Source organism: Acinonyx jubatus, chromosome A1 (assembly GCF_027475565.1).
Source record: "Acinonyx jubatus isolate Ajub_Pintada_27869175 chromosome A1, VMU_Ajub_asm_v1.0, whole genome shotgun sequence".
Lineage (NCBI taxonomy): Eukaryota > Metazoa > Chordata > Mammalia > Carnivora > Felidae > Acinonyx > Acinonyx jubatus.
Genome location: NC_069380.1, coordinates 199,793,622 through 200,370,337, shown reverse-complemented (window position 1 = coordinate 200,370,337; position 576,716 = coordinate 199,793,622). Strand labels below are relative to the sequence as shown.

The 576,716-nt window shown below is 35.8% G+C and overlaps 1 protein-coding gene, 2 long non-coding RNA genes and 1 other non-coding gene across 4 annotated transcripts; 3 read left to right on the top strand and 1 right to left on the bottom strand.

The window, feature by feature from the left end:
• Window positions 1-101,989: 101,989 nt before the first annotated feature.
• Window positions 101,990-154,546, top strand: LOC128311240 (uncharacterized). The gene is made up of 4 exons (XR_008289428.1): window positions 101,990-102,080; window positions 110,877-110,938; window positions 147,536-147,604; window positions 154,092-154,546. It is a non-coding gene; the product is annotated as an uncharacterized LOC128311240 (long non-coding RNA).
• A 14,726-nt stretch (window positions 154,547-169,272) lies between these two features.
• On the bottom strand, window positions 169,273-553,694 carry HCN1 (hyperpolarization activated cyclic nucleotide gated potassium channel 1). Its single transcript, XM_027076395.2, has 8 exons — window positions 553,162-553,694; window positions 505,218-505,641; window positions 337,313-337,474; window positions 275,867-276,085; window positions 237,937-238,083; window positions 218,128-218,368; window positions 174,359-174,523; window positions 169,273-171,173 (listed from the first exon to the last, which is right to left on the bottom strand). Exons 1-8 carry the CDS (start codon window positions 553,566-553,568, stop codon window positions 170,290-170,292), a joined length of 2,649 nt encoding a protein of 882 aa, XP_026932196.1. The 5' UTR covers window positions 553,569-553,694; the 3' UTR covers window positions 169,273-170,289.
• On the top strand, window positions 172,834-177,697 carry LOC128311238 (uncharacterized). The gene is made up of 3 exons (XR_008289427.1): window positions 172,834-173,376; window positions 174,372-174,507; window positions 177,432-177,697. It is a non-coding gene; the product is annotated as an uncharacterized LOC128311238 (long non-coding RNA).
• Window positions 384,171-384,277, top strand: LOC113594961 (U6 spliceosomal RNA). Its single transcript, XR_003415444.1, has one exon. It is a non-coding gene; the product is annotated as a U6 spliceosomal RNA (small nuclear RNA).
• Window positions 553,695-576,716: the final 23,022 nt, after the last annotated feature.

Below are 576,716 nucleotides of genomic sequence, written 5' to 3'. Positions count from 1 at the left end.
TTCTGCCTAATGAGTCACGCTTGTTTTTAATGCAGAGAAAAATATGTGGAGGAGTACAGGAATCACACTTTACACTGAGGATTTCACAGGCACTATATAACTGTAATATGTATCCACCCACTGTGCTCTTAGGACTATAGAGTATACCATATAATTAAGCCTGTGCCATTATAGTGGACTATACTTTACTAGCTCATTTAAGAGTAAAAAAAAAAGGAGGAAAAACTTAGAACACACCACTCCCAGATAGTCATTTACCTTTTATAAACAATATATATTTACTATATATTATTAATGTGATATTTTCTTTAAAAATACACCCAAAATATACATTAAAAAGATAAAATATAAATTAAGTCACATTTTAAAAGAATTCTTAACTGTAATTATTGATCTAAAATACATGGTGACAATAGTATGATTATAATTGCTTTATGCTTTTGAAATTTTGATTTAATACTTTGTGGCAAGGTGGATTGGTAATTGCGATTCTAAGTTCTGTGCATTTCTGCACTTTATTTTTGTAGCTAGCATATCTATAAAACTAACTTCTAAAAGATACATAGATCTGAAAGGCTGTAAACCTTTGATATGATTTATTAAAGCAGGGCATCCATTTTTTCAATTATAAAAACCATAACTTTTAAAAATAATTGATTTTAACTTTTCAACTTTCCTCCTCTCAGTTTTTCTTACAAGTTCATTGTAATGCTAATGATTTTTTTATATATCTAAAGGAAGCTTTCAAAACTCCCCATTTTGATAGCTTAAAATTTCCATTTTTAGGTCCTTTAAGAATAGATTTGAGCAATTTGGAAATGGCTCACGTTCATTATTAAAACCCAAAATTATTTAAAATATTTTAAAGATAAACCCTTTAAAATATACCAAAAGTTTTCTTTTTCTTGTTCTTGTTTTTTGAACAATTTATCTTTGAAAGGAGAGATTGAATTTTTTATTATAATTCATTTTAAAGATCAAAAGAAATCACACCAAAAAGCTACAAATGGTATAATCTCAATTTTATGACATTCTAGAAATGGCAAGCTATAGGGTAGAATACAGATCAGAGATTGAAGGAGTTGGTGTGGGGAGAGTATTGATTATAAAAGAGTCACACATGGAAAATGTAGAGTGATGGGATTATGTTGCATAATATTTTAATTGGGATATGTGACCCTGCATTTGTTAAAACCACAGAGTGTACTTACCTATAGGAAAATTTTAAAAATCAACCGTGAGGTCAAGAATCTCAAGATAGATGGCCCACTGCAAGAAATGTGTCACATGTGGATGACATTACCTTATTGAAAAGGCAGATGAACAGAGCTGACCTAAGAAACCTGGAAAGCCATTGCTTTGACTGACTGCTATAAGGCTAACGACAAAAAGAACTGTAGATAAACACTGTATACTATTTGGTAAATTCATTCTCCACTGAGATATGTGTTAACAGTTCTAAAACTACCTTACATGTATACTGAAGTTAAATAAATAAGTAAATAAAATGCAGACAATGGTAATCAAGTTTCTCACAGCCAGAAAAAGAAGTTATAAATAAATAAGTGAGGACTAGAACAAACTCTGTGGTGCTGGATTAGAGTTAGAAATAATGTGAACTCGTGTTTATTTAATACAGGTGTATAGATTATAAGCACAGAAATTAATATGTATGTATGTATACATTGGATAGCATATGCATGTATTTACTGACTCTCTCCAAAGAAGTCCTAGAAGCAGTAGCAATGAACACACCTAATTCCTGGACTTACTTTGTAGATATCATTCTTCAATAATAGGAACCAGTTCTCCCTGAAGAAATAGCTGATTCTAGGGCTTGGGGCATAAAAGTACCAGATGAGTCTGATTGTGCATCTAAATGACACAGGAGACAATCTGTAAAAACTCCCAATGGCCAAAAGTGGACAAATTTGACCAATAAATCATGACAACATTGAATTAAAACCCAAAGTGTAAAATAAACATCAATAAGTCAACACAGATATAAATGATTGAATAAATAAGTTGAGGAGAAGACAAAGTTTTCTTTGAGAAGAATTCCAAATAATAAATGTAGAAGGAATGAGGGAAGTAGTAATTCACCCTTAGAATATCACAGTAATAATTGCTGCTCGCAAAATCTATGGATGAATGTTCAAAATAGTGGGCAAAATGTTAAGGAGAATAAGAATGTTTGCATGACTCTCCCAAGTATTTATTATCTCCCCTCACAAATATTTATTAATTAGCATAGTAGTTTATATTCTTTGATACTCCTGCCTCTAGGAAGTGGAGCTTAATTCCCCATCCTTGAGTGATAGGCTGGACCCAGTGACTCACTTATAATGAATACAGTTAAGAAAATGAAGAAATAGTAACTTTGTAATGGAGAAATCTGGCAGACAGCACCTTAACCAAGTGATCAAGGTTAACATTACTGGTAATAAGTCATATTGATATCAGGTACTCTCTGATATAATTCAGTGAGAAGGGTGCTTCATGAAAATCCATAACTGCAGTCTAATCATGAGAAAATATTGGAGGGACATTTTAGAAATCACATGATGAGTGCTCCTCAAATGTGTCAAAGTCATGAATAAAGAAAAGCTGAGGGGCGCCTGGGTGGCTCAGTTGGTTAAGCGTCTGACTTCAGCTCCGGTCATGATCTTGTGGTTCGTGAGTTTGAGCCCCATATCAATCTGTGCTGACAGCTCAGAGCCTGGAGCCTGCTTTGGATTCTTGTCGCTCTCCCCTGCGCGGGCTCTCTCACTGTCTCTCTCTCTCTCTCTCTCTCTCAAATATAAATAAACATTAAGAAAAGAAAGAAAGAAAGAAAAACTAAGAAACTGTCCCAGATTAGAGAGTTAGACTAAGGAGACTAAAGGCAACTTGATATCCTGGGTTCCATTCTGCAGTAGAAAAAGGGCAGTAGTGGAAGAAACTTGTGAAATCTAAACAAAGTCTGTATTTTAGTTAGCAGTGTTGTGCTGATGTTAATTTCTTCGTTTTGATAAATGTACTATGATTGTGTAAAAGATATAGGGCAATGCTCCAGATGATCTTTACAACTTTTCTGTGAATCTAAAATTATATTCAAAACAAAAGCTTTAAAATTACATCACCTAATAATGTAATGAGCAGTATTAAGTAATTTAATACCTATTAACCTCTCAGAAAAGTGCACACACTAAAAATTTGACAAATGTCAGCTGTTATTTTTATTGTTAATTTTATTTGACAGTTATATCTGTAAATAATAAAGCTAAAGTTATCCCCCATTTGGTTGAATATTTAAAACTTTTTTTTAATGTTTATTTATTTTTGACAGAGAGAGAGACAGAGCATGAGTGGGGAAGGGGCAGAGACAGAGAGAGGGAGACACAGAATTGGAAGCAGGCTCCAGGCTCCCAGCTGTCAGCACAGAGCCCGACGTGGGGCTCAAACTCACAGACTGCAAGATCATGACCTGAGCCGAAGTCGGACGCTCAACTGACTGAGCCACCCAGGCTCCCCTGATTGGTTGAATATTTTAATAACATCTTTCTTTAAATTGAAATACTTTGTGAAATACTAAAAGGTGTAAAGAGAAAAGTAAAAATTATTTTAATTGCACAATCTGGGCATATCCACTATTAAGTTTGTGTTCTAAGGGCACCAGGGTGGCTCAGTTGGTTAAGCATCCAACTTCAGCTCAGATCATGATCTTGTTGTTTGTGAGTTGAAGCCCCATGTTGGGATCTGGGCTGACAGCTCAGAGCCTGGAGCCTACTTCAGATTCTTTGTCTCCCTCTCTCTGCTTCCGCCCCACTCATGCTCGCTCTCTCTCTCTTTCTCTCTCTCAAAAATAAACGTTAAAAAAATTAAGTTCGTGTTCTATTCCCTGTCAGCATTTTCTGATATAATACTTATGCATATGTGTATTAAATATGGTCAAGATAGTTTCTCACCAAGTCCTGTAATAAGGGTGTCTGCAAGAAGAGTGTTCATGGATACCTGCAGTAAAAGGGTCTTTCTTAGAGGGGATAGCAATACTGATCAATATTAGTTAGCATGTAATATGTGCCATGTGGTCTTTCAAATACTTTGCATATATAATTTCATTTAATAATCACAACAGTTTCATAAAGAAAATATTTTAATTATGAACCCAACCTTGTAGAAGAAGAAATACCTTCACTACTAGTACGGGGGGAGCCATGGCTTGATCACGGGAGTCTGCTTAGATAGAGCCCATGCTATTAACTGTTATCCTATTCTGCCTCTGTAAGTTGCTTTTACAAGACATCCCAGGCACAAGCCTGAAAACTTTAAATCATGGCTTGAATTTTATAGGCTTGAACATTATGTGAAATAATGCTACAAATTCCTAAGAGTTCTGGCTGGCATTTTACAACTTCTTAGTCTGTTCTGTTCAGCTCAATGCCAAGGAAATGTTCCCTGCATTTCACCTGGAAAAGTGATGAACTTGGTTCTACCCACCTTATCCTGTGGGTGCAATCCTCAGAGTCACAACTTAATGTCTGAGGCATTCCTCATGTTGGGTGAGCCTCTGGGTTCAGATGTTTGCCCATCTCCCTACTCCCACTCCTGACAGTGAATATTTGTAAAATTTTGAAACAGTGAATGGTAATATTACCATAGACTATTTGAGTCTTTTTCTCTGAGGAATAAAAGAATCCAAGAATATAATCTTAAAAGTTTCACAAAGAAGTTTATTTTGATGTCTTGGAAAGGTAACTGAGAAACTGAGTGATACCAGCAACAATGGGCATGTATTTTGAAACAGAGTGGTGCCAACCCATGACCAATTCACTAGTTCCTTTTCATTTTTTTTTTCAAAAGACCTGAACTACCAAAAACTGAAAGTAGTATTTGAAAATTTGTGATGTCACTTTGGTCTCTCCTTTGCACTTAAGGAGTCCCCTTTAATATTACTTGCAGGGCTGGTTATGAACTCCTTTAGTTTTTGTTTGTCTGGGAAACTCTTTATCTCTCCTTCTATTGTAAATGATAGCCTTGCTGGATAGAGTATCCTTGTCTGAAGGTTTTTCCCATCAGAACTTTGAATATAGCATGCTACTCCCTTCTGGCTTGCCAAGTTTCTATTGAGAAATGTCTAGCTAGCCTTATGGGTTTTCCCTTGTATGTTAAGGACTACTTTTGCTTTGCTGTTTTTAAGATTTTTTTATTTATCACTATAGTTTGTAAATTGAATTAAAATATGTCTTGGTATTGCCTGCTTTTGTTGATGGTGATGGGAGTTCTCAATGTCTCCTGGATCTGGATGTCTGTTTCCTTCCCCAGATTAGGGAATTTTGTACTATTATTTCTTGAAATAAAGACAAGAAATGATCAGAGAAAATCTCCAGAAACAGCAACAAAACAAGGAATAAAATAGCAATAAACATATATCAATCAGTAATTACTTTGAATGTAAATGGACTATATGCTCCAATCAAAAGACATTGGCTATCAGAATGGATAAAGAAACAAGACCCATCTATATGCTGCCTACAAGAGACTCATTTTAGACCTAAAGACACCTGTAATTGAAAGAGAGGAGGTGGGGAAACATTTATCACACAAATGGATGGCAAAGAAAGTCTGAGTAGCCATACTCATATTGAACAAACTATACTTTTTTATTCTTGTTTTGTTCTTATTCTGCTTTGGTATTAGAGTAGTACTGGCCTCATGAGATGATTTTAAATGTGTTCCCTCTGTTCAATTTGTAAGGTTTTGATAAAGGTTGTCATTAATTATTTTTTTAATGATTTGTAGAATTCACCATTGAAACCATAAGGTCTTGGACTTTGCTGGGAGATGTTTGGTTGCTAATTCAACTTTCATTCTTGTTATTTGGTGTAAGGAGTTTTCCTGTTTCTTGGAATCAGGATTCATGATTGTAGATTACTACTAAATTTCAGCTAAGTTTCTTATTTTTTTAGTTCCTTGCAGTATAATGTTGTTTATTTGAACTTTTTTTTCTTAATACAGCATTTATAGCATAAATTTTACTCTAACTTCTGCTTTTGCTGCATCTCATAGGTTTCGGAATATTGTGTTTTCTTTTTCTTTTGTTTTGAGACATATTTTGATTTGCCCTTGATTTCTTATTTGGTCCATTGCTTGTGCAGTAGTTTGTTGTTTAACATTTACATATTAAATATTTGATATTTACATTGTGGATTTTTTAGCTTTGTTTTATTGTGGATCTTTAAATTTGTACCATCGTGTTTGGAAAATACACTTGGTATGATTTCAGTCTTCTTAAATTTGTAATATTTGTTATGTCTCTTTTTATGTGAATTTTTTTCTTTTTATGTAATTTAACCAGGAGATCTGTCTGTATGTGCTTGAAGAAAATGCGTATTTTATTTTTCTTGGATGGAATGTCTTATATATATATATATCTTTCAGAACCATGTATTTGGAAGTATGCTTCAAGTAAAACATGTTCTTGCTGAAAAGAAGAATAACTTTAACTGAGAGTACTCATTTAAAATAAAGCATATCAGAGGGAGGTTGGTGGGGGGATGAGTGAAATGGGTGAAGGGGATTTGTCATGATGAGCACTAAGTAATGATATATAGAATTGTTGAATCACTATATTGTACACCTAAAAATAATATAACATTGTACGTTTACTGGGATTAAAATTAAAAAAACAATACAAATTTCAAATAAATATATAAAATTTGTGATGTGAGATAGTGGCTGCAGAAATGAAGAGGTTGATTTGTAGTCCACTCAAAAACTCTTCTGAGCTGAAAATATCAGAAAGTAGGAACAGAGGGTGCAATAATTTACATATTTATAGGCAGAATTGGCAGTTATTGACGAGAAATTTTCTGAGTGGGTTATTCCTGATGAATAGTATCATGTGTTAAATTGAGTTTGAGTATTCATGGATGACTGAGCTGAATTTATTTTCAAGCTTGGAAGCGTTCTAATTGTCTGTATAACCGAGTAGTGTAATTGACACTGTATGTTAAAAATAACCAACTTGAACACATTTAGTGTTTTTTGCTCCAGTAGCATATGTATGTTCATTAGAAAGGTAACATCTATGTTTTTAGGCACAAATAATTCAGTCATTTTATCAGTTCCAAACAGTGCAATGTCTATTATAAAACTTGAAGTATTAGGATTTGTATGACTCGATCTTTTTTCACATGCAAATTCTTGGGTTTTGCCTGCAACCCCCACCCCTTATTATCTTCATGAGAAATAGAAATTCTTCTGATCCATGAGAACTATCCTTAATATAAAGTTTTCCTTAATATAACTCATTTTTACTCTGAGTATCTTCAAGACTTATTGCGGCACCACTCATATTACACATGCTATATACGGCTTATATCACAGCTGTATAAATAGTCATATTCTACTGTTTGCACTTTTCAGATGAAGTGCACTTTTAGCAACACAATACTGATTAGAATTGTTAGAGCATATTAATTAGAATTAAAATCATAATTGTTTTTAACATTATGGGAAAAATGTTTTAAGTATCTTTGCATTCTGCAGCTATCCCAGGGCTCTGACCATATGAAGTGCTCACTGAGAATCTGTTGAATAAGCCAATTAATGAACTTGTACCCCTTTACTAATAAACTTGATCCTAAGAGAATAGAAGAGTAATGTACTTTTCTGACCTGACAGAACTGAGAGGCTTTCTTTAGGATGTTAAACCAAACCACTTATTTACTTAGCCTGCAAATTCAATGTAAAATGCAAACAGATGGAAAGGAGAGTTTGTATAGATGAATATTAAATTTATTAAATAGGTCTTCAGTAACTTATCACTTAATGAATACTGAGTAGCAGGATTGTGCCTCTTCCCGTGGCAGTCACAAAATTTAATTGTACAAATAACTCATGCTGTATGTGCTGTGTTATCTTTATTCACATTCTGTACATCAAGGGAAACATCCAACTTGGTTACTTGAAAGACAGAATACTGAAATAATATCAGAGCATAATTTTAATAGCTTTTGAAGTTCATTTTAGCAAAATTCTGGACAGCATGCTGCTCCAATACTAAAAATGTATGCCAATAACACCTTTCTTCTTCTTCTTCTTCTTATTTTTTTTTTCCATTTTTGGAAAATGACAGCATCACCTTGGGAGAGGTCAGAAAAACTGTTCACTATGCTTGTCATTCATTGGCTTTAGGTAGTTGAAGGTTAAGATGATCAGACATACAAAATTACATGGAGGAACTGTACAAGTTTCATTGCCACAAACACACTTTTCATTCTAAGAGTTTCTTGTATTTTAAAATGTGCTAGTGCACAACCAGTTGATTTATTGGTGTGTTATGGGGTATTCAAAACAACTAGAAATATAAGAAGCTTGTGGAAGGTAAGAAAAGACATGGGGCAAGGAAAAAGATTGAGCAGAGAAACTGTGATACAGACAGAGTACAAATATCAGCTAGACAGATGCCCAGCTTTCAAATTTGAAGACAACTGAAGGGCATTTCTATAGAATGGCACCCTTTTTGGTACACAGTGGCCCACTGTAAAGTAAAATAAGAATGCCCAATTTACAACTTTTATTAAGGCTTACTCCTCAGCATTTTTCCTAAAAACATGGCAATTTTAACATTAATACACTCCTCTGGGGCTGATTCAAAGGTCCACATTGATTCTTTTCCAAAGATATAATCAGCTCTCATTTTCTTTGTGTCAAGGCCTACTATATTAATAGTTCATGCTCCCTTAATTTGTACTATTCAGGGCTTTGGATCAACTAATTAGTTTTCTTAAATCTAGACACAATTTACATTGTAGGTCTGAGTTGTGACAAATGATCTCTTCCAACATACACATGATTTAAGAACAAGGACTGAAATATTCCTATGTTTTACATTCTAAACCAAAAATAAAACTGGGGCATCAGGATGGCTCAGTTGGTTAAGCATCCAACTCTTGATCTTGGCTCAGGTCGTGATCTCACAGTTCATGGGATCTAACCCCACATCTGGCTTTGCTCTGACAGTGCAGAGCCTGCTTGGGATTCTCTCCCTCTCTCTCTCTCTGCCCTTATCTTGCTCTCTCTCCCTCTCTCTCAAACTAATAAACATATCAAAAAATGAAATAAAAGTGTAGTTTATGGATAAGAATAGGTAAAAACTGAGTCTATTTGTGAAGCAGGGCTATAGATGTGATTCTCAGGGTCACACATGTAGCTCAAAAGCCATTCCAAAATTATTTGTGCCATCTGCATGTGGTGGCAGGGCACAGAGAATGGAGCTAGATACAAGCAGGTATTTTGAGAATTCTGTTTTCACCAAAGCACTGCTGTGTCAGAAGAGGGCCCATAGGAACTTACTTCCTTTCTGTGCCTACAGAATATGTTGAAAAAAAAAATAAACCAGGCTTGTTGCTCATCACCCTCTTCTTCAAGGAGATTTTGAACATGAAAGCTTGTGCCCTTCTAAATTCCAAACATAGAAAGATTTATTGTATTTCATAGCAGGAAGATCTTTAAATGTTGTGACTCATTCAGAAAGACTTTTTCATTATGGAAAACAAATTTATAGTCCTTGTGTAGTTGCTCTCTGGAGCAGTGTTATAACTTTTATAACTCTACTTTCTACTAAACTCAACAAGGGAGGATTCTCCTAGGGAATGGCACAGAGACATCTCTCATGGCCTCATTTAGGAGGGTTTTGTTGCACCCGTGCCTAGAAATGAGAAGTGTTTGGAAGTGTTGAAAAAGTACATTAGGATATTCAGCTGAAGAAGATACCACCATCAGCTGTTTACAAATCCAGTATTCCAGTATGGGTTCGTCATTCGTAAGCGGAACTGTCGATCGCTTCCGTTCTGTATAGAGTCAGCAAAGTTATTTGCTAAAGGTTGCAGAGCAAGTTTATAGCAAACGAAGATAATTCCATCTTTAGAATCATTAGCCGTTTTCAGTGTTCCATAACAACTTCACCAATGTTGTGAAGCCACAACAGTTTAAAACCGCAGGCTCTCTGTGAAACTCTAATGAAAGAAAATAGTTGATAGCTTCTGATAATATATTTCTTTGATTGTTTTCTCATTGCATCTATTGCCTGCATGATATGCAGTAATACTGGTAGTAGTAGCAGCAGCCACAGCAGCAGCAGCAGGAGGAGGAGGAGGAGGAGTAACAGCAAGAGGAGCAGTAGCTCTAGTAATAAGAGCAGCAACAGAATAGCTATGGTAGTGGCAGCAACAATAGCATAGCTATAGTAGTAGTAGCCACAGCAGTAGTTACACAAGTAGTAATAGCAGTACCAGCAACAGCTTTAGTAATAGTAGCAACGACACTAAGTAGCTATTGTAGTAAGTAGCAGCATCATAGCTAAGTAGCAGGAGCAGCAGCAGTAGACGTAGGAGGAGGAGGAGGAGTAGCTTTACTAGCAGCAGCAAAAGTAGGACCTGCGTTTTTTTTTTAAGATTAAAAAGAATTTTTTAATGTTTGTTTGTTTTTGAGAGAGAAGACAGAGCATGAGTGGGGAGAGGCAGAGAGCGAGAAGGAGACAGAGAATCTGAAGCAGGCTCCACGCTCTGAGCTGTCAGCACAGAGCCCAGCATGGGACTTGAACCCACAAGCCATGAGATCATGACCTGCGCTGAAGCAGGACGCTTAACCAACTGAGCCACCCAGGCACCCCATGGACCCAGATTTAAAGGAGGAAAAAGAGTATGACCATGTACCAGGTACTCCACTAATGTACAGGCATATATCAGAGACCATTGCAACAAACTGAATATCGCAATTAAGTGAGTCAAATGAATTTTCTGGTTTCCCAGTGCATATAACGATTATGTCTACACTATGCTATAGTCTATTAAATGTGAAATAGCATTATGTCTGATGTAAATGTAGAATTGAAGAATACTTTATTGATTGAAGAATACTTTATTGCTCAAAAATGCTAACCATCATCTGAGCTTTCGGTGAGTCATAATCACTGACCATAGATCATCATAACAAATATAATAACAATGTAAAAGTTCGAAATATTGTTAAGAATTACTAAAATGTGATACAGATATACTAAGTAAGCAAAAACTTTTGGTAGAATGGCACCAATAGACTTGCTTTGATACAGGGTTGCCATAAACCTTCCGTCTGTAAAATATGCAGTATCTTTGAAACCCAATAAAATGAGGTGTGCCTGTACTGAGCACTTTACAGGCATTAGCTCATTTAATTCCCAGTGTATGTTTTATTGTTAGGCCTAGGAAGACATTTTAAGGCGTTAGAGACTTGAATTTGAGAACCTCCAGAATACAGTGTTTATCTTACTTGCCATAGTTCTGAACCAACTGTAAAATAAGACATATGGGGGCCACAATATTTTCTTTATTATTGATTAAGGTCACATAGGAGAATGTTACTTCTATGTCTGAGCGAGTTTCCCAATGGTGATCCCCTAAATTAGACACATTGATCTACCCTGGGGGATCACGAGAGTGTGTGCTTCTTAAGACATCTCACTCCCAGGGGAAGAAAACACAAGAGGGCTGAGCTCTGCAGGCAGAGCTTCTCCTTGCACTCATCAGTCAGGTCGGTAATTTCACTCTCTTGAGGCAGAGAAAATGTGGAACTAGAGCTAGGTCGGGAATGAAACACTAATGAGCATTAGGAGTGGGGAAGAAATGTCTTCTGTGTCCCCAAAGTTTTCAGATTTGTTGTTGCTTCCTTACCTGCTAGCTCGACCCCCCAGACTTAACCATTAAGTCAATGTTCAAGATGTGCTAAAAAGCTCCCTCAAAGCACAAGGCTAACAATCTATCAAGGAGTCCTGTTCTTCCTCCATAAGGTTATTCCCTCAATGAACGTCTCTAAGATTTGGAATATGCCCTTGAGACCACTGTTTGACAGTAGAGGGCTTTTGCCACTAGAAGGCTTTTGCTCAGTAAGTTTGGGCCCATTCTCAGATCAGGCACTACAACACATAATATATTTTTAAAAACAAGCTTATTTCATTATATTGTATTACCATAACATTATATTCCTCCAGGGAGGTGGGATTTACATTAGATTTTCCATTAGCCCTTGAAATTGGTCTGTTTCCATCCATCATACCAGGTATTTCTAGAGCAACTCTCCCTGTAGTTACTGGACAACTATTAACCTGGTAAGGAAAAGAAAAACTATCTTTTGAGGATAAGCGAGAGCCTTCTCTGAAGTGGCTAATGGCATCTTGGGAAAAAGAAATGGGTAAGAAGTATCTGAAACTGGCTGTTGGCAGTAGCAGATGTTTTCTTATGGGAGAGTGTTTAGTGTGACATCAGTTCTGAATTCTAATGAATTGTCCTTTAGGGACAAGATCAGTTTTGTTATTAAAGTGTTAAAGGGCTTGACTACTATCACACTGTATCTGTTCTTTTATTTTGGAAAGTGGTAATTTGGGTTTTTTTCAAGACCACATTTTGTTTATGTGCCTTGTTCAAGATGTAGCAAGTAACATGTCATGCAAATCAGATTTAATTAATCTCTACTTGGCTTCCTTAATTAAAATAAAGAGAAGATGAATTCTCTTACATTGCCTATAAATACATCTTTCATAAATAGAGCATTTATAAAAGTTCTGAGTATGTGAAGTATATTCAAAATTGAAATCAGAAGATATTCATTCAATGACTCATCTAGGGACAATATCTTCAATGTCTAGTAATAACAAACCATTCCTATGAGATAACTTTATTATGAGTTTTAATTTCCCCAGAAAGATATACAAAAAATGATTTTTGAGGGTGAAGGGGAAATCTTCTTTTAATACCTACTCTTTCAATTCCTTTTTTACTTATTCTAATGAAATCATCTGTAGTTTTACTGATGGGTCATTTTATACTCAGTAATCAAGGAAATAGTTCCAAAATGTTAACTTTGAATTCCTTTTATTTCCTTATTTTGGGACAGAATATGAAGCATCAAGATTTCACCTTTTCCTTAGCACCAAAAGTTTCTGAGGAAGGTAGAAAGATTAATTTGTTGAAATAGCACTGACCAATTTTTAACTATGTACGTGGATATACTAAAGAACCTAACTTACTATTCCAGGATAGTAGAGCTAGTTATAATATATGATCTAAATTATATTTCAGGCAAATAATTTAAACAAAACTAGGAAAGATAATGTGTAGACAAGGAAGAATTAGGAATTAAAGAGTCTAATATTTAAGGATTGAATGCATAGATGTTGGAATGTTTCTGTAAATACATATATGGGTCGTTTACATCACACTTACGTCATTATGTGAGTTAAAACAGGGGCACCTGGGTGGCTCAGTCAGTTAAGCGCCAGACTTCAGCCCAGGTCATGATCTCACGGTTTGTGGGTTTGAGCCCCACATCGAGCTCTGTGCTGACATCTCAGAGCCTGGAGCCTGCTTCAGATTCTGTGTCTCCCTCTCTCTCTCTGCCCCTCCCCTGTTTGCGCTCTCTCTCTCTCAAAAATAAATAAACATTAAGTGAGTTGAAACAACAACAACTACAGCAACAACAACAAAAGAAAGACCTTGGGTGATGAGGTAAAGATACCGAGTTTATTTCTGGACACAATTTGAAATGCTACTTGGACATCATTATGGAAATTACCAGTGAAGAGTTGAAAGTCTGGATCCTATGCGCAGAATAGGACCAGACCACGAAGATAGATTTGAGATACATTCATTTTGTCTGATATTTGAAGAGTAACTAGTAGAGTCACTATACTCATTGATGGAATATCACCCACAGAGAAAATAAGATGATAGGCATGGAAATTGGTAAAAATGATTTAAAAAAAGTTTTTAGAAGCAGTAGTCTTCAAAGAATTCTGAATAGAGAAGATTAGAGTAATAGTGGGGAGAACTATCAACCAATAGTTTCCATGTAATACCAGATATATTCCTATTAATGTTAACACTACATTCTATAAAGGTTTTTTCTTCTTTTATTAGTTTTAATTTTCCAGTTTTATTGAGGTATAATTGACAAATACAAACTATATATATATTTAAGGTGCACAGTGTGATAATTTGATATGTATATATACACACACACACACTTTATGGAATAATTACCACAATCAAGCTGATTAACACATCCGTCCTTTTCACATGGTTACCAACTTTTTATATGTGCAACAAATACACTTGAGATCTCTTTTAGCAGATTTCAAGTATACAATACATTCTTATCAACTATAGTAACCATGCTGTACATTAGGTAAAGTTTTATATTACTACTGTGAAACAAAGGGGAAGAAGAAACCATGATGGATCTATTTTGTTAGGTATTGATGGTGACCTGGGCTACAGATGATATCTCAGAAGTGAAGGTTTCAACATAGTGTCCTCATAAGAGCTCATACATTCTTTCTTCTCTTATTCAGGTTACATTTGGAAGGCTCTGATTATTATCATCCAGCAGGATGACTCAAACAGCTATCTATGTGTCAATGTGCTCTATATTTTGGTAGTTTTGTATCTTGTCTATAGATATGAATTATTTGACTCACAAGGGTCATATGATTTACTCTGTTTATTTTCAGTTTCCTATACACTTTTAACCATAAATCGATCTCTGAAGTCCCAACTGACAATCAAGTCAGTATTGGACATCTGGGACTATGAATTGACAATGAATTGAGAATATGTCATTTTCATCAGGCAAGGTAGGACCTCAGTTTCAATTCATAGTAGAAGCATGAATTGACATATTTCTGACTTCCTACATCAAACATATTTACCTACCTCTAGACAAAAATTAGCCAAGATGACTGCCTAACTCCTGTGAATATACATAACCTGTATTTGAAGTTAAATTCCGTGATACTACTAATAAATCAATTTTTTCCAATTGCACATGGTTAAGGACACAGATCAAGTCATTTTGTAGAATTTAAAATTTTGGAGAAGGAAGTTGTATGTTGAATGTGTGTGTACATGCTCGCATGTAGGTGAATATGTGCTTGCACGTGGGAATACATCTAATTTAATCACTTTTAATATAGCCAAGATTACTAGCAACCTTATTACTAGGAAGAGGTAAAAAAAAAAATACCTCATATGACAGATTTGGAAACTGTGGGCTGAAAAGCTGAAGTAAGCTCTGATTACAGAGGAAGCTCCTTGTCTAATCTGAAGCTCCTTGTATTGCACTTAGCACGGTGCCTGGCCATCAGCAAGTTTGCTGTGACTAAATGAGGGACTTATAAAGATTCACTCTAACTTGCTTAGTTACAAAATGAGAATTGGATTCAATTTACCTAATGCCATTTTTTAGCATGCAGTAAAGAAAATAAAAGCAAGCTTGTTTTCCTTGAAGTGTATAAATTCTAGTTCCCGCATTTGCATGAATGATTTTATTCTACATGGATCATCACAGCTTAAACCATAAAGATCAGTGAGAACACTGTATTTTTGGTATGTAGTATGAAATGTAAGTGAGTCTATTAAATCATGAATTTCTCCTACAGGTACATTAGAATAAGATGCATGTACATTCAATTGAATAAGTTGAAAATCGAAAGATTAAAAGTTCCAGTATGACAAAGAAACAGCTATTTAATTAATTATCGTAGTCATACATAATACCAACTCACATTTTAAGACATGAACTCTAAATTTTATGCTGTTATAAAAAAATTTGTTCTGGCATATAATTATTGTCCTGACATCTATTGGTTGGACATATTTTAATAGTGAGTTCTGTCAATTATCTGAATTTAAAAGCGACCTCAGACCTCTGACCTTTGAATCAGAGCGACTCAAAGAATTATCTTCTGGGTCTTGTTTGGTTTTAAATGCTCCCAAGAACAGGCTTTCACACCAAGGTTTCTGGAATTCAATACAACAATGCATTTTTATTCTGCTAATAAAAATGCCAAAAACTTCCTTCAGTGTCATTTAAAAAATCTTAATAATTCAATTATCATCTAATATATTCCTGTAAGAAAAGATGAGGGAATTATTTAAATATAAAATTTCATCTCAAGAGCTAGATATTTTATATATGTAATCAGTCCAACACAGTTGCATCACAAATTTTCATCTTTGCTTCAAACTTAGCTTTGAGAACTTTTTAAAATTGTTTTAAGAGGTATAAAATACCATAAGATCAACACTTTGAACTAGCTGAGAAAATACAAAAGGGTGATCATTTCAGTCACAAAATCCAATTGTATGATACTAGCTTGTTGAAGGAAATGGCTGGATACCTGATTTCCTAGACTCATGCATTTTCACAAACATTTTAGTTTTTCATTAAAAATGGATTTGACTAAAATTTTCCATTTTTTGTGAAACAAAGCCTATTATTCCTTGGTCAATTGTAACAACAAAAATTGTTCAGCTCCCAACTTTACTCTGAGGACAGAATGTACTTTTATCCTTTCTCTGTTAGCAGTATACTTTGGTATTTTGACAATGGGAAGAATAGGAATTGCATTCTATTGTGACTAACATCAGTTCAGAAATTTCATTCTTTTGGCATAATATATATATTTTCTCCTTAGAATATAAAAACCTCTCCATGATGTAAGTACATTGCTGGGACTTATTTGGAATTCTGAAGTAATGCCTAAGAGTCAACAGTGGAATCCTAGTTTACATGATATTCAGCTGAAAGAAATTCTCCAAAGTACAGAGACATAGCCAGAATTATTCAGTGGTAAATTTTCTAGTAATAACCAATAATTATAGCATACTTCATTTGTGTAACTCAAATAATTCTTAGGGGTTCTCCTTTATTTTGAAACTCTTACCATATTTTTCTGCTTCTCAGACTCTCAAAAGTGTATGGAACTATGACAGATATATGCCTGAAACAATAAAAGGAAGTTGGTTAGTCTTCTGGGATATCCTATTTGAATCAATTCCTTGCAGGGAAAACCAGTTTTGTATTAAAACAAAGTGGCAATTTTAGATAAAAGAATTAAAATATCACATTTTATTTTAAAGATAATAAAGGAATCCCCCAAAGAAATCACACTACTGCTTGCTTGTGCAAACTCATTTCCACTAATCCCCTAACAGGCACCCGTGCTCCAGTCCTCCAAAAGGATGTCTCATGATCTAAATGTGCCTTTTTTCTTGCGAATCCAAGTCTTTACCCTGTATATCCTCAACATTGAATATCATTCCATATCTTTTCCTGGCCAATTTGTAGTATTAAAAGACTATTAGTTTCGTCACTTCTCAAACCTTCTTCCTTGACCTGCTCAGATGCAGCCATAACTGCGTCTGGGTTACCATAGCATTTTGTACATATTTCCTTTCACAACTTTTCTTATGTGTATTGTTTAGTTATCTGCCATTCTTACTATGCTGTGTGCTCCTTGAAGGCAAAGGTAGTATATTTAATTTTTGTATGTCTACTTTTTTGAAAGAATTAATATCTTCTCTTCTACCTACACCCCAGTAAGGTATTCATACCCAATAAGTCCCCAGCATATACTATCTAGCTGATGTCTGATTTATTCAAATCACTCCATTATAAAATATTGTACATATTAAATATTAAGATATGTATAATTTATGTCACACGTATTTTCAAAAATTATGAGGCACATTTCTAACATACCTAAGGAAATATATATCACAAACCCAAGATGAGGGAACCAAATTGAGTTTTATGAATCTCATTTAGTTGCTCTTTACTTTATCATCCTTGAATATGTGAAATTATAAACTGGACATTAAACCTTGATGTAAAATTTTTTTAAGCTATCCTTTATCTTACGTGAGACGGAAGGTGAGACAGAGTGTGTTATCAATGTTTTGGAATTTAGTATCACAATGCCATATACCAAATGTATGGGGGCCAATTGAATAACATTATGACAACATTCTGGGAAATAATTCTTGTCAAAAGTATTTCCAGAGGTAATTCTTGATTTAGTTATTTTGCCTGATGGCTGTGTCAAGTTCTGTGTAAATGAACTTTGGTTCCCCTATGGAGGGAGGAAATTAGCAAGTAAATCAGGTGTGAAGAATTCCTAAGAGGGGAGTCTTTAATGCTGCAAAATCTTTTAAAGTGACCCATTCCATATAAGAATATGTCTTAAACACTGATTTATAATGAAAAGTTCAACATATATTATGCTTGATCACTAAGAATCCTATAATAATTTCAGAGAGGAAAATTTGAAGTTAAGATATTTTGTAACACATGAAGATTATTAACAGTAAGATAGTGGTAGAACATATGAGAAGAGAGAATATGATTTTTATGGTTTTTTTTCTGTAGCTTAGAACAGTCTCTTTATTTACTTATTCATACCAATGGAAATCTCTCCAGCCATTTCAGATAGATCAAACATAATTAAATTTGTTAAATATGCATATGTAAAGGTTTGATATTACCCAATTTGTAAAACAGCTAATGTATTAATGGTGCTATTTGAAGCCTTATCTGGGTAATATTTCCTAGATTAATAATGTAAAACTTCTATTATTCCAACCACATTAACATTTTCCTTTTGTGTAGCCTCTATCAATATGTATCTATACCACACACTTTAGTACTTGGACCATAATTTCTTTTATTTCTCTCTCTCATCTACCCATACAACAACAGAAACCAAGATATAACAAAGGACATTCCTCACTCCTTCAGCTGGGTCCAATGCCATAATCATACTCCTTGCCTCTTCTGCCAGCCATTTGAGATTCCATAATTGTTACCAGTTCAGGCATCACTTTTGGTGGGCTAGACTTCTTACTTAATGTGGAAATCACTGAGGGGTTTGAACACCTGATTACCATGTCCTTGTCAAGTGGTAATTGCTAACATTGTCTTTGATGGCTATTACAAGGCATGAAAGCACCAAGAGCTGCCCTGGTAACTTTCCTGTGTTCTAAACATACTCTTCCTTACCACCATATAGAGACTATTCTACTTCTGAAAAATAGGATCAATTACTACTGCCAGTATCATAATTTCCTTTTTAACTCAAGATCCAGCAGAAAGAACTATGAATGACTAGATGGCCATGGCATTGGGTTAGGTGGAAATCTTACTGTATCATCTGATAGAAGTTTCCCCAACTAAAAACCAGAATATTTAGTCTGGCAGATCCCTAAAGTTGAACAAATAGGAATTAGAAGTTCCCTAAGTGGGCAACTGGGAGTAAGGATGAGAGAGTATGATGATGCAATTTATGTCTGACCTATAATCTCACCCTGAATACCCCAGTCCTTAGCCTGACTTCCAGCTTGTTTCTTTTACCTGAATTCCAGGATATTAATTAAAGCCTCTAGAAGTCCTTGATAAGTTACTGACTGGAATTATCTGTGAAAATTCAACATCTCTTGACCCCTGAGGTTTAAGTGAGCTCATAGTTTTTCTATGAGATACAAGCCTAAGGTTCATAGTAAAAACCCCTCAATAGAGCAGCACTTATTGGCTCACTTCCTTCTCTATCACACTTCCTTACATGCTTACTACTGAGCCTTTTGCCTCTCCAATAAATTACTTGCATTGGGATCCCTGCCTTGGTTTTAGTATCTGGAGGAATCCACATTAATTCAAAGAGGCCACTCGTATTTCTAGTCCTTGATCATTGGATCCAACTATTAGCTATTAGGGTCATGGCACTGCATAATTGTTACTACTTCAAAACATATATCATATCTTGAAAAAGTGTTCTGACTATAGTGTCACTTTTCTCAAACTGTTACTTATAGTTACACCTTTAAAAAACCATTCAGCTTCCTATCATGCCAGTTGTTTTTGGATGGTGCAGTATACTCAGAGAACCAATAGATTCTTTGGTTGCACATTGTTGCACGTGTTTCACTATAATGTAGGCCCTTTGGTCAAGGCAATGTTACATAGGATCCCATAATGGCAAGTTAAACACTCTGTGAGCACTTATGTAGTAATGCTGGCTGAGAGACTGTGAATAGGGATGGCAAACTCATATATGGAAGATTCTAATCTTGCTAAATACGAATGCTGCCTTCCTCCCCAGTTAGATGGAGAATTTCAATAAAAGCAATGTGTCACCCAGGGGCTGAATTTGCTCTTCGAGGAATGGTACCTTACCAAGACTTTGTATCGGTCTCTGTTGCGACCGAGAGGTCACACGTTTAAAAGCAGTAGTAGCTAAATCAGCCTTGGTGAGAGGTAGCCCATACAGTTGGCCCACACATAGTCTTAACCCCTTCTACCATGGCTATTCCATTCATGGATCCTTCGTGTAAGCACTGGAGTGGCCAAGTATGGAGGCTACGTAGCATCACCTTTTCTACCTAATTACTGAGAGCTTCTCCCAAGACTCTGGTGATCATAGGAATCATCCAGGCAGAATCGTAGGTGCTAGCAGTTGAAAGTTGTTGAGTCACCACACATAGATATGTTGAGGGCCAAACAGATGTAGGTAGAATGACAACGGTGTCTGCCACAATAATGGACACCATTAAATACATTTTTCATTTAATTGCTCTCATAACCTTGGTGAAAGTTAACTATTAGTTTCTCTTTAATCTAATTGTGCCTTTAAATCAATTGGTTTATAAAGTCTAAACAACTTCAGTACTTTTGTTCCAATTATTATGCTCCTTTCACTAAACTCCAGCAACATTTAGAGTTCTCCAGTAGCAGATTTCCTCAAAGAATTCCTATCTTTGCTTTCAGAACAGTGAATAGAGGACACCTAGGTGGCTCAGTCGGTTAAGAGTCCGACTACGGCTCAGGTCATGGTCTCAGTTTGTGGGTTCAAGCCCCATGTCAGGCTCTGTGCACAGCTCACAGCCTGGAGCCTGCTTCAGATTCTGTGTCTCCCTCTCTCTCTCTGCTTCTCCCCTGCGCACACTCTGTCTCTCTCTCTCAAAAATGAATAAACTAAAAAAAATTAGAATAGTGAATAGGATATTGATCATATCTGGCCTTAGTCCTTCCCAGAAAATGTAATTTAGATAGTATGATGACATTAAGAAATGTTATCGGTAATGTCAGAGCTTCCAATAAATCTCCAGAAAACAGAGCAGAAGCCATAATGTTTCCTGTTCAAGCTAAAGCAAATTAATTTCTGGTGAGAAATCAGGAAAAAAAAAGTTATTCTTTCAAAGTAAAAACCACTATCAAGAAGTTAGACAGCTGTAGGCATAATGCTTGCCCAGATACATATTACAAAATGGTAATTTAGTGTCAGCTTGCTATATGGAATGCATAGTGAGCACAACTGTTTTGGTTGACATTCCCAATCCTTCTTTCAATGACTATTTGAGACTGAGGCCATGGGGATGGGGAAAAAATATCAACCTATCCAAAAGCACAGAGAACATGGAAGCCTGAAATCAGATTCAAAAACAAACATACAGAACCTCATGCTGTGAAGAAACATACTGTCCCTACAGTTTGGTTGTTTCTATTGATTTGTTGGGTTAGAAGCAGGATACACATCCCAGAAAGAAGAAATTCTCAGCTTGGTACTTGATTACCAGAAATGTCTCTGCCTGAAGGTCTGTGTAACCCACATAACTCAACCTGTGTGTGGTGGCAATTCAGAGAAATAGTCCCAGAAAAAAAAATCTCTTTAATTCTTGGTTTGTTTTTCATTAAATAAAAGTATCTTAAAATTTTTATTTACTGTCTCAACACTCTCAACATCTTTCCTTCAAACTCTCTCTTTTTGTCATTTTCAGCTTCTTAACACAAATTCCAAGACATCATCCATCTGTCCTTTTGGATACTTGGTACCTGCCTGCCCTTTCTCACTCTATATTCTTTGTGCTCTTATTTTCTTTGTGAATAATTTCTCTTGTTTCAAATATTTTTCCATTTTATTAGACATTAATAATTGTACTCATGTCCTCACGAGACATTAATATTTGTCCTAGATCATTGTCCAAATGGATGGGGACTTCTTTGCTAACCGTTTGTATCTAATGTGGTTAGAAATAGTAAATGCTACTTATATCAAAATTACATACGTATATATGGAGGAGGAGTCAACATGGTAGAAAAGTAGAGGGACCTGAGGTTCTCTTGTTCTTCAAACACAACAGTATTAAGGTCAAAAGACTTGGAATTCCAGGAATCCAGGCTACAGAGTGAAAGAAACATCTCCAGGAGCCCACTGGGACAGCTTGGCAGGACAGACAGTTACTTCGATGAACAAATCAAAAGCACACCTGGTGAAAGGTCCAAACCACCACTACAAGTAGGGAGATAAAGCAACCAGAGTCACAATGACAGAGAGCATGCAACACATTCCCTGAAGGGCCAGGGTCTGGACGGTGTATGACTGTCCTTTTTAATATACTAGTACTTGCAAGGTGCAGGACACATAGCAAGCTATTAAAGCACTTAAAAGGCACAAAACTAGACAAAATGATGAAATGGATGAATTCTCCTCAAAAGAAATTCCATGAAGAAATGACAGCCAGAGAATTGCTCAAAACAGATATAAGCAATGTATCTGATCAAGAATTTAGAATAATAGTCATAAGACTAATAGGGGGGCTTGAAAAAAGCATAGAAGACAGCTGAGAACCTATTGCTGCAGAGATCAAGGACCTAAGAAATAGTCACGATGAATTCAATGCCATAAATGAGATACAAAACAAACTAGATGTAATGACAGTAAGGATGGAGGAAGCAGAGAGGAGAGTAAGTAAAATAGAAGATAAAATTATGGAAAATGATGAAGCTGAAAAAAAAAGAGAGGAAAATACTAGACTATCAATTAGAGACCTAAGTGATTCAATGAAATGTAATAATGTCCATATTATAGGAATTCCAGAAAAGAAGAGAGAGAGAAAGGGGCAGAAGGTTTACTTGAACAAATTATAGTTGAGAACTTGCCTAATCTGGGGAAGGAAGCAGACATCCAAGTCCAGGAGGCATAGAGAACTCCCTTCAGAATCAACAAGGATAGGTCATTGCCATGGCATATCATAGTGAAAATGGCAAGATAAAAAGATAGAGAATTCTGAATGCAGCTAGGGACAAAAGGGCCTTAACCTACAAGGGTAGATACATAACCGTGGTAGCAGACCTATCCACTGAAACTTGGAAGGACAGAAGGGAGTGGCAGGAAATATTCAATGTATTGAATAGGAAAAATATGCAGCCAAGGATACTTTATCCAGCAAGACTGTCATTCAGAAGATGAGACATAAAGGCTTTCCAAGACAAACAAACACTGAAGGAGTTCATGACCACTAAACCAGACCTGCAGGAGATGCTAAGGGGGACTCTGTGAATGGAATGCTGCAAAGACTACCAAGGACAAGAGACATCATCACAAGCATGAAACATAGAGATAACACAATGACACTAAATCCATATTTTTCAGTAATTACTCTGAATGTAAATGCACTAAATTCCCCATTCAAAAGACATAGAGTATCAGAATGGATAAAAAAACAAGATCCATATATAGGCTGTCTACAAGAGACTCATTGTAGACCTGAGGATACCTGCAGGTTGAAAGTGAGGGAATGGAGAACCGTCTATCATGCTATTGAAAGTCAAAAGAAAGCTGGAGTAAACTAGTTTACTCAAACTAGTTTAAACAAACTAGTTTTTAAACTAAAAACTGTAACAAGAAATGAAGAGGGGCATTATATCATGATTAAGCGGTCTATCCATTAAGAAGAGCTAACAATTACAAATCTCTATGTCCCCAATTTGGTACAACCAAATATATAAATCAATTAATCACAAACATAAACAATTCTTATTGATAATAATACAATAATTGTAGGTGACTTTAATCTCCCACTTACAGAAATGAACAGATCATCTAGGCAGAAAATCAATACAGAAACAATGGCCTTGAATGATACACTGGACCATATGGACTTGACAGATATATCCAGAACTTTTCATTCAAAAGCAGCAGAATACACATTCTTCTCTAGCATAAATAGAAAATTCTCCAAAATAGATCACATACTGGGTCAAAAACAGCCTTCAATAAATATAAAAGGATTGAGATAATAACATGTGTATTTTCAGATCACAATGCTATGAAACTGGAAATCAACCACAAGAAAAATTTTAGAAAGCTTCCAAATGCATGGAGGTTAAAGAACATCCTACTAAAGAATGAATGGGTCAACCAGGCAATTAAAGAAGATACTAAAAAATATATGGAAGCAAATGAAAATGAAAATACGACAGTCCAAACCCTTTGGGGTGCAGCAAAAGCAGTCTTAAGAGGAAAATACATTGTAATTCAGGGCTATCTCAAGAAACAGGAAAAAAAATCCCAAATACAGAATGTAACCTCACACGTAATGTAACTAGAAGCAGAAGAGCAAAGAAACCCCAAAGCCAGCAGAAGAGAAATAATAAAGATTAGAGCAGAAATAAACAACATAGAATCCAAAAAAACAGTAGAACAGATCAGTGAATCTAAGAGCTAGTTTTTTGAAAGAATAAACAAAATTGATAACCCCCTAGCCAGACTTCTCAAACAGAAAAGAGAGAGAACCCAAATAGATAAAATCACAAATGAAAGAGGAGAGACCACAGGGCACCTGGGTGGCTCAGTTGGTTAAGTGTCCAACCTCCGTTCAGGTCATGATCTCATGGTTTATGAGTTCAAGCCCCACATCAGGCTCTCTGCTGACAGTGCAAAGCCTGGGTCCTGCTTTGGATTTTGTGTCTCCCTCTCTCTCTGCCCTCCCTCCTTTGCTTGCACTCTGTCTCCGTCTCTCTCTCTCAAAAATAAATAAACATTTAAAAATTTTTTTAAAAAGGAAAGAGGAGAAGTCACAACCAACACCACATAAATACAAACAATTATTAGAGAATACTATGAAAAATTATATGCCAGAAAATTGAACAATCTGGAAGAAATGGAAAGATGCCTAAGCAACCACACACTACCAAAACTCAAATGGGAAGAAATAGAAAATTTGAACAGATCCATAACTAGTGAAGAAGGTGAAACAATTATCAAAAATCTCCCAACAAATAAGAGTCCTGGGCCAGATGTCTTTCCAGGGGAATTTTTACCAGTCATTTAAAGCAGAGTTAATACCTATTCTTCTCAGACTGTTCCAACACTAGAAATGGAAGGAAATCTTCCAGACTCATTCTATGAAGCCAGCATTACCTTGATTCCCAAACCAGACAGAGACTCCACTAAAAAGGAGAATTACAGGCCAATATCCTTGATGAACACGTGGCAAAATTCTCAACAAGATACTAGCAAATCAAATTCAATAGTATATTAAAAGAATTATTCACCATGGTCAAGTGGGATTCATTCCTGGGCTGCAGGGCTGGTTCAATATTCACAAATCAATGAACATCACATTGATACACCACATTAATAGAAGAAAAGATAAGAACCATATGATTCTGTCAATAGATGCAGAAAAAACATTTGACAAAATACAACATACTTTCTTAATAAAAACTCTCAAGTAAGTCAGGATAGAAGGAACATAGTTTAACATCATAAAAGCCATATATGAAAGGCCCACAGCTAATATCATCCCCAATGGGAAAAAACTGAGAGCTTTCCCCCTGAGATCAGGAACACGACAGGGATGCCCACTCTCACCACTGTTGTTTAACATAGTGTTGGAATTCTTAGCTTCAGCAATCAGACATCAAAATGAAATAAAAGACATCCAAATTGGCAAAGAAGTCAAAGGTTTACTTTTGGCAGATGACATGATATTCTACATGGAAAACCCAAAAGACTCCACCGAAAAGCTGCTAGAACTGATGCATGAATTCAGCAAAGTTGCAGGATACAAAAATCAATGTATAGAAATCAGTTGCATTTCTGAATAATAATGAAATTGATGAAGCAATAGAAACAGATATAATGAAGCAACAGAAGATTGATTAAGGAATCAATCCCATTTACAATTGCACCAAGAACGATAAAATACCTAGGAATAAATCTAACCAAAGAGGTAAAAGATCTTTATGCTGAAAACTGTAGAAAACTTATGAAAGAAATTGAAGAAGACACCAAAAAAAGGAAAAACATTCCATGCTCATGGATTGAAAGAACAAATATTGTTAAAATGTCAATACTGACCAAAGCAATCTACACATTCAATGCAATTTGAATCAAAATTGCAGTAGCATTCTTCTCAGAGCTAGAACAAACAACCCTAAAATTTGTATGGAACCACAAAAGACCCCAAATAGCCAAAATAATGTTGAAAAAGAAAACCAAAGCTAAAGGCATCACAGTCCCAGATTTTAGCCTGTACTACAAAGCTGTAATCATCAAGTCAGTACAGTATTGGCACAAAAACAGACATACAGACCAATGGAATAGAATAGAGAACCCAGAATTGGACCCATAAATATATGGCCAGCTAATCTTTGACAAAGCAGGAAAGAGTATCCAATGGAATAAAGACAGTCTCTTTACCAAATGGTGCTGGGAGAACTGGACCACAACATACAGAAGAATGAAACTAGACCACTTTCTTACACTATACACAAAAATAAATTTAAAATGGATGAAAGACCTAAATGTGGACAGGAAACCATCAAAAGCCTAGAGGAGAAAATAGGCAACAACCTCTTTGACCTCAGCCACAGCAACTTCTTATTCGATAAGTCTCCGAAGGCAAGGGAAATAGAAGCAAAAATGAACTATTGGGACCTCATCATGATAAAAACCGTCTGCAAAGCAAAGGAAACAACCAACAAAACTAAAAGGCAACTTACAGAATGGGAGAAGATATTTGCAAATGACATATTACATAAAGGGTTAGTATCCAAAATCTATAAAGAACTTACCGAACTCAACACCCGGAAAACAAATAATCCAGTGAAGAAATGGGTAGAAGACATAGACACTTTCCAAAGACATCCAGATTGCCAAAAGATATATGAAAAGATGCTCAACATCACTCAACATCAGGGAACTACAAATCAAAACCACATTGAGATACCATCTCACACCAGTCAGAGTGGCTAAAATTAACAACTCAGGAAACAACAGATGTTGGTGAGGATGTAGAGAAATGGGAACTGTCTTGTAGTATTTGTGGGCATGCAAACTGGTGCAGCCACTCTGGAAAACAGTATGGAGTTTCCTCAAAAAATTAAAAATAGAATTACCCTACAGACCCAGCAATAGCACTCCTAGGAATTTATCCTAAGGATGCAGGAATGCTGATTCATGGGGGCACATGTACCCCAATGATGTTTATAGCATCTCTTTCAACAATAGCCAAATTATGGAAAGAGCCTAAGTGTCCATCAACTGATGAATGGATAAAGAAGATATGGTATATACATACAATGGAATACTCTTTGGAAATGAGAAAGAATGAAATCTTGACATTTGCAACAACATGGATGGAACTGGAGGGTATTATGCTAAGTGAAATAAGTCATTCAGAGAAAGACAGATATCATATGTTTTCACTCATATGTGGAATCTGAGAAACTTAACAGAAGGGAAGGAGAAAACAATAGTTTCAAACAGAGAGGGAGGCAAACCATAAGAGACTCTTAAATACAGAGAACAAACTGACAGTTGAAGGAGGAGGTGGGGGGTGGGGAATGACTGATGAGCATGGAGGAGGGCACTTGGGATGAGCACTGGGTGTTGTATGTTAAGTGATGAATCATGGGAATCTACTCCTGAAGTCAAGAGCACACTTTACACACTGTGTGTTAGCTAACTTGACAATAAATTATATTTAAAAAAATTACATATATATAATACACATTAACATGTGTCAGTAAGTGCTAATATGAACATATATTCATATATATTCATATATATGAGTAAATATAATTAGTATTATGGAGAGATTTGCTAAGCACTATTGGAAATAATTTACATATTATAAGTCATGTAATAACGTATAGGAACTCTAAAAAGTAGAGTTGGCCTCACAGTTGAGAAAGACTGAGGCTCAGTGAATTTATACAAATTGACCCAAGTCAACACATTGCTAGTGAGCAGCAGAGGTGGAATTTGAAACCAGGGAATTAGGTCCTAACTCTTAAATCACACTCTGAACTGTCTTTCTCAGAAGAGCTTTGAGTTCTTAGACTCTTGAATTCAGAGATCAGAAGGTTCCATTAAAGGGTAGCTGAATACAGTGTAGCCAAAGCCAGTTATGAGATGGTAGAGGAAGTTTTAGTCAGGAAATTGCTCTTATTCTTCTGCCCAGAATATGACTATTGACTTTCATTTATGTTTCATAAACCTCATCCCTGGTCATTGGTAGTCAGGGTGAGGTTGTCGTCAGCTAATAACATTGCCTACCGGAGCAGGTTCTTCTGGTCTCTAAGAGGGTGAGGTGCTTGAATAGTCTAGGTGTTACACTCACTAAATCAACTTGGAATCTGCTTTATGGAGGCATTATGGAAGGAGAGTAAAGTCTTTCATTGTCATTCCTAAAAATACCTAGATTCATAATGGTTATCTTCTGAATTAAACATGAGTTGGTTTTTATTTTTCACTGCATATATAATACATGTTCCCTAGAAGAAAGGTCAGGAAATAAAGATAGGCAAAATGGAAACACATAAAATACATTAATGTATCTGACTCTCTTCCTTTTCTATGCTCACAAATATTTTCAATCTTAATGAAGTCAAATTATATCCTATATCATGCTATATACTCTTCTTTTCTTGTTTAATATATAATATATACAACTCCAGACCTACAAACTTAATTCTACATCATAAAATAACACATTTTATTCTATTAATGAAAATATTCATTAAGCATATACTACATTGATACAATACCATTAGGTGTTCTTGATACAATTATGAATTTTTAAAAGTCCCTATCTTCATGAAGCTTACCTTCTAGTGGGAAGAGACTACCATAAGTAAAGCAGTGAGTAAACTATGTCACATAAACCATGTGTGTCAGATGTAGACAAGTGCTGTGCAGAAAGTTTTAAAAGACTAGCTAAGGAGGATGAGAGTTTCCATTTTAAATAGTCTGATATGAAAAAGCCCTGAGAGGAAGATGTTATTTTAGCAAAGATTTGATTTGACCAATCTTCTGTAGTGGATTCTTAGGCTATGGTTACAATCATAAACAACAATGACTGTCTTTGACTTTTGCATAGCTGTCCATTTATTCTCCTAGGTCAAGAGATAAAAGCAAAGTTTCTGTAATTCAGAAAAGTGCATATCATGGATTCCTGAGATACTTTGTTACATTGTCTTCCAGAACATTTCATATCCTCACCAGCCTTTCCCCATGTCCTCATCACATCTTGACATTCTTCATTCACTCTTCTTTTTAAACTTTGATAATCTGTTGAGGGAGAAATGTTTTTCTTTTTTCTTCATTTATTATGAGATTATTATCAGTTTTAAGCATTTTATATTTAATTATATTATGGAATATTAGTTAAATCCTTAAAATTATTTTTATGAAAATTTTTTTCCCAGTGGAATACATGAACATAGTTTAATAATGCAAATGTTACCAAAACACCTATATCATCGTTACCTGCAAGAACTTTCCCTACTTCATCCTTCATCCATCCCAAGAACAATCACCTTCAAGCCTAAACTCCATATTCTGGCACTTATACATTACTGTATTTTTAAAGTTTTTTTTAAGTATATTTATTTATTTTGAGAGAGGGAGAGAGAGATTGAGAGAAAGAGAGAGGAAGGGGCAGAGAGGGAGAGACAGAATCACAAACAGGCTCCGTGCTGCCAGGGGAGAGCCTGATGCAGGGCTCGAACTCACAAACTGGGAGATCATGACCTGAGCTGAGATCCAGTTGGATGCTTAACTGACTGAGTCACCCAGGCCTCCTGTATCACTGTATTTTTAAATATTAATATATTTATACTTTTGATTTATCGATTTTAGATATTCATGTTTTCTCATTACAGTGTGATGATTTAGCCTGCTCAACCACCTCCTATCTTGTGCTCCTCTGCCATCCCTGAAAATTGTAGTATATTGATACCTGATGTTACAATTTATACTCATGAAAATGTTGTTCCCAGATCAGTGTTGTAATGTATTGTGATTATGTGTAATGTATTGTGATTATGCTATTTTTCTTAGGATTTAATATTTGCTTTGTTTCCCTCTTTGCTTAATTTCCTGGTACCTGTTTCTAATTCTTTCTACACCAATCAAGAACTTTCAGTACTATTTTCCCCAAAGCTGATCATATAAGATGAGTTCCTAGTTCAATTTTCTTTTCTTGGAGACATCCATCTTGGAGATCTTTTATCTAGGATAATTGCCTCGCACATGTGATCCACTGTTAACAATTCTGTGATTTTCCTTTATCATTATCTTCTCTGTACCTGCATCAGTACTTCTGCTTTCTGTACTCAGAGTCTTGCTATTCATTTATGGATTTACCCCCATTGATTTGCTGGAGAACACTCTTCAGTAGCTTACCAAGAAAGGATTTATGGGAGATAAGTAAGTGGGAGACCCTGCATTGTTCGATTTACCTTCACACTTGATTGATAGTTTGGCTGCATATAGAGTTTTAGGTTGCAAATCATCTTCCAGATTGTAAAGGCATTACTCCATTTACCTTTTACCTCCTAGAGTTGTTGAGAAGTCAGAAAGCACTCTGATTCCTCATCCTTTGTATGTGAGCTGTTTTTCCCCAGCCTTCTGGAAGCTTGCATATTCCTCTCATTACCTCAGTGATCTAAAATGTTAAAATTATGGACCTTAGGCCAAGATGTTTTTATCTAGCTGGTCCCTGGGCCTTTTAGTCTGGAAACCCATGGCTTTCAGTGATGGGAAATTGTTTTGAATTATTTCATTAATTATTTCCTCCCTTCCATTTCCAGTATGGATAAAGAGGTGGCATAACATAATACATGTGTGTGAGGGGCACTTGACATATATATTTTTTAAAAATTTTTCTATGTATATTTATTTTTGAGAGAGAGACAGAGAGTGCACAAGCAGGGAAGGGACAGAGAGAGAGAAGCAGACAGAGAATCTGAAGCAGACTCTGCTGTCAGCGCAAAGCCTGACATGGGGCTCAGATTCATGAACTATGAGATCATGACTCGAGGGGAAGTCAGACACTCAACCGACTGAACCACTCGGGTGCTCTAGGGATACTTGATATTTTTAAATTGTTTTTTAATGTTTATTTATTTTTGAGAGAGAGAGAGAGAGAGAGAATGTGAGCAGGAGAGGGGCAGAGAGAGAGGGAGACAGAATCTGAAGCAGGCTCCAGGCTCTGAGCTGTCAGCACAGAGACCAACACAGGGCTCAAACCCATGAACTGTGTGATCAGGACCTCAGCCCAAGTCAGATGCTTAACCAACTGAGTCACCCAGGTGCCCCGGGTTACTTGATATTTTAATTGTACTAAGGATTAATAGTGGGGATCCTATATTCTTTATATTAACTTAATAAATAAATTTGATTAAGTATAGTCATAGACTTTAATAAAGCATCATATACTCTTCCTTTTTTGAAAGTAAAATCCCAAAAGTTGTAGAGATTTTTACTGGACTTTTAATCTGTGTTGGAAGTTTAGGGTACCAGTCCTTTATCCATCACATCCTGGGCTCTGACCAAGTTGCAAGGTGGCAAATAAAAGTAACAACTTTACTACCTGTAATACAAAAATTTCTGATAAACCTGGATTAGATGTGGCATTGACTCGTCTCTGTCTCTAAAGTGAATTTAACCACCCTTTCACCAGATCGCAAACTTTTCCATGGAGGAAGAGGTCCTAATGCGATGAGTTTATCACGTGAATGCTGAAGAGGAGAGAAGTTGTTCTGCTTAAGATAGTGATAGTTCAAGAGAAAGGAAAATGAGAGAGCCATTTTTATGTCTGTTTGATTTTAATGCAGTCATTCTGCCTTTTGCCAATGGATTCTATGAATGTCAGACTTACCTTAATGTCACCAGATAGATCTCCAGTAGAAGGGAGAAAGTAAAGGTCATGGAGAATTCTTGAGTGCTTATTCCAGCTTTCTTCAAGTGGCAAAGAAAGCAGAAATCTTTTCTTTACTGATCTTGGCAGGGACATGGGAAAAGTCGGGCACACCCTTGCATCTACATTTGTGATTCTCAAAAATTTAGCATGCATAAATACAATCAGGGACGTTAAAGTGCAAATGTATGAGTTTCACTTCAGAGATTCTCTTCCAGCATGTGTGAATAAGACATCCGGAAGTCCAGGAATAAGCATTTTAATAAGCTTCTCTGTTGATTGTTTTTCATATGGTCCTAGGATTCCACTTTGAGAAACACTCAACATAACATCAAGTATCTGTATATACATTTTTTAAATTGAAACAAATAATAAACCCAGGAATAGCTTCCTGATTCCTGAGTTTATGGATTTTTGTTTTGTTTTGTTTTCATCAGAGTGAATGAGACATGAAACCAATCCAAAACTTAATATTGTATAGGTTTGTTTTGTTTCACGTTCACTAATTGATCATCTCCTATGGGTGGTCACCTTACTAATGTGAGTTCCGAAATAGCAGGTAACATTTATTATTATTATTATTATTATTATTATTATTATTATTATTATTTCTCCATTAAACCAATGCACCAGAATTTTTCTCCACTCATAGCCTCTCCATCACTGCCAACAACACTCTCTTTTCTTTCTTTCTATCTTTGTTTTATTGGCCTGTGTAACTCCTAATAATAAATATTTAAGATTTTTTTAGATGTCATTCTGGACTTCAAGCTTGAGTCACAGCACTATGTTATTTATTCTGAAAGAGCATTGTACATGTCTATTTGCCATTTTCACAACCGTGATAGAACTGTTTGAATAGTTTACCAATGCCTTTCTCCACCATTCAACTGTAAACTCCAATAGAACACATCCATATTAGTTTTTTTAGCCTTCGCTGAAAACTACCTCCTAAGTATTTCCAGTTCTTGGTAGAGTTCCTGCTTTGGTATAGACACTAATTCAATGAGCAAAGTATGTAAGATTCTGATTATAAGGTACAATAAACCTGTATCATGAAATGAAGTCAGAAATGTTAGTAGACCTGTTTTGTTAGAGGATTTAGTATTATAAACAGTGTATCAATATTTTGTTTTCTAACTTTATTCTTATTTCCTTATTACATCAGTAACACACATTTTGTAATTTTCTCTACATTCCAAGCAGTATTAAATAATCCCTCTTTAGTAGCAAGATTAATAACAATAATATTCATTGATTACTTCATTTTATTATTATAACAGTCCTTTGAAACAGGTAACACAATCATTGAATTATATTATTTTGGTTAGGATTTTACATATAATTGATCCCTTTTAGATTTTATTACTATTATTTAAATGATACTGAAAAGTAAGCACTTTAATTGTGGGATTTATATGGAACACAAATTTTAGAGATAATTATTTGAGTTTCATCATGGCAATTAAGATTGATTATTATTATTATGGCAACTGGAACATTATAGTTTTTACATTATAATTACTTCCTTTCTATAATAAGGAATTCACTTTTGTATTCTATGCTGAGGGACACAATTAGAATCATATTTATAAAAGTTATCTTTATGATATTAGTCACAGTTTATATTATATTGCTACTTAATGGTTTTATAAGCTAAATAAAAATGACTTCCAATTTAATATAAGAAGAATAATTAGCTAATTTCTAGGAAAAATACTAATATCCCATTTATGTCTAATTTATTTCAAATTAAGTTTAAACAGAAAGCAAACTTAATATTTTCTAATTATCTGTATAGGAAAAAATAATTTTAGAGAACCTATTTAATCTTTAATAAAGTGTTTACAGTTCAATTTAACTATGCAGATTTAAAGAAAAAGGAATCAGAAAACAGGTCTAAATGGAAGATGTGTAATAACTAAATTTTGAAACAAAACACCTCAAACTCGGCCTTGAAAAACATAGTCTTTTGCATAAGTACCTATATTATACAATAATTTGCTTATAAATTATATTTTTGTAGTTCCAAAAAATTGATATTTTGTTCAATGCCTTTTTATTTAAGTTTATTTATTGATATTGAGAGAGGGAGAGAGAGAGAGAGAGTAAGCATGGGCAGGGGAGGGGCTGAGAGAGAGAGGCCCAGAGAAAATCCCAAGCAGGTTCCATACTGCTTGTCAGTGCAGAGCCCAATGCAGGGCTTGAACTCACGAACCGTGAGGTCATAACCTGAGCTGAAATCAAGTCAGATGCTTAGCTGACTGAGCCACCCAGGTGCCCCTCAATGCCTCTTTTAACTGATGAATTAGTAGAAATTTTCTTCAGATGATATTCAACTTGTATTTTTAAGTATTCACAAGTTAAAAGATAAAAATGAAATTTATAGATATTCAAGCTGGATAGCAATATTCAGAAATATTTTTTAAATTAGTATTAGTGAGTGACTACATTTTACTGCAATTAATATTAATTATTATATCCTTGTATTTACTAAACATTCAAACTTCACTAGAATCTACTGACCTTCTATTTGAGGTTTGAGCTTTTCTTTGCACAAGTAAGCAAATGTTACTTGGGTGAACAAATGCTGTGTGAATGATCCCCAGCATGGCGCACCCATGTGACCCAGCATGTCTGCTGTCATCTTCACGTGGTTCTCATTTTTCCTACACATGTCCTTCGTAGCCAGGGCGGGAAGCCTAGAAATTACATTTGATTGACTCTCTTGCCATCTCTAGCTTAGGTTTCACCACTGAGAGGTATACATAGCTTAAAAGGTGAAAGGAAGTAGATGTCACTATTCCCTTGACAGTGGTGGGCACTCTTTCAGTTGAGAGCAGATAGGTGATATGTCAGCAGAGTCCAGGTATTCTGCAAATCACCTGCTTGAGTGCTGCAAGCAGTGAGCTCATCTGTAGTGGTTTCTTGAAACTCCTGCAACTGGTTGGATTTCCTGGAAGCTGGAAAAGGGTTTGTCTCACCTCTGACCATACAAATTTTGCTGTGATTTGTAAACAACTAACGTCCACATCAGATACCATTCTATTTGGTGTATTTAGAGTGTTCTCTGTTTTTTCCTGAACTGAAAACTGATACACCACTTATGGATTGAGCCAAATGTAGCCAACTAGGCATAACTTCCTGGTCACAGGTTTCTCAAATTCATTAGTATGGCTTACAAAGAAAACACCAAAAAAAAAAAAAAACCCAAACAAGCAGATAAAACAAAACAAACAAAACCCACCAAATTTTATTTTCACATGGCTGATTTTTTTTCCCAGAAAACCTATGTCTAAATTGAAACACACACACATGTGCACACACACGTGCACACACACACACACACACACACAACATTATACTGAAGAAGCAGAGATAACACCTCAAAAAATGACAAATGAGATCTCAGTGGTGTGTGTGTGTGTGTGTGTGTGTAAGTCTAAGAAAAAAGAAAAAAACTCTAAAGTTTTGTTTTTTTTAAATACATGGTAACCACCAGCTGGAGATAATTATGTAGTTTTAAAAAGTGTTTAGGTTATGGCTCTTTTTATCTACCTACCTACACATAAATTATTTCTTTTCCTTTTCACGTTTTGGGGGGTGGGCAAGAAGGAATGGAAACACTCAGAGAGCAGTGATGCTGTGATTTTGCCCCAGCACAGAGGTGAACCCACATTTATTAGTACTATTCAATTCGTAGCAGGTCCTCCCAGCCTCCAGTGTTGGCACCTCGATAGTCTGCCTCTGCTTTTTCAAAGTAGGTCATAACGTGTCTCCACTTAAAATTCCTCTGTGTCTTTCCACCATTCATTAGATTACGTTCAGGCTCCACCCCTGGCTCGCAAGGTTGCCCACTTTACACATCCTGCACTTGCCCCACTTCACTTCCGTCTACTTTCTCCATTTACAAGACACTCCAACCTTGGAAAACACTGGCTGCAGTCTCTACCTGTAATATCACTTGCATCTGAGAGTCTCCCATGCTCCCCCATCACCCCGCATCCACGGCACACCTTGCCTCTCCTCCAAACCTCTAGTCATCTGTTGTGTCTCTGATTTCCACTCCACAATAAAGAAGAAAATTTTATCTTTTCTCCTGCTCCTTCATAGTCTGTTGTACTTCTCTATATTGGTAGTTGTGACAGTTCACTGAGATTTTCTGTTTGAATATCCATCTTCCCCGTGGACTCTAAGATACCCAAGAACAAAGACTACACCTTTCTGTCCTCTCCTTAATATGGGCCACTGCACATGCTTGGTGCTCATAAGTGCTATAAATGCTTGTTGAATGAATAAATATATGTATATTTATTGGCTTATATATTTATGAACTACAGTTTATAACTATTAACTTGATTTCTAGAACTGCATCTATGACTGGTAATTGTGATGAAAGTATAGAGAAATTCATCCTGTTTTATAATACATGTTTTAAAAAAGGAATACAATCTGGCTTCTATTCATATCCTGGATATAGACAAAATTGATTATTTTAGCTAAGCCATTCTCTGTGGCTATGAAGACAGGCTATTGTCTGCTTGCGTTTCATATTTTAATTGTCAGTTTCAATGAACCTAGTAACTACATATATCTCAACTACCACATGTCCAGCTTTGTACCAGATTCTACGGGGGGACCCATAGTCCAGTCAGTCTCTACTGTGCCTTGTATATAGCGAAAGTCAATAAATATTTGTAGCATGAATGAAGCCACTAACTGTACAATTGGAGGCAAAAAGATTGACACAGCTAAGCTAAGCATGGCCAGACAACACAAGACAGAAAACAAATTTTATGTGCATAACAGTGCCTGAAAAATACCGATGCTATTGACAGAGAAACATCTTCATAAGAAGCATGGAGTTTTAAATGTATGCCAGCAGCATCTGATAGGAGAATATATGCAATGAATAAGCAATACTAACTCAAAAAGGTAAGGGGGAAAGGCAAAATAAAGCTGGGTCCCAAGACTAAATAAACTGGGTACAAGAGAGCAATGGTTTCTATATTCTTCCATAGGATTAACAAACATTACGTCTGATTCTGGAGGGGACAATTCTTGTTGCATTTGGAAAGCTCTAATAAGCCTTCTTTCTTAGGAGAATGTAGAAAAGCATGGCTGAATATTGTTTTTATTTCTAAATAGTGACCTTACAAGTTTTGTTGGGCTTATCCTGTGGTAAGGGTGGGAGAAGCGATGAGAAAGGAAATACAAAATTAATGACAAGAATAACCTTGAAAGGGGAAAGCAAACACAGAATGTGAATTTAAAAATTTTTTAATGTTTATGCATTTTTGAGAGAAAGAGAAAGAACAGGGGAGGGGCAGAGAGAGGACAGAGGATCCGAAGCAGGTTCTGAACTAACAGCAGCAAGCCAGATGTGGGGCTCAAACTCATAAGCCATGAGATCATGATGTGAGTCAAAGTTGGAAGCATAACTGACTGAGCCCCCCAGGTGCCCCTAAAATGTGAATTTAAAGGACATAATGCTGATGGTGTTTGTAGTTTTGAAGGGATCTCTGGATTCTGGTTATCCAGACCATCATTTTCGCACAAATAGATGAAAGCATTATAATAATTCTATAAATTCAGCTCTGAAGAACATATTACATATATTTAGAATGCAAAATTTTGATGATTACAAATTCTTTTTATTTATTTACAGCTCATGGCACTCTGAAAAAACAGTTTTACTGTTTGCAAAGGCCTTATTGTTATTTGAATGATGGTTTCCATGCTTTTTCTTTCATTGAATTCTCTATTCTGAGTCACCAGAATGTTTTGAATTGTCTTAATGATGTCTGCTCAGATATATTACTTTGAGCTATAGAAAGATCATAAACTTTAGCTGAATAGAGAAGTATGATGTTTGGGGATATGACTTATCATTTCCAATTTCATTGTCCTCATCTGTAACATGAGGGGGGTAATGCATTTACCCATCATTGGGAATATGAAATGAGACTGTGAGAGTGTTTATCCAGCCCCAAATGCAGAGTAGGCACAACTGGGCTATTATCTCCCTCTTCTCCTCTGTTTAATCCCAAACCTAAATGAGACAACTTTCTGTTTCAAAATAGAATACGTCCTTTTGTTTGTCCAAGGGCATTGACTCATGAAGTACTTCCCAACAATTAAGCTGACCTAGCCTAACAGTCCAAAGAAATATTCTCCTATTTCCCAAAAGATTTGCAGCTGAGATAGCAGATTACTGTCACATAAACAAGGAAGATCCCTCAAGGTAGTTGACTTCAGCTACTGATAATCATCAGTTAAAAATTAAACATTATGAAGGTCATCCAGCAGCTAGCAGGAAGAAAGAGAGCAGGTGACAAAGCAAAAAGTGAAGGAAGAGAGCAGGTGACAAGGGAAAAAGTGAAGGAAGAGAGCAGGTGACAAGGCAAAAAGAAATAAGACTATTAAGATCAATACTAATAGCTGATGCTATTTACTCTGTGCCCGGCTCTATGCTAAACATTACTTGGAGGGGCGCTTGGGTGGCTCAGTCGGTTAAGCATCTGACTTCAGCTCAGGTCATGATCTCACAGTCTGTGAGTTCGAGCCCCACGTCAGGCTGTGTGCTGACAGCTCAGAGCCTGGAGCCTGCTTCCGATTCTGTCTCCTCTTCTCTACCCCTCCCCCACTTGCGCGCGCGCTCTCTATCTCTCTTAAAAATAAATAAACATTAAAAAATATTTTTTTAATTACACATGCTTGGAATATTGCACTGATCCCCTAGCAACGTGGTTGTAGATACAAGTACTATTACCATTTTACAAAGAAAGAAATTGATTTTAGCTTGCATTTGAGCCTACCAACCTTACTCCTGCAAAACCGCTAAACTGGGAAGAGGCCAGGAGGGGGCAAATCTGATCAGATCAGAGAAGATCAGAGTCTGTAGCTGCTTTAGTTCAGAAAAGGAGCACAGAGAACAGAAGTGACAGGAAAAGTGCTACTAGTATTTATGAAATTCATCCTGTCCTTGGATCTCTTTAGTTCAGTCCCCATAATGAGTTAGGTTTTGGTGGTCTCTCTGAACACTCCTGACCACTTATTTCTTCTCCTCCATCCTATGAACTTTGCCATGAGTATTTATGAAATGGCCCTATAAGGTGAAAGTTCCTCAGTATGATTGATTTTCTACTTCAAATCCAGATCCGTAAGGTAAATTCTGTAGGCCACCAAGTCACTCAATAGCTTTTAAGCATTTGTTCTGGAGCCAGATGGCTGGCCCAGAATATTTCCTTCCTGCATTATTTCCTTGCCCTATGACCTTGGGCAAACTGCTTAATCTCTGGGCACCTCAGTGAGTTTGTGTATACATTTTTGATTAAAAAACTAAACCAAAAAAGACTACTGATAACGTTGATGTGAAGATTAAATCAGTTTATCCATTTACTGTGTTTAGAACAATGCCTGGCACATTGTAAATTCTTACAAAATGTTCAGGCAAATATTCTTGGTTTGACATAGTGATATTTGAATAAAAGTGTGAAGTGCTTCCTGCAAAACTGACATTAATGAATTCCGATGATAAAAACTAGAGACAAAACTTAAGAAAAATCTAAAGTTCATGGAATTTTACTAATTATATCACAGGTAAACAGATTGTGATGCACAATGATGAGTCTGCCCCATTCTTCACACTCTGAAAAGAACAAAGTGCTCGTATTTTATGCATCCAGTTCTGCCATGAGGTGGTCACACTGACCAGGGGCAGGAAACAATGCTCATTTATCTTCGAGGGATTTATCTTCAGAATCGGCTACTCAGCCTTGCCTCCCTCCTTACTTTCTGTCCCTTCTCCATCAGCTGCTTCCTTATTTAGTTCTTTGAGAAACGTGACCACCATGGTGCCACATGAGAAGTAGAAGAGGAAGGGTAAGGAAAAGTTTCAGAAACTGGAAAAAAATCACTAGGGTCAGTTCCTCTCTGGGCCAAAAAATGCTATTCCTTTGTTACTCCTATTTTTCAAAGAATTTCAAATCTCAAGTTTTTCAAACTTCAGGTATTTTAAAGAAGGACTTAGAACTTCAAAAAACACTAAGAGATATGGAGAAATAAAGACAAAGAGCACTGCTTATTTGATTTTTCAAATAAAATGGCATTTAGAGTACTGATGGGCAGAACTAGTTTAAGTTTCCTTTTCACATTGGACTCCCATCAAGGTGATCATTGACCGTCAACCACTTAAAATATATAAGAGCCAATTTCCATGCATTTACATGGATATATACCTTAATATATCGTTCCTTATGTTTGAAAATTGTCTTCGACAGTAGCATTTGAGATACAATATCATGAGCAACAAACACGTATATATGAGTAATAGGAGTTGATAAACAGCCCACTTCAGCGAATTTTACCCTTTTTATACTCCACACTGCATAGATTTTGCTCATCCATTTTTATAGTTTCTGGTTTTTTGTGACTTATAGTTTGCACTATTGTTTGCATGTTGTAAACATAAATCTGATTTTTATTAAAATGGTTTGGGTTGGGTAGGTATGAGTGTCTTTGGCTAATCCTTGAATCTTTAATGTTGGAAAACTAAGCATCTGAAGTACTAAGAGTATTATTCGTTCTATAAGGTTAGAGAGAGAATTGAAGGTTCAGTGAGTTTTAAATGTGAAATGATACATGTGTGGAAGTGAATTTCATAATGGCTTTGTGAATCTTTAGGCAGAATAATATTAACAAATTAGATGCTTAATGTAGGTTTGAGAATAAAAGATTTTGAGCTTCCTAAGGCAATGGAGGTGATGTAGGAGAACTATTTTTAAGATAGAAATCCTAAGGCTTGGGGGCAGAGTGTAAAAAGAGTGGCCAAAGCCTTCATGGTCCCATGTCTCAGAGAGTGCCATAAATTGAAATGTGGTTTGGTGACATTCATTAAGTGATGAGAAGATAGGAAGAAATGCAGATTTCAGAGGGAAGTTTGGGAACAATAGAAAGTTTTTAAAGAAATGTAGATTTTATTAAAGTAGACACCTTTTTTTCACCTCTTAATATAACCATTTTTCAAATTTTTATTGAAATACAGCTGACACACAATGTTACATTAGTTTCAGGTGCACAACATAGAAATTCAACAAATCTATACATTAACTATGTTCAACACCCATGTGGCTACCGTCTGTCATCACACTATGCTATCATGATACTGTTAACTTTATTCCCTGTGCTGTACTTTTACCCCTGTGACTTATTCATTCTCTAATTGAAAGCCTGTAGACACCTTTTTAAATCTTCCTTTCCATTTAATCCCTGCAACATGGCATATCGTAAATACAAAATAAAAGGAAATAAAAATATAATAAAGAAAATAAACAATGTGTTGAATAAATGAATGGCTGAATGAGCATCCTGATTGGAATGTTCAGGGGCAGTTAGGAATATGAATCAAGAGTTCAGGATTAGTTGGTAAAATTGGGATCGTGGGAGTGAATACAATTGCCACATTAGAGTGTGTAGAACAAGGAAGAGTCTAAAATGGGTCAAGTTTGATAAATGTAGAGGTGAAAAAAGGTGTAATAATCAGTCCCACGGGCATGAAAGGTTAGAACTAGAAAGAGATCAGAACATTTTTTAGTAATGTTGCTCCATCAGATACACACACGCAGACACACACACACACACACACACACACACACACACACTGATATCACAGCTGAGAAAACAAGTCTGTATGTGTTAAGTACCTTGCCCATTGTCCGGTGGCTGATTCAAAACTCATTCTCTGTTCAAGGTTCTAGGATAACATGAAACAGAATAATTGTTTTCAAGGGTTATTTACATCACTCTATGTGTCACTGTTTACACTTCCAGTGGCTAAATACAATATTTGCTTATTCAAAAGTCTTGGTCCTTTTTCCCCTCAAAGTCATGACTAGCAATAGCAGAAAATGGGCTAAATGTTCAAGAGCATATCGAGTGGTTTTTTGAGTGTTTTAGTATTTCCAGAGAACTATTGTTTTGGGGCTATTAACTTCTTTTGTATCTCAGTAAATTAAAGTTTGTATTAGCTTCATAAAAAGGACATCTTTCATGTGTATGCAAATAGCTCTCCTTTGTGAATATTTGTTTTAGGCATTACATATAAAACATAAATATGAATGTTGTGAATAATTGGATTCAAGCTTTTAATGTGGGATTGCTTAATATCAGAGATTCAGAAAATATTATAAGACTAATTTGAAGTATCCAGAGATAACAATAACAAGAAAATAAGAGGAAATAGGGCAATAGGGCAATAGGGTATTCTGTTAAGTTACAAACTGTATGATTGGTGAATATTCTTTTCTCTGTAACTCTTAATAGGATAGTATTTCAGCATTGTATAAATATCTATGACTTGAACTTGTAAGCACACCACGATTTAATAATGATACTTTGCACAAAAAGTAATAATTCCTTTAACAAAAAGTCTAAATAAAATGACCCACGTGTTCCTGTCCAAGGCTTTGGTAAGAAGCATTTTTCTCTCTTCTGATAATTTTCAGCGTAGAGATTGTTCATTTTAGAAAGCTCGGCCTTAATTCATCATCTATCTTTATCCTGCCAGGTAAGAGGCCCTAACTACTGTTTTTTTAATCCTTACATATAACCATTAAAAACATGGTTTAATCAAACACTTTGATCAATAGCATTTGATGTCCTACTTCAAATGAATAATTCATATTCTCTCAAAAAAACTTTCCAAGTATGTAATAACCAAGGGATAATAATAAAATTTCATAGCCAGATCAAATAATAACTTCCAGATTTTCTTCCAACGTGGCAGCTTGCACAGTGTATATTGAAGAGTCAGGGAGGGGAGATTTGTTTTCGTTTTTTCCATTGCAAATTACTTTGTGAGGCTGCACAGCTTAAGAAAACCATTGCTGTTGTATGCAGTCGATTTATGTCATGCTTAGAGAGATGTGTGGTCAGCAGGGGGCCCCAGTCACTGTGTACCTTAACTTGTTCCCAGGGGAGAGGCCTGATTTTTTTTTTTTTTTCATTTGACTGCTCCTGTAGACAGAAACATAAGACAGCCTTCACTAGTTTGTTGTCGATGTAGAGAATTAAGCTCAATAATTCAACACGTTATAGTTTTAAATTTTTAAGTGTTTGCAAAACATGCATAATTAGAGTAAATTTACAATGTTTAGAATGCAAAGTACATCTGAATCCTTATCTTCTCCTTAGGAGGTTCATTTGTGCAGTATGAGATAATGATTCTGCATGCTCACAGCCCTTTGTGAGGTTATTTCTGACTGACCTAAAGAAGCATGTATGAGTTATTTTGATACAGGCTTTAGTGTTGTAGAAGACAACTGAGTGAGTGTTGGTATAAGATCCAGACAGTGATGCCTTTTATTCCAAAGACATTTTATTTTAAGTTGGACATCAAATTCTCTAATTGTTACTATGTTGAAATTTTATCAAATTATAACATTGAACAAAAAGATCACTTCTACTGGAATTTCTGTCTCAGGAAGTAAGATAGAATAACCAATTGTTTGGATTGGAAAGCATTAATCTAATATGAAAAGATTCCATCAGGCAAAAATAAGATAATCATATAAAAAAGAGGAGTATGTGCTCCAACTTTAATGTGCTTTTTTCTCCTAATTGATGGCAATTAGAATTTCTTTTAAAAAATAAGTTTATTTTGAAGTCAGAAACAAAACAAAGATGAATACTACTAGCATTTTATCTAATATTTTCCTGGAAAATTTCAATTCAAATTGATAAGAGAAATGCATAAGAAGTTTAGAGACTATAAAAGAGGAAGCAAAAATTGTCATTATTTTCAGCTGAGGATGATATGTAGAAAGCCAAAGAAAACTGACCAAAAAATATTAGAAACTATAATTCAATAAGATGATAAACTCAATTAAAAATAATCATTTAGAAAATATTAGAAAGTAAGGCATTGGACTGAAGATTAACAAATAGGTAAAATATCCAGAAATCAATCTATAGTATCCAGAAGCTACAAAAAGAAAAAATGGAATTAACATAATTTATTGGCTAAAATCAGAAACTCTGACACCAGATCACACTTATTTGAAACATGGATGTTTTTTGGATCTATAACTTTGAAAATTATGATGATTATAATTGCAATTTCACCATAACATATAAATGTCTGTCAGTGAGTTTGTCAATACAAAACCAATCAGCAAAGATACCATAGACACCGATATGAACAGACCTGACATTTCAAACATGAGACACAGACTCATGGGTAATGCATGCTGCCATTTATGTCAGAAGAAAAAAATATGTTCATATTCACGTGGGAAACTTGTTGGAATATACATAGCAAATTCTTCTGGGAGATAGAAAAGCATTTGCTTCCAGGGATGAAGACTATGAAGAATTTGAAATATATTATGAAAAGAATGCATTGCTTTTAAGTAAAAACTCAATAAAAATATGAAATAGAACAGCTTACATTTGTATTCTGTATACTATGGCATTATATGTATGACATGTGATATATACGTAAAATAAGAACGTATGGAGAGTTATATAACAAAATATTAATAGTGGCCATCTCTAGTAGTACATTTTTAAATTCCCTTTTGCTTTTCTGTGTTGTCTCAATATTTGCTAACAGACATTTACATTAGAATCAGAAAAAGATAATTTTCATGATACTTGATAGAGCCAGTTAATCAAATTTCATGTGTTCAAGTTCTTAATGGATTTAAAAATGACCCAAAGTTCAACTTGACTTACCTTATTCCATTTTGGTCCTCAGAAGAATATGTCATGAGGCAAATTGCAATAGTGTTCTCATCTCTAAAAACACAAACCAGACCAAGCTAATCTGAGTATAGGATGAGAGTAAAGTGTACTAGGAAGTAACACATGAAGCACATAGTTCAGTACCTGGCACATAGTTCAAGTCAGTAAATGTTAATCTCCTTCCCCTTCTCCTGACCCTTTTCTGCAGGGACAGAAAGAAAGCAATAGCCCCAACATCTCTGGAGAAGCTGGGGATGTGGCATCATGGGGACAAGCCTTGCTTGCTTTGGCCTGTCACTGGCCATGTGAAACAAAGAATTAAAATAACTCTCTAGTAAGTTGAATTCCTAAAACCCTTCTTTTTAAAGAAAAATTTTTAATGTTTATTTATTTTTGAGAGAGAGAGAGAGAGAGAGAACGTGAGCAGGAGAGGGGCAGAGAGGGAGACACAGAATCTGAAGCAGGCTGCAGGCCCTGAGCTGTCAGCACAGAGCCTGACACGGGGCTCAATCTCATGAACTGTGAGATCATGACCTGAGCTGAAGTCAGACGTCCAACCAACTGAGCCACCCAGGCACCCCCTAAAACCCTTCTAAATCAGAGACAATGAACGTGAACAAATGCCTACTAAACATCATGTGAGAAAAAGCTAAAATCAAAATCTCATGCTGGGAAAACCCAGTATGAATGGTTTAATTTGTTTTATTTGTCAGAGTGGACAGCAGTGTGGCTTTAAAGTCAGTCTCCTTGTATCCATGGGTCTTTCTGGTGTGGAATACCTTCCATCCACTGCTCTAGGGAAATTCCCCCAGTGGAGGCATCTAAAACACCTTGGTTCCTGGAATGCAGGTGGAGACTATCACACTGTTCAAAGTTGGACATAGGGGATGAGGAGAAATTCTTGAAAATGCTGTCATGTCAAAACCAACTTCTTGCAGAATGCTACAGTCAAGAGAGTGTTGCTGAATGGTAAAACAATTTCCAAAATGCTCTAGAAATTCTAAATTCCTTTGATCATTTGATATTTTTTAACACCTACTCAAAAGAAGTAAAAACTTTTTTAAAAAAAGTTTAATTATTTTGAGAAAAGGAGAGAGAAAAAGAGGGAGGGACAGAATGCAAGTTGGGTGGGGGGGGCAGAGAGCAAGGGAGAGAGAGAATCCCAAGCAGGCTCCATGCTGCCAGCGTAGAGCCCAATGTGGGCTTGAACCCACGAACCACAAGATCATGACCTAGGCCAAAATCAAAAGTTGGACGCTTAACCAACTGAGCCACCCAGGCGGCCCAAAAATATTTTATTTAAGTATGTTAAATATTCAGTCAAGACTGAGAAGGAAACTAAATTTGTTGAGTGCTCCCTACACATCAGTCATTATGTAATGATATGTATTTCATATAAACTCTCACCACGGCACAGATGGAACAGACAACTCAGAGGTCTGAGTGAATAGACCAAGGTCAACACTACTGGAAATAGTCAGAGCCTACCTTCCGGTTTCCCTCCATCTGTGAAAGAAATCCTGTATTCTTCACTGTAGCATTATGTCTCAATCCTTTGAACTGTATGTAACTTCCTCATACATCTTCTTTTGGATACTATGATAACAGAATTTTATTTCTGTACCCACAACCCAACAGTAAATTTGTCAACACCCATAAGAACCGGTTCTGCCTACAAACATCTGTGCAGCTGTAATAATCAATACGGAGATAATCATTTACAAAGCACTATTGTAAGAAGGGTAGTGAATACATTGTTTTAAGTCTCAACTCTTCCAGAAAATTCTAGCACCTTTATTTTCAGGGTTTGCCTCTGATGATGATTACAACTATCAGAAAAGCAGGGTACCCAATCGTTAGATTTGTGTTGGAAAGCAAAATGTTGTTGGTAGTGGAAAGAATACATTTCTATGGGCTAAGTGGAAAAGCAGTGGTATATGCAGTATTTTTGTCTTTGTTCCTGACAACCAGTATCTCTATAAGAGTTAATTAGATGATATGTTTTGAATTGAGATGGCAGGATAGAGCATGACATTAAGCTCTTTGAGGAGAGGAATTACAGAAATATGAGGTTTGGGCTTTACTGTGCCAAATACTTATGTATTGCACATATACACATTTTGAGGCAGAGTACATTATTTACAAATAATAAATATTTTGGGACCAGAAAAATACATAAATAATGCCTAAAGATTAATATAACATCTATATATTGGATTATATATTAGATTACAATGCTATAATCTAAACTAACATAGTAACTAGAATTTATGCAATAATCCTTTCATGAAGTAACCAACAAAAGACAACAAATCCCACAAAGGCCTTGTTTTTTTCTTTTTTCACTGTACACCAAATATTCATTCAAGAATTAGTACTTAGGCCCAAATAGCATAGCATTAAAAGTTACAGATCACACTGATCTAAGAAATTAGTCATTTGATTAGGATTTTGTCAGGAATAGGCAATGATTTTGAAGGAGTAGAAACAATTTACCTTAGGTATCATTTGAATGCATAGCAACAGAGATAATTGACAATTTAAAGTCGTTTTCATCTCTGCCTCATCAAGTTCTTTTCTCACAGAACACTATCTATACATTTTTTTTAATTTTAAAGTGTAATTATGGTTTTTTTTTTTTTTAAATCCCGCTGCTGAGTCTTCTCTAAGGCTATTCAAGAAATACATTTAATTTTTTTTTAAATATTTGTTTATTTTTGACAGAGAGAGAGACAGAGTATGAGCGGGGGAGGGGCAGAGAGAGGGAGACACAGAATCGGAAGCAGGCTCCAGGCTCTGAGCTGTCAGCACAGAGCCCAACACGGGACTCGAACCCACGAACTGTGAGATCATGACCTGAGCTGAAGTCGGAGGCTCAACCAACTGAGCCACCCAGGCGCCCCTCAAGAAGTATATTTAGGGGAAAAAAATAAACAAGCCAACCTCACACATTATACAACATGAGAAAGAGCAGGACTTTCCTCAAAGGAAAATTGAAATGCCCCTCCGATTCTTCTGGCCTTTTCTTAAACCAAATGGCTGGATCATATAAACCACAGGAAAATAGTTAGGGTTCCAGGATTTGTGGTCACTTTACTTTTTTTTTTTTTACAATCTTGTTGTTACCCCATTGTTGATCACTCTTCACTTATTTCTTATTATTTCTAAGAGCTTTTAATAATATATTTCACAAACATTTTGAATTATTAACATCCAAACTACTCAGAGAGCAAAAACCCAGAAGATAGAGTGCCTTTGTACTCTTTTAAAAAATTTAAAATTAACAGAAGGTAAATATGAATATTTTAATACCGACTTTAAGGCAGTATCTGAGTACAGGCATAAAAAGAGACACACAAAAAATGTACTCGAGGGAGGAAAATGGAAGAAAACATCACTTGCAATTCAGAGGATCAGATAAAATTGCGTGAAGTAAAGTATATTTAAATTAACCAGACTTAAACTGCAGGTGGGGGGTGGTTAGGGAAGGAGTTACAGATGGTTCAGTGACTAACACAGATTCAGAAGTCAGAAAGAAATGGGATGAGATTGAAATAAGATGTTCTTCTGGACCTCAAAGTGCACAAAAAGGAGAAGAAAATGAGATCAGTTTTATTTTAGTTTTAGCTCCTAAATGATGTGATTGGACTCTAATCAGAGAAATTGCTGTACCCACCATACAGGACCTGTGTTCACCAGCCAAAGGATGTGGGGCGGGGCGCGTAGGGGGGGGGGGGCGTGCCCTCCAGCAGCGGAAAGGCAATCTCACAAGGGGGTGGTGCCTAACAGCATTGCCATGACTGGGGACTTTAGGCAGCACACCTCCTTGTCCACCACAGAACACTCATTCTGCCTCTCACATCAGCTTTGTTCATACGTGTTATGAGAGCATTCCCTCCAGACCCAGACTGGGTCTTTCTTCCTGGGGAAGATGTACAAGAAGAAGGTGATTGGGATGATCTACAATTCACTCCCAGCCTCTGCAACTGGTCTCAGGGCCAAATTGATCAGCTCTTTCTACCGCCATCCCCTCAAGGTCACTCTCACCCTCAGCTAGCAAGCATCTCTGCTGGTCTTGGCAGTTTAGCTGGTAGCATGACAGAGGTTCACATCCTGAAGGGGTCTGAGCCCCTGGTCTCCATGCTTTCCATAGGCCAAATTTGTTGCACTTGTGTGCCATCTGAATTAGGCACAAAGATACACAAAGAGATGCCCCAATAGATGGCCTTGGCACTAAATACAGTCCTCTGGTTCAGCAATGCTAGATGACACGGGGAAATATGAACTAAATGGGAGAGCAATCCAAATAATCATGACAAATAAGAAGACCCCGCCCCCCCGTCCTACAGAACCTTAGCCTATCTGACATCTTACCTGAGTATATACAACTTTGACTAACATTGGCCTGAGAATCCTATACAAGAGTCAAAACTGTTTTTGTAAGCAAAAAACAAAACAAAATACTATGTTGTGCTAAATTCAATTCTTAGGCATGAAGACATGAAATATTAGCATGTCAGAAACCCATGCCATGCATACAGGAAGTGATCTGTGTTCTCACAGATTTAGAGAATATGGATATATCATGAATCCAAGTGTAAGTGATACTGATTTTTCAAAAAGAGTAAAAGTAGAACAAGTCACTGTTCTGAACTCAACCCCAGAAGACATGATATGAGTGAAATGTAAATTTTTCTAAGCTACAAGTTTATGAAATTATTCTGATGAGCTGTTTATAAAGTGATGCTTTAATTACAATAAAAGTATTACAGAGGTGATGAAAATTGATGTGATAACAGTCAATATAATCATGATACTAGAACTCATATTAAGAAATTGTCTGATTGGTTTAGCATCAATTTGCCTATATTGCAGGATGAAAAATAGCAAACCCCTGAATTTCTAATTATAAAAGAATAATATAAAAAGTCTGCCTATGTATATGAATGCAAGTAGATATATTCATAAGTGCTGATCATTCCAGTAAATCACTCATAGCAGGGGTATTGATTGATCATGGTAGGAGGGAAAAACTAGGTTTTGTAGTTGGCAGACTGTTTGAAAACTTTTTCTTTAGAGTCATTTAAAAAAGTCACCTGAAACCACTCGCTTCAGTTTTCTCATCAATATGATAGGGTTAAGAAGCTCAGATTAGGGATGCCTGGATGGCTCAGTCAGTTAAGTGTCCAACTTTGGCTCGGGTCATGATCTCACGGCTCATGAATTCAAGCCCCACACTGAGCTCTGTGCTGAAAGCTCAGAGCCTGGCATCTGCTTCAGATTCTGTGTCTCCCTCTCTCTCTCTCTCTTCTGCTTGCTCTCTCTCTCTCTCTCTTTCAAAAACAAATATTAAAAAATTAAAATTAAAAAAAAAACCGCTCAGATGGAACAGGGCATATGACGGACCATGACATTGCTTTTCACAGACAGGTTGCTCAGAATTGGCTGATTCTCCTCTCTGCCATTAAGAACACAGCAGAACATGGATTATGGTAAAAATCTAGTGGCAATTATTTTCTCTCAAACCCAGTAATTTCAGTACCATAAAAATATATTCAATATCAATCGAGGTTAGAGAATAAAGCCAGAGTTAGATGGCAAGAAGCCTGGAAATGCTGGAAAGATCTGAAAACTGCAATGGAGCAGAAATGGGTCAAGTTTCAGGTTTTCACTTTTTTTTAAGATTTTGTTTTTAAGTAATCTCTATACCCAACGTGAGGCTTGCACTCATGACCCCAAGATCAAGAGTTGCATGTTCTTCTGACTGAGCCAGCCAGGCGTCCTCAGGTGTTCACTTTTAAAACAATATTTGCTGAGCTTATCAAGTTGTGTCACAGTATATATTGTTCTATATTGCTTAGGCTGTGGTTGTTCTGTGTGTATTTTGTTGTGTTTGATATTTATTTTTGTTTTTCCTTCGAAAAGCTTAGGAAACAAGCTTTTTTCAGGTTCACATGACTTGGTTTGGAAGTCAGCCTGTAATTTTAATTAAAGTTTGCAAAGCGTGAAGTAAGGCTACATCTAATTTAGCAAGATTGTGATTCCTTCTCCCTCCATTCCTGGCCTACTACCTTCTCCCTCCTTGTTCCACTTCCTTCCCCCAGGGATAGGCTGTACCAGCCTGGAAAAATGACATCTTTTTGTTTTGTTTAGTGGGCCAAGCCACTCTCCCCTTCACTGTGACTCCTTTTCTGGAGGCTGGACCATTTTATATTTAAGATTATGCTGGGCCTTTCAATGATAGTGTACCTAGTTTGCGTGAGGAACCTGTGGAGAGGACAAATGTGATCTTTATCTCCCCCTCCCCCACTGGATTAGGAACACAGAAACAAGATATATTCACTATATCATGACCTTGTTTTTAATTCCCTGTCATTCTTTAATTGGTCAGCATGGTATAATGGAATGAAGCTAGTCTCAGAATCATAAGGTACAGTTCCAGTCTGCCATATAGTCATTACGACTTCATAAAAATGTCACCTCAGTTCTGTGAGTTTGCTTCCTTCATAAATAAAATGTAGGGATAGGACAGGGTGTTCCCTGCGGGACTATCTCAGCTCTAAACTTGTATCACTCCACTTTAGATTGTTCCAAACTGCTTCTACCACCCTCAGCGTGTAATTTATTTGTCAGTAAAACATGGTTTTGTCAAGTGGATAATCGCTTCCCCTCAACTCTCCCTGCCTCTCTCTGAAAAAGCTCTAACTACAAGTCCCCATTCAGACAACTTTGAAAGATGTTGAGCAAAATTAACTGTAAAATCTTTTGCAAGTCTAAGATTCCAAGACCTTAATGTTACCAAAATTTTAAATTATCCCCTGAAATATTGAGGAAGAGAAGCAGCTTTGTTGAATCCCGTGAAGGCTGACTCTTAATTTCATTGTCATTTAACGGACAAATGTTCAACCTAACACATGTGCATTCCCGCCCACCTTTTGTAAATGTGTGCAGTGAATTGCCACTCTTAGAGCATTTTGTTTTACCTTTTCAGTCTTCCCTAGCTCTCTTTTCTTTGTGAATCTCAAGGAAGAGGAAAGTTTGGAAATTTTCACAAAATGTGTATGAGTGCAAGTATATACTTAACAAGTTAAAATTTATATCTCTTTTCCTAGGGAAGATTTTGAAAATGATGGGCATTTATTGAAGAGGAAATACCACTGTGCTTTTAGTACAATGGAGCTCTTATATGAAGGTCCTTTTCAATTCTTGCTACAACTTTTCCCTCCCAGTGATGAGTGGGTCTTGGTAGCAGCATTTAAATACAGAACAGGATTTTTATCAGTATGGAAAGAAACAGTGTTATTACTTGCATATTTACAGGATGCTTGAATTTTTTGTAGAAATTAGTAATTCTTAAAGACTTATTGTGCTATTTACCTGGATAATAATAAACTGTGTGTAATTTTGGGCACAGGGATCAAAGAAATACATCAAACAAAGGATGGCAAGACTCTTCTCTCCTTTGGGCTCTCTTACTATCCTCTATGAAAGGTAGAAGGGATATATCTTGTTTCTGAGATTTCTTTTAAACCTTTGATGTCCCTTCTATTGTGTTATGCAGGGACATGACATCACTTTTCCATGTTGCTCTCCATTTACTGATATGCAAATCTTTTCCTAATACCAATATTGCTCAGGGTGGCAATAGCAATCATAACAACTACCAAAATATTAAGCACTTTTGTAGTGCCAGGCACTAAACTGTTCTATATGGCTTATATTATAACCCTCCAGAAACCCAATGAAACATTGCTAACATCCACATCTCACAGATAAGGAAACTACAGTTGGGGAACATGAGTGGCTCAGTTGGTCAAGCGTCCAGCTCTTGACTTCAGTTCAAGTCATGATCTCACAGTTCGTGGGTTCGAGCCCTGAGTCGGGTCCTGTGCTGACAGTGCAGAATCTTTTTGGGATTCCCTCCCTCTCCCATTCCACCCCCACTTCAAAATAAATAAATACACTTTAAAAAAAAAGGAAACTGCAGTTTAGGAAGGGTAAGCACTTTGTCCAAAGACACCATGGAAGAAGAAATGAGGGTTGAACATAGGAATTCTAACTCCAGAACTCCAGACCCCAGATTTGCATGGCACACTCAATGTCTCCAGTTAAGTGTTCTGCATGCACTTTACATTCACCACATCAAAACACAGACATCATATACCTCTAATCTCCATCTGTCAAAGCATAATTTCTTTTTTAAAGTCCAGGGAACTTGCTCTCTCTCTCTCTTATGTTTCTTCTTTGAGTTAAAGGCCTCACCATATTCCAAGTCTCCTTGGAAAGAATACTGATGTCAACTTCAGCACTTCCTTCTGCTTATCTTATTTTCATATTCAGTTTGTCACTCCTGTTGACTTGCAGTTTCAACATCATTTATCCTTTTTCTCAGTATCCCCTGTAATTAGGTTTGGTTCCCTTTATTGCTTGCTTCAACTATGGCAACATGTTATCACTGGTGGCTATAGGCTGAATTGCTTCCTCCTCCAAGTTCTATGTTGAAATCTTCATCCCTAGTAACTCAGAACGTGAGCTTATTGGGTGATGGTTTCTTTCCAGAGGCATTCCAGGTAAAATTACAACACAAGGGTGGGCCCTGATCCAGTAGGATCATTGTTCTTATAAAAAGGAGAAATTTGGACACATATACACACAGAGGTGTGTGTATGTATCTATGATGCCATGGGAAAATGAAGACAGAGATTGGGGTGATGTCTCTACAAGCCAAAGAACACCAAAGATTGCCAGCAGAACACTCAGAGATAGGGACAGGGAACGGTTTTCCTCACAGCTCTCAGAGAGAACAAGCCCTGATGACACCTTGACCTTAGACTTCTAACTTTCAGAACTATGACATAATAAATTTCTGTTGTTCAAATCACCTTGTTTAAAGCGCTCTGTTATGGCAGCCCTAGCAAACCAATACACTGGTTTTCTGACACCCATGCTGCCATTAGATTTCAGTCAGGAATTAGAGCCACGGCAAGCCTTTCTTTGCCCAAAGATGCTGTTCCTTCTTAACTTGTCAGAGTTTGTCCTTCCTCATTTCCATTTTCTCTTTATCTGGCACACTATACTTATCTTTAAAATGTCAGTTTAGGGGCACCTGGGTGGCTCAGTCAGTTGAGTGTCCGACTTCGGCCCATGTTATGATCTCACAGTTCCTGGGTTCAAGCCCCCCATCGGGGTCTGTGCTGACAGCTTGGAACCTGGAGCCTGCTTCGGATTCTGTGTCTCCCTTTCTCTCTGCCCTTCCCCCACTTGTGTTTTTTCTCTGTCTCTCAAACATAAACTTAAAAAAATATATTTAAAAAACACTTTAAAATGCCAGTTTAAATAACATTTCCTTTTAAACTCTTCTCAAGTCTCAACCCACTCCCCTTATGACAGAGGTTTTAACTGTCTTAAGTTTGGGGTGTGTCACATTTAGGATCTAGACCAAAAACAAATTACTGGACATTTGGTAAAACCATAAGTAATTACCATTTTCACTGATCAGATTCAGGTTAATATCAGCAATCTTATATGGTTCAGTATAGTTTAAACCAAGTATATTTGGCACAGGTAAATCTTTACATGTGGTAAAAAAGCTGAAAAATTAAACTGAGAATGGCAAGGCAACTCCGATATTAGCCACATTCTGGATGTGCTGGTACTCCTAGGGCTGGAGGGCCAGACTGGGCAGCCTAAGAGCTGGCCTGCCTGGTGAAAGTTGGAGCCACTGCATATCAGTAAGGCAGGAGCTGCAGCCACACAGGAGGCTTGGGAGCTTGCCTAGAGTGCTTCCAAAACAGATGGGGAGAGAAATAGTCCAACTTATCCCTTTATCCTGTCCTCAGTCTTTTGCCATTGCCTCCGTTGGCCAAACTTAGTTAAGAACTAGAGGACAATGAAGCCTGGGAAGTACATTTTATGATACAGACTGAAGTAGATAAGCATGGGGAGTAGGTGGGAGAGGAAATAGATGAATAAAAGACAGACTATCAATAGTTATCTAATGTTTGACTTTGTCAGCCACCTGCCTGGTCTGAGGCCCCATGCTGTCAAAGATGTGTTGCTTCACAGAGCCGAGAACTACTTTGTCTGTGCTTTTTGTGCATCCTGAACTTAATGTATACGGATAAGTATGACAATGGAACTTGCCAGAGTTCTCACATCCAGTTTCTGGATGCATTAACATCAAAAGACAAAGTAAATGCCCCTTATAATGAGGTCATGCTGAGCCACCAGTCTATTGGCCTTAAAGTTATGCTCAGCATAGTTCTGCTTCCCAGGGAGAGAGATCAGAGGCAGGGGCCTAAGATCGCATAGCTACCTGTGGGTATCTGAGCAGATGTAAGTCAGGTGTGCAGAACACGGGCTGCAGGAAATCATGACATGGCAGTCAGCACAGACTGGAGGTGAGTTGCCAAGAGCATAACTGCAGTGACTCGGGGCTGGGGTACAAAGGGGGCAATGTCAGCTCACCCAATTTTACACAATATAGAACATCTCGGTTACTTGGTTATTTGAGCTTTGTAAGCTGGATAACTAGGTTTTATGTTTACAGACGAATGCCGCTACAGAATTGACGTGGGACTTAGATTTTTGCCATTGGGAATCCCAGTAAACCCAGAAATGGTTCTTTCAACTAAGGACTTATGATCTAGATACCCAATGGCAGAGAATAATGCTACTCACACTATGAAATGAACAATGCAAAGATTATTAAACAGTTAACCAGGATGGAATGTTCCTATATGTAATCTGAAAAAAAAAATTGGGCTATCTTGCTCTTGCTTCTAGGCTCCCCCTAGCATTGTGTCATATTAAAATGAAAGACCAAACCTTAAATAGTAATGAAGATCTTCCTTGAAGGTCTGTTTCAGATACCGAGGGTAGAGTTTACAGAAGCACTTTAAGCTTCCTAAAATATTCTGAGTATTTCTTCTACTTCATAAAGTTCCACTTGTCTTTACTGCTGCCAAAGGTAGTTATTCTCTTTTCAATATCCCCCTTTCTTCACTCTCTTTCCGAAGCTATGCCCTTTTCTCCTGCAGATCTGACTGCGTTGGTCATTTGCAATCCCATCTATCACTGCTCCACAAAGCAAAAAGCAGAGTCCTCAGGACTTGTGCCTCTATGAAAGCTGAGAAGGAGGGAATTCTAAATGCACTTTTTATTTATATGTTCCTGTTACATATAAGGGACTGTACACAATACACAGAATATTCTGGTATTAACTTGCACGTTCTCCTCATTAAAGGAAAATAAATCCAGTGGCTATGGGAAGATAAAGAAAATATCTCTGCAGATTTCTGCTCTGAATCCTCTTTTTGACTTGGCATTGTAGACTTTTACTTAGTCTTAGCAAGCTTGTCAAGGAATATAAGAAAATATAGCTATTTGTAGGTCTTGTGGAACCTCCCTTAAAAGTCCAAATGGAACTTCTAGATCTAAGAATGGCCCATTAGAAGATAAAGAGCAAGCAATTTACCAGATGTCTGTTTCTAGTCTCCTAACTTTCATTAGTCAAAGTTCATTCCATAGGGCATCAACTCTCCTACATCTTTGGTTGTATTACCTGGCATTACCAGGCAGCCAATGGAGAAACAGAGCCTCTGTAGGTCATGTTGGTTTGGACTTGGAAGACAATGTTTCTGTGCTCCCCAGTGGCAGCAACAAAGGCCATTTTAAAGCCTTACCCTCATTCCTGGGAGACTGGGACAGTCAGTAGCATCAGGAGACAAGGGGAGAGAAGAGGATGGATGTAACTGAGCAGGAATGGTGGGCTCCATCAAAAGCCACCAAAAGGACAAGCAAGACAAGCAATTGGGGGCAGTGGGCACATGGGCCAAGCTTTTCTAAAAGGTGCATGATTTTTTTTAAATAAATTATATATAGAGTCATCCCTAATTCTCTTTCCTCTCTCTCTTTCTATATATATGGGATGAGCTGTATAGAGATATATCAGAACAATTCTTTATTTTGATCATTTAAATTAAAAATGCAAAATGCAAAATGATGCAAATTTTACCCATAACCTTTTGGTCAATGTCGAGCTAATGGCACCTTTTGCCTATCACCTGGAGTAGACTGCTGGCTGAACATTGGTATTGGAGAATCCAAGGAAGACAAGACAGTCGAGCATTTGAATGAAACATTGCTCTTCTCACATAGAGAAGAAACAGAGGAAGATCAGCTTGAGTTGTGGGTGTCGGTTCCTATGATCAGCTGGTTCCTCCTGGCAGTAGACACAGGGCAAGCGGCCTGTACATTTCCCTCCTGTGCTGCAGTGAAAGGTCCTCCCCACAGGGGACAGATAAGGCAGTGAGGTTGACCAGGTGCTATATGATGCACACAGTTAAGCAGAACAAAGTGGCACATAATGAGTCTGAAACAGGAAAAGGTACTCTTATGGGAGATGATAATTCCAACATGGGCTGTGAGGGCCCTTTGTCTCATGGTAAGGAGGTGTTCAGGCCCAAGGCCCATCCTTATGTGACTGAGGGGAGACGAAAAGATCACAAGCATACGACTGCCCTTCCCAATAGGCAGCATGAGCAAAAGTATGCTCAGCTTGAATTACCTAGGTAATTAACTTATACTGCTTTGCAGTGGTTGACATAATAAAATCAAAAAGAATGAAATCTACCTCCTGTCAAGCAATCTCTATCCCCATGTTGCATATGCTTGATAAGTACTGATTAAAAATAGCATCAAACTTTGAAAGCTTATGTTTAATTTCTCAAATGAGAATGTCTCAGAGGAGCACAGAGGAGCATGTTTTGCTGACGGTGATTTTGTCCTAACTGAATGTCACCTCATGCATGGTAGGTATACTCTAATATGTAGAGGACATCAGTGATACTAATTTAAACAACTCCCACTAATAACGGCAGATTGGTCTCCTTAAGACCAGGAATGGGCTCCCTGAGGCCCACTGTCAGGAAGACAAGCTGTTCAAATAGCATGAAGCACAGTAAAAGAGGAAGATGTTCTGCAGTGATACAAAGGGTTGAGATGAGTAGAGGGAAATGAGATTCTTTTTTTAAAAGTATTGAGGTCAAAAGCTTGGCTGTCATGTTGAGTGTGGACTAAAGAAAAGACTAGAATTAAATAAAGTATTTGATTCAGGAAGTATCAATGATAATTGCATGTATGAAAAATAATGAGCCACTTTTATAAGTTCAGGGTTAAAGTACAAAAAGTAGAAGATTGCTGTCTGTATCTATTTGGGTCTCTATAGAAATACCTAAGAAAAATGTACCATCTTCCTAAAAATAAAATGTTATATGTATGTACACACAGATGTGTAAGTCCATGTGTATATTCATATCTCCGTATATGTATGCATATACAAACATACACAGCAACATGTGTGTGTATATATATATGCGTTATAAAATGAGTGAGTGTATAGCATACAGTGAAGAGGAAAATGGACTGGTGAATTCAAATCTAGTTTCCTCCATTTACCAGCTTGTGATCCTTTGGTTCTGGGCAAGTGACTTAACCTCCTCTCATATGCATTAGGTTGGATCGTGTAATATTTCCATTTCTATAGGACAAAATGGTTCAATGGTAACAAAATCCTGTTGTACAATCTAATCAGATGGGGAAGTATAATAGTAAGCTTCGTAGTGTTGCAACAGTTAAACAAAACACTTAGCTGCTGACATAGACCAAGTACTCATGTTTATTATAAAATATGCATTTTCCACTTTAACCACAATGTTGAACTCTGAACAACAGCAAGTGAATTCTTCATGCTCTTTTACAAATTTCAGTTCAAATCTATGAAAATCTATGACTGGGAGATATTGATAGCCAAACACTTAGATAAAAGTGAAAATGAAGACAACTGAGTAAAATGCCCTCCTAAACCCCATCATTTTCCCCTGTGAATTATTATTTCTCAGCACAAAAGGCCTGATACCTAGATGTGCAGCTAACTATTTCGGTGACATGAATGATAGCTATTACTTTAGCAACTAAAGAAAGGGCTTCAAGACAAAACAGATGAACATAAGGGAAGGGAAACAAAAATAATATAAAAACAGGGAGGGGGACAAAACAGAAGAGACTCATAAATATGGAGAACAAACGGAGGGTTACTGGAGGGGTTGTGGGAGGGGGGATGGGCTAAATGGGCACTAAGGAATCTACTCCTGAAATCATTGTTGCACCATATGCTAACTAATTTGGATGTATATTATTCAAAAAATTTAATAAAAGAAAAAAAAAGAAATTAAACTACCCCCCCAAAAAAAGAAAAGGGCTTCACCCTCTTTTCCCTATATGGTAACAAGAGAAAATTAGTCATGAGGGCTTTACTGAGGAAGAGAAACAGAAGAGGGAATGAAATCAATTAATGGCCTTGCATCACAACTCTGCTTATTCCACAGCCAGTCCCTTTTCATCACAGGGTAGAGACAGAAATGTTCTGTGGGCGCCTCCCCATTGTTTCCAGAAAGTCAGTGGCTTCCCACAAGGACACTCACTTTTTTGAACCCGAGGATATGCTCAGCTGGCAGCTCACACCCTGGGCTGCATCTCTGAAAACAAGGTGTGATAATGTCAAGGCTTTCCTGAAAGACACTCCTTTACTTCCTGGGAAAATGTCTGTAGTGAAAATAAGATTTCTCTGTGGCCGTCTTCTCAGTAACTGATGTTGCTGCCACTGGGGAGCACAGAAGCGTGCCGAGCAAATGTGAATGGAAGTGGTATGCACTATTGAGCTATCTCCAGGCGGAAGCCATGATAACCTCACAAGCTGATCTTTCCCTCTTTTCCCTCGATGCAGAGATGATGCAGGTGAACTCAGTGACTTTGGCAACCATGGTTAAAACAATGTGGCATAAGCCCGATTATTTCCATTATTACTTGAAAGATACCTGCAACATTGATCAGAAATTCTATTCTGAAATTCACATCAAGAAGAAGAAAACTATTATATTAAGCCACTGAAATTGTCAACTGCCTTTTGGCTATCTTCTACTGGAATTTTCATGAACACATTTAAGTCAAGGTATCTAAAATGGAATTAATCCATCGCGGTCCTCCCCCAGTCTTCTTTTCTTTCCACTGGGTTTGCAGTTTTAGTAATGGCATCATTGTCTCTCCAATCACCCAAGCTATAAACTTTGGCATCCTATTAAATCTACTCCTGCCCTCAAGTAACAAATTAGAAACCAAATCTCTTAGTGTTACCTACAAAATGTCACTCAAAGTAATTCTTTCCTTTTCATGATGCTGGTATCTCCTAAATTGGCATTGTGTCTCCAACCTGCATTATTTCCTTCACCTGTCACCTAGCCTCCTCTGTCCAGGCTAATCTATACCTGAAGCTGCCTTTGGAGTGATACTGCTGAAATACAAATCTAATCGCACCTATGAGTAACAATTAATAAACCTTTATGACTACAAGACAAAAGTCTAAAATTGTTTCAGTTCCGCAAGTAGAGTCACTTACATTCTGTATTCAACGAATTTTATCCCCTCTTTCCACTTACTCTCAAACAACATTGACTCCCATTCAAAGTCTTATGAGGTTCTCTGCATTTTCATGTGCTATTACCCCTCCTGTCATTCCATTTCCCCTGAGCCTGTGTAGTGCAGACATCCTGAGAGTGTAAAGACCCTGGGGTGCAAACTCAAACTGAGCATGTTCAAATTAAGACCTGGGCTCTTTCTAACTGAATGCTTTAGAAAAAAAAATCCTGATCTCTCTGACCCTGAGGAAATATTAATTCCTACCGTTTGATCTTCTTCTCACTTTGCAGTAACACAAAGCATTTGATACCATGGCATCTGATGCCATCTCTGAACTTCATATTCTAAACTTCCCCAGTGCTAGGTGAAGCTGTAGAGATCATTATAAAAGTGAAACTATGTATACTGGGAAAAAAAATAAGAAGAAATAAGAGAAGAATAGTAAGCAAAAAAATTCCCTTCGGACATTGAAATACACTCCTTCTACCCCAAACGCGTGCGTGCACGCATGCTCAGACACACACACACACACACACACACACGCACACACACACACAGCAGCTTGCCTGTTTGTTGTTTCTTGCCCAGCAGGATAACAAGGAGTTCACTCCTTAGTCTTGCTTTTTAATTTGCTTATATTCACAACAAACAGATGTCTTCTTAACATATCTCAGTTCAGTTCTTAACATATCTTATATGCCTTCAGTTCAGAAATACTTTCCCCACGATTTAACAAAGATACTTGGCCTTGTGAGGTTGAGTGTGACAGTTCCAGCAGCCAGCCTAGCAGCTAATACCTGGACATGCCACCAGATGGTGGACTGTGAGAACACCTCATAGTTCCAGATTTCAACTTAAGAGCCCAGGGAATTTTCTATAATGTAATACCCTACAAGCCGGGGCTGTAGTTCAGGCCAATAGTGTTTGTGAGACATAGTGTATTTCGTGTCCATAACCCATCATTGCACAGGATGTACATTTTTATACTAGATCTTTTTCCTATTTAGTGTCTATTTTTATTTTTTTATTAAATTATTTTATTTTAATTCCAGTATAGTTAACATACAATGTTATATTAGTTTCAGGAGTACAATACAGTGATTCGACAATTCTGTACATTACTCAGTGCCTATTATAAGCACACTCTTTTATTTAGTGTTTATTTTTAAGTTGCTGACGCCATTTTGTTATACTTGCCCTCGAATTTTTGTTTTAAATGGAGACATTTATTGGTATCCTACTTATTCCTCAAGATGCAAGCCAGGTGTTTCCTCTTTCTTGAAGACTTTTCCATTTTATCTGTCACCAAATCTAATAATCCTGCTCACAATTGCTGCTTTTGAATGTAGTCTGTGGTTTTACCATAAACTTGTCTCTTTGCTTTCTATCACATAGTATGTTTGTACTTTATGATACTATATCCCTTTTTTAATCATGTCATCTTAAGAGCAACCGTGCTCATCTTTATATTCTTCTAGCATTAGTAAGCAAAGAAACCCGAATATACACATGCCTTTATACTTTACCTGTAGAGAAAGTCAAAATAAGGGGTTTAAAAGAATATTTTCTGCCTTAAGTGGAACTGTCTTCCCAAGTGTTAAGTTTATTTCACTGCACAACTTGATGCTGATACATTTGTAACGTTCAAAGTGAGAATTGGTTACATGCTGGGCAGAGTTAGGAAGATCATGCTTCCAACAAATCCAATATGATTATTACCCTTTAGAATTCCTGGCCAGTTTTGCTTCAATTAAATGCAGCAGCAGTGTTCTTCAACTTTTTTCTTTTCTTTTTTTTTTGTCTGCAGAATATTATCTATGGTGTACCATTGAAGCAGATATAATCCAGTTCAACAAGCATAATTATAGCTCACTACTTGCCCTTTAAAAATATAAGAGTGTTAGAAGATTTTCCTAAGATGTCACAAAGATGGCCCTAAATAGAAATCTTTCTCTACTTTATTAGAGTTTCATTTTGGCACTTTTCAAACACCAGTGGCTATAGGTCATTCACAATTTGGGGAGAAAGAAGTATAGTGAAAGAGTAAACCAACTTGTTAGTCTTTCTTCTTAATCAATGTTCCAAAGGATCATTGTGATAGCTATTTTGGCTCACCCTTAAATCTATCAGTGGAAGAAACAACCTGAAATTCCACATATTTCTTCCTCTCTGAGACTGAGAAAGAAATCAGGAATGTCTATGGAATATACCTTGTTCAATACCCTGTTATGATTTAATCCATTGAATGTTATAATGTGTGGATTTGATTATCTTCACTGTGTTAATACCACTTATGTTTATATAGATCTCTAAAAAGGTTAACCTTAATCCCACTTGGTAACCTGGAAATAGGTAGTGTATATTGAACATTTTGGGAGCCTGACACCCTTTAAGAGTCTAAGAAATGTTTTAGATTCTCTCTTTAGAAGAAAATATAAACAAATGTACTTAAATTTTCTTAAAATTCCCATGGATCTCTCTCCAGCAGGACAGTTGACCCCAAGTTAAAAAGCACGATTTTAGAAGAATTGGAATCCTTAATTGCTAGTTATTCTTCACACTTCAAACTCCACTGGAAGGAGGAATCTAAATCTTTAGCAAAAAAGGGTATCTCATGATAATATATTTTCCATTTAGCACATGAAAGCAATAATTAGTATGAAGTTGGTTACAATAAAATGAGAAGAAAATAGCAAAAGTGGAAAATACGTAATTACATAGGTTTTGGAGCCCCTTGCCTTAGTATGGAATATTTACATCTGGGTATGATGCATGAGCATTTCATTCTAGGACATCTGACCAGCAGAGTAAAAGTGATATCTTTCCAAGTACATATGTAGTATAAATAACTAGCAAGCCTATATAATTACAGAATTGTTCTTACATTCTAATGAAAATGGCTATACAAACATTTTCTTTTATTTCTTCATTCATTCAAAAAGAACTTATTCAGCTTTTGCACTTAATACTGTGGGAAGAAGACAACAAATAAAAATAATATGTTTAGGGGCGCCTGGGTGGCTCAGTTGGTTAAGCGTCTGACTGGCTCAGGTCATGATCTCATGGTTGGTGAGTTTGAGCCCCACATTGGGCTCTGTGCTGAAGCTCAGAGCCTGGAGCCTGCTTCAGATTCTGTGTCTTCCTCTTGCTCTGCTCTTCCCCCATTCATGCTCTGTCTCTCTGTGTCTCTCAAAAATGAATAAACATTAAAAAATTTGAAAAAATTAATATGTGTTTATTATACCCACTGATTTTTAAATCTATTTGAGCTGCTTTCAACTTCCTTTTGGCAACTGAATAGAGAAAAGTTATCAAATTTCCCTTCTCCTCTCTTGCCCATCAAGGTTACATTTCTAATAGACCCATCATAAACATCACAGTAAAACTTTTTACTTATTTAATAAATCTACAAATCATGCTATGGCCTATAATTTGGAAGCATTTATTAAGAACGTGCTGGGACACCTGGGTGGCTCAGTCAGTTAACTGTCTGACTTCAACTTAGGTCCTGAACTCACAGTTTGTGAGTTCAAGCCCCATGTTGGACTCTGTGCTGACAGCTCAGAGCCTGTCACCTGCTTTGGATTCTATGTCTCCCTCTCTCTCTGCCCCTGTCCCACTCTCACTCTGTCTCTTAAAAATTTATAAACATTAAAAATTTTTTTAAAAAGAGTGTGTTATATATATTTTAACCCATATTATTGGGGCAAAGAGAATGAGATTGAGAATGTCTTCTATGAGTCATACAATGAATAAAATCTACTTTTATCTAATATGAATTTGTTAATGCCATTATTGAAGAGGATAAAGTAACATTTAGAACATCGTATCTGATGATTTGAATTTGTGTCACATATTTGATATTCACAAAGATTATTTCTTCCTGAAAAAGAACAAAGCTATTTAATGAGGTTAATATTAATGTGTGGAGTTGTTGGGTAAACCCCTTCAGTGTGAAGGGGTATCTGATGACCTCAAAATTTAAGACAGTTGAAGAAGGAAAGATGGTATGGGTGTTGAGAATGATTTCTCTGAGAAGAACACCAAAGGGCACAAGTATGCTTCTTTCGTTTCCATGCTTTAATTTTAGTCAACATCAAAAATGATGTAAAGTAAAATAGCAGATCTGTTTAGATGACCGTGATGGAGCTTAGGGCAGGATGCTTCAAAATATGCCGAAGTGGCATATTGATTATTTTAAATTAAAGTTAATTTATAAAACAGTGTAAGCAGGACACTCTGACCCTCCTCTCTGTCCTCCTTAAAGCAGGTAAAAAACCTCCCTTGTGAAATGTATCCTCCCTACACTAGGAAGTAGAGAGATATCTTTATCATGAGGGATAGAAAGTCCAGGGCCAAGTCTCCGTAAACAAGTTCCTCTTAGTTTCTTCACTAATTAGCTCCCGAGTTTAAATGTCTTTTTCCTCTCAGTTCTCCACAAATGTATTATTTCTTTATCTAAAAGATATATAAGCATTTTGGTCACTTCTTGGATCGCATATCTAAGAGACTTCATTGCATACAAAATTGATTTTTTTTCTGTTAATCTGTTTTATGTCAATTTAATTATTAGACCAGCCGAAAGAATCAAGAGGGGTGGTGGAAGAATTTTCCCCTCCCTGACAATGGCAGTGGCTGAACTACAGATGTGTTTTCTTTATTTGGCCAGTCCCCACTATGACTCAAGGTAAGATTTCTAGGGAAGTCTTTTTTAAAATAAAATCCCAATCTATTTATTAGTACCCAATTTTTTGATAACTTAATATATATTTTAAATAGGTAAATTTGTAGAAGAGGCTACAATCATTACAGATCACTGCCATATCAACACCTTGAACATTATTTTGAGTGAATGTAGATTTGTGGTAAAGCCATATACACCTTCTAAATGGTCCATCTGGTTTATGGCTTAAAGCAGAGAAAAATCATTAGAGCAATACTGCAACCAAACGACATCATTCCTTCTAGAACTGGTAATATATTTGTATAATCCATTGAAACAGGCCAGTTATATAATGGCTACAGAAATAGGAAGCTTATGTCATTCACTTTTGATTTTTATGAACATCAATGTAGGTAGTCTTTCAGTTTAGTCCGATGCTAATGTTTATCTACCATGTTTACCATAATGCTGTCCAAAAGGATTCCCTATTTGGGAGCCCCTTTTAAAGGCTGCAAGAGTTACAACCTCATTGTAATGGTGAAGAATTTATTTGCAATGTTAAACTTTTACTTGAGCAAAATTTTGGAAACTCTTTATACAGATAAAGTACTTCTAGTGCTTGGCAACACATCTAGTTTTACTGTGTTCTATATTGCCATGCATTAGCATTAAAAACACAGCCAAAAATATCTGAAAGAAATGTAGTCAACTGTCATGATTTTTATCAAATTCATCCGCACAAGGGGCTTAAATCACTGCCTTTTTAAAGGGTATTGTCAAAAATTGATGCAGCTTATGAAGCTCTATCAATAAGTTCACTCTCATTCTCAAGGGCCAATCTTAAGGAATTAGTATTGAACTTAGAAAAGAATTTTCACATTTTGTGAAAATCTCTATTAAAACAATTTCACATATGGAATTTTGCAAATATTTTCATCTATTTCAATAGGGTGAATCTTTTGATCAAAGTGAATCATGCTGAAAAACTAGAAGTTCTTTGACCATGATGCTGGGATCAAAGAAGATTTGAAGTGGGCCCTTTGAATACATCCGTGAGGGGTTTTAATGCTGATGTAGGACCTGCTTGGATGAGAATCTGCAATTATAAAGCCTTTCAATTTCCCAATAGATAAGAATCCTTAGACACCAAGGAAAAGCAAATCTCTTTAATCTTACTTTCATTAAGAAATTAACATAAAATATATTTTTAATTCAAATCTGTATTGGTCTACTCATGCTGCCATAACAGAACACCACACACAGACTGGTGGTTTATACAACAGAAATTTATTTTCTCCACAATTCTTTGCGTTGGAAGTCAAAAATCAAGGTGCTCTCAGGGTTAGTTTCCGGTAAAACCTCTCTTCCTGGTTTGTAGCTGGCTTCCTGCTCACTCTGTCCTCAAATGGTCTTTCTGTATATGCACACTCCTGGTGTGTTTTTCTCTTCCTACAAGTACATCAGTCCTATTGAATGAGGGTCCCACCCTTATGAACTGATTTAACCTTAATTAATTCTTTAAAGCTGCTGTCTCCAAATACAGTTGACCCTTGAACAACTCGGATATTACAAGCACTGATCCCTGCACCATTGAAAAAACATGTATAACTTTCTTTTTAATGTTTATTTATGTATTTTGAGAAGGAGAGAGAACAGGGGAGGGGCAGGGAGAGAGGGAGAGAGAATCCCAAGCAGGCTCTGCACAGTCAGCACAGAGCCTGACATGGGGCTTGATCCCACAACCGTGGGATCATGAGTTGAGCCAAAATCAAGAGTCAGACGCTTAACTGACTGAGCCATCCAGGTGCCACCCCCTCCATTTATAACTTTTGACTCTCCCAAAACTTAACTACTGATAACATACTATGGACTGGAAGCCTTACTGATAACATTAACAGTCAATTAACACATATTTTGTATTTTATATGTAATATATATTGTATTCTTATGATAGAGTAAGCTAGAGACATGAAAATACTAAGAAAATCATAAGAGAAAATGCATTTACAGTGCTGTACTATATTTATTGAAAAAAATCCACATATAAGTGGACCCATGCAGTTCAAACCTGTGTTGTTCAAGGGTAAACTTGGGGCTAAGCTTCCAACTGTGACTTTGGAGAGCACAATTTAGTCCATGACATTATCCTACTTACAAAACTCGCTCAGTGATAGACACACTTCCAAGGATGATTGCACTGTTGTAACAAATTAAATGATACAATTTGAATTAACTTTGAAGAGTCCTCAAAAATTATAATTCTTTTTAAAAAATTTTAATGTTTCTTTATTTTTGAGACAGAGAAAGACAGAGTGTGAGGGGGGGAGGGGCAGAGAGAGGGAGAGGGAGACACAGAATCTGATGCAGGCTCCAGGCTCTGAGCTGTCAGCACAGAGCCTGATGTGGGGCTCAAACCCAGGAACTGTGAGATCATGACCTGAGCTGAAGTCGGAACCTTACCCAGCCGAGCCACCCAAGTGCCCCCTTTTAAAAAAAATTTTTAACAAGAATTATAATTCTTGACACAAGCCTATTCTTATGTGTCAGTGGGAATTCTGGTTCTATATTATTACTATATACCTCTGTGTTTCAGGGTTTGCTACACATGCTACAATAAAAAAAAGTAAAAAATTATTAGATATCAAAATACATGGATGTTGCCAAAACAAGGACCATGCTGCAATTAGAATTTTACTTTATATGATAGGCAAATAATAGCATGTTTTCTTATAATATTTACTTTACAACAAAATTAACCATATATTTTGCAGGTGGTCATTAAATTTGCATGCAAGGAAAAAAGTGGAAACAGAGTAGAATGCTAGTTGCCAGTGGTTGGGGGTGGGGGAAATTAAGAGATGTCGGTCAAAGGGTACAAACATCCAGTTACAAGATGAATACTTTCTGGAAATCTAATGTACAGCGTGGTGACTATAATTAAAAATGCTATATTGTATAGTTGAAATTTGCTTAGAGAGTAGATCTTAAATGTTCTCACCACACACACACACACACACACACACACACACACACAGAGTAATTATATGAGGCAAAGTTTGCATTAACTAATTTTGTGATAATGATTTTATAATATACATGTATATCAAATCATCATCTCATATACCTTAAATGTATATAATTTTATTTGTCAGTAATATCTCAGTAAAGCTAGACAAAGATATATTACTCTGGAAAGATTATTTTTACATTGAATTTATCAAAGAGATATACTTCCATTACAATAAAATCAATTGTATACAAGATTTTATGTATCTACAGTCATCACCTAATGAAAGCTTCTCGGTGGCTCCTGTAATTGATATTCTTGCATGCATACTAATGTAACAGCAGTTCACTTCGTTTCTGAACCACATAGACATAATTCTACTTGGCTCTAATTAACAAATAACCTTTTGGTAAAACCACTCAGAAGTCTTCTCATTAGTAATCAGAGAAAAATCTTCAATTTTATTCAGAACTGTATTTGTGATTTTAAAAGTTTAATTGGATTCCTCAGGTTCATCTTGTTAGACTTAGGCTTTTCTCTAGCAGCAAAAGAACTCATATGTCTCTAACATGCTTATAATCTCTTCTTATTCTCCTTAATTATTTAGCTTCAGGGGGTCTAGATTCGTAGTAATTAAAGCATGTCACATATACAGGCTTGAGCATTATTTGCATGATTTAACAATCTTTGAGCTTTTCTTTGTGCCTCTACTATTTTCAGAGTTAAAAAAGCAATTTCATTGGATAACATACTTATTTGTTTTATGCTCATGAAATAGTTCAGACACACAAAAAGGCATAGAAAACAGAAATGTAACAAAATCCATGAAACTATCACCTAGTTGAAAAGAGAAAAAATTATTAAGTATTTTTTCTTCCTAATTTAGAAAAAGGGTAAATGAAGTAATATTGAGTAAAGTTATTTTACTGTATGTCAAACACAAAGGCAAAATCAGAAACAGAAAATATTATTTTACTCTTTACAAAGCAAATGCTTCCGTTGAATGAATACTTAGCCATACATATCAACAGTGGATAAGGTTAAACTTGGTGTTTGCAAAATATCAAGAAGTGATATGAAATGGTACTTCCATCATATTTTAAATGGTCATCAAAATATACCTAACCACTGAAGTTATAGTATAATGTCTTGATTTATTTTGATAGTCCATCAATTTTCACATGTGGTCTATAATACTTGCTTTTCTGAAATTAAAATGGAAAAGGAGATGATAAAAAAAATTTTCAAGTGAGTAGAATGAGGAAAAAGAACCTAAAGGAGTAAATAAATACTGCAAATGAAAGAAATAGTAAAAGGCAAAAACTGAAAAAATGAGACATTGCAGAAAAGTATTAAGATTGATAAGCAAGAATACAATCATGAACCTCTAAAAGAATTCAACCCCAAAAGTGAGAAGATGTTCTTGAAAAATTAATTTCGCAACTATTTAACCCAACCTCTAGCTAAATTATATGATCAATAAAAATGGACATATTAATTTTGCTGATATATGAATTCATATTAAAGATATTGGGGATACTACTCAGCAGAATTTAGGATAATCTACTGCTTATTTAATTTATTTTACTTTTTTTGTAGAGGTTAGAATGGTGAACTAAATGATGATAGAGATCACTACCTGTGTGTATTTTAGGTCTTTAAAACCAACATGAGATTCCTGAGATATTCCTTTGGGGATAGATATTTTTTACTTTAACTTTTCTTGGCTGAGTGTTATAGGCATGAGGGCCAGTTTCAGAGACTTCCACTTGGCCTTCATCATTATTATATAGCTCTTACCCTAAAGGCCAGTGAAGTAATGCAGGGTTTTGCCAACCTACAAATATGCCATTTCAGTGATATATTCAGGAGCTAAAAAGCAAAAAAATGACAAGTGGATAGGTCTGTAGACCCAATGAAATTGTGCTAAGCTGGACCTGATACAGGATTCTATTTACTACCAGGCCCCTATTCTATAGGGATTCATGATAATGCTTCAGGTTCCTAGGTATCAATGTCCTCAAGAATTCTGTGACCACTGGTACCAGAGAATGGCTATGGGTATTTTTTGGAGACAGTTTAAGAAAATCATTATCATACATACTTGCCATGATTTCTCTTGACATGGAACCCCCCATTAGGATCCTGACTCTCCTTCAGTTGAGTTTCAGATCTAAGAACTGACTTAAGTATGAAAAACAGGTGAAAGATTCTGATATTCAGATAGTATACCTGAGCCTCCCACCCACCCATCTTTGATTTTCTTTGATTGTGTAAATTGTTATACTCTTATGGCAGCCCATCTATCACGTACACTGTGTTCATTATCCTTCTCCACAGTTCTCTGTTTTCTTTGCCACTTATTATAATGGTTACACCCTAATGGTTTCTGACCGGCTCTATTAATTCAGGAGGCTATTAATCTTAATTCTATTAAGTCTATCAATTCTATCAAAGTGTCTTCTGCTCTCAGCCCTGGTCTATAGAGGACTTCACTACTGAACTTACCAATTGATGCTGGTGATTCTCTCACCAGCACATAACTTACAGCTTTTGGTAAATGGACAATCCTCTGGGCCTCCCTGAGGAATATAGTCAACTGGTGATTTTTCCAGTCTCACGTATACTCTAGCAACCCCACTCTGAGCCTTTGATACTTTCCTCCACTGTCTTCAGTGGCAATTCTGACATTTCTTCATCAGTCATTGTGGGCTGCCACTTTCTCCAAGTTTCCAAAAACCATTCTAGCATATGTTAGCAATATCTCCCAAGGTCTTTCCCTGGGTATTAGATCTTGAATCATAAGAGAGCAATCCCTTTTTAATAAATTCTTCTTCATCCTATTTTATATCCCATCCCGCTTGATCTAGCACCCATGCATACTCTCTGGACCTGACAGTATATATTGGCTATATCCTGCAGGTCTTTGGTGTATACTTTCTTTTCCTTTCTTATCCAACTCAGCAGTTTTCTGTTCAGTTGTGTTGTTCATAACCTACTAGTCCTAGCATGCTAGACTGGAGGGTGGGGACAAGGGAAGTCATGTGGGTTGGATCATGTTGTCTTGGAAGACAGAGCTCTCCAATTATCTTCAATCAAAGGGGAGTGTAAAACTTCTGCAGGCTTAGAGACTTTTGGCGAATCTAGAGATTCAAAATTTCTGAGCACAATGACCTATATATTTCCATTCCAAGTCTCAGGGTTCTACTGATTCCCAAACAGTGTCATGAACTTGGCAGAGCAGGGTTGAAAAATAAACCTTCTCTGGTAGCCTTAATTTTTTTTTATAATTAAGTTTTGAGCCTGATCCTCAGTTTTCTTTTCTTTGTCTCTTTTTTTTTTCCTGTCTTCAAGCTGCAAATCAGAGTTTTGTGTTTTTTTAATATGTTCCCAAAGAGGCCCCCTGCCTTTTATTTTTCATCTTAAAATGATCACCTTCAGCCTTAGCTTGTCTTTCTCCTATGACTTAACAATTCTCATAAATAACCACCTAACTCCACAGTCTTTAAAGTAACTACTTCCATCAACCCTCTCAATCACCTGCTATCTACCAAAGCATTCAATTGCATCTCATTTCAACACCAATAAAAGTTTTAATAATTTCACTAATAGAGTATTCTAGGTCATAGCAGTACTCCAAATACAGTACCCATGAGTAACTGGCCAGAGGGTGATGCAGTTTCAAAATCTGATTTTAGAGTCTGCTTCTCAGGAACACTTTCACTGCCAACTCTTTCAGGTTTGGGTTTTTTTTAAGTGCTTTTGTTTTGTTTTGTTTTGTTTTGTTTTCCCCCAGCATGGAGATTTATACACAGGAAGCTTTTTAATGTGTGCACTTGGACAAAAAAACTTTAAGGAAGTGAGGAACACAGGCTTGAGAAGGAGATGAACCTCCATGAAGTTGCAACAGAGATAACCAATCCCTCAGGGAGCCTTAGGGCTGAAGGGAATGACCCTTCAGAATGATTCTTATTCGAGAAATAGGAGCTAGAACTTTTAACCACACATCTACCACTCCTTCTCTCTGTATCTTCTCACAGCCTTTTCTCTGTGCACACACATCCCTGGTGTCTCTTCCTCCTCTTATAAGTACACCAGTCATATTTGGACTCCTGTCTTCTGACCTCATTTTATCTTAATACCCCTTTAAATACAATCTCTAAATACAGTCACATTGAGGGTTAAAGTTTCAACCTACAAATTTTGGGAAGACAATTCAGTCTATAAAAGTAAGGTTTTACTGATGTGTTCATTTCCTCTTGAATTAGAGAAGCTTCTGTACATATCGACAATTCTCTTACCCACAAGTATAAATGATAGATCCTTCAGATCATACAATACAATGAAGAATTTTGCTTCTTTTTGTTTTCCTACTCCATCATTGCGTTTTACTCACACACTAACATACATGCACACACCTCACCTCTTTGGTCCATCTAGTAGCTGGATAGATTTTTAGGTCAAAAGTAGGTTGAAAAGTTACACTGTGAAGTCATCGGTACCAGAAAACAGAAGAAAGGAAAAAGACAAAGTAAGGAACCAGAAATGGATTGATTTTGTTATCTGTAAGGGAATATAAGTATTTTCTCTATAGTCCTCTGCCAAAGTATAATTCCCAAAATAACAAAAAAATAATCATTCTTGCACAATTAGATAGTAAGCACATGTCCTCATGACTTACGGAAGTAGATGGATGACAAAGCTGTTTTCAAAGAAATATTGAAAAACTGGCATTCTATGGTCAATGAAATGAAAATAAATTTTAAAATACAGCATTAAATTATTACCAAATTGGTTAATTACCTACAGGGCAATAAAACATAACTTTTGATGCAAAATTCTCTAATGGACAAAAAAGAAAATCATTGTATTTTATTTGCTTTCTAGTAGTTAGTTTCTAATTTTACAGAGTTAAGAAAAGTCTAGACATAATCAATAGTAAGTAGTATGTTAAACAAAGTTGCAATTTCCTAAAGGATAGGATGATTGGAAGTGAGCCTGTTAGACAATGCTATAGAATGACATTAAATGCTTAAATAATCGTCTTTGCTTTACTTCCTGTCTTAGAATGTTTGCTTCTTAATACTCTGGTATCTTCTCCATGTAATCAAACCAAAGTATGGCCAAAATTACAGGAGCAAGAAAACAACAAAACGGTTTTGCTTAACCCTTTCTGTTAGGCCTACATTCTTATTATTGGCACCAAAGAAGTTGTCATTATTATCTCATAATTATACTTGATTAATTTTGAAATAAATGGGTCAACCGTGTTTACATCAGTAGAACCATGGGATCTATTTTTTCTACACATTAGAAGTATTGAGTCCCTGACAGACAAATAATATTGTATATATTATAACAAACAGGAATTAGGGCATATGCACCTCATTTTTACTGCTTTATAACTGTTTATAATAATTCTGTAAAGCACTGAAAGCAGATCATTAGGGAAAAAAATCTCCACTATGTATTGAATGCATCATATTTTTAAAATGTAAAATATCATTGACCAAAATGACCTTCACATTTCCCTTGACTAAACTTTGAGCTTTCTGCCTCAAAGTCCTTGATTTCCCTCTCACACTTTCCTTAGAGAATTCAAGATGATCTAAACACACAGGACTTTCTCCTCCCTATACCTAGAACATTTTGTTTAGAAAATTTATAACTATAAGTTCTTACTCTGTCCCTATGAAAAGTAATTAAAAATCATCTTACCAGTTTCAGAATCCAAGGAACATCTTTCTCAAGGAGCTGGGAACCATCACACAAATGTTATTGTCAAAAAATATAGCATCCATATCTCCCAGTCTTTGTGTAATAAGTTAGGAGCCTAACTTCTAACTTCCATGGGTGCTGATTAGCAAACACAGTTGGCCTAATTATAAACAAAAATATTTTAAAATTCAGGAAATAATAAGCTCAACACATCCCATTCTATCAGCTTCTTGCTTAGTGTTCTCCAGTACTTTTCCACTAGTTCATCCCTGCCTTTCAAGACCCTACCATCCTTTATTTCAACAGTTGAGTACAGACTGAGTTCTAGACTCTCTCTATGACAATAGCCTTTATAAACTCTTATTTGCCTATTTTTCCTCTGACATCATTTTGTATAATGACTTCTTCATCCCCATGTAACATATTTCTAAAATTGCCCTATAATTTTGTCTTCCTTACTATATACTAAACCAGAGTAAAATATTAAATCAACATTTTCCTCTCTGCTTTTATCCATAAAAAATAAGATTTACTTGATGAGCTGGATCAATGTTGTGATGCTTACTACTTGAGAAAAATAACTTTGAAAGATAACTCTGATATCCTAGCTCTAAACAAAATGAGAAGCAAAAAGCTTTTAGTTTTTATGAATCAGTTGATTCTTTAGGTAGAATCAAACAAACAAAAACACAGAATGGCAAACCATTTACCCTTCCATAATTTTAACACAAAAAATAAATTTTTTCACTTGATCAATTTTAACAATTATCTTTGAAAATAGCACAGACTCTGTTTAAAGATGCACCAGGTAATTGCAAGCCTATTAAATTTGCAATTAGCTGATTATGAAATAATAAATTATCATCCTTGAAAATTGAGAGAATGAATGATTCTTATGATTTACCAAAATGTTTGGAAGCAAAGATGATGTCTAAGTAAAGAAATATTGATAATTCAACCATTGTTTTTGATGAAAAATTAACAGACTTGGGGCATCTGGGTGGCTCAGTCGGCTAAGTATCTGACTTCAACTCAGGTCACGATCTCACAGTTCGTGAGTTTGAGGCCCACGTCATGCTTTGTGCTGACAGATCAGTGCCTGGAGTGGGCTTCGGATTTCGTGTACCCGCTGTCTCTCTCTCTGCCCCTCCCCTGCTTGCATTCTGTCTCTCTCTCTCTCAAAAAATAAATAATAAATATTTTTTTAAAAAGAAAGAAAAATTAACAGACTCCACAATAACATTGAATGAAAATGGAATTGCTTGATTTTGGTCATTCACTGCCAGACAGCAAATAAAGATGTTACCCTCTTCTGATCTTCTCCAGTTCATGGGTGGGGGGGGCAGGGAGTGGGGGAGGGAAGCTCAACTGAAAAAGCCAAACTCATCTATCATCAAAGTGGCAAATGTGTTATTTAAAACAATTGATACGGAAACATTGAGCATTGACCATTTCATTATATTAAAAAGAAGTCACTTAAACCAGCAGGGGTTCTTTAAATAGCATACTCTCCTATTGTATTTAAAATGTGTTTACACACCATTAACTACTTGAAAGAGAACAAGGGGTAGAGAAACTTAATGTTCAAAAATTAAGAATCACTGGTATGTAAATATGTGAGATAAAGATGAAGCATTAGTCATATAAGGCATCTCAGTACTAAAATGAGTAAGTTCAGATAGTTCATTGCTACCCAAGTTTACAGACATGTTTCCAATGTTCTGGCATCAGCAGTGAATTTTGGGTCTTCCTGATTTATAATTAATGAGCTTGTTACAGGTAACTAGAGGCCTACACTTACATAAGCCTGCTGGCTTATGTAAATTATCACTAGCATATTGGATTTCAGGTTATTTGTCGATCCTTTTCTATCTGTCCTCAATTCCCCTCCAAGACAACAACAACAGCAAAAAACAAAAACAAAGACAAAGAGATCTGACCTCTATTTCATTAAAATATTCAGCATATATTTATTGAATACTTATCATGTTTCTTAGAATAGAATGCATAGCAGTAAACAAGACAGATAGAATCACCATCCACATGCCGCTTTCATTCTAGTGATGAGATAGGGACATCAAAGGACTCCATAAATATTGCCTTATTCCTTTTCCTGTTTCTATTCTTGCTAAGACCTGCACTGTCGCTTTAATTATACACACACACACACACACACACACACACATAAAGTTTATATAAACTTTTTAGTGTAAGTTATTGTCAAGTTAGCTAACATACAGTGTATATAATGTGCTCTTAGCTTCGGGAGTAGACTCCCGTGATTCATCACTTCCAAATCATACCCAGTGCTCATTGCAAAAAGTGCTCTCCCCAATACCCATCACCCATTTTCCCTCCCCTCTGACCCCCCACCCCCATCAACCTTCAGTTTGTTCTTTGTATTTAAGCATCTCTTATGGTTTGCCTACCTCTTGGTAACTTTTTCTTTTCCTTTCTTTACCCCACAGTCTTCTGTTAAGTTTCTCAAGTTCCACATGAGTGAAAACATATATCTGTCTTTCTCTGACTTATTTCACTTGGCATAATACCCTCCAGTTCCATCCACATTGTTGCAAATGGCAAGATTCCACCCTTTTTCATCAATGAGTAGTATTCCATTGTGTGTATATACCACATCTTCTTTATTCATTCATCAGTTAATAGACATTTGGGCTCTTTCCATAATTTCGCTATTGTTGATAGTGCTGTTGTGAACATTGTGGTACATGTGCCCCTATGAATCAGCACTCTTGTATCCTTAGAATAAATTTCTAGTAGTGATATTGCTGGGTCATAGGGTAATTCTATTTTTAATTTTTTAAGTTAAACAGTGGAACCTCCACACTGTTTTCCAGAGTTGCTGCACCAGTTTGCATTCCGACCAATAGTGCAAGAGGGTTCCCATCTCTCCACATATTCACCAACATCTGTTGTTTCCCGAGTTGTTCATTTTAACCACTCTGACCGGTATGAAGTAGTATCTCAATGTGGTTTTGATTTGTATTTCCCTGACAAGTGATGTTGAGCATTTTTTCATGTGTCTATTAGCCATCTGGATGATTTCTTTGGAAAAGTGCCTATTTATGTCTTCTCCCCATTTCTTCGCTGGATTATTTGTTTTTTGGGTGTTGAGTTTGGTAAGTTCTTTATAGATTTTAGATACTAACCCTTTATCCAATATGTCATTAGCAAGTATCTTCTCCCATTCTGTCAGTTGCCTTTTAATTTTGTTGGTTGTTTCCTTTGCTATACAGAAGTTTTATTTTGATGAGGTACCAATAGCTCATTATAGCTTTTATTTCCCTTGTGTTCAAAGATATGTCAAGTAAGAAGTTGCTGTGGCCAAGGTCAAAGAGGTTGTTGCCTGTTTTCTCAATGTACAGAAATCTGTTGCATTTCAATACACCAATAATGAAGCAACAGAAAGAGATATCAAGGAATCTATCCCATTTACAATTGCACCAGAACCATAAAATACCTGGGAATAAACCTAACCAAAGAGGTAAAAGATCTGCATGCTGAAAACTATAGAAAACTTACAAAAGAAATTGAGGAAGACACAAAGAAATGGAAAAACATTCCATGTTCATGGATCAGAAAAACAAACATTGTTAAAATGTCAATATTACCCAAAGCAATGTACACATTCAATTCAATCACAATCAAAGTAACACCAACATTTTTCTCAAAGCTAGAACAGTTCTAAAATTTGTATGGAACCACAAAACACTCCAAATAGCCAAAGGAATAGTGAAAAAGAAAATCAAAACCAGAGGCATCACAATCCCAAACTTTAGCCTATACTACAAAACTATAATCACCAAGACAGTATGGTATTGGCAAAAAAACAGATACATAGATCAATGGACTAGAATAGAGAACCCAGAATTGGACCCACAAATGTATGGCCAACTTATCTTTGACAAAGCAGGAAAGAGTATCCAATGGAAAAAAGTCTCTTTAACAATGGTGCTGGGAGAACTGGACAGCAACATGCAGAAGAATGAAATTGGACCACTTTCTTACATCATACACAAAATAAATTCAAAATGGATGAAAGACCTAAATGTGATACGGGAAACCATCAAAATGCACCCTCATTTTACACATTCCTCGTAATGCAATAGTGTATGTCCTCCTTGTAAGGGACAAGGAATTAATGGTTTCTTCAGAATACATAACATCTAAGAAAAGACCAGGTGAGAATGACATTTCAATGCCAAGACCCCCTGGTTCCAAGAAATAAGTGACTTATACAGGACACCTGGACTCTTGTCCTTGTTCTTTTTTTTTTTTTTAATGTTTATTCATGTTTTGAGAGAGACAGTGTGAGCAGAGCAGAGGCAGAGAGAGAGGGAGGCACAGAATCCGAAACAGGCTCCAGGCTCTGACCTGTCAGCACAGAGCCCGATGCACGGCTCAGACTCACGAACCACACGATCATGACCTGAGCCCAAGTCAGACGCTTAACCGACTGAGCCACCCAGGCACCCCCTCTTGTCTTTGTTCTAACCAGTTCCTGGATGATTAAGAGGACACATACACCACACCACCATCCTCAATAACAATCCCAGACCCCAAGCAAAGAGGAGGCTGTTTCTCCTTTCCTGTTTGAGTCTCCTAGACACTCTGCCTATACCTGCATTCTCTCTATACCTTCAACACACTTCTGCTCTCACTTCCTGCTGCTTCACTTTTGATTGTGCCCTTGCCTCCAGGTTAGGTCATACCTGTAATTTAAAGACTTCTTTTTCTTCCAGACTCAGAGAAGTTCAATGACTGACTTGAGGTTTAAAAATATGCTGACTCTTTAGTACATCAGTAGGATCAGCAGTTTTGCTGAACTATTATGTCTGTCATAAGTACTAGCACAATTTGCTGCTGCTAAATCCCAAGGAAAGTATCAGATTCCCTCTCTCTTTTTGAAATTCATTGTTTGGGCCACATAAACATAGATGCATGTATTCATTTATAACATTTTTGTTGAATTTAATTTCTCTTCCCTCCTAGAGATTCTGAGTCATTTACCTACTGCATATGCCCCATTGGTGTGCCTTATTAGTCCTCCCTTAAAAGAAACAGAATTAATATGTATTGATGCACATGCAATATGCAAAATGTTTGGGTTCAGAGTTGGTGGCCAAAAAAGAATTCTTGAAATGTGTTTGGTGCAAAACAGTGATGTTATCAAAGCACAGGGACAGGACCCATGGGCAGAAAGAGCTACACTGGAGTTGTGAGTGGTGACTGATTACATACAATGGAGTTGGGGGAGGTAAAGTCAAGGGGACATTTCCAAAAGGACTTTCACAATGCTAAAGAGGATTCACAGAATCCTGGAGGTCTAGCTATTGCCAAGCTAAAGTTGTTTTTCCTTCTAGCAAAGTATTTAAATTAAGACAGTTGGGAGTTCCTGGAGAAATGTTCTACTCTACCTGCCTCAAGTATTCGTCAATGGACTGCAGGTTATAAGGAAATTTAATTTGATCTACATTTTCTTCTGCCTTTGTTCACCATGTCTCATGGACTCCAAAATCCCATTGGAGGGGTTACAACATTTTGGCCATCATTCAGAACAAAATTTTATGAGTAATTATTAAAGAAAGAAGCACCCTTTGTTATTTTTTCAGAATTAAAAAATCTCTGTTCACCATTTAGATTGTGTTTTTTGGGGGGGAGGGAAGAAATTTTAGACAACTATTTGAAAGACTTTGCTGGCTTCAAATAGGCTTAGACTGATATTCATTTGTACTTAAATTTATTTTTAGTTTATAAATATTAAACTTAAGAAAATGTATACATATTGTTAAAAAACAAAATTCAGCCAAGTAAATTTGAATATCTACTTGTCTTTATTAAACAATTCATGAATTAGGCAATACCCTATCTAGCAAGATCTATAAAAATAGAAAGGTTTTTAAAGGCAGGACAAGGGATTTATATGTAAACAGAAAAAAAAAAGTTTTTTCAGGTGAGGCCACCTTCCTTTGGGGACAAAAGGTCTTATTAAGTGTATTATGTTATCTTCCTTTGAGTAATAAAGAGGGCCCATATGACAGTTTACCTTATTGTTACTGACCAGAAAATTCCTGACTGACCAATTGAGACTACATTTGGAGGGGGAGAGTATGAACTGCAATTAGGTTAGGTTTAAGCCCCAGTTTGGTGACTTGTCCTAAGTGATTCCATTTGGGGCCTGTGGTTTTCTTTTTAAACAATGTTAACGTGACTTTTAAGTTTTAACAAAACTCTGCATCTCAGGTACATTTTCCTTTTTTTCCTTTCCTAATTCTAAGATTCTGTATAATGACAATTCTTTATTCTTTGAGCTATAATTTAACATATATGTAATTTAAAGGTCAACAAACAATGTGGAAGTGATTTCATGTATTTTTCTTTCATCATAGAATTATCAAAAGTACAGTGTGTACAATGGGACATTCTGTCACCTGAGGATCAGTATCTCTTCCACCTGCCCTGACACTCCCTAGCACCTGTTCTTGCTTGAGCTTGTATTCTTATCTCTGGTATTAAAAATTTCCATGTTGAGGGTCTGACTTCGGCTCAGGTCATGATCTTGTGGTTTGTGAGTTTGAGCCCCATGTCGGGCTCTGTGCTGACAGTTTAGAGCCTGGAGCCTGCTTCCGATTCTGTGTCTCCCTCTCTTTCTGCTCCTCCCCCCATTCACACTCTGTCTCTCTCTCAAAAATAAACATTAAAAAAAAAATGAAAAAAAATTTCCATGTTAAAAACAAAACAAATTTTCATGTTGTTCCCTTTATTAATTACAAATATAGCTAAAAATGGTAATTATACATTTTCAATTGTTAATTTATTATTGGGAATGGGATAAGTCCCAAACTTCCATTGGGAAACTTATTTGAGCCATAAACATCTCTCATGGCACTATTTACTCTGTCCCCCGATGAAAATATTGTGTGCTTTCTTAACTTTTGAGTTAATACAAGTCAAGAGAAGATAACATAGCTCTGCATTGACTTGCTCAGCTTGATATGCCCCGATTCGAGAGACCCCCGAAAACAAACCGCCAGAGTCCAGAGTCAAAGCCAAGCGGCAAGGGTCGTTTATTGCAGGTTCGAACCCGGACCTCTGCGCACTCGTTACCAGTGACGCTAAGAGGTCCCGAGCAAGGATCTTACAGCTTCTTTTATAGACAGGCACAAACAAGTTAGGGGTTTTTTGAGGTTACAGAGCTGTTATTGGTTGATATTTAAATTTGAACACTCAGCAGAACTTGATTGGTTTCCGCCTTTTTTCAAACCACTCAGCAGAACTTGATTGGTTCCCGCCTTTAGGTTAGACCACAACCGGGCGCCCTGGCTGGTTCCGGGAATGGGGGAAGGGGGGGAGGTCTTTTCTTTGCAGTTGTGGGTACACCTGGTAATTTTTCTCTTATCTCTCAAGCTCAAATGCAGACAAGTAAGAAAATGCAAATCTTCCAAAGGTTTATTTTAACTGTGGGAGGAATGTATATTTTTCACGGTGTGTGTGTGTGTGTGTGTGTGTGTGTGTGTGTGTGTGTGTGGTTAACTTTGTAGAAATGGCTTGTTATGGCCCAAACAATGCATTGCATTGCATTTAAATGACTTCTAAAAAATGAAGCATTTCTTTTTATTAAAAAAAATTAATGTTTATTTATTTTTGAGAGAGAGTGTGAGCGGGGGAGGGGCAGAGAGAGAGGGAGACACAGAATCCAAAGCAGGTTCCAGGCTCAGAGCTGACAGCATGGAACCTGACACAGGGCTCAAACCCACGAACCGTGAGATCATGACCTGAGCTGAAATCAAATGCTCAACTGACTGAGCCATCCGGGCACTCCAAAAATGAAGCATTTCAGTACTGAATGCAAGATGGATTTTATTTCTTCACACAAAGTCTTAGAAAACAGAGAATGAGTTTTTTTTAAATGAGGTTCTAAGACTTTTAAAGCTCTCCACTTAAATCAAGCATGTTAATCTTGATCTACTACCATGATAGGCAATGTATCTAGTTTTCATAATAGCAGTATATTTACAAAAAGGAAGACTTTTCAGAATGCAAAAAATGTTCAGGAGTAACAAATGCTACATAGAATTCTTGCTTGCTCGTGTTCCATGTCCTGGTGTGCTTTCTTGGAGAGGTAACTGTTGGCAACATGCATCCTTGTGTGATTTGCTTTTTGTGATAGACCTTCATTTTGATGCACCAGCCCTTGAATTTAAGGTTCTTTGACTAATTTCTAAAAAAAATAAAACGCCAATTCACTAATTCCATGAAGCACAAAATGCTGTGTATGGTATTCTGTATTCTATTTTCAGAACTGGTTTGTTTCAAATTTGTGCTCCAGTCTATTTCCATTAAAATCAACAAGAACACGTTGGACGTAAGAGAAGAGATTCCATAGACTATTGCTCAGCCTTGACAGATTTCTTTAAGCCAGCTTTAATGGAAATGGCCCTCTGCTGGGCACTGAGGATAAACTCCATTTAGCCAAACAGACTATCTATCTTCATGCAAATGAATCATTGAGAAAAGTAATGGCAAGGCATTTGAGTAAAGGACGAGGCATTTGAGTTGAGTAAAGTAAAGGCATTGAGTAAAGGACTAGGCATTTGAGTTGAAACCTGAAGATTAAGTGAGAGTTAACTAAATAAAGGTGGAAAAAAGCTTTCTGAGCAGAGGGAAGCATATGTGCAGAATGGAAGAAACCTAGTGCATTCAAAGAAACTAAAAGAAAGTACAAGTGTTTCAACTTGCGCATTTCATACAATGGCTTTCGTCCACAGATCAGGTAAATGTCTAGTCCTTCTGCTCTTAAACGTATGCTGGGTATAGACCTATGAATCTGATCATCAGAGTTTTGGGGGAATTCTGTCACTTTTCTTTCTAGAAAATGTAAGTTCTTACCAAATGCCATTTGCATTAAATAAATCCTAAGGCAGAGTTTAATCTGTTTTACAAGTCAATGTGATGAAGTTTTGGGGTGATGGTGGGGTTCATGGGGTCTGGAGCCAATGGCCAAGAAAGAATTATTTAAGATGTCTTTGGTGTAAAAAGGCAATTTTATTAAAACATGGGGACAAGAATTATGGGTTGCACTAGGGTTGTGATGGGTAACTCATTATACACCCTCAGGTTGGAAGGGGATCAGGGATAGAGCAAGTCTGTAAGATATTTTGGAAGGAAGCTTTCCAGGACCTTGAGGGGCTAGCTGTTAATAAGGAAACACCACTTATTACAATTTAATAAAACCTCAGTCCTGAGACCCTTCAGATATATATTGAGGGACCATAAACTTGGAGTATGATTGCCAGCATACATCTTGGGCAGTTGAGATAAAGGAAGTAGACTTACAGGATCCTCGAGGTTGGGATAGTATTAAACCAAGGTTCTCTTTTGTCCCTAGCAAAGTGTCATCATCAAGGCAGCCAGCTAATAAAGGGAGGTCACTCTGCTGGTTTCAAGGACTTGCCAATGGGCTGTAGGCAGTAAGATAATTTTTCATTTGCCTGAGTTTCCCACATCATCATGGCAAGCAGTTAAACCCCTTTCCTTTGTTCTTGGGTAGCCAGGAGTGTCCAAGGAAAATCACACATATTCCTCCTACTTTTGCTTTCTACAAATGTTCAGGAAGTTTACAGGCCAATTTCATATACAGTGGGTCACAACCAAAATAAAAACAAATAAAATGACAATTTTCCTTTCTAAAATACCTTTCTCTGCTCCACTCCACACCTGTCTTGCTTCAAATGGTTTGGCTTATAACTGAAGCTATCAGGCAGATTGATTTTCAAAATCAGGCTTGTGACCAGACAGTAATTGATAAAGTTTTGGGGGTGATAGTGGGGTTCATGGGGTCTGGAGCCAAAGGCCAAGAAAGAATTCTTGAGGACGTCTTTGGTGCAAAAGGTGATTTTATTAAAGCATGAGGACAGGACCCAAGGGCAGGAAGAACTGCCCTGGGACCATGAAGAAAGACTGGCGGGGGAAGTAAAATCCAGGGGAAGTTTCCAATGAGGTTTTCAGATGCTAAAGAAGATTCCCAAGATACTGGAGGCCTGGCTATTTTCAAGCTAGGGTTGTTTTTCCCTCTAGGAAAGCATTGGCATTAAGACAGTAGGGAGCTCCTGGAGAAACATTTTGCTCTGCCTGCTTCAGTATTTGCCAATGGACTGCAGGTAATAAGGAAATTTAATTTTATCTGGCATTTCCTTCTGCCTTTGTTTCCCACATCAGTAATCAATACCAGGCAGATTATAGTCAGATGCAGAATATTAGCTGAAAACCAACGAAGTCATAAAAAAACAACCCAGCAAAGTGGTGAAGAATGGAAACCAGAGAAGTCAGATAGGCTGAAAACAAATATCAGGTTTAATCTAAGACCACAGTAAACGCCATAGAAAGCTACTTTGCAGAAAACAGCTGCTGAGTTTTTAATCTTTTTATGTTCAAAGAGATCTTAGTTAGTTTTACCCCCTAGGCATGATGTCTCATTCCAGACTAAATGAATTCCTTCTTCCCTTAGATTGGAATCAATTTTACCCCTCTAGCATAGTCTCTAAACTGGGTGGGTGGTGCCCTTCATGAAACCCCATATTCTCAGACAATCTCTGAGATAAATTAATCAGTCCTTCAGAAGATGGTCAGACACAGGCCTTATTATTTAAATGAACATTTCAAAGAAAATTTAAATTGTATAGAAATTTTCATTTGTTTAATAAGATAGACTCTTTTCCAAAGGATAAAAACCATATTGATGAGGTTTTTTTGGGTGATATTGGGGTTCGCAGGGTCTGGAGCTGACAGCCAAGAAAGAATTCTTAAAGACGTGCAAAAAAGTGCAAAAAAGTGGTTTTATTAAATCAAGGGGACAGGACAGGAAGAGCTTCCCCGGGACCATGAGGAGACACTGTTATATACTATGGATTTGGGGGGAGGTAAAGTCCAGGAGAAGTTTCCAATGAGGTTTTCAGATGCTAAAGAAAGAGTCCAAGGATACTGGAGGCCTGGCTATTGTCAAGCTAAGGTTGTTTTTCCTTCTAGCAAAGCATTAGCATTAAAACAGTAGGGAATTCCTAGAGAAAAATTTTGCTTTGCCTGCTTCAATTGTTTGTAAATGGACTGCAGGTTATAAGGAAATTTAGTTCTATCTGCCATTTCTTTTTTCCTTTGTTTCCCACAGCACTATGGAGGGGTGATGTTGGGGCTCCAGGAAACAGAGTCTATAGATTTCTGGAGATTAGGCTATTGATAAGATTGTCTTTTTCTTGTGATTGACTAAGATACTTGTAAATAGATGGAGACTCAGGTCCTGCAAGACTATGATCTATCAGTTAACCATTTGTTTTTCCCCTTTCTTTTGTTCCTGGGCAGCCAGGAGTGCCTAAGATATATCACACATATCCCACCTGGGGGGAGGAAGAGTGTTTGCATCCAGTCAGCTTGCCTTATGCTCCCTTATCCTTATGATACCCTCAATAGGCGCAGAAAAAGTATTTGACAAAATACAGCATCGTTTCTTGATAAAAACCGTCAAGAAAGTAGGGATAGAAGGAACCTGACTCAACATAATAAAGGCCATACATAAAAGACCCACAGCTATTTTCATCCTCAATGGGGGCAAATCTGAGAGCCTTCCTCTGAAGGTCAGGAACATGACAGGGATGTCCACTCTCACCACTGCTATTCAACATAGTACTGGGAGCCCTAGACTCAAAAATCAGACAACGAAAAGAAAAGGCATACAAATCAGCAAGGAAGAAGTCAAACTTCCACTCTTCGCAGATGACATGATACTCTACATGGAAAACCAGAAAGACCCACCAAAAAAAACTGCTAGGAATGATACATGAATTCGGCAAAGTTGCAGGATATAAAATCAATGTGCAGATATTGGCTGCACCAATAATGAAGCAGCAGAAAGAGAAATCAAGGAATCGACCCCATTTACAATTGCACCAAAAAACCATAAGATACACAGGAATAAACCTAATAAAAGAGGTAAAAGATCTTATGCTGAAAACTGTAGAAAGCTTATGAAAAAAAAAAGAAATGGAAAATAATCCCCTGCTCATGAATTGGAAGAATAAGTATTGTTAAAATGTCTATACTACCCAAAGCAATCTACACATTCAGTGTGATCCCTATCAAAATTACATAGACATTTTTCACAGAGCTAGAACAAACATACAATGGAATATTACTCGGCGATCAAAAAGAATGAAATCTTGCCATTTGCAACTACGTGGGTGGAATTACAGTATATTATACTAAGTGAAATAAATCACTCAGGGAAAGAGAAATATCATATGATTTCACTCATATGTGGAATTTAAGAAACAAAGCAGCTGAACATAGAGGAGGAGAGAAGGAAAAATAAAAGAAGAAAAAAAACAGAGAGCAAACCTTAAGAGACTCTTAAATATAGAGAAAAACCTGAGAGCTGGAGGGGAGGTGATGGAGTGATGGGTTAAATGAGCATTAAGGAAGGCACTTGCTGGGATAAGCATTGGGTGTTGTATGTAAGTGATGAATCACTAAATTCTACTCTTGAAGCCAATACTACACTATATGGTAACTAACGTTAATTAAAAAAAAAAAAGATAAGACTGTTTTCCGTCCTGCTGCATTATACAGTGATCATTAACCAAGCAACTTAAATCTGCCAAATAATTTTAATGAGTAGGTTAATTAACCCTTTAATTTTAGCTGCTACTAGATAATATTTGTGTCCAGTGTAAGATCCAATTACTTATGATTTCGTCATTAATACTTCTATTCTTTTAGACAGGAGAGCTTTTTGTTCTATAATTCCTCTTTAATAAGAAGTCAATTTTTATTAAGGAAAGAGCAAATGCAAGTGGATTAAGGTCTTAATAAGCAATATTGACCAGACTATAAGAAAACTATGAATATAATCTGGAATGATCATGGCAAGCACCAGTATTTCTGATTGTGGGATTACTTCTAAATTGTGATGAAATTCTCTCTGCTTAACATAATTTAATATCATCTAGACTAGAATCTGAATAATGGCTTTTGAGACTCATTCATATTTTCTCCCAATATTATAGAATCTAATTGTTCATTGTAGAATATTTTTAATAATGGAAAAATTAAAATCATCCATGATATTATCATGTATCAATAATCCTTGTCCGCCATTTTGATGTAGATATTTTCAGTCTTCTTTTCTACTATGTCATTTTAGAGTATATAGCCTAAAAAAAAAACTATCTAGAGTTTTTTTGTCAACCCTGTGTCAAACACATCTTCATGGCATTACACATTTTTCTGTTGCATCAAGTAAAACTACTAGAATTAATTGCTCTGACATACCATAGACTTGTTCAAAAGTCAAAACCAAATAGGCACTGACAGGGTTCAGGATGCATTACCCCCAAAATATGGCACCATGGTATACTTAATATCTTAAGCTAAAGGAGACTGAAAAACAGCCAAAGCAGGAAGGTCATTCTGACCTCCCCAATCCCCCTTGCCCTTTCCTGAAACAGACATAAAACTCTCATGTGGAATGTATCCCTTCTGAACCAGGCAGAAATAAGACATTATTATCACCAGATATGGGGAATTTGGAAATGAGAATCTGTGCAAACAAACCTTGTTAAACTAATCCTTATTTTTCTAATTATTTCTTAAACATTCGCTACCTCTAGCCCAAACTCCTTTGTCCCGGTTCTTTACAAATATATTGTTTCCCTAAGCATAAAAGATATAATAGCTTCTTTCTCTTGTCACTTCTTTGGGTCTTCACTCTCCTGTGAAGGCTCCCATGTATATGTAAAAATTCAATAGAATGTGTATGCTTTTTTTCTACTAATATGTCTTTGTCAGTTTAATTTTCAAGCCAAACCAGGGGCCCTAAGAGGTTTGAGGAAAACTTTTTCCTCCACTATAGCACTGAGGTATCCTAGACATTTTAATTGATGATCACTGTGGGCCTCAGATTTTCCTTTACTTGAAAATTCTCCTATGATGTTTCTAGCCCTCACAGCTATTTTACCAATAGAATTCTATAGGGAATTATTGTATATAACTTTGAAAATGAGTGAAAACTGTAAAACTAATGGCAAAAATGTACTGTACTCTAGTTAGTAAATTTATTTCTTATAAAGATAAATAAAAAAATTATTTCTTATAAATATAAAGATCATGGTTCAGGTCATGATCTTGCTGTTCATGAGATCAAGTCCCGTGTCAAGCTCTGCACTGACAGCATGGAGCCTGCTTGGGATTCTCCCTCTCTCTATCTCTCTCTCCCCTCTCATCTCTCTCTCACTGTATATGTGAACTAGAATTTAATAATTAAGTGTATAGCAGATAGGGGAAGTCATGGTTCTCCATGTTAGAATGGAGGGTTACAGACAAGCAAGGGGAAAGGTTGAGTGATGCATGTGATAATGAGAGAGCTGGAGACATCAAAATGAACCCCTGTTGAGTTTAACACAGATTCAGATTGTAATGCCTGAAGTTCCAAAACCTCCCACAAAAGACCACCAGAGTCGTAAGTCAAAGCCAAGCGGCAAGGGTCGTTTATTGTAGGTTCGAACCTGGACCTCTGCGCACTCGTTGCCGGTGACGCTAAGAGGCCTCGATCAGGGTTGGTACAGCGTTTTTATAGACAGAGACAAATAGCACAGGGGAGGTTTCAAATTATGAGGGGCCTGATTAGTTGGTTTTAAAGTAAGGACATTTGTTGTTCTCTGATTGGGCGTCCTTTGTCTGTCCTTTGGCGGGAAGGCTTTGTCCGTTACTTGTGGCGGGAGGAAAGGGGGAAGAGGGAAGGGGGTAGGGGAGGAATGTGTTAAGCAAGCAGGTTTACAGAAGCGAGAAATGCCGGTTAGTTTATGTACAATCACTTATTCTATTACATACCAGACTACATTTAGGAAGTTTCACAACTTACTCTATTACATAGCGAGTTACATTCAGGAAAGGTTTCACAATACTCGTAGCAAACAGACTTCTCAGCAATTGTATATATATATATTTTTTTATCAAAGATCCATAATAAGCAGAAAAGAGAACTTAGCTTTAAACTAAGGCAGGGCTGTCATTTGGATTTAAAGCTGTTCTTTTCAAGATGAATACATATAGAAATACTTATGGTTATGCATACAAAGTCGGGTTAATATACACATATATTTTTTGCTCTGACAGCTATGTGGGTCTGGAAACAATGGTACCTCAGTAGCAACAAGCCCATCTAGCAAGCAAATTGTTTTTTCTAATATTATCCTCCAGTAAAATAAGCCAGGTCTCTTTAAAGCAGTGGCTAATTCTAGTGCTGGAGGGAGAAACACACAGGATGAGCCTGGAGGGTTGTATAATATCTGAAAATAAGGAAGTACTTGAAAAACTACAGCGATGAGAGTATTTAAAAAGGACACAGAGGGGCACCTGGGTGGCTCAGTTGGTTAAGTACTGACTTTTGATTTTGGCTCAGGTCATGATCTTGCTGTTCATAGGATCAAGTCCCATGTCAGGCTCTGCAATGACAGCATGAAGCCTGCTTGGGATTCTCCCTCTCTCTATCTCTCTCTCTCACCTCTCTCTCTCTCTCTCTGTGTCTCTCAAAATAAATTTTAAAAAAAGGATACAAAAGCCAACTGAAAGAGCTCCTATTGGCCAAAGATGAAACAATTTGAACAACAAAATAAATAGAGTAGTAATGAATTATAACCCAGAATATAATATGAATATCTGTGTATATATTTATAAAAATAAATTATTAAAGAAAGAAAGAAAGAAAGAAAGAAAGAAAGAAAGAAAGGGGGGAGGGGAGCGAGGGGAGGAAAGAAAGAAAGAAAATGAAGGAAGGAAGGAAGGAAGGAAGGAAGGAAGGAAGGAAGGAAGGAAGAAAGAAAGAAAGAAAGAAAGAAAGAAAGAAAGAAAGAAAGAAAGAAAGAAAGACTGAGAATAAACAAATCTCCCATGCAGAGAATTTCAAATAATTTTTGTAGATGTTCTGTTCTCACGTAGGTGGAGTATAATTATTCACTTCTTAAGGGTAGCTGCACATAGTGACCCTTCCAAAGATTTCAGTATAAAAAGGCAGAAAAGAAATAGTACAAAAACCTGACAAGTACCACCTTAATTCATGTGTTCCAGGTTCACATCATTAGTGATGTCATGTTGATAATATTTACCCTTGATGTGACATGATGAGAACGACACAGTACCTCTGTAGTTGCCACATAAAAACTCATAACCCTACTGTAATCATGGGGAAAACATCAGACATATTCCAACTAAGGGACATTCTACATAATGCCTGACCTGTACTTCTCCAAACAGTCAAGGTCATCAAAGACAAAAAGTTTCTTAGGAACTGTCACAGCCTGGAGGAGCTAACAGAGACATGATGGACATGATGACTATATGCAGCATGGTATCCTGAATGGGATTCTAAATGGAAAAAAGGCATTAGGTGAAAACTAAAGAAATCTAAATAAAGCATGGACTTTAGCTCATAGATTGTGTAATTATCATTTCATTCATTGTTAAAAATATAACATAGCAATATCAAGATGTTAATAGTAAGGGATATTGGGTTTGTGGTGTACAGGATGTCTCTGTACCCCTTTGTAACTTTCTGTGGTCCTAAAACTATTGTTAAACAAAAAATTATATTGATAAATAGATAAAACTAGGATCAGTTATGTTTCAATAAAGTGTTAAAAATACAGAATAAAATTCTAGAAGTCCTGGAAAATATTTAGCATTTACAATCCATTGAATATCCAGGAATCATATATATACATATGTATGACACTAGCTGTTCATAACAAAGTCTTTCAATTATTTTCCAAATCTCCACAGAGAATCACGAGTTTTTTCAAGATAACTAAATAAATAATGACATTTACACACCTCTAGTCATGCATATTCATAATTCTTTCTTCATTCTGACCTGTGAGAGTAAAATCTAAATGCAAATGTCATGCTTTTCTGATTAAAGCATGCATAGTTCAAGCTCTTCAGTTATCAGATAAGTGTATTCCATCTTCTGGGAAAGTGCTAAATATGTTGTTCCAAATTATCTTTAGACATTTAGAATGGTGACTCCAGGGATCACTTCATTAGTAAAGACTTTTCTAATGAATTCAAAGGGATATTTTTGCACAATGAGTAAATGGAAAATGCTTACTTGTCCTTTACCCAGGGAAAATAAACTGAGATACAGAGGTTGATATACAGTAATTCAATTTTCATCGAGTTTTTTACCTGTGTTGACAGGGTTGAAGAGGCCAAATTACTTGTCACATCACAATGATCCCGTTGGGATTTCATTTAATGAAGGGTGAAGCCCTCTTAAAGATTTCTGAGCAACTACAAAGTGACAGTGTGAAGGCTCAGAAATTATCCTTTTCATTTAATGGCACATATTATGGCTCTCTAATATAGTATGCCTGCTGGAAGTGTTTACCATAAGTCTATTCTGTTCACTACAAATTTCTGAAGGATTTTTAAAATTTTCTAAAATATTTAAATATTTAGAGCAGGTCTTCAGTGAGTTGCAACTAAAATTTGAGTTGGGAAACCACCTATAAGCTGTTCTACATTCTTTGCAGCCAAAGTCAATTACCTAAAAATATTTACCAACCACCTTTTAATAAAAATTCCTTTGCTGGGTAGGAAGTACGCATTACATAAACTATGAAATCAACAAAGAAGGTATACAGATGGCAAATAAGCACATGAAAAAATGCTTCACTCTGTATGTCACCAGGGAAATGCAAATTAAAACAACAGGGAGATACCACTATACATCTATTAGAGTAGCCAAAATCCAGAACACTGACAACACCAAATGTTGACTACCATGTGGAGTAACAGGAACTTTCAATCTTTGCTGGTGAGAATACAAAATGGCAAAACCAGTATGGAAGGTGGTTTGGCAGTTTCTTACCAAACTGAACATATTCTTGTAATACAATTCAGCAAGAGTTGGAAACATGTCCACACAAAAACCCGCATGTGAATATTTATAGCAGCTTTATTCCCAGTGCCCAAACCTAGAAGCCATGATGTCCTTCAAAAGATGAACAGATCAATAAAATAGTATATAGGGATGGTAGAATATGATTCAGAAATGAGCTACCGAGCCATAAAAAGGAAATTTAAATGAATATAATTTAGTGGAAAAAAAGTAAAATTTGGTGAAAAGTCTACCTACTGTATGATCTCTCTATATGGCATTCTGGAAAAAACAAAAATTATAAAGACAGTAAAAAGTTCAGTGGATGCCAGGAGTTAGTGGGGAAAGAAGGATAGACAGGTGGAGCACCTAGGATTTTTAGGGGCAGTGAAACTACTCTGTGTGATGTTATAAAACTGGATATATGACATCATACATTTGTCCAAACCCACGAAATGTACAACATCAAGAGTAAACCCTAAGCAAGCTATGGATTTTAGGTGATTATAATGTGTCATTGTAGGTTCTTCAATTATAACAAATGTACCACTCTGGTAAGAGATGTTGATAATGGGGGAGGCTATTTCTGAGTGAGAGTGGGGAGTATATGGGAAGTCTCTGTACCTTCTGCTCAACGTTGCTACAAACCTAAAACCGCTCTAACCGCTCTAACCATGTTTTATTTTTTATTTATTTTTATTTTTGTATGATTATTATTTATTTTTCAGAGAGAGAGAGAAAGAGAGCTCAAAAGGGGTAGGGACAGAGAGAGGGAGACACAGAATCCGAACAAGCCCCAGGCTCTGAGCTGTCAGCACAGAGCCCGACGCGGGGCTCAGACTCACAAACTGCGAGATCATGATGTGAGCCAAAGTCAATGCCTAACTGACTGAGCCACGCAGGCTTCCCTAAGGTGTATTTTTTAAAAAGAAAGAAAAAAAGCACAGAACATTAATTTTTGCTGTGGTTATTTGGGTTAAATGACTCATTGGCACAGACATGCCATAGACTAATGATACACTGTCTATGATATGATTGAAAAAAGATTCCCACAGGCCTTCTTTCCTTCAGACCAGGGTCTACAACCATTTTTGGTGCCATTAATCCTTTTAACTCTGAACTCTTTCTCAGAAGAATGTTTTTCAGGCACAAAGTTTAAAAAAGAAAAGCAATTATATTGATACAATCATCAAAATATTGTTAAAAAGAAACTTGTTACAGTAATATATATGCTATTTTATTAAGACATTAAATGATAATTCTTAGCAACAAACATAATAACTATTATATCCCTGAAGTAATCAGGAACATAAATATTGTTTCAATATATCTACAAAAACTATAATTTAATATGAAAGTGTATGGGATTTCTAGGGATAAAATAGCAGATACTTCAAATACTGTGTTGTTATGTTTCCCTACTTTCATAACTGAAGACAAAGATAGATTTCATTTATGCTGCACTTCTTGTATTTCCTCTGACAGAGCAAGCTCCTCACTGAGAAAACTTGTATTCATTGCTCATCTTTCCTCTAATGGTCTTTCTCCTTACATCTCTACTGATTCCTACTTGCCCTTCACATCTGAGCATCAGTTTGTCTTCCATGGAGAGGCTTTCCTTAAGCCCTAAAACCAAAGTGGCAAATCAATTACTTCCTATACATGACCCTCCCCTAAATCCCCTGCCTCGCTCTCTTCTTATTCCTCAGTAGGTTTAGTCCTCTTTCACCTCAGTATCTCCAGCACTTAGAATGGTCCCTGGCACGTAGTAGTCACTCAATATTTGTTGAGTGAATGAATGGCTGATATCTTTCCACTTGTGCCCTACAATTCACAGCTGCTTCCTAAATGTATAATGTGATAATTCAAGAAGACTAAAGAGGAAAAAGGAAAAGAGGAAAAAAAAAATCACCATGTCGTTATCAAGCTCTCCAGTAGGAAACACCCATTTAGATATGTGTATTCCCGCTCTTTGTACTTTACTTCAGAGTTAAGTCCAAACAATTATATACTAAAAACGGCAACACTGTGAAATCCACATATATCTTTATGTGCATTTTCTCTCTTTAATTTGGCTTTTACTCAAGGGTTTAAAAATACATCAAGAAATATAAAAACATTCAAACTCCTTGAAACCATAATTCTCCTTTTATAAAATCAAAGAAGCAACAATATAGAAAAAACCTTTCTGTGTGTAGATGATCATGGCCTTATGATTGATACCAGAAAAAAAAAGAGAAAATAAATCCAGATAATACAGGAATGTTTGAATATAAGGAATATATAGATAGCAGAATGTGAGGGAGAATAATAAATTATTTCTATAAAGGATTTTCAATGAATAATTTTCTTATGTTATACTCTTGAGTGGAAAAAGCACAAAAAATTGTATACATAGGAGAAAGGCATCATATACCTATCTATCTATCTTCTATTTTTTCATGTACTCATTTATTAACCTAACAAAATAAGAAGCATGTATAAATACAAAGAAATAGCACCAACATTTTTAATGGTCTTTGGTTGGTAGAAATACAGTTGTTTTTATCTTCTATGGGCTCCTCTTTAGAATTTTTTGAGTTTTTTGAGTCTATAGTATTTTATAATGTGAAAATAAACTTAAGTCAGAGGCAGTGCTAAGATGTTTATGGGTCACATCTTTTTCACTGCTCCATTATTAATGTCATCTGGCTCTGAAGTGGTGTCGCCTGAAAGAGATAATGAAAGTCTTGAGTTTACATATTAATTTACACATCGAACCCTTTTGGATGGAGCCCCTGAGGAAGAATTCCAGCAGAGGGTGTCTCTGAATGGCCAAAAGATGACATCAAAGCAGCTGCTTCACCATGTGTGTTAAACTAAAATGCGTACCCAGGAGATTCTAGGACAAATGGAATTCATGCTTCTATATCTCAAAGTTCCTAAACCATTTTTCTTACATCTGTTTCCCTTACCCTTTAAGACTTCAGTTTCTGAAATTGTAGAAGTCTCCTTTTCTATCCCTTGGTCTATGCTTTTAGATAATAGAGAGAATTAAAACTTATCAGAAGTGAAATTGAGCAAATGCTAAAAGCCTGGACTCCAGTTATTTCTGTATAACTGTCTCTTCTCTTGAGCCCATCTGCAATCTGATAGCCCATGAGTACTGAAATGTCTCTTTTGAAGATTTAAGATGTACTTAAACTGGGCTTATAATTACTGACTCCTGATAATTCCTAACTGAGAAATGGAAAAGATGTGAAACTTAAATCAATCCATCTGTAGAACTGTTCTCAATCACTGACAAATTGGGTAAAAGTTTTACATACAAAAACTAAAAAGCTACAGTTTGGTTGTTTGATAGAACATATCACAAAATATCTTCCACTAGTAGGAAAGAGAAATGAGCTTTAGTTGTGGAATCAGATCAATAGATCAGTACAATGAGATCAGTGCAGGCTTTGCCTCTAAATCACACGAGAATTTCTTTAAATAAGAATTTTTAGAATTTTAGAATTTTAAGAATAAGGCATCTGGGTAGCTCAGTCAGTTGAGCATTGGACTTCCGCTGAGGTCGCAATCTCATGGTTTGTGGGTTCAAGCCACATGCTGAGCTTTGTGCTGACAGTACACAAAGAGATTTTCTCTTTCCCTCCCTCCCTTTTTCTATCCCTCGCTCTGTCTCTCCTTCTCTCTCAAAAATAAAGAAACATTGGGGCGACTGGGTGGCACAGTCGGTTGTCGGTTGAGCGTCTGACTTCAGCTCAGGTCACGATCTCACGGTCCGTGAGTTCGAGCCCTGCGTCCGGCTCTGGGCTGATGGCTCAGAGCCTGGAGCCTGCTTCCGATTCTGTGTCTCCGTCTCTCTCTGCCCCTCCCCCGTTCATGCTCTGTCTCTCTCTGTCTCAAAAATAAATAAATGTTAAAAAAAAATAAAAAAAAAATAAAGAAACAGTAAAAAAAGAATGTTGGGTTATACCAGGTCTACTGAATCACCAGTGTTCAAAAGAATATTTGATTTTTAAACAGCCCACAGATGCTTCTGATACTGTCCATACACAGACTAACACTTGAGAACTACTAAAGTAAATGATCTTTAACAATCAATAAATTCATTCATTCATTTATCCACTTATTCAATACTTACTGATAAACAAGTATGTGCAAGGCACTGAAAATTCATTGAGAAAAGGACAAGCAATGTCTCTGCTTTCCCATTCATCAAGTGTCTTACACTCTGCCCTAGGGTGTTCTTTGATGTGGAGGAGCCACGCCAACCTGAGACAATGGGAGATAGCAGTTCATGGGTAAATGATCCAGTTCCTGCCCTTCAGGAAGAAAATTTTGGGAGGTATTTATACCCTTCTCAGGAACTTTTGGCAGAATTAAGACACTGTTGCCCACTATGGTAGTCTCTATAACACATCCTTATATTTACTTTTTCTCCTTCCCTGTCTCACTCTTTCTGATTTCCCACTTCAGCATAATGGGATCGTCTCCCAAATAAACTAAGCCCAAGAATTTATTTCAAGAGCTGCCTTGGGAGAATCCAAAGGAGTCCTTGAACCAAGGCTGCCAGTCAAAGGAGCACCATATTTCCCAGGAATGGTCCTGCCTTACTTCTTCCTGCCAGTCATTGACTAACAGCAGCTAGTGGGAAGTGTAGCGCTGGAACAAAAACTCACTGATGAATTTCAAACAAAGCATTTGAATCTATCTATCTATCCATCTATCTGTCTATCATTTATTTATGTATCAATCTATCTATTGAAAGATATTTACTATAAGGAATTGTTTCACATGATTGTGGAGGCTGAGAAGTCCCAAGATCTTTAGTCAATGAGCTGAAGACCCAGGATAGTAAATGGTGTAGTTCTAGTCTGAATCCAAAGGCCTAGGAACCAGGAAAACTGATGTAAGTTTCATTTTGAAAGTCATAAGGCTCAAGATCCAGGAAGGACCAGTGTTTCAGTTTGAGTCCAAAGACCAAAAAAACCCAATATTACCGCTCAATCAGTTAGGCCTTCAAATGATTAGATGGGACCTCCTCACATTAGAAAGGGCAATTTGCTTTAGTCAGTCTACTGATTCAAATGTTAATCTCATCTAGAAACATCTTCACAGACATACCCAGAATAATATTTAACTAAATATTTGGGCAGTCAAGTTGATATAAAATAAACCATCACACATGTCTAGATTTAATTTGCCATTCTGCCCCTGTAGAATCTAAATGGATTCAGGATAGTTACTGTAGATTTTAGACTAGTGTAGGCTTACCTAAGTAGATCTGGTTTCACCCACTGTACCAAATGTGGCATTATTGCTAAAGTATAAACATTTTTGAGAGAGAGAGAGAGAGAGAGAGAACACTTTGCTATGGGTGCTATGTGCCAGAAGTTTATTTATCACCTGCCTCCTATAAACCCTTACTCTAACAGTGTGGGCATGATGATGCTTTGGTTGTCTGCGTATCAACTGAGACACTGTGCTCAATATTCTTTGGAATGTCTGAATATTCTTATTTCCCCAAGGTAAAACCACCTAAGTAAATAGCCATAGGTTCTTTTGGGGGGAAAACTGGGGAAATTTTCACAGTATATCCTTGCTATGGTGTTTTTATATTGCTTCCTCTTAGTAAACCAACCAGCTCTTCGGTCAGTAGGTTCTGGATTTGAAAACAGGCTTATGTCTGGGATCTGAACAAGAGATTATGACGTTTTACCACACTGAGTCTCCTGTCTTCCATTCCTACATCCTTTCAGTTGTTGATATTAACCTTTAAAAATAAAATACTTGCCTACTTTTCTGTAGGGACAACCGTATTCCATTAGTCATCTTCACAAGTCTGTGTGGGTTAAGCAAAACCCTCTGGATGTCTTTGTTGGCTATCACAGAAATTGTTTGACAGTTAAGTATCACCACTTGGCCTCTATTTCTTTTGGACCTCATCATCTTCATGGATATTAATGAGCTCAAGTCTATAAGTTTTTCCCCTACAATCAGCCCTGGCCTGCAAAGAGCAGGCTGTGTGGGTTAAGCAAAACCCTCTGGATGTCTTTGTTGGCTATCACAGAAATTGTTTGACAGTTAAGTATCACCACTTGGCCTCTATTTCTTTTGGACCTCATCATCTTCATGGATATTAATGAGCTCAAGTCTATAAGTTTTTCCCCTACAATCAGCCCTGGCCTGCAGAGAGCTACTACTGAACTTGGTTATGCCAGTGATCCCCCTCATACCAGATCATTTCTGACATATTTGATAAATAGTGTGTTCTCTGAGCCCTTCCATGGCACACAATCCTTGGGGGACAGGGTATCTTAATTTACCTAATATACCTATTCCAGCTGCCCATTTTCCCCAATCTATTTTATTCCTTCCTCTACCATCTTCCAGGACAACTCAGGCATTCTACTTTGTTCCGCACTGGTCGAGTTTCTTTAGACTTCGAAGGACCATCTTAGCAGGGAGTTTGTCCTATTTCCCGAGGACTTTGCCAAAGTTTCAAGTGTTGTATTCTGAGAAAGTGTTCTCAAGACAAAGAATTATTGCTTCTCTAGTCTTATATTCTGCCATTTCCATCCAAATACATTCCCAGGGGTATTCTCCTGGCTCCTGTTAAGCAAGCAAAAACAACTGCCATAGTTAATATTGCCAGGGTTCAAATTCTAGTCCCATCAGTTTTGTGCCCTTGGGAGAGTTACTTAATTTTCCTATGACTCAGTTTCCTCATATGTAAAATGAGGATGATATATTAGTTCCTGTCTCTGAGAGTAATGAGTATTAAATGAAATAATATATGAAGTGTCTAGCACCATATCTGCATACAATAAATACTCGAGAAATATTAGATGCTTGCAGTGTAATTGCCTTTATATAAAAGCTGGGCTTGGCTACCCTATCTATTTGGCTACCGTACATGAGGTACTGTGATATGATAGTTTAACCACTGATTGAAATACTGGACTACAAAATAAGCTACTAATAGCCCTACTCTAACTCTGTGGTGGTTTTAAAAAATAAAAGCTGATATTTGTAATTTGCAGCAACTTTTCAAAGTGACACTGTTCTAGTGGTGTCTTTTATCTTCCAACCCTTTGTAGCCAACTTTCATTGTGGGGGAACATGATGATTTTAGAAGCGTCTGTCAGCTTTCCTCAGGAGTTAGGTATTTTCACTTGGTGCTAAGGCTGCGAATCATGAACTGTCTGTCTCTTTTAGCTCATGATGAGCTGACCTTTTCCATGCAACAGAGCCTTCCAGTTGCGTGTCTTTGAAGATTAGACTGAGAACTTGGGCAAGATAGTTCTATCAGGAAAAAGGTACAGATTGCATGTGAAATGACAGCCCAAGAGCAGAGAATGTCAGGAAAAAAAGTTATGTACCCTCTCTACATATCCAAAAGGGGGCATATCCATAACTAGGATTTCACTAAGTATTTTGAATTATACTGCAAGGGAGATAGGCATGGGAGACACACAAAAGTGTACCCAAGCATACCTTAATGCCACTGCAAATAGGACTTTGTTATTTCTAGATGCAGTGGCACTAGCTAAACTGAACCCAGGTGGAGTCACTAGGCAAAAGGGTGGTAAGGACAGTGAGGCTTCTGGGAGACTACTAGCGCAAGCTTGCAATGGAAATACTAACAAGATGAACTGTGGGTGTTTCCAGAATTATTTTTGAGGGCGTATGAGCATGTTGGCTATATTAGGTCTCTAACAGTTCTACACTCAACAGATAACAGTTCATTCAGCATACATTTGAGGGCCTACAACATACACTTTTGTTAAGAGTATCTGATGACATTCACACGGTTTTGGATCTCAACTATTTCCCAGGAATGCGACTTCTCTGTGATTGGGTTCCTTCACCTATGCAAACTTAATTATCCTTCACAGAATTGTTGCGAAGACTGAATGACCTAATACATGTAAATCGTACCTAGCATATGATACACTTTCAATAAATGCAGTAATTAATTTCATTACGATTGCTCCTTTGGTACAAAGCTCTGAATAAAACTTGGTTCATACCAATTGGGGGCTTGTAAACTGTCAAAAATGATAACAAACTAACAGTGCAACCAGTGCTCTGGTATAGTAGAGCACTTTAGAACTCTCTTAGCCGGGGTAAGCAGATGGCTTAATGGATCTGCTTTATGAGCAAGAATGAATGTGAGAAGGAAAAAAAGTAAAGATAACATTTTGAGAAACAAAGGAAGTTGAATGTCTTGTGTGTGTGTGTGTGTGTGTGTGTGTGTGTGTGTGTGTGTAAAAGAAGAAAACTATTGTTAAAGAACATCCACACAAAGCTGTCAGAAATTGGAAGGCCTTTCCTTTAAAGGGGTCTACACAGAGACAGCACTTTGCGCATATAGTACCATGCACAATTTATGTTTTTTATCAGCATTATAAAAGGTAGTTTTTCTTATCTTTTACTAATTATCAACTGTGGGGGAAAAATTCTTCTCCAAATTGTAGCTGTAATTTAGGAACTGAGAAATGGCTGTAGAGAAACTTTGCACTGACCCTTAAAGACGTACCGAGGAAGCCAAAAAACTAAGAAGCATCTCATAACTCAATCTGGCACGGTCCGTGGCTTTTAATGGCACTTTTTAAAAAGAAGCATAATGTTTTTTCCTGCACTGGGCTCTCTGCCAAGCAGCCGAGAACATTTGTATATTTATGTGTGCACCTAAATCAAGATGCCTTTCTCAGGAGCTGGAAGGTGCCACCAGGTCCTTGGGATCTTGCAAGTTGATCCTTTGTCCCAGACCTCCTGGTGGTCCAGATTATATGCAGCAAGCCTGGAAGTATCCTGGGGACCAACTCCGTCAGTCTTGAAAGGCAGGTCAAGTCAGTGTTTATTAAGGGACTGAAAATACGTATTTCTGCCGGATCCCACTCTCTGCTCTCCTCACCCGTTTCCCTATCTTTGGAGAAGAAAGAAAGCTATTTTTAAATTGCACCTTATGATGGAAGACACTCTGGCAGGCCTTACTGTTCCCTTCAGTTGGGCCTTTTTGATGAGAATACTGTCAACACTTGTGACCGAAGAGTTAAAGTTGTTTCTCCAGTAAAACGGGGAGCAAATTAGATATTTTTTTCCTAACTTGTTTATTGAATTTCAATTTATTTATCATTCAATGGGACACAATCACTTCATATTTTATTTTGGTCACCTAGGGTTTTCTCCTTCTCTATTACCAGTTAGAGGGGAAAGCTCAGTGTTGTCCTCATAACGTCTTTCCAGTTAGGCAAGAAGGTATGAAAGGATGTCCTGTTCATTCAATTCTTCTCTTCTTTTCTTCCTGGGCTATCCTTTCAGTGCTCCAATTAGAAAAATATTTTTAAACAACCTTTAGTTGTGAAACTCATGCTTTCATTAATGCATTTGCTCAATCAACAAATATTTACTGAATACATATTTTTTTTTAAATAAAACAGGATGACCATACAAGCCACCCTTGATTTCTGTGTGTGTATATTACATGTGTGCTTATGCTGGGGCCGAGAAAGCAAGTGTATATGATAAAGCAAACCACCATATTCTTCAGCTGTTTCTATAAACCACTCCCGCAAAGTCATCGATCACTTATTCGACAAGTTTTCTTGAAAATCTATGATGTTCTGGACACTATTTTAGGCACTGGGGTTGCAGTGCTAGACAGAAACAAAGTCCTTGTTCTTAGGCAGCTTACATTCCAAGGGGAAGGGGTGGGGCAAATGGAGACAAGAAATAGCTAAATAACAAAATGCAGTATAATCGGTCAGATGGTGAAAATGCAAAGAAAATGAGAGCAGCATAATGGGATAGAGTGTGATGGAGATTTTATTTTATTTATTTTTTATTTACTTATTTAAAGTTTATTTATTTATTTTGAAAGAGAGTGTGCACACAAACGCACAGGTAGGGGAGGGGCAGAGAGACAGAGAGAGAGAGAGAGAGAGAGAAAGAAAATCTACCAGCACAGAGCTCAATGTGGGGCTCGAATTCATGAACCATGACATCACAACCTGAGCCAAAATCAGGAGTCCAAGGCTTCATTGACTGAGCCACCCAGGCACCCCAAGAGAATTTATTTTAGAATGGCTGACCAGAGAAAGGGATACAGCTAAGGTGACATAGACTGCTGTACGGAATGGAGTGAGATCCCTCTCCAGTCTCCAGGAATTATTCCTGAGGCTGTGATGAGCAAAGTTATGCATGGCTTAACTATATTCCTGTCTGAGCTTTCAGAGAATGTGTTAGCAATGGCTCTAATTGCTGGGTAGCAATATTTGGCACAAGGGTCACCTCTCCTGCCCAAGAAGGGAATGTAAACTCTGCTTGGGGAAGAAATAATGATGCCTGTCAGAGGATCCCAGCCCTGGCCAGCCTGCAGAGCCAAATGTGGGGGGGCATAACGAAGCTGTGTAAATTACAGAGGACACTCATTCTTGAGAATTTCTAGTCTCTTCCAAACACAGCCTAAATTCATTTATTATCTCAGGCTCCTGAATCAAAGCTGTGAGAAGGGAACATGTCAAGATAGCAATGGAACAAGATAATGGGTGTAAAATGACAAAAAACAGGAAACCTCTTCTCCAATGATTCCAAATGATGTCACAAAGAAAACAGTCTGTTAAGCATGTAAAAGGCAACCAAAACTGCAGTTCAGCACCTATGAAGTGACTTACTAACTTTGCCTGCGTAAGGATTCTGGTGAGTTACTGGCAGAAATCATACCCAATTAGCAAATTAGCAGGGTTAGGAGTGGATACAGTGAACTGAAGCAATGAGATCTTTAAGTGACATAGTTTCGGTTAATGCTTAGCCAGGAGGCACCTCACTTACGTAATCATAATCTTTATTTCAGACCAAGGAAAAACATAGAAAAGAAATAGGCCCTTAACAACTGAATAACTGCGTTCTGTTCTAAATTATAAGCTGTTTTATACAGGATATATTTTATATAAGATTATTGACTGATCTTCAGAGAATACAAAATTATAGTTTTTATTCCTTTGGTGAGATTGACGGACAGTACTTTCATATTTCATGATGCACAGGAACAAATAATCCTCAGCCCGACAAAGCAGACCACATCTCATAACAGGCCGATAAGGGTGGTCCCACTTAATGTGGGCACCCTCACATTGCCCTTTCATTTTTGTTGAGTTTTCTGATTGCTTTCATATACTTTCTCAGTTGTTTGCAAATTCAATGAGAAAACTGGATATCAGAAATAATCTCACTCCTAACAGTGAGATAAATTATAACAAGTAGCTTTTCTTCAGCTGTTTGCAGGGGACAATGTTTCCACATCTGTGGGATTATGTGCAATTTTTTTTCTTTCCACCTTTCTTGATTTTTCATAATTTCTGCTATAAATATTCATGGATTTTATTATTTAAAAACTTGACATTAGAAAGCAATACAATTCTTCCAGAGTGATTCAAGTGTGTTTTCTATTCAATTCCTTCTGGTGGTTCAGGTTCAAACTATCAAGTTTACAACTAATTCTTCTCTAAATGACAGGTAGGCTACTTAGATATTTGAAGATAATTCTCCTTTTTTTTTTTTTTTTTTTGAGTTCACTCTGTCTTCTCTTCTTTTGGTTTAGCATTTCCCTTTCCTCCACCTTGACCCCAGCCACATTATCCATTCCTTTCCTCATCCTAACATTCTCCTTTAAGTGAGGAACAGCTTATCTGGGCACCCAAACCTGAGTGCAGAGCTATGGTGTTTTTGTTTAGAAAGGGGAAATCCATTGTGTAGCCTAAAATAATGATTTTTCTAATACTTAGCTTACCATGCTGCTTTCTGGAAAGGTTCCAGTTGACTTAAAGCCTTACATTTGGTTTTCACCTGCTGGACTAAATTATGTCCCCTGCTCCCACTAAGGTTGTGCTTAAGCAATTAGTTTTTCAAGTAAATTAAGGCCTTATCATCTTTTTTTAAAAATTTTTTTTAACGTTTTTATTTATTTTTGAGACAGAGAGAGACAGAGCATGAACGGGGGAGGGACAGAGAGAGAGGGAGACACAGAATCAGAAGCAGGCTCCAGGCTCTGAGCCATCAGCCCAGAGCCCAACGCGGGGCTCGAACTCACGGACCGTGAGATCGTGACCTGAGCTGAAGTCGGAGGCTTAACCGACTGAGCCACCCAGGCACCCCATATCATCTTTATAAATACTAAATTTCGACTTGTTAGGTTGCCTTACATCTCCAGGTGCCAAGTTATTTTATTACTGCTGACCCCTTTATCTAATATAGTTTCTATCTTACCTAGATACAAGGTACTCACACATGTGATAAGTCAAATTCTTGCCCAAGTTGTTAATGAATATGTTGAACAGATCAGAGTAAAGAAAAGATTCTTGTAATAAGTTACCAGAGACCTTCCCTCTCACTGGTTATACTTTATTAATAAGAATTTTTTGATAAGACAATTAGCACTTACTAATGATTGCCCTTGCAATTGTCATAAAAACTTTGAAAATAGGTAGTGAAGAATGTGGGCCCCATTTCTTATGAGAAATTCAAAGCATGAAGATGGTGGATCCAAATCTGGGTGGTGGACTCCAGAAATGTAGGCTGTTAACTTCCACCAGCCTATGTGTCAATTATTCTTCAAAATTTCTGGCTTCACATCACTGTCAGATACCTCTGAGGTTGTTCTCCTTCTAATCTTTCTTGTGCAAGTTATCTTCCTCTTCATGCTCTTATACCTTTGGTTTGGCTCCCATTCACTATTCCAAGACTTTTCTATAAAAATACAAAATGTTAGGTTATCTTGAAAATGAGGTCATGTTGAATACATCTGTTCACTTAGATTAGGCATTACATATATTTTCATAAAACGAATAACCCCTGATCTTGCTTAACCTAGATTCAGTCAGAGCTCCTTGTTAGAATACTATATATTTAAGCCTGTACTACCTGATCTGAGAGACTGGAAAACTATCCATACAGGGAGATAAGTAACCAGAATGGAAACCTAGAGAATGAGGGAATAAGAGGTCTTCTGCTATCTGCTTAAAGCAACATCCCAACAGCGTTCAGCTTGGCATACCTGAGAGGTTGAGTTCAATAATTAGCTTCTTGATGTCAGGAGTGAAAGATGCTTCCAGCTGGTGGTAGAAAGGAATGTTTGTTCAATCTATCTCTTCCCTTCACCTGCTTTTAGAGTTGTACAGAATCTTTCACTCCTAAATCTTTGCTTACAATCTCTACCTTCACCTTCTTCTCCAAGCCCTTTCTTTATTTCTGTGCTGAAGTTACGGCAGGCAAAATGGAACTGGAGGTTGAATAAGCTGGAGAATCCGGCACAGAAGCCAATTGGCTGCATGACAAGAAACCCAGGCATTTGCCCGTCACAAGTAAGGGCTCTATGGATGTCTTTAACATTATTTAAGAACAAAATCTAATGTTTCAAGGTTCTTAAGAATTCAGGTGATAAATTTTTTCTATTTATTTAGGAGGAAAATTTTAATTTAAAAAATTCCATTCTTCATATTAATATCTGAAAATTGCATGATATATACATGGTATAATGATAATCATAGTATCAGGTTCTGTATATATTGATTGATTTCTCCATTTATTTATAAAAATATATCAAAAAATATAAAAGGATATTTGTAGTTACTACACATATATCCTTTAGGCCATCGGTCATGAGCATATTGAGATCACAAAAACATCCCCAGTAATAAAACAGTGTTTCTCTGGGTCATCCCTATCCTGTAGAATTACAAGTAGTAGAGCTCTATCCAAATTCTTGATTCTGCCATGTGGAGATGAGGAGAGAGGGAGGAAAAATTCTAGAGTATGTCACCAAATAACTTATTGTTTCAGACCCTTACAGGATAATAGTCTTCTGCTATTCAAAGGAAATGTGTAGACATTGCACATAGTACTACCATCTAGACAGAAATTTACACTGTTGTCTAAACATTGTCTACCCTGTCTGTCATTAGTACAGTCTCTATGGGGAGGAATAAAATAGAGCTGTCAGGACAGTCATGGCCTTGCCCGTCCTTCCAGAGGCTTCTGACTCTTTCCCTTTGACCTAACCCACTCCAGAGGCTCTGTCTTCCCATTATGGTTGTGAGTTCCATATGGGCCTTAAGATTCCTTGGACCTGTTCATCTTATTTAACACAATTATGCCTGTTGCCTAACAGGAATTGAGGTCCTTTGTCTCTGCCCGTAATCTTAAAGATGACTGAACCCCAAGAAGACTACTCATTAATTCAGGATGCAATTACAGTATCTGTTCTTTTGATTTCCTTTTAAGGAATTTAATTAGCAAATTCATCTCCATGATTTTTCTCTTTGAGGAGCTTTTGCTGTGTTCAAAACACTGAACAAATAATAAGGAATATCCTCTAAAAACAAACATAATTTCATTAAGATAGTTTTGAAGATTGCATTCTGAATAACAAATAGTTAATGCTAATTTGAGACTTTGAAATTCATGAAAACGTTCTTAATGCTGATTTAACTTGATGGTCTATTCCTTGGAGACATCAATTCAAACAATGCAGTGGAAACAAATATACCATGATCATTGTATCTGTGTTTAGTTTCTGCATTAGTCAGTGTGACGGGAAAAAAGCCTACTTTCTCTTAATGTAGTGGGTTCTTTCAGCATTTTTAGACTAATGATTCCCCTTAAGGCTTACAAATAATTAATTTTCATTTTTATCAAGCTACCTTAATGTGATTGTCTATTTTCCCCAAAATGAGACTTCTCGTCTCTTGGCAGATAGGTATAACATTTAGCAGTTCTTCTGGTTCTGTTTTTTGTTTTTTTTTTTTAAGGCACAGCATACACAATTACCAAGAAGAAATTAAAAACAAAAAGTGTCAAATTAAATGATTTCATTTCTGCAGACAATGTCCCAACTCTACAAAGTCATATAACATGCCCTAAAAAAAAATAGAAAAGTTGAAACTACTTGGAAATGTTTTATTATGTAGCCAGTGACATCTTTTCCATTTTTCTTTTCTTGCCATAATGGAAAGGATCATATTTAGTTCTAACTTAAAATATGTTAAATCTCTTAAAACATGTTAAATCTCTTAAAACATGTTAAACTTATTACCAAAATTTCTTTGTGACAGATAATTTATCTCAAATTTCTTGGAGTCTTAGAAATAAAGGAGAAGCATGAGAACATCTCTATAACCTTTTCTCCCCGCACTCACCTTTCTATTCAATGAAAGATTATAAGAAAAATATATGGGTTAGAAAAAGGACCTAAAGCATTGTTTTTAAATTTTGACTCAAAAGATAAGAGACCTATAGTAGTTGGAAGCCTGAGCATCTCCAGTTAAGGAAAAGATATACTACTCATGGAATTCTACAATGAAAGTATGGAAATAATCTGTGAAGCTGCACTGAGTACCTCCACCATTCCCCTGTTTTCAAATAGATATAATGGGGCAAACGAAGTGATTACCAGGTGTTCCATATATTGTTGAAGTTTTTGCAACATCTAGTCAGCAACATCCAGTGGGTTGCAACATTGTTTCGGCCCACTGAATAGCAGCCTGTGGTTTGAAATCGATTGATCGATAGTATCTCAAGCTCTAGCAATAGCATTTCAAATAGGTTTAAGACAACAAGTGTGTTCAGTCATCCGGCTATATGATTTGATTCAATGTGGAAATGTAATCCAAGTCGTCCCAAAGTGAAGCACAAGGCTATTGCTTGATGGTTAGCATAGGGGATGCACGGTCTTCTACTGGAGTTGACCAAGCAAAAATAGCAATATAGGTAGTCAAGTCAGGCTTGCTTCTTGGATGTTTCTTGCAAACATCTTGATGGAAAAAAAAAAAAAGATGTAATTGACAGCAAAGTAAAGGGACATAAAAGAATCTGGTTCATGGAGACATAGTTAATCAGTTGGATAAAGACTTTTCTGAAATTAGACTTCTGACCTGTTTTCTGAGCCAATAAATTACTTATTTTGTTTAATCTGTTTTGTGTTATATGTTCCACTACTTGCAAATGAATCCGTGTTTACTATATACTGAGCGTAGACTTCTGATACCAAATGGAGGACACTTTTTCAGAGTAGAGGCCTTGCCCTGTCTTCATCTGTTTATGGGATCACCCCATCTTACAAGCTTCCTCTTACTTTAACATCCCTTTAACGAAGGAGAGGCTTTTTCAATCTAGTAAAATGGGTAATCAATTGGGGTTACTTTCAATTAATGGGTTTTTTTACTCTGCTTTAGTAGTTTGTAGAGGTATATATATATGTATGAAATATAATATATAATGTAACATATAATATATAAAATATATAATGTGTAGTACATAATATCTATATATTCTGTCTAACTGTCTCTGTCTCTCTCTGCCTGTCTCCATGTGTGTGCTATATATACACATGTAATTTTACTTGGATATAGACTGTTTTACTTTTTTTCTCAAACAACAATAATTTCTATTCTTCCTATTATCCAGGTGTATGCCTTATCTTCTTTTAGTTCTTATAGATACTTAACACTTAATTAAGAATACACATATAAACAGAGTATAGAGCTAAAATATTCAGACGTTTTATTTGGAATTACTTATGATATTGATGAAATGAAGAATTGTGTGTAATAAACATATTGCACAATGATGAAAACTACATTTTACTTTCCTCCTACAATCATCCAAACCCACTGTTTCCTACTTTCCCCAGCTCCTAGATGAACTCTTGAATAAGATCCATTTCTTGTGTATTCGCTTTTATAGACCAAAAGAAATTTTCAAGTCACTCTTAGTCATAAGGAGAATTTTATTTATTTCAATAATTATTTTGTCCATTTTAGTATAATAAGCAGAATTCTCAACTTTATTAAAATGAAATCTTCTGGAAAATATTAAGAACAATGCAAACTTCTGTCTATATAAGAGTATGGTTTAGTAACTTCATCCACACAAGAAAATACTGTGCAGCTGTTTAAAAAAAAATGATGTTATATTTCTATAAATGAGTAGGAAATAGCTTCCGCAATATATTTTTAAGCAAAAATTTTAAAAAAGGCAAAAAGTATCTATAATGAACTGTTTTGTGTCAGAAAAATAGGATTATAAGAAATATATAAATATCTCTGATCATTGTGCAAAAACACAGGAAAAATAAATCAGAAATGAATGATATGTTGTGCATACAGAGTGGGTAGGAAAGAGGTGGAAACAATGAAGGATGGGAACAGGATACAAAGGAAGGGGGAAGGGATACTTCTCTGTGTATTCTTTTTTATACAGCTTCAGTTTTTAAAATCATGTTATATTTTTCACATACTCAAAACAAAAAAACAATAAAAAATGCAATTAGCCAGGTTAGGAAACATATCAAAATGAAAAGCTATAATGAATAAGCTAACCTGTACTTAAAATAAATAACAAGACCACAAAAGAGGGGGTGTTAATCCAAGTAACTTCAAAAATAGTATTATATACCTTAAGGCTAAAAGATATTGTAAACAAATACTGGATTCTATTTAGTAAGTTTGTTTTCTGTGGTGATATATATTGGAAATTCTAAATTATTTTATATTCATTCTGAGATAAGCAAATATATAAATGTATCCTTTATGAGGATCAGACTTATTACTGTTAGAGATTAAAAATATATTGGGGTGCCTGGGTGGTGCAGTTGGTTAAGCGTCCGACTTCAGCCAGGTCACAATCTCGCGGTCAGCCAGGTCACAATCTCACGGTCCGTGAGTTCCAGCCCCGCGTCGGGCTCTGGGCTGATGGCTCGGAGCCTGGAGCCTATTTCCGATTCTGTGTCTCCCTCTCTCTCTGCCCCTCCCCCGTTCATGCTCTGTCTCTCTCTGTCCCAAAAATAAATAAAAAACGTTGAAAAAAAATTAAAAAAAATATATAGAAAAGAAAAAGGCTGGAATTATCCCTACAGTTGGATTGGAATTGAACTCATGTTTTAAATTAAATACAATAAAATAACTAACTAACTTAATTAATTAATTAATTAATTAATTAATTAAAGATAAATAGGTGGATACAAAAGTAGATATAAGGGTGTGTGTGTGTGTATTTCATAGCATCGTCTGTGACTGGATTTAGAAGCAAGACACTGCAGTTGCAGTGATCATACCTGTTACCCAGATCTTGGTTTCTAAATACCATTCTCTGATAAAAGCAACCTAAGGTCTCATATAAATGGCTGATTTGTGAACTAGTGCAAAGAACATACAAAGATCAGCTTAGAGCCAGGAAGAAAAAGAAGGGCTCTAGGAATGGTGGGGAAACAACATTGGAGCTACCTTGAAATGGCTGCCACTGACCAAATCTGGGAGAATTTAGGCATCAAAAAAAAAATAGTATTAGCATATTATAGCCCATAAAACAAATTTAGATCAAGGGTTCATGCCAATATAAATGAATAAAAGGAATAAATGGGAAGAAAGAAAAATCTCTTATAGTAGAATTTCAATGAACATAGAAGAAATGATAGAATTACAAAATAACCATTTCACAGATATTAGTAGAATAAATTTGTTTAGGTAGCAATTATGTAGGTGAACTATAGTGGATGAACTTATGATGAGAAAGAAGATATTTACCGAGTCACAAAGATTCCACAAAATATGTATCAATTACAAAGAGTTATGAGAACCTTATAGTGAACAAATCTGGTAGACATAATCTAAAATGATCAAACTTAACCAGTAATGAACCAACTTAATATCACGTGCCTCCAGATATCATGCAACAAGAAAGACATAACATCACTTTTGCAAGAGTCCTGCAAACAATACAGACCCTGAATCTATTCATATGGAAACTTCAACACAAATACTCCATCACAATTAAGAAATATTCTACATTCAGACTTCCCTGAACTCACCACATATTTTAAGGCCATGTAGGCTCATGAAAGATTTGCCGAAGTTTTCCAGATTAAAGACATCTAAAAATACATGACATATAAATGTTATTTGTGATTCTAGATTGAATACTGGACCAGTAATATATATATATATATATATATATATATATATATATATATATATATACACACACACACACATTATATATAATTATATATAAATTATATAAATAACTTTATTATATAAATTATTACTTATTATATAATAAATACATAAATATTACACATTTTCTAGAATTTATTACATTATAATTATATACTTTATTATCTACTTTATTGATAATTTATTATATAAATAATAAGATATATTTTATGTATGATATATATTATTTTTCTATAAAAGACATTAATGAGATAATTGGTGAAATTTTTTAAAAAGTCTGTAAATTAGATAATATTGTATCAATGTGATTTCCTGATTTTGATTATTGTACTTTCATGCAAAAGAATGTTCTTGTTTTTAGGAAATACACAATGAAGTATTTAGGAATTAAAATATCTGCCTTAGGTTTAGGAAATGGGATATAATCAGTTTCTTTATTTTTTCTAGTTATATTATTCTCCACTTAAGAAACTGTCTCTGGTTTTTCCAGGAATGAAGCAGAAGAAGGAAAGGTGTAAGGGACAAATAATGTCTTTCTTAATTGATACCAAGGTAATTTGCATTGGTGTTTTCTGGACTTGATGGGTTTGGGAGAGAATACATGTTTTTATTGCCTCACTAGAAACCTTCCTCCAGGACCACTTGACTGTGCTTCCCAAGATGTGGCCCAACAATTTTCATCTAGCTGATTAATTATATTTTCTCTTTAGTACCTGGGAATTCAGTACTTCAACCTATATACTGGTGTTACGTCCCACTTTCACTACTATCAGTCAAGGTTTAAAGTGCCTGCATATTTTTCTGTGAGAGTCATCTTTGGTCTTTGGGAAATAGTAGTGCATCCTCAGTACTGAGAAAATATTGAATCTAGAGTTTCTCCAGTACAAGTATTTGTCTTCATTCAGAGATTTCAGTAAGCTCATTTTTTAATTTAGACTTTTCAAGATATGAGTTAGAGTTCAGGGCATGTATGAATAATGTGTTCCTTTTTTGTTGCTGAATACTATTCCATGGCGTTGATGGCTTATGGTTTGTTTAATCAGTCACCTTTTGTAGTACATTTTGGTTGTTTCCTAATTTGTCTTTGACAAATAAGCTACTATGAAGAATCATGCACAGGTTATTTTGATGATGAAAGTTTTAATTTTTATTAGCTAAACGCCCAAGAGTGTGACTGCTGAGTTTTACAGTAAATGTATGTTTATTATTGTAATAAACTGCCACACTAATTTCCAGAGTGGCTGGATCATTGTGCATACCCTTTAGCAACATATAAGGAGTGTAGTTTTTCTGCATCCTCACAAGTATTTAGTATTGTCACTATTTGTTGTTGTTGCTCTTATTATTACAGCTATGTAGTGATCATTCATTATGGTCTCAATTTGCATTTTGTGGAACATCTTTTTATGTACTTATTTGTCTTTTCTTTTTTGGTGAGAAGTGTCTTTTTGCCTTTATCCCATTTTTGAATTGGATTTTTTTTATTTGTTTGTTTGCTGTTGAGCATTGAGAGTTCTCTGTATTCTTGATATCAGTCCTTTATAAACATTTTCTCCAAGTCTGTAGTTTATATTTTTTCCTCTTAAAAGACTTTTTCACCATTTTTTAAAATTTTGATGAAATTTAACTGATCATCATATTGAGAGTATGTACCCTTGATAGGATAATATGATGAGAATGGCACTTTAATTTTGTGGTCTTCCTCTCAAAAACACATTATCCTATTCTGGCCATGAAAAAAAAATTCAGAAAAATTCAAATTAAGGAACAGTCTACATAATACCAAACATGTTTGCCTCAGAACTAGTAAGGTCAGGGGCACCTGGATGGCTCAGTCAGTTGAGTGTTCAACTCTTGATTTTGGCTCAGGTCATAATCTCATAGTCCTGGGATTGAGCCCCATGTTGGGCTCCCTGCTATGCAGGGAAACTGCTTAAGATTCTCTCTCCCTCTGCCCATCTCCTCCACTTGCACTCTCCCCACCCCCCCCAAAACAAAAAACAAACTGTCAAGGTCATCAAAAACAAGGAAATCTGTGAAACTGTCACAGTGTACAGGAGCCTAAGGAAACAGGAGTATTCAATACGATGTGGTATCCTGGATGGGATTCTGAAACAGAAAAATGGCATTAGGTAAAAACTAAGGAAATTCAAGTGAAGTATGGAGTTTGGTTAATAACAATGCATCAGTTCATTGTTCACTATGGCAATTGTACAATACTAATGTAATTTTAATAATTGAGAAAACAGGGTATGGGGTATATGAGAAGTCTCTATATTATCTTCACAATAATTCTGTAAATCTAAAACTGTTCTAAAGTTTAAAGTTTACTTTAAAAATAGAAATAGAACTGAGGTTTAAAGGTTATGTAAATTATTCAGTGACACACAGAGAGGAAAAAAATGGAGGTGGAATTCGAATGCAAGACTCTAGAACCAAAGCCCTGTAATCAAACCAGGATTCTATAGAATGGATTTAATGCAACTGTGTCATTATGTGACTCTTATGTAGAATTATAACCAACGGAATTCTAAAACAAAATGTACTGCATGGTATAAATCTACTTACCAGAAAAGAGGGCTTTACCATCCACAGTATATACCTTTCAATATGCCTTAAAAGAAGTTTGATTAAGAAAGTTACATACACAGACACCCTCACATACAGGGACCAACTAGCAAAAACATCAAAAAGTGAATAGCGAAGTGAGAAATGTCTTGCAGATTTTTTGACAGTACGTTAATTCTATTTTTACTAGTGGAAGTAGGTAAGAGGCAAATATATCTTTGTTTTCAATTTTAATTAACAGGTAATCTTGCAAGTCTTTAATTTTTTTAGTAAAAATGACACATATTTAAGCTACACCACACGATGATTTGATACACATATACCTAGTGAAGTGATTACTATAGTCAAGCTAATAAATATATCCATCTCCTCACATAATTACCTGTGTGTGTGTGTGTGGTGAGAGCCTCCTAGCAAATTTCCAATATTCCATACAATATTATTAACTATAGTCATTCTACTATATATGAGATCTCTAGGTTTTTTTATCCTACACAACTGCAACTTGGTACTCTTTGGCCAACATCTCCCTATTTCTCCCACCTCCCAGCCCCTGGTCATCACCACTTTACTCTTTTCTATGTGCTTGACTTTTTTAGATTCTGCATATAAATGAGATCATTTAGTGTTTTTTTTTTCTGTGTCTGGCTTATTTCACTTGGTATAATGTCCTCCAGGTTCATCCATGTTGTCTCAAATGGCAGGATCTCCTTTTTTAAGCCTGCATAATATTCCCTTGTATTTTTATTCCATCTTAATAGAGTTGAACAAATATTTAAAGGATATTGTCCAAGGACTCCCAATTATTTGTTGCCCCAGGTGCACAATTATGATTCTTCCCGGAATTTCACTATCCCCTCTGGTTCTGGGCAAACCTCTGCAGCGCTAAATTTCATCAATGATCTTTCCTTCAGGCACTTAATAAATTTAGACTCTTTCTGCTTTCTCTTTTCTTTCCCCTCCACCCTCCATCTCTTCTTTCTTTTCAAACTCACACACACACACACACACACACACACACACACACTTCTGCTCCATATGCATATTTCCCTTATTAAATCCTGCTGGCAGCAAACTACAACAGCAGAAAGACTGGGATAAACCAATTAACACTAAGGTGTAAATAGTTGACAAAAGCCTGAAATGTGTTAAGTAGTTAGAAATATTTGCATATTAATAAAGGACAGACTATTTCCCCCAAAGACAGAAGCTTTAATGAGGAATTTTAACAATAGGAAAGTAGGGGCAATTTTGGAGTTAGGGCCTGTATGAGTGCCCCTCTAGTGCTGTTCAATCCAACAGATATGTTTTAAACAACAGAAGTATGACAGATTTTAAGAATTCAGAGATATGTAATACATAGCCCCAGCTTCCAACAACTAATAATCTAATGGCCAAAGTAACTCTAAAAGAACATAATAATTGCTGTAATGAGTAGAGAAGTGTAGGAAGCTGGAAAAGAATGTGGAAGGGGTACCTCCCACACAAGACAATATTTGTAGAATAAGAGTCAATCATCAAATAACACTGAAGTTGGAGAGGGAGAGAGTGTGTATGTGGGGGGGCAACCTTACATTCTTGGGATTAACCTCACTTGGACATGATCTATTACCATTCATATATATGTATGTATATGTATAATATGTATATATTATAAATATATATAGATATCTATAATATCCCATTTTATATTGGATTGCCTTTGTTGAAGTTTTTTTGAGTTTATTTACTTTGAGAGATTATGCAGGGGAGGGGCAGAGAGAGAGAGAGAGAGGGAGAGAGAGAGAATCCCAAGTAGGCTCTATGCTAACAGCATGGAGCCCATCATGGGATTCCATCTCACAAACTGAGATCAAGACCTGAGCCAAAATCAAGAGTCCAATGATTAATGGATGGAGCCACCCAGGTGACCCTGTATTTAACTTTCAATTAAAATAAGAGCATATGTCTTTAGCAAGAAGTCTTTTGTTTAGTCCCTAGTGCTTCCTAATATAAGCTGGATAACCCTTATTGTATCATGTGAACAACCTAAAAGACCAGAGATCCTGTTAATTTCAAAAGATTAACGTTCATTTATCTTATCCTCTCTCTGTCTATCTCCTACCTACCTTCAGCCTGTGGATAAATACATTACTGTTATTTGGAATAAACCTTGCAGGAGTTAAATAAATACTCTGAAGAGTAATATAGCTTATGCCTAGATTTCCCAGAATCAGACACTGAAGTCTGGTATATAAGTCAGTTTCAGTATAATTTGAACTACCAAAATTCATTCAAGCAATATCTCATAACTCATAACAGCAAGCTACTTATTCCTTGCTACAAGACACAAAGGCAAGAAACTATCACAGATCCTCCCAAATTGAAAAAAAAAGGAAAACGAAGAAAGAGAGAGAAAAAAAAAGAAAGGAAAGAAAGAAAGGAAAGAAAGAAAGAAAAAGAAAGAAAGAAAGAAAGAAAGAAAGAGAAAGAAAATTCTACAACAGCTCTAATTTACTTATAAGTGAAGGAGATGGTAAACTTAGACATTCTTGCAGTTCAACCATTAGTTATTTTAAAATGCTTTGGGCTCCAAATATAGTTAACTGATAGGAGATTGTCAGCACATGCACTTTTAATTCTGCAATTTGGGCTTCTTTCCAGAGTTTTCATATTTTAAAACTATTATGCGTAGGTAACAAAGAGAGTGTATTTGACTAAACCTAACATCTCCAAAGGGATCAAGCAGATGAGTTTAGCAGTCAACCCAAATTAAACTTACTTTTATCATAGAGTTACTTTTATTTACTTTTATGATAGAGTTATAGTGAATCTGTTCATGTGTGTGTGTGTGTGTGTGTGCGCGCGCATGTGTGTGTGTGTGTGCGTGATGGCATTTGAAATCAATTTTCATTACCAAATATTATTTAGGCAATGGTTACTTTTCATCACTCATTTCTCAGAACCCATAAACTAAACGTTGAGATTATGACCCGCGACCTTCTGGGAACTTGTTTCTACTCTGCCAACATCCTGCATTTAGAACATGAGTTTCATTCATGTAAGTGCCACCTTCCTAAGCCAAGACTTCCATTAGGTCAAGATTAATGTAACTAATGAGCATTCTCTGCCCATATTTAAATCCCCCTCCCAGCTCATCATTTGTACTCCCCCTTTGTGATCTGTCATTATGACACAGTCACCTTTGAGATAATGAATGTTGAGCCAAGTTTAGAAATCCTGTCACAGGCTTGATTCTCCCTTTTCTCATCCACCTCATTCCAACAGACTCCCCCCACTCCCCTCCGCTGCCCCACCCCGGCTCAGGATAGCATTTATGCCTGCAACTTTTGATTAAATTAACAAATGCTCCTTTAAGAACTTCTCAGGAAAAGATATAACATTAAATAAAAGTTTCAAACATTGACCTTAATTTACCTGGCTTCCTGGTTATTCTCAAATCCTTTCTGTCTTACAGTTGGACACACTAATGAGAATAACAGCTACTACTTTCTCCCAAAATAAGTCTGACTAATTGGGAAGTTTACAAGATTAATTGCATAGAGTTTTGCAAAAAGTGCTTGTCCTAGAAACCATCAAGAATTTGGTAAGAGAAATACACTCTTTTGAATTATCCACTGAGAGCTTGAAGCTACTTTGTCTACTTCTCTACATTAGTAGCTGTGAATATAAGCTTCATTTTTTACAAGCAGTAAATTGGACAGTAGTTGTACATTGTTGAACCTTATTTGATCTGATTTGATACAGTTAGAGTGAGCGTTTCTGAAAATGGCATGTAAATGTATGGGAAATACATAAGCGAATCATGTAAACCTGCTTGGACACCTATGACACAATCATTACTGGAAATAAATAAGCAACCTTAGACCTTTGCTTTTTCTTAGTCTTCCTCAATATATTCCCCACCTGTTTATGTGCCAAGACGTCATTGCAGGAATTGGGTCTGTTCTCTTCAGAATGGAAGAGTGCAGATGAGGCAACCATTCTCCTGGAATTCTCCCAGGAACTCCTGATGTCTGAGTCCAGTTGTATCTCTTGAAGAGCTCAGATGCTGAGATGATAGCAGGAAAAAGGAGAACAGATGAACAAAGTGGCCGTGTTAATCCTCACATGCTTCTTCCAATTTCTCACGTGCTCTCCCCTCACTGTGAAAGCTCCTAGAACTGGAGCTTATCTGAAAGCCTTAACTGTGGGTAAGTTAAGAATAAAATGAAGAAAATGCAATAATTAACTTGAGGCATATTCTATTACCTGTTTCTGCAAGTTCTTATCTTTTACCAACCGCCAAACTCACTTTTTTCTTTTCTACTTACCTTAAATCCTGATGTGAATTGAGAGTTAGTAAAATATAGCTCAACACCTAAAACTGTACTGCCTTGTGTAGCCACCTACTCAGTTCGTGGTTAAACGCATCATTACTACGATTAAATTACAGTTTATCAAGAGGAGGTTGACCATGTCAGTCCATAGTACTGACGTGGTGTAAATAATTAACATTTATATGTTTGATTGGTTAATGTAACAATATCAAAAATCCACTGGACTGGGCAGAGTAAAAGATATGTTTCCTATTTTTCTATCTCAGGCTGGCCTTTATGCATTAAGAAGTTTATAGCAGAAAGCCACAGTGCACAGAGGAAAACAGAATGCAGCGGGCTTCTTTTCAGGCTCCTGATCATCAAAACAGCACAAGAGTAGAAAGGAAAAAAAAAATGCATGATGGTGGGAAGTCAATCAGAGCCTGGAGTCTCTGTGTTGTGAAATGTCTCCCATGGTTTTACTTATGTAGCATACCTATTGGTTTTGAAGTGCTCTAATCTTTAGGGTGAAGAGCAGTGAAATGAAGAGTCACTGATTTCAAATTTTCCTTTCGTCCATTGAAGGTAAAAACATATTACTGAGTTTAGAATGTCAACACTATAATTATATCTTTGGCAACCTGAACAGGCATGTTAAAGTCTTATCAAACTATCCGCTTAGGCCTCTGACCAGACTTTCTTCACACCATCCATTTGCAAATCAATTAAATTATCTGCTTAGAATACTCTTATACACTCAGCAGCACTTTAATGAATACCTGAAGACAAATATTCCATAAAAACACTATTTTCAGACAATAACCCATTAATAATTACTATGATATTAAAGGGCTTTGTCTTCAGCTAAAAAATATCAGGAAACAACCCCATAGATAATGCATGTTTTCATTTGAAGATGAGAGGATGTAACCATTTAAAAAAATTCCTATCTTTCTTTTACTCTTTAAGAATTGCTTATATTTCACTGTAGGCTTTCATCAGTTCTGTGTGCATAATTTTACACTGGTTTGATTTTCTCTAGGATTTTTTTTTCTGTCCCAACTTGCCTGCATGGATGTGAAATCATATATTACAACTGATAAAAGATTGATGATGTCCAACTAAACTGTTTTGCCTGGTTAGAGCAGGTTTCTCCTAGCTTACACTTTTAGTCGTTCACTGGGCTTACGGGGTTACCTTGTGCGATCAGCCAAACACACTTCCTAGTATTTCAAAAGGCACATTTTCTGTCAGTCCAAGAATGGGAGTCTAAAAATGTATTTGATTTTTCTATGACCCTATGAAATATTAGACCACGTATGTATACTCTGACCTGCTGCTCCACTGTTCTGAAGTACCAGAAGTCGTACTTCTGTCGTAAGAGTTCCTTGATCCCAATATCTCAGTCTCAGAAAATCACCCCATAGGCTAAAACCTTCATACGTGTGCATATTCCAGGTATTGTCATAAGTAGTTGATCTTACATTATAAGATATAATTAAGATGGTTCTGATTTTTTGTATTTGTTCTGTTTTTGAGTTTTGGTGGTGGGTTCTTTGTGCATCCAGATTTACTCACTAGTCATGCAGTGAAGAATGGCAGGAGACTGAAGCGACACACTGTGTCTTATTTATCTTCAGGCTCATGCTTTTTTGTTGTTGTTGTTGGTAAACTCCAGTTCAAGAGTCTTCAAACTTAGCTGATCATCGGGATCACCTTATAAGACTTCAAAACATGGATTTCTCAGCTCTTTCTCTGGAACTTCTGATTCAGTGCATTTGGAGTGAGGCTTGAATTGATCTTTTAAAGAAATAATCCTGACCGGAGGACCAAAACTGTCTTCGCATAGTGGTTGTTCAATAACCATCTGAACTGATAAATTAATTAATAAGAAATTGTAGTATTACCTATTCAGCAATTTTGTATCTGCTGTTTTTCCAGTGACTGAAAAATTAAGTGGGATGCAAAAACAAACAACTAAAGGCAACACTTGATTAATCATCAAAATACTGAGCGAAAGTGCTACATTTGTTCAAAGCAAAAGAAAATCAGAGAGGGTAGAAAAGTTATACTCATTCATTAGCATATATCATTAGTGAGCATCTACTATTTATGAAGCTAGTTCCGGGGAATCAGAAATGAGTAAGACAGTCTTTGACCTCCAGAAATTCTGGCTAGTATAAGGTAAATATTTATAGTAATCAATAATACTATGACATCAATAAGATTCTATGGGAACTGAGAGATGAGAAAGATTATTTGTGCCTGTGGTGGTGGTGGTGTTCAGGAGTGCTTAATAGGAAAGGCAGTGCTGGAGATAAATCATGTTATTTTTAGAGACACAAGGTCACTTGTGCTTCAGTTTTGCTTTTATCTACCAGGTAACTTTGCATCCAAACAAGCTTCCCCTACTATGAAGTTGAGGGATCCCAAAAGGAGTTAGAAGGTCACTTGAGCACCATTGCTATCTTTATAGATTTAAAAATGTCAGGTGTAGGGGCTTGACATTCCAAACCTTATACAAAAATAGGTTATTGCACCATCTTAAAGACCATTTGAAATACAGTTTCAAATCAACAGTAAACAAGATCATTCCGGTTCGAAAGGAGTTTATGATGCTAACCGTAAGGTTGCATTTTTTTTTTATTTTTTTTAACGTTTATTTATTTTTGAGACAGAGAGAGACAAAGCATGAACGGGGGAGGGTCAGAGAGAGGGAGACACAGAATCCGAAACAGGCTCCAGGCTCTGAGCTGTCAGCACAGAGCCCAACGCGGGGCTCGAACTCACGGACCGCGAGATCATGACCTGGGCCGAAGTCGGCCGCTCAACCGACTGAGCCACCCAGGCGCCCCAAGGTTGCATGTTAACATAACTTCTTGCTAATAGAGAAAGAGCACATATTATTCTGGTCAGTGAATTATGTGGCAATCAATAATTATGAGGTGAGAACATGTATTCCAAAACAAGATTGATACAATATAACTAAATAAGCCTTAAGAGGTTAGGGGAAGGCATTTCTTTCTATACAGAAAAGAATTAGTCTTGCTGTTTTTAGTTGTTCTTATGGCATACACTTAAGAATATTCCTTTTAAAGTACTTAACCTATCATTCTAAACATTCAATCACTAAAACTTCTGAATCAGCCTAACATCTCATGCAGGGTGGGCTTCATACGACACAAGAAAGGATGTAAGTGTATCTTGACAAGTGTAATGCCGTTGGGGGCTGGGGTGAAGAGGGAAAGAGTGTAATGTTACTTCAAAAATAAAAATATTTTCAAAATAAAGCCCATTATGAAGGTATCGGTGTTGTCTATGTGTGTGGGGTTTCTCCATGGAATAGTAATAATACATTTCTTTATTTGGAAGTTGAGCATATTAATTATATTGATGCAGTCCATTCTCTGCAAGACAGATTACCTTGTCTTGAAAGAAAGCAGAATATTTACTTAGAACATTTTAGCTATCAGGTTATATAGCAGAAAGAAATGAGAGTAAGATAAGAATACTTAACATGGACATAGGTTATCAAAGGGAGACTCTTTAATCTTATTCTTGAATATTTTTAAGAATAAGATCAACTAGGGTGTAGGGAATGTAACAGAGAGATAAGATAGGTGGCACAGGTCAGGTCACATCTTGGGGACCTTACATACAGCTGAGAGGATTCACATTTTATTCTGTAGGTAAATGGGGAGTGATTGTTTTCAAGCTGGGAAATGATATGATTGAAGCTGGGCTTTAGTTGTCTTATTTTATTAAGGCAATAATAACAATAAAAATCTTCTGTATTTTATCTAATTAACTATTACAGTAACATTAAAAAAACTGCCACGATTAAATACTTAAGAATTTTAGTTATCTTTCAAATATAGTCTTCCTGGCAGTACTGAAGATTTGAAGTTATCAAATAGGATCTCTAACATCTAAGCCAGTAGAGACCTATTAGAAAATATACTTCTAAGATAAGCAAAACTACCCTAGAGCCTATTTTATACTGTTTTTCTATGTAAATTGACATTTCAATACAGTTTTACTTGAATTTATTTTTCCTTTTAGGAGGATTCAAGTTATTCAGGCAAAGAATAGGAGTCCTACACTGATAGGAAAAGAAGGGGTTAAATATAAAATGCGTTGAGGCTGAAAGTAATGGTAATATTTTCGGTTAATGATCATTTGATCCATCATTCAGCATTTGTAATGAGCACACAGCGATTTTATTTTTCTTAACCAAATATAGGCCATCTTTGTTCCTATAAAATATATCCTTAAAGGAACAAAAATTGCTGAAGCTATAACAGGGAGATGAAATTCACACATGGTAGTGCAGTCATGATGTTCCCTACAGAAGAACATCCCCAGAATGCATATTATGAGTTGCTGACTCTAGGGTTGTGTTTGTGCATCCAAAGCTGATATGCTCTGAAATAATCAGGGAAATGACTTCCATCTGCAAGACCACTTTATAAAAAATCAATACTTGCCTGACTTTTAACGGGAAAACTTGAGTGGGAAATTTGAAGCAAAAAATTATTATCATTTTTTAAATGTTAATTTGTTTTTGAGAGAGAGAGAGAGCATGAGTGGGGGAAGTACAGAGAGGGGGACAGAGGATCTGAAGCTGGATGTGAGCTGACAGCCCATAGCCTGATGCACGGCTCAAACTCGCAAACTGTGAGATCATGACTTGAGCTGCAGTGGGACGCTTAACCAACTGAGCCACCCAGGTGCCCCTTTCATTTTATTTTCAAATTAAAATTGGAGGGAAAAATGCCTTTAGTTAATTGTGGTCACTTGAACCATATTTGAAACAATGTGGTTAAGACAGTTCTAGACTCTCCTAAAATAAAATAATTATATTAAAAGTGCCATGATTTAATATAATCAGGTAGTGTCATTTAGTAACAGTGAACATGTCTACAACAGCTGTTGTCCCTTCAGCAAATGTCTTCAGTTCCCTCAGATCAGATGTCTTAGGGTTGGTAAGTTGTACGATGAAGAGCAGAATGTCCTTAGAATCATTATTCCAAAGGTAGGGGAAGTGTCTTGTCTAGTGGTCAGCAGTGAGCAGGTCAGGGATCTGTTCCAACTTCTGAAGCTCCAAAAGACTAGCAAAACCTAGATAATCATGACTGTTCAATCTGTGTAGCCTTTCATCTAAATTAGAAAGGGAAAATTGGCAGGCTAAGTGTAATGAACTTTGTAAGGATGTGGCTTTCAAACACGGATGTATCTTGCCTTTTCTCATGGAGAGAAGAGTAGAAAGAATCAACATTAATTCCTAACTGATTTAAGTGAATGAAATACACAAGCAAACACACCTGATCTTTGTCACCAATACTTTGATCTTGGAAGTTTCCAACATGGATAGTTGACTCACAACATATCAACTTTAATTTTGTTAATAAGTCAGATCAGTATTTTTACACAGAAATTGATTAGGTGTTTATAAATTATTATAAGGTTATGTCTAAGATATCAAATATTTTTAATGCATGCAAATGGTTTGACAAAGCTAATTTTGTTATACATTAATCAATTGGTTTTTTTTTTGTATAACAAAAACACCCAGTAACAGGGACAAGGCAATACAGGTAAACATATAGAAAAATTTTGTTACTATGATGCTTAATAAATATCCTGAACTACTGAGAAACACAAATCCACTGTTCTCCTACAATATCAAAGCAAGCAAATAAACAAAAACAAATCAAAATGAAACAAAACAAACAAACAAAAACCAAAAGCAATAGGTTAAAAGAAACCCACCAAATTGAAAAATCAGAAAGAGAAAGTGAAATATCCTACAGCTCCTCTGGAAGGGGTGCCAGACACTCAGCCCATAACAACATATTTTGCTCGATATGCAGTGGATCTGCAAAAAGAATGTTTTCAGCTCCCTAGAACAACATTATTTCAAGAGTTCAGTTGAGTACAACAAACATTATTATTGATGAAAACATTAGGCAAATACTTCCTTTGACTGACGGTATTGTTCTGTACTTTGCTTTCAACTATAAAATAGAAAGCCATCTGTTTACCTCTGCCAGAAAACTGTCACGATCTAGAATATAAACTGGAGTCCAATTCTTTGGATTCAAATCCTTTTATACAATTTAGAAGCTGATAACTTTGGTCAAGACTTAAAGTTTTCATGTTTTGTGCCCCTCATCAGTATAAGAGAAAAAATAGCACTTTCTTCATTCTCATGACAATTAAATGAGCTAATAAATGTAAAGGGTTTGGAACTCTGCTTGGCACATGATAAATGTCCAGAAGGACTCAACAAGTATTACTCATAAGCCCAACATTATAAGAGTGAAGTATATGAGTCTCATTGTAAAGTTCTCATCCTGGGACTTCAGGCAAATTTATTAATCTATCCATGATTTAATCTCTTAAATATAGATTAGAGCTGTGCTTTCCAATGTAATAGTCACTAGCTACATGCCATATGTGGCTATGTGACTAGTCTGAACTGAGTTGTGCTATAAATGTAAAATGTGCACCTGATTCTGAAGATTTCATTTCCTCCTATCTCCCCCCAAAAGAATATAAAATATGTCAACATTTTTGTATTGAAGTGATTATATTTTGGCTATATTAGTTAAATAAAATATTTTTATAAAATTAATTTCATCTGTTCCCTCTTTATTTATATTAATACAGTAACTGAACATTTCTAAATTACATATGTAACTCATTTTAAATTTCAATCAGACAGCACTGGTTTAGAGAGGCTGCTTTCTGTATCTAATAAGAGGTATTAATTACATCTTTTTAAAATAAACCAGATAAATCAAGATAGTGTAAATAATTTTTACAATCATTAATATCTCAAATTTTTATTCTAAAATTTCAGGAAATTATAAGATTATGAAATCATTAGCCCATTCCCAAAGTGATAAATGTCAGGTCAATTTTGGGGTTTCAATTCCCCAAATCTTCCAACATCATATCTAAAAGAGAGTGATTTGTAAACCTCTTTATGAACTCAGTCAAGTTGGAGGCCATGTCTTCTCCTTTTTTGTAGACAACTATCTTCCAGTCTAAGAACTTTACATTGTATTTTAACTCCAGATGAACATGGCATGAATTTGTTTCCTTAGCCTCATCTGTTTCCAAAATACTCTTGAGTTTCTTCATCTGACAAATAGAGGTCATATCTTCTGATAGTGCCAAGAGAATTAAGTGAGTTCACTGTGTTCATTGTAACACCTAGAATCATATTTTGTTCTTGTCTCTGTTAATAAGGAGTAACATGAATAATGCATTAAGCAAAAAGGTCATTCTATTACCATACAATTTGAGATATAACTGTATGAAAACCCTGAAAATAAGATTATATATGTGTGTTAGTGACCAAGAGATTTTTTTTCTTTTCCATTTCTTATATTGTGTTTATTAGTCCCTTTTCTTACTACTTAGTTTCCTGTATATCTGCTTTTTTGGTAATAAACTACAATTTAAATCACTGCATCTTTTACAGCTTTTGTCATTGGCTTCTTTGGAAAAGGTCTGGCACTTAACTACAGTGAAGTAAAATGTTTACAATTAGGAAAAGATACCAAGAAATGTGATGAAATATTTTGTAAATTATTTTCTGAATTTAGCTTTTAGCAAAGGTAAAGATTTTCTCAATATTAAGAGAATGCATAGTCACAAATTATTCTAAAGAGAAAATCAATTATATTTTGTCAGTATTTCTGAAGGTGAAATTTATCTTGGTTTTTCAAATCAAGTGATGCTTTGTTTTGTCAGATTTATGATTTTCATGATTTATGTAATAGAATAAATACATTATCTGAAGTCTTCCAAACTATGGAAGATTTGTTTATTGCCCACTTAATCCACTTATAAATTCGAATGATGGAGTTTTTTGGGTACTGCATCCATTCAGGAGTAGAAAGTTTTGTTTTTGTTTTTTTCAAATGCTTTCATTCTGAATGTCCTCAAAACCAGAATAATTTGGGAATAAAAATGGAGAACGGCTTTATGTGAAAGTTCTATATTTATTCTCTCTCTCCCATCAAATAGAATTTATTCTCTGTATTAGTTATCTGAATTTTATTATTACAATGCTCATCGTACACACTGAGCTGAAATAGATCTATACACATTTAGTTTCATCATCTTTCTATATAATATTCTTTTATGGTTGATGTGGTGGTAAAAGAATTTACCACTAAGCACATACAGTGTGCCCAAAAGTCTATTTTACAAAGATTAAATGTTGGATCAACTCGTACTAGCTTGAGGATTTTGCAGACATATTCTGTGACCTGGTGTCACCAAGAGATCTATTAATCAGAGTTTACTCTTTATACAAAATGGCAGGACTCCTTGTTATAATTGGAAGGTCTACCAGCAAAACTTGCTTCCTTAAGATACAAAGTTCCAATCCATATAAAGTAGCAGCTCTACCTGGAACTAGAATGGAGAAATGAGTTAGTTTCCAAAACACCAAAAATATTAGAGTGACTCGCATCCCAAGAGGTGCCAAGAATATGTGATTGGTATCATCTACTGACAGAAAGAAAGATGAAATGGTGAGTGTGATGTAGCAGGCCTTTGAGAACATTCAGATCTATAAGATGCCCCTATTGGGGATCAGCTGTACCATCTGGATCCATAACATGTGCAGGCCAATTACAAAGTATATCAAAATAAGATCTTCTAATTTTAAAATTCTGTTCTAAAATAGCAAGATATCCAGCTGGAGAGATCCAGTGAACCTCAATTTAAATAAACAGTTTGGCTAAGACACTATAAAGCAAGTTAACTCAAAGGGTGTTTTCCAAATCTTTAATGTATCAAGTGGCCTTGACACTGGTAAGAATTAGGTATAGTGTAGATAGACAATGTTGTATCACTTTTGAAACTGGATTCTCTTCCGCACATGCCTGTTTTCCATTTGTGCAAATGCACTCAGATGGTCCTATAGAATCATGGCAATCGTGAAGAACGCTCTGGCAGCAAATTCCTATCAGCACTGACTTTCTCCGTGTGCATTTTATTGAAAAATGTTGTGCAGGGTCTTCTCTGTTTTGAATGAGCCAAGAAATTAGCTCATGGCCTTTTCAGATAATAAGTACACTAGGAAAAAACTAACCTGACATATGGAAATGAAAGCCTCATTACTTCCTTAAAGTTCCCTGGGGTGCATCTTTATAATTTACTCAGTGAGAAAGCCTGAAATTGAAATTCTGAAAAGATCACCCTTTTAATTACCCCCAAGACTAGCCAAGGCTGGTTTTGAGAGCCATTATCATCCTAGACAATTGTATTTAATCCCATAGTAAATCAGTGATTATTATTCACACTTGATGAAGGCTTTGGAAAATAATAAAAATAATTTAAGAATAATAATGTTATAGGTAATATGTTACCTATAATAATAATAATAGTATATAGGTAATATTTTAAACACACACCAAAAAAATGATATCCACTTTGCTTAAAGGACAAATTACAATTTTAAACTCTTTTCATTTGTAGAAAACAATTTTAAGCAAGGATGTGAAGGCAAATGGTACTGACTGCTATCATTACGTAACTTGATAATTTTCACATTGGTTAATAACACATAATGATGGTAGTAATCAGGACCACAGATGGATACTTACCCACATCAGGAAACACAACCAAGTTTAATTTAACTCTATGGGGAATAAATGCCAGGGAAACCCATTCCCCCAGGAGAGGTGGGAGGTGGGTAAATAATTCTCTACATGATTACTGAAATACTTGATTATCTAGTATGGCTGTGAGAGCTGAATTTTTATATTTAATCACTATATGTAACACAGAGAAATTTGTTTACTTATATTTTCTCTTTGAAACTCATACAGGATATTCATCTCAGAGTGAGCTGTAGAATAAAAGTTACATTGTAGAAGCAACAAGTCACACTGAAAGATTGTGAAGGAAAATAATCTTTAAGCCTCATATTTCCATTTTAGTTTGCATGTTTGCTGAGAAAAAAGGCAGTAGAAATAAGTATGCCTTCTCTTATTTCATGAAGAAAGACAGCAAGGGAAAAAGATGTAGAAATTGCATATTGTACAACGTAGCTTCTTGGATGTCTCAGACTCTTCTCTAAGGAAGCTTTCAACAGGGAAAATATTCATCACAAAAGACAATTAAGGTTATTTATATAACGTAAGTGTATACAGCTGAATATTAGTAATAGTGCATTATTAATGCTTTATTTGGTTAAAAAAAGCATCAGTGGGGACATATCTAAGGTGATTATATTATCTTTCCTACATTCTTGTATTATATTATATTATATTATATTATATTATATTAATACATAATATATATGTATTGTATAATATTAAGATTATATTATCTTTCCTACATTCTTGTATTATATTATATTATACTATATTAATACATAATATATATGTATTGTATAATATTAAGATTATATTATCTTTCCTACATTCTTGTCTATCTTGTACCACATGAAACCTATAGTCCATCTGAACTGAACATCTGACACATTTGAGCATGTCACTTTCCATGATTTGGTTAATGCTATTCCCTCCACAGATGGTTTATTCCTACTCCTATATGCTAATTCCATCCCCACCAATTCCTCAAATGTTTCACAAACCTTATAAACCCTTCCCTGGCTTCCCAGCTCTTGGCACTCTGTCTTTAGACTTAAGCCTGGAGGAAAAAGTAATTAATTAATTAAAAATTTTTTGAAAATCCAGCTTTCAAAAGAGATAATCATCATCACCCTTCCTCCCACATTAAAAAAAAAGTCAAAACAAGTATTAAAAAAACAACAACAAAGTTTACAAGGGTGCAGTTAGTCTGTTCATAATTGGAAAGAAAGCAAAGAAATATACCCGTCTCTGTATGTGATTATATCTGCACGTTTATCACATATTTTTAGAAATCATATTGCAGAAGTCAAAAACAGTGTGGTTTTTTAAAGGGCATTAGTACCTTTTTGTAAAAGGACTCATGGCTTCATAAATTGAGGAGGTAGCTCTAGACAGGGTATCCCTGTTTCTGTTTACTGATTTGTGATTATATATGAAACAATGGTTTTTTGTTTCTTTATTTTTGCCATGTATTTGATATGCTTAAGCCATAATGGAGGTAAGGGACAAGTCAGTTTGTTTACCCAACTTCCAGAGGTTTTATTATTTTGATAACCATTTGGAATTTGATCATTATGACTAGTGTTATTATTGATATTTTCAAGTGTTGTTTTACCCTGATTAGAGCTCTTAAAGTGGATTATGGTGTTTTTAAGGAGTTACCCAAAGAATTATTGACCATGTATTGAACTTTGAACTGTCTGATGTATACTAATGGCATGCCAACTGAGGAGTATTAATCAGTAGTTTGGGCATCAAGTAGTTCAGATAATAATGGAATGTGTTAGTGCAATGGAGGCAGAAAGAATGAATGACATCATGTGAGTCTAACTCTAAGAGACAATTATGCTCAGAAGATCTGATCAAAGCTGCTAGAAGTAGCTTTTTAGGCTTGTTTTTTTATCTCCTGTCTCTACTACTCTAGCCATGACTCATGTGGGCAGATACTATTCCCTTCTCCAAACATAATGTCTTTGACTTTTCATAACTTTGCTAAGTGGAAGTTCTCAGTACTGATCGGTTGTTACAGGCAAGATAAGACATTTATCTTTTAATTTCTTTTTTCAGTTGAAAACAGTGAGACCAAAGCAAAAAATATAAAGTTCCCTAAAGAGATACAAAAATATCATGAAGCTTTGGAAGACATGAATGAGTAGAAATATGACACTGAGAGAAAAATGAAACAAGTTATTTAGACGTAGCTAGAGAAATATAAACAATAGACAGAGACAAGAGTCACTGAATGCCCACAGAAGCAGAGCATAAGAGCAAAGATCTGTCAAGGCTCATTGTGTTCTGATATGAATTCCGTCTCTTAAAAATCTGAAACTGAGACCAGTCCCATGATATCTTTACTTCCATAAATATTCCTATCCACTAAATAAGTGTGTTCTGTTCCTCTTTTCCCTATTACCTGGAAAAGACTATTATAGACTAAAATTTAATTTAATCTCATTAAACATGTCAGATTTTTGCACTGGAGCCAGTAGAAAATACCATTACATCAGTCAGTATGCCTATTTAATGAACAGCTATTTGCTCACTCATTCAATTAAAACTTATGGAATCACTCAATAATAAAGAACTTACTGAACAGCAAGAACAAAAACAGGTTAAAAGTTTCAGTGTCTGTCCTCAAAGTGTAGAAGACAGATAAGGAAATAGATAAACACAGCAGGAAAGTGTAGTATGTTGAAAGCCAACATGGATTGTTATGGAAACACATATGGCAGATACTTAACCCCATCCGAGGAGTGATGGAAGTATTTCTAGAGGAGATAACATCTCAGCTGATCCTAAAATTATAAAGAGTGGCCACCCAGTTGAAGAATGAGGGTTTCTTTGGTGAATCATTCATGCCATTTTTTCCACCAAATGTTTTTTGCATGTACTATGGGCCCAACACACTGCTTAACACTACAGAATTGCTAGACTATTGGGAGCAATTTAGAACAAAACAAACTACATTCTATTAATCCAAATTCTTCCATAATCTATGTTGATCTCCTTTCATTTCCTCAGTACAAATGGAGAATTCATTAGACCTGAAGAGAGCACAGCATGTCTGTGAAGTTCTCATTTCCCTGAGCACTAGGGCTTTAAGTCTAGAGTACACATTTATTCTACAATCTCTCATCTGTAATTACGAAATTCAAAAAACTGAAATTTTCTTGGTTCCATATTTAAGAGAAAAATTTGACCGGACTTTAATTGATGTGAGGATGTTCATAGTCTGTATTTATCCAATTTGTTGTAAATGTCCATATATCTCACTTTAGGTATATTAATGTATTTGACTATGGGGTATTACCCACACCATTTTGGAGGTATAACATATTTAATGCACACACACATAATACACATTTTTTTAAATACAAAATATTCTGAATTCTGAAACATATCTAGCCCCAAACTTTTTGAATATCAAAATGTGACTTGCTGATGTAGGAAAGGAAACAGGAGGAGAGCTAACTCTACCCTCCTGAGTTGTACTTGGGGGAGGACCACTGTGCCCTCCTTTCTCACCACCCATCACCGTCCCTTCACCCCACCTACACACCTACCCGCAAACACACATGCATACACAGCAAAGAGAAATGCTAATGAATAAATAGTAAAGGTAAGGTTTAGAGTGAAGATGTGTTAGAAATGATCACTGGCTTGAAGATGAGATCAAATTTCAAAATCCATTAGAATTTCCATAGTCTTTCTTGATAAGAAAGGAAAATTTGCTTATTTATGCCAGATAACATATCGTATTCTAAATACTTGCACATGTGTATCTCAAACTGGACTTCCTTCATATTAATTATCCCAATGTAAACATAGACTAATAAAAAAGAAAAAAAGGTCACCTATTTGGGAGTCAGGAAACCTGAATTAAGCTGTGACTCTGCCACTGACTAGCTATGTAATTTAGCAGTCCCCTTACCCTTCCTGAGTCTTTATTTGTCAAACTCATTCCATTTATTTATACAAAAAATATTTATTGACCACAGTAATATGTCATACAATGATGAATTCTGCTACATGAACTCAGGATTTTTCTAATCCAACACAATTTTTCCTAACATTTAATTTTAAAATAAAATTATTGTTTCATAAAAGGGTATACCTACCACCTAGATTCTTTAGTGAATAGTTTGTTATATTTATGTTATCACATATATGTCTACCTGTTCATTCTTATATCCATCCATCATTCCATCTTAGTTTTTGTTATCCTATTTGATCTTGTGGGGTTTTTAGTTTGAAATCCACATGGATTATATTTAAACAAGATAAGAATGCTCTAAGTTACTTCGCTGCCTTCTTTAATTAAATAATCAGCTCCTTATATACATGCTATTTAAGAAAAGTGTCATGGGAGCTATATATCATAGTTCCTTCTAAGAAAATAAAGAATTGAGGAGATTGAGGATTTGTAGAGAGGAAAGGACAATTCATCTGGAGCACCATTAGTCAGCAGGGGAAAAAACAGCAGAGGAAGATTAGATAGATAGATGATAGAGATAGATAGAGATAGAGATACAGATACAGATAGAGACAGAGATAGAGATAGAGATGACATAGGTATAGACATACATATACATATACATATTCATATATATTTATTTTGTCCTTAAGAGGGCATAAATAATGTCACAACAACACACTTTTACCTTGTTTGCTATGTTCCTTAGATTTGTTAGCATATAGTTTTAGTCAGTTTGGGCTGTTATAACAAAGTACCATAAACTGAGCTGCTTATAAACAACAGAAATTGATTTTTCACAGTTCTGGAAGCTGGGAAGTATGAAAGCAATGTTCCAAAATGGTCAGGATCTGGTGGGGGTCCCTTCTGGGCTGAGGCTGCCAACTTCTCATTGGAGCCTCAGTGGTGGTAGAAGAAAGAGGCATCTCTGGGGTCTCTTTTGCAAGGCACCAGTCATTCATGAGGACTTAACCCCCATGCCCTGATCACTTCCCAAAGGCCCCACCTCCTAATACTATCACCTTGGTGGTTAGGATTTCAACCTATGAATGTTGGGAAGACAGAGACATTCAGTCCATAACACAAATAGTGCTTCAAAAGGCAGTATCTGGTAATAAGACCTAATTTTACACTCACAATTCATACATTTTTCCCTGTCCACCACCTGCTCACAGTTTATCTTGCATCCATATTTAGCTCCTCAGAAGTTGCTCTAAATAGCTTTATAATATCACATTAACTAATCAATACCCATTTGAGGTAAGCTCATTACCATTTCTACTCTTGATGAAACAAATGTTAAAAGCCTAAATAGAGACATAGCTAAGGTCACCTCACTTGAGATTAAAAGAGAACATTATTGTTTGTTCCACTGTTATGCTTCTATAATCTCTGTTCTAATGGTATAACCATTTTCCTGGGGAAAAGGACAAATTCAGATTTTAACCCAACAGTCTCAGCATATAGTCTATGAGAGCTGAGGCCTCAGACAATTTAAAATGTTGAAGAAAGACTCTGAAACTTGTAGCAGGGATCTGAAGGAATTTAAGCTAAGGCTTGCCAAAGTTGTAGGCAAGTGAACTGAATAATTGGGGTGCATTGAACATTTGCTTGCCCATCCTTTGAAAGCGCTCCCTTTCTCTACTTTTGCAGTACTCCCAACTACATCGTAGTTGGCAGAGCTCATCTCTTTTTATAACGCCCAAGAATAACATGTCACTTTTCCATCTGTAAGCATCTCAGGATATGCATGTACGCTAGGTATCGCCGTTCAATTTCATTCGTTTCCAGATGTTGAATTAAAAGGCAATCATGACATAAAAGCGTGACAATGGAGATCAATTTCTAAGGATGGTAATAGCAGCACTTGCAAGCAGTTGCTAGGGGCAATGAAGCCAGTGGTTAAGACTGTTACCTAGTGTCTAGAACTGGAAGAATTGGTGGTGCAAATCATACTGTTCCATGGGAGGGATGGTGATTTCTTCATCTCATTAATTCTTAGTCATGCTTTTGGCCAAGGAACTAATATTTAACTTTTGTCCCTTCTTATTTTCTGAACTGTTTCTTCTTCCTTCCTCTTGGTATTGTGAGCGACTTAAAATCTCTTTTAAAAACCCATATTAATAATTGACTAAATTCAGACTGAATAGGTGTCCATTAAGTATATTAAGAATTCAGATAGATATAGGGATTGGAATAAGTTCTAGTTTCAGGCACACAGTTTCAGAAAAATGATGGGTTATTAGTTTTCTGTGGCTGCTGTAACAAATTGCAAGAAATTTAGCAACCTAAAACATCGATTCATTATGTCACGGTTCAGAAAGTCAGAAGTCCTGGTATAGCATGGCTCAGCTGGGACTTCTTTGGAGTTTCACAGAGTGGAAATCAAGGTAGATTTCATTGTCAGGGTTGTGTTTCTTTCTGGAGGCTCTGGGAATAAAACTCCTTCCAAGCTGATTCAGGTTATTGACTGAATTCAGTTCCTTGAAGTCATGGGACGGAGGTCCCTGTTTCTTTGCTAACTGCCTACTGGAGACTGGTCTTTGTTCATAGGGGATAGGGGCTGCCTGTACTTCTTCTCTTGCTGTACTTGTGGTCTCCACATAGCAACAATGGGCCAACTCCCTCTCGCGCTTCACTTCTCTCCAACTTCTGAATTTGTCTTATTCGAGCTGGAGAAAGTTCTGTTTTTAAAAGCTCCTATATACTAGGCCCCCTGGTGAGTCTAGGTTAACTGTCTATTTTAAGGTCTATAACTTTAATTACATCTGCAAAGTCTCTTTTACCACATGACATATTCACAGGATACAGGGATTATTGTGTGGACAGCTTCGGGGCTGTTCCACCTACCACAGTGTGAATCCCAGATTTGTTACCTGGTTCAGTTAGGGCTGAAGATAGTAAAAAGGGAAGGTCTCTGGAGGCCCATGATCTTTAGGGGAAAAGTTAGTTACATTATCACCCATGGTTTTCTGGAATTAAATGCCCATTGAACATAAAGCTTTAAGGTGACCTAGAAATGCATGCCTAAAAGAATAAATGACAAAATCAGGATATCTGAGATAGTCTGGCTTCTTCTAATTGTTCTGCAAAGCTTAATGAAATAGAAGAACCAGGAAACTTTCCTCAATTTTGGCAGAAGGCATAGTTTAAGAGCTGAATGAGTTTCTATAAAATCTGTTAAAGAGATTTTTTTTTTATGTCATTTGAAACTAGAGGAATGAGGTATCTTAAATCCAAGTGCAAAGTTTGATTGCTCAGGTTACCTTGTTATAATGTCAGTTGAGTTTACAGGCTCCCTGGTTGTTGTTGCTGTTTTTTTTTTAAATTGAAGGCAACAATCAGGAAAGAAAGAGCTCTTGAAAACTGAAATGGAAATATATGGGAAGAATGAGAATATAGCAAACTGCCTCAAATCTTCAATAAGTTGTTGATTAAAACCATTCTCTAATTTCAACTAAAATCATCGTCTATCTTGATTGAGACATTTACCTTGCAAGGGGAAGTCACTTTCCTATATGCTTGATCTTTATCATCCATCACTATCCCCAGAGTTTTAATTACTGTTAGGTCCCACAGTGGGATGTGTAGATGTGTTCAAGTCAGTAAAGCTCACAGAAGTTGGAAAGACATTTCCACCAAAAGAATTTCAAGACATTGATGATTACAGTAAACATCAGGAAGATACATGTGAAAATTGCTTCAGACAGTGTTAAATTTTATAGAGAAGTGTACACTTTTAAAGTGGGTTATGGTTTGTTAAAATATTATCAGATTCTAGATTGAATGTTCTCAGTTAAACAGCTTAAAGTATTTCTAAATTGTCACCTTGATTGATTGACTGAAACCTGAGCTCTGTAGTGACCTAACCTACATGAATTTAAAATGCCAGAAGTCCTTGGTATATTGTGGAAATAGGGATGTAGAAACTTTGATGCTAAAATACAGTTATGCATAACTCTTGTCTCCCCCTTCTGATCATGACCCTGAGAAGTACCTTGATTAAACTAGGAAGGCCGGTGTCTTTGAAATGAATTGCAGTGGCTGTTCTCTGTAAGCCAGTGTTGCTTGGTAGTTAAAATCTGTTGCCTCATTTATCAACATGAACTTAAATGGGTTCCTTATCTTCTAGGTGCCTTGGTTTGCTCATCTGTCAAACGGAGGGTAGCAGTAGTAGTATCTACCTCATGCGGATGTTATGAGAATTATATAAATTAGTATTTGTAAAACACATAAAACAGTTATTGACATAGTAAACACTATATGAGAGTTGTGAAATAGAATCTTCTGATCCGAGGTCAGAAACATTATCCATTACACCGCTGGCCCCCTTGAGAGTTGTGAAATAAAATAATCAAGTTTGGACTTCTGCTTCAGCTCAAGACGGAGTATCAAGTACCAAATGTATCTGCTCACCTGAAACAACTCAAATATTGTATAAACTATGTGAAAGAAACTACATTCAAGCCATTGAACAACAGGCGACAAAGGACAGTGGTCACTAAGAAATGAAAAACAAACAAGGTGAGACCTGTAATTTCTCCGGAAGGTGATCCCAGGCAGAGCCAGGTGGACTTCTTCAGTTGAGGTGACAGAACTGTGACTGGGGAAAAGAAGGTAGCTAGAAGGTGCAGGAAGGAGTATTGAGAGAAGCAAGATGCACACAAGGACAACTCCAGACAGCTGCACAGGGTCACCCTCAAGGACTCAGCTGAAAACAGATCAGCAAGTGCAGATGAGGAAACCATTCCAGGATGAGGAAAGACATGACTGAAAGGATTAAAGGGAATACGGCTCGAAGCTCACACAAGGCAGAGAGAATGCTATCAAATGGAAACATGGATCTACGTAAAGGTATGAGGAACACTAGAAGTTCTTAATACATGATTAATTGTAATTTTTTTCTCTTATCTCCTGCATAGTCAACTATTTAAAGTAAAAACAACAGCAGTGTGTGGGAGGTTTATATATGGAAGTTAAATATAAATAGTAAGAACATGAAGACCTAGAAGGGAAAAATGGAAGAATAAGATTCTCCTACTGTAAGTGAAATAGTATAACTTGAAGTGAACGTGATGAGATGAATATATATCATAAAACCCTAAAGCAACCACTTAGGTAAGGCAACAAGTTAGAGCTAGTAAGCCAACAGATAAAAGACAATCAAAGACTCAATCCAAAATGAAGCAATAAGGGGGGTGGGAATAATGGGTAAAACTAAATATAAGATCATAAACCCTCACTCCCATTTCTGCTGTTTTGTCATACTAGTCTTTAGTTCCTTGGAGAGTTCTAAACATTTATTTATTTTTATTTTGCCTAGCAGTACAAAGGATTCAGAGTAGGTGGGCTCAATGCAAATTCCTACAACTCCACTGTTTACTATTTATAGCCTTTTCCTTTTTTGATCCTGGTGTAATGGAACAGTGAAGTGAAAATCTCTTCTTGCTGATATCCCAAGTCTCCTTATTGTCACCAGTTATCTTTGTTACTACCAATCCAGGCAGAGGGGAGGTTTGACTTTGGGCTAGTCTTACTACTTGCATTTCTATTACCTTCTATTCTCTTCCTCAGGCATGGTGTATTTTATGTCACTGTCTTCACTGGAATTGAAGCAAACCAAAATAGGACCAGATACAAGTAAGCAAATTAGAACACTTGGTGTGTTTATTGTCAATCTTTTATCTGTCTTGGCCACTGCTATTTCTCCAGAACTTATAGCACTCATAGGAGTGCTTAAAGCTGCTGAAGTAATTCTGAACGAATCCATGAATCTTAGATGATATAGTTCATGTATTTCCAAGGTTGTAAATTCTTTTTCAGGCCTTGTAAATTTGTGGTTCTTACTCTACTTCTCTCTTTGGAAGAAAGAAAGAAACATGAATTTTAGTTTAAATATTCAAATTCAAATTACTTGTATATATGCAGCCATGCGATCTTGGATATATTGTGTAACTTCCCAGAGTCTCAGCTTCCTTGTTTGTAAATAGAGACTTGTTAAAGGATTAACTTAGATATATTAAAAATCTTAAGAGTTTATCGGGGCAAAAACCTATACGAATGTGGTAGTACCAAACTGGAAGCAGTTAGGGGCACTCCATGGACAGGAGCTAATGGGAACATTTTCATACAGAAAAGGCAGAAGAAAGCAAGGGAATTATTTGATTGGCTACAGCTAAGTGTCGGCCTTATTTGAAAAAGCCTAGGTGTCTGTTATCACTTGTCCTTAGGTTTTTAGTTCTCAACCTTGAGGCATTTATAGGCTTAGGTTTCAGTGTGCTTACCAGGCTTCTAAGGTATCAGAACAACCCCGGTCTAATGGCTTCTTTAATGAATTTAACAGAGCACTGTAATTACCTTACACAGTGGATGGAAGGGTTAAAGATTATTTTCTTAAATGCCAATGGCAACCGTGAGTAAAAACAACAATAAACATGTCCCTTTTACAAATATTTTCTTATTCCCTGGTCCATGAGAGACTTAGAAAAAATAATGTGTCCTCATTCTCCTGAGTCACTAAGACAAAATTATGTCAATTTCTCACTCTCTTGAGTTTACAGCTCACTGCACACTTCAGGTTCCTTTTAATGTCCAGCTCTCCATATATTTTCTAGTTGTCCCATTAATGTAATATCTTCTACCTTGTGGTTCAGAGTTAGCTTAATTAACTCCGTTTTGGGTTTACCTATTTGCTGACTCATTTTATCACTTAAAATCCCCCCACTCCCCCCGCCTCGTGCGTGCGCGCGCGCGCACACACACACACACACACACACAATCCTTTTACTTTGCAGGTGGTTTCAACGTATCTCTTCATATGGTTATTTTGCATCATTGTAGACTCATAAAGTAGCTCCTTTTAGTTCTTCAGAATGGAATATTCATTCATCTTTAAGCATGAATTTGGCAGGTTATGGTCGTCAAACCTGCAGGTTTTCAGGTTGATTAAGGGAATCACTCTTAAAAAAAAATTAAGGTCTTTCCAACAGTGAAGATAGGAATATGGGAGCTCGTGATATGAGGGAAGTTAGAGAATGAGGCAAGGAAACACGCTAAGCACACAGAGAAGAGAAAATGGAGCTAGTTCAAGAGCTTTTACCAGCACAGAGGAGAAGATTGGAGATCCAAGAATGAAAAGAGAAGAAACTATTAGAGGAGTGCAGAACAAATATTTCTGCATGGCTTCTGATTTCTTTCTCAAACATCTAAAGAAGACTTCAAGTTTAAAGTTGTGGGTTGTGTCCAATAAGGAAAGGTTCTGCCAGGCATGATTTGAAATTGTGACTGGAAATATATATAGAAGTTCTATTTATAGATTCTATAGCTAAAGTTGAATGGAAGGAAACTTTAAATAATTTGTGATTGCATGGAAGTAGATCTTAAATAATATGGAATTTCTGCCTATTACAACATTAAAGGATTAACCTAGAAATGTCAATAGAATTTTTATTGGCTTTTCTGTAGGGCATAATTAAGCCTAGAAACTTTAACTCAAATGAAAATGCATAATTTTAGTGAATCAATATCCAAAAACCATTTCCATTTTCTTCTTTCCTTTAGGCATTATTTCTCAAAGTATTGTCTACCACCTGCCTACTATACTTTGAATGTTGAAAATGTAGATTTCCAGACCATACCTAGGTCCTACAGAATCACTGACCTAAAGCATAAGGGAAAAAATGATTCCACAATTAAATTTGAGTGTGATACTCAAAATACCCAAGATATCTGACTGTTGAAACACTGAAGTCACACTTGGTTTAAACTATTTTTAGTTTAGCAAGTGAGCAAAACATCATATTCTACCTCTAATTATGCTAGCAGGTGTTCACCAGATAATCAACTTGACTGGAAATCCATCACGGGTTTACACAGATTGGGTGAAAGTGATTAGGTTTAAAATTGCCAGCTTAGCTGTCATAGGGGGGGAGGAGTATAACAAAAAACAGGGTTCAGTTAGAGCAGTATTTGTGGGGTGAAGGGAAGACCTGCTTTTTTTCTCATTAGTTTTATTTCAAGACAACACTTGATGGGCATAAGGTAGGGGCATATGTTCAGGTATAGTTACACAAGCTTTGTATAAAGATTGAATTCCTAATGAGACAAAGAACATTACTAGATACCTGAGTGTGGGAGGATTACAGAAAGTTAAAGACTGAGTATTTGAGTTTATAATTCTGCCCTCTTGAGCTAATGGGAGTAAGCCTGTTTTTCAGATACTTAAGGACAGAAAGCTCTCCACATTTGTCCAAGTCTCCAAGTGAGACGGTCTTAGTTAAGGCAAGCCTTTTAAATATAATATGGTTTTCAATATTTCAGCAAATATTTATTGAGCACTTATTCTCTAGACACTGGGAAAGCTGATGAAAAAGAATGAAAAATCTTGCTGATCTAGAAGAGTTTACATTTAATGGAAAATACACCACTCCTGGTTGCTCCACTCTCTTAGTTGGAGCAGAAAACAATATGCTAAAGGTAGCATTACCTTTGTTCTGGACATACACCTCTATTAGTTACTAAACAGTGAGCCTCATTGGCAACCATACAAACATTCTGTTTCTATTAATCTTATGTTTAGTTGTTGAAGTTCAAAAATTAGAAGATCTTGACAGAACAGACTAATATAGTCTGGAGACTAGACTTGCCCCAAAAGGCAATAAAAATATTGAGGGGATTCATCAAGTAATACAAGGTGAAAGAGAATACAGTCTATTCTTATTTGAATGGTTTCCAAAGTGTCTTAGTTAGGGATTATTTGATTCCAAGTAACAGAATCCATTCAATGCAGCGTAGAAAACTAAAGGTGAATTTATTAGGACGAATCTATGTCTCACAGAGCAAAACGGCAACAACAAAGGATTCACAGGGTACTAAGTTTTGGCTCTAGCAAGTCAAGACGGCACACTCTCCAGTTTATGCTCTGTACATACGCACATGCCTTTATTCTCTCTGCTCATGCACTTTCTTTGCTTTATTAAATAAATGACTAGTCATTCTTCAACTTCATGTTGCTTTTTAATTTTTTTAGCTTTATTAAGATATAATCGATACACAAGAAGTTATACGTTTAATGTGCACCTTTAGATTAGTTTGAACATGTGCATACCCCCATGATACCAACTTCATAATAAATATATCATTCACCTCTCAAAATCCTCTTGTGTTCTTTTGTGTGTTGTGGTGTGTGTGTGTGTGTGTGTGTGTGTGTGTGTGTGTGTGATAAGAACACTTAAGAGGAGAACTGTCTTCTTAACATATGCACAATTGTGCATGTGCACTATTGTGCACAATACCACACCATTAAACGATAGATCCTATGTTGTGCAGCAGATCTCTAGAACTCATTACTTTTGCAGAGCTGAAATTTTATGCTCATTAAACAACTTCCCACCTCCTCCTCTCAGCTCCCGGCAACTACCACTCCATCTCCTGCCCCCATGAGTATGACAATTTTAGATACTCCCTATAAGTGGAATCACATGGCATTTATCCTACTGTATACCCAACAGAAATTATATAGTCTCTTGAATATCAGGAGAAGGATCGGTCCAGTTTATGCCCAGGTGTTACCCCAGCACAATTCCAGATGGTCATAGTGACATGACCCACAGTCTCCTTGCATCAATCATAACTGGAAAAAATTCCAACTCTAGATAAAAGCTGACATTTCTGACTTCTCCATACCTACAAGCAGTAGTTGAATTTTTCTGTGAACAATTCTACAACTGTGCTAAATATCTTAATGAAGTATGTAATCAAAAAGAAAATAGAAAGACACTCAAATGTGACCAGACCTTCAGATCTTTCCACATTTCAAGATGTCGTGTCTTCTCTCTCCGTAAACAATCTGCCTTCCCTCCTCACCCTCACTTGGGAATGATGGTCTGACCTCTCAGTTCATTGTGACATCAGAAATCATCACATGTAAACTTCTGCATCTCCAAGCCACCCTGGACACCATCATCATCATCCTCATCCTCATTGTTGTCAATTATGACATTAACAACAGCATCAACAATAATAGCAGCAACAACTGCACTTATCATTTCTTTCGTTTTTGCATCTGTTACCATGGAAAATTTGGCTTCTCAAAAGTCAGCTCTTTTACCAGCATTCATGGTTTCATCTCCTTTTACTTTTTAAAAGAATATTTTTTTCCTTTCAGTTATCGTTATTCCCCTGTACTATCAATCTTTCCTTTGTTGATCTAAACCATATATATAATGACATATATATATGTGTGTGTGTATATATATATATATATCGTAAGGCATTATATATAATCTAAACGATATATATATTATATATATTATATATAATCTAAACGATATATATATATTTATATATATATATCGTAAGGCATTATATATAATGTAAGGCATTATTGTAAGGCCTGTACTATTCCCATGTACTATCAATCTTTCCTTTGTTGATCTATATATACAGATCTATATATATATAGATAGATATGTATATAGATCTGTATATATAGATCTATAGATATAGATCTATATATACATATCTATATATATATAAACTGTTTATAAGTTTTAAAAAGTAAATACATGATGGGGTGCCTGGGTGGCTCAGTTGGTTAAGTGTCCGACTTTGGCTCAGGTCATGATCTCACAGTTCATGAGTTCAAGCCCTGCTTTGGGCTGTCTGCTGTCAGCACAGATCCCACTTCAGATATTCTGTCCCACTCTCTCTCTCTGCCCCTCCCCCACCCGTGTTGTTTCTGGTCTTTCAAAAATAAAATAAACATTTAAAAAAAAGTAAATATGTGATAAAGATAAACTCAAGGATCCCACTGAGAACCAGAAGACTTGAACTTTCAACCTTAAGAAATAATTTCTGCGTTACAAATTTATCTAATAATATTTAAATGAAGTTTTACTAATGTTTCCAAGATATTTCTCTGCAAGTATGTTAATGGAAACAGTGACAAGAAACTTAACTATAGTTTCAGATATAAAACAGATTTTTGCAGAATCTTAAATCAATAATAACTTAATATAAAATTTAGTTAAAAATAAAAATTAAAAATTAAATAAACTTAAAATTTAAAATTATTAAAAAAATTTAAATTAGTGAATTCTAGTCAATGAGGACAGTTGATGCCAAAAAATATCTCTAAATTCTTTTATATATTCTATTATATTTTAATATGTGTAATACCTAGAAAATAGAATATATCTAGCATATTCTGACATATATATATATGAATACATTACATATCAGACTTAATGTCTCTCAAGTATATTTGAAAAAAAGATCCAAACTTAATTTTCTATTCCAAAGCTAATTTTTGCCATACGACATATGAAATCGGATGAGATATATGTCCCTTGTTCCAAAGGGTTGCAACTAAAATACAATGAGATAATCCAAATCCTTCATAAAATATGTTTGAAAGAGATGCTATATAAAGTATCTTATGTAGTTTTTGATACATAGTAGGTATCTACAATTATTAACTCTGTTTCTTCCTTTATTCACCATTTTATTTTGTGAAAAAATAAAATTCTAGGGGTGGCTGGCTGGCTCAGTTGGTAGAACATGAGACTCTTGATCTTGGGGTTGTGATTTCAAGCCCCATGTTGGGCATAGAGCATACTTAACAAATAAAGTAATAAAATTATAGCTGTGGGAGCGAATTGGTGAAACAAATTAATGAATTCATTTTGACAAAGATAAGGCCATAATCATGATCTCTTCACTAGAATGCTTTCTTTGACCTCTTCATTGGGCTGAGCTCTGCTTTCCTCTCAAGACTGAACTGAGATTTCACTTAGTTAAAATTAAGTTAGGGAAACTTCTGATACCTCTTGTCTCCTGATTGTGAAGCTTCATGATGGGTGTAGCAGTCTGTCTTCCCTACTCGAATACAAATCCTTTAATAATAGGATCATGTTCTCATCCCCTAACCCAGTGTCTTATTTACAGTGGGTTCTAAACAAATTTTTATTGATTGAATAGTTAATTTTATATATGAAGTATTGAGTTGTTCAGTGACTCAATCACTTTTAATTTTGTTACTCGCTGGTTGGCTAAACATTTTGAGTGAGGGCTTTTTCAAAGTGACAAAAACCCAACTGAAACTAGTTTAAACCAAACAGGAGAATTTATTGATTTATAACCAAATTCCAATAAGGAGACAGGAGCAGACTTGGCCTTAGGAGATACTTGAATCATGGATAAATAGACTGTCAAAAGGGACTTCTCACTCTCTCTCTCTTATTATCATTTCCTCATATTTTTTTTCCTACAGATGGTTTTCTCCACGCAATAGGACACATGGTTTTAAAAAGTTCTGTATCCACATACACTCAGTCTGACAACTGAAGGAAGAGAGTCTCTCTCTTTTCTAGTTGAAAAATGTTTTGACAAAGAACTTACATTGACTATCTTTGTCTACCCCTTGAATAAGTTACCATAGCTGGGAAATGAAGCTTTACCAATTAACTTTTTATGCGAAACAAACAACCCTAAAACTTAGTGGATTATATTGCAGCTATGGGGTAGTCATTTGAAGTGGGTTAATTGAATGGTCTTTCTGGTTTGGTTGAGCTCATTTCTATAGTTAGGATCAACTATTCATCAGCTGGTCTTGCTCACCTAGGATGGTCTCAACTGGCATGCCATGTTTCTGCTTAATGTGCTTTCTCATTTTTTTTTAGTAAGGCATTCTGGGATTTATATGTTGGGGCTGGGCAGGTTTCAAAAGAAAAAAAAGAGAATGGAAATATGGAAGGACTCTTGAGGCCTTGGTTTGGATCTGGACTTTACTTACTTCAACTGCATCCTATTGGCCAAAGAATGTCATAAGGCAAGGCCAGATTGAAGAGGAAGAAAGAGACTCTGCCTTTTAATGGTAGGATGATAATGGTAGGACTTGAAAATGTTGGGGGTACAGGTAAAAGTAAAGGATTGTGGCAATCTATGTAGTCTACCACAGAGATAGAATATTGATAACGTATTATTTGTACACAATTTGGAGTATAGGGCAAGATCAGAAGAAATAAGATAGCACATACATCACTAGTGGGTCACCTATTCTGTTCTACCCATTGTTCAACAAAGGTTACTTGCACTTTCTTCCCTTAGTATTGTTCTTTGCCTAATTGGCCATGTTTCCGATGTTCCTCACACTTCTCTGCATATCTGATACTCCTCTAGCCTTTGAATCTAGTTTGATTGGTTGTCAATGGAAAATCTACAACCTGTGGGAAGGTTTCTCTGACTATTCTAGGTAAAGGTAATTTTTTCCTTCTTAGGACCTGTAGCAATGGTTCTCAATTTTGGCCACACATTAGAATCTTGTGGAAAATTAAAAAAATCCTAACATCCAGGTGACATCCCAGATTGACTAAGCCTGGATCTCCAGGGGAGGGATCCTAGCATCAGCTCCCCTGGTGGTTCTAATGCACAGCTAACATTAAGAATCACTGTTCTAGTTAAATTTACATTTGTAAATTAGCAAAGTTGAGTTTCAGTGGTTTATTTCCATCCAAATTGTGAGGTCTTTGAGGGCAGGGACCTAGTATGATACTTTATACCTAGTTGGTACTCAACCAGGGTTGCTGATAAAGTGAGCTAGATTTAAGATTCATTTTTTATAATAAAATTCAATACAGCCATATAAATTTTAAATGAGACATCTTTTCAAAAATCATAACTTTTTCTTATTTTAGAAAATCAGTAAGTTAATTTTTCAGAAATAGTTATAAAGTCAACAAAATCTGAACATTAAACTGATTCATATTTTTGATATGTTAATTTGTAAATATATTTTTCACATAGATGTATTTGGTTTTGTCTTCCCAACTTTTATTATATTACAGGAAGTCTTTACTTTATTTATATTTCTCCACAACTATACCTGTCCCTGGCCTAGTATAAAGTTACTTGATTGATGTATTTATTGGTGTATTTTTAAAATAATTTTTAATGGCCAAAACACAAATAATTACATAGATATATGTGTATACATATATATGCATATATATATGCATATATACTTCCATATATATGTGTGTATACATATATATATGTGTGTATATGTGCATACATATATATATGTGTGTATATATATATATATATATATATATATATGTGCATATATACTTCCATAGAATTAAATTGATTTTTGCCATGGCAGTGAGGGTGGCTGTTAGAAAAATATAATTTACACTTGCTTTCAGACATTAAAAAATAATATTCAGCTAAGCAATAAATCAACCTTAAAATACAAATGTACCTTCACAACAGAAATAGATGAAGAAACGATTGACTTGAATTGCTTAGTCATTTCACGCAATGATACCAGGGTAAAATATTTCAAAATTGTTCTTACTGAACATTCTTCTATTCCTCCCACATACGCAAAAGAAAAAAGAAATTGTTGTACAGTCAAAGTAAATTTACATACATATGTACAATCTGAACTCCCTCAGAAAAGCAAGAAAAAGAAAAATTTCTTTTATGTCCTTGGAACATATTGTTTACAGAAAAGAGATCTTTCTCCTGTTACTTTGGGTATTCTTTACTTCTCTAGCTAAAAGATAATGGTGGATAAAATAATAAAGAGGAGAAATAAATATAAGATCTATTTATGTGGAGGGTCTGAAGGTGGTGTATGTGTTTACACATATTTGACCTACACTTTAATAAGACATAAGTTTATCACTTAAAAACACTGCACTGCTTCCACTTCCTTCAAAACAAAGAAACAAACTTTAAAAGTAGTTAAGGATATATAACAAAATGGCAAAGAAAGACTGATATCCTCAAAAAGAAAAAAATTGTTTTCCTCATGAAAGCCTTGAAATTAAAGCAGTGGCTTTAACATATATCAAAATGTGATTTAAGACTTTCACATTTCATAACTGAGAAATGTAGGAGATCTACCTAGAATCATCCACCTACACTCAGGAAGAGTTGCACAAAATGGCACAGTATAGTTACAATAAATAATTGCCCTGCATTTTTCCTATTTATTTTGACTTTCTCATTATTTTGGGCTAATTAGTAACCAGTATGAGAAAAGTAGGCTTGGGAAGATTGGAAGGGAGCCATGTCAGGAACATCACATACCTTATAACAACATTGTCCTTCTTATTACGTGAAAGGAAAAAAGAAATACATACCTGAAACTAATGAAACATTGTTTGTCAACTGTACTCAAATGAAACATTTTTTAAAGAAATATATAAATAACGAGATTTTATAATCACGTCCCCTTGCTCTCCCACCAAAAAGAGTTTCTGCTAGTCCTTGGTCACCCAGCATTTGCTATACAGAATGAAGATCATGGGTGGCAGAGTAGGAAACAAGACTGGCTGTATAGGTTCTACTTTGGAAAGTTTTTATTCACAGAAATTGTCTTGAAGTAGAGAATAGGGATCCAAAAAATATTAATGGGGTAGAACTGGTAATACTAGATGAATTGTTGAATGTATGAAGTCAAGAAAGGGAAATGTGAGTATGATTTTCAGATTCATTGTTTGGGCACCCAGGGGGGTGGTAGAGTACATAAAACATAGGAAGAATGAAGGGTTTAGGAGTAAAAATATAGAGTTCAGTTTTGGATATGTTTGGGTAATTGTGGAATACACACGGAGAAAGCAGTTGGATGGATGGGTTTGGAGTGTGGAAGGGAGCATTAACTGTAGCTGTAGACGTGGGGATCTAGTAACAACTAACAATTGAACAACATTTGTTCTCCATTATGTGCTATTGTAAGCATTCACATCAGAGGATGAGTCAATTATGAGAAAAGTACATCACTGTTATCATCAACTCCATTTTACAGATGAGGAAATTTGGTCTCCATGAGGTAAGGTAACTTGCTAAAAAGTGGAAGAAAGTGGAAATGGCAGAGCGACTGTTCTAAATAAGACACCCTGTCTTCAGAGTCCAAACTCTTAACCACTTACCTCCTATTGCTTCACATAAAACAGGTCATTGAAAGAGTTTAGGAAGCATGAGAAAATTTACCCAGTGCTTAAAAGTATGGAACACGTGACTTGATATTCTTGAAATCTTTGTAATCAAGTGAGAGCGACATTAAAGTATATGAATTCACTGATGAACAATACAACTCAGTTTATCTGTATGTACCCAAATGTGCAGTACAGATCTTAAATTCAATAGGCATTTATAAATGGGAATAACAATAGGAGATGGAGTTAGTGAAGATATCTGACTTAACAGCATTCTCTAAAATTGAAACTTCAGAAGTTGTCAAGAGCTAGGGAATGAAAGACCTCATGTGCCTTGAGCTTGCTGCTGAAGCTTAAAGGCCTTCAAAAATTATTAGAGTCGGAAAGAGTTGGGCAGTAAAGAAAATTCAATGAGGCTAATATAAGAAGAAGCTGTGGGATCGTAACGAAAGAATGGAGTCAGTTTGTGGGGAGTACTGGGGAGAATTGGCAGGAGTATCGGCAGGGAGTATTGGTAGGGACAACAGAACTTCCAATCAGTATTTTAAGGCAACTCCGAAGATGAAAGAGATAGAAAAGGTCCATGATTTTTTTGGCAAGATTATCTCAAGATCTAAAGAATTACTCTCAGCCATCACAGGAACTTGCAAGAGATGATGAAATGATACGGGATCCTCTTCAAGAATTTAAATATGTGTTAAATATTTATATCTCTTTGGCCTTATCTTTCCCCTCTTTCTCAGTGTACCTCTGGAACTAGATGATCCAGCCATACCAACCGTTTTAGAACAGGTGCTTTTCTCTCTTCACAGGTAATAAAATAGGTAAATAACAAATGTAAAGTACTAACCTGGCACTAAGTTGGTAACTCTAGGCTTTTGGGGTAGCCACTTAACTTTGGATCGACTAAAATTGAGGCATTTACTAAAGAGATACTTAACCAAAGTTTCTCCCATCACATTTGTCTAAGACTGTTCCTCAATAGGAGCCTTACAAAAAAACACTTGTAATTTTCTGGAAACTAACTTGTGTTGTGGAAAATGGTGAACAATACATGATGATGTACTCTATCTTGAAAATTTTTGGTTTTATAGCTGATATTTTCAGTAGCAATGTTTCCCTCAATTATTCTTTAATTGAAAGAAGCAAAAACTCCTAATACAAGAAAAGAGAGAGAAGCAAACCAAGAAACAGACTCTTAACTAGAGAGAAGATCTGATGGTTACTAGAGGGGAAAGGGGTGGGGGGATGGGTACAACAGGTGATGGGGAATAAGGAGAGTGCCTATTGTGGTGAGCACCAGATGTTGTATGTAAATGTTGTATCACTAAATTGTACACTTGAAACTAACATTACACTGTATGTTAACTAACTGAAGTTTAAATAAAAAATTTAAAAAAACCCTCCTACCATAGACACTATTTATTTGTTTGTTTATTATGTATTATTTAAATTTTAGTTAACATACAGTGCAATATTGGTTTCAGGAGTAGAAGTCAATGATTCATCACTGACATACAACACCCAGCGCTCGTCACAAGTGCCCTCCTTGGTACCTATCACCCATCTAGCTCATCTCCCACCTACCTTCCTCCTTCAACCCATAGTTTGCTATCACTAAGAGTCTCTTGTGGTTTGTTTCTCTCTCTTCTTCCACCCCCTGTCCCCTATGTTCATCTCATTTGTTTCTTAAATTCCTCATATGAGTAAAATCTTATGGTATTTGTCTGTCTCTGATTGACTTATTTTGCTTAGTACAATACATTCTAGCTCCATCCACGTCATTGCAAATGACAAGATTTCATTCTTTTTGATGGCTGAGTTAGATTTCATGGTGTGTGTGTGTGTGTGTGTATATATATATATATATATATATATATATATATACATGTATATGTATGTATACATATATATGTATGTATGTATACATGTATACATATATGTGTACACTACATCTTCTTTATCCATTCAACAATCAATGGACATTTGGGCTTTCTCCATAGTCTGGCTATTGTTGATAATGCAGTGCATGTACCCCTTTGAATCTGTATTTTTGTATCCTTTGGGTAAGTAACTACTAGTGCAGTTGATACACTTAGGGTAGGTCTATTCTTAGTTTTTCAAGGAGTCTTCATATTGTTCTCTTCTTAGTTTTTCAAGGAGTCTTCATATTGTTCTCCAGAGTGGCTACCCCAGTTTGCATTCCCACCAACAGGGGATGTGCAGCAGGGATCCCATTTCTCCTCAATCTTGTCACAACCTGTTGCTTCTTGTGTTGTTAATTTTAGCCATTCTGACAGGTGTGGGATGGTTATCTCATCATGGTTTTGATTTGTATTTCCTTGATGTTGAGTGATGCTAAGCATCTTTTTGTGTGTCTGTTAGCCATTGGATGTCTACTTTGGAAAACTGTGTATTCATGTCTTCTGCCCATATCTTAACTGGGTTATTTGTTTTTTTGAGTGTTGATTTTGATAAGCTCTTTATAGATTTTGGATACTAACCCTTTATCAGATATGCCATTTGCAAATAGCTTCTCCCATTCCATAGGCTGCCTTTTAGTTTTGCTGATTGTTTCCCTCACTGTGCAGAAGCCTTTTAATCAAGTCCCAATAGTTCATGTTTGTTTTTGTTCCCCTCGCCTTTGGCAAGTTGTCTAGTAAGAAGTTGCTGTGGCAGAGGTCAAAGAGGTTGCTGCCTGTGTTCTCATCTAGGATTTTTTGGTTTCTTACCTTGCATTTAGGTCTTTTGAATTTTTTTTTTTTGTATGCTCTAAGAAAATGGTACAGTTTCATTCTTCTGCGTGTTGCTGTCCAGTTTTCCCAAAACCATTTGTTGAAGAGACTGTTTTCCATTGGATATTCTTTTCTGCTTTGTTGAATATTAGTTGACTTATAGTTGTGGGTCCATTTCTGGGTTTTCTGTTCTGTTGCATTGATCTATGTGTCTGTTTTTGTGCCAGTACCTGACTGTCTTGATCACTACAGCTTTGTAATATAACTTGAAGTCCAGAATTGTGATGCCTCCAGCTTTGCTTTTTTTTTTTTTTTATCCATGATTGCTTTGCTATTTGGGCTCTTTTGTGGTTCTAAAACACATATTCCAAAATCCAAACAGATTTTAGGAGTGTTTGTTCTTGTCCTGTGAAAAATGATGGTGGTATTTTGATAGGGATTGCATTAAATATTTAGATTGCTTTAGGTGACATTTTAGCAATGTTTCTTCTTCCAATCCATGAGCATGGAATGTTTTTGCATTTCTTTGTGTCCTCTTCAATTTCTTTCATAAGAGTTCTATGGTTTTCAGAGTACAGATCTTTTACCTCTTTGGTTAGGCTTATTCCTAGGTATCTGATGGTTTTGGGTGCAATTGTAAGAGGGACAATTTCTTGATTTCTCTTTCTGCTGCTTCATTATTGGTATATAGAGATGCAACAGATTTCTTAGGGCATGTGGGTGACTCAGTTAACTTGTTAAGCCTCCAACTCTGGATTTCAGCCTAGGTATGATCTCATGGTTTGTGAGATCAAGGCACACATCAGTCATCGGTGCTGTCAGTGCAGAGCCTGCTTGGAATTCTCTCTCTCCCTCTCTCTCTGCCCCTCCCCTTTTCATGCTCTCTCTCTCTCAAAATAAATAAATGAATAAATAAATAAACTTTAAAAAGAAAAAAGAAATGCAACAGATTTCTATATGTTGATTTTGTATCCTGTGATTTTACTGAATTCACGTATCAATTCTAGCAAATTTTTGGTAAGTCTTTTGTGTTTTCTACATAGAGTGACACGTCATCCGTGAATAGTGAATGTTTGACTTCTTCCTTGCCAATATGGATGCCTTTTATTTCTTTTGGTTGTCTGATTGCTGAGGCTATGACTTCCCATACTGGGTTAAATAACAATGCTGAGAGTGGACACACTGTCTTGTTCCTGACCTTAGAGGAAAAACTTTCCGTTTTTCCCCATTGAGGATGATATTATCTTCGGGTCTTTCAAATATGGTCTTTATTTTGTTGAGGTATGTTCCCTCTATCCCTCCTTTGTTGAGGGTTTTTATTAGGAATGGATGTTGTCCATTGTCAAATGCTTTCTCTGCATGTATTGAGAGTATCATGTGTTCTTTTCTTTTATTAAAGTGGTGTATCACATTGATTGATTTGCAAATATTGAACCACTCTTGCAGCCAAGGAATAAATCCTACTTGATCATAGTGAATGATTCTTTTCATGTACTGCTGGATTCAATTTGCTAGTATTTTATTAAGAATTTTTGCATCCATGTTCATTAGTGATATTGGCCTGCAATTCTCTTTTTTAGTGGGTTCTTTCTGGTTTGGGAATCAAGACCTTGTGGAATGAGTTAGGAAGTTTTCCTTCCATTTCTATTTTGTGGAACAGTTTCAGAAGAATAAGTATTAATTCTTCTTTAAATATTTTGTAGAATTTCCCTGAGATGTCATCTGGCCCTGGACTTTAGTTTATTGGGAGATTTTTGATTACTGATTCAATTTCTTTGCTGGTTATCAGTCTCTTCAAGTTTTCTATTTCTTTCTGTTTCAGTTTAGTAGTTCATATGTTTCTAGGAATTTATCCCTTTCTTCCAGATTGCCCAATATTTTGGCATATATTTTTTCACAGCATTCTCTTATAATTGTTTATATTTCTGTGGTATTGATTGTGATCTCTCCTCTGTCATTTGTATCATTTGGGTCCTTTTGTTTTTCCTTTTGATAAGCCTGGCTAAGGGTTTATCAATTTTGTTAATTATTTCAAAGAACTGTCTCTTTGTTTCATTGATCTCTTCTACTGTTTTATTTATTATTTAGTTTGTCTTTATATCATTTATTTCTGCTCTAATGTTTACTATTTTCCTTCTTCTGCTGGCTTTACACTTTATTCCTTTTCTAGATCCTTTAGGTATAATATTAAGTTGTGTATTTGAGACCTTTCTTGCTATAGGCCTGTATTGAAATATACTTCCCTCTTAGGACTGCCTTTGCTACATCCCAAAGGTTTTAGACTGTCGTATTTTCATTTTTATTTGCTCCCATGTATTTTTAATTTCTTGTTTAATTTTTTGGTTAAACTATTCATTCTTTAGTAGTATGGTTTTTAGCTTCCATGTGTTTGAGGGCTTCCAAATTTTGCCTGCTGGTTGACGTCAAGTTTCATAGCATTGTGATCTGAAAATATGCATGGTATGATTTCAATCTTTTTCTACTTATTCAGGGCTGATTTGTGACTCAGTATGTGATCTATTCTGGAGAATGTTCCACGTGCACTCAAAAAGAATGTGTAGGGGCGCCTGAGTGGCGCAGTCGGTTAAGTGTCCGACTTCAGCCAGGTCACGATCTCGCGGTCCGTGAGTTCGAGCCCCGCGTCGGGCTCTGGGCTGATGGCTCGGAGCCTGGAGCCTGTTTCCGATTCTGTGTCTCCCTCTCTCTCTGCCCCTCCCCCGTTCATGCTCTGTCTCTCTCTGTCCCAAAAATAAATAAACGTTGAAAAAAAAAAAAAGAATGTGTATTCTGCTGCATTAGCATGGAATGTTCTGAATATATCTATTAAGTCCATTGGGTCCAGTGTGTCATTCAAAGTCATTGTTTTCTTGTTGAGTTTCTGCTTAGGTGATCTGCACATTGCTATAAGTGGTGTGTGACAGTCCCCTATTATTATTGTGTTATTATCAATAAGTTTCTTTATGTTTGTTATTAATTGATTTATATATTTGGGTGCCTCCAATTTGGGGGCTAAATATTTACAATTGTTAGATCTTCCTAATCAACAGACCCATTAATTATGATGTAATGCCTTTCTTCACTTCTTGTTACAGTCTTTGTTTTAATATTCTAATTTCTCTGATATAAATATGGCTACCCTGGCTTTCTTTTGATTCCCATTAGCATGATAGATGGTTCTTCATTCCTTCATTTTCAATCTGCAGGTGTCTTATAGGCAGGATATAAATGGATCTTATTTTTTAATCCATTCTGATACACTATGTTGTTTGATTGGAGGATTTAATCCATTTATATTCAGAGTAATTATTGAAAGATTTAAATTTAGTGCCATTGTGTTATCTGTAAAGTTGATAATTCTGGTGATATTCTCTGGTCCTTTCTACTCTGGGTTTTTTTTTGGGGGGGGTTGGTCTTATTTTTCCTTTCACTCAAACCATACCTCTTAAAATTTCTTGTAGGTCTGGTTTAGTGGTCATGAACTCCTTTAGTCTGTGTTTGTCTGGGAAAGTCTTTATCATTTCTTCTATTTTGAATGAGAGCCTTGCTGAATAAAGTATACTTGGTTGCATGTTTTTCCTATTTAGCATGTTGAATATATCTTGCCATTTATTTCTGGCCTGCCAAGTTTCTGCGGACAGATCTACTGTGAACCTGATCTGTATTCCCTTGTAGGTTAAGGACTTTTTTTTCCCCTTGCTACTTTCAGGATCCTTTCCTTGTCTGTGTCTTTGGTGAATTTGATTATGATACGTCTTGGTGATGCCAGCTTTTGTTGAATTTAATTGGAGTTCTCTGTGCTTCTTGGATTTTGATGTCTGTGCTTCCACAGATTAGGAAACTTTTCAGCTATAATTTGCTCACATAAACCATCTACCCTTTTATCTCTTTCTTCATCCTCTGGGACTCTTATGATATGAATGTTATTATGTTTGAAAAAATTGCTGATTCTTAAGTCTGCCTTTGTAATCCCTGATGTTTGTTTCCCTTTTCTTTTCAGCTTCATTATTTTTCAGAGTTTTATCTTCTATATTGCTAATTCCACCCCTCTGCCTTGTCCATTCTCATTTTTATTGCCTCCATTTGGGTTTGCATCTTGGTTATAGCATTTTTAATTTTGGCTTAACCAGATTTTTGTTCCTCTATGTCTGCAAAAAGGGATTCTCTGGCGTTTCTATGCTTTTTCCAAGCCCAGCTAGTATCCTTATAAATTGTTTAAAATTCAAGTTCAAACATCTTACTTATACCTGCATTGATTAAATAAATCCTGACCATCATTTCTTCCTGTTCTTTCTTTTGAGGTGAATTCCTCTGTCTTGTCATTTTGGAGGGAGATAAAATATTAATAATAATAGAATTAAATAAAAATTTTAAAAAATCAAATAAAAGAAGCTAGATCCTAGGTGTGTTTTGGTCTGCTTGTTAAGAGAAGCTTGATAGAAAAAAGAGAAAAGGAAAAAGATGACTGAAGAAAAATTAAAAATTTAAAAAATTAAAAAAGTAAAACGATAAAATAAGATTAACATAAAATAAAATTTTTTAAAAATTTGTTCTTTTTCTATCCAAGAATCAAAAGAAAAACAACAAAACAACAACAAAAACAAAAACAGAAGCAACAACAACCAAATGAACAAACAAACAAAAAAACCCAAATGAAGGGAGAGTCAGTTTCCCCTAGGGCTGAAACTTTGCAGCAGTTTACAGTAAGTAGACTAAACTTGTTGAAGGGATTTGTGATGGTGTTCTAAGGGAGGGGCTTGCTGCTCTGGCTCTCAGGCCTATAGGCCCTAGTGTTGATGTGCCTGGAGAGCACTGGGGGGTGGGGCTTGGTGTAATGGCTCTATTCTCCACTCAGTGGTGCTGTTTAGCTCACTGGGATTGATCAGTGCTGGTGGGCTAATAGTGGAAAATGGCTTCACTGGTTCTCTAGTCTCCAGAGCAGGAGTTTGCATCCTTGAACATGAAGACATGCAATCACCCTTCCTGTGTCCCCTGCTTCTGTCAGCTCCCTGCCTTCCCCCTGTGCCAGAGCTATCTGTCTACCAGGTGGCACCTCCCTTCAGAGTTTTATCTGACACAGGGCTCAGTTTGAAAACCCCATACTTCTGTGCCCCTGCACAGTTCAGACCCACAGTGATCTTCTGGGGGAGGGTTTCGCCATGCTGTAGCCATGGCTGGCTTGTCCCAGTAAATGGTGCCACAGCGTAGCGGTAGTGGCTCAGAGTTTATGGTAAATCACAACGCACAGCTGGCACCAGAGTTTTTCTGCCCTGGGTGTTCCTGCCCTAGGTGTTCAGGTGAACAAGACAGCTTGATGGTCTTTTGCCTGCAGAAAGGCCACATCACCTCTACCAAATGCATTCCAAGAAGGGGAACTACTTCTCCCTGTGCAACCCAGGGAATCCTCAGACCACACTACCTACTCCTGAGGCTCTGCCCTGCTCCCTTGCCAGAGCACCACCAGACGCTGACCTCTGAAACTTTAGACTCTGTGGTCCACTGTTGATAAAAAAAAAAAAAACCCAAAAACAACCTGCCAGTATTGAAGCCTTCTCCTTTTCCCCCGTCAATGGTTTTGGGGAGCAGTTTTCTTGTGCTGTCCCCTATGCATGTTTTCACTCTTTCTCTGTAGATGATTTCAGGGGGACTGTTTTCTTGCGCAAACCTAATCTGCTGCTCTCTCTCCCTTCTGTCTTTCTCCTCTCTGTGAAAACGGCAATTCTCTCCCCCAATTTACCTCTTCCCATGCATACTTGCCATGTTATTTCCTGCAAATTATGCAGATTGTTCTGTTAATCCTCAGATCAATTTCCTAGGTGTTCAAAATGGTTTGATGCTGTAGCTGAGTTCAAGGGATGAGACAAGCCCAGGGTCCCTTTACTACTCTGCCATCTTCACTCCTCCTCCTAATTATTTTTACTTTATTATAGTAGGATATTTAGGATGGTTGTATATACTTCAATTCATTCATTCATTCATTTAACCCGTATTTATTGAGTAGCTGACACTATGTTTCAGTTTTTAAAATTTGAGGTTTGTGCAAATCACCTTATCATTTGTGCAAATCACCACTCACATTGAATTTCCTGCACATCAGGACTCTGCACAGATCTTGTACCTTTTCTATAAGAACGCAGGCTGTACCATCTAATTCATCCTATACAATGATATCTTTTCTAAAAGGACATCTTGTTTGTTTTCCACTTGAATGCCATCAATGGTGTTTGCCTAACTGTTAAAGTTATACATTTTTAGTGTTATAATTAAGGCTTTCCTCAATCTAACACCTTTTTCTCCATAACAATCTCTTCCCTCCAGTCAAATACACCTGGAAGAATCAAATTGCTAATTAACTCACAGTTTCTGGCAAACTATTTTATTCCTGGTGAAAAAACCACAAAGACTGTAAAAGAATGGAACAATATAGAAAAGTGGAGTTGGATGATTCAAAAACGAATTTACTTTTATCATATTCACACTAAAATATAAATTGTAGGTCTTGCATGTGCGTGACAGATGGGAACTTGTCTCTGAAGTAAAAGTATGCTAAAAAATACGACTCAGGTGTTAATAATTTGCCAGAGTGTAGGAAAACCAGGTATGTTAAGAGCATTGGAAATATTTAAGCTTTTCATGTCATTGCCAATGTCAGAAATTCATGTCTATAAATTGTAGTTTAAACTAAACTGCTAACCTGCACAAGCACCTCATTTTAAGACAAACATAGGCAAAAAAGGTCACAAAGTACTGTGCCTGGTATATGTCGGAAATTATCTTCCTAAAAATAATATGTCTCTTTCCTAGTTATATCCCTAGTACAATAAGTTAACTAAATTTAATCTTTAAAAATAAATTAAATTTAAAAGTGAATTTCTTTGTGTCCTAACAGAGATTCATCTCCCCCCAAATCTGTTAAAACTTAATATCTATTTTAGCAATAAACAGCACATAAAATGAACATCTCTAGGCTTTTATTGATGGGCCAAGTGTCCAGTTGAATAGATGCAGCTGATTTGAAACTTCTGGAAGCTTCAATTTTCACTCTGCATAGTTCTTTGCTTATTTTATTCTTATACTTTTATCATCTGTCTACAAATCTCGGACAACAATGTTCACCACAGTGACACTAAAGTACTCTGACATGAGGTGGGTGTTTTCTTTCTGAATATATATATATATATATATATATATATATATATATATAAAATTAACTAGTGAGAAGTTTAGATCTCAGCTCCTGCTGGGAACAAAGCTTTAAGAACTGTGTCTTGATGATATCCCATAGAGCACCTACCAGCTGAAAAGATGCTATGGTTTTGTAACTGTAGTAGGAGATTTTAAAGTATCAGTTCGAAAAAAATTTTCTTGTATCTCCTCCCTGGGATCCTGCTGTCCAGCAATGAGCCTGAATTTAAAGGGCAGGGCAGGGCAGAATGTCAAATTCTTAGAGGCAGGATACTTGCTTCATGCCAGAGGAATTCAACTACCCTTAGACACCTACAGAGCTTCAGTTACCCTCTCTTTCAGAACATCGAGTGGGCGCTCGACACTTTAAATGGATCTGTACTTCAAAGAAGAGAATACCTGAAATGATGTCTTTCAAAAACCTGTTTCTCCCTAAATAAGTCATAAAAGACAAGGCTTTACATGTGTAATAAAATCTGTGTGTGTGTGTGTTTGTGTGTGCACATGCATGTATTTTAATTATCATCAACTTCACCAATAACAAGGTGTCTACTGCACTCTATTGCAGATTTTTACTTCAAAGACTCATGATTATAATAATGTTTATCATCAAATGTATCATACATGCCATCCTATCTGGAGCTTGACCTCTCATGCACCAAGCTTCAGGATAAATTCTACCGACACAAGTTGTATATTAAGAGTAGCTCATACTCTCATCTCTGTAGTGCATCTCATGGAGAATCTTGCTGGGGCCAGAGTGCCAATGAAGGGACATTGCCTGTTGGTATTTTACCTTTTACAGGACAGACATGAGAAAGCAGCCTCACCAGTAATCAGATTGAATGACAACAAGAAGACTTGATATGTGGTTATCTACTGTTCACAGAGGTCATCTGGAAATAGCTGCTAAACACCTAGAGATCTTAGGTCGTGAAGAATATTGTGAATAAAAACCTCAATTCTTCTGGAAAGTCAAGATCACATGCGTGGCTCTTTCTGCTGGGAAAGCTGGGAGTGAGGTCTCAGACTCATGTAGCTCAGATTCCAGGTAGCCCAGTACAACTTAGAAAATGCCACCTATTGCACCTAGAATGTTTGATGTGAGTCAAGAGTTGGGGTATACTTTTTGCAAAATTTATCTCATGTGGTCTTCATAACCATGCAATGAAGCAGAAACGATTCCAATCCCCCATTTTCTAGTTATGGAACTGGAATATAATAAGATCATATAACTCTACCAGGGTTACATGGTAAGTGGAAGAGCCGGTTTTTGTACCTAGTTTTTCTAAACACTGCAGATACATAGATATGGCAGATAAATAGATGCTCATTTATAAAACACTGACCAGATTTATTTATTTTTACAATGTCAATGTATTATTGTTAGCATTAAAAAGTGTTACAGAAAGCTATAGATGCATTGGGTTGATTAAGCAGCATTGTTGGCTATGACACCAAAATTGATTCCAAATGAAGAACTGATAACATCTAACATGTGTTGATTTCTTCCTTCCCATTTCTATTTAAGAAGTGCTAGAAGGCAGGCTAGGAAAAACATTGTGACCAAGGGTACGTCTAGGGATGGTCCAGGGTAAAAGTATCAAATAGCTGGTTTATCAGCAGTTTCAGTGCCTTCATAAGAACTTCAAAATTCCCAGGAGGAATGACTATCCATTAGCTCCCTTAACTCCCACACTAAGAGACTTGACTGAACTCTATCTAGCATGGCTTATGCTGGCCCATGACCATCTCCGTAGAGTAACCCCAGTCCCCTCAAATTACTTGCCTGAGAAAACTCAACAGTGTCCAAATAATTTACTGTTTGTTCCAGCCAAAATATGACTATAGGGCCCAATACCCTTTTTCTTGGAGTGGTCACTTTAACAACTTGCAATTATAAATCCTTTCTCTTCCCTTTGAGATGTAAATATTCTACAAGGGCCTGGGAGCTATCTCATTGAAATGGAAACATCCAGAGACATAGTTCTCTAGTTTCCCAGTTTCTAGGAGTTGGAGTGGGGGTAAGAACCTAACTATGGTAGATGTCTCATTCCAATTTGCAAAACTAGCTCCTCTCCTAAAGATCTGAAAATTTGTTTCTTCATCAGATGAACACCAGTCAACAAACTCAGATATCCTAATCACAATGATTATGCCCCATTAACAAACTTAGAACTCAGCACTTTTCTTTAGCACACCCCAGCGTTTAAAAAAGGTTCCCACCTTATTTTTTTTATTTTTATTTTTTTAGGGGAGTTCAGTGAGCTGAGTTTATACTGAGTCTCTCTCCCTTATTGTAATTGTCTGGGTAAAATCCGTCTTAGCAGCTTTCACAACGTCCAGGTTTGTTTCTCTTTGTCTTTCTCTAGACTTTCCCGCTGAGCTAATATCCCTTGTCAGGATGTTCAACGTTGACTTGGCATCCTCAGAAATGTCCTTAGACCGAGAAGTTCCCTAAAATTTCCTTATAATTTATTTGCTTTTCTAGGACTTTACTAGCTGTGTACTTCTCAAATATTAATTCACATATGGATTGTGTAGGGAACTTGTTAAAATTTAGACTCCTGCCAGTAGTTATAGGTTAAGGCTCAGGATTTTGCACTTCTTCTAGATTTCCACATGATACAGATGCTACAGGTCCATGAATCTACTTTCAGTAGCAAGGCGCAGGAAGACCCCTCGTTATATTGATCTACAGACCCTTTGTAGTCATTGTTGAATGATCTGCTCAGTGACGCTCTCTCTAATTATGCTACTTAAACAGCAATTCCTCTCCAGTCCCTATTCTTGATATTCCCTTCTCTCTTCTCTGCATTTCTTTCCTCCAAAGCTCTTTTCCCTGAATTATTTTACTTTTATTTATTTATTATGTATTTCTTCCTAGAATGATATAAGCTACATGAAGACACAGATTCGTGCCCTTCTTGTGTCATATCTATGTTGTCTAGAACATGTCTTGCCACCCCATAGGTGCTCAAAGGATGAATTTGATGAATTAGGTAGATTGTCCTAAATTATACATAGAGCCAATGCTGATTATATAGCAGAAATTCCACGCAACATGGGGGAAGTATCATGGATAAAAGGACCGATACACTTTCTTCAAGTGTTACCATCCAGGTAACTATCAGTAACTTCTTTGGCTATTTGAGGAATCAGCTACTACCCAAATTGGCTATTTGGGCCAATCTGAAAGATTAACTAATTAATTAACTAGCTGTGTAAAATAAGACCCATATTCTTTCTACTTTTAGTCGTTTTTAATAACTATATTCTGCATTTCAAATTTTATAAACCCAATGGCAAACGTGTAGGAAAATAGAGTAAACTTTGCTCTTTTCAAATTAATTTGGTAATTTTTTCCTTGCTACTGCCTCCTCTTACTCACTTTTATTCTTCTTAACCCCAAATATTTACTTTCTCTTATAAAAGGTACGATCATATAAAAATTAGAATATCTGTTCAGCAGCGAGGCTACAACGGACGGTGCAGCACAAATCCCTGTACACATCAGCATTTAGCACAATGGTTCTTAACCCTACCAATGTCTCCTTTTTATAGCTAATATTTTATAACAGCTCCATTACCACATTACAGAGTCAAGTTAAAAAAATAATATGTTATGCCTTACATGTAATATGAATGAAGCCTAATAGAAAGGTATTTGTAGTAAAATAATTAAAAAAGTAATATATAAATACTGGTATACAGTTATAGCAGAACTGTTTTGAAAATTTCTCATTTTCCTCATACAAACCCACACTCTAGGGTTTGGCACCCACTAGATTGTAGACTAGATTTTTTATGTAAACAACTCTCCTAGTGTTTTTTTTTCTTAAACATTTACTTATTTTCAAGAGACAGAGACACAGCGCAAGGGGGGAGGTGCAGAGAGAGAGGGGGACAGAATCTGAAGCAGGGTCCAGGCTGTGAGCTGTCAGCGCGGAGCCTCACGTGGGGCTTGAACCCACGAACAGTGAGATCATGACCTGAACTGAAGTAGGACGCTAAACCGACTGAGCCACCCAGGCGCCCCTAGAGCTTTATTGTAAGTACATGAGAAGGCATATATCTTTGGCAGTGTGCAGTTTTGTGTGAGTGTACACAGTATTCATGGACTTCCTATGTTTAAATTCTGGGAAATTGTGACAACTTTTCACTCCTGAGTGTGCTCTGTTAGTAACAGGAACCCTCCCTGTGCACCTAGCAATTTCCTTCCTGCTGAGCCACTCTTTATCTATGAGTAGGTTTGCTTCCCTCTAGGTTGAAAGCTGCCTTTGGTTGTTTTTTTTTGTTTTTTTTTTATTTCTCAATAGGCATTTTTAGGTCTTTTCACATTCTTAGCTCAGTTCACATCGTCCTCTCTCCAAAATGGTCATATTCTTCCAAAAGGGAAGTGCCCAGGATTTATTGTGATGCTATCGTTAATGTGTTATGCATAGGAAGTAATTTATGTGTATTAGTTCTGAAGCATAAGCATAAAAATGTCTTATTTTCCAACATTTTCCTCCTTCCTAGTGTGTCCTATATTTCTAGTATCTTGAAACTGTGTTCCTGTAACCTGTGTCTTCTTTCACCTTTGCATTTCCATTGTTATTATAAACTACTGGTCCTCCCTTATTTTAAAAAATTGTTATTTATGAAGATTTTTGTGACTTCCTTTGAAATGCATATCTTTGCTTGAGGCATACATGTTTAGCTCCACTATAAACAAAAACACACTATTATTTGGCATGATGTGTCATAACAAATAAGGAGATTATTAAATACATTGTTAAGTAAGGCCCATAAAATACATCTTTAAAGAGATTGAGGACTCTATAACAACATGCCAGAAGCAAAGAAGAGAGAATTGGAATTAAGTGATGATCAAAATCAGCCCCTTTATAATAAACCAAATTATGTATTATATATTCTAAAAAATCTTCATAAACTCTTCAAGGCCAGACTCCCTTTTGTTCTTTAGAACTAATACTGTGACACTCCTTGTTATCACAATGAATATTTAAAGCTCTTTTCAGTTATATATTTGATCTCCTTTGGTATCATTTTCCCTCTTTCCATGCACTGTGCTTCAATTGCTTTTCCAATGTGTACCATCAGCAAAGCTTGTTTCCTAGTGAATCCAAGGGCTTGTAGCCCCTATGGGCTACAATGATTCCTGATAAGTTTGATAAGGGCAGCAGATAGAAGTCTTGTTTATGTATAAAAAGATGAAGCTAGGACAGTTTAAAAACTGTGATGTGCTGTGTCTTTGTTTTTGGCTGGTGGTCAATCCTTGCATTTTATCTTGCCCTCCGACCTAAAATAAATTTTCAGAATTTCCAAAACCATGGTCTACTCTCCTTATATAACATGAACCTTTGTGTCTGTCAAATACTTTGTAATTCGGGGATAATAGCACCTATAGTCACAGCTTCTCTTGCAGAAACTTAGCAAGTTTTTTTCCCCCGTCAAAAATACATATGTTTTAAGAAATATGTTGTGCTTGAGACCACACGCAAGAATTACTTCAGATGAGCTATTGCAGACACCGAACATGTTGCAGATATAAACTAAATTCCTTAGGTAGATACAACTATTGAAGTCACTAAAAAATGTGTGCAGGACAAGTTCATCTTTTACTCTCCTACAATGTATGTTAGAACTTAGATGAGAAAGGTATTTTCCAAACCTACTTAGGGCCAGAACTTTTTCTGGGACATGTTTCTGGGCTATTTGGAAAGTAGTTAACATTCATGATAAAATGCTTGAGCAGTTTTCTGACAGACTTTTAAGAAATTAAGATCTCTACTGAGAATACTTCCTTACTCAACTAATATTCTGATTTATAAGGAGGTTAATGATTTTTAACCAGTAATTTTCTTGAAAAGATGATGGTCAAACCAATCATTTTTTTCTTACCAAATAGTTCTACCTGGAAAGAATCTTTGCATTGACTTACTTACTTAGAACCCTTTTGTCAAGTTTAAACTAAAGCTTTGACATATGTTTGTAATCAATTTAGCTGAGAAGTTGTTTGAACAAAACAAACTAGCTAAAGTCTCAAAACTTGCCAACATTCATAGCTTGAAGCAATTAAAATCATGTAAAAGATTCTGCTTATGTAGCTCATGTAAAGGAGAATAACCTAGCTTTAGAAAGACTAGACTCTGATTACAACAGGCACCATTTTAAGAAGTTATTATCTGAGAGTTTCACATGTGGAGAAATTAAAAGTCAATGTCATTTATTCATAGAAATGTAGAATGTCATATGTAAATAATCACTCATTTAAAAATAACTATGCAAAACAAGCCCAAATTGATGGCTTTGATCATTGTTCTGTGAGGGTAAAAATAACTTAGGGTACTTATAAAGCTATAAAATTATTAGAACTTTATAAGTACATATCACAGACCTTTAGATTCTTGAGAGTTTGAATTTGGGAAGATAAATATATATGTGTATATATATATATATTTACATATATATATATATAAGAGACAGAGGGAAGGAGAGAGTGAGAGAGAGTGACAGTGAGAGAGAGACAGGTTTTTGGAACATGTCTAGGACTTCAGACACAATTTATGAGCCACACATAAAAAAAATCACATTTCTGTTTTGACTGCAAATGGTGATGCTAAACTAGATCTTTTGCTGTTAGAGAAAACAGGACTTCAGATGAGTTTTGGCTAACTCCCAAAATGGGATCTACTATTACTGAGACAAACCACTGTTGAGAATATTCATATTGATTCGCCAAGGGTGCTGAAGGCTGCTCTGAACTACTGGGGGAGTCAAACGTATTTTGATTCATGTATTTTTTGGATACGTGTTTAGCATTCTAAGATAATTACTGCAAGGAGGACAATAATCACTTGGCTCTATTAATATGTATGTTAACAAGCCAATGTAATTAATATACCTTGATCTTTGGTAAGGAGATCTAAGGAGAATTCATGCTACATAGTGTACACATGCCTTATCTATTAAATATTATTTAGTATTTCTCAAATGAAATACTTCATTATGTTCGATATCAGAATATCATACTTTGGGCAATTCAGAACTGCACATTTTCAATAGAATTGTAATATGTTAGGTTGGTAATAGATCTTAGAGAATAGTTAGGCAAACAACTTTTATTTTGAAATGCTTGAAAACTAAGTCTTTGGACAAATACATTACAAGGATACATCTGGCAAACTTTTCCCATGTCTGAGGAGCCTCATAAATTTAAGAGAAGCTAAAAATTTGTTTAAAAAAATACCTTTGCCTCTACAAATCTAAAGATATGATTAGCCTGGCAAAAAGCAATTTGTTTCCTTTTTGTAAAATTGCTCCATTGTTAAAAACATGTCTGAATGACTCTGAATTACTTGTATTTAATTACATAAATCTAATACAAACATGAAATAAGCTTTACCTTTTGAGCAATTATATTTACTCAGACGTGTTCATTTGAATAAATAAACGCTATTCTTGCTCAAATGTGGTTATTCAAACATTTATAATGGAAAAAATGAAGAGATGTTCCCCCTTGGTAATAAATGGCTATTGATTCTACATTAGGAATGAAATAGCTCCAAAGAATATCCATCTTTGTCAATCTTTTTTTTTTTTTTTAAACTTGTCAGTCTTTTAAGTACAATGTCTATAAGTAAGATTTGGAGAATCTATGGAGTTTTAACCCAAACCATTCCATCACTCCTTTCTATTCATACAGGTTGTTACTCTCATATTCTCAAATTATTCCCCAGCCCTGCCATGCTTTGTCTTGGGCAAAGCAATTTCCATTTCAGCTTCTCATCCCCATTATCCTGGTCAGCAGAACTAGGACTTTCCTTAGGACCCAGCCTCTCTACAGGGCTCTGTGGGATTGTAAATATCGCATCCTATTTGCTGTCACAAATAACTTTTCCTATCACCTTAGCAAAACACACATTTCAACAGGTATGCACCCGAACGGAAATCTTGGATTCATAAAACTAGCAAGATAAAGCATAAAACTGTAAAACCATTGGCCTGATAATAAAAGCTCTTTAGAAGGTTTAAAAGGTTTAAAAGCAGTATTTCTCATTCAGTTTCTGCTCTTCTTCCCCCTATGATACTGGCCAGCTGCACGAAGCTGCCGATGGGCCCAATTAGCTGTGTTGTGATGAACATCTTTTAGAAAAGCAGGTTTCCTTTGTCAGTAAAAGTTAATTCTTTCTCTGGCATTTAGTACATTACTCTTGGAAACAAATCCAGAACCTTATGTACAGGGACTTTTAATACAGCCTTGGGATGATTCTCAAGGTATGATGGGACAAATTGGGGCAAAGCTTCTACCACAGAAACCCTTCAAAGCCCTTTCTGTCCTATCACAGTCTCAATAGGTGGCGGGGTGGGGAGGAGTGAGGTGAGGCAGGAGCCATGAAAGCCTGGGGCTGGATCTTGTCTTCGTTTAAGATCCTGCCAATTGGTTCATCAATGCTTGTTAGCTTAATTTTGATTTTTTAAAAATGGCATTAAAATATTATTTGCTTTGATTATTTAGATTTTTGCCACTTTGCATTTCGTGCAAGGAGCCTCACTCATGTTACCCTTGTGCTGGCTTTGCTTAAGGAGATCATCTCCTTATCTGATTGTTCAGTGGCAGAGAGAGAACATGTTTGAATTTGGGGAAAAGGGAACAATGATTTCTCTGGGAGAATACTCAAAACTGAAAAGCAGCCAGGTATTACAAAATTGCCAATATTTTCTTCTAAAAAACTGTAATAAAATTATCATTGTCTTGCAGTAGATTGGTGAATATACCATGAAATTTTTCCTATATAGAAAGGCTCAAGCTTTCCATGCCCTAAAGCTCTAAAGAAAATGATGAAGAACAAAACGATAAATATTAACAGAAATGTTCATTGCTACTGGGAAAGGAAGGAATGAGGCCTTTGGTCAAAAACTCCAAAACAACAAGAGGAGGAATATGGATCTTCTGGCTGGATTTGCTCCCACATCCTTGATGAATGTAGGTAAAATAATTTATACTTTGCTCCCTTTTAAAAGCAGGAGTTCTCTTCATGATTGATTTCATTGTTGGCCAGTGTTTAAAAAATAGAAGCCACTTTTATTTTTTTATTTAAAAAAATTTTTTTTTTCAACGTTTATTTATTTTTGGGACAGAGAGAGACAGGAACGGGGGAGGGGCAGAGAGAGAGGGAGACACAGAATCGGAAACAGGCTCCAGGCTCCGAGCCATCAGCCCAGAGCCCGACGCGGGGCTCGAACTCACGGACCGCGAGATCGTGACCTGGCCGAAGTCGGACGCCCAACCGACTGCACCACCCAGGCGCCCCAAGATGCCACTTTTAAAAAGGACAGAATCAAAATTGCCTAAGAAAGTCACTGCTTTCCAGGCACCTGGGTGGCTCCGAGTCAGGCACTCTGACAGCTCGGAGCCTGGAGCCTGCTTGGGACTCTGTGTTTCCCTCTCTCTCTGCCCCTCCCCCGCTTGCTCGAGAGCGCATGCTCTCTCTCTCTCTCTCTCTCTCTCTCTCTCAAAAATAAAAACAAACATTAAAAAAAATTATTTAAAGAAAGTCACTGCTTTCCAGTGCCAGTAGCAGGTAAACTTAACCCTGAATACAACAGCAAATCTTCTTTATTCTTCATCTTATTATTCTGGAAAAAAGGATATATTAAATAAACTTACAGAACAGGGCTAACAACTCAGTGCATGCAGCCAGTCGCACTTGCTTAAATTTTTGACCATTACTTTCAGGACTCAAAATAGATGTTCAGCCTCCCGTTATTCAATAAAGACCACATTTCTTTTGTATTGCACAGAAAAAGTAGTTTTCAAATAAGCAGAGAATGTGATAAAATTTTCCAGGGTGTAATGTATATGAATAAAATAACCAGACACAGGTTTTATGGCATATATTCTAGAAGGATAGAGGCATAAAGAAGATAAATCTTGTTGAAACAACTTAATGTTATAAATTATGAAAGTAAAATGCATAAAAGCAAAGTAGCACAGTAAAATTATAAAATTAACAAACAGAAACACTTAAATTTAAAAAGAAGGCATGGAGACTTTAAAAGTAGGCCTGCAAGATGATGGAGATCACTTCTAGTTTAAAGTATAAATAATTCAGGATTTGAAATAATAACATCTACAACTTAAAACACATCATATTGTTTAAATCACCCAAGTTCTTTAGGAATTATTCTAACTTGACTGCGTACTTTGTAGTGTCCTGCAGATGTTATGCTCATTTAAGTTTATAAATGGCAAAATAACCAGCTTTTAAAAGTGGGACGGCATCTGTCACGGAATCGTTCACTTATGGAGTGGTCACTGAGACCTGGAGACAAGCTATTTATTTGATGAATAGAGTCTATCGCCATTCCTGCCATTTATCCTTACAGTTTTCAAAGAATCCTTCATTCAATGCAATAAACTCTATGTCAGCCTTTTAAGCCTGATTCAAAATCCACTTGAATAGGGAGGTTCTATGACTATCGAAAGCCTTCGCAAGGCCCAAGGCTATCATAAAATAGGTTTGCATAATAAATTATAAGGTTATTTCCCCCCCCTCTAAATCTAATAGCACAGAAATAACCGTGTTTGGGAATTGAACCACAACCACACGTGAAGGAGGTACAGAGCAAAGAATTAAAAAAAACAAAAACAAAAAACAAAAAAACCCAAAACTTCAACTGGTACCATTGGGAAGAGATAAAACAGAGGGATAACTGGAATACCCATGTTCTGTTTACATTCCTCTCTACAGTCATAGACTATGATTAATTTTATAATGACTATCAAGTATAAGCCCTCTTGGAAATCTTACGATGTAAAGGTAGAAACAGGCAAATCTGTACTCATTAATAAAACAAAATGTTTGGTTAGAGCATATTGATAAAATAAAATATTCATGATTTTAGTTTATTTTCTGTTGAATTTATTAATAATCTTTATATATATTTATATATGTATGGCTTTGAGCAAAGACAAAAGAAATACTCTAATTCATCCCTGATCATACAGTTGTTGTAAGAATCAGCTACTCTACTATTTTCCCAGCCGCAGAAAGACCAATCTTTTCAATAATACATTTCTTTCTGTACAGATTAAAACTCCATACTTACGGGCTTAACTATGTACAGAGAAAAGAGGTCACTTTTCAACTAGCAATGGACTTTTATATTACAGGAATGTGAGTCAATTTGTTTTCTTAATCTAAGCATATATATTCATACATATGTATGTATATAATTTACCCTGTACCATTTTATGAGTTTAACATATAAACCTTAGTGTGTTTTTGTCCATTCTGTTACAAAGTGAATAAAAATTTTATGGTTGCACTGAAAGACCATGCAATTCAATTTTGCTTATGTTTCCCAATAGTGCTCAAAATAAAAAACCAAAAATTTATATATATAAAAATATTTCACTACCAAACCCATTAGTGCTATCAAATGTAAACCTTTAATAATTTAAAGGACCAATACATGATCTTAATAAATTGAAGTGAATTCTCAATATTTTAATAAAATAAAGGAGTTTTGTACTGATATGTAAATGGTCTTGCAGCTTTCCCATAGGATCTAGGTAGACGGAACAATCCCCTTCTTATACCGCTCCTGACCCGCCATCAGATGTCACCAGCATGTTAATGACAACATTACATTGACTAGCATTGTTGAGTACTTCCACACAAGCTGGGATCTGTTAGAAATGAAACATAACAACTCATTTTGGTATTATAGGTATTATAATCGTAAAAGGCATAACAGGCAGCATGGATCCATTTTAGAGTTTTTGCTTCGTTTTGTTTTCTGTCCTCAAGTCTATCTGGAGGCCCTGCCCCATTTCTCGTGTGATCTTTGTTCAGTTCTTCTTTAACGTATCGCCAGTGTCAGAGATACTGAAGACCTCCACGTCAGGTCATTCTCTTGGGTTATTTACAGAAGTCGGTTATTAGGAATCTTCCGATTGTGTTCCAGTCATCCACCACATTCGTGGGATGCATTAGGCACAAATAATTACTAAGGGACTTCTTTGAGAAGAAGCAGATGTTCACAGATCATGGAGAGTTAAGGAAACAGACGAACGAACAAACAATGCTCACATTCAGTTTGCCCCCTGCATTCTGTCATCACGTCCATACGTTTTCCAGCACGTTCGAAATAACAAACCTCCTACCTAAGGGCTATGTTAGTCACCACATGCCTTAAGATTTGCTAACCATTTTATTACAATATACATAGAACAAAGTGTGTGTTCCCAGACAGGAGGCTATAGTGTATTTAGTTAATTTAAATTAACACCAGGGTTAACTACTACCTACCAACAGTGAAGACACAGAACACACTGGCAACTCCAAATCAAGCTGTGGTTTACAAATCATTATTTAAACGATAGTAATAATATTAAATGAAAGTGAAAACCTCACTTCTAGACTTAAGTCAGAGATCCAAGTCAGCCTTATAGGAATTTTAAGATAGGCAATTAATGAATGGTTATACTTTTCTAGAAATGAGAAATACTGTAAGCCTCTCCCTACAGTGACTGATCTGAACCTAGTTTGTTTTTCCAAAAAAGCATGCAGGGACTATTTTCAGATGCTTGATTATGGCAAGAAGGAAGAAAAGTAATGATTTTTGGTGTAATACAAGCAATTTGTAGAATTGAGCATACAATTTTGCATAAAACATTGCAGGTTAAAATAATATTGTAGGTTTCAAGCCATTGCATTACAGTTGAATAACTGTCACAGTTAGGTTTTGTAAAATTTAAAACTCTAAGTTTTGAAGTGAAGCAATAAAACTAAATTCTTAAGTGATGACTTTTACCTTCATACAACACAGAAGAGCTATTTTTATTTGGGTTGAAAAAGTTATTTACAGCTAACATTGATTGAGTCTTGGTAAAAGTCCGGTAACACACGAAGACAAATATCCCCCAGCTTTCTGAAAGATCAATGGAAGTGTTTGAGGTTAGAGATACTCGGGACAGTGGCGAGGCTAGTCTCCAGCCATGGCCGAGCATACCACGTGATCTAACCTAATTCAAAATTGAAAGCACCAAAATACAATTTAGATCTATAAAGTGGGATTTGCCATTCAATCCTCCATAATTCATGATTAACAATTTAGATGCAGAGACACAGCTAATGAAAGAAGATTTGGTTGGTGCTATTCAGTGGCTCACTTGAGTTGCCTTTTTAAAATCAGAGTTTTGTTTCCATTGAATCCAAGAACTCTTCATAAAATAGAGAAATACATATATCAAAGGAATTCGGTAAAAGTTGGTTAAAAATAAATGATCTTACAACAACATTTTAAATCCTTTAATGATTTAAAGAAAGGAAGACATATAACACTGAATGCTAAACAGGTCTTTTGAACCTCTCTTGGGAATTTAGATAGATATTGAATAGTAGATATATATTTATATATTTTACATTTTGCATGTAGGCCAGAGCTGTCTAAAATATCTCTTCATAGTAGGCTATAGGAATCTATCAGGAGATAGAAGAAAATAATTTCTGAGAACATTCTCAGTTTATCAGAGTCTTTCTTTCTGCTTTGACAATCAGCAGGGATCATAAATTTGAAGCAAATCGTGGCTTTTCTGCCTCTGGGTCTGTAGTTAAGACTGAGGAAGCCTCTCTCGGAAGAGCAGCTGCTGGTGGAGGGGGTGCGGGAGGGGCTCCTCGGTTGGGGGGAATGGCTCCCGACGACATCTGTCGGAACAGGGTGACTCGCTGGGGGACCGTGCCCCGGGCCCCCGCCTGAAGGCTCGGGCCGTGAACAGCCGTCACGGGCTGAGGGATGGAGGCCAGGGACTCGCCCACAGTGGGATGAGGTCTGGAAATGAGAGTGGAAACCTCATGGGGCAGCGAGGGCTGCGAGGCCGACAGGGGCCTGACCTCTCGGCTCAGGCTGGTGTTGTGGAGCGCCTGGGTGCTCCTGTGCACGTCGTTCTTGGGTGTGGAGCTGCCGGGCGTCTGGGGCTGCGGGGGCTGCTGCGGGGGCTGCGGGGGCTGGGGCTGCTGGATCTGCTGCTGCTGCTGCTGCTGCGTGAGCGACAGCTGGGAGGCGGTGGGGGACGCGTAGTGGAAAGTTCGAGTGGCCAGCGGGCTCTGTACCGGCGGGCTGCAGACCGCAGTGGTGTAGGAGCAGGGTGACAGGATGGCTGACGGCTGGGGGGTCTGTGTGCTGGGGCTGGGGGAATGCAGGTTGCTGTGGGACAGGCTGGTCGCTGTATACACCGGCGGAGACTGCGTCCTCATGCGGGAGGTCGGAGTCGTGGTGGAAGAGGTGGCATTCAGGGCTGTCATTTGGGGATAACTGATGGGAGCGATTGCCTGCACCATCTCCCGGTCGTGTTTCACGATCTGCTTCAGGATCTCGTTCTCCTGATTGTTGAAGACGCCGGTGTTCAGATCCTTCTGGAACTTTTGCAGAAGAATTGAATTTTTCTTTCCTGGCGGCGAAAGAAAGACAGGCGCTTAGAAGGCCTACAAATGACTGATGACAAGCCCCAGTGAGAGTGGCTCCTGAAAGCGGAAGAATGCCAGTGTTTCCTGGAAGAGGCTTAAAAGCCAGGTACTCACCTTCAGAGCCAGACAAAAAGATGGCTCCTGCCCTTCGCACTTCCTGTATCTCTCTGGGAAATCTTACCTTCTGCGAGTCAAGTCGAGAAGCCTGTAATCTGGCAAAAACCACCTTACAGAAGAAAGGGAGATATCTGACGCGAGGGCTACTCTGAAGAGTGGCAAAAGAAAGGGCGTGTGGACCAGGACGGGTCTGGAAGCAAAATGTCAGTTTAAAGCTACTTTGTCAAGAAAGGACAATAGACACGCACACTACGGCAGGTACTCTACAAAAGGCCTTAGGTGGATGTATTTTATTTAATCCTCAACTCTTGCAAGTAGCTGTGTTTACAATGCGATTTCACCCAAAAGGAGAATGGGATATGGGAAGGTTAAGAACAGTGTCCAGGAAAACATGACCAGTAAGTAACCTGACTGGGGAAGGAAGACAGCAAATCTGATTGTAGATCCTTACCACGGACACCGAACCAGCTGCACCTGTGTCAGTGTGAGCTCTTTCTAGAAAAGCTGTCTCTCAAGCCCCATCTTACTCGCTGAACAAGATGCTGCATTTTACTAAGATCTTTAGGTGATTCTCATGTGCAAGTTTCAGGCACACTGTTGCGAGTCCTTTGCTTTTGACCAGTGCCCACGCCAGTGCGTACATCCGTATTTTTCTCATCCCTGGACCTTTAAAACATAATGATTTTCATCTGTACCCTACCAATTAAATCAGAATAGCCAGACATGGGGGCAGACTTCAGTACTTTAAAAGCAAATTTCCTCATAGGAGTTTTATGTACAGCCAGGTTGAGAACCACTTCGTAATCTTTCCTTTTCTGAAGTGTCTTTGTGAGGATTAAGGGGACAGTGTATGGCAAGCTTTCAGTTCCCTTGAGGACCTCAGTAAGCATTACCTCTCCTTCCTGCCATTGTCTTTAGAGTGCTTTGCATAAGGAGACATTCCCTGGCAGACTATCAATAGAATCAAAATTAGATGAAGAGGGGAAAATCAGTAACTTTTGGTGACATCACTGAGAAAATAATACCCAGACAAATATCATAACTGAACAGTGAATCCACTTTGCCATATTGCTAAATAAAGTTAGAGTTAGAAGGACTATTTTTTAATGGAAATATGTGTTATAATTTACTTGGCTGCTGGAAAACTATCATTTTAAATGATCGCCAAAATAAATACTTGTCTCTCCTTCCAGAATTGTTCTAATTTTCTAAAGAACAAAAACTCCTATATTGGTAATAAATATAATGCTTCTTTGGCATATTGTCTTAACTACATATGGTGTACATTTGTAAGCAATTGCCACAAAATGGAAAAGGGAAATATTTCTTTGTCATCCTGTGAATAGTCAACGTTTTGTAATGTTACTATCTGTGAACTTATAGAGAAATACTCTACTTTTTCATGTACTGTTGGAATTTTATAAGGATCAAAACTGCAATGGCTTGGTGCTTATTAGCAATTTTATTGCCTATATTATTGACTGCAAACTTTCTTATACAAATTAGTTGGAATAAGTGAGATGAAAGTGAAGCTGTCGCAGATTAACAGAAATTCTCTCTTAAAATATCGTGATTTTATTGCTTTCTCTAAAGATGTCTAGCTGGCTTAGGAAAAACCTCATGTGCTCAGACATCAGTCTCTCGCTCTACCATGAGCAGTCACAAACCACAAAAAGGGTATTTTCAAATGAAGTAAAGATGCTTTCAGGAATACCCACTTTTATGGGCACTGTCTCTCTCCACACTGTGTCCTGTTACGGGTCTGAGTTGTCAATATGAATTTCTACTATGTGTGTTTTGTCTAATGATAATGTCCAAATGCTACCTTTACTTCTCCTAACCTAATTTCAGACTCTTATGCCTCTGTCATCCCACTTATATAGAAGGAAAGAAAGACATAATGTGCGGAAGAAAAGCTGACATAAGACTACATCCTTCAAAAAGCCTTACCTTTAATGAGAATGAAGCACCTGTTTACTTCCAAGTGATCCCAACCCCATCACCTTTGAGATCATGGATTCCTTCATCCCTCCCTACCACCTCTCTTCAAGAATATTCATTGTGTACTAGGTACTGTGAATGTAATAGTGAATTAGACATGTTCTCTACATTCACAAATCTTAGCATTGTTAGAGCAATTACAATAATAAAGGCAGTATTGTGATGGAGGAAATTCCTAGGCGGGGATGGGAGAACATACCTAGGTTATTCAGCCACATAGCGGTGGGAGGTCAGGGGAGATTTCTACAGGGAAATGATATCTATACTGGAAATTGTATACATTATGAAAATTGAGTAGAGTGAAGCGGGGGCAGGGCAGGGTAGGGTGGGGGAAGAGGATTTAGGTGTAGAGAGTAAACGCTTACTACCTTCTGATATCAGAATGTTCCAGCATATTTTAGGAAGCTAATAGCAAGCCAATCTGATTTAACTTTACTATAGCAATTATTCAAACCTTTAAACTAGTGTAACTAGTAAAGTCTAATTTATATATTCTTATTTGAGAGCAGAGAAGACTTTAAGTTGATGTTTACAAAGTAAAGCATCTATGTAGGGCATTTCTATCAAGGTTTTTCCTGCTTGAGTCTGTATTACAAACATTTCAAGAAGCTTCTACTGAGACAATTAAAACACACAAGTTTTCAGTTCTCAATATATAGATAAAAGTGTAAAGGTGATACGTAAAAATTTTTTAAAAACCTTGTAGCAAAATTTGGTTTGTAATATAGACTTATACTATTATAATTTTAGTTCTATTTTAGTGCTACCTAAAATTTTATCATCGCTTTTTACCTGAAGATTCAAATTGTATTGGCATCACTGGGGAAATCAGACTGAGCAGCTAGTAAAAATAGAGATGATTAAATAAATCCAGAACACTTAAGAAGAGAAAGTTAGATAGTAGAAATAGGGCTAGAGCTAACTGCTATTTCTATGCTAATTAAAAGGCAACCTATGATAGCATTTAGGACTTACAATTGCAAACATATATCAGTCCACTAGAGTATAACCTAATTGTACATGTAAAAGATAATAAAACTGAAGAGAATACCTATCCGATCTAGTCGGTCAATGGCAACCGTCTCAAAGGCTCTCCGCATCATTGGATATTCCTCCAGGACCTCATTGAAATTGTCCACGGATAGTGAATAAAGACGACAATATGTATCAGCTCGAACACTGGCAGTGCGGCGTCCCTTGGTAAGCAAGCAAATCTCTACAAAAACAAGAAAGAAAGATTTGTTTGGTCATTTTCTTTCCAAGACCACGGAGACCTACAATTAAAAAAAAAAAAAAAAGTCTCATGGTGTGATCAAGCAATGATTGGCAGCATTTTCTTAAAAAAAATTTTTTTTATTGTGTATTTATTGTTGAGAGAGAGAGAGACAGAGTGTGAGCGGGGGAGGAGCAGACAGAGAGGGAGACACAGAATCCAAAGCAGCCTTCAGGCTCTGAGCTGTCAGCACAGAGCCCAACACAGGGCTTGAACTCACAAGCTGTGAGATCATGACCTGAGCTGAAGTCAGACGCTTAACTGACTGAGGCACACAGGCACCCCGGCAGCATTTTCTCTTTTATCAGTAAATTCCTTGTGACAAAAATATCCAATTAATAATATGCAACCTTAAAATAATATTGTTTTTTAAACAATTAAAGTTTTTAGTTCAAATGGAAAGCTGAAACAGATTTATCTATCCCTCAGCTGTCCTTCCAATGCATCTGAAATAATAAAAGTGTAGAAAATGGAATCATAAATCCACGGTGGAGTTAAGTCTTGGAAAAAACTGTAATCAGACAAGATTTTTATAAAGTTTGGAAGGCAAAAAGCGGATCATAACATATAGACAGAAACCAAAGTGAACCCGAGCATTGGTCTAGAAAGTCCTATGATCAAGAAAAATGACCCCGGGTTCAGATGGATGTGTTTCAGGTGTGCCTTATGTTGTTGGCATATTCCCAATGAGATCAGTGTAAAAAGCTATATACCAAAGGAATAGAGTGGCTTCCTATTTCAAGAGTTTCTCAGAAGAATTCTTTCTTGAGAATTAGATTTCTAAGCAAACATTTGCAAATCTGGATTCCCTTATTTGCTAGTTAAATAGATCTATAAGTGGTAATTTTCTATTTCATTTCCCCAAGTTTATTAATTAAACTCTATAGACTTTGATCTAAAAAAAACCAGAAACAATTAAAAAATTTAGTTTCAAGGTAACCAATTTGAAAAAAGAAATGGCAGAAGTATTTCTGAAACGCACAGTTTCCTAATGTAAGGATGAAAGGGGTCTAAATTCACACTCTTCAATAAGGTCAGTTCATGTTGATAAACATTGTGAATAAATTATGTGGTAGGGATTATGTACTTGATGTGAAGGCTAGAAATATGAATCAAACATAATGTCTACTTTTGTGTTACTTATACGATGATGGTTAAAAAAAAGAGTTAATCTTAATTAAGAGTTCATTTAAATGCAATCTGGTAAGAACAACAATACAGACTGTGGGCATTCTGGAAGTATTTAGAAACACATCTGAACCAATCTGGGAAGACAGAATTTTAGGAAATGTCACCTAAACAACCAGTTATGCTGTTGTTAATGCTGGTAACATGTTATAAATTTAATAGATAATATTGTGGAGTGTTCATGTGTGTGTGTGTGTGTGCATGTGTGTGTGTGTGTACTAGGTATATGTAGAAAGATGAATCTATATTGGTCAATATTTAAGCATAAATATTATCATACTATGGAATTTGCTGGCTACTCTACTCTAAACAATGAAATAAAAGGTTTAAACAACTGAAAGTTTATGTTATCTCAGTTCTGGAGGCAACTCAAAACTCTTCAGCCATTATCTCTTGGCATCTCCTCAGTAATTTCTTCGTGAAAAACCGAACAAATGAAGGTGTATTCATTCATGAGCAGGAAAAATCACTGGTCAGTGTGAAAATCACTTCAAAATAGTCCCTTCTTTTAAAGCCTCTGTAGTCTTTGTTTCTACCATGAGTAACACAAAAAATGCCACACACTTAGCAATGAAAAAAGCAGACCTTCTGATCATTAAAGAGTATTAGATTTCATGAATTTCCAAATTCAATATGTGAATGGAACAGTTGCTTCTAATATTAAGTCATTTTGGAGATCCACTTATTGAGGGAAAAGAGTCCTGTGTTAGGTGTTACAGAGTTTTTCTGTATTTACTCTGAGTGGGTGTGTATTTGGGTTTGGGCAAAAAACAGAGAAAGAAAATACAATTTAGTCACCTGTATCTCATACTATCCTTTAGGTTAAGAAATTATGTGTATATTAATTTATCACTATTTTTATTTTCTTGTATTGGATTTTATAATCATTTCTTAAATATCACTTATTTCCTTCATTGGCTTTAGACATTTTAAAGACAGTGACTATACAGTAACATTATTGTATCCCTCCCAGCAACTGCAACCTTGAGTTTTGAGCCCAGGGAAAATTATTTTAAAATGTTTATGAGTATGTAATGATAGTGGACAAACCCAAGGCCCACATTAAGTTCTATTCTTAAGTCGTAGATAATGTAGTATTAGTTCCCCTGTGAGGTATCTCCCCTTTGTAATAGAACTGGCTAAATGATTTATGTACCTTCTTTAGGCAACAAAACATATCTTTGCAGGTTTTGTTCAATGTCTATAATGAAGAAAGTATTTAGAAGGTTTGGTAATATTTTCTTCAGTGTAGATAATGTCTTTACTCATTAGGTTGAAAATTAACTTGCTTTGGGGTGCTCAGATTGATTTCACACAAAAAGCAAAATACACAATGAAATAACATTGAACTCCAAAGAACAAACCAAGTTTATTTTACAGAGATGTAAGCTTTTTAAAGAATCCTATGGCATATTTTCTAAACTGTGTTGATTGTTCCAATCTTTCTGCTTTTTTTTTTCTTGCTTATTTACTCTTTGAGACCTCGACTAGGAATTTCCCAGTGGTGCAATCACTGTTTTAAAATTTTTAGTGCAAATCTACTTGGAAATAAGTCCCTTTGTCTGGATACAAATTTCTAAATAATAATCAAATAATCCAATAAAAAAAGTATTGAGTTCTTGGCATATTTTAATTCTGTATGATTCTCTTTTTTTCTTTATAGGGTACTTTATTTCACCTACTGAAGAGGAAAAGTGACAGTAATGCTCCCCCTCACAGGCAGATTGGAAAACTATTTTCAATTTCAACATTATAAAAAGCATGTCCCAGGAAATAAAATTTGACCCACCACCCACCAAATTAAAAATATACTTTTAATAAACCTTAGGGTATGAGGTACATCAACTACTCAACGCTATTTTTGCTGCCATTAGTTAACCTTGATCATATGTGTTTCAGTCTATCTGACATTACTGTCACCTATATGAAGTCATTTTATAAGGTAGGGCAAATGGTGTCAACAATTTTGCAACTCAGAAACATTTCCCTGACCCTTAAAACAGAATTTGACATTGCAGTAACACAGGGACTTAGCAGGAACTTATGACCGAGATTTGTAGGGTAAACGTTTAATTTGAGTTTCTAGAATTTACGGGAAAATTTGTACTTGGTTGCTCAGAGTAACCTAAGCAGGAAGCTGCTTCCTTTTTAAAGTATTCAATGTCATGAAATAAAAGTCATTCACTATTGTGTATCAGAATACTAATTTCCTATAAATTACTTAGGCTTCTAATCCAGTGCCTCATACAATGTGCAAAAGGAAGTATCACTTTTTTCATTTTCTTTCTATATTTGTATTTGTTATCTTTCTATATTTAGTGGTAGTAAACTAGTAAAATATCACGTCTTATGGCATAGGAGGTGGTAACATCTGGCTGAAATCAATCTGCATATCAAGCTTGGCTAGGAGAAACATTTCAGCTCTCAGATGGATTTGAATAGGAATCTAGGGAATTTGGAATAGAATAGAACATTAAATCGACGTAAATTTGTATTTTGAAATGTTTCACATCTTTTATAACCTTTTGAAACAGATTGGATATAATCTCTCCAATTTCAGATATTATAAAGGAATAATTATGCATATAGATTATATTATGATAGTCTCATAACTAGAATATCCAATTTTGCTTTATTTTCTAAAGATACAACTGATCATTTCAGTTCTCATAGACACAGTCATACTTATATAATTATTAGCATCTTCTACCACTGGCCATGCTAATTGTCATTTATATCATCTAAAGTTATTGCTTTTCCAAAAAAAAAAAGTCTTAGCTCTCCTCCCATATGTTTGGTCAATACATCTCCCTTAAAGCATAGAAATTAGGGTGATCACCCCTGGCTCTGAATATCGACCAGTAGTCGCATCTCCGACAAGATGAGCATTGGCAAAGTTGTTACAAGGATTAACTAAAAGAGTGCTTACAAAGTGCCTGGCACAAGCCTACCATAGTGAGGACACTCTTAAAACATGAGTCCTTTCCTTTCCTTGTTATGTTCCCTCTCCTCTTGCTGTATTTTTTTTTCCCCTTGTGATTTTGACTATACCTGCTGGAACAAGTAGGTAACTGTTTCATGTATCAAATAACTGTTCAAATGTGTAAAATATATTTATCATTTCCCATACCTTTGTAAGTAATCTGTTTTTTACATGTTTGTTTATTTTTGAGAGACAGAGGGAGAGAGAGCACAAGTAGGGGAGGGACAGAGAGAGAAGGAGACACGGAATCGGAAGCAGGTTCCAGGCTCTGAGCTCTCAGCACAAAGCCCAACGCAGGGCTTGAACTCACAAACCGTGAGGTCATGAGCTGAGTCAAAGTCGGACGCTTAACTGAGCCACCCAGGCGCCCCAATAATCTGTTTTTAAACTAATCATCCCAATTCCTTAGACTCATCTCAGGTGAGATGGTTTCACACGCATGGACACCCTTCTTAATTATCTTTGTGCCTCCACTCTACTTGATAATCGTGCATCTTAGACCTTACAGCACATTTTCAGACTTGTTTCTGTGATGTTTCTCTATACTAACTTATAAAGTCTTTAATGAGAAGTACAACAATCACATTTGCAATGTCTAGCGTTTACCACAGATTTAGTCATAGAATATAATTTGGTTCAAGAACTAAAGATGAATGAATCAATCAATAAATTAAGAACAGAATGACTAACATCAGTGTGCGAATATTCGTTATAAAACAAAGTGCTCACATTTGAGCACAACATTCCAGATAGCCATTTCTGTTTGAAGAGCTCGGACCTATCCACCAGATGGCCCTTATCCTTTATCTGGTTCCTATTGATTATAAACATGTTTGTGACATGATTGTTTCATTCTGTTGGATATACAGATGTTTTCATTAAGGTTTATAGTTCCCACTCCTAAACCTCTCACCCCTTCCCCTTTGTTACGATGTATGTGTCTTTAACTTCTACTGTGACTCCTTCAACTGCCTAATGTCTACATAAAATCTGCTTTACACAAAACTATTTATAAACCGTTATCTACTATATATTTATACTACTTGTCTTTAGCAAGTTAAAAAAACTTGATGGACTACCTCAGTAATTTTCAGAATATGTGTTGAATAGATAAAAAACAATCGCTGCCAGCCCATGTTAGCCCATGTCACATACAGAAGATTAAAGGGGATCTGTTATGTGATTGGAACAAAAATCACATAAATAGTATCAAAGCTAAGAAGGGTAAGACCACAGTTTTCCTAGTTCTATCCATCTTTAAAAATCCACTGGACCACTCCAAGTCTTTCCTTTTGATTTTAAATCTACCAACACTCAACTCTTTAAAAGTTAATCAAACACCTTGAATTATAAATGCCTTTAAAAAGCAGCCAGCTTTTAAAAAATTCATCAAATGATTTTGGCTCTTAGCTACCTCAAGTGTGGTTTTTGAAGAGATATCCTGACAGCTCTGTTTTCCTATGTGGTTTAATAGGCTTACACCAAATGAAAAAGGAAAGTACAGCAGAAATAAAATCTAAACAGAAAATATACTCAGTAGATATTTAGGAGGTAAGTCTTCTACAGAAAAAGAGTTACTTGTCACCAAAAATTTCCCCTGGTTCTCTCTCTTTGTTTCTTTCACTCACATGTAACATATACACATGTGAATAATAAAATAGGGATTTAAATACACATTTTCTTGGCTTATTTAATGTATTATTATTTAATGGTTTGTTCTGGTTTATTTATTGTCATGTATTATTAAGGGTCAACTGATTCATACTGGAATCTTCAGTGTAGTGCTTCCTACACTTTAATATGCATAAGAATTGCCTGGATGCCTTGCTGAAAAGCAGATTAGGATTCAATAAATGGGGGGGGGGTGGTGCGTACACACACACACACACACACACACACACACACACACACACACGGGTGAGGTGCTGACACTGCATTTTTCTAACAGGATCTTAGGTGACGTCAATGAGGGACTTTCCTGGGAAATGAAGTCTTGTAGCTGTCAGGTTTACATCTAAACCAGGGTTCTCTGTTTACTTTTTTTTATTTTTTATTTTTTATATGAAATTTATTGTCAAATTGGTTCCATACAACACCCAGTGCTCATCCCAACAGGTGCCTTCCTCAATACCCATCACTCACCCCCCTACCTCCCACCCCCCATCAACCCTCAGATTGTTCTCAGTTTTTCAGAGTCTTTTATGGTTTGGCTCCCTCCCTCTCTAACCTTTTTTTTTCCCTTCCCCTCCCCCATGGTCTTCTGTTAAGTTCTCAGGATCCACATAGGAGTGAAAACATATGGGATCTGTCTTTCTCTGTATGACTTATTTTATTTAGCATAACACTCTCCAGTTCCATCCATGTTGCTACAAAAGGCCATATTTCATTCTTTCTCATTGCCACGTAGTATTCCATTGTGTATACAAACCACAATTTATCCATTCATCAGTTGATGGACATTTAGGCTCTTTCCATAATTTGGCTATTGTTGAAAGTACTCCTATAAACATTGGGGTACAAGTGCCCTGTGCACCAGCACTCCTGTATCCCTTGGGTAAATTCCTAGCAGTGCTATTGCTGGGTCATAGGGTAGATCTATTTTTAATTTTTTGAGGAACTTCCACACTGTTTTCCAGAATGGCTGCACCACTTTGCATTCCTACCAACAGTGCAAGAGGGTTCCTGTTTCTCCACATCCTCGCCAGCATCTATAGTCTCCTGATTTGTTCATTTTAGCCACTCTGACTGGAGTGAGGTGGTATCTGAGTGTGGTTTTGATTTGTATTTCCCTGATGAGGAGTGACATTGAGCATCTTTTCATGTACCTGTTAGCCATCTGGATGTCTTCTTTAGAGAAGTGTCTATTCATGTTTTCTGCCCATTTCTTCACTGGATTATTTGTTTTTCAGGTGTGGAGTTTGGTGAGTACTTTATAGATTTTGGATATTAGCCCTTTGTCCGATATGTCATTTGGAAATATCTTTTCTCATTCCATTGGCTGCCTTTTAGCTTTGTTGATTGTTTCCTTTGCAGTGCAGAAGCTTTTTATCTTCATGAGGTCCCAGTAGTTCATTTTTGCTTTTAATTCCCTTGCGTTTGGGGATGTGTCAAGTAAGAATTTGTGGCAGCTGAGACCAGAGAGGTTTTTTCCTGCTTTCTTCTCTAGGGTTTTGATGGTTTCCTACCTCACATTCATGTCCTTTATCCATTTTGAATTTATTTTTGTGACTGGTGTAAGAGAGTGGTCTAGTTTCATTCTTCTGCATGTTGCTGTCCAGTTCTCCCATCACCATTTGCTAAAGAGACTGTCTTTTTTCCATTGGATATTCTTTCCTGCTTTGTCAAAGATTAGTTGGCCATACTTTTGTGGTTCTGATTCTGGGGTTTCTATTCTATTCCATTGGTCTATGTGTCTGTTTTTGTGCCAATATGCTGTCTTGATGATTACAGCTTTGTAGTAGAGGTTAAAGTCTGGGATTGTGATGCCTCGTGCTTTGGTCTTCTTCTTCAAAATAACTTTGGCTATTCGGGGTCTAAAGCAGAAATAATACCTATCTTCTCAAGCTGTTCCAAAAAATAGAAAGGGAATGAGAACTTCCAGACCCATTCTATGTAGCCAGCATTACTTTGATTCCCAAACCAGACAGAGACACAGCAAAAAAAAGAGAACTACAGGCCAATATCCCTGATGAATATGGATGCAAAAATTCTCAATAAGATACTAGCAAATCCAATTAAACAGCATATAAAAAGAATTATTCTCCATGATCAAGTGGGATTCATTCCTGGGCTGCAGGGCTGGTTCAACATTTGCAAATCAGTCAGTGAGATACATCACATTAATAAAAGAAAAGATAAGAACCATATGATCCTGTCAATCGATGCAGAAAAAGCATTTGACAAAATTCAGCATCCTTTCTTAATGAAAACCCTCGAGAAAGTCAGGATAGAAGGAACATACTTAAACATCATAAAAGCCATTTATGAAAACCCCACAGCTAATATCACCCTCAATGGGGAAAAACTGAGAGCTTTCCCCCTGACATCAGGAACACAACAGGGATGTCCACTCTCACCGCTGTTGTTTAACATATTGTTGGGAATGCTAGCATCAGCAGACAACAAAAGGAAATCAAAGGCATCAAAATTGGCAAAGATGAAGTTAAGCTTTCACTTTTTGCAGATGACATGATATTATACATGGAAAACCCGACAGACTCTACCAAAAGTCTGCTAGAACTGATACATGAATTCAGCAAAGTCGCAGGATACAAAACCAATGTGTAGAAATCAGTTGCATTCTTATACACTAACAATGAAGTAACAGAAAGACAAATAAAGAAACTTATCCCATTCACAATTGCACCTAGAATCATAAAATACCTAGGAATAAACCTAACCAAAGATGTAAAAGATCTGTATGCTGAAAACTATAGAAAGAAGGAAATTGAAGAAGATCCAAAGAAATGGAAAAACATTCCGTGCTCATGGATTGGAAGAATAAATATTGTTAAAATGTCAATACTACCCAAAGCTATCTACACATTCAATACAATCCCAATCAAAATTGCACCAGCATTCTTTTCGAAGCTAGAACAAACAATCCTAAAATTTGTATGGAACCAGGGTTGCCTGTTTAAAAGAAACTGGAAAATGGTGGCAAAATGGAATGGAAATTAAGGAACAGTATAAATTCAGTCAACAGATGATTTCCCTGTAGCACCTTGAAGGGAACTATGGGAAATATAAGAGAAATTAAAAAAAAAATCTCAGAGTGTATAGTTAATTAGAAATCCAAACACAATACATAAAACAAGACTGAGAATAATTCCAAAGCTGAAGTGTCTGCTAAGGAATTTAACCTGATAAAAATCTAGAAGTCCAGACAATACATCATCTGTCGCAGTCTAGTTCTATACATTTTGGTGACATGAGGAACCTTAGGTAAGCTTTGAAAAAAGTGTAGGGATTACTTTGGTTAGGCCATTAGGATGGACAAGACAGATAAATGGGATGGATGGGAAGGAAGACACTGGAGTGAAATAGTGCCATGAGCACAGGTTCAGAGAAGAGTGTGTGTGTGTGTGTGTGGGGGGGGGGTTCCATGGAACTGTAAGAACAGTGGCCACAGGATCATATGGGTTTGATTAGTCACAGAGAATATTCTTCCACAGATAAGAAGTTTGGTCTTAATTGACAATGTTATTGCAAGGATTTTGAAGGAAGGAATTTGTGTGCAAAATATTGTCTTAGGAAAGGAGATTAAATGGAATAGAGCTAGGGAATTCTAGATCTCTTGATATCTTGCCATACATGGGGAAAAACACTCAGCCTCTCTCTAGAAGGTACGTTCATTCTCTTTCAGGTACATTCATTTTGTTTCACGATGTAGGAATATTAATCTATAGTTGGCTTGTAGAATGAGAGGAGACAGAGGCTCCTAGTGGTTAAAAAAGATTTGTAAAAAAGTTTCAATAATAATTTGGGTATGAGGTAATGGGGATTTGCCTAAAGTAAAGCTACGGCATTCAGAACAAAAGCGATCTCTTTTTAGAATTACTAAATGAAGCTTCAAAAAGAACTTGAAAGGAGATACGGCATCTGTGAATTTTGAACCTACATGTAAAGGCAAACCACTAGAGAGTGTTTGTTTTGAGCAAGGTAAGATAAAAGGTTGTTTTGGGAAAAAATTCAAGCGAAACTTCGGCATCCTGAGAAAACTCATTTCACGAAACTCTTCGTGACATGAATCCAGTAGCTCCTTTTTATAAAATTAGAAGCAGTATGTTTTTGTGTGTATTCAAGTTGGTAAGCTTTTATCATGTGACTGGGTATGTGTGACAGTGCAACCATGACTGATGCCTACCTCCAAGACTGTCATCCAAAACAGGCTAGCAGCCCAAAAGATGGCCTGGCTGGAGACCTCTTCCCAATGGGGATGCTTCACGCTGGATTGTGACTCACAGGCCTAACTATACTTTCTCATGAGGAAACTGAAAGTAACGAACAGCTAGGAAAGTCAGAGGTTACATATGTTATGGGAAAGGTGAGTCCCTACGATGGCTCCTGGGGTACTGGAATTGCTATGATTTCCTGAGGGGAATTCTCTCCTGCCACAAAATCAGCATCTGACTTCCCTGGGGTGGTTTGCTGTGGCTTTCTTTCTTCCTGGGTTCCCTTATAGTAGGCTTCACCACCTCAGCTAACCTGAGCTTGGCTCCGTATCACTTAGCCTGACAATGCCTGACTCATACTCATCTCCATCTGTGACCTCTTTCTGGGTGTTCATACCAGTCCATTTTGTTAAAAGCCTCTACTTTGTCTATCCTTACCCTCTCTTGAGAGCTTACAGTGAGTTCTTCAAGTCCAGTGCGTGAGTAGTCACAGAGAGGACTTGAAGGGAGTAGAAAACTAACATCCTGCCTATAGCGTTTCCATTTTCTACTTCTGAGTAATCCAAGGTATCAGTAGAGAGGTGAGCTGGAAATCTTCTTGTGCAAGGCAACGGTAAACATTTATTAGGCACACAAAGCAACCATACGCTCATCCTGCCACCCAGAAAACAAGCATATTCACAAATTAATCCTAACATGGTAAATATCTGGTGATATTCCCCCTCCAAGAAGCACCACTGTATATGACAACAAATAAGCAAACTGAAGGTAATAATTACAATCAGAAAAATGACACGTTCTGAATTTAAAAGTTTGTGTATAAGTTCAAGAATGTATTAATGATGAAAAATAATCCATGTCCGTAATTAGTTGGCTTAGTTAGTAGCATGTATTAAGTAATAGAGCAAAAATGCGTATGTATTAAGTGAGTAATAAGTAAAATATATTTTATAGAATGATTTTGCTTATGTTATTCAGAATGAATTCAATTTGGATAAAAGGTTAATTTTAAAATGAGAGGATATTGGGGTGCTGGGTGGCTCAGTCAGTTAAATGTCCAACTCAGCTCAGGTCATGATCTTGCAGTTTGAGGGTTTGAGCCCCGCATCGGGCCCTGTGCTGACAGCTCAGAGCCTGGAACCTGCTTCAGATTCTGTGTCTCCCTCTCCCTCTGTCCCTCCCCCGTTCATGCTCTGTCTCTCTTTCTCTCAAAAATAAATAAACATGAGAAAACAAAATAAAAAATGAGAGGATATGTCAGAATTCCTATGCCAAATCCAACCCCTAGGTTATATGGAGTCTGCCAACCCCTAGGTTATATGGATTTTTTTCCCCTTCCAAATAGATGACCTTTATCATATCCTAAGTTAGTCAAATAAAATCTGTAAAGAATAGCAATCAGTGCGCTAAGGATGCACAAACTAGTTTTTAACTTGTCATTTCAAGCCAAATAAGCTGAAGAATTGGGTCAAACGCCCCTTCCTGACCTACTTGGTCAGTATGATAAATGGACATCAGGAAACTCCTACCAGAGATGGCCTGACTCTCATCCTGGAGAAAAAGTATCTTCTTATTCTTGATAAGCTTAACTGAGATGTGATTGCATCTTTTTTAAACTAAATCCAATAGAAACTTCACTTAACCAGGTATGCAGTTAGCCAGTATTTTCTTCTCAGTTTTGTGGAGAAGATAACAGTAGAAGGAACATATCTTAAAATATAAAGTTTATTTAAAAAAAGCTTCCTTTTTTCACTATTTTTTTGATTGCTAAGATTTTTACTGTGGAATATTTTAAATATATAAAATATATAAAAAAGGTAGAATAGTATAAAAGTATGTTAGAAAACTAGTAGGATAGTATAACATCAGAGTCTAATAATCTGTAGAACAGTGTAAATAACAATAAAATAAATCCCCCATTTGTTCCCCACCCAGCTTAAGCAATTATAAACCCATAGCTAAACTTATTTCACTGATATTTCACTGGCATATTTGTCCTCTCCCTGATTACTCTGAAATAAACTGCAAATATATTAAATTAATTCAACTTCAAAGTTTCAGTATGCATTCCTAAAATATGCATAATTTTAAAATAAAAATCATTACAATATCTATATAATACCTAAAAATTAACAATAATTTCTTTTTTTAATGTTTTTATTTATTTTTGAGACAGAGAGACAGAACATGAGCAGGGGAGGGGCAGAGAGAGAGATACACACACACAGAATCCAAAGCAGGCTCCAGGCTCTGAGCTGTCAGCACAGAGCCCGACGCGGGGCTCGAACTCACAGACTGTGAGATCATGACCTGAGCTGAAGTCGGACGCTTAACTGACTGAGCCACCCAGGCGCCCCAACAATAATTTCTTAATAGTATTAAATAATCATTCAGTGTTCAAATTTATGCCCAGGAACAAATTTTGTAAATTTACAATTTCCACGTCATGTTACAACTCTCTCTCCCTTCCCAGAGGCGCCTTAAGCAGAATAGTCCCCTAGAGCCTACAACATTTAAAATAAGTACAAATAGGGGCGCATGGGTGGCTCAGTCGGTTGAGCGTCCGACTTCGACTTGGGTCATGATCTCACGGTTGGTGAGTTCGAGTCCCGCATCGGGCTGTGTGCTGATGGCTCGGAGCCTGGAGCCTGCTTCCGATTCTGTGTCTCCCTCTCTCTCTGCCCCTCCGCCGCTCACACTCTGACTCTCTCTCAAAAATAAATAAACGCTGAAAAAATTATTAAAATAAGTTTTTTGAAAGATGAAAGATCTGTATTGCATTTTAATACTATACCAGGACAGAAAATATACTCATGTATTTCAAAGAAAGAGAGTCACCTATTTTAAGAGAATATCAATTGAAAACAAAAAGAAATTCAGCTTTTGTTGAGCACAGTAAATTATAACAAGAATAACTTAGTCCTAGAATATTGAATATTAAACTCATCTCTAAGGATAACTTACTCCACTGTTCTCATATCACTGATTTCATCATAGACCAGTGAAAAATCCAACAGAGACTTGCACCAGCTTGCCCCCTGGGCTTTAGGGAGGCAGCTATAAAAAGTGGCTTTCCATCATGGTACATGGAGATGGCATGATTAACTATTAATAATTGTTAATTTTATCATGAGCTCATGTTTCTCCAAGCTCCAGACTGAGTTAGTCTAATGCTAAAATGTCAAAATATATATGTGGTAAATGGTGCTAGGTAATCAGTTTTAGGGTCAGAGATTTATCTTTATTTTCTTTGTTCCCTTTGCCAAAGTTCTTGCTCATAACTTTCCCTATGTTCTAGTACACCTTCTCAGCTCCCTTTGTTCTCCCACAGAAAGTTTAAATGATGGTGTGTATCTTTCCACTATTGGGCTGAATTGTTTTTTCCTTGCAGAGACAGCTATAAGCATTCTATCAAGAGTGTTTTTTTTTACAGCCTAATTGATAATTAGGATATTAGACAGCATAATGAGATAGCGACCTCTTTTCCTCTCTCCTAGGTAAGATTTATGTAACTTCAGAACATTACAAATGAATTCTAGATGTTATAAAGTTCAGCTATAGATTTGGCTTTTTCGAGAACAGAAACATTTTGTAATATACACCATGGTTACGGACAAAACAGTAGTCGTAAATGTGGAAACGCCAGAAACTTGTTGGGTGTTAGATAAGGAAATTAAGTAGGACCCCTAATGAGAAAAGCATCAAGTTTCTTTTGCTTTTCTATTACTAGTACAGAATGCTTTTTATGGGAAGTAGGTAGTTGTAATATTAGGGGGAGGGAAGGGAGACTTTCTCAGCTAGGACTCCTCATCTAAAACATACACCATAGAAAATCATTTCAGTGATTATTTAAGGAATACTTACAAGGATGGTACATAAATATTACCATTCTGGAAGCACAGGTGCTAAGTCAATTCATTACTTGTGACATATGCTTTAGGACAGTAGGGCTTAATTCTCTCTAGGATCTGGCTCAGAAGGGTGGGAGTAGTAGACTAACTTGGGAGAGGATTAAGTAATTATAATAGGTTATAATAGTAACACAGATGCATTCTTACAATTTTGCAAGAATTCCTCATGTTTGTGAGGTTAGTGAACTGTCTTTTCTGCTCTCAAGTTAGTGGCAGCTTTCAAAAGGGAAATTAATTTTCCTAATTTATTGTGAGCCAGAGTCATCTTAATCTTCATTATATTATAGGAGCTCTCTGGTACTGCAAACAGACTATTGATCCTCCTGGAGGCTTACAAGCTGCCTGCTCCACAGGCACTTATTCATCAATTCAACAAATAGGTATTGGATGAACACATGGATTAAATAACTGCACACATGGCAGACCTTGGTGATAAACTGTATATATGACCAATAAAACCACTGCATAGTTAGAATGTACAGTCCAGCAATCTCCACATACAACTCATCCCTTATATCCTGTCACCTGTACCCTTGCAAACCTGATTCATCTATATTCACTGTCATGTTAAGTAGCACCCCATTTACACAGCTATCCAAACCAAAAACATGGTGCCATTTGTAAATCTCCCCTTTCTCTTACTCTTCATAAAGAGATGGACTATAAGTTCCACTGGTTCTTTTCCTTTAGTGTATTTTCTAATCTTTTGCTGAGGATTAGTTTAAATCCACATTACTTCTTGTCTGGGTTATTTTAAGACTCTCCTGTCTATCTCTTTGCACAGGTGCCTCCCTCTATGAAAATATTTGTTCCTGAAAGCAAATTTGGTCATTCCATCCCTCGTTTTAAAAGCCTTCAATTTTTGCCCATAGAGTGTTGGGTGAAATCCTGATTTCTTGCCAAGACATAGATCCGCACTTACTCATCTGCTATGCCTGCATCCCAATCTCCATTCCAAACATACTGAATACTGTATGTGCATTTCCTCAAACCGCCATGTTTTCTCTATCCTCTGCTTTTACAGTAGCTGCCCTCTCCACCTGGAATGCTGATTCCACAAACAGCTCCTCAATCCTCTACCTCCCATGCAGACTTCAGGGCTCAAGACAAGTGTCACCTCCTTCAAAAAAGATTTTTTTGACAGAATCCTCAATCTTAAGCTGTGATTTCATCTTATGTTCTTAATGAATTGGATTGTACTGATGTGTATATTTATACGACTTCCTACATGTTTGCTTTCTTGTAGACATACTGATTTTAGGACATAGTGACTGGCATATAAAATACGGTCTCAATAAAGCTTGTTGAACAAATGAATATTAGTCAAAGTATGGATGGTGAATATTTAGTTGACAATGATGTTGTTTATAATATAATCAAGACTTAGTTTTAATGACTATTATGTCATAGGTTGAAAACGATTTTATGTCAATAGATCAATCAGGAAATACTTATGTGGAATAGGGAAACAAATGACAAATAAAAAACGAAATATATTTGTATACATGTAAGTGTGTGCCTGTGTGTGGATGGGTATTTCAACAGACAATATTGAAGACCTTCAAAACCTCAGGCTAGAAAATAGAGTTACAAAGTTTGAAAAGATTCAGTTTAGTAGATAAGCACAGATCATTTAATTGTAATATATTCAATAAAAAGATAGAAATAAGCTGAGACTATTATCAGAAATAGGAGGGCTCCATGGGCCAGCCTGGGGGTGTAGAGCAGGCTTGCTGGAAGGGTAAATCTGAATAAGTTTCAGGTAGACAAATGAAGGAAGGAAATGAAAAGTTTTTGCCACGTGTGAAAATGTTTCTAGCTATCTGCTTTGACCATGAAATCTATCTAAAGATTTCACTGGAAAATTATTACTTTTTATGGTTATCTCAGACCTTGGGAGAATGGGAAGGCATTAAAAGATAGGGTCAATCACTATAATCACACCGCCCTATGGCAAATATTTATAAATGGATACATAGATATACGTGAATATGCGTGAATATGCCAATAGAGGTATGGACTATTGTAACAAATCAGTGTTTCATTTTGTGTCTGCAGCTACTTTACCAAACCACACCTGGCATTTTACACACACAGGAACACACACACATACGCACACACACACGTAATCATTTATCCTGTGGAAATGGCCCACAAAGTGAATATTATTATGGCTATTTTACAGACTATTGCACTCAGCTACAAGAATTCGATTAACCTACTTAAGGCTAATAACTAGTTGTTAACAGGGCCAACATTTGATTCTCAGTCTGTGTGAGGCCATACTTGTTCCACCAAGCACCATCACAGATATTGTATTAGCTGATTAAAATGGCATTCATAAAGACAATATTTTAAGACATTGTAAACCCTTTCTTTATCAACATTAAAAAACATTTTTTTTGAGAGAGAGAGAGAGAGAGAGAGAGAGAGAGAATGAGTGGGGGTGGGGCAGAGAAGGAAACACAGAATCTGAAGCAGGCTCCAGGCTCTGAGGTGTCAGCACAGAGCTTGACGCGGGGTCAAACCTGCCGATGGCGAGATCAGGACCTGAGCCGAAGTAGCACACTTAACCGACTGAGCCACTCAGGTGCCCCCACAAACATTTTTGAAATGTCTTAGAGAAAGAAGACTGCATTTATATACATGAATGGAAAGATGAAAATTAAAAGGATTGAAACAAAAATATATTTTAGTTGATAGCTAAGTAGAAGTAAAGTGATCTAAAGCATAGCTCCAAAGACACGTAGCATCTGTGCACTGAAACGCTTGTTTGAGCAAGTCCAACTGTGTTTCCTAACTATGCCAATCCTTTCCTTTGGCTAATACAGAATCCAGTTTACAGAATATATCAAACTGCAGCCTTCTTGCTGAGAGGAGCTGAACACTGCTTTAATTTCCCGGCCGGTATTTCATCATGAACCAGGCATATTAAATTGTTGTGTAAATGGAAAGACCACAATGTAGGCCATATGGCAGTTTCTCTTTGCAGAAGAGGAGAGACCTTCAAATCGAACTGTTAAGTCTGTGAACCATTTAATGTCACAGTCATTAGTTTAGAGACATGGGCAAGAGATTTCTTTATCTTGTCTAAGTGTTCTTCCCACCTTCCTATGCCCCATAAGAGTGATGGGTCCATTTATAGTTCAAAAAACAATCTAGGTCAAGCTTAAATCTATTATACTCTGAGTGAGACTTCCAGAAGTTTCGATTTCATAACAGATAGGAATATGCTACTTTAAAATCAATTTTCCAAGTCCACATTTGGGTCATACTTCTCTGTGGAATGAGTGGACAGATTTCAGATCACCACAAATGGGTTTTCTGAGGTGAAAGAGCAGGAATAGTTTCCCATAATTTTTTTTCTCTAAAACTTTTTTTAGAGAATTTTTCAGAAAAATTTAGAGAAATTTTTTAGAAAAATTTTTTCCCTTCAACTTTGGATCTCTGCCCCAACTTTTACTTGGCATGCCATTGTTTCGCCCTTACAATTCAGCGCAGAAATTACTTCATTCATCCGTCTGGGAAATTTATATTACAGTCTAAAGTGTGTCAGGTATATTCTAGGTGTTGGAGGTGTAGGACAAAGACCTTACTCTCATTGAATTCACATTCTAGAGAAGGACCCAGAAAACCTTAAATCAGTAAGATGACTTGAAAAATGATGGCTGTAGGGAAATAAAACAAGGTAATGTGATAGAGTGATAGCGCATGTCGAGAACATCACAATCATAGGATTGTTGATGCTTCAGGACTTTTGATATCTATTTTAATCATTTCCATTCATTTGTTTTAATGGTTATGCTTTTCTTCAAGATTTTCTTCTCCTCAGTTCAAAACATGTATACATTTCTGAAGCTCTGATCTCGATTATAAGTTCCTCAGTGACATGTTCACAAACTCATTTTCTCTCCCCACTGCTCTTGTAGAAAATTCTTGTCCAAATCCCTGCAATTGTGGCAATGCCATAAATTGCCAACCTTTTATCAGGGATCCTTAGTGAGAAGGCCAATCCCTTTATTCAGAGTCATTGGCAGAGTCAAGTCCCTTAGGGCCATCCCTTTTATAGGATAATCATTCTTTCTGTTCTGTGGAGTGCCACCTACTCCCTCTCCCTGGCTACTCCCAGGGCCTCAAGTATTTGGTTCAGGCACAAGTGGGCCAATTAGCACAGCAAATGCAAAGAATTGAACAGTGGACCCAAGACAGCTTTCTAAAATGTTATCTTCTGGGCTGAAAATGAAATTTCACATCCCCTGGTGCCATTTGTTTTTCTCATTTTCACTGTTCTTATATCATTGCAGACTTCTCACTCAGAAGCCGGTGGGAATTAGGTTTATTCTGAAGGTATTCCTGGTGTCCTACAGTCACAGACACTTTAAAAACAATAGATTTCATTTGGAAGGGTATTCCACTTAAACATGTTTACTGAAACGTCTCAGCTTTCAGTTATTAAAGGTATCTATATCTTGGCTTCTTATTTGTTTCTGTGGTTCCAGTGCAGTTTTAGCGACAAAAGGGCTTGGCTCAAAGATGTTCAAACTAATGATGGCCGGGATGTTAATTTTGGCTTTTTTCCCCCTGAAAGAATATTATATTTTCCAGCAAAATTGCAAGGTATAAGCCTATACACACCCCATGTGAATGTGTGCACGCACACACACAGATACACATACACATAATGGTAATTATGACAAATGAGTGATTCAGAGACACTTCATAAACCAGAAATGACCTAGGATTTGTTCAGCAGCACTTGGTGATTCTCTCATACATAAGGTATCAGATACCATCAATTCCCAGTCTTCTCTGACAAACCCTCTTTATTGCCTTGGGGAGCTATACAAAAGCAAATTTAATTTTTAATTTTTTTTTTCCAAATCCCTGCAATTATGGCAATGCCATATTACTGAGCTTTTATTAGGGATTTTAAAAATAAATGTTACTTATTTATTTATTCAATGTTTATTTATTATTTTGAGAGAAAGAGACTGCATGTGCATGTGTGCAAGCAGGGGAGGGGCTGAGAGAGAACTCCAAGCAGGCTCCTTGATGTCAGAACAGAGCCCCACATGTGGCTCCATCTCACAAACCATGAGATCATGACCTGAGCTGAAATCAAGAGTCAGATGCTTAACCGACTGAACCACCTAGGTGCCCCTAAAACTTTTGGCATTTTAAATTTGCTAAATACATTCAAAAATTTCAATAAATGTATAACACCGTGCAAAATAGGTGATAAAATGCAATTTAAAGTGCATTAGACTTTTTCCACTTCATTATCTTTTTGCTGAACTATTCTGACTGGTAATTTCACTCTTCCCTTCTAAGTAAATTCAACCACTGAGAAGTATCTCCATAGATAATAGACAGGTCAAAATAGTCACACTTAATTGGAACATGCTTGGAATTAGTAAATTCAGATTACTTAGCAACAGTCAGAAGAAATTTGTGTACGTGGGTATGTATGCGTGCAATGTGTTTGATAATTCAATCTGAGAGGAAAGAACCCTTGCTTTCTGAAATGCTATGAAGTAACATCATTGGCAACAACTTGCAGAAACTGCACCTGTTACTCTATAAAGTGTAGTGGCCTAAAATGATAATGCATCTTCACCACTGCTAATCTCTGTGGCCCGTGCATGTCTCAGGCTCCTTATTTGTACCATGTGGTAAGATAATGGACTACATCCTTCCTAATTCTAAATTGTACAAAAATGTTTCTGAATAATGCAGTTTGTGAAGACACAGATATTTGTTCTTCCATTTCCCTCCTAATGCATCAAAAAATTGATATTGAAAACGGTAAATATTGTATATTTTGTAGTTATTTTAATCTAATATGGAATTATATACGTGAAATTACTTACAATTCCTGGCATATCAAGCCCCAGTTGTATTGTATGGATAATTTGGATTTTGTGAAACACTACAGTATTATTTCTTGTGTGTGTGTGTGTGTGTGTGTGTGTGTATGCACACATATATGTATACGTAGTGAAGAAGTTAGAATTTTCAGAGTTAAAGATATGTTAATTTGAAAAAGTTTTCAAGATTATTTATCCCACCCTTATGTCCCCACTTCCCACCATTCACACTTGATTTAGAGTGAATTTCTTTGCTACTGGATTAAGACTAACACTGACTCCAGGGAATATACAAATTGACAATCAGATTGTCCAGTGTCAATTCACTCCACAGGGGCACTGCATCCATAATACTTCAGTGACATCTTGCACATGTATCAGCTGCTCTAGACTATACCAGCACTGTTACTTTTGTTACTACCTAACATCATAGAACATACTATGTGCCAGGTGCTCTCCTAAGTATTTTATATATTTAAATCATTTATTACTCTAAGCAAGCATAATGAGGTAGGGATTATTATTATCACCTTGATTTTACAGATTTGAAACAGGGGCTTGGGGAAGATCAGTGACCTTCTCCAGGCCCAACAATATCTCAAGATCTGACTATAACAACTACACCCTTAAACAGTATCCTTCTGTCACATTCCAAATAGCTTCACAACCAGCCCCTGACACTTTCTATTTTTTCACTACCCATGAAAAAGAGTTGTAGTTAATTTTTATCCACTAGAGCATGAATCATCACAAAATCAGCTGCTTCCATTTCTTTTCAAAATGCCAGGGTCTTGTCTTAGAAAATACCCTCAAAGACAATACTGCAAACAAAATATACAACCTTCATTCATTCAAAAACATCGTGGATTCTAGAATAGGCCAGAAAACATTTTGGATGCTCAGAGAACTATTAAAACAAGCAAGCTAGCGAAAAGAATATATCCCCAAGAGTCCAATTCCAACATAATCATAGCACTGAAAGGCTGTAGAGAGTGTCTACCTTAATCTCATTTTGCAGATGATGATCTCAAGCCCTTAGATGGTAAACAAGTTGCCTGGGGACATGAAGTTGGGTCTCTTGACAAAGATGGGACTAGAACCTTGCTCTGTGGATGCTGAGTACTTTGCTACATCATGCTGTTTCCTAATCCTTCTATAGTTTTGTTCCTAAAGATAGAATTTGACCATTTAAATTGCAATATTATGAGAGAAGAATAACCAAACAATAATATATGTTTAGGCTCCTCAGACATAACCTTTTAGACTGAATGTGGTTTAGTAGGGAATATCACTGGGGCAGTTGTATAGTTTTAGCAATGTCGACCTTAAGACTTGAAGGGGAAGGTCTAAAATTAAGAGTAAGTAAAACCTGGGCACAGAATAAAAAGCCTCTGTTATTAGCACAAGTGGGAGGCCACTTGGAAAAGGAGCAAGCTAGAGATAGAGTTGAAATGAGGACACAGTGAGAAACCAGCCATCTGTCCACCAGCAATGATGCACATTAAGTAACCACAGGACACCGTTGCTTTCCGAATGAACTTGTTCAAAGAGTGGATTCTGAAGATCATAAACAGTGTGTGCTGAGCATGTATCAAATAAAACGCAATGTTTTAAACTCAAATACTACACTATGATAAAGAGTCTGGCATGTTTCATATGCATATCTGTTAAGTCTTCCATAGGATAAAAATATGACTTGGAGAACATCAAAAAAAACTGTTTCTAAATGTATACTTAATGCCTCAGAAGATAATGCTTATTATTCCCACAGAAGGATGATCTTACATAACCTCACCTCACTCTAGGCTGATAGCATAGAACAAAAGAAGTGAGAGGAAACCAAGATCATATTAAAACTAAAAATGTGAATCCCAGCTTTTCCCACGCAGTAGCTTTACTTGCACATTGCACACTTTGTTGAAGTGTGTCTATCTAGAGATACCCTTCTCCACCGTTTTCTCTCTTAGATTGCAAAATACAACGACGTGTGACCATGGTCCTTAAAAATGGAGTCACAACCCAATAATAGTTTGCATAACTTTTATCCAAAGAACTCAAAACGCTTTACTAATGTTAGCTCATTCATCATACCCAGCTGTGACGGAGGATGAACGGATCTGCTGAAGTAGGGCAAGAAGTACTTAGTCAGCAATGTTGTGCTGAGACTTTGAAAGCCAAAAGTAAGGCTGGAGAGCCAACACCCAGAAGCAGCAAAAGAAGTAACCAAAAAGGAATCTTGCTACTCTATTCAGCACCAAGTAAGATATTATCAAAATACTAAGTCTAATATCTGGTTCACATATGTAACTTCTGTTAAGAACTTGTAGGAAGAGCAAAGAGGCGTAGACACTATAATTTTATGTTTGAAAAATGGAAAAGAAATATAAATACAGATCACTTATTAAAGTTTGATATTTAACTTAATGATGTGAAATATTATTCAATTAGAGATGGCTCCCAAACTAGATTCAATGCCACAATTTATTGAATGTTTATTCAATAAAAATGATGTCTCAGGGAATATGCTAAGATTGAGGATACAAATAAAAATGTAAAACGATCTTCTATAAGTTTTCAGTATAACAGGAATCTCTTAGTCCTGTAGTTTCTGTGCATCTTTGATCTAAATGCTGCAAATAAATCACAAAGAAACATTAGAGATGGAGAGAAAATAAAAGAATATAAAAATATATATAAAAGAAGAAAATAGTCTTAAAAGGACAGGCATAATTTAAGTATGCCTTCACTGAAATATACATATACACCCAATGATAGCATTTAGGGTATATCATCACTGTGCTCATCAGAATGCTCGGAGATGCTCTGTCCACCACATTGTCCTCAGTATTCTTTGATTAATTTGCTATTAACAATCTTTCATTTAAAAATTCCTATTTAGCCATTATTTCAATGGTCACATCCTAGGCCTCATTATCACCAATAACTTAACCAACTCTAAAACTTCCATTCAGATCACCATTTTTTGTATTTCCAGCTCACATTATTCTATTGCTCTCACCTTGACAATTCTTCTGTCTTGTAAGGACACCCAGTTCATTAATTCCACCTCTTGTTCACTGTTCACCACCTTTCCACATGAATTCTTGACCTGTCTCTAAGATAACCAACTTACAAGTACATTGTGGTCTACATATGTGCATCAGTTCTGTCTTCTGTACCTCATTTTGAGCTTAGCTGTTATAAGTCTTTCAACCTTTCTTTGTTCTAACAATACTGGCATTCTTTTGTTCCTAAAACTCACCATCTATGTTCCCACTTCAGAAACTTTGCTCTTGCTATTTCTTATACCTTTCCTTCAGGTACTAAATGGCTAGCTGTCTCTTTTTACCAAGGTCTATGCTCAACTGTTCTTTTGTCATCCTGCTTTACTACTTTTTTTTCATGGTGTCTACTGTTACTTGAAATTATTTCATTCATTTGTTTATTTTTTGACTATTGGGTGTCTTTAACGTCCATGAATGCTAAAGTTTTATCTTATTTGCTACTGTATGACAAATACTTAGAATTCTGCCTAGAACATTGAAGATTCTCCATATTAAGTTGTTGAAAGAAAAATGAAAGAAATGAAGGAAACAAATGAAGGAAAGCAGTATCATTGGTCTCCTTTATGAAGTCAATGAACTCTTAGGGATATGTGGGGCTTAGCATGAAATAAAGGCTTTAGAATATTTCCAAGAAGACTAGAGATAAAAGTAGAGGTGAAATAACACTCTTTTATACCATTTTGGATACAACTGCCTTGTAAATCCCTTTCACTCCATTCTTATAGTAATCTAGAACTGTTTTATCCAACATGGTAGGCATTAACCATATGTAGCTATTTATATTTAATCTAAATTAATTATAATAAAATATTTAATAAAATTAAATATTTAATCTCTCAGTCACATTTGCACCAGATGCTCAATGGCTGCATATGGCTAGTGGCTTCCTTGTTGAACAGTGAGTAGAAAAAGTTTCCTTCACCACAGAAAGTTCTCCTAGGCAACATTCTCTAGATTCTATTATTTTAAATTTTAGAACTATATTATATGGTACCTAATATAGCAAGATTAATTTAAAATTAGATAGATAGTAATTTAAATATTAATTGACACCACATTTCTCAGAAATAAATAATGCCTTCTCTTTCATTTAGTTTAGCTTATAATTTATCATTATTTACATCGATTTCCTATCTTGAGATCAAAACAATGAGTTTAATGCAGTATAATATCCACATGAAAGGGATGCTTAAGTGCTTTTCTTATTTTTAGGCTGGAGAGAAAGCAGAAGGAATAGAGATAGAGTAGAGACAAAGGAAAACGTATTCATCCATCCATCCACCTGTCCATTTATTGTACAAGTTCTTATTGAATGTGTTATATAGTTCAATCACTGTGCTTTGGTACCTTACGTTTAAATTGAAAGAAATCATAGTGTCTAGGCTCATAAAATTCATAATTTGAGAGACTGCCATATAAAATAATGAAAACAATTCAATAATAGGTAAAGGATAAAGTTCTACGAAAGCAGAAAGAAAAAAATCATCTGCCAGGGGAGACAGAAAAAAATATTTGAGTGGCGTCTTAAAAAATACAAGAAGCAATGTGTTAGACTGAAGAATGGAGAGGGATTTTTTTAACCAAAGGGATCATCTTTGCAAAGGCAACCTTTGCTTGATTAAGAACTAGCAGTCTCGGGGGTCAGTTTAAGGGTATCTGGGGAGAAAGATAGGAATTATGATTAGAAAGATAGGTTGTGCCAGATTGTACAGAGTTTTGGAGATTATGTTAAAGGATCTGGATATTAATCTTCTTTATAAGAGGGCAAGGGTCACAATTCATATGACCTTTCTGGAAAGAATAGCCACAGAATGAATAAAAGCAGAAAGAGCATGGTTCAGGAAGCCCCATCTTCTGGGAATCCTGTGGAAGAGAAATGGAATAGGAAATTGGGGAGCCCATTGGTTCCTCTCCAATCACAAATACAGACTTACTCTAAGGAGAAAACTTAAAGAAAACATCAATCTGGAAGATAGGTTTTTTCTTAGACCATCCTTATTGGTGATGTATACCCTTTTCCTCCAGGTATGTTTTCCAGAAAGCCCTGATTTTTTCTACTTTCTGAGATATGCATGTAAACACAGAAAAACCAAACAAATAAACAAAAGAATGTTCCATCTATTCTTTATCACCAGAAATTCATTTAATAGCACATAAAGTTTATCAATGCAAAAGTTATCATTTGAGTAACACAAGTAAAATGTGCATTCCAAAGACTATTGTTCATCAAAATTTTAGCAATTTATGTTTTCAAAAGAAAAAAGAATAAATATATTTTTAAAATATTTATTTTTTGTTTTATTTATTTATTTATTTATTTATTCATTCATTCATTCATTCATTCATTTAGACAGTGTGAGCAGGGAAGGGATAGAGAGAGAGGGAGCCAGAATCCCAAAAAGGTTCCATGCTGTCAGCACAGAGCCCAATGCAGGGCTCAATCTCCCGAACTGTGAGATCATGACCTGAGTCAAAACCAATAGTCAGTCGCTTAACTGGCTGAGCCACACAGGTACCCAGACAAAATAATATTTTTTAAATATTCAAAATGATTTTATATTCCAAGAAAGTGACTCATAACCTGCTAGATTTGTTTCAGCTTGCAATAAAACCCCATATTTTCACTGAAATCATTTTCCCCAGGTTTTTGCTAAGCAAAGCTGTGGTTATACATTATCTGGTGTAGGACAGACTCCCAGGTGGGCTAAGATCTGTAAAAACATATGTCAGATCTGTCTTATCACTATCAAAATGATTATTTCATTAGCCTAGTTTAAGGAGAGAACAAATGAGAAAGGAAATACTATAAACATGTAAATATGAGGCCTTCTCCTCATAAATATAATGTAAGAAGCTACTCATGTTTTGAATTTGCTACCTGCAGATTCTTCACACTCTCTAGAAAATCCGTGTCAGCTTCTAGAAATGTATAATGCACTAGAAGTGGAATCAACTGTAAACTACAGATTGGCAGATACTTCAGTTCTCTTAAAAAATAATGAATAGTCACCATGACAAGGATTGCCTATGGTTTTTCAAAGCTCTGGCATTTTAAAAATGCCAGATGATCATTATCAGGCCAAATGCATTTTGAGCATAAAAATCCTAAATATAAACATTACCTATATAAAGTACCTGGCAGTCTCCTCCAAATATTAGACATGATTAACCAGCACTTAATATTAAACTATTTATAATGGCAACAATCATGGGAATTACTTTCCTTCTGGCAAGTTTGTTTCATATGACTAACCATAAGAAGAACTTATGAGACAGATATTTTGAATGAAAAAAGAAGTTAGGAAACTGAATTAGAACACTTTGGTGTGGAAATAGAAACTGCTAAGAGGTGAGTAAATAGAGATACCAAATCAAAGGTAATGAAATACGTTATATTTGAAAAAGACAATTTTCTTTCGAATCATAAACTATTGAATAAAAGATACATTATTTGAAATTTTAATGAGGCACATTAATGACATTTTACCTTACTCTGTGGATAATGTATTAATTCTATGATTAATAGAGTCAGGTGGAACATAGGAACAGATTTCAAAGGTATTTAACAAATGCATATATAAAAGGGCTATGGATGCCTTTGAAGAGAACCTAAAGCTTAGCTAATGTTTAAAGTTTACATCCCAGAGGACAACCATCATGCTTTCTCATAGGAGGGAGTGAGGTACAGTGGACAAAACATAGGCTTTAAGTTCAGATTTATAGCAGAGTTTGAAACCTAGCTCTGTTGCTTTTCAGGTACTGGTCTCGGCCAGGTTGTTTAACATCTCTGAGGCTTATTTTCTTCATACTAAAAGAAGAATTATAAAATTTCCCTGAGAGGAAGAATCGAGAAGGAGTCCAAGAACTCACCCTCACTCCTTAGCACCCCAAACTCATTTCCTCACCATCCACCTGGCCTGAGCCATGAGCACTGGTCTCAGGTGCTTTATCCTCATTCAGCATCACTCCCAATGGGAAGCCCGGAACTCCTACATAATCAATCCTACATGCCCGGACCTAACACCCAAGTGGCTATATGGGCAGGGAGGTATTCCTTATACTTCTTCTTAGCCTTAATTTTCCTAGAAGCGTTTATCGCCATGTGGTGATGTAGTTTAATATTTCAGTAATTTAGGTTTCTTGACTTAACATTTATTTGTAAAATTTTAGTACCCCATAGAATAAAAACTACATGACTGTGGGGAATTTGGTCTAGTTTGCTCCCTGCTGAATCCTCAGGGAGTTCGTGGTGCCTAATACATGGTAGGCACTTACTCTGTTCATTCTCCTGCACTCTCTACTTGGGACCTCTGTTGGTGAAAACACTGGAGGAGGTGGTGCATATGCTGACCTAAAATTCATTCCCCTTCACACACACACACACACACACACACACACACACACACTGGGGAAAAAGATCCTAAAATTTCCATGGGTTAAAAAACAAAACTAAACTAAACTAAACTAATTTGGTCTAGAAATACAGTTCCATGTTACTGTAGAAATAAATCAAGTTAGGCACAGAATACAAAACTCCGAGTCTGATCTTTCTTTGAATAAGCCACCCAGGCCGCCCCTCTTCTATTCATTTTAAAATTTCATATCAGATACTTAAAGAGGTATAAATTATAAACCTTAACGTGTGAAATTTGTTATTATTAGATTTTAACTGCCTTTCACTACCTTCTTTGGAGTTTCACTTGCACACATATCACTGTATATGTAAACAAATTGAAAGCAATGCAGACCTATTTTTTCCCATAAACTATCCATCCAAGGATTGTGCTCTCAGTACCCTGAGGCCCACTAATAGTCACTTTGGGTTCCCATAAATATAAATGGGGCTATAAGAATATAAATGTGGCTATAAGCATGAAACTCAAACAAAATATTATTTTACAGAATTTCTTATTGAAGTGAGTTGGGTTGAATAAGTACATATTAGCCTCTTATAGGAATAAACTATAGGGAAATATTTGTGTTGAAATGTGGGATGACTTCATTGGTAATTTTATAAGCCTAAATTTAGAACTCATCATTTATGTCTTAAGAAGCTAGGAGAATGGAAAAAAATATCCTATATAGCGAATTGCATTTTAATTTTTATAACTGTCTAGTAATTGTAGAACATTTCATTCCTTTTAAAAATAAATTTCTTTTTGATCTCATGGTCGTGAGTTCGAGCCCCGCGTTGGGCTCTGTGCTGACTGCTCAGAGCCTGGAGCTTGTTTCAGATTCTGTGTCTCCCTCTCTCTCTGACCCTCCCCCGTTCATGCTCTCTCTCTGTCTCAAAATAAATAAACGTTAAAAAAATTTTAAAAATAAATTTCTTTTAAACCTATCATCTTTCTTATCTATGACTTATTATCAATACAATTTGTTATTTCACATATTTGATATTCTGTAATTCCCTTATTCACATATGTTTGGTTTAACTCCACCATTCCATCTCTAAATGTTTCCATTTAAAAATGTTAACAACAAGGGCACCTGGTGGCTCAGTCGGTTGAGAGTCCAACTTCAGCTCAGGTCACGATCTTATGGGTCGTGAGTTCAAGCCCCGCATCAGCTCTATACTGACAGCTCCGAGCCTGAAGCCTGCTTTGAGTTCCGTGTCTCTCTTTCTCTGTTCCTCCCCCACTCACAGTCTGTGTCTCTCTCTCTCTCAAAAATGAATAAACATTAAAAAAAATAAAAAATTTTAACAACAGGGGCGCCTGGGTGGCTCAGTCGGTTAAGTGTCAGACTTTGGCTCAGGTCATGATCTCATGGCTCCTGAGTTAGAGCCCTGCATCTCGCTCTGTGCTGACAGCTGGGAGCCTGGAGCCTGCTTCGGATTCTGTGTCTCCTTCTCTCTCTGCTCTTCAACTTGTGCTCAGTCTGTTTCTCAAAAATAAACACTAGACATGTTTTTTAACAACAATGTAAATAAAAGACAACTCATGAACTATGCAATAACTTCAGAGTGAAAGCGCAATCTATTTAGAAATAAGCAAAAATAGTGGTGCCTGGATGGCTCAGTCAGAAGAGCACGTGGCACTTCATCTCAGGGTCATGAGTTCAAGTCCCTCGTGGGGTAAAGACATTAATTAAAAAAAAAAACAAAAAGAATATTAAAAAAAAAGAATAATAAATCCTTATCTAAAGAATTCAATGAAATTTGACTAAAGCAGTATAGTCAGATTTATATGTACTTAAACTGCAGTCATCACAAGGAAGAATGGTTGAAAATAAATACACTAATATTTTTTCACTCAAGAAACTAAAAGAAAAGGCAAAAACTAAAAACTAGGTGCCTGGGTGGCTTAGTTGGTTAACTGGCCAACTCTTGATTTTGGCTCAGGTCATGATCTCATGGTTTGTGACTTTGAGCCCTGCATTGGGCTCTACACTGTTAGCTCTTAGGTGCTTGGGATTCTCTCTCTCCCTCTCTCTCTGCCCCTACACCACTCACACACACACACTGTCTTTCTCTCTCAAAAATAAATTAATATTAAAAAATCTAAAACCTAAAGAAAATGAAAGGTTTCATAAAGAAAAAACATCCAGAAATTGGTTCAAAGAAAAACCTCTTTCTTTGAAGGCGCCATGAGAAAAAGAACAAATATTAATGCAAGTGATTCCGGAAAAAAAGTGACAAAATAAAAAAGAACTGCGTTACGGAAAAGATGTATATTATAGAATTAGAAGATATTAAACAAACATGAGAGGGTTTTCAGTTTTAGTTCTGACATGTTTGGATGTTCTTATTCCCTTTGAATGGAATAAAATAAAATAAAATAAAAACAAAATAAATGGAGAAATAGTCCATACATTTAGACAAGAAGATATAAACTTAAAGTGTCAGGATGTCAGTTCTTCCCAGTTTGATCTATAGATTCAATTCAATCCAATCACAATCCTAGCAAGTTATTTTATGGATTATTGATAAATTGATTCCAAGTTTATATGGAGATGCAAAAGACCCAGAATAGGCAACATAATATGGAAGAAGAACAAAGTTGGAGGACTGACTTACTTCAAGACTTACTATAAAGCTACAGGAATCAAGATGGTGTGGTATTGGTGTAAGAATAGACAGATCAGTGAAACAAAACAGAGAGCCCAGAAATGACATCTTTAGATATAGTCAAATAATCTTTAGATATAGTCAAATAATCTTTGGTAAAGAAGGATGAGAAATACAATGGAGAAAAGATGGTGTCTTCAACATATGATGCTGGGACAACCAGACATGCACACACACACACACACACACACACACACACAATAAAGGCACAGCCTTTATAGCATTCACAAAAATTAACTCAAAATATATCATAGACCTAAATGTAAAACACAAACTATAAAACTCCTAGATGATAACATAGGAGAAATCTAGATAACCCTGGGCATGCTGATGCCTTTCTTAGATACAATACCAAAGACACAATCTATAAAAGAAATAATTGATAACTTAGACTTCATTAAAATTAAAAACCTTTGTTCTGCAAAGAAAATGTGAACAGTATAAGAAGACAAGCCACAGACTGGAAGAACATATTTGCAAAATACACATTTGATAAAAACCTTTTATCTAAAAATATACAAAAGTCTTAAAACTCAACAGGAAAAAAAACAACTTGAATAAAAATGGAGCAAAGATCTTAACAGATACCTCAATTAAGAATATATACACATGAGGCAGCTCTTCCTGCCCCTGGGTCCTGTCCCCATGCTTTAATAAAATCACCGTAAGAAAAAAAAGAATATACACACTTGATAAATAAGCATATGAAAAGATGTTCTACATAATACGTCATCAGGTAAATGTAAATTAAAACAATAAGGTATCACTATAGACATATTAGAATGGCTAAAATCCAGAACACTGACAACACAAAATAAATACTGGTGAGCATTTTGAGCTACAATAACTCTCATTCATTGCTGGTGGGAATGCAAAATAGTATAGCCACTTTGAAAGACAGTTTGGCAGATACTTAAAAAACTAAAAATACTCTCACCATATAATCTAGTAATCACACTCCTTAGTATTTACCCAAAGGAGTTGAAAACATGTCCACAAAAAACTTGGATGTTTATAGCAGCTTGATTCATAATTGCCAAAACTTGGAAACAACTAAGATGTTTTTCCGGAGGTGAATGGATAAATACACTGTGATACATTCAGATAATGGAATATTATTCAGCACTAGAAAGAAACAAGCTGTCAAGCAATAAAAAGACATGGGCAAACTTTAAATGCATATTACTAACTGAATGAAGACTATCTAAAAGGCTACATATGGTATTATTACAACATATGATATGTCTGAAAAGACAAAACCATGGAAGCAATAAAAAGTTCAGTGATTGTTGGGCAGATGGAGAAGAGATAAACTGGGAAAGCACAGAGGACTTTCAGGGCAGTGAAAATACTTTGTATATATTACACTGATGTATATATGTCATATACATTTGTCTAAATTCATCAAATATACCATTCCAAGAATGAATCCTAAGGTAAATCATGGACTTGAGGTGATTATGCTGTATCAGTGTAGGTTCATTCATGGTGCCATTCTGGTGAGTGATGTTAACAATGTGGAGGCTGAGCATGTGTGGGGGCACGGAGTTAAGTCCATGGAAAACCTCTGTACTTTCCTTCCAATTTTGTGGTAACCCTAAAGCCGTTCTAAAAACCACAGTTTTTAAAAAATTAAATGATTGTACAGAAATAACCCATTGCATATATGATCAAACGAGTTTTAACAAGGGTGACAAGATTATTTAAAAGTAAAGGACAGGGGTGGCTGGGTGGCTCAGTCGGTTAAGCGTCTGATTTCGACTCAGGTCATGATCTCGCGGTTTGTGAGTTCGAGCCCTGTGTCAGGCTCTGTGCTGACAGCTCAGAGCCTGGAGCTTGCTTCGTATTCTGTGTTTCCTCCTCTCTCTGCCCTTCCCATGCTCATGCTCTGTCTCTCTCTGTCTCTCAACGATCAATAAACGTTAAAAAAAATTAAAAAAAAGTAAAAGACAGTCTTTTAAATAAGTGGTTCTGGGAAAACTAGATATCCATCTGCAAAGAATACAGTTAAACCAATACCTAACACTATAAATAAAAATTAACTAAAAATGGACCAAAGACCTAAACGTAAGACCTAAAACTATATAAAACTCTTAGAAGAAAACATGAAGCAAGCTCCACAACATTGGATTTGGCAATTATTTTGTGGATAGACATCAAAGACACAGGTAAGTAAAGAAAACACAGATAATTGGGCTTCATGAAAATTAAAAAAAATTGTGCATCAAAATACAGTATCAACAGAATAAAAAGGCAAATAAAATATTTTCAAATCATGTATGCGATGAGAGATTAACATCCAAAATATATAGAAAACTCCTAAAAATCAACACCAAACAACCTGATTCCAAAATAGGGAAAGAATCTGAATAGATATTTCTCCAAAGAAAATATACAAATGACTAACAAACATGAAAATATGCTCAACATCACTAATCATAAGGGAAATGCAAATCAAAACAATAATACGATACCAAGTCACACATTAGGAAGATTGCTAGCAAAAAACAAAAAAAAAACACACACAAGGTTGAAAACATGGAAAAATTGGAAGACTTGTGTGCTGTTGGTGAGAATGTACAATGGTACTGTCACCATGGAAAACAGTATGAGGATTCCTCAAAAAAAATGGAATTACCATATGATCCAGCAATTTTACTTGTGAGTATATACTTAAAGGAATTGAAAATGGGGTCTCAAAGAGATATTTATACATCCATGTTCATAGCAGCACTCTACAGTAGCTATAAATGCGAGTCACCAAGTTGTTAGCTAATGAATGAATATGTAAGATGTGCTACAGACATACAATAAAGCATTATTCAGCCTTAAAAAGAAAGAAAATTCTGACGTATGCTACAACATAGATGAACCTGGAAGACACCATGCTATGTGAAATAAGCCAGTCACAAAAAGATAAAGGCTATAAGATTCTACTTATATGAGATACTTAGAGTAATGAAAAAAAAATCACAGAGACGGAAAGTAGAATAGTGATTGCCAAGGACTGGAAGGAAAGGGGAAATGGGGATTTATTGTTTAATAGATGTAGAGTTGCAATTTTACAAGATGAAAAGTTCTGGAGATGGATGGTGGTACTGGCAGAACATGTGAGTGTGTTTCATACCACTAAAGCATACACTTAAAAAGAGTTGAGATGGCAGATTTTATGTGTGTGTATTTTGTCACAATAAAAAAAATATATAAAAAAGTATAGGGCAATAGAAAGATAGATAATATTAATACCAATCAAAAGAAAGCTAGAGTAGCTGTATTCATTTTGGACAAAGCAGATTTCAGGACAAGAAAAAATACCAGGAATAAAATAGGGCATTACATAATGGTAAAGGGGTCAATTCTCCAAGTAGATACAACAATGCTAAACATGTATGCACTCAACAACAGAATGTCAAAAAATACATGAGGAAAAACCTGATGGTCCTGCAAAGAGAAATAAGCAAATTCTTTATTAAAATTGTAGACTTCAACACCCCTCTTTTATTAATTAGTAGATAAAGCAGGCTAAAAATCAGCAAGGACATAGTTGGTTTGACCTGAAGTATCAATTAATGTGATCCAATTGACATGTACAGAATGCTCCATCTAATATAACTAGTATACATTCTCCTCAAGCTCATATGAAACATCCAACAAGATACACAGCCATAGTATACAACTTAGCAAACATAAAATAATGGAAACCATACAAAGTAAATTTCCAGGTCACAATGGAATCAAACTAGAAATTGACAATGAAAAAATATCTTGAAAATCCCCAAATATTTAAAAGACTTTAAATAGTATATAAGTAAGGAAGTCTCAAAAGAAATCGAACAGACATTTTGAGCTATAGAAAAATAAAATATGACATCAAATTTGTGGGAGGCAGGAAAAACAATATTTAGAGAAGAATTTATAGCATATAGCATTAAATATATGGAAGAGAGATATATATTGGCAATATAAGCTTCCATTTTAACAACTATAGAAAGGAGCAATTTAAGTCTAAAGCTAGAAGAATATGGAAATAATAAAAAATTAGAGTAGAAATCGATAAAACTGAAAACAAAACAATGGAGAACATCAATGAAAGCAAAATCTAATTCTTAAAAAGATTTTCAATTTTTTTTTTCTAGGAAAGTTAATGAGAGACAGGGAAAGACGGAGACAGGGAGAAAGAACACAAATTATCAACATCAAAAATGAAAGTGATAATCACTACTGATCCTGGAGTAATTAAAAAGGGGTAATAAAAGAATACAACAAACAACTTTATGTCTGTAATTTGAAAATTTAGATGAAATGGAGCAATTCCCGGAAAGTATAAACTAAATTCACACAATGAGAAATACATAGATGAATAACCTTATAACTATCAAGGAAATTGAATCAGTAATTAATAACCTGCAAAATATGAATCACAGATGTTTTCACTAATGAATTCTGCCAAATATAAAAGGAAGCAACAATATCAAATCTCCACAATTTTTTCCAGAAAATAGAAGCAGAAAGAACACTTTTTATTTCATTCTATGAAGTGAAAATTATTTTTTTAATGTTTATTTATTTTTGAGAGAGAGAGAGAGCACGTGAGCTGGGGAGGGGCAGAGAGAGAGAGAGAGAGAGAGAGAGAGGAGATCCAAAGCGGGCTCTGTGCTGACAGTGGAGAGCCTGATGCGGGGCTCAAACTCAGGAACCGTGAGATCATGACATGAGTTGGAGTCTGATGTTTAACTAACTTCGCCACCCAGGCACTCCTGAAGTGAGAATTATTTTCATAGGAAACGAAATGAAACCAAACCAAAAAACTACATTACAGGAAAGAATAAGTACAGAGCTATATCTCTCATGAACATAAACAGAAAAATTGTGATCAAAATATTAGAAAATTGAATCCAACCATTTTTACACATTTTAATACATTTTTATACATTAAAAATTATTTCAGGTATGCAAGGCTGGCTCAACATTCAAAATCAAATTCAATCAATGTAACCTACCACATATATATATGTATATATACGTGTATATATATGTGTATATATATATATGTATGTGTATATACATATATATATGTGTATATATATATGTATGTGTATATACATATATATGTGTGTATATATACATATACATGTGTATATATATATATACACACATACATATATATATGTATGTGTATATATATATATATAAAAGAAATAACTCTTGGGGAGCCTGGGTGGCTCAGTCACTAGAGCATGCCAACTCTTGATCTCGGTTGTGAGTTTGAGCCTCACTCTGGGCATAGAGATTACTTAAATAATAAAAAAATACAAAAATATATGTAAAAAAAAAACTCTCACAGAAGTGGTAATGGGAAAAGTTCCTCAATGTGATAAGAAATATCTACAAAAATTCAAAATCATTTTTAATAGTGAGAAATTATATGCTTTACTCCAAAATCAAGGGGAAAAAATTCTCTACAAGGACTAAGATCAGGGCAAGGATGTTCTCTCTCACTGCTCCAATTCAACATACTACTAGAAGTCCTCGCCAGTTAAATAAGAAAAGGTAATAAAAGGTATATGGATTAGAAATAAAGAAATATCACTGTCTCTATTTGTAGGTGACAAGATTATCTATGAAGAAAATCCCAAAGAATTGACCCAAATCCTTAACTGATAAGTGAGTATAGAAGACCACGGAATGAAAGGTTAATATATAAAACTAAATTTCCTGTATTACAGAAATTAACAATTGGAATTTGAAATTAAAAAAGCCACAATTTTACATATTGTAGGATTCCAATTATATGACATTTGGACAAGAAAAAACCAGTGAGATAGTAAACAGATCAGTGGTTGCCATAGGTTGGGGAGCAGGAGAATTGAATAGGTGACACACACAATTTTTTTTTTTAGGTGGTAAAACTAATCTGTATGATATCATAATGGTGAATAGAGGACAGTAAGCATTTGTCCAAACCTATAAAACTTTACAGCACAAAAAGTAAATCATATGTGGTACGCAAATTAAAAAAATAATTGAGGAAGTCGGAAGTTCTCAGAGTAGAATGCAGAATGTAACAAAAGAATATAAATGGATTACAAATATCAAAACAATCTCACTGAGGGGGATTGGGGAATAAGATACTGACCTAAGCATCTTTGCAAATGAGTGGAGAGGCAAAAAGAGCTTAACATTAGATTTATACTCCAGTTGATAAAGTTATTTCCTATGGATGTACAGATTAACAATTCTGAAACCACTATACAGGTATACTACAACTGAACAATTAAGTTAATATATAGTGGAAACCAGATTTCTTACTTTTTTCTTAAATATTTATTTATTTTTGAAAGAGAGAGAGAGCATGAGCGAGCAGGGGAGGCGCAGAGAGAGAGAGAGAGAGGGAGACAGAGGACCCAAAGCAGGCTCTACACTGACAACAGAGAGCCCGATGTGAGGCTTGAACTCATGAACTGTGAGATGATGATCTGAGCTGAAATCAGATGCTTAACCAATTAAACCACCCAGATGCCCCAGATTTCTTACTTTTGAGTGAAATATTATAGATAAACAGGAAAAGAAGGTCAAAAACAATACATGTGGTAATGGATTAGAGTTGGAAATATCAGTATGAGCTCATATTTAGCTTAACATGGGTACAGATGGATACACGTAGAAATATTTATTATAGATATGTGTATATACACGTTAGTATATGAATATATAGCTCTTTGCCTTGTCATCTGAGAGGGTTTGGAAGTAATGATAGCCCAGTAGTAATGAGTACACCTGGTGTCCAGATCTTTGTTTCTAAAACTACTCTCCAATGAACAGAACCAGAGATCCTTGGTGGAACTGCTGAATCTATGACTGGGTAGGAAATATACAAAATGAGCCAGGTGCGTTTTACAACGCTGGAAAAAAAATCTCAACAAGACAGAGAAAAAAGCCCCAAACTCACAATAACAGGAGTGTTTCAAAGGTACACGGGCCAATTGAAAGAGGTCCAAATGGCCAAAGCTGGAATAATTTGAGCAATACAATTAATAAAGTAGGATTGGACCCTTGTGCACTGTTGGTGGGAATAAAACCAGGTGCAGCCACTGTGGAAGACAGTATGGAGGTTCCTCAAAAAATTAAAAATAGTAGTACCCTACAATCCAGTAATTGCACTTTTGGGGTATTTACCCAAAGAATACAAAAACACTAATTCAAGGGATATATGCACCCCCATGCTTACTGCAGCATTATTTACAATATCTAAAACATGGAAGGAGCCCAAGTATCCATCAATGGATGAATGGTTAAAGATGTGGTATATATACAATGGAATATTATTCAGCCATAAAAAGAATGAAATCTTGCCATTTGCAACAAGACAGATGAAGCTGGAGAGTATAATACTAAGCAAAATAAGTCAGTCAGAGAAAGACAAATACCATATGATTGCACTCATATGTGGAATTTGAGAAACAAATTCTAACAAAGGAAAAGAGAGTGAAACCAAAAAGCAGACTCTTAACCATAGAGAACTAAATGGTTACCAGAGGGCAGGTGGGTGCAGGGATGAGAGACAATAGGTGAAAGGGATTAAGAGTACACTTATCTGGATAGGCACTGAGTAATATATGGAATTGTGGAATTACTATATAGTACACTGAAACTACTATAACACCATACGTTAACTACGCAGGAATTAAAAACAAATGAAAACAAATAAAGTAGTTTTGGATTATAAACCAAATTATAAAATATTCATGAGTCCATACTTATATATAAAAAAGGATTTAATAAATAAATAAAAATGTAAGACAGTAAATAAATATCCCACTTAGAGTAATTTCAAATAATTTATGTACATAGTCTGTCCTTAAGAAAGTGGAACATTATTTCCCAGTCCTTAGTCATCGGCTATGCTTAGTGACTCTCTTTCAAAGAGGGAAGTATGGAATGAGGGGGGAAAAGAGTAACTTTACAGTGGAGAAGCCTGACAAACACTACCAAGTGATCAAGGTTAACATCAACAGTGATAAGACATATTGATAGTATATACCTTGGATATTATGTGCAGATAATGGCACTTTTTGTGTATAATCTTCCTTCCCCCCAAATTTATCCCAATCTAATCATGAAATCATCAGGCACATCCCAACTGAGGGACATTCTATAAGATACCTTACTAATGTTCCTCAAAATTGTGAAGTTCATCAAAAACAAGGAAAGTCTAAGAAACTTTAAAAACCAAGAGCAAACCAGAGGACATTACAAGTAAATGGGATCCTGAATGAAAAGAAGATATTAGGTTAAAAATTGGAAAATCTGAATGAAGTGTGTGCTTTATTAAGTACTTATTAATAATAATGTATCAATATTGATTCATTAATCGTGACAAATGTATCATAGTAATGGTAAATTTTAATAATAGAAAACTGAGTATGAGATATATGGAATTCTCTGCAATCATTTTGTATTTAAAACTGTTGTATCTAAAATTAAAAATTAAATGTTCATTGAAAATAAAAAGGGAACTATGTATACATATATATAATGTGAAAATTATCTGGAATCTTCTGGGGATTTTTTTTTTCATGCTGATATTTGGATCTCAACATCACGCAATTCCATCACAAACCCTAAGGTATAATTCTGGCCCTGGCATCAGATTTTTTCTTAAGCTTTTCAGTGTTATGAACAATTGAATTAGATGAACTAAACGATTACTCATAAAGAAGTAGAAACCTGAAGTACTTTAATAACTATAGAAGACAGAGAATCAGACACAAGTGGCTTTATCCGTGAAACCAAAGTAGGCTTCAAGTAACGGTAATGCCTAGGTTGTTTAAACTTCCTTAAAATAGAGAATACATTTTTAAGAAAGTTTTTTTATTCTCTCCAAGAAGTAAATAAAACCTGATATCCAAAATCAGCTAGGGGATCACAAAAATAACCACCATAACAATAAATAACAGCCCCAATTTCACTTATAAACAGAGTTGCTACAATAATAATATATCAGGACAAACTAGTTTTTATCCCATTAATGATCTTGTGACTCAACACAACGATACTCATTGCTGTAAACTGACTTTACTAATAGTGTAATCCACTTAAACCTAGGGAGGTAAGTGTCGCAGTCTTTGTATAAAACCTTAGTCATACTAGCAAATATAACTGTATAGTAATTAAAAGCTCCTCTGAATTGACAAAATGTATGTCAAATGTAAAAATACATTCTTAATGCATAATAAAGCTTCCAGAAAGTCCTTTCTAGATGTTTCTTCTATATATTTATCACACCCCCATTAATTGCCTCAAAATGTTTTCCCTCCCAAACTTTCCCCAAACTTGGCCTGTACATGTATGCTTTTATTTCTTACCCCATCATTTTTTTTTTTTTTTGGAATTACCCCACCTTTTTTTCTTTATTGGAATATTGATTCTCTGTACTTTCTAAAGTAGAATTTTTTGGTTCTTAGCTTTTCCAAATTTCTTTTTTCCTTGCACAATCTGCACAAAAGGCTAAGGGGCTGATGAGGCAAAACAGAATCATGACAAAGATGAGTAGGAAGAAAGAGAAGCTGGAAACGTCAAAACTATGGGTGAGAGGGAAAGTCAAGGAAGCTAATTACCTTGAATTGATATATTTTAGTCAGCTACAACAGGTTAATGGATAAGAACCTTATGGTTATTTTGATATATTCCAAAAAAGCATTTAATAAAATTCAAAACTTTTCCTAGTTAATATTTCTTAACTGTTATTGAAGAAACCTTCTTAAACTCAGCATATATTTAATTTTCTATGACAAAATGGAATTCATTGCCTTTTTCTCAACTGTTACTAACCTGACTTAAATGCTTTTTAAATGATTACTGATTTTGTTTTTTTAAGGGACCAGATACACTGATTGACTAGTCTCTAATAAACAAATAAAAATCTGTCTCCAGTCTAGACTTAGTGAATCAGAATCTCTGATGGGTGGGACCTAAGCATCTTTGGCTTTAAACAGCTCCGGATGATTCTGATATACACATTGCTTACCATCCAGTATTGGGGGGAAGATAGGCAACTACACTATTAATTTCAGTATGAAGTAGACTGATACTAGCATTCTGGAAAGCTATGAGAGGTACTATGGAGACACAATGGTGGGAAACATTGCTTCTGACTGAGAAGCCTTCTAAAGATGGCATATTATAAAGTCTGGGAAGGATGAATGCAAAGTAATAAGGATCATTTATTCAATACCTCACTTATGAGAAGGGAAAGAGCTTCACTTGGATTGCCGCTTACAGGATAAACCTGTGGATATTTGAAGACAGACTTCTCGTCTTTTTCTAAGAAAAACATTTCAGTTTCCTAGTGTTGGGGAATATTTAAACATTAAATTTGCAACATCCTGATACTGTAGTACCAGAGGACTATTATTAATCATTAAGTTTCTAATGTTCCAAAAGAATTGGCAGAAACTAAGCAAAGTGTACATCTTCTTTATCCACTCATCCATTGAACAATTGGGCTCTTTCCTTACTGAGGATTTTCCTTTTTTATTGAGATGTAATTGACACATTATGTTAGTTTCAGGTATACAACTATAGAGAGCAACATGGGGTCAAGCAGTTACTCACGTCAAGCAGTAACTTAGGTCAAGCAGTGACACAAGAACCAAGGGCATTGCAGCTAAGACCAGATAGCACAGAAACCAGCTTGAGCTGACAACACACTCAGAACCGATGCTCAGCAGAAACAGAGGAGGTCTGCAAAGGCCCAAGACTCGTTAAATCCTTTAAAAAAAGGAAGAGTTTGGTAGCAACCTTAAGACTTTCAAGACACCGACCATTTTGTGTGTGACCACATGAAACATGGACGATTTGGAGGCAGCGGCCACCAAAGGCTCTGATCGATTGATCTCCGAACAGAACAGAGAGCCTCCACTGCTTGGACATAATCAGAGGCACATTCTGAGAGCTGACCTGGACAGACCTAGGCTCTGTGTCAACTGTGCGTCCACAGACCGATTTCATGTTCGGTTTTGTTATTTCCCTACCCCCTGTTCTATCTGTTTGATGTGCTGCTTGTCTTGTGATTTGCTTTGTGTGACATGTAAGAAGCAAGTTAAACAAGTAGTGAAATGTCATTGAGTTTGGAATCGTGAAACTGCTTTATAATTATATTAATCTTGCTTTATGATTGAATAAAGCTGACACTGTAGAAAGACACAACTCGTGTGTGTGCCTTCATAGCGTGCTCATGACAACATAATACTTTGAGATTTGTATATACTGGGGAATGATCACTACAAGAAAGCTAGGTAACATCTGCCACCATATATAGTTATAAATTTTTTTTCTTGTGATAAGAACTTTGAAGATCCACGCTCTTAGCAACTTTTAAATATGTCATCCAGTACTATTTTCTGTTGTTACAATAGTGTATATTATATCAGCATATTATTAAAGAAATATTTCAAAGTTTTTCAGAAAGGATGAAATCTTCCATGAGTGATGGTGATAAACTTGTCTCTTTGGGGGAAAAATACAGAATCTTATCTCATACTATACTCACAAATATAGGCAGGATGGATTAATACTAAAATAAAAATATAATTCAAGTATGTATAATCATAAATACAGTAAATTTTAATCAAGTAGTAATAAAATGTTATAAAACCAAACAAAATAGAGGTAAATATGGGAAACTTTTCATAATTTTGCAGAGTACAAAAGCCACTTAAGGAACACAAAATCTCTAATGCTTTAAAGGAAAGGAGAGGCAAGTTCAAATCAAGTCAACGATAATGAAGATCAGAATGACAAAAGGAAAGTTAGTGATAGTTACAAAAGAAACAACAATCTTGAAGAAAATAGTTAAAGCCTATCAAAAATACATTAAGAACATTTCTGTAAATTGGTTTTAAAAAGGTAAAAAAGGGGCGCCTGGGTGGCTCAGTCAGTTAGGCATCCAACTTCAGCTCAGGTCATGATCTCACAGCTCGTGAGTTCGAGCCCCACGTCGGGCTCTGTGCTGACAGCTCGGAGCCTGGACCCTGCTTTGGATTCTGTCTCCCTCTCTCTCTGCCCCTCCCCCACTTGTGCTCTGTCTCTCTCTGTCTCTCAAAAATGAGTAAATGTATTTTTTTAAAGGTAAAAAAATATTAGAAAACTATGCAAGGAATAAACAGAAAAAATAAAGTACAAATAATAAATATGAAAAATGCTTCAACCTCAATATTAATGATGAAAATGCACACTAAACAAGAAGGGGATGCCGTTTTTACTTAGAGGACAAAAGTAGAAATGAATTGGCAAGGCATGTAGAAGCAGGCTGTCTCATCAAAGAAACAATTTGGTGTTTGTTTTAACTTAAAAATATGCAGTCTTTGACCCAGTTATTCAACTTCTAGGCAAGTTTTATACATGTGCACAAATATAAATATATATCCTATAATAGTAAAACTTGGCAACAATTCAAATATTCAGATTTTTAGAAAGGAAAATTTCCAGTTGTGATGGTTAGTTTTATGTGTCAACTTGACTGGCCATGGGGTGCTCAGATTGAGCATAATTTTTGGATGTGTCTGTGAGGATGTTTCCAAATAAGATTAGTATTTGGATCAGTGGACTCAGTAAAGGAATTTGTCCTCCCCGATGTGAGTGGGTAACATCCAATCCACTGGAGGTGTGAACAGAACAAAAGTAGGAAAGAGGGGGAGTTCAACCCTCTTTTCCTATCTCACTACTTGAACCAACATCTCATCTCATTTTCTGCCCTCGGACTGGGATGTACATCATCAACTCCTCTGGTTCCCAGCCTTTGGAACCAGATTAAATTATACCATCAGCTTTTCTGGGTCTCCAGCTTGTAAACAGCAGATCATAAGACTTGTCAGTCTCCATATCTGTATAAGCCAATTCCTCATAATAACTCTCCTTTTGTGTATATATTATCCTATTGGTTCTGTTTCTCTGGAGATCCCTGACTTACACATCACTCAACTAGTATACTTGTAAGTATACAACTAGAAGTACTCTTGCAACTACATTCTGGCTAATCAGATATAGATAAGCAGTGATAGTGACATTCGTGAGCACACCCCTAAATAGAGAAATTGCTCACTCTTCAATTCCTCTGTGCCGCTCTCCCTCTCCTGCGGGCCATATCAAACATAATGGAGAGGAACCAGGTCCTCTTGTATAAATGAGAAAAACACTCTTGAGGATGGCAGACCAATAAAATAAATGAAATCTGGGTCCCTGAAAACTGTCCTGGGGACAGCCATCTGACCTTCCTGGGATTTCCGTGTGAGAAAAAATATACTTTCCGTCTGGTTGAAGCCACTGTTAATCAGTTTCAGTTTGTGAAGATAAAAAGATACTTCAAGTGATCCAGTGGTAAATGTACAGGCACTACATGTGTGACACTGAAATGTGAAAACATGCCATTATAGACACTTTTATCGGAATTCAAATGCGAATTCATAGTCAAAAGCCACAAATCAGCATTCTGACATCTCCAAAGTTCTGATGAAGAGATATAAGCAAAGCAACTTATACTTCATTGCAATTGCATTTTTTCCCCACTAACCTCCAAAGTAGGAGCCATCTGTCAGCTTCATTTCTTTACTGGATTTTGTGATGACACCAGCAACGCCATGTTGAATGAAATACATCTTTTTACCCACAGCTCCTTCTCGTATGATATAATCTCCAGGTTGAAACACCTCAAATCTCAACTTGCTCAGCATGGCAGTCACAAAATTGGGGTCCGCATTAGCAAACAGTGGCATTGTAGCCACTAGTTTCCGACAGTTGAAGTTGACTATCTCCTAAAGATGGCAAGAGTAAAGAAATATTAAGAGAGATATTAATCATATCAGGGAGATAAGCACACTTAAATTAAAATCTATATATAGCACAGTTTTGCAATTTAAATTCAGAACCAAAGATACATAAATTCTAATAATCTGCATATCTCTTCAAAGCCAGAAATCATGGTTTATTTTGGTGTTGGAATTTTATATTCGCAGCACCTAGTATCATATAGATATATATTAAGCATTCAGTAAATGTGAATTAAATATGTACATCTTATCTTTTATACCTTCTCATCCCTTTGCTATACTCTATGTAAAATTAGAACTCAAATGTGGAAGAGTTTCAGTCTCCCTTTGATCTTCTTCTATGAAGAAAAGAAGTCACACTACCTCCTATTAGCTATAATATTGCTGCTCCTGTGCTCCGCTGTATTGTTGAATGATCTAACTTGTACCTACTGACCAGAATTCTGAAACAAAGGCCCAGTTGCCAGACAACAGAATTTTTTTTTCTTAATGTTATTCACATTAAAGTGAGGACAATGGAGTGTGCAGAGAAAGGTTACCCAAGAAGGCTCTAATCTAACTATAACCTATTATTGTAAATTCAATCTGTTTCTGGGATAGATCAGAAAACCACTCTTTTCAAGGCCTCCTGGGTTTCCATTGGAAGTCTTGGAATGGAGGGGCCATATGTTCTTTCTCCTAAGTTGTTTGTTTGTTTTATTTCTGGAACCAAGCAATTCTCAATTAGAAGACTTACATATTTGATTTCATTCTGTAGATTCTGGTCCAGATTATACACAGTGCTATCTCCTTAGGCTAACATACAGATATGGGACCAACCATTTTTAATCTTGCAAGTTAGATATGTAAAAGGATAAACAATAGGAATCTAAATTTTACCACAATGCCGTTTCTCAAAGCTTTCTTCTCCAATAAGCCCCAAGGGAAAAGGGTTAAACCTGAATCTGTGATCTCGTTTAAGAGATATAGAAACTGAAGGAAACCCTGTTAAAAGATGGGAAAAGGACAAAAAATATTTGGAGATAGTAGCAAAGGCTGAGATCTGAATTATTTCTTTGGGAAAATATACAAATTTATAGAGTAAGGCTGAGGGAAAAATGTTTCCTCTATGTTAATTTTTTTAAATATTTATTTATTTTGAGAGCAAGAGAGTGTACGTACTTGAGCAAGAGAGAGCAGGGGAGGGGCAGAAAGAGAGACAGGGGGGAGAATTGTAAGCAGGCTCCATGCTGTCAATGTAGAACTTGACATGGGGCTCCATCCCAAGAACCATCACATCATGACCTGAGCCAAAATCAAGTGTCAGAAGCTTAACTGACTGAGCCACCCAGGTGCTCTGAAAGTTTCCTCAATCTTGTTTTATAAAATGACCTGACCTTATCTTGGAATAGGTAAAAAACAAAAACAAAAACAAAAACAAAAAACAACTTCCAGCTGATATAGAGGGCACAAAATTTGGGGTCCATCACAGAAAAAAAAGGTATTTCATCCTTAATCATATCTTTGGAGTTCAGTAGAGCAAAGAAGAGTCTCTAATGGTGAGGCTTCATGGAGGATGGTAAAATATTTAAATGTCAGCTGTAACAAGCAAACAGTAAACATAGCAACAAAAAACAAGAGAAAGATATTACATGCAACACCCAAGCCTAAATAATGCACAGCTGACTCCATGGGTGGCTGTCCATTGACTCGTGGTCAATTTTAACTAGGGCTGAAGTGCCGTGGTGGAGGTGGGACTAAAGCAGGGTTCAGCCCTTACTACGGTAAGTCCTTAGTAAATATGCATGCATGCATGTATGGAAGGTGGAAAGAAGGAGGAAAGGAAGAAAAAAGGAAAGATGGGAGGGAAGGAAAGAAGGAAGATGGAGTTTCCACGTGGAAAAAAGTGCTCACAAAAACAAATTTTGTTCCCATTGGTAAGTATTTACTTAAAACTGTTAGAAATCTTTCTCAAGAAAATCACTTGAGAAACAAGTTTCTTGTGTATAAAAAACTGTGTTTTTTATTATTCAAAATACTTCTAAACAAAATGTCATGAAGATAAGAGGTGAACCACTCAAGGTACTCAAGCTAACCACATGAGTTGAAGGAAGACAGAGTAGGTCACTAAAAGGACCAGACTGATTGAGGAATTAATGATTCCACATGTAAAATGACAGAAGAATACTGTGTAGGAAAGTGAAAGTAAGTCAGGTTGCAGAGAAAATAAGAATTTTCAAATAAAAATAATAAGGCAGAGAATCTTTTTATCTATGTTCTTTGACTTAAACTACACAATTTTTTCTCTTCATTGTTCTCTTATGCTTTATTTTAGAAAATAATTGGAAGTATATTTTATAAACAATTTAACTGTTCTTTATATGAATAATTCTTTTTCTGTGATGCACTGCATATTAAGGTATACCTATTGTGACTGCCTTGATTATAACACTGTGGGGATAATTTCATATTATTGCTATTGCTTAAAGGAACCCATTAATTTTCTCTCTCTTCCTGTGGAACTTTTACCTCCAATGTGACTACAATCAGTTTGAAACTGTAAATTCTAACAAGTATTTGATAAGAAAAAAAATGTAATTAGACAGAAGGTGATTTGCATTTAAAAGCCCTCTCTCCTCCCATGAAAGTTGCTTGCTTGGAGGGCATATAGTTTAATGGAAACATTCATGTGAGTCTAGAAGTGAAACAAAACTTTTAAAAGCTCTTCTCCATCAATCATATTTCTTTATAGCACATTTTTTAGGGAACATATTTAATTAAGTTATTAATATCTCTCCATATGTAAAACAAGACTTTTAAAGCTCCTCCTCCATCAATCACAGTTCCTTATAAGCACATTGACTTTAAGGAAGACACACGATTAAGTTATTAATATCTCTAATTTCCATCCAGATTCTTTATGGCACTTGTTATAACGAGCTATTTTAGCAACATGTCTGGCCTGAATGAAGAGTATTGACCATATGCTTTAAATTGAGGAAAGCTCCATTTCTAAGAGAATCAGACGTAGCCCTGACCTTAATAAGGCACTCCAAATTACTAAGCTTACTATCAACACTTTAAAAAAATGTAGCTACCTCTTCCCAAAGCATCGTAGTAACAAGTACAGACGTACTAAAAACCAACCAACCAACCAACCAACCAACAAACCAAACAAATACAAACATCAGCCAAAAAAAAAAAAAAAATCCTGCAATGATGAGAGTCACTAATAGGGGCCAAATCAAAGAGCTACCAATGGCTAAAGCTTTAACAATTTGTGTAACAAAGTAAATGATGTGGTACTGAATTAATCCCAAAGTATAAACTAAATGACTATAAGATTATACCTACATAATTAAACAACTGAGTAATTTAAACACACAAATCTGTTCAAATTCCAAATACACTTTTACCTATTAAATAGAAACATAATACAACAAACAGTGAAGAATCCTGCATTTGATTCTACTTTGCCATGTCTGTTTACTTCAGATATCAAAGACTTTCCTTTTTAGCATTGTTTTGTCTTGCTTTGCTCTCCTATGTCATAATTATTTCTGTTCATTGTTTAGTCACAGAGGACTAGAATATTTTTTAAAGTATAATATAGACAGAGTAAAGAGCACAGATTTTAAGTGAACACAAATCTTAAGTGAATTTTTCAAATGTATAACCACCTGATCCCCATATAGGGGTTATCGGAAAGTTTCCCTTTATTTCCTTTTCCAGTTCACACCAGAGGTCCTAGCTATTCTGATTTCTATCACCATAAAAAGTTTTACCTGCTCGTGAACTTCAGATTAAATGGGATGATATACTCTGTAGTCTTTTGTGTCTTGCTTCTGTGTGATTCATCCATGTTGTTGGGTGGTGATAGTTCTTTCTTTTTATATTTCAGCCTATATTTCATTTTATGACTCTGCCACAGTTTATTTATCCATTCTACTTTTCATGACATTTAGGGTGTTTTCAGTTTTAAGCTATTAAGATACACCTGTTATGAACATTCTTGAAGTGCCATATGCACTGATTTCTCTCTCTTTTTTCTTTTGGCTTTTTAAGTTTTTATTTTAATTTCAGGTAGTTAACATACAGTGTTATATTAGTTTCAGATGTACAATATAATAATTCAACACTTCCATGTATCACCTGGTGCTCATCACAAATGCACTCCTTAATCCCCATCACCTGTTTAACCCATCTTCCCACTCCCTTTCCCCCGCCCCTCTGGTAACCATCAGGTTGTTCTCTATAATTAAGAGTTTGTTTTTGATTTGTCGCTTTCTCTTTTTTCCCCTTTGCTCATTTGTTCTGTTTCCTAAATTTTAGATATGAGTGAAATCAGATGGTATTTGTCTTTCTTTGACTTACTTATTTCTCTTAGCATTATACTCTCTAGCTCCATCCATATTGTTGCAAATGGCAAGATTTCTTTTTTTTTTATGGTTGAATAATATTCTAGAGAGAGAGAGAGAGAGAGAGAGAGAGAGAGAGAGTGTGTGTGTGTGTGTGTGTGTGTGTGTGTGTGTGTACATATCTTCTTTACCCATTCATCCACTGATGGACACTTGGGCTGCTTCCATACTTTGGCTATTGTGAATAATGCTGCTATAAAATATAGAGATGCATGTATCCCTTTGATTAGTGTTTTTGTATTCTTTGGGTAAATACCCAGCAGTGTTTTTAACTTTTTGAGGAACCTCTGTACTGTTTTCCACAGTGACTGCACCCACACTGACTGCTCTTGAATATTTATTTACCTTTTATTGGAATTGCTGGGTGATAAGGTAAGCTTATATTTAATTTTAGTAGATACTACCAAAAATTTTCTAAAATGACTGTGTTATTTTTCTTACATGTTAGTAATATATAAGTTCCAATTGTCTTATATCCATAGTAAAATTTGATGTTATCACTCTAATTTTAGCCATTAGTAGGTACGCAGAGAGATCTCGTTGTTTTACAGTTTTTTTCTCTTTGTAGTTTTATTTTACATTTCCCCAATGATTAATGTTGTTATGCACATTTTTGTATCTTACTGATCAGATGAATATCCTGATTGGTGAGGTGCCCAGTCAAGTTTTCCTCATTTTCTTCTGGCTGTTGGAGTTCTTTTTATAGTCTTGATATGAGCTCTTTGTTGGGATATACATTGTAAATATCTTCTCCAAATCTATGGCTTGCCTTTTCATTCTTAGTGGTATCTTTTATCATATATATATATTTTTTGGTGAGCTGATTCCAGTTTGTTTAAGTTTATGACAATCAGGAAAATGGGATTTGAGATATACGGAGATTTCTTCTCTAAGTATTATTTTTTACCATAAATCAGCACTTAGGAATCATGCAAATTCTGAGACCCTGGGAGAGCTTAAGCAATATTTTGTTTGACTATTGTTAAAAAATAGTAATATTTTAAAGAATAGTGCTCCTTGAAGCACTACAATTCTTGACCGATAATTTAACCATCATTGTGGAAAGTTCCATTTTGTGAAACATTTAGATCTCCTCCATTCTACATTATTTTATTCTACATGGTATAGTTCTAAAATGTTTTAGGGACGGTAGCTATAAATGTAATTACCATCATTACAATAATGAATCACAGAGTAATCTTAACAAAACAGAGCTGCTGTTACATTGCTAAATTCCTACACCCAACACACCCTGTATTTTTAGACTCTGCAGAACACACAAGACCTTCCTTCTAAGAACTTATATTAGACATTCTGATGGTATCCAGACATGTAGACTTCTATACTAACTTTAGACACAAGTAAATAAATATAGTCAAATCTATCTCAACTGACATTTTATCACCGAGAACATCCTGTAAAAGAGTGCTGCTAATGTTGCCCTATTTTTTCCCCACAGTTCAGTTGCCTTGACTAGTAAGAATTAGAGTCAGTGGATGTGTTAGTTTTTTGTTTGTTTGTTTTTTAAGGTAGGGATAATTTTAAGAATGACATTATAAAAATAAGAGACCATATTTTTTGAGTTCTTGCTGATTTCTAGGTTTGCTTTAAATGTTTTACAAGTATTAATTTATTTTATTGTTGCAAAATTCCTATACCTTAATTATTACTACTACCCCATTTTATAGAAGATACTGAGTAATGTTCCAAAGACCGCATACTTGTAAGGGGAAGAACCATGGTTTGTTTGTTGGGCAACCCAGCTCTTTAACTCAGGATTTTGATGGATTCTAAGAAGCCATCTTACTTTTGTACATATCTGGAATTACCAAAACCCTGAAGGTTTTGGTATTAACCATAATTTGTTCTTCTGAAATTTACACATTTTGAGAGCCTGACATGAACATTTGTTGATTGTGAGATAGCAAACTGATGGCTGTGCACCTGGCAATTATTTTTAAAAATCTAAATCTAAATGCCTTTATTTCCTGGAAAATAAAACAAGTTTTTATATAAAGAAAAGCTATTTTTCTTGGAAAGTAAAAGAAACTATTCAGGATTATTCCATGGGTCCTTGCTCTCATCATAGTTCTCATGTAGACAGCATCAGTTTTAAAAAGGCTTCAACCACCTGCCAAAGAGAACATTCTCCTCCCTGTTAATCTTTAGAGGAAGATGATAATCCTGTGGACATATTTATGGGACTTCACTAAAATACATTTTACCAGGCTCAAATCCAAATTTAAAGAATCTGAACCTATATTTCTAGGGGATGTGATTCAAAATCTCTACTTTTAATAACACACTCCAAGTTATAAGCAGTCAGGTTTAGAAACTATGGTTCCTAAAATAAAGAATTATCTGAAAGTTTATACCTAGTTGAGGGAGGAAGATGTACATGTATATATTCTGTAGAAAATAATTGTAAGTAGTAAAATAAATATGGGTTTGTGTGTGTGTGGGGGGGGGTGCATGCACACACTCAATCTCTGATTTCAAAACCAGTTGGCTCTGTGCCCATAGAAAGTGACTCAGATTCTTCAAATCTTAATCTTTTCATCTGTAAAATGGAGGTTATAGCAAATCTATCAAAGATTATGATAATTAAATGAACACAAGTAAAGCATTTAACAAAGTTCACTCAATGTTATCTGTTTTAACCACTGTAATTTATAGTTTACTAAAAAACAATGTTGGTTAAGATCAAACGAATTGTATAGACTATATACTTTATAAACTTGTAAAGAAACAAAAGGTTCAAGGTAATTTGGTTAAGAGGATACTAATTTAGGTAAAAGAAAAAGTTGAGTTGGGGATTGTTTATTAAAAACCAAAGTTAAAGTGAGTGCAGAGGTTCAGAAGAAGAAAATGACAAGAAATTCTTCAGTGAAATTCCCTTCTGGCTATCATCAAGAATAAAATATAGGATTCTTATAATAAAGGTGCTCTATTGATATAATAAATTCAGAAGGTGAATTGTACATACACCTTCCATTATTTTTTTTTAAAAAGGAAACACATTGGGAAATTTAAAAACAATTTCCCCCAGCATTCCCAACTGGCTTATATTGATCTGGTGGTTTGCCTTCTAAATTGCAAGGTGGTTGATTGCATGCATAAGAAAATTGGCTCATACAAGCAGACATTAATGCTTAAAAATGTTCTAAACATTTATCAAATGTTGACTACAAGTTAGATACTGCTTCAATTTCTTAAACTGAAAGCATTTCCCTTGATTTCTATGTTCTGTTAGGGAAAATCTAAGATAATCTATTTCTGTGGTTGAGATCATCTGTGTTTTTTTTAAAGAAAGTTTTTATTACAACTCCTAATTAATTTGAATCTCAAAACCTATGTAATATACTACAAAGCTAAGGAATACTTGCCTCTAGTATTTATTTTGGGGAAATTAAAGGGTTTAGAAATAGAAAAATGAGATTCGATGAATTAATACAGGATGCCTTGGTTTTAGTTTATTGTAGTTTTCCATTTTATTAAAGAAGAAAGTAATTAAGCATTTTTGTATTACCAAACAGCTGCATGTAAAAAAATCTTTGCAAAAAATGAAAACACACATATCTCTTAAAATATATAAAAAAATTTGTATTCTCATCTTCTTAATAAGAGTGATTTAATGTGCTTGTGTATTCTCTTAAGACAAACTCTTATTCACTTAAGTGTAATCATAATATACATTCAATATTTGTTTCTTGTTTCCCACTTTTATAATATAAAATATTTCCCATTTTGAGACATGGTCCTCATTGCTGTCCTTTTTAATGGCAAAACAAAATTCCATGATTAATGGTTAATATCTTGTGTTAATCATAGGTATATTAAGAGAAACCCAATAAAAATACAGAGAAATAGTCTGCAATAGCCTCTTAAATACTGACATTTTTCACCATTACTTGTTTTGAAACCCAGCTATATCATTAGTTGCCAGATTAATAGTCTCTTTAAATTATGTTAAAGGTAATTAGCCTAAAATCTCTGCATATACAAATGGCCAATTATGATTACGTGGCTTAAATGAAATCTGCCTGCTTGTAAAGGATGGATCAGAACAAGACGAATTCTGAGATGTACAAATTCAAACATTTTAATGTTTTCCGTTGTTACAGTTCTCATAGGCATCTAATTTGGTTTTGAGGTATTAAATCACATTTAAGCCTTATAATATGAATGCAAATGAAGTCTGAAATTAATTTAGTCTTAACATAGTCCCACTGATTTGCCTTCCCAGAACACAGGAACATATTGCTCCATTAGGTACCAGGCAGAATGACAGCAAATGACAGAAAATTCTAACATGCACTTAAATTTGATCATAAAGCCAAGAAAAAGAGGTAGAAGCAGATCAAACAAACCTAAATCAAGGAATTGTATATTGGCAACATGCACGTTCACTGGAGACTTTGTATCTCAGCCCTACTGTGTGGTATCCTAGACTGGAGCCCTGGAAAGATTTGTATAAGCTCCAAAAGAATACAGCTCCAGTGGCCCGCAAGCTGAAAGCAAGTTGTAAGAATAGTTTGTAGAATAAGTGTTAAGGTATCTGACACGGTAAACACAGACCGACATGAACTGTCAAATATAGCAAATAAAGCAGACAGATGTCCAGAAATATGCTGAACTAAATACTATTAAAACAGAACCTGCAGATAGTAAAGTGAAGTAGAAGACTCAATCTTGAGAAAAGGTGTTTGGAGAATTGGAGAAGAACCTATATTTGAAGAATTTAAAATAAAACCCCCATAAATTCATTTTCACCATGAACACTCAGTAATAGAAATGATGTGTGTATAATAGTACATGTACATATGCAAAGGATGGGAGGAAATCAGGCCAGGCCCTAAACCAGGCAGGCATCCTAAGCTGCACTGAACATTCATTTACATGTCACTTTGGTTGGACTTGCACAGAGCACTGCATGTATTGCCAAGTGTTATGGGCTTAATTGTATCCTCTCAACATTCATATTTTGAAGCCTTGATTCCTAATACCTCAGAATGTGACCGTGTTTGGAAAGAGGACCTTAATAGAGGACATCAAGTTAAAATGAATTCATTAGGGTGGGCCCTAATCCAATCTTCCTGGTGTCCTTTGGAGAAGAGGATGGGGACACACGCAGACACTGGTGATACAATAGCACAGAGAAAAGACCATGGGACGACAGAGAGAGAGGCCATCTGTAAGCCAGGAAGAAAGGTCTCAGAAGCCTCCAAATCTGCTGTCACTTTGATTTTGAACTTCTAGCCTTTAGAAGAGTAAAAAAAAAAAAAAAAAAAAAAAAACCAAAACACATTTCTGTTGTTTAAGCTACGCCATCTGTTGTATTTGGTTATGGAAGAAACTACTAGAATGAAATACTAGAAACTAGTGCTATGAAACTACTAGAGCAAGTTAGGCTGGTAAAAGTGTGGCAGGAAGAAGGAAACTGCTCCCTTCTGAGTATCTGCCAAGACATGGGAGAGCCTCGGCTCTGAAAGTGAGGGAGGGGCAGGGGCAAGATGTATACCCGACCCAGTTAGGGTCACTCTGAAGTGATGTGGAACGCAACCCACACACTGCAACAACTTCTGAGCTCTTTGGTCCGGGGATAAAAATCCAAAACAATATTTACTTCTACCGAGAAAGGATTTTACTTTATTTTTGTATCGAGTGTGAAGCGTCTGGGGTATTCAGGTGATAAGAGCAGCTGGGAGGTGGAAATGGCTCTGAAGATCAACACTAGAGATACAAGATTGGGTGCTATTTTACAAGATTAGTTTTTTAAATTTTCATAAAATATATATTTAACTCTTTGGTACTTCTAACCATTCCTAAGTGTGCAGTTCACAGACATATTCACGATGTTGTGTAACCATTATCACATCTAACTTTTCCATCACTCTCAGCAAAAAGTCTGGAAACTCCCCCCGTCTCCCTCCCCTCAGTCCCTGGTGACTTCTATTTTACTTCCTGTTGCTATGAATTCGCCTATTCCAGGAAGTTCATATAAGTAGAATTACACAATCTTGCATGGGACTAATGTTTGAAGGCCTAGAAACAAACAATGCCACTGGAAAAATCTCGGGAGGGGAAGGGAGGTTAATGACCAGTGTTAGGGAAAATTAAGGAAAAGGCCCAGTAGTCTGGCTCTCCCTTATTCGAATAATACATGTTATCTTTACCCCTCTTCCCATCTCCCTGATTTCCTTTCCATATCCTCACCAGCACTTGTTCTTGTCTTTTTAATAACAACCATTCTAACAGACGTGAAATGATATCTCATTGTGGCTTTAATTTGCATTTCCCTGATGATTAATGATGTTGAGCACCTTTCCATGTACCTACTGGGCATTTGAATATCTTCTTGGAAAAAAATATCTTGAACATTTTAAGTTTACCCACTTATTTTGTGAGAGAGAGAGAGCATGCCTGCACACATGTGAGCAAGGGAGGGGCAGAGAGAGAGGGAAACAGAATCCCAAGCAGGCTCTGTGCTGCCATGGTGTCAGTGCAGAGTAGGATATGGGGCTTGATCTATCCCACCAACCCAGAGATCAGACCTGAGCTGAAACCAAGAGTCAGTCATACTTATCCGACTGAGGCACCCAGGCGCAATGGAGAGAAAAATCCATTCACATCCTTTGCCCATTTTTTAAATTGGACTACTTATCTTCTTGCTATTGAGTTGTATGAGTCCCTTAAACATTTTAGATAGTAACCTCTTATCAGATGTGTGGTTTGCAAATATTTTCTTCCCTTCCATAGGTTGGCTTTTCATTTTGTTCATTGTGTCTTTTGCTGTGCAGAAGCCTTTTAGTTTCATGTGGTCCCATTTATTTACATGTGCTTTTGTCACTTATGCTTTAGGTGTCACATCCAAAAAAGTCACTGCCAAGATTGACATCAAGAAGCATTTTCCCTGTGTTTCCTTCTAGGAGTTCTATGGTTTCAGATTGTACACATAAGTCTTCAATCCATTTAGAATTTTAGTATGTAGTGTCAGCTTTTCTCTGGCAATTAACCATATATGAACCTTTTACATTTCTTGTATTTTTAGTAAAGTACTTTAACGTTCTTTTCATAGTTTATTTTTTCCCATGAATTTATATCTTGTCTCTACAAGCATAATGGTAAGCACTTTGAGACTAAACCATATTGTACAATTTACCTTCCCATCATGTCTGGATCAATGTTTTGCACATATTAAGAAACTGATAATTTTCCTTTGTCTATTTGTTTTCTAGAAACTAAGGATGCAAGAGAAAAATCTCTACACCAAAAGAGAGAAAAAGACACAATTTCTTTGTTTGGCAATGTGACCATGAGCAGGCCACTTGAAGAATTTTTCTAGCCTTTTGTTATTGTGCCTGTTACACGAATATCTGATAATTAAAAAGATCCTTTATAATTTTACAACTCAGAGTCTAGCCTGTTTTAGTTAATCTTAACTAAACACATTATAGATGGAATCTTAAAAATCAACAAGTATATACTTTAAAAAAAAATGATTGCAAATTGTTCTAAGTAAATACGCATGCAGATTATGCTTTCTTCCTTAACAGTCTATTCAACAAATTAAAGGTCAGAAGGACAGTATTATACTCTCAGCCCAATTCATGTTCTGTGAAAATGAAATATACTGACGTCCTATATTCTACTGGGACACATGATCTGTACCTATTTTCAGTCCATGGCTCTTCACACTCCATTGTTTAAAAATAGATCAGTTCTGAACTTTGGAGACAGACTCAGAAGGGCATTAACCTCTTTCTCGACAGTTAAGTTTGCCATTTTGCTCTAATCGAATAAGTATAAATCTGATCATGTTAAAAATAGACCTTCTTACTTTGTACACACTCCAACAGGCTCCCATGAGCAGAGGGGTATAGTTCACTGAATTTTTCTAATTAGTTTTTTTAGTTTTAAATACACTGCCTGCTTTTGCTAAAGCATTCATCAGTCTTATGATCGTAACATTTCAATGCCAAATTTTGATGCTAAGACATTGTCTCCAGAAATCTGGCTGTTAAAATGAAGGAAAGGCTTTATTAGCAGATCGTTTGGATACATTCCAGAAGAAATGAGACATATGATAAGAATGGACACTCCCTCTTCTGTGTGGCCTAACATCCTCTGAATAACCCTCTCATGGCACTCATATACAGTTATAATTGATTATTTAAATTTCTGTCTCTCACTAAGCTGCAAGAACTATGAGAGCTGGGACTATATCTTATTCTTCACTGGATCAGAGTAATACTTGAAATTAAATTTTCCTGTGCACTTATTATGTGCCAGATGCATTTCTAATTTTTTTATATTTTTTGCTAATTTAATCTTTAAAATTTTTTTTTAATGTTTATTTTTTGAGAGAGACAGAGACAGAGTGTGAGCTGGGGTGGGGCAGAGAAAGAGGGAGATACAGAATCCGAAGCAGGCTCCAGACTCTGAGCTGTCAGCATAAAGCCCAACGCAGGGCTGGAACTCATGAACCATGAGATTATGAACTGACTCGAAGTCAGATGATTTAACTGACTGAGCCACCCAGGCACCCCCACTCATTTAATGTTTATAACAACTCTATGAAGTAGTTAATCTCACCATCATCCACATTAAAAAATGAGGAAAGGGAAATACATACAAGTTACTAAACAACCCAAGTCATACATATAGTAAGTTGTGGGGCTGGATTTAAATGGGGCTGGTGGAAACAGGGCCATGCTCTTAACCGTGATGCTGCATAGCCCCTTCGTAGTAGTTTCTCATTCATTATTTGTTGTACAACTGAAAGTATACATATGACTATTAATGGCACTGAGCATATCATAAAAGGGATTTAAACTATTCAAAACAATAAAACTGAATACAGAGCAGTTGTGGGAAAATAGGCGCATATTATAAGTGAATGGAAGGAGAAGCAAAAGCTCTCTAGGTAGAGCCAGGTCCAATAACAACTGGAGGGAGGGGAGGTTTCTAGACATCACTTAGGTTGGGCTTTGCAGACTCAGAATTTTGACCAGACACAGCCACAGAGCAACCAGAAATCGAAGATTATAGATAATGCATACATACATCATAAAATAATAGCTTTAATTTGAAATGCCAAGTTTCTGAGTACCATCTCAAAGTTTATAGTTGTTCTGGTCCATGTATTTTAGTTCACAGTGAAATGAAGATAATTTTTTAAGATGACTTTACAATCCCTCCTCAGAATGCTGACAATTGTAGTGGAGCCAAGTGCTCAGGTCATAGTGGCCTAACTGAGGATGGTCATGCAACTTCATTTGCCATCTTTACCTCATGAGGTGGCTCCTACTTCGGTTTGGACAGGGAGACCAGCAACATTTGTTTCACGAGCCACTGACAACACTCTAGTAAGACTAGGAACAGAATCTTAAAAAAAATATTTTTGTCTATTCTATGGATGTTACTAGGTTATAGAAATTTTACAGAGTATCTATATACCTTCTATAGTGATACTCTATTGAAATGTCCCCTTATCCCATCCTGACTGCACTAAATCACTAATAAAAATACCCTGAAGAAAGTGAAAAGTAAAAACATCCATGAGCAAAATAGGACCTTCTGGCATATCGTACATACACAAGAATCAAAATCACAGAGTCGCCTGGGTGGCTCAGTTGGTTAAGCGTCCGACTCTTGGTTTTGGCTCAGGTCATGATCTTAGGGTTCACGATTTCGAGCCCTGTGTTGGGCTCCGTGCTGACAGTGTGAAGCCTGTATGTGATTCTCCCTCTCTTTCTCTGTCCCTAACACACTCATGCATGGTCTCTCCCTCCTTCTCTCTCAAAATAAATAAATAAACTTAAAAAAAAATCAAAAAACATGGAGGAATCTAAAGATACCAGCATCCTTTTGTTATATCTGAGAAACCATATTTTCCATGCTATAATGGAAAGTGGTATTAAGAGAATTCTATGGCCAGAGCACTTCATAGTTCTGGGCATCACTTTTTATCCACATGAACACTACTGTTTTGTTGACAAAATGTTCTCTCTGAGTTCTAACAATCAATGATTCTTTGAGATGATTTGCCAAGTGAGAGATTAATACTTTCTTTGCATTCGTTTACTTATCCAACAAGTAGTTATTAAATATATACTGCCTAGGGACTGAAGTTATGGTGGAAATCAAGAAAGACAAAACCCTTGCCTTCTTGGATCCAAGACAATACAGTGGATGTACCCAGCAAAAAGGCTTATGTTCAGAGAAGGACTTCAAGAGAACGAATTCAGATAAACTTCTCAAGGAGGGCCTCTTTGAGAAGGTACCATTTTTATGGAGACTGGGACAATAAGAATGAACCAGATATTTGTTAAATTTGTCTTCAACATATGAAAAGATAAATCACCTAATTCATGACACAGAAATAGAAACAAAGGAGTGTACTTGATGAAGTAGTGTTTTTGTAGTAACTGCTAACTGAATTAATTTGCATATGCATGGTATAAGATTTTTGTTAAGATCGTAGGTCATGCAAAAGAAATTCCTTCCGCCATTTTACACCTTTGGGGGTCTTCATATTTAAAAGTATTCAAACACATTAAAAATAAACTGGGCTATAAAATGGATACAACATAATAATGGCTTAATTGATTATGAATATAGAATAATTTTCACATTCCTTAACATTGCATTTTATGTTTTTACTCAATAGGTCTTTTGCATATGTTTTTGAGAGTCTGAAGCCTTGACCTACCTTTCACTTCTACGCATTCCTGAATACTCTGACTTGTGTTAGGGTAGAAATCACTGCTCTTTAGTATACATTAGCATCTCATATTAGGCTACATAGTTTCATAAAAATGAGCCTTCTGTACAATAAAGTATTTTAAGTTAAAACTCTTGTTGCAATATAAAATGGTGGTTGACTCAAAATTGAACATATGATTAGCAATTATATATGTTATATATATATATATATTATATAGCAATTATATGGTGTGTGGTGTATACCATACATATCTTATATTTTTACCTTTTGTCACAAAATACATATCAAATAGTCCAGCTTTCCCCTTCCAAGTATTCTACTTTCATTCATTTGACATTGATGGGATCAGTCATTCAATGTCTTCTATGTGCCGGGCACTTTCTAGACACTAGGAGCACAAGAATGACCAAAATATGCCTTTGCCAAGTTGATGCCTCATCTAACTGGAATGAAGCTTTTGATGAAATAATGTAATTTATTACTTTAAAAAGATTTCTCATGATCTACCACGATGACTTTAATACAGCGGGTACATAACATTCTAATTTAATAGGCAGCAAGATGTATTTCTCATTGTTCTTATTGAACTTTTCTCTGGATTTTTTAGATTCATGTTTTATTTGAATAATGACTCTTGTTATCTCTCTGCTATATGTTTCCTTACTTTCTTGACCCATCTATTTCATTTCTAATAAAGTCTTACCTCAGTATAACATTAAATTTATGCTTTTGCATGATTCTGATGCCAGAAGTGCAAAAACTGAAAAGCAGGGGAACAGATGCAGAACATTGTTTTCACGTTTTTAAGGTGTTAAGTGTCTGAGCACACCATGATTCCACTTACAAAATCTCTATTTTTATTAAGTAGTCACAATTCTCACTCTGTTTTTCATTCATAATTCTGTTAAAGGCCATTCACTCAGTAAATATTTGATGAGTTTCTACTATATGCTGGTCAATAAAGGTATAAAGATTAAGGCATAGCCTCTATCCTCAAGAAAATCATAGTCTTAGACAAACAATAAACCGACAAATGATAAATACAATGTTAGAGACAGAGCGGTCAGGAAAAATTTACGAAGAAGTTCACGTGTGGTAAGAGTGTTTAATGGGAAGTGGAAGGTAAGCTGAGTAGAAAGGAGTGAAGATAGAGTAGCATGAGGAAAGGCAATGAGGCGATTCACAGTACTTTCTCTTTTCCCCAGAAAATTATGAACAGTTTCCTGTTGATGAAGTGTTAATGAAAAAAAAAAAAGGAAAGATGAAGGCAGGGCATGGAGCATCTCATATGTCATGTCAAGGAGCTTGGACTTTTCCTACAGGGGATGGGAGATCATGATCAGGTTCTAGGAAGAGAGTAGAGTCATGACATTTGTGTTCTATATCAGTCAGTATGGTGGCCATGTGATAGTATCCGTTTGAACTGAGGTCAAAAGCAGGAAGAAAAGCTGTGAGTGAACTTCAGAAGTTGAAATAAAAGACACGAAGACTCTGGACCATGGTGTTTGAAAATATAAGGAAATTGGACATATGTCTTCATATGGCTGTGGATGTTTGGTAGTGGGTAAAAATGAAAAGTGAATTTTTTCCACTGAACATCAGAGTAAATTAGTGTGTGGCAAGAGGAAGGGTAGTTAATAAAATGCACATGGTTAAGAAGATGCACTTGTTATTCTGATTTCACACTACAATGAGTATCTTCAGCACAGGGGAATGCTTCCCATTTAAGCATGAAACTTCTTAGGCTTCATTTTTACACTCATTTTTTCTGTCCGCTTTCCGTATTCCCTCAATGACATTTTACGCTGGAATCCTAACATTTTCCTGCTTCTTTGAAATATATCCTTAGTTTTATCATATCTTCCTGTCTTGATTTAGTCTTAATCTCTGATACCCTCTCTTGGTTACCTTTGTTTCCCTGCTATGGCCTCTCCCATCCTGCCTCTGAATTCCTCTGGGCCCTTGAGAACCCAGCCTGGCTCCAGTGTCCTGAGCTTCTGCCTTTCAATGAAGGGGATTTGAATTTAAAGCAAATTCTGTAATCCAACAAAGAGATAAACCAAAGCACACTGATATATATTTTTTAGAAAACTATACATTATTTTGTTTCTAAAACTACAACAAAGAATGGAGTTTGAATTGTGTTTCCCAAAGCAAAACAATTTGTGAGTCTTACTTGAGGTATTTGTAAAGAAAATAAGCTAATCAACAGCAGATATTTAATTCCTTTACTGACAAACTCTTAATTGATAGTTTAAGGCTCAAAAAAAAATACAAATAACTTTTAGGGGATGCAGAAGCTTGGGAATGGTTATAAATGGTAAAGATATTAGTTGCAATGAAAATATTTATTGAGCATTTGATATATGCTACATGCACTAGAGATTTCAAGAGAAATTTAAAATATAGATAAGCCTTTGGTCTTAAGGAACTTTCAAGACCAAAGTGGAGAAAACAAATGTGAAGCAATAATGATAACATAGACAGAATGGATAAGGAGCCCACAAGAGCTGTAGACTCAGTGCATTAGGGGGTCAAAGAAAAGAAGGATCAAATCTAGCATGGAAAATCAAAAACAAGTTATGAATAAAGAAATATTATTTGAACTAGATTTTGCTAACAGATGAGAGACATTTCTGAAAACCATATGAAGCAAGGTGAGAAATTATAATTGATTTTTGCAAAACAGCAAGTTGCACAGTTTGGCTGTAGGCCACTCTGGAACATGTGGAGCAGCAGGGAAAGTAAAGCTGGAAATTTAGCTGGGACCAGAGCACAGAAGGGCTGGAATACGAGTCTAGGGAGACTAAATTGGATTTAATTTTGTATGTAAAGAGAGAAAGTTTCTCAGGAGAGAAATGAGTAGCTCATCCTCATTAAAAAAAAAAAAAAAAAAAAAAAAAAAAAAAGATTAATCTAGCAGCAATGTTTTAAGTGGCAGTTAGAGAAGACAGCCCAGAGACTGGAAGGCAAAGTAAGGAGACAGTGCCAACTGTCCATGTGAGAGGACTAAGGTTAGGGCCAAGGCACTGGGGAAGGCAACAAGGGCACAGTGGGAGGTACTGCTACAGTGCACTGATGGCATTTGGTGATGGGATGTGCAGAGCAGAGAAAGTTTCCAAAAAGACTATAATTTTACATTCCAATTGACTTGAGAGAACGACTAAAACATTTACTGAAACACTTCAAAAGAAAAATGGTTTAGTCATGATAGATAACGACTATATTACATAGCTTATTATATATACCATGTAGATTTAAGAAAACAGCATATTGGCAAGAACTTGGAGCTCATAATTTACAGAAGTAAGGTACAAGAAGACATAAATTTAAAAAGAACAGATTAAGATATGCAAAATGAGAAGCCAATGGCTTATTCATGGTTCAGTGTTAAGGAAGTCCAAAAAAGAGATTCAGGATGTGTGTTTTGTTAACACTTTAAAAAGTACCACCAAGGGCTCAAAGGCAAAGGCTTTGATGAGTAACAGGTTTCTGATAACTTGCAAGGAAACAACTTTGGTAAAGGAGTGCAGATCAAACCACAGTGTAATGATTACACAGCTATCTTTTGAGAAGGTTGGTAGTAAAAGAAAGAAGGGAAAGAAAAGCACTATAAGAAATATGAACAATTATGTGAATATTCCTTTGATCAGGAGTGACCTGAATATTCAAGTGGGCAGACCGAAGACTTCTGGGGAGGTATGGAAAGAAGATGCAAGGCAAACAGGGGATTATTGACATTCAAGTGTTTTTGTTTTTTTTTTAAGTGTGTCTATTTTGAGAGAGACAGTATGAGTAGGGGAGGGACAGAGAGAGAGGGAGGGAGAGAGAATTCCAAGTAGGCTCCTTGCTGCCTCCATGCCATCAGCACAGAGCCCAATGAGGGGCTCAAACTCACGAAATCATGAGATCAAGACCTGAGCCAAATCCAAGAGTTGGATGCTTAACCAACTGAACCACCCACACACCATGACATTGAAGTGTTTTAATGAGGAAATAGGAAATGAATTACTTGCAACAGGTCAGGTTCGTCTACAATCAGAGTCTAAGGAATAAACAGGTAAAATGAACATGGAAGGAGAATAGAAATCAAAAAAAAAGATAAAGAAACAGTTCAGTTAGCAAGAGATGACAGAGTGTAAGGTTGAAAAGATATAGATAATGAGGACACACGAAAGAATTTTTATGACTAGGGATACAGAAAATAATACCGTTCTGACAGTCATAATTAGAAGAAAAATGTTCCAGTACTTTTTTTTTGAACAATCGAATCTGTATATGAGAGAACATATGGGAGAAGAAAAGCAAAGCAATGGGTTCTGATTCCTCTCCTGAGTAGTGTCATAACATGGACTTGAAGATTTGTCATGAAAAGAGAAAATAAACCATGACCATGTACCATGGATATCGAGGACGAGAAATCTTACCTCTCTCAGAGGATCGTTGAGTTCATTGAGAATGTTTTCCTCATCAAAGATTTTGCCTTGGTATCTGTGTTCATAATAATCGTGTATCTTCTGACGCATATCAGCTGGTAACTTATGGAAGGACATGTATTGTTCCACTTGCTTATACTGTAAAGAATGGAAAATGGAAATTAGAAAACATCGTTATGCTGCATGAAAAATTATCATGTTACTTCGTCATGCTCAATATTCAATAACATTTGAATAACAGTAACAAAAAGAAGAAATCTTTTAAGGGGAAGGAACTAATGTACTAGGCTATAATGTACCTACCCTGTGTGACATGCTATGCAAGGAATTTATTAGGTAAACATTTCCTGTAAAGAACTGAGATGTTGTTGAGGGGCAGGAAAGGAGCTCTGAGTGAATTTAAGGGTGTCATCCCAGAAAAGCCAGTGATGGGGCAAGAAAAAAAGTGATGTTATTTTCTTGGAATCTTTGTTCAGCTGAGTTCTAAAAAAAGTATCAGGTTGAGGTTTGGTGCCTCATCTGGATAGAATCTCCTAAGTTTGGGTAGTACAAAAGGTTCTATCTTAGACCTTATAGCAAAAGATCAGACCTAGTTAAAATTTGAATTTCGTGACAGAGAGCTTGGCAGCTGTTTGTAAGTCATTGATACTCAAGCAACACAGATGCCCTGTAGAGTAAGAGAATATGTCACACTTTAATTTAGGACTTTAGAGACTATCAGGGTGAGACTAGATCCAGATAATTTTACAGCTGAAAGTGAACTCAGACATTTAAGTTCATTTAACCAAGAAGTTCTTAAACTTGATTGTTTATAACACTTGGGGTGAGGTTGCCTTTTGGGATTACAGATTTTTCAGGCTTAACTCCAGAGATTGATTCCCTCAATGTATTCGCTTTTGTGAATTTATACACACTCATACATACACATATACGCTTTGAAAATAAATCCCTGCTATTCAAACAAGAGCATAGATATTACCTAGGAACTTATTAGAAGAGAATTTCAGGCTTTACCCCAGACCTTTGAAATCAGAGTCTACATCTTAAAAAAAAGATCATCAGATGACTTATACACATTTAAGTTTGAGAAACATTCCCTTGGGATACCTGGGTGTCTCAGTTGGTTAAGCGTCTGACCTTCAACTCAGGTCATGATCTCACGGCTCTTGAGTTCAAGCCCTGCATCAGTCTCTGTGCTAACAGCTCAGAGCCTGGAGCCTGCTTTGGATTCTTTGTCTCACTCTCTCTCTGTCCCTCTTACGCTCGTACTCTGGTTCTCTCTCTCTCTCAAAAACAAATAAACATTAAAAAATTAAAAAAAGAGAAACATTCCCGTGATGTTGCAAATAAGGATGGTCATGAGACCACGCTTTGAAAGAATTAATTAAAGCCCCCAAACTAGTCTCATCGCATAGATGATAAAATGAATACGAATAAAAAAGTATGCAATAAAACTGGATAAATATACTGGAAAAGGACTCTTCCCTTAAACAAAATACATTTGATGTGTTTTGGAGAACACATGGATATTTTCTTCTCACATCTTTTCCTGATGAAATAGCTCTGACTAGAAGATATAGCTCTCCCAACTGTTTGTCCACAATTAGTGTAGTAATTCGTACATGATAAAACATATATCTAATCAGAGACAGCAACCTATTACATTTCTTTAAGTTTGTGTACATAATTTCCTTTCACATAACATTCCTAGTTTTTAGACTTCCCTTTTGAGATTAGTATTTTTAAAGGAAATACAACTTTGTCATGAGACTTCCTTTATTTGGTCACCAGGCTGTCCCCCAAGTATTTAAAGCCTGCAGGCCTATATATATCTCTTTCTCTCTGTCTGAAGCAACTTGATTATGATTTAGGCATTTTAAATTCAGGCACCAATTCTGTCACTGTCATAGTGTGTACGTAGCTTCTAGTATGTACTTGAGAAGGATTGCTTAATTTTTCCTGAAGAGCTCAAAATCTGTATGCCTATTTAACCTTGGTAACCTGCTTGGAGAGACCTAGGATTCAGTCTATTTGTAACTCATGCGATAGTCCATTAGAAAGAAGCTTCAGTGACCTCTATAAGACTACTGTGTAGGATAAAGTTGATTTGCAGCTGGACTCAAAAAGCTCTATCATTATTTCTAGAGACATCTGTATATCTGATTTTTACTTTTACCCAAAAAGAGGGCAGTGGGATATCTGATGTATTGTTTAGGGTCTAAGGCTCCTCTGGAAACCCCCAAGTTTAACTTTTGCACTAATGATTTGCAACTAGCTGATCTGGTTTGCTTATTCTGGCTTGACTATTTAAAAAGCCATTGATGGCTTGGTTGCTGACCTCCCCCACAAACCAAGCCTCCTTGCACAGATTTTGGTGGATCAAGCCAGAAACTCAGCATGTTCTACATGCCCAAAGATGGGGTATTTTAAAAGGAAATACTCATGCTAGGGAAAGGCTCTTCAGCTTCTCTTGCTTGTCTGCATTCTTTCTCTGAAGCACTGTGTCCTTTGCCTTTAAATAAATAAATAAAATAAAAGTCTGGTGGGTCCTGTTAAATATTCAAACTTGGTAAAACAATGAAACAGCTTAAGACGACAGGACTGCCACAGTTTTTCTTATTGCATTGATGAAAATCTTTCAGTTCTGGACAAATAAAGGATTCAACTTTCTTCAGGACCAGTAGTGGTCAAATAATCTCTGCTTACTTTTCTCAACAAACTGTCCAAACTGGTTGGACTGGTAAGAATCTTTAACCTTAACCAGGATACTAAACTCTAGATTTCTCTGTTCTTTGCATGCATCTCAGGGGGTATGGGAGACAGCATTAAAAGTTAGTAGCATTTTATTCATTTTTAAGAAATCTGTGACTATGTGTAAGGGCCTACGCATTTAGAAAACAAATAATGTGTTCAATGTCTATCTCTGGAGTTGGAAAACTAATCCTTGATTAGCTAATTATAAATGTTATACGTAAAATTATTTTATTTTTATGGAAAGTCAGGATTGATTGAATATAGTTATTTTGCCTCATAAAAATCATTTAATCACTTTAGACTTTGACCAATCTACAGTAAGAATCTTATACCACATGATCTTTGTTCTTTCAGACTAAAGTTCTATGAGTATTTCTTGTCATTTAATCATACTGAGTTCAATTTGATTTGACCCATATTACATATTTTAAACATTAATTGATTTATAGTAATTACTGATCTAACAGATACTAACGGATTGCTGTGTGCCAATGGTTCTCAAGGTACAGTTGATAAAACACCAGTATCACTGGGGAACTTGTTAGAAATGCATGGTTGAAGTTTTCACCCCAGATCTACTAAATCAGAAACTCTGAATTGGAAATTCTAGCAGTCTGTGTTTCAACAAGCCTTCCTTACACTAAAATATCAGAACCACTTCTATATGCTAAGTAGTGAGTTAATTTGGGACATAAAGAAGCACGTTTGAGTGAGAGTAGGGGATAGAAAGGAAATCCAGTTTTGACAAGTTAAGTTTAAGATGTCCATGGCACATCCTAATGCTTATATGTAGGTCAGGCACTTAAAAGAAAAGATATACACCTAATCAATGATTAAGAGATCACTAAGGGAGAATGTGTCAAATAAAAGGATTTTTTAAAGTGGAACCTACGTTTTAAAAGCAGTTGCATCATGGAAATTGATCAAGTTAAGGGAACTGAGATTAGCCAGCGAAATGTGACAGAACCAAAAAACTTGACTCACAGCAAAGAAGGATAAAATTCAAGGGAAAGATAGGGTGCTCAAAAGGAGTATTTCTAAGAAAAGAGGTATTGAACCATAACCACTGAATTTGGGAATTGGGTAATGATCTTTGGTAGAATACAACACTTATTGAAAACGGGGACAATTTATTTTTGTCTGTTTCCCTCATACCTAACAGGACTTGCAAAAATGAATGAAAATATGATGTATGTGCGATGTGAAGAATAAAAATAATAAACTACTCATTGAAAAAGACACCTAGTAGTGGGTGGATAATGGAAAAAACGTAGAAGAGAGCAAAGTTGAAAAAAAGATAAAATGGAAAGGATTCTGTTACTTGTAGTACTATACTGTATGCAAAAGATAACTTGATACATTTGATAGTCACTGATGAAGAGATTTTTGAAAAACAAAGATGTGAATACAATTCTTTCTTGAATATATAAAGCCAAAAGCTCAAACCGTCAGATCTAAAGAAACTACAGCATTACCATTTAAAATTCTAATGTGTTTTATTTTCAAAATCTTCTGTGCAATTAAAATAGTACATAAAAATAATGTGTGAATATGATACTAAAAATGAGATCTAATAGAGTGTTTATAATGAAGGCAACATTCCATTATTAAACTCATTCCTCCCATGTTACCACTTTTATAACTTTTATTTTTTTATTGTTGAGAGAGAGATGGAGGAGTGCACAGGGAAAAGCACAAGGAAAACACTTCCCAAAGCCATTGACTGGGAAAATAAGAGAGACTGATTTTTGAGAGTTTTTACAACCACGGGACTCAAAGACTGGGATTTGAGAGGTCCATAACATGGGTGGTATGGAGCCTGGGAGGTGCTGCAGTGCTCCTGTGGAGGAGGGCTGATAGCCCAGGGGCAGACAGCATAATCTGAGAATCCCCTGGGACATACTGAGAGAGATGGTTCCCTCTCTTGAAGCACATCTGCAAGGTGGCATTTCCTCTCTGGATACAAAAGAGCTTGCAGGCACCATTTCCCTCCCCCAACCCTCAGCATAAACTAACTTCAGTAAGCAGCACAGTGCCAACACCAAAAGCCTAAACCACTTACACCAAGCCCCACCTCCTGCCCTCTGCAGATGCTGCATTTCATTGGGAAGTGTGCCTGAGAACCAGGGAAGCAGGCCCCTCCCCCAGAAGACCAGCACAAATCCCTTGCTTGCACCCCTACTGACCATAGAGTTCTGCAAAGCTTCAGCTCTGGTGGAGATAGCATAAGGTCTCTTTTAACAAGCAGACCTGAGCATACCTAGTTAAAACTCACCACACTCTGGCCAGGGTCCCAATACTCCCCATTGCAGGCAAGGAGAAACTCTGCAGAGGACTGCCTGAGAGAAATAGAAGCCAAAACACCATAGCAGAGTGCACACAGCATACACCAAAGACACTTCCTGAAGTGCCAGGCCATGCATGGTATACGACCTCTTTATAAAGCCATTACTTTCAAGAGCAGGAAACATAACAGGCTTTGGTAACACAGAGAAGAAGACAGAGACCTAGACAAAATGCCAAGATGGAGGGATTCATCCCCAAAAAAGAACAAGAAATGGTCACAGACAGTGATCTAATCAAAACAGATATATGCAATATGCCTTATCAAGAAATTAAAGCAGCAATCATAAGGATACTAGGTGGGCTTGAGAAAGGCATAGAGGACAACAGGGAGTCCTTTATTATAGATACAAAAGACCTAAAAGCTAGTCAGGATGAAATGAAAAATGTGGTAACGGAGATTCAAAAATGAGTAAATGTAATGACCACAAGTATGGAAGAAGCAGAGGAATAAATATGTGACATAGAAGATATAATTATGGAAAACAATGAAGCTTAAAAGAAGAAGTAAAGAAAAATGTTAGATCATGAATGTAGACTTAGGGGACTCAGTGACTCCATAAAGTGTAATAACATTCATATGATAGGAGTACCAGAGGAAGAAGAGAGGGAAAGGGGGGCAGAAGGCTTATTTGAGGAAATAATGGCTGAAAACTTCCCTAATGGGGAAGGAAACATACATCCAAATCCAAGAGGCACACAGAACTCCCGTCAAAATCAACAACAGCAGGATAGCAGCAAGACAAATTGTAGTTAAATTTGCAAAATTTAGAGATAAAGAAAAAAATCCTAAGAGCAGCAAGACAAAAGAAGTCCCTAACTTACAAGGGAAGAAAATAAGGTTAGCAGCAGATCTCTCCACAGAAACTTGGCAGGCAAGAAGGGAGTAACATGATATATTCAATGTGCTGAATGGGAAAAATATGCAGCCAAGAATACTCTGTCCAGCAAGGCTATCACTCAGAATAGAAGGAGAGATAAAGAGTTTTCCAGACAAACAAAAACTAAGAGTCATGACTACAAAACAAGCCCTGCAAAAAATATTAAAGGGACCTCTTTGAGTGGGGGAAAAAAGACCAAAAGTGACAAAGACTTGTAAGGAACAGAAAATCTCCAGAAACAATCACAACACAAGCAATAAAATGACACTAAATTCATATCTATCAATAATCATTCTGAATGCAAATGGACTAAATGCTCCAATTAAAAGACATAAGGTGTCAGAATGGATAAAAAAATAAGATCCACCTATATGTTGCCTATAAGGAGATCGATTTTAGACCTAATGACAACTGCAGGTTGAAAGTGAGGGGATGGAGAACCATTTGTCATGCAATGGATGTCAAAAGAAAGCTGGAGTAGCACCATTATATCAGACAAACTAGATTCTAAGCCAAAGACTGTAACAAAAATAAAAAAGGACACTATATTATAATAAAGGGGTCTATCCAACAAGAAGATCTAACAATTGTAAATATTTATGCCCTCAACTTGATAGAACCCAAATATATAAATAATAGCAAACACAGTGGAGCACATTGGTAATAATACAGTAATAGTAGGGGACTTTAACACCCCACAGACATCAATGGACAGATCACCTAAGGGGAAAATCAACAAGGAAATAATGGCTTTGAATGACACACTGACCCAGATGGACTTAACAGATATATTCAGAACATTTCATCCTAACAGCAGAATACACATTCTTTTCAAGTGCACATGGGACATTCTCCAGAACAGATCACATATTGGGTCATAAATCAGGCCTCAACAGACACAAAAAGGTTGAGATCATACCATGCATATTTTCAAACCATAATGCTATGAAATTTGAAGGAAACTGCAAGGTAAAATTTGGAAAGACCACAAATACATGGAAGTTAAAGAACATCCTATTAAAGAATGAATGGGTTAACCAGGAAATTAAAGAAAAAATAAAAAATACATGGAAGCAAATGAAAATTAACACAAGACAGTCAAAAACCTTTGGGATGCAGCAAAAGCTGTATAAGAGGGAAGTATATTGCAATACAAGCCTACCTCAAGAAGCAAGAAAAATCTCCAATATAGTACCTAGCCTTACACCTAGAGGAACTAAACAACAACAACAACAACAACAACAACAACAACTGAAGCCTAAAGCCAGTGAAGAGGGTAAGTAATGAAGATTAGAACAGAAACAAATGATATAGAAACAAAAAAAATAAACCACAGTAGTAAAGATCAATGAAACCAGGAACTGGTTCTTTGAAAAAATTAATACAATTGAAAAACCCCTAGCCAGACCTGTCAAAAAGAAAAGAGGAAGGACCAAAATAAATAAAATCACAAATGAGAGAGGAGAGATCACAACCAACAGCACAGAAATACAAGCAAATATAAGAGAATGTTAGGAAAAATTATATGCCATTCTGAAAGAAATGAATAAATTCCCAGAAACATAAACTACCAAAACTGAAATGGTAAAAATACAAAACTTGAACAGAATAATAACTGGCAAATAAATTGAATCAGTAGTCAAAAATCTCCCAACAAACGAAAATTCATGGCCAGATGGCCTTAGAGGGGAATGCTACCAAACATTTAAGAAGAGTTAATACCTATTTTTCTTAAACTCTTCCAAAAAATAGAAATGGAAAGAAAACTTTCAAACTCATTCTACAAGGCCTGCATTACCTTGATTCCAAAACCAATTACCCCACTGAAAAAGAATATTATAGGCCAATATCCCTGATGAACATGGATGCAAAAATTCTCAACAAAACAGTACCACATTGAATCCAATAGTACATTAAAAGGGTCATTCACCATGATCAAGTGGGATTTAATTTTGGACTTCAAGGGAGGTTCAATATTTGCAAATCAATCAATGTGATATACCACATTAATAAAAGAAAAGATAAGATGTATGATCCTCTCAATAGATACAGAGAAAGCATTTGACAAACCACAACATGCATTCCTGATAAAAACCTGTAACATCATAGGGACAGAGGGAACATACCACAACATCATAAAGACCATATATACAAAAGACCCACAGGTAATATCATCCTCAATAGGGAAAGAGTGAGAGCTTTTCCTCTATGGCCAGGAACAAGACAGGATGTCCACTCTCACCATTGTCATTTAATAATGGGAAGTCCTAGTCTCAGCAATCAGAGTACAAAAATAAAAATAAAATAAAATGCATCCAAATTGGCAAGGAAAAAGTCAAACTTTCACTATTCATGGATGACATGACACTCCAGGTAGAAAACCCAAAAGACTCCACCAAAATTTTGCTAGAACTGATACATGAATTCAGCAACATTGTAGGATACAAAATCAATGTAGAGAAATAGGTTGTATTTCTAGACATCAATAATGAAGCAGCAGAATAGGAATCAAGGAATCTATCCCATTTATAATTGCACCAAAACCCATAAGATACCTAGGAACAAACCTAACCAAAGAGGTAAAAGATCTGTACTCTGAAAACTTTAGAATACTTATGAAAGAAATTGAAGATGACACAAATAAATAGAAAAACATTCCAAGCTTATAGATTGAAAGAACAAATATTGTTAAAATGTCACTACTACCCAAAGCACTGTACACACTTAATGCAATCCCTATCAAAATACCAACAGTGTTTGTTTGTTTGTTTGTTTTTCCAGAGAGCTAGAACAGACAATCCTAAAATTCGTATGGAACCACAAAAGACCCCAAATAGCCAAAGTGTTCTTGAAAAAGAAAAGCAGGGCTGGAGTCATCACAATTCCAAATTTCAAGCTATATTACAAAGCTGTCATGATCAAGTCAGTACAGTACTGGTACAAAAACAGACACATAGATCAATGCAACAGCACAGAGCACCTAGAAATGGACCCACAACTATATGGTTAACTCATCTGCAAAGAAGCAGGAGAGTATATCCAATGGAAAATAGACAGTTTCTCCAACAAATGGTGTTGGGAAAACTGGACAGTGACATGCAGAAGGATGAAACTGGACCACATTCTTGACCATACACCAAATACATTCCAAATGGATGAAAGACCTAAATGTGATACAGGAAACCATACAAATCCTATAGGAGAACACAGCAGTAACCTCTTTGACACTGGATGGAGCAACTTATTACTAGATACATCTTCTGAGGCAAGGGAAACAAAAGAAAAAATGAACTATTGGGACTTTGTCAAGATAAAAAGTTTCTGTACAGCAAAGGAAACAATCAACAAAACTAAAAGGCAACTGACAGAATGCAAGAAGATATTTTCAAATGATATACCTGATAAGGGATTAGTATCCAAAATTTATAAAGAATTTATTGAACTCAACACCTAAAAAACCAATAATATAGTTAAGAAATGGACAGAAGACATGAACAGACATTTTTCCAAAGATGACATACAGAGGGCTAATAGACACATAAAAAGACGCTCAACATCACTCATCATCAGGAAAACACAAATCAAAACTATAGTGAGATACCAACTCACACGTGTCAGAATGGCTAAAATTAATGCCTCAGAAAACAACAGATGTTGGTGAGGATGCAGAGAGAGGAGAACCCTCTTGCACTGCTGGTGGGAATGCAAACTGGTGCAGCTGTTCTGAAAAATAGCATGGAGATTTCTCAAAAAGTTAAAAATAGAACTACCCTATGATCCATCAATTGCACTAGTAGGTATTTACCCAAAGGATACAAAAATACTGATTCAAATGGATACATGCACCCGTGTTTATAGCAGCATTATCAACAATTGCCAAATCATAGAAAGAACCCAATATCCACTGATTGATAAATGGATAGGAAAGATGTGGTATATACATATACAATGAATATGTATAAAGAGAATAAAATCTTTTCATTTACCACAACATGGATGGAGCTAGAGTGTATTCTGCTAAGTGAAATAAATCAGTCAGAGAAAGACAAATACATACAATTTCACTCATATGTGGAATTTAAAATACAAAACAAATGAACATGTGGGGAAAGAGAGAGAGGAAGACCATAAAATAGACTCTTAACTATAGAGAATAAGCTGAGTGTTGCTTGGGGGAACGGGAAGAGGGGAGGATAGGCTAAATGAGTGCTGGCAATTAAGGAGGCCACTGTTGTGATGAGCACGGGGTGTTATATGTAAGTGATAAATCACTAAATTCTACTCCTGAAACTAATATTACACTATTTGTTAACTAATTGGAATTTAAATAAAATCTTGAAAGTAAAAAAAAAAAAGGCTGTAATGATAATTGTAATTCCACACTTTATATAATGAGACTATATAGTTTCAAAGTTTTTATATAGTGAGACTGCAAATGATTCCAGAAATAATTATTAATGGTAAGATCATTGCCACCAAAAGTCAGCCTCCTTGCTAGAATGTACCACAATCTTTGGAGATGATAGTAAATGTTCCTAGGTAACCTAAGAAAGGGAATCTGAATTCCCACATTTTATTCCTAAGATAAATCTATTTATACAATAATTTTTAAAAATTAATGCAATACTTCATAATATCCTGTGTAGCTAACACTCTACACATTTTATGACCAATAGATAAGAATATACTTTTAAAAATTAGTATTAGCATATGCAAATGCTGTATTTATATGGAATCTCATTAAATAATAAATTTAGTGTTACTTTAATAAAATGCTGAGCAAGCAGCAGTACTTCAAAAAGTGAAAGTATTATGGATAATTATCAATATATTTCTGGGGATGATATGATATGATATTATATTGTGTAATAAGTTTCAAACAAACCATATGACATCCAAAAAGGCTACTCTGTCCTCTTTATAATATTTGGTAACTATTTTTCCAATACATTTCCAAATATTCTATTTTACTCACATAATTTATAATGTTCATTTATTTCTTATAGATACACAAAGGAGAAGGAAATATATCTAGATTATACTAAATATAAGGGCTATTAAATAGATAATAAAAATTTTACTGAATATTACATATACTTTATATTATGTTTCCAGCATACATTGAAACTAATATTTTAAATTGTAAAACAAAGAAAAAAACAAGGTGTACTAATTCAACACCTTTTGTGTTGCCTTCTAAAGCTTATTGAAACATCGGAGTTTTTTGGTGCCCCTCATTTCCTGACAGAGATAGATAATTATGACACTTTCTTTAACAACTATATATTTATTGTGAGTTTCAAAGTAACACAGCTCTAATTCTTATTTCTAAAAACATATTTTTATTGTAATTACTTTGGAATAGGTTTATTTAAAAGGAAAGATAAGAATAAAATATCTTCATAGATGGCATTCAATAAGTAGAGGGAAATGAACAAAAAAATTGAATTACACTTTTAGTATTAACCATTGCATAATTTAGTCATACTATTAAAGCATTATTCTATTCACAGATATTTATTGGGAAAATCATTAAGCAGCATGTAGCTAAAAATCCAGTTAAGTGAAAATATACACCTTATGCTCAATGAAAAAACATCATTGTAAAAATGGTGTCTGAAATGACATTTTTCATACAGAATAACAATTTCTATAAATTTTATATTCAAATGCTTACATGTTGTAAATTTTAATCATAATTTTAAAAATAATAATAAAAGTGAAATATTTAAAGTTGCCCTTCAATGACTGATAATCAATTATCAGTTACTTTTAAAAAATATTTAAGCCAATTATGATTGCATTTATGACTGAGTTATCTTATTTTTTACAAAGATATTTTTAGTATTGTTATTTATTTATTTTTAATTTTTTAAGTGAAATTATTTATTTTGAGAGAGAGAGAGAGAGGCAAAGGGAGAGGGAAATATAGAGAACCCCAAGCAGGCTCCACACTGTCAGCACAGTGTATTTTGCTAAGCGAATAGCGGGGCTCGAACCCACATACCATGAGATCATGACCTGAGTTGAAATCAAGAGTCGGGTGCTTAACTGACTGAGCCACCCAGGTGCCCCAGTGTTGTCATGTATTTACATGGTAACTGAAGTCATGGTTTCTCTTTTGATCCTACAAATTTAAAAATAAATGAATACTTTTATATACACATGTATAGCATATATGTATATATGTGTATAACACATAGCCTATCTGCTATAGGCTGTGTCTTATATACATGTATATAAAGCTAGGTTATATTCAAATGATCTTATCAAGCATTATTTCTAAAATATTTACAGCAAGATTGAACATTTTCAAGAACTATGCTGTAAACACAGCAAAATTCAATTCATACATCCTGAGGAGGGAGTTATATTTTTCAATTGCACTGGAAAAATGGCTGTATTCAAATATACAACCAGTATTCCTCTATTTTTATATTGAGGTGGGAAAAAGTTTTCTTTCAGCAAAAAAGGATTCATCATTATTTTTTGAAATTCTTTAAGTAACATAATTATATAAGAATAATTCATATAATAATAAAAGTATCCTGATATACTTAAATTTGACTTCTAATATAGTAAATGAGGAAAAAAATTAACAGCAAATCAAACATGAAGGAAAGCAGATGGTTGCTGAGTTATCTTTTCTGCAGAAGTTTGAGTGAGATACTTCAATTTTATCTTCACTTTTTATCTTTTTTTTGGAAAGCTGGGTAATGAAACATGGGTTTTCTCTATAAAAGAGGAAATTCTTCAGCTGTCAAGATATGGGGAAATGTTTTTGTGATAGTGAATAAGTATCTACTTGGACTGGAAAACTATCAAAATTACAAGCTAACAGATGATCTTAAAATCCTTACAGAAAATATTATCAGTTAAAAAGTATTACTCCTCCATCCAGAATGATCTCTTCCAATACAAACATACAATTGCCCTCTGGTTTATGGAACCTAGTGCTTTCCATTCAGATACTTCACGACGGATTATACTTTCATATATTTAAAAACAAAATCATTAAAAAAAACTTGGAAATTGTTTGCACTACATGGTTCATTCATTCATTCATTCATTATTCTTCTTATAGTTTGGTTTTAAAACGGACAGATTCTCAAAAGTTTTCCAAAAGTCAGTGTAATACTTTTAAGTATTTTAAGTTTAAGACTTAACTAAGTAGTTATAAATAATACTCATACTAATGAAAGATCATTGTATTTAGCAATTAGAATAAAATGCTTAATTACAAAATAAATTGTTCATATAAAACATTCTTAGAAATCTATTTTTTTAGTAATTACAGAATAAAAGAGGATAGATGATTACTAGAAATTTAAACAGTCATTACAATTATTATAATAGAGTAAAAATGTGTGCTTGAATATTTTTTAAAAGACTTTTCCTGATCTGAATGTTTTTGACCTTTATTACTGCAGTTTTTCTCGCTGTGTGTGTGTGTGTGTGTGTGTGTGTGTACGAAAATGATTTTTTTTTCCTTAATTTAACAAGACTACAGATTGACATACATGGTAACCTCATCACTTTTTCATTTTTCCGTAGGACCACTTAAAATAGTCTATTCTGTTTAAACATTTATTTCCCTCCTCCAACATTTTTTTCACTCACAGATGATCTTACCTAAAATCCTAAGAATAAATGGAAGTTTTCATATAAAAATGTCTATTAACTCAGTTGGAAAGATACCAGTATGTTTTCCTTCTCTTCTTCTTGCTCTTGTAACAATGGAAGTGTTTCTTCTCCCAGTCCAATCTCATCTTTTAACTGTGTTTGAATATCCTCTCTTCATCCCTCCTTAGAAACATGACCCTATCTGCTATAGGGTAATGTCTTATACTTCAACTTTCTCCACTGCCTCCAGCCATTTATTCTCACTTCTCCAGTTAAAATACTACTACGACGACGACTACGACTACCACCATCCTAGTCAAGGCCAGATTAGAAGAGAAAGCAAAGCAGAAGACTTGTTTCACTCAGTCATAAAGGGGTCAACAGTTCACACCATTTCTAATAATCATAAGATTTTTTTGGTGAATTTATTCTGAATGGAGAGGAGTGGATTCTGTTTCACTTGTTAAGTCTTTATGGTTTCATGTTATAATTTCTCAGAACCAACTGAGAATTCAAGAGGATGACACTAGCTTGATTTTTTTCATTTCTTCTCAGTGCTAAATGATCTTAAGGAGGCATATTCAATCAATAATTATTAATAATGAGCATCTTTTTAGCCAGGTGTTTGGTTGGTTAAGTTAGGCAGTTGGCAAGGGTTACAGACAGTTATGTAGAAATGATAAATGATAGAGGAATTTGGAAATTATTCTAGTGGCCCTCTTTCCTTCTGCATCAATACTCATTGGTAGGGAATGCTGTCTTCTTTAAGTTTCCTGCTTTAAGTGATATGTATATATATATATATATATATATATACTGAGAAGTCCTAAATGTCTATCTGCAGACTTGACTTCTTTCAAAGACAGATTCATATGTCCAGTTGCTGAAGTGGCATCTTCACTTGGATGTGTAATAATGATCCCACATTTAATACATCCAAGGCTGAAATCTTATCCCAAAACTTCATTTTGCCATATTAGATCTCATCTCTGCATCTCAGATAATGATGACTTTCTAACAGTAGCTCACACCAAGAACAATGCAGTTGATTTTGTCATATTTCTTTCTTTCATACACCACTGCTGCCAGCAAATTTTATCAGATGCACTTATTTTCTCTTTACACCTTTACTGAAGTATAATTTATATAAAATAAAATTCACACTTTGACTGTACATTTCCATGAACAATCAGTGGCATGCCCATTTTAGAACATTTCCATCTCTCCAAAATGTTCCCTCACTCTCCTTTGTGGTTATCCTACATCGTCAACTCTGGTCCCAGGAAACTAATGACCTGTCACTTGCTCTTCCTTTTCTAGAATTCTACATAAATAGGACAATGCAATATATAATCTTTTGAATCTGACATTTTTTCACTTAGCATGATGTTTCTGAGATACTTCTGAGATGTTTCTGAGATAGATTCATGTTGTTGAATATATCAGTAGATATTTTCTTTAAGTTTTTATTGCTGAATAATATTCTAGGACCTACTTTTACAACATATTCACCTGTTCATGTCTAGTCCTACAAACTTAGTCCAGGTCATGAACACATCCTATATAGTTAACTCCAATAGCTTTCTAACTGGTCTCTCTGCCTTACCTTTTGATTGCTCATAATTAAATCTCAACCCAGTAACCAGCACTATCCTTTTAAAATGTAAGTCTGATCATGTCACGTTTTGTTTAAAACTTTTCAAGTATTCAAGTCACAGAGTGAAAGTAGAAATCTTTCAATGACCTACAAAACCATATGTGACCTAGCCTTCTGTTACTTCCCCTATTCCTATCCTTTTGCTGGCTAAGTACAGTCTCATAGGTACCTTAAATCTGGAAATACAGGAGAGAACACAAGAGTATCAGAGGAGACAGAATTAAATAGATCTTTCTGCATTGCTCATTTTCCTCAGTGGTAAGAAATTTAAAGCTTTATAACATTAAGATGTAGAATATACTGTAAAGTTTGAATCTTTAAAATAAATTTTCATGTTGAGACATGTGACTTCAGTTTATACCCCCCAAAACATCCCAAGGTATATTTTTAAATTTCTCTGCATTTTAATTGTTCTGGTAAAGAAGTATGAAAATCACAATTTGCTTAATTGATCATTCTGGAGAATGAGCATAACAAAATTTAATTATATTCAAGCTAAGTTAAAGCTGATGTAGGAGAGACTTTAGAAACGGATAATTTTAGCTCTAAATTTTGTTTAATCAAGTTTGAAAGTTTCTAACAACAACAAAATATACCATGCTAGAGAACCCGATGTCTGACACAAATTTTACTTCCACTGGGTGAAATTCAAACAGACTCACAGCTAATTTTTACTTGGGAAAGTGAAAAAGGTATGAGATTTATATTTCCTTTAGAAATACAGTAGTGTGGCTTTATTTCACTGCTAATGGAGTATATTAAAATACTACAGTGTGAAAAACAGAAGAATGTTTTTGTTCTTCAGATAGACATAACTTTTATGAAACAACAAAATATTCACACATTTGATTAGTAACAAATACATTTCCCTAATATTATCAAAGAAAGAAACCACATAGGAATAAAACCCCTGAAAATGAAAATGAACTTGGGATCAGCAAATTGCTATAAAATAAAGGTGTTAACTGAAAAACTTTCAGGTTCCCAATTTTCCTACCTTAAAAATAAGACTCTAGCACTTTATTTTTTTTCTATACTAATGCAAATATTTTTGGTGCTTCATAAAACATTGAGCACATCTCCCACGTAATACCATAGTTCAGATTAGAAACACTGTTGACATATAAATTGTTTCACATTTCTTCCACACTTTACCATCAAGTTTTTGAAAAATAATGAGAAAATTAAGAAATTATAAATAAAAATACAAATCAAATGTTTAAATAGTAGAAGCTACATAGATTTTTCTTCATATTTGAAGTTTTATCATTAAAAAGTGTTTCTTTCTAAAGCAAACTGATATTTACTATTCATATGCCTCTGTTTTTTCCAGAGTATTTTCTTTACCTTTATTAGGCCACTGAGACTAGACTAGAAAGGTATGTTTTTGATTGAAGAACAGTGTTCTTAGCTAAATACAAAATACATAAAAATACTAAGGGTAAATATTGCTTTGTTTGCTTACAGTATAAAAGAAATAAGGACAATAGAGTGGTAACTGAGCCAAATGGGACACTTAATAATTTGGATTCTCCTTTTTATTCTTTTTACTGACACTCTACAAATGTTCGTATCAGTTGAGGAGTTCTGTGGTTGTCTTATATTCACTTAATGAAATAATGAAGAAGAGAAAAATATCTCAGGGCTGGAAAAGTAAGAAAAGGCTGCAGACGTTAGGGCATGTATTGAATAAGCAGACTTCTGGACAATAAAATTGTAAGAAAGCAAACTACATGCTTTAAAGTTTAGTGGGAGACTAAATAGTAATGATAACATTTCTATCATGATTTACAGTTTACCAAGAGCATTTCTGTTTCCCAACTACCACATGAGTCAGGAAGAGCACACGTGAAGATATTGAGAGCCACGGGAGAGAGAAGTAATTTCACTGTGGAGCTAGGACTATGAACCATGTTCTTCATATACAGAACATATGCTTCTATTTTCTGTGGATTATGTGTCACATATCATTAATGAAAGCCTGGGAAAACCTGTTGCAATTTCCTGACATTATTTTTTAAAGATGATGATTTTTCCAAGTGATTCAGATGTTCAGCCCAGGTTGAGAACTACTGGTATAAAATAGAAGAAAACAACCAGGAGTTTGTAATATGAAAAAAAAATGTTATATGAAGACTTACTGGAAAGATCAAGAATGCTATCCTGGAAAAGAAAATAATCAAAAGAGAGGATTTTACTTAGCATGCTCTGCTATCCCAGACGGAATTCAAGACAGTAGCTAGGAGTTCTAGAGAGATGCTTGAAGTTCACAAAATTAAAACCTTTCAAAATAAATGTATGCCTTGTGAAGTTTTAACCCCCCTGTCAAGGAAAGTGCTCAAGCAAAATGGGTAACTATAGATCAAGGAAAATGGTGGAAGCTAATAATACATTGAGAGACATAAAAGATCACTTAAAGACTCTAAGATTTTGAGGCAATTATATACTTTCTCATTTGTTTTGAACAAAACTTCTATTCTTCAGCCCATGATATCTGAAATGTTGTGCATTGATAATTATTAATAATAAAAAATGTTATTATTTAAAAAATGACTTTTTAACTTGTCTTATAGAATGTAAGAAAGTCTGAGTGTCCATACACTGAGGATAATGCCAATATTAATGTCTTCCGTTAAGATTTTTTTTAGGAGGGAAGACAGCATAGTTGGAAAGAATTTTCCCTTTGGAGACAGACAGATTTGAATTCCACTTTTAGCTCTGTTGCTTTTGGGTTACACAGCCTTGAACTAGAAACTTGACTCTCCTGATCTTTTGTTTCTCTATCTAATAAAATAGTATAACAGAAATTACAGAAATGAAATTTAAGGACTAACTGTAATATGGCATAGAGTAGTGCTAAATGAATATTAGTTTCCTAATTTATGTCTAATTAGTAACAATTTCCTACAGTGGCACAAAGACACCGGTGAAAGATGGCCAAGGAAGTTCAAACACAAAGGTACAAATTAACATATTTATGTAAACATTAAAGGTTTAAAGAAAATGAAACATGAAGATATTTCTTTGTTTCTCCAGAGGTCTCAAATTTGGAGATCTTTGCACTCCATAACTCAAACAGTTTTAGAATTCTGTTATTCTAAGTCATTCTCAGACCCTTTACTTGATGGCTAAAGTAAATAGAGCATACTGAATATAATTTAACTTGTTCTTGATGGTTCATGGTAATCATTAGGAATAACATTTTCTATACTACACATAGTGCTGAAATTGCTATCTGGATTTTTCCATATTTCTGGATTGCTTTTTCCTGCGGCTTCTGCTTAACTGCACTTCTCATTATAGAGGCTCCTACATTATATAGTACTGTTGACTTTCCACTAAATTGCCTTTGCCTACTGTTGTTGGTGTTCTCTAGCTTCTTTCTTTGTGGTCTGATCTATTTTTTTTTTAGCTGTAACTTTCCAAATACTTAGAGGTCTGTTAGGCACACAACTGCCTGCAACCTAATCTTTATAGCCTTAGTTGTTAGACTGCCTGCTCAAACTAACCTAGAACAGAATTAATGGCTTTTAGTAAAAACAGAATTAATGGCTTTTAGTAATGGCTTTAGTAAAAACTTAAAAAGATGTTAAGTATTTGAGAAGGCAAGAAATGCAAACACTCCTTATAACTACACACTGAAACTTATTTCTCTAAGACTCAGGGGTGCTTTAGCTTAATTATTTCTGGCTTTGTCACTGACCTACTTGAGATTGTTGCAAGTCAGGTAGCTGTGTGATTGGGTGTTACTATAAATGCTATAAATGTGTAATGCCCTAACAAACTAGGTTGTAGCTATAAACCCAAACCTAGTGGAATAAAATTCTCCAAGTGGGCTGTATAGAGAAATGTTATTTAATATGAAAAATAATTGTTAGCATAAACCCTGGAAGTCATTTATATAGAATAAAAGTCAACTAATTTTAAGAAAGAAGATTTCCTTACCCTATATTCCCAACCAGCATTAACATTATAAATTATGTTTATAAGGATGACCCCAAAGACATTTAAAGTGACTTTAGGATTGACCAAGGGAGATTAACATATATTTAGGGTAGAAGGAGACATTCAGAGCTGGAGGGCACCACAGGGGTAATTGTTTCCAATCCTCTCATTTCACAGATGAGGAAAAGAGACACAGAATGGCAGAATCATTTACACAAGTTTCACATCTAGTTAGTAAATGTCAGGAATAAAACCAGGTCTCTGAATTCTTAATGTGGTGCCTTTTTATTATTCCCATGGCCACCATATCATTCAGTATGTTTTAGTATTCTTTGGGACTCTGAAAAAGTTAATTCTTGGGCCAATTTTTATAACTCTTGCTATAGTATGAATGTTTGTGTCCCCCCCACCCCCACCCCGCCATATGTTGAAACCTAATCCCCAAGGTGATGATATTAGGAGGTGAGTCCTTTGGGGGAATGAATGAATACAATTAATGCCATTATAAAAAAAGCTCCCTTGCCCCTTTGTCCATATGACATTGACTACTAAGTTAAGAAGGCACCAGAAAGCTCACTCTAACAAGATTCTAAATCAGCCTGTGCCTTGATCTTGAACTTCCCAGCTTCCAGAACCTGTCAGAAATAAATTTCTGTTGTTTATAAGGCACCTGGTATGGCATTTTGTCATAGCAGCCCAAACAGACTAAGACAACCCTGTTAACTATAACAGTTAAGAAGCTAAAAAACCAATTTCTTCAATAACCTGACATAAAGAGACATTTAGAAATGTTCCTAGAAATGGAGAATTGTTCCCTTTTGGAGCAACAGCATGTGTTTCCTCTCGAGCTTGAAGACAAGGCTGGAGCCAGGCAACATCAGAACGTGTTCTGCAGCCCTCACTGGGGGCTTAAGAATCCCTCTTTTTGAATGGGCTAAGTAATTGGTGTTTATTTATCCACCCATCCATCCATCTTTCCATCCATCCGTCCATCCAGTGATTAATTTTACAATGACAGGTCACTGGCATTTGTTTTTTCTCTTGTGCACTTTTCTATGATGTGTTCGTCGTAATCTGCAACATTACTTATGAAAATATTCACTTAACATAGTTACTTAGAAATATACTTTTTTCTGAAAATAAAATATAATTGTTTCAGATTTTATGTTTGAAACCACCTTAAAATATTTTATTTTATTATCTGAATTTGTATCCAAATACAAGATAAATTTATTGAGCCAATTTAGAAAATACTACCTAACATATTCTAGGTCAATACTTTAAAGTTACTTTTACAAGAATAAAATCTTCAGCATAACAGTAAAATGTCTATCTCTTTTCTTCATGTAATTTTTGTTAAAATGTAGGTAAAAAATAATTATACATATAAAATAATAAAAAAATTATTTCAACAGGAATAATAATAGGCAATAACTGGTTTCAGCTTTTTTTTTTTGGTTTCAGCTTTTAAGAGTCTTGTTTGGAAAGGGATAAATGAATTTTGAATAAAGTTAAGATATAAAAGAGACTCTAAATTCATTAATCTTGGTGGCCAAAGACAAATTATGTAGATATTATTTAATTTTTATTCATTTCACTTAAGAAATATGCTAGATGTGGGGCGCCTGGGTGGCGCAGTCGGTTGAGCATCTGACTTCAGCCAGGTCAGGATCTTGCGGTCCATGAGTTCGAGCCCCGCGTCGGGCTCTGGGCTGATGGCTCGGAGCCTGGAGCCTGTTTCCGATTCTGTGTCTCCCTCTCTCTCTGCCCCTCCCCTGTTCATGCTCTGTCTCTCTCTGTCCCAAAAATAAATAAACGTTGAAAAAAATTAAAAAAAAAAGAAATATGCTAGATGTTAACTGTGTGCCAAAAGCCCCATTTATTTGGTGATCCATGAATTTAAAAGAATATAAAATCGCCCTTTCTGGCCTTAAAGAAACTTTCACTGTAATCAAACATATTGTGAAAGCATGATGAAATGGCTGAGAGAAAAGAAGGTTAAGTTTGAAACACTAATATTTTATGGATAATTTTGATTATCTGAACTGAAGTTAACCTTAACTATGGCCCCTGTATCTCAAATGAGCTCATTCTTTACCATAAGTGATAACAAGTGACTGTTCAAAATAGATATAATAAGATTTTGTTTTACACTTACAATTAACATCAAACAACCTATGAGACAACAGTCAATGATGAGTTAATCAAATAGCCTCACATTGTGGCTTGGAAACAAAAGGGAATAACTTGGGTAAGATCAGAAATGATACCATAACAAAAATAAATAAACTTTTATATTATAAATTGAAAGCAATGAGGTATATCTTGATTGCCATGGATGTCTTATGAAAGTTCCTACATTTTTCTTTGCCTTGTTAAAGAAAGAGTATAAGTAAAAAATCATGATGATTATAAATCTATATGTATCTATGAGGAAAGTTTAGACTAATAAATATTCCCATGGAGAGCATAAAAAAGGGCTTAGAGACTAGAGACGGGGACTCAAGGCAGTACAGAACAGAACCTTAGGCTTTATTTCTTTATTGAAGTATCTGTTAATTTTTTCTTTTTTTTTTTTAATTTTTAATGTTTATTTATGTATTTTGAGAGACAGAGACAGAGCATGAGCAGGGAGGAGCAGAGAGAGAGACACAGCATCCGAAACAGGCTCCAGGCTCCGAGCTGTCAGCACAGAGCCCGACGTGGGGCTCTAACTCACAAACCATGAGATCATGACCTGAGCCGAAGCCGGATGCTCAGCCGACTGAGCCACCCAGGGCCCCTCTGTTAATTTTTTCAACTACTGCTTGATGGCACACTTAAAACTGCATCTCAAACTTAATACTAAAAACAAATAGAAAGAATGGAAGTGATTTTTTAGGGGGTAGTGAGATTCTGTTTGGGATGATGAAAAGTTTTGGAAATGGATAATGGTGATAGTTGCATACTACAATAAAAATAAATAAAAAGAGTGAGATAGGTTCACAAGGAACTCCTATAACTCATTAGTAAAAACAAAATACCAAAACCACATACATGCAAAAAGTAATAACACATTTTAAAAAAAAGGCTAAGGACTTGAATAGGCATTTCTCCAAAGAAGAAATACAAACAGCCAACAGGTAAAAGAGAAAGTGTTCCATGTCATTAATGATCAGGGAAATGAAAATCAAAACAGCGAGGAGATATCACCTCACACTTGCCAGTACGACTATTCTCAAAAACCAAACACCAAAACAAAACACAAGTGAGGAAGTGGATAAATTAGAACACTGGCACCTTGTTAGTGGAAATGCAAAATGGTGCAACCACTAATGATAAACAGTAGGGAAATTTCTCAAAAAATTAAAAATATAAATACCATATGATCCAGCAATCCTACTTCTGGGTATTTAGCCAAAATAATTAAAATCAAGATCTCAGTGAAATTGTAGCACCAGTATTCACAGTAGCCAAGATGTGATAACAGTGTACATGTCCATCAACAGGATTAAAAAAAAAAAGGTGGTATATGCATACAATGGAACACTATTTGGTCTTAAAAGGAAGGTAATTCCGCAATATGCAAGGACATGGATGAACCTGTAGGACACTATACTACGTTAAATGACCAGTCACAGAGTGACAGATGCTGTGTGATTGCAGTTACACGAGGTCTCTAAAATAGTCAAATTCATAGGACCAAAGAAGAGAATGGTGGTTGCAGGGGCTGGAGGGAGGAGCAAAAGGGGAGTTACTCATCAACAGAAAAAGTTTCAGTTAAGCAAGATAAATAAGCTCTGGAGGTGTGTGGTACAACATTGCATCCATAGTCAACAATAATATATTGTTATAACTAAAAATTTGTTGAGGGTAGATCTCATGTTAAGTGTTCTTACAACAATAAAAAAAATCAAAAATTTTTAAAGTTTATTTATTTTGAGAGAGAGAGAGATAGAGAGAGACAGAGAGAGAGAGAGACAGCACGTGAGCAGGGGAGGGGTAGAGAGAGAGGGAGAAAGAGAATCCCAAGTAGGCTTCCGTGCTGTCAGCACAGAGCCCCATGTGGAGCTCAATCTCATGAACCATGAGATTGTGACCTAGGCCGAAATCCAGAGTTGGACACTCAACTGCTGAGCCACCCAGGCACCCCTAGTCAAATTTTAAATAATGACAAATATGAAAATGTATTTAAGATATATCATTAAGAGAAAAAGCAAGAACTCAAAAGAGTAAGTTGAAGTGTGCCAGTTCATTATTTTCTATATATATTATGGATATCTAGTGCATAGTATGAAGACACTCTGGAAGAACTGAAGTTATATTGGAGATGACACTGTGGGGACAGTAATATTCTAAATTTCTGAGTTCTGGGTTATTAAACATGTTTATAACATGAGTACAGAAAAATATAGTTATAATTATAAATTTTGTGTTATATATATTTTACCACAGAAGTAAGAAAAACTAAAGAGCCTAAAATATCATGACCCTGATGCCTGATAAGACACCTATGAATTTCTTGTACACTGTGTGCCCTTGCTAGATCTGAATCTCCTTTTATATACCATAGATACAGTAATATTATATTTTAGTGTCAGAGGATCTTAAGAAAATCTTTTTGTTACTTTAATAACACAGGAAACCTTTGCAATAAGCAATTAAGACATCCTGTTGCTTGTTCAACGTGAGGTTAATTCCCTTACTCTTTGTAAAACTAGAAAATATTAAATGTTATTTCCTTTTCTAGAGAAAATGGCACAGTCAAGATAAGTGTGCTGTGAGCATAGTAATTATTAGCAGCTATCTTCAGCTACTCTGAATCATACTGTGTTTTCCATTAGAGGAGACTTGTTATGATATTGCAAAGCTCTTTTCAAGGGAACAAAGCTAGGTTCCTTACACGATTTCTTAACATTAATTTATATAAGAATATTAATAATAAGGTTAGCAGGTGCAGAAATGAAGAACATAAGCCTATTAATAAGGTATATTCCACACGAAACCAGGTATTTTTGATGATAGCTTCATAGTTTTCTGAAAAACCTCAGAGGAATGCTCAGAACTTGCATTGATATAAGAATGTTAGGCAAGTTTCTACAGAAAATAGTAGACCCTATAGTGCTCCCCCCATCATTGTGCAAATATCAGAACAAACATTATCACTCGAATACCCTGCTTATTTGTTACAGATTACTACGCTATTATACCTTTTGTATATTTAAAAAAAATTAATGTTGATTTTTTGTGAGAGAGAGAGAGAGAGAGAGAGAGAGAGAGAGAGAGAATCTGAAGCAGGCTCCAGGCTCCAAGCTGTGAGCATAGAGCCTGACATGGGGCTCGAACTCACAAACCATGAGATCATCACCTGAGCTGAAGTCAGATGCTTAACTGACTGAGTCACCCTGGCGCTCCTACCTTTTGTATGTTTAATGCCACCACTTCTTCTTTTAAATTACTGCAACACTTTTGTACTAATTTTCTTAAAAAATAAATAATGTATTAAAACATGAGTACATAATTTCAATTTCCACAACTAGTTTTCAAATTTCATAAGGAAATAAAACTTTTTTAATCAGTTAGCTTTTTTTTTAAATAAGTTAACTTTCACTCATTTAAAAATAATGAGTTATTTCTGGCTAATGTCAAAAATACTTAATATTTTCCAGCAATGATTTAATATTAAAATACAAAGGAATAAAATGCTAACTCAAGTAGTATTTTCACATATATCTACTCCAGAAAACGAACTGAACTTCTACAACCGCTGAGAAACTTGTACAAAGTTGCTAGCAAACCCATGGCACTGACAGACGTACCTAATTCTGAAAGAATGAAATGCTCTGTGTCTTGCTCGTGAGATAAATTTTCCAAGCCATCTATACGACAGGTTCTCCAACTATTAAATAAAAAAAGTAATTGCTCTGCAAGTTTGTTAGCAGATGCTAATGATGAATGCTTAACACATTCTGCCCTCATGTTTCCCTTTAGATCTCCTTGCACTACTAGGGGTTCTATAAATGTGCTGCTGTGGCATGTACATTTGCTTTCAAATAAATGAAAAGGTTTGTGTACAAAACCTGATTGATGAATGTAATGGGATATTAACAACCCTCCGACATCTGAATGGTGTGTATATTACATTAACTATGTCAAAGAAAAACTGTACGACAATATGAAATCTGTGGGTTACTATTTCACTGTCAATAAAAATCATGGAAATTGATTTTCTAAAGCGTAAATGCACTGTTTATAAAGCTGAAAGCATCTAAACAGCACTGGCAAAATAACTTTTTAGTGAAAAGTTATTTATATCTGTATACAATGCCCACTAATACTCTTGCTTACCAAGTACACAGTCTCGATCAAGGAAAAAGGCAATTAATATGCTCTGACTTGAACATCACTGTTTTTTTCCCCCCAAAATTTGTTTATACAAATGCAACAATCTTAGCATAGTAATTTTATCTGAGAACAGGGTCTTCGGATGCTATGGTCTGTTTTTGGAGGTTGGAAGGAAAATGCAAAGGCTGACCTGTAAAATACCTCTGATAATTTTATCCTCCTTAGCTCCCTACGCGTCTCTTCAAAGCACACTGGGTTAGAAAATAAGAATGCTGCTTTGTATTGTTGCCACTCTGCTAGCTAGATGTGGGAATATGGAATATAACTTAATCTCTCTGGATCACAGGCTTCTTATCTCTAAAATGTTAATTAATTGAGAATACAATCATAATAAGGATACCTAAACAGAAAAATCTTCCTTCTTTCCAGTATCAATAACATCAAAAAATGGAACCTAATATCTTTTAAGCCAAGGAAGTATTGATGCTAATGTTGTCTATATAGCATTAGCTATCTGGATGATAATCGAGCCGTTTAAAAAATGCAGATACGTTCCTATAGATATGTTCTAATATAGGTGAGCCCCCATGCATACTCATTCTCAGAATACTGATTATTTTCTTTGTTATGATTCTTTAAAATTGCATAGATTCAGCCTCTAGTTATTAATATCTAAAACTCAGATGGAAAATGGGATATTTTATGATAAGTCTACAAAATGTGGTGATATGGCATTCTTTATGCTAGACGTTTCAGATTGCTAATTAAAGGTATTATTACCGTGACTGCATAAAGAAGACTTTGTTAATTTATTGAAGTTAGAATCTAGTCATCTGAATCATTTTTTAAAAAAGGAGAATTGATCTATAAATGTAATTTTAAAAATTTTATGATTTCTCCAACGCACAACTTCCTGTAGCTTGCATGACTAGGAGGCTATAACATTGCCAAGAAGCCAGGAAGAATGAGTCATCCAATCAGGGAATGGTGTTCCAATAAAGAAAACTTCCAGACAATTAACACTTTTACCCCTTTACCCTTTAAAAGCATTTCAGAAGAATCATTCCTCAAATCAGTTGTAAAAGTCCTGATATTTGGAGTAATGTTTACCACCTTTTTAAAGGTAAATTTAAGTGTTTTTTAGAATTTTTGTGTTTGTTTTTAACTACTACAAATTTTGGATGAAAAATCTGGAGAAATTATATGGTGAATGCAATTTAAGAAAAAGTAAGTTTGGCTAAACTGGAAAACAAAATTCCACAATTATCATCTATTTGATTCCCATGCAGCTGTTTGAGAATGTTCACTGCTCTTGTAAGAAACATGAACCGTTCACTATTTTCTGGCCATTACTATGAGGTGTTTCGGAGCCTCCTCACCTTTTAAAGTATGTGTAAGCCAAAATTCTCATGTCTATAGAACCAGCTCAGCTGTACAATCTGCCTGCCATATGCCACCAAAACAGAGGGAACAAACAGCGTAGTAAAAATACATTTTATAAACTGGTCAAAATTTGGTGGACCCAGATGCAGGATGGGAGTCCTCCAACCAGAGCCTGGTCTAAACCAGTTGAAAGCTACCTGTGCAGACAGAGCATGGTCCTACACTGCATTGTGCCACAGGACTGGCTTTTTAGTTGTGAAATGTGGTTTTTAATCATTTTCCTGTTCTTGCTCTGCTGTAAATTCATTTCTCTCTTTCCCCTCCATGCACCTACCTTCAGCAGCTCTGCACCTGTTTCTAATATGTTGCTTTTCCACTAAATTCAAGGGTGGAACTTAATTCAGGCAGTCATGATTACTAGCAATCTGTTCTCAATGAGGAAAAAGTGGAAATAATCTATTTGTGTCATTTAGTAGACATCTTGAATCCCCTCCGAATATTGCTTAATAAAACTGCAATACTGAAGTTGAAGATTATTTTTCATTAAATATGCTAATGCTACGTATTTTAATAGTGGCTTTTCCCCAATTGCTTAAATAACTTCCAAAATTTTAGCTCATTAGTTTTAATAATAACTTGGTGAAGTAGGAGGACAGCAAGAAATCTTTTAAATTGAATATACTATTCTAAGATAATTTTACTTGGCAAAGCTGAAGCAGTAAATATGAAATATAATAATCTATCTTATATTATCATCTGAATAATATGTTTGTACCCTTTAAGTAAAATATTGGTATAGTCAGAAAAAAGTTGAAAATATCTTGCATCACAGTGGTTTAGACTTGCCTCATTTGTATAGTGGAAGTACTTAATTTGTATTTAAAGTTCAGACAATATGTTAAGTGCAAAATTCATGAGTTCTTAGGCACTGTTGGTGGGAATGCAACCAGTACAGTAACTTTGGAAAACAGAATGGAGGTTCCTCAAATAATTAAAAAATAGAATTATTATGTGATCCAGTAATTGCACTACTAGGTATTACCCAAAGAATATGAAAACACTAATTTAAGTGGATATATGCACCCCGATGTTTACTGCAGCATTATTTTCAATAGCCAAAATATGGAAGCGCCCAAGTGTCCAATGATGGACAAATGGATAAAGAAGATATGACATTTGAAAGAAAACCAGAAAACCATGAAAAAGAGAAAGACAAAAAGAATCAGATAAAGTCTTCAGAAACAACCACAAAACAAGCAATGAAATGACAATAGATACCTATTAATAATTACTTTGAATGTAAATGGACTAAACGCTCCAATCAAAAGGCATAGTGTGACAGAATGGATTGAAAAACAAAGACCCATCTATATGCTGCCTACAAGAGGCTTTGAACACTCTTAAAAATTTCAAATCTAATCATACCTCTCTTCTGCTTCAAATTCTTACAAGACTCATAGCCCTTAGGATACAGTACAACATGGTCAAGTAGGCCAGTGAGGTTCTCCCAACTTGACACATGTTAATCTCTTCAGTCTCATCCAGAGCCATTTCATTTTTCTCTGCTCTAAGCACACTTTCCTGTGTGTTCTTGAATCATGGCAAACCTTTTCACACCTCTGTGCATTCCCTCATGTTGTTCACTTCACCCTCTCCCTTCTACTCATTCTTTGGGTTTCTTCATAAATCTTTTTTTCTTCTCCCTGCCCCCACTACACCCCATAGGAATCATGTCAAATTCTTAAAATCCCTTATTGCGTCTTTATATTTCCTTTCATAGCACTTGAAAATTTTTGTAAGAGTTCACCGCTTTCTTTGAATCTTGTTACTGGGTGTCATGCCCCTCCCTCTCCCATCTACTGTACTATAAGAAGCTTGATGAGGGAGAGTACCATATTTATTTGTTCACATTGTACGCCTAGCCTCTATTACCAGACCTGACACATAGTAAGTATTTGGTAGATAAGCATTGAACAGATTGAAAAAAAATAGACTATTTGGGACCTGACTCACATAACACCTTATCTCTAGAGGCTATTTGGATTATAATTCCTTATAAAAAGAATGTCATTTACAATGGTTTTATTAACTAGAGTGTCCCTATTTACTTACAAGCCTGGAATTCCTGTTCCTGTTTAATATGTTGTGTTAACCTAGAGTAAGCATTTATGTAGTGATCTACTTGATCTTGGAACCTTATAGTCTAGGTTAAGAGTACACCATATCTCATGCACTGCTAATTTACATTCCTAAAAGACAGCTTCAATTACTACATCCCATTGCTAAAATTTTGCAGTGGGTATCCTTTCCCCAATGTACGATTTCATAACCCAATGTGGACTATAACCCAATATTATTTCACAGTTTCCCCAGCAAGGTAGTTTTTGCTTCACTCAAATTAGACAATTCAATATTCCCACACATATCCACCTCTGGGCCTTTGTAGATTTTATTCCTGTCTTCCAGCAATCTTCACAAAATTAGGGCTCTTTTCTGGGGCATTTCTCTCGTAGTGACTATCTCTGCCTGTTGATTCCCAGGAGCTGAATTTAATGTACTTTAAAGTGGTTGTGTTGCCCAATGTTCTCACGCCAAGGAGATCCTGCATTCTTTAAGGCCTATTTCAAATGTGACCCCGTGATCTGACTAAGCAAATACAAGTTACATTCAGTAATTATTATCCATTGTGGGTTCTTGCCAGACTAATGGATCTCTGGTGACCAAGCTTCTGCCCTGTGAAAGTGCTTAATAATGTATTTATGTCTTACGATATATAAGGGACAAAAAAAACAATATAGCACAATACGTGAAAGAGAACTTTGGGGAGTACAAATTCAAATGAAAATTCAAATATTTCTAAAAAAATTAAGTCAGTAGATCAATCAAAACAGAAAATGGTAGTAAATGCAACTCTACTTTAGAGCCATTACAAGAAGCTGTTAGATGAGCTACAAACGATAAATGTAAACTGCAAAGAATTAAATGAAGGATTGCTAAGGGCCAATTTTTGTCACTTTGTGCAGCCCTGGAACGATGAATACCTACAGCAAAGGTAAGGGAAATTTCAGTCTATAACTAGAATATTGGTATAGAAAGTATCATTGAGTGAAAAGGGATATCATATCTCCTCATAGAATATATTAAAATATAAAGGTTGGTTGAAAGTTGGTGGTATAAGAGATTTACAATTGGCAAATTTCTATTTTTCACCTTAGTTAAATTAACAGCTTCAAACTCTCTCCCTTTACTTGCTCCTATCATTATAACAGTACTTAGTGTAAAACATTTTTCTCTGCTGAAAATAAAGCATCATCATTCTGCCAGAAGCCTGGTTTGTTAGCAGCTCAAGTGGTCACATGAAGCTAACCCCAGGGCTACTGCACTGGCTGTGTTCCTAGGAGAAAATCTCAAAGATATCCCCAGTCTTAGGATCTCCTTGGCCTGAGAACATTTGGCAATACTACCACTTTAACATGCCAGAGTATGTTAAATTCAGCTCCTGGGAAGCAAAAAGTATATGGTATAGCAGCATTGGAAATCTTTCAGACTAATTAAGGAACCATGTGGGAGTTGTGCTCGTGGCATTCTCATTTGTAAAGGAAGGAAGACTTTATGAAGAAGGAAGAAAAAGCAAGTGAAACATTTTGCTGAATGCACATGGATTTTAGAGCTACATCTTCCTCCTAAGAATGTTCCCAATGAAAATGAAGGCATCCAGCCATTTTTAATTTAAGCATTGGGTCAAATTGATTTTCCAAGGTCAAGATCGTTATAACTTCAAAGCCTCTTTGCTTTTCTGAGGATAAATACTAACACAGCCCACAAAATCAGTAAACCAAACTAGCAGCTCAACTGACTAAATTTCTTGATAATGAAGATAGGTTGAAAAGCAGGATGTAAATGTTCTTCCTTTCTTTTTAAAATAATAGCATTACCTACAAACTATCGTATTCACTACTCCAAATTTTTCCTCTTTGCTCTGGTTATAGAGTCTTTTTTTTTGAAGACTCAGAATTGCATGGCAAGAGTGATGAACTCACCCATCCATCTTTTCTAGACAATGGGTTCCATCATGTCCTAAAGGAGAACACCTTCCTGATCAACCCAGAAACAAAGAAATTGCTTCAACCCTGATGAAAGACACTTTGATAAGGTACCTTTTACTTACAGAGAAATCAATCTCAGAATTCCAGAGGATAAAGCATATTGAAAATTAAATTTTCATCTGTGTTTAAGCTAAATACATACATATAATACATAAGCAAGTAAGTGCTGTAACATGAAGCAAGATCTTTACAGTACGCTTATGTATAAGTAAATAAACAACATAACTTTTAAAAGATGTGTTATGTATACTCAAGTGACAGCATTCAGAAAAGTTCAAATTGTGAACTCTTCTTCCTATTTATGTTAGAATAAAGGCCAGACCAGTAAACATTCTAAATCTTCACTGTCCCTTCTGCGTACTGTTGTAACCTCAGCATCATAATACTGAAGTTTCTGTGTATAGGGCTGAGCTACACAAAGTTGAGAAACAAGTGTTCCCATCATGGTGCTTATACTCCCCTGGACAGATAAAATAGATACAATAAACAAGTTACTATAGGTTGAGATGATCAGAGAAGATGTCACAGCCCTCCCAAGAGAAGGGCATAACCCATGTAAATAGTGAAAGGGGTAAAAATATATAAAGGGGTAGGGTGAAGGGTATAACAGGTCAGACTCATTTAGTTTGTTGAGAAAAATTTATTTGCCTGGAAATGAAGGTTGGTGGAGAGATTTGTAAGAATTTAAAAGTTGATATGGCATTATCCGTCCTTCACCCAAATTCTTTTAGAAGGGCGTATTACCGATAAAATATCTACATTAACCATAGTAACTTTAACTGATGTGAAATCTGCTTTATTGCAAATGGGATTTGAGTGGATTGAAAATGAGAGGAGGTCTTGGTGCTTAGCTTTTTGTCTTTGGTCATACCATTAGCTTATACAACTTTGGGAGATTAGACTGATTAAACAAGAAAAAGATTTCTGTGGATTAAGAAATGTATGCGATAGTCCTGTTAATAGTTTTTCATTTACAAGGAAAAAATAAGGATTTATGGATTATGAATTAAAATCAAGAAAAAAAAAACATTTTCCTGGACCGACTAGGTTTAGGATATTATGTTGTTGCTATGATTACATAAAACTGTATAATTCAATATGGCTGCATATAGGATTACATACAACTCACTTTTATGAGTGAGAAACTACTTCTATTAAACCGTACCTTCTTAGTCCAAAGGGCCTTTCATGAGAGTCATATAAACTCATGCTAAGATGAAGAAAATTGTATCATTGTTCTTTTGGATAAATTTAGCTTTTAAATTTCTTATCATTATTAAATTGAGAATATGTAATTTTTAAAAATTTATATAATATAATCAATATTTGAAGCCTGGAGTAGCACTGGCTCACTGTCTTGGGCTCTACCATTAGAAAGCATGGTCTATTTAAACAAATCATTCCTGCACCTGTCTTGGATTTATATGCTTTGCTTCCTGGATTCAGGAAGCTATTCAGTGTATAAATGTATTTCAATGTGATAATTTCCTCATATAATTAACATGATTCTTCAGTCATATTCAAATTTTACATTAAAAATCTTTCATGTACATTAAGCCTACCAAGGTGAGTTGAAAGTTTTTCTTAGTCTAAGTTCATGACGCGTTTTATGTTGTAATTCTTCCTTATTACAGAGGGAAAACTGTACACCTAAAAGCTGCTATTCCTATAATTATATGACAGGAAGGCGAGTGACAAGTCTAAAAATAGTAGTAGGCTCCCTGGAGGTGCCCAAGTGTTAGAACTAAGTTGCAGTAGTACAAAGGCACAGGATGATGAAAAGCAGGTTCATCTCCTGAAGAGTAGGTGAACTACAGACCTATCTAGAAAAGAGAGTAACTACCCAACGTCAGTTAAAAAAGAAAAAAAAAAAAGGAGTACTCATCACTTTGGGGAGTTTTTCTAAATTTTTTTTAATGTTTATTTATTTTTGAGAGAGAGAAAGAGACAGAGTAAAAGCAAGGGATGGGCAGAGAGAGAGGGAGAATTCCAAGAATTCCAAGCAGGCTCCAGGCTCCATGCTGTCTCAGGGCCCGAGTGGGGCTCGAATTTGCAAACTGTGAGATCATGACCTGAGCTGAAGTTGGATGCTTAACTAACAGCCACCCAGGCATACTTTGGGGAGTTTTTCTAGATAGGTATTTTCCAAATATCTAATTTTTAATTTAATTGTTTTATACAATTATTTTATTTTATTTTATTTAAGTTTATTTATTCTGAAAGAGAGAGAGAGCAGGCATGAGCAGGGGAGGGTTGTCAGCATGGAGCCCAATTTGGGCTCGAACTCATGAACCCATGAGATTATGACCTGAGCCGAAATAAAGAGCTGGACGCTTAACTGACTGAGCCACTCATGTGCCCCCAAAGTACGTTTTAATCACTTAAAAATACATGGGGGGGTTGGCACGGAGGGCAGAGACAACAAATTAAATGTTCAAGGTGCACACATTTATCCAAAGAAACCATACTCTGATGCATTTTTCAATCAACATTTCCAAACAGTTGACTAGGGAACATTTATATGTATAGGTGACCCTTGAAATAGCATGGGGGTTAAGGGTGGTGACCCCACAGCACAGTTGAAAATCTGCACATAACTTTTGACTCCTCCAGAACTTAACTACAAACAGCCTGTGTAAAGTGGTCTCTCATATACTGGTTTATAAAAGTAAATGGTGATGCAAGGATATAGCCTCCAGGAGGTCTCAATTCCATCGGAGCTCCACAGATGTCAAGAAGGTAGAATGAGAATTTTCCTGAGCAGGTTTCTTCAGAGAGAGTGATTGTTCTGAGTCCCTTTCTCAGCCCCCTTTGGGATACAGGGTGGGAGGGCTACCTTCTAACACTTTACCTGGGGAGACACCTTCAAGAAAACCACTTGGGTACCTCTGAAATAAGATCATATTGTTGGGAGTCACATATAAGAAGACAGAATTAACTTGTGGACAGGGTCTGACTCCTGCCAAAGAACTGGGGAAGGCTAGACACAGGATCCTCATTGCTTTGGTGGTAGGAGGCAGAACACTGAGGGATGGGTGAAGAGAGGGATGCAGGAGTGCTTCTCTGTGGACCAGATCTGAGCCACGCAGGGAGCCAGCTTTACATCTTGGGTCCTGTCCAAGAGTACCACCTGGCAAAGCAAGGAGCCCAGAGCAGAAGGAGGTTGGAGATAACTTCCGGATTTCGCAGGACTAAGGAAGTACAGGAGGGAGACTCAGGGGGTGTTACGTGAAGAGCCCAAAGGATCTCATAAAGAAGTGTCAGCTTTAATCATCTGCCATACCCACCAAAGAACACTAGCATAACACATCTAGCAAGGGATTAAAACTGCTTCTTCCTGGGGCTCCTATGTGGCTCAGTCGGTTAAGCGTCTAACTCTTGGTTTCAGCTCAGGTCATGATCTCATGGTTTGTGAGTTCAAGCCCTGCATCGGGGTCCACACTCACAGTGTGGAGCCTGTTTGGGATTCTCTCTCTCTCTGTGTCCCTCCCATGCATGCATATTCTCTCTCTCTCTCTCTCTCTCTCTCTCTCTCTCTCTCTTTCTCTCTCCTCTCAAAATAAATAAACTAAAAACAACAATGACAACAACAAAAACGGCCTCTTCCCTTCCCTTTAAGCCCTCCTTGTGTCTCCTCCCTAGTGACAAATAGTAGCTCCTAATAGGCTTATAACAGGAGAGAGAAGAGAGCCTATGGAGTATGTTCTAATTCCTGGCTTCTAGCCCCAAAAAGATCTTGGAGGGATTTTATTTGTTCAGAAAAAAATGACCCTTTTGCTAAATAAACAGTTGGAGACAAAAAATATGACTGCTTTTGGTTATTTCTGAAATTGAGCTTGTTCAATATCCCAGTTACAGAAACTATGAAGCCTGCTAGTAATCCAGAGCAGAGCATCAGGAGAGGCACATTTTAAATGCCACCTGTCTCATGCTTTAAAGTCACCTTATCTGGCAGAAGGGGAAAATGTAGCTGTCTGAAATATCAGAATACAAAACATGATACCCCATGAAATCAGCAGCATACAGTGTGATTCAAGTCAGAGTTTAATCTGCAATGCTACATCACATTTTTTTTTTGGTCAAGAGTGAAAATAATGATGATGATGATGGTGGTGACGGTGATGATGATGATGACACTCTAGCCCTTTCAGATTACTATCATTGGGAAATTGTGTAGATAAGGATCTCAAAATCAGAGGACCTAATGCTACTGCTTAGGATGATAGAACGACTTCAGGTTGGGAAAGCAAGAACGAACAGATGTTCCCTAGGAAGACAGAATTAAATGACCCTGAGATTCCAGACATACACAGTAGGCTGGATAACTTGCAGTAGACTAGAGCATACAGTAGTGCACTAGACTAGATTTGATCAATACTTTCACTGCAGCCAAACTGTAGGGCAAGTGATGGAGAGACAACAATGTCGAGGAATGAATTCTGGGGCCAGATTAGGTGGGTTGAACCAGTGCAACCTGAATGACTACTATAAAATGTATTGGAGCTCTTTCTTTTACCTCAAAAATATAAAATTATTTTTGATGAAAAATAACATCAGTGAAAATAATATCGATATTAATTTTACAGTCATCCATGGAGATGGTTCTAATACACTTAAAGACAAATATTAACTACAAGAAAAAGCAGCTTGTCAAAAAGATAAACATAAAATCGTTATATGACCCAGCAATTCCACTCGTAGGTACATGCTTAAAAGCAATGAAAACAGATACTCATATTACACTTGTACTCAAATTTTAACAGCAGCTCTATTCACAATAGCCAGAGGAGGAAACAACTCAAATGTCCATCGACTGATAAATGGATAAACAAATGTATTATATCCATACAATGGGATATAAATGAGCCAAAAAAAGGTAACTAAACACTGATATATGATACAATTTTGATGAACTTTGAAAACATTTAAAAGGTCATATATTGTATAACTCTAGTTTAGGAAACATTCAGAATAAGGAAATATATATATATATATATATATATTTGTAATCAGCTCTTTCTGTGTAGATTGTACCATATGTCAAAAAAGTAACAAAGGATTACCTCAGTATGCCTGCCTTCTATTAAGCCCTTGTAATATCAAGAACTTGACGATTTTTATTATTGCAGGCATCATAACATTTTTGCTTATAAATGTCTATGATTGCGTCGTTGAATTAATTGGGTTTCCAAGTTAAACCTGGCTTTGTTTTTATTTTTTTTAATTTTTAATGTTTATTTTTCAGAGAGAGAGACAGAGAGAGAGACAGACAGACCATGAGTGGGGTAAGGGCAGAGAGAGAGGGAGACACAGAATCCCAAGCAGGCTCCAGGCTCCATGCTGTCAGCATATAGCCTGATGCAGGGCTCGAACTCACGAACACAAGATCATGACCTGAGCTGAAGTTGGAAACTTAACTGACTGAGCCACCCAGGCGCCCTAAGCCTGGCTTTAAAGCAGGTCTAAAAACATAAAAATAGTGAATTCACCTAACATGCAGTGCAATGGTAATAAATGCAATACCAGAAATTGAAGATTTGGTTTTAAGAAAAATAGGTACCAATGATGCAGACAGAAGGAGATGGGAAAAGAGCAGTTTTTTTTCTAAAGCAGTATCAACTGAAAGAGAAAAAAACAGTATAATAGATACATACACCTTGCTGCAATCTTATCTTAAATCCCCATTATGTTAGCCCAAATTCCTTCGAGTATACAATTTTCAGTCAAAGTCACCATTGTATGAAGTCTCCTCTCCCTTACTATGTGCTTTGTTTTTTTTTCCAGTTTAATTGGAGGCTTTATTTTAAAATGAACCTTGAAGCAATTTTGGTGGTTCACCTCTTCATTATTTCAGTAACAAAATACCAACTTGCTCATTGCAGTAGTCGATGGCAGTGTCATTACATTCAAGGGAAATAAAGTATCTGGGCTCCTTTTCTCGTATTGTGTGATTATAGTGTTGAAAATGTCTGTAAATAAAACAACAACTGAAACAATCTTTGGCTATTTTGTAAGTAATTATAAGTCTAAGCTGGTTATCACTCACTAGAAGTATTCTAGAACTATTTTAGCCATTGCTTCCAGAAATGCTCTTTGGCAAGGTGTATACTATATAGTTTGCCATGTTTAACTAAACTTCTGCATTATAAAATCTTCCTTCAGTTAGGAAATACTCTTCTTTATCTGTCAAAAAGTTAAGGATGTTTGGTCGAGTATACAATTACTGTCTGACTATCCAAAGTTTAGCCCCAGCGAAAGTAATTCAGCATATGAAAAAAAAATCCAATGAATGTATCATTGCATATATTTACTTTTCTCTCTCTTGAGAAAAGTTTAGAGCTGCAATCATTTTAATTAACACATTGTGCAGAAGAATGCACGACAGCAGCTGTTAATATGCATTTTTAAGACTAGAGGGTGTGGTGACTTATCTAGATATAAGAGCAACATATGTTCAGCTAAGCATATGGATTATAATATAAATTATGATTGTAATGCAGAGAAACAGAGGGACATGTGCAATGGCTGCCTGTTTTCATTTAATCGCTAACATTTTTCTAACATACATTAGAGGAGGCGTTATATTATTTTACTGTGGAAATATGATAGAACATGATCGATGATAATACTTTAAATCAGCTTAATGCATTCTGAAACATGTAACTGTTTTTTCTGTGAATGTAAATTCAGATTTAAAAACGTTATTCAACAAATAAATTGAAAACAAATAACTATATAGCAAGCATCTTAGAGCAACCTTAAAATATCAAAACAGACTGTGTTTTCCTGTTTTATCCATTTTGTTTCATTATGTTTTTGACAGAATAATGGTTTAGTTACTGTGAACACTATTAATTCTATTTACAAACTAGCTGGTTGGAGATGGTAGTGATGAAACAAATTACCTTCTCTTGATATTGCCGCCTTGAAGAATCCAAAGACTGGATTAAAGCCGTGGCATGGCCGACAAACATGGCATAGCAGGTGGCCCCAACGATCATGCTCAGCATGGTAATCCAGAGGTCAGACATGCTGACTGGGGCCTGGGCTCCATACCCAATGCACAGCATGTGACTCATAGCTTTGAAGAGTGCATATGAATACTGCTTTCCCCACGAATCATTCTGGAAGAGAAGGGAAAGAGAAAACAGGCTGAGTCATTAGGATGGCAGAATAAAAAGTGAGTATGACCCGTACACAAAAACATTATAGAGTAACGAGTATGGAGAAACATCCTTGTAATGGAACATTTAATTGCTACTCAAATGACCTGCGGTTTCCAAAACTTGCCTACCACTAGGAAACAGAAATAATCTACTGATAATATATGCATTCCAGTCAGTTTTAGGTTTGTTGTCTTTAAAACTAAAATTCCTTTTGGGACAATGGTGTGACTGTCATATAAAAATGCCGAGAATGAATGCTGATAGACTGACTCCAAAGTTTCAAGGAAATGTGGTCATTTTCTTGCAACGTATTTGCAAGATGAGAAATGTTGCAGGTAAGTATGAAGTTGATGGGTCTATATATAGGAATTTTTATCAAAACTACGATGTTTAGATTTAAAATCCAAATGGATATATTTGCATAGTCCTTAATTCTATACTTCTTAAATGAAACATACACAAACATTTTGGCAATGCAGGTCTGATAAATGGAAAGACTTCCTTGAAGTCCTCTTTCAGGGTAATGTAGATTGGGATTCAAATGTCAGGATTGATGATGGATGAATCTTGTTGGCTTTTTATAAAATAAAATAAGCAAAATAATATCTTGGCAAACCCTCTGGAAAAAAAAGAGCTGACTTCTGACATTAGTTGCTGGATGCAATTTCTGAAAGCTTTCAAAAATTTACTCCAAACTCTATTCTACAAAAATAAGCTATTCAATATATCTTATCTACCCTTTGATAAAATTTAAAGGACTATTTGGATCAATTTGTATCAAGTTCCTGGCCCAAGACTTACAAAATTTATGAGGTCCAGTGCAAAATGAAAATTTGGGATCCATTAGTTCAAAATGTAAGAAAAAAGTGCTGTTAAAGATAATAATAGATACTAAATTTGCCTTTAAAATATTTTATTACTTATGATAGTAATAGTGATAGATGAATAACAACATAAATTTATATACTTCAAAAAATAATATTTTTGTGTCATAGTTATATATAATATGATAAATAGAAATACTGTATTATTGTGATATATTGATCATATAATTTTTCTGGTTTAATTTTCTGCAAATCCATTTCTTAGGTCATCAACATTTTTATAATTAGCAATTTCATTTTCAACTATAAAATTGTAAGTGACATCACTTGTTTTGGCTAAGGTAAGATCACAAATAATTTCTGATAGTTTCTCAGAAATTTTAAGAAAGATCTTTCTGTTGATGCACCTATTACTGGAACTACGTAGAATATTCTATAGATTATGATAACATTGGCATAAATTTCTGATTTACCATAAATTTTAGTACATCTGGAGCTGATGATTTTAATGGAACATTTTTCAATGAAGATTTAACTCTATACAAACTAGTTTCATGTATGAATGTGATTTTTAATTAAACTTTCTACTTTAAGATAAGTATAGATTAACATGCAAATTTTAAGAAATAATAGAGAACCCATGCACCTTTCATCCAAAGTAGTAACATCCTGCAAAGTATGTACAATGTTACAACCAGGAAATTGACATGGGTACCATCCATTGATCTCACTCATATTTCACTGATTTAAGGTGCTTGTTAGTGTGTGTACTTAAGTTTTATACAATTTTAACGCATGTATAAGTTTGCGTATTCCTCACCACAGTCAAGATCCAGAACAATTCCATCACAACAAAGATCCTTTACACTGTCTATATGTTGAATTTAATGTAAAATGTATGCACTGACATTTTAATGTTACCTCTGACATTTCCTATAACTCGCCGAGGTTGTGCAAGAAACCAAAAGTAGTTTCATAATTCATATATAATCCAAAATACCTGTTTATGTATTTTATTCCTTTATTTTCAATTATAAGGTAAAATTATACAAAAAATTCCTTTTTTGCTATTCATCTGTTCATTTAGAGTTTCATATGAAAATAGTGTTATTTTCCATCAAATATGATGATCTTTAAATTTAATCTGTATTTCTAGGCTGGTGGATATTTGCTTTGCAATGTTGCAGGAGTTTTCAAAACTGGACATTGTAAACTGTGAAAAATTCTAATAACTCCCTGATGTGCTTTATTGCAACATCCATGTATACACCTTAACTTTGTAATAATTTGCTGACAAAGTTTACCATCTGAGTTATGCAAGCATTATTTTGGGATTTAGGCAGATTTAATGTTCGTGTAGATACTGCAGGGATGGGATCCTGGGACTGATAGGCAGCTGTCCTCTCACCAAGATTCCTGTCCCTGCCGGCAGTGGGGGAGCCGCTCCTACCTCTTCCACTTGCTGCTTTTGCTGCTGTTGCTTTGGGGGTTGCTGTTGCCACTGGTAATCTGGCCCAGTTCTGGCTTGGCCACACTGGGGACACAGCATCCCAGACTGCGGAGGCAGGCAGATGTGCACCTTGCTGTCAGGCCAATTGCTTGGCTTCTGTGTTGCCCGCTTTGCCTGTGGGTCTGAACCTGTGTATGCAGAGTGGCCCCCTGAAGCTCCAATGCTCATGGTTATGTTCATGCTCCACTGTCCCAGTGAACTTCATTTACAGAACATAAATTCACAGATAAAGTTATTGAGAATATCAAGATAGCAGCAGCGGAGCTTTATAACAAGCACAAGGTCCTTCTGGAAGTGGGTCCCTATGCAATTAAAAGGTCATGCCCACATACACACAAAGATATCCCTGCCTTTGTCAAATTAGCTCTTAAATTATTGGAAAATTTTAAGTTATTTAAAAATATATTGAATATACGTAGATAATTTTTTGTTCATGTTTTAATGGAGTTATCCAATTAGGAAAAATAGGACATGATAAAGCTGAAACACCCAACCTCATAAACTTTGGAATTGCATATGGCTGCTGACAAAAATAACCAGCCCCGTTTGGTTGAAAGAGTTAAGTTTCTTAAAGTGAAATTCATTGTTACTTATAAAATAAGGTCATATTGCCCCATCCATCCATCCATCCATCCATCCATCCATCCATACATCCATCCATGTGTACACGCACACACACACACACACACAGGTGTAAAAATGAGATTCAATTTTAAGAAATGAAAATTATTTGCATATTATACTATGCATGCAGTATAATGGACCCACGCACAAGTTTTCATTTTGAGAAATAAAATTCATTCCTTATACTTTTTTTCTCACATGAAAATACATAGCTATACTTAACAAATAAACCTAAGGTTGCCCAAATTCTAGATGTTCCAGGAACTAGAAATGGAGTATTCAATGAACAAAGAAATGTGTTCTATAAAAATCTTGAATATACATGTTATTTAAAGTGACATTAAACTTCCTGAAATTCAACTCAGTAATACACTGATATACTAAAAATGAATTTATTGCAAAGGCTTTAATTCCTAAGATCTATTCAAAGAATGAACAGAAAAGAAAAAATAAGCTTTGTTTGTATCTCACTGGCTTTAAATCTCTTCTGGGCTCCCTTGGGACTCCAATTCCCTTGTTGTGGTGACTTCCATCTGGTACATGATGATCTTCTCATTTGCCTGGCATCTACTCCTAGATTAGGGCTGGGGCTATGTCTCATTGATCGTGTTAAACTCTAAATTGCATGATTCGGTGGACACACTAAATATTTTTTGTTGAAAACACTGTTGAAAAAAAGGGTGAATAAATAAATTTTGACTGTGCTGTTAAATCTAATGCAAGATTCCCTTCCTTACACAGGGGCATAGTCATGGTGTTAAGGCATCTTGATGGACATAGATATAATGGGAATAATTCAAAAGCCAATGGGGTGTCCAGGGGAGACTGCATTTTAATTATGTTTGTATTGTTTATTTCTTTGTTTTTGAGGGGAAATGGTAAGTGGAGCTGGAGAAGAGCATTTCAATTTCCCAGAGGAATGCAGTTAGATAATAGCCAAAGTAAGAATGTGTGTTTAGGTTCATTTTCATTTATCTCCTTAGGCACATATCCAAACACACACACACACACACACACACACACACACACACACACACACACACAGATTCTGGCTTTTTTTTCCCTACAAAAATGGATCATATCATATATACTTCCCTGCATTTAGCTTTTATCACAGGAAAATTCCTCCAAATAATCTAGTGTTCATGTAACTATGTCAATTACCCATTGTTGATTTTGTTATAGTTAATTCTCCTATTTTTCTATTGTTTTCTAGTTTTTGCCACTACAAACTATTCTGTAATAAACAACTTTGTACATATAACCTTTATCTCTAGCAAGTAGATTCTCAGGAGTGTGTTTGTTGGGTCAAAGAGTAAAGTTTTCAATTGATTTTGAAATATATTGCCAGAATGTTTCAAAAGGCTGTAACTTTTCCAAAAACAGGTAAAATCACACTTCATCACCTTTTCTAGTAAGAAATAGTGGCCCACAGTTATTTTTATTTCCATTTCTCAGACTAAGAATTTGAGAATGTTTTCATATACTTATTAACCAACTGGACTTCTCATTTCTGATGAAATTCTTGTTTTTTTCTTATGAATTTGTAATACATAGTTGAAGACTGGATATCAATTCTTTAACTATTTGCTTTAAATGTCTATTCCTAATTTACTGTGTTCCTATTTTTTAATGATATAATTTGCCATACAAACATTTTGATTACTTTATGTAGGAAAATAAATCTACAATTTCCCTGTGAGCTGCTGAACTTTCTGTATTGGTTAAAAAGATTTCCCTGAATCTATGATTATTCATATATAAGTGTTTTTGAGATACGTTATTTTTATATAACAGTGGTTCTCAACTGAGGATGATTCTGTCACCCAGGGGGAACATTGCTGAATTTTTTTGTTTTTATAACTGGAGGAAGTGCTGTTAACATCTAATAGGTACAGGCTAGTGAAGCTACTAAGTGCCCCCCCCCACCCCACCCCACCAATTCACAGAGAAGCTCCCTCACAGCAAACAATTATGTGGCTCAGGGGCACCTGGTTGGCTCAGTCCATTAAGTGACAGACTCTTGACTTCGGCTGAGGTCATGATCTCACAGTTCATGAGTTCAAGCCCCAAGTCAGGCTCTACAGTGACGGCGCAGAGACTGCTTAAAATTCTCTCTTTTTCCCTCTACCTCTCCCCCACCCTCTCTCTCAAAAATAAACAAAAGAATATTAAAAAGAAGGAATTATATGGCCCAAACTACAGCCGTGGTGAGGTAATAGATGGATTTAACAATGATTAAAGAAAAACTATGTTCAAAAGCTATCGGAAGCCTAAGGGAGGTGAAATGAAAAGTGAAATAGCATAAAAGCATAAAGTATAAAACAAGAACAGCCATAAGTAATTTTGAGGAGATAAGGTCTATAGAATTTAGCATATAAGATTTTATGAAATGGTAAAAGAAAAAGGAAAGTAGAATAATTCAGGAGGTTATGGAAAATTCAGAAAGATTCAAGCAATTTAGGCTTTTCTTTACAGAGGAGACTGATCAGGTGTAGGGATCTTTTCTGTTATTCTACAAGACCAGAATCATTCTCTTTACACATTGAATTTTGTCTATGCGCATTGTGTACATGAGGGCCAACCCAGTCCTCACAGTGGAATGTCAGTATTTAGGCAGCAGCCATGTGATTCAGAGGCTGCTGCTGAAAGAACCTTAAATGGAAGAATGATATTTTATACCATTACCGGCATCCTCTTTATTGGCTCCTCCCCTCCCCACCAGCACCATCCACCGTTACAATCCCAGCTACAAAAAGCTCAAGCCAGAAAGGTAGGTTGACTATGGCGATAAAACACACACATGGGGTTATCCTTGAAAAACAGTGTGATGGTAACAACATGAAGGGCTCTAAACTGCTCAAAGCACCAATTATTGTATTAATCTAATCAATCTTTCATCTGATTGTTCTTATTGCCATTTGATAAATGATAATATTGAGGTAGAGAACATCGTGACTTGCCCAAGGTTACAAGTTTATAAGTGGAAGATTCATTGTTTTGAACCCAATCTGACTCTAGAGACCATACTATTAGCTACTACATGACACTGCTCTTGATTTTATAAGCCATATATTCATAATTTCAGGCAAAATATTAGGCTGAAAGACAACTGATCAGTTCAAATCTCACATGAAAACCCTTATTTAATGTAGAAAATCAACATCAGGCAAAGAGGAGACCTAAAGAAGGAAAAACTTGGGGGTGCCTGGGTGGCTCAGTCAGTTGAGCCTCCGACTTCAGCTCAGGTCATAATCTCATGGTTCACGAGTTCGAGCCCTGTGTTGGACTCTGTGCTGACAGCTCAGAGCCTGGAGCCTATTTCCAATTCTGTGTCACCCTCCCCTCCACCCCTCCCCAACTTGTGCTCTATTTCTCTCTCTCTCAAAAATAAATAAAAATTAAAAAAAAATAAGAAGGAAAAACTAGATCTGATAGGGCATGGTGAAGGTCCAGGAATGTTTCTTTTCTTTTCTTTTTTCTTTTATTATGTGGCTGTTCTCCTTTCATTTTTTAAAAAAAATGACTCTATTGTATTTTAGTCTACATCAATAATAATAACATGAATGGGAAGACTATATACTCCACGTGATTTATCATATGATCCAAATATTACCAACTCCCATATGACTTGAATCCTATTGAAAGGAAATAAATACCTATTCGCTCTGATTTAATCAGGGTTTCTCTTGTTTTCATGTAGGCAATGATTTACTAACAAACTGTTCCTTATAGATTTTTATTATTCAAAGAGTTTGCTCATTTAAGTCATCACTTCACTGAGGCATCACTGAATGTAATTATTTTTTTAAGGAAAACATATTGAGTCCAATTAACAAGAATATATATAAGTAAATTTGATTATTCCATCTGGCAACTCTCATACAGAAAAAAATATATTTTAGGTTTATAGTCTAGGTTACTGTAGTTTCTAAGCATTTGTTTGATACACTATATATACCGTTACTTAATTTGGATCAGGGCTATGACAAAAAAAGAAAAGAAATGTTTACTCTAGAGTTCCCTACACCTTCTGACTTAGGATGGTCAAACTCAAACTAAGCCATTTAGTATTCTGCCACAGGTATAAAAGTTCTCTGGTCCATCATCTTTATATGAACCAAAATTCTATTAATTTAGAAGGACAAAATATTCCATTATTGAACATCTGAATGAATTCTTCTTTATCATTTGAAATCAAATACAAGCATGAATCTAAGTAGGCAAAATTGGATATATAGAAGCAAACTTGGATATATAGAACTTGACTCAGAAATATCTATATCAACAGCTAAAGTATCAAATTTTAATCAGTTTCAATTTACTTCTTCAACCACTGAATAAACTTATCATTTACATCAATTTCAGCAATGCCAATCAGATACAAAGATACATTAAGAAGTTCTCAAGATAAGGAATACAGCTGAGCATAATCTGCCTGAAGTCATAAGAAGTGTAGCATAACAGGTCACCAATTCCAAAGTGTACCTTCAATTGAACATGAGTTTACTTAATCTGTGTATAAGAGAAGAGAGTCAGGGTAATAAATTGTTGTTCTCTATCAATTTTACGGCGCTGAAGTATGGTAACAATGGATAGACATCAGGAGCAAGATTTATACTGATTAGTGATTGAAATAGAGCTATCCTTGTTTTTAAGTACTCATTTGAGCATTTTTGTTTTTGGAAGTATGTCCCCTAGAATTGCTGGATTTGTAAATTACAAACAGAAACATTTAAGAAACATCTTTGAGGAGGTATCTTAGTTGAATTAAACATTATTCATGACATTTTGTTATAGATCATAGTAAGTGATAAGGTCAGTAGGAAGACAAGTGGAGATCAACTCAATGAGGCCATCCTAAATTGAATTATTCAGTAGAAACACTCTACATGCAATTCCTAAGGAGACTCAGGGAAAATGCTGACAGCTATGTTGTGTGTAAGGTCAAAATGTAGATAATGAGAAAGAATATTTCTTAAAAAAATATATATGATGTGGCATTTCCCCCCAGTATAGTGCTTTGAAAGCAAATATTAACTTCAATGTAGGCAAGAAGAAAGAGAACCTGTCAACATTATGCTTTCATTTCATAACTTGTCAACCTTGTTCCATAACATTAGCACTATGTTTTTAAATTAGGAAGTAATGAATTATTTCCAGGCAAATCACATGATAGAAGCTCTTGAAACCTTGGAATACATGGTTATATTTTTTGAACTTTTTTAAAATTTTTATTTCAGAGAGAGAGAGAGAGAGAGGGAGAGAGAGAGAGAGAACACGTGCACATGGGAGAGGGGTCGAGGGAATAAGAGAATTCCAAGCAGGCTCCATGCTCAGCATGGTGCCTAATGTGGGGCCCAATCCCATGATCCCAGGATCATGACCTGAGCCCAAATCACGAGTTGGACCCTCAGTTGACTGAACCCCCCAAGCGCCTCCGTATTTGTATTCTTGGTAGCATTACCTCCAAGTAATTTAAATGCCATGATTTTTAGAAATGACACTTTAAAAAATAATATACAATTACATATATTTTTCAGTTGGAAAAATGTATTTATTTTTCTTATTTGTGACTGTTATGATCTGCTTCCAAACATTTGTACCTCTGAAATCAATCCTTTTGCATTACAGAAGGATTCAAATAGCTTTTAACAATAAAATATAAAGTTACTGCATAACTAGATTACTGTTGCCATAAAAAGGACGATGTTTGGTTATTTTAAGTTCTAGACTTGTTCCCTGGACAATTAATCCCTCAAATTCTAAATATATGTTTTCATGCTTCAATCACATGATAAAATATAAAATCTGCATTAAGTAGATTGATAAATTAAAATTTAATGATGCTTGAGATTATGGATATTTTTTCTCGTATTTCTTTATGCACTGGTGCATTATTTTAAAATAAAAATTAAACATATCAATACATTATTTTTTAAGTTGGTGTGTCTATTAGCCTAATTTTTTATACTAAGAGTTAATTAATACTTGTTATAGAAAGGCCCCAAATCAGGTATTATTTTAAGATTTTAAGTGTGATTTTTCTATAATTAGTATTTTGAGCAAATATTATCATTGCTTGCTTGTACAAGTAAATATAAGTAAATTTATTTTATTTTATTTTATTTTATTTTATTTTATTTTATTTTATTTTATTTTATTTTGCTTTAATGTTTATTATTTGAGAGGGAGAGAGAGGAAGAGAGAGAGAGACAGAGTATGAGCGGTGGAGGGGCAGAGAGAGAGGGACACATAGAATTCCAAGCAGGCTCCAGGCTCTGAGCTGTCAGCACAGAGACCAATGTGGAGCTTGAACCCATGAACCCTGATATCAAGACCTGAACTGAAGCGGAAGGCTTAACTGACTGAGCCAGACGTCCCTTATTTCATTTTATCTTAATTTTGCTTTTAATTTTTTTTAATGTTTATTTATTTATTTATTTATTTATTTATTTATTTATTTATTTATTTTTTGAGAGAGAGAGAACGAGAGAGAGCATGAGTAGGGGAGAGGCAGAAAAAGAGGGAGAGAGAAAATCTGAAGCAGGCTCCAGGTTCTGAGCCATTAGCACAGAGCTCAACGCGGGGCGCAAACTCACAAACCATGAGATCATGACCTGAGCCGAAGTCGGATGGTTAACAGACTGAACGACCCAGGCACCCCAGCAAGTATATTTTAAATATTTCTGCACATATATCTATCCATAAACATATTTTATATATATACTTAAATATAAATGAACAATGGAAGATATTAGCATACACTGAGTACTTTACTCCTTATGAGGTACTATTCTGCGAACTCATTGCTCCTCATAACATTCTTGAAACCTGATATTGTTCTTACAGGTAAGAGATGCAAAAATTAGAAAAATTAAGAAACTTGCTCAAAGTCACACACATTTATCAGTGCCAAAGCTGGAACTGAATCACTGGTCTGTTTGAACTACAGTATAAACTGTCTCCATTCCAAAGATCACAGCCACATATTTCATAACCATGTATATAAGTAAAATACATAATCATAATGCAAAAGCTTAAAGCATTTTAAGAACATAACTGTAGCACAGAAATTCTTTAAAATATATGTTCTCATCTCAACTAGCAAAAGGGAACGTCTACTACATCTTAGGGGAATTTAGAGGAAAAATGATCTCAGGTTTTCATCAGAGGAAACCTCTAAAGGGAAATTCCCTGGAGAGTTTGAGGTCAATAAAGATGCTTGGGTCATACAGTCATACTTCACTTTTTCCCATTGGCCAAGAACACTCAAAGGGTTCTCTTCTTTTCCTCCTATTCCCAAAGCCCGAGATGAAGCAAACTATCCTGGCATTGAATAGGAGGAGTCTTCTGGAAGGAGGTCCTTGTCTGAGGCTTAATCCTCCAGAGTATAGAAGGTGCATGCCACATAGGGAGGCAGATTCAGTCTGAACCACTTATGGATGCTGTGTGCTTCCACTAACACCTGGTCAAAGTAAAATAAGTAATGGTGGCACATCTCCAAACATATCTCTAAATGCTATTATTTAATACGCACTTTTAAATTAATTGTATGGGTTTTAGTGAAGCAACTCTGCACTAATGATTTTCAAATTAGTAGATCATCTCTTTGATGGCACTCTCAAGTTGTTTAACTCCGCTAATTAGAGGTTTTAGCATACTGGTAGTTCTAAAAACTGCTAAAATTAAAGTGACATTGAAGTGAAACAAAGAACTATAATCCTTTTTGGTAGGCTCAACTTTCTGCCTTTAATAAGGAAAGTGGCCACCTGGGACATAAAAGAAGCAGGAATTAAGAACAGTTTTTCAGCTTGAGTGTAGCCCTTGGGAGATTATTGTTAATTATTAGATGATAAAATTTATTGCATGTGCAATTTTTTGCTTCTATAAATGTTTGTTACCATAGGAAAAACAAGGCATTATATTTTTCCTCATAGAGAATTTACATATATGTCAATTTGTATGGCAGATGGTATAACATAGAACTTGTACTTTACTGGAAGATCAAATAAGAGGCATTATATAAAAGGCTGACATAAAGTGGCTCTATACAAAAGGGCTGATACCCAATGTGGTGTTCAGGTGTTTTCCATCTACATTTCTCTACATGAGGGTCTACATTTATTAATAGTGTGTATGTGTGTGTTTTCACTTAATAACATGTTTGTAGTACTTTCTACTGCCAGTTACCATTCTAATCTCTTCACAAACATATACATCATCAGGGATTTTATTAAAATCTGATGTTTAGAGATAACCATAACTAAACAATAGAGAATTTTATACCATAGAGAAAACAAACGTGCAAGCTGACAAGAAACTTAGCAACTGGTTATTGACATTGGGGTAAAAAAGAGCTTTTCCATTATTCCAAAAGTCAGGCTCTCACCTGTAACAGATTCTGAAATCCCACCTCAGCAATGGTAGAATTTGCCCTTGACATTTAACATAGCCAAGTAGTGGCACGATGGTATGATAAATAAATTTCTCTGTGTTTTCTTTTTCTACCTGGATTTGCTACTGGGTCAGGCCCCCGACCACCAGGTTTAAGAAGGATTAATGAAATAAAATAAAAGAATTGACTCACTAAACAATCTTCCCTATGGTAGACTGACATTTATCCACAGATCCATAAAAAGTTGGAATTGTATGAGATCTGGGCAAAAATTTAGGTTACCTTTTTTATCAGCAAACTGAGTTTAAGAATATACCTATTTTAAAGATAAAAACAACATACATACATAAATAACTGTACACACTAACTACACACATAAATAAGTGTATTTGGACATCCAACTTTATTTTAATCTAATATGCAAGGAACAATACATTTCAAAGTTATAGAAAATACTGTTACTTGCCCATGGTCTCATCTGTTTTGCCTAAGGACTGAAAAACAAAAAAAGCCCTTAAGTCTCTACATGCTTGTAAGTATTACTTCCATTATCTTGGCATAGTCATAATAATAATTGTAATACCACCACCAACAAAAACATTAAGTATGGTTTACACAGATCTCTTAAAATGAGAATGTAATTTTACCTGGTGATTATCACAGCAATGTTATGGCAGCTAGGAGAGCCTTTATGAGGATGAAGTGCAGAGTTTCCTTAACTTGCTTGTGGCCTCATGATAAGAAGGAGTAGCTCTCCTTTGGGTCTCTGACCTGCTAACTGCAGATACAGTACATTTGAAGCTATACCTTAATAATCATTATCCTATACTCTGCTCACATATGGGTATTTAAGAGGAAAAAAATCAGCCATGCTTTGGGTTAAACCATCTCCATTCTGAAAATGACAGTACAAGTCAAATTATTACTACAATCTGAGTAAAATGATGAGGGCATCCATTAGGATCTGTATTGTCCAACACTCCCATAGAGTTAGCTATTTCAGGCAAATATGTGCTTATTAGGTCAGTGGCTGATTAAATTGTATAGAAAACTATTTCCCTAGGCAAAGACCATCTCAATCACAAGTTTAAAAGACACTGGTTAAAATTATTGTGTTACTTTAGAAAACCACTTTTTTTTTTAGTTTCTTTTTGAGAGAGAGAGAGATAGGCAGAGAGAGAGGGGGACAGAGGATCTGAAGCAGGCTCCACGCTGACACAGACAGCCCCATGCAGGGCTTGAACTCACAAATGGTGAGATCATGACCCAAGCTGAAGGCAGACACTTAACCAACTGAGCCACCCAGGTGCCCCCATACTTTCTTTTTTTTTTTTTTTTAAAGCCAAACAGATTTATTCTCTCATTGTTCCATAGCCTAAAAATTTGATATCAAAGTCAGCAGGACCTTCTTTGGTTCTTCCAACTTGTGGTGGAAGCTATAATTACTGGCACTCCTGGGCTTGCCGCTACATCACTCTAATCTCTGCCTCTGTTGTCACACAATGTTTTCCTCTTCTTATGAGGACAGCAGTCATGTTGGATTAAGGCCCACTCCAATGATTTCATCTGAACTTGATTACATCTGCAAAGATCCTATTTACAAATAAGGTCACATTGCCAGATACTTGGGCATTATAACTTCAACATGTCTGTTCGGGGGGCACAATTCAACCCGTAAAAATAGCCTTGCTTCAAGTAAGAAGAGGTGAGTTTGAGTGTGTAAGTTTATATGGCAGTTGAGGAACACAGAACCTTCTGCTTCAACCATAGTCTCATTTGTGTGTGTTTGCAGTAGGTGTGGCTTGTAATTCTCAAGTTAAAAAAAATGCTTTTAAAGTTCATCTTCTTTACAGTGAAGTAGTAACTGCACAAATCAGCAACAGTACATGTTACTTAATTCTAAAGGCATGACCTTAAATGCAGACAAACAAATAAAGCCTTAAATTATAAGTAATGCTAGAAGCTGGTGTATTGATTATGCAATCTAACAGGATAAGCCTAGGAAATCCTCTGCTGTGTAAGACTGTGTAAAAAGTAGAAAGATTGAGCACTCACAGTTATTTTTAGAAGCCTAACTCCAACTTAAAGCTCTTATCCTATGATGTGTACTCAGTGTATTCTTAGTACGTAAGGCTTCTTTGTCAGAGTTATTGCTCTGAGAGAATGTTCTGCTTTCACTTCTTAAATCCATATAAGTCTTATACAAATACAGGTTTTATAATGTGTGGACTCTGTGATCTTATGCACAAGTTTACAGAACATTCAAATACCAAATAGTACTTAAGAGAAGCAAAAAGCAACCTCTTGATCAATAGAATCAAAACAAATATGCTTCTTATTAATACTTAGAAAGGGTAAATCCCTAAAGTTTCAGTTGTTTCTGATAAATCAATTCTCCATTCACATTACATTTAAGTGTGAGAGTATGTGTGTGTGTACGTGTGTAAAATGAGAGAGAGAGGGAGAAGAGAGAAACTGATTGATTTTCAAGGCTTAGACTATCTTGCTTCAGCCATATCTCTGAATTTAGATATAGACTGACGTATAAATCTACAGGCAAACAATTTATAAAAGAGAAAGAAAAATATTGAAGCAATCTGTTTTATTTTCTCTCTCTTTTTTCTTTTCTTCTAGATTTTGATTCTACCAGCTTACAAGACTAGGAAAATGGGGATTTAGATGTATTCCCTTTTTTTTTTCATTTTGTTTTATTTTATTTTATTTTCATTTAATTTTTAAAATTTATATCCAAGTTAGTTAGCATATAGTGCAACAATGATTTCAGGGGTAGATTCCTTAATGCCTCTTACCCATTTAGCCCACCCCCCTCCCACAATCCCTTAAATAACCCTCTGTTTGTTCTCCATATTTAAGAGTCTCTTATGTTTTGTCCCCCTCCCTGTTTTTATATTATTTTTGCTTCCCTTCCCTTATGTTCATCTGTTTTGTATCTTAAAGTCCTCATTATGAGTGAAGTCATATGATATTTGTTTTTCTCTAATTTCGCTTAGCAAAATACCCTCTACTTCCAAACACGTAGTTGCAAATGGCAAGATTTCATTCTTTTTGATTGCTGAGTAATACTCCATTGTGTGTGTGTGTGTGTGTGTGTGTGTGTGTGTGTGTGTGTGTACTATACATATACATATACATATACATATACATATACATATACATATACTATACTATACATATACTATACTATACGTATACGTATACGTATATATATATGTATATGTATATGTATATACACCATATCTTCTTTATCCATTCATCCATTGATGAACATCATTTGGGCTCTTTCCATACTTTGGCTATTGTTGATAGTGTTGCTATAAACATTGGGGTGCATGTGGCCCTTCAAAACAGCATACCTGTATCCCTTGGAAAAATACCTAGTAGTGCAATTGCTGGGTTGTAGGGTAGTTCTAGTTTCAATTTTTTGAGGAAATTCCATATTGTTTTCCACAGTGGTTGCACCAGTTTGCATTCCCACCAGCCGGGCAACAGAGATCCTCTTTCTCCGCATCCTTGCAAAGATGTAATTCCCATTTCTGATGAGTTTGTTTCGATTCTTTAACATCAGAATAAAAATATATGGACAACTGTCCCATATTTGACTATGACATTACTATCCAAAGACGATATTAATGTGAAGCAGGTTCCCTTTGAACTTCAGTGGATTCCATTTGAAATCAAGCTAATGAGAATATTCTAGCTACTTTCTTACGGCATGGAGAGGAAAACTAAGGTTAGTTTACTTTTAGAAAAGCAGTTTTTTGTCTATGTAAGCATGGTAAAAAAAAACATGATAATAAAATGTACCCAGAAGTGGAGTGACCCTAAATACTTTGGTAGAATTCTTATTTCCAGTTATAATATTACCTAACACCAACACCTCTCATAGTTCTGACCACTTTGGTTGTGAGGCATAATAATTGGCGTCTCCTCAGAGGAACATACTGCTTGGTACCACTCCCATAGAAGACTGACCTATAATATCTCAATCAGGTAAAATGCCAAATTTTCCACCTACTGATAGACTGACTATAGAGAACATATCCAGACACATCATATACATGTCTTCCTTCTTCTGACGTGGAAGGAAACAACACTGTGGCTTACTGTCAAAGCAAGAGAGTGTCTTACCAATTAACAGCATGCATTTTTCAGTCAGTAGGAGCCGCTCACAAAGAAGAGGTAAACATTCAAAGCTTAATGACTTCTCTTGCGCATCGCTTCCATGACTCATGGGAGATTTCCCCAGCTAGTTCTATATTGATTAATCTGCTCCAATGAATCAATAGTCTTTTCATCTTCACGTTTCCTCAGGCACTAGTGACAAAGGTTGAGAAAATCGTCTGTTGTATTTGGGTGTGGGTACATGTGTATTTCTATCCCGGGCTTGCCTAGAAAAGGTGTAGCACTGTAGTCTCCCTCTTGTACAACCTGTGTGCTTCCCCGATAGCACTTTGATGTCACGTCCTCCAGACAGTGGCGATGAAAGCAGCAGTATGCCTCAGTGAGAAAACTTTGATCACACTGTGGATGAGGTTTGGGAGGAGAGTCCCCAGTTTTCCAGTCAGAATCAAGACAAAGACCTAATCACAGGCCTATTCGAAAACCTCTCCCATATCTTCTTTTAAGAGGCTAGAAATTATCTCGGGTCTTTCTGTTTTAGGTAAGGAAGAAAATGTCATAATTTCTGGAAGGTTATGATTTAAATGTCTGTACATTACTTCTAAGTCATTATTCAAAGATCCTCTTGCCATGGCCTACAGGTTCCTGGGCTGGCCCCAACAGGCTTCAGGAGTGACTCCCACGACACTAGAACTAGATGAGCATAGGCCAGGACGGGGTGAACAGTTTCAGAGTTTCAGGAGCATCCCAGGGAAAATTCTTTAGGGAAGGACACAGCTTGAATGCCATAAGGTTAAAAAGCAAGTATCAGAGGGGGGGCTGTCCCGAGTGAAAAGAGATAGGATGGAAGTAAATGTGTATCAGGCACACATAAGAAGGGGTACAGGCAGTTTATTGTTGCTTTGATATGTCCATGGCTTACCTCTGACTATCACTGTAAGTCTATTGGGTGGTTCAAATGGAATCATTCAAAGATTCTTTTTGTCCTCTGTTCTGTTATAGTGAGGTGGCATGCTTGGTTAGTGGGGAGTCACCCTAGAAGGTTGGCAAAGGATGAAAAATCAGATATATATGTTTCATATGAAGAATAGCAAGGACTACAGAAACTTGGAACAGAAAATGAGTAACACACAAGAGAGCAAATCCTAGAGCACTGATTATTTATGATGAAATTGGAATCTAGGTAAGGGAGTAGAGGGAGTATTAAAATAAGTCAGGAAGAAAAAATAAGGAAGGAAAAGTGAAAATCTTTTGAATTTCAGGTATTTCTATAAATTTACCCAAAATCAACACTGTTGAAATATAGGGCAGCTTTACCAAAAAGGTAAAATGTACTGGCATTCTTTGTAAGCCAATAGGTGCCATTAAAGTATAAATGATAATATCACTGTTATTATTGTGAGTCAGTACTGCACATTGACAATGGCATGGTTGCCTGTGGATCCTAATTACAATGACATTTGAAGATATTCATATTTGATTATGTTATGTATTTTCTCCATAGTTTGTAAGCTATACTGTGCAGGAGCAAATTTCATAAGTAAAATGTGTCGTTATTTCAACAAAGTTTAGATGGAGAAATTTCAGAGGTAGAAAAAAAAAAGGAGAAGAATATTTAGTATTTAGAATAGTAATATAATCACAGGATTAAGAAGGGGCAGGAAAATTGGGCTAAAATAGTGATCTTCATAGTATTACCCATTTAGGAATAAAGAATTACTTTAGAATACACTAAGACATTTTAAAAGACAAATTTGAGGGGTGTCTGGGTGGCTCAGTTGATTAAGCATCTGACTCTTGATTTTGGCTCAGGTCATGATCTCACAGTTTGTGAGACTGAGCTGCACGTCAGGCTCCTCGCTGACAGCACACAGCCTGCATGGGATTCTCTCTCCCTCCCTCCCCTGCTCATGCATGCACACATGCTCCCTATGTAAGCTCTCTATGTGAGCGCTCGTGCTCTCTTAACTATGACAGGAATGTAGTTATTTGTCAGTCTAATCTCCGTCTTCCGTGCTGCTCCTTCACGTAAAACAAGCAACAAACCCCAAACAAATCTAGTTTACTCTCAATTACTTAGGTGAACAGAACTGAATATGATTCATCAAAATAAAACAGGGGTGCCTGAGTGGCTTAGTCAGGTAAGCAACCGACTCCAGTTTCAGCTCAGGTCATGATCTCACAGTCTGCGAGTTCGAGCCCTGCACTGGGCTCTGTGCTGACAGCACGGAGCGTGCTTGGGATGCTCTCTCTCCCTCTCTCTGCACTTCTCCTGCTCGCTCACTCCCTCTCTCTCAAAATAAATAAATAAATATTAAAAAAATAATAAAAAATAAATAAAAGACTACTCTCCTGACCTCTAATCCTAACTATCTACCTGGATGCCCCCTACTTGGCTTTAAACAGATGTGCCACATTGTATGTGTCCAAACTAAACTCATCTAACCCGAATTTACCATCAATGAACCCTATTGCCTCTAGACTCCCCACCTCGGTATCACTTATTTGACTCCATGCTGTACTTCCCTTTCTTCCACTGGGGGAAGCCAAAGCATCCAGGCAGAAAACATCTAAGCAGTATCTGCTTCCATTTTACTACCAAAATAGTTCTCAGGCTAACAGTACCTGCATATCGCAAAACAACCAACTAAATACACACAAATAACAACCATTAAAAAGAATCCTTTTATTTACTCTCATTTCATTTCATCCAGCCTCTCATTCCCTGCCCAGTGCTTCCCTATAATACAGACTGTTAAAAAGAAAACCACAGACCCAAAATAGTGTCACTTAGGCCAAATTCTCAAATCTGGGCTCCATGTCTAGTTTAACTGCAGTTTCAACCTCCACCAGAAATGTAGACTTAATCAGTCAGGAATGTTCTGATAGGTTCCAAGGAGTCTGACACCACAGGCTCTCTCTAACAGAAAAGGAATATGAGGTAATCTGCATGACAAGAGCCCCTGACTTCCCCTCAGGGAAAGGAATCTTTGTCTGGAACAATCCTTTTCTTTTGCTAATAACTTTCTGCCCCACTCTCCTTCCTGTAAAAATCTTCCATTGTGTACAACTCCTCAGTACTCCCGTCTACTTGTTAGATGGGAGGCTGTTGATTCATAATCATTTAATAAAGCCAGTTAGATCTTCAAATTCACTCATTTGAATTTTATTTTTTAAACAAGTGTCACTTGGCTTGAGGCCCTGCTTTTGGTTACTTCTATTATCACATATTTATAATATGGAAAATGACTTGGCATCCATTATAACCATGCCTATCTTCAGTGCACCTACACCTTGATTGTGACCCTTAATAACTCTGAGGCCAGTTGTTTCCTTTCCAAACTTTTTAAAAACCAAATTATACTTCTATGATCGAACTATGTTATAACTCAATAATATCATACTATAAAATAGTATCATCTTATAAGCAGTGTTTAATATTAAACTGACCCCTCTGTTCTTTCACCATTCTCATGATGAGGGAGCCAAAGGCAAGCTGAGGGTGATACACAAGCTAACAATCCGCGCCCCCCCTCCCCCCCGCCCCCGCCCTCCCTCAACACACACACAGTCAAATTTACTTTCCAGTCTGTTCTTTGGTGCAGCCAGCAACAAGTCTAATCTAGCCACCCTCATGCTTAGTTTCCTCATAGCTTCAAGACTAAGTCAGACCTACCAAGGGAATCCCAAGCTGGTCATGATGTAGCCTTTTCCTGTCCCTTCTGCTACACTTCTGAAGTTTCCTAAATCCTATTAAAAACAAACAAAAACAAACAAATAAACAAAAACAAAACCAAAACCAAAAAAAACCTCCCAAAAAAACAAAAACCACAGACTGCCCTGGACACCTTGAAATACTTGCAGTTTCCCAAACAAGACAATTCACTCTCCTCGGCACCTTTACATAGGTAGTTTTCTCTTGGTATGAATTCCGACCTCCTTCCTCTTTGCCTGGCCACTTCCGCTAGTCTTTCAAGATGTAGATCATTTTGTAACATTCTCAAATATCTACCTTCATCCCTCCAGGTCAGCCTTCCCAGCTGGATCCAACTTATCTATGCAGCCCCAGTACTTACATATGCTTCTATTTATCATGTGATTGCATTGTACCATCTGTTTATTTGTGTGCCTCCAACAGAATAACCAAAGCTCCCAAAAAGCAGGGACCCTGTCCTAACCATCTTTGTATCACAGACATCCAGTGGTTATTGATATTAATGGAATCTAGGAAAAAATATTTAATTGAGAATAATAATATTCTAGTATTAGTCTGTTCTATAATGTTACCATAGCTACCTTGAATTATGTTAGAAGCTGAAAACGCAGTGCCTTCACCTGAACCACAAAGAAAATCAGGATCTCTCATTAAGGTTCAGAGTATTTCCACTGTGAAATATGAGTTTTCATTTTAATCCAACAGATGTCCTCAGCAGTTTGATCAACTATTCTCTCATTGATATCTATATAGCAGATGGCATAAACGATGCATCATGTATTTAAATACGGATATTAAAACTGAAATAATATAAAATATTTCAAATTTATTGGGTAATCTTTCCTTCACGAATACCTTATCAGGGGATTAGCAACCCTGGCTAATTTTCAGCCATACTTTCATATAGTTCTCTCCTCCCTTATTGTTTCTCCCAGGAGGAAGGCAACTATCCTTCCATAATGATATATTTATACTTTTCTGGACTAAGAGTGCTTTAGTGTTAAATTTGAAACACCACTCTAATAACACAAATATCATCATTACGTATTTTCTTCAGGAACCAAAGATGGGACATCAAGTGCCAAACAACCTAACCCAAGTTGCTTTGGTTCCCTTACATGAGGATGACAAATCTAACATTGACATTGGAGGTAACGAAGCAGTCTGTTAGTCACATGTGGAAACGTGACTAGCCTAGTGAAAATAGTTCCCAGAGGTCTTGTGAGGTGAGCCTGTGTGGCACATGTAGAAGTGTGCACTATTATTTACACAGTGCTGTTATTTAGCTTCCGATGATTCTTGTGCATATAGAAACAACAAAAAACAGTATTTGTGTTTTCCTAAGCATAATAATCCAAAAAGATTATTCTCAATATGTCCCAATTTTCTTTTTAGGATAGAGAATAACAGTGGTAGAGTTTTCTCCATATAAGAATACATCACAAATCCTTGGCAAATAGGGGACACTGAGTTATCCTTTTTCTTACTATTCCTTACCACCCCCAACACATTAAAAAGGATGATGGTGATGCAAAATCCTGCTTTGCCTAAATTTAGAATTTCCTGTGCTTTCTAGAATCATTTCCCATGTGTGGACCAAATAACAGAGAATACATTTAATGATGTTTGAATGTGCTTTGCCAACAACCCTGAACTGGTTGATAAATAGTAGGCAATGAGACCATCCAAATGTGGTTTTCTCTTAGTGTCAGCCACATAGTTTGTAGCCATTATATATTAGTAAATTGGCTATTTTTGATGGATGGCCTGAGGTATTAAGTGGCTACTGATAATTTAGTGTTAAACAAATTGCCACTAATAATTAACTTTTCTGACTACTCTCTTAATATTTTATTATTTATTTTTGAGAGAGAGAGAGAGAGAGAGAAAGAGAGAGAGCGTGCGCATGAGGGGGTGAGGGGCAGAGGGAGAGGGAGACATAGAACCTGAAGCAGCTCCAGGCTCTGAGCTGTTAGTACAGAGCTCCACACAGGGCTGCGAGATCATGATCTGAGCCAAAGTCGGACGCTTAACTAACTGAGCCACCCAGGCACCCCTCTGACTGCTCTCTTAATGTAACGTTTCTGTAATATATCATTATCTAGAAAAATCACACAGCAATTATCAGAGTAGCCATTGTTTTAAATCAGTATTTGGTCTAGGTTAGGTCAAGGTCAGAGTTAAGGGCAGAATCTATAGTTTGTGTTTACTAGGTCCAGAATTATTTGACCTTTAAGCTGCTGTTTGGTCGTGCCATAGCTATTGCAGAGAAAGCGATCGTATTATATCCAATTTCATTGCTAAAATAAATACAAGGTCATTGCCTCCAGCAGGTGATTGGAAAGAATACAGTGTAATCTTCTTAATCATGATGCTCAAAACAAAACAAAGAATTTTTCTCAAGGCCTTTTGAATGTACTCAAAATGTAAATAAATGAAACAATAGGTTACCCATAGTCAGCTATGATCAATTTAATTTGGCCAAGCAGACAAAAGCAGTTTCCTTAAATAAGACCTACCCAGGGTCTCATTAGTGCAGAGGGAAAAAAAAAATCAAGGTCATTCTAAAGGTGTATGACTTCATGGTGGAAAATTTTAATTCTCCAAACACCTCCCAGAAAAGAAACCAAAAGCAAGAGGAAAAACAACTGTCACATAGATTTCAAAATCTCATTTAGACCACTGGACAAACACTAAGGAAAAAAGTAGAAATTCTAAATATACTAAGGTGTATTTTTACAAAGTAAGGTTGACAAGGTTGGAGATAGGCATGGGATGTCTCTTATTAGAATGGCATATGGAATTATCACCACACAAGTTTACATACGGGAAAGTGGGTACCTCAAAATTCTAAAGAGGCAGTTTCATGTGAATTTTATATTAGAAAAAAAGGTTTGTGAATTGATTTTATGAAAGAATAAAAATGCATTTTTCTATTTGTCTTTTAATCCTGCCTTGCCATATTGAGAATTATCGAAGAAAAAGTGATTATAATATACTCTGCTAAAACATATCCATTAAGAGATATTTATTCAACAATATATGCAAATAGAAAGATTAAACATATTTGCTCTATTATACATGTTTCTATTTATTTTAATATATCATGACCTTTATATTATATAACGTACATACATATATAAAATGAGGGCAATCACCTATCACAGAGCTTGTCTGAGCTAAAAAATAATGCTGATAGCATTAATGGACTTCTAAGCTATTTAATATTGTTTTGCAAGCAGCTTTCAAAACCAAGCAATCTGATCTTTTCTAAATGGCATTATAGTAGGAAAAAGGTCATGTATTTAGGCTGGTAAGCCCATGAGGAAAATAATAGTAAGTTTCCAGTTAGACTCTGATGCTGATAAATCAATTTAACTGTCAACAGCTGGGTCCTACTATTAACACAGATGTGGGAACAGAAAGCAAACACAATTGTAGAAAATGGAAGCAAATACTCAGCTTACAGAAAATGACTATCTGGGAATTGCTTCTTGGAGCAGGAGTTATAAATCAAGGCAGTTTGCCTGTAGAAATTTCTAACACCTTTCTATAAAAGTACTTTATTATAATTTGGAGATTTACATCTAATTCTATATGCTATATGCTATATGCCATATTCTTCTATCCCAACCCAGGAGTATTACCAAGGCAGAAACTGTACATTTGCATTGGCATGATTTATCTTCATCACAGAATACTAGGAGGTAAATAGTGGTGTCCTTGTGCCTCTTGCATATACGTCTTTTGTATCAGGAAGCATTAATGATGAAGAGTTTATGTTTATGCCAGGTATCCTCTTGGACACTTGAAGGAATTTAGGATGAACATCATATCGTGTCAGTCTGGGCTCGCTTAATATATTGACTATTATTTGCCTTTTTGGGGGAACTCATAGTGTGGCACACTCTGACACGATAAAAGCTTCCTTTGTTGAACAAAGGAATAGTTAAAGGACTATAAACTATTATTTCATATCCTGAAAGAATGAAGGTATAGGTACTAAGATGGGAGAGGCTCACGGAAACACTGGAACAGTTTACCAAGTGGATGTTATCCACTACTTGCAAGTAATTCCGGAGAGGTACTTTGGATGCAAGAAATCAGTATCTTATGTGAGAGGCTGATACCTTCAAGTCATGGGGAATAAAGAGGAAGAAGCGAACATCAGCCTACTAAGCGGGAGCCCAGAGGAGTGCTGGTAACTAGGATGCTGGAGCAATCAAGAGTCAGAAGTCTCCTAAGATACTTGAGTAAGTGAGCAAGTGGTTCTACTGGACACCTCAGAATAAGCTATCATACTGGAAATCTTCCCCTCCGTGTTTGTCCTTCACCCTTCTTAACCCTGTTCTTTACTCAGGAAACTGACCCCTGCAGATTACAATTATCTGGATCCCTTGCCTCTGGCTTCCAATTGGATTCAATCATCTGACGTATAATCCAAGGGAAGAAGGAGAACGTAGTCAGTATTTTGAGCTTCCACTTTGAAGAGAGTTGGCTATGTTTTCTGTTAAAGGTAACTGTTCCTATCAATGCAGCCCCATCTACAAGACTCCCTTTTCTGACTTTCATTGTTGGTAACAGTTGTATGATAACGATCTCTGGGCACTCTGCTATCCCTTGTGGTCAGCAACATCCCACTCACAACCTGGTAAATAATCCTCTTTTGATTTCTTTTTTAATTGTTAATTTTTTTTTATCCAAGTATGATTAACATACAACATTATATTAGTTTCAGGTGTATACTATAATGATTCAATAATTCTATACATTATTTACTCAGTGCTCAGCAGAAGTGTACTCTTAATCCCCTTCACTTATTTCACCCATCTTCCATTTACCTCCCCTCTTGCAACTACCAATTTGTTCTCTATATTGAAGAGTCTGTTTTTCTATTTTTTCCTTTGTTTTGTTTCTTAAAATCTGCATGAATGAAATCATATGGTATTTGTCTTTCTTGGACTGAGTTATTTCACATAGGATTATATCCTCTAGATTAATCCATGTTGTTGGCAAATGGCAAAATTTCATTGTTTTTATGGCTGGATAATATTCCACTATATATCTTTTTATCCACTCATCTAAGGATGAACATTTGGGTGACTTCCATATATTGGCTATTGCAAATATTCCTTTAATAAACAGGGGTGCATATAACATTTTGACGTGCTGTTTTCATTCTCTTAGGGTAAATACCCAATAGTGGAATTATTGGATCATATGGTTATTCTATTTTTAATTTTTTGAGGAACCTCTGTACTGTTTCCCACAGTGGCTCTGCCAGCTTAGATTCTACTAAACATTTAAAGAAGAGTAAATACCTACCCTTCTCAAACTATTCTAAAAAATAGAAGAGGAAGGAAAGATTAAAAGGCCAGTATTACCCTGATACCAAAAGCAGATAAAGACATTACAAAAAAGAAAACTATAGTCCAGTACCTCTGATGAACATAGATGCCAAGATCCTCAACAGGGATTGTATCCAGGGATACAAAGATGATTCAATATTTGCAAATCAATTGATGTGTTACATCACATTAACAAGAGAAAAGATAAAAAACCATACAATCATTTCAATAGATGTAGAAAAAGCATTTGACAAAGTAACACATCCATTTGTGATAAAAACCCTCAACAGGGCTCCTGGGTGGATCAGTGGGTTAAGCGTCTGACTTTGGCTCAGGTCATGATCCTGTAGTTTGTGGGTTCAAGCCTACCGTTGGGCTCTGTGCTGACAGCTCGGAGCCTGGAGCCTGCTTCAGATTCTGTCTCCCTCTCTCTCTTTGCCCCTTCCCGGTTTTCTCTCTCTCTCCCTCTTTCTCTCTCTCTCTCTCTCAAAAATAAACCATTAAAAAAATTAAAAAAAATATCTCTCAACAAAGTAGGTTTATTGGGAACATATCTCAACATAATAAGGGCTATATATGAAACACTTCCAGTGAACATACTCCATGGTGAAAAACTGAAAGCTTTCCCTCTTAAGATCTGGAACAAGACACTCACCATTGTTACTCAAAACAGTACTGGAAGTCCTAGCCACAGCAATTAGAGAAGAAAAAGAAATAAAAGGTATCCATATTGGTAAGGAAGAAATAAAATTTTCACTATTTGCAGATGACATGATACTATATATAGAAAACCCTAAAAATTCTACCAAAAAACTACTAGAATTGATAAATTAATTCAGTAAAGTCACAGAATACAAAATTAGTATACAGAAATCTGTTGTTTTTCTATACACTAATAATGAAGTAGCAGAAAGAGAAATGAAGAAAACAATCCCATTTATAATTATACAAAGAAGGAATAAACTTAATGAAAGAGGTAAAACACCTGTACTCTGAAAACTATAAAACATTGATGAAAGAAATTGAATATGATACAAACAAATAGAAGGATATTCCATGCTCATGGATTGGGAGAATGAATATTGTTAAAATGTCCATATTACCCAAGGCTATCTACAGATTTAATGCAATCCCTGTCAAAACACCAACAGCATTTTTCACAGATCTAGAAGTAGTCCCCTTTTTAAAACCTTCCCTTTACTCTGTAACTTCAGAATGCCATCTGTTCCTGTGGGGATTCTGCTTGTGCAGTGCTTTAGGTAGAGGAAAAACAAATAAATTTTCCTGACAGTCAAGAAATGTCGACTCAAAAGATCAGTTGCTAATAACTCTATGAACTTAAGAAAGTCATTTACCTTATCTAGGTATCTTTTCATTTTTATTTATTTATTTTTTATTATTTTTTAATGTTTATTTATTTTTGAGAGAGAGAGAGAGAGCAGGGAAGGGGCATAGAGAGAGGGAGACACAGAATCCAAAGCAGGCTCCAGGCTCTGAGCTATCAGCACAGAGCCCAATGAGAGCCTTGAACCCATGAGCTGTGAGATCATGAGCTGAGCTGAAGTCGGATGCTTAACCAACGGAGCCACCCAAGTGCCCTGGTAAGTATCTTTTTATTTTTAAAATAAAAGTTTATAGTGCTATTATTCTAGACACAGAAACCATCTGATTATAAGAGAACTGGTGTCTGTTACATCACATATTGGGATACACTGCTTCTCACATATTAGGGCATATTACTAATTGCTTTATTAATATCCATTTCCTTTTCCTTTTAAAATTCCCAAATATTTGGGATGGCAAAATGGTCAGCATAACAAAATAGTTACTCATACTTTTTGGAAGAATGGAGCAGCCAAGTGATTCATTACTGGTCAATGAAATAAAAGTCAAAGTTATTGGATGGGGTTTCTGGAAACATAAAAGGATGTCCCAATTGGAGTTGCCCTTTATTGCCATTTGGCCTTTCTCTTCTCACCTGAAATGTGAACTTGATGGCTGGGGTAGGGAAGCCTCCCTAACAGCGACAGCAGCAGTTGCATCCTATAGCAAATGGAGGCTGGGTACTGATAACATCTTGGAAGTGGCATCTCAGACCTGGATGGCCTATCTTTCAATTTACTACCTGGTAGACCTTATTTAATGCAATTTTTTGAATTTATATAACATAAAGTTGTCTGTGTCTCTTTGCCTATAGCAAAACATATTCATTAAGTTACACACACACACACACACACACACACACACGCACGCACTCCTTAAAACACTGTCAGAACTCCACTCTGATGTCCCAATAAGCCCTCTCTCCTCTTCACTTATCTTGTATTCAACTCACTACTCAGAATTTACCAGGACTGTGTTAAACCACACAGGGTTTTCATTTCTAATTCTGAAAGTCATAGGTAACTTGTTTACTTTGTAAGATTTACTTAACCTACAACATGTCCATTTACAGTTAAATACCCAAGAGAAACTCTTGCACAGGCATGTGTGTAAAGAAGAATGTCTACAGCAGCATGGCTTTTAAGAGCAAAAAACTGGAAACTGTTTGCGTACATTATGAAATATTAGACTGCATTGAAAATGAGTGCTTTGCAGCAACATGCAATGACATGGATGAATAAGTCAACAAGTTAATTAGTGAAAGAAGCACATCCTGTAGAAAAAATACACAGCTTTTATCCTTTTCATAAAGTTAAAAAAGGAAAAAACAAGAGAAAAACGGAGGCAAACTATAAGAGGCTCTTAAATACAGAGAGCAAACTGAGGGGTGCTGGAAGAATGTTGGGCAGGGGGATGGGCTAAAAGGGTGATGGGCATAAAGGAGGGCACTTGTGGGGATGAGTAAGTGACGAGTTACTAAATTCTACTTCTGAAACCATCGTTACACTATATGTTAACTAACTTGGAGTTAAATAAAATTTAAAAATTAAAAAAATGAACATGAAACAGTACGTTTTAAAAACTGTACTGTGGAGATATACATGTATGTTTTACAACTGTTTTTTAAAGGCAAGGAACTAAAGAATACAGAATTCCATATTGAATATCAATTTTCTAGGGGCATCTGGGAGCTTAAGCATCTGACTTGATTTCGGGTCAGGTCATGATCTCATGGTTACGACAGCGCACAGCCTGCTTGGGATTTGATCTCTCCCTCTCTCTGCCCTCCCCCACTCATGCTTTCCCTCTTTCTGTCTCTGTCTCTCAAATATAAATAAGTAAATAAGCTTGAATATCAATTTTCTAATTTACAGTTATTAAATTAATATAACCACACATATGTATGTGTAGACAGAGAGATACTTTCCATTTGCAGTTTGAGACACCTATGTATGCAGCAAAGTTAAATACGCTAAAGGTCTAATATCTATCTCATAAATATCATTTAGCCTCACTTTTTAAAAACTAATCACACCTCTCCAGGAAACCTTCTCAATTCAGCAGATATTCTTTTCAGTCTCCATAATTTATCTGCTTAGAAAAAAATATGTATCGATCAAGTATCCCAGCCCTTTTACAAGTCTGCTATTCAAACCCCTTCAGTTACCTTCCAGCCTCTTTTGCATTGCTGGGATGTTAGTGGAAGAAACATCAAGCTCAAAGAGGGGACTTGGCACGGATAATTGCATGTGGTTGAACAGTAACAGACACAAAATCCTTCAGTGGTAATCTCCTAAATCCAACTTCTTTCAGCCCAGCATTCAAAGTTCTTCACAATCGGGACTCAGTCTACTTTTTTAACTTTCTAATTTTCTCTTCGTCTTTCTCTAGAAACTCCACCATCACCAAACTCCTACTCCACCTACCCCTCCCCCCCAAGAAAAAAACAACCCATGGACTTTGCTGAATCAGAATTCCTTTCAAGAAATATCTTTGTTCACTATATTCTATATGCATGAGAGGCTCTTCTTTCTACAGATTTAAATTCTACCCATTCTTCAAAATTCCTTGGCAATATTTCCTTAGAATTGCTGTAACAATTTCCATTAGTAAATAAATCACTTGCTAACCCATTTGTCCCATATCTTCTGCTCTCATTTCACTTGCTCACCATCATATGCTGGGACTTATCCGAGGGTCTGGCATGTGATAGAGGTTCAGTGAAGAGTTTCTGATTGCCTGGACTCTAAAATATCTTCAACTGCTCTCTTCTACCTCTATATTGTAATTTTTAAAAACTTGTATAATTTTGTTTTTCTCTTGTCTTCCTGATGGAAGAGCTATGGAAAGAGCTATGCCTATCACCTACTTACTTCTCTGATCTTGCCAAGCTCAATGCTCATCAGAAGCACTCCATAAAAATGACTGATTTACTTTAAAACAATTAGAACATTAAATTTGTGATTAAGAATTAACTCAACCTGTTACCTGCTTCACTTTTAAAAATACACCACAAAACCAAATGCTAATGACTTCAATAACAACAAAAGCTTAACACTCTTCATAAACAAATTTACCAAAATATTCCAAAATTTTTGGGAAAAATGTTACTTCCACTAGTGAGGTGGCTTGGAATGCCACTATTAGTTTATTTCCCAAATTGCATTTGAGGATTTGTTTCCTTTAATAAACCTTAACATATTCCCAGTATACATATTTCCACTTTTATTGCTGACAATGTTGAAAATTTATCTAAAATGCTGAAGTATCCTCTCAGTAGTATTAATCAACACATTTGTTTAGATTAAACCAATAATTCAATAGAAGAAAGAGAATTTCTATGACCACAGTGTAGCCTGAAAAACATTTTCATTGTTTTCATACCACATATAATATACACATATAGAATCACACAGATATGTGGCTTATGTGCCACTCATAGGAAATTATCTGCAACATCACTAAGGATAAAATGTGTTTTAAATCAAGGAATTATTTCTTATAATTTTCATTAGCAGTACATAGTTTGGGTGTTTAGTATGTGAACTCAATGAAATCAGGGAAGACAGCATTGATGTTTTATTATAATTACCTAGCTTACAATATCTATCACACAGTGAGTAATTATCAACAGATAAGTGGTAGGTTGTGATTTTCTTGCCAAACCTTTAAACTTATCCCATGTTGCAGGGAATAGTATGAAGTCATTATCATAAATTCAGTTGCAGTGGTGTATATTCACAATGTATCTTCTTACCTTATTCTTACACAATAAAGTACTTACTTATAGAATTTATATTCACATAACTAGGTCCATCTGTGTGGCATTTAATACTAAGAAATCTAATTAAGGGATCAAGTTAAAAAATCATGCACTAAATTCTTGGAGATAAATGGCATGAGTGGATGAAGGAACTATAGGTTAATTTCTGGCAACATATTAGTAATCATATCAAGACGTCAAATAATCCTTTCGAGTATTACAGGGTGATTTAGCTGAGAAGACTGTAGAGGATGTTTCATATAAAGATGGTAGTGATGGAAAGAAAGAACAAAGAGAAGGGATATATGAGGAGAGAATAATCCAAATTCGATGTAAGTGAGAGAAAAGAATCAAGTAACCACACAAAAAGCTAAGTAGTGTGGCAGTGAGAGACTACATGTTTGAGCTATTAGAATTATTCCATGTTACAGTGAAAAATGAATTACAAAGCCAAATAAATAAAATGAATTGCAATCACTGTGATTCTGGACTAGAAAAGTAATGTCATGATTTGTTGTTTCATCCATCGATCGATTAGGAGATTCTGATGACAGGAAGCTATGACATGTAATCATGTCAGGAGAGAAAGAAAGCTGGCAGATAAACTAGGAGACTTTACCTATAATTTAAATACAAAATAATGATGATGTGAAACAGACAGATGTTTGGGAATGGCAGAAGAAGGAACACACGTGAGGCACATGACAAGCCAAAATTTAAAACTTGATGACGTGGAAACGAAAATGAGTGAATCGTGTTACTATACTTCTGTGGAAGTGAGAAAATAGATACCATGTATTTACTTTCCTGAGCCTAGAGAAGCAAGATTCTTCCATTCCTTCCCACCTGAAGAATGGCTTCATCTGTCCCTGCTGTTTACTCTATTTAACTGTTTGAATGGGCAAAGTTGTTTAGCTAAAGTGTGATGATCACTCACAGAAAGCTCCCAGTTCTCTTCATGGAGAAACAAGAACAGGTTTTTTTGTTTGTTTGTTTTTAAGTTTATTTATTTATTTTGAGAGAGAGAGTGCACGCAGGGAAGGGGCAGAGAGAGAGGGAGACAGAGATTCCCAAGCAGGCTCTGCTCTGTCAGTGCAGAGCCCAAGATGAGGCTGGAACCCACCAACCATGAGACCATGGCCTGAGCTAAAATCAAGAGTTGGATGCTCAAACAAGTGAGCCACCCAGTTTCCCATGTAAAGAGAATTTTAACAGGATCTGTCCCTGAGGACAATTCAGAAGTGCTTAATATCTACTCCCCTTATGAATTCTGAGAAAGTTTCATTACATATTGAACTGTAGGGGGAGATACATATTTCTTCTCCAGTCACCTGGTAAACCAAAGGAAGAGAAAAATGTTAAACTTCAGTGCAGAGAAAAGGAAAAGTGTCATCTGAATTTACCAAACAACAACAAAAACAACAAAAACATAGATGTGTATATGGAAGGCATATACTTCCTGTACTAGGAAGGCATCTTCACATAGCCCTGCTGTGCTTCTAATGAGAGGGATCGATTGCTTTGGCATAACCAACATTTTCTGTGCGTCCGACTCCTATGCAGCCAGCTGATACTGGTCAGCTCTGTATTTCTTAAAATGTTTTCTTCCTAAAGTGGTTGTTACTGCTGCTTGTTTCCAAGGTACCAAGAGCTGAATACATTGCAGTTTCTACCCTTAAATGTCAAAACAAACAAACCAAACACCAGGGGCTGTCACTGGCCCATATGTAAATCTTTTGGGGGTGTGACCAGCGGTGTAAAAAAACCCAGGTGTCAGTTTGTTAAAAACATTTTAAGAATTCCACAATTTTCTGTGTTTAGGGTTAATTTTTAAGCCTTATAGCTTCTCTGCTGCGAAAAATCCTTTTGCCTCTTTCTAAATGATCTGAATATTTACATGTTCTCCAAAATCTATTCAGCCTTTCCTTTTACATGGCCCTAGTTTCTCTTGAAAATTAACTTGCAAACATCCAAGGGTTTTATGAGATTTGACCAACTTGTGTATTTTGATGACATGATTTGTAAAGAACAATGTATTATCTTATTGCATTTATTTGTGTTGGAAAAATGTGATATTTCTAAGATATCGATCTGTATGTCAAATGTATGGTTCAACAACGTTGTTCTTATTTTTACATATTGTTTTTTGACAAGTTATTTTCAAAACTTTACGATTAAAACAAAGTATAAAATTCTCATAAAGAATATGTCACCTTGAAGTTTGTCAGATAAACTAGGAAAATACTTTGAATTAAGTATTAGCCCATAAAAGTTTTGATTACTTCACCCTGGTGAAACTACCTGATTGAAATTATGGTACAATATGTAATTACATTGTTTCCAAGTCATTTAAAGTATAAGGGAGTATTTCATGTCTTTATTCAACTAGTCTTTGGCTCTGAGGAAAAATCCTACTTTGCTAAGATGCTATGGAAGTAGTTCTTGATTACTTTCCATTTTCAAAACTTCAGGGTATTATCTGAAGGAGAACATTATGTCTCTGGCTTGTAAAATCTGTACTATGGTGAAAAGAGGGTGCACTTTGGAGTGAGACAGTTCTTAAGTAAAATTCTTGCCTGGCTTCTCAGTAGCTGTTTTACACTGGGGAGCCCACTTAATCTCTCTAAGTCTGTACTGTCCTTTACAAAAAAATACAGATAAAGCCTGAAGAATCACTACAAGGAGTAAGTGAGATAATGAATGCAAAGCCCCTGGCATCTGTAGAAACATAACTGGTAGATACTTAAACACAAAAACAAAACAGCTATTCTACATATTCCCACTATGTAAAAATTAAACAATACTGTACAATTTCATTTTAGATGTGATTTTAGTCATTTTCAAATTTTTTGTCATGGATTCATTTCAGCTGTTTAGTGCTAATGAGTTTTGGACTTTCTCTTATTCAAAATTTTGATTAGCCATGGCAAGAGTCATTTAAGCCTTTGTTTTTACTTCCTCTCTATCATGATGTCTGCTTTTCAATCATTTCAGTGCGAACTTGAAGCAATACAGAATATTCAAGATCATTTTTATTTATTATTGTATTCCTTTATGAATTAGAACATGAATTCTATTAGTTAACTTTGTGTAATTTAAGTGGTTAACAGCTAATTTATAGACACATTTAATATTAATTTTAACTTACTAGCAATGAAGACAATTGCACATTTCTCTTTTGAACAATTTGTATGATTTGTACAATTTTACTACTTTCATGTATTATTAAATTAATGCATTATTACCACTCTGCAGTTTTTGAAAACAAATTTGGCCTCAGACAATATAAAAGAAAGACAGAAAGGCAGAAATGAATAAAATAGTCCATTAAGGGGAGAGAAAAGGCTGAATTAGAAACAAAATGATGAGAAAGCCCCCCCCCAAATGCTTTAAAATATATTAATGTAATATATAATATAATATAAAAATATATATAACCTGAAAAGAGAAGAGAGAGAGGAATACAGATTCAGAGGAAAAAATTGAAACATAAGGTACTATACCAGGGGAAATTATTATACAAAATAATAATAATGACCAGAAATTACTAAGAAATTATTATGAGTTAAGTAACTATTCTAAGAGCTTTAAATGCGTTATCTATTTTATTGTCAAATAACATTAAGAGGTAAGGATTATAATTATTTTTTTTTTCACAGCAAACGGAATGGTTGAAGAGATTAATTGGCTTCCCAAGGATCACAGAGTTTGTAAGAAATTATGGCAATTATATCATCACGATTTTGTCCCTACAGCCACATGCCATAGCTATGTATTATTATATAACAAGTCATTCTAAAACTTATGGCTTAAAATACAACAGTCATTTACTTTTCTCAGGAATCTGAAATTTGGCGGGGGGGGGATCAGCAAGAATGGTGAATCTCTGAAGTTTGCAGCGTCACATGGGGTTTTTCAACTGGGGGAGTAGAAAATCCCCTTCTAAAATGTCTTACTCATACAGCTTACACGTTGGTGCTGGTTATTTATTAAAATTTCAGCTGATGCTGATGGCTGGGGAGACCTCTTAAATCTTTTCTGTTGGGAGTGTGAGGACATGAACTGCATGAACGGAAGGAAAAGAAGGTACAATCAATTAATTGATCCCAGTAGACTGTAAAAATTGTTAGAATTGAGGCAATGGAGTGATCTGGAAGGCTATGAGGTAGTGGTTGACAGCAGTATGTTTGGAGTTGAGACTGGAGCAGACGTAGAATTAGTCATGAAAATGACTATCAAAGACCAGTGAGTGGTCATGATAGAATGGAGATTATTGGAGGTGATGAGTTCAAGGTGCTAGAAGAGTCATCTATTTGGATATTGAAATCCACAAGAAAAACAATAGTAGTTGTGGACACAGTGGCAGTGAGCATGCAGCTGAGACCTTCAAAGAACAAAGGAAACTGATTTTCATGGCTAGGAGAGGTAGTGGGGTCAACTGAGATAAGGAGTGGTAGTTAATGACATAGTTATGACACCAAAGCTGGATGTTTTAGGAAGAAGAGAACAGACTTTAAGCAACAACATAAATAAAAATCAAACTAGTTGTAACTCCAAAATTATACTTTGTTAAAATATATGTATGTATATATGTACACATGTATATATGCATATATGTGTATTTGTGTATGTATGTACACACAAATCTCCCAATATATTTCTTTTAAATTCCTGGATAATTAAATGAGCATATTACAGAACTGCAATACTCATTAACTTCTCTGTTTTATAGTTCAGGAAATTTTAATTACAAAAAGCAGACAACAACAACATTACCAATGATATCACTTATCCTCAATAATTTGCTGATTTGTTATCCGGTAATGAGATGGTTTTAGTCAATGTTGTGTTTCCACGCAGCAAGGCATAGCGGCTCGTGCTTCTTTTTCTTCCTTTCTCCTCTTTTCTGGTCAGCCTGATAAAATATGCAATTTTTGTGTGCTTTGCTGAAGGCTAAAATGCTCAGGAAACACACATTTTTCAAACTCGTTGGTTTCCTTTCTTGAGTGAAGCTAAAATGGAAACCATGTTTTTCCTTTCTTGATTATGCTGCAAGTCTTCATTACATCTGCAAGTCTGTGTCTGATGTATAGTGGGTGCTCAGTTAATGTTTGTTAGATGACTGAATTGAAATTGCTAAAATATTACACAGGGGAAAATTGCAAAAACTCTTGGTTTACTCTCAAACCTAACAATGTGATCTGAGGGGAAGGATTGATTCAGGAATGATGATTTAGTTAATCAAATTGGAGTAGTGTCAGTGCCAGAGAAACATGAAGATAAATCCCTCACTTCCTATAAAGTACATTCAGTAGAGTTGATTTAATAGCAGGCGTTAAGTTATAGCTCAGAGAGTGCTTTCCATTTCTCTGGAGAAAATAAAAAGAAATGAATTTTAAGTTGCTTATGAGGGATTTATAGACTTAATATTTGAGCCTTGTGACACAAGGTAATGATTTATGGAGAAAGTGGCAAAATTTTCATTTTTATATAGGTGTAATGAGATTGTAGGTTCCTAACTGTTGGTAACATCCCTGGAGAGATGTTTAGAGTCTGTCCCAAAAGACATCTGCCCTAGCATTATTTCAATCCAAAAGGCTTGCACAGTACTAGAACGAATATCCCTAGGCAGGCTTTTGATATGAAACAAAGACTATTATTATTTGCACATTGGACAACGCTCATTCAGTAGGAATCCAAAGAGAAAGTGGAAATAAAGATTTCCAAAAAATAGAAAACGGAAATTAAAGTGGATACAAGCATAAGCAAAAAGACTGAAATTTTTCTCAGAATAAATTAAATGGACTTAGAATCATCAGTATCCTCAGTTTTAGGCTGATGAGGTATTTGGCCAATGCCTGAATGATAATAAAGAGTATGGATGAATTTAAAAGAACTAGTTTTGCCAAATTTTGGCACTAGAGGATTCCATCACTAATAGCTAATACTTTTGAGTGCTGACTATATGGCAGATGGGCTAAGCATTTTCTGGACAGTGTTTATAAATCTTGTAACAACCCAATGGAGTGGGCATCATTGGGTGTTTTGAAATGTTGAGAAGGAAAATGCAAAATAATCAAAATGAAGTTCTATTTTCATAATATATCAGATCTATTTTCTAAAAAATATGGTAATTTCCAGAAAAAGCAACAGATTATTAAAGAATTTTGTAATCACAGGTTATATTATTTCTTTTAAAATGGCACTGGCTATATTATCTTTATGTTAAGACTAATGCAAGAGGGCCCCAAATCAAAGCTAATTAAAAATATCCAATATATTAGAGTAAGAATAACATTAATTCTATTTTGGGGAAAATTAAGAAAATATCTAGCTAGTTTGAGATACAATTAATATTAAAAATGAATAAAGTATGTAATTATGTAAAGTATGTAATTTATGCATTAAAAAGGAAAATTTATTCGTTTGGAAAAATCAAAAGAGACATGAAGTCAAGGACTAAAGCTTCAATATTATTAAGACATTTTTACCCTTCTGATGTGTCTCTTACAGAGCATAATTAGTCAATAAAATATATATTTTAGTTTTAAAAGTTTTTTAGGTTGATTCTTTTTTTTTCTTTTCCTAATTTTCTCCGAAAAATCAATCATCCCAGTATGTAGCAATTTTTTTTAGTAAAAAATATATTTAAAAAAAGATGAGATAGATTTGGCTTTTTGGTAAATAGGTTACAACAAAAACAATTAGAAATATCTATCCTTAAGATAATATCATATTTGTATTCTAGAAAATAGTCCTTATTAAAAACAAGGACTAAATTTTACAAAATCATAAAGATGTGGTAGACATAAAAGAATAAGTAGTCATTCATAATGACTCTTGGACATAGGTTATGTGTTTAAAATCCATGAAAATAATAAAAGGTATTACATGAGACTTTGTTAACTTGGAATCTAATCAAAATTCTCAATGATATCTTCTTTTAACATTCTTTCAAGAAGAGTCAATTCAAATAAACATGCCAAAAAAATGTTAGAAATAAACTCACCCAAACATCAAATTAATAATTTTAACAGAGCTATTTTTTTTCTTCTATAGCACGTTTCAAAAAACAAAACAAACAAAAAACAAAACAAAACAAAACAGTCTGCAACAAATGAAATATTGACAGGTTTGCAAGATAGTGTGTATTTCAGATTTGGAGTCTGCTCCACAGACACCTCCAGAAACCAAAATATAGTTCCTGCTCACTCGGAAATTCAATTCTACTGAAGATTTCATCATTTGTACATTTTATCTGGATTTCCTGAATTATTCCGTGAGTGCTAGCAAAAAAGAATTTGAGCTTCAGTTTTCTCTATATTTACAAATATTTAACATACATATATAAATACATGACTATAAGAATGTATAGATAGCACTTGTGTGCAATATGCTGTATGGCTTCTGTGAATGTCAGTGGAGAAGGCTCCTTATGGCACAGATCTGCTTATTCCCACAGTTTTACTTCATGTTGGCAGTAGATTACTCAGAGTCTCAGGGTTTGTCCAATCAGCTTTAACTAAGTCCAGCACACATAGCCAATGAAGAATTCATTACCCAAACCCAACAGACTACTTGAGATGCTACAGATGTTCTTCTTAGTTCAAACATCTGCTGCTCAAGACACAGAGAACGTTCTGCATTTTACCACACCTGTGTTACTTGCTACATTTATTTATTTCATATGGGAGGCTAAATTAACCCACTGAATTTTGAAGTACAGAGGTCACGGATTACAATATAATAATAATAATGAAACAGCAATCATTTATTCATAAGCTAGTAAAAAGAAGGGATTATAAATTAACAAGAGCTCCTAAAGAAAAGTGCTTCATTCAACTTCCATTTGCCACGGCAAGTGACAGAATATATTTTGTTAACTGGTTTACGCTGAATAATTTTGGAATATTACACACATAATAGTTCTAGAGAGCACCTAAGTCATTGGGTTGTCACACTATACTCTCAGCAGCATTGATAGAGCCTTTGAAGGATGTGGTGGGAAGGAAGTCTGGGCTTCAGGGCCGGACCACTATTTCAGACAGAGGCTTTTATTCACACGTTTATTTATTTGACATAATGGTCTCCAGTTTTTCTGTGAATAAAGAATTCTAAGGCTAGCTACTAATAGTCCAACTTCCTCATGTTACAGACATGTAAGGAGAGGCTACAGAATATAATTCTAATTTACAAGATTAAATAGTGCAGTAAGGGAAAACTTGGATTAGAACCCAGGGCCTCTAATTCTCTATCGGTACGGTCTGCTCTGTATAATGTTGCCTCCCTAATGTTAACACATCAAATATCCCTGCAGTTAGACACATGTGAGTGTTGTCAGTCCAAACTGATGACAAGTCAGAATCAGAGTATTTTAAAAAGAAATGTAGTTCTATTGCCAGTTTATCTACCAATTGGTAATTACACCAGCAAAGATATTTTTGAGTATATGCATTGGGGTAATAACTTAATGCATATGAATATTTTAGAAACTAATGAGACATACTCAAGCCACATAGGCAAACCAGTTCCATCGTGTCGTCATCAACATGAATAAATGTAAATTTCCTATCAATGTGATTATACAACAGAAGTTCTGAAAATGGTTTTACTTAATATATTTAAATCTCGTCTTTACAAATAATTTGCTTAGAAATACTTTCTTCAAAGATAATGAAAAGGAAAATTTCATTCTGATTCCCACCAAATAACCAAAATTCTAAATTTATAGTGTTTGAATAAAGACATTTTATTATTTCAAAGGATATATTTTCCTAATGTTCTCCATTCATATTTATGGTATGTACATGACAAATGTGTCACATTATGCTTTTAACCCAGCAAACAACTTTGAAACTTGAGTATATCAAAGTGAATAATAATTTCCAATTGAGGTATGCTCTCAGTAGAGAAGAAAACGGCTTAGAATCTTCTCTGGCTAGATCGATAAAAAAAAAAAAAAGATAATAGCAGGTGCATTAATTATCTACTGATGTGTAACAAATTACACTAAAACTTAGCAGATTAAAGCGACAAATATTTATTATCTCAAACAATGTCTGAGAATCAGGGAGCAGCTGAGTTGGGTGCCTTTGGCTCAGAATCTCTCATGAGAAGGTCAGTCCAGAAGTAAGCCAAGGATGCATCGACTGAAGGATGGAGAATCCACTCTCAGCTACTCCAATGTCTCTTGACAGGAGACTTCAGTGCCTTTCCACTAGGCAGCTGACACATGACAACTGGCTCCCCACATTCCCCTGTGCCAAGTGATCCCAGAAAGATGGAGAGGAGGAGAACCCAAGATAGAAGGGTTACTGCTGCCACATTTTATCGGTAACATAGAGCAATCCCGGTACAATGTGGAATGGGATTACATAGGGTGCGAATCCCAGGAGGCAAGATCATCAGCTGCTGGCTGGCTACCAGCCAGATCAAAAAACAATGTGCTGACACATCCAATTTTGATCACCTAAAAGATGTGCCAGGCTGGGGTTAAAGTGGAACGTGTGGGCTGAATTGTATTCTCCCCTCCTCCCACCCAAATTCATAGGGTGAAGCCCCAACACTAGAGTAATCGTATTTGGAAATGGAGGCTTTGGGAGGATAGCAAGTCTAGAGGAGGTCACGAGGGTGGGATCCTCATGAGGGGATTAGTCATAAGACCTTATAAGAAGAGACCAGAGAGCGTGCTCTCCACTAAGTGAGGATACAGTGAGAGAATAACCTTCTGCAAACAAAGGAGAGAGTCCTCACCAGCAACCAAATTGGCTGACACCTTGATCTTGGACTTCCAGCCTTAAAAACTGTGAGAAATAAATATCTGTTGTTTAAGCCACCCAGTCTGAGGTATTTTTTTATTGGAAACCTGAGCTAAGACACTAGATGATAAAGTCCCAGATGTTGAGACAGAATGGCCAAATCATTAAAGAGCTTTTGCGGCTTGGATTGAGACATACCTGAGTTAACTCAGCTCTGCCATGTGTAGTGGCGAAATTAACAAATCAGAGCTCTGGTTTCCTCACTTTCCTCACTAATTGGGATTAGCAATGTGCACTTTAGAATTGGTGAAGATTAAGTAAGGTGATGTGCACATGAGGGTTCCTAACATATAGAGAGCATAATTAGTAAAGGACCAAGTAGAAAGTGGCATACTCCTTTTAATTTGGCATATAATAATTGCTAATACGTTTCTTCTAGCCCTACCAACAGAAAGAATATGCATTTAAATTATGTCTGTCTTCATAGCAACCACTGTGAAAATAATTATACACAGCTATCAAATGTCTAATATGACAGAAATCACATGAAAGAATTCTGTAATGCTCTAAATACTCCTCAGGTTCCATGAATAAAAGGTATATTTAAATTGATAACGTGTGTGCATTCTCATTTCATAATTATATTTTAAAAACACTATCTATTTAATAAATTATTTTATATTTTCGACCCTCATCAAAATTTCACTGGAAGATCACTAAGAAATATTTTCCTTATGAGCTCAAATGTGCTTTCTCTTCAGAAAAGTAGCAGGTGATGGAGTGAAGAGAGGAAAACCCAAAGGAAGCCTGAATGTATTTTTTTCTTAAACTGAGTTATAATAGATGATTCAAATAAATCCTTCTTTCATACAATCCCATATGTATATCAAAGTGGCTGTCGTGCACATTGATAAAATTAAATTTTAGATAAGAAAAAATATATCATCATGGAAATGTCACAAACCAAATGATACTTCAGTCATCAAATTAAATGCATAGAGTGATTTAATATTGTCTAATACAGGGTTTTTTTCTAGCAAAAGAAAAGAAATAATAATAGGTTAGTTAAAATAGGACATATTGCAAACATGTTATCTTTTGCTTTTTTAGAGGGAAATGAGTCAAATTCAAATCTCCCCTCATATTTGAACAGAGTTCTGTTTTGTTTCCATGAAGTTATTTTAGGTCCCCTGCATCACTGTATAAGTAGAGAAAGGTAAAGCAAATGGCTCATAGAGACATGAAAGATTCTCTCCAGGGTTAAAAGAAAACAGCCAGTTAACCAACACATTATTTTTATAATTGTAGCAGCATTTTAAATGGATTCTTCATGATTTCATTTGCTATAAAGGCAAGTACACAGGGTACTTTTAACAAAGACTTCCTGGAGGTAGTGATATTAAAAGAGTTTAAAGGAAAGGTAAAAAAAAAATCAAGCATTAATATTTGACATCATTATATATATTGACAAGGAATCAGCTTCACCTTGGAAAAGATGTTGAGAATCCTTCAAATAATTAAGACAGAACCATAAATCACAGAGCTCAAGCATCACTAAAGGTCTGAGACTGCTAGAAATCAAACATTTGTTTTGGTTTCTCTTCACTGAACATGATACTTGAGAAAATCAAGCTTACCCTCGATTATTTCTTTTATAGTAACAAATTCAATTAAAATGTAGAACTCCCAGGACAGGATAATTGTACCTACAACAGTGCTTGGCACAGAGACAAGACAATCAATAAATACTTGCTGACTGACATAATGAAAGAATGACTAAATCATCTGCCTTTAGAGTACTATGAAGTCTGCTTAGTATTTTTATCTAATTAATTTCTTAGCCATTCCTACCTTTAAGACCAAATAAAGTCAGGGCCCCTCTTCTACCCACCATGCTAGGGAATACATGACGTGTTTGCAAATCAGTCTGGCCTATTTATGTAGGCCACTTTGAGTCCTTGCTCTCCGCAGGTGCCAGGTGGCCGCTGTCCCACTGCCGGACCAAACTCGCTGCTGTGAGTTCAGGTCAAACTCACTTGCTGCTGTGCATTGCTCTGCCCGGCTGCCTTGAGCTTTCATGATGCAGAGCCACCTCTGTGCTACTCTGGACACCCACGCTTGGCCCAAACCACTGGCTTGTCAACTTACTTAGACGTGTGCTCACATCACTGCCCCTCAGTGCCTGGTGCTGTAGCTTTTTCTGTGAAATAGGAATATAGGACTCTCTTCTCTGTGTTTTGTCTTTGTGGGGTTCTCACAGCACAGGCAACTGGGTCTCACTTAGCAATCCATTTTAGAAAGAATAACCCCCCCCCCCCACCATCTTCTCATTGTTTACAAGACCCTTTGTGATTTGACTGGCCCCAAGTGTCTTTCCAACATCATTTTTGAACTCCTCTCTCACTCTACTCCAGATATAGGAGTCAGCTTTGCATGCATTGTCCCTTCCTCCTGGAATACTGGCCCTCCAGATATTTGTGCAACTCATCCCTTCAATTCCTTGAGTTCTCTGCCTGAATGTCATCCTTTCAGAGATGCATCTAAGAACTGTTCCACCTTAAATAGATTTGCTTGACATAGGGCACTACATTCTATTCTCTTGCTTTTGATTTAACAGGATTTGTGCTACTTGGCATTATCCTTTAAAGGTCTTTATTTTGTTTATTTTCTATTTTCCTGGGAAAAATAAGACAACCACGAGGGCAATACTTTGTTTTATTGCCAATAATTTCCCACTAGATCATTGGGTATAAAAATAAAGAGATAGATAGGTAGGTAGATAGATAATAGGTAAAAAAAAAAATAGGTGATAGATTAATGCTACGAAAGCATTCTAATCTCATTTGAATAAGTGGATGCAAATCGATCTTGTGGTATGGGGGAGGGAGTGTTAAACTTAACTGTATATAGGATACTTTCCCAAATCTTTTTTCAGTCCAGCATGAAAGACTTTTACATTGCTCAAAACTGCCTTAAAGCAGCTTTTACATACTTGAAACTGAAGACCATTTTTCTTATGATAAATTTAGGATGCTGGATATATATTTTTTTATTTTATCACTGACATAAGGGGAATGCCATATACCCTAAAATTAAGCCCTTCTTTATCTGGGATACTTAGAATCAAAAGCTTGAATTCCAGGTCCCCTGAATCATGTAACTGCTTACTAAAGCTCTAGATCTTTATTTATTAATTACTGGATTGCTCATCAGATACTTCTCAGCAGGAGATAACATGAGACGTGAAGAAGACAACAGATACTAATTTTGAGAAAACCGTTCTCAACAGATTCTGCTTGGTGACTTTTTGTTGTTTTTCAGTAACATCATAACTGCAAGTGCATTATTATTATTATTATTATTATTATTATTATTTGCCTTGTAATGACAAAAATTCTCCTGGATAATATTGAATATTAACTTGTCTGTCTTTTTTTATTTATGAATTTTATCTAGCCCATTTCCTTCAATCATAGCTGTCTGATAATTTATCATATTATTGAAACAAATTGTCAAATGAGTTAGATTCACGTAAAAAGAAAGCCAAATTGATGGAACCAGTCTGATAAGTCCAAGATGAGCCACCACTGTGGACAAAGTCCCACTCTCCCATCTTCCTCATGTGCCTTTAACATTAATTGATTTTTTCCTTCTTGTAAATGGAAGAGAAAGGAAGAATTCTGTTAGGGTCTGAGTCTGAAAGAATTGATGCATATAGTGGCAAAGCAATAGGGTGTCAACCTACTAATTGATTAATTTGAGAAGCTGGAAACTGCTGGCTTGCTGGCTTGAAATCAGGCTTGCTTGTGTTTTTTCTTTGGAATATACACGATTTAAAAAAATAATAATAATTATGTAAAATAATGTATAAGGATATATAATTAAATATTATATTATAATGTTTTTATGTCTACAAAACTATGACATTTCCCATAAAAATCTGAATATCAAGCTTTCCTAACTCTGGGCATCACTGGGCATAAATTTCCACATGGCAATTACCAGCTGAAATTAAGAAGTGGCTGTGTCCCTTAGAATAAGTCTTATCTAGTTCACCAGAAGCAACAGGATGTTTTTTGTCTTATATTGGTCAAACTCACACATCTATATCACTAGATTAGCTCCTGCAGGCCTTTGAGTGTTCTTTCCATTTTAAAGTCAGTTTGGTCAGGTCAGACAATGCTTGGGTAATGACCTTTAATGGAATTGACTGTATTTTCTTATTTATTTATTTTTCAAAAGGTATTCAACTTGATGGTCTCAAGTTGCCATGTGATTAAAGAATTTTTTATGTACAGTAACATTTATACATTAAATAGTATTTTTAGAGAATAAAATTTCCTCATTATTCTTGTTGAGTTACTTGACCCTTATAGTAGTTGGTAATTACTGGTTTCAAAAGTCGGTGAAACATTTTTCTTTCCTGTCATGTTAAATGGAATATTATAAACTATATTAAATTACTATTTGGTAATTGAGATTTTAGGGACCACCATTGTATATTCAACTATAATAAGCTACAAAGAGGCATAGAATGGGGGCACTGGATTGGGCTGACTCAGCACTAATCCTTCATCAAGAATTATTTTTTAGAATAAATTTCAGACATTTTCCCCCTTTATAGGCTTTGTATAGTCATGTTTTATTAATATTAATGAGAGGCATTACAGGGGTTTAGTTGATTGGTTGTTTATTTCATATAGATTTAACACCTTCCTCCAACGTTTGCTCTGGATTCTCTAACGAAATGGAATTTCACAAATGAAAGACTCATAGAGAGAATGAGTTAACTTATAATCTGTTATCTCTTTTACTTAAAAAAAAAGATACACATTTTTTTGAAAGCTTCAGTTCAAGTTTCCATAGTTTGGCTGCAATGAAAATAATCAGCGATGGAACACGCAGATGCCGTGCAAGTATACTAGAGATGGCATTATTTTTGTTGAAGTCAATTGAGAAATATACAACTTCTGGCTTTCTTCCCACAAGTTAAACAGTAAGTCAATCTCTTTCTCTGTGCTCCAAATGGAAACTGGCAAATGACTAATCTACAAGGATATTTTTGTTATAATTTTAAATATTTTCTTATTACTACTAATAACAAAAAATAGAATAAATATTTATAAGACAAGATGTTAATAGTCTACGAAATGAGAGCCACATGCTTCTAAGATTCTCAATCAATCAAGGTGTGTTCATTACTGATCTATCATAATGAGTGATATAAATTTATGAACTAAATTCAGCTACACAATAAGAGATGTACCACAAGGAAAAACACTTTGAAAAGCAAATAGCCTTTTCAATACTTAATTGAAAAGATTAAGTGTAAAAATAATAAAAATCTGTTATGCAGTTTGGCATAATTCCTTTCTCTCTGTTACACTCTTGTAGTTTTTTACAATATATAGGTGTGCTTGAAGCTTTCTTAATACCTAAATACTATGTTAAATAATCAAGTGAGTTATTTGAGAAAGGTGGTTATTGAAAAACAAAGTTAATTATTGATGTGTTGCAATGTCCTTAATTTATCTCACATACAAATGAATTCATAAATGGATCTAAATTAGTTCTAAAAGCCCCATTTCCGGAATAAAAGTAGATAACCAGTGAGCACTTACATTTCAAAGACATAATTTGATACCTTCTAATCAGAAAGAAAATTGCCCGTAGAATTAAAAGATCTTAGAAACTGATGCCCACAATTAAACTACATTTTTTTCTTATAAAATATGGTTGGTTAGAATTTTCTATTTCATTAACATGGGCAGAATTATTGACATATATTGAAATTACAGTCATCAAAACCCTATGTTTTTTTCACATGTTTACCTGAGCTATGTTTGAGTCTTGTACCTGCCTTTCATATTAATATAAGACCTTATGTTTTGAAAATTAATTCTATTAGACTCAGTTCATCCTCTTACATAAGATCTGCTTGTATATGAATCTATAACTCAGCATATTAGCCATTTTGTTTTTGCTTTGTGTTAGCCACATCTTTGATGGCTTCAACTAGGTTATTATCAGTATGTTGAAAAGTTCTCATATCATACTAATATGTTGAAAACACTCGTATCTTACAGAGATCAACTGAATATCTTCTGTGTTGATATCAGTCAATCTGCATTTTGGGGTGTGGGAGCAGAAAACAATCAGTTATTAACCTACTCAATTCTATTTTCTGTTAGTCCAAATATTTAATTATAAAATATTATAAAGAACTCTGCAGAAAGCCTGGTATGAAGTGCAAGTGCCAATGTAACATTCATCTCAAAAAGGACATAGTGGACTGGTATATGTACTTAGCATGGTTTTCAACAAATTTTCAACAAGACTTTTTTCACCCCCCCTCCCCCATGATATCTTCTATATGAAAGAAGAAAAAAGATAAGAAGGCTGATCTGGTATGACTTGCTTTCATTAAACCAGTGCCTGCTCGGACCAAATACTGTCTTTGATTGATGTTCACAAATAATTTCTTTTATAACTTGGTGCAGAGTCTTGCTTGGAATTAACATCAAACAGGGGCGCCTCAGTGGCTTAGTGGTTAAGTGTCCAACTTTGGCTCAGGTCATGATCTCATGATTTGTGGGTTCAAGCCCTGTGTCGGGCTTTGTGCTGGTGTTCACAACTCAGAGGCCGGGGTCCTGCTTTGGGTTCTGTGTCTCCCTCTCTCTCTGTTCCTCCCCCACTCACACTCTGTCTCTTTCTCTCAAGAGTAAATGAACATTAAAAAATAAAAAAAAAAATAACATCAAACATATCAGGTTACAATTTTCAGCACCTTTCTTCATTTTCCCATTGTAAATCCAAACATTATTTACATATAGCATGGACAACCAGTTTTTTCCCCATTTTCACGGTTTATCAAAGACCCTATGCAATCAGTCCATCATATCTTCTCCAAGATATCACCATTTTAAGGTACAATTGGCATGGGCCAGGGGATTGAGCTCATTTAAAATACAAAAGTATTGACTCTGAATTCAATTTGCCTAGAGCTTATTACAGTGTATTCAGTTTAAAATATTCTGCTTTCACAGTAGATGCTATTAAACAAGACTGAAAATACTCCACTTACATTCTGTCATTTATTATTATGCCATGGATCCCAAGTGAAGGGTCTATCCATTTCCTGTCTTTGTTCCAACTATTACTAAATGCCATTAATGTTTCTTTCATTCTAAATGTTATACATAGCTACTCTAATGGGTTCAAACCATTTTCTCCAGTATTCTGTAGGAGGAAGGAAAAGAAAAGCAAAGTTACATTCAAATTCTGTTGATTTCTTTAACGAGGCTTATGCATTATAAACTTTTTCTTTCTGTGCCTTTTAATATTTCTAGCTGTATGGTATGTCTGCTTCTACTTGAAGCTACATCAAATCATTTTTAAATGGGAGAATTATGAACAAATTTATAGACAAGAAAACTCAATTTTGGCTTCTACATAACTACAACTATTAATAATAATTTATGTGTATTGAGCACAGAAATGTAATAAGAACTCTTCAATATATTTGGCATGCATAAGCTCCTCCATTTACTTCAAAACTTTATGAAGTAAATATAATTATCATCCCCACATTACAGATGAAGAAACTAGGACACAAATAGATTAAGTTACTTATTCAAGGTTACACAGCTAATGAGTGTGGTAGAAACAGATGAATCTAAGCAATTGGTTCCAGAGCTTGACCATGCTTAACCCTTTATAATACCATTTCTCTTGTTTAGTTTAAGATTACTTGCATGCTTTCTTTCAGATTCTTTGATTAAAACATTTTTTTAAGTTTATTTATTTTTGAGAGACTGAGAGAGAGTGTGAGCAGGGGAGGGGCGGAAAGAGAGGGAGAGAGGGAATCCCAAGCAGGCTCCATGCTGTCATCACAGAGCCCAATATGGGGCTGGAACCCATGAACCATGAGATCATGACCTGAGCCAAAATCAAGAGTCAGATGCTTAACTGACTGAGCACTCCTCCTTTCAGGTTCTTAACACTTAACCCTAACAAATAAATTCTTCAATTTTGGTTGGAGTGGACTCTCGTCATTTCTGCTGTACTTTAGGAAATCAAATTTTGTGAATTAGGCAAGTCAAGACTTCATCATTACTGGGAGAATAAGTATTCATCTCCATCACCTACATGCTTTCCAGTGCTAGAGTGTGCCATGAATCCTCTCACATTTTTTTAAAATTTTTTTAATGTTTATTTATTTTTGAGACAGAGTATGAACGGGGGAGGGGCAGAGAGAGAGGGAGACACAGAATTGGAAGCAGGCTCCAGGCACTGAGCCATCAGCCCAGAGCCCGACGTGGGGCTCGAACTCACAGACTGCGAGATCATGACTTGAGCTGAAGTCAGATGCTTAACCGACTGAGCCACCCAGTCACCCCCCCCCCCTTTTTTTTTTAATCCTCTCACATTTAATTAGTTTAGCACCTTCTAGTATGCCCTTTTATAATATTTCTTTATTAATTTTTTTGAAGTTTATTTATTTATTTTGAGAGACAGAGGGAAAGAGAGGGTGGGGGAGGGGCAGAAAGACAGAGAATCTCAAGCAGGCTCCACACTGACAGTGGGACTTGTACTTAGGAACTGTGAAATCATGACCTGCACTGAAATCAAGAGTCAGATGCTTAAGCGACTAAGCCACCCAGGCACCCCTGTTAATGTTTTCTTTATACTCTTTATTTCAGTCTTCTCCAGCATGCTAGATTTCTAGTAGGTGTATGCCTATTTGACATAGGTACTCCTCTAATTAGGTCAATTTTTTTTCAAAAAGTCATATTTCAACCATAAATTTTCGCCCACCTAATTTTATAATTTACTTTAGGATTTAAGGCATTCTGCCTAGAATATTGGAAATCCAAGGCTTTGCTATGGTTATCCTTCAAATTAGTCCCTCAAGAAAGGTTTTGGTAAGCTCTATATCATGAAAATAATAAAGGAGAAGGGGATTTCTATTTTACTAATCACCTGGACATATGATTTCTTCATTCAAGGTTTCCAACAAGTCTCCATTCTTTTTTTTTAATGTTTATTATTTATTTCTGAGAGAGACAGATAGAGCATGAGCAGAGAGGGACAGAGAGAGAGGGAGACACAGAATCTGAATCAGGCTCCAGGCTCTGAGCTGTCGAGCACAGAGCTTGACGTGGGCTCGAACCCACGAAACATGAGATCACGACCTAAGCTGAAGTTGGACACTCACCCAACTAAGCCACCCAGGTGTCCCAACAAATCTTCATTCTTGCATTAATGGGAAATAAGGAACAGTACAAGCAAGGAGACTGCTGTCCTAGATCCACTTCTGTCATTAACATTCTATTTGACCTTGAGCAGCTATTTTTAATGTCTTCTTCTCTATTTATAATATATTTATAACATTGGTTGTTGTATGTAAAAGTACCTTTAAAAGACAAAGAAGCTTTGTAAAATATGACACTGTAAATAATCCATTCTTTATTCACGACTGAATAAAGACAATTTGCTGAGCACAGTTGTGAATGGATGTCACAAAACTACCAGATGCATAAAGAACCAACTAGTAATAATACCTGATTACATATACAAATATTAGGATATGTGGTAGAAGTTACAACTGTTACAGAAATTATAATAGGTTATTATGAAAAGAAGTTGGCAGAAATATACCCATAAACATATTGTTTACTTACTAGATGAGACATAAAAGATCTTAATAAGAATATAGCTTAGTGGGGTGCCTGAGTGCCTCAGTTGGTTGAGCATCCAAATCTTGATTTGGCTCAGGTCATGACCCCAGGACTGTGAGATCCAGCCCTGCATTGGGCTCAGCGCTATGAATGGAGCCTGCATAAGAATCTGTCTGTCTCTATCTCTGCCCCTCCCTCTCCTGTGTATGCTCTTAAAAAAAAAAAAAAAAAAAAAGAATATTGCTCAGCAAAAAGAAATCTAGAATTAAGATATTAAACAAGAGTTGGCTATGATAAAGGGTATAAGTTTTTTGGTTGTTTGTTTTGTTTTGTTTTTTTCCATTTGGAAGAAAGAGCAGATTCAAAGACACCTACTGACAATGCCAAATGGCCTGAATGGTTGAAACACAGCTGAAAGAAGAAAAGGCAATCTACCTATATTGTATTAGCTCTTTGACTCCTATCTCCTAATTCCATTTTTTTTCATTCTTCTGTAAAATAATTTGTGTATTCTCCTTCTTGTTTCTCTCTCAACTTTTGTGGTCATTTAATTCCCACAGAATATTAAGCCACTATGACAATTGGTCTTTTCACACAATGCAGTACGATATAAACTAAAGGAGAGAGAAATACATTAGAATACTTTAGAACATGTTACTCTCATAAATTTTCACATGTAAACAGCATTCAGATCTATCCCGTATGAGGTTTCCATGTTTGTATGCTTCTTTGTATAAAAACCTATATGTGTTTGAATCTCTTTTTCATATTTCTCTAACGAGCTTTTTTTTAACTTTCTAATGTTCCAATAAAATAACAAATTATAGATAAATAATAAAATTCTTGCGTGAAATGGAAAGTTACCCTCAGAAGAATGTTTCCATAAATGTTGTCAATTAATACATAGTCTAATCTGATTTGCCTAATATTTAGTGTGTCAAACTACTGTTTTTTTTTAATTTTTCCTTAAGAATTGATGACCGAGTTGAGAGCAAAATTGTGAAATTGCTAGATGGAATGTAGCCATCATCTGGGATGCCTGGGTGGGTCATTTGGTTAAGTGTCCAAATGTTGATTTCCACTCTGGTCATGATCTCAGGGCCATGGGATAGAGCCCTGCATCAAGCCAGGCATTGGGCTCCATACTGAGCTTGGACCCTGCTTAAGATTCTCTCTCTCCCTCTTTCTCTGCTCATCTATTGCTCACGTGCATGTGTGCACTCTTTCTCTCTCAAATTAAAAAAAAAAAGAAGAAGAAGAGGGGTGCTTCGGTGGCTCAGTCGGTTGAGCATCAGCTTAGGTCATGATCTCACAGTTTGTGAATTCAAGCCCCATGTCGGGCTTTGTGCTGACAACATGGAGCCTGGAGCTTGGAGCCTGCTTTGGATTCTGTGTCTCCCTCTCTGCCCCTCCCCCACTTGAGCTGTCTGTCTCTCTCAATAATAAATAAACATTAAAAAAAGAAGAAGAATGTAACCATCATTTAATGGAGCAATAATGCTTTAATTTTAGTTTGGGAGCAATGGGGAACTAGTAATGGGTACCACTTAAAATGGTATTTTTCCCAACCATCTTATAATTTTATTTAACTAAGTAAATTTTTAAAAATATCAATCAATAGCTGACATTAGAACAAATGCAATACTTTTTAAAGAATTATCTAAAGGACTAAAACATAGTTGGTGGCAAATTGAAATGGTCTAACTGAATTATGTTTTCATTCTAATACAATTGAAATAAAAGATTTTTCTACTGAAAGTCCTTTCCTAACTTGCAGGCTCTTAGATTATTACATTGATCACAATAGCAAAGGCTAACAGATACTCTGTGTGTGTGTGTGTGTGTATATATATTATACACACACACTTTGGTGTTCATTATAAGTAGACATTTTAATTAATATTTATTCCTATCTTTAGAATATATTTAGAGAAAAATTTTGTTGAATTTAATATGCTCTAGAAAATGCTAATGGAATACAGAAAATATATTATGGCTCATTGTTATATATCTTTTTATGAATTACAAAAATATGATGTCAAGTTACACAGTTTCCTAATTTTTTATCATTATCAAGCTTATACATTATCAAGCTTAGAAGAAATATTTATACAATTAGAAGAAATGTTTACGGTCCACAGATGGACTCACTCATAACTCTATGCATGGAGCATGAGAGAGCATCTTGTACAACAGAGCCACGTGTTAATTAACCCTTGCTTACATGGAGCCCTGTTTCTGAGGCACCTGGCTGGTAATACCAGAAAAGTATTTAAATGTTGGTCACATTGGGCCCACTGCTATATCCTCAAAGCATAGAGAAGTCCAGCCAATGATTCTAGCACATATTTTTAAGATTTTATCTGACAAATTGCCTACGCTCGTTGGAATGTTGTAAGGATATATGTAAAATAACTGAAATAAACTAAAGATTCATGAGCCAAATTCAATTTTTTTCATAGAATTACTCATTCCCAGAATATATTACATCTTTAAAAACAACAAAATACTTCTCGAAAATGATGGGGTATATAATGGGACTGCGAAAATGTTCATGCTAAGATTTAGAAAATGTTCTTGCTATTCTTTTCTTACATCCCTCACTTAACACATGGCTTTCTTCATGTCACCTCTGATTCTGCATCACATTCTGGGATAGCATATTTAGGTCAGTGGTAGTGGGCGGAGAAAAGAAAAGATGAAATAGGATGCAAAAAAAAAAAAAAAAAAAAGAAAGAAAGAAAATTGTAGAGAGCCCTCCACTCTGGGAAGTAACTATATATCTTGTCCTGAAAATTATATGAATATAGGTGACTTAATCTATATAATTCAGGTCTCTGCAAGTCTCTCTTTTCTTTAAAAGAGAGAGATATAACATCGGTCTTTTTAGAAAGAGGGGGCATTCATATGAATTACCTGATATCCATATATCTGTACATGAACTAATACGACAGAAATAATTCATCTGCTATTCTCTTGATTCCCAGGTTGAAAACCATTTTATTCCAGCCTCCATCAATTTAAAACAATATTTCTCATGTGAAATCTAAGTGAGAAATTCAGAATAAGTGGGAAGACAGAATTTCTTTACCAGGTTCTTTTGGATTTATGGCAGTAGCAAAAGGAGAAACCTTAACCAACATACACATAAAAAAACACAATGAGTTTTTCAAATATTTTCTTATATATTGCAAGTTCTTCTAGTGGTACCACTAGTGTATAGTTGCTCTCTGTCAACATGAATTGAAAGTTGATTATGACTGAAACTAAACTCTTTGTCCGTGAAGTAGAATGCTATGGTAGGGTTGGCATTAATTCAAAGGGAAATACAGATTTCATATTGCCTGCCTCTGACTTTATTTAAACCAGGTAACCATTCGCTGAGTTAGATTTTTCATCTGTAAAATGGGAATGAATATGTTTTCATGTCATTCAGAATAGATAATATGATACATGTACTTTGTACTACCTTCATGTAAGTTTTCCTAACATATGTATTTAGAGAAAATATTGGACTGCAAGATATTTGGTTTCTTTTCCCAATGTTAATAGGTGTCTCTTGTTAGATAACATAATTTAATGTATGGTGCTTCTTCTAACTATTCATTGCTTAAAACTTAAGAGGCAGTCCAAACAAGGGGGAAAAAAAACGTTTCGAATTTATGGATTGGTCTTATTACTGCTAGAGAAATTTAACATAGTCTGAGAAAATATATAGTTTAAGTAATATCCTTTATCTTTCTCTCTTAGGGAACTACAATTCATTTTAAAGTTTTTCTGAAATGCACATGTCATTTGAAAACAAAATACCAGATCAGGATTCATTTCCATATGTTCATTCCCATAAAAATATACATGTCTGAGAAGGAAGAACGCAGTATGTGAACTGTTTCACTTTTGCGACGAGGTCGTGTTTCTATCCAATAGAGAACAGTCACCAGGCTGGCTTTCCTAATAGGCAGAAACCAGGATGGCAAAGTAGAATCACAACACTCAGCAGGCTGCTGACCTACTTTATTATTATAACTCATAGGAGCTATGAATGCATTTTTTCCCAGTAAAGCTAAATAGTGATTTGTCAGCAAATTAGTTACCTTTGTTAGGACTTTTAAAAAATTCTGTTAAGGCAATACATTCTATTTTTAAAAAGTCAACAATATAATAATACAATTTCCAATTTATAGAATTTCAAATCAAAAACACTTTGCTAGACTTCAAGAGAGGAGAGATATATCTTTCATTCTTAGTTATATTATCTCGGTTACATTGTTTGAATCATTACTTAACTAGTTAATTGGGCTTTGTAAAACAAAAAGTTAACCTATTTTAATTTTGTCTTTATACATTTTCTAGATTATCAATAGATATCTCACATTTCAATGTTCCAATGTTCTACTTGTATATGGGGATTTGCATATAAGCAATGTAAATCCCGTTTTTATCCCCAAATCATTTGCTTGAAACAGGGGATACCAATAAACAATTCTTTGTACCCAAGCACCCCCAAAACACATTCATTTTGGTCATTACAGTCTGTGAGCTAGAAGTGACTGACCTGTCTCAGTCCCCAGTCTGTTGAAGAGTCCGGATACAAATCCAGCTGATAGTAGTTGAAATAAATGTGTCTCTATTTTGTCTCTCCCCGTCTTTTTTTTATGCTCCTCATAGACTTTATCTAAATTCACACAAAGCTGCCACTATCACACCCTTGTGTGAATTAGAAAAAAGTAGTGCTTTCTGGGCGGCTAAATTAGGAAAACAAAAAAAGTGGTTTGTAAGAATGGCTACACTTTCAGGTGTATGTAGCTTGGCAAGGAAGAGGGCAGCATTTAGCTAGCACTTTCCCCTTGTTTAGGAGTGTTTGGGCAGTGCGTACATTTCAGAGGCCTCAATTCAAATGCATAGTAAGGGCTTTTGCACATAATTTTCTATTCCCTTAGATTAGAAAATCAAAAATTTAAATCTCTACTCTATAGTTTTCTGCACCTAGAATGAAGTGGAGTGAATGAAAGCTTGTTTGAGTGTAAGCCCTATGAGGGCAGAAACATCCTCATTCTCTAGTGTATGTATGTTCAGTGCCAAAGAGAATGCCTGGCCCAAAGCAAGTACTCAATAAATTACCTACATGAAAGAATAAATAATACACACTCATTTCATAGTTGAACTACAGGAACGTTGTGTGATTTGCCTAAAATCTTAGAAGTTTTAATGTTAGAGGAGATTCCGGAATGTGTGTCTCTAAATTCAATTCCGCCAGATTTTTCCTTTCCTATTCTGTTGTCTAAATGAATCAGGATAAGCTGTGTTATGTTGTGGACTGCAAACTAAAAGGATGCCTCTGGAGAGAGAGGGGAGAAAAAAAAAAGAACTGGAGGGTTGCAAACCAGCTTTTCAATGCTTAGACCTATGAGTGAAATATGATACTAGCACTCAGAGCCTACTGACCATAACCAGCAGAGGACCCCATCAGAGGAAGAGAGTTAGAGAATGTGGAGTGTGTGCCCATTTGGTTATTAGTAATACACTAATAATCTGAGATACATTGTCTCAAATAAAAATGAAATTCTGTAGTAGTCTAGATTTTCCAATCAAATCTCTTATTTTCTCCAAATAGTGGAGAAATAGTCTCCACTATTATAATAATAGTCTATTATTAAATAGACACTTTGAGACACTTTATATATCTTATTTTCTGATATTCTTAGTTAGTAGGGTTATATAAGTTATATAGACTTCACAAATTTTGGGTATTTTTATATTGTCCATGAGCTGCCAAGTGATTACTTATCTTTGAAGAAATAATTTGATGTACAAATTACTAAAGCAAAAACTATCCAAGGAAGAATATATAAATGCATAAGATGATAACTTCTTTACATATAATTTTCACATACGCTAGATAATTACCTTTTTAGTATATACCACTAATATTTACTTAGCAACATATGCAAGGTTGGCATAGGAATTGTGGGGCATGCAGATACTGATTAAGACATACTGTCTGCCCTCTAGAATAGCATCCCTCAAGATGAGGAATGCACATGTTCCTTCAAATCACAACAAAATGAAACATCATAATAAACATTATAATAAACCATCATATAATAAAACATAGAATAAATAAATGAAAAATATAATAAACAATATAATAAATGAGTTGGCTTAAATTATTTTGATTATGATATTACTCAAACAAATATAACAAGAAAACTAGATATGTTTCTTACCCTTATAATTCTTGTAAGGTTAAAAAACATAAATTTACAAATCAAATACTAACAAAATAATAAATCAATAAGCATATCTAAAATAAATTCACTGTGATGGATAATGTTTTGCTGAAACCCAACAGTTGCATACAATGTAAATTTAGTGCTATTATGGCACTAGTTTTGCAGATTAGTTTCACACACTACAATATAATTGTGTGCTATGTAAGGAGTGACTTAGTTTTCAAGTCCATCTCTCCATTTTGACTACGGTGAAAATTCGGTACAACATTTAATATGATGTCATTTACCCTTCATTTGATATAAATGGATCATTAATCATTAAGCCCATAAGCCAGAATTATTTTATATGGCGCAACGTACTTCAACTAGAAAAGCAAAGCCATTCTGTCGGTTGCCTTTTAGTTTAGTTTTGCAAAACTAAAAGGCACCTGACAGAATGGGAGAAGATATTTGTAAATGACATATCAGATAAAAGGTTAGTATCCAAAATATACAAAGAACTTATCAAACTCAACACCCAAAAAACAAATAATCCAGTGAAGAAATGGGTAAAAGACATGAACAGACACTTCTCCAAGGAAGACATCCAGATGGCCAACCGACACATGAAAAAATGCTCAACATCACTCATCATCAGGGAAATACAGATGAAAACTACAATGAGATACCACCTTACATCTGTCAGAATGGCTAACATTAACAACTCAGGCAACAACAGATGTTGGTGAGGATGTGGAGAAAGAGGATCTCTTTTGCATTGTTGGTGGCAATGCAAGCTGGTGCAGCCACTCTGGAAAACAGTATGGAGGTTCCTCAAAAAACTAAAAATAGAACTACGCTACGACCCAGCAATTGCACTACTAGGCATTTATCCATGGGATACAGGTGTGCTGTTTCGAAGGGACACATGCACTCCCATGTTTATAGCAGCACTATCAACAATAGCCAAAGTATGGAAAGAGCACAAATGGCCATCGACTGATGAATGGATAAAGAAGATGTGGTATATATATACAATGGAGTATTACTCGGCAATCAAAAGGAATGAAATCTTGCCATTTGCAACTACGTGGATGGAACTGGAGGGTATTATGCTGTGAAATTAGTCAGAGAAAGACAAAAATCATATGACTTCACTTATATGAGGACTTTAAGGGACAAAACAGATGAACATAAGGGAAGGGAAACAAAAAGAATATAAAAACAGGGAGAGGGACAAAGACAAAATAAAAGAGACTCATAAATATGGAGAACAAACTGAGGTCTGCTGGAAGGGTTGTGGGAGGGGGGATGGGCTAAAAGGGTAAGGGGCATTAAGGAATCTACTCCTGAAATCATTGTTGCACTCTATGCTAACTAATTTGGATGTAAATTTTAAAAAATAAAAAATAAGGTTAAAAAAAAAGCAAAACCAGATTCCATATTTAGGGCATTCAGATGATTGTAGATTCATAAAAGGTTTACCTTGTAACCTTTCACACTACCACCAATACATATGCATGCATTCACAAATCACTGGGAGAAAACCCATGGACTCCCTGAGAATAAACCTGCAGACTTCAGTTAGAGAAACACAGCTACAGGAACATATTATTTAGCTGCAAATCCTTCTTTATTCTGTAAAGTCACTCCCTAAATTATGTCAAAATTAATATGTAAATTCAAAATGCATCATAGTTTTTATTTTCTTAGGTTTTTAAAATGAATATTTCATGATTTTATAATATAAACCCAAAACTATTATCTCTAATCAGTTTAATAATGAGCTATTATAATTGTAGTGTGATATACCTAAAAACATAATCACAAAATATGAGAATGACAAGATGTTCAAAATTAATTTTATTAGATATTAATTATCTGACCAATCCAAGATATTCATTTAGGCAGAATTCTATAACTCAAATATTTCTTGAATGAAATATTCTATACGAAAGGATATATTAAAAATAAATGCAGAGCAAGATAAATCCCTGGTTAAGTTGGATTTTGCAAGTCGATATCTCCCACCCCATGAATTCAAGTAGCCCTCTGTGGTTGGTGTTTGAGCTTTTAAAAAATAGCTTTTAAAGAATTCTTTCAGTGAGGAATTTTTAAAGACTGCAAAGGAGTTAGCTGACAGGAACTGGAACTACATCTACAGACTTAACTGCAGATTAGAAACAGTTAACATAAGAATATAAATATAAAGAACAAATTACCAGTTATCGATACAGTATAGTTATTGCATTATTCTGAATTTCTCATTATAGGACATATATGGGTAACTAGCTGGTGATATACAGATAAGGATAAAGATATAAATACAAATGTGTTTAAGAAAGATTGAAAATACATATAAAGAGACAAGTATATACATATACATGAAAATATGGTTAAGGAGGATTTAAAATAATATTTAAGAATATAAATCATTTAGGAATGCAATATATGAAAAAGAAGGAGGGTGTCAAGAATCTGTCCAACACTCTAACCTTTACCATAAATTATTTAGTATCAATGTCAACTGTCACAGTATAATTGTCATAGTATAATTGCCAAGAATGACTAATAATCATGTCTGCATCTATCCTGGCTTCTCACTTTTTGCCTTCCCAATCTGATTTTGCTTGTCCTACCTCTACATCTCATATCCGTCTTATTTAGTGTCAGAGCTCAAAAGCTGACTTTCAAGTGACTTTCTACTGCAACTGGGGTGACTACAGGTTTCATTTCTTGCCATTACTTTCCTTAACTATCTTTTTACAATCTATGCGACAAGATACTCTAATGTGTTTTAGAACAGAAATTACAGAGTCTGATAGACAGGCATTCTAATCTTGGTTCCATTGATCTACTAACCTTTAGCTTTAGCTAAAGTTTAGCTAAACTTTAGCTACTAACCTCTAAAAATGTCAGGTTTCTGGACTGTCAAATGGGAGATAACAGTGCTCAACTCATTCTGTTGCTATGAGGACGAAATACGAGTGTATCTATTTTCTTAAATTTTTTTAATGTTTATTTATTTTTGAGAGAGAAACAGACAGATAGAGTGTGAGTGGGGAGGGCCAGAGAAAGAGGGAGACACAGAATCAGAAGCAGGCTCTAGGAGCTGAGCTGTCACCACAGAGACCGACATGGAACTCAAACCCATGGACTGCGAGATCATGACCTGAGCCGAAGTCAGACACTTAACTAACTGACTGAGCCACCCAGGCGCCCCATTACAAGTGTATTTCAAAGCACAGGGGTTTGTATACAGTAAGCAAGATATATACATGTCAGGTGCTTTTATCTTATGTTGGATTTTTACTTCTTTATGACTCCCTTATTGTATAAATACACTTTGTTTTGTTGTGATGGAAGACTTTCCAGAATTTGATAGTTTTAGGATAGAAAAAATGGTATCTTCAAGGTCAAGTGACACCATGGGGATTCCCCATAGATACGAAAATTGTCTTTTTAATGGTCGTCACCTTCATATCACTAATAGTCACAAAATATATCTGGTCTCTAGGGTTGAACATAGACTTAACTGTTTCCTACCCTTGACATTAAAATTAAACATGAAAATATTGTCAAATAAATGTGAAAGAAAGAGCTGATTTCATAAGTAAATTTGCCCCGCAAAAAAGACTCAAGAAAAAAAACTGTAAACTCTGTAAAGGTATTTTGTATGACATTAAGATATAATAATAAAAGTTTGACTATGTTAAATACAAACACACAAACTCACAAAGAGCACATGCAGACACATTTAAAAATGATCAAGATACTAAAACTTTTCTTCATTAAATTTGCTTAGCACTGGATATATTAAGTAGCATATTGCTCTATATTACAATTTCACAAGTATATGCCCTTTATGGACACCCCCAAATAACCCTTTTACTATTTTAATGAAGACCATTGTGATTTTTCCTGAAAGATACCTAAGAGAAATTTAAACAATAATTACTTGCTAACTTAAATATTAGTTGCTGCCGGTGAAGAATCATCCTTTGGTAGTAGCAGTAGTGTTTTTATACTATACACTCTGTTAGTAGCCAGAATATAAAAGCTGTTGCTTTTTTTCTCCCCAGCCCCCAATATCTTAATAATGTCTTCATAAGTTTTCCTTCAGTGATAAGTAACAATCAGACAGACCTATAACTAAGAAGGTTTCATAGTTTTGAAAAGTGACTGGATCAAATGCTTGCTTTAATGTTTAGGTGCAGAAACAAAAATAGAACCAGTATTTCTCCAACGAACTTTCAATAATGAGGCTAGATTACAATAAACTACTCTATCAGGCACTGTTCTAGGCACTAAGTACAGAACAAAACAGACAAATTCTTTGACCTAATGGAATTGACATTCTGTGTAGAGACACAGACAAATATAAATCACAGACTGTGTGTGTGTGAGACAGAGAGTGTTACTAAATATTTTTAAGATAAAATATAAACCAGTTGGTTTATATTAATTATATATATATATATATATATATATATATATATATAAAATATTATCTATATAGTAGACAGAGTGGTCACACAGTGGCTTCTGTGAGGCAGTGACATTTAAGTAGGTACAAACGAAATGAAGGAGAGATCCAGGTGATTTCAAACAAAGGAGATAAAAGAATACAGAAGGCAGGGAGAGGGAGGGTAGGAAGGAGGGAGGAAAATAGGTAGTCACGAAGAGAGAAAGAAAAGAAGACCAGACTTCTCAACATGTGATGGAAACCACTCTTTTCTTCAAATATGAACCCTGAGCTATTGTTGTTAGAAGAAAAAAAAATGTATGTTCTTAAGATGTCTATGTCATTTCTATAATAATAAGCCCAGAAGTTAATATGGAACACTTCAAGTAAAAAAGGGGGTATTTGATTTATGCCAAAGTTAAAGTTTTGTGAAAGTCTCATAAAATTTATCTTCCATAAAATGTCACATATAAGAGAAGTCTAGTCCAAAGTATAGGTAGCTTAAACAATATTTTGCTATATTAATGTAATTAAAATGCTATATATGAAGAAAATATGAGAACTTACATCAAAGGAGAACAAATCTTTGTGAATATATAAATTAAAAATATTCACTAGTGTTTCAATTCCTTTGTAAGTATTGTATACTGTAGATCAAAATGCATGTTTTTTTAAAAGAACACATGTCCTTAGCCTTAAATGTGACTGTGAATATACCTGTGTAAATCAAATTTTTATTTACCAGATTTTTAAATATTTAAATATCTTTCAGTGTAAAGTGTACACCTGAAACTAATGTAACATGTCTATACTCAAATAAAGAAATTAAAAATTAAAAATAAATAAAGGCTTTACTTTCAACATGAAGCTTTCCCTGTCTTCCCTAGCAAAAAGTACTATCTGAGATATCATGCACATCATACAGATCTCATTGCGCCTATACTGATGAACACATCTCTATATGTTTTAACAACACCTAGAATTGCATGTCTCAAGCACAGTAAATGCCAAAATCAAGTTGAAAGAAAGGAGTTATTCCAAGCAGTAGGTAGTTTTAGAAGAACATTGCACCACGATTATATACATGTGAGAGTGTACGTGTACCTTTGAAATAAAATGTCTTCCATATACACAGACTAAGATACCTAAAAATAGATCCTGTAACATATACATCCCCAGAACCATTTCGTGTGACATTTAGTTGTAGAAAAAGCAATAGAACATTTTATTTTACATCCATGAAAGCCAAATTAAGTTTTCTCCAAACATTTACAGAGAAGAAATTAGACCATTCTGACATAAATACTTAGAACTTTTTGGCAAAACACTGAATACGCAGAGTATAAAATAATACGAATTACTTACAACCATTTCATTCAGAGACACCCAGCAGTCCGGTGGGAAGTCCTGCAGTAGTGGGACTAAGAACTGAAGACAGCCATCCCAGTGGCACAGGAGCAACATCATGCCGATGAGGTTAAAAATTCTCACCACCGCGCTGGCAAGGTCATACGTCATGTGGAAAATCTGTTGACCAAAATATAAAATCAATCCTTATAATTCTTATCATCAATTTTCTTTAAAGTGAAGAATACTATCAATGTTGGTAGACACTGACATTATGTAGTGTAAGTATTGATTTAATAAAAATATGTAAAGAACTTTACAAAGAGAAACAGAGGTTACATTTCTTTACCTTTACCTTGAGGCCTGGCACTCTGCTTTCTGAGAATTGCGACCAGATGTGGGTTCTCCACAAAGTACAGGGATAACATAAACACATTAAATGCATGGATCATGTTTTATAAAGCATTTGTTGGGCTGATTTTCATTTACTGTCCTTCTGCACATTTTGGCAATGCTGTTTTAAAGAAGTTAACAAATTTGACCCTCTTCCCTGAATCTCATCCTTATTAAATTAAAGGATTTGTTAACGGGCCAAAAAAATAATACCAAACAAAACCACAATGACTGAAAACCAGTGTCAAAAATAGATTAATTTCAAAATATAAAATAATATTGAGATTTAACTGCAGTTAACTTTATAGCTATATGAATGTAGGTACTCCTTTTATTGAATATGAGTAGTGGCCTCTGAGATAAAAGCTTGTCTGAATTTGGATAAAATACAATTGGGTCTCACTTTTAAAAAATTAAAATTGTTACTTCCCTTTCCTGTGAATCTTTCTTATTTATATTTTCATGAAATCCAATATGACAGGTAAGATTATTTCAGAAAGTACAAAAATTATGACAAATCAATGATCTCTATCATAATTTTAGAATTGTGAACTTACATATAGCTCGATATCTATAACTTTTCATCCATCCAGTTATTACAAGAAATAAAACTAGAACCTTAATCCTTCCTTTAGCAGCTCATATATTATATCACTCTCTACTGCTAATATTTCTGCTTATATTTTACCTACTCTAGAATAACAAAACCCACTTGGGAGCAGACCTACATTCTAGAATAAACTTTTTTTCCTAATTGTTAAAAAGCTACTGAGTCAATAAAATTAATAAATATGCATAAATACACAAAGAAACAACACCTTGAGGTATTCAGATTCACATTGTTATAATTCAACAAAAGAATCATCTATTTTTGAAGTAATGAGGACACCATGGATTGAAAAATTATCTGAGAAACAGAAAAAAAAACCCACAAATTTTATGTTTTGATTTAGAAACTATATCTTGTAAGTTAATGCCTATAATTCTTTAAAAAAATTTTTTTTAAGTTTATTCGTTTTTGAGAGAGAGAGAGAGAGACAGAGCATGAGCAGGGGAGGGGCAGAGAGAGGGAGACACAGAATCTGAAGTAGGCTCCAGGCTCTGAGCTGTCAGCACAGAGACCGACGCGGGGCTTGAACTCACTAACCGAGAGATCATGACATGAGCCGAAGTCAGACACTCAACCGACTGAGCCACCCAGGCTATGTCTATGTCCCTAATGTCTATAATTCTTAAGAGATACATACTGATATATGTAGAGGTAACATGACAGGACAGCTGGGATTTTGCTTTTATAAAATCACCAAATCAGTCTTTAATTAAATGTTTTTCACTTTGATACATTTTGTATTGGCCATTAATTCGTTCTTTAAACAATCTTCCTTTTTGACATAGTAATTATAGTGAGAATTCTCACTTTCTTTGTGGGAATATACACAGTTCTGAATTCCTTTTAAAAGTAAGATAGGGGTCCTAGATTCTAAAGGCAACAGATCACATATTTTTATATTCAGACAGCTATCCACAGAACAATGAATTTTAAAGAATTAAGAATTTTATTTTCCTCTAAGTTACTTTTTAGTTTGGTTTTGTATTTGGCAAACCCATAGAAAAGTCCTTTCAATGTTATTCCCTCTGATCTTCCTTGGTCACTAAATTTAAAAACAAAAAACTTACCAAAAATTTCATCAATAATTTCTCATTAGAAGTAATACAATAAAGCATAATAAAAAAGCTTTCTGTTATTAAAGTAGTAAATTAAACCCAACATGGATTTAAACATTTTCTATTTAGTACTAGAACCCTATAAATATTTATCTAAGTATTTCCTGACAAAATGGTTCAATATGGATTTTGGGTAAGCGTTGCATTGCCGTGAAATAGGGTTAAGTTGCAGAATATAAGCTTCTGGATCAAACAAGGAACTAATCACCTTTCAACCTAATTACCTGAAGTAAACAATATCTGAAACTCTCTGCCAAAGTCTATAAATTATAAGCATGTGGGCAAACATGTAATTATGAGACCTTAGAGTGAAGTCTGGGATGTTATAGAGGACTAGGTCCCATTCTTTATACATCTGGCTTTTATGGCTTTACCACTTTCTTTGTGAGGAATTAGATTCTTTTTTGTGGGATTTTATGAGATTATTTATTGTAATTAATAGCACATGCTGTAATTCAACAATTCCTTTAAGAAAATGCTATTATTTCTGAAATGTTTCCAGAGAAATATAATTACCATTTTCATAAAGGAAGTTAATGGTGACATAAGGTCTTTCATTACATATTAGAAATACATTGTTTTGTTTTGTTTTGTTTTGTTTTGCTTCCATGTGACTCCTGGACTCCTATTATAACAAGATAAGGCCTGGAATTACTATTTTCAACCTCATAGTATTAGTAGACATAGATTTATATACTAACCCTGCTGTATAGACAATGTTCAATACACTGAAATGAATTTCCTCCTTTTTGGTCTTTAACATTCTGTGTTCAAAAGTAATTTGACTTTTTGGAGCTATCCCCAAATCTTACTTTGGAAGAGGCAAAGTAAGTTGCCTGTTTTGACACTGGTCAATACCCAGAGGCTAATTTCAAATAGGCAAATCCACGTATCTCCATCTTGATTTATCTACCTAACAAAAGAACATCATAATGTATGTAGTATTACTTTTGATGTACACCTGAATGTGTAGAGTGCTCAGGCCCAAACTAATTGTCTCTTGAGCTCTTATTAACTAATACACTCTGGCAGGCATAATCATCTCATTGACTGGTTGCTGAGACTATGAAAGGCTCTGTTAAAACCTTGTTCACAGAAGATATGGAATAAGAAAACTATTCCTTTATGGGAGCACATACGTCTACAGATAGACACATTAACCAAAGAAGGAAAAATCTAATCTAATTCATGCATAGCCACAACGTCTTATTGTCTAAGGGCAGCTTGTAGGATAAATGTAAGTGTGACTTTACTCAAATTCCTGATCAAAGAGCTGATACCACTGATTAATTAATATTCTCAGGGGTTTTTTTTCCATCTACAGGGTAGACATCCTTAAGTGATATATTCCCATCTAAATCAATTGTCTTAATGCTACTGCATGCAAACCCAACTTCACAGAAAAATGGCACCATATATGACACTCAATGAACTGTCGAATGAATGAGAATGCTGCAGGGATTTAACAATAATAGCAGAAACAACTTTAGATGATCTTCACAGTGGAAAGCGTTTGCTTTTGTGTTTTAAACCAGGGAATTTAAGAAAAGAAAACTCTATTATTTCCTACCTTCCAAGTAATCTAACTTGACTTGAAACCTGATTTGAGTGCTCACAATGTACATAGCAGAAAGACAGGTTTCTCTGACCTACTCTCAGTATGCTGCCAAGTGGTACTTATAAGAGTCAACAACAACAACAAAAAAGAATTAAGGTAAGTTTCTAAAGCAGCTCTTTATATTTTTATTTTCACAAAACCTAGACTACAAAATACATCAGTGGAAGGCTCTGTGCTTTGCATTTGTCCAGCTCAGAACATCGTGTTGTTCATATGACTTCAATGAAAGGAAAGATCTGGTAACAAATTCTCACTGGATTCTTTTTATAATATTGTAGTTCTAGAATTCTGCCCAGTTGGAGTTTAATGACTCCAGACAGGATAGGTAATTAACTCTCCAAAACTGAAGAATGCTCTGAGTTAGATAATTTGATTCAGAATCCCCAATTGTGCCCTAATATTTGCAAAAGTGTTTACCATGATTTTTGTTATTCCATCTTGTTTTTGAAAGGTTAAATCCCAAACTGTGCTATATGGCAGATACCCATAAATTAGCTGAGTTCTTTCAAAACATGTCCACATACTTTCTTAATGTTTGTTTATTTTTGACAGAGAGACAGACAGAGCACCAGCAGGGGAGGGGCAAAAAGAGAGGGAGACACAGAATCCAAAGCAGGCTCCAGGCTCTGAGGTGTCAGCACAGAGCCCAACGTGGGGCTGGAGCTCATGAACCATGAGAACATGACCTGGGCTGAAGTCTGATGCTTAACTAGCTAAGCCACCCAAGACGCCCCTGTCCACAACTTTCTTGATATACTGGATTCAGGGGTTTTCCAGTCTAACAGCCAGATAATGATCAGTGGGCCTTAACTATCTTTAAGCACTTGATGTATTATGTTTTACCTAACCACACAAATTATCAAAATTGATTTAAGACTTTTCATAAAAACAAATAATCCAGTGAAGAAATGGGCAGAAAACATGAATAGACACTTCTCTAAAGAAGACATCCGGACGGCCAACAGGCACGTGAAAAGATGCTCAACATCACTCCTCGTCAGGGAAATACAAATCAAAACCACCCTCAGATATCACCTCATGCCAGTCAGAGTGGCCAAAATGAACAGATCAGGAGACTATAGATGCTGGAGAGGATGTGGAGAAATGGGAACCCTCTTGCACTGCTGGTGGGAATGCAAACTGGTGCAGCCACTCTGGAAAACAGTGTGGAGGTTCCTCAAAAAATTAAAAATAGACCTACCCTATAACCCAGCAGTAGCACTGGTAGGAATTTACCCAAGGGATACAGGAGTGCTGATGCATAGGGGCACTTGTACCCCAATGTTTATAGCAGCACTTTCAACAATAGCCAAATTGTGGAAAGAGCCTAAATGTCCATCAACTGATGAATGGATAAAGAAATTGTGGTTTATATACACAATGGAGTACTACGTGGCAATGAGAAAGAATGAAATATGGCCCTTTGTAGCGACATGGATGGAACTGGAGAGTGTGATGCTAAATGAAATAAGCCATACAGAGAAAGACAGATACCATATGTTTTCACTCTTATGTGGATCCTGAGAAACTTAACAGAATCCCATTGGGGGAGGGGAAGGAAAAAAAAAAGAGGTTAGAGTGGGAGAGAGCCAAAGCATAAGAGACTCTTAAAAACTGAGAACAAACTGAGGGTTGATGGGGGGTGAGAGGGAGGGGAGGGTAGGTGATGGGTATTGAAGAGGGCATCTTTTGGGATGAGCACTGGGTGTTGTATGGAAACCAATTTGACAATAAATTTCATATATTAAAAAAAAAAGACTTTTCATAGCATGCGTTGGTCTGTCCCTAGTCTTGGCTTCATGAACAGTGATCATTTAAAGTCTAGATTTCTTCTACGTTCTCAGTACTGATTCAAGACTTCAAATATAACTTTATAATTTTTATCAAAGTAACAGAATCAAAAAAGTCAGAAATGGTTCTTTTGACAAAGGCTATTCTTATTCTTAAAGTACAAAACAAGGCTGGATACTTTTGTTTCTCTTTTTGTTTCTTTTTAATTCTGCACCTGCATGAATCGAATTATCATTTATATGGAGTGTCTATATGCCATGTTGACACAGAAAATAAGAAAACAAGTATTTACCAACTCAGTCTGTTTCACAGCAAACATGTTATTTAGGATTCAATATGTAGTAGCTCTAGTCAATATTTTAAGAGCCCTATTGCACCTTCAATAATTCTTAGCTTGAAAATGATCCAGGTTACCTTACCATGCTTTAGGTACAAAGTGCAGAAGGTTTTACTTGATCTCTGAGAGAAGAGCACTGTTCACAGTAATCTCTTTGAACACTGACCAGTGACTGCTCTCCCTATTCTATGTAGGATCTCACTCAGAAAGGCTGGTCCACAACCTTCAGAAGAGTCAACCACCTGGGCCTCTCATGTCAGCCTCTGTAAACAAAGTGCAGTTATTCAGTCCACAAACTCACTCACCAATTGTCAAATTCTCATGCTGTTGAGTGCTTTCTTTCTGGATTTTTCTTTCTACTGTCCCTTCCAAAACTCGTTCTTCATCATTAACTCTCACATACCCTCAGCCTTTTCGTAACACTCTTCCTCTTCTCCTATGCGTTTCCTGAGACATAGGGACCCCCCTCACCCTCTCCAAAGCCTCAGCTTTCCTGGTAGCTCTCGCAAACAGAGTTGGTTCAATTCTTTCCTATTTCATAAGCCTTAGGTTCTTTTGGCAGTGGCCTCATTTTCCCAGCTCGCCTTTTGCTGCTGTCAGACAATTATTTGTCCAGCTGTAGTTTAAAAAAAAAAAAAAAAGTCTTCTCCTCAGCGCTCATTCCATTTGGCTATTCCACTCATAACGTTCCCTCATTTCTGCATATAACAACCTCTCAATCTCCAGCCTCAGCACATCTCCATTTATTAGAGAACTCTGTATTTTTCCACTGCGTTTTCTCTGCAAAATGTCAACTGCTGATTAATTAAAACAGCTACTTTCTATACCTGAGCTGCTGAAGATTACTGGAGAGGAAACTAGATTGTGGCTATTAAAAAATTTTTTTGTAATGCCCACCTCATTTGAGACCTTGGTCTATGGTCTATTCATTTCCTCATTCTTAACACCACTGATCCTATATTTATTCCTCTCTTCTATCTCCCCCAAAGCTCATGACTATCCTACTCAGTTTCAGATTAAAATTTTATCTTTTCCAGAGGAAACACATTCTTATATTTTAATCCCCTCAACTCTGACCCCTCATACCTTCAAACAAACAAACAAACAAACAAACAAACAAACAATCTGTAACTTTTCTTACTGGCCATGGCCTAATATTAAAAGACGGTGTGTTTTTTATTTAAGATGAATCGCTACCAACCTTTTCTAAACTTTTTCCTCCTTCAGAAACCTAAATAATTAGTTAACAGGTCCTCAACTTATGGGGAAAACCAACTCTCTCCGCAACCGTTGTGGACAGACCCTTTTGTAAAGTACAGAAAAAACGAATTGATATAAAAATGAAATTAATAAAACCCAAGACATATGTAATACAGCCTAAAGTTCTTAAATGTGGTGGCAATTACCTGATGGCTTTTTCTTCAGAACTGTTAACTTCTACATGAGCTTTATCTCAAATATTTAGAAATAATAAAATTTCTCATTTCCTCAAAACCATTTCAAATTGAAGAAGAATTTTCATTTCCTAGGTACTAACCTAATTCTTCCCCTCCCCCCCTTATATTCTTTTCAGTTTGGCTTCTCAAAAAAACTCTCCTCCCTGGAATTTTGAGACAGAGAGAGCTAGCCTGCCTTCACCCACCTTTAGTGGGTAAAGTGATTTTCTTTTCTCGGTTACATGTGCAAATTACCATCTGGTGCAAAATCTGATTTCCTGAAGGACATATGTGTCATAGCTACTCTGTGCTTCTGTCCCCCTCCCCCTTCTCCATGGATGAAAAGAATGTGCAGATATTTAAGGCTGACTTCATTTTCCCAAATGGGAAATTGAAACTTAGGAAAAAATATACATCTATTTGAGCGTTCTTATTGAACTGGCACAGATATATCACTGGAATTATAGAGAAAAATATGTCTCATCACGACTCTGCACTAAGACTAAACAGTACTAATACAGTCATAACAACTACATACTTATAGAATAGAATGTACTATTTATCTGTCACGACTATTAAGACAAAGTATAGTTGACTACGCATGTGTTATTTTGGTCATGTCCACACACTTTTTTAATAAACATATATGTATGTATAAAATAAAAAATTCAGGGTGCCTGGGTGACTCAGTCAGTTAAGTGTCCAACTTCGGCGCAGGTCACGAACGCATGGTTTGTGAGTTCAAGCCCTGTGTTGGGCTCTGTGCTGACAGATCAGAGCCTGGAGCTTGCTTCAGATTCTGTCTCTCTCCCTCTCTCTCTCTGTCTCTCTCTGTCCCGCTCATGCTCTATCTTTCTCTCTCTCTCAAAAACAAATAAACATTAAAAAATTTAAATAAAAAATTCAATTCTAGATATTTTTGTTGCAATGAAATTGTCACATTTCTTAATTCTCTTTTGCATTGACTATTACTTAAACTCTATGACTTTTTCGTTGCTTTGCCATGTATTGTATATCATCCATTTCTAATCCTACATATTTTTATACAGGATTCTAATTTCATATACCTAAACATTTAAAAAAGTATGTCTTCATGCAAAATTTCTCTTTGTTTAGCTTTGCTAGTGTGAGAAAAGTCTAAGAACATGAATTATTAAAGAAACATAAAAAATGGCAAAATCCTATAATATGGATTCTTTGAAGATTTTGACAGAAAACAATGATATGAAACAGTTACAGTGTAAACTGTAAAAGGTATACATTTTGAAAACTGGGAAACACATGCCTGATGGTATAGAGTTGACCCTCAGCAAATGTTTTTCTCCCACAGAGATTACTCAACTAACAATGCATTTCATAAATGGGTCAGCACTAACGAGTATCTAACGGAGACAAAACATTTCTACAAAGCTTACTCATTTTCCTATAAATTTCAAGTCATTATCAGCTGATGACTGGGAATAGGTCTGAAACAAAAATGCTTATGACAGGCGACATTTTTTTAATCAAATATATCTACATTCACATTTTTTAAATTCCTCATGAAGAAAGAGGACATCCTCTTAACTTATAGGGGGACTATGTAGTATAACAGAACATCTATTTATTGGACTGTGCCCTAGAAAACACAAAAGCGCAAGCATAACCCCCATGTGCTTAATTTACTTTAGGAAGTAGCTTACACACTGGGCAAATCAAATTACAAATGAATATTGAAAATGCTTCTATTAAGAAGAGTGTTTGATGGATTAGTACTATGGAAAAAATGAAATTAATTAAAATTAAACAATTTAAAATCATTGTCTATTCCTGTATTACAAATTTCAAATGGTTGTAAATGTATACAATATATGCAAATTATATAACTACTGAAATATTTTAATAAAGAAAATAAAAAAATATATTTTACAAACCACCTAAACCTTATTTTAATAATGGTGGTGGGAAGGATTTTTCATGCTTACTAGACACATTTATTTCAGGATAAAGTCAGCACTAAGATACTCATTTAATGAAATTTAATAAATTTCTTTTTGAAACTTCAAATCTTATCTCGAAAACTCAAAATGAAAATTTATTTTTTAAATAAAAAATTAATATTCTCTTTTTATTGTCTAGCACACAGTAAAAATGATATTCAAGTAAACAATCAGAAGTGGCTACATAAGTGTGTGTGTGTGTGTGTGTGTGTGCAGAGAAAGAGGATGAAAAATCAAACTAATAACCACATAAGCAATATTCGTTGAGTTCTGTAGCTCTTGTGAATCCATTTCAAATGGTATTTCCATAACACTGTGGTTTTGGGAGAAGACTGAAGAATAATTCATTTTAGAAACACCATAATGCTAATAATAGTCTCATTTTTATCTGTAGTATCTCATGTCAATCTTTTGCTTACTTTCTCTTTTGTATAACTGCAGTCTCATCAGATTTGTAATACGTTACACATTCCAATAAGTACAAATTGAGTTGTCTCTACCTTTGAGCTACAAATAGTAACATTATTCTAGTTTTTGTTATCAGTTCATTTGCTAAGCATATGAAATGAATCACATGGATTCATGCTTTTGGGAAGGGCAAAAACAGACCATACAATGGAATGGAGAAATGAACTTAATCCTTGTAAGAAGATACTTTACTTTGGAGACTTCATCTCATTAACTTGTATTTTAAAATACATCTAAATGATGATCACTGTTAAAATAGAAAAAAGACCACTTCAGTGTACAAGCTTTAGTAAGTAAACTATAAAAGCAAATAAAGCAGAGGATATTTAAACTCATTTTATATACTCTGTAAACTGTTTTCCTACACACAATATCCTGTTGATATTACATAGTCAATACATAGCTATTGAATTGCTTCGAAATTACCAAGTAAGAATGTCACAGGTATTTTCACACCATTCAGATATCATCCAGAAAGAATTTTTATACTAATCTTCAGTTAGTCAAATACTATTAAACTATCTTTGACAAATGTATAAAAACATAATATATTTTGGTGGTCTCTAGCAAATATATTTTTAAGTATGCCTCATATGATATTATGTATTATTATGGGTTCCATTTTCTATACTTTCTGTGAGAAAAAAATCAACTCTAAAATTCTTGGTTTCACATTCATGAACTTTGTTATATTGACAAGTGATAATAAATGTTTAGTATCTCAACCAATTTTTTGGCCTAAAATATTAAGAATTGTAGTGTTTGTGGTATGGTGAAATCTTTAAAATTTGGACATATATATTTGCATGGAGCATCAAACTGCTAGGTACAAATATTTTTTCAAAAATTTGAACTATTATTTTGCCAATCTTAGAGATATACAACAAAGGTAACATAAAAAAAACCACTGAAAAACAGTTTTTGCCATGTAAGAACTGAAAAAAATAGACATTGGAGAAATGCATAACTTGAAACCAGGAAACTAGAGTTCCAGTCCTGTCTTTGCATTAATCAGTTTCTAAAAATTTGCCTTAGCTTTTCAACTAAAAGAAAGAAGATGCAGCAAATTACCTCTGATGTGTAAAATTCCATAATACCCTTTACTTTAGAAATGAAAAAATACAATTTTAAAAAGAGAAAACACAGGGAAGTCAATTACACACACACACACACACACACACACACACACACACACACACACACTGGAAGATAAACTGGAAGTAAAACACTGATTTATGTAAGTAATTTCCCTAAACCTTGGTTTGTAAAACAAATAAATAAAAATATAATAATAAAACTAATGGTAATGTAAATACGTGGTATAATAAAATGTGATAGAAGCCATTATATTTAAAATAATTGCACGATGTCTTTCTCAACACCCCCTTCACCATTTACAGTCTAGAAAGGTTGTGTGCAAACCAGCTCATTGCATCATTTTCCAAAAGAAGTCAATAGAAAAGACTAGAGGAAAAAAAGCTGGCTTCTGAAAAAACCATTAAGATGAAAACAATGCTTCCTCATAATTTTTTAGCAGGAGCTGTAAGAATTACCTCATGCATTGGCACATCATCTTGCTACTCTACAAGATGAGCCAGTCAACTTAAGAATACTAATTTATTTGAGTGGATTTGTGTCAGAGTTGCCCTGGAAGAAAAAAAATGGTGTTGGGTCACTGTCTTGGCAAAAATGCCTTCACTAAGCACATGATTTTGGGTATGAAACCATAAAATACAGCTACAAATTTTAGCGAGTAAACCATACATTCGGCCATTTGGTGAAACCCAATAAGTGAGAAAAACGTAGTATTATTGCAACCTCCCGAAAAGAAACTTAAAAAATAAACAAGGGTTGGCAAAGTTGCCAGCAACCCAAGAAACACTGGAGTAGGGTTTGATCTATTGGAAAATGGCATGATTTCAGATTCACTAGTTGAACACTTTCCAGAACCACATATGCTTTATAATGCTTCATCAGTTCAGATAATAGGGCATCAAGATATTTGCCAGACCACCTTAAGTGCTGAATATACTTCAGTATCAGAATGGTTCTAGGAATTATATAAATTGCTGTATGTGGAAGGACCCTTAAAAGGAATTCATTTTTTTTGTATAAATTTGATTTTTCTAATCACCAAAGACACTTACCAATATCGGCCCTGTGCAGAATATCAGTAGGCACTGGATCCTCCAGTGTTCATGGTCTCAACTCCACCACACATTCACACACGCATGCAAACACTCCTGTCTCCAGCATCCAGCCACCCGTTTTAAGCAGGACTGAGTTTTCTCTAGACCCGCTGCAGAGCTGTCAGAATTGTTCTTCCTTTTAACACACACATCTTGTAGTAACCACATTTGATTTATTTGGGGTGGGGTGTGGTTAGGGGAGTCAGGACACATGTGAGATATTTCTCTCTTACCCTTTTAAAATAGCTTGTCTGGGTATAGAATTCTAGATTGAAAATCTTTTTCTCAGAGATATTTGAAGACTTAACTCCATTCCTTCCAGCATCTAGCGAAACCGTATCTTTCGCCAAATACAAGTTGAATCGCTTCAGTGAAAAGATAGGAGGTTTACATGGGGATACAAGAAAAATGCCCCAAATCCATGTATGTGTGTGCAGGGTGTGAGACATAGGTTACAAGTAATGATTTGCACAGTTGTCATATTGACCTTGAATTCCATACCTTTCCTGCATTCAGTCCTATTGCTCAGTTATGTTCTGCATTAAGCCTTCTGACTTCAAATCAAAATGTCTCCACAGTTCACAGTACAGACTGGCTCTCACCTCTTCTGCAGACCCTTTTGCAGCATATTCCAGGATCTGATTTTCTCTCTGTGGGCTATTCTTCATTCTACTCCCTTTCATTTTAATCTCGTAAAAATTTTGAGAACTTTCCCATCTCAGTAAGAGCTCCCTGCTCTTATTCCCTTCTGTTTTATAAATGCATTCCTTTTTTCACTTTGTTTCTTTAATAGTGCTGGAGTCTTAGGAGGAACAAAATGCCCATATATGTGTCTTATCTGTCTTCCTCAACTAGAAATCTCTTTTCCTTTTTTTTTTAATGTTTATTTATTTTTGAGGGAGAGAGAGAGAGAAAGAGAGAGAGACAGAGCATGAGCAGGGGAGGGGAAGAAAGAGAGGGAGACACAGAAACCAAAGAAGCAGGCTTTAGGTTTGAGCTGTCAGCACAGAGCCCGACGCGGGCCTCGAACTCAGGGATGGCAAAATCATGACCTGAGCTGAAGTTCGACACTTAACTGACTGAGCCAAACCTCTTATTTTCTTCCCAATTGTTTGAATCGTCAACCCTAATATAAAAGGACTATACAACTCAAATTCATAGCTACACATTCTTTCTGGAATAACTGATTTGTTCCAATAAGCTGTTGATATATTCAACTACCAATAAGTCATTATTAAATTAGTTTAATTTTGTAGCATACTTCCCAACCTCCAAGTTACCCTCCCTCAATAATTCTCCTCATAAATAGGTTTGGTTTCACACACCTACATTTAAAAATTAATTTAGAATCTCTTTGTGAAATCCCTATCCTATTCCTAAAATTATGTTGGGCTTTGTTGTAACAGATTTAATTCATAAATTAATTTGTGTCTGTCATTATTTTTCAACATTTATTACTTTTTCAACATTATTATCTCATATTTTCACCTTCTTTGGAAATATGGTCTTCTTGGCATCCAGAATTAACACGCTATGATTCAAACTTGAACACGTTAGATCTCTGCTTGAACTTTTGTTAGAGATCCAGATAATCTTTAGGATGTCTGAACTCCTTGGCCTAGTATAAAAGGCCCCTTGTGATCTGCCCTCTGTCCACTATTTCACCATCATGTCTCATCTGTCCTCTATAGGTAATCCATGCTTGGGGGAGACCAAACTTGTCATAGTACCCTTTATACAACATGATTGATCAGGGCCTGTATCTGTTTACATAATATTGTCTCTTGGTATAAGGCCTTCCATCCCATCTCTTTTTGGACTGATGACTTTCTTATTCATATTTCAAAACTTGGCTCAAACATCACTTCCTCAGGAAAGGCTTACTTGACTTCTCTCGGGAGAGAATTAAGAGTTTCCTCCCATAGGACCTAGTCCATAATTCTATAAAAATGTTTTATACTTGACTATAATTACATGTTTATACGTCTGTGTCCTCAACTAGATTGTAAAACCCTGGAGGTCAAGCACTGTATTCACATAGCAGGTGCTTAACACATGTTTATAAAATATAAGAATATGAACAAGAGACGAAGGAACAGGAAGAAAGGAAGGAAGGAAGGGAGGGAGGGAGGGAGGGAGGGAGGGAGGGAGGGAGGAAGGAAGGAAGGAAGGAAGAAGGAAGGAAGGAAAGAAGGAAGGAAGGAAGGGTGGGAGGGAGGGATAGAAGGCGGGAAGGAGGAAGGAAGAAAGGGAGGCAAGGAAGCAGGGAGGGAGTTGGCAGGGTGGAAAGAAGAAAGGACTTCCTAGTTTGAAAACAAGTGGACATTTTAGTAAATAAGGACCTTTGGGATTATTACATATTTTTTCAAATTCTTTGTGTGTGTGTGATAACAGAATGGAGACTCTGATTTGAAGAGAATCTTTATCTTGTGCCTATAATGAAATAAGTTATATACAAATTTTGTTTGTAATTTTTGTACTCATTAATTCTAGACTATCTGTCATCCTTTGTCACACCCGGATTGCATGATCAATATCCATATAGACATTGTCATTGTGTAGCTTGTCGTTATTCAAGCTTTTAATTACCAAACCTTACTTCTCTGGTGCCATCTTTTTTCCTACCTAGTTTTTATTCTTCATTGTCTGATTCTCACTAAATTTTTTTTTAATTGTTTGAGGTGGCTACTCTTGGAAAAGTTCCATTTTCTCCTGCTCTCTTCTCTCTGCTCATCACTTCCTTCATTACCCAGTCTGACACAAAAGTCCATCATTTCAACCAGTATCTTACCAAAATTGTCAATTATCTTCTGCTCTGATGCATCTTCATGGTAATATCCTGTTCCAAGATTATCTGACTGTCCACAATCTCACTCCTATATATGAGCTTCCATATATTGCTGAAGAGAATGCCGTAACTGCACAACTAGCTCACAGTTTTAACATTAACTAGATTTTCAACACTGTTTAGTGTTATGTGCACATCCCTACACAGCATAAATCTGAATCTCAGGTTAGCTAGTTCAAACTTTTCCAAGTCTCCCAAAGTCTACCATGCTTCACCTGCTTATTTCATCACAAGAAAATATTTAACTTCCAATTTTACTGAGAAACACTGTCATTTACAGACATGTTTACATCCATCCTTTCTCCTTACTTTCAAGTGGATGTCATTTGTTTCCCTCTCTGACAACTCTTTCTCTTTTCTTAATCTTGCTATATTCTCAGTGGCCTTGTTTCATTCATTATCCTGTCTTCTTCCTCAGATTCATCCCTATATTTTCTCTTATCAGAATTTAAGCATATTTAAATCTCTCCTATATTAAAAATTTGTCCACTCAACCTCTATTCCTCTCCATCCACTATACTAATATCTACTTCTTGTCTCAAATATATTGAAAAGTTGTTTACATATTCTCCAATTTTGAGCCTATATTCACTTTTAAACATGTGGAATCTGATGTCTCCTATTTCAGCTGAGAACATTCATGGAGAAATCGACATATATCTCTGTGGCTATACAATAAGCAATTTGCAAACTACATTTGCTTGACCTCCCTGTATATTCACCAGGTTTTATTTACTCCTCCTCCACACTCTACTTTCTCTGTTTCTGATATTTTAATAAGCAATTTTCCTTATTGCTCCTCATTTATTCCCATTTCTCTCATGAAGTATAATTCGGTGTCAAGGTATACAGTCTCTGCTCTCTAGGAATATAAATTACTCAGATTCCACTCTACACACTCTCCTTGAGGGACCCTTCCATTTCTATAACTTCAATCATTACTTATAGTCAGGGGGCTCCATTACCTTGAATTCTACTGAAGACACCTGCTCATTTTATTTATTTATTTTTTTAAAGTTTATTTATTTATTTCAAACAAAGAGTGAGAGTGGGCAAGGGAGAAAGAAGGAGAGAGAGAAGATCTGTACTGCCAGCATGAACCCAGTGTAGGGCTGGAACTCATGAACCGAGAGATTATTACCTGAACTGAAATCAACAGTCCTCCCTCTTCATTCTAAAATCCACAGTCAGGTCACTCTGAAGATGTATGAAACTGTATTAAACTCTTCCCACCTCCATATCCCAGGTGAATTCTCTACAGGGACTAATACATACCAAGCCTCACAGAAGCGTCTCCTCAGGCTAATGCTAGGTTTACTCTGTTCCCTCATCCTCCACATTCAATTAGTAACCACAACCTGTGAGTATCCCACCATAAAAGTTTTTGAATCACAAAGTCTTCAATTCAGACATTCCTCATTTTCCACTTGAGTTATTCCAAAACTTCCTAAATTATTTGTAGCTCTCTTGATTTACCCTCTGGTACCCTGCAACTAGAGTTTTCTTTCTAAAACATAAATACGATGATGCCACTTTCCTGGTTAGAAATCTTTAATGAAGCTCCATTAAATCTGAGATAAAGGCCAAGATCCTAAGTGTAACATTTATGGCCCTTCATGGTCTGGTCACTGTTTACTTCTCAGGCCTCATATGCATCCCTTTCTCTTAGCCGCCATGTTATTTACTTCTAATTACTATATTTGAAAATGTTTATGATTCTTCTTTCTGTCTCCATTAAAATATAAGGTTGATGAGGAGGATTTTATCTTACTCTCTTAGTATCTCAAAGTATCTCTTTGGCACAAAGTCTTTAATTACAATAAACATATGTCAATTACAAACAGTTGATGGAGAATGGATGAGTGAAATCCACTACCTGTTAATGCTAAGTCAGTTTCATGTTTATATAAAATAAGTAGCACACAAATACTGCAATCCAGGTGCCACCTACTCAAAAATAGTGTATGTTTTTAAAAATGAAAATGATTCCAATGGGATATTTATTTACCTGTTAAGTCTAGTAGGAACTAGTTGAGTATGTAAAATAAACTAGTGGTTAATTATGTTTTAATTACTTTTATGGTCATTGTCATATGTTGTATGATCATAAAATTTTTACATGTTCTACAATCATAAAATTGTTAAATGGAGGAGCTTGGTTTCTATGTTTTGAATGTTCTAAGCTTCTAGAATTTTAAAAATATTGTAGGACTAACAATATTTTTATGAAGGCACAGACAATTTTGAATTTTTGTGACTATTTTCAATTATCCCAAAGAAAACAGTATCCTCTGATGCTGGATCTGAGAACATAAACCCCACTGTATTTTAAGGAGTTCCAGATCCATTATCAATTTGAGTTAATGGGCTAACCCTGTAACAGACACCTACACCAAGCCAAAATCCACTCTATAAAACTGAATATTTGGACTTATTCCTATTAAGTTGGCATGATTTAAACTCAATAGGATTCAGTATTTCTGACAAATTCTAAATGGAGGAGTCCAAAAGGTTACTATCATTATTATCTGGGCTTTCACCCAGCATTCAAACTCACAAATCACTGTCATGTTTTCTGCTAAATTCAGCATCGATTCTAGACTCCACATTCTTTCATTCCTTTAGTATATTTATGTAGTATAAGAATTAATTGAAGAGCGTATTTCTGTATTATGCTTAGCAGTGTATTTAGAAATAAAAAACATGCATTTTTATTTAAGACTCAAAAGGTGAAAAGTTTTAATAAGTCTACCTCTCTACATACTTATATTTCTGTAACCCTTTTTTCTGTTTTTTTTCCTTTATATAAGTTTATTTATGTATTTTAAAAGAAGAGAGCACAAACAAGGGAGGGGCAGAGAGGAAGAGAGAGAGAATCCCAAGCAGGTTCTGCACTGTAAGCACAGAGCCTGATGTGGGGCTCGAACTCACAAACCACAAGATCATGACCTGAGCCAAAAACAAGAGTGGGATGGATGCTTAACCGACTAAGCCACCCAAGCACTGTCTGGAACCCTTTTTTCTAACTGTTTTTGAAAAATATCAGCATTTCCTAAACAGTCATATTGAAGGGCTCAAATTTTGGGTTTCATATACGGAATGAGAATTCTAAAAGTTTTACAATTAAATTGTAAATAAAAACATTTACAAAGCATTTTTTAAAAGCAGCAGGTGAGAGTATCTAAAAGACATTTGTACCCTGAAAAGGAGACAAAAATGTTTTCAATATTCCTGTAGATGCTATCCATACTGCAAAGTTCTTTTAAGGATATTATAAACTTTGTTATCTGCCAACCAATTTGATAGATAATCATCCTTTAAAAGGAAATGCTATAGATGGAGTGGGTCTCTCTCAAGTTCATATTGAGCCTTAACCTCTGACGTGTTGGTATTTAGAGATAGGGCCTTGGGAGGTAATTAGGTCATGAAGGTAGAGTCTTCATCAAAGGATTGGGGCCCTTAGAGCAAGAGACCAGAGAACTTGTTCTCTCTCTTTCCACCATGTGAGGACACAGCAGGCACATGGCCATCTGTGAACAAGGAAGAGGACTCTCACCAGACATCAAATCTGCCAGCACATGTCTCTTGGACTCTCCAACCTCGAGAACTGTGAGAAATAAATATCTTGCTGAAGTCATTCAAGTCTATGGTATTTTATTACAGAAACCCCAGCTGACTAGGATGGGGCAGTATTAATTTTACTGTTAATTTGCAAATTAGAAGTCATATTCACTTAACAATTTTAAGTAAGCCATCTGGCTAAAAAAATGGAAAAAGCCTATATCTTTACGTATTCAATGACTGTGTTGTCAGTGAGAACTTATGGTGAAGCCACTACTGAGTGTATGTAAGAAAAACCAGTATTAAGTGAATAGTATGTATTAGTATGGAATCTGCGTGTTTCTAAGTATATGTGAAAAATATTTGAATTTTATGGTCAAATAGACTTGTCTCCTCGGGCACGGCAGAGCATGGAGAACAAGTTCAGGTCCCAGATTGACTAGGGAAATCTATGACCAAGTCGACTGGGATTGCCAAGACTGGAAGTTAACACAGAGTAAAACTGTCATTGCTGGATTAAAAACACAGTAAAATGGGATATACAGTAGATGAGCAGTAGATAGGTTTAGAAGTAGACTCACCAACAAAAATTCAGAGAGAAGAAGACCTAACATCAAAGAGGAACACAAGCCCCAGACTCTTTCAGGTGCAGTGGGATCAATGACCAACCCAGCTTCCTAGAGTCAGGGAGATTCACTGCCTTTATACAATTGGTCAAACCTAGAAATGCTTAGAGTTTTATGATCATTCAATCAGTCAGCATGACTTTTTTATTTGGATTTCTTCTCCTTTTCCACCCCTCTGCTTCATTTGTATTCTAGATGTACATTAATTCTTTCCTAGGTTGGAGTTTCTGCTTTGTAAATGGTTTCCCTGTCTTTGGGCTGGATTTCTCCCCAATGATTTCTTCTTGATGGTACTCTGTGAAGTTTTTTAAACTTAAACTCGTTTCCTTACAATCTGCCTTATACCTTTGGTTTGTCTCTTCTACAATCGGTTGGTGTGTGCCAAGAGTTGAGTTTTACGTTGGTCAAGTCAGCACCATTTAGAAGGAAAAAATGAAAGGAGTATTTAAGCACATATGATATTCCTTTCTACTTTTTTCCCCTTAATTTGAGCAATGTTTTCATTTTAGGCTATAAACCTATTTATGTCTAAATCACCCTTTTAAAAAATCAAAAAAGGAAAACAGCAACAAAAATAAAATTGGAAAGAAATCTCCACTCGAATCCCCACGTAGATACCATTCTCTTTCATACTGACCATCTACACTTCCTCATTTCCTACTCACTGCCTTAGCCCAGTCTCATTTTTGTGTCCATTGCCTCTTTTTGCCAAAGTCCACCTCAATGCCCTCTTGCTGACATAGCAATTTATGTTCTGCAGCCTAAGTTTTTTTTTTTTTTTATCTCTATTGTTTTTCACATTTTAGATTATTGACTTTCTGAAAATTTTTACTCCCGTAGTTTTCCAGACCTCCATACTATCCGAATACTTCTTTTGGCCTCATTCATAGATTTTATTGTTACTGTTGTTGCCCTTTACTGAAAATCCACTTTCTCTAGCTGATGCCTCTAATACTTCCCCTGAAAAACTCTTCTTATAGACTATATCTTCCCTGTTTTATTTCTCTATTTATTTTTTGTTTATTTATTTTAACCATACGCCCTAGACTCATATCAAACTCAACATGCCCCAAATCAAACTTAAAGTTACTTTCACTAAGCATTCTCTATTTTGGTTATTTTAGTTAGTGACAAAGACATTTACCCAGAAACTGAAGAAATCTGAGATTCAACCTTAACTATTTTGTTTTTGTTCATCCTCTATTCCTACGAATTTTATCTCCTAAATATTTGGTGCCTTTCTCCCATTTGCATGTTTCTTGACTACCAATAATTCACATTCTCATCAATTTTAAACTTAATTACTATCATGACTTACAACTACTCAACAGATATATTCATTGATGAAAACTTAGAAAAATTAGAGACAAACAAACAAACAAAGCAAATACAAAATATTATTTAGTGCTACCACTGATTTGGGTTGGCTAGTTAGCTCAGATGCTTACAGCATGATGCTGATAATGCACCCGCTGATTTAATTGCTGTTATTTGGTATAGTTCTTCCTAGATATTTTTCTTTATTTATATTCTCTCTCTTTTTCCATATATTTTAAATATACATGTATTTATTTAGGGAGAAATCAGTACATAAGTTTTTATAACCAGTATTTCATTCAATAGTACATAATGGGCATCTTCCCTCATAAACATAAATGTATTGTTTGTGATTATTTGTTGTAGGTCTTCCATGCATATGAATGGCATTTAAAACTTTTATATGGAATATTGTAGTTCAGGCTCTAATTGCTAATGTATTTAAAATATCTTCCTCTAAATTCATTGTATAAATGAACTAAAGTTTATTCAACCAATCTGCTATGACTGGGCATTTAGTGAGCCATTTTAAACACAGCTTAATATTTTATAATTGAACCCTACCTATAAAAAGAAGAAGAAAAAACAAATGTCCTCAGCATGGCACAAATGACTCTGAATTATCCAACTTTCTCCTCTATCTCTAGTTTCACATCCTATTATTCTGTAATTAAAACATCTACAGAAACTGACAAAGTTGGCTTAATTCATAATACAATCACACTGTAAGATCATTTGAATCTATAAACAGGGAGATATTTAAATGCTCATGGATTTGTCACATGCTTCAATTTTAAAGGTTACTTATTCATCCATTTGTGCTTATTGTAAGCCAGACACTTCGCTAGGTATGGATGACTCACAGGTGATCGAGGTGAGCACGATCCTGGGAACGTTTACTCTCATAGAAGATGAGCAACTCTGCTTTAATTTGGTTTCAGCAAGACAAAGCAAAACAAAACCAACATTAAAATGCACCTAACCCTAGAAAAATTATACGTTATTCATCTGTTGGAGAAAAAAAACCAACTAAGTGAGGAGAAAACACAGTAGCTGTAGACAGACTGGATGCATGGGACACTATCATGGTGACATGCTGAAGCTTCCAGATTGTAGCGAGCAGCCAGGATGTAGCTGCAAACTTGGTGTATCTGCAGGTGAGAGAACCAACAAGAAGCAGAGAGACACAGAGGGGGCAAATTAGCAAAAGTGAACGCAATATCTAGTTTTTCCCGAGCAATATTAACCTCTATGTACAACTGCTGTCTGCCAGGTCCAAATTTAATATTTAAATAAAGTATTGCAATATTTATTTAAGCACATCTATATTTAAAAGGTTTAATAATTAAATGAAAATTTTAAACTTTTGTACTTATTTTACCCAAGATATTTTTAGAACAATTGTTTGCAGTATAGCATTAAAGCTTCTTCTGTAGCCCTTAAAATTTCAGGTCTTTTGCAAAAAAAAAAAAAATTACCCCAAAGAATGGCAAATGTTCCATCCTTCAACTGGTGGGGGACTACAAGAATGTTCTTTAGGAGTCCAACATCAGGTTACTATTAATGCTCTCAGGAGAACTGGCTGCCCCTCAGGGAAAGGACATGGTTCAGCTATAGTGAAAATGCCTGTAGCACTCAGTCCATGACATCAATTATACTCGTAAAAAACAAGCTCAGAACCTGGCAACGTATCTGTGTTTCAGAAGATTGTAAGGCTTGAATGAGATGGATGTGCTTATTCATACTGGTGTGTGTTCACTGCAAGGTAGCTCTAATTTCTCATACTCAACACAACACTGGGTAAAACACTTAATGAACAAACATCTATAAAAAAAACACATCCAATTTCTTCACTGCAACTCTCATCCAAAAGGGTGTTGTCTACCTTGATCTTTTCTCACATGTAGAAAGAATAGAAGCCAAAGATCACAATTATAAAACACAAGGACTAGTATTTTTAGTTCCTTTGAATGCTTTCCCCTTCACTGTGATAAATTTCTCTCTCTGCAACTGGTTTTTACTTCCAAATACTCTGAGGGTGTGTGTGTGTGTGTGTGTGTGTGTGTGTGTGTGTGCGACATTGTAATGCACCTTTAACTTTGATATCTCTGATTATCTTGAGCAATGGTAAAAATTTTAGTTATATATATTTACATTTTGCTGAAACACATCTAAGTTAATCTAAAATCTGTCAGTTAAATCTCTCATAATGCTCGTACAATTATGTGCATACATTTTACCTAGAGTCAGGGCAATATAGTATACATGGCAAAAGGGCACATTAACACATATTGGCTTTATGTACATTTTTGAACTGAAACTTAGTTTTAAAAATAATTTATTCACTCTTTGAAGTTTCAAAATTAAAATGCAGAAACCCTAATGATTGTCAAATTAGTCATCAAAATTTATAAAAATATTGAAAAAACCCTTTTCTTGGAACTTAACAAAAGCTTATCTACCTTGCAATTCAAGTGGATAATTCATTTTTAACAGAAAACTCATGTTCTGTTTGTCACTATGAAAGATTAAAAAAACACACATGTCTTCCACTGTGACACAATTATAATAATATTATAGACTCTGACAACAGAGTTTACTTCAAGGTGTGATTCCATTTAACTCTAGGTGAAGTCAACATTTGTATAGATGAAGATTGTGCAAATTTTCATTTAAAATAAATTTCTGCCCTTCATTAATAGTTTTTTCTTAATTTAAAGTTATTTAATTTACTAAGTAAACGTGTCTTTAAATCTATCATCTTTACTGAAACTAGGATACAATAATAGAAATGGCTTGTGCAGTAACCCTGTATTCCATTTGGGGGGATCATATATATAGTGTGTATATTTCCCTGCAGACGTAAGACAAAAGCTATAAATTAGAATGTACAGAACCTGTAATTATATTTTTTAGCAAAAATATTTTTCTTTATTCAACAGAAAAGTACTTTATACTTACATAAAGAATATAGCTGGAAAAATGAACAAAGTAACTTTTTACTACATTTAATAACATGGAGTTTTATTCTTTCTAATAGACTTCTTTATTAACAATGTGAAAAGGGGGGCTAAGCTGTAATAATCACAATGTAGGTTACGAACATATTACACAATGTAATTACGAACAAATGTAATTTTCAAATGACATAACTATGCATGTAGGACAAGCTCAAAAATAAAAAACATAACTCATGCTCACAATGGGTCGTATGTGTACCACCACTTATTTTTTTTAAATATCTCATCATTTTATCACTGAAGAAAAATAAAAGAGAAAAAAGCTTTAAAGTGGCCACGGTTGCCTGTGGATTTGTTCACCTTTTTTTTCATGTTCTCTACAATTTCATCTATTTCGTTATGAACTTAGGTCTCAGTGTAGCCTTTACTTCCTCTAGAAAACCTTCCTTGTGCCTCTTGGGATTGTAGTGGATATCCTCCCCTGTGTGTTCCCACAGCACCTTCATGCTGAGGCATAACTGCCCGTTATTTGTCCTCTTCATTAGACCATAAACTCCACGTATCTAAGAATTATGGTTTGTTTTTCATTATATTTCTAGTACTTTATTTTTAACTTTACATAAAGCTCAATAAATAGGTATTGAATTCAAATTGATAAGAGTTTAAGCAAATTTGCAAGATCATAGATCCAGATAATTTTGCTCCATACTATTCCCAGGATACATTTATACCACCCTAAGGCATACTTGATTGAACCATTATAAACACATCAGGACATGATATACAATCTAATTTGAAAATCTGACCACCTAGCAAATATCAGCACTGTGTTAATTATGATACTTCGTATTATTGTCGTCACTTCTCAAAACTACTTAAAACATTCTTTCCAGAAACAGAAAACCTGTATGTTTTACCACCTTATTGAGGAGATCTAGGATTCAAGCAAAAGAAAGGGGTGGTAATTAGATTATACCATACCAATATTGCTAAAGGTTATGAGCACAGGCACATTGTTCACAAAGTGAGGAAAACAATGTCATCAGGCAGAATGGTAATCTGAAGTTGGTCTATGGAAGAAATATGACCCCAAAAACTACCTAAAATGTGTTTTGAGAAATAATGTGCAAAGCCAGGACTAATTCTTTTAAATCCAAAAGCAGGTTTTGCATAAACATATCGAAGGAAAAAAAGGAGAAAAAACAGCCTTTAGTTTTGTTGGTAAGAAGGTCAATAAACTTGTTAATAGGTGTTTATGAAGCTTGCATAGGAAATAAACAAAAGAGGGCAGGAGCTAAATTATTAGAAAAACAGCAATAAATTTTTCGTAAACAAATTAAGTTAAAGGAATAACATAATTAATGTCTAAAAATGTATCACAAATATACAAAGGAAACACTAAGATCTAAATGGAAAATTATCCAAAGGTTATAAATATGTTTCACAAAATAAAAAATAAATTTTCTAATAAAAACATGAATAATATTAAATCTCTAGGTAAGACAAATTATAAAACAATTTTTAAATGGGATACCATTTCTCGCCATTAATACTGGTTCTTTTGAAATACATTTTTCTATTGAGGACATGGCAAAATGGACTTATTCACAATTGGTTTTGATATAAACTGGTACAATGTTTATGTAAAAAATTGACAATGCTCAATATTTCAAAATATTACACATACTTTGAAATAATAAATTAATAAAAAAGAGCAAACTGTACAAAAATACTCAAAGCTGTGGTCAAATATGTATATATGGCTGTTAGAATACATCAGTGAACAAAACAGGTTAGTTGTCCACTCTCTTGAAGCTTATATTCTAATGCTAGAGGAGAGGGGTACACAGACAATACAGAATACACAAGATGAATACATAAATTATGTAGTATATTACTAAGAAGATTATACGTTTTATGGCAAAAAAAGAAAAAAAGAAGAAGAACAGTGTTGTCAGAGAGATTAGTAAATGCAAGTGGCTTGGCTGGAGTGAGGCAAGGGTTAAGCACTGGCAATATAAATTGAGATTCTCAGAGTAGGTAGGGCCTTGTTGAGAAAAAGCTTGAAAGAGGTGGCTGAGTTAGTCTTAATCTTTCTGGAAGAAAAAATATCAGCCAATGAATGTTAAGACCCTAATGTGAATGCATATTTGGCATGTTAAAAAAGAAAAATGTTAGGTGACCGATGTGGCTAGAACAGAGGGAATAGAATTTTCCTAGAACATAAAAATCAAAGAAGTAAAATGTACGTGGAGTGTGTATGTGTGTTAATTTTCTGGGGCAAAACAAGAACTTAACTGATGTCTAAAAGTCAGCTAATCCAAAAGGCAGAAGGCAGAGGAATGAAAAGGAGAGGAAATCACAGTTGAAGATGGGCTGAGAAAAATGATATTGGTAGCTTCAAATAATGAATGGCTTTAGAAGTCTTATTTAAGAAAATAAGAACATTATCTTGTAAGTTTTAAACAGGGGAATGAAATGACCAGATATGAATTTCTCAAATACCACTACTTTAGCTAAACTGGAGAATGATTTGTAAAAGAGAAAATATAGCTAAAATGAAATTGATTTCAAACTCTTATTGAAAGAGCTTGAGCTTGAGATAACAGTAGTCTGAACTAGTGGCAGAAGGGATTAAAAGCAATTTAACAAATAGAATGGACAGTACTTGATGATGGACTGGATCCAGAAGACAGAGGAAGAAAGGGACAAGGTGACTCTTGCATTTCTAATGGTGCTGTTGAGGTGACTGGAATTATCTAACATCCAATATAAAATATAAATATAAAGCAGTTTTCCCGGGAGAAATAATTGAATGTCAGTGTTGTACAATCTGACATTAAATTGCCCATAGTTTACACCATTGGAAACATTCAAGGCAGGAGGAAATGTGGATACTACATTTAAAGGAGGGATTTGGCAAGAAGTAAAGATTTTGAAGGCACTGGGGTATTTGTGGTCAGGATCACTGGTAGCCTATAATTCATCATTACATTTATGGGCAGTAAACCCAATATTTCTGGAAAGACAATTAGACAAAGCCAAACTTCAATGAAGTCTCAGCCTCACAGACATGAGATTGGAAGCTGAAGATACCTTTTGGCCAAAAAAAAAAAAAAAAAAAAAAAAAGGAAATACCTTCTCTTTGGCTGAGGGAAACTGGAACAAGGTTCATGACTTTAGAAATGAAAGAGGCTGGGTTTTCTGCTATCACAATGATTCCCAATATGTGCAACACAATTTGCAAGATGCAGTGAAAAATGAAAATGAAAGTCCCCTTGGTCAAACAGTATTAAGTATTTCAAGATGGTGTCAGAAGAGCATTAAGTCAAGCACAGGGCCCTTCAAAGCCAGAGTCCTGCCTGACTGCACAAGACACACACCCATAAACCCAGACTTCCAACTTCCCACCCACACCTAAAATCCTAAGAATCAACAAGATATCCTTGAGAAATATATAGATTGAAAAAAGATAACCTAAGACATAACCCTGAAGACCAACAACATTTTATATAAGTGAATTTCTAATAAAAAGTACTGAAAAATAGACAAAAATGAGTCTAATAACCACAATTAGATTGATGGTAATATTTACTTTATCATAATTTTCTAGATTTGCAGTATATAAATTCCTTTTTAATGTCATAATTTATAATAAAGAATCAATAGTCGTTATTTTTTTAAATTTCCACCTCTGTTCTTTCAGGGGAAAGTTTAGAATTGAAGTAACATCAATGCGGTAGAGTTAGGCTTATAAACTAAAACTCATTGGTTTACCATATTGCTCAAGAAGCTGGATTTAGGGTAAGATTATCAAAATGAGAATCTAACCAAACAGACATTTTCCTTCAGGAAGTACAGCAGTATAGTTTTAGTTCTGTCATCATTTAAATTATAAATCATTTTATACAATATCTTGAAAATTATTTAAGGTAAGCTGAAACCTGTGACAATTATCAAATTAAGCTGCAATAGCACGGGGACAATTGTCTTTAGCCTCTACACATCCTGCTTGTAGAACAGAAAAAAAATTAAGCAATTTAACTCTGACCTTCCAGATAAAGTTGGAATATCTTCTAAAATACAAGTGTATCATTTAAATTAACAATTGGCATATTCAATACTGTGAATGGTAAAATTTAAGGCATTCTAAAATCCTCCTTCTTCTTAAAAGAATGAGGATTCTATGCAAATGAATTACCATGAGCAATGTGGCCATGTATTCAACTGTCTTCCCCACCATTTTCCCATATTGGGTTGAACAGTATTTTCACAGGTTTTCATTTTCAGAGACTCTTTCCTCAGGAGAGAATGCTGTCCTGACCATGTAGAGAAAACCTCTAGTAAGGACATTGTGCTAAGTGAAATTGCTAGAGAAAATGTCCTGCTCGCAGCTGTAACTCCCAGTATGAAAGGGGAAATAGTTTGTCATCCATGAAAATACTCACCATTAGAAGGCTAACACAGAAGTTGTTAGAGGGTTACTGGAGGGATTGTGGGAGGGGGGATGGGCTAAATGGGTAAGGGGCACTAAGGAATCCACTCCTGAAATCACTGTTGCACTATATGCTAACTAATCTGGATGTAAATTTTAAAAAATTAAAAATAAAATTAAAAAAAATCTAAAGGCTCAATGTTTGAAGGAATTTATAGAAATATATTTTTTTGAATGTAAAGAAAGTATTTATTCATAACAGGAGTTAGATTAATAGCTTATGCTGTCAACTTTCTCTTTGTGATATAGATAAAAAGAGCAAAAAAGTGACTCTTCTGTGAAAAAAGTATGTGTTCCTCTGTGACATTATACTGCACTCAAATTTCACCTTATTGTTTCCATGAGATCCAACATTCATGAATTTATCTGAATTATTTTGAATGTATTTAGAATTTTAATGTTATGGCCTGAGGCAGTACATCTCATAGGCAGAGTGAACTTCAAATTTTGTATAGATTTTTAGTCAGTGAAATCACATGGTTTGATTCATGACTACCACTTCTTGAGTCAGGAGTGATAAGTTACTTAACCTCTCTAAGCCTCAATCTTTTGACCTGTAAAATGAGTGCAAAATACCTTTCTTAATAAAATTATGGTGATTAATAAATGCACTGATATCTTAGTATGCATTTAATGAGTAGTAGTGATTCTCCTTGTTATTTGATTATACATCTTTAATTTACTGAAAGATACTTTAAATTAATAGAATTAAAACATTAGCAGCTTATTATTTTTAATTATTCTAAAATAATCTTGTTAGGCTAGTCTCTAGGAAAGATTAAACAATTCCATATTAATTTCATATTTTCCAGATAGTCATTGTGGTTTAATAAACTAAACTATTTATTTTATTTTCAAAGGGATGTGTATGTACTATGTTGTAGTACTTAATTTCTGAAATCCAGTATTTAATGACTTAAAGATTTTACTTCTTTTTATTGACCTTTCCTGGTTAGGCCCAATGTATATATATGAGGTCTTGTACACTCAAATGTTTTCTATAAATGCTTTATTATATAAAAGCTTGTAACTAGTATTGAGTTCATAACTTATATTATTATCAGTAAATGAGTCATAAATATCTACTTTTAGGATAGAAGGGTAAACACTGAAAGAGGTTTTACTTAGTTTTATTTACTTTGTGGGTTTTTTTTTTATTTTTTAATGTTATTTATTTTTGAAAGACAGAGAGAGACAGAGCATGAGCAGGGGAGGGGTAGAGAGAGAGAGAGGGAGACAAAGAATCCGAAGCAGGCTCCAGGCTCTGAGCTGTTAATACAGAGCCCAATGCAGGGCTCGAACCCACGAGCTGGGAGATCATGACCTGAGCCAAAGTTGGACGCTCAACCGACTGAGCCACCCAGGCGCCTCTACTTTTATTTACTTTGAAATAGCCCAAAGAAAATCTAAAATGATGCTCCTATGTAAACAGGTTAGATATGTTCAATTTACACATATCCAAGCAAAATTATAATAACAGTAAGAATAAGAGGAATGTATGGAGAAGAAGAAAGAGGGAAAAAAGGAGAAGAAAAAGAAGAGGGAGAAAGGGGAGGAGGAAAAGAAAAGAGGAGGAGGAGGGACACCAGCAAAAATTGGAGGGGAAAAAAAAGATGGCTCTCTAAACATAGATTTATCTACTTTTTTTTCCAATATATTGGTACAAATTAAGAAAATTGAAAAAATGAAATTCATGGTAATCTTATTAAAAATAATGTAACGTCATATGAAACATGAATATTCCTTATATCCTGGCAATGCTAGAATTTTATCTAGCTCCTAACAGTTCTAAATAGATTTTATATTAATCACTCAGTTTTCCACAATAACCAATCAGATATGAAAGTAGCCATTCCAGGGATATTGGCATTTTGAAGCTGTCAGTCTATAGCAGGTAATGTAGAGAATGGTTTCTCATGGTATTCATCAGATTTGGAAGTGCTATAACTGGTAATATTATATTTAGTGTTTTAGGCTAGAGGAAATATTATTATTTCTCCAACTAACTGTGTCTCATAATTTTTAAACACATACAATTTATGTGTACTGTTTATTGGTCACTTCAACTGATCATTCCCTACTTCAGGTTGTATTAAGAATCTTTAAATTAACAACTAAAAGAAACATGTAAAGCATATGGGCATGATGATCAAATTAGTAGTGAGAATTTTTGCTTCAACTTCAGTTTCATTACAAAAATTTAGTCTTCTTTCTCTGTTTCCCATTGAAATTGTCCATCTATTTGTGACTCTTCCGGCTCTTGGATCTCTGTTGCATACTGTTTATACTTATTTTATACAATGATCTTCCTTCCTTCCTCCCTCTCCCTCCCTTCTTTCCTTCCTTCTTTCCTTCCTTCCTTCCTTCCTTCCTTCCTTCCTTCCTTCCTTCCTTCCTTCCTTCCTTCCTCCTTCCTTCCTGTCTTCCTTGCCTTCCAGTCCTCCTTCCCTCCTTCTTTCTTCTGTAATCAATTTAAAGACAAAAGTTTTATCTTAATTGTCTTTTGATTCAGATTGCCCAGCACAGTGAATGAATGACTGGCTTGTACAGTGTATTTATATCACATCCCAGCAGCAATTTTAACATCAGTAACTTGATTCCAGTATGGTAGCTTAAGCATGAATGTTTTAAAAATAATGACAATAAAGATCGAAGTCATTCTATGCATCTTTTCTGACCTTAATGCTACGAAACTAGAAATCAACCACAATAAAAAATCTGCAAAGACCACAAATACATGAGGTTAAATAAAATGCTACTAAACAATGAATGGGTCAACCAAGAAATCAGAGGAAATAAAAAAATACATGAAGACAAATAAATGAAACCACAATGGTCCAAAATCTTTGGGATGTAGCAAAAGTGGTTCTAAAAATGAAAGTTATAGCAATACAAGCCTAGCTCAAGAAGAAAGAAAAATCTCAAATAAATAACCTATCCTTACACCTAAACGATCTAGAAAAAGAACAAAAAAATCCCAAACCAGTAGAAGAAAAGAAATAAGAGGTTAGAGGAGAAATAAATGAATTAGAAACTTAAAAAAAAAATCCGCAATAGAACAGGTTAATAAAACCAGGGGCAAGTTCATTAAAAAGCTCAATAAAACAATGAACCTTAGCCACTCTCATCGAAAAAAGAGAGAGAGAGAGACAACTCAAGTAAACAAACTCAGAAATGAAAGAAGAGAAATAACAACGAACACCACAGAAATACAAAGGATTATAAAAGAATATTATGAAAATTTATATGCCAAGAAATTGGACAACCAAGAAGAAATGGAGAAATTTCTAGAAATATATAACCTATTAAAACTGAATTAGGAAGAAACAGAAAACGTGAACAGACCAGTTACCAATAATGAAATTGAATCAGGAAAAACAAAAACAAAAACAAAAAACCTCCCAACAAACAAAAATCTAGGACCAGATGGCTTCACAGGTAGAATTCTATAAAACATTTAAAGAAGAATTAATACCCTTTCTTTCAAACTATTCAAAAAAAATAGAAGAGGAAAGAAAAATTCCAAATTAACTCAACGAGGCCTGTATTACCTTGATACCAAAGCCAGATAAAGACACCAGAAGAGAGAGAGAGGGAGGGAGAGAGAGAGAGAGAGAGAGAGAGGACAACAGGCCAATATCTCTGATGAACATAGATATAAAAGTCCTCAACAAAATATCAGCAAACTGAATCTAAAATACATTAAAAAATCATTCACCATGATCAAGTTGGATTTATACTTGGAATGCAAAGGTGGTTTAATATTGGCAATCAATCAATGTGATACATCACATTAACAAGAGAAAGGATAAAGACCATACAATTATCTCAACAGATGCAGCAAAAGCATTTGACAAAGTACAACATCCATTCAGAAAAACAATTCTCAACAAAGTAGAACATATCTCAACATAATAAAGGCAATATATGAAAAACCTACAGCTAACATCATACTCAATGGTGAAAAACTGAAAGCTTTCCCTTTAAGATCTGGAACAAGCCAAGGATATCCACCCTCACCACTTTTATTCAACATAGTACTGGAAGTCCTAGCCACAGCAATCAAACAAGAGAAAGAAACAAAAGACATCCAAATTGATATGGAAGAAATAAAACTTTTACTATTTGCAGATGACGTGATATCATATATAGAAAATTCTAAAGACTAGACCAAAAAACTAGTAGGACTGATAAATGAATTCAGTAAAGTCATAGGATACAAAGTCAATGTACAGAAATCTGTGGCATTTGTATAAACCAATAATGAGGCAATAGAAAGAGAAATTAAGAAAGCAATCCCATTCACAATTTTAGTAAAAACAATAAAATACCCAGATATAAACTTAATCAAAGAGATGAAAGCTCTATACTCTGAATACTACAAAACTGATGAAAGAAACTGAAAGTGACACAAACAAATGGAAAGACATTGCATGCTCATGGATTGCAAGAACAAATGTTGTTAAAATGTCTGTATGGACATCAACCCAAAGCAATCTCAGGTTTAATGCAATCCCTATCGAAATACCAACAGCATTTTTCACAGAACTAGAACAAGCGATCCTAAAATTTCTATGGAACAACAAAAGATCCTGAATAGGCAAAACAACCTTACAAAAGGAAAACAAAGCTGGAAGTATCACAATTCCAGATTTCAAGTTATACTAAGAAGAGGTAGTAGTCAAAGCAGTATGGCACTGGTACAAAAATAGACACATAGATCATCGGAACAGGATATAAAGCCCAGAAACAAACCTACAGCTCCATGGTCAATTAATCTTTGACAAAAGAGGCAAGAATATGAAATCAGAAAAAGGTAGCATCTTCAACAAATGATGTTGGGAAAACTGGACAGCTACATGCAAAAGAGTGAAACTGGACCACTTTCTTATACCATATACAAAAATAAACTCAAAATGGTCTAAATGCGAGACCCAAAACCATAAAAATCCTGGAAGAGCGCAATAATTTCTGGCAATGGCCAAGCAACATTTTTCTAGGTATGTCTCCTGAGGCAAGAGAAATAAAGACAAAAATAAACTATTGGGACTACATCAAAATAAAAAGCTTCTGCACAGCAAAGGAAATAACAAAATTAAATATAACCTGCTGAATGGGGGAAAGTATCTGCAAATTACATACCCAATAAAAGGTTAGTATCCAAAATATATAAAGAATTTATAGAATTCAACACCCCCAAAACAAACAATCCAATTAAAAAATGGGCAGAAGACACAAACAGACATTTCTCGAAAGAGGACATATAGCTGGCCAACCGACACAGGCAAAGATGCTCAACATCACTCATCATCAGGGAAATGCAAATCAAAACCACAATAAGATATCACCTCACATCTGTCAGAATCCCTAAAATCAACAGCACAAGAAATAACAGATGTTGGCGAGGATGTGGAGAAAGGGGACCACTCTTGCACTCTTGGTCGGAGTGCAAACTGGTACAGCCACTCTGGGAAACAGTATGGAGTTTCCTCAAAGAGTTAATAGTAGAACTACCCTATGATCCAGCAATTGCACTACTAGGTATTACCCAAAGAATACAAAAATATTAATTCATAGGGATATATGAATCCGATGTTTATAGAAGCATTATTGACAACAGCCAAATTATGGAAACAGCTAAAGTATCCACCGACTGATGAAAGAATAAAGAAGATTATTTATATATATATATATATATATATATATATATATATCTCCACACACACATAATGGAATATTAATCATAAAAGAGAATGAAATATTGCCATTTTCAACAGCACGTATGGAGTAGAGAGCATAATACTAAGTGAATCTCCATTCATTATTTTCACTTTTTTCAAGTTTATTTATTTATTTTGATAGAGAGAGAGAGAGAGAGAGCGAGCATGCACACACACACACACACACACACACACACACACACACACATGAACAGGTGAGGGGCAGAGAGAGAGAGAGAGAGAGAGAGAGTGAGAGAATCCCAAGTGATGTGGGCTTGATCTCACATATCGTGAGATCATGACCCCAGGCAAAATCAAGAGTCGGAAACTTAACCAACTGAGCTACCCAGGGCCAACCCTTTTATTATTTTTAAATTAAAATTATTGGCATCCTATTTATAATTATAACTTAATTCTATGGTACCTCTTCAGCCAGTGCTAGGTTGAAAATCATGGAGATAACTGTGAAATATTTCCTTTTTGTTTGTTCTGCTTTCCTGTTAGTCTCTGCTAAATGTTGGAAATACACAAATAATACACAAACACATTCCCTTTATAAAAGTTGAAACAGTACAGAAACATGTAGAATAAAAAGCAAAAGTCATCCTCCTTTGCAATTAGCTTATATTTTTAACTGGTCAGTTTACACTCTCATATCTTTTACCCCAATATTTTCTGAAAATCAATGGCAGAATCAATGATAGATTAACTTCCTAAAACATATCTCTAGTCAAATGATCCCCTGGCTCCCATGACTTAGCATTCTCTCCTGGATTAAATAAATCATTCTAGTTTATGATTTGAGCAGTTTGTGTCTCCATTCCCAAAGTGTGGAAATAAACTCTTACCTGTACTCTTTTCTTATGACTAAGTTATTTGTATTCTCACAAAACTTCTTACACCTTCCCAAGCTATATTGTACCTTTCCACCTTTGTGAAAATCCACATCACTGAACGTCACTTACTAAACGCCTGCTCATTCTTCAAGGTTTAGCATCTCTTCCATGTGGCCAATTAGAATACAAAAGTTCTTCGGTGGTTTCTCTCTTGTCCCTCTGAACTTTCACTCTGTAGTTTTCATGTGCTAGTATTTTGTATTCCAATTTTTAAAATAAACAATTTACATTTTTCCCTACATTTTAATCACTTGGCATATCTCTAGCCAGTAATACATATGCTTTAAATAATGAAGTGCCAAAGGTGGATGGAGCTTAATACCTACTGAAAACTCTGACAAGTCTGGGCATGCCAGAACCAGCTGGGAGAGACAACATTTACACCAAGGCCTCTCAGCCGTCAGAGAAAGAAAGGGTGGGCGTGTCTAAACTGGTGCTTTGTTCTGGAACGGAGAGTCTCAAATGAGAAGGAAGGAAGAGATCATGCCTTAACCCCTTGGCAATTCCTGCAATGAACATAAAACTTTCTGTGAAAGTCAAGAAATTCCAGGGACAAAGTAGAATAAGTTTTTAAACTTGAGTGTGATTCTATTCAATGTCATTAACAGCACATTTCCTAACTCAGTCTTGAGGGATCGTGCCCTGAATTTTTTTTTTTTCTGTCAGTACACCCTGTCAGGAAGCCAATTAAGAGAGACCTGCAACATTAGAAACACTGGATTAAATGCCACCTTTAGAAGATCTTAATAAAATCACAAAATTGGTATGGTGATAGCATCTTGTAATATAGCTGCCAACTGGGTTTTGTGAGTTATCTTTCTACCTATTCAGAAAATGCTAATCTGGTAGTTCTAATTTTCTAATATTTGAATCCAAGGCTCAAAGCTTAAATAATGTCCACAAATTTATGCAGTTGGTTAATGACAGAGGAAAGAGTTTAATAGCCATGCTATGCTGCCTTCCTAACATCTAATGATTCACTAAGAGCTACGTGAGAGACCAAGTATAAAAAGGATAAACATAAGAGAAATGTCAACAGAGCAGCAAAGCACCACCTGGTGTTGATCCATCCCATCAGGAGACCAACGTGAGAACAATTTGGTCCATGTGGTAGCAGAAGTGGAATTAGTATCAATGGCTATTGACGTCTATCATGAGCACCAACATGGATGTATACACCACCTTTTTCTCTGGTGAGAAAAATGAGGGATTTAAACAAGTTGGATTTCAATGATTCTTCTAATAAATGTTTAAAGCTAAATATCAATCTGGTTATATATCATTTATTTGTATTTTCTCATACCTCAGTAAGATGGAAAGCAAGCAAGAATGAACCCAGAATGATGGAACAAATTAGGATCAGCTCTGGAAGGGGTTAGGGAGAAGGTGACAGAGGTTGGAGAAGAACGAAGATTGATTCGAGCCCATGATTAAAAGCTGTGGTTGCGTGCTGCCTGGAGGTCTGAGAAGTGGAAGGAACACTGACATGGCAGTGGAAGTTTAAAGGAAATATTCTGGGATATGAATGAAGCAAGGGCTTGAAGGGAACAGTGAGATGAGAACTCTCTTGGGGAGGCATGTTTATGAGACTGGCATTAGTTTCTGGCTCCCTGCCCTATGACCTATTCCATTTTCCTTTTGCAACCTCCTCCTTTCTTGTTATACCAACGAGTTAAGAGACTGGCACAGTCTGGTTGAGGGAGGGTGAAGAGGACTATCAGGTTTTTGGTTTTGTCTTCCTCCTTCTCCCACAGAAGAATCAGTAAGTATGGCAGAGTCAAAGGAACATGGCTTTGAAGTCAGATCCAGGTATGAATCTACCTTTTGTCTGTTACCAGCTGTAATTTGGATAGTTAGCTTGGTTAGGATTGTTATTGACTTGGTTTTCTCTTCAGTCGATCAACCTGTTCTTTCTTCTCTTGCTATCACTCATCTGACAAATTAAACGGTGACTCTACTAGTATTAAGAACCTCAGAAAGGTAAAAAGAGAGAGAGAACAAAGACTGAGTTTGAAGTGTTTCAGAGATTTATTTCTCATGTGCTGTAATGTCTAGAATTAGAAGGTAAGCAAGATTCACAGTGACAGCACCAAATGGCAGGAAAGAGGGTTCATGCTCCCCACCCATAAACTGCACCTGCCCAATTCTTTGATGTGGACTAGAGGTGTGTTCTAAATTTTATGGAAAACTCTTTGCTTCTGCAGCAGCCAACACTCTATACCCATGAAGGGGACTTCAAAACGTTCCCACTCTTAATCTCCACAGAAATTCTGGACTTGGCACTGTTGAGGAATATCTAAAAGAAGGCTTTCCATAGCAACGCAGCTGGGGGGCCATCAACAATTCTAAGATCATTCAGGAACTTCCAAAAAGATTTCTGAGCTTTGCCAGCCTATGGAACCAGAATCTCTGGGAGCTGTATTTTATACAAATCTTCATTATGTTCTTTTTTTTTTAATGTTTTTATTTATTTTTGAGACAGAGAGAGACAGAGCATGAGCAGGAAAGGGGCAAAGATAGAGGGAGACACAGAACCCAAAGCAGGCTCCAGGCTCTGGGCTGTCAGCACAGAGCCCGACGTGGGGCTTGAACTCACAAGCCGTGAGATCATGACCTGAGCCAAAGTCGGATGGCCAACCGACTGAGCCCCCCAGGCGCCCCTATCTTCATTATGTTCTTATGCAAACTAAACTCTGAACATTACGGATGTATGTATGGTATCCCTCATCTAAGGCACATCTATATAAAAGTTATAGCTGTAAATAAACTACATATAATCTACTAGATTTATATAAGCTACTAGATTATATCTATCTATACCTATATATCTATCTATAGATATAGGTATAGATAGATATATCTATATCTATAGAACATATATAGATAGATGCATATCTATCTATAGAACATATATCTATATCTCTATATAGATATATCTACATCTCTATATATAGATATAGATATAGATATAGAGATATAGATGGACATATATAAATACTACTAGCTCTACCAATTGGCTGAAACATCCTTAGATAATTGATCTAGTTTTAACATAAAAGGGTGTGGCAGAAACTCCAGGCTGCCTATCCAACAGCCCTTCACCCTTTCTTCTTTAAAGTAACTTTATATTGACAGTGTCAGAAATGTTTCTACTTACATATTGCATTTTTCAGGCTCCCTCATAGATAGAAGTAGGCAATAAAATATAAACAGAAGTACTTCACTGGGGCTTCCAAGAAAGCTTTTTAAGAAGGAAAGGGGAGTGGCTCAAAGAGGGGAGTCACCTTTTGCTCTTCCTTCTTTTAAAATGAGGTCATGGAGGTGAGGGCTCCAGCAGCCAAATTGTGATTATAATGTAACCCTGACAATGGAAGCCACAGGTTAAGGTTGATGGAAAAGAGAGAAACAATGGCCTGGGTCCCTGATGACCCCAAAGCTGCCATCTAACACCTGGACTTTAGTTGTTATTTTGGATCTCTAATAAGAATAGCTGAACCTGATTCTAACTGCTACAGAGCTTGTACTTTTATTATGTTATTACTTTTAAAAAGGACATTAGAAAGTGTTCAAAGTCAAGGTGAATGTCAATGTCCAGAAGTGAGTATGGATTCAGTGCATGAGCTCATGCTGGGTGTGTGGGAGCACTGCTGGCCTAGAAATCATTAGGAAGAAGAGCTGTTCTGAAGGCCTGAACACCTGTGGTATATAGGGCACAGGTGGCAATCTGGCAACTGTTAAGCCTGGCCTTTTGAGTCATGGCCAAAACTCAATTTCGGTAAATCTATTACCCATACATATGCCCTATTTTCCTAATAGATTTCACTCAGATATGGTAGTTTTCTGTTTAGCTTCCTTATGTTATCACTTACTACATTTGTTAATGGAAAAAAAAAATACTGTTCCAGGAAAATATCCAAGAGCAATTGATTGGTTTGTACTTCAATGCAGGCTTTCAAATAATGAGTTTACTTCAAGTAAGTGATGACTTCATGGCATGTAAATATCTCCCATGCACGCTTTATTCCAGTTCTTTTTACTTAAGGCATATGACTGTCGATACTGTTAAACTCGGAATGAAAACCATGTTCTTTCCCTTCCTTATCGTCCCCAGTTTTCTGATTTGTCTCCCCTCTTGGATGTCCAATTAAAAATTTGAGGAGATTACTATGAAAATGAAAGTACAGACAACAATGACAATGTGAAATTTTTGTCTTCTTAAAAATTATGACTAAGCAATAAAATTGTTTCCATCGTGTTTGAATCACTGCAAATAATTTCTATTTTATAAATTTTCAACAACTTGTGCAATAGGGAAGTATTTATATATATATATGTTTCCACTTTAGACTTAGGTTAATTTTAAAGCTATAAAAACAAAAATGTAAGAAGGGAAGTATTTATATTTTAACTAAACCAGCAATTCAATAATGCCATAGAATAGGGATTAATTTGTAATTTATCTTTTCTAAAATGATCACCTCTATTTTTCCATAGAAAAGTCAAAAGGAAATTATTCACATACTTAGAGAAAAATAAAATTTATGGTTAGAAAAGAAGAAAGTTGGAAGACAATAGTGCTGTGGTTCTCACTTTTGTACACCAGGGAAGATCCAAAAGGTCAAGATTAAGTATTCCTAAATCAGGGAGCTGTATTCTCATTCCTGGTGCAGAGGATAAAGATTGGTAACAGACGAGTGTGGACAGATAGCATCAGCTAATTCCCTGTCATCAGAAACAGATTTGGAAATTATGCTGCTACATGGATTTTGTAATATGAGGAATCATAGCTATTATATATTGATTAATTCTAAGTGCTTACATTTAACCCTCAAAGAGCATCAAGATTGTTATCCAATTATCTCCATTTCACATATGAGTAATCGAAGAGTTACGGAAATTAGGTAATTTAACTAAATTTTATCCAAGCTGGAAGAAGTGGAACCATATTTCAAATCCATTCTGTTTATTGCTAAAACCTTGGTTTTGAAGCAACATCACAGGGAACTATTCTGCTAAGAATCATATAAAAGATAAATATTACATGTGATGTTAAATAAAAGATGCACCCCTCAGGGATGTATCCAGAATTATACACCATCAAAAGTTGTTGCACTAGCTGTATCTCCATACTTCATGTGGGAATTATCATCGTCTATCATTGATGACACATACCCAGGGTGAATTTTTAAGCCATTCAATAAAATCAGTAACAAAGCTATTAAAAAACAAAATGAAACTCTAACAAATAAATGATGAAGAATTAATTATTTTACTATAGTTATGTAGCACAGCCTAAATACAGGACTTATCTCCATGTATGACAATTATTTCTCATCAAAATCTTTAATGTGTAACTTAAGTGAAATATTTTAGGACTATTGTAAAGGTATATTATTATAAGAAATGATATAGTATAGGAATATATATATCTATCTATATACATACATATAAAATTATATTTGTGTATATACAGTTAAAATCTTTCCATTTTTAAATTAAAGGGTAATTTATATAAATCTTCAAATATGAGCACAATAAATGGCAGTAAACAGTCAAATTATCTATGTACAGATATTCACAATTATCCTAGTTGTCCAAAGGCCAATCTCTGCTGTCTACTTTTAATTATTATCTCTTTTATATTTCCATTTGTGTTCCCTTTGAATTCATCAGGCATCTCACATTTCCTTTATCAGTAATTGTTTCTTACTTTCTTAAGCTGTACAATTGCAAAAGATATATTAAAACTTTGAACATTCTTCTACCTAATGCCAAAATAAGTTGGAATGACAATGTCACTACATTAACATCTTTAGGTCCTTGTCCACAGACTGTTCAACAGTGCTGAAAAATGTTTCTAAATAATGTACTTAAAATGAAACTCTAGTGTGTAGTATCAGTAGATGTTTAAGATTTTGAAAATGGTGAGTATACATTTTTTGCCATGCTTTGCACTTTGTGAGTTTAGACATGAATAAAAGTTTTATGTAGTGACTCACACTCAGGCTTTCTTAAAAATATTTCTTGTTCAATATCAAATACATTTTTGATAACAGCATAGTACATTTAAAAGGTCAGTAAGAGGATGGAAATTGTGCAGAATCAGCTCTATAAATCCTTTCGGTTAGAGCAATGTATGGTGGCCCAATCACTGTTTTTGATATATCTAGGCCATTTCAAAATCAAAACGCATATTCTGTCAGAGCTTTTCCCTAATGCGAACATCTCAAACATGAAAATCTGTTGCCATCAATGACTTTTAAAAGATATATGTACACGCACAAGGGCATTTTCTGATTTTTTTTCTAGGAAAATAGGGTGACAGAGAAGAAACACAGGTCTTGAACTGGAAATACTAATTTGGCTTTTGCTATTTTGAAATGATAGAACACAACTAATTTTTATACTTATGAGAAGACGGTCTGTGAATATAGTAATCTTGGCTGGAGAGTATGTAACATGTATTAAATAAGGATTGTCTAAATTTGGATGAAACCATAAGACTTACCAACAACATCTGCCATTATCCCTTATTTAAGTCTTGGCTCAAAGTTTCATTTCACTGAGGCCTTCCCTAACCACCTGGCCTATTACTACAAACTGCTTTCTCCCAACACTACCCAACACCCATGCTCTCACATTCCTGATCCTCTTACCTTGCTTTTCCTTTTTTTTTCTTTTACATAAAACTTGTGATTTCATAATATTATGTAATTTACTTTTTATTGTGTTTATTTCTGTATGCCTCTCCATAAAATAGAAACTTCATAGGAATGGGAACATTTTTTCTCTTTTTTTCACAGAAGGATCCTAAGCACTTAAACACTAAAAGGCACTTAACAGTAAGTCAATATGTGTTTATTAAAAGACAAAGACTATTTTGCATTGAGGAAAATTGAACAAAAATATTTAATTTTCTCATGTTACAGCAAGTCGTATCAATCAAAGGACAGGGACAGTTTATAACCTGTTGTAATATAAAAATAATACAAGTCAGTTGTACTTTCATTGAATTGTGGATAATATTACTTTAAAAGACATGGTGCTTTTCCATATTATCATAAAAGAGATTAAAAGGCTCTTGGGGTTTATCAGAGTTCATAAAAATTGATCTTTAAAATCTGCTGTAATACTTTCACATGGGGAAAATGAAAGAACTTGAGAGACTCCAAGGGTTACAGTTCTATTTTGCTTGAAAATGATGTGGCAAGTTAGAGAATACTGGGGAAAGTATCCAGAACCCTATAAGTGTGTGATAAATAACATCCCAGCTACCGTGATTCCTCCATCTATCCCTATGCTTAATGTTCAAGTATTTTCATTTAGTCTATGATTTGACACTGAGTGTTGTGAACCATATTCTATAAAGAAATTAAGGAGCTGTAACCATTCAAAGCTCATGTCAAAGGTTTGGGTTAGAACCTCTAGCCTTAAAGCTTTATTATACAATTCACCAGGTACTGAATGCTTGCAACAAAAACAAATCATATTACATCTTTGCCCTCAAATATTTAATGATGTTTTCGGAAAGCCTGACATATACCTAATTGATTCTGACATAGGTAAGGCCCTAAGATCTTCCCTAAAAGGGAATAATTAACCTTGAGTTGAGAAGAGTGAGCGACGTTGCCTATGGGCTTCACAGAGTAAGATATTTTATTTGAGTTGCAGTTTAGAGTAGGATTTCACAGAGAACAAGGCTGAGGCATAGCATCAAGTTTCTGAGATATGAAATGCCATTGTATTTTGAGGGAAAGTCAATTTTGTGTGATGAGAAGCCAGGCATTTAAGAAAAATATAAGCCCTATGAATGAAAAGAGAAGCTGAAGTGAAAAGCTATGGAACTCACCAAATAGCATTTAGATTTTATTCTGGAAGCAATAGTGGGGAATTCCTAAAGAACTGTAATAGGAAAATAAAGTCATATTTGGACCAATTCTAAAAAAAAAGTGTTTTTCTGATAATAAATAGCTTGACAAGTGTACAATGCCTGCAGGGCTATAGAAGTTAGGTGATTCTTCAGAAATCCCATGCATCTCCCACAGTATTAAAGGAGAAATCAAATATATACACAAGGAGTAAGGCCCAACAATCAGTGATTGAAGTGTCCACCACCCCTAAGGCAACCAGCTTAAATTTCTCCAATCAAGGCACAAAATATTGTGGTATGATGAGCCTACGATGCATCAACCTGTTATGTGCCGGGCACTCTTTGTGATGAGTGCACCAAGATATGCTCCCTAGTCTCAAGAAGTTTCAGAAACTGATGAGACATGGAATAGTATCTTGAAGCATGAAAGCTAAATAGATGAAACATGGCAACAAGAAAATTTGAAACACAGGGAGCAACATGAAAGTATGAGAGAATTGCTCATTTGGAAACTGTAAGGAAATTCAGTAGAACTAGATCATAGAATTCCAACAGTGCAGGGACAAAGAAATAAATGTGTAAGATATGCATAGTCAGGAATCAGACCATGTTGGGATTGGCCTTGCTTATAGATTAACCATGAATTCATGCTTTTCAGAATTGGTTGGTCCCTCAGTGATGCCTGACAAGTGTAGAGGTCACAGCTACTTTACTTAATACATACAAAAATATTACTTATTCCTAAACAGTTATTTCAAACTTTTGCATTTTCTTCTAGCCTCCTTGGGTCTTCCTCCTTCTCAGCATTCTAACACCAACAACAAAAGGATTTTGTTATTTTCTTCTCAGAAACAAATTGTGATGCTACAATTCCCAGTCAGCCCCTACCCATTCGTTATCCCTCCTCCCCAGTGGTCCCTGCTGTTGCTGACATAACCATCATTATTAAGTTGTTTAATAACCAAATTTCTTACTATTCATACTCTTTTCTCAGTGGAAGAGGAACCTCTCCTTTCATCCAATATATGGATATACCTCTACCTTTGCCCTAGAATCAATCCCATCCTTTCCTATTTACACTTGACCTTTCTCTACCAATCATTCTTTGCCTAGCCTGTTACACTCCCTTTTCCTTCTCAAGTGGCTACTACACATATGAGCTTATTCAAGGATCTTCCATCTTCAACAGAAAGCCTTCTGTCATATCGCCCACATACCCACCCTTGGCTTCTCTGCCTTCCCAACCTTTTCTATAAGAAACCATTTTCACCTGAACTTACTGGGGTTTGGCTTCCACCATCCTTTTCACTGAGCCATTTTTCAACAAGTTTCAACCATAACACTGGTCTATATGTGAAAATCACAAATCAGCATACATTGCCCCAGAACTCTAAAATATTATTTGAGATACATATTTTGAAGTCACTTTTTATTTCTAGAAAAGTATATAGGCTAACTCTTATCTAGTAAGCCTTGCCATGTAAAACCTTACCCAAAATCATTCTTAAATTTATCTCTTGATGTCGTACAAGGTTTGCACAAAATGTTACCCATGCTCCAAATAATACATAAGACTTTGGGGATTTTATCCTAATTCTTCTGAAACTGTGTCTGGGACTTGTTTTTCAGGGGCCTTTAGCCTATCTTCTGTGTGCTCAGATCTTCACCCTATCCAACCCTTTGCCTCCTGTTCACAGCCTCTCTGGTCACTTGGTAAGTTGCTTAACTTCCTTGAACTTTTTTGACATCCTGTGAGCTCATTCGTTTGTTCATTAATTCTTTCATTCTTCCAATATTTAACGGGTGCCATTATAAGACATGTGCTTGGCCATGGATTATTCTGAATAACATAGTTCTGACCCTTTGGGTCTCGTGTCAGCTGGGAAAATCAAAGGCATATTGTGAGGAACAAACAAAGAAACTAATGTACACAAATGCTTTATGGATTAAAACTGTATTTCTTAGAGAAATGTTACAGTGAGTCTATAAGAAGGTAAGAAAGTAGAGAAAGTGAGGCTTAATTTATTTGTTTTTTCACCCATCCCAAGATCTGACACAGGCCTTCTGGATGATTAATAAGCACTGCCTACATACAAATAAAATAGCTTTGCCATGTTGACACTTAGAACATTTTGTCAGAAGTTAGATATATGTAACCAATTATAACAAACCAAGAAAACATTTAAATTGATCTCACCTCTTCTCCTGAAAATTTTAGACTATCACCGAATTTCTGGGCACTGGAATCATACTACACAAGCAGTTGATAACTTCTGATACCTAACATTGGGCCATAATGAGTGTCAGACCAGCTGCTCTCTCATATGATACCTAGGAACCACGAAGAGCATCTAACCCATATTTAACCAGAAAGCATTTCTTAAAAGAGCCCCTTCAGTATGAGAAGTACAAGCCCTAGAAAAAAAATATTCAGTAGGTTTGACAAATAAGCTCAACCAAGGTTTGACACGTCCTTTGACTTCTTTAAATGAAAGAATATGTGTTTTGAAGTAAAACCCTTTCTATCTGTGCATGCCAAGTTCTTTTCCTAAAACTGCGGGACTCTAGGGTTGCCAGCAATTGTTCTCTATTTTTAAAATAACAATATTACAGGGGCACCTGGGTGGCTCAGTTGGTTGAGCGTCCGACTTTGGCTCAGGTCACAATCTGATAGCTCGTGAGTTCGAGCCCTGTGTCGGGCTCTGTGCTGACAGCTTGGAGTCTGGAGCCAGCTTTGGATTCTGTGTCTCCCTCTCTCTCTGCTCCTCCCCGACTCACACTCTGTCTCTCTCTCTCTCAAAAACAAATAAAGACTAAAACATTTTTTAAATAATAATATTATATTACACTTTAGTAAATTTCTCTCTAGATTGTAAGTACCTCCCCCCCCCATACCGGATTTTTATTCTCAGATCAACCTTTAGAGGAATGAGAAGCAATTAGAGAATGGACAGCTCTCAAAGGTCAATGGATTGGCTGAGCTGGGACCTCCATGTGACTTAACATAACTTCGAATCCAGTATAACCTATAAAATATTCCACATTTTATATGTAAAATATAGAGAGGATTATTCTTTCTTATGTTTCATAACAAAACAATTGTAGACTACTTCTCACAAAGATTTTTATGAAAGATTTTGCTAGCCACACTGTGTATACACTGAGACTGAACATGGTCTACTGAGTTTTTATAGTTTAGTTGACTCTCTTTTTCTAAGTATTGAATTTCTCCTTTGTAATTAAATGATAGATTTTAATTTACATACATGTGTGTGTATGTATGTATGTGTATGTATATATATATATATAGAGAGAGAGAGAGAGAGAGAAAGGGAGACAGAGGGAGAGAGACAGAGAGAGAGACAAAGAATGGAAGAGAGAGAGATTTATTTTAGTTGCTTCAGTCACTCAGAAAAAAGGAATGAGGCCTCATGATCACCTGAAAGTGTAAAAAATTTTTAATAATAGAATACCACTAATGATCTAGAATATTTTGTACTCTAACAAAATAAATCTATTTTGTTTCCAAAAATGATATTTTAAAGTATCTATCGCCATGGTTTCCCCTATTAATGCAGCATTTTTATATATTCCTTTTATACAAACAGAAGTTTACAGACTAAAATATATATGCTTTCTAAAAATTCATAAAAATTTACAATGATAAATTCCAATATTTTGTTTACCTTTAGTATTTTCTTTCTCTTTTTTTAAGTTTATTTTATTTATTTTGAAAGAGAGAGAGAGAGAGAGACGGGAGGAAAGAAAGGAAAAGACAATTCCAAGGAGGCTCTTGTGCTGTCAGCATGGAGCCTGATGCAGGCTCAAACTCACAAACCATGAGACAATGATCTGAGCCATAATCAAGAGTCAGACGCTTGGGGCGCCTGGGTGGCTCAGTCGGTTAAGCGTCCGACTTCAGCTCAGGTCACGATCTCACATCTGTGAGTTCGAGCCCCGCGTCGGGCTCTGGGCTGATGGCTCAGAGCCTGGAGCCTGCTTCTGATTCTGTGTCTCCCTCTTTCTCTGCCTCTCCCCCGTTCATGCTGTGTCTCTCTCTGTCTCAAAAATAAATAAGCGTTAAAAAAAAATTAAAAAAAAAAAGAGTCAGACGCTTAACTGATTAGCGACCCAGGTGCCCTTAGCATTTTCTCTTCACAACCTACTCTGTTGATAACTTTTCTAGAGCTACACACACACACACACAAATGCTAGCACATACCAAGACATACAAGCAAAAACAAAACACTGGATTTGTCATTTTGAAATATTGGTCAATATTTGGCAATTACATTATCTATTTTGTAGTACACATATTATATAAAATATTATAGTGTTAATAGACATCTACCATTGAAATATGGGAAAATCATGCCATGGATGTTAACATAAACAGTGATACAGATGATATTTCATAGAAATGATAAATTCACTCAAAATTGGGGCAATTTTGGGGACAGCAGTGTGTCTCATTTGGTTAAGCATCCAATTCTTGATTTCAGCTCAGGTCATGATCTCACTGGTTGTTAGTTCAAGCCCCACTTTGAGCTCTGTGCTGACAGAACAGAGCCTGCTTGGGATTCTTTCTCCCTCTCTCTCCCTGCCCATCCCCTGCTCACATCCTCTCTTCTCTCTAAATAAATAAACGTGCTCACTTTGGCAGCACATATACTAAAATTGGAACGATACAGAGAAGTTTAGCATGGCCCCTGTGCAAGGATGACATACAAATTCGTGAAGTGTTCTATATTTTTGTCATGAGGAGCTAAAAAATGCTATAAATGAGGTGCAAAATAAAATGGAGCAGCCATAGCATGGACTGAAAGGCAGAGGAGACAATAGATGAATTAGAAAGTAAAATTATGGAAAAAGAGGAAGCTGAGAATAAGAAAGAAAAAAAATCCAGAAGTATGAGGGGAGAATTAGAGAACTAAGCAATGCAATCAAATAGAACAATATCTGTAACAAGAATTCCAGAAGATCAAGAGAGAGAAAAGGGCTGAAGGTGTACTTGAACAAATCATAGCTGAGAACTTCACTGATCTGGGGAAGGAAAAAGGCATGGAAATCCAAGAGGCACAGAGAACTCCCTTCAGACGTAACTTGAATCGACCTTCTGCATGACATATCATAGTGAAACTGGCAAATTGCAAGGATAAGGAGAAAATTATGAAAGCAGGTAGAGATAAACACGCTCTAGCTTACAAAGGTAGACACATAAGAATAGTAGCAGAACTATCTACCGAAACTTTGCAGGCCAGAAAGGAATGGCAGGAAATCTTCAATGTGATGAACAGAAAAAATATGCAGCTGAGAATCCTTTATCCAGCAAGTCTGTCATTCAGAATAGAAGGAGAGATATAGGTTTTCCCAAACAAACAAAAACTGAAGGAATTCATCACCACTAAACCAGCCCTACAAAAGATCCTAAGGGGGATTCTGTGAGCAAAATGTTGCAAGGACCACAAAGTACCAGAGACGTCACTACAAGCATGAAACCAAAGGACATCACAATGACTCTAAACCCATATCTTTCTATGATAACACTGAATGTAAATGGACTGAATGCTCCGACCAAAAAAACCTAGGGTATCAGAATGGATAAAAAACAAACAAACAAACAAACAAGACCCATCTATTTGCTGTCTACAAGAGACTCATTTTAGACCTGAGGACACCTTCAGATTGGAAGTGAGGGGATGAGAACTATCTGTCAGGCTACTGGAAATCAAAAGAAAGCTGGACTAGCCATACTTATATCAGACAAACTAGACTTTAAATTAAAGGATGTAACAAGAGATGAAGAAGGGCATTATATAATAATTACAGGGTCTATCCATCAGGAAGAGAAAACAATTATAAATGTCTATGTCCTGAAATGGGAGCCCCCAAATATATAAAACAATGAATCACAAACATAAGCAACCTTATTGATGAATTGAATGTGGTAATTGCAGGTGACTGTAATACCCCACTTACAACAGTGGATAGATCATCTAGACACAGGCTCAATAAAGAAACAAGGACCCTGAATGATACATTGGATCAGATGGACTTGACAGACATATTTAGAACTCTGCATGCCAAACAGAATATACCTTCTTCTCGAGTGCACATGGAACATTCTCCAAGATAGATCACATACTGGGTCACAAAACAGCCTTTAATAAGTATAAAAGAGTTGAGATCAGACCATGTACACTTTCAGACCACAATGCTATGAAACTTGAAATCAACCACAGGAAAAAGTCTGGAAAACCTCCAAAAGCATGGAGGTTAAAGAACACCCTACTAAAGAATGAATGGGTCCACCAGGCAATTAGAGAAGAAATTAAAAAATATATGGAAACAAATGAAAATGAAAATACAACAATCCAAATGCAGTGAAGGCAGTCCTGAGAGGAAAATACATTGCAATCCAGGCCTCTCTCCAGAAAAAAGAAAAATCCCAAATACAAAATATAACAGCACACCTAAAGGAAATAGAAGCAGAACAGCAAAGACACCCCAAACCCAGCAGAAGAAGAGAAATAATAAAGATCAGCGCAGAAATAAACAATATAGAATCTAAAAAAAAAACTGTAGAGCATATCAATGAAACCAAGAGTTGTTTTTTTGAAAAAATAAACAAAATTGATAAACCTCTAGTTAGGCTTCTCAAAAGGAAAGGGAGATGGCCCAAATAGATAAAATAATGAATGAAAATGGAATTATTACAACCAATCCCTCAGAAATACAAGCAATTATCAGGGAATACTATGACAAATTATATGCCAACAAATTGGACAACCTGGAAGAAATGGACAAATTCCTAAACACCCACACACTTCTAAAACTCAAACAGGAAGAAATAGAAAACTTGAACAGACCCATAACCAGCAAAGAAATTGAATCGGTTATCAAAAATCTCCTAACAAATAAGTGTCCAGGACCAGATGGCTTCCCTGGGGAATTCTACCAGACATTTAAAGCAGAGATAATACCTATCCTTCTCAAGCTGTTCCAAAAAATAGAAAGGGAAGGAAAATTTCCAGACTCATTCTATGAAGCCAGCATTGCTTTGATTCCCAAACCAGACAGAGACCCAGCAAAGAAAGAGAACTACAGGCCAGTATCCCTGATGAATATGGATGCAAAAATTCTCAACAAGATACTAGCAAATAGAATTCAACAGCATATGAAAAGAATTATTCACCATGATCAAGTGGGATTCATTCCTGGGATGCAGGGCTGGTTCAACATTCACAAATCAATCAATATAATATATCACATTAATAAAAGAAAAGATAAGAACCATATGATCCTGTCAATCGATGCAAAAAAGGCCTTTGACAAAATTCAGCAACCTTTCTTAATAAAAACCCTCGAGACAGTCGGGATAGAAGGAACATACTTAAACATCATAAAAGCCATTTATGAAAAGCCCACAGCTAACATCATCCTCAATGGGGAAACACTGAGAGCTTTTTCCCTGAGATCAGGAACATGACAGGGATGTCCACTCTCACTGCTATTGTTTGACATAGTGTCGGAAGTGCTAGCATCAGCAATCAGACAACAAAAGGAAATCAAAGGCATCAAAACTGGCAAAGATGAAATCAAGCTTTCACTTTTTTCAGGTGACATGATATTATACATGGAAAATCCGATAGACTCCACCAAAAGTCTGCTAGAACTGATACATGAATTCAGCAAAGTCACAGGATACAAAATTAATGTACAGAAATCAGTTGCATTCTTATACACTAATAATGAAGCAACAGAAAGACAAATAAAGAAACTGATCCCATTCACAATTGCACCAAGAAGCATAAAATACTTAGGAATAAACCTAACCAAAGATGTAAAAGATCTGTATGCTGAAAACTATAGAAAGCTTATGAAGGAAATTGAAGAAGATATAAAGAAATGGAAAAACATTCCGTGCTCATGGATTGGAAGAATAAATACTGTTAAAATGTCAGTACTACCCAAAGCTATCTACACATTCAATGCAATCCCAATCAAAATTGCACCAGCATTCTTCTTGAAGCTAGAAGTAATATTGAAGAAGACCAAAGACGGAGGCATCACAATCCGACTTTAACCTCTACTACAAAGCTATAATCATCAAGACATCATGGTATTGGCACAAAAACAGACACATAGACCAATGGAATAGAATAGAGACTCCAGAATTCGACCCACAAAAGTATGGCCAACTAATCTTTGACAGAGCAGGAAAGAATATCCAATGGAAAAAAGTCTCTTTAACAAAATGGTGCTGGGAGAACAGCAACATGCAGAAGAATGAAACTAGACCACTTTCTTACACCATTCACAAAAATGAACTCAAAATGGATAAAGGACCTGAATGTGAGACAGGAAACCATCAAAACCCTAGGGGAGAAAGCAGGAGAAAACCTCTCTGACCTCAGCCGCAGCAATTTCTTACTTGACACATCTCCAAAGGCAAGGGAATTAAAAGCAAAAATGAACTATTGGGACCTCATGAAGATAAAAAGCTTCTGCACTGCAAAGGAAACAAACAACAAAACTAAAAGGTAAGTGACAGAATGGGAAAAGATGTTTGCAATGACATATCAGACAAAGGGCTGGTATCCAATATCTATAAAGAACTCACCAAACTCCACACCCGAAAAACAAAAACTCCAGTGAAGAAATGGGCAGAAAACATGAATAGATACTTCTCTAAAGAAGACATCCAGATAGCCAACAGGCACATGAAAAGATACTCAATGTCACTCCTCATCAGGGAAATACAAATCAAAACCACACTGAGATATCACCTCACGCCAGTCAGAGTGGCCAAAATGAACGAATCAGGAAACTATAGATGCTGGAGAGGATGTGGAGAAATAGGAACCCTCTTGCACTGTTGGTGGGAATGCAAACTGGTATAGCCACTCTGGAAAACAGTGTGGAGGTTCCTCAAAAAATTAAAAATAGACCTACCCTATGAACCAGCAATAGCACTGCTAGGAATTTACCCAAGGGATACAGGAGTGCTGATGCATAGAGGCACCTGTACCTCAATGTTTATAGCAGCACTTTCAACAATAGCCAAATTATGGAAAGAGACTAAATGTCCAACAACTGATGAATGGATGAAGAAATTGTGGTTTATATACACAATGGAATACTACGTGGCAATGAGAAAGAATGAAATATGGCCTTTTGTAGCAATGTGGATGGAACTGGAGAGTGTTATGCTAAGTGAAATAAGTCATACAGAGAAAGACAGATCCCATATGTTTTCACTCTTATGTGGATGCTGAGAACTTAACAGAAGACCATGGGGAGGGGGGAGGAGGAAAAAAAAAATTAGAGCAGGAGGGAGCCAAACCATAAGAAACTTAAAAACTGAGAACAAACTGAGGGTTGATGGGGGGTGGGAGGGCAGGGAAAGTGGGTGATGGGCACTGAGGAGGGCCCTGTTGGGATGAGCCCTGGGTGTTGTATTGAAACCAATTTGACAATAAATTTCATATTAAAAAATAAAATAAATAAGTAAACATTTAAAAATTATAAAATTTGGACAATTTAGAAGAATGCAAATTTTCTTGTTTTAAAATTAATGTGTTCTAGCTAAGTCATGCTACATCATGTTGTGGCCATACTACAGATTTTAAAGCAAGTAGAAAGTTATGCCATTTTTCTGATAGATTTTTAACAGTGTAAAGACTCAATGATTCAGGTAAAAACTTATTGATTAATTCACTTAAAATTTTTAAGATTTTGTAAATCAAGTTTAAATTAATGTGTTTATTAAAAAGAAAATATTTATGAAGATTCTTATTTACCAGTCCTGGACACAAACAATTTTCACAGTGTCTAAAATAATACATAATATGTAGGGGCACTTGGGTGGCTCAGTCTGTTAAGCATCCGACTTCGGCTCAGGTCATGATCTCCTGGTTCATGATTTCGAGTTTCACATCGGGCTCTCTATGCTGTAAGCACAGAGCCCACTTCAGATCCTCTGTCCCCCTCTCTCTCTGCCTGTGCCCTACTTGTACACTCACTCACTCTCTCTCTCTTGCTCTCTCTCAAAATAAATAAACATTAAAAATTAAAAAAAATAGTAAGTAATGTGTACTATGTAGACATACGGGTGAAGGATTTTTGGATTAGGTGAATGGATATTAGATTTGGTAAAGTATCAACTTGTCATTTCACATTGTAGCTTCAATAACCTATAATTCTTGTTTAAAATTGGATTGCATTTGTGCAATAATGTGTCTGATCTTAGCACATAATTTAAACATTATTAGTCACCATGGTGATACAGCTTAAAAGTTTGCATAATCATAAATAAATCCTAAAATTAATAGCTTGGCCATATTACCTTAAATTCAATCTGTTAGTAGATGAAAATGACTTGGAAAAAATAATTTATGTTCTGTGAACTCACTGTTTTGCTTAGTAATTCTCAGTAGGGAGTGGCATGATTTTCTCCTCACTTTATTAAAATTCCTAATGACACTTTTTATAGAATTTAAGAAAATCTACATGTATAACTGCACAACTCTTCTTTTGATGAATTTTCCCCTTTTTATCATACTCTCTATCCTAATAGTTACTGTAAAATAAAATCAAATGCTATCAAGGAGAATAAAATGTCATAAATTGATGATGAGTAACATTACACAAGGTTTAACATGCAAACTGAAACTTGATTAGATGGCAGTTTCAAATGACTAAGTGGGCAGCAGAGCAAAATGATGGTTGATTAGAGTCTTCCCAGTGGCAATTTCTACTTTTACAGAGTAAAATACTAAATAATCCTGATTATACTATATTATAATTGTAACTAATTTCTTTACCAGTATGAAGCCAGCTGGAGTCAAGTTGCACTGGTCTGTGTGTGTGTGTGTGTGTGTGTGTGTGTGTGTGTGTGTGTGTTGTGTGTGGATGTGAAGGGCTAACAATCTTCCAGGGAGTAGTTCTTATATTTCCTAATAGTTTAAATGCTCTTATTTTCTTTCTCACCCACTGTATTATCTAGTGTATGCACAGGAAAGTATGCACCTTCACCTGGAAATCACAAATCTAGAAATAAGAACTAATTCCTTGTCTAGATATAAGCTCATATAAACAAAAATCCTGGAGATGACCTTTTGTTCCATTCTGTCTTTTCCAGTTTATATCCAAGCCAAGTGAGGGTTCTAATTTTAAAATACATCCAGACCTTAGCCTCTTTCACTACCTCTTCCACTAATAGCCTGGCCCTAACCATTCTCATCTATTGCCTGTGTCAGTACAATAATCCAGGCATCTGCCCATGTTTATACCATTAGCAATACAGCAGCCAGTTCACTAAAACCTGAGTCATGTCACACCATTCTTCAGAAATGTTTTTGCATTTATATATACCATTAATGAAGTAGCAGAGAGTAAAATAAGAAGTCAGTCCCACTTACAATTGTACCAAAACCAATAAGATACCAGAAATAAACCTAATCACAGAGGTGAAAGACCTGTACTCTGAAATGATAAAACACCAACGAAAGAAGTTAAAAATGACACAAATAAATGGAAAAGCATCCCATGCTCATAGATTAGAAGAACAAATATTGTTAAAATTTCTATACTATCCAAGAAATCTACATAACATATTTAATGCAGTCCTTATCATAATATCAGTAGCATTTTTCACAGAGCTAGAACAAACAATCCTAAAATGTGTATGGAACCACAAAAATCTCAAATAGCTAAAGCAACTTTGAAAAAGAAAAGCAAAGCTGGAGATATCTCAATTCTGGACTTCAAGTTATGTTACAAAGCTATAGTGATCAAAACAGTATGGTACTGGCACAAAAATAGACACATGGATCAACAGAACAAATAGAAAACTGAGAAATGAACCCATAACTATATGGTCAATTAATCTTAGACAAGCAGGAAAATGAAACCATAAAATCTTATAGGACAACACAGATAATAATCTCTTTGACAAAGGCTGTAGCAACTTCTTACTAGATATGTCTCCGGAGGCAAGAGAGACAAAAGCAAAAATAAACTACTGGCATTACATCAAAATAAAAAGCTTCTGCACAGTGAAGGAAACAATCAACAAAACTAAAAGGCAACTTCCAGGATGGGAGAAGATATTTGCAAATGACATATCTGATAAAGAGTTAGTATCCAAAATCTATAAATAACTTACTGAACTCAACACCCCAAATACAAATAATCTAGTGAAGAAATGGGCAGAAGACACAAATAGACATTTTCCAAAGAAGACATCCAGATGGCAAACAGCCACATGAAAAGATGCTTAACATCACTCATCATCAGGGAAGTGCAAATCAAAACTACAATGAGATACCACTGCACACTGTCAGAATGGCTAAAATTAACAATATAGGAAACAACAGATGTTGGTGAGAATGTGGAGAAAGGGGAACCCTCTTAAACTGCTTGTGGGAATGCAAACTGGTGCAGCCGCTCTGGAAAATGGTATGGAGTTTCCTCTTAAAAACAGAACTACCCTACGATCCAACATTGCACTACTAGGTATTTACCCAAAGAATACAAAAATACTAATTCAACAGGATACATACAGCCCAAATAGCAGCATTATCAATAATAGCCAAATTATGGAAACATTCCAAGTATCCATTGACCGATGAGTGGATAAAGAAGATGTAGTATATATATATATATATATGTGTATACATATATATATGTATATATATATGTATATATATATATATATACACACACACATACACAATGGAATATTATTCAGCCATAAAAGAAAATGAAATCTTGCCAATTCCAGGAGCATGTGTGGAATAGAGAGTATTACACTAAGTGAAATAAGTCAGTTGGAGAAAGACAAACACCACATGATTTCACTTACATGTGGAATTTAAGAAACAAAACAAAATAAGCAAAGGGGAAAAAAAGAGAGCAAGAAGGAGGCAAACCAGGGAACAGATTCTTAAGTATAGAGAACAAACTGATGGTTACCAGAGGGGAGGTGGGTGGGGAATGGGTTAAATAGGTGATGGGGATTAAGGAGTTCACTTGTTGTGATGAGCACCAGGTGATGTATAAAACTGTTGACTTTCTATATGGTATACCTGAAACTAATATTACACTGTATGCTAACTCACTGGAATTTAAATAAAAACTTAAAAAATAAAACATTTAAATGATCTCCCAAAGCAAGTTAGAAGTCAGTCTTTACGATGGTTTACAAGACACTAGAGCTACACTGCCCACATGTGGCTACTGAGCACTTGAAATATGTCTGGGCAAAATTGAAATATGCTGTATATATAAATTATACACTGAACTTCAAAGACTTAGAATGAAAAACTGTAAAGACTTAAAAAGTAAAACACTTTGTTAATACTTTTACATTGATTAAAACTGAAAATTTTATTTTGCATGTTTTGGAGTAAATAAAATACAACATTAATTTTATCTGCTTACTTTTGATTTTTACTTAAAATTTTTTTAAATGTAAGTATAATTAACATACAGTTTGGTGTGTAGAATATAATGATTCAACAATTCTGTACATTACTCAGTGCTCATCATGATAAATGTACTTGTAATCCACTTCACTTATTTCACCCATTTATCTGCTTATTTTTATATTTTTGTCATACATACTAAAAAATTAAAACTTACATATATGGTTATTATTTTTTTTCTCTGGAAATCACTGTACTAGGAGGTCTGGTGACAGTTGCTTCTCTGACCCTACCCCCTAATTCCTGCCTCATCTCTGGCTGAGCTGGGACCACACTGGCTTCCTTGTTCTTCATTCATTCCTTGTGTCAGGTTCACACTTGCCGAAGAATAATATCAAACTTTATGTGCCTTAAAGCTGGTAAATGGTGGGCCAATCAGGTAGCAAATTTTTGTGAACAATATATAGTCTTCTAGACACTGAAATTTTATAGTAAACATTATAGTCATATGTTCTCTGTACCCAAGGAGCCTGCATTCTAGTTGGGATATGTTATAATGCTTATAAAATGCAAATTTTAGAATCTTCATTCACTCAATATAATAATTGATTAAATATCTGAAACTTAGCAAACTACTGGAAAAAGAATGTAGAGTGTTTGCTTTGTAAAATATTGCCAAAGAAGTGAAGATGATTATTAAGATAGATTCAACAAAAATCTTTCTCTTTCTCTCTCTCTCTCTCAATCATACAAAACTATTACCCAGGTTTTATTTTCTCTGTAGAGCTTCTCTTTACCTAAAATTATTGTTTGATATTGTTAAATTGTATATTCCATTATTCTGCAACTAAATGTAGGGTTGATTCTAGTTTATCATAGCACATGGGAAACACCCATTACATATTTATTAAATGCACATATTAATTAAATGTCAAATATATTGCAATAATCATTGTAATTCAAAGGAAAATTAGTATCCTAACTGAAAGCGGAATTTGACTCTCTTGAAAGAGCAAATGAATATTGTGAATTTTAACAATTATGTCTTTGCTTAATTTTTTAAGTTATTCTGAACTCTAAAACAAATGGATGATTAAGAAGTAACTATTACGAAAATACTTACAATAAAGAGAGAAAAATGATAGTTAAAAACAGTTGAATGTTAATACATTATAACATATTACATTTATTACATATAATAAATCTTTTACATAATATAGATTCTTAAAAGCTTCTTATAAAACAAATGTAATCATAATATGCATCAATTATAATTAAACAATAGCAATAATCTGTGCCTCAGATAAACCTCACTGGCTACGATACTGCCACTGTGCAAAGCTGTATAATTAAACAACAAAATTATATAAACGGATATTTTTGGTGAAGCTTTATATAAGATAAAGATTTTTATATATACATTTTCATGCTTAGTTTTAATGATAATCAGGTTTTAATTGCATAGACTTAACATAATAACTGCTTTTATAATGGCATTTTTGACACTAATTTTATCATTAACAAACCTATTTTTTTTAATGTTTATTTATTTTTGGGAGAGAGAGAAAGAGAGAGAGCGAGTGCAAGCGAGGGAGGGGCAGAGAGAGAGGGAGACACAGAATCGGAAACAGGCTCTAGGCTCTAGGCTCTAAGCTGTCAGCACAGAGCCCAACAGGGGCTCAAAATCACAGACTGTGAGATCATGACCTGAGCCTCATTTGGATGCTTACCCAACTGAGTCATTCAGGCACCCCTACAAACCTATTTTTACCTGAAATTAACAGCACCTACAAATATATAATTTCATTCAAAATAATCTCACTTTGGGAGCCAAATAATAAAATGGATAGAGATGTATCATGAAAGTGAACACACAGTAATAAAAAATAAGTATTTTGTAAGGTCCTTACAATTATTTTAAACAACAGCTCATTATTTCAATCCTTCCTATCTCCTCAATCAAAATATGCTAAAAATCATGTCAATAAAAATAATATTAAGAATGCAACAGAATTGCCTGGGTGGCTTAGTTGGTTAAGCATCCGACTTCTGCTCAGGTCATGATCTCACTGTTTGTGAGTTCAAGCCTCCCGTCAGGCTCTGTGCTGACAGCTCAGAGCCTAGGGCCTGCCTCAGTTTCTGTGTCTCCCTCTCTCTCTCACTCTGTCCCTTCCCACTCATGCTCACTCTCTCTCTCTCTCTCTCTCTCTCTCAAAAATAAACATTTAAAAAAATTAAAAAAAGAAAGAATGCCTTGGAACATATTTGAGGTAAACAGGTATCCAAAAAGATATGTTTACTATGGAACAGGAAAATGATTATTGTGTTAACTTTCCAAAATGATTTAGAAATTTTTTTTCTTAAATTTTGAAGCATCTAGTGTCATCTAGGGGTTCTTGGATACCTTTTGGAATTTATATTACTACAAACAATCTAACAATATGCTTTATCTTTTTAGTAATTCAAATTATTATACTTAATCAAATACTTTGAACCATAACTGCTGATTCTTATTCTAAAAGAAAAATAATACGCATTTATTTTCTTAAGAATGTCACTAACCAGCAAATAAGGCTTGTACACATTGCTTTGAGATTTTTAATAATTATATGAATGTCAAGCAATGAAATAGCCAGTGATTAAATTGAAAGGGCAAATTGCAGGGACTCCTAAATCATTTTATCTTTCACAAGGACACACAGTGTAAGACCTTGAATTTTATTTTTCACAGCTCATTAAGACATATATAAATTTCCCATTAGGACATCAATAGTAATAATTGCTTACAGATTTAAAGTATATTAGCTCCAAGCATACCTTTGTCTGTATGTTAATAGTGCATTTCCATAAAAAAGTGTTTTAAATATCTGAAATTCCTGCTGATTGAGTAATATTACGTTAGTCTTAATAGCTGATAACACATGACTTAAAACATTTAAACAGTTCAAAAATTTATATCTTTTAAAAGGTAACTGTGAAGCCATTTCCTTGAGGTAAGCACTGTCATTAAGTTTCTTATATTTCTAGAATTCTTTATGTAACATAAATACTATGTGCACAGCATTTGCACACACATTACATATCCTTTTTAAATAAACATAAATAAGAATATTTATATGTGCTTTATTTACCTTGTTTTTCTCAATTATTATACCTTGAAAGGTTTTCTTTATTAACACACAGAAAATTGCTGCAATAGAGTTTTAACAGTTTAGTAGTATTTTAATATAGGGATGTCCTAACATTCATTTAACCACTACTCTGAAGATGAATACTACTTTTTCGAGGTAAACTAATTTAGGGTCCTAAATGGCATTTTGAAAATATAAATATAATCAAAGAAGTTAAAAAAATCAAATCTCACATATATTTCCATCTTCAAAAATCTACTCACTGTTAACATTCTAATTTTATAATCTTATTATATTTGTACAGTATAGGAACAGTTAGCATGAACTTCTGAGATTATGCATGGCTTATTAAAATCAGTTCATTTTCATTTACTTTGTTTTACCCAATAATGCACTCCTTGAGAGATCCTATCTTATTTATTATTTTATCTCTAGGCTTTAGGAAAAAAAGTTCAAAAATAATTTAAAAATACATTTATTTTAAATAGCTAAGAGTTCATTTAATGCTAGATTCTTGTTATGTTATTTTTCTAGGAAGATATTAAAATATTTAAACAGTCTTCTGAAAGGCAAAATTTCATATGTTTTTAGCATAGATTTACTAGAATGTGATTATTTTCCCTTTAAATCAGTCCCTAATTTCATTTGTTTTGGAATTGCTCCCTCAACCAGGTTGTAAATTTCAGGATGGAAATAATGTTTCATTAACTCTTCTCTTTCCCACACTGTTTGACAGAATTCAGACATATGTAAATTCAGGCATATGTAAAACTACAATGTATTGTTTGCATTATATTATATATAACGTAAATTTCAGGACTACTGTGCAAAAGCTACAGTATCATTTAGTGTTTACCAGTTGCAGTTGAAACATGTTTGAATAACCTCTTTAAAATTCAGAAGGATATGGTCTCACGAATTATAATCCAAGTGTACAGAAGGGATTCTACCATATACTACACTTTTATTTAATATATATCCTGAAAAATAACAAAACTAGTACTTTCGGCAAATAGATGAATTGTGGTTGATGTTGAACTGACATTAATGTGTAAATGAGGATAGCTAAGAAGGGGAAAAAGGGTAAAGGATATGTACAAAAGGCAATACTAAAAGAGAATCAGAATGGCCAACAAACACATGAAAAAGGTTGAATATCACTAATAATCAAGAATGAATGCAATTGCAAAGAGTAATGGGATCTACCATTTTTAATAATTAAGATAATACTAGGCCAAATAATTTTGACTCTATCCCTTACTAGCTATGTACAAGTTATTCAATGTTTATTTGCCTTTATTTTTACACTTTTATTTTTTTAATGTTTATTTATTTATTTTTGAGAGAAAGAGAGGGAGAGAGCAGGGGAGGAGCAGAGAGAGAGGAAGACAAAGAATCCCAAGCAGGCTCCATGATGTTAGTGGAGAGCCCCACGCAGGACTTGATCTCACGAAGGGTAAGATCATGACCTGAGACAAGATCAAGAGCTGGATGCTTAACCAACTGAGCCACCCACATGCTCTCATTTTCTCACTTTTAAATTCAGAATAATAACAGTATCCACCTAATAAAATTGCTAAGTAAATTAAATAAAACATCTAAAAGAAAGTCTGAGGACAGTAATAGGAGGTTAACAAAAAGAATAATAATAATGAACATTTAATAAATAAGTGAATGTTGAGTCAAGAGAAATTTTTATGTACTTGCATGTGAAAAAAATTGGCAATACTGAAGTAGAAATTGTCCAAACGTGTAAGTATTCGTATCGCAGTAATACGTATACCTATACAAAATTAGAAACGATGCAAATGTTGGTATATATGTACAATAGAAGATAACACAATAGTTAAAATGAATAAATAAAGTAAATAAATCAAAAGAATCAAACTTTTAGCTCTCCTTTCCTATAGGAAACATTGTAGGTGAACAGAATACTTGATGAAATGTTAAGTATTCAGTGAATACATGAAGAAAGAGTATGCTAATTAGAATTTCACTGTTTTGTGACCTTTAATGAAACAATGGATTTAGGCAGTGGCTTCTAACATCACAGAGAAGACGGTATGTTCCTTCTGATGTAAGCACACACCACCACTTGTGATAGAGTCTCGCCAAAAAAAAAAAAAATATCAAACGTGAATCTTACTACTAAGTTAAAGGAAATAAAGGGAAGATAACATTTTGACATTAGCACTCTCCAGACCTTGGGAAACTGAAGGCAAATGAATAGGCGTCTCCAACAAACACCAAAGGAAGGAGAGAGACAGAAAGAGAGACAGAGATAGAAACTGATTTTAGATCTACATTCAGACTAAATGATACTTAGGAGATATCTTTACCTGGATTCTGATTAGAAAAAAAGTTTTAAATGAAAAATAAAGGAAGACATGTGGGAAATGTGAGTACTGACTAATGAAAATAAAGAAATGGGAGTGGTGGGGGGGCACGCCTGGCTGGCTTCATGGGTGTAGTGGGTGACTCTTGATTTCAGGGTTGTAAGTTCCCGCCACAGGCTGGGTGTACAGATTACTTAAAAATAAAAGTTAAAAAAAAAAAAAAAAGAAATGGTTTAAAAAAAAAAATTTTAAGCTTTATTTATTTTGGAGAGAGAGAGACAGAGCATGAGTGGGGGAGGAGCAGAGAGAGGGAGACACATAATCGGAAGCAGGCTCCAGGATCCCAGTGGTCAGCAAAGAGCTCACCATGGGGCTCCAACCCAAGAACCATAATGTGATCATGACCTGAGTCAAAGTCGGATGCCTAACAGACTGAGCCACCCAGATGCCCCAAGAAATGTGTCTTTTTTTAAAGCACATTAATATTTTATTTTTTAACATCTTCATTTTTAATAGTTCAACTTTTAATAAGCCAAAATGGTATTCCACCTGGGATTTTTTCATAATCATATGTGGAAAGAAGTTTGCATATAGTTAAAACAAACTGTCTAAGTGTTGAAAACTGCTGGAACTACAGGAGGGTAAATTAAAACCATACCATTTATTTTTTAACATATTTAGAATTGCCATAATTTTAATATATATTAATTCATACATAAGATAAAATACATAATATTTTACCATTTTCAAATGGCAGTTTGATTTTTCATCAATATATAATATGATTATTATTGAGCACCTATTAGAAACAAGGAAAGTTGGCTAATCAGGCTTACATTAACATGTCACTCCTTGTCCTTACCAAATAAAGGTGTTACTATGTCTGTGAGTTCAAACCTAAATAACTCTAAGTACGATCTTGCTCATCTTCTCTTTGCTCAAGTAACAAGAGTAGTATAGTTATATATAACAGAATGAAATTGTATTAGATAAATAATTGCAACTCACAATAAAAATAATAAAGTTTACTTACAGATTACATTTATTTACATACTAAAATATAGTTCAGACTGAGTAAGACTGCCTTTTGCCATGTGAAAACCAAAAAAAAAATTTGGAAAAAATATTTTATTGTTTTTAAGACATCTTACATGTTTTACTTCTAGGAATCAATCTATAAGCAATTACATTTTCATGTCTGTCACCAATGAGTGGTGCCAGTTACCAGCTGACCGACACTAGTCATTTGGAAAACAAAATCCATCTCCAATTTGATTGTCAGTTCAAAACTTCTAGAAAAAAAATAATGAAATATCATTGAAATATTAATGTTAATAATTAATACTAATGACCATGTTTTTACATGTTTGTACCTCTGTTTTCTAGGGTTTTTTTCATTCCAACTAAATAAGGAGGTAACAATTCAAGCAACACAAATATAAGCTGTTTTTTATCAACAAAAAAGGAAATTACAACTCAAATATATCTTGTTAAATTACTTTTTGTTTTATTTTTATCTCCATCTTTATTCATGAGTTGGAAAAGCTTTAAAACCTTTCCCACAGAACAAACTGTTTGTTTAAAGGTACAGCTCTCTACAGAGATCATGTTTTTCTTACTAAATTAATTGTCATCCTTCTTTTCCATTCATTTAATATTAATCCTGATTATTATATCATCAAAACTCATGGAGAATAGAAAATTCTTATTAACTCAAAGGAAATGCCTTGAAAATATTCAGAAGAGACAATGTTACACATCTAGTAGCTGCAAAACTGCAAACTAATGGTAACATTTTTTAATAAAAATAAATATTCCCATTCACCATCAACAATAAAGAGATAACACTGTTAATAATAAGAGTTAGGAGATCATTAGTTGTGAGGCTAGGGATAAAAGAAAAAAAATACTTTGCAGAGGAAATGTTTTATAGCGAGTCTATTAGAACAGAAGTTGTACCACGAAGCGTTTTTTTTTTCTTTTTTGATACAGCAGAGACATTAGCATGTTTTACATCATGAAAAAAAAAAAAGTAGAAAATATAGATTTCACATTAACATGGACCACACTCAAGTGAACAATTGTGCAGCTTATGTGATGCTCCATAGTTTCTGCCCTTTTCCTTCCCTTTCCAACTTGCCTATTTATTGGAGAGGAACACGGCCAAGTTCAATTCATCACCGCTACACACAGCTTCCCTGCAATGCTGCCACTGGCACCCACTCCCTCCATCTGGCCTTAGTCTGAGCATGGTTTCCTCTACAACTGTTGCCAGTCTGTTGCCATAGCAGCAGCTAAGAGGGCGATGGTGGGATGGGAAAAGAAGGAAAGCACGCTCCATATCCATGCCCCTTATGGAGATTTTGAAATGGTTCCAAAGTCCCACTGAAAATGTGACAGAAAAAAAGAAGAAGAAGAATAAACAGTCTTATAAAAGATATCCACAATAGAGAAACACCTTTTTTTCTTTTCCCAAAGGGAAACAAACGTGTATTAGGGAGAAACAGTTCAACCTGCAAACTGAGAATTAAGCAACATGCTCACATGGTTGGAAAGGAAAGGAACAAGTGGATTATATGACGAAGGAGGGTGTTTAGGCCTTTATTAGTGGAAGGGTAGGAAAACAAGCACTTTTCCAAAAGCAAAAGTGTTATAGCTCAATGTTTGGAACTCCTTTTTAAACTAAAAGCTATGCACTGACTCCTAAAATTCTACATCGATATTTGAATGAATATAAAGGTAAGCATTGTCTAGCTACTATATTGTAATTCCAGGTTAAAAGTCATCATTACCAGTATTTAATTTCTGATTTTAAAATGATATATGGTACACCTGCATATATTTCCAGAAAAATAAATCTTACCGGAATTTCACTAAAACTTATTTTAATTTTATATATGGATTCTGAGTATAATCAAAGGGATATACAAACTTATATGCAGAAAAGCAACATAACATAAACCAAGCACTAAAAATTAAAGGGAAGATAGAAATCAACTAATTCTAATCTTAGCTTTTAAAAAGCTTACTGTGAAAGCGTTTGGCAAGTAGAACTATTACTGACTCTTAAAGTTCATATGACAATTACTGAGTTGGAAATATGTCTTAAAAGGTCATCGTATCTTTTTCCTATGTCCAAGTAGGAGTACAGGAAAAATCTCAGACAAAGGCTGCTGTGTACTACTTTTGAAAGTAGTTCTACACAGAAAGTCAGACTGTGCCATTTGTCTTACAATCCAAATTATTCTCCATGTTCATAGTTTTCATCTTTTTGTAATGTAAATAACAGAAGATCGATGGCCAACTTTTCCTCAAATATTCAGCATTACCTCTGTTCCTGGGATCAAACATTGTGCATTGTGTTTCTGGGAAAAAGTTAGGAAAAGAGGAAGATAAGGGGCATGTGGTACTAATAATCATAGCACTGAAGTGCTTCAAAACACAAGGTGGCCTCGATGACATGTTCAAGCATTCTCATTAAAGGTCAGGCTTTCTTATATAAAATATCTATGAGTTAATATTTGTCATTAATGTAACTTTACTGATAAAGAAAGGGTGGTTTTAAGAGATGATAGGTAAATGTGAGACATTCAGAGGATAGGAGTGAGCTCTACTGCAGCAATAATTCAAGAAACTAATAGATAAAATCAGAAAGCCCATCCTCAAGGCCAAGGATTTTGCCTCCAGTCTGAAGCCTTTCAAAAGCCAAAACAGCTATGCTGGTGAACAAATGGTTTTTATCATCATCTCATTTGCTATAACTTTATCCGAGTTCAGTGTACTTTTAAAAAATGCCACTATAGGGGCGCCTGGGTGGCGCAGTCGGTTAAGCGTCCGACTTCAGCCAGGTCACGATCTCGCGGTCCGTGAGTTCGAGCCCCGCGTCAGGCTCTGGGCTGATGGCTCGGAGCCTGGAGCCTGTTTCCGATTCTGTGTCTCCCTCTCTCTCTGCCCCTCCCCCATTCATGCTCTGTCTCTCTCTGTCCCAAAAATAAATAAAAACGTTGAAAAAACAAATTAAAAAAAATGCCACTATTATATTTTGAAAACCCTGTACATATTTGCTACTAAGTGTCCACCCTGCCCAAAGCACCCAGATTAACAATAAAAAAAAAAGACATTTTCCTTACTTTCAAGGTCTTAAAACATGATCAACATAGGACGTGCTTCTTCTCTGAGCCTTATAAATTATTACTATTAGTGCCAGTATTTAACATGTCTTCAGCATAGTGTCATCTCCTGCTAAATTGATCTTTTCCAATTTAACTATGTGGGCACCTCTACCCAAATAAGAACAGTGAGACTATCACACAATAAATGTAATATCCTAGAGGTGAAAGTAACCCAAGAAATGTGGTTGTTCAGGGAAGTGAGACACATTTAGTCTATTTGGATAGAGTACATCACATGTATACTAAACTTAAAAATTCAACTGTACACGCTCATCATCTGGGGAAGAGAGATAGATAAAGAACAACATGAAATGGATGGATGGAAGGAAGGAAGGAAGGAAGGAAGGAAGGAAGGAAGGGAGGGAGGAAGTAGGGAAGAGAGGAAAGAAGGAAGGGATGGAGGGAGGAAGGGAGGGAGGAAAAAGGGGAGGGAAGAAGACAGGCTGGTAAGAACAGAGGGAGGGAGCCAGGGAGGGAGGGAGACAGCCAGGGAGGGAGGGGGGGGAAAGGAAGAAAGACAGACAGAAAGCATTTCAGCAGTTCAGAAGATTCCAGTCATTGCCGCATCTCAGGCCTACATGCTGCAGTGTGAGCATGAACTGCATTTGCAAATGTTCAGGCTCTCCCTTCTCAGTTTATATGTGTCTCTTCCAGTAAGAACACCTCAGTGGGCAAACTGTGTTCTGTTTAAAGACAGGACTTCTTTCTCTCGTAAAGCCCCCAGATGCACTTGTGCTCAACTAAAATAAAGTGATATATTGGAACTCAAGCATGAAAACTGGTTTTGTTAAAGCTATTGACAGCTATTATCTATGCTGCTGTTCTGAAGGATTTTCAGGTTTGTTCACTATATTAAGACACAATTTGGAATCTAAAAAAGATGATCCTTGCAACTCATCCTGTTTGTGGACAGTAATTATTCAGACCTCAACATGCCCTGGTTCAAACACCCTCCAGGCCATACAGGATTTTGATTCTAGAATCATCATGCAAACTCCTGATCATTACTTGAATCCTGATAAGAAAAAGGAAGGGAGTCCTCTAGATACTATAGTAGATGCTAATATTGTCTTCCTCCAAATAGAATGTCACACATTTTTGTAAATTAATAGAGTTGAATTATACCAACATCTTGCATCTGCCAGAATTTTGGTAGGTAATAATTCTTGAATGAAAATATACAACCAATTTTTAGGACCTGTGATCTACTAGATAAATGATATGACTCAATATTGAGTTTGAAGGCTCACAGCACATGCTCCAGGAGCACAGATGAAGGAGTGACTAAGACTGCCTACAAAAGTTGAGGAAGATTTCCCTGAAGAGACAATGCTTCAGCTGAATCTTAACAAACAATTAAGAGATTTCGTGAAGACTATAGAAATTGAAGGGCATCTCAAGTAGAGGCATGTATACAAACATAAGAATTGAACTGTGTGCTCAGGAAATTTCCTATTATATGACTAGAATATAACCTCAAAAGGGCAGGGATGCTTTTTAATTTATTTTTAAATTTCCTCCTAGCTCACGAGCGGTATTTAATAAATATTTATTTAATTAGATGTAAGTAGCTGAAATACATAATCTGAAGTGAGAGGCTGTGGGCAACAGATCAAGATGTATTCAAAATTCTTATCATAAAAGATGTTATACCAAATATAATTCACATTAGGTTTGAATGTCAGAGACAGGAAAACTCCAAATAACAAAGGATTGAAAGAGAACATTTTAAGGGCAGGCACCTGGGTGGCTCAGTCAGGTAGGCATCCAACTCTTGATTTCAGCTCAGGTCATGATCTCATGGTTCGTGAGTTTAAGCCCCACGTTGGGCTCTGTGCTGACATGTGGAGCCTGCTTGCGATTTTCTCTCTTCCTCTCTCTCTGTCCCACCCCACACACACAAAAAATAACATTTTATGTCTCTCTCTTTTAAGTGTTAGCATCTCAGACCTTGCAACATGACCACATGAACAACAGGGACCCAATTCTTTCTTACCATGTTGTCGTACTCAACATGGCTGTTGTATCTCCCACCATAACGACATTCCAGTCAGGCAAAAGAAGAAGGGGCAGAAGGATGATACAATTTCTTTTAAAGACCAGAAAATACTTAAAGATATCAGTTTCATCACATCTTCAATAACTGTCACAAGGCCAAATCTAACTACAAAAGGGCTTAGAAATGGAAGATTTATTGCTGATTTCCAGATCCAGTTAGTACTTCAGGGTCCTATTAAAGGAACATAATGGAAAATAAATACTGGGGGACAATTAATCTCTGCAACCCAGTTTAATGCAGTCTGGATTTATACGGTAATTTGTTTTAAGAAGTTACTTAATTTGATGAGAAACTTTTGAGTTTACTTTACAAAAGTTAAAAACACTCCCAAAGCCTTGATCTTTGTTTCTAATGCCATTTTCTATGAGCTCCCAATGGCCAAAAGTGGGGCAATTTAAGCAACAAAATAAATAATATAGTATTGGATTATGATCCAAAGTATAAAATAAATATCCGTGAGTCCTCAATAATATAAATGAATGGTTGAATCAATAAATGAATGCCAGAGAAGAGAAAAATCTCCTTTGCAGAAGAATTCCAAGTAATTTATGTTGATACACCCCCTAAAGAAGAAAGAGCATAACTTCCCACTCCGTAAGTGTAGGCTACAGAGAGTGACTTCCTTTTAAAGAGGACAGTATGGGAAAAAAGAAGGAACTTGATACTGAAAAATCTCCAAACACCACCTCAGTCAAGTAATCAAAGTAAATACCATGAGAGAGAAGTCATATTCAGGCATGTACCCTTGACGTGAGTGAGCCAGCAGAGAATGGCACTATACCTCTCTGGTCATCTTTACAAAAATTCATAGCCCTTGTCTAGCCATGAGAAAAATACCAGATAAACCGTAACTGAAAAACTGTTGTCCTCAAAACTGTCACTAAAAATGAGGAAATTCTAAGAAGATGTCACAGTCCAAAGGAGCCTCAGGAGACATGAGGACTTAATATAGTGTGGATTTTGGATGGGATCCTGGAACAGAAAAAGAACATTAAATAAAGAAGCTAAGCAAATCTGAATAATGGTATGGACTTCAGTTAATAATGTATCAGTGTTGGTTCATTAGTATGACAAATATACTATAGCATATAAAATGTTATTAAGTGGGGACACTGGGTATGGGATGAACAGAAGCCCTCTGTATTATCTTTGCAACATTTCTGCAAATATAAAACTATAAAATTGAGGTTAGTTAAAAGGTTATAATATTGAGTTTAACAAGTTATCAAAAAAGAAGCCAAATTTAGTTTGTAGCCTGTAAAGTTAAGGATAAGATTCTCCATTCTTACACATCCTTAAAGCCTGTAAGTGTGTGAGCAATTAGCTGGTTTTCCTAGATGGATTCCCTATTTCTTCACTCTCTATTTACAAAACCCTATTTTATCTTTTGCACTGGCTATAGACAAACACATTTCATCATATATAATTTGTTTTATATATTCTACTGGTTAAAGTCTTTCTTTTTTCCTAACAAATGTTATTTGCTAGGATCTCTTTAATGTTTTCTGAAGATTCAATGACCATGTATTCTGGAATATGATATAGTTAATGCAGTCTAAAGCTCTAGAAAAATGTTGAACAGCACATGTGTTAGATGTCACACATATTTTCCCAGTTTACACTTAAAGATCTAATTTCAGGCTAAAATATTAGAAAGCTAGCTCCATATGGCTAGTTTCCAGACCCAACTAGATATTAATATATTAGTGTAATACAATAAGATCATTTTATTGATATTTATCTATACAATAATTTACTTAAAATGTAAAGCTGTACAATCTATTTTTTTCTATAAGACTTAACAATTCTTAAGCATGTCCCATACATGTTCTTACTTTTTAAATTGAATTGGCTCTCTAAAAAATAATACTCTAGAGAACAAAAGCTCTAGCACTTAATTCCACAGTAGTTACTGTCACATCCATGGAGAAGATTTTATAAAACCTATTTTAAATCTTACAAAGGAATTCAGAAGGCTTCAGAGGAACTAGAAAAAATAAAAAATTGTACCATATTGCAGTAAAGCAAGCTTGATTTACCAAAACACAGACAGTAAATACTGATTGATATGAAAGGTGCACATCCATCTTGTGGCTTTAGATAGAGTGATGTACTATTTAATAGAAGAAAATTTCTTCATTTATTAATATTTATTTACTATGTCCTAAAGCATAGCACACACTGATATAAAAGATGAATAAAGCACAGCCCCATTTTCCAAAAAAATTTACTGGTATTCAGTGAAATAGAAAAAGGCAAAAATACACTACAGTATAATGAAATGAGAATTACATTTGAGAAATGTCCACAGAGCATTAAGAAAACACAGGGCAAAGTGACAGTATTTGAAACAAATATCTTAGATCTCAACATTATCAGACAACATGAAAACATCCAGAAAGTAACGAGGTTAAATTTATCCTTTTCACAATTTAACCAAATATATCACCTGTTTCTGTAAGGAGAAGCAGTACTCTTAGAAAACGGTACTTTTATGATAAAACAAGAAATAAAATTATGATGTAAATATTTTGGAAGCCTGGAATGAGAGCTCATAGCAGGGTATACTAAAATTTTAAAAGCAAAGAAGGAGGGGGTGGGAAGGTAAGAAAGAAATATGTAAAAACCACATTTCTTACACAATTAAGTTGTAAAATCACAATTATCTCCACCTGCATTACAGATACTGACACAGATAAAAGCATCCAGGTTAGGATAAGCAGTTATATGGGCTCACCATCTATAGACTTCCATAGAATTAGGACCTACATTAAGGTAAATAAGTAAAAATTGGAAACTTGTAAGTTTCTCCATAATATAACTATTTTTAAAAGGACACAAATTCTCTGAGGCTAAAGAAATACCAAGGGACCAGAAGAAAACATCTAGCATACTGATCAACTTCCTTTTTTGTATGTGTGTTTTCTTTCGCTTTTGTTTTTGCTTTTTGCTAGTAAGTTTTCACCTACTCATTGTTCCCTGAGAAGAACAGGTCAGAAGTTTTACTGCACAGAATTGTCAATAGTTAAGAGTATCTTAAGCCCAATAAACAAAATATTAGAACATGGAATGAGATTTCTCAAAACTTATTCCCCTCGGCTTCTGAGTTAAAAAAAAAAAAAGGCTTAACTACTTATATATCTATATATCTGGTGACAACAGCTTTAAATCTTATGCTATAATTTAACATTCTTAGGAATTGGTGTCCTTTGTTTTAAAAGTCTATCTCGGGGCGCCTGGGTGGCGCAGTCGGTTAAGCGTCCGACTTCAACCAGGTCACGATCTCACGGTCCGTGAGTTCGAGCCCCGCGTCAGGCTCTGGGCTGATGGCTCAGGGCCTGGAGCCTGCTTCGGATTCTGTGTCTCCCTCTCTCTCTGCCCGTCCCCCGTTCATGCTCTGTCTCTCTCTGCCCCAAAAATAAATAAACGTTGAAAAAAAATTTAAAAGTCTATCTCAAATACCCTGCCTTGTCTTTCCTTCTATTTCCTTATTATCTCCTTACTATCCCTTATTTGAATCAGGAAATAGCCTCCTAACCATTCTCTTCGCTTCCAGTATTTTTGGTTCATTCAGCCCTCTTATTGTATAACCAGAGTGGTCTTATTAAAACACTAATTTGAAGGGCGCCTGGGTGGCTCAGTCAGTTGAGTGTCAGACTCTTGATATCGGCTCAGGTCAAGATCCCAGGGTCATGGGATCCAGCCCCACACTGGGCTCCATGCTAAGTGTGGAGCCTGCTTAAGATTCTCTCTCCCTGTGCCCCTCTCCCATCACCACTCTCTCAAATAAAAAAATAAAAATAAATATAACACCAATTTGATCATATAGTTCAAAAGCTTCAAGGATTATTCTTCAATTAAGAATGAAGACTAGGGGTGCCTAGGTGGCTTAGTCAGTTAAGAATCAGTCTTTGGCTTAGGTTATGATCTCATGGTTCATGAGTTCAAGCCCTGCAACAGGTTCTGTGCAGACAGCTCAGATGGAGCCTACTTTGATTCTCTGTCTCCCTCTCTCTCTGTCCCTCCCAGGCTTGCACTCTCTCTCTCTCTCTCTCTCTCTCAAAAATAAATAAATATTTTTTAAAAAGGAATTAAGACTAAATTTCTTGGTGCAACTGGGTGGCTCAGTTGGTTAAGCATCCAACTTTTGGTTTTGGTTCCAGTCATGAAATCATGGTTCATGAGTTCAAGCCCCACATAGGGCTACACGCTGACAGTGTGTAACCTGCTTGGGATTTTCTCTTTCCCTCTTCCTGCCCCTCCCCCACTCACTTTGTCTCTGTGTCTCTCAAAATAAATAAATAACTGTAAAAAACAAAAAAAAACTAAATTTCTTGTTGAGTTCAAGACCTAGTGTCAGCTGGTCCAAATTTATTTTTCAAGAACATTTCCCCCTCATGAATTTAATTACTTTTATTAGGACACTACCCTTCCTCAAATTCTTTCCTTCTTGTTAATCTGACCACTTATAATCACCTTTGCCTTATCCCACTACAGTTGCTGAATTTCTCCCCACCTTTCAAAATCCAACTAGGAGGAAACATTTTTAGTTAAGCTTTAAACAGAACACACATTTTGCTGAATGTTTACAGAATTGATTTGGAAACCTATTCACCCTATTCAACTCCTGACAAAAAAAAATCCAGCCTCTATTTAAGCACTTCAAACATAATTCATTGTTTCATTGTTAAAGATATAAAAAAAAATTTTTTTTGTTGAATTGCAATTTGTCATCTTGAAACTTCCATTCAGTTATCCCGAAAATTCTACTTAAATTGGAGTATTTTTAAACGTTCTTTGTATTACAGTTCACTGGTTCTAAGTTTCCTTATTTACTTTGTGCTTACTCAATGATAGTTTAGGGATAAGAACTATACAACTAGATGTATGCCTAAAAAACCTTATTATGATATATAGACCATATGTGCAGAGTTTTCATTTTAACATATGGAGGACAGAAGGAAAATCATACTTGATGTCAAAACACATGACAACTGTTGCTACTCCACGTTCTGTGAAGTCCATTGTGCTGTATTAGTTTTTTTTCCTTATAAAAAAACCTAGTTAGTTGTCCCTAGAACATTCTAGTTATGAGTAATAGGGGCCACTTAGTTGTATGTTGTCAAACTAAGGAATGTCAAGAACTTGGTATATTGGCCTAAAATCATCAGCAGAGTCACTGTTGAAACTGCTGTTATCAGTCAATAATTCATTCAAGGAATAGTCCCTGAATATCTGTTGACGTTTTAGAGAAACATGAACAAAATCATGTTGCAAAAAGTACCATTCAGTTCAAGAAAAGTGTATTAAGCTTCTACTCTATACAAATCACTTGCTTAACTAAAATGATACGCTCTAGTCTTCATGGCTGTTATTGAATAATAGTAATGCCAAGTATGTAAGTTATTATAAAAACTTGGTGTGGTGAATGCACAAAGCACAAAAATATTATCTATTAACAGAGAAAGTGACTCTTTTAATTCATGAATCAGTTATTTTTTTTAAATATCCCAACCCTTTCCTTATTCTACATTAATATCTGTCACATACACCTCATTCAATGAAACTGTTTACTTTATCATTACACAAACACACAGATCTTTCCCAGGTCTGCCCTTGTGAAAGGTGTCTCCTCACTGGAGTGAACTTCTCTAAATTCCATATGTTCTTTGCATGTTTATAAACATCTCCCCTCAGTATATCCCTTCCTGGCTGTTTCAACATTGAGCAATTTTTCTCTCCTTAAACTAGGACAGTACTTGTGGTCTGGAAAAAAACATTTGGCATTTTATTAAATACAGTGTACTGTACATATTCCAAGAAAAACTGTTCATGGCAAGTAGTACAAGTATCATGAAACTCATTTTTTTAAACAAAGAAGTGCGAAGTGATCTTGTCTTTTGTTTTCTCTTTCTTTTCTAGACCTTTCAGGTACTTTTCTTGAGAAGCAAAACTAAGATGTCTAGAAGTCATAAGTAAACCTCTGATTAGAGTAAGCTGTGTTTTGAATTTGGAAAGTTAGTTTACAGTAATAGAGGTTTTTTTTTTTGTTTGTTTTTTGAAAGAGAGAGAGAGGATGCTTGAGTGAGGAAGATGGGGAGAGGGGGAAAGAGAGAGAGAGAGAGACAGAGACAGAGACAGAGACAGAGAATCACACCCAGTACAGAGCCTGATGCAGGGCTCGATCCCACAACCCTGGGATTACAACATGAGCTGAAATCAAGAGTCAGAAGCTCAACCAACTGAGCCATCCAGGCACTCCTATAGTAAGAGATTTTTTTTTCATAATTTTATAGGAAATATGTGTTTTGGTTTTATAAACTGCTCTAAACTTTGTTAATTCCAGGGTGACTTGCAAAAAGGCCATGGAATACTATATCTAAGAGTAATATGACTAATAAGCTCAAGCTAATAATGGCTCTGGGGGATGTTTATTGCCTTGAGGATTATCGAAGCCCCCCCCCCCGCAAGATTTTTCATCTTATCACATTAACATTCTATCTTATTAGAGCCAGAGTCCATTATGTGTTTAAAATGTGTTTAAAAATACAAAGGGCAAAGTGGGTGAGGGGGAGTGGGAGATAAGGCTTCTAGTTATGGGAAGAGTAAGTCACATGAATAAAGGGTACAGCATAGGGAATATAGTCAATGGTATCGTAATAGCATTGTATGATGAGACACTTGTGAGCATAGCATACTGTATAGACCTGCCCAATTACTATGTTATACACCTGAAACTAATGTAACATTATGTGTCAACTACACTTCCATAAATAAATACATGGATAAATACATACATAGATAAATAAATACTCCACATCATGAGACATATTATAGATTCATTACTTTATTAAATATCTCATCTAAGTTGTAAAGAAACTTTTTCTTGTGAAGTTTGTCAGGATAATATTTGAGAGAAGTGCACAGACTTTAGACACAGCCCTTGCATATTTAACTATTTTCTGAAGAGAATCTTAGGGCCTTGTGGGAAAACTCTGCTAGAAAAAAAAATAACATATATATATATATATATATATATATATATATATATATATATATACATACACACACACACACACACACACATATATGTGTGTGTGTGTATATATATATATATATATATATATATATATATATATATATATATGACTGCTTGGAGTTTTTATTGATGTATTTTGAGGCATTTGATTTCACAAACAAGAATAAGCCAAGGCCATAGTTGTATGACCTCAATATAGACTTCTAGATATTGGTGGTTAATAAGAACCTCTACCATAAGTCAACTATGATAGTTAGAATTGGCAAGAATAGCCCTAGCTAAATATAATTTTTATTGCAGGGAAAATGGGGATAACAATTTCCCTGATTATCCCTTTCTTTTTACTTTTCAATTGATAGGTTGATACTAATTTTGGATAAGTTGATTTTACGCATTTCTTCTAATCTCCACCCTACCCCCCCCATCACACTCACACAAACATACATATTTGCATTGTGGAAAATGAAGAGATATTTTTGCCCACACATAGATTACCATACAGTCTCAAAAGTTATTTTATCCTCCATGGCAAAGACTGCATGCTCAGCGGGCCCCTTTAAAAGCATAACATGATTTTTGTTGGGTCAGCACATTAACTAGCTAAAAAGCTATATTTTACATTCAATCTTATAAATAGATGTGTCTATGTGTTGCAAGTCAAAGCGTTGGCATTGAAGTTCCAAGGGGACTGACTCAGATGGTCTGCACCCTATTACCGTCAGCTCTTTAACTTTCCTTTTTGGAAAAAAAAGAAGGCTATCATGGCTTGAGTTCCAGTAAGCATCTTGTAAGCATGAGGACAAAAACACATCCTGGAGATGGGGGCTCAGAAAGCTAAATGGAGATTATCGCATCTCTGATGAAACCAGGCTGTCACCATACCAGCTTCCCAATGTCTATCTTTGGACTTCTCTCAGTGCAAAAAAAAAAAAAAAAAAGTGCAAAACAAACAAAAAACAATCTTATGCTATTATAATCTGGAGTATTTGGTATATACAGTCCAATGCAATGCCTACTAATACATCTTCCTAGGTACCCCCAGAAATAAGAACCTCAGATAAACTCATCTGAAACCCAAGTAATCAGTTACAGTCGATGACACTCAACATTTAAGTGGCTCATACCTAAAAGGCTTATATTGCAAGTTAATTTAATCAGTTGCCCAGTTAATTTACCAGTTGCCCAGTTGCAAGTTTATCTTGGGGCACCTGGGTGGCTCAGCTGGTTGAGGTCTGACTCCCGATTTTGGCTCAGGTCGTGAAACCAGGGTCATGGATCAAGCCCCCTGTCAGGGTTCCATGCTGAGTGTTGTGCCTGCTTAAGATTCTCTCTCTCCCCTTTATGCTTCTCTCCCTGGCTCATGCTCTCTCTCTTTATAAAATAAAAAAATAATAATAATTAAAAAATAATAAAACAAGTGTATCTTAAAGGATTTACATCTCTAATGGATATAAACAAGAGTATGTCTCTTCCAATGAGAGACTTTCTGGGTAATTTGTTAACATTTTCTTTGGATAACTAGTACATTTGGTAACGATCCTTTAATTTTTTTCAGGACAAATTATTGGAAAAAATTGAGAACTTTACCTGTGATGTCAAACATCTGGCACCTCAATCATTTATTTCCCTTTGCATTAAAGACCTAAATTGTTGTAGGCAAAACCTCCTATCAGTTTGTAAGTATCCCATTGATCCACACCTGCAGAGCAGCTGAAGAGCCATATATGTCTTTAAGCTCATGACCACATCAGACTCCTCATGTTGTTCAAGAAGTCCACACCTGGGCAGAGGCATGGTGTATGGAAGCATGATCACAGAACTGGCAGGATCACACTGGCCACTGGGAAGAGCTTCCGGTGGCACAGGGATAACCAGGGCTCTGAGCAAAATAAAGAGAACTAAGGGTGCCTGGGCTGCTTAGTTGGTTCAGCATCTGACTGGCTCAGTTCATGATCTCGTGGTTCATTAAGTTCAAGCCCCGTGTCGGGCTCTGTGCTGACAGCTCGGAGCCTGGAGCCTGCTTCAGATTCTGTGTCTCCATCTCTCGCTGCCTCTCCCCTGCTCACGCTCTGACTCTGTCTCTCTCCCTCTCAAAAATAAATAAACATTAAAAATTTTTGAAAGAAAGAAAGTGGAGGAAACCTAACAAACACACAGCTTGAGAAGGCCAACGAAGTAAGTGCTGTGGCCCTGCTGGTGTGAAAAACAGGGGCAAGAAGGAACTTCTGTGGACGTTTCCTTTAGATGAAGACAATCAGAATTGCACATGAGGAAAATTTAGAGGAAGAATTCAGTCAGAGGATCATTAATCAGCAAAAAAGCAACCAAAAATTATTTGGTGAGTACTTTGAGCCAAGAAGTGGTTGAAGAAGAGGAAGGGAATCTTGTCATATGAAGAGCAAAAAGTAAATGGAAGGCTCCCAGAAACATGAGTCTCTTCAGTTAAGGAAAATGGACAAGATACTAAGTGACCCTAAAGCAGACATAAGCATTGATGTAAAAATTATATATATCCATACATTGATATTATTCTTATATATAAAATTTATAAAAACAGAATTTTCAGGGAGGGTACTAAGACCATCCCAGTGGCTGAGCAGGAGAACAAAAACAAAGTCACCCAAACCAAGTTATGCTAGGATGCTACTATGAGGGAGGGAGAGAGTCATGGTAATCATATGCAGTGTAACAAATTTTATTACAAGGAATTTAATGCCTCCACATGGAAAAACAAAAGACAAAGCCTGGCTCCTGAGGCTGAATGATGCTGAAAGTCAGACTCTGAGTTTTCTCCTCCCAACTCATCAAGATAATGAGAAGACAGACCACTGATCACCCGCACTATGAGAAGATGCTCAGCTAAGACTAAGGGAAGCTGGCCGGTCCTGAAAAAAATGTTTTTTTTTCAAAGAAAAATTTGAAAAGTACAGTATATACTGTAAATACAGCACACACACACACACACACACACACACATTCCTCCTTAGAGACTTCTATTTTGTTAGTAGATAGGTTCAAAAACTGGGCCATGATAATTCCTTTTTTACACTCTGAGATCTGTAAACATTGGATTTGCAATCTTTTGAAGGCAATCAATGTGAGTTTGTTGTTGTTTTTTTTTTTTTTTTGTCTCTTTGAGGACAAGCAATAAGCCATCTGTGAATTTTCTCCTGATATGTTCTTCCCCCTGGGACAGCAAAAAGAATAGGTGTGGAGTGTGAGATTTTATCACATAGATTTTTTTAAATTATTTATTCAATAATGGTTTTCATCTCAAATAGGTGATACAGGGCTCAAAATCTCATTATTTACTAAACCTTGTTTTGGAAAATGGAAGAGGAAGAAAGGGACATTTTTATTTTCTGGCTATTATAAATTTGCTTGTATCCATTCATTTTAAATACATTTCCATTTTTAACATTTTATCTCCTTTGTTAAGTAATGAAATAAACTAAACCAGGTGGTTAAAAACATTTCTAAGCAGTTTCTATCTCATAGCCTGGCTTTCTATTAAAACATATATTTTCACCTATAACAGTTAACAATATGGTTATCTGCATCCTTAATACTTGCAAGACTTAAAATCATTGCCACAGAATATAGAAATTATTGTGAGAAAAATAATATTGATGATATAAATATTATGGGAAAAATTATAACATTAAAACTATAGGCAGGGGTGCCTGGGTGGCTCAGTTGGTTGAGTGACTTTGGCTCAGGTCATGATCTAATGGCTTGTGAGTTCAAGCTCCGCGTCGGGTTCTGTGCTGACACCTCAAGAGCCTGAAGCCTGCTTTGGATTCTGTGTCTCCCTCTCTCTCTACCCCTCCCTGCTCATGCTCTGTCTCAAAAATAAATAAACACTAAAAAAATAAAAACAAAACAACCAGAGGCAGTTGTGTGTTCTAGGTCCAGTAAATATATACTTAGATTAATCCACTCCAGTAGGGCACCTGATCGACATCACTTTACTTGGCTTGTGTCACTGGAATAGCCTTTACTGAAGATTATTTGGGCATTATACTATCGGCCACAAGAGCATATAGTGCAATTCCCTTTTTAATTATCTGTAGAAACATACTGAAGGCATTGTTCACTACATGACATGCTCACCTCTTCATGGAGATTCAGTGGAGATTAATATTTGCATCTGGTCTGAGTATTTAGATTATGTGCACATTGCCTAAGTAATTAGTATTTAACACATTTACCCCATGATTCATGTAACTGACCTGCTTTTGCCTTCACATTGTCTGTTGAAAGCACAGAGCCTGTTTTCCAAAACAAATATAATATGTAAACATAAATATAATGCTATGTATCTGCATATTATGGTGTTTCATGTACTTATTACTACATTCATGTTTCTTTCTCTGATCTTACTTTTTAGTTTTAATTTCTTCACCTATGCATGTTTAATATTACATGTTGCTTATTTTTGTTAGCTACCTGAAGTCTCTTTTATGGATAAGACAGGATATGAAAACATTAAACAATAAATATTCATTTATGCATCCATTCATTGAGTATATTTTGAGGACTTACATTATATCAGAACCTGTATAAGGTGCTGACTTTACAATGGAGAATAAACAGATTTAAGGAGCTTCTTTTATAGACAGAAAGACTTAAGCAAATCATAATATGCTGTGATAAGTGCTATCATATGTACAATGCCCAGTTAAAGTATAAAGTAGATGGTAATCGATTCCCTTCAGTAGGGAGGTACCGTATTAGTCAAGGCAATGCCAGGAAAAAGGTGCTACATGCAAAGCAGATACGTCCATAAGAGTCTCATAAAGGATTATTTTAAAAGATGGGGGAAAGATTTAAGTGAACAGTGAAGAGATGATGTATGTACCTGAGCCTTGCAGCAGCAGGGAGCCCTTTGAACACCTGGAAATTCAGAAAAAAGGAGAGAGAGAGCGAGAGAGCGAGAGAGAGCGAGCCAGCCTCCTGGAATCTAGAGAAGACATCTGTATGCGAGTACAGAGTTTGCTAAGAAACTGCCAGGAGAAAAAAATGCTTTGACTGTGCTTGCCTCATCCTCTCCACTCATTTTCTGTTGATTCCCACCGGGAAAACGTAATCGGAAGCCAGAGGGCAGTGTGTTAATTTTCCAGAGCTGTATTAAGAAAGTGCCACACACCGGGTGGCTTGGAACTATGGAAACTTCAGTTCTAGAAGCTAGAGTCCAAAGTCAAGGTGTCGGCAGGGCTGGTTCCTTCTACAGACTCTAAAATCTGCTCCAGGCCTCTCTCCTAGGTTCTCTTAGCCTCACAGGATCCTTAGCTTGTAGAGGACATTCTCTGTTTTTTCATATCATCTTCCCTCTGTGTATGTCCATCTCTGTGTCCAAATTGTCCCTTTTTACAAGGATATCAGTCATACTGGATTAGGGCTCATCCTAATGGCCTCATTTCAACTTGCTTACCTTTGCAATGACCCAATGTCCAAAGCTCACAGTCTGTGTACTAGGAGTTAAGGCTTCAACATATTTGGAGGAGACACACTTCCATCCATTAAAGCAAGGAATCCCATCGATGTGATCTAGATATTAGGTGATTTGTACAATTTTACTCAGTGTCAGCAAACATAGCCGGCAGTTTTTAATAATCTTGAATCAACTACATTATTAAAGAAGGGAATTATTATCTCTGGAAAAATAATTTTACAGAGTATTAGAGACTTTTCAATGTAACTAAGCCTCACATGATTTTAGGGACATTCTAGAGTCTAACTGTTCATGGGTGAAATGGCTTTACTCAGTTTAAATTATTCCTAAATTTTAAAAGGCTATAAGTGAAATGACTTTGAAATTTCATCCAACTTTACTTTTCTATCTTACCTAATAATATAGCAAAAGACTGGACCTTATTCCATTATTTTAAAATACAGAAATTTACTTTCTTAACAGTCTTTGTAATTGGATTCTCCTAAATTATTATGAAAGTCATCTATCCAGAATTAGTTTTGCTTTTATTACTTTCAGCTTCATTTTAGGCCACATATTTAAACTTACTATATAAATAATTAAATATCTGCGACAATTTTAACAGATTATAGAATAATCTTTGGTTAAAATCTCCACTGTCTTAGAAATTAATGTTAGATTTACTCATTTGAATTAAATCTTGCATTGATTTTCAAACCTGTGCACAATGAGCCATAGTGTGGCCTCAGCAGCGATCTTAAAGTACAAGCATTAATCAGTACTATTCAGAAGAAATGTAATTTGAAAAGATAATTAATTTTGCTTACATTGCCAGCAGTATTACTCAGATTCTTTGACTTAGGAGAAATTCTTAAAATATGAATATCTTTTCATTAGTAAACTGAAAAGGAAAGTTTTCAAACTACAAACACTGATGATCCTAACCTTGATTAAAATTTCTTTTCCCTAATTTAAAAAGAAAACTTATAAAGTTCAATAGTTTTTCATAGTAAATTAAATTTGTAAAAGAAAACTGTCCTTCTCTACAATGAATATATGTACAAAGAAAAATTGAGCAATATTTTATTTTGCATCTAAGTTAGAGATGAACATCTGACTCAAGTAATTTAATGATGAAGACAAAGATAGGAATTATTCTACATAGCACGTAGTCAATATATTAATTCCTATACAAAGTCAATTGCTTCTTTAAATACTATTTTAAATACAGTAAGGATAAATATTAACACAAATAAATAAATAAATAAATAAATAAATAAATAAATAAAGTGTGTTTAAAAAAATCATTCAGAAGTTCCCTAAACCAAAGTCAAAGGCAAATGTGGAATATGACGAGAGAGAGGGTAATTGACTTGCCTGAGGCCACTGAACCAGTCACCTGCACGAGCTAGGGTTTACAGCCCACTCCTGCTCTGCTCTGCCCCTGAAGGCTTTTGATAACATTTAGTCTTGGTCTTACTATTGGCTAAGTTTCAGTGAGTCAAGGAATTTACTATAAAATACCAGATTTGAATTCTCAATTTTTGCCAACCATTTCTCCCACTGTTGGGGTCATATGGGCCCTTCCTTTAGACTCAGCCCTGTCTCAATGTCTAGTCTTAAACAGGACTTAAAGCTTACCTTAAACAGGAAGGATAAAAAAGCTTTGGCTAAATTATCAAGAATATAGCAGCAAAAGGACATTATTTACCTGACACAACCCATGGGTCCCCGTTTAGGCAACTGGTTAAGCCTCCATGCTATGGCAAACTTTTCATCCAGATAATCTGTCTGTTCTCTTCTAGGTCCTTGACTCCATTTTTCTCTTGCCTTTTCCAAATCCAACCATTCTTTCTGTTTAAAGACTAGACTCCCGTTCCTCTATCTGGGCCTGATGAATCTGGCTTTGCCAACTAGCTCATCTATAGATAAACATTTATTCTTATCCTTTGCTTTTGGAAAAACTCTCTCTCCTAGAGAGAACTCTTATTTTCCCATTGCCCCTATCTTTCAGCTACTGTGATCCATCTAATAGACTAGATTTCTTCCCTCCAGGGATGCAGAGCTGGGGATTTTTTGGCAATATCTCACACACTGCCACTCCATACAAACCTTCCTTCCCAATTCCTTATCCTCTTACTGTGGGCCTTGCTTTAGGTTCTGGCCTGTTCTAAGCCAAGCTGTCATGCTCTGGCACATAGGCTTCCAGAACATTATCATATTTAATCCTCTTGCTTTCCAGAAGTACCTGAGTGCTATTTCCCCTAAATTGCAGAAAATGGAAGGAAAGCTAAGTAAAATTATTAAGGGCCAACCTAGGTTTCAGCTCTTCTCTACCCTCCCCTCAATCCAAGCACACAGACATTCACATCCTTTTACACATAGACTGAGACAGATACTCTTCCTCCGGGACCAGCAACTTCCTTTACATTGTCATTAACTCTTTCCTTGTGTATCTATCTAAATAGAATGTGAGAAGATTGAGGACAGCGATCGTGCCATATTATTTTTTATATCTCAGTTGCATGGCATGTAGTACACATATAATAAATGTTTAAAGGCTTAATATACAGGTAGATTATTCTGGTGTTCTAATCTTATATTTAAATGTAGGCTAAAGCCATGACAATCTTTACCTATATGCCAGCGCATTCTCAAAAATAGCAAACAGAGCTATTAACTACTTATGCAATCTGATAATATACTTTCTAGAAAGACATTTTTCCTTTAAATACATCTGACTACCTTCCCTAAATCCTGTAATTATTGATTTGTACCTATAAATTACGGTGCTCTGTTCTGAGAGTCATCTATTAATATTCCTTTCAACAATATCACTAATAGCTTACATTTCAAATGTGTAGCACTAGAGTTACACCAAGTGTTTTCGACCAGCACTGACTTTTAGCCTGTATGCACTCATACTATAGATCAGTTGGCTTTCATTATTGGGTTGTATTGATTGATATTGTTATTAATACTCCTAACACAGAATTTTTCATTTTGATTTTTGACTCTTCGAACAAGTTTAACAGAGGGAAAAGGCAGACATCATTATGTCAATCTTATCAATGTGGAATCCAAAACTCGGAGAGGTTAAGTAACCTTAGGAAAGCTCATGCTGCTCCATAAATGTTAAAATAAGCAAAAGTCTCCAGAAAGAAGAAATGGAAAGACACCAAAGAAAATGTCTCTTTCCAAGTGTTGCCTCAGTGCCCTACACTGTCCCCCAAATCTATGAAGTATGACAAGATAATTCTTCCAAAATATCTTTGCTTGTGATTTTGAGTCTCAGTGATAAGAAAAGTATAGACCACATCATTAAAATTAAAAGCACAGGTTCTGAAGGCAAATCTAATTGGCGTGGTAATTAAAGATCACAGACATGATTATGAACGTAAAGACAAGTACAATTTAGCGAAGGTGCCATTAGCTTTACTGAATCTAAAAGTTTAATAGAGACAAACAGGACAAGAACTAATCTCACTTTTAAATGAATTCAAGTACAGTAGAGACTGACTTGTACTTTTAAGCTTTAAAATAAAAGCAGATCACTTATAGGTCATCTATTCTCTCTTTCTTTGACACTGAACTAATACTTCTTAAAGTTCCTAAGATCTTTTTTTCTTTTTCACTCAGCATGAAGGAGAAAAAGAAGTTTCTCATGATGCATTAATGATATATCATTTTTCTCTAGTTCAAAGAAGTAAAAAAAAAAAAAAAAAAAAAACAAAAACAAAAACTCTTTGCTACACATGCCCTTTGACTATGCACTAAGTAACTCCAAAGAAGGCAAAACACTTCCCCTCCCCTACTAAAAATATAAACATTATATTCTACTTTACTTTCTCAATACGTATAGGCTCATTAGTCACTAATTGGGTAGATGATGAATAATGAGGGCAAACTAGAGCCTGGATAAAGCCAATTTATATGATTTCATTAGATAATTGAGAGGTGGAGACAAGTATAAAGGTCTCTTTGGAGGTTTATTCTAATAGTGAGGGCTTTCAATGTGTTGTATTTAGTATGTAGGCTCCTGTTCATCTAAATGTGTCAAAGTAATGAAGGAAATACTGTGTAGCTTGGTGTGGGGGATGGGGGGTTGGTGGGAGAAGCAGGTAATTAATGATGACTGGAAAAATCCAGAAATGAAGAGTATATTGAAACCAAGTCATTTTGATCATATCCAAATGGTGTCTGGGCAGAACACCAAATTAAAATAGGCAAAATCAAAAGTACTCACTTAAATTTAAAAATAGCTGAAGATAAACATTTTCTCATAAGGTAGGCTCTTAAGAAAATCTGGTTTTCTCTAGAGTTGCCAAATCATTTTTTATGTGTTATTATGAAGATTTAGTTTGGTACTTTTAAATGGCAAAAACTATTGGCATCATAAATAAGGGCTACATGCATTTTTTAATGTTTTATAATTGTGAAGTCCTACTGTGCATTTTACAAATAAGTATGCTTGCGTAAAAAAAAAAAAAATTATGGCTGATGAACATCTTTGGCTTTCAACATAACATGATCTAAAGAGTACTCCTCATGCTTGCTCCCCAAGGATTTGTCAAAATAATAAAGTTTAACTTTAATTAAATTCCATTTTCCAAAAAAAATGAATAAATAAGTTAAGAGGATCATGGGCATTAACTAAATTAAATTTTGCATTGGCTTTATGAGGTATGTCCTATTATCATCTTCATGTGACAGGTAACATAACTGACGGCACAGGGAGGTTTCCATATTCTTCCAAGGTCACCCATGTATAACAGGTGGAAACAGGAATTATCCAGTCAGCCTGGATTCACAGGGGGAAAGGAGCAAGGGAGGACAGAGCCTGGATGGTGGTAGACAGGTCTTTAAAAAAAAAAAGCCACATTTTGGATTTGAATGCCAAATAATATTGGATGTAGTCTACCAATCTAAAATTAAAGGAATGCTCTCAGAAACACAAAATCATCACATGAAAAAATAGGAATAATCATCAGGCTTAAAACTGTACCATTAGTTGTGCCTCACATTCAGTTGTTTTATATTAATGATCTTAGGGAACAATGAAACTGAGTGATCCCTGATAATTTTTTCTTTTTGCTCACTCTTCCCTTCTAATTGGTACTGTTCATTCTACTTCTTAACAGTTTCTTTAATTTATTCTGTTCTCTCCTCATACCCCCTCTTTCTACCACTTCTACTAGAATTGCTCTTGTTCTGGGCTTTAAAATAGTGTCTCTACTGAAATAGGTCTTCCTATAAGTCATAAATCTGGTCCTGACATTCTGCAGGTGCCATTTCTTACCAGGATAACCTAGGAGGCATTGTGATGAAGGAGTTTGATGCAAGGAATGCTTTTTTCAAATGCTGTTCCAATATGACATCTCTGAGATCCTTTTTGAAACTCCCTTCTCTGTTTTCATCACATATTTTGTTCATACAATTTTAGGGCTCATCTTAGTTTAATAATTTGTTAAATATTGTATTCTTCAGTAGGCTGCGGGTGTTCAAAGTTAGAGACTATAGATCTTAACAAAACATCAGAGGCTAAAGCATTTGTGGTTATACAAATTTGTAGCTTCAATAGTTCATTTGCTTTTATGTTAGAGCAGACAAAAATGTTTGAAGGTAACAGTGGTCATTGTAGCAGCCATCTGTTTAGGCAATTTTTTTTATTTTTACTCCATTTTTTAAAGTTTATTTATTTTTGAGAGAGAGGGGGAGAGAGCATGAATGGGGAAGAGACAGAGAGAAAGAAAGAGCAAGAGAGAGAAGCCCAAGCCGGCTCCACACTGTCAGTGCAGAGCCTGATGTGGGGCTCGAACTCACGACTGTGAGATCATGACCTGAGCTCAAATCAAGAGTTGGACGTTTCACCAACTGAGCCACCAAGGCATCCTTATTTTTACTCCATTATTAGAAGAGAATGTCAGTTCCAACCCTTAAAACTCAGCCATTAAAATCTGGTGCTGTGAAGTATAGTCACTTGTGTATATCTAAGAATCATGTGCATTCACTTTTGTTTAAAAAACAAAAAACAGGTTGAAAGAAACTGTATTTACAGACCAGGGCTCATTCCACCCATCATCTACTCTTCAAATGAAGGAAAATCTACCCTTGAATTAAAACAAATAATCAGAGTGTTATATATGTTTTATTTTTATCACAACATATGGTACAGGCATTTCTAAACTGAGTATTAAGAGATTATCCTACACTACTTGTTATCCTTCAGTCAAGGTGGTCAGAACCTCTCGAGTATGTTCATTTGGACTAGTATACCGTATTCTGAGTTGAGTTTTTTATAGAAAGAATATTTTTATTATGCACCATTTAATTTATTTAGACAGTGCTTAACCTGCACTTTTCCCTGCAAATGGAACTTTGTAAAGAAAAAAAAATTACGTAATTTCCTGAGATATAATACATTCCAAAGCAGAGGTTCTCTTTCTTCTTGAAAACTGGCCTTATTCAAAGTGGCTGTGAGACAAAGCAGCCTGGCATGAACTGGCTCTTGAGAACATGTCATTGACAGAGACAAATGAGTCTTAATGAGTTTAGGGGAAGTTTGACAGCTAAGATTTTGAGCTCTAAGGGAAGAACTACTGCACTGAGGACATAATTCGAAATTGTGTCCAGGTTCAGAATAGCTTTGGAGAAATCAGTGCCATTGGTGTGTGTGATATATGTTTTTTATAGAAGTCTTTTTTCTTTTTAGTAAACATTGTACATTACTAAATGGAAACTGATTCGAAAAATAAAGACCTTTACTGGTTCACTCAAGTAACTAAAAAAACACAATCAATAAACAAGTAAGTAAAAGCAAAATCATCTCACTGAGGTCTAGGATCCAAATCAGTTTCTTTCTATATCCCCCGAATTTAGGCCCACTCCGAGGAAATGCCTTATTAAAATGTCATTTCAAGTGTCTCTAAGTAGAGTGGTGTGATAAATTCCAATTCTTCGTTTCTTTTTTAAGGTTCTGGAAAGACAGTCTCCTGTGTATTGATTTGCCATTCCAAGATGGACAATAACCTCTCAGTGCATATCCTCATTAATGTATTCCAATATTGTAAGGAATACAAAGTATTTTCATTGCACCACTACTCCATTGTGTAACCTCTGATAAGCACACAGCTAAACCACACAGGAGCATGGCAATAATTAGAGAAAGGCTCCCCCTCTGGGCCAATAAATGTAGGGGAAACAAAACAATGAAACAGTTCTGTTGGGTATCTTGCCAAGTGAATAAAACTTGGGTAGCAGAACCTGAGCTGGAATTCAGCTCTTACTCACAACTCAGAGAGGGGCTTTTGTGCTGTGCCAAACTACAAGATCCCACAGAAGATAAAGAGTGCTGACACTAGGGTCATTAGTGGAGTGTGGCAGGGCACAGTTTTGTAGGCTTACTGCCATCTACTAAGTGCCCAGTGGAGGGGAGAAGAGAGAACATGTGCTGGCATTATTTTAAGATGTGTTAGCTATAAAAGTGTTTGAGGTTTATAAGAAAATCCAGTTCTACGGGGCACAGATTGCTGCTCTCAGCCATCTGTGAAATACTACCCAGTGTCCACACTGTATGCTCCTAGATGTTGATTTAAATAGGGCAAGTTATCAATCATTGGCTGTGGATGTGAATCGGTGTGCTTTCCAGGGGTTTGGTGTAAGACCACTTCTTCCTGACATTTTAGAGACACTCCAAAAAGGGAGAATACCTAACTTACAAAATATCTGAGAAACTAATAAAAGTTTATGAAGAAAGATGGAAAGTAGGTCTAGATTAGCATACCCCATAGGGCAATTCAAGGCCGGGGGGGGGGGGGAAGCAAGAATCAAGCTCAACATGCATCAATTGGTTCAGCAAAATTAGTGGGGAGGAATGATTTTCGAAATAAAAGAGCTAACCTTATACTTTGAATTCATTTACTAAATAGCCTATTTTAACTGGTTACAAGTGTGTGGTTTCTTTTCAGAGCAGAAACCTTTCTTACAAAGTATAAAATTCAAAATGTGAAAAAACATTTTAAGCATAGCAACGTATTTTCACACGCACATACATTAATTATATGCTTGACTTGAAAGCTACTGAAACAATAAGACCTAGCAATCCTATCTTTTCAAGATAAACCATCAGCATTTTGCTCAGTGCCACAATTTACATGCTGGGAGACTAAACCATGCACTATAAAATGGAAAGCAATAGCATTATGCCTTTATTATAATTTTAAAAGAATGCAAATCACACAAAAATGTGAATAACGGAAATAATCTTCACATAAAGCAAAAAGATGAATGATACTTAGATACTCTTACATTGAAATACAAAACTGGAGACCATCTTATAGCACGAACATAAGAAGCATTGGTTGGCCCTCATCTATACAACAGATGAAAATGTCTTAGTATATTCCTTAATGATAGCCCTCTGAGATTAGAAACATAATAGAGAAGCAAAACTCATCATTCAGAAATGTTATGTATAATTTAATAAATCTCATTGTTTTGCATTGAATAATTATTTTTAACAGCAAGTCATTTGCCCTCATTTTTTTCAGTATTAAAGTTGCAGGATATATGTATTTTTCAACATTTCCCTTATCTTATACATTTTTCTACTGATTTTTTTATTATTGTGCTTTTCAAACTCTACATATCCTAATTGTAATAATCTAATAATAATACCTGATATGTACTGCTTGATGAAAATATTTCACTGTGTATTTGCCCTTTAATTTTAGCAATCATTTCTAACCTCATGTAATCTTAAAATTCAAAAAGAAAAGAAATGTATGCATATTAACATGAAGCGACAAAATATATCCCATAGAGAATAAAACATCTATACAAAATATATCCCATATAGAACAGAACAAAATTGAAATCCAAAAAGATATTTCTATAATAACTGATTTGCCCTAATGAAACACACAAATATTGGTTGATATGCTTTAGTTAGCACTCACCAAAAACATTTCATTATATCCACGCAGAAAAAAAATTGTTAATCTAAGAGGATAAGGCCTAACTTATTGCTCTGTTACACACGGAATAAAATCTGTGGGCTGTACTCCACATGTAATGCTACAAAATGCTTCTTGTAAAAATGAATTTACCTAAGGAAATGATGGCAGCGTCCCACTCGGTAGAGCTCCCCTAATTACTGCTCTAACTCTGTAGAGAATACAACTGTGTCTTGATGGTCAAAACCTATCTGTCACTAGCCTACCAGAGCTATGACCTCATGGGCATCCTCTCCAGCTCTGTTCTCCAAATGTCCTGAATGTGACTTACCATGTGCTGCCCATGTAATGCTGTCTTCTTGCACACTGCTAGAACACTCAGACACCCCTGCTTTAACCTAGCGATCTCCAAATCCATTTAAGGTTCACTTCCACAAAAACACCTTCTGTGATTCTTTTCAACTTGGTTGAGTGAAGCACCTGGGTCCTTTCACTGACTCTTGAATGTCTAACCATTGAACTGACCACACTTTATTAGCATTTTTGTCTGTCATCCCAGGTAAGAAGTAGGCTCAGAAATAGCCTAAGACACACAGAATACTCAAGAGAACTACAAAATCTAAGTGATATAATGTGAATTTGACTTTTTGGACAAAAGTAAAAAGAGGAAACACTGCAGTTTTCTGTCTTTTCTTTTTCTTTGGAGAAGATATCAGTAATTACAAGCTATGGATAATAAATAAAAGGAGAAAAGATACAGAATTTATAAACTGTAAATGCAAATACAGAATAAAAATGAATAATCACAATTTAAATAGTTGTAAATTTCTCCTCAAGCAGTTCTGACTTCAAAATAAGAAATGGGGTACTGAATTCCCATACTGTAACATAATTATACTTGTAGACCATAAATATAAAAACCATACCATATGTTTAAACCTTGATTCTCCATAACCAAGATGAATTAATTTATATATTTTTTCATAATTCAAGTAAAAGAGGCAGATAACTAAAAATGAAATACAAATTAGAGATTTAGTCAAATAGCATTGAAGAAATAGCATGTCATTAAGTTCAAGTCACATTCAGTCAAAATTCTTCCATACCTCCTTCACTGTCAATACCACAAAATCTTAACTGATATTTAGACCAATAGCACTGACAGGCTGCATGAGTTCTAATTACCAAAGAAGGGTTACCTCATGTTCATTAAATAGCACTGTACTTACTGAAACCTGAATTGAATATAGGGTCTGTGTGTGTGTATGTGAATGTATGTGAGTGAATGAGAGTATGTATGTGTGCATGTGTGTGAAAGAGAAACCTCTTAAAGAAAAGCAAGAGCATAAATAATTCTACTTCAAAATAAAAGCTACCTCTGGAAGGATGGAGAGAGGATAATACATTTGCAGAGAATCTTTAAAGGCAATGACACTGTTCCATTTCTCAAGCTTAGTGGTGGACCTACGGCTGTTTATCAGCATTCTTTAAAGAAGACATGCATGGTGAAATGTATAATTTTTACCCAAAATATTATAAAAAATAAAAATCCATTTAAAATAAATTTTCAAAAAGTTTTAAAATGAAGAACTTCTGGTGAAGAACCAGACAAGCCAGAAAAAAATAAATTCTTTTCCTGAGTATTACTATTTCATTATGCTGGACATAAATATGCAGAAGCATGAGAAAATGCTAAGTAAGGTTTTATTGTTCGATAGTTTTTTCTTTTCTTACTTTAGCAGGGACATACATAGTCCTGATTGGTAAATTACTACTACTACTACTACTACTACTACTACTACTACTAATGTTTGGTTTTAGGATACAGCTTTGTCTTGTCTCCAACCATTCACACGGAGACTAAAACTGTTTTTTTTTTTCCCTCCTAACTACTCAAAGGAAGATTGAACTACACACACACAATGTCAAAAAAACCAGTTACAAAACAATAAAATGCAGGCAGGTTTTTTTTTCTCAAATATTCATAATGCCCTAACCTCATTTTGCTAATGAATATCCCAGTAAGCTGATTAATGCTTTTTGTATTTTGGACTACAGTGGGTCTATCCTATCACATCCTGGTATCTGACTCTGTTGTATGTCAGAATTTTTTTCTAGTGCTTATCTTTTCTTCTCTCAATATCTGTTAATGTAGTTTTATTGCTTTTTTTAGCCAAGGAAAAGAGAAGTCTAAAAAAAAAAAAGACTTTCTTTCAGATTAGCAGTTCTTTGGGAACATTTCTGTGCTTTCTTTCTGAGGTGTTATTTTGATGAGCACTATAGTGGTGACAGTGAGTAGAACAGCAACAGTTCTGTTAAAGGACTAAGTGCCCTCTACCAAGCTCAGCTATGAACTATGTCAAGCAATAGGCATGTGGGTGTTACCCAGAAGTCTGAGTTGTCCTGTGTATTTTCCAGAGACAGGATTTCTGCTCCTTTTGTTAGGTCTGTGTTTCCAACATGGCTTAGCAGAAATCATATTTTGATGAAACTGGGAGAAGCTATTACAAAGAGATATTGAACAGCATCACTTTAAAAAATGTCCTAGGCACTTAAAGTACACTATATACTCAAGCAATTGGAAACCTGTTCCACACAGAAGAGATTTAAGCTGCTTTTGAGTATATTTAATTGAATGCAAAATGTACAATAAAAATATAAGGTACTTATCCTTACATCTTTGTATTATAATTATTATTTTTGACCTCAACCTGTGTCAAAGTAAAATACCTCCCAACTATTTTGGTGGTCCTTGATTCTGAAGTATCATGAAGTTTTTAACCAGAACCAACTCTGAATACAGTTTGAATACAGTCCCCAAAGTTGTTAACTTGCATCTTTCTCTCCTGCCCCCCAAAATAATATTTTTCCAATTTTAGATTCTTTTTATTCCTATAAGGAAGAACATTTTTAATTTAGATGTATATTTGGAATGATTATTCTTTCCATTGAATTTGGTAAATTACTAAGGAGCCATGTCAAAATCAAAATGACAGTCAAAACTGATATATCCTAAAATTGAAGGTTTACTTTAAAAGTTACAGTGACTCAATAGTTACCAAAAAAAAAAGGTGATCAGAAAAATAAAAATAAAAAGATAACCTTAATGCAAAACATTGAGAAAAGTCTATGGAATTATGGTAAATTCCTAACTAATGATAAACTAATCATTTTATAAACAACTTCTTTTTCACTGTTATTAACATCCAATTTACATTCTTTCTTGCTACTTAAAATTTCTTGGTATTCCAATTCTGTTACAATTTTTTTTCTCCTTACTGGGATTGTGAAAACACAATTTTGTAGTCCATATTCAATAACCATTGTTTGAAACAGATGAAGGAATGAATGCACAAGCAAATAAATGAATGAATATTGCTATTTTACTCACTTCGAACCCAGTTCTAAGTTAACTGCAACTATATTGACAAAATACACATGACACACCAACTAATTATGTGAAAAGAATAAAGGCGAGGCTGACTCATAAGCTTCTCAAATGAGCAACCAAGGAAAAAGGACCTGCTAGAACAGTAAAAGTGGAAGAGTGAACATTTTGGTAGGGTTAATTTCTGTTTTCCACTATTGTGACTATGAGTTAGCTATTGATATCAAGGTAGAAACATAAACTATGGAATGGACAATATACTAGCTGAGATAGTATGCATTCATTAAAGCAGCTTTGTGGGATCAAATTTGCAGTTTCCCTACTCATATCAGGCTGAACATTATATAGAACTTCTGAGTCTTCTTCATATTGTTTAATATTTGTATTCATATATATGAAAATATTCATGTTGATTATCTATATTTTAATATTTTGAATGAATTTTCAACCCAAATGCAGAACATACTTCAATCATACATCAATGCGTATTAAAATCTATCCAATTTGATTTAATGGATCATTTTTTTTTTGTGATGGATTATTCCTGGTTGTGATATTTTAGGTCCAGATTCTTTATGTCAATACATTTTTTAATACTGTCATGAATCTATTTCACCTACAAATATTGTAAATAAATATTCAATGTCTTCATCTAAGAAATATATAAAATATCTAAAATGTCATGATGGATAGGTCAGAGAAAAGAGTCCCTCCATTAGGCACTTTCAGGGGCGCCTGGGTGGCTCAATGGCTTGAGTGTCCGACTTCGGTTCAGGTCATGATCTTGTGGATCCTGAGTTCGAGCCCTGTGTAAGGCTCTGTGCTGACAGCTCAGCGCCTGGAGCCTGCTTCGGATTGTGTCTCCCTCTCTGCCCCTCCCCGACTTGCGCGCACGTGCTCTCTCTCCCTCTCTCCGTCTCTTTCTCTCTCTCTCAAAAATAAATAAACTTAAAAAAAAAAGACATTGCCTTTCATACTGCTAGCAATCCTTTTAATGAGGGACTTTGTGGTTATATCAATCCAATATTTACTACTAAATATATTACAAATCATCTACTCATATCTCACTATCTTGTCATAAGAAGCTTTGTCAAACATCTAATTGTATGTCAGATATAATACATCTTCTGTACTTCTTTGTTCAATCAGAATAGAAATTTTGTGAAAGAAAAACATAGGGTTATTTTAATATAACATGTTTAAGTATTATACTTACCATGTATATTCAATAATTGCCTAGAATTGCCCAAGATCTATCATCAAACTAACGATACACAATTCTTATCTCACCAAGGAGTTTATAAACTTAAAAAAAAAGACATGTTCTCTGGATTATTTTAATTTTTTTTTCACAAGGACTAGGAACTAGGTAGGACTAGGAACTACCAATGCCCTGCATATAGTAAGAATATATATAAATGAATTTTACAAGCTTAGATTTAACAAAAGAATAAGTGATGATCATCATCCATCCTGCATTACAAGATGGTATGAAAGTTCCTTGTTTGTGTGAATAAAAAAGAAATTCATTGAACCTTTTTTTTAAATAGGTAAATATTATAATAGATAAGATTTTCATTTTATTGGACAATTGCTAAAGCTTCCATTGCTAAAATATATATATATATTTGTCCATTCCATAAGGATGGTACTTATTTAAATGCCAACTTAAACTTGAAAAAAAGGTGACCATCAACTTCAAAAATTATATTTAATGTATTTTGGTAGCAACAGTGAAAACTCACAAACCTCCCATCTGCACGTGCTTAGAAGAGCAGTATAAAACTCATTTGCAGATTCAAGTTTCCTTCAGTGTAGTTTCTAGGAAACTTGTTATTCATAAAATCACAGCTGCAGCTAATTTTCATTTCTATGGATTTTGCATTTGTGAGAAAAAGAGAAAAGGGATCATACTATTTTTGAAAGCTATGCACAGAAAACTAAATTACAACATTTTAAGCATAGAGATCTTAATAATTCACAGAATGGCAACTCATTATCCCTATTCTTAAGGAAAATTCCAATGCATACTAGCATCCTATAATAGTCCATTATATCTATCTACTTCACTGGCCTAAATTTTGGTAAGTTAATTCATATTCTGTGATATGCACATCTGAGTGTCAAGATTTTCTGCCCAATATCCTGGTTGGGTACTGCAATAAAAAAACTGATCAGTCAATAATAATGGACAATTCATCCATGACCAAAGGGTGAAAGATGTATCATGCTCTAATTGATTACACCTTTAATTTCATATCAAACACATGGGGGGAAAAAAAGAAGCCACAGGAGGATTTTAGGAAAATCTGCCCACCTTTTTTTGGCATCATGAGAGAATATATCCATAGGTTCAAATCTAGGTAAAAATGAATGATATCCGAAGATACTCATAAAACTCTCAGATGTCATGATGGAAATGATATCGTTAAATAATTATGGGAAATTAAAAAATGGTAGAAATTTGAAGATGGGTAAAAGTTATCTTTATTTTCAAAAAAAAAGGTAAAACATTGCTTTACAAAGCGCATGCTGATTCAGATTATAGTCGGCATCATGATACAAAATTTCATTGCTAAAGGACAGTCATTTTCATATTGTATTCTTTTCAGAAGTAATACCTATTTCTGGCAACTGTCTTTTTGCTCTTTTTTTTCTTTTTGCCTGTACAACCTAGAAACTGTTGAAGATGACTCTGAGCATTTCCATCAAGAACATATACTAATACCCTTCCATTAAAAACCAGAATGGTGACTGGAAAAACAAAAATAATTTATAATAAAAATAATAATTTCAACCTTAGTGGAGAAATTTTTCGTAAAATGAATATTTCTCAATTAGGTGTAAGGTACAAAAAGTGTCTATTTTTAAAAAGTAATTTTTATTTATTATTTGTAAGTAGCCAAAAAGTTAACAGATTAAGAAGCATAAAGTCACTAGTCTTATATAGCCAACATCCAAATCCCCAAATAAATTTAAAACACACAAACAGTGATCGCTGATTTGCTCTCCCTTTGACATTTCTGCCCCAATTTTAATTACACCTCAAGCTCATCCTATATTCTTCAAGAGAAATCTATGAACAAGATAGTGGTTAACAGAAGCAGATTCATCCTCAAATTTTGCATCTGGGCTTCAGCTACGGGAAAGGCTGGTCTATAAATAACACCTTTAGTGAAATCTATCACGTTTCTCCAAAGAACTGCAAAGGCTTCATTAAATCTGACTTCTCCATTAACTTCAGCAGCACTACTCTGCCTTTAATGTTTGAGCAGTACTCCCCATCTCTCAAACTGTGAATTTACAATGCAGTTGTTGACACAATGAAGCTTAAAAAAAACGGTAATGAATTCAGATAATAACAGTAGTCAACAAATGAACAGTTTTTTTGTTGTTGTTGTTTTTTTTTTATTTCAACTGGCAATTCAAGTGTTCCTTTGCAATGTAGCAACATCTTGCAGTCGGGGCCTGCACAGAGCTCAATGCAGGGCTCAAACTCATGAAATGGTCAGATCATGACCTGGGCCAAAGTCGGATGCTTAACCGAGTGAGTCACCAGGCACCCTGATTTGATATAACTTATTAAGTATTCTATCCATCAGTATAATTAAGCAAAAAAGACTTGAAATATGCTCCTTGCATAAACAGAGCAGGTTTCTAGGACAAAGATATCATCAATGCATCTAATTATGCATTGGAAATGTCATGTCTAAAACAGTTTCATTTTTTGTCTTTTTTTTTTTTTTTAATCAGCTCTTTGTTTTAAAAGAGGAATTGAAGGTAAGAGCTTACTAAGACACTAAGGAGGAGCTGAAAAGTCTAGACACAGGGCTATATTTTCCTCACCCTCTCAGAAATAGCATTTATCTTACAGAAGTAAAATCTCAGGAAGGTTGTAATTACCAGTAACAAAGATTCTCTCCTTGACCAAATTCTAGTGGTGCTTCTCTGAACTCTCTTCCAAGCAGGTCCTGATTTTCAGGTTTCTATGATCATGTTTTCATTGTCCAATTTTAGCAAAGATGCTATTCGATCAGTTTAAATAAAATTCCCCATCTTCAGTATCTAATCCCAGATATCCACATTCTTGGTATGTGACCAAAGTCTGCACCTTGTACCATCCTCCATGTGATGTGTGATCACCTAGGCCTGCCTTCAGCAAGAAACCCGTTAAGTCACTTCAGCCAGAATCTCCCCCTCAGTCTTGAAGTCTTCTCTTTGTAATTTTCCATCCACTGACCCTCACTCTGCTCTTTGGCTATATATTCTCACTTTTCCTTGTTGTATTAGGAGTTGAGACCCATCTCTCTCCCCTATTGCAAAATCTCGTTTCAATCATCCTTATACCTACGGTGACAGTCCTCCTGAACAGTCTGCCTTAACACTTTAACAAGTGTCATGAATTATTTTTTTCTTTATTACTAATTGCAAAACTTTGTAGGTCTATCTTCAGAATTAGCACCTATAAATAGATGTTAAAGAGGGGTGATTTTGGTTCAATGAAAGGAAGAATGTGTTGTTCCACATGACAATGTATATGAAATATAGAAGATACTGTGAGAGCAAATCCTCTTAATAGCAGATGGAGACACACATATTGAGATATAATCTTAAAAGAAGATTGGATAATCTGAGAATGATAAAAATTAATCACCATCAAAGATATACCTGCAACTACCCTAACTTGAAGAATGGCAAGAGAGAAATATTCTGGCACTCATATTCATCTACTATATTTGATGCCTCTGCTTTTTTCCACTTAACTGGACGTCAACATCCAAGTTAGTTGGTGGATGGCTCCCCTTGCTTCAGCCTCAGTCCTAGACACCCTGGCCTACCCTTGATTTCAGCTTTTTCTTTTCCACCAGATAGCTCATAGCAACTGTGCCCAGCAGAGCTCAGACAGGGCAAAAAAAAAAGTCGGCATTTTGCAGGCCTAAGCAAGTAGTTGCTGATTATCATTAACAGAGATACCCCTTGAAATAGAGTATGTCTCCTCATGAAATTGTGATGCCCAGGCAGCAAGTGTACAAAATGTGTAATTAGAGGTCAGAGATGCTGTTATGGAGGTTCTCAGGGAAATTATAATATTGTTTCTTATAAATCTGAAAACTTTAATCCATAAGGCTCTTATTAATCTAATGTAATGCTGTCTTGTTCAGTATTTGAACTTAATGAAACCCAGGCCTGATCTGAAAAGGAAGGGTCTCAGCCCGGGTTTAGCAAATTGCCCTTTCCTGAAGAGATAACTCATATCAAACCTCAAAACCCGGTTAAAACACAAACAAAAGCAATTTAGCTGGACACTATTTAGCTGGGCACACTATAGCCTTATCCACCCTGTGGGCAATCAGAACAATCCCCAAGGCAACTAGCAGGTAACAAAAAAGACCAGTAATATTGGGGGAGCAGCTATTAAATTGCCCAGGAATAATCAGTGTGCATTTCACTAAGGCCAATTTGACCTTAAAATGTGGTCCTCTGGTCTGACAAGCTGCTTAACTTTCTTCTGTATTATTTCTTAAAAATGTGCATGAGTATCTCATCTATCAGTAACATTTAGCCTTTCTCAAGATTCTAATGGAGGTTCGGAGATGGGGATGAGGCTCAGACATGAAAGAGCTTTCTTTTTAATAACAAAAAAAAACATTTTTACATTTTCATAGCAGTTTTGATGAGGCTGCTTCAAAATGTCCCTAAGGCAAACCACCCACATCAAAACACTCTGGTTCAGAATAAACATGTTCACAATCACTTTCCTTCAAAATCTTACAAAATGTTCACCTATGCCATTTAAGAAATTTTCCTTTTTTTCTTAAAGAGACAATAGAAAATTTCAGAAACATTTCCATAACTATGTAACTAATATTTACTTATTTGAATTAGACTTTTGACTTCTTCTTTTCCTACACACAGCAGTTTAATATCGTAAGCAACATTATCTTTCTTTAATTAGTAATAAGTAAATTGACTGCTTTAAAACCCCAAAAGTCCATCCGGCTGTTTCCGCTGAAGCCCTAACTCAAGTCTATCCTTTCCCTCTTGTATTAACATATTTCCAAGAAAGTCTGGATGTCAGCATAGAAAGTAAGAACCTCTGATAATGTTCCATCCTTTCTCAGACTAAAATGAGCTTGTCAAGGCCATTGTTCTCTGTCTACAGCTCAATATCCTTTTCTAATCCCTTTAATATATTAGTCATATCTCACTGTGACTGTATGTAAACTTCCACAGAGCCTTGACTTTCCCTAGTCCTAAATCCCTGAGTAACATCTACTGTCAGAGCATTTGTTCCTCACTCTCCCGGCTTCCTTCTTCTATTTACTGTATTCCTCTTTAATAATGTGACAAGCACTAAAGACACAGAAACAGATTATTGGCTTTTTCACCCCTAGAACCATACTTTGACTGTCTCTTGACTATTTCAAAAGTTCCTTCTGGTACTCTCTAACACAGAATCTCCACAAAATTCATTACCTTATGTTCTTTCCCTCCGCATTCCTTTTTGTATCCACTCCTATTGATTCTCAACTAATTCTGTGATGATAACATCCCATCCCAACCCCTACCCTGGATTGTCAACTGGCAGGTAAAGTTCATCTTTTGGACATACCTATGTCTAAAAAACCACATGTCTAAAGCTGGACTCACCTCTCAAACCTGCAACCCACTCCTAACTTGTATTTTCCTTAAAACTTCACTTTCCAATCTCTTCTCATCCTTGTCAGTTCAATCTCCTCTGGTCCTGGTCTATCACTCACTCTTTTTCTCATGGACTTACCACAACCTCCAACATCACTGAAAGTTTAGAGCCTCGTTTGTTTTAACCACCATTAAGACAGAAATAGCAAACCTTCCTAATGTCTCCCAATGTACTCTGATGTTCACTTCCAGGATTTGGAAACCTTTTGTACTTTTGTTTGATTTTGCTTTGTCCTTTTCCTCCTCCTCCTCCTCCTCCTCCTCCTCCTCCTCCTCCTCCTCCTCCTTCTTCTTCTTCTTCTTCTTCTTCTTCTTCTTTTTTTTTTTTTTTTTATCTCACCTAGGCCAAAATAGAAATACCCTAGTATCAGGGGCGCCTGGGTGGCTCAGTCGGTTGAGTGTCTGACTTCGGCTCAGGTCATGATCTCACCATTTGTGAGTTGGAGCCCCATTTCGGGCTCTGTGCTGACAGCTCAGAGCCTGGAGCCTGCTTCGGATTCTGTGTCTCCCTCTCATTCTCTGCCCCTCCCCCGCTCGTGCTTTGTCTCTCTTTCTTTCTCTCTCTCAAAAACAAATAAGCATTAAAAAAAAAAAAACAGAATTGTTAAAAAAAAAAAAAAAGAAAAGAAAAAAGAAATACCCTAGTATCTACACCGTGCTCAGTCACTAGGCTGGAACCTTCCCAGGAAATGCAAGGGCCCAGCTCAAAAGCTAAGGAGCCTAAAGGTATTAATAGCCAGAGGCTGTCATTTTTCCTTCTTACTCTGTTTTATTCAATACAACGCACACTGATCTAGAAACCCAAAATTCCCTAAGGTCCTCATCATTGAACCATTTGAGTTTTCAGTAGGAAAGAATTACAACTTTTACGTCTTTCATTGTCAACTGCTTTTTTAATGTTGCTTTCTCTTCTTACTCTACATTATGAAGCAAACAACTCACATTAAAAAGGTTTTGGTCTATCACATACTTCTTCCAAATTGCTTGAAATGTCTTATCATTGTTACTGAGCCAGGAATACAGGGAGCTCCGTGCATTCTTATTATTTGTTCACATGTTAATTCATTAGTAATATACTAAAATTTTGTCTGATTTTATGTACATCTACATAGTACTGAAAGTAAGTGACAATATGGAAAGAAAAATTTCATTTCTTTATCATTTATAAAAAATTACCCCATGGATGAAATATTATTGGGCAAAATAAATATCATTGGTTATAATTTTAGGTATAGCACCTGAACTTAACAGAATTGACTCTTTCCAATAATATGTAACCATTAAAAATACATGCTCTGGAGACAGATTGCCTAGGATTTAAACCCCAACTCAAACAAGTTACTTAATCTCCCTGGGTCTGCCTTAGTAAAATAGGGATAATAATTACATCTACCTTATAAGGTTGTTACAAGGTTAGCTGAGTTGATGTATGTTATTGGCTCAATGATGTATCTCAAAATTCATATGTTGAAGTCTTAATCCCTGTACTTCAGAATGTGACTGTATTTGCAGAGAAGGTCTTTAAAGAGATAATTAAGTTAAAATTAGGTCATTAAAGTGGACCCTAATCCATTATGACTGGTATCTTTCTAAGACAGGAGATAGAACACAGTGGAAAGACTATATGAAGACAGAAAGAAAAGATGATGTTCTATAAAGAGAGTCTTGGGCTTCAGAAGAAACCAACCCTAGTCTCCAGAGCTCTGAGAAAATTAATTTCTGTTGTTTAAATTACCCATTCTGTGGTATCTGTTACAGCAGCCCCAGAATGAATAAACTAATAAAATATATGATAAAGTACTTGGTAACTGCTATGTAACTGCAGGCTCTTATTCCAGAATTTAGATTTGCCTGTGCTCAATGCTAAATATCTACTTAGTGCATGGTCTCCATCAAACCAGAACAAATACAAGCGTATGTTCATTGTGCTTCTTCTATTCAAATTTAGGAAACAAGGCACCTGAAAAATTCTAACTTTCAAAAGACTACCTAGAGTTGTTCATGGCACATCCTATTGCAGTAGGGTCTTCCGGAACACTGGCCCTGAATTTGGAACCAGGCCCAGAGAATAATCACTACAGTTTTTTTCAACAGTGCCCTTGGCTCTCTACTCAGTATAAGTCTATTGAGAGCCTGAAACAATTAAACAAACAAACAAACAAACAACTAAATGGGCTCTCTTCCCAGCAGCCTCCATTTCTTTCTAAGAGGGGCAACTGAGTGATCTACCTTTACTTATTTATTTTTATTTTACAGTATGTGAATATTTTTTAATTGAGTATAGTTGACATAAAATATTATGTTAGTTGATGTTCTACCTTTAAATAAAACAAAACCAAATAATCTTTATTCTAGCCTTTCTGTCTAGAAAAATCACACAGGATACAATGTCACATGATAGCAGTGATAAACTTTTCCTGATATTTGTATGAAAGTCTTTTTCAGAGACGGAAGTATCAAAAGTCTACCAGGAAACCATTCCTAAATTATTCTGTTTCAGGGATTGCTAAAATGGAAGATAAAGTAATAAATGTAAAGTGTCTGAAAGATCAAAGTGATATAACCATATAGATAAAAGGCCTTCTTTATCAGGATGCACTCTTCCTCCAGATGATCTACAATAAGATAAATCATCTATTCTTTTTGGAGGATAGAGCTAAATTATTCCAACAAAATTTGCTGAGTTTATAACTATAATAATCATGTCACAAAAAAACACTGTCATATTCAATTTTATTGGGTAATTTATTCAGGCCTGAATGCCTATAGTATCTAAACGGTCATATTCCATAGCTAACCATTACATAGGTAACTGCAAATATGCATTTGTAGATAGGGGGACCATTTAATCTTTGGTCCAAACTAAAACATTTTTGAAAAATGAAAATAATAAAAATGGTTTTATTGCATTGATGGAACTTAATCCTACCAAATTAGTTTCAAAAATAAAATTATATTATTTCATATTCACATTTCACCAATAGAGCATTTTATATTATAATTTAAATGAATGTTAGGCTTTTTGTGGCCAGTTAATGGTTGATGAGATTGGTGATATTATTGCCACAAACTGTTGTATAAACTGCACAGAGTTAAATATTATTTGCTTGTAAATTATTAGCCAATGCTGTCATATTTTGATGTATCTCTTTGGTTATCAGCAAAAAAAAATCTTGAAATATTGAAACCTATGTCTGTGTATTCAAATATTTGCCAGCAAATTGTCTCATGATGTTAATGAATATGTTTAATGCCTGTGTGGTTAAAAGTAAAATATAATAGCATAAAAGCACCTTTCTCTGAAGGCAATGTGATGTTCAGGCTGTGAAGTAACTACGTAAAAGAAAAAGAAAAACAGATGTTATTTGTTAGAGTTTAAAATAAAATAGAATAAAATCATTTCTAGCAAATGAAAATAATGCATGTATATTAATGCAAAACAGTCAAGTTTATCTAATATTAAAAAACCAAGTAAAATAACAATCTATATACTTTAATCCATTTCTGTACCTGAGTCTAATATTTACACATCTAGTATTAATCTAAAGACTTTTTTTCAATACAGTTATATTTGTTTTTTTTTTTATATTTTGTTCAATGGTTCATTTTATGGTTAGTAAATAGGTATCGTTTATACTTTTTATTAACTTTTCTCAATAAACTGCAAGTTTTTAATTGAGAAAAAAACTTCTATACAGCAGTTAAAGTATCTGCTAGGCTCATATCAAATCTTGATAACTTCAGGATTTCTGATTTTTTTATATCAAAATGTGTAATTCAGTGGGGAATAAGCTTAGGAATTCCCTGAGCTTGCACTGATGGGTTGTTAACAAGGCATAAAGAAATAGAAAGCCATAGAATGTACACACCCAAGTTTGGGTAAACAAGATTAGGTAAATAGATTAGGTAAATGGGGCAAAGACCCCCAGTATAGGACAAAGGTATAGCAATAGCGAATCTCAGGATGAAGACATCCAAGATGAGATAAATAAGATTAGGTATTCAGGGCAGAAACACCCCCCAACTTAGTACAATAACAGAAAGCTGCTTTCACAGGATGGAAGGACCAAATTAAGTAAACAGGTAAATAGGGCTATGGACCCCAGTGGGTAAAGTTGCCCAGAGCAGAGCTACTTAGCAAAAGAAAGATTCCTTGTTGACCTTGAGGTAGCATGCTCTGTCTTTCTTGTCCCCTAAGCCAATTTAGGTAAACAAAGGTGAAGCCTCATGTCTACTGTAAACAACCTTCCCTCCAGCACCAGGATTTTGTTTTGTATTGACCCAAATCCCTAACAAGGCATACTCTCAAAACCCCTTTTCCCTCATGCCCATGAGTTTATGTTCACAGTTTCATTGTTTCTCTGTGCATGCCCATCACGCTTGTAATCCTTTTGATCTCAATAAAAACAGAGCAAGGACCCTTACTCAGGCTCTTGTCTCCTCCCAGACATTAGCCTCTCTCGCATTTTTAATCCTGTGTCCTGCTGTCTTGCTGGACAAGAGAGAACTCCAAACCCAGAGTCTAAGACATAACTCTTTCAACTCAAATATTTTTGCAAGTCCTTTCTTTCTGCCTCTACTCAAAGTACCTTTCTTTGACAAATATTTTTTTTTAAAATAGAAAATATATCAAATCAGTTTATTAATCTATTAATAATCCTTTTGAGTGTTTCACCAAATTTCAAGCCTTTTCACTTTTATTCCACTCTGGTACAAAAAATAAAAAATAAAAAAGTCAAAATAAAATAGCAACAACAACTTTATCTAAGTAAATTCCATCCAGTTATTTACACAATGCAAGATATTTCAAAGCCTTTGAGCTATCATTTAATTTGTTTAGTTATCCTTGGTTTTATAGGAAATCTCAATGCAATCCTCTTTGCAAGTTTTATTTTTAATAAATTCTAATTGTTGAAAGCTTTCAAATGCGATTTTTTGCATATCATTTGTTGAAAAATTAAAATTTCCAACTGATTTTTAACAAAATGCAGACAAAATTTAGAAAACTTGTACTAGCAAAAAGTTCAAAACTATTATGACACACTGAGGTTGATTTCTAAAGTCATTCTTCAAATGCTAACATATTTTGTAAACCAGATTTCTAGTGGGTAGCAAAAAAAGAAAATGTGTATTACCAAGATAGGATATATGCTTTTATATTTAATAACGTATAATAAAGAATTTGACTGGCCTTTGTGCTAGGTTCCCAGGAAAGAACCCAAATAACAGAGTGTCTTTGTTATTTATGAGCGAGCCTCTTGGATAAACTCACCTGGCATTTATACTGAGATTACTCAGGATGGAGGCTGGACATCAGAAAGACCAACCAGGTGATTAGTGTAATGGGGCTTTAAGCCAGCCTGGCCTCCAGGGAAGGGAGCAGGGCTAGAAATTAAATTCAATCACATGGGCAGTAATCCAGTGTTTCAATCATTCATGCCTACTTAATGAAATTTCCAAAAAAAAAAAAAAAAAATGGATCCTGAAACTTCCTGGTTGATGAACACCTCAATGTACCTGGAGCATACTGCTCCCTGTACATGTGGAGAGGGCATGGAAGCTCTATGTCTGAGAGTCTACCAGACCTTCTCTCATGTGTTTCTTCATTTAGCTGGTCCTGATTTGTATCCTTTATAATAAGACTCTAATCCTAAGTATAGTGTTTTCTTGAATTCTTTGAGTCATTTTAATGAATTATCAAATCTGAGGGGGTCATGGGATTTGTGCCAGTTGGTCAGAAGTACAGATGGCCTGGGGATCCCCAAACTTGTGGCTATATCTGAAGTGGTAACAGTCTTTCTGGGTTTCCTGTCCTTAAACCTATGGAAGTGTGACACTAATTCTAAGTAGTAAGCATCACAGTTGGGTGTATTGTAGTACACCTAACAACACACATTATGTGGTTTTCTTATTCTGTTATTCTCTGTGTTTTTATACATGCCATAGCCTCATCACCTATCCGAGTGTGTTTCCTAAGCTTCTTTCTCTGGATACCCGTCAGCAGAATGGTATCAGAGAAAGGTCCTGGGAAAGTCTATTGGCTTAAATTTAGGTGATTTTTACACACACACACACACACACACACACACACACACACACGCACACACTGCAATTAGAAACTATGAATGAATATCTGGGCAAAAATAACAGCCACAAAGGTAATTCCTTGAGATGAATCCTGTGATTTGGAATATTAAGAAAGTGAGAATTGTCAAAGTAAAAGTGATAAAAGGACCAAAAGGAGAAGTTTCACACTTCCTTTCTACAGATCACATCAGAATAAAAATAGCTTAATAAATGAAAAACACTCTTGTATAAATCACACTTCATATAAATTGATGATTTCCTGACACCAATGCTGACATTTTGTTCTTTGAACGGACAAATAATAAAAGGCAAAATCAGTTTGAATAAAAAAATATATAAGGTATGTGATGAACCATGTAAAAGTAGAACTGAAGAACAGAAGAGTATGATACATAAAAAAAGTAATATTGAATAGGAGACTACTGTACTGTACCAAAGTTTTACTCATGGGGCAGATTCATATGAATACATTTTAAGTATTTTCATAGCTTTTCCTTAAACAATATTGAAAGCAATGTAAGATTTACATTGGAATTCCTACATTTGGAGGAGCCACCCTAAAGTATTCTCAAATCAGAAAGTTAAGAGAATATAAATTATTCCTGCAAAAATTCCAACATTTTACATTAATTCATAATCAAAATTTGAAAATGTTAAATTTATTCAAGTGCTTTTTAATAAACTTACAACAACTGTTTCTGAGTACTCAGTTATATGCCAAATACTTTTTATAAAGTGTCTGATAAACATTATCTCTAATCCTACCAACTTGATTTCTATTTTACGGATGAAAAAACTGAGTCCCAGAAAAGGAAACGACACAAAAAATATAAAGCTCCAAAGCAGTTAAAAGTGGATTTTCTATAGATCTCTTCCCATTTTTTTTTTTTTTGAGTTTTGTTCCGGTTTCTATCTAGGTTAAACTAGTTTTTATTTGGTACTATGTGTTCTTCCAACTACATCTATGGGTTAGAGAAACCTTTTACTTGTAAACGTACAGACATATGGCATCTGGGTATGACCACCTGTACCCTTAAATTCAATCATATATGTAGTAAAATTCTTCCTATATGACAAAAGGTAATTTGTCGATTAATCAAACTTAAATATTAGTTAATTTAACTTTCATTTTGCTCCACAAAGACATTTTAAATTACTATTCCCATTCTGGCACCTCACAAATGCATCTCCCATTCAATATACATAATTTGAACAAGATAATTAAGTGTGGATAAGCCCACAGGAAACACCTCTAATTCCAAACACCTATCCTACTAAAAGTGTGATATCCACATTAAAAAAAGTCAGTGTAGAATTCCTTGGCTTTTTAAGAGGTGGACTTTTAAGATAGCAATTAATTATGTCCTGGCTGTACATTCCTTTAATCAGGTCCCATTTTGTAAGAGCAAATACACCAAGCATTATCTTCACTCTTTATAAAGAATCATATTTCACAGACAATCTGGTTTTAAAATAAGCTTTCCATAATTATCAGTAGTAAGAAACATGAATTGATAAAGACGAATAATCTGGAATAAACAAGCGACAGGTGGCAGCCTGAGTTACATCTGTTATTAGTCTATATCAGAAGGGAAGGAAAGAAAAGACAGCAGGAAAAAGACATAAAGGGATTTGTAAGGCACACTGGAGTTACACATTTGTATTTGTTAAGAGCTTTCTTTCTTTCCCTGCCTTGTAAACTAAAAATATCTTATGAAATAACCCAGAGTAATTATCTTGTCAGAAGAATCTTCTGTGTATTGTAGTCAAATTAATTGAACAAAAATTCATCATGGGAAGAATATATCAGAGAAAAGGCAATGAAAAGGTAAATTAAAACTGAACTGTCGGGTTTAAGGTTCCATTCAATGGAAATGACCTATAAATTCATGAGTTATGAGACATGAAATGAACATTTTCTCCTCTGATCCTTTGAATACTCTGCTACATTCCCTAATGTTCTAACTGGGGAACCATATCAAATTCTTCATAGATTTTTTTTTAATCTGATGAAACTAAAGAGAGCAATGGATGAATGAAATGTCATCATTAAGCTGACATCTTTCCTAGCACATAGCAGGCTCTACTCACTGTAGGTTTGAGTGGCCTCAAAAAACTAACCCACACAAGACAAATGAATTTCTCTATAGAATACATTTGTGTATATAATGATGCTTGTCCTACCATCACTAGACAATGTTATAATGCAGAAGACTGTTCCCTGGAGGAGTAATATGTAATACCTTGCATGTACAGAAATCAACTTATTGTGAGACTGTTGAATAGTTATAAAAATGATAGTTACCATTCTATTTGTTAATAAGATCTCTCTCTCTTGGTTTAAGGATTATTTTAATTGAACATGATTTAAAGTCCTGAGACAAAATTACTTTGAAGGATACTCTCATTCTGGCAAGAAAATAAAATTGAATTGCATTTTCAGTGTAACTTGATAGGGTGGTGTAATGAGATGTGGATAAGCAGTAGAACCTGAATGCTTCTATTTCATTGTGGTTCTATTCAATTGAATAGCTATCTCATAACAGGGCAATACTATTCTCCCTCCAACAGAAGCCAGCATTTTTTCTATCATCCTAACAATGGAATCACTCATTGTACATCATCCTTCCTCATTTAAGATTCGATTAGCACTGACCAGTATACTGCCACCTTGATTATACACATATATGGCCCCTTTTTTGAGCTCTATACTTAGTTGTTTCCTTCTTAGGAATAAACTACATTTAACAATTTAATGTGGGGTCATTTCATTTTAAATAATAACATTTTTGGCTTTAGTGTCCCACTTTTAAGTCTTAAAAGTTGATGCTCAAATACTCACTTTTCATTTCTCCACAATTTTTTAATTGTTTTTTAATTATTTATTTTTGAGACTGAAGCAGAGTATGAGCAGGGGAGGGGCAGAGAGAGAGGGTGATACAGAATCTGAAGCAGGCTCCAGGCTCTGAGCTGTCAGCACAGAGCCTGATGTGGGGCTTGAACTCAGGAACCATGAGATCATGACCTGAGCCAAAGTCAGACGCTTAACCGACTGAGTCACCCAGTCTGCTTAAACCATACAATAAAGTCACAAGAATATTACCCTATATCTTGATTTAGAATATGAAACTTTTCATCAAGTGTCTAATAACCTGATGTCAAAGGGCAACTGCAGATTTGTAAATCAATACCCAGAATACCAAAACAGTATATTGCTACAATACAAATCAATAATCACAAAGTCGAAATTGATAGTAACTTTTTCCAAAGAGAAAATAAAGGAGGGAAGAAAAATAAGGATAAAAAGAATACTGAGGCAAACTAAAATAAAAGATCCTCCTGACTATGGATCCCCATGTTTGAGTGGAGAGCTGTCATAATGGCTTTCTTTCTTTGAGATTAGGCCTCCTGCACTCTGGGATGGGTTTCTCTCTATGAAGGAAAATTCCTGAGCAAGAACTCTTGGGTGGTTTCTTGTGCAACTAATGGGAGCTTTACAAAAGTAGAAATCCTTGGAATGAAGGTAAATCAATATATGGGTTAGCCATACACATGTACTAAAAGTGTCACTCTGTCCCCATCATTGTTTTCTCTCTGACAGAACTCAGGCCCACCTTCCAGACGAACTGAGTTGATGCAGATTGGTCCACTTGAAACCCATGAAATGTTTCAGGACCTAGAAATATTGTCCCTAATTCATAAGGAAACTTTACTTGTTTTTAAATTTTTGTGTAGTGTACAAAAGAATTAAGACAATCAAAATGAGCTAATTGTATGAAAATGAATTAAGATATATTGAATTGAAATGCACTCATCTTCACAGAATTTTCTTCTTCTCTTTTGGTCTTCCTCTGTTGGTACCTCCCTTCCTTCTTCAAAAATTATTCAACACCTAACTATGTGCCAGGAAGTGTTCCTAGCTCTGTAAATACAGAGTCAAATAAATAGTGCTCCTTTCTCATATAAAGGAGTGGAGAAGATTGGTAATAAAACAATGTCCTGCAGGGTGAAAGTGCCTTGATGAATATTTATAGAAAGGAAGGAGCTATGGGGGCAGAGAGCAGGATAGCTCTGAGCTCTCTTCAGAACTAAACAAACATTGGCATGCAGAACTAAATCTTAAGGAGTATTAACAAAAGTTAAGTAGACATAGAGACTGAGGGAAAGGAGAAAAAAAGATGACACACAAGAACACAGCTTCTCAAAAAAGAGAGAATCGGAGTGTTTTGTGGAAAATACTGACCAAACAAGAGTCCTCATCCAGTGCAGTGCCTGGCAACCAATGATGGTAAAATTGAGTTCTAACTCTGATCCCCACCGAAAAAGCCATTTTCATTGTTATTTGTTTGTTCTGAACAACAACCTGAATTTTGGATTCAGCTTTCTCGGCATGATTCCTGAAAGCGTCTTCTACCTGTTTACATTTCAACATGACCATGCGTTTAAGCTTATACATACCACCTCTATCTTACTTTCATATGTAAAGTGAAAAAAAATGATTATGGTACTTAGGATTTCCCTAAGAGATCTGTCTAAAATTACAATGGCAGTGAAGACTTAAAACCGGTATTAACCCCAAATATGATACGGTCTGTCTTTCCACTCTATTCATGTGTAGCCATCGCTTTTGTTTTCGATTTCGTATTTGCTGTCTCTACTATTTTAGTCATCGTTGTCATTTGTAATTGCACTCTGAGCAAACCATATTTACAGCCTTTTCTCCTTCTTCAGCTACTTTTATATCAGATTTTTTTTAAAAAAATCACATTTTGGGGGTGGCTGGCTGACTCATTTGGTACAGCATGCAACTCTTGATCTCAGGGTCATGAGTTCAAGCCCCACATTGGGTGTGAAGAATACTTAAAAGTACATAAATACATATATTTTTTCTTTTTTCTTTTTTTTAAATATATTTTTTATTTTGTTTTGAGACAGAGAGAGAGTGCAAGCAAGGGAGGGGCAGAGAGAGAGTCTCCATGCTCTCCAAGCAGGCTCCATGCTCAGTGCAGAGCCTGACAGTGGGCTCGATCTCATGACCCTGGGATCATGCCCTGAGCCAAAAGCAAGAGTTGGACACTCAAGCAACTCAGCCGCTCAGGTGCCCCCAAATAATTTTTTTTCCTAAAAATATCTGATCTTTAGTTAACTCTTTACCTTAATAAACAGGATTATATCATGAATACAACCCAGTCTTTCCTGCATGATCTAGGAAAGGCACAGAAGCTTGGGTTAATTTTCTGATCACGTTAATTTTTTAGAATTAAAAAGAACAAAAGTTGAAAAAGACATGGGAAATTAAACTGAAACAGTACTGGTCCCAGATTGACCCTCCATACCTCGGTCGCTTTATCATTTCATAAACACGTTAACAGTGGCAAACTCTCAATTGTTGTGAGGATTAAATTACTTAATATGTGTAGTTTAGAAGGTTTCCTTGAAAGAGTAAGCACTTACTAAATGTCCATAATTGTTATTATTACTGCCATTACTAGTTTTTAAAATGAATCATATTAGGTACTCTATCATCCACTCAGTTGGTAAGCAAAAAGTAAAATAAATTAAAAAAAAAATTTTTCAAATGTTCATTGAATTTTAAAGTCTGCTTTAAATCTTAGAATCTAAGAAGCACCATGACAACAAAGAATGTTTTATTCAAAAACATTAAATTAGTTTTTTAAAAAGTAGCTTTATTTTTAAATTATATAATTCTAAAGTTTTCACCCAGGTGGAAAGACAGATTTATGTTCTGGAAATTAATTTTGGAAATTCAGAGACATGGATAAAGACTGTGGCTGACAGTCTGTTTGATGTGTGAAACTTTCAGGCTTCTGTGAGTTCAGTCTTTGAAACTTCAGAGCATAACATTTCACCACATTTAGCATTACATTTAGTTATTTGATTAAATCATGGTTTTGCTCTGGTTGTTAACATTTTACAACAAAAATTAAAACTACTCATTATAAATTACTTTAGTAATATAACATTAATCTAATTTTCAGTCTTTGCCTGTTCTCATAAAATCCAAACACTCAGTTTTTAAACTGATATAACTTTATATCAAGCGTCTTAAAACTGTTAAAGGAAGCTTAAGATTAGCAAGTACAATTATAATGAATCTGTATTCTTGTAAATGGATTATGTGGGCCTTACTGTTATTATTTATTGTTATTATTTACTTTGGGGTCAAGAATATAACATATCTTCTTATGCTAGTATATTTAACATACAGAAATGACTGCCTTATATAACTTGATGGGAAAACCAACTTTAATTACCAAATCTTCCAGAGAGACTTGGTAGATTCCAGTGGCAACCCACTGAAATTCATAGGCACTTGCCAAATGGATTATCTAAAATTGTGCAGTAGATGAAAGGGGTTGACAGTTATAAACGTTTTTCCAGGTATAGAACAAGTAAATCATGGAGATGAAAAGTACAACATAGAGAATATAGTCAATAATATAATAATACCATTAGAAGGTGACGGATGCCAACTAGACTCATCATGGTGAGCACTGAGTAATGTATAGAATTGTCAAATCAACATGTTATGCACTTGAAAATGATATAACATGTCAACTGTACTTCAATAATACATTTTAAGATGCAAAAAAAGTGCTATAAAATATTAAGGTAAGTTGAATTTCAACCACTATTTTTAATCACCAAAGTTATATTTTATTTTGAGACCCTGAACATCTCTTATGCATATTTAATTCCAAATATTCTTCCCTCTCTCCCCCCATTCTCTTTCTCTGTATCTGCCCCCCCCCCATTGCCCAGAGCATTTTTTTTATTGCAGCTTTAAAAGCTGACTTAGACTCTTCTGTTGTCTGCTTGTGTTTCTTTCATTTTACATTTTCCAAATTCCAAGTCATCTGGAGCATGGAATCCACCGACACATTCATTTTTCATCTTTCTGTCTCCATGTTTAGCAGGAAGGCTAATCTATTATTAAAGACTTTCAGCAGTAGCCTTTTCACCAGCATACTTGCTTACAAGTTGAGAGAAGAACTTTAGTGAAGCAATAACTCAAATGAAGATAAGGCAATCTATTGTTGATATCATGGTTTATACAGAACATATGAAAATTAGCAAGCAAAGTGTCTTCAATGTTAGATGACTACAGCATTACTTAGATCATTTAACTAACTTCCATCCCTATATGCTATCCACCCCAATGGTAAACTGGGTAGTTGAACTGGCCTCTTGTAAGCAAAATGAAACCAAACCAAAGCAAAAACACCTGACATTGTTATTTTTTTAATTTTAAAAAGATGAAAACTTTGAGTAATAAATACGCATAGATCAAAAGACAAACAGAAGACTAATTCTTTGAGATCGTATTACTCTTATTCTAGGATTTATTTGATCTTTCTAGCACAAACACACAAAAGCAACTAATGTGAAGAAAACTGCAAGGGGGATTTCAAATTCTTGTCTGACAATTTGTCTTTGGGACAAGTAACATTTTTTCTATCATGCTCATATTTTATAATCTTAGTCTCTGCACTGAGATGAGGATGATGGTAAATCTTGGGCATTTGATAATCTACATATTTTATATGTTTGTATTGTTGAATAAAATTGTGCAGATGTCTATTTGTGTATTTCACAATTTTGGCTTCTTCCATATAGACACTGAGTTAATTACGCAGTGCTGGTTTCTAATGCTATTTGCTTCCTACAGCGAGCCCTGCTGGTTGCCAATTACGACCACTTCTTCAGTCTTTGCTAATGGCCCAGAGAAGCTCGTTTGTCCACTAGTCCCCATGTAATTCATATAAATCCAGATTAGTGAACAAACCTAGTAATCCCACTACACCCTACTGGTGATTGGTGTAATATCAGATATGTGGGGAAAGCTTCATGGGTGCTTCTTGGAAATATCTCCTGACTCTTAAAAGGAAAACCAGAGAAGCTGTTTTTCTCTCTTCTTCTGGAATTTCTGTCATATTGTGATCTAAGGCAGGCTGGACTAGAGACCAAAGCAGACACACTAAGGAAGGTAGGGCTGAAAGCTGACAGAAATGAGCCTGAAAGTTCAATGAGAATTTTGAGCCGCCAACTCAATCAAATCTATACCTGCTCTTCCCCGGGATATATATTATGAATTACAACAAATATCCTAATTATAAAGCCAATAAGAGTTGTGGCCATTTGCATTTAATTTATAAGTGCATTTGAAGCAGGCTGGCCATTCCTCATTAGGCATTGTGGTGTTTGATCCAATAAGAGGAAAGAAGCCTGTTGATTCCTAAGACTATGACCTATTTTCCACCCTCCTCTCCATTAACTTCTAGACATAATATCCACTGTTAACTTTCACTCAGATGTTCTTCACTGCCAAAATGGTTTTGATAACTAATTAATGTCGAAGGATACGTAATAAATACACACCCTTCAAGAGGCACTTCCATTCTAAGTTGGGACTTTAAATCAGACCTTAGCCCAGAGGAATGGAATATCTAATCAAAGAATTAAAGGAATTGTGAAAGACTTGGAAGGACTTCTCACTGTCCTTTAACATTCTCCCTATGGTCTCTACATATTTAGTCCATTCCTTGGCCTTGAAACTTCATTCTGTCAAGAGTGCTCAAACTACTTTAAATAGAATGAACTTGGATATCTCGAAGTCCACTCAGGGCTAATGTATTAAGGAGTCACTCATTTGGAAAATATCTGCAAGTATTTATCACAAGAAAGCATGGCTGTGTCATTTTTTTATATGTGGATGTACAACTGTTACATTTCAGCCTATGTAGAGCCATGACTGAGGGTGATATAATCATACTACTTTTTTAATTGGAGAAACATGTTTATTATTTATTTATTGCTTTTAATGGTGGATAGTCTCGCTACATATAAAAGATGTTGATACAGAATTTCAAGGACTAGTAATTGACTTAGTACTCATTGATTCATTCAACAAAATTACGAGCACCTATTATGTGTCTGGCACAAATTTAGCTGTTGGGGATACAGCACTAAACTAAAGTCCTTGCCTTCGTGGAGGGACTTTGTATGATGTGGGTGAGAGGAAGAGATTTAAAAAAATAAGTGCAATAAATAACATGTCAAAAGGTGATTAGTGATATGGAGGAAAAAATGCAGAAAAAGTAGAATAGGGAATGTGGACATAAATGGGAGGGATTCTTTTTTTTTTTTTAAAATAAAAAGGTAGTCAGGAGGGCCTTATTGACAAATAACATTTGAGCACACACCTGCATTAGCATTGCTGTGGCAGGTTGTGCAAGATATTTTTGGCACACAAAAATTCATGCATGGAAAGTTGGCAATAGAAGCTTATTAGCTTTAAGAAATGTCCATGTCTATAATAGTCTCTGTGTTTAAAGATCTCTACTCAAATTTCCCAAAATAACCTCAGTTTCAAGACACTTAAAATTAAACTCATCACCTTCCCCCAAATCTATTTCTCCTCTCCTTCCTCTCACAACTTAGTAAGGAACACGACCACCCATGCATGGCAGTCCACGCGTCTGGGAATAATTAAGAAAGCCTTCCTTTAACTCAACTCCCAGCTGACTGAGGTATTATATCACCAGGGAAGATGGATCGTTCTACTATCAAAAATCCCGTTGCTAATATTGTCTTAGTGTAAATACAACTAAATGTGAATTCCTTATTTTTTTGTATGTTAACTTTATAAGTTTGGCTATTTTGTCAGAGAACTAAAACCAACAGAAGGGGAAAAAATGGTTTTGTGTGCTACTAACAGGAATAGTGCCTTCCAGAAATAGACTTGCAGATTGCTCCCCTAGTGCCATCCCAGTCACTATATTCTTTTTCAGAGGAAATCTCTGTGGATTGAAAATGTTAAGATGATTGATTTAAGGTATCTATTATTGCTGACTGCTAACATTTAGCCTTGGGAAATTATACCCTGAGTTGTATTTTAAAAACTATTAACTGAGGTTTCTGGGGGGAAAAAAAGGTATTTAAATTACGAGAAACGTTTTTAAGATTTGTGTTTTTTTTTTAAATATTGAGTTTTCTGAAGAAAAAAGTATAAAAACACTGTTAAGATTTGTTTTTATAATATTAAAATTTGTGACTATTACTTAAATTTAAGATAAGCATATGTTCAACAGCAAATGCACAATGAAACAACTGATCATTAAATGTAATATTCTATTTGAAAATTTCCTGAAATAATAAAAATTAATTTTTGCTATTTATGATGTCGTGAGGATACAGTTATTTGTAGAAAAATTTACATAAATTCTTCCCAACTCCCCTATTAGTCCATCTTCCAGATTTTTAAAAAAATTCTTTTAACGTTTATTTATTTTTGAGAGACAGAGAGAGAGACAGTGTGAGCAAGGGAGGAGCAGAGAAAGAGGGAGACACAGAGTCTGAAGCAGGTTCCAAGCTCTGAGCTGTTAGCACAAAGCCCGACATGGGGCTTGAACTCACAAACCGCGAGATCATGTCCTGAGCCAAAGCCGGATGCTTAACCAACTAAGCCACGCAAGGGTCCCCTCCATCTTCCAGATTCTTGAATCGTCCTAAATCTAATCCTTCCCCTGTGTGACCCTCAAGAAATATGCTCAGGCTTTTATTCTTCTACTTAAAGTTAAAATATTTTTAATATTACAAATCATGTTTTTACATGTCTTCATACCAAATGAATGACTTACACTCCCCTCATCTACAATATTCTCTCCCTGAATCTACACCTTTATTGTGGTTGGGTTGGGCCATCGATAAGCTGTTTACTGACCATTATTCTCACTACAAAGATACTTAAATGAAAAATATTATTAATTTCTGAATACAGAGTATTGTGAAAGATAAATAAAAGGAATAAAATTATTCTTCTTTCAATGTTATTACAATATGATATATGGAAAAAACACATGGAAATTATACAACATGAATGGTATATGCAGAAATCATTAGAGGTCAGAGGAAGATGAAATTCTTCTGCCCAAGGTAATGCAGAAAGCTTAATAAAGATGACATCTGTGCTGGGCTTGGTGGTTAGGTATGACTTAAATATGTCAAGATGGCTAATTAGCTATGCTATGTCATGTTGTATCCAGTTAAATGTGCACAAAACTAGTTTTGTACATAGTCATGTATTCAATTTTCAGAACATCTTATATTTTAAAAGCTATGCACATAAGAATGTAGGAAATACATAATTATAGGCCTGGCAGAGGTATATTACAGTAATTATTTAATAAATAATTCACAATTTTACCAAAAGATTTTGCCTCCAGTTCTCAAATAGCAAATCTTCATATAAAGAAAAAAATCATTTAAAATATAATTACCATAACATTCTAGTTATATTATTATAAATAAATAAATGTGAAGGAAGAAAAAAACCTAAAAGATAAAAATTAAGAAAACAATTATCATTGTCTGGATCGACATTAAATGTTAGGAATTCTTGAAGGCACATTAACCAAAGATCAGGTTGGTTGGAAGGAGGGTAGCTGCACGTTTATACACCATCTCTTCCTCCTGGTATTTGAACATATGCCTGTAACTCATTGAATTGAGGAGGCTCAAAAACATTGTACAAACATCGTACATCGATTGGTTACAGAGGAGGTAAGCTGACTTAAATCCCTACAAAGAAGGGTTTTTCTCTCACAAGCGTGGCAAGGGAAGATTTAGATGCTTTCACTGCAAATGTTTTCCCCTGTTTCTCCTTTTGAATGACCCACCGTTGGGTCCTGAGAAGCCACATGGTCTAGGCAGGCTCTAAGAGAGGCCCAAATTAGTAAGGTAAAAAGCCCATCATACGAGTCTCCCAGGAGCCTGTCAGAGATGTCAGTGCCAGGCTGGGAGCACATTCCAGGCAGTGATTAGGTAGTTTCTCCTTGGCAATGAATATAAACTGACTTTAGATTCAGGCTTGACAGTAAAATCTCTGAAGACTTTTGACCTATCATGCAGCACAAATTGTCCCTTTCCTGTTGCCACAGACAGAACAAAGAAGAAGAAAATGCATCTTGTCAATCCCTCTCCAGTGTGTTCGCAACTTGATTCCAGTGTTTCTAGGAAGCGGTAGATAAGAGTGGGAGGTGGTGTCACAGTTTCTACAGTGTCACACACTGTCTCTAATCCAGTTTTGGTGACTGCATGACTCCTGAATCATAACAGCTCATCAGTACTGAGTGTTTACTTTTCCCAGCACTGTTCTAAGTGTTTTGCGTGTACCAACCTACTTAGTTCTCAGAACACTCTATGGGGTACATACTATTAATACCCCCATTTTACAGATGAGACTATGAGGCACAGAGAAACACTACCTGGGCCATAGCCCACAGTTAAAATGAGAGGGCTGTGATTCAAATCAGGCAGTTTTTCTCTAGAAAAAAGCGAGATATTTTCATTAGTCTGAGATGGAAGGAAAGATACATAAAACAAAAATAATGGAGTAAATCAAAAGCAACATCTGAGTTACCCATTCACTATAATCTATTGTTCACTCACACGATGGGAACTAATGCGAATGTGTAACTAATCTTTTGCAGATGTTATCACTGTTATTTCTTTACTTCAAATTTCCTCAAGTAGTCGTCATATCAAAAAGGATGTTTTTAAACCAAACTTTACTATTTGCATCTACATATAAGTGTGTTTGTAAAAGCTAGTCTAATAATTAAATATACACAGAAGTACTGAATAAATTGAGATTAAGACATGAAGTCATTGATCTTGAGACTCTAACTTTTTCAAAAAAGTTAGTGCAATCCTCAAACTTGACAAATGAAAAACAAAAAGGCAATGTCACTAATGGTCAAAGAAACTCCTAACAGCTAATTTGGGCAATATTTTTTCCTCTATACCAAGCTGTGGGGTACAAAGTCATAGTTTTCTACAGTCATAATCAAGTTCTTGGTCTACCTCTTAAGGTGGGCCCCATCCTGCCTCAAGGGACACCCAGGAAGTAAGTTCCTTCCCCTTCTCCTTTCGATTATGTTTCTGTCCCCTCAAACATCTACCATGGCCCCTCAAAATCTTGCAACAAAAATAACAAAGAGTGAAATTATCAAGGGGAGAATTCAGCTGTGGACAGAACTCAATGGAAGCAAATGAGCACACATAGAAAAATAAGTTAAATGTGTTCTGACTTATAATTGAGTTTTTAATTATTAACATTACAACCCAAGGCTTCGAGACTAGATACAGAAAGAAAAACAAAATATTTTCATATTTTGGAGGGAGGGAGGGTATATCACATATCACCTTGAATGATAAATTCAAATAGTTGAGTTACATATCTGTAGAAAATAGAGGAAGGAAAGAAAACATGCCAATTTTTTTGCATTTTGTTTTTGTTTTTTAAACACTGCAATCATGGAGTAGAATAAGACGATTTCTCACTGTGGTAAAGGATTAATTTATAAGAGATAATGTACCTCTACAGGTTGGCAGTTTAACTCATTTGTAGAGCTAAATTGTAAATATGCTAGCAGTTTCAAAGGTGTAAATATCCTTTTGACCACGTTTCTCTGGAATGTTACTCGAAGGGTATAGACTGGCGTATCCAATTTAGAGCCACAATTCTGATGACAGCTTCAAGGATTTAATCCATACAAGAAGCTATGGAAGGTTGAATAATAGCCCCCAAAAGATTTCCATGTCTGAATCCCTTGATCTGTGAATATTTTAGGTTGTATGGTAAAGGGGAATTAAGGTTTAGATAGAATTATGGTTTTTAATCAACCTCAGACCTTAAAATGGGAGGATTATCCTGGATTATCCAGGTGGGCCCAACATAATCATAAGGGACTTGAAAAGTAGAGGATGGAGGCAGAAGAGGAGAGTCAGTGAAAGACCTGTGACTACACAGTCAAGTCAAAGTGATTCAAAGTGAGAAGGATGCAACATGCCATTGCGGCCTATGAAGATGCAAGAGAGACAGAGCCAAGGAAGGGAGTGGCCTCTCATAACTGGACAAAGACACGGATTCTCCCTAGAGCCTCCAGAAAGAAATGTAGTCTGTCAGCACCTTGATTTTAGTCCAGATTTCTGACTGACTTAACTATAATCTTGGTTGTTGTAAGCCACTAAGTTTGTGGCAATCTGTTACAGCAGCAAAAGGAAAACTACCATGCAGGCCTAGCACAGTAACCAGAAAGTAAATCAAAAAATTGTTCTGATCTCCTAAACATATACGGTTTTACTGTTTTATAACAGAATATCTTGGTAAACCTTTCAGAATATTCTTGTGTTTTAAAAATCACCTTCAGAATAAAGAAAAAATATGCATCTTAATTCCTCTAGCCATCAAAGGCTAATTATATTTTCAAGACCATACAGTTCAGTAGATTTTAGACATACACAGCCAATGCCTCTATTTGTAAGAAAGATTAGCACCACGTTTATTAATTAAAATTGAGAGGAATAGATAGATTAAAATAGAGAGGAATAGATAGATATAGATATCCTATTATATAAATATACATATTTATACATACACATGAAAAATATATAATCCTCTATTGGTAATGATCACTACTTTTGAACTGATCAATGCAGGGAGGCATTTGGGGGGTGACAAATGGCCACAGGTGTGGGCCAATGACATGGTGTTGAAGTCATGGTTATGAGAGAAGTACAGACACTGGCACATCTACATGTTGGCCAGCTGTGGACAAAACGATGACCTATGATCCCAAATAGAATGAGGATGGGAAAGGATCTCAATCTAAAATAAAACTGAAGGATATGAGATGAGAATTTCATACACGCGCCCTCAGAAGAATTGACCTTAAGAACAGAGAAACTGATTTCCATAAATGTCCACTTTACAGAAGACGGAGACTTCTCTCTTAACCAACAGACCTCCCTCAATAATCTCTCTCCATCCACAAGTCAATGAACTTCTTGCTTAGCCTCTGGTTAGACTTCCCCCTCTTGAGCACCCCTTGCCCATAAACACAACCCACCCCAAGCTGCCAAGAGACCAGCCTGTAGTTTGCAATCCCTCTGCTATTCCCAAATAAACTCAATTTCTGACAATTTGAGCTTGCCTCAGTTTACCCCCTTATTCAGGTTGACAAGGATGAGGTAGTAGAACATGAGGTCATAAGCTCTAAAAGAATGAGGTTCTATCTATCCTGTGTGTGCTTTCTGGAGAGTCCTATATGTGTGAATGGGAATATGTGTTTTTACGGCCAGTAGTAATATTTCCTCAGATTCCAGCATTCTATTTAATAATTCTTATTTACCCAATGGTTCCAAGTGTCAACAGGTCATTAGAAGAAAAAAATCACTTAACAGTGAAGCTCTATAAAATATAAATTGACATATGATTTAGACAAATTGTGTAAACAGAACAACTTCATAATCTATACATTTGCAGGCTCATGGGTATACTGGGCACACCTTTGAGACACTGCATCTTCTTTGTCCTTTACTCTTGACACTGCCTATCTACTCCTAGAAAATAGTGTTAACCAATCATCAGCGAGAAGACAGCAATTGGATGAAAATTATTCCATTTGTAGATATTTTTTCTCCTTCAGTTGTCTTGTTTAAAGGAAGTAAAGTTATTTTCCTTGTGTACCTTTTCAGACTCTAAGATTCTAAACACTGGTGTAGTTTCAGGTAGATTCTGACTAATAAAATTGCTGGTTTACTGATCATCAATTTCAATTTTTTTTCACGTTGCTTTGTTTACACGTTCATGTTCCATGAACATATTAGCAAAATTTCCGACCATATTAAGTAAAATAGTATATATTGCGAACACGTTCTCAAATGTTTATCAAATATTGAAAATCTTTGAGTGCTTAGGATTTGTAAGGAAAATAAACTGAGAATAAAGGAATCCTTAAGGGTAAATATAAGATGATTAAAGATATTTCAGATGGGACTGACCATGAAACATCAATTGGAGTTCATTATTTGACCTCAGATATTAGCATAACCTTTCATTCTTCATTAGAGCCAAAATATCTTAGAGGAAGAAAATAAATAATAGAGAATTCCTATTAGTTGTTGATTTTCAATTATCTGTGTATTCTTCTATTGACACATTTCAATGGCTTCAACAGAATTTTATTTCATTATAGCATGTGTTTTAAATAAAAAAGACTGCTTTTGTTTAGGAACTTTCCTGGAATGGGCTTTTTTTTCTTGAATTGATTTTTATTTTTTCGTACTTCACTCAATACATAGGAATGTGTTTATAGAAATGTGAATTGTTTTAATATAACTATACAAATTCAAGCAATCAAATACTTGAATGCTTTAGAGGGATCTGTTTGCATAAACAAAGTCATAGAACAAGACCATATAAACCATCCTAGGTAATGTCTATTGCAATCTAAGTGCAAGAGGAGAACTACTGAGGATTTAGAAATAAGAAGTTATCTTTTTGTTTCTCTAGATACCTTCACTAAGGCATTGTCAGAAAATTCTGGTTACTTCTTTTTAAAATATATCATGTTTCAAACTATTTCAATTTTGGAAATTTCAGGAAATAAATATGCCTTAATATATCATTATGCTCTTATTTAAAAAAATATTGTTTAATAAAATCACTAATTGTTTAATTTTCAGAAAAGAAAACTAATTTGAAAATACCAGATTTTTCCCTCAAATCTTTTGGATCCCCAAACAGAAATATTTCTCATATACTTATTCTAGACACACCTTTTCTTCGTTTCAAAAGAATGATTTTATTATTCCTTATAGACCCATACATACACACACACACACACACACACACACACACACACACACACACACACACTCTGCTAGAGGCAGCCAGACTGACAAAGGCACAGACATGCACAACATATGTATATGACCCATGGCACACAGAATACTGCATTCATATTAGCAAACTACAAGTTCAATTTTTCTCATTGCAACCTTACTTACCCCTGACGGTGAGCCATATTTAGCAAGACAGTAAGGCTGGTAAATCTCTGTAACACCTGGGCAGAGTTCCAGTGGGAATACCCACAAGTTTAACAGACAGGCAAGAAAACCTCATTTAACCTTGCTGCTGCCAACACGAAAATGCAGATGAGTAAAAGAAATATATTCTGGGCTTTCTAAGTGGCTACAAAAGGAGAGCTATTTTTGTTATTATTATTCTCTAATTTTCCCCAAGTTTAGAGTATGTTCTTCTTCCCTGAGCCTGGGCCAGACACTTTGGGAGTTACTTTAACACTTGCAGACTTCTTAAGGGCCTCTTAAGAGTATTCAGTGGCAATTTACTAAATGGTTTCCTTTAGTGAAATGAAAGTACTATCGTGCCGCCCTCCCCAGGTGCCTCCGAGCTCCAGCACTCTGAGGAAAAAGGTGTTCTCTCTGTGGTTTGATGATGGTGCATCTTCTTTGCTTTCAGGTGGCCAAGACTGCGTCAAAGTATCACAATGTAATGATTCTGCTATTTTAAAGTCAGATAAATTGCTGTCTCTGGCATCCTTTCTCTGAGATGAAAGAAGAGGCATCGGTTTTGCTGAATCAGTCACAGATCATGGAAATTGTAGTGCAAGCAGACCACTGAGGTGCTCCCAACTTGTCTGCTGAACACGAGGAAAGTAGTCCCAGCTCAAGGTGTTGTCTAACTTTCCCAGATGGTTACTTTTCTGAACTGAAAGTAAAACCATTAGATTGAATGATTGCTAAGGCAAAGTCTAGCTGTAACATTACCTGACTTTTAGGTGATTAAACGTCAAAGGAGTCTTCTAGAGAAAGAAAGAAGGGAGTGTGGGAGGGCGGAAAGGCGGAAGGAAGGGAAAAAAATAGATACATAGATGATAGATAAATAGATAGATAGATAAAAATATAAATAGACACATGTCCCACACATAGATTCTCTGTTCTCTAAAGTACAACTCTGGCACAGCACCCAGCTCTTCAGTCCAGCTACATATTAGTGATGCATCTTTGCAGTAACCAAATTCTCTCTCTCTCTCTCTCTCTCTCTCTCTCTCTCTCTCCCTCTCATTCCCAAATAACCTCCCCAGGCCACCTTCTGTTACTTGGGTTATAACGAAAGGACAGACGTTACATCAGTGTGGGTACAGAGAATAGAATTAATCAGCCACAAGGAGGGAAGTTACTTGGAAATTCTAACCTGTAGAATGCCCCAGTTAAAACATCTAAGAGTGATCTGGAATTGGAGCCCACGGCAGAACTGTAAGTCAAATACACATGCGGGAGTCTCTGTCATGGGAAGTTATGGATGTGGAATAAGTTTACTCGGGGAGAGAAATGCAAATGATAAAACAGGTAATAGAGAAACAAAGAAGGATATTTTTTTTCAAGTAAAGGAGATCAATAGGCATTGAAATGCAGGTACATCCAAACTTTCAACAAGTAAATGCCAGAAGCCTTCTAACATCCAAGCTGCCAGGACCAGTCATGCACAAGAAGACATTCAGCCCTTGGGAGTGTCTTACTAAACGTGGTCATTGCACTCTGATTCTTACCAGAGTTGGGAGCTCTCAGGGTAGTCAAAGCAATGTGTAAGTAAAGAAATAAATGGACAGAAACCCTGTGGAGATTTCTTTCCTCTAATTTTGTTGATATGTTTATCTCTTGATTACTTCATCTTCAAATCCCAACAAATCACTGTGTAAGTCTCAAGATATATTTGAGGTAGAACTTTGTAAAACGAGCATAAACTTTGAAATCCTCTAGTCCAGCATCTTATTCTGGCCCTGCCACTTAATAAGATATATGACTTTCAAGTTTTTATTTGAGCTTACAAGAAACATTTATGCAATATCCAAACAAGCAAAAGGCATTCTGTGTCTTGGTGTCTTGTGGATAATAATGGTATTGGCCTCATTGAAGTTACAAAGGATTAAATAAAGCAGGGCATAAACATGGCCTTGCCTATAGTAGGCGGTCAAAAATATTAGCTATCCTAAATTGCCATATCAAAAAATATGAGCTATTTTAAATGACCATATCACAGTAAATATACATAGTGGCAATGCCTTGCACAAAGGCTACAATCTATGAATAACTCATTTAATCTGACACTCCATTCAAGGGAAATTCAGCTGGCCAAATATGACTGTCAAGGAATAAATAGTTTTTGTACATAAACATGCACGGGTCAACAGTACACATGGAGACAGGTATGAAACACATAAGTGGTAAATCGCAAAACTCCAGCTGCTGCCTTTTCAGAACATGGACCAGCTGGGTGAAGCTGTGGTTCCCCCTTGTCAAACTGCCACTTAGTGACAGTTTACAAACAAGGACCTCTGCGGGGGGTTGAGGTCACCCGTGACTCTTAGGAAATTGGGTGCACAGTTCAGTGTTATACTATGCATATATTTTCATGGAAGAGAGTCCATAATTTGCATTAGAATTAAATGCTGAAGGGAAAGTTGCCAACTGGATAAAATTAATCAGAATAGCTCCAGAACTGTTGCATCATACAAAACAAGATTAGAAGACGATCTAAAGTGAGACCGGAAAGAACTAGAAAAGAATGGGTTTTAAATTCATTCAAAGCAAACAGTACTTGGATTTACTGAGCTGTTAATTATTTGTTTATCTAAAAAGTACAGGGGTGCCTGGGTGGCTCAGTCGGTTGAGCATACAACTTCGGCTCAGGTCACTGTCTCACTGCTCATGAATCAGAGCCTCGTGCTGGGCTCTGTGCTGACAGCTCAGAGTCTGCAGCCTGCTTTGGATTCTGTGTCTCCCTCTCTCTCTGCCCCTCCCCTGCTCATGCTCTGTTTCTCTCTCTCAAAAAATAAACTAAAAAAAAAATTAAGTTCAGATAAAAACTGCTGAGGTTCCATTAAAAAAAAAAAACATGGAGCTCCTGAGTGGCTCATTCGGTTAAGCAAAATGTCTGACTCTTGATTTTGGCTCAGGTCATGATCTCAGGATTTTGAGATTGAGCCCTCGTAGGGCTCTGTATTGGGCATGGAGCCTGAATGAGATTCTCTTTTTCCCTCTCCCTCTCCCCCACTTGCTCCTGGAATGCACTCTCTCTCTCTCAAAAAACAAAAATCACTATATGTTTGGGGCTTAGAACAGTTTTAAGTTACTCCCATAGCTGATAGTTCTTACAAAAAGCATAGACAATGAGTTGTTTTTTATCACTGTTGGGAAAAAAAAATTCTGTAATATTTTAGACTCACATGATGGATGCCATGAGGTTAAGTGGCTGTGTCACTGGTTAAGTAGCCTCTGTTGGTAGCTTACACAGTATCATTTTCTATTTTTTAAAGCATTTTTTTAAATTTTCTGGACTATTTCATTGAAACAACTGTGGGACTGAATTTACTGCAGATCTTAACATGAAACTTTCTTCTTTCTCTCACTAAGGTTGCATAGAGACAATGAGCTTGTAAGAAATGATAACTGGATCGTTACTATTTGTCCAGGCCTGCTCACCACTTAGCACCTACTGGCTCCAGGAGGATAAAGAGGAGAAGCACCATCAAGCTGGGAAGGCTAAGTAGTGTAATATGTTTCAATTTGCAGCCATGTCATTCTATAAGAAGGACATATGAACTAAATACTTTGATGTGCTCTATAAAAGTAGGTATAGCTTAAGGCACAGTTTCCTATTGTGCACTCTCTCTCTCCCTTTCTTTCTCTCCCCTCCCCTGCCTTGAGTATGTGTGCACGTGCACGTGTGTGTGTGTGTGTGTGTGTGTGTGTGTGTAGGTATGTGTATGTCTTAATAATATCATCTAAACAGCAACAAGAAACAGGTGAGTTCTGGGCAAAAAATTTTGATTAATAAAAATGTTTCCTACTCTCTCCCTCTTCTCTCCAGAAATCCCCATTCTCTTTTTTCCAGAAATTCCATTTACTCTAGATCACAATATATTAAATTAACCACATTCTTAAAATCCTTTTATGTTTCCAGTTTTTAATAACTAATATAGGGTCACTGGAATTCTCACTTGTGATGAATGTTTTAGTAGCTGTAAGAACTGCAGAGCCCATGAAAATGTTCTTTTCCATGTAAAATGATATGAAGAATGATATCACCCATTAGAAGGCCCTGCCAGAAACCTACAGGCAAGCTCCCCTGGAAGGAGAGGTCCTAACAGCATCTCACTTTGAAGCTATCAGACCGGAAACAGCTGGAGGAGACAGAAATGCACTTTGTTGGTGGTTCCTGACCTAAGAAACAGCAAACTCATAGAGATATTGAACAAACCCCTTGCTGCTAAGAGATGTGCAATCCATTTAAGAAAAAAGGCACACACCACCCTAGATGAATGTCAAATGAGCATTCCAGCCAGTGGGTATTATTGAGGACTCCAAAAAAGAGAGCTTTGTGGGTTAGAGAAGTTAGAAAACACTTCCTGGAAAATGGTATTTAAACCTACTTTAAATAGACCAAATCTGTGCCTATAAACAAAGAACACAAGCAAACAGGATGGAAAAAATCTAAAAAGTGAAGCTGAAGTATATAACTTCTCTCCTGTTGTTAGGTAAATAAGACTGAAATAATAAAGAGCATGAGAGATGGATACAGGGCTGGACAGAAAAAAACTTTTTCCCTTTTTATGTTTTTCTAATCTCTAGCCAATTATCAGACAAGACTGAAAATGGACAATGCTTCTGCAAATTAGAGAGTTGGTGAGGATTCACACAGATTAGTCCACCTGGGGTGGTAGCTGGGCATATCTGGCCCTTGTCACAGATTTCTATGTCGTTTCACTTGTCTTACTAAGATTTTCTTTTATGGTTTTGAACAACAGCAAAAAGATCTAATGAAGTATTCTGTCCCACTGTGGATAGGTAATCTCAGCAGCCTCTTCCCATTAGGAATAGCTTTGCTAGAACCTCGGATGCCAGAATTCAATCCCAAATCAGCAAGCAGCTCATGTAAGAGCTCTGGATAGACAACCAAGAAGGCAGCTTTTCCTGTGGATTCTGCCACTGACCTTCAGGGCCCATGAATCTCACCTGTAAAACAGGAGCTGGGAGATGACAGCTAACATCAGCTGTCTTCTAACCCGAAGCATTTTCTAATGCCAGGAAATCAGATGATTGCTTCAGTTATAAGAATGTGTGAATGAAAAATAAATCAGATATGAGTGAGGGCCTAAAATGTGTTCCTATGAGTAAAGCATATGATGGACTTCATAATATCTATTTTGGCACCTCAACATCCTTTAAAAAAATTATAGAGTTCCAGTTACTTGATTAGATATAATATCCAAAGATTGTACCTACTACATAATATTTTGTTTGAAATGTAAAAAAAAAAAAAAAAATACAAAAAAATCCCTACATGTCCTGATAATGCATCCATATTTTCAAAATAGAAAGTGACAAAGAATGGGAGGTGTGCCATTACGAGCTCAATTGTGCCCTCCCCAAATTCATATGTTGAAGTCCTAACCCTGAGTACCTCAGAAGGTAACTACATTTGGAGAGAAGGTCTTTTAAAAGGTAATTAAGTTAAAATGAGACTGTTAGGGTGGGCTCTGATCCAGAATGACTGGTATCTTTAGAAGAGGTGGAAATTTGGACACAGAGACACCAGAAGAAAGACCATGTGAGGACACAGCACTGTGGTCATCTGCAAGCCAAGGAGAGAAGAAACCAACCCTGCTGATACCTTGATCTTGGACTTCCAGCCTCCAGAACTGCGAGAAAATAAATGTCTGTTGTTTCAGGCACCCAGTCCATGGTCTTTTGTTATGACAGGCCTAGCAAACTAACACATGTGTCTTCCTCACTTTCCATTTACCTAAAATAGTTAAGAAGCTGGCTGCTTGTTATTGAATACATTTTTGTGACTGCTGACTGGGAAAAAAAGTGCCAGAGTTTCTCTTTATTTCTCCTGTTATTAAGATAGAACATGTATCTATAACTTTGCTCTCTTCAGATCCAAGTGTCTGAGAAGCACCCTCTCTGAGTGTTCATTAAATTGCTGGCAAATACACATGCACACTGCTGTCGAACAGTGGCACAAAAAGCTTGGATTTTTGTATTCGTATTTCATTTCTATTCTTATTAACAATCAGTGAAAGTAGATGTGTGTTTAAGGACTTTTTTTCTATTGTTTAGAGACAATCTGTACCTACGTAATATTAACACAGTCTGAACTAACTAAATATCTGTCCAATTCAAGCAGTTATATGGAAAAGTGTGGATTTTCTTTAATGTTTATTTTTTTCAAATTTTTTTAATGTTTATTTATTTTTGAGAGACAGAGGGAGACAGAGTGCAAGCAGGGGAGGGGCACAGAGAGAGGGAGACACAGAATCTGAGGCAGGCTCCAAGTTGAGCTGTCAGCACAGAGCCCGACACGGGGCTTGAACTCATGAACAGTGAGATCATGACCTGAGCCAAAGTTGGACGCTTAACCAACTGAGCCACCCAGGTGTCCCTAATGTTTATTTATTTTTGAGAGAGAGAGAGAGAGAGAGAGAATGAGCAGGGAAAGGGCAGAGAGAGAGGGAGACACAGAATCCAAAGCAGGCTCCAGGCTCTGAGCTGTCAGCCCACAGAGCCCAACGTGGGGCTGAACTCACCAGCCGTGAGATCATGACCTGAGCCAAAGTTGGGCCCTTAACCTACTGAGCCACCCAGGTGTCTCCAAAGTGTGGGATTTTGAAAGCATGGTTAGTTAAATGTATCTCGAGTAATTATTTTTCATAGGTCAACAACAGTGGCATAATGTTTCTTTTAACTTTTCAGAATTTTAAGAAGGCAGAGAAACACGACCTATAATATCATAGATGATGCTCATATGCATATAGTAATACCTGATATATTCTGAATCTATTCCTGGCTTTAGTATTGCCAAAAATAAATTTTCCAACAAATTCTCATTTGTTTGTTAAGATATTCACTCAAGCATAAACTATAAGATTTATATGGATCATAGATATTCTAATGGCTAGAATAATTGCCAAATTGTTTCCAGCATTTTTCTGAATAAAGAATGTAAAAAAAAAATCATGAATGCTATACAGTGATGAATATGAACAAGACAATTTGGCCTGGGAAGGCTGTTAAAAGTATATTCTAGCATCTTATAGATGAATTCTTAGATGAATATTGGATAAAGTAGGTGACAACAGCATCTTCTAGGTAATTTTTTTATTTAATAATTATTTCATGCTCTCTTTATAGAATACTTAAAATGGACTCTAAACATAGTATTAAATGATGGAATTGTTATGAAAGAAAAACATGTATGGTTTCCTGTATGCAATTTATAGCCTGAAGCCTTGCCCACAAAATCTCTAGTGCCAGCAAAACCATTAGGTGGTGATCAATACTGGAGTGCCATGCCTGAAGGAATAGCATAAAGCAAAATGAAACCTTGCCAGTTACTTAAAACACTGCCAATATGGATTTTAAAAATATGACTAGTTTTATGACAAACTTTCCATATTAGTTACGACTTAAAGCTACAGAGCCAAGCATTTTTTTTTTTAAAGACACAGTTTCTGGTTTTCTTTTTGATCACTGCAATAAAATATCATGTTTGCTATTGAACAGTTTTTTCTTCATTTTCCAAAATCACTCTTGGGCAATTTCTCCACATTCCAGGGAAAGTGGGTCATTAAGATTGCTATTCGGATAATCAAAACAAAACATCTAATGCCATCATTTCTGAATGATTCCAGGTAAGTGCTTTCAGAGACAGCACAGTCATAGCGACCAGTCTCATCTCTCCATTACGTGGCCAATCAGATAGGATTTTTACATCATTTGTGGACAGTAATAAGTGTGTCGATAAGGATTCCATCTACACACAGCTTTTAAAAAATGATGAAGAAAATCTTATATAATTAAGTTTTTTTAAAGAGAGGAGGCTGTCGTTAGTATAAGAGGGTTTTTATTTTTTATGGGGTTTTTTTTGGATGTAATAACCCTTCTTTGAGGTTTCAATATTATTTTTTTTTAATTTCAGATCTTTTTGTGCTAATATTTTGTATCAGCAGTATGTATTCAACAGCCAATTTGCAATATGACGATGAAGACCAATTTTGCTACCCTAACCCCCGTCACCACATATACCCTGTGATTATTTTCTTCTATACACCTCACCTTTATTAGAAGCCTATTGTGTTCCACCTGAATGCTATGCATTGATGCTAATAAAAATAGGCTCCCTGCCTACTCTGAGTTTTAAGTACAGTGTTCTTTATTCCTCAGTTTTTGTAAAAGATTTGTTTTAGACTCTTAAAGCAAATATTTCAGAGCAATTTCTTTCCCCTTAGCTATTTCCCTTACTGTACTTTTCTATTCAACAAGTTTGAAAACTATCACATACAAAAACCAAGCAAGATCAGCTCCAACAGCTTAAAAAGCATTTGTGTCAAGACAACCTTTAATTCCAGATGGACAGTGAAAAACCTTAACCATCCTATAAGTAGGAGGGTAACTGAATGTCAGGTATTTTTCTAAACAGCATTCCAGTTTCTTTCATGACAAAAATATATTATTTTAATCACAAATATATTAAGCTTTTAAGTTATTTCTTTGTTTTTTGGCATCTCAGATAATTTAGATTATGACTAGTCACTTTATTTTTCTGTTTCTGAATAAATGAGTCAATACATTGAGGTAAAAGAAAAGCAAGTATATATAACAATTAAGGTGTTTTGCTTTTTTCCAATTGATTCATTAACAGCTACTGAGTACTCGTAACAGATAATGGAAGACAAATATTTAATTTTGAATGCGAACTACTGACAGGGCACCTGGGTGACACAGTCGGTTAAGTGTCTGACTTCAGCTCAGGTCACTATCTCACAGTTGGTAGGTTTGAATCAGGCTCAGTGCTGACAGCTCAGAGCCTACAGCTTGCTTTGGATTCTGTGTCTCCCTCTCTCCACCCCTCCCCTGCTCGTGCTTTGTCTCTCTCTGTCTCTTGACAATAAATGTTAAAAAAAAGTTTTTTTTTTTCTAATTGAATGGGAACTACTGAGTCACTTAAAACCTTCTTTATGAACAATGATATCTAAAATAATTGTTCACAAAATTACTGAAATGAATTCAAAACTCAAAGGGAGTGATTTTATATAATTTATATACAGAATCAAAGGAATGACAAGTGGAATTTTATAAACAACCCAAATGCAAACATATCGCTAAGAGATTTAGCCTAACTTCTTTCTTTCTTTCCTTCCCTCCTTCTTTCCTTCCTTCCCCCCTTCTTCCTTCCTTCCTTCCTTCCTTCCTTCCTTCCTTCCTTCCTTCCTTCCTCCCTCCCTCCCTCCCTCCCTTCCTCCCTTCCTCCCTCCCTTCCTCCCTCCCTCCTTCCCACCTTCCCACCTTTCTGTTCTTCTTTAATTTTTATAACAACAGAATGAGGAAAAGACCCCTGTTCCCATTTTGTGGTTATCCAGAGGAGACACGCAAGTTGCCTATGTCTAAAGTGATATGGCTCATGGGTAGCAGACCAAGATGCCAAGATAAGGCAGACGAGGTGGCAATTACACAAGCTTAGCCATTTGCTAGCAATGTCACCACTAAACTTTCGAGTTAGGAACGTTAAAGAAAGTCTATGCTTTTGACACACTGAAAAAGTCCTATCAATAAATAGTGACGATGTAAGAAATTAAGGAACCAGTCACATAGGTGACAAAACATCTATTGACTACTGCTCTGTGGTCTGCAGATAAATGATCCTTCAAAATGTATTAATAATAAAAGGACAGAAATTGCATGTCATATGGCCATAGAAGTTAAATATATCAAACTTTTAAAAAATGATATGCTTGAGCTAATGAATGCTTTAATGCTAAAAACTAGACACTCTTCTCAGATAAGACAGTTACAGAATCATCGAAAGAACTATAACAATAAATCTAAAGACACAAATTCAAAATACCAGATGATGATTTTCATACCTAATTCACAAATATGGGCAAAGTGTGTGTGTGGGGGGGATTCTGCTTTACAATTAGCACATTACCCAAACTCTGCATCTAAACAGTAATTTACTTTAATTACAATTTATCAAACACCACTATTTTGCTGGTTAGGTTGGGCAGAGAAATAAGAGGAGTTAGCCATGCCTCAGCAAATACACAAAACGTGATTTTTTTACTATATTTTCTGATGTATTTTCTGCTGTGTTTTCACAGAAATTAAAAATGACTGTTAACATTGTAACTTTTTTATTTTTAAGACTTATCAAAAGCTTCTGAAAAAGAAAAGAGCATGCTATCTCACTGTGTAAGCATATAATCTAATCAAATAGGCCATAAAGCAAGGCAAATATTTGTCTCATAGTTGGCATATATTTGAAACAGGTATTTGACATTTATAGATGCTTGAAATTAAATGGTTGCCTCTATTTATTTGCAAGTATAATCAAATACTTAATGTTTTAATACCTCATGTTAATGTTGTGTCTTCAAAATAAAAACATGAATATTTTGAAGTCAGTAATTCTTTTCCTAGAACTTGTTATATAAAAATAATTGTAGAACTGATCACTGAGCTGTGTGTGAGAATACCGTTAACACAGGAGCAATGTGGGGTCAGAGACACTGGTCACCCCCCATACAGTTGAAAATCTACTTATAACTTTGACTCCTCCTAAAACTTAATTACTAATAGTCTACTGTTGATCTGAAACCTTACCATTAACATAAAGAAATGACATATATTTTGTATATTATATACGTTATATACTGCATTGTTACAATAAAGTAAGCTAGAAAAAAGAAAATCATAAGAGAAAATACACTTACAGTACTGTTCTATATTTATCCAAAAAAACCAACCCAGTTCAAACCTGTGCTGTTCAAGAGTCAACTGCACTTTCTGTATCATTGTTTCCAGCAGCAATGAATTGGAATCAATCTATATGCCCATCTGTTAGGAAATAGTTAACTATATCGCATAGAACAGAGTAAGATTCTGTGCCCTTATTTAAAATATTTAGGTAGCTTTAGGACAAATATGAAAAGATGCCCGTGATACACATTTAATTGCACTGCTGTAGTATTCTAAGGAGGAAGGAGCAAGAGGAAGAGCCTACTACCTCTGCCTGAGGGGGGCTGTGAAACTTTGCAAGGGGTAAGCTACTTGAAATGCCAACAGCTCCTTTGAGAAAGAAGGGTAACTGTGAAGCTGGGATAAAAAGTCTTTGGCATGGGGTGCCTGGGGGGCTCATTCCGTGAAGCATCTGACTCGATTTCAGCTCAGGTCATGATCTTGCGGTTGGTGAGTTCGAGCACCACATCCGGCTCTGCACTGACAGTGCCTGCTTGGGATTCTCTCTCTCTCTCTCTCTCTCTCTCTCTCTCTCTCTCTCTCTCTCTGCCCCTCCCCTGCTGTCATTTTCTCTCTCTCTTTCTCTCTCTCTCTCTCTCTCTCTCTCTCTCTCTCTCTCAAAATAAATAAATAAAGCTTAAAAAAAAAAAAGACTTTGGCATATGAGGTGGCAGCCAAAGTTGCTTCCAGGGTAAATTGAGATAAGATCAAGAAAGGTCTTATATATGATGCTTACAGGTCAGAATTTCATCCTACAGAAGATGGGGAGTCATGAAAAGAGTTAAGCAAGAAAACGGGAGAATAAGGCTTGTGTTTAAGGATTTGACAGTGCTATAGAGAACATATTTAAAAAGAGCTGTGACTGACTCTCAAATATAAATGTCATTTCAAGTGTTTAGTGTCTCTTTAATATAAACTTTTTTTATGGATTTTACATTCGGGCAGCAAATAACACTGAGAATGAAAAAATACTATAGGATGAAGGACACTGAAGTAATTATCTCCCTATGAAACTATCTGTAAAAATATAAAATCATGTATCTGCATAGCAATATAACTGTGCATCCAGCAAGAATGGAATCAAAAGCTTAAAAATAAACTTGGTATTGAAATATATGTTGAATTTTTATTATGAGATGAAGAATTAAAATCCATCTCAATTTTATCCAACTCTATTTGACACACACACACACACATACACACACACACACACACACACACTCACATTCTAACTCCAAACTTCTAAGGATGCAATATTTTTCTTAAGGCTTTCTTGTTACTAGATTTAATAATATAATTTTCACTAATTAATACATTGACTTGTATCTTGTATACTATGATTAGCTTAAGAACTTAATAGAGAATGAAGAGAATTCTAGATAAATAGGGAAAATCTTAAAATATTTTTAATTGAACACCTACTTTGTTTTATAATAAGCAAATTACTTTCAGACAGAGAGAAGGTATGTGTCCACAACACAATTACTATAAAATTAAGAATAATTACAGTATTCTTTAAGATTATTTTCGAGAACCACCTAAGAAGCATTTCTCTTAAAAAAAAAAAAAACTTGGCTATGTTTCAGACTCTTTTAATGATAACAAAATATAACTTGTAAAAGATGATTAAAAATATAAGTGTTTTGAAGTATATGACCTTAGTGTCATCACTGAAATTTAAGTCTTGTCCATTAAGTTCCTAATAATATAATAAATATTGATTAGTTTCATTCATTTCAACCTTACTTATTTTTAAAAATAAGAACCATAAATAATTCTAGGATTTACATGTTGTACCATTCCAGTATCACACCATAGAAGACATATTCAAATATGGTTCTCCCTTTTAAAAATTCAGTTAACTGTTTGGTAGTCTAGGAAGACAACTTTAGTAAAAAGTTTTCCAATTTAACATAAAACGTGCAATAACTTAGTCAAGTTTAGGCAGATTAACCTTATGGAAAAGTATCTATGGGAGAAAGTTCTGAATATAGAGTAGAGGTTTTCAACTTTTAAGGGGAATTAAACCGCTTTATGAAGTTGAGAAAAATTATGGACCCGAAGTTCTGCCTATAAATATTTATGTTGCCGATATGTTACTTCTAGTGGCTTGATTTATTTTCGTCAGTCTCTTCCTTCTTGCCTAGATTGTGTTTCTATTTTCAAGTGCAGATCAAGGCCTAACTCCTCCAGAAAATCATCTGTGATTGACTTCCAACCTTTAATGGCAACTGTTATTTGTACCATTCATTACGTTTTAGCTTGTGAATGATAGAATTCTAAGTTTCTGACTCAATGGGTTATAAGCCTCTTGAAGACAAATTGTGTATTATAACAATGTCCATTTCCTGTGCATAGTTTAAAGGCTAGCATAGTCATAACTGGAGTCAAAACATATTTATTAATATCTAAATCATTTTAATTTTCTCATTTTGAAAGATAACTGCATTTTTATATGATCCTAAATATTATGTAATACAAAGTAAATAGTTGTTTCTGGAGACTTAAATGTGTATAACTCTAACAATTTATATCAGATCATATTATTTTGTGTTCTTATACTTCTTTTTGTTTGTGTGTATATTTATTTAATTTTCCTACACTGATGAACCCTGAAAGCAGAAGGTGTATGTTTCGAATCCAATGGGCTCTGATTAATGTTACTGACAAGTATAATAGCCATTTCTCTTTATTATATCACCTTTGCCCCATTCTGTTTTCAAACGGCTAAATGAAAATGACCTTGGATGACAGAGGGGTACTTAGCTTTATGCACTGGGTATGTTCCAGAAAAACAAAGAGAAATAAAATGTTGAGAGATGCGTATTTTCATTTTAGGCTATCATCGATTGGCAGCTATCCCTAATGATTATTTTCAAGTAAATTATTTAGGAAAACAAATAATGGTGAGGGAAGGAGTCTACCATTTGATGTAATTTATTTCAATTTAAAATTCCTTAGTAAAAGAAAAATAATGTATATCAATAGTCACCACCAAATTAGTATGTTTTGCCCTTTGTGGCAGAAATGTTCTCAAGTATGATCTAGGGTATTGTAAATAACCTACAGTCTATGGGCATGGCAAATTTAAGTGTAAGAAAAAAAATGGTTATCATGATAAAATAAGTTCAGCAACACATTTTAAAAATTTAGCTGTTTGAGTTCAGGTTTTTTCTTGTCAAGTATAGCAGGTAGAGGAAAATGATGTACTCATGGCACCCCAGGTCCTGTTTTCTCCCCTATGGCTAAGGCTGTTTGTAACAATACGCACCTGTCATTCATGTAATACTCATCACTGATAATCAGGACTCCTCTATTAACCCAACCTACCATTTCCAAATGTCCCATCTTCACTATCTTGCTTTGCAGATCAAAAGGAACTCTGTATTTTCATTTCTACTCTAGAAGATGATGCATTTCCTTCATTTATATATGCTATCATATAGTTGCAGTAAACTATATATATAATGAATTACATATATATGTGTGTGTGTGTGTGTGTGTGTGTGTGTGTGTATATATATATATATATATATATATATATATATATAATATAGCTGTCTACCCACCTATCTCTTGATTAGAGAGTAGTTCGCATGAATTCCAAGCATTGGGACTATGCCCAAGTGAACAAAATATTAAATTAAGAGTAATAATGAAAATAAAAACTGATTATCATTTATTGATTTGGTTCTATGCTTAGTTTACCTCATTTATTCTTCACATTAATCCTATGAGTCAGATTTTATTATTTTCATTTTGCAGATGAGACTCTCAGATGTTTAAAGAACATTTTCAAAGGGATACATTCAGTAATGTTGGAACTATGCCACAAAAATTAAAATCCTTTACTTTAATAAAACTATGATCTTTACATTACACTGAAAATCCAGGAAAAGAAGAGAGAAAAGTTAACGAGAAGACATTCTTTGGTTCCCTCAGTAAAGTAAAAAAAAAAAAAAACTTGGTTGATCAAAATGTATCAGCTCACTCCACTTTTCCTTCATCTTTTTAACAAAATAAAGTAACTGTATCATCATAAACATAAAACAACTGTACTTCCAATACACAATCAAAAACCTAGAAATGTCACTGACTCTAGTCAGTCACCAAATATGTCCTACATACTCAGCAATTGCCTGCAACAAAGACACCACTGAAAAAAGTTGGTATATTCATAGTGGCAAAACGTGCAATAGGAGTGAAATGTGGAAAATACTTGTCAAGACCTAAACAAAATTTTGAAAAAACTGAAAAATGTACATTCACACTTAGAACTTCTGACTAGAACAAGATTAGAAGGAAAGGAAAGGAAAGAACATTGATTATATTTAGAAAGCAAAATCAGCAGGACTTAGTCATTGATTGGATGGGTGAGCTGATGGAGAGTCTTAACTTAAATGACTAGGTGGGTGGTGTGGCTGCTGAGATATATAAAAAGCAGAAGGACCATGTGAAGAGTGCACTTTTTAACATACTAAATTTGATGTACTACACAGATTTTTGAAGTGGGAACATTCAGCAAGGAGTTGGACATATGAGTCTGAAAGTCAGAAAAGGGATTTAGGGTGAAACTTGGGGAGCCCTTAAAATTTAGGTACTTGTGACAGCTTACACTGGTACTTTAAAATCAATTATGCTAACACTTAATTACTAAGAAAAAGTGGACAGTCTAATAATCAGTTATATGAAAGTCTTGGAGTAACAAAAGTAAGGAGAAAAGTGGAAACCAAGCTCCTAAGAAGTGTTTCCACATATAGACACTAACCTGGAGTAAAACTGCTCCCACTGTCTGTCTGCTGCGAGGGCCTAAAAGCAGTGACACCTTGGCAGCAGTGAGCCCCTGGTGCTCAGATCCTAATTTCTACACACTATTCCACTAAGAACAGGCTATGGCTCCCTGAAGAAACTGCAGATTCAAGCGCAAATATAAGGAAAACATAAGATGAATCTGGAGCATCATGGGGTGCCAAAAAGTAACGCTAGGGAAAAAAAAAGGTATCTTTGGTCCAAAAGACACAGGAGCCAACCCCAAAGAGTTGACTATGGCCAAAATAAGTTGAGCAACAAAATAAACAACAGTACTGGATGAAAACCCAAGACACAAAATATTCATGAGTCTACAGTGATATAAATGAATGGTTAAATAAATAAGTAGAGAAGGGGAAATTTTTCTTCAGAGAAAAACTTCAATAAATGCAGAAGAAATGGAATAGAAAAAGCACTATTCAAATACCACTGTAATATTTGTTGTAGCCAAGTTCCACTGAAGACTCGTATGAGTAAACCAAGCTCTAAAGGTGAGCAGGATAGTCACATAGCCTAAAGTACCCTCCCCCAAATACTTAATACTTAGTGATTTTGACCCATGTCCACAGACTCTTTGATACTCCTTCCTCCAGGTGGTGGAGAGTAATTTCCTTCCCCTTGAGTATGGGCTGTACTTAGTGCCTTACTTCTCATAAATAGAATACAGAAAGGGAAAATAGTGACTTCACAGTATAGAAACCGGGCAAATACCACCTTAATCAAGTAACCAAGGTTAACATCACCAGTGACAAGTCATGTTGATGTCATGTGCCCTGATAAGATGTGATGAAAAGGGCATTTCACCTCAGTAATATTCTTCCTTGGAAAAAGCCATAATTCAAGTATAACCATGAGAAAACTTCAGGAAAAAATTCTACTATATAGGTGATCAGTATCCTTCAAAGTGTCAAGGTCACGGAAAATAAGAAAAGACTGAAGAACATCAGATATCTCCAAGGAGACATGATGGCTAAATGTGATGTGGTATCCTGGAAGGCATAATAATATGGAGAGGACAGGAACAGAAAAACTGGTGATACCTAAGAAAGTCTGTAGTTTAGTTCATAGTGTAATACACATACACAATATACCAAAACTAACTTCTTAGTTTTGATAAATGTACCATCGTTATGTAAAATACTAACATTAGGGAATCTGGGTGAAAGGTATATAGGAACTCTATCTACTATCTTTACAGCTTTTCTGTAAATCTAAAATTATTTCATAATAAGAAGTTTAAAAAAAGATCTCACTGGTAGTAGAAGACACATACAGAGAGCTTTAAAGGAGTAAACTAAGACAGGAAATCAAACAAGACATACCTGCCTCATTATTATACCAAGGTCAGTTCTCTGCTACATATATCACAGTTTTACAGTAAAAAGAGGGTGATGATCCGAAACTCAACAGATGACCAAGCAGCACACAATAGATGACCAAGCAACTTTTAGCAAATTTCCAGAAGCCCAACCTTCATGTGTAAGCACAGAATGAGAAAATCATTAATGTCCTTCAAACATTCCCTCCATAGTATTGCTTTCTCACGGCTACCCTTGTAGTTACTCTACCTACACAGCTACTGCATCTCATTTAGTGAAGTGAATGAAGGCAGTGTAATAAGCCATTCATTCATCCAATCTATTATTTATTGAGCATAGGGTGCCAAGAATTATTCTGGGAAATTGGAGCACCTTGATGTTATCTGAAGTTGGAATAGACAATAGAGACCACCTAGTCCAATCCCTGATTATTCACATGAGAAAACTGAGGTCTCAGGAGAGGTTTTAAAACATGTCTTTCCTTTGTAACTAGGAAAAAATTCTCCAACCTGTAAGGGTGGTTTGAGCTCATCATAATGATTTATTCAAAGAGCTCTAACTTCTAGCAACCTTTATTCCAGGAACTTAGAACGTACACTATTTAATCTTCAGAAAACCCTCATTAGATAAATCTCATAATTGTTCTATTTCTTTTCTCCCCCCGGAAGTGGAAAAGTCAAGCTTTGAAAGGTTAAATGCTTTTCTGAGCTCCTGTAATGAGATAGTGACAAAGCTGAAAATAGAAGTCCCTGATTCCTTGTGTTTGCTGTACTTCACCTCATGTTATCACCCTGAATTGAATTCTATTATTCTTTTTTTTAAATATTTTTTTTGTAAATTTTTTTAACGTTTTATTTATTTTTGAGACAGAGAGAGACAGAGCATGAACGGGGGAGGGGCAGAGAGAGAGGGAGACACAGAATCGGAAGCAGGCTCCAGGCTCTGAGACATCAGCCCAGAGCCCGACGCGGGGCTCGAACTCACGGACCGCGAGATCATGACCTGAGCTGAAGTCGGCCGCTTAACCGACTGAGCCACCCAGGCGCCCCTGAATTCTATTTTTCTATAGTACTCTATCAGGGAAAGGTGTCCTGCATCACTATAAAGCATGAGAGTTGGGAGACTCCAGTGGAGCAGTATTATAGACTTTGTTACATCATCAAACATTTTTTCTCTAAAGAACATTTCCACTGGGGTGCCTGGGTGCCTCAGTCTGTTGAGCATCTGACTTTGGCTCAGGTCATGATCTCGGGGCACGTAGGTTGGAGCCCCGCGTGGGGCTCTGTGCTGACAGCTCAGAGTCTGAAGCCTGCTTCAGATTCTGTGTGTGTCTCTCTCCCCCTCCCCCACTCATTCTCTCTCTCTCTCTCTCTCTCTCTCTCTCTCAAAAATAAACAAACATTAAAAAAATTAAAAAAAAATTTAAAGGACATTTCGACCGATTTCCAATGATGATCAGGTTTCTTAGTTCCTCTGAACCTGCATTTCCTCACTTCTAAAACAGGTAAATAATATTTACCTTTATAGATACTGTGTGGGTTATTTGATATAATGCATACGAAGTGCTAGCACAATATCTGTACCCACTAAATTAAGTTTACTATTTCCCCATCAGTTTTAGCCCCATAAATCAAATTTAGAAAATGAAATAATTGAGCAAGAGTTATTTGTAGAGCTAGGTCAATATGAATACAACAAAGGGGGAAAATTAATATTTGATAAAGGAACTTATCTGGAAACATTCTGAATGTCACATGAGTACAGATGCTGGGCCCATAAAACACAATGTATCAAATAGTCTGAATCTTTGATTTGATCTATAAGAATCAAAATACGTCATATGGGGCAATATAACTGGAATTTTTATAAATGGGCTAACTTAATATAAATATCTGAACATTAATTTATTATTGTTCAGATATAATTTTTCAGTTTGAATAAACTGAACAGAAAATATTGTTTCATTTGCCATTTAGTGTCATTCACTAATTAGGCCAACTATAGAAGACCAATAGAGTATAATTAAATTAATTCTGGTTTTTATTTTCAAGAATACGGAAAAAAGTATTTTAGAAACTTTACATATGTGTTAAACTTCATATTTTTCTTAACATTCATCTCAAGACTTCCATATGGTAGGATTTAGAAGCCTTTTTCTTAAGTAGGTTAATCATCCCTCTTTCAACTTTTAAACAACGAATTCATTTGTAAATCTAATTTTTCATGCATAATAGACAGGAAATTCAAATGATTTATGAGTAATTACAACACTTCCAATATTTTAGTTTAGTCATATTCTTATTTCAAACATTTCCTTTGTAAAAAAAAAATGTGACTCAATCTTGAATTGATCTAAAATTTCTGAAAAGGAAATAATTAAGCAACAAATAAAAATCATGTGAAAGGAATTTTTTTAAACACTTTTCAGTGAGTGCTATGGGTCAGTCTGTGATAGGATGGTTCAAAGTCTACTGGCCATAATTATGAAAGGTGAAAGATGCTAATCATCTTTTATAACTTCAGAATTCACTATTAAAATCTAGCTGTGTCCAAATTTAGGCTAACTCATGTTTTCCTAATTTTAAAAAATGCACCTGTAGCAGAATTTTTTCTCCAAAAGGACACAGCCAGCTGGAGAAAAGAGACAATTAAGCCTGATTGGATGACTCAGCAATAAAAATAGGAAGCTAGCTGGATGAGAAAGGATGAGCTACAAAGAACTAGATTGTCAGGAAGGGGCTCTTTGGGGAAAAAAAAAAAAAGAATAAGAAAGTGAAAGTAAGTCCCACGATACAAACAAACAGGTTGAACTTTTGAGCTAAAGACAAACCCATTCTTGAAACTGAAAGGGCAAAGAATACAGTGGTATTCATAGTTAAATTGTGTATGAGGTTATATAGTTCTCAATATCTACTAGGCTTCGATAAGTAGTCAGTATCACAATAATAATGCCACGGCAAGAGTCTAGCCTTTCCTCAGTCAGATGATAGCACTGTGCTGCTTCCTGCTCTTTCCAGGGACAAGTGTCTCATCTTTTTGTAAGGAACATATTCCCTGCCTCTTCCTCTTGCTAATTCCTCCTCAACACTCAAAACTCCATTAACTTCATGGTTACGCTTATCCATAGAAAACTTGCTTTATCCTTCCCATTGGGTTAGCCTCCTGTAATAAATATATCACTTTCTAAGTGTTGCCTCCTTCTTCAGAGGACATATCCCAAGAATATATGTTTAATTTTAACACTTCTAACATTTATTTCCTATGCTACTGGAAGAGTCATGAGAGGAAATCTTGTGCCTATCTCCTGGACATAGCATGCCATGAGTAGGCACACAGTAGATATTCATTTTGAAGTGAATGAGTCCTGAATGAGGAATAGTGAGACACAACCCTGTGTGCCACTGATTATACCCATTAGTTTGGGCAAGTTCACTTTGTCTCGTTGTGTCTGTTTCCCCTCAAATCATTTCTCTATCTAAAATTCTATGTTTTAAAAAATGTTATACAATACCATTTTCTTTTTTTTTAAATATTCTTTTCTTTTTAAATTATTTTAAAGAGACCGAGCGTGCATGTGTGCAAGCAGGGGAAGGGGAGAGAGAGAACGGGAGAGAATCCCAAGCAGCCTCTATATTGAAAGCCCCAATGTGGGGTTTAATCTCATGAACCCTAAGCTCATGATCTGAGCCAAAATCAAGAGTTGGATGCTTCACCAACTGAGCCACCCAGGCACCCCATAATACCATTTTCTTGACTTACCCATGAAATTCCCAAAAACCTTAATCTTAACTACTATAATATGATTATCCTGCATTCATTTCCTTCCCATTCTCTATTATTTCACTGAAACTGAGAAAAGTCAGTTTTTCTTTGCAAATAGGAGAAGTATCTCCTAGTAACTGAAGTGAGGAATCCATCCTATTCTAAATCAAGAGTGATGAGATCATTTAAACACTCATGCAACAAATAACGAATATAAATCTACTGAATCCTAGAAACTGTTCTAGGGGAAGAGAACAAAATAGTAAGTAAAACAAAGTCTCATTTCTCTTAGAGCTTTCATTCTAGGGAGAGTGGGGCAAATATGTAATACATGAAGTTGTGATAAGTGCTATCAAGAAAAATGAAACAAAGAGGATGGATGGAGAACAACAGCGGAGAGGATTGCTGCTTTATCTAAGGGTAGTTGAGGAAGATCTCACTCATAACTTGACCTTTGAATACAGATCCAAAAGAAATGAAAGATGAGAGAATATTTGGTGAAAGAAAGAACATTCTAGATAGAGGAAAGAGCTGGTGCAAAAGCCATGAGGCAAGGGCATTCTTGGCCAAGTTCAAGGTACAGGAGGGAGCCAGCGTGGCCGGAGGGAAGAAAACAAGGACTGTGCAACAGAAGACACGATTACAGTGGTAGTTCGGAGAGTCAAATAATGCGGGGCCTTTTGGGCCTTTTCATGGGATTGGAAGCCACTGGATGATTTAGAGCTGTGAAATGAAAGGATTTCACTTAGGTTTTCAAAAGGTATGCTCTGGCAGCTATATGAAAAAGACCAAAGGGCACAAGGATGGAGGTTAAGAAATCACTTAGGAGGTGTTACAGCCACCCAGGTGGGAGATGATGGTAGCCTGCAACAGAATTATAAAGGTGGAGCTGGTTAGAAATGGTCAAATTCCAGAAATATTTTGACATCGAGTCGATGGATTGGATATGGAGATGGCAGGAAAGAGGAGTCAAGTAAACAGTGGTGGGCTAGAAGGAGGGAAATGGGCTATAACTGACAAACAGGATCAATACAACCTCTCTCTCTCACATGCAGACCCAAGAATGAGCACAGGAAAGGAGAAAAGTCACCACGTGCATGGGCTACAGGGGATGCAGTGTCTCAAGTGAGAACTAGGTTTCGGTTTGAGGGGGAAAAAAGTGGAACATTCAAAGAAAAAGTAGCAGACAGAGGAATTTTACTGATAAAACCTCTAGCTCCACAGGGCCCAGTGGAGTGTGTGGGGTGGTAATTGGACAAGGTCATGAGATGAAGTCAGGATAGTGGATTTAAGAGCCATATGAGGGTGGGAAACAAATGGCAGTCTGGAGCTTCTAGTGTTTACAGAGGTAAAGTGGGATACAGAACATACTGGAATTAGCATGGATGGTGTATCAGACTGTGGTGATGAGGCTGTGAGTCAGCTGTGGAGAGCGGATGCCTCTTTTTGCCAGAACGTGTGGTGCTCCGAGATGATGAGAACGCACATGCTCGCTCTCCTCTGCCCTCAGGTTCCTCACCCCAAAATTATCTTTGGCCTTCGCAGAGACATGCTTGATCAAGGAATGTGTAGCTATTTCAGGTACTGGGTTACACATTAGTAATAGATAAGCATTTATCTGCACATACAGTTAGTGAGGGTTTACCTTCACTAAATGCAAAGATAAGGCAGACTAGCCCAGTTCCTCCAGGCTTGCCTTGAGCTCATATTTTCCTAACACCACACACCCCTGTGCTCTGTGAATTTAGCACCTGCACGTAGTATGGAGCAGTACAAATTTAATTTATGATGCTTCTGTTCTTGATTAGATATGAAATAGGAAAAATACACAGATCCTTAATGAAAATATTTCCCTCTAAAATTATAGAATGCGAACATTCTTAGCTAGGAAGGGGGAATTTTTTTTAAAGCCAACATTACAGATTTTTTTTGAAGTCTAGAAGGACATGGGAAAACATACCAATAATATGTTCACAAAATACATCAATACAATGCAAATAAAATAAAGTTTTGAAATTGCACTGAGCTAAGCCTTGACCTCAAGGTACTTTGTGAAATGTATTACTTTATTACAAGTACCTAAACATGATAAATAAGTATTTCAATACATTATTAAGCCACTATTTGATTTATCTGTATAATTATCTGCCTGGGCTTATTTACATACAAGGCATATTTACAGTGAAAAGAAGAAAATTTGGAATGATATAGGTAAAAGTTTTGTGTTTATGAATCATAAAATTCCTTCTACATGCCAAGTACTGTGTTCAGACTTTGTCTTGGGCTTTTTACAGATATATCAGCTCATTCAATACTTTCAACATTCCCATGAGTTATCCATTATCCCTACTATATAGAGAAATGAAGGCTCAGCAAGGTTACAGAGCTCAGAAGCAGAAAAAAATTTCAACCCAATCTTGTGTACATCGACCATATCACATTGCTGTTGCTTATCAATTTTATGATAATTGTGAAAGACTATTCATGTCAATGGCAAATAAACATCTAATAATCTTTTTGTTGAAAATAATTGCATGGATATCTAGACCAGCAGTTCTGAATACTGATGTGGAAATCACTCAAATACCAAAATCAGCAGTGACTGTTCCCATGAAACACCCTTCAACAATCACTACTGAGTGTTCACCATGTGCCAAGTACTACGTAAGCACTGGGAATATGGTACTGATATAGAAAGCAGAGGTTTTTATAATCAACCAGCCAATATCTTAGTGAAGACACACAGAGCGACAAACCAATGAATACACAAAACTATTCTAAGTGTCAAGAAGTGAAGACTCACCATAACATAAAGATGAATGTAGAGAAGTAGTAACTTTAGCTGAAGGTGTTGAGGATATATCTTTCTGAGAAGATAACATCTGAGCTAAGTTTGGGGAGGCAGAGAATACGAGCAATGCAAAAATTCTTCACCAAGGACCAAGCCTCAAGGAACAGAAATAAATCTAATGAAGCTAGTGAATGGTCTGCAAAAGGGGAGAGTGATAAAAGCTGAGTTTGGAGAGGAAAGCAGGGGCCAGATCATGCAGAGTTTTGGTGGTCACACTAAGACATTAAAGCTTTATTACCAGTCATTGGAAGGTTTTAATCAAAGGCATCAGAGGAGATGCAAGATCCAATTTGGAAAAGAAAGAACTATTAAACAACCTCACAGGAAAGACATTATATACACTATATTATTTATATCATATACTATAAATTATAATATTACCAATATATTATTGATATATCATTACCATAATATTATATTATAATTTTATGTATATTTATACATACATACACATAGAGAAAGAGAAGCAAGCCATATGCTGTGTGTGTGTGTGTGTGTGTGTGTGTGTGTAGGTGATACTTGAGCAACACAGATTTGAACCGTGTGGGTCCACTCATGCGAATTTTTGATAAATACAGTATCAAAAATGTAAATGTATTTTCCTTACGATTTTCTTAATGACACTCTTTTCTCTAGCTTACTTTATTCCAGAAATACAGTATATAATACATATAACACACAAAATATTTGTTAATGGACTGTTCATGTTATCGGTAAGGCTTCCAGTCAACTGTAGGCTATTAGTAGTTAAGTTTTGGGGGAGCCAAAAGTTATATTCAGATTTTCAACCGCAGAGGAAGTCGGCACCTCAATCTTTGTATTGTTCATATAAATGTACATATATACACATCCACATGTGTGTGTGTATGTGTGTGTATGTGTGTGTATGTGTATGTGTATGTATGTGTGTGTATGTGTGTGTGTATATATGTATTATATATGTATATATATACATGTATATACGTATATATATGTATATACACATATGTGTATACACACACACATATGACAAACTGGGTCCATTTACTTGCTGACACTTCTACTCCAAATATATTTCTCAAAGTCAAATGTTTAAGAGCTGATGCCAAACAAGATGACTATGCGCCTTCAGGCAGGAAGGGATTCTGTAATTCTGATAATTCTGATTTCATCTTGTTCTTCCTCTCTAGATGACAGGTTTCTCTTTGGTTACTGACACTGAAATGTGGAACCTGCAAAATCAGCCATTTATCACTCCAAGTTACTAGCAGGCTTCGTATCTGAATAGCAGGAATGTCTCCTCTTACTAAGTTACACATGTGTCATTTCTCTCCCAGAATAATTGGGATATGATTGCATATGATCAGTTTGCATCATGAAAAAGGAATGTATGACACTTCTCTCATCCTCTTGATAATTTGCTTTAGACTGAACCATCACTCCAAATGCTCCTCTGTGGACCAGATGCAGCCATGATGAGTTTTTTTTCACTGATCTGGGAAGCAAGAGAGTTTTCCATCAACTGTCCATCGTGGCTTCCTAGATTTCTCATGTAACATGAATTGTAATAATAGTAGATGGCAGATTTTTTAAAGTCCCTTATTATCACAATAAAAGATCAGCATTGTTTATACCACACATATATTTTGAGAAGAAAAAAATTCCTTTTCTATAAAATCTAAGAACTACTGACTTAGGACATATAGTCAAGACAGATACAAACTATCATGTGGATTTTTAATCTATGAATATAATGTTTAACTTTAGGTAAAATGGACTTAATGGGAAATAAACATACATTTACTTTGCTTCAGTGCAGAGAAGGTATTATAGTACACTGATTACCACTTACCATGAGTTTGTGTGCCATTTTCATAACACAATCCCAAATATGCTATTTCTTAAAAGAATTATCATTCCATCATTTTGTAAACCATTCACAAGCAAAATCTTAGTAATATTCTGAGCTTATTTGTGAACGGTTAGACACCTTTATTGAAATATATCACATTTTATTTGTGGAACCTATGAAAGTATACAAAAAATGAGTAACATACGGATTGCCACAGATCAAAGAACCGACAAATTAGCGGCCTTTTGGACATTTCAGTCTATAAGAAACACTAGAACACTGTCAGCATAATTGTGCAATAGAATGCCAGTGAACTTAGGTTTTCAAACTTGGTTCTTTTGTTGTTAAAATAAATGCTGCCTCTGTAATGTCAAGGTAGAGACTGCCTTGAGATGAACTTAAGAAACAAACAACAAAAAGATCCTAAAAAGTTAGGATCTTTATAACATCACTGAGTATTTTTCTATGACATGTGCTGGCCGACCATCAAAAGTCTGAACTTGCATAATAAGGGGCACGGCACCACTTACTGAGAACATGCGTTACTATTTTGTGTTATTATCTACCTTGTAAACTCTTTCATATGGCTCTCAAAAAAACACCTACTTTGAGAAGAATTACTCAAGTAAAGATACAACAAAAGCTATAGAAAAGTAGGAAAAGTTTTTTTTTTCTGAAGTTTTATAGACAATATTTGGTGAACAGAAGTATTAGTAAGAAAGCAATTCTGTCTTTCTCTGTATGGCTTATCTCACTTAGCATAACCCTCTCCAGTTCCGTCCACGTTGCTACAAAGGGCCATATTTCATTCTTTCTCATTGCCACATAGTACTCCATATGTTTTCACTCTTATGTGGATCCCGAGAAACTTAACAGGAACCCATGAGGGAGGGGAAGAAAAAAAAAAAGAGAGAGGTTAGAGTGGAAGAGAGCCAAAGCATAAGAGACTCTTAAAAACTGAGAACAAACTGAGGGCTGATGGGGGTGGGTGATGGGTATTGAAGAGGGCATCTTTTGGGATGAGCACTGGGTGTTGTATGGAAACCAATTCGACAATAAAATTCATATATTTAAAAAAAAGAAAAAAATTTTAAAAATTTAAAAAAAAGAAAGCAATTCTGTGCAAAATGTTTCTTGTGGTCTGCAGCTTTCTTTGAAATGTGTCAAAGAACAAAATTGATATAAGAATAGAAGGAAACATATTACACAGCAATTTAGCAAATGTTAAATTAAAATTTAGGTAGAAAATATATGTGCTCACTGTAAAGCTTTCAATATTTCTGAATGTTTGAAAAATTTCACACTTTGTTGAGAAAAGTTCAAAGCTTAGAAAGATTTGCTATTCTCAAATCCACTGTAATTACAGACATGAAATCTTGTATTTTTTAACTCTAGAGGGGTTCATCATTTGTTTTTCTACAAAGGGGCAAGAAAAGGTATATGTACATTTCTTTTTTTAATTTTTTAAATGTTTATTTTGAGAGAAAGAAAAACAGAGCATGAGCAGAGAAGGGGCAGAGAAAGACGGAGACACAGAATTCAAAGCAGGCTCCAGGCTCTGAGCTGTCAGCACAGAGTCTGTCTAGGGGCTCAAACTCACCAGCTGTGAGACCATGACCTCAGCTGAAGTTGGATGGTTAACTGACTAAGCCACCCAGGTGCCCACCAAAAAGGTATATGTACATTTCTACCTAGACACATAAAACATATTCTTGATTATTTTTCCTCTTATTTACTACGTAACTTTATACATTCACTACACTCACTACATACATTTTTACCCTGAAATATTCTATATTGGCAGATCCACTTGATTGAACTTAAAACCACTTCCCTTAAGTATCACAAGAATGAGGTTAAGAATTAGCTACAACGATGTCTGTTTTGAAAAGGGTTATTAGTATCAGAAATGAAAACACAGTAAAATTTTTGCTTTGCAAGTAGGAGTTAAAAAAATAGAATGAAAAAAATTTTAGCCAGGGCTATCATACTACCTCACATTGTCTCCCACTAAAAGTGGTGAGAGATAACTAAAATGCTCTGTTATTCTATCATAATAAAATTGTTCAATAACTGAAAAAAAATAAGGCCCCAGGCTACCTGAATACATTTTGTACTCTTGGGGGAAATAGTTTTGACTTTTCATGTGCCTCTTCCAGAATGTCCAAGATGATATACCAAACCCCAAGTGTTACTTTTTATTATGACCAAGAATTATTTTTGGAATCTTTTGTACACAAAAGGAGAGTGTCTTATGTTTAGTATGCAAACTGCCTATGCTGACTGAATGCACTGGGTGAAGCTAACCCAAAGCTCTGGGAATCCCAGTTGTAGAAGCCAGAATTGAGCAAACTAGTTGTTAAGACTTTAAATGACTACCATTTAAGCCTAATCATGGCTAGTTAAACATGGTATGAAGCATGCAAGGTCAGTTAAATGATCTTTACTTTTTCCATGAAAAAGTTTTTTTATGATGTACGCATTTTTCGGTTTGCCTGGTCCTTCTATACAGATATAACTGTATAAAACAAAGTATGTCATATATCACAATCTAGTTACATCCATAAAATAATGTAAGTTATCATACCATATAAATGCAAAAATTATGATGATCTTGTTGTTTCAAATTATGTCATACCTATCTCTGAAATGAAAAATCTCTCTATAAAATATTCTTTATTTTGAAACAAGCTATATCATCCTGCTTTCTGATCATAATGGAATAAATAACAAGGACTGAGCTTCCCTCCCTATTTTAAGCCACTAGAAAACCTGACAAACTGTATGAAACATTGGTTTTCAAGATACTGGATCACAGACAGCACAGAATAATCATCCCTGGAAGAAGGTGAACCCTAACCTTGCACCAGCTCCCTGTCTAGAAAGAATTTCCAGAGCACAGTGCAGAAAAAGAGAATCCAAACAGAGCTTAGCATTCTCACAAAGTTGAGAGACAGATGGGAGAGACAGAGAGGTCATGGTAAGGCAAAATACCAGAGCTGAAGGAGATGCACAGAGAGAAAACTCAAAGATCAGCAGAGGGATTCCTTTGAGTCTTTGGCTGAATATTGATCTGAGCAGCATATGAATTTGCTACAAAGGCCAAAAAAAGAATGATTAAGAAAGAGTAAATGAAACAGAAAATATACAATGAAATGATGGCCGGTATTTTTACAAATTCGATGATATCTATAAATCCACAGATCCAATCAACAAACTCCAAGTAAAACAAGAAAACCATACTAAGGCACATAAAAATCAAATTGTTGAAAGGCAGGGATAAAGAGAAAAGTCTCAAAAGCAGCCACAGAAAAAAGTCATTAACCTACAGTGGAACAAAAAGAAGTATATCAGATTTCTCATCAGAAACAACGTATGCAGAAAAAAATCGAGTGGTATCTTTACAGTGTTAAAGGAAAAAAAAGTCTTCCTAGAACCCTATATGCAGCACAAATACGTTTTAAAAACTCAGGACAAAACAATGAGTACCAGGCATACAAAAGTTGAGAGAATTCATCAACAGCAGACCAGCACTACAAGAAACATTAAAGGAACTTCTTCTTGCAGGAGAAAAATGAAACCTGATAAAAACTTAGACCTACACAAAGGAATGAAAAATAATGGTAACAGTAAGCTTTAAAAGGCATTTTTAAACTCTTTTAAAAATACTTTAAAAGACAACTATTTAAAGCAAAAATAATTACAACATAATGTGGGATTTATAATGAACATAGAAGTAAACAATAGCACAAAAGCCAGCGAAGGGACACTAGAAATATACTATATGTGAAATAGTATAATACTATTTGAATGTAGACTGTGATAAGCTCAATATACATATTGTAAATCTTAGACAAGCATTAGGAAAGAATGAGGGATCGTTACTAATTCAATAGTGGATATAAAATAGAAACATAAAAAATATTAAATTAAAATACAAGGAAATAAGGGAAAAGAAACAAATAAAATATATATGGGTAGATAGAAAACAATTACTAAGAGGGTAGATTTAAACCCAACGATAGCAATCAAAACATTAAATGTAAATGGTTTCAGTTAAAAGGCAGAGATTAGATTTAATAAACAAAAGCAAGATTTAACCACTTGCTGTCTACAAGATACTTGAAAATAAAAACACAGCTTGAAAATAAAAGGTTGAAAAAGGTATACAAATATTAATTAAAAAGATGAAGTGGTTATATTTACATCAAAGTAGATATTAAAGATTAAAAGGCTCGTTTTATGGTGATAAAAAAGCAATTCATCAAGAGGACATGACAATCTTCACAATGTATAAAACTCATAGCACAGAGGCACCTGGGTGGCTCAGTTGGTTAGGTGGCTGACTCTTGATGTCAGCTCAGGTCATGATCTCACAGTCTGTGAGTTAAGCCCCATGTTGGGCTCTGCACTGACAGCATGGAGCCTGCTTGGGATTCTCTGCTTCCCTCTCTCCCTGCTCCTTCTCTGCTTGTGATCTATCTCTCAAAATAAACAAAAAAACATTAAAAATTACTTTAAAAAGAACTCCTAGCACAGCTTCAAAGTACATAAAGTAAAAACTGATAGAATTAAAAGGAGAAATGGACAAATCCAAAATGATAGTTGCATATTTTACTCTCTCTCTCAAGAATTGCCAGAACAAGCAATCATAAAAATCAGTAGGGATATAAATGATTAGAATTACCACTGTCAATTGTCAATGATAGAACACTCTAACCAATAACAGCAGAAAACGTATATATTTAAGTACATATAAGGACATTCACTAAGATAGCCCTATTCTAGGCCATAAAATAAATACAAATGAATTGGAACAAGGCATAGAATCAAAAAACGATTAAAAAAATAATAACAGTAGCAACATTCACCAATAGTCTAAGAACTGTGTTTGATTTTTAAGTATTTTTAAAGAATGAATTGTTTGAAAAATGAAATCCAAACAAAAGTAACACATTCTAAGGATAATGGATACATTATGAAGCACTCTCAATGTCTGATTGTATGATTCTGGTGTTCTCCAAATTTCAAGTACAATAAAGTCTTCTTGTAAAAAAATTATTCCAATTATATCATATATTCATAACACTTATTATTCTCTACTTGATTGGGCCAAAGTCAAAAAATTAAGCATTGTAATTCTTTTTAATGTGGAGGCTAGGAGATTAAATTATGCAAATACCCATCCACATTTAATAAATTATTAAACTCACACTAAGTCTGATGTTTTGAAGCTTGGAAATCAGTACTTCCATTAATAGAGTGATTTAAATTCCTATTAAGGTTGAGTTCACTTACAAAAACTAAGTAAAATAAAGATTGCTTTATAATTGATATACCCAAGAGGCATCTCTGATGGAGTCATCCATAGTAAGTGCCTGTTCCCTGATGCCTAAAGGAATGTCCATCAGCTTTCTAAGCACTGTGTGAACTCAGGAAGGACGTCACATGATAGTAGCACTATTGTCACCCTATCTCATCTCTTGTCTAAATTATAGCAATGACACTTAATGGATGACCTACCAGAAATCTTACCTGCCTCTTTTTACAAACCTCTTTTCGTATACTGTTTTCAGTCACATTTACATCTACGCAATACAGGAGAGAGAGGGCAAGACCTGTTTGTGAAGACTTTGGACCATGCAGTTTGCATGGATTTGAATCCTGGCATTGTCATTGACTAGCCTAGTGCAACTTAGGCAGTGTTCATCTCTTTGTTCCTCAGATTCATTTGTTTATGAAATGATGATACTACCTACTACATAGGGTTCTTCGGGGGGATTAATTAAATTAATATTTGGAAGTTCTTAGAAGAACATATAGTTTCAGAGTAAGTATTATACATTTGTGAAATAAATGTATTACATTGTTGCTTAAAACCATTCAAATGTTTCTTACTGTCCTCAGGATAAAGACTATATTCTTAAATTTGACTTCCAAAATACCAGTTTATCTTTCCAACTTCTCTCTCTATTCAAGCTATGTGGACTATGTAGGCTTTACTTAAAGACACTCTTAAATGTCTTTTCACTTAAGAAATACTCCCGTGGTTATGACATCATTCTCTTACTTTTTTTCGTTAAGTCCTACGCATCTTAGAAGTCTCAATTCAGAGATCACTTCCTGCAGGAAGTTTTCTCTAGTCCCCAAAAGTGTGATACATCTTCACAGAGAACTCTGTCATTTCCTCCCTCACAGCACACTATATTTCAACTCCTTTCTACTTATATGATTCGACTCTACATTAATTAATAATGGAAGCTTTTTGTGTGTGAACTCTTGTAATCTATATGCATAGCGTATACTATGAGTCCATAATATATTTATTCAACAAAACAAGAAAGAATGAATAACTTAATAAATGATATAGTCACTATATCATAGGAAGGTATAGCATGTTTCCTCCATCATGACCTCATCACTAGCGAGATGGTTGTTTGTCTAAAACCAAAAATATCCATGAGAGAAAAACAATGGGACGATCAAGCAAGTCCATGATTTTACTGTGAATAGGTACAAGTTTAATGCAAGTTAGCCACAGGCCAATCTAGCAATCCGTCTGAGACACACTCTGCCTCCATCTCTCAGCTATTCCAACGCCTAAAGTAGTGCTGTTAAACATATAGCTGTATCTCTCTGCCTCGCAGGTCCATAGTGGATTGTTTTTCCTGACTTTCCTGTGACTGGATGAGGTGAGGCGACAATTTCTAGCCAAAGAGTTATGGAAAGTAATATGTATCACCTTGGGGTCAGATCACTTTGCTGATCTGATCTTGTCCATCAAGACCCTACACAGCTTTTTATCTCCTTGTGAAAATGACTGGCAGTGATCAAGATGGGACCTGCCTCATCCGTCTGCATCCAGGTTCCAGGCAACAAGGAGCAAGACTGCTCACCTAGCTGTGATGGATATGTAGTGGAACAACATACAGACATCCCTGCAAAAAGCTACCAAGATACCCTGGACTGAGTGGTAACACTTTCGATACTAAAAAACAAAAACAAAATCGCGTCTCCACAAAACCATCACAAACCACACGCTAGGAAATATCGAACAAGATTTCTAAAAACTGTTAGAGCACAAGGGGAACACTCTAAGGAAACCCTCTCCCAAATTCAATGACACCTTGATTTCGTTTGGCAGCCCCAAGTTTGTAACAATTACATGTCTGCATGACTGAACTGTGCGGAAATTATTTTGATTATTTTCTTTAGAAAAATATACTGAACACTTTTTTTTTCCTTTAGGAAAAATTTAATAGCATAATTTGGAAGAAAATGTTTATAAGGGAGCCTGGGTGGCTCAGTCTGGTTAATCGTCCAACTCCTGATTTCAGCTCAGGTTTTGATCTCATGGTTGTGAGACAGAGCCTCATCAGGCTCTGTGCTGACAGCATGGAGCCTGCTTGGGATTCTCTCTCACTCTCTCTCTCTCTCTCTCTCTCTTTCTGTCTCTCCCCGCCCCTCTCTGTCTCTGTCTCTGAAAATAAATAAACATTTTTTTTAAATCTTAAAAAAATAAAATGTTTATAGAATGTGTAAAATTGTATCACATTTAAATTGTAGTTTTTAACCTGAAGCAGTCATTTACTTTCCGTGTCAAATAAAATAATTGAACAAAACAAATATCGTCTGGATATCTATATTAGGTAAAAAAGGAAAAATAATTAACTTGATATCTTTGGTCTTGCAAGTTAAGCAACTTATTTTGCCAATTTAGAAGTATTCTATTTTGAATTTAATCATCTCGTTAATGACCTTTTTTTTCACACAACTTTTATCTGTTTTGAAAGGCAGAAATAAAATAATATAGCAACTAATGAATAGATAAAATCAATAGTTCTCCATCTAAGGAGTGTATCACACTGACTTATTCACCCCCAATATTCCATTCCTCAGTTGAAGGGATAATGAAATAGATAGTACCCAAAGTCCTCAAATAGGATGCCCTGACCCTATGCTGAGGCTCTCTCTCCCGTGTGTGTGTGTCTCCTGATAAGAGAATTATGTTTCTTTTTTCACAGTGGTAAAAAAAAAAATTACTCATAGAGATTTCGTTTACACTCATTGTTAGCAAACCTTCTAATGGGAAATGTGACAGAGGGAGGACAGGGAAAAATTCCTGCTTCCATAGAAGTAAAGGTGATAAGAGGAATTGATATTGGAGGGACTTCGCTTTTTCAGGAAGCTGAGAAAGGAGTTGATTTTCTATCATGACATCTATCATTACAGCTAGAACATCTGACTCCTCACTTCTCTGAAGAACAGATAGTATTATCCAGCCCAAGACTCAGGGTAATTTCACTGGCCTGCCTCTTCTCAACAAGACTGACAACCACCATCACCACCACAACAATAAAAACAACATCAATAAATAGTCTTACCACTGAAGGGATATTTGAGAACAGCCTTTGATGGAAAGAATACATTTCTTTTGTAGGTAGACTCTATCAACACAAGGGTTCATCAGGAAAGAAAATTGCAGCAATATCTGCAGGTACCCATACTACAAGTGACTCAGTGCAGGGGCAGGAACTAGGAGGCACAAGGATGAACATGATACTTATGCACAGAATGTGGACACAATTCAAGCATTCTGAATAGAGCGGGTGTTTCCATATTTACAGAACAGCTGATTTGCTGTTGGGCATTCAGGTCCCGAATACAGTTCAGCTTCTTGATATTTCTTAAGGATCATTCATCTAATTGGAATAACACATTTTCTAGTTAGGAGTCCCATGCAAGAGCATCCGTACTATAGAAAAGAGAGAGAAAGAGAGAGAATCTAGGTTCTTTTTTGCTAAATTCTCTCACTGATTACAGATGTTATAATACTGTGTATAAAATTTAAATATATTGTCTTTCTTCTTAAAAAAAACGTTCAATATTTAGGAGTCTTTCACAGATTTCAATGATTGGAATGAAATGAAATGTTTCCTATTCCAGTATGGAAGTCATTTTGCAAACTCAATGCGGTTTTAGTATTATATTAAATAAAAGTGCTTTTTTTTTTTTTTTTTGGTTTGTAAACCTCGGCAGATTTCACATTTTAGTAACACGTGGTATTTAATAGCCCTTTTTGTTTCTAATGACTAATAAAAGGATGGCAGATACTTGGTCCAGATACCACCACTCCCTACTCCTGCTCCATTAGCAACTTTATGAATTGATCGAGCTTTGTGATTCAGACTGAAATGAGATACAGCCTTAGAATCATTATTAAAATCTTCCATTCAGCAATTTCCAATAGATAAGAATTCACACATCTGTTATGAGCGTTGATGTCCTTCTCTAACCCCTCCACTCGATTACAAAATCACTTTTAGCCATGGTTGTGGATTATCTATCTTTATACTCCTGTATGCAGTACAGTGCTTAGCATGTGGTGGATGGTCATTTAATATATATGAAATACTATACTTGGTAATCATATAAAGACATGAAGTTGGCAAATGAGAAGTCAGGTAAGTATCTAACCACCTAGTCTCTTATTTTTATTTAGATGAGTCAGTATATATTACATATACAGTGTTTAACTGGATATATAGAATCATACATTTAAGAAATATGCTACTGAACAGAATTCTTTCAAAAACAGTAGCATTTTGCTAGAACATGTGCTAACTGGAAAATTTTTTTTTAATCTGAAGCCAGAGAGCCACTTTCTAATTTCAAGACTTTGGAGATTTTTGGAACATCTGAAATAACAATTCTATTAAAGGGAAGGGGGATGGTTGATTTAGTTGGGAGAAGTCCAGCAGTAACACTTAGAAACACTAAAACATTCATCTTTGACATTAGGCAAATACTGATAATTTGGCAACAAGGAAAGACTTCAGCAAAACTGTAAAATATTTTTTCTTAATTGCTTTCTGATGTCTCCCTGTCTCCTCTGCAGCCCAACTAAACTTCTTACAGCCTGTAGAGCCCGTCTCTCACACAAAGGCATCTCTCACTCAAGTTATGATACACATATTCATATATCTATCTTTTTTGTATAGAGAATTGCTCTCTACTATTCAAGACTTACTCTCTCCACCCGCCAACCAGTAGCCTGCTACAATGTTATTTGGTAATGTTTGAGTATATTTGAAGGTCTATAGGATACTCTTCAAGCTGAAAAAGCCATAAAAATGACTCATCAGTCATTTAGTACTTTCAAGTCTGTTACTCATAACCTGGCCCTGAAAGTCAGAAGAGGAAATTCATATACTACTTTTGGAATCCATACATGTTCTAATATTATTCTAAAGGTAATAATTTATGTGAGCCTAAATGATCATAAATCTAGAAGTTCTTCAGTAACCCTTTCCTAACAAATTAGTAGCATCTTTTTTGGTAATATCTGTCATTCTAAAATTATTTTGCTTCTACAGCAAATACATGCCAGAGGAAGGAGGGGAGGTCATCCTCTACAAGGTTAAGGACTAGCGAAGACTGCATTTCTCTGAATTTCAGATTAAATAAAAAGGGGAAGCATTTTAATTGTACAATATTATTAAAACTTGTACACTTGCACACTTGGGATTCACTCCCAGTCAACTAGAAGCATCTGTTCTGACATTTATTGTGCTTCTCCTCAGTGTCACGGAGATGAGTATGTTCACATAATGGAGAACTCCTTCGCATACTCAAACACTGTAACCTCCACAAAGTTACCTGATACTCCGAGTAGTTTTGTTAGATGTCATTAGTCAGTTACAGCCCTTGGATTCTAAATTTCAAAGCACACGCTGCCACAGTCCAAACTCTACCTTTTACTCTCCGCTATGATCTACAATATTCAGGAAGGTAAGAATTTTATTCTTTCAGAACTTCTGTGAAAAAAATCATTGAAATAATTTGACTGGCTAATTACATCTTAAGTTAATTTATATGATAAAAATGATATCTCAAATTAAATTAATAAGTCTCTTTAGACTTTCCATAGTAGAGTGCACAAAGTCCTTTCCCATGAATTTTCTCTTCAATTATTAAAACAACCATATAGGCCAAGTAGAAGCCATTGGCCATATTTTTTTTTAAGTGAGAGGATGGCATCTAAACATGAATTGTACAACATACTCCTGACTTTCATTTTAATTAAGCTGAACTTCCTTTACTTTGTATGTTCACCAAACTCGTATGTCCACCGAACTCATATGTCCACAACAGTAATGACAAAAAAGTAGCACATCCAGATAATTAGCACGTTATTGCAAAATTCACACTTGATGACCAATCTTACTGGGAAATCCTTTTTGATTTCACCACTCCTGACGAATAAGATGATCTCAAAACAGCTATTCTTTTTCTTTGCAACTGCTTTAAATTATATAGAATTGGGACTAGCTTCCGGAATCCTTACTCAATGTCTACTTTCACTTTAAGATGTAATAAGAAAAGATTTTGACCCCTTTGACCCTCTTTTAAAAAAATGGCCGAAATGGCAGGCTTAACTCAAAATAGCCACCAGAATTATATAATCAACCAAATGTATTTCGTTTTCACACTAAGACGCGACTCCTCTAATACAAAATCTAAAGTGAATACGTCAGCAAGACAGAAAGAGTAGTCAAAGTAGATCTTTCTCAGCCATTATCCAGTGTGATTGAGGATTCTAATTTTATTTATTCTTGAGCCTTCATTACAGTTATAAGTGAGTTAAGAAAACTGAATTTCTGTGACAATTTCTAATGTACCTCAATTACTATGCTTTGCTCAGTGAAGCAGGTATCAACTACTACTTTTGACATAAGGCAAACATAATTTTGTTTCCTAAAATACTTCAAATTAATAAAAAAAACCCTCTTTGACGTTGTACCTAAAGTAAAAAATAGGTTTGTTATAAACTAACAATAAAAAAGCACACATTTCTCTCTTTATGATTAGATAAGTATATTTGACATTGCCTTCAGAAGGGAGTTTAATTTCATTTAATCATTTATAACAATAAAATATTCTTGGGTGGCACTGTAACATCTTCCAATTTATGTCATATCTCATCACACCTTTCTCGCTTGTAGACAGGTGCACCACAATATACAGGACCAACAAAAGTGACCTATTCAACTGAGATAATTACCTAGATAATTAAAGTAACACATGTTTATTATGAACACTCTGGAAATTGAACCAGAATTCATGTTTAAACCAGAATCACATCATAAATTGTGTGTCCAATACTCATGAACAAATGGCATTCCCAGTTTTCACTCTAACAGCAGGTGGATGAGTCTAAAATAGCAGTAGCCATAATACATGTTGTAACTGTGTGCACAATGGAAGGGAAAATGGAAACATTTTTTCTAGAAAAATTATGTCAGATAAATGTGAGGCTAAATGCACTTTGGCCTAAATTGTTTGATTTATTTGCTACTTCAATTCTATACTCGGTATATTTCAGGCGGAAGTAATCCATAATAGTGTCTATAATACTTCCAACGTATGGACAGGCAGTAAGCACATTAAAGAGCCAACAAACTCTCTGTTGAGATTTTTCATATTTTAAACTAGTAGCAACTTTTGTGATAACAACAATTTACATTTCTATAAACTTTCTGGTTTCAAAGTATGCTCAACAATAACACCTCATTGGAGACTCTATACAATTCTATGATATTGGGCAGAAAATTATTATCATCTCCATCTATAAAGGAAGAATTTGATTGATTTTATTCACGATTTCTAAATGCCCTTGGAATATTTCCCAGGCTTATCCACTTGGAAGGACATATACTTTCAAACTTAGTTTTCAAAGTTGCCATGACTAGGAAGCCTTATTTAGAGCTTCTCTTCGACCTTCCACCACACTCTCATAATGCATCTGTCTCTCTTGTTTTGTTGTCTATACTATAATTGCCTCTAATATTGGATTCAAGACACTCTAGTGTTTTGCTTGCCTGTTTATTTACATGTTTGCTTTTCCTACTAATCTGAAATTTCCTTGAGGGCATAATCTAACTCATTTAGCAAGTGTTCCTATGCCTTATTATTTTCCAGAGACTCTGCTAGGAACTAAAGATACAAGAAATTTATGACTTTCCCCCACTTCTGGAATTTAATATATAGTTGGAAAAGCATCATTGAAGAGAAATTACAAAAGTGATGAATGTTACAAAGCAAAAGCACATGGGCTATGCCAGGATATTATAGATAGAATTCACATTACCTGAGAGATTAGGTAATTCTACCCCAAAGAAGTTTAAATTAAAGTCAACATTAAAGGAACAAAATGTGATGGATAAACTGGGGTTGGCCAAAGAAACAAAATTCTGGGAAAAGTAAACAACATATGTAAGGTCTTAAAACAGCATACAAAGAAGTCCAGCATAGTAAAAAATAAGGAGCAAGTAGTTTCCCAGGCTCAAATAAAAAGACTCAGATTTCAAAGGACCTTGAATTTTGGATTTTTTCCTAATAGTAATGAAAAATCATAGAAATATTTTCAGTAGGTAGATGACATAGTAATATTTGCTCTTTAAAAATAGCACTTTTGAGTCTTGAGAAGACAAGCAAGGGTGAATTTTAAAATCTAGTAATTAGTCTATTATAAAATGAGAAATATAACAAATGAGCAATGACTGGTGTTGGCTTGAACTAGGATGAAGATAGAGAAGATTCAGGGATACAGTATGAGAATTCAAACTGCCTTCAAAAAGTAGAACCAATAGGATCTGGTTATTGTTAGCTACAGAGATTGAAAGCAAAGGAGAAGTCAAGGATACCGCTGAGATTTTAACTGAGTAAAAAGAAACAAAAGGAGAACACTTGAAAGGGAAATGGACATACTGAGCTTCAGGATCTCAAGAGATATCTTTATGGAGACGTCACGCACTTGTGTAGACTTTGAGATAGGAGGTACATGATTTTAAAGCTTTGGATACGTGTCTGGCTATTATCAACATACAGCCATGGAAGTGTATAAAAACGTGCAAAATGGAAACACAGGCTGGGCCCATAACAGGACATTAATAACGTCTAGAATTTTAATCTTAAAATAAAGGTCTGAACATTTCAAATATGATCTTGTTTTTCATGAAACTGAGAATTCCATGTCCAAAGCATCAGAATTATACAGGTGTGCTGTAGGGCACTAACAAAGAGCGTTCATAAAATCACGTATCTCACCTCTCACACACACAGACATATACCCACGCATACTTTGTTAATTCTACTTAACTGTCTTGGCCTCACAACATTTCATACCCAAATAGAGCTTTTCACATTGTACTTTAGAACTCCAGGGTATCTGTTAAAATATCATCTTAGAAAATACACAGTATAATAATTGAAAACAATTCTCCCAGAATAAAAATAATTCCTTAGAGAAAGAACATAAACTCTTTGTTTAACCTGAGGAGAAAGTATAGGGAAAGAGAAATTATTTTTGCATATATGAATAGCCATAGTCATCTATTTTACCTAGACATAAACAGCCAAGAATTAGGTGATTTTAAGAGAGTGTAAGTGAACAATTGCCAAAGAAGACAATTCTGTTTTTTTAGAATATAGAACCCTGAGGTAACACAACCAGTAGAGGACACCTAGTGGTCTTTAGCAGAATCAATATTTGCCTGCAGAAAGTATTAAGCAACTCACCACACACAGATAATAATGTCAATGTCAGCAAATGTGTTAATGTGAGAAAGATCGCATCATGAATCTTATGAATATGTGTGTGCGTATACACACATACATACATGCATTTCATTTCGTTTGAACTTCACAACTTTCCATCAAGTTTATAGGCATGAATCACTCACTGTAAGGGCTTCTCCCTAGATTAAATAGAAAATGAAAGGCACACAATCTGAATGAAGTCCTACATATACTAATTTCCAGTATAGGGTTCATTTCACATCACCATGTTTCTGGTGATGCGAAATACAAATCTCAAATACAATTATATCAATAATATTAATATTAGTACATGTGCTATACATACTAATATAGCACATATATTTATATATCATTATATATATTATATGTGATATAATATATATTATATATGATAATATTCATTATATATATTATATACGATATATATATTATATACGATAGTATTCATTATATCAATTATAATCGACACTGAAATTATAAAACATTAAAAAAGACTTCATATAAGATCATCTCATATTTTACTATTGCTACAAACATTTCAAGGGCAAGAGTACTTGTAAAAGTTAAATCTCCCTCTAGAAAACTAAATAGCACACTTGCTGTATAGATGTAGGCAAATGTGTGATACATTTGTCTCCTAACTGGTATTATTATGATTATTTTAATGTTTATTTATTTCTGAGACAGGGAGAGACAGAGCATGAGTGGGGGAGGGGCAGAGAGAGAGGGAGACACAGAATCAGAAGCAGGCTCCAGGCTCTGGGCTGTTGGCACAGAGCCCGATGTGAGGCTCGAACTCACAAACCGTGAGATCTTGACCTGAGCCGAAGTAGGTCACTCAACCTACTGAGCCACCCAGGTGCCCCTCCTAACTGGTATTATTAAGTCCATCCTCACTGGTCTCTAATCCCCTTCATTCTGCAGCACTCTAAAATGCACCCCCTCTACCTAAATGCCTCAATGACACCTTATTAGGTCCATCATTAGCACAAATTCATGTCTATAGCTCCAAACTCACTCCCTTTACAACCTAGATTCTGGAGATATGGAACTGCTGTCTGAGCCAGGCTGCCTGTCCCTCAGATCTCACTGGAATGCCCTTCCCTTTCCCATTCAGTCAGCTTGGGAATTCAGACTCCAGCTTTGAAACTCAGTTCAGATAACTGTGAGCCTCTCTTCTTGTGCAAAAAAAAAAACAAAAAAAAACAAAAAAAAAAAAACAAAAAACCCTCTGTTGTTCACTCCCTCCTTTATTCTGCCACTTACCACACCATCTGTGATTATTTGCTCACATGTCTGTTTTTCCTACAAAGCTGGAAAGCTGGGATCTGCTTTGAATTCTCTCATGCAGCATCTGCACATAGGAGCTACTCAGTAATTGCTTGGGAGTAAAAAATGAATATTCCCTTGCAATTATTTAATGGATTTAGAACATGGAGGACTGCCATGTATTTAGGGGACAGGCATGCTCTGATAACCTTTCAGAACTCTGTACCAGTGTACAAGGAGAGTCAAAGGCAAAGTTGACAAGGACTGTTCCCTATAGACGCCTATATCCAGCAAAAGAAAAGGAAAATGCATATAAATAAGCATTAGCAACGAAGCTATCTGCATGAACAAATGCAAGAAGGGCCAGTAAAACAACCCAAATTAAAGGCACTGACCATTACAGCCCAGTCCCTCCAGGTCGAATATTTTCTGGAGATGAGTTTCAGCCTAGTTTTTAAAGGAATGATAGAAAAAAAGAAAAAAGGTTTCCACATCTGAGGTGTGGCACATGCAAAACTGCAGAAGCAGAAAGAACCATTCTCTGCAAGCACTGTAAAACTAAAACACAAACAGGAGAGAGTTGTTGGGTACAAATGTGAAGTGACAGTGGTGAGATGGGGGAACAGTTTGCTGGAGAGCCTTGAAGGCACAGCAAAGAAACACAGATTTGATGTGATAGGCAATAGAGTCTCTCTTACTTTTAGTTGGGGGGTAAGTGTAGGAAAATACTGGTGTTCGCTTACAGCAAATCTTAGAATTCGATGTGTTTTCTTAAAAAATGAAAGTAGTTAGAGTATGTATTGTGTAATTATAGATAGGCAATTTATAGCAAGAGTTAGTTTCTAATCTAAACCAATTAGAATGCTAAAATTAACCAAAGACAGAAACCACAGTCTGCATCAGCTCCCTGTGGAATAAATTTCCTTATTAATGCTCTGTTGTTAAACACACTTCGTATATAAACCTACCTCTAAGCTAACATAAAAATCTAATATTGATTGCAAGAAGAGCATCTCAATGTTCCGTAGACATTATTCATCTGGAATTGCTACAGACATATATGAACATCAGAACCATAAGCCCTCTTCCAGCCTAAAATGGATTTATTTAATTATGGCATGTCTCAAATCTACACAAGGAAGATTGAGGGGACAGGAGATAAGGAATACAGAATAAAATATTATACATCTGTATTCCAAAGCCATACTTATTACACAAGCGTCATGCATTTCCAACACTTTTTTTACATTGTGCATGAAGATTTTACACTTTACGTGACATACGATCCTACAAAAAAGATAACCATTACAGAGAATATGTCTCTTTTCAATTACTATTTCCTAAATCTCAAATAATATCAAGGGTTATCCCTCTTTGATAAAGTGACTGACATCAGCAAATGAAGGATTTAAGGATCCTAGAACACTTCACCTTTGCTAACTGAATAATCTCCCGTTCCTAACCTCTTAATCTACCTTTTATCTCTTCAGGGTTTGGGATGGTCCTAAATTGCTACTAATGCGCCATTTTATTTGGTGGGGGAGGGGGATTTCCTCACTTTGTTTCTTTTAGGTCACAGAAAATGGGCTTCTTCTGTGATGGGTTACAAAACAACACCCAGGCTTGAATCCCTCTTTACTGGAAATATAACATGAACAACAACATGATGAATTAAGGGGATGATTTTTTTTTCAACCAAAATACAAGAGTGGGAAAGATGCACCTAGGTTTTCTGGAGATCACAGGAAAAGGAATGTTCTGGCCTGATTTATCTAAATTGCTACAGATTTTCATGTCACCTAGCATATGTAAAGTTTCAGTATAGCATCAGAGAGCTCTCTACTTTTGCATCCTAAAGCCACTGATCTAATTGCCTTGTGAAAACAACTTCCCTCCTGACTCCTTAACACCAAGTATTTCAGAAATTAGTTGGCCAAATCACCTCTTTCCTTCTACATTAGCCACTACATTCAACTTTAGTAATGACAGTAACATAAGGGCTAAATTCTAAAGTTTCTGTATTTCATTCACAATATTTCTCTAATTTATTTGGCTTTGGCACTTCTTGTTGTTTTTCAGTTGAACTAATTCAGACCGAAAAAAAAAAATGCACCATTGAAGATGGAAGCAGTTTCCTATAGAAGGCAGCCACTTTCCTTGGGAATGATTCATTTAGAACAGTGGCAGCTTCCAGACTTCACACATTACTTCCCCAAATTTGCTGAATTTAGCATTAGCCAGCTTGGTACTAAAACACTCAGAACTCAAAGACATGTGGGTGAACTCACATCTTCCTCTGCAGTCTTATGCCAAATGCTCACAGAGCAAATTCTTCTGATTTATTTGTTGTATGTTCTACATGTAAACACATCCCAGTGGCATTTATAAAAATCAGGTAAAGATCCGCCACTTTGGAACCATTCAAGTTTCTCTTTGCTTTTGGTTTGAATCATGTAGGTGATGAAATAATTTGTATCAAATTCTGGATTAATTATTCCTGTTTCTTCCCTGTTTAACAGTATTACTAGCAGACATTAAATATCACTGATATATGTGATTCTCCACATACATCATATAATCAAGAAAACATTCTTCACTTAAATGAGCTTATGGTTCATTTTATCATCAAGATCATTTATTTATAAGAAAGATCTTGCCAACTCACAACTCTAGGCTCAATGTGTTTGGCTACCAAATTTCTGTAAGTGCATATTAAATTGCATTTTATAGTAATGATGGCAGAAAGCCGATGACCCTGAATTATATCATGGCATCTTTAAAACACCATCATGTTACACAGATCTAGGTGCCTGTCACCACTGCCAGGAACCAGAGGGCAACAGTGTAAGGAGCGTCCTCTTCTATGACTGCGTGGCCTGCCATTTTATCTGATAGGACACCATCTGTTTATCCTGCTACCAACTCCCTAGGGTAATTGGGTTAAAACTACAAGACACTGCAAATAGTCACATTGCCCACGTATTTTTAATTGCCTGGCTATTTATATCAGTGACTTTTCTTCTTACAGGATATTCATTAAAAAAAACCAAAACACGCTTGTGACCACGTTTTAAGAGGTAAATGTTCAACTCTAATGTTGCACAGGCACAATCTTTGTTAAGAAAAGTTTCCTACAATTTCTTATTCAATCTATAAAACAGTGGAATATTAAGGTATTTATCACTGAAAGAATGCATATAATAGTGAGAAACTATACAGTTTTGTTATATAATGTTATAAAATGTTAAAAGCATTTGCCCTGGGGTCAGATTAGAAGGTTAGAATCCCAGCTCCAGCTTTTACCAACTCCGGTTTTCAGGGCAAGCTACCAAAATTAGGAAAGGGAACTAATCCATGTAAAGAATACAATATATCATTTGACATATAATAAGCCCTCAATAAATATTAACTATTATTATCAATAATCATCTTCATTTGATATTAATCTCAAACTGGTATAACAGATTTTAAGAACCAAACATTTATTACATTTTAGATGGAATGTGCTATATAGAGACACATTACAAGATGAATCCAATTTCTCAAACGTGCTTCTTTTGATTTTGAATATAATCCATATCCATATTTTAAGAATGACCCATTTTTATGCCTTTCAGCAGTGTCTTACACAGTGTTTTATTATTGCATGTCATTTTCTGAAATCCTGTGAACCAAAATGTCATTGACAGGCACACACAAAACACAGCTACTGTCTCACAGAAAGCAGAGCGAATGTTCACAGAATTTCTATTCTATGACTGGTTTAAACCTAAATTGCAAAACATAATTCTTCCCAAACATGTTAAAAAGCATTTTGGTAGTGAGTAAAGCAATAAGTAATCTACTTATTAGCATAAGTAACTAACGTTGTCATTAGTTGTCATTAGTGCTGGTTTAGAGACTCCGGGCCTTTTTGACCCTCATTTTTATGCAAACAGTAAAATTCAGGTTATAATTAATGTAAAAAAGCAGACTTAGAAGGAAAATAAAGTCAAAAAGGTTATTATGCATACTCTGGAATTAGGGACATAAACTCCTTTGCTCAGTGATGGCACATTTAACTCAGATCCTTGGAAACTCCAGTTGGCTGAGCCCTTTCAGGACCCACCCACTGCCTAAGAACAACAGATGCCCTCTTCAGCAAAACATTGGCCAGATTCACTGTATTTATGCACTGTATTATTTGTGTTTTCTATGTAATAATTTCTCCCCAGGGTATCCTGTTTTTCAGTATTTTGAAACGAATTAATAGGGCAAAACTATAATAATTAATTACAGGCAAAGCATAACACTGAGCAAATTATTATGCTGAAATTAGTCTCTATATATACAACTTGGAAATACTTTTTCAAAGTTTTTTCTTCAAACACAAATTCTCTGAAATTTCAGTGTTAGATGAAATATAAACCAGATTATCTCACAGAACTAATGATGCAAACTAGATTAGCAATCAGACCCTACACATCTTTGTTCAAAGATGGTACTTGATGTATTCATATTAAATAAAAAGACACTTCCCATGGTAGAGAAGGGACTGCATTGGTTAGGATAAACATTTGTTGATTAGAGGGGATTTGTTTTTAAAGAGACTTAATTGGCATAAAACAAATGTTTTATAATCACTATTTCTTTTCAGTTGATTCAAATCCAGTATTTGACCATATCTTTTGAAGACACAAATACATCACTTATGCACCAAAAAGAATAAGTAGAATTTTTCTTCTTGAATCTCATAAAACTTATTACACATTGTACAGGTGTTCATCTTAAAAGTGATAGTTAACAATCTCATGGTATAGTGGCTTGAAAAAAGTAAAAGATATGTCTTACCTCTTCCCACTGATGTATGTATCTAATTAACCTTGAAAGTCGCAACAAACGCAAGAGACTGAGAATTTTTGTAAACCTCACAATGCGAAGTGCCCTGGCTGTCTTGTAAACTTCTGAATCCATTCCTTTTTCTACAATGAGAAAGATATAATCCACTGGGATTGATGAGATGAAGTCAACCACAAACCAGCTTTTTAAATAATTCATCTTGATCACTTTAGGGTCCAGGATGATTTCAGAACTGTCTTCATTGACAGTGCCAGTCCTAAAATTCATTATCAGGTCCAAAAGGAAAACTGTATCTGATGCCACATTGAAAATAATCCATGGTGTTGTTGTTTGTTCTGTAAAGAATGTGATTCCAACTGGTATGATGACCAGATTTCCAACCATCATTATAAGCATTATTAAATCCCAATAAAACCTACAACAAATAAAAAAATCAGATTTTAATAGACAATAACCATTCTTTGCCCCATCATAAAGAAATTTAATGACTTATGGTTAAATAAATGAGTATAAGAATGAAGTGTTTGTTCTGTAAATATGGTAACTCCTTCAATGGTTACAAATTAAAATCTAATTAATATATTCCTAAAGCAATGCATTGTTTATAGAATTCTAAAAATTATTTGATATAAAATATTACAGAAATAAATTCAAGAACACTCAATCCTCCATTTACCTGATAAAAGAACAAAGACAACCTCCCCTATATTTAACAAGTAATATGCATGGAAATAAAGGAGAAGCATAAAACAAGAAGATCTACCTTAAAAAAATCATTTTGGGGAAGACTCTTTAGAGATGCTTTGAAGTACTTTACATGTCAAATTACCAATCAATCAAACACTAAGATACTAACAATACTGGTAATATAAATTATATCTTAGGAGTACAGATTAAGTCAACCATAAACTTTAGGCTAGCCCATGGCTTCATAGTACTCCAAATATTTATGCTTCCTTCTTTTTTAGTTTGAAATGAGAAAAACCAATTTTGTTCTGAGGTTAAAAATAATTGAACAGACTACTCTAGGTTTTAAAAAAAATTTTATGTTTTATTTATGTTTGAAAGTAAGAGAGACAGAGCATGCGTGGGAGGAGGGGCAAAGACAGAGGGAGACACAGAATCTGAAACAGGCTCCAGGCTCTGAGCTGTCAGCAAAGAGCCCGACACAGGGTTCAAACTCACAGACCATGAGATCATGACCTGAGCTGAAGTCAGACACTTAACCGACTCAACTACCCAGGTGCCCCGAGACTACTCTAGATTTTAAACTAGAATCTACTTAAAACTTGCACTTTTACCACTGTTTCATTGAACAAATACTTTAAATATATTCCCTCTATTTTTCTAAATATTTCTTCCTTAAAATTTCTGATTTAATTTTCAACATGTTTATGATTACTAGCTGCCTTTTGAAACATTCTCATCTCACCTTATATTAAAATTGGAAGAAAACCAGGAACTTTATTCCAGGTTAACACAGTGTAATTGAATTCATTGAAGATGATTGTAATGTTATTTTCACGAGGGTTATTTAAAGTCTATTGACCCTGTAGTGAACAGACTGCATATTTGTTACAAGTCTATACATATAAACGTGAAGAAGCAGATCAACTAGCACAACCCTATCATCATGAAATAGTCTCCAGAAATATGAGTTACGTCATCCTGGTCATAGGTATCTCTTCTGGCAGTTTTGTTGTGTAAATGATGTAAATTTCTATGACAGAAATTTCTGTTAACCAAGATACCTTTATTTTACATTACTTCTCCTTCTTAGACTACTTGGGTTACATTTTGGCAAGATATACAACTGCATATACCTTTCATAGTTACTATCATCCCGACTCTTGGGATAAAAGTAGTACAAGAAAGAACTGTAATAGGTCTTCTCTCCCCTTGTCCCTACCCCCAGGATTATGTAAAAGTAAATGCCTGTCGATTTGAAGATTTCATCAGTCTTGTGTCAAAACTTATCCTCGCATTTATAGACAAGTATACATATACCCACGCCAATCATACATCATGCACTGTCAATTTCAATGACATATTTTCTCTTTTTTTTTCCTACTCTTTTAATGGAAATGCAAAATGTGCCACTGAATACACCAAGGACAAAAGAGGGATGTAGAGGAGATACAATATTGTAATAGCTATTTCCCAAAGAAGTGACATCATTGAACTCTAAAATGAAACCGTGTGTACCCTGAGGATTTTCACTTTTCTGGACACTCTTATCAGTCCCATCTGTGAGCTTGTCTCTCTGCCCTCCCCCTGAAGGCTGCTGGGTGTCACGCGTAGCTCTTTTATCTTCTCTTCTACACATGCTCTTTGAGCAATATCACACACTCATCCATGTCTTTATGATTAATTCATAACTGATGACTCCAAAGCTCCACCTCCAGTCCATTCCTGTCTTGTAAGCCTCCTAATCCTCATAATCAGCAGCCTATTAAGTCTATCCCCCTGCATATCTCACACTCATGTCTTACAGCAGGCACATGCTCAAACTCATCTTCTCCTTGCATATGTATTTCTCACATGTCCCCTATGCCAGGGGATGGAACAACTCTATACCTTATTTGCAAGCCAGAAACCCCGGAGGAATCCTAGAAGACTCCTGGCCTTAAATCTGTTCAATCTCACACTTGATCAGTCACCAAGGCTGTTTGGTTCTTATATCTATGTATAAGTTGTATTCATCCATTTGCCCTTTACAATTCCCACTGCAAATATCTTCAACTAGAAATTCTCACCAGCTGTTTAATTTGGAGACAAGTTACTTAAATGCTCTCATCTTAAATCTTCTCATCTGTAAAATGAAGATTATTATAGAAACAGGGTTTTCTATACAGATCAAATGAAATAATACATGCACATCATATATCCTAGCATATAACAAACTGTGGTACACAATGCCGGTGGCCTACTTTGTATTCATTTACCTTTCCTTACCAAAAGAAATCCAGTTTTGTGGGGAGCACCCAGAAGCCCACTGAAAGATACTCACTTTTACAGACATTCTTGCATTTCTCTCATTAAGACAGAAGATATTTTTAAAGAAAAACAACACATTCTATCCCTCTTACTCAATAGAAGAAATGAAGAGGATAAAGTGCCATCTAGTATTGTTATAGCAATAATTTTTATCACACCATAGCTTTTTATTAGTGGTACTTAATATGGTCTGAAGCCATCAGGAATATCATTATCAATATAAAGCTCTATTAAACCTTATAATTTCCTTTTAAAGTATCACTGACTATTTTACAGACATAAACACAGATCTTGTTATAGACTTTGCATAATATAACACTTTCTTGAGTTAACATGGATTCATTCCTTATCTAGCCAAGGAAAATACAGTTGTCACCCACTCTAAAAGTATGATATAACTTCTGTTTTTTTAAGCAAAGAATATGCTTCTGAAAAGTGACCTCATGAGACTCTCTTGTCTACCTGCCCACAAGTTTCTTTTCTTGACTTTTTGCTCTGAAATATCTCTTGAATACTCAGGCTCAGTCTTTTCCTTAATTTTCAATTTCTGAGTCCTATACATCTTAGTATGGAATAATCTTTCCTATCAATTCCTCTTTCTGTTCCCATTGTCATCTACTTTGGGCAGAACTAGTGCTTGCTTAGAATAACTCAAGCCTCCTGTCTATGGAATCTGGTCAATTCTACCCATCAGTCCCAGAGCGACTTATCTAACACATAACTTGCCAGGTCAAAAACCATCAATGACTCTCTTGGGGCGCCTGGGTGGCTCAGTTGGTTAAGTGTCCAACTTCAGCGCAGGTCATGATCTCACAGTTCGTGGGTTCGAGTCCTGCATCAGGCTCTGTGCTGACGGCTCAGAGCCTGGAGCCTGCTTCGGATTCTGTGTCTCCCTTGCTCTCTGCCCCTCCCCTGCTCGTGCTCTGTCTCTCTCTCAAAAATAAATAAACATTAAAAAAAAATCAACGACTCTCTTAAGTAAAAATAACTCAGCATGGTTTTCAAGGCATCTTCCTTCCCTCCCAGCCTTTTCTTCCACACTTTATGGCAAGAACCTCATGTCTTAAGCAAGAGAGTACATGCACTTCCCTTGGCATCATGCTCACCTAGGTACATGTACAATAGATAGTTTCTTCCATTCTATTAATTCCTTTTCCCATTAGCACTCTACATACCCTTCATGCCTTGTTCTGACACTGAATTTCTTAGTTGTTTTTTTTTAACCCCCAGAGCAACATATATTTTCAGTATGCCTATTTTAGTTTTGCTTTTGTTACTAATTATTTGTTTTTATTTCCTCCATCACTACTGGGTTCAAGTTCTTTTTTTTTTCTAATTTTATTAAGTTTTCAATTTAATTCCAGGATAGTTAACATACAATTTGTTTCGGATATACCATATAGTGATTCAACAATTCTATACAGTGCTCATGGATACAAGTCCTCTGAAATTCAAAACTGTATTTTATCTTCTGTTTAACCTCTGCAGTGAATGTAGACAGTATATAGAATAACAAATGCTAAGAAGATAAATTAATTGAATTTTGACTGGAAACATACATTTCAGTAGGGATATTTAAAGTAATCCTTTTTATAAGACAAAAAATAATTAATGTAGCAAATAATTTCTTGACTTATTATTTCTATAAATCTGGAGTTTTACTAATTGAGGATTTTTATAACATAGAAGACATTAAGGCAAATTAAACAGGAAACAGAGATTAGTAATATATTATGAGGCTAGAAAGCCTGAAAACAAAGAAGTTTTGGATTTGATTCTTGGTTTGGTGTATTGTATTTGGTATATTGCTTCCATTCACCCTGCTTTATACAGACAACATTTATAAAAGCTCTTAGTTGGACTTTGAAGGCAGAGTAGGGTTCAAATCCTAGTTCTACTAGCTCCATAGGTTTGGGCAGGGTATTTAACTGCCTTGAACTTCTTCTACTACTCTTGAGTTTCTCTGCAGGAAGACTGTATGCATTGATGTATGCATAGTGTAGAGTACAGAACCCGTTATATAGAAAGTTTGTCTGAAAAACCAGCAGAGAGGGAACTCACTGGAAAACAAGTCTTGACCATTACAGTAGATTACCTAGGTAACCATTTTTACCCTGTACTGAAAGTAGACAAAATAGACAAAATAAAATAGTATTTCAATCATAATTAATGTATCACTAATAGCTGTAAGCTTAATTATCACTGAGAAATTATTTTTTGTGTTAAGAATCCATTTTCCCCATGAATTTTTAGAGGAGAAAAAGCAGCATTATAAGGATTGATCTGTGATATTAAACTTTAACGAATTCAAAATTCAGTGATGCTTCTTTCTTTCTTTCTTTCTACCCACTTGTATCCCTCTAAAGCTTGTGGTAAATAAAGACAACCCTACTTCCCTAACAAAAGTTTCTCATCATCCTTCAGGCTTCCCTTCCCCTTTATAATACCTGTAGTAGTTGAAATAATCTGATGCCGAATATTTCTAACTTAAGGCCTTAAAGAAAATTTTAAAACTACCGTATTTCATTACTCGAGGTGCTTGTCTTTAAATTTGTCTCTCTAACTATTGAATGAAAGACTCTCTCCCCACCCCCCCCTCATTGGAATAAAATATTTGTAAGTGGAATGGAGGAAAGAACTTCTGGTTAAATCCTTGATAACAGATTTATATGTGGCTCCTCTTTCACCTACGGTTGAAGTCAAATTATGTAACAAACCTGTCCTATTTCTCACTTAAGACTCATTCCTAAAAATTACATTTTTAGATATGAACCATAACTTGGCCATGTTTCTAAACCAAATTATTTATCAATCTAAATAAATGAATATCCAGCTGGATTTATTTTATTCAACATATAGTCCTTGCAATTATTTTTCAAATTTTATTTAAAACTGATTCAATTTTTAAAAGTCCAATAGCCTGAGGATTAGATACATATCTTTTTTTTTTTTAACTGAGGTACAGTTGACACAAAATGTTACATGAGTTTTAGGTATACAACACAGTGATTCAACAAGTCTATCTGCTGTTATACGGTGTTCAACACAAGCCCAGCTACCATCTGGCCTCATAACATGCTGTTACAACACTACTGACTACACTCCCTACACTGCACCTTTTATCCCGGTGACTTACTCATTTCATAACTGGAAGCTTATAATTCCCACTCCCCTTCACCCATTTTTGGACATATCTGTTGAAAAATGAAGTGCCTTATCATAAACACTGTCTTCTTATAGTACTATCAGTGGCAATTCACCCTGCCAAATCTCAGCAACCAATACCTGAACTTTGATCTGAGGGGTTCTCAGACATCCTTCATCACCTTACAAATCTCACTACTTACAGAATACTCATACTGGGGTTGATACTTTATAGGACATGTGCCTTTCCTAAGCCTTGCAAAGGAGTCTTTCTGAGGCGCCTGGGTGGCTCAGTCAGTTGAACATCCAACTCTTGATTTTGGCTCTGGTCATGATCCCCGGATCATGGGATTGAGCCCTGCATTGGGCGCTGTGCTGAGCATGGGCCCTGCTTAAGATTCTCTCTTTCCCTCTGCCCTCCTCCCCTGCTTGTTTGTATGTTCTCTCCCTCTCTCTCCCTCTCTCTCCCTCTCTCTCTCTCTCTGTCTCTCAAATAAAAATAAAATATAAAAAAAAAAGAAGTTTTCTTAATCAAGCCTGTTATTTGCTCTAATGCCTTGATATCCTGCAAGGCCACATTATTGCCTATGGGCAGTGTGGAGTGAAGATACACAGAAAAACACAGACAATTTAAATACAGGCTATTTGAAGCAAAAATATACTAGCTTTCTTAACACAGTAAAACATTCCTAAGATCCTAACTGTGGAAAAAATTAACCTAACATATGGACAAAACTAACTTAAACTATATTTGAAGACATTTAGATGTTTTCAAGTAAACATAGCAATTTACCCAATGAGAATATGAGATGGGTAGAAGGTGCAATATGTTTTAGCTAATCTTATTTATTAAAATGAGCTAATGGAATGGAAATTTAATCCCTACCAAAGTAGTAAGATCTGTACCAATCCAGGAAAAGTAAACAGGTTTTCTACCTCCCCCTTCTGCAACTGCATTTTCTCCTTGTGTGTTAATCTTCTAACTGCCAACATTAATGGCCTTGTATTGGTACATTTACTCTTGCATTTTACAGTGTTGTTTACTCCTCCTACCTGAAACTCTCTCAAACCTTTAGTTTCTCAGATTCTGCATTTTCGTAGTTTCTCACTTGTACTTATAAATTAGCAGAAGTTTATTTTCCTCAACCTTTATCTGACTCCTCTTCTTCCTCTATTAAAGTAGGCAGTCTATGTGATCATCTCACCCAGATTTTCAACCCTCCATTTACTCCCTCCTTTGGTCACATCAACCCCCAAATGCTAATACGTGAACATAATAGGTCAACGTAACTAATATGTTAAATAAGTGGTTCTCAAATCCATCACTGGCCTTAACTTCTGAGATGGAGTTATGGATTTCTAACTATATTCATGATAGTTAGTCCAAATAGAACAGCCGTCTCAACAGGGTGAAATCTACACCAATTAACCTTATGGCCCCCAAATAATTCCCCTGATATTTTTACTTCTGTTTATTATAGCATAGCTACCACTGCTGCTGCTGCTTCTGCTAATGCTTCTTCTTCCATCCCCCACCCTCCTCTCTTCTTCCTTTCAGTCACTCACGAGGCATAAAACTTAAAAATTATCCCTGACTCCTCTGTCAGCCAGCTCTGGCATTTGATCATTTGCCCAGTCTTACATCTTTCTAATACAATAGTTTTCATATGCAGCTTTTCTCTTTGTTCCACTGCCAGCATTTTATATGAAGTTATTATATCATTATTCTGCTTACTAATTTTCCTGTTTCTACCTGCCCTAGTAAATTACTTTCTATTTATATCCAGACTTTCCTATTGCATGCAAAATGAAATGTAATCATCCAGAATCTTCTAGTGTATCCCAAATCTATATCTTGAAACTTATCTTTTTTTGTACATACATGGTCCTTAGCTAAATTTAAAAAGACTATTTTCCAGATTCTTTCTTTTTGCCACTGCCTAACAAATGTCTGGGATTTCCTCTTCCTAAAATCCAAATTCAACCTCCACATTTAGTCTTATTACTGCAATGGTCAACCTAAATTTAATGCCACTACTCTCTTTTATCCAATCCCAGCCCAGGTGGGATTCATCTCCTCCCTGCCTCTAACTCCTATCTCAATTTTTCTATGTGATTTCCAGCATTTGAGAGCTCCTACAAATGAACAGTGAATATCTTACCAAAATATGGTACCAATAATAATTTGGCAAAGACCATTTAATAAGCAATGTCTGAAAATACCGCTCTTGAACTTATTCCTAGCCAAACTATAGGCCAATCTTCTTTACACTTAAATTGCCTAGCAAACAGTAGATATACTTCCAACTTCCCAATGATCAAACCCAAATTAATCACATTCATGTTAAGAAGGGGTTGTTACACCATTATAAGATTTTAATTAAAAGACATGATCATTTGTTCCTTTAAATGGTTTGGAAATTAAACAGGTATAAACTTTTTTTTATTTTATCCTTGAGTGGTAGAATTATGATGCATATTTTCCAACTTTTCTAATTTTCTTGTTTTAGACAACGGAAAGAAAGATATCATTCAAGGGTATTTTCATTATGGCATTCAAATTTACTTTAAAGGAAGGCCACAATTTTCATTCCACTGAATCAAAACACCTGTTTACTCCCAATTGTCATGCATGAAATATATATCTGCAAGTCTATATGGCTTTAATCAAAAGGTACAGAATGGAAAAGAACTCCTTAAAGATTAAGTAGTTTTATGCTGCAGTTTTCTATCTTTATGATGACATATAGATTTTCCATAAACATCAAAATCATTAACTTATAAAAGATGAGTACAAAATATATAAAATAGCTCCTAGTGCTTAATTTTAGAGTTCTTTAAAAACAGTCTAATCTAAAACTACTCCTTAGTTTCTTAGCCTTATTTAATTTACCGTAAGTGATTTTTTAAAATTGTATTCTCCACTGTGACTCTCAGCATTTCATTCCTTTAAGGAAAGCAAAAATATTGTGAGTGGTCATGTCAAACAAAATGTGTGCTAGCACCATTCACTCTAGTGTAAAATTCATTAAGTTGACATCCATTTTTTTTAACTATTTCCAAGGATGGACTAAAAGAAACTCCATATTAACTAACCTTACCACTAGATAGTCCCATGACACAGACATTGAGGACACCTTTATTTTAAAGCTCAATTAAATGACCATTAGTTCCTAAGGGCTTTATATTTGCTGATATACTTTGGTCCAATCACTGCGAACTTTTGCAGAGAAGGAAGATGACTGACTTCTTCCCCGTCTGAATACATAGCTAATTTAAAGGTTTATTCAAGTTGGAGGTTTTAATTTCAGAATAATTCTTCCCTCATTCGTGCCACAATCTTCCCACCACACTGCTTGTTCTCGAATTGTCCGGTTTATCTTTCTCGTCACTGATAATTTAGGTCACTTCCCCTGTGTTTGTTACTCTGCAAATCTCAAAAAACCCTTATCCTCTTTGTTCATTCCTAAGCCGCCAAAGCCACACAGATCCTTTGTATTACTGCTGCAGCTTGAAGGTGTGATGGAAGGTTCAAAATCAGTATCAAAGTACATTATTGTGTCCTTAAGTCTGAAAAATGCTTACATCTTATGGAAGTTTTTGAATGTGTTCAAGATCCTGATTTCTGCATATAATTCACCTCACTGAATACTTAAAAAGAAAGCAACACAAGGACGATAAAGTATAGGTAAGATTTATTTCTTTTTAATTTTTTTAAGTTTATCTATTTTGAGAGAGACAGAGAGAGAGAGCGAGCAAGCACAAGTTGGGGAGGGGCAGAGAGAAGGAGAGAGAATCCCAAGCAGGCATCAGTGCACAGCCCAACCTGGGGCTCAAACCCATGCACTGTGAGATCATGACCTAAACCGAAATCAAGAGTCGGATGCTTAACCCACTGAGCCACCCAGGCGCCCAACATTTATTTCATAATAGGCGCTTTGTAAACACTGTCTCATTTGATACTCAAAATAAAAAGTTGGCAGCATTATCTAAATTTAAGAGGAAACTGAAACCCAACCAACTAAGGTCTGTTCTTAAATTCTTGTAGGCAGGAAATGAGTAAAATTGCTTTTGAACCTATGACCAACTTTCATCCTTATATACCTTCTACCATATTTGATGCTTGAATAAATGATTCAAGAATATAAGAGTAATATTAAACAAGCACAAAACTTTCCCACACTTTGTAGCATAGTAGGGCAGCACAACCAGACTTGCACCTGTCCTTATCAGTTACCTATCTGAAATGAAAACAAAAAAATCTGCCTTGGCCTGCAAAGATATCTCACTAGTGTATAAACCAAAATCAATTCACATGCTCTAAAGGCAAAAAGCATTTGGAAAAAAAAAGTCAAATTTAGTACCAAATATTTTATTCAGGTGGTTACATGCCAACAAATATGTACTGGCTACCCTCTGCACAGTAGATATTGTCCTTAGCACTCTGAGAAGGCAAACACATATTATGTACAAACTCAAGAACTTCCAACTTAATAGGAAAATGAAAACTTGTACTTAAATAAGACTAGGACAAAGTTTAAGACATGTTCATAAATAGTACACGGTAAGCACTCTGGGTTTCCAAAAGAGAAAAACAATTGGTCATCCATTTTAAAAAGTACTACTATTAAAGAAATTTACAGAAAGCACTTGCTGAGGAGGTCCTGAGGTTGCATTTTATTCACCGCACAAACATTAATTTATCAACAAATATGTTCTGCTTCCTAGGCTTGTCATTAAGCACCAAAGAGAATTAGACATAGCCCCAGTCCTCAAGAAAAGAAGGTCTAGGAAAGATACAACAATATTTTCTTTTTTTTTTCCCAACGTTTATTTATTTTTGGGACAGAGAGAGACAGAGCATGAACGGGTGAGGGGCAGAGAGAGAAGGAGACACAGAATCGGAAACAGGCTCCAGGCTCCGAGCCATCAGCCCAGAGCCTGACGCGGGGCTTGAACTCCCGGACCGCGAGATCGTGACCTGGCTGAAGTCGGACGCTTAACCGACTGCGCCACCCAGGCGCCCCAATATTTTCTAAAATATTACAAGTTCTATGATAGACATAAAAAGAGTAATCCTAGGATGGGCAGACCAAGGGGAATGATCAACTCTTCCTTGGGGGAAGGACAGAAGAACTGGGCAGGATTTCAAAATCAGTAATTGATACTTACACAACTACAAAATCTTGTATGGGTGTGCACAATGCCACACATATTCACTGAGTATTAAAAACAATCCTAATTTCTAGGTTACCACTAGGAATACCAAGAGAAACAGACACAATGTAGAGTTAAAGGGACTGAATGTCATGAAATCTATAAGGTCTGGTGGTGCATTTACATTTTAGTTAATGCTTTAGCTGCTCCATTATAAAACAAATCCAAAGCTACATCGAGTATTTTCTCTTCATATATTTTAAAACCTTGTTTTCCCAGTTAAAATGAAGGATCATGATCAAGCACAGCCAAGAATGTAATCAAATAAAAGCTCAATTAAAAATGTTACATTCTTAGGGGTGCCTGGATGGCTCCGTTGGTTGAGCCTCCAACTCTTGATTTCGGTTCAGGTCATGATCTCACAGGTCGTGAGTTTGGGCCCATGTGCTGTTAGACCACAGCCTGCTTGAGATTCTCTCTACCTCTCTCTCTGCCCCTTCCCAGCTCATGCTCTCTCTCTCAAAATAAATAAATAAACATTAAAAAAGTTTAATGTTACATTCTGCTTATAGTTATAGATTTTACACTATTATATTTCCCTGAAAGTACTTTAAAAAATCATCAGTATCTACTTCTTTTTAACAAAAGACTTTTGAAGTTGAAAATTATTCATGTCCTAGATTTTAGGTTCTATACAGATAAATAGAAATATTACTTCCATTTGGCCTATGATTTTTCCCTGAAACAATAATAAAGATGTTATTTCATACTTAAATTACACTGAGGTTTTTACCCACTGGCAGCTGCATATTATCTGAGGAGCAGACTGGGTGATTCGTCAAGTACATGCTTCCACCAGGAACATATGTTCCCAGGTTTGTAACAAGTATCAAGGGTATGTGGGCAGAGTACCATTTACTGTGGAATATTTAAGAATTGAGGACCAAGTTTCTTTAATTGTCTGGGTAATTCACACAAATATCCGGGCATATTTTAAGCAGACCTGCCAGTAGGAACAATTTTCAGTCACCTACAGATGAATCAAATGAATATGCACTCCACATCAAATGAATATGCTCCCCTATATGTGTGTTTCTGCATAGCTTTCACTTGAAATATGTTTGGCATCTTTTCTTTCATCCCTTCCTTCTTCATTCAGTGACATTATTAAACGTTGTGGGTTTTTTTGTTTGTTTTGTTTATTTGCTTTAACAGACCATATATCCAAAATAGGACGTTGCTCCATAGATAACTGAATCCTATTAATAGGCAGGTCTTATATGTGCTTTTTTATGTAGCCCATTGCCCTGCAGGAAATTTTAATTTTTTTTAATGTTTATTCATTTTGAGACACAGAGAAAGTGTGAGTGCGGGAGGGGCAGAGGGGGAGAGAGAGAGAGAGAGAGAGAGAGAGAGAGAGAAAGAGAGAGAGAGAGAGAGAGGATACCAAGCAGGCTCTGTGCTGTCAGCACAGAGCCCTATGCAGGACCTGGTCCAAGGAACCACAAGGTCATGACCCTAGCCAAAATCAAGAGCTGGTCGTTTAACAGATTGAACCACCCCAGGTGCCCCTGAAATTTTAAAGCTAATTATAAATTTATTAAATCCTACAAGAGGTTTTCTGTTTTGTACATTTCAGTTCATTTTTAAAAGAAACGCCTTCACCTTCAGGTAAGTGACAGGCTGTGTGTTTAGCTTCTTCAACAGCTAAGAAAACAAATAACAAAAACAGAAAACTTGTGAGGAAATAAAATTTCTGGGTTTTCTAGGTACCAGAGAGATAATTGGGGGGGGGGGGAGGACCCAAGAACTGATCTTATATATGTATCAAAGAGAACAATACTTGAAATAATTATTTTGTTGCCTTTTGAGATTACCAACTAAAAGGTCATTATTTCAAAACCCGTAGGGTGTTACAGAATCACAAAATATTACAAGAGAAGTATCAACCTACAGAATATGTTCATGAGAATTAAATCATGCCAAACTGTTGGCAATTTAAAATCGATGTAAACATCTTAATTTATATTCCTACCCAATATTTCTGACCTTTCCTCTCACTAATTCTCAACCTGCTCACGGAGCTTTAGACAGGCTAATCTAATTACTTGTCCTTTGCACCTCCTTTTCTTAATTTCTTCTGCACAACTGCTCTCTGCAAGAGTTTGGAATACACTTCATCCCTTTCTCCTCTTCCTTAGCTTCTGCATCCTCCAGCAAAACAACCCATTTTAGCATAATCGTGAAGTCTCTGAGCCACAGTCATTCCTCTTTTTCCTCTGAACCTGTGTGACACACAAACCTTAGAATGTATAAAGCCTAATCCAAGGTCAAGCTGTGGCATTTCCAAAGTATCTTTTTAGGTGGGTGATGTGGAAAAGGGATTTAGGATTTGAGTAAAACTATTTCCTTAGCCAACATACTGCCTTTGCTTAGAGTTGTAATTGTTGTCCAAATATAAATAAATAAATAAATAAATAAATAAATAAATAAATAAATAACAACCTATCCTAAAGATACTTAGTCACACTTCACGTAAGATTGCAAAAAATATTTGGGCAGGCACAAGCTCTCACAAGCCATCTCTTGGTATTTTATGGAAAGCAATGACTATGCCTTAGTGATGGATTGCATTTAAAAGCAAAACAAAAGAAAACAAAACCAAACAAAACCTGTTACAGTGCAGTGCACATGCTAAGATCAGGAGAAGTATTCCTAAACTGAATGAAGAAATAAACTCTACACTTGGCCAAGTGCCCCAGTCATACAGTCTCTAAGTACCTTGTCTTTTCCCTCATACACGCGCGCGTGCGCGCGCACACACACACACACACACCTGCTTTGTATTTTTATATGCATGTGGACAATTTTTCTAAGGTATATTTCTCCAACTACTGTAGATATACTGTACTCAGAAATCACACGTATTTCTATTTCTCATTATATCCCCATTGTCTAACACAGTGCCTGTAACTACAGTGAATCATCTAAGTATCTACTGAATAAATGAATGCATGAATAATTCAAGGCATTAAGAAATAAAGGAATTGTGGGACACCTGCGTGGCTCAGTCAGTTAGGCGTCCAGCTCTTGATTTTGTCTCAGGTCATGATCTCACGGTTGGTGAGATCAAGCCCCATGTTAGGCACTGTGCTGCTTGGAATTCTCTCTCTCTCTTTCTGCTTCTCCCCCATTCGTGCTCTCTCTCTTGGTTTCAAAATAAATAAATAAAACTTTAGAAAAAAATAAAGGAACTGTATTATAATTTCAGCATGTAAGTATCTATCTCTTGAAAATTTTAGTCTGTTTTGGGGACCTCAATATCATGAAAATGTGGACAAGCTGGAAGATGTCCAGAAAAGAATGGGGAGGAAAGGTGACTGAAGAAATAGAAAGACTAACTTCTGAGAAAAGACTTAAAAAACTGAATTCATAAAATCCAATTAAAACTGTGAAACAATGTGAATAGATTCCACACATTCTTGTAAGTAAATAAGGACTTAGTTTAACCAGTATAGCGAAGGAAGAGCCATGGAGCCTATATTGGCTGGTCTTATAAACCCCAATGGCTTACATGAAATGAGCCACAGAAGGGAATGATAAGAATGCTTAAAAGGATATTTTTTAAACATCTCGGAGGCCTGAGGTTACCGAGTAATTGGTTTGAGATCTGTCTTAAAATCTTCCCAGAAGCCTACGCTAGTCTGTTGGATAGAAGCTGCCATTCTCACACTGTTTGCTGAACATCGAAGGGTTTATTGCAGTATTATTTACAATGGCCAAAGTATGGAAGCAACCTAAGTGTCCACTGAGAGGTGAATAAAGAAGATATAACGTGTGTTTATGTATATGTGTGTATGTGTATGTATATGTATATATAGGTTGTATACGTGGTATGTATATGTGGTATACATATATATGTCAGATGGAGTATATATGTAATATAATATATAATGGAATATTACGCAGCATAAAAAAATATGAGAACTTGCCATCTGTGACAGCATGGATGGATTATGCTAAGTGAAATAAGTTAAACTGAGAAAGACAAATATCATATGACTTCACTCATGTGGAATCTAAAAACAAAAGAAAAAAAGAAAGAAAGAAAAAGAAAAAAGCACGCAAACAGAAAGCAGAATCAGACCTATAAAAACAGAACTGATGGTTTCCAGAGAAGGGGGTGAAAATGGGTGAAGGGGAGTGAGAGATACAGGGTTCCAATTATGGAATGAATAAGTCATAGGAACAAAAGGTACAGCATAGGGATTACAGTCAATGATACTGGAACCGTGTTGTATGGGGACAGATGGTAGCTACACCATCTGTGGTACTCTGCTGTGTGGTGAGCACAGCATAATGTATAGAGACATTGAGTCACTAAGTTGTACACCTGAAATTAATGTAACATTGTGTGTCAGCTATACTAGATTTTTTTAATACGGGAAAACTATTTGTTTCATGCCCACTTGTCTTATATTACTCCTCCTCTGAGTAAAATCCGTATGTCAGATTTTAAAAGAAATAAAGGTATTATTTTAGAATGACAAACCCCTTTACATTTAAAACTACTGAGTTTTCCAAAGGAAAAAAAAAATCAAGAAAAGTAACAATGAGTTGAGATATTTTAAATATTAGTACAGCGTCAAGCATACTGTAGGCTCTGGGAAAACATTAACAAAGATTGATACTGTTAATAAATTCACATCACATTAAACTGTAAAACACGTATTAAGAGAAAATCATGCCTAGGATAAATATAAAATGTTCTGCAAGTTATCAACGCAAACATTTCTAAGACATTCTGAACTGATGAAACTCTAGGAACTCATATTGGTAAGATGAATCAGTATGATAGCTCTATTTTGCTACCTTTCAACTTGGTTGTTAACTACTATGACATTGTAGGAGTTTGTCAGACAACAGCTATTTATTTCCCAATTGCTATAAAACAACTTAGTATTCATAAAGTATTTTCACAGTAATCATTTTTGTTGTATTTAGTCAACAGTTCTGTGAGATGTATAAGAATGTTTTATTAGTTCTATGTTTACAGAAGAGAAAGCTGAAACTAAATGGTATGTGACTTAGCCAAAACCACTTGGCTAAGTATTGGCATCTGAGACTTGAAACCAGGTTTTCTGGTAACTGATCCAGGGTTCTGCCCAATCTAACACTATGCATCATATTTCTTTTTATTTGTATTTATTCATATTTTTACACAAAAAATCAATTATTTTTATGCCCTAGCCATAGCACAAGTTTCCTTATATTCATCAGAGTGACTTAATAGAAAATAATTAGTACTGAGGTGCCCGGTAGCTTAGTCAGTTAAGCATCCAACTCCTGGTCTCAGGGTCATTGGATCAAGCCCCACAATGGGCTCCACACTGGGCATGGAGCCTACTTAAAATAAATAAAAATAGATGAAAATAATTAGCACTAATTATCAAAGTAAACTGTCACAATTGCAAAATTACGTATTTATCCCTGCTTCCCCTCTGAATATGTACTACTGAACATGCATCCTAGATAACAGATGCATAATTTGGACAGGCAATATCCACTTATTTAATTCCAAGCTTTATGTATATTATCAGGCAACCAAGCATTCTATTGAGTAGCAGGAATCTTATTTAATAAGCATAATGTTGTCTTTTTGCCCTATTGTTTTCCAACTTAGTTGTTCTTTACTTTAAAACAAATTTATAGGGGCACGTGGGTGGCTCAATTAGTTAAGCAACTGACTTCAGCTCAGGTCATGATCTCACGGTTCATGAGTTCGAGCCCCGCATCGGGCCCTGCACTGAAAGCACAGGACCTGCTTGGGATCATCTGTCTCCATCGCTCTCTGCCCCTCCCCACCTCTAAAAATAAGTAAATAAACTTAAATTCTTTAAAAAAAATTAAAGTAAAATAAAAAGTAACAGTTTTATAGAAAAATAATGTTCTGCCATTACCTTGAAATATTTGTGTCATATTTGTGTTTATATTGACCCAAATAATTCCTGGTGTTAGAAAAAAAAATCCACTGAAGAATAAGCAGTGTGACAAGGCAGAAAGAAGACTAGCTTGTACACACAAGTGCTGAACTTCAGGTATTTAGTAGTACCTAGACCTTATAATTAAAAATTTGTGTCTCTCTGGATATCTACCTTCTTCCTTGTAGAAACTGAACCTGGACAGTCTCCAACAATCTTCTCAAATCAGAGTTTTACTTTGTAGGATATATGTGTGTGTCATAGCAAGAATCTGAGAGTCCTGAGGCCATTTTTAAGAAATTTAACATGAAAACTAACTTAGGGAAGGCATAAAAGAAGGGAGTAAAAAATCCTTGTGAGGAAAATATAAGATGTGGGACTGCCTGGATTCGAGGAGAAGGAAGCTAAGAGAGTCAAACGAAATTCCTGTGTCTTACGCCAGAGACACTAGACAATGATAGCAAGGAAACTTCGCAGTAGAGGTGGGGGAAATTATAAATTCCATTTTGGACATAATGTGTTTAGTCCGTTTCACATTTGCATGATGGAAGACAGTTAGAACTATACTGTTTTAGAATTCAGAACGGATGCCAGGACTGGGGAAACAACTTTAAGAGTCTTTGCATAGATTTGAAAACTGAATCTACTCATGGGAGAACATGAGCCCTCCAAGGGGGCAATTACAGACAGAAAGGAGGAAAGAGTCAAAGTGATGGTCATGAGCCAGTCAACTCTTGGGCAATAAGAATATGAACAAGGAAATGAGGCTGGATGGAAATCTCTGAGATAAGGAAATGGGGACTTGGCATAGGGAGAGTGCAAATATCTTTCCAAGAATAATGGAGTGACTAATCCATTTAGTTTATATTTCTCTTTATAAATCTTAATAATTAATATATTTTTCTGTCATTTATGTGCATTAGTGTGATAGTGAAGTTTTTCTAAAATAAAAATTGAATACTTATTAAGATTCAGTGTTAGGAATAAACACGTATTTGCATTATCTGTCATTAAGCTAGATTTCAATAACCTAAGCCAAGAGAGGACAAGTGTTCATGTAATTATACTGATCAGTATGAAATGCTATGTTTGAATAATTCACTTAAACATAGTATTGGTAGTACATATTTCTCACCTCAATCCAATAAAATTTTACTTTATTTCAAAATATTTTTGATCTTTTATACTGTGCAAGACATCATGCATGACAAGTGTAAGATGTATGAACATGACTACAATGCAAGTTACAACACGATCAATTCAGATGATAATTAATAGAACATAAACAAAACACTCTGGAAATCCAGGAGAGAAGGAAACTGAGAGGTGAGTTTAGGGAACTTAGTTCAGGGAACTGGAAGAAACTGCAGAAAAGTGACACTTAGCTAGCTGGTCTGGGGATTTTGATAGATGAAGATGATGTGGGGCCAGAGAGCGCATTTCAGATGGAAAAAAAAAATGGATTAGGAAAGTCCCAAAGGGAGTAGATAAAGGGACTGTAGCTTCAGCATATGACTTATTCCTGCCAGATAACAGGTGCTCCAAATATATCTGTCGTATTAGTGAATGATCAAATGAATGAACTGGCATGCTAGCCTCGGAAAATCATATGATTCAACTAGAATGTAAACTGTATCAAGACAAATAGAGGTAGTTTGGGTTATTCATGATGTTATTGTTCTCTGCACACCGCCAAAACTCGAGCTCAAACTGCAGAAGGCTGAACTTAAAATTGAATTATTAAAAATTATTGACGATAATATTTGACCTGAAACATAATCTGTCATATGTGATACCACAGACATTTCAATAGCTATTGTATCAAGCCAAATCTTGAAAATGTGCCTTTTTATTATCTTAACTTTCCCAAAGCTTTATATTGTTTTCACATAAAATGTGTATAAAGATTACATTCATCTTTATGGGCATGGCTTAGTTCTTCTACCAACAAGAGGGTCATGAGCACTGATCCTAGTTTAAGAACCATATGCATACAAGTGAAAGGAGTGATGAAATGAGTGTGAATGACTGGGAATAATTGATCTTAACAGCTGGTTCATTTTCATAGGCTCAGCCAATAATTACTACTAAGCTTTGTGATGAATTCCTGAAAATGTGATTGAATGCAAAAAATGTAATATACCTACCTGCTGTAAAGGGAGAGCGAAGGGGTTGAAGAATCTAGATCTGACAGGTGAGATTTGGACAGGGGAAATGAAAGGGGCAAGAGGAATACAAATATGCCAGTATTTTAAGTGTGGAAGTATTTGAGAGGCTGGACAGAAATCAACCCTTGCAGAGCAAAACAGTAAATTCTGGAGAGAAGTTGGAAATAGAGAGGAATAGGCAGAATGGGGTTCGATTACAAAGGAATTTAAAAGTAACCAGAAGAATTTGTAGTCAATATGGAATACAAAAGGAAGATTTGGAAATTCTTGAAGAACTGAGCAGCATAATGAATAAGACTTTCTTTTTCTTTCAGAAATTTTCCATAAAAGCAGTGTAAATAATAAAATGGAATGGAATATGAGTTCAGTTGGAAGGAGGTGATAGAAGTATGGTGTGATGGGGATGATGAGAGTCTGACGAGGTTGGAGACAGTGGGAAGAACGAAGAGAAAAGAAGTTCTACTTTGCAACAATACCTAGTACAGAAATGGAAGGAAGGGTGGAAATGGAACATGATTCTACGATTCTAAGTTTCTAACCTGGGAATGTAGAATCAAGTTGTTAAAGGTGAAGCCAGGTAGAGAAATTAGTAATTGGGAAGATCTGGTTTCATAGTAAGATTTCATTCACTTTTGGACATGTTCATTTTGGACAAGCTAGAAGAACCCAGTGAAACTATTCTGCTTTAGTTGGGGCGGGGGGAATGAATCTAAAGAGTAGGAAGACTGATGATCAGTGGAGGTGCTGGTTTAGGAATTACGTGAGCAGAAGTGATGAGCGTTGGGTACAGGAGAAATAGAACAGGGGTTAATGAGGAGACAGAAAGGTCACAAAGAAGCAGGTAAAACAAGGAAACATGAGATGCCTAAAACTTGAGAATTATAAAAATGGAAACTAAAGTTTTAGACTGATCATGCAAAATTAGGTTACCATTACAAAAGCAATGGTAATGCTGTAGTATGAAGAACAAATTACAAACTTTTTATTATTTTGTATATTTATATGACTTTTCAGTGTTCCTCCTCTTCCACTGTGACTGGATAAGTGAAGGTATATATATATTTGTTTTCTACTTTTCAAGACTAGGAGAAATCTAATCATGTTTGAAAGCTGGTAGTATGGAAACTTTTTATCAAAAATTTTTAATGTTTTACTTATTCGAGAGACAGAGACAGAGAGAGAGAGAGAGAGAGAGAGAGAGAGAGAGAGAGAGGGAAGGATGGAGCGGGGGAGGGGCAGAGAGAGAGGGAGACACAGAATCAGAAGCAGGCTGAACTATGAGCACAGAGCCTGATGCAGGGCTCAAACCCACAAACTGCAAGATCATGACCTGAGCCGAAGTCGGACGCTTAACTGACTGGGCAACCCAGGTGCCCCTGGAACCTATTAATAAACATAGGTTTGAAGAGTAAAAATGCAGGAAATGTAGTTGTAGATGATGGAGGAAAATGGGACATAGACTAAAGTGGAGAAATTTTCTTTGACTCATAGATGTGATATATTCAGTTCACACAGACTGAAGAAAATGAAGGAAAGGCAAATTTAGGAACATAGAGGGGGGAAAAAAGCCCTGCATCTTCAAATTATGCTTTATTGGAGGCTTGTTTTCCTGAAAAAAAAAAAAAAGTTAATTGCCACATTCTAAATCCAACACATTCCATATTTTTTAGTTAAACCATGGAAACTAGAAGAGAATTTTAATTCCTAGTTCAGGCCCTCAGCTTCTCTAAAATACTGCTCTCAAAGGAGCTTTTGAACATAGTGCATTTTCCTTAAAAGATAGAAGCATTAGTCCTCAAGATGGAGGTTGCTAGAAGGAAGTAATCTTCCATTAGAATATTACATAATTCTGGACCATGAATTTTAATAGGATAAATTTGTAAATTACCAGATTCCTACACTACTCAATCCTAAGGAAGGCTCCAATGACCATACTATCACTTGCAAACATAAATTTCTCTAATGTTTGATCTACATCAAACATAAGCTCTATTATCTCAGGATTTATCTGCTAGGGGACAAAAAAAAAAAAACCTTCATTTTCCCCCAGAAATGATTAAATCCTCCTTTTAATGTATGTTTTTCAAAAGATACGAACAACACATATACTCACACAATTCTACTATGCAATAAATTACAATGTATTTATCCACAAGAGGGAGATTTCCTCCAAAATCAGTTTTATTGAAAAACTACTAAGTAAACAGCACATGATGAAATGGATTCAAACAAATACTCCTAAATCTCCCTTACTTTACAATTGTAACTGACACATATGGATAATACAAGGAATTTAAGGACCATTTTAAATCATACTATCAAATTATTTTTAATATAATACCAAGCATTTTAATTCGTTGGAAAGTGGCAATACTCGTATTAGAACATCTACTAAATGCATTCTCAATCAGAAAGTCCAAGCCCACTTCTCATTTTTGAAAGAAAAAAAATATTTTCCATATACCTTCCTTAATATCTCCCACTACCTTTTCCTTTCTGTTATTAACTATGTTGAACCATGCATTTGAATTGTCTGCTTTCTTCTGTCTCCACCACCCAAACCCTACCTCTCCTCAAAGTCTAGTTCTAATACCACCTCCCTCCAGTAACTCTCTATAACTTTTTAGCTTGAAGTAATCACTCTGTTCTATTAACCCTAATGCCCATTATCAGAAAAGCATTTTCAATATGCATAAGATCTGACATTATATATATATTATTAAAGTAACATATAAATGCTTCATCCCTCAACCCTCCCATCCCCACTAGACTATAAGGCCCCAGATATCAAGATTCATGTCTAGTTTTTCTTTGAATGTATTTTAGTGCCTAGTACATGGTTGTATATAGTTATAACTCAATACTTATAAGACTCAATACTTACAAGTTGAATAAGTTTTGATAAGTGTAATATTCTTCAATAACTACCACACAGAAAAAAATCATGAAGGTGGAATCAATCCCAGTTGTCATATAATTATTCAATATATTCACTTTCAATAGTAAAACTTTAAACAATAGCTAAACATTAAGACTTTTTATGAGACTGGCGTAGTTTCTGTTCTGAATTACCACTGATACAAACAAGTCAGAGATGGCAGAGAACCTGCTATTGTTACATTCAACAATTTTCTTCTTGCAAAGCCACTAAATCTAACTTAGAAGATAATACATGTTTTTCCCTAGCTGCTTTAAAATTTATAATCCATGTAAGAAAAATGTCCATGCCAAGTAAGTGTTAAAAATTCTTTAGTTAAAATCTACATTTTAAAATGCTTTTTTTGGGGCGCCTGGGTGGCGCAGTCGGTTAAGCGTCCAACTTCAGCCAGGTCACGATCTCATGGTCCGTGAGTTCAAGCCCCGCGTCAGGCTCTGGGCTGATGGCTCAGAGCCTGGAGCCTGTTTCCGATTCTGTGTCTCCCTCTCTCTCTGCCCCTCCCCCGTTCATGCTCTGTCTCTCTCTGTCCCAAAATAAATAAAAAAACATTGAAAAAAAATTTAAAAAAAAATAAAATGCTTTTTCTCCTAATTTCAAAAGTGTCATGAGGAAATGGGAGGGGGAAAGAGAAAAACAGTGTTGTGGAATATAAATTATTCAACACTGCATCTATCTGTTTAAATGAGTTGAAACTGGAATGCACTTGACCAGTCACAAAACACCACAGGACTGTGTGGATCATTTAGGCTTGTGCCTCAAACTAAATGTGAGCATCCTATAAGTCTACTGTGCACAGACAAAGGCTGCCTTAACTATTGGTATACCTGTGCAGAAGGTGCTAGAAGTTATTTTATTATACTCATCTACAAAATTCTGGGTTCCTTAGTGTTATTTTTAACACCAGGATAATGAACTTCAAAAGCTAGAAATAACACAGTAAAATCTTCTTCAAGCCTCAGTGAGCCTGACTAGTGACAGTGTGTTTTCAGAGGATATTTCTGAACATTAAGTATACTGCTAGTAAAATATTATCAACCCTATTTGAATCAAAAGAACTGAATTCCATCAAGTAATTAAAAATGAGTTAAGTACTTAAGTCAAAATAACAGACTAGAATAAGTAAATTTAATTCGTCTGAAAGTAACTACTTTCGGTCTGTGTGTTTGGAAAAGAAAGCTGTCTTGTTAAACAACAGAAATACAAATGGTGTCATAAAAAATAAAGACAAATATTATGTAAAAGATCAGATTTTTTAAAATTAGAAAGTCTTGTAGCTCCTGCTTTGCTGTATAAGTATCTGGTTACTAAAAGATCGTTTTGATTGTCTTTTAAACAAAGTTTTGTTTTAGGATAGTTTTAAATTTACAGAAAACTACAAAGATAGTGAGTTTCCACATACTTTACAACCCAGTTTCCCTTAATTTTACATCTTATGGTAGTCATTCGTAATGAGTGATTATTAATAGAATATTAACTAAAGTCTATACTTTATTTAGTTGTCCCTATTTTTACCCAATGTCCTTTTTCTGTTCCAGTATCCTATCCAGGTTATCATATTACACTTCAGTTGTCATGTCTCAGTTCCTATGGGCAGTGACAGTTTCTTAGACAATTCTTGATGGTGATGACCTGACATTTTTAAGGAGATGGGTCAGGTATTTTGTATAATATTCTCAAAACTGAGATTTGCATGACTAAACTGTGGTTATGGTTTTTTGGGTGGAAGAGCACAGAAGACAGAGACCACATGATGTCAAGAGTACATCATAAGCAACATGATTTATCAATGCTAACTGAATGGGCCTTTACAGTACACTTCCTTGAGGGTTGTCTACACAAATTATTCAGCATTCTTTGATATGACATATTTGTTTCCTCTCCATTTATTTATTAATTCAGTTGTTTATTTACATCAATATGGATTCATGGATACTTATATTTTGCATTATAATTCAATACTCTTTTTTATTTAGTTGCTTAATTTGTTCCATCTTTGGCCATTGGGAGCTCTTTAGGTTATCTTTTCAAATTCCACCCAAGCATCCCTAGACATTAGTGTTTTTTTCAAGTAACACAATTCTTTACTTATATCAGCACCACAAATGGAGGGTTAGAGGTGATAGAGAAATGTGTCTTCAAATAAAGTTTTCTATAGCTACAATCAACTGATAACGCTTTCTAAAATAGCCCCTCAACAACCATCACAAACTTGACCTTATGCTCTCTACAAAAAAGGCACAACAGAATCATTCTAGTGCTTTTACTTCATTTCTCACAATTTCAAGTATGACTATACATATTCCCCCTAATTTTTTCCCACTATTTGTTTTAACATTTTAAGTTAAAATGTTCTTTTAATGTTTAAAGCAAAATAATATTTTTCTCTGATGAAACAACAAAGATTTAAATAAATTAAAATTTTTCAGGCATTGTATACTAAGCTTTCCATGAGACAGTTATTCTTTAAATTTTAATATTAAAATGCTAATTTTCAGGAGTATCTGGGTAGCTCAGTCAGGTAAGCTACTAACTCTTGATTTCAGCTCAGGTCATGATCTCACAGTTCATGAGAACAAATCCCACATAGGGCTCTGCACTGACAGTGCTGGGTCTGCTTGGGATTCTCTCTCCCTTTCTCTTTGCCCCTCCCCCACTTGAGCTGTCTCCCTCGCAGAATAAATATTTTTAAAAATGTTAATTTTTGTTGACTTGTAGTCTATACATATACATATATAATATACATATATACATATAAACTAACTCTTTGGGTTAAATACACAAAAATTTGGGGGGCACCTGTGTGACTCAGCCAGTTGAACGTCCAACTTTGACTCAGGTCATGATCTCACAGTTTGTGAGTTTGACCCCCACCAAGCCTGCTTCAGATCCTCTGTCTCCCTCACTGCCTCTCCTCTACTCTCTTAAAAATAAATAAAACATTTAAAAAAATGTCAAAAAATTTTAAATATCTCCAATTAGAATTTAATCATTTAAAACTATTTTATGAGGAGTACTTAGAGGTCCATACATTTTAAATGCCACAGAACTGTCTGTGGAGGCAATTATTAAACTGTTTGATAAAAGGATAATGAATAAAAAGAGGGAAACACACATTCTCTAAAAAAAAACATTTCTTCAGTGAATATCTTTTATCTACATAATTTATTTTTTATCATGATTTTACGTTAAGCTTACATTATGAACTCTATAACAAAGTTTCATCATAATGAGATAGAAAACACATATTTTATCACTAAAAACAGAACTAACAGAAATGCATTTTAATTAGCTATGACTTAACTTTTCTGTTCTTTTCTATTTCCTGGAATCAATTTAACATTAAGTATATTTTTAGTCATGACATATAAATCAGGAAATGATGTTACAAACTGACAAGATTTTTCAATATCATGAAAACTGAATATTTTGTTAATATATTTTGAATATGGCTAAAAATAATTGTGGGATTTAAAATAAGAAAGTACAGAAGGAGTGCATTTTCAATAAAAGCTGCATGGATATAAAACCGCCTAACTATATATTGAATGTAGGTGGCACAAAACTTCAGAATTCCCAAGAAATTATTGCTACTTGAAAAATATACACAAGTGGCAACAGACTTTCCTGGAAAATATGATTCGATAATCATTCTGGAACTGTTACTCTCAGTACTACTCTGAATTTCATAAGCTCTGTCTTGGGAAAGACACACTTCCACATACTTTCACTAATTTACAGCACCCGTCTAATACCAAGTCTGATACTAGCTTTGCTCCAGATTTAGATGTGTCAGGAAATCAACTTTTGTCCCTTAAAATATCTGAAGCCAGTCAAGCCCTCTATCTCACTTTATTAGCCACATTATATCTATGACCTAGTCATTCAAACATCTCATGGCCGGTCCTTTCCCACACACACTGGGTCTCATGGCAGATCACCTAGAGGGCTCATTCTCTGGGCCACTGAGTCACCGGTGACCCTTCATTCCAACACATCATCCCGCCAAACCCAATGTGGATAGAGGCTAGAACGTGAATGCTCTCTGGATACATAGAGATGCTGAACTGTTAGAGAAAAATTGCACAACCATGCCAAGCATGGCACTACAAATTTATGTTCTTCATCCTCAGCCCCATTTGTTATACTTGACTGTATCTTTTGACCTTTCCCCGGATCATCCCAAAGTATTAAATCAGCTATACCTTCAGGAAGAGCCAAATAGCCTAATATGATTAAGGGTCATCTCTGTACAGCTCCCATCACCTGCCTGCATTAAGTAATTTGCTCACTTCTTCCACTGTGAAATTTCTTTTCCATCATTAGATAGAAAAACATAAATTTAAAAAATAGGATAAAGTCACTTCAGCATGCATACACTTAAGTCTAACTATCATTAATAATAGTTGGTGCCAGATACTTTTCTGTTTAATGGGAAAGAGGCTCAGGAGCAAGAACAGAAAAATGCTGCAGGAAAGGCTGGTAAGCAGACCACAGATTATTCATACTTCGCAACTCTGCCCACATGCAGCCCAGTTACTCTCTACTTGGATCAAGACAAACAGGGAGCTCTTCACTGCAGTTGTGCGTATGCTTATGCTTCCCTACTTCACATGGCTTACGAAGTATGTGCGTGCATATGCGAGTATTCTGACATAGCTGGATTTTATACACACAAGATTTATTTCCAGAAGCTTGCTTTCTTTCTTTTTTAATATGTAATTTATTGTCAAATTGGTCCTTTCTCGAAGGATCACTTTATTTCAAATGTTTACATCCTTTTATCACTTAGCTTTTCCAGTATGATCTCCTTTGTCATCATAAGTCATATTGTCTATGAGATCTTTAGGAAAACAACCAGTTTTTTTTAATGTTTATTTTTTGAGAGAGAGAGAGAACGTGCGTGCACAAGCAGGAGAGGGGCAGAGAGGGAGGTGAGTATAGGGGATCCAAAGCGGGCTCTGTGCGGACAGCAGAGAGCCCAATGTAGGGCTTGAATTCATGAACTGTGAGATCATGACCTGAGTTGAAGTTGGTTGCTTAACTGACTGAGCCACCCAGGTGCCCCCAACCAGATTTTTAATATGTGTCTTATCATTACATAAAGAGTGATAGGAGTATAAATTGCTCTAGAAACATGCACACACATACAAGCAAATCTATACATACTTATATAGTTGTGGGTTTTTTTTAACACTTATTTATTTATTTTGAGAGAGAGAGAGAGAGAGAGAGCACGCACACATGCATGAGCAGAGGAGGGACAGAGGGAGAAGGAGAGAGAATCCCAAGTAGGCTCAGCCCTGTCAGTTCAGAGCCCCACTGGGCTGGATGTCACAAACCATTAGATTATGACCTGAGATGAAATCAAGAGTGGGGCACTTAACTGACTGAGCCACACAGGCACCCCATAGTTTTATCTGTTAATCAGATACATTATATCACATGCATTAGAAGTCATAAATAAAATAAAATAAAATAAAATAAAATAAAATACAAACTATAACTGTCCTGTATTTTGATTTGCATATTTCTCTACAGGGAAATCAGAATAAAAATTTTACCATGCTTAAAGTAAGATGTGTTTGGAGCATATCATTCAGGCTACTTAGGTAAAGAGTAAGGAAGGGGACAAAACTAAAAGAGGCAGAAGACATAAACGTTCTGGGGAAAATTTGAGAAAACAGAGGAAAGAATAGAATGGCTAAAATAACCAGGCAATATATGCAGTCTCAAGATAATGGAATATAAATTATAAATAAATTCCAAGAGAATGCAAAGGAATGATCTTTTATGTGTCAAAAGATTTGTAGGAAATCTAAGCCTTGAATAGGGATATATTCAAATATAATCATGCCAGAGGAAAAATGGGCAAAGGTTGTGAAGATACATTACAGAAAAAATAAATATGCAGTGTGATCCTTGAGACATACCTTTAACTATTTTTTATTTTAGTTATTAATTTTAACTATTTTTAGCTATAATGTATCATCTGTCTATCTATCATCAGCCTATCTATCTTATTTATCCAACTAATAGTGGTAGGAAATCATTCAAACCGTTGTCAGCAGTTGCTGCTTTGAAGTGTCTTGAGTCAGGTTTTTCACTCTATCCTCACCCACATCTAAAACTACTAGTTTACCTCCCTAATTTCTATTTGTTTTTGAATTCTAAATTCAACTGTCACATTTTCATGGAGGTTTTTCCTAACCCCCTGGATTAGATTAAGCTCCTAGCTCTATCCTTCCATATATTACCCTGTAGTCTTCCTTTGTTAACAGTGATCATCTCTCATTAGTCATTTAATGCATGTCTTTCACCCAAGATTATAAACTCACAAGAAGGAGGAGTGATGTCTGCCTTTTTCAGTGCTCTATCCTGGGTCTAGCTTAGTGTCTGACACATACTAAGTGATTAGTAAATCAGTATTGAATTGAATTGCATAGCTGTGAAGTTTCGGAGAATTTCTCAGAGCCCTGCCTCTTGAATTCCATTACAAATTGTCTGACTCTGGTTTATTACCTCTGGTTTAACTCTGTAAACTCCAGTACTGTTTCTCTGCTTAACTGCAAAGTATAGGTAACTAAAGTTGTCTATTTAGCTTTTAATTTTGGTTTCATTCTTAGACATATCAAATAGCTGAAGAAACATGCTAAAGTAGAGACACATGAAAGAAGAATGCATGTTAAAAAAAAGGCAAAATGTAGTAGGAACAATTAGGTGTTGGTTTTGAAGAAAGAAGGGGAACCACACTAGAAGCCAATGGATGGATCACAAAAGAAAAATAAGAGAGGAAATGAACTTGAGCTTTGGTACTGATGATGAAGAGGTGACAGATTTAGGAGACATTTAGGAGGCAGGATAAGTCAGTCATGGTGAGTGTGGTGTGGTGTGTGTGCGTATGGCTGTGTGCGTGAGTGTGTGTGTACATGCCCTTGTGCACATCTATGCATCACAGGTTGAATGCCAGGGAAGAACAAGCAGAAACCTAAAATAATAATGAGATTTAAGGTTAAGTATCATCATTAATCACCCAATCCTTGAGGAAACATAAGCTGGAGAGCACATTTGGCCATCAGATCAAAGGTGACACAGTGCACCAAAGGGGTCGTTGGATATGTTATGCTGATGCTAAGGAATATGGCCCGGGCCAGAAGAGGCAGTGATACTTCAAGATATGGTAATGGATGACATTTCCCAAGGAGAAAATGTACAGTGAGGAGAGACAAGACCTTGAAGACTTTGAGAACCAATAACATTTAACCAATAATCAGAGTAGTGAAGGGTCAGAAAAGTCAAAAAGGAGTGTCAAACGCCATTAATGGTTCAAATTAAAATCTGAAGAGTGTTTACTAGATTTAGAAACAAGGAGATTAAATGACATTTATAAGATTTATTGTTTGGCTGGTTTGTTGTTTGTTTTCTGTTTTGGGGGTGTTTTCCCCCAGGATTCTGCTCAAATGGAAAGCCGGTAATGCAGGGTTTAGGAGTAATGCTAAGCAAGGGAGAGAGTGAATATAAATTCCTCTTTGCGAAAGTCTGTAAAGGTAAAAAGTGAATTATGAAAGCATCAAAATAACAGAGAGCCAAAGGTTTAATTTTGTGTTAAAGTGTTTTGAGCATGCTTCTTATAGAAAAAGAATTTAAATTGACCTAAGTTAGAGAGGGTAAATAATAAAATACAGTGTTGAAATATCCATTATTATACGAAATTCTGATTTTGAAGACTGGAACATCGCTTACCTCACTTTTTCAAGAATTTTAAATTAACTCTATTTTTAAACAAATAAGTTGCAGCAGGATTTTCCTTAATTCTTCAGTTATCTCTGTTTTTGTTTTTGTTTCATTCTGTTTGGGATTTAGTTTCTTCAGATTATTTCTATAGCTTCACAGTCCCAATAAGGAAAGGTGGGTTATGAAATAATTGTTTTGGGGTGCAGTGATTCCATTAGGTGGAATATCTTGGTATCAGACCTCAAGAAACCAGAAGGAATGATCTCAGAGGTATAACAGGACTGTAGTTTTAGGGAAATTTCTTGACCATCTGCCACATAAAACTTTACACATTGTTTCCTGCCTTTCCTAGCTTCCTGTTTTTTTTTTTCCAGTAGATTCAAAGTCTAATAACAACTCTCTTAAATTTTCTCAAGCAATTATTATTCAAATGAACTCCAATTTATAAGCTATCTAATATACAATATTTATATGGCTGTAGATGCAACCTAATGGCAAACATAGACCTTTTTTGTGTAATAGCTATATCTTTCTTCAATAATGTTTGTAGCTAAAGTACAGCTTCTTTCTATTCCCATACACCTCCTGATGCCTTCATTATGAGTTTGGCTCTTCATTGCTATTTTCATTTGAATAGTCTGTTCATTTGGTACATAAGCACTATCATTTAAAAGAATACAAAACATAATGAAAGAAAATTGAAAGTATTTTTAGGAAATAGAATTTTTTTACTAGTTCTTATGTTTCTGGAGTACTAAACTTAAGTAGAGCAAAAAAAAAAAGTCATCATAGTTTTATTTCTGTTTTAGTTGCCTGCTTGGATAAGGATATTTCAATTCTCAAGATTTACCCTTAACTCTTAATGTAAAATATTTAGCTTTTTATAAAAAGAAGCAAGCATTTGGAACAATTGTGTTTTTACATATAGAATGCAATCCCACATGGCAAACTAGAAGTGAGCTTTCAGAAAAATGCAGCCAATATTTCACTAATGGGGCACCATTTCCCATTCAAGACTATCACCTAAATAACTAAGATTCTTATAGTCAGGAAAAGAATATATAAATTCTAACACTACATTTTTTAAAAAGCCAGAGAAAAAGACTGAGTCAACTAGGTCAGGAAATGACTAAATTCCTCTGAGACAAGTGCTTGAGATCCTGGGCTCTGAGCCAGATCCCTGGGTTCAAATCCAAGCTTCTCTACTTAGAAGCTGTCTGACCACCTATCCGCTCCATAATCTGGTTTTCTAGAATGTAATATGACACAATTAATAAATGTTGTAGGGTTGCTCAAAGGATTCAGTAAGATAATAAAGACACTCAAAACAGTGTCTGGCACTTAGTTAGAATTTAGCAGATAATCCTGCATTTTGACTCTTTGTATTTGTAGAATAAACCACTGGCTATTTCTTGTCCTTTGCATGACCAGTGAAAACATTTCAATGGTAATTATTTCCCCCACTAAGTTAATGTAAAAGTAACTGTGATAGAAAATGTTTAAAATCTTGATTTATTGTGGACGTTTAAGTCAACATAATAGCATGCCTTTCAAAGAAACAATGGACACTATTTCCAGGCACACAGACTGCATATTTTGTGAACTTCATTCAAACTCAGATAAAGTAAAACCACCTTACATCTAGTTATTGAAGATGAGAAGAATTTGAGGCTGTGGGAGTGATCACCTTGTTTAAATACTTGATAAGAGAAAGAATATAAAACTACAAAAATATGTATTTTTTAAAAAAAGTCACAGTTAGTGACATTATGTTTCTAAGAAGGAATTTTATTTTCAAATATCATTAGCTTCCAAATATCACCTTACATGGTTGTATTTCCTAGTCATTAAATGTTTACAGCAATTTGCTTGTGGTATCTGTCGCACTGATTTAAAAATACATTTTGATCATTACTATCTCTTGCTGTTTGCCTGCAGTGAGCTCTCACATAATTAGGGCTGAATACACTGCACTTTTAAAATTAAACCAAGCCTCTGGGAAAGAATCATGGAAATAGATGGTTAAAGGACACCCAGGCAATTAACAAGCATGATAAAGTTAAAAATTGAAGATAGAAAGTAGGTTAAGAGCTTTTCTCTCTCTTTCCAACATGATGTGTTGATACAGAAGGAACATAGATTTATTTTACATAGAAAAGGGATATAGAGGCAGTCCACATTTTAGTCAATAGGTAATCCCTTTGCTATTTTCTAATGGATTTTTCTACCTTTTAAGCACACAATTCCAAAATAATTCTTGACTTGATTGACTTTTACAACAAGCCTGAAAACTTTATGCTTTTTAGAATCATAACAGGGTAACAATAGACTAATAAAGATTTAAAGGTTAAAAATCTGAGATAATCTCAGCAAATAGTTCTTTTTAACAAAAAAAAAATTACATGCAAAAGTGTTGACTACTTGTGATGGTTTGCAACAAAACTCTCAGAAATAAATAGTAAACAATTATAAAATGTAGCTAATAATTAAATATTATAGAATTAATGCATCATGATTTTCTCTGGTGGCATATCATTTTGCACAATTTCCCTATTGGCATTCTTTCCCTCCATTAAAGTCAAACTTCATGTGCCTGTCTTCTTTACTAGACAGAAAGTCTCTGAAAGACTGTTACTCTTTAGTTTCATTTTTTTTTATATCTAAAGCACCTAATACTCACTGAAAACATACTCAGCATTCAGTAAATACTTACTGAATGAGTGAATTCATGAGTACAATCCTATGTCTTTTAGATAAACCACTATTACTTATTTGTACTTATATATTAATCACTTAAGAGGATAATAGAAGCTGAAAGGAGAATGTAATATTTGTTAAATATTGGTTATGTGTCAAGCATCTTTCACATATTTTATTTTCACTACATCCTTAAGGCAACAGATAGCATTTTCCCAAATTTTACAGACTAGCTTCAAAGAGATTAAACACCTCCTCCAATCAAGTCAAAAGAGTTAAGGTTCTGACTTTTTGGAGCTTATGTCTGGGTCATTTTCCCACCATAAGGTTGCATTATCTTGTGTTGCCTTAACATTATTAGGGTTTTGCTGCAAACACAAATCAGATCTATAAGTAAAACAGAAAGATAAATAGGAATACTACATTTTTTTCATTATAACCTGATCTTTCTTTTTGAAAATTAATGCCTCTTCTCCTTTTTTCCTTATTGTTATTGTAAAACAGATACAGAAAATAATGACTTATTATAATCAAACATCCTTGAAATCACCACCCAAAACAAGAGGGAGAACTTTATCACCACTCCCCCAGGAAGCCCTTCCCTGTGTACAATCCCAATCACAACCGCCTCGTACCCTCTGAAATAACAGTTCTGCTGGCTTTCATAGTAATTGCTTCCTTGAATTTCTTAATATAGTTTCATCACAATTATGCATCCCTAAATTGCATAGTTTGGTCTGCGTCAAACCTCCACTTTCCCTTCCATCCCATTCTTGTCTTTACTATCTGTCTGCTGAAGAAACTGGGTGACAGGCCCATCAATTCCCCAACACTGGATTTTGCTGATTACATGTACAAGTTCAGCATGTTCCTCTGACCTTTGTATTTCCCGAAGTTTGGCACCTGGACCCAGAGGTCATATGAGATTCAGATTCCATTCCATTGGCAAAACTACACGTGGTGTATGTTCTTTTATCAAGAAAATGCAAAATCCAGTTTTGCTCTTTTTTGTTATTGGTGGTCACTGATGCTCAACCTCTAGATGCATTAATTGAATGAGGATGGTAAAATGGCAGTTGTCTAATAATATCCTTACTTTTTCATCTATTAACTTTAACAATTTTATGAAGATACTCTTTTCCTCCTCTACTATTTGGTTACATATTGGTTCAGATAATATAGGAAAGCAGGATAAATGCTTGATTTCTTCCCTTTTATTTACCCAAATTTCGAGGTAAGGAATTAAGTCTCTATTAAGTTTCAGAGGTTAAGCATGTTTTGTATCATTATGAACTCAAACATCTTCTGAGTTTGAATCTGTTGAAATTCTCACCCTTTTTGAAGCTCATCTTGGCTTTTTCAAGTTGACTCCTGATTCTTTTTTATATTACCCTAGTAGTCTTTGATAATTCCCTTACTATCTGGTATGTCAAGTTGTTCCAGGCCCTTAATATGTACTTCCTGCCCCACACGTGGGATCAGCCATCTTTTCTCTTGAAATTACTGCAGAGCTTTTGCTATTGGATTGTGTGAATCCCACCCCAATTTTGGCTGTATCTCCAACAAATACCTGTTGGGTATGGGGGAGGTCTGCCTATTCTCTGGTTTATCAGATGACCTTGATTCTCATTACTTCCTTCTTTCAACCTACATGGAAGTTCAAAAAAAAGGTCTTGCAAAAAAAAAGGTCTTGTCCCAGTCTGTTTATTTTTTAAGTTCATGGGGATAATTTTGCTATAAGTGTTATTCATGTGTTTTGTTTGTGCTATCTATCTGCTCTATTTTTATGCACAAAAACTAAGCTACCACTATATTCTAAGACTCAAGTTTCCTTTCATTTTAAAAATTATGTCAACTTCAATTTTCTCGTATCAAGATCTATGGTATCCTTTCCATTAACATTACACAGGGATCAATTTAACCGTGCTGATTCAGAAAATTTTGCATTGGATTTTTTTTAAGTTTGATGAACACAGTAAAAGAACCTACTTACCACAAAGCCAAAGTTCAAAATTAATCCTCTTTCAAAACACAGACTCAATATTTTATTAATTATACCTATAGAGACAGTTCTAATTTCCAATCCTTGCACAACAGGACTTGACATGTGTACTCTTATACAAAGGCAACAAAACTGGGTAAAAGAAAAAAATAAAAACATGATACATAAAAAAAAGTAGTGTCATTCTTAATGTCATTGCCCAAAGAGATATATTTTCAGCTCTATTTTGATGAAAATAGCATTGATTCCAAAGGCAATGACATTTAAATAGCATTTATGGGGCTGTAAAACAAGAGTCATCCCAAAATATCCACAAAATATATTCCCAATTTTTTAAACTACATAAAAACACACATTACAATACACAGAATTAATGCAAGTATGGATGCGTATTATTTTAAATAGCTTCAACCTTTATTTCTCAGTATATGTTTCTTTGTGTTAGGTTGGCCTATCTGCACTACATTAAAGTATTTCTTTTTTTTTTTTTTTTTCTGTAGGAAATGTAGGGAAAAGACCAGCTCGTTGTTGAAAATTGTGTATAAAAACTAGGATTGAGCGTAATGTTGCTAAGATTTCTTCATTCACTCATATTCATCGAATGCCTAATTTGTGCCATACATGGTTCTAGCCTTAGAAATACAGTACTTTATATTAGGGTTTATATTTAAGCCCCTAAGTGATGCTTAATTATAGATTAGGAAAGATAATAATCAAATTAGAGAAACAAAAAATTTAGTACAATAAATCGTAATAACTTCTATGAAGAAAAGACAGGGCAGAGATATGGGGAATAACTGATAAGCAGGGGTTTCAGACAGGGTTGAAATTTTACTCAGGTTGTATCTGTTTGTATCTTTCTCCTATCTGTTTGTATCTTTCTCCCTAAGTATTGTAGGGATCATCCTATTTGCAAAACATGTCACAATTTTTCTGCCAGATAATTTACTAGTCTATACATTTTCAAGAACTTTTTATAAGGGTCAAATAGACCTTCAGAAAGCCTGCAACAATTTACACAGTCTCTAGAGTATTATGTTGGGAAGCTCTGCCCGTGGCAACAGGATTAAATAATTCACTAATACTTTTCTAGGTATTCTGATTTCAGTTGTTTTTATCTTTTGTAAGTTTAAAATTATTTGGATTTCATTTTACTGAAAACTGAGGAGAATGGATTTTACTCAACCGTTTTAGTTGATTAATACTACTTATCGTATCATTTATCCTTTAATATATGGATTTGAATTTTTTTTCAAATATCAAATTCAGGTAGATTATATTTTTGGCTCTTATAGCTGGTGATTCTTTTTATATTATATATCCTCAATCATGGTTGTTAATATGTAGAAAACTTACTGATATATTTTAAAATATTTATCTTACCATCAGCCACCCTATGAACTTTACAGTTAGCTTGATCATCTCTCAGTTGATTCGATCAGATGTTTTGTTTTGTTTTTTAGTTTATTTATTTATTTTGAGAGAGAGTGAGTGAGTGAGGGGAGGGGCAGAGAGACAGGGAGAGAGAGATTCCCAAGCCAGTTCTGCTTTGTCAGTGCAGAGCCTGACATGCGACTCAAACCTGTGAACCATGAGATCATGACCTGAGCTGAAACAAAAAGTTGGACGCTTAACTGACTGAGCCACCCAGGCATCCCTCAATCAGCTTTTCAAAGCAGGTAAACATCATCTACAAAAAATCATCTAGTGTCCTCTCATCCCAACTGTTTCTCGCTATCACTTTGTGCACTGACTTTATTGCACTGACTGACCCATCAAGAACAAACATCTATTCAATCCCTGCTGACCACGTATGTAGCCTCAGAACTAAGCTGTTTGGTTGACAGGGAATTCTCTGCCCCTTGAGACAAATCTTCCTAGCCTCAGTTCTAATTCTTCAATGGCTTGTCCAAACGAAACTCTGTCTCTAGCTATCTTCTACCCATTGTTTTTAGTATCATACTTCTGTGTAAAAATATTAGATAGTTCAGGAAGTCTTAAGCTGGAGGCCAAAAATAAATGCGCTTGCAGGGAACCACAAACCTCTTGAAATCACAGATAAAATTTTGTGAATATATGCACTTTTCTAGGACAGAGGATCCACAACTTTCATTTGATTCTTAAAGTATTCTATGAGCCTGACAACCTGACAGTCACTAATGGACAGGCATGAATAATTAGCTTAACCAATAATTACAGCTTACAGAATCCCTGGGTTATTTATATTGTTCAGTACAGATACAACCATAACTAGGCAGTTTCAGCATGTACCTCTGCCGTTTTATAAACCAAAAAAATACATCTGAATCCAAGACTGTCTCTAATCTTCAACCTAATTCACTTACATGATTATTCAAAACAAATACCCAATTTATTGCTCAGAACAAATAACCTTTCTAAAAATAATCATTTAAATAATGAATAACTTCTCTATAGAAAAAATAAGGAGTACTCATTTTACCTGTAAGTACCACCAATATAACACTCAACATTCATTTTCTCAGCTCCTACTCACATCTCTCAACTAAGATTGCATAATTTTTAATAAGGTATATTATCTTTAAAAAAACAAGGCTAACACATTCTGCAAGGGTAATAAGTGACATCTGCTCAAAAATGATGTAAAAAAAGACATTAAAATCATCCTTTTAAATTTGCAATCTTTCTTATATTTCCAAATAACCATTTTTCATAGACTATTAAATTTGACAATAAAAAAATGAAAGAATTTAGCAAGTTATGAATCATTTTATTTGGCTCCTATATAACGTTTAACTGATTTGAAATAAGATACCAAATGGTTTAACTATGCCATTTCCTAACGAAAATAAAAATTAACAGGAAGGAGTACATGCAACTCAATGCCGTTAGAATTTTCCCTAAAAGCTATTCTGAATGTTCAGTATGATAGCATTCTATACCAACTTTGAAGATAATAATGGTGTATCTGCAAAGTTTTACAGATAGAGGATGCATTAGAAGTTTTCCAGTGCTAATTGCCTCATGAGTGAAGCTATTTCATATAGCACACACAAAACCTACCATTGTACATCAGGGTTTCTGCCGCAGAGACTTAACAAGATAAAAAGAAATCAGAACAGCCTAATGCTTCTATGGCCCTGTCTTCACAGACACATTTGCTTTAAAGAATTCTGAAGATTGTCAAGTATGTGCGAAGAGAGTATTTTCTTTTCTCAAATAGTTCACACTCCTTAATTCCATTTCAAATTTACTTTCATGATAATAGCTAACAATTACATAGCATTAAGTGCAGAGCATAATTTCTAAGCACCGTGTATCTAGACACTATAAAAATATTTATATCAACATAAAACATGTATCGCTCCAACAACCTGATAAGATACATATGTTATTTTCCTCATTTTATAATTGAAAAAAACTAAAACCCAGAATTTTGGAGACTGCTACAGTATCATTTAGCTTACAGTATTTTTCCCACTTCTTCATATGTAAATTTCTCTTTGAACAATTTTTGTATTGTCTTCTGACCCAGCTTCTGTGTGGAGACCCTTTGTGGGGTCTTCTCCTTCCCTGATGCTGAGCATTCTGCGAGTTTCTCAGAAAAGACATTTCACTTCCTGCTATCTGGAAACTTTTGTTTAAAATGTCCCTGTTAATTCCATATGTCCCTTTTCACACTTGTTCTCATTTTGAAACTGTTTTTTATAGATTTTGACCTGATGAGTTATCCTTTATTTTATTCATTACATGTTCTGTTCTTTCTTCTTTTTGCCCTAATTCTGAGAGGTTTCCTAGACTTCATGTTCCAACTTCTTACATGTGAGCACTTTTTGAAAAAAATTTTCTGGATACTCTTTTCACAGCATATTGTTCTTGTTGTCTTACATAAAATATCTTCCTGAAGACATAATTTATAGACTCTTTTTAATAATGTAATTTCCCTTAACCCCAAATGCCTCTCTGTTCTCTGGACTTTCTTTTGCTCTTTGACTTAGTCTCTCTCTTTTATGATGGAGACTTTTCTCAGAAGACTCATAATGTTTTGCTTACATATCATATTAGATGATAGAATACCAACATATAATTACAGTCTCTATGTACATATGTAAGGCTTTTTGAAAAATCGTTAGATAACGAACAAGAATTTTTACTGGAAGATCTTGAAATGTCTCCCATTGGATATAGTTTTCTTGTGTCCTGCTTGGGGAGAATTGGCCTGACTCCAAACATTCTAATGTTAAGACTGAAAGTTCTGTATTCACTAGGAAGTGAATTTCAGCCTGGCTTTCCTGGAAACTGCTTCTTAACTGGTACCTCATGTCCTAAGCAACTCTGGGGCTCAGTGGTGAAGAATCCTGGAAGTAAAATATAATTTCTCCATTAGCTTTCGTATTTTCCAAAATGTTTTTGAGATCTCTTGTTCTCTGTTTTCTCCTCTTTCTTCTATTTATCTATCTGTGTGTCTTCTCATATTATTTTGGAATGGTTTCAAGAGGTAGGAAGAATAAATGATCAGGTTTAATCCATAATGTTTCCTTGCAGGTTAGGAGAATTACTTATACTAGCAGCCTTGCTTCCTTTTAGGTTGGAGTGACAGAATTAAGATTCAGAAGAGCTGAATTCCTGGCCCAGTTCTTACTATCTATGTCACCATGTTCATGCTACTTAATGTTCCTGCAGTTTCATTTAGTCATCTGCACGCTGGGCAGGGAAATGTAATGGTTGTGACATGTCCTTGCAGGTGGCAGTGGAGAGTGGATGCTAGGTGTTGCTTTAGGGAAAGGAAGAGCTTTCTTTATCTGGATTTACTAATTGTAAGATTAAATGTGTGCACATCCTGGTTGCAGACTAATTAGTTGTCTATTCATTCAATAACATTTGTTAAAAGTCTGTATGCTGACCCAGTGATTTCAATTCTAAGATAAATGAAAATACATCTCCTCACAAGAAACTGTACAAGAATGTTCACATCAGCAGTATTCACAGTGGCTGAAAGGTAGAAACAATGCAGATGTGCATCAACTGATGAATGGATAAACAAATCTGGTATAGCCATACAACAGAACAGTCTTCCGCAAAAGAGAAAGTGCTGAAACATGCTACAGCATGGATGAGACTTGAAAATATGCTAAGTGAAAGAAGCCAATAACGAAAGACTACACATTATATCATCTCATTGACATGAAATGTCCAGAAAAAAACAATCTCTGGAGGCAGAAAGTAGATTGCGGACTGCTTACAGCAATGGGGGCAGGAAGGAAGGGGAGAGAGAAATGAGTGCTAATAGGTAGGGGTTCCTACTTGGAGTGATACAATTTTCTAAAATTGGTTTGGGTAATGGCTGTACAACTCTGTGAACATACTAGAAAAAATTCAATCATATACTTTAAATGAGTGAATTATACTGTAACTGAATTACAGCTCAAAAAGCTGTTAAAAATAAAGCATCTGAGAAAATTGAAGCAGGAAAACAATCTCTTATGTGTACTTTAATGGCATTAGAAATACAAAATTGAGTAATATAGATGAGGTCATGGAATTTAAATTCTAGTGGAGGGACATAAATAAAATAAATGTAACTATAAATTCCAATGAAAGAAGAGACCCAGATAGAAAACTAAATGGGGGGGGGGGTGAAAGCTGAGGGTGATCATAATGATTAAATGAAAATCCAAATGACAAGGAGAAACTAGGTGTGATGCAAAATGACAGAAAGTAAAAAGAGAATTTTAGACATCAAAACCTCTGTGGTGGGGAGAACTCAGCTTACTGTAGGGGCTGAAAATTTACCCAGGTGTCCAGAAAATAGTGAGGGAGTAAGTTGTGGGTGAGGAGGTTGCATAGATAAACTGAAACTATTCAAGATCTTGTAGCTCATCTTGTAGCTCAAATGTACTGTAAGAGAAATGGGAAGCCTCTAAAGGGTTTTAAGCGGCATGATATTATTAGACATTAAGTAATATTATTTGCTTTTCAAGATCACTCTTGCTACTCTATGACAAATATAGTTTTGACTTTCTGTCCTAAAACTACTTGTGCACATCTAAACAGAAATCTCAGCAACACTGATAAACCTATGTCACTCACAATTTTAAAAAGTGCCCCTGGGTGCCTAGGTGGCTCAGTCAGAGGAGCATCTGACTCTTGATCTCCACTAAGATCATGATTTCACAGTTCGTGGGATCGAATCCTGTATCAGGCTCTGCGCTGACAGCACAGAGCCTGCTTGAAATTCTCTCTCTCTCTCTCTCTCTCTTTCTCTCTCTCTCTCTCTGCCCTTCCCCTGCTCACATGCTCGCTTGCTCCTCTCTCTCGCTCTCAAAATAAATAAACATTTTTGTTTAAAAAAAAGTGTCTCAACCAGTGGCAATGTTAATTGGTAAAGTCAATATGTATAGAATCTCTAAAATGTTCACAGTCAGTAATTCCATTCCCTGGACTGTCCAAAATATAATGAAGAGTAATATATAAAGATGTTCACTGCAGCACTATTTAACCTGAAAGTACAAAATCTGTAAATAGTTGCTAATTCTGTATATGTTTAATTAGCCTGACTTCTTTAGAATTGTAGCTAATGTCTTAAAAATAAAAACAGGTCTACATAAATAAGATGGTCCAATTATAAATCCAGGACATGTATAATTTTGCTACTTTGCTTTAACCAAGTGGTCAGTTACTATGTGAAATGGCTGAAGATTATTATGGGGAAATTAACTATTAAACTTGAAAAGGGCCATGACATCCATTTTTGTCACTCAAACTTGGGTGAAAGTGTCAGGTAAACGTTCAACTAAAAAATAATCAACATCGGGGCGCCTGGTTGGCTCAGTCGGTTAAGCATCCAACTTCGGCTCAGGTCACGATCTCACGGTCCATGAGTTCGAGCCCCGCGTCGGGCTCTGGGCTGATGGCTCAGAGCCTGGACCCTGCTTCCGATTCTGTGTCTCCTTCTCTCTCTGCCCCTCCCCCATTCATGCTCTGTCTCTCTCTGTCTCAAAAATAAATAAAAACGTTAAAAAAATTAAAAAAAATAATCAACATCAATATATATGCTGTGTGCATATAATCGTGTACAGAGGTCCCTTGAATAGTTTCATTCCACATGCACAACGCACATACACACACACACACACACACACACACACACACACACACACCACAGAGAATTAATAGCATCAGAATGGTTTCTTTTGCAATAACATAGATAATACCAGGATGCACCAGGGAGCATCACCATATTCCCTTGATTTTTTTTTTTTTGAAAAAAAATAATGGTAAGTTGTGTATCAAGATGCCTTCACAAAGAAATTTATTTGTAGAAGAAAAGTATTCAGTCTAAGTAAAAACAGTCTTTTTTCCTAGTATATGCAGATTTTTTCTTCATTATCACCACCTCTGCTGCCTAACTCATAGTTTGTTACTTCTTTGTACAAAATGATAAAACGAAAATTTTTCACAGACTCTGAAAATGTTCAGCACTCTTCATTGTGGTGCTATGGTTTGCCATAATTTGTATTTTAATTATAAGAAACTATATTTGAAAGTCCTTACCCTTAACCCATTACTTACTTGTCTCTAAGTAATGAAGTGAATTATCTGCTAAAGAAAAGAATTACACTTAGAATGGCAAAATGTTCACATAAGCATCACATCAGATATATTTTGCCTGCCTCTTACTCACTTTGGGATATAGATAGGTTCATTGAATAATGAATAATGCAGAATTACAAATACTACTTAAATTGCTTTTTGGTGTTGGTGTTGCTTCAGTTTGTGGTTTTTGACCAAGCAGATATAGCTTAATTAGATTTTGTTAAATAAGCTTTTGATAATGAGTAATGTATTATTCTAATGCATTTAAAATTCTTGCATTACTCATCAACATTCAAGTTCATAAATACAAGTCAACATAATTAAATGTGAATTGGTAAAAATGCATCTGCCCAAAGATTCTCAATTTATAATAAGTCCCAAAAGTAGGTTTAAAGGGAAAGTTGCTCAGAAAAAAAATGCAAAACATCTTGTAACATTTTAATAGTATAATGTCACACTAATATCTATCAAATGCAATTAAATAGTGAAACATCAAATAAAATTTAAAGTTTTGCAACTTAAACGGATACTAAGAAAAAGTAATGGAATAAATTCATACTTCCAAATCATTTCACTTTAATTGGGCCTAACAGTTGGAAGAGTCACTAGGAAAAACTTAATTGAATTTATAAGATATAAAAAGTTTCACCCAACAGAGAAAATAAATAAATTCTTATGGTTAATTTTGGCTGTGTTGATATGGAAAACAAATAAAAGGAGCATTGCTGGGAGCGTACAGATTGCATTTAGCACAAAGATAACATAACAGTAGGCTAATTAGTCCTTAAACCCCAGAAGGTTGAATTGTTTTTTTCCTGAGAAGCTCCTAGAAACAAAGGCCTGTCTCTGACTTACTGTGTAATATGGGCGAAGCCTCCCTTCACTAATGAACATATCAGTGACCTCTGACATCACTATTATTGTGGCTGCAACACGAAGCAGAGATGGAAGGCCAGAAATGGCAATAGCTTCAGGAAGTGACTCCCGTCTCTAGGGTCCTTGTGTACTTACGACACAATAAGCTTTTCGTACAGTTGTTCATACTAATTGATGAAAAGTAGTGGAAGAAATAACAAGCCAAGATATAAAATCTCCTCCCTTACCAGAGGCAAGATGTTGGCCGACAATATATATGAAATGGGAACATTATCTATAAAAGAGCCCTATATATAAGTGTGACCCAGGAAAATAATGTCAGAATCCCTGAAATGGCAAATAGTCTGGGGATAAATTCTTCCAAGGTAAATTACTCAGATAATAAAAACCATCCAAATAATAAAAACCAACTCAGATAATAAAAAAACATCCAGAAAAGTCCTCTATTCCTTCAATCCATTTGAATGATTATGTCATAACTATAGATTAGCTGTGAAAGCACAATGCTAGGCCAGAGTCACCTTTTTATTAAATAAATAAAAAATAAAATTTTAGCTAATAAACATATAATCACTGTTAGTAATCTCAAGAAAAATCACATTTAACCTCCTAATTAGATATTTCTTTTTGTGTGTGTGGTACACATGAAACTCAGCAAGACTGAGACTGTGTCCTTACTACACAAAGACCAGTATAATTTTACTTTTTTCTTTTTGGTTTTTTTAAGCTTATTTATTTATTTTGAGAGCAAGAGAGAAGATGCATGTACAAGTGGGGGAGGGGCAGAGAGAGGGGGAAGAGAGAATTTTTTTTAAAGATAATTTATTGTCAAATTGGCTCCCATACAACACCAAGTGCTCATCCCAATAAGTCCCTCTTCAATGCCCTTCACCCACTTTCCCCTCTCCCCCACCCGCCATCAACCCTCAGTTTGTTTTCTGTATTTTAAGAGTCTCTTATGGTGGAAGAGAGAATTTCAAGCAGGCTCCACACTGTCAGCACAGAGCCTGATGCAGGGCTCAAAATCACAAATGGCAAGATCATGACCTGAGCCAAGATCAAAAGTCGGCGACCACTTAACTGATTAAGTCAGCCAGGTGCTCCTACTTTTACTTTTTAAGTAACTATATTTTCCCTAGTTTGGATGATTACATACCATGGTATAGACAAAAACATAAGATTTTTTTTTTTTTTACTAAACTCTCTAGCTCCCACCCAGTTATTTCTAAAAACAAACAAACAAAGAGAAAAAAACAAGTCTTACAAGACTAAAATCAAAGGCTATGTTCCTTCTGGAGGCTCTAGGGGAGAATCCACTCCTTGCCATTTCAAGCTTTTAGACACTGAATGCACTCTTTGACTCCTGGGACATCACTGTGATCTCTGCTTCCATCATCACATCTCCCTTTCTGCCACCTGGTTATTTCTAACAGTTTTGGTAGTATTTGACTCTTCTTTAGTCCCTGAAGGCTTCTAACATCATCCTCTCCTGAGAAAGAAGGGAAATACAGAGCCTCTGCCCTACTTACACCGGAGATAGGAGAAAACTACGTGCCAGACACAGCAATAGCTCTCTTGGGCAGGTGAGAGAAGCACCTAGTTAGCTCTGTGGGAGTCTCAGTGGGAGCAAAGCCCAGGAAGTGGAAAAGGCCTTGGCTCAGAAGTCATCCTAAAAAGGGACACTGGATCACCAGCGCAGTGGTAAAGTCCTGACCTACCCCGGAGTGGCAGACTCCCCTACATTCAGCAGGATGGGACTGACCAAAGAGCAGAATGAGTAAACTTTCTTGGCCATGCAAAAGCTTATGAAAGTATCAAGTTAAAAAAGAAAAAAAAAAAAACTTTATTTCAGTATCTCCCACCCCTCCATGGAAACTGATTCTTAACTATCACTTTCTCAGTCACTGAATTATTACTGAACATCAGTTTGGCATTGTAGGAATCATAGCGAAGCCCTACCCTTAAAGTGTCTTCTTCAGGAAAGAGCCTGAGGTGAACAGATCATAACCATAACATTTCTACTATGTTAGAGATTTTTCCCATATTTCTTGTCCTTTAGGAAAAAAAGTACTGCCAGAGTTTTGTCTTTCTTATTTCTGCTTTTTCCGTTACATTATCCTGACATGTTATATAGGTTTTGAGAAATCTTATTGATATCATATAAAAATGTTAATGAAATAACAATAAGATTTAAATGTCTTGACATAGGCAAATAAGTATTTACATCATTACTTCCTTAGTTTTTTGTTTTGGAAAAACATATATTGTAATTGCGAGTTTTAAAATCTATCTTTTTCAGATACCTTCCAGTTAGAAACCTAAACCTAGTAATTGTTTAATTTGTGTCTGACATTTCCTTTTGTCCAGTTATGCAAGAGAAAATCCAGTATTGCAAACTACTCCACACTGGATTTTGTTTAGAGTATTACCTCACTTTTTAATCATTTCTCATTTATTTGAAGTGCATGGTAAAAGTTAACCATCATCTGATCTCAATTTATTTCTTAGTCACTTTTTTTGTTGTTTGATATTTGTCTCAGATGATTCACTTGAGAAAATGTGGAGAATCTTTAATTTCATGAATTTCATTCATTCAAAAGATTCTGGCACACTATTCCAATTCCTGAAAGGTGGCCCTATGTTTTTATTCAGTAGGAGATAAGAGTTTAATTATGTACCATGTGCCACATTTTGAAAAGTGTAGTCTCTTTTTACATTGTTCAAGAAATAAAAGTAAAAGTAATCAAAAGGGATCACTCAATTCAGGTAAAATAAATAAAGTGTAGCATTTTATTTGCATGTGAACAGTGAACCACATATATTACTGGAAACGCCATGCTTACTTTTGTTATTAAGGCTGAAGCCTGTTTCCTTGTAAAGTTTTTCTCATGAAAGAAAAAAAAAGGGTACTAGGTTGCAACATATTTCCACTGAGGATTGAGGGAGAGATAGTTTTCTACATTTGATTCTAACCTTTAAAATTTTAAAGAACATAACAGTCTAATGTGCCTTAAAACAAGGTCATTTATAAGTCTGCTTATCTTCCTGAGGGAGGAAACGTGGCAGTTTATTTAGATCCTTTTCAACGTAAACATTCTTACAATCCAAATCTTAATTTGCTATAGACTATAAATGTCATTACATTCCATAAGTCCTCCTTTGGATTTTGTTACATGTTTTGGTAAATAAGAACCTTAAAATGATACACTTCCTAAAAGCCATTCACTCTATGCATAAATAATAGATGCTACTGATTTCTGAGACAATATATAAAATTCAAAGAAGGTGAAGACGTTCACTCCCAGGCTTAGTGCGGCAGGAGTTTGGGTTTTCCAAAGCTAATGTCATTCAGAACTGTGGACAGCTCCTGCGGAGGCATGGAGTCGATGGCAATTTCTCTTAAACATAACTCAAAGTAACGCTGCTTTTTATCGCTATCTTTGATTGCTGTTTAATAGACGCCTATTAAATCGGCTTAATTTGCACATATACTCTTTTTTCACTGATTCTTTTTCTTTTTCGAATGAATTCATTTAGAAAGAAAGAAAGAAAGAAAGAAAGAAAGAAAGAAAGAAAGAAAGAAAAAAGAAAAGGCAAGCCACCCTGAGTTTTAGAATTTAAATGGAAAACCCAACCTTATTCGGAAGCTGCAGCGTGTGCGCACGTTAATAAGAGGATCTACTTCACGACCTTCATTTGATAATCTCTAAACATGCTTATAACCGAATACATACTTGGGCGACAAATAAGATCGGGAAACGTCTTAATTTTAATTCTCCGAAGCAGTTTCCCTGGCGGACAGCTCTCCTCCTGCCCTAGTTCCCGGGCTGGGAAATGGGAAAGAGATTTCCGAAACAGACTTGTAGTCAAGGTCAAGAAAGGGTGTCTCTCAGTCTCAGGGAGGGGGCTCTGGAAACGCCCCCTGTCTGTTTCTGGAACTCGAAGCTTCCTGCCACGCTGCTGCCCAAGCTGGCAGCGCCTGCCCGGCTCAAATCTCAAGTCAGGGACTATCCAAGCGCAAATTGCCCTTCCTGAGCCTGCCAACCACTATTCTGAAGAAATGCATTGAAGATGCCCAGTGCCTATAAGCAGATGAAAAACAGATTAACATTCCCCAGGGGTGAGAGCGGCTGGAACAGCTAGGACTTGTGAGTCACTGTCTCCGCTTGCCCCATCCTCTCCTCAAACCCAGGAGCGCCTTCTTCCCCTTTGGGAAAGGCGGGGGGAAGCGCGAGGATGGGTGTCACCCCAAAGACGACTTTCTGGCCGCTTCCTTACACTCTCAGCTCCGAAGTAAAAGTTTTTTTGTTTTTTGGTTTTTTGTTTTGTTGTTGTTGTTGTCGTTTTTTGGCACAACTTAGCATCCTCCCATCTGGGGGGGGGGGGGTCACATCTTCCCCGATGTATCCCCAAAGTTCACAAGGCAAAGGAGGCGAAAGCTCCCAGGGATTCCCGGGCAACAGGAGCTCCTCATCCCACCCCCTCCTCGGCGGAAACTAGTTGAAGAGTGGAGCCCGAGCAGCCGGAGTGGAAGCCGCCGGCAGCGCCACCCCTCTCCCGCCCCGCAACCCCTCCCTCCGAGTCCCCGGGCGCCCCCTCCCAGGTGCCGGGACGCGTGTTGGAGGGCGCGCCCGGAAGGGAGGGTGGGGCGGCGGCAGGGAGTCCTCACCTGAAATCGCTGTAAGGGTGGATAATCCAGAAGCCTGCAGTTTTAACCCTTTCCTGCTCCTTTTCCACCGCCTTCTGGCTCCCAAACATGCGGAGGGAGAATTTGTTGACCCCGGGCTGCAGCATGGAGGTGAACTGCCTCTGCATGAAGCCGTACTGCCGCCGGGGGCCCTCGGCGTCCTCGAAGCCCCCGGCCGACTCCTCGCCGCCGCCGCCGCCGCCGTCCACCTTGAAGCACACCGAGTTGCCGTGCTCCTTCGCGCCGGCCCCGCCGCCCCCCGGCGGGGTGCCCAGGCGCTTGTCGGCCGCGGCCGACCCCGCGCCCGTCGCGGGCGCCTTGGCGGGGAAGACGCTGTTGCCATCGTCCCGGCTGTTGGACGAGGAGTTGGGTTTGCCGCCTCCTTCCATGCCCGGGGGACGCGGCCGGCGACGGCGCGGGCTCCAGACCCGCCGGCCGCCCGGCGCCGGGGGCACGAAGCCGAGGGGGCAGGGGCCCGAGCTGGCTGCCTGCGAGCCCGGCTGCCCGTCGCGGCGGCGGCGGCGGCGGCGGCTTCTGCTTCCCGCCCGCGCCGCTGCTCCCTGCGCGCCTCGCTCCCGCCGCCGCCGCTGCCCTTAGTGGCTGCGCTCCCGGTTCCGCCGCGGCTGGTGCTGAGGCTGAGGCTGCCCGAGCGAGGCGAGGCTCCGCTCAGCCCTCGCGCGCCAGCGCCTCCCCTCGGCTGCCCTCTGCTGGCCGGAAAGGCTCTCTCCCCGCCCGCACAGCGCGCACTCTCCCTGCACTCTTGCTCCACTTCTGCCCAGCGTGACATTGAACTCGGGAGCCCTCCGAGGCATTTATTTGTACATGTTGTGAGAGAGTCGGTGTATGTTTGCACGTAAGAGTAGAGAGAGAGGCAGAGAGGCAGAGAAAGACTGAGCTAGCGGATTATGTTCGTCCGAAAGAAATAAACACCCTGAAACTCACTGAGGCATTGTCACATTGTCTGAACGCCTGTTTGAATGATGTTACAGATTGGGAAAGGGAGAGAGCTTGGCTCTGCATGCAGAAAATTCACGTGGAAAGCTAGATGTACATACGAAAGTAAGATTCGACATCGGATAATAAATTTCATGAGTAAAAGGGAAGTTGTGTGTATGTGTGTGTGTGTGCGTGTGTGTTTCGGAAGGAAGCAGACACCGAAAGGGACCAGGTCTGGGTAACCAGGAGCAATCAGCTGCTTAGGGCTGTGATGAAGATGTGGCACCAAGGGACAGACAGCTGACCTCCTTACACTTATCCTTGTTTATTCTCTCAGAGCTCCTTAAGCAGGGGATGGGATTTCTTTCTTCCCAAGGCCACAACACATCAACACACATGCGAGCAAGTCTTCCAGCTGCTAACACTGAGAAAAAAAAAAATGTGTTAGGGAAAACTCGCCAGAGCTGACCTATCTTTTTAGATAAGTTATGTAATCAATAAAACACACTAAGAGGCATGCATGTTGGTCAGAGTTCACCTACACCTCACCAGGAAGCCAAGATGTCTTGGAATTTAGGCAGAATGTAATCACCATTTCAGATGAGGGAAAGTATTCTCAAGTGAGACCTAAAAGGTGCTACTGATGCTGAAGAAAGCATTCTGAGATTCCTCCTGTCCCCCTCAGCGTCTCCCAAACACACCAGATCAGCTAAAGGAAGCAAGATGTGCTGCCAAACTCGCCCATCACTCAGCAGGGCGGCCCCAGAGTCTGAAGAGCTTCAAGACTCCCAAATGTGCCAAAACATCTGTTCCAGATACAAGGACTGCCTTCCTGCCCACGGCCTCTTTAAAGGAAATCCTGCCCTGCCAAGAGTCTCTGATCTAACGGGTTCCCGTCAGCCACAGCCACATTTTAGGGGAAGAAAGGGGAGCACCTCCGGGAAGGAATCTATGCACCGGGTCACCCCATGGCCTAGCATGAAAAAATGAATGGGGTCAATCAAGGTGCTTTCCTGAAAAACCAAGCAGCAGTGAAGCCAATTAACAAGGATAAAGACAAAAGGAGACAACTGGATGCCCTCATGAGGGGTTAACAACCCGAGAAAGGAAGCAGAGAACAGAGAAAAAAGTCGAAAGAAGCAAAACCAAGAAGCTAGTAGTCCTCTGTTCTAATTGTGTAAGATAACCCCTACCATTCTACTTCCCATAGTCTATGCTAAATCTCCTTTTTCAGCGAGCTCCATCCTGACTCAGACACCATCTGTTTTCAACTAATCAAAAACCAGAGCCCTAAGAAATAAGTATAGGTGGCCAAACTTCAATGGTAAAAAATAGGGGAAATATGAACAATGTAGTGCTCTCAACTAGCGAAGTGGGGACTTTGGAAATCCAAGGGGTTATATGAGGATACCAGGTGCCAAGGACAGAAGGAAGCCAAAGGGATGGATAAAAACAAACACTGCCTAAAGCACAGTTCTTCCTAAGAAAGGCCCGATTACTCAGGCAGCTTTTCTTTATTAGACTAAAGATGTTCTCTACTCTTCTCCCATTCTGCATGCTTCTCCAATCACTCTATTTTCAGTCATGGGTATGACAATGTATATTTTAACATAAATTTTAAATTTTATAATAATTTAAAAATATACCATCTAAAGTGTTATGCTAACTGAGTTTAAGTCAGTTTCTCTTCTCTTCTAGCCAATCCTTTTATTTGTTCTATTTCAACTTAATCTTAATCATGACCAGGCAGTTATTTTAGTCAGAATTCTTCTCAGTTTCAGTGTCTGTTCTAAATTAATATGACAGAATTACTTAACATGTTTCCAAAATACAACAAAGAAATGTCTAAAGCAGGGTCACAAGTCATTGCTCCAGGTACAGCTTTGAGGCCATTTGTCATTCATTTAAAATCTCAAAAAACTACACTATTTTTTAAATTTTGAGAATGTGTACATTAGATTCGCTAATTAACTCAGAGTTGTCACCGAAAGGGGCTCCTGGGTGGCTCAGTCAGTTAATTAAGCGTCCAACGCTTGATTTCGACTCAGGCCATGATATCATGGTCATGAGATCAAGCCCCATGTCGGGCTCTGTGCTGGGAGTGGAGCCTGCAGGAGATTCTCTCTCTCTCCTTTTTCCTCCACTCCTCCCCAGCTTGCATGTGCTTTCTCTCCCTCAAAAAAATAAATAAATAAATAAATAAATAAATAAAAGTTTTTTTCAAAAATAATAAAAGCAAAAAATTTAGTTGTCAGCAACAGAAAAAGTCAAGTTTCTTCATTTTACTTTCAAACTGTTGATTAAAGTTGTTTAAAATATAGGCTTAAATAACAAGCTTCCTTAGCAACAAGAAAGAACTTGCAAGATTAGAACAGAATGAAAGCAATGAGAGAGACAGACAGACGGAATCAGCAAATATATTTTAAAATGTGAACCAATCACAAGCTAGGCTTCTGTGGCTAGAATGGATAAATTGCTTCCATTGTTTAATTTTCTCTTTTATTTCTGAATTTACCGCATGAGTTAGAAAAGTTTTTTGACCATGTGAGAAATCAGGGACTGATTTATTTGCTCACAGCCAGATTGGGGAGATAAGAATTACAGATAAGAGCAAGTTAGGCTCTGCAAATCTTTATCTTCCCAGTCCCCCAGCCCCAGACCTAAATTTTACTTTCCTTTTGTCACTTGCTTTTCTTCATCATCCTATCCTTCATGTAATTCACTCCAGACGCCCCCAGGACAGGCATAAATTTTGAGGATGATGTCTTCTAGCAAGTTTCCATGTCTGTTCATTGATAAACTGTCTCAAGCTGAAATCTACTGGGCTAACTTAGAATGGCTTTTTTTCAGTCATCTTTGAAATAGGACTACCATCATGTTTGACTCTATATCATTCGATGTCCATGATGTCAAAGTGCCTTGCATTTCAGAGGAATCTGATGACTGAGGACTCATCAGGCATATCAGTTATGAATTCATTTCACGAGAATGTCCCATCTGTGGTTGTAATGGGTGCTGTTCAGTACATACCAGGATCATGCATCTTTTAAAATGTTCTCTGTTTCCTTTAATACTCTGCTTAAGATCAAATTGCAGACAGCAGCAGAAGATTAATATGAAACTAAAATAAAATCTCCATGCAGCAGACGCAAGCACATGTGAAATGAGGCAAAAAAGATAGATGGGCGACTTGAAGTTTGACAGCTTATTGGAAAACTCTCAGTGAAACCTAAAGATTTCAAAGATAAAACATTTTAGTCCTCTTAGTAAGACAGAAGAATTCTGTCTGTGAAGACATATTTCACATGTAGGAAAATGAAGTCAGAGCTGTCTCTGTTGAAGACGGCCACGGTAAGGAATGGTGAAAAGAATAGTTCACCACAGGCAACCTCACAATCTCTCTGTGTCTTATGCACAGGCATACTCGCCTGTCTGTCTGGAAGGCAACTGCCAGCATGATGCTCAGTATGAAACACTGGGGCTGTTAATGTCAGAACAAGACACTCACACCCAGCGTATCTGCCATGCGTAGTTTTTTCAGTTGATAATATTGTCTCCCTTTCGAAAACCCAGAAGAACCAACGGCTTAGCTGTCATACTTAATAATAGGTATTTCTGAATTCACTGCATTACTACAAAGTAAACATGGAAAAATTAGATAGAAAGTGAATAGATGGAGAAAGATATCCCATACACTAGACACCAAAAGAGAGCAGGTTAGCTATATTAATATCACGAAAAATAGACTTTAAATCAAAAAGTTATGAGACGAAGGAGGACACTATATATTAATAAAAGTTTCAATATAGCAACAGGATGTAACATTTATAAACATTTACACACCTGATGTCAAGACCACCAACGTATATGAAGCAGAAACTGACAGAATTAAAAAGAGAAATAGATAGTTCTATAATAATAGTTGGACCTTCAATACCCTACTCTCATTAATGGACAGAGCAACCAGACAGAAGATAAGTAAAGAGGATGTAAACAGCACAATAAACAAACAAGATCTACTAGATACATAGAGAACATATACAACAGCAGCATAAATATTCTTCTCAAGTTCACAGAATAAACACCAAGGTAGGTCACAAATTAGCCTCAATAGATTTTAAAAGATAGATATCATACAAAGTATCTTATCTGACCACAATGGGAAGAAGAAATTGGTAACAGAAATAAAACTGGAAAATTCACAAATTTGTACAAATTAAGCAACATGCTCTCAACCAACAGATCAAAGAAGAAATCATAAGGGAAGTTAAAAAATGCATAGGATAAATGAAAACAAAACTAGAACATACTTATGGGACACAGCAAAAGCAGCGCTAAGGGGGAAATTTATAGCCATAAATGCTTACGTTAAAAAAGGACAGGAAAGGGGCGCCTGGGTGGCGCAGTCGGTTAAGTGTCCGACTTCAGCCAGGTCAGGATCTCGCGGTCTGGGAGTTCGAGCCCCGCGTCAGGCTATGGGCTGATGGCTCAGAGCCTGGAGCCTGGTTCCGATTCTGTGTCTGCCTCTCTCTCTGCCCCTCCCCCGTTCATGCTCTGTCTCTCTCTATCGCAAAAATAAATAAACGTTGAAAAAAAATTTTTAAAAAAAAGGACAAGAAAGATCATAAATCGACAGCCTAACTTTACAACAAAAGAAACTAGGAAAAGAAGAACAAATTAAATCCAAAGCTATCAGGAAGAAGGAAATAATACAGATTAAAGCAAAGATATATGAAATAGAGAACAAAAACAATGGCAATAAATAACAAAATCAAAAGTCACCTCTTTGAAAAGATCAACAAAATTGGCAAACTTTGAGCTAGATGGAGTAGGGGGAAAAAAAGATTTAAGCTACTAAAAGATTTAAGCCAGTAAACATTATTACTGATTCTAATAGAGTACTATGAGTAATCATATGCCTAAATGAAATGGACACATTTCTAGAAACACAAAACCTAAATCATGAAGAAACAGAAAATCTAAATAGACTTAGAACTAGCACAAGGACTGAATAAAATATCTCCCAAGGAAGCAATACTCTGGACCTGATGGTTTCACTGGTGAATTCTACCAAACATTTAAGGAACAGTGAATACCAATAGTGCTTATACTTTTCAAAACAACTGAAGAGGAAAGAATATTTCCTGATCATTCTATAAGACTAGCATAACCTTCATACCAAAGCCAGACAAATAAACATATCAAAAGAAGAGAAAACTTATAGCAACCCCTTATCAACACTGGTGCAAAAATCCTCAACAAAATAATAGCAGCACGCATTCAGTGACATTTTAAAAGAAGTATACACCATGACCAACTGTGATTTACTGGTTCAACATACAAAAAAAATCATTCAATGCAATTTACCACAGCAACAGAATGAAGGGAAAAATTCACAAGGTAATTTCAATTAATAAAGAAAAAGCATATACTTCATTAATACCAGCTTACTCTGTGCTTGGCTCTCTGCTATGTGCTCCATGGGTTACCTCACTTTATGTCCGCGAGGCAAATACTGTCTCCATTTTGTACACTAGGATGGAGAACTTATGAACAAAAAAATTTGACATAGCTTTTATGCGGCAGAGCTACCTCTTCGCCATGATCTATCTGACTTTAATGCTGCCTGTGTTCCTGACTGAAATAATGTACTTCTTATTTTAGTACAAAGCATATAGATTTTTTTCAAATTCACATGTTTCTTGGCATTGAAAATCATTAAATGTTTCATTACCAGATGACGGAATGAATAAATGAATGAATGAATAAGACAAACTGGGGTTAATAATTTGCCAACATTTAACTGAATAAAATTTACTTTCCTTCTTAAAGTCGTGTTCTCCTTTAACCTTTCACTCCCAAGGCCGCATGACCCATTGTCTGAGAGAGAGGAGGCGGTACCCTCACCAACAAAGAGGCCATTGATTGACTTTGAGACTCAGAGCTAACTTTCTCCACCTCTTTTGCAAGAAATTTCAGGGAAAGTCTGGAAATGAAGTTGCATACTATTATAACCGAGACTATTATTGTTTTTGTCTCTGAATCAATTAGCATGCATAAACTAGGTTAAAAGAGGTTAAGTTTTATGATTCTGGTTTTCCCTAGCAATTGACAAAACCTTACATTTCAAGGTTTTGTCGATTCGTTTTGTTCTCCCACCCACCCAGACCAATAGCGGCAATTACTTTATACTGACCCACGCACATCCCCTCTTCTTAAGATTCTTGCAAACAAAGATTATATTTTTAGTTATTTTTTAGCACTAATAGCCCTTTTTTTGTAGCATATGGTGTTTTATTAATGTGCAAACAAATGTTTTCATTTTAAAATAAATGACCTGGAATTAGGGATGTATTTTTAACTGGAAAAGGAGGGCAAAGAATCACACCAAAGGACAAGCTTTGACCTTACTGGAATTGAGAAATGAATTAAAAAACACTCCTGCACTCTGAAATATTGGAGAATATTAGAGAAACTTACCTTTCCTTTTTGGTAAAAAAAAAAAAAATATATATATATATATATATTATGATATAAATATTTTAATATTGCAAGAGGGAGTCTTATATTGATTTGTCTATAATCCTTTTCTTTGAGTTAGATCCTTTTCCTAATTCCACATGATTAGAATTAGGCCCCAATCACGGGACCCTACTACCCCTTCCTCCCATCACAAGTGTGGGTGCTTGATTCAAGCCAGGTCACAGGAGATATTCTCCCAGAATCTGAGCTCTTCAGCACAGACTAAACAAGAACCTGGGCAGGTGGAACAGTTCTCCATGGTAATAAGATAGAGATGCAATCCCTTGTTTCTCCTACAGGAATTCCACAGAGCTTCCCTCGTATGCCTTGGTGTTCAGATCTTTCTTCAATAACATGAAATTCTGTGCTGTGTATTCCTTATTTGTCCTTCCAGATTCAATATCTAGCCTTCTTTTCCCTCCCTATGTCCCACAGGCTGACAACCATGGACTGTATGAGCAAGGATCCTATATACTCTGACCTCTCTCAAGGCCAGTAGGAAGGACCAGTAAAAGATGAAGTGTAGGAGGAGAAAAAGACTAAGGTTTTTACTCCCTTTGTCCCACTTCCTCTCTTGTTAATCAGGTTGTGTCCTAGGCTGCTTTCTTCCACGGCCACAGCTCCTACCGTCTTCTCAATGGCTATAGCTTATGCCCATTCAATAATAACTTTCTTCCTCTTGCTACTTTGGGAGTCGTAATGCCTTCCTGCTATGCCTACTTCCAATACGGCAGCTTTACCACCCCTGTGGGTCTCCTTAACTTTGTCCATACCTCTGCATGCCATATGTCCTTCCATTAAAATATCTTTAATTAAATCTGTTGAGTGTGCCACCTTTTGCATGCCAGGATCGCGACTAGTGAAACTTCCTAAAAGAGGTCTAATAGATTCCTTTGTCAGAGTAGGCATCTGTTCCCACATCAAAGGACTCATAGGTACATCAATCTTTCTATCTGCATTCATCGAAACTATTTTTCATTATGTGTATATGTGAAAAATATTAACTACATATATAGGTATACTTAAACATGTGCTCTCTAAGAATATTATTCAGTAATACTTGTTTTCATTTAGAAAAGTTTCTTAACCCATTTCTTTTTTTAATGATGTTTATGAAACCAACAATACGTATAAAATACATTCTTCCTATTCAGATAAAACAACAACAAAAACAACATGGTTTTATCTTTGATTTCTCTGTTTCACTTCCAACTGACATCCAATCTGTCAACAATTCCTATTTTCTCCACATTCTGTATCTGACCACCTCTCACGACTGCTTCCTTATAATTTCAACTCAAACTCTACAGCTAGAGAGCATTTTACAACAGAAGCCAGGCCAGGTCATTCCTCTAATCCCAATCCTCTCAGGGGATGACTCTCCCAGTAAAAGCCACAATCTTGACAGTAGCCTCCTAAGCTCTGGTAACTCTCTGATCCCATTGCCTACATCCCCCTCCCCCAAACTCTGCTTCAGCCTCACAGAACCTTCTAATTCTTCGTAAAGCCCACCAGGCACACTTCTGTCTCAGGACCTGGCAAATGCTGTTCCCCTACCTTCAATGTTTTATTCGCACCTCACACAAGTGTTTACTTTAGGTGATTTTCTCAGTAAAGCCTTCCCTGATTACTTTGCATAAAAGGCAACCCCTACTATTTCTATTTTCTCCACTGCTCTCGACACTAAGTGGCTTGCTCAATATTTTACTTATTTGTTGATTATCTCTGTCCCTCACTAGAATGTAAGTCCATAAGGCTTTATTCACTGCTGTGTCTCCATGATTTAGAACAATAACTGACATCTAGTCTTATCCAGTAAATTGTTTATGAATAAATAAAATAGATATAATTTCTCCATTTGAGTTAAGAAATATCTAACAAAAGATAATTTTTTAATTACATAATTATTTCAAATCCCGTTTTTAATACAACTAACTCAAGGCTTAAGGAGATATTCTTATCAGGTGAAAAAATTTCTCATTCTCATCTTTATCTACATTTTCTGTGGAAATATTGCATTATAGAATCAGAGTAATTTCATGACAAATCATATAATAAGAATGAAATTACTGAGTCAGTGTTATAAATGAAAATTATTTAGGTGACTTAATGCAAAAGAGAAATGACCCTAAATTTTAGGTTTGATAGTAACTATTTTTTCTAGAAAATAGGAGAGAAGAGATGTTGGTATATTACATGGACACTAAACAGAATTTGGGTAAGAAAAGTCCCACTTATGAGCAGTATCTTCAAACACGTTAACTTTTCAGTAGAAAACTAAAGTGGCAGTTTATTATGTATTAGAAGTTGATGAAATTAATAGTAGATTATATTTAGGTATTTAAGTGTGCAAAAGATTAATGAAAGGCCTTTGTTCGTCAGAAGCTTTGGAGGTAGTTAAATGATACAAATCAAGGTACTCATCCCAGACCATTACTTGATCAAACTGCTCAGGAACAACAAGGCTTGGAAATAAGGCAAATTAGTCATCCCAAGGGCAGTCTGAAAAGTCAGAAACTCAGAGATTCACAAATTATCAGAGCCGAAAGAAGCTTTAGGCAACTACAGTCCTGATCCTAGAGTTCAGTTCAACTAACTGGTGCTATGTGTCATGAATTAATGAAAAACACTTTTTTATTACTAGAGGCTGACTTTGGATGCACTAACATAAATCGGGAGTACTGGTAAGCGATGACTAGAAAATTATGAATGAGCTTTCAGAAGCCGACGTGCGTAAAGACAGAAGCTTCTTAGGAAAACTCATACTAAAAAAGAAGCCAGGTGCCATGAACCTGAAGCACTAAAACAGCTGTAAAAACCGCCGTGAGATAAAGAAGGACGTCGTGATTTTGAGACGGCATTAGTATCCGTTACTTGGCATCACCCTCGCACACATCATGGATGTCTGAGTATCCAGCAGAGAAGAAATAGAAGGACGGTTCACTAACATGTCTGAAACATAAGGGAAATGGATTACTGTCATCTTTATAGCAGGGTAATACTTTAGGAGAGAGGATTACCCTTTCTAGTCCACACCTACTCAAAAGTCCTCAAATATGCAACTGCCACACGCATAACACCAGGCAGCGTTAACAACACAATGGCGACCTGGCATGGGAACTACGCCCTCAGAGAGGAAGGAGCAGTCATGGAGTCCAACTGGAGATGTCTTGTCTGTCATGCAGAGACAGCTCACCGCAAGGTCTTCCGTGCTCTGTCGAGCAGCAGCACTACAGAGACTGGACTTGTGGACACAAAGGCAATCACCCCTTGTAGACTCTCAGGAAAGTGTAGTCGAGAGAGAAGTGAATACGAACAGAGAAAACTTGAGTTATTTCTAAAGATAACCTCCAATTTACTTACCAGCTGTTAAATAATGTGGAGATTTGGGTTAGATAAGTAGCTTTCCCTCCTCTCAAAACCAGGCCTACCATGAAAATAGTTCTCTGTGTGAAGACTGGCAAAGATCTGTTGTTATCATTGACATCATTGAACATATAGGTATCTTCCGTCCGATGTGCGTAAGTATAGTTGTGTAGGAAAAATCTGGGATGACAAGACAGCATAGTGATCCTGTCCTTAAATGGCATTACTTAATTAGGAAGAGAGAAATAACTCCCCTTCAAATGTGTGTGTATGAGTTTAAAACCCAGTAAGTAATATCACGTCAGTTCTAGTTTATTTAGATTAATGGGAAACAGCAGTTAGACGGTGAGGTTGACTTAAGTGATTTTTTACTTCTTGGCATCCACTTCTCACCTAACAACCTTCCAGTTTCACTTTGAGTAGAGCCCTCTCTAGTTGAGCTGGCTTGGTGGCTGTATTCAGGCCTCCGTCCTCCCCCTACAAAATGTAAGATGAGGTGGTCTTAAAAAACAATTCTCTCTTCTCCTCATTCCAGGAGAGCCAAGGGAGGAACACACGATCTGAGCTCTCTCTCTCCTGGGATTTTGAATCCTGGGATTTTGAATCCTGAGTAGAGTTGCCATAAGGACAAAAAAAAAAAAAAAAAAAAAAAAAGAATACATATCATTTTGCTTACGTATTCCAGCAATGGCACATGAATGAGGCTTTTAAGCTCTTCCTGCCTCAAAAATAACCTGGATATACTTGGTTTCTGTACTCTCCAAACTGATTTCTTCAGCTTTCTCTTCAATTCTTGTGGATTTTCTTTTCGCTAAAGTTAGTTTCTGTGGCTTGTAACCAAATATCTTAAATACAGATACTGGGCCGTGCCAGAAGTGGGTGGTACAATATGAACTACTGTGGTCTATGTGTTTGTGGCCTTCAGAATTCATATGTTGAAATCGTAAGCCTTAAGGTAATAGAATGAGGAAGTGGCCATTGAGAGGTGACTGGTAATGAGGGTGAGCCCTACAACGGGATTCGTACCTTCCAGAAGGGGCGTGATGAAGCTCCCTAGCCCTTCTTCCATGTGAGGACAGGGTGAGAAGTCAGCAGTCTAGAACCTAGAAGAGAGCCTTCACCCAAACTCGACTGTGCTTGCACCCTGATCTTGGACTCCCAGTTTCCAACTGTGAGGAAGAAACATCTGTTGTTTGTAAACCATCAAGTCTGTGGTATTTTGCTATAGCAGTCAAACAGACCAAGACATAGACTATCAGGGAGACATGGAATATTTGAAACTGACCATATTGCTGAGACAGAACTAAAAGCAGCAAAACTCCCATTCATATTCTTGTAATGGAATCTAGAAACTCAGTACCAGGTAAAGTGGCAAAATAGCTACTAAGTGCCTACCTGTGGACACTCAGCACCACTTGCCCCTTGAGAGCAAGACTGGAGACCCAGGTAACAAAACTGCTATGAAACAACATAAATAGCATATGGAATTTCTAGTTTATTGTTTTCATAGCACTTACCATATCTGAAATATTCTTTTTGTTTGTTAAAATTGCTAGTTTTGTCCTTTCCGAACTAGGCTATAAACTCCATGAGGGCAGAGACTTAGTCCATTTTGCTCACTCTAGAGTTCCTGGTGTATGGTAAGTATTAAAGAACATATGTGCAAGAAATAAATTCCAGACATAGTATGTCTGCTTCTGCCAATGTGCTCATCATTAAGCCAATATCTCTTGGCCGTAAACTGGCCTTTCTATACTTAAATCTGGGACTCCACAAACCATATTTCTCTTTTTTACCCTATGGTTAGTCTCTTCCAATAGGTAGGGTTGGAGGGGACCAGAAAGCTAGAAGAGAGAAAAGGAACACGTTTCTCCTGTTCATTTCTTATTGCTGTCCCCTTCACATAGCAATGGTTCTTTGCTATTTCTAGTAGCAGCAGTCTATGCTAGTTTGTGAATATTTTACACCCCACGGCCTCCCAAGCAAGTTCTCTCAGAGCTTCAAGCACCAGTTGAGAAGGACCCCTTCCTCAGGGGTCAGAGCCCAGCATCCAAGGAGGGTGAGTGACAAGGGAGAAGTTCAGTCCTTGCTTTACACAATTCCAGTATGTATCAATCTTAGGTATAACAGCAAAACTACAGGCCTGATGAACAGAGACATGATTTTAACCAATGTCTCTGTTGGGTAACAGGTCCCATCAAACTTGGATCTGCTTCTGAGAAGGTGGCAAATGAAGGTTTAAAACAAATCCATATAACAGTAGGCCCAATGGAACCATAACCGTGATTATTTACCCACTTCCTATCTGTTGCCAAAAGTCCCTATTGGCCCAAGACGGTGGCTCACACTTACTGCCCCAGTGTGTTCTTAGATTCAGAATTTGTCCTGAATTTTTCCTTTTTTAAGCAAGTATGGAGCACATTATTAATACCTGCAGTAGAATAAATCAGGAAGTGTTTGAGAAGTCTGCCTCATCTAGTAGTAGTATTTGAACTGTGTGCAGTAAATTGAGTTCTTACTGTAGTGCCTGGTTAAATCCACCAGATGACCAGAAACAACTTGCATATTTCTCCCCACTGCATTTCAGAGATGATGCATCTAACACCTCCCTTTCAAGGACAGCATGAAGGCATTCACTGATAAAACAAGTTTGCTTGGACATGAGAAGCTAGGAACACCTAATGCCTTCAAGCCTCCAATGAGAATGGAAGAAACAGGCAATGATCTTGCTAATACCAGCCCCTTGGTATACTGGTTCATGCATTGGTTCCATGCTGGACCCTGCTAGGTGCACAAAACCACCAAGGAGCACTTGGTGAAGTCAAAGTAATAACATACAAAAATTTCTTTATGAATATGATGTTGAAAACAAATGAGATAATACTGAGAGGTTCTATGATGCTATAGCATCTAAAACTTGGCAAAATAGTAATAACATAACAAAATCCTAAAGCATAACTCATAGAAATTACACTGATGAGTTTTAACTTGTAAAATCTTAATTTAAAATGGTACTGTTCTAGCTGAGAAGAGAGTATATACCTTTGAAAATATTTGGGCAGAAATATTGACACATCAAATGGATAAAATCTCCCCAAAGTAATTACTATTCGTGATTTCTTTTTAAAATTTATATAACCAACATAATTGATACTATACACAGATACAGAGTGTTAAATTTTTACAAATAATTGTATTCTTGTAAAGTGCTTTGGAAAAGAATTGTAATTCCAGTAATATCATAAAATGAATTCATTAGTTACTTATGCTCAAAAAATTACATAATTTTAACTTGTAACTTCTTGGTGCCCTTTTCTCTGTTAAAAGTGTCCAGTTTGTATTTTGACTGAATGGTTGGCTAGAACCAGACTGTCTGGGCAATAGGCAGAAGCACCTCAGTAGACTCCTAACCAATAGAATAAGCTGTTCTGGTAAGAACAGCCAAGTCTAGCCCTACAAAGTCCTTCTCCCAATCAAAAATATAAATCAAAAAGGGCTAAGTGGTGACGGGCATTAAGGGAGGCACTTGTTAAGATGAGCACTGTGTGTTGTATATAAGTGATGGATCACTAAATTCTACTTCTGAAACCAATATTAGCTTATAGGTTAATTAACCAGAATTTAAATTAAAACTTGAAACAAACAAACAAAAAGTACTGTATTTAAAATCAAAAAGTCATAGGAATCTTGTGCTACTATTAAAATTGGAAAGATGCAGAGCTATGGATTTCTAGACTATCCAATTTACCTCTCTAGTTGTCAAGTGCAGAAAAAAAAGGGGGGGGGGCGGTGTCTTGGAGAACACAGGTGGTTACTGTAAACTTAACCAGGTGTGGTGATTCCCATTCCAGCTGCTGTTTCAGTTGTGGTCTCACTGCTGGAGGAAATCATTATAACCCCTGGCATATGGGATGCAGCTGTTAGCCTAGGGGATATTTTCCTTCCTAGGTTCGATTTTAAAAAGTCATGACAGCTCCAAAAGAAGTTCATGCACTTTTTGATCACAGATTTCCCTGTGTTCTGACACAATCTCCATTACACAGGAGCATTTTTCAACACTCACTTGTATCCTGAAATAAGAAAAGCATGAGATACTACCTTTGCATAACTGTAACATCAGATACATCTATGATTTATTTGACAGCCATCCATCCTAATATATTCTCATAGTACTAACTTGAATCTTTCAGTATTTGAAGTATTGTTTTCATTTTATTTTAGAGACAGAGAGAGAGTGCAAGCAAGGAGAGGGGCAGAGGGAGAGAGAATCCCAAGCAGGCTCCACATTCAGTGCAGTGTGGAGCCCGACACGGGGCTCAATCCCAAGACCCTGCGATTATGACCTGAGCTGAAATCAAAAGTCGGACAGTCAACCTACTGAGCCACCCAGGCGCCCCAGTATTTGACATATTTAACACTATTTTTAGCTAAACTGATTTTCTGGATATTAGACAGCTAGCTGACTGAGGCCCCTCTGGATAAAATTACCTATTGTCATTCCAATTGCCCTATCTTTCCAGTCTTTGTCTTGATTTTTATTTATATATTTATCTTTCAATGAGACAGAATGTGTGACAAGCATTTGTTTCATGCTTTTAATTAGATTCAATACAAAAGTAGAACAGCTGACTCAGATATTTATCTTGTGAGCCTGATTGATGCTTTCATGAAATCATAGTGTGCTAGATGAAGACTGCTGTCCCAACTCAACAGCAATGATAGTGGTATTTGTCTTTTCAAGTGGCATCATTTAACTAAGGAATAAGGAAGGCTGGCTCTCAAAACACAATGCCTGCCAGGAACCCGAAGTGCACTTCTGAGGGGTAGCTTCCTGCCGACTATTTGCTGATAAACTTGGAACTGATATGCTGCATACATCAATTCAAATTTAGCTGCTTCAAAGATAAGAACATTTTAAAATAATACTGTTCAGAAAGGAAGACTGATCAAAGAAGATGGAAAGTATGGGGTCATAGCAGGGTAAAAGGAGAGAAATTTCAGAGGGATTTTTTTTTCCCTATCAAGACTCCATTGGTTTTTTTTTCATTTCACCATTCTATTGCATCACCAAAATCACAGTCTTGGGACAACATGAGAGTCAGCAGTTACAATATAAGAAGAAATTCTAAAAACTGAATTTTTCCAAACCCCAAGTTTGGATAATGTAGAAAGCTATTAATAACAAATAGATTGTCCCATGAAAGTTTCAACATTCATTAAAAACCAGCCATGTTCTAGGTCAGAATTGGCAAATACTTAGCAAAAAAAAAAAAAAAAAAAAAAGAAAGAAAGAAAGAAAAAGAAAAAAAGAAAAAGAAAGAGAAGAAGAGAAAAGAAAAAAGTCACTCCTTTCATTCGTATCTTTGGAAATTACTACATTACTAATAGATCATGGCATTATGCTTCACTGAACCCAGATGAGTCCTAGGTAACTTTTTTAATAGCACACTGGGAAGACCACTCCCTGGTTATAGGTATCAAACAATATAACACTTATCTCCTTATGGATGAGATATGGAATACAGAACACATTGTTTCCTTTCACCTACCCTCTGTCCCCACAGCATCTTCAGTAATCTGGCCATGAATTCACAGGGGGAAAAATGAGACACACATGAGAAAGAAAGAGGATTTTTCACAAAGCTCATCTGAACACTCTTATAAGCACTGAGTTAAGTTTTGTTCTTTAGAAATCAAAGTAATTTATGGTAAATACTCCCACTTGTAGCACAGTACACAACTCCTACATTACAGGAAATGTACTGTTTCCATTTCTCACCTCCTATTCATTAAAAAAAAAAAAAGGCTTAGAGGCTTTGATCTTCCTATAACAATCACGAAGGAACTAGGTCATTTCAAAACATAATTCTATATCTATTTGTGAAACTTTCTCCAAAGCTTACTTCCCCTGCAGAAGTCTGCCTTTCCCATGGCATCCATTGTTTCTGGCATTCTTAAAGCAGCAAGTATTCTATTCGTTCTTTTTGTATTTCAAAACCAGAGGGCCCGAAGACTGAAAATGTTGGGGAAAGATGAGAAACAACAATCCAGTATATAGAAATCCTGTGCAAAGTATAAAAAATAATTTTATTGAATATATTATGCATATTATATATACAAACCTGCCTGATTATTAAAGGAAGCTAATGCTTTTAATTTTATGTGGACTAGGAAACACGTTTAATAAATTACAGGCCATTAGAAGATACTGTGATTAAATCTGCTAGAAACCTTATAGCTACTTCCCAAAGGAACAAAATTCAGAAATATTAAATTGTTTCTTAAATTTCCAATATTTCTACTGTAGGATATTCTGTGTCAAATTTTCTTTGGGAAAAATGCACACAAAGCCTTATAGTAGACACATAATCATGTCTCTGATTTTTGTTATTTTACTAATAGAAAAATCTGTCATTGTAAAAATTATTTATGGTTTTATCATATTTTTAAAACTTAACACCATTTTACCAAACTTATTCTGAAAGCCAGGTGCATAATGTAGAATTGAATTATTTCAACAAATGATCAATACAAATAAAAATGAACTTTATTTGTACATTTTTGGGAATAAGTAATTCATAAATCAGGCACGTATTTCTTTGTTACATATAGATTTTCAAATAGTTGGAATTTTGCAGATATAAGCCATCCTGAAGAATGTTAAGATGGTATTGATGTCAACTCTAATAGCAAAATATAGTTAAAAACAAAATTTTATCCTATCTTTTAAGGGTCTTTCATTAAAATATCAGCAATGTTTACTGATTTATTTATAGTTACACTCTAATTATAAAGCATTTCTCCCATATAAGATTACAGGATCACTTCCACCTAGGGAGCTTGATCAACATTGATCATCTTTGAAAAATAATGGCTCTTAATTGACACATTACACCTGGTGCTTTTTTTTTTTAATCTCATGATCTGTTAAATCACTCCAAGATTTGAATTCAGTGGTTCTCTCTGATGAAATTTAATAATTTCTTAATGTAAAGTATTGTAATAACAGTACACATACTTATTTTTGCTCTTCCATTTTTCCCTCCTCTTCATATTCTCCTTTTCCTCCACACTCATCCCTTGGCTCCCAATTAACAGCAAAAAGGCAAGAACAATTGTCATTATGAAATGCCTATCATATCTCAACCACTGAGTTTTTCTCTTATCCCATTTAGTCTTCTCAATCATCCTGCATTAGAGACAAAGTTCAGAGTCTATTTAATTACCTCAAATTGCAAGATATAGCAGACAGAAGATTAAAACCCTTTCTACTTCTCTGAGAAAGAAGTTAGTTGGTTTGGAGCAGTGCGGTAACTGGTAAAACCAGGTAATTAACCAGACTCTGAACTTTGCCTCTAACGCAGGATGATTGAGAAGACTAAATGAGATGACACAGAAATAAGTCAGTCAGAGAAAGACAGGTATCATATGTTTTCACTCATATGTGGAACTTGAGAAACTTAACAGAAGACCATGGGGGAAGCGAAGGGGAAACAATAGTTTCAAACAGAAAGGGAGGGAGGCAAACCATAAGAGACTCTTAAATATAGAGAACAAACTGAGGGCTAATGGTGGGTGTGGGGGAGAGGGGGAAAAGGGTGATGGGCATTGAGGAGGACACTTGTTGGGATGAACACTGGGTATTGTATGTAAGCGATGAGTCATGGGAATCTACCCCTGAAACCAAGAGCACACTTTACACACTGTATGTTAGCTAACGTGACAATAAATTACATTAAAAAAAAAAAAACACCCAAAAGCTCATTGGTCAAGTCATCAGTTTCGAACCCAGAAAATAAAATAAGGCTATGCATGCCATGCCAAAACAAACATCAGGTAGCTCTTACAATCCAACACAAGAATGATATGAGCAATGTCTTCACTGGACACCTCAATGGCATCATTCCAGTGTCCTAACTGGTTTATCTATGTGATTTATCCACTATTTCTTTCCAGTGGAAAAGTACTTTTTAAATTTCTTTTCTTTTTTATCCTTTCTTAATTTTAGGTAGTGCATACATATGTTGATGCCCCTGAATAAGAGGTATATACACTAATATGAAATATTTTCTTAAAAATATTTGAGCATGATAAATGTGGTGGAAACGCCTAGTCTTTACATTTTATTATAACCAAGGTTAAGCTTATGTATTGCTTTATTTCTCCCACTCTTTTTCTGAACCTTGAAATCTTTCTTAGTCACTGCTGCACATTAAGAACACTGCTCTTTGTCTGCACTCCCACAATGCATTCTTGCTTTCTCTCCTCCTTCCCAAAACACTCACAAAACAACTGCTTCCTTGTAGTGTGTGTGTTGCTTCTAAGCCAAATTTAGTAGAATTTTATAAATGCCAACAAAGCATGGGAGGGCTGGCAATCCAAACATGATTACCATGTTCTTCATTTTGTACAGCAAGGCTTTTAGAACCTAATACACAGGGATTATTTTTTTCTTTTGAGATAGTGTATGAAATATACGTAAAGAACAGTCCATTTGAAGTCAGACAACAAGGATTAGATTAGTCAGACAACAACACACAGCTGAGTTTATTCTTTATCTTTATTCTTTATCTTCATTTGCAAAATTGGGGAAATAGGACATATTTTCCAGGATGGTGGTAATGACTAAATGAGAACAATGTTTAAGGCATATAAATATTGCATTTGACAATAAATGAGTGCTCTATTTCCATTTTCCCACTTAGCTTCCTTTCCTGACTGGATACACATTTTTAAAATCGTTCTATCTTCCTAGCCATTTATATGTAATTATATATAATGATTCTGCAATAACCAAAATAAACCACAAGCCAAAATGTAATATCTTTCATAGAAAAGCTTGTGTATGTATGTTTGGGTCATGTGTATACTGCTAACACAGTATGCATGGGAGTGAAAGGAATTAGAGGGATATTTTTTTAAAGTTGAAAAGTCAGGTTTCAAGTAATTTTTTATAAAATAATAAAATGATAACCTGAAACAAGACTCAGAATATGAATATCCTATCCTTGGCTGAGACCGGGCTTGATGCTACTTGTGAATTTTCTTCCTCCCATTTCCTTGAAGTTGCATATCTGCCTTTTGTTGATGTTGTCTTTCTTTAAAAAAATGTCCTCCTTCCTCCCCCCGCCTGGACACAAATCTCTTTACTTTTCCTCTCAGCTCCAAACCTCTTTTCCTCTACCTTCATTTGCTTTCTTGATGCCTGATACCAATGTTCCAGGACAGTATTTGGACAAATTTATCTTCATACCTAAAGCCCTCAGATATCTCACATACAATTGATTTTCCACATTCTTTGGAAATGAGATTAGAACACTGTTTCTGTTCACTATTGTACTGAAAATAGTGATGCTTAAATCTCTGTGAAGTTTTCCCCCAAAATAAATTTCAGTAGCTGCAACAAACAAATTTCACTGCTTGCAAAGTGTTATGGGAGAATGTTCCCTGACCAAAATCAAAAGAACCAGAATAAGTACAGCAAATGGAAGGAAACCACCTTTGATTTTAGCAAATATTTATAATCATACTATCAGGTCATCTAAGCCCAATACTCTGAAATCAGTCTCAACTATTCTCTTTCCCTGACCCTCGAGTACAATTTGATAGATAAGGCATGTTATTACTTTAACTTTTAAATTTAGTCATTCAACAAAGGCCCAATACTGTGCTAAACACTGGGGAAATAGCCATGAACAAATACATAAAAATGGACACGGCCATCATAGAGCTTATATTCTAGTATGTGTATCAGTGGAGGGTTGGAGAGGGGGAAGTCAGGGAACAGGACAATTAAACAAGTAAGTAAACTGCACACTATGTCAGAAATGCTTTGAAAAAAAGTTAATTTGAGAGAAAGAGTATAGGAAGTGCCAGAAAAGAGCAAGCAGTGTTTTGCTGCTCGAAGAGCCAGATGGGGATTAAAATCTAGGGATGAAGAATGACCTGGGAGTCCCTGGCTTCTTGTGATGGCTGATGTAAACGGGGATAAAAGGCATAATGAGATTTTTACTGATGGTGTCACCACAGATATTGGTAGTGAGGCTAAGAGTGCTGTGCAGGGTGGGGGTGACGAGCGCAGGGGCGGGTGGGGTTAAGAGGCGGGAGTTTCTTTCCAGGGGCAAGAGAAGTAAGACCTCCTATCCATTCCTACCAATAGTGAAGCAGAGGCCAGGGAAGGGCCTGAGTGAGAGTCTGCAGATTCCTAGACCCTTTCTGGACTACAGCCAGTGCAGTTTCTTCCTCAACACTATTTCTTCCTCTCTACCTCTCCTTAGCCCTGTTCCAGTTCAGGCCCGAAATAGCCAGAGTCCATTTTTTCACCCAATCAGAGAAAACTACTTGAAAAACAAATCTGGCCACGTTAAAAATCCTGCTCTAAACCCTTCTTGGTCAAAAATCATAAGCATACAATCTGTCCCTTGTTCCTGGCTAATATTTTATGTTCAAATGACACAAGTAAGGTGCCCAGAACACCCTACTTGAGTCCTACGTGCTTTTTTGTCTTGCCACTCTCTCAATCTGAAACGCCCTTTCTCCTTTTTTCACCTAAGTCTTTCTCATCTTTCAAGTCACAGCTTCAGTGTCTTCACTTCCAACATGCTCTTCATAAAGCTGGGGTACAGCAGTGCCTCTCAGAGCTCCCATGCCCCTCTATGCACATCTTTTGTATGGTATCCAAAGTATCATGGGCTGTTGGATCCACAAGGTCAGGGATCACACAGTATTCATCTCATACTCCTACAGCACAGACAAGTGTCTGTTTGTTAAACAAACAAATAAAAATAAATAGGCTACAGTGAAACTCTCTTTGTCAATCCTGCTTTGTGACCTGGAATGCAGATGCTTTGGGTTGTCTCCAATATAATGAGAAACTATTTGGAAAAAAAAGTTTTTCTTACTTTCCTTTCTCCAAATCTTTAGTCCATCAGTGACATCTACATTGCTCCAAAGAGACATAGAATTATTACAAAGGAATGAGAACAGGAAGGGGAAAAAAAAGGATCCATATTCAGTTTTGTTTTTTGGTTTTTTTTTTTTATTTTAATTTCCAAGCCAGGCTTTGAAGAATTAAACAAAATACCCAAGGAAAGTTAGGCATAGAGTTGGGGCCACACTGATAGGATACCCAATAAAATTGAGCACAGGGGTGTCTGGGTGGCTCAGTCGGTTGAGTGTTGGACTTTGGCTCAGGTTATGATCTCACAGTTCGTGAGTTCAAGCCCCACATTGGGCTCTGTGCTGGCAGCTCAGAGCCTGGAGCCTGCTTTAGATTCTGTGTTTCCCTCTCTATCTGCCCCTCCCCTGCTTGTGCTCTCTCTCTTAAAAATAAATAAACATTAAAAAACTTTTAAAAAAAGAAAGAAAATTGAGGGCAAATGATCCCCTTTTGTCCTGTCATCTAAAGGAGTGTCAGCCTAGATGTGAACAGAGATTCAGGATGATGTTTATCTCAGGGCAGAATGAGAGGTGGTGAATGGGGTTCTGGTATATGTGATTCAGTATAGAAAGTCAGGGCAAGCCTCTGGGGACTGCCAAGTAGTTTAAAGGCGTAGCACAGAAGAGGACAAAAGCCAGTGCTATAGACTATCCTTAGCATATGAGAGAAAGCCATAGCATATCCACTCTGAGGGGTCATGTTAGCTCCCCACTGTGGGGACCATGGACAATTTCATGTACATTAGCCTCTGGTCCAGAAATAAGATGACTTCTGAAGCCAGGAGCACGCCATATACACTGTATATTAGCTAACTTGACAATAAATTATATTTAAAAAAATTTTTTAAATAAAAAAATAAAATACAAACTACATTCCAAAGACTAGGAAAAATACATTAAAAATCTCATTAATAATGTCTGCGTTAATCACATTTTGAAATACTATTTTTGATATACTGGGATAAATAAAATATATTAAGAAATTGCAAAAAAATAAAAATAAAAAAATAAAAGACTGTTTAATCTGCCAAAAAAAAAAAATACGACTTCCTGCTTCCGAGATTATATGACTGAATTGGCTTGTGTGTTCACCTTCATCCCCTTGCCATATGTATCTTGCCACTACCTCCAGTTCTTCCCAGACAATCATAAGCTCTTCCTCTGCAAATAGAAGGTAAGAGTCTTTGATATCCAGAAGAGCAGAGGCAATGTGGAAAAAGGTCCACTGTCAGCCTGAGGATATCTTTGCATCTGTTATGTATTGTTTTAGCAGCTTAACTCACAGTTTGGGGATGGCCAGATGGTCCTAAGGATCACCTACACGCAAAGACAACTCATGACAAGATAACTCAGCATCAGAATTGTAGCTAAGAATAAAGACTTAGTTTACATTTTACTGCTGCTTTTTCAATGTATATTACAGCAAGTTTCAAAAGTATAGAGAACTGTGTAATATATCCCCATGTCCCCAGCATCATCCAGGTTCAACAACTGTCAATGTATGGGCATTTGTTTTTCATTCATACTGTTTACTCCCGTAACCAAGATTATTTGAATAAAATCCCAGACATCAAATAAAATCATTTATAAATGTCTCATTACATATTTTTAAAAGAAAAATACTGCTGTTATTAAACATAATTACAATACTCCTATCTCACCTAAAATTTTAGCACTCGTTCATATCTCAAAACATCTGATCAACATTCAAATGTCCTCAATTGTTTCTTAATACTTTTTATATTCAAGATCCATTCTCCCAGCTACTTTCAGAT

Bases quoted from the DNA above. Each gene is read 5' to 3' on its own strand.
- HCN1 (XM_027076395.2), bottom strand. From the start codon at position 553,568: ATGGAAGGAGGCGGCAAACCCAACTCCTCGTCCAACAGCCGGGACGAT. The intron at 174,524-218,127 runs GTTAGTGGGGAA...TTGTTTTTGTAG, and splicing joins AGATGGCTCCTACTTTGGAG to AGATTTGCTTGCTTACCAAG. The intron at 171,174-174,358 runs GTATTCTCTTCA...TTTCGCCGCCAG, and splicing joins TGACCGACTAGATCGGATAG to GAAAGAAAAATTCAATTCTT.